Here is a 576,716-nt window from a genome sequence, read left to right as displayed (position 1 = left end):
AGTGTAAATATTTTGTGTGGCCACCATTTTTTTCCAGCACTGCCCTAACCTTCTTGGGCATTGAATTCACCAGAGCTTCACATGTTGCCACTGAAGTCGTCTACCACTCCTCCATGACAACATCACGGAGCTGGTGGATGTTAGAGACCTTGCACTCCTTCACCTTCTGTTTGAGGATGCCCCACAGATGCTCAATAGGGTTTAGGTCTGGAGACATGCTTGGCCAGTCCATCACCTTTACCCTCAGCTTCTTTAGCAAGGCAGTGGTCCTCTTGGAGGTGTGATTGGGGTCTTTATCATGTTAGAATACTGCCCTGCGGCCCAGTCTCTGAAGGGAGGGGGATCATGCTCTGCTTCAGTATGTCACAGTGCAGGTTGGCATTCATGGTTCCCTCAATGAATTGTAGCTCCCCGGTGCCGGCAGAACTCATGCAGCCCCAGCCCATGACACTCCCACCACCATGCTTGACTGTAGGCAGGACACACTTGTCTTTGTACTCCTCACCTGGATGCCACCACACACTCTTGACACCATCTGAACCAAATAAGTAATCTTGGTCTCATTAGACCACAGGACATGGTTCCAGTAATCCATGTCTTTAGTTTGCATGTCTTCAGAAAACTGTTTGCGGGCTTTCTTGTCTATCATCTTTAGAAGAGGCTTCCTTCTGGGACAACAGCCATGCAGACCAATTTGATGTAGTGTGCGGTGTATAGTCTGAGCACTGACAGGCTGACCCCCCACCCCATCAACCTCTGCAGCAATGCTGGCAGCACTCATATGTCTATTTCCCAAAGACAACCTCTGGCTATGACACTGAGCATGTGCACTCAACTTATTTGGTCGACCATGGTGAGGCCTGTTCTGAGGGGAACCTGTCCTGTTAAACCACTGTATGGTCTTGGCCACTCTGCTGCAGCTCAGTTTCAGGGTCTTGGCAATCTTCTTAAAGCCTAGGCCATCTTTTTGTAGAGCAACAGTTATCTTCAGAGAGTTCTTTGCCATGAGGTGATATATTGAACTTCCAGTGACCAGTATGAGAGAGTGAGAGGGATAACATCAAATTTAACACACCTGCTCCCCATTCACACCCAAGACCTTGTAACACTAATGAGTCACATGACACCGGGGAGGAAAAATGGCTAATTGGGCCCAATTTGGACATTTTCACTTAGGGTTGTACTCACTTTTGTTGCCAGCTGTTTAAACATTAATGGCTGTGTGTTGAGTTATTTTGAGGGGACACCAAATTTACACTGTTATACAAGCTGTACACTCATTACTTTACATTGTAGCAAAGTGTAATTTCTTCAGTGCTGTCACATGAAAAGATATAATAAAATATTTACAAAAATGTGAGGAGTGTACTCACTTTTGTGAGATACTGTATATAAACAGATCTGACTAGAGAGCTATCCCAAGCTACATAACTAGACATACGGTGACTACATACTTGCCAAATGTCCCAAATTTGCTGGGACAGTCTTGCTTTATAGTAAGCTGCCTTGCCATGGTCATGTCCCAGGCTGCGTCTCGGAAATCAGAGCAGCAGGGACAGCTTGTTATCATTTCTGTCATTGCTGCCAAATATATCATACACAATTATCAGGACTCAAATTACTCCCCAACCTCCCCTTGCATTTTCCAGCGATCTCATGCAGGAATGAAGGACAACTCTGAGGCAGAGCATTCTCTCTACTGGCTACTGCTGTGCGGATGGGATGAGGATACACCCGGCCTCAGAGATTCTGCCCTCCAGAAAGTGCCTGGTGTGAACTGAGTTGCTCAAAGGAGCCAGTGTGGACAAAATCTCAGCTAGCTGAATGGTTTCATTTGCTTGTACCTCTGTTCTAAGATGTGAACTGTACTGGGTTTGAAGGGCTGACTGTACTAACATCCCCAGGCCCATTACTGGAGCCTGTGTACAGTGCTTGGTGGTTGTCATCACTATTTTGTTGATGTGTACTGTGAGGCAGGAACCTATGTGCATGCAGTTCAGACTGCCAAGAGTCAAGAGAGAGCACTGGGGTCTCCAATGCTGCCTGGAGAAACTGGGCTGTCACTGCTGCAAGTAGATATTGTGCCCAGAGATACTGTCTGCTGTTTCTGAGAGCCCAGGTGGGAGCTGCTGCTCAGAAACCACATGGCTGCTGCTACTGGTATTGCTGATGCTCAGAAACCACATGACTGCTGTCATTGGCATGTCATATTATTTAGAATTAATTGACAGCTTAAAGTAAACCTAAAATGTGGCTAGTAAGCTAAGACTGCAGTTAGTTACTAGGCACTATAAAGGTGTCACAGTATATATGTATAGAAAAACCCAGACTTCTACATATTGGGAAAATGAGCACACCCCATCATACAATCAGGACTCGGGGCCTAAGTAACCTATAACCAGATTTTATGTGTGGGGTTTGATACACACTGTTTCTGCTCAACATAGCTTAAGGTGTTTTATATATTAGTTTCCCAACCAGAGATTAATTTCCCTTAATTTTCTATCTGGGCATCAGACTCCTCTGGGACATGAAGTGCAAATGGGAGCACAGACGGCAATACAAACCTGACAAGGGTTCTAAATCGCCCCCCACTCTATCCAAAACTTAAAAAAAATAATAAACTGCCTGAAGGTAGGCATTAATTATTTTCTGATCAAATGGTTTATGGTGCATCATGTATCCTCATTCTTTGATTTCACAAACCTGTATAAAGGCCATCCATGTGTATAAAGAAAAGGCAGGGTTTGCCACATTGTATAATCACTAGATAGCACTTTAAGCAGATAGTTTATGGTTTGATTACATTGATTGCGGTCCAGATAGATAACTATCATGTCTCATTTGGTAAAATAATGACAGAAAACTATTGCTTTTGGCTTTGGTCTCTGTGCTATTCTATTAAATCCAGTAAACAAATCATCTGTTTGCATTGCTTTCTTTGGTTTAATACAATTATCATTTCCTTCTTTGCCATCTGGCAGACAACTATAGAATATTTGTGTATGTCTAGTCTTTAGTGGGGATACAAAATGGATCATGCTTTATGTTTATTTTTGAACACTTTTCATTAATACTGAAGAGATAATTTGACAGTTTTTTGGAACATTTCTGAAAAACAGTATTTATGCTGCTTTTTATAGAAAATAATAGATTTTCTGATCTCTGCTATGTAACTATACTCATATTCAGTGGCGGCTGTGGTGTTCCATTTTTTTTTGGGGGGGTGCTGCAAACAAACCACCTGTCACAGCCCCCCCGTCGCTTGCTCGTCAGCCCAGCAGCCCCGCACTTACCCCATCTAGGGTGCGGGCAGCTGCAAATCCTTCCTGCGTCTCCTCCCCCTCGATGGCTTCTATTGCATCTCCTCGGCGGCTTCCTTCCCGTCGGCCAATACGGTCACTTCTCTTCTCGAATCAGGAAGACAATAGCGAATATTAATTCGCTACTGTTACACAACTGGGTGGGCTCAGGGCGCAGTGCTTTGTGCCCTGAGCCCACCCTTTTTTTAAGCCAATCAGAGCCTCAGGCTCTAATCATGTGCTTCAAAAAAAAAACCCATTGAAATCCATGCGTCCAGCGCCCTGCATGTAGATTAGGGGTCGGGCGCATGGATTAGGGGGGCGGTGCCCCTGCACCCCTTATGGACAGGCCGCCACTGCTCATATTATTCCCGATTACAAGTAGATCACTAGAATCATTTATCAAATACATGTTCAATCTGTTCTTTGTGTTGGTTTCCATTGTTTTAAGTTTAGCTGCACTACAAGCAAGCATTGGGCTGTCATGGCCACCTTACTGTGTGGTCTGCTTAAAGTGATTGAGGTGGGGAAAAAGACTGCGCTAAATTAGAACACGAGCTGCTAACACTCAAACATACAAAGTTCAAAGTGAATAATATAATAATAGTGTAGCGCTACTAAAAAGTGAAAATAAATCACAAAAAATGGAAAATAAATAACACATCTAAAAAGAAACCAAAAAACAATATAAATTGGCTATGCTGAATATAACCCAGTGAGGGTGTGAGAAAGAATGTCCACAGAAAATCTTAAATGGTATATTCCTCTGGTGAGAGTTATCCCAATCGTGAGATAATCAGTGTAAGGCTTGTCTGTAGTCAACTCAAGATATAAATGGGTACTCTTACCAGCTGTGATGGACCCCAAATGCCATACGACAGAGGGACCAGACAGGCTTGGGATCTTATATTATGTATATCAGATGTTGTTGTATTCATCAGATGTCACTCAGATACTGGACACAGATGGAAGAACCCGTTCAGGGTGGTATCCTCAGCTCCTGGACTGTGAAGGCTCCAAGTACTCCCCTGTTAAATAGCCGTCTTCAACGATGTTCCGTGAGGGCTCCAGGGAATGATCATGTAAAGCAGAAGGAAGGAGAAGTTCTCCAATGGTGCCAGTCAAAACCAATGAGGTTTATTAAGAAGCCCGGGGCTAGTATTTCTTGTATCCCACATTGCTTTTATTTAATTTTTACCTGTTCCTGTGATCACTTTTATTGATTGGTGTTTACCATCTGAACTTTTATTCTTAATAAACCTCATTGGTTTTTGACCTGCAGCATTGGAGTCCTTCTCCTTCCTTCTGCTTTACATGATCATTTTTAATTTTTTTTTTATTTAACTTTCCAATCACGGACATGGAATTTCACAGAGTGACCGCGAACCTCCTCTTCTCGGGTCCCACACCAGCGCTCCTGGTCCCTCCTCTCTGTCTAGTGTCCCTATAGGAAGCTGTTTCCCAGCTTGTGTGCTCGCTCCCAAACCCCACTGCGGGCTCCCTCATCACTGGCTTTAATTGACAGCAGTGGGAGCCAATGGCTCCCGGTGCCCCAGCAAACCCAGCGAGACCTGGAAGTGAGGGGAGAGAAGAGCTGAAGACATGCACGGCGCTGGATCGAATCAGGGCTCTGGTAAGTAAAATAGGGGCTGAGGGGCCAAAATAGGTGCCTAAACATTTTTTATCTTAATGCAAGGAATGCACAAAGATAAAAATTGTTTAGGCTTTAGAACCACTTTAACAATGTGACACATACCATCTTCTCAAAAATGTTACAGTCAGATGCAGCTGCTCCCATGCATTCAAGCCACAATCTCTATTCAGTCCTACTTAGTCAGTATGCCACCTGTCCCACCATATTGAATGATTGAAATCCCCCTACATCAGGACCATGGGACAGGAAGGGAACAGTATGGAATCATGGAATGGGTTTGTTGAGTTGTTTACACTATAAGCAGGTTAAGGTATATATATTATTAATTCTTAAATACTGTGCTCTCTCACATTCCTTTCTTTGGAATAACTTATAATGTCAATATAGCTTGTGAAAGTGACTCTTTATAGACTTTATCTCTGTCCTATTAATTAAAAGAATTTCATAGAATAAGGTTGCACAATTCCTAATACTTTACCTATTTTTTCCTGATTTGTTATTATGTGTATATTTGATACTGTGATTAGATATTCTTTACACTTTTTTGCTTTGGCAAATCCATATCCATAATGTAATTTCTGTAAGTAAATTATACTTTAAGATAATAAAATACAATTTTCAAAGGGGAATATATTGCATATTTTTTCACATGTAAACTAGAAAGTGTTTCCTTATAATGTGTGAAGTTACTCTTTCTTCACAGGCTCATACAAATGGGCTTTCTAATTTATAATACATCAAGAAAGTATGGTATTTGTTTTCTCAGGAAAAGAGAAATTTCTAGGTGAAAGAATATACTAGAAAACACAGATAAAACAAAGATAGATAACATTTTCAGAACATAAGGGCACCATCCTCTGTGTAAACAAAACTGCAAAGCATTCTAAACCTGTGAAATAGTAATCTAATACATTCAAAAATGCCTGAAACATTCAGATAAATAACCCAGGAATATTTTAGATTATACATAGGCCATAGATGGGAAAAATATTGTTTGTATAAAAGAGGGAATAACATTATAAGGCTTAGAAATTCCACTTGTATGCAATTGTTTTTTTAAGAACTACAGTGGGCCTGAATAAAGTTGAAATTGCCCAAATATAGTCAATTGGACCTGAGACTCTATCAATAAAAAACAAACAAAAAAGTGAGTGCCTGAACATACTGTATCTTTATCAGTCCCTAAAACACAAATGTAATTGATGAATATAATATAGCATAAAAAGCTCACACACTTTGGGGTATTGCTAAACCCCACATCCTACACATCTTTATTGGCTTATTGATATGATGGTCTGTCTTACTGGATGGTAGGCCTGTGCAGAAGGCAAGGAGGAGGGCAAGCTTTCCCACTATATAACAAGATACCAAGAGGTTTTTCGAGGCTACTGCAGGTATACACGGGTTTCCCTCTGTACCCATACCTTACACCTGCAGCATTTTGTTTTAGTCTTTCGCAAAATAGTCTTTTTGATCTATCTTCTTTCAAATAGGAGAGGAACTAAATGTATTTTTGCACCTGACACGGTTTAATTTTTTGGGCTGTATTTATCAACCTGTTCTTGCTAAGAAATGGAGTTACCGTACTTCTCAGCCACCAATCAGCATAGGAACTTCCCTTATTTTTTTTCTCCTGAAATTTTAAATCTATTTTGTAGATGTAGGTTAATTACTGTGTCTTTATCCACATCCTTCAATACACCATTAAGAATGGAGCATCATTTTACATAAAAAAGTAAAACTCATATTATAATTTTATTATATGAATTTAGCTTTTTTCCTTGGTTCAAACTTGCACAGTTGTGACATGCTGAGGATGGGTGTCCACACACAGAGGCTAAATAAATCAGTAAATGTACTGCAATTATATGAAATAAAATTGTGTTGTGTTCAAGTTATGTTTCTTATTGAATAGTTAAGCTACAGTAGATGCTGGTGTCCAGACAGACTAGGTATATGGAGGTATGTCAATACAAAAAGTGGTATTTTAAACAGAACACTAAGAAATGTTACTTTTAGGTGCATTCGACTTCGATTTGAGTTTAGTTTGAGTTCAGTTTGAGATGCTTCTGACATTATTTACATTTCATTTATGGGTGCATTTGATCCCCTTTATAACTGCAGCCGATCTCCATTTAATACAAATTAACCAGTTTCAAGCTACTTTTGCCTTTTTATTGAGTTGGGGAAATAAGCAGTTCTAACCTGAACAAAAGCCTGTGTTGACATTAAGGTTGACTTGAACAAAAAAATTGAAGTTTGCTATGTGTAGTGCCTGAGTAGGCTATTAGTGTTAAGTAAATTTCGTTTTTGGCCTCCTTTTAACCAAGGAGAGCACTTATTTAGTAATTTCTGCACTAGGTTCTGCTGGTGCAGGCTCAGCTACTTTCCCCTGCATCCCAATGAGCCCTGGGATATAGTGGGCAGAAGAGCTTAAAAGCCTGCATTTTTCATGCCTCTTCAGTCAATCCCTTGTCAGGAGAGTAAGTGTCCAGCAGGGGGCTGAGAGGGGTATAAATAGGCTGGGGGCTAGAACAGCTTGCTCTTGTTCCTTGGGGAGTAAGACCCAACCTGAGGATTGAGGCATCCCTGTGATATATCACCTGCAGCATGCAAGAATCCTTTTTGGGGTTCCAGCTCCTGCTTGGGCTCAGGGACCTCTGGCCTAGCCTTCTAAACACATGCAGAAAGTTCATCTGAGGATCCAGGACACAGGCAGTTAAGTACAGAAGCTGACTGATACTGCAGGGGGCAACACAGTATTCAGGGCACAGTGAGTACCAGCTTTTTGGACTTTCCTCTCCTTCACTTGGGAGAGCTTTTCACAGTTCAAAGAGGACTTTACTGCTGCTGAGGAGTCCCTGTTTGGAATCGGTTTATCCTTTACCTTAGAGAGGGTGCTCTCACTCTGAAGGAGCAGATCAGCTGTTGTGTCCTTAACGATAGAAGTTTTCTTGGAGTATCCTGGGACCAAACAGCCCGACCAGTTCCGGGTTTGTGCTACATAAGTTATGGGAAGCATATCAAATAATTAATTGGTTTTGGATTCCTCTTAAAAATAGAAGTGCACTTTCTGTGCCTAGGCTTCTGGTTTTGTAGCCTCATTGCAGTACTGTGTATCTGAAGTCAGATAATCTAAGGCAATGCTGAATCTGACTGCTAGTGATATGAGATTTTGCGTGGAATTTGGAAATGTTACTACTTTACTGCTGACTGCTGCTGAAGAGGAAGCTGTACCCGATGACCTGCAGTGCAAGGATTTCTCTGCTCCTGCTTGATTTATTCTGTGGATCTGCACATTCTTCAACTCTCCTACAGCTTCAAATTGACACAATTAGATCACCAGTAACAAGAGGGGCACATATTAGAAAAAACCTGTTCCTCTAATGGGGAAATAGTCTGCTGCAGATAGCATACAGATAATACTGGTGACTAGTTCTATGCCCTGTACTTGACTTTTTTTTTTTGGGGGGGGGGGGGGTCCGGTTCCAGAGTTCCACTTTCAGCTCCTTAAATCTGTTTTTGGTCAGACTGGGAAAAATTCCTTGTCTTCGGATGAAACAGATGTCCACAACTGATTTCTTTTATAGATTCCATTAATCAGATAGGTTAAATAACTTGTTTTGATAGTTGTTGTTAAGATAAGCAGCATCACCAGTGTCTCTCTCTTCCTTACTCCCTTTCCTCTACACTAATCCTCCACCCCCCCAAATTCAAATACCTCTTGTTTTTTTGTGCTGAGAGCTCTTGGGAAGAATTTAAAATGATGCATTTGAGGTCTTCAATATTGTAATTACCTTTGCTTAAGGCTGTCTATATGTTATAACCTCTAATTTTATAATTTTGTAAAACATTAATAAAAAAAACTTTTGAACATAAAATTATGCATTTAAGATACATACTGTACAGACAGTACTTACTAGCTGTGCAGCTATAATTAAATTCTTCTTGAAACATATATAAGTTTACTAACTGATGTTTTTACAGTATACTTTAATTGATTAATACATATACGGTAAAGTCACAGCATTTAGCAGATCATGCTGAGCTATGCTCAGTTGTAACCAATACAGACAAGATCGTTTTTAAGACAGGGCAAAAGGGGCAGCTTCCCTGGGTCACATCATTGTTGTGGGGCCCAAAGCAGCTGCCTCATACTTTGCCAACTATACCAGTTTAAATTCCCTTGAAGTTTTAGTCCTGTGCTGTGTCCCAATATCTCAGTGTGAAGTTCTGTTACTAATGCTGCTCAACTCTGCTGACTCACCTGCAGATCCTGTGTTTACATGTAAATAACTTGCATTGATGTGTAAATAGAGGCGGCATTCATATGTATATCATGCCCCCCTGAGGTCATATTAACCATCACTTCTGCTGAATGCTGCCCACTGGGGATATAAAGGGGCATGCTGGAAAGTCTTGCCTACAACTGTGGTCATTAAGCCTAACATCATCCTGCTCTGCAAAGGTAAGCAAATTGGAGGTGGAACCCTTTTTCAAAATAACATGGTGCCACAGCACCCTGAATTTTGGTGCATGTGAATATGCACATCTCAGCAGATGTGTGAGGGTATCATTAACAATTAATGGCACTGCTGTGTATCTGCTAAAGGGCAGCACGTTTCTGTGGTGTCAGGAAAGCGATTTTGCATGAGTTCCAGACACACACAAATGTGAACGCAGGCTAAATGTCTCAGTTACATTGGTGGTCAGTGTAAATCTTCTCATTACATTGAGGCTTGGTGTACAATCCTTTCATTCACACTAATGACCAGTGTAAAGGTCCGCCTTACTTTGGTGGTCAGTGTAAATCCCTTCTTACATTGGTGGTTACTTATTAATGCTCATATTAGTACAAATCCCCATTACATTGGTGGCCAGTGTAGAAACTCCTCTTTATATTGGTAATCAGTAAAAAAAATCCAAACTTGCATTTGTGGTCAGTTTTGAATCCTCCCTTACATCAGTGGTCCGTGTAGAACCCCCTTTAAATTGGTGCTGAGTGTAAATCCCCCCTTTCATTGGTAGCCAGTGTAGAAATCCCCCTTTATTGGGTTTTGATGTAAAATCCTCCATTACATTGGTTGCAAGTGTTAATTCTTCATTACATTGGTGATCAGTGTACATTTCCCTTTACATTGGTGATGAGTGCAGAATTTTCCTTACACTGGTGGTCAGTGAGAATCCCCCTTTATATTGGTGGTCAGTGTAAATCCCTCCTAACATTGGTGGTCATTGGAGGTGGTGTGCAGGCAGTGAGGAGATGATGTGCTATAACCTTTAGCAACCAATCAGTGAGAAGTAAGGATGTACACTAACCTCTTCCAACCAATCATTGAGTGGTAAGGATATGCAGTAACCTCTAGCAACCAATCAGTTTGCAGCAATAATGTACCTCTAGCTACCAATTAGTGAGTGGTATTGATGTACAGTAACCTCTAGCAAACCAATCAACAAGCGGAAGTCATGTGCTGTAACCTCTAGAAAATAATCAGTGAGCCATAATGTGTGCTGTGACCTCTAGCAGCCAGTCAGTGAGCAGTAATGATACACTGTAACCTTTGGCAACCATTCACAATCGTTGCCTGATCTGTTTCAGTAAACTGACTTTAAGTCTAGCTGCTATTTATTGTATGTCTCAGAGCAGGTATACAGCGAAATTGCATGGGGAGGGGGCAAGAAAATGTTTGCCCAGGGTCCAATCAATATTAAAGATGGCCCTAAATACGGGTCTTTATCTGCTAGGAGAGAGGGAAGCGTGACCCATGTTTGACGCACTGAATCATGTGTGTGATTTTATCTCCTGCTATCCAGGTCTGTTTACATATATTAAATGCTTTTAAAAGCACAGCAGTAGGGCAGCTCAGTGAGGGGTGCAACACCTGCTGGTTCTAACTAGTAGATAAGAAATATTTTTATACAATATTTTATATTTAACCAAGAGGTAAATATTATAGAGGCAATTTTGTTTTTACTTTATCAATAATATAATATATATGAAGAATAATATATAAGATACAAAGAAAATATATATATATATAAGAACACAATACTATCTCTGTAACTGCATAGGGAGGAATATATTATTTACAGGAATTTAAAGTATCAAAAAATGTGCTCATAAGGACAGCAAAATACCATTTTAAATGACCAATAAAGAATCAAACTTATGTGATACAGATAGAGCCCATTTTTATAATGCTACTTCTGCCAAGGTGCTTAGTTTAACAGGCCACCTTACTAGGTACATTTTACAATTTACAGAATTTAAAGAAAAACATTAAAATAACCAGCAGAGAATATGAATTCTGAAAGCATAATATATTGCAGACTTCTGCTGCTATTATTCTGCGCCATTGTCCTCCTCTGATAAAGGAACAAAAAGAGTAGCTGATTTCCATGGCCTTTTCACACCTCTTTTGCTCATCATATAATAACCTTCAGTATTGGATAGCATTAGCTTCCCGGCATTGCAAGTGATATAGTGTCAGATATGCTAAGATTGATTTGTAATTCCAGCTTTAACAGAGATAAAGCAAGGACATTAATCTTTTTGGATGTTAGTTCTCTAACAGAAAAAGGAGAAATAGCAAAAATTACCTGAAAACAGTGACAGTGAATTAAAATAATGGTAAATTATGCAAATGATTTTCCATATTGTTGGAGAGATTGTGGGATGCATTAGGTATCCCTGACTTACAAAGCTCTATAAGCCACTCACATTTTTATACAATAGCCAATTTATAAGCTCAAAAAAAGGCACATTCAACAGCTTTACTTAAAGTAGTATTAACCCCTCTTGTTTTCCAATAATTTATGCAGATCCACCAAGAAAACATTTCTCAATATATTATATCATCCAAATTTCATCTAAGAATGTACCCAAGCATTTATGTCTTTTAGTTCTAAAAAGTCTGTCTCTCTGGATCACTCAGAGACTGTCCTTGTCTGGATTATTCTTAGCCCCCATCTACAGCAATATATATAAATATATGTATATATATATGTGTGTATATATATATATATATATATATATATATATATATATATATATATATATTTTTTTTTTTTTTTAAATAGGATAAATGTATGTTAAAGGAGGGGAGGGGCAGTGAGGTCATGTGTTTTGTTTTTTATACATCTAAGGAAGGGGAGCTCAATTCAAATCGCATCAAAGGCTATGCAGAAAATTAAGGGATATACATGGTAAAGGTAGTCAGAATAAATGTGTGACTTTAATGCTGTATTAGTGTCAACATCTGATAATTACCTAATAGGATTTATATGTTGCATGTACACATTGCTATACTGCATAATGTCATAAAATGGCACAATGCTCAGTTAAAACTATTCTGTGATCAGAGAGCGATCACATGCAGCAGCATTGCCCACATGTCAAAATTACTGTGTGTATATATTAGCAACATTAAAAATACCATCCAAACTGTAGCCACATGCTGTTATGGTGTTTTACTCTGCCCACTCATTGTGACGGTCCATTTGCCATACACAGAGATGGGCATCGTGGTCCACATGGCGTAAACAGACTTATTACAGTTACTGCTAAAGATCTAGTATTACCAATTGTATCTGCCTCATTGTCACCTTTGTTATCATTCTGCCATGCCCATCCCATACTCGGCAATGTAATTTTAAGCTAAGAATAGTTCTTGCACCTATTTATAGTTTGTGTCCACTGACTCATTGTTGCTATAAAAAATACATGGTAACTTTAAAAAGGAACTGTCCTTTAAAAATGCTTCCAATTGTCAACAATGCATAGTGGCAACCCAATGACAGCCACCTGAGCCACCTCACCAACAGACATAGTTTCTTGGTGTGCCAGGTCTCTCCCCATGTCACTATCATTTTTTCAGTGTCCCAGAAGCTGCCTCAATGCTATGTCTCTTGGAGCAGCCAGCTCCTGTTTGTGTAAAGCATGATCATCTGAGCTGCTAGAATCACTCAAACTGCAACTGGCATCTGCAGAATGGTGCATGGCTAGGACAGGATATGAGTTTTTGTCTGGTTGTGCACCAATTGCCAATCAAGGCACTTCCGGAGACCCTTCAGGGGCCAACATGTTTGCCAATCAGCTGTATGTTGTGAATGTCTGGTCTTGCAGCCCCATCTCACACCAGTCATCTGAAGAAAAAAAAAAAGATAGGAGGACAAAATATGGCACCACAGAGATGTGTTTTTCAACCAAAACATGTATTCTCTGTTGTTAAAAAAAATTAAAGTCATAAAAAGGGATGGACCGTCTCACAGCAACTAGGCCCGAACTGTGACAAAAAAAAAAAATAGATCCAGGCATGTTAGACTGAGTAGCCATACCAGGGGCAGACTGACAACTCATAAAGCCCCTAGGCAGTAGGAGATCATGGGGCCCACTGTGTCCCCACCCACACTCAAGGCACACCCACACAAAGCCCCACCTACATTTTGCAGCTAAGCTGCATAGAAGGGGCATTTAAATATCAACTGCAAGTGGAAGTTCCCGCCTTATTTCTGTAGAAACTGCTGGGCACTTCCAGATGTAGAGATGGCTGCTGCTGTTCATGTTGCAACCAGGGAAGCTTTATGAAAGCAGTGGGCCTGTGTGCAAGATCATAAGTTGGACTTGAAATCTAGAGAAAGAAGTGCAGTGAACAGCAAATGTTGGGTGTGGTTTTTAAGGGCTGTGGGTAGAGCCTGCTGGTTAGTACAGTAAAGATGCCTGATAATTGAGGAGTTGCCTTGTGTGGCCGTTCAGCTCCAACTAAGCTTCTTCCTGACAGGGTTGCCAACCCCCCACAACTTTTTTTTTTACATTGAGAAAACATGGAAAATCTACATTTTCAGACAGAATACATTTTTTACTGAGAACCTGAGATATGCCAGAAACTAAGAGAGGAAGAGGGGATGGAGGGATAGAGGCAGAGGGGGTGGAGGAGAGATAGGAATAGGTTGGCATAAGAGATGGGAAGATGGAGATGGGAAGTAGGAGGGAGATGGAGGAAGGGGAGGGAAGGAGGGGGGAAAAAGGAGGGGTGTGAGAGAGAGAGAGAGACACAGAGAGGGGCAGAGAGGAAGGTGAGAGAAGGGAGTAAGAGAGAGGGAGATGAGAGAGAGGGGGTGAGAGAGAGGGGTGAAAAAGAGAGGTGAGGAAGAGGGGGGTGCGAGAGAGAGAGGGGGGTGAGAGAAAGAGGAGGAGAAGAGAGAGAGGGGGTGAGCGGGAGAGAGAGGAAGAGGGGGTGAGAGAGAGAGGGGTGAGAGGAAGAGGGGGTGAGAGGGAGAGAGAAAGGGAGTGAGAGAGAGAAAGGGAGTGATAGAGAGAGAAATGGAGTGAGAGAGAGAGGGGGGATGAGAGCAAGAGGGTGAGGGCGATCAGTCTGTCTGCTATTCACAATTATGGCCCATCCCACTATTATATGAAGCACAGTGCATCTCCCTCACACACACACAGGTGTCCCCCCCCATTATAATGAGCACACACCCCTCCTCAGGGCTAAAGGAGGGTCCCCTTTTATGGTACATGCCCCCCCCCCGCAGAACATCCACAGGGCCTCGTCCCCCTACTACATAAAGGAAATACAGAGACACCCCACACACACACACACACAGGTCTCCTCTCAGTGTGGTCTCTCCCTGGTCTGGGTAGAAAGCAGGCTCTCACAATCTGCTCTCTGATCCCTCTCCCTTCCACTGTTACAGCCAGAGTTCTCTTACCAGTCCCGGAAGTGTCCTCCTCTTCTTCCCTTGGCTCTCTCAGTCCCAGTCTCTCCTCTTAGGACCGGACCCAGAGCATGCTTACTCCATCCATCCCACTAAATCCATCCAGCCTGGTCCTCCTAGGAGTCTCTCACGGGTACTCCTACTTGTCCCGACCCTTGGACAGCCAGAGGGCTCAAGTCCGCCCCTGGGGGTGGGCCTTGCAGCTGTCACCAATTAACCGCAGATGGTGCTGATAGGGGCTCACTCAGCAGGGCCACCCCCCACTCCCTTGGAGTTGAAAGACAATGGGGGAAGAATGAAGCTGGCCAACAGCAGATCAGATTTTGATAGGACATGCAGCCCGACGGACCCAGCCCATCAGGCAAAAGCCTAATATGTCCTATGGCCAGTCTGGGCCTGACAGCAACAATATCATTTTTTAACCACTTCAGCCCTGGAAGGATTTACCCCCTTTCCTGACCGGGCACTTTTTTGTTATATGGCACTGCGATGCTTTAACTGACAATTGCGCAGGCGTGCGACATTATACCCAAATAAAATTGACGTACTTTTTTTTTACCACAAAAAGACCGACAATTAAAAAAAAAAAAAACAATATTTTTTACTTTTTGCTATAATAAATATATAAAAAAAAATGTTTTAAAAACAAATTTCTTCATCAGTTTAGACCGATATGTATTCTTCTACATATTTTTGGTTTTAAAAAAATCACAATAAGCGCATATTGGTTTGCGCAAATGTTATAGCGCCTACAAAATAGGGAATAGATTTATGGTATTTTTATTTTTTTTTATTTTCTTTACTAGTAATGGCAGCGATCAGCGATTTTTATCAGGACTGCGACATTGCGTCCGACAGATTGGACACTTTTGCTGCTTTTTTGGGACCATTGACATTTATACAGCAATCAGAGCTATAAAATGCACTGATTACTGTGTAAATGTCACTGGCAGGGAAGGGGTTAACACTAGGGGGTGATCAAAGGGTTAACTGTGTTCCCTAGGTGTGTTTCTAACTGTGAGTGAATAGGAATGACTAGAGGAGGAGCCAGATCATTGTTCCTACTTAGTAGGAACAGACAATCTGTCTCTCCTCCCCTGACCTGAACTGACTGGCGCTTGTGACGAGCAACCTCCTATATTTAATTCAATAAACAGTAGGGCAGTCACTAATCAAGGGACCCAAAAGCTGGTGGAGATCACTGTAGTAGTGGTTATTAATACAGTAATTTCTGGCTTTCACTGGAGTTGGCGAGGTATGGAACATACTTATATGGTTAGGCAACATGGGAAAAGCAGCGCCAATCCAAACACTCAATTCCCCTTGACCTTCACAGCAGCAATGGGTGATGAAGTGAAACCCTGTCCGCCATAATGTCGCAGTCACAATAAAAATCGCTGATTGCTGCCATTACTAGTAAGAAAAAAAAATAATAATAAAAATGCCATAAAACTATCCCCTATTTTGTAGACGCTATAACTTTTGCGCAAACCAATCAATAAACGCTAATTGCTATTTTTTTTACCAAAAATATATAGAAGAATACGTATCAGCCTAAACTGAGGAAAAAAATGTTTTTTTATATATTTTTGGGGGATATTTACTATAGCAAAAAGTAAAAAATAATGCGTTTTTTTTTTCAAAATTGTCGCTATTTTTTTGTTTATAGCGCAAAAAATAAAAACCACAGAGGTAATCAAATACCACCAAAAGAAAGCTCTATTTGTGGGAAAAAAAGGACGTCAATTTTGTTTGGGAGCCACGTCGCAGGACTGCGCAATTGTCAGTTAAAGCGATGCAGTGCCGAATCGCAAAAAGTGCTCTGGTCTTTGGCCAGCAAAATGGTCCGGGGCTTAAGTGGTTAAGAAATTAGATTTTTTAAAAAAATTATTGGATATGTTTTACAGCAGAAAGTAAAAAATATTGTTTTTTTTTTTCAAAATTTTCCATCTTTTTTCGTTTACATCGCAAAAAAATAATGATCAAATACCATAAAAAAAAAGCTCTATTTGTGTGAGAATAAATGATATAAGTTTTATTTGGGTACAGTGTTGCATGACCATGCAATTGCCAGTTAAATTTGCACAGTGCCCAATAGCAAAAACTACCCTGATCATGAAAGGAGTGAAATCTTTCGGAGGTCAAGTGATTATATCGGATGGTCAAATGTAACTATTATTTGTGTTATCACAATGTTAATGTTATAAAAAGAAACTGTATCCTTTGACCATAGAACTCATTTAAAGCTACCCTCTCACTTCTGCCTGTCAAACTGTGAATACTTACCTGTCCAGCTACCCATCCCGTCAGTCTCACTTTCTACTGCTGACAAAGACTCCTATGCATTGGTCATGCTTGCAGACATTTTGGACATGGTGCCCCATTGCGTTCTGTGCTTCTTCTAGTTGCCCCCCTACATTATTATTGTGTCCTGTAATGGTCCCAAGAACCACAGAGCACAGAGAGGGAGCAGACATCTGACACAGCCAGAACTGTCATATGAGGGGATTCTGCAGACTGCACCAGCTCTGTAACAGCAAAGATCCGGGGCATGGGTAGCAGGACAGGTAAGTAGTCGCTCTTATCTTCTACAGGCTCCCTTGAAAGTTTAACTCCAGCCTCACCATCAGCCTTGCACAGTTGTACAGAGGGGTTATACCAGGGGGGGGGGGGGGTTCTGTACTGATTGGGGGGACAAGGAGGGGAGCTCTATAGTGGGAGGGGAGGATACAGTTGGGCTGGGGGGTCTATACTGAAGAGGGGCTCTATATTAGTGGAGATTGGGGGGTTTCTGTACTGGGGGAATTGAGGGCTCTGTACTGGGAGGGGAGGAGAGGTTTAGGCTAGAGGTCTGTAATTCAGGAGATTTGGGGGACAGGGAGGGGAGCTCTATAGTGGGAGGGGAGCATAGAGTTGGGCTGGGGGGGTCTATACTGAAGAGGGGCTCTGTATTATTGGAGATTGGGGAGTTCTGTACTGGGGGAATTGGGGACTCTCTGTACAGGGAGGGGAGGCGAGGTTTAGGCTAGAGGTCTGTATTGTGGGAGATTTTGGGGACAGGGAGGGGAGCTCTGTAGTGGGAGGGGAGGATAGAGTTGGGCTGGGGGGTCTATACTGAAGAGGGGCTCTGTATCAGTGGAGATTGGGGGTGTTCGGTACTGGGGGAATTGGGGGCTCTCGGTACTGGGAGGGGAGGAGAAGTTTAGGCTAGAGGTCTGTATTGTGGGAGATTTGGGGGACAAGGAGGGGAGCTCTATAGTGGGAGGGGAGGATAGAGTTAGGCTGGGGGGTCTATACTGAGAAGTGCCTCTGTATTAGTGGGATGGGGGCTATACTGAGGAGAATTTGGGGGAAAGAGAGGAGAGCTCTGTACTGGGGGGGGGGGAGAGGTTTAGGCTGGCGGTTTGCTTAGAGGGAGATTGGGGGATGGGGAGAATTGACGGGGTCACTTTGAAGGTGAATTAAACCCCGCTATATTTTTTTTATGGGCCAGCAGGAGTCTTAATGTACTAGTATGCATAGCATACAGCATTTGCACATAATGGCATACTTACCTGTCAACTGACCCCATCCAGCTGTCAGCGCTTCCACTGGTCACGGGTGCATACATCTTCCCCACAGTGGCGCCACTAGGGGGGTGCAGACCGCACCCAGGTGACACCCACCAGAGGGGCGACACCAGGGGCAGACTGCCCGGCTGCTCTGATGCCCCTTGAAAGGCTGAACTGCTTCTGCCGTAGATATGCAGGGCTGGTGGAAGCGGTGGAGAAGTGATCAGTCTGTGACACACTGCATCCAATCACAGCCTGAATGGGGAGGAGAGCTGGCCAGAGCAGACAGAGAGGGGATCTATCACCTCTTATGCCACGTACACACGGTCGGAAAATGTTCGATGGGAGCTTTTTTCGGGAATTCCGACCGTGTGTAGACTCCATCGGACATTTTCCATCGGAATTTCCGTCACACAAAATTTGAGATCTGGAGTTCAAATTTTCCAACAACAAAATCCGTTGTCGTAAATTTTGATTGTGTGTACACAATTTCGACGCACAAAGTTCCACGCATGCTCGGAATCAAGCAGAAGAGCCGCACTGGCTCTTGAACTTCATTTTTCTCGGCTCGTCATACGTGTTGTACCTCACCGTGTTCTTGACGTTCGGAATTTCCGACAAGATTTGTATGACAGTGTGTATGCAAGATAAGTTTGAGCCAATATCCGGTCGGAAAAAATCCATGGATTTTGTTGTCGGAATGTGCGATCGTGTGTACGGGGCATTAGTGTTGAGACGCTGGCCGCTGTCAAAGTCCCACCTCCTGGATTGGCTCCTATGATAGACACCACACTGGTCCAATGCTGGGAAACTGGACCAGTGTGACGTCTATTATAGGATCCGATCAAGGAGGCGGGACTTTGACAGTGGGCGGCGTCTCATCTCCAAGTGGTGATAGATCCCCTCTCTGTCTGTTATGGCTGGCTCTCCTCCCTGTTCAGGCTGTGATTGGATGCAGTGTGTCATCTTCCCCACAGTTCTGTGTAATGAATGATCGCTTCTCCTTTTGTGAGTGGCTTGTATTTTTTCTTTTTAATATAAATGCTTTGTTTTAGGTTCATTTTGAACTTGGTTCATTATTCATTTTTCACAGCTTGAGGGCCTATTCACACTATGAATCGCACAGAAATGCATTTGGGGTGTCCTGAACTTTACATTGACACCTGCTACAGATCACAAGGGCAGTGTGTTTCGAATACAGTGTGGGAAACAAGCAGGTAATGTGGGTTTCCCAGACCACGTACCAATGTGAACAGGCCCTGAGAGCAGCAGGTATATTGCCCCCCCCCCCCCCCCCAAAAAAAAAATATACCACCAGCCGCCACTGCCTGAGAGAGTTCCCCTGCTCCACTATCCCAGGCTGCATAGGACTGCTTCATGGTTCTAGGGTCTTTCACAATAGAATGTGGTAAGGAAAGCCACGTACCTGTGCAGCTTCCCACATTGCATTCCCGTGTTACTGCCCTTGTGATCTGCTGCGGATGTCAATGCAATATTAATGACACCCCAAACGCAGGTTGCAAAAATTATTGGGTAACACCATGTTTTACCGCACCAGGTGACACCAACCCTAGTAACGCCAGGGGTGGATCCGGGGGGGGGGGAGCAATGGGGCAAAATAGAAATAAGCGAGCAGGCTGGCGGGTGAGCAGAGCGGGCCAATGGGTGAGTGGGAAGGCAGGACAGTGAGCAGGTGGGCAGAGAGATGACATAATCTCTCACCGTCCGCCCTGCATCACCGCAGTTCTGCCCTCACTATGTAGCCGCGAGCAGCAGAAAGATTACATCATCTCTCTGCTGCCTGCCTTCACTCTGGGACACAGCAAGTGACAATCCACACCTTGTGGCAGGCAAACAATCCGCACCTTGTGGCAGGCAAGTGCCAATCTGCATCTTGTGGCAGGCTAGTGATGAGGCAAGTGACAATCCGCATCTTGTGGCAGGCAAGTAACGTAGCAAGTGACAATCTGCACCTTGTGGCAGGCAAGTGACAATCAGCACCTTGTGGCAGGCAAGTGACAATCCGCACCTTGTGACAGGCAAGTGACAATCTGCACCTTGTGGCAGGCAAACGACATGGCAAGTGACAATCCACATCTTGTGGCAGGCAAACGACATGGCGAGTGACAATCCGCATCTTGTGGCAGGCAAGTGATGTGGCAAGTGACAATCCGCATCTTGTAGCAGGCAAGTGACGTGGAAAGTGACAATCTGCACCTTGTGGCAGGCAAGTGATGTGGCAGGTAACAATCTGCATCTTGTAGCAGGCAAGTGATGTAGCAAGTGAGAATCCACATCTTATGGCAGGCAAGTGACGTGGCAAGTGACAATCCACATCTTGTGGCAGGCAAGTGATGTGGCAAGTGACAATCTGCACCTTGTGGCAGGCAAGTGACAATCTGCACCTTATGGCAGGCAAGTGACACTCCGCACCTTGTGGCGGACAAACGACATGGCAAGTGACAATCCACATCTTGTGGCAGGCAAGTGATGTGGCAAGGAACAATTCGCATCTGGTGACAGGCGACGTGGCAAGTGACAATCCACATCTGGTGGCAGGTGACGTGACAAGTGACAATCCACATCTTGTGGCAGGCAAGTGATGTGGCAAGGAACAATTCGCATCTGGTGACAGGCGACATGGCAAGTGACAATCCACATCTGGTGGCAGGTGATGTGACAAGTGACAATCCGTATCTGGTGACAGGCGACGTGGCAAGTGACAATCCACATCTGGTGGCAGGTGATGTGACAAGTGACAATCCGCATCTGGTAGCAGGTGACGTGACAAGTGACAATCCGCATCTGGTGGCAGGTGATGTGACAAGTGACAATCCGTATCTGGTGGTAGGTGATGTGACAAGTGACAATCCGCATCTGGTGGCAGGTGATGTGACAAGTGACAATCCGTATCTGGTGGCAGGTGACGTGACAAGTGACAATCCGCATCTGGTGGCAGGTGACGTGGCAAGTGGCAAGCTGCATCTGAAGGCAGGTGACGTGACAAGTGACAATCCGCATCTGATGGCAAGTAACATGGCAAATGACACGCTGTATCTGGTGGCAGGCGATGTGACAAGTGACACACTCAGGGCTCCCACTGATTCTGCATTATGGTGAGTTGAACTATTTTACTTTATATTACAATGTAATAATAGAAATAATGCGCTTCAATCATCCCGACACCATAAAAACCATGGTGCCGGGATGATTAAAGCGCCAATACCAGCCATTTCCTCGATAAATTGCCCGCAAAAAAAGTATTTTCTGGCAGTGCCCCTCCCCAGATTAGTCTCTGGATCCGCCCCTGAGTGACCCCACTGCTCCCCCCCCCCCAGTCTTCCTTTTGGGTTCAGTCTGTTTGGTTGCTTGAATGGCCGGACAATGATGACATCACTCCAGCGCAAAGTGGCACTGTAAATTGACGCAAAGCTGTACATGTGTGGCTCAGTGTACATCACCACTAACAGGCAGGGAGAAGCAGTTATAATAGGAGAAGCCAATAGAATCTCTTCTGTCATCCAAACACAACCTGTCAGCGATTTTTTTGAATTTTAGGTTCAATTCCGCTTTAAGAGAACTGGTCATAGCGGATGGAAAGCAACTCACACAGGAGACATGAATGAAGAGTGAGAAGAGGATGAAAGGTCCGGGGTCATCCGTGTGTATGAGGAGCTGTCCCTGTCCTCCAAGTGACAGGACACCCTCCATGTAGTCGGAGGAGCTCAGACACTGGCTGGCTGTGGGGTGGGCGGTGTTTCCTCCTGTCCTGCTCTCACCCCATTCTCATCACAAAGGGCTGCGGCCGGGAGGGAGGAAGCCATGCTCCGGGACTCCGGCTACAATGGAGATCAATGATTCCACCAGTGTGGTCCTTACAGGGTACCATTCATACACCCCACCCCGGACCATGGCGGAGGAGAACCTACTCACCTCCATCAGGTAAGTCCTGAGCACCGCTCACTATGGGATCCCTCCGGAGATCTGCGATGTATCCATCCTGGACACATAGATTGTCAGCTCCTGTGCTCTCTTCAGGATTAAATGGTCAGTTGTCTGGGGCCCCAGAGTCCGGGGGGGGTCCTTGGGGATGTTTAAAGTTCTGCAGTTCAGCGATCTTCATACAAAGTAGACTTTTCTAAAGTTTAGACTTCTCTCTGGCAGCCTTTGAAGTGCTCCAATACAGCTACATTCACACTCGTCTGCATGGTGAAATGCAGCGTTTTACTGGGTGCTCAGCGTTTTACCGCATACTCAGCGTTTTACTGGGTGCTCAGAGTTTTACTGGGTGCTCAGAGTTTTACTGGGTGCTCAGCGTTTTACCGCATACTCAGCGTTTTACTGGGTGCTCAGCGTTTTACTGGGTGCTCAGCGTTTTACTGGGTGCTCAGAGTTTTACTGGGTGCTCAGCGTTTTACTGGGTGCTCAGCATTTTACTGAGCACTCAGCGTTTTACTGGGTGCTCAGAGTTTTACTGGGTGCTCAGAGTTTTACTGGGTGCTCAGCGTTTTACTGGGTGCTCAGAGTTTTACTGGGTGCTCAGAGTTTTACTGGGTGCTCAGAGTTTTACTGGGTGCTCAGAGTTTTACTGGGTACTCAGCGTTTTACTGGGTACTCAGGGTTTTACTGGGTGCTCAGCGTTTTACCGCATACTCAGCGTTTTACTGGGTACTCAGCGTTTTACTGGGTGCTCAGAGTTTTACTGGGTGCTCAGAGGTTTACCGCATACTCAGCGTTTTACTGGGTGCTCAGCGTTTTACTGGGTGCTCAGAGTTTTACTGGGTGCTCAGCGTTTTACTGGGTGCTCAGAGTTTTACCGCATACTCAGCGTTTTACTGGGTGCTCAGAGTTTTACTGGGTGCTCAGAGTTTTACTGGGTGCTCAGAGTTTTACCGCATACTCAGCGTTTTACTGGGTGCTCAGAGTTTTACTGGGTGCTCAGAGTTTTACTGGGTGCTCAGCGTTTTACTGGGTGCTCAGAGTTTTACTGGGTGCTCAGAGTTTTACCGCATACTCAGCGTTTTACTGGGTGCTCAGCGTTTTACTGGGTGCTCAGAGTTTTACTGGGTGCTCAGAGTTTTACCACATACTCAGCGTTTTACTGGGTACTCAGTGTTTTACTGGGTACTCAGCGTTTTACTGCATATGCAGCATTTTACAGCATACTCAGCATTTTACTGTGCGCTCAGCGTTTTACTGTGCATGCAGCATTTTACCGCATACTCAGCGTTCTACTGCACATGCAGCATTTTACCACATACTCAGCGTTCTACTGAGCATTCAGCGGTTTACTGTGCGTTTAGCGTTTTACTGTGCATGCAGCATTTTACTGGGTACTCAGTGTTTTACTGCACACTCTTTGTTTTACTGCGTACTCATCATTTTACTGGGTACTCAGCGTTTTATTGCGTACTCAGCGTTTTACTGTGCATGCAGCATTTTACCGCGTGCTCAGCGTTTTACTGTGCATGCAGCATTTTACTGCGTACTCAACATTTTACTGTGCATGCAGCATTTTAGCGCATACTCAGCGTTTTACTGTGCATGCAGCATCTTACCGCGTACTCAGCGTTTTACCGTGTACTCAGCGTTTTAATGCATACTCAGCGTTTTACTGCATACTCATCGTTTTAATGCGTACTCGGCACTTTACTGTGTACTCATCGTTTTACCTTGTGAGATAGCGCAGTGCCTGTTTCAGCGCATCGTGCTGCTTTTTTTTTTTTTTCCTTTTTTGCGGTGACATGCAATGCCATCCAGTGCGATACAGAAAAATGTACACATGCTTCATTTTCCACACTGCACCACACATCACACCAGCATTGTGGTGTGAACAGGACATATAGAAGACAATTATTTTCTGGGTGCCCCAATGGTGACCTGCGTTTATCTGGCGCAGAAAGGTCACCGCACAAAGTGAGAATGAGCCCTTAGGCTAGGTTCACACTTGAGCTTCTTGAAGCATTTTTTATGTGTACTCACATTTTTGGGCTTGAGCGTTTTGTTTTAGCCAGTGGAAAGCTAGTTGCTAGCAGAGCGAGAGGCAAGAAATTGTGTGAAAAAAAACACACATTACTCGAGTATTTCAGGTATTTTTCCGGCACCCCATTGAAGCCTAATGGCCCGTACACACGATCAGAAAAACCACTTTCGAATCGATCGTACGATAATCTGATCCTTAGTACAGAGCTTTTGAGAGTCGATCACGACAAATTATCCAATGGGACAAAAAATGTACAAAAACTTCCTGCAGAAACGTTATACAAACTCAAGTCAGAAAGAAAATATTTGTGTGTGCTGACCTTGTATAGATAACAAACAAGTGCTGATGATTGTTTGAATGGTTCAGCAGTCTTAAGGTTACCTTCACATCACAAGTCATCGGTTAACGCACGCACGTTAGATTGCTTTTATTCGAATGTGTTGTAATGCGCAGGCGTTTTTTTGACTTGTCTTATTTGCCTAGCAGTACGTTGCGTTTATGTGCGTTTTTGAGTGTTTGTGTGCATTTGAACATGTTGCGTTGTGGTATGAACAGGACACCATAGGTGTGAGCAGCCTATTGCATTGGGGTGTGCACCCCAGAGGTCAAACACATGAGCAGTAGAGCAGTGGATGGTGTCAGTAGGGAGAGATTGAGATTGAGATGAGATTGGTTTCAGCAGTTTTTTTGTTTTTATTATTTTATTATTATTTATTAAACAAAATATTTTTATTTTTTTATAACATTATTTTTTTGTTGTTGTTAGGAGCCCTATTGAGGAGCTTTGGGGAAATAGCAGAGAAAGGGAATGAGGACAGAGATTACCCAGTCCCTTTCTCTGTAGCATCAGGGGAATCTGCGTCGCACAGTGTGATTAGGATGTGCCCAGGCACATCCAGCACACCCTGTGCACACACACATAGAAGACATTTGTTTTTTAAGTGCCCCGATGATGACCCGCATGTTTCCCATACAGAAAGGGCATTGCACAAAGTGAGCCCTTCACCTAGGTTCACACTTTAGCTGCCGTCAAAAGAAAGGAAAAAAAAAATCGGGCAAGAATCACAACATTCTTTAGCAGTGGATCTTAAGTATAAACATTGCTGTAACGATTTGTCCTTTAGATCAAAGGAATACACTTTGATGTGTAAATGAGGGAACCACTTAAACACTAAACTCTTTTCTGATATTTGTTGGTTTAAGTTAAAATAATTTTTTTTTGCTAGAAAATTACTTAGAACACCCAAGCATTATATATATATATATATATATATATATATATATATATATATACATATACAGAGGATTTCCCTTGAGGGGGAGATGTTCTAGTCCTATGTAATGTGCATAATTGTTTGTAGTGGTAGGGATTTGTAGTTAGGAATGCAATGTATAAGCTGTAGATACTGAACAAAATAATCTTCTCTATTTTTGATACATATTTGTTTTCTTTTTTTTTAGAAGGGACCCTAGAGAATAAAATGGTGGCTGTTGCAATATTTTATGTCACACTGTATTTGCGCAGCAGTCGTTCAAATGAAATTTTTTGGGAAAAAAATATACTTTAATTAATTTAATATTAAAAAAAACTAACCATTAAAGTTAGCCCAATCTTTTTTGTATAATGTGAAAGATTTTATGCTGCGAGAATCGTGAGAGAATCGTTATATTTTTATTCTAAGCAAAAATATCGTGATTCTCATTTTGTCCAGAATCGTGCAGCTCTAGTTCACGCCAATGCGGCTTTGAAGTCCTGCTACTCCAAAGTCGACTATTCAGTGCGATTTCATTGTGGCTTGCTGACATTCTGTGCCTCTTCATTTAACAGATGTCAATGCAAGTCACAAAGAAGTTGCACAGAAGTGCAGAAACCTTTTGAAAGTCGCTGCGCCCTTGAGTAGCACCGATTTAAATGGTTCCATTGCTGCAAATTAGGTGTGACTTGTCATGCGACTTTGAACTGTCAAGTCGCACTTGTGTGAACCAGTAATTGAAATCAAACCAGAATTCTGGAAAATATCTATCTGTAGCTGTCTGATTTCTTGTACAACCCAAAACTCTGGTCAGTTAGGGAGGAAATGGTGCTGCTATTGACTTTAAAGTATTAATAAATATACATTGGAAGTTGCCTTATTGCCATCACATTTTAGAATAGTCTTGGATAAATAAAGCAGTGTGCAGACTGTTGTGGCTATAGAAATCCTGTATAATGATGACAGTAAGCATGGTGAGGTTCTAGGAGCGCTCAGAACTGAACATTTAAAATAACGGTGGTATGGCATGGAGTCATATTTTCCAGGACCGTGCTGACTGCACCACTAATCCCATAGAGGAAAGCTGCCAAGTCTTAATTTTTAGCTTCATTTAGTCTCTAGAAGCTGTAATTTAGAACAATATGCTGCACTGCAATATCACACAAATCTCAGATATCCCAAATGGGAAATCTGTCAATGGGGCACTGGTTCTGGTGTCCCTGGTGACAACCAGGGACTTCCTCTCACTTCCTGTTTTGGCTATGGGACAGGAAGTGAAGGGAAATCTCCCCAATGGTGAAAATAAATAACTGACGGGGGTTATAATCCTCCCCTACTCTTTCAAAATATAAAGAATGTGACTTTAGTCTGGTTTATTTTAGTTTTGTTTTATTTCTACTTTAAGTTTTGCCCTGCTAACTAATGCACGTTGCACTCAAGGACCCAATCATGTTAAAGCTGGCAATACACTAAACAATCTGATTGTACACTCTCTCTGTAATTTGCTTTAGGCTCACCACGCATGTTACAATCTGATTGTGCAATCTCCTTTAGATCTACCAACAACTACGTATGTATGTAATTGTGGCCATACATGCGTAGATAAATGATTGATTTATTTTCCAATTGATCTCTCTCAATAGGAATAACCAATTTATAGTCGACATCCCCCATTCTATCGATATGCCACAGATAGGGAAATGGATTTGAATTGACAGTTAGGCCCTCGTTCCTGCTATGCGTTTTAGACAGAATGACTTTCACATGATTCTACTTGTCATATAAGACAGTTCATTTACTTGAATGTGCTGTCTTATGCACGTTTGTCGCCCAAAAATAATCTCCTGCTCATTTTCAGGCGACAAGCTTCACGCGATTTTTAAAGATGCGGTTTGCTGCGATTGCTGTGCGATCCTGACGCTCTACAGAATGGCATCATGTTTAGGATGCCATTGAAGGATAATGGTGCCCAAACGCATACCACGCATTGTGCTGCGATCAGCATGCGATTTGGAATCACGGGCAGAATTGTGCCGATTCTATCCACGATTCCAAATTGCAAAGTGCCAATGGAGCCTTGAGATACAATGGTAACTTACAATCCTAAATTATCAATCACATCTCTGTTTCTACCGTGTAATCTCATGATCTGATCAATCCAATCGCTGATTGGATATCGATTGACTGCTGGTTTTCCAGCAAGCTTGTTTGACAGAAGCCATCTGTGACATCAGCTTCTGTCAAATAAGGACCTGTACACATGGGCCAAATATCAGCTGGAATCTACTGTATCGGTTGATTTTGGACAATATTTTCCCCGTGTGTATGGGGCCTAACTCGATTGGAAAGAAAGTTGGCTGTTCAAAGTATGCAGATTCAATTGTTTTGATTGAATAATGTATCAATTGGATTTAAAAAATTCAAAGCATGTATGGCCACCATATGCCTGATTGGATACAAATTGGATGGTTTATGTAGGTCCTCGTTATGCACAGTTTTGATAAATCTAAAGTTGACTCTCCAAAGATTGTATGGTTAGCTGTAATGTGTATGGCGATCCTTATGCCACGTACACACGATCGGACATTCCGCCAACAAAACCGTGGATTTTCCGACAACAAATGTCCGATGGAGCCTACACACCGTCGGAATTTCCATCAACAAGCTCACATTGAACATTTGTTGTCGGAAATTCCGACCGTGTGTACGCGGTATTTAGAGTTACCAATCCTGTTTAACCACTTCAACTCCGGAAGATTTACCCCCTTCCCCGACCAGCCCATTTTTTTGCGATACGGTACTGCGTTACTGACAACTGCGCGGTCATGCATCGCTTTACCCAAATAAAATTGATGTCCTTTTTTTCCCACAAATAGAGCTTTCTTTTGACGGTAATTGATCACCCCTGCGTTTTTTATTTTTTGCGCTATAAACTAAAAATGACCGACAATTAAAAAAAACAAAAAACAATATTTTTTACTTTCTGCTATGAAACATATCCAATAAAAAAATGTAAAAAAATCCAATTTCTTCATGAATTTAGGCCAAAAAGTGTATACTGATTCGTTTGCGCAACAGTTACAGTGTCTACAAACTATGGGATATATTTATGGAATTTTTAATGAATTTATTTATTTTTACTAGTAATGGCGGCGATCAGTGACTTATAACAGGACTGCGATATTGCGGCGGATAAATCGGACACCTAACTGACACTTCTGACACTTTTTTGGGGACCGGTGACACTAATACAGTGATCAGTGCTAAAAAATATGCACTGTCACTGTACTAATGGCACTGGCTGGGAAGGGGTTAACCTTGGGGGTGATGAAAGGGTTAACCATGTGCCTAGCTGGTGTTTTACTGAGGTGCCTTTACAAGGGGAAGGCATGGATGGATGTTCCTGCTTTACAGGAATAGAGGATCCATGCCTTCCTTACTGACAGAATGGCAATCTGCCTGTGTACCGACCGATCATGGGTGCTGGTGGACATTAAGTCCACGGAACCCGCTGATCGGTTTCCGCTGTGTAGAATCACAGTGGGAGCGAGCTGCCGGCGGCATGCGCTCACGCCCGCTACCCAAAGGTGCAGAGTCACCTATACATACGTGATCCTGCACAGCGCGGCCGCCCTGTAGCTGTAAAACCATAGCTCCCAACTGTCCCTGATTTCGAGGGACTGTCTCTGATTTCGAGCAATGTCCCTCTGTCCCTTATTCCTCCTCATTTGTCCCTCATTTTGGTCTGATTTATATAGAGGTATATAAAATGCACTTTTTATCTGTGCTAAATCTTTCAGCTGATTTCTAAATTGCTGCATATGTAAATTCCAATAGCCAATATAAAGTAATAGTAGTGGTAAAAAAGCACTTGTGGGTTTAACCAACCTTGTTTTTTTTGTGCAATTCTCCTTTAAGGGGAGTGTGGCAGGGGGTGTGTCCTTTGCATGCATACTTTTGCTGATAGGTGTCCCTCATTCCCATCTCAAAAAGTTGGGAGGTATGGTAAAACTGCTATAGGGCAGTCGGCAACTGGTTAATAGAAGGATAAATCTAAACAACTCATTTCATTTCTATCCAATCAGGCATGGAGGCCATTGCGCTACATAGTTGATGGTAGCTCTACGGGAGATTGTATAGTGCAGGGATGCAATTAGCGGACCTCCAGCTGTTGCAAAACTACAAGTCCCATCATGCCTCTGCCTCTGAGTGTCATGCTTGTGGCTGTCAGAGTCTTACTATGCCTCATGGGACTTGTAGTTCTGCAACAGCTGGAGGTCCACTAATTGCATATCCCATAGTGCATGGTCACCTTTTAGATCTACCAAAACGATGTAATAAAAGAACATACCTATCTAATCCATTTAATTATTATCAAATGAGAAAGGCTCTTAGCAGGTCTAAAGAAGATTGTACAATCACATACCTCCCAACATTTTGAGATGGGAATGAGGGACACCTACTAGAAAATGAATGTTGTCATAGGACACGCCCCCTTAAAGGAGAATTAACCAAGAAAAAAGGTTGAATTAAATCCACAAGAGTTTTTTTTTAAGCACTACTATTCCTTTATATTGGCTTTTAAAATTTACAAATGCAGCAATTTAGAAATTGGAATGAAAATTTTAGCTCTGACAAACGCTTTTTGAAAGCTAAAAAGTGCATTTTATATACAACTATATAGATCAGACCAAAATGAGGGTCAAATGAGGAGGAAAGAGTTATAGAGGGACATTGCTCCAAATCAGGGACAGTCCCTCGAAATCAGAGACAGTTGGGAGCTATGCAATCAGATTGTATAGTTTATGGTCAGCTTTAGGGGTGTATGTTGCCCCTCCCCCTGTACTTGGTAGAAATCATTGCCCAGACCTGTGTAATGGGCATAGTGTTAAAGGTCTGCAGAGCACTAGACGGATCTTTCCTGGACTAAACCAGAGCTTGTTCCAGACCGGAGTTAACAGGAAATGTAGCAGTGATTAGCAGAGACACACAATGCCCTCCACTTCTGCTTTGTGTCTGCAGGATGGGAGTCATTACTTTGTTGTTGTCTGACCAAGTCTCTGTTTATGTTTTGCCTGTTTGTGCTTATCCAGCTCAGATGGTGTTTGGCCTGGAAATAGTTGTGATTCACAAATACTGAATGTTAGCACTCGTATGAATAATATATTTTGGGAGCCTTTGGAATGAGGCAAAAAATCAAGCCATTGAACAGTGACCACAGGACTGTCTCCAATTTCTAATGTTAACACATAGCAGCTGTCCCGAAGTAATGGCTGGAACTCGCCATATGTGCCGCTAGCAGTCAGCGTCCATGCTCCACGGAGAGTTTATTAGCTCAGCATGTGGCCTTCTGGAATGTGAAACATACGTAAGGGAATTACACGATATTTCATCAAACGCTTTGGAAATAGACTAAGCCACGTCTCTCGGTTTTCTTCCCTCACCCCCTAGGCTCAGTGGCGGAGGGATTCTTTATTTATATTGGAAGATGAAGTCAATTATGAGTGGAGTAAATAGGATCAGGGGAGCGAGATGGGGGGGACGGCAAGGAAGCTATGAGTTTAGGATTGACATCAGCGTATCGTTTTATGCTGTCTAGTAAAAAAATGCAAGGCGTTATTGGTCTAGAAATCAGTGCAATAACAATGGTAATTTATTGTCCAATGAGCAGACAGGTGACACCGGAATCTATAAAGCGGAGCTAGGGAATCCTGGTGTCACATGCTTGGCCTCGAAGTGCAGCAATCATGTGTGAATTCCAAGACTTGTGGAACAGAAATTCAAAACCCATATATTTATTTTATTCATTTATTACAGGTACTTGTATATCGCCATCAGTTTACGAAGCGCTTTACATATATATATATATTGTACATTCACATCAGTCCCTACCCTCAAGGAGCTTACAATCTAAGGTCCCTAACTCACATTCATACATACACATATCAGGGCCAATTTAGCCAGGAACCAATTAACCTACCATATATGTATTCAAATTATTAAAGAGGAGCCCCCCCATCTCATTATTCTTTTTAAACTTAATTGTACACAGGCAAGTTCAGCCATTCTCAATCAGGGTTCCGTGAAACCCTGGGGTTCCTCCAGAGGTTTCTAGGAGTTCCTTGAGCTGTGGCTAATGAACCACCTTTTTGATGGTGCCTACAAAGTTCAAGGTTCAACATCACTTAGCAAAGCTAGCAGCATGACAGAAAAAATATATTTTAGCTGTCTTTAAGGGTGGCATTCTGAGCACCACTTTAAGGGGAACATTCTTCCTATTGACCACCAATATAAGGAGCATTGTTCCTATTGACCCATGATGAATTGGTTTTAGTAAGGATTCATCGAGATCTGAAAATTATTTCTGGGGTCCCTCTAGGTTTAAAAGGTTGAGAAAGCCTGATATTCCTAGAATACTACAAAACCCTGGTAATAGACTACCTGGGAAACCACCGGGATTACTTAAGTGACAACAGAGTCATAATAGGGTTAAATAGCCCCACTGTGCGAAAGTGACCCCTATTGGCTTATTAAAAAAACTTGTCTTAGCCTCTGGTTAATTCTTTGGATTGTACTGTATGATGGGTCGTCAACTGCAATAGACCCTATTATAGGTAAACACCCCCCTGGGCAATCATCCACTCTGTTATAGTGAATAATGTTCCGTAAGATACCTTATACAGTAGGGAGTCACATCTGAGCTCAAGTCCCCAAGGGCTTTACACACCTTGGTTGTCCCTTTATATCCTAGTGGTCATGTACTATGTTTGTAAATTTAAAGCAATATTTATCGCGGGGCAACCTAGTGTGTATTGACATTTGGCATCCGGACGATTAGTAGAATATGTGTTCTGTTGCTACTTTGTTTCATCTGAGTGACTCTATAATGCTGGGAGGCAGTAGATTTCAGCACTGAAATAATTTTTGATACCAAGCTATTAATAAAGTTTATAATTTTTGTTATGTAATGCATTTATGACTCTATTGTCACTTAAGTAACCCCGCTGGTTCCCCAGGTAGTCTATTATCAGGGTTTTGTAGTATACAGTGGAACCTTGGATTACGAACATAATCTGTTACAGGAGAATGCTTGTAATCCAAAGCACTTGCATATCAAAGCGAGTTTCCCCATAGAAGTCAATGGAAACGAAGATAATTTGTTCCGCATTGACTTCTTTTACATGCAATACCGCATGTGGCCAGAGGTGGGGAGCGCCGGAGAGCCTCGGAAATACTCAGGGACAGCTCGGCTGAACTCGGAAAGCCTCGCAAAGGCTCAGTAACACTCGGGAATGGAGTATTTCGGAGTGATTCCGAGTATTTCTGAATCATCCAATACTCGTAAACCAAGGTTCCACTGTATTATTTGTCTGGTTATGATGACAACACCCTAAAGGGTTAGTGGTCTATGGGAGTTCACTAATTCTAAAAGTATGCAAGGGTCTGGTTTATTATTTTTAGATATTCATAGACCCTGGGTTATAGGCTGCTACCTTCAGGTGATTGGACATTGTAAAACTTTTGAACACACCCCCTCCCCCCCTTCAACATACCTACCCCATTCTGTGAGTCCTCAGTTTTTTCACCAGTGTCCTGTAGGTGACGGACGTCTTTTCCCTTATAGATGTTTCTTTGCTTAAAATCGTGTCCACAAGTTTCCCAAGGTCATTTATAGCCTCTCTGACATGAAGCGGAATCTTAGGCATCAGTAGATATGGAGGCCTACCTCCATATTCCCATTTACTCGCCCCTTTAATTTCTGAACTTTGCAGTAGGAGACAGACATTTCCAGTTTGCCTCACTGCTGTCTGGCCTATCTCTGCACCCATAGTTTTCACAAAGGTGTTTGCTCCCCCTATTCACAATCTTAAGAATTTAGGGCAGTAAGGTTACCAGGTACCTAAACAACCTTCTTCTGGAGGATTCATCAACCTCACAACTGTCTGCAAATGTCGAAAGGACTATCCAGATTCTTCAGGCTTTTGGTTGGGTAATCAACATTCCAAAACTCTTCTCTCCAGCTTTCTCTTCATTTGGAATATCTTAACCTCATCCTAGAGATGGCCCAGGCAAAGGATTGCCTTCCAGCAAACAAACTTCTCTCTCTAAGGTCTCATGCTTGGACCTTAAAAGGTAATTAAACCCACATCATAAAAAACTATCAATAAATGCTGGTATTACATGCTATTCATTGCTCACTCAGTCACTATGAGATTCCTTTCTGTATTCTGAAAAAAACCTGGTTGATCCTGCTGTTCTCTATCTCCCCCTCCTGTCCATGTCCTCCCTATCACACCTGATTAGCCCTTGTGACTATAGAGTCACACATGTGGGCATATACACAGTGGTAAATTACAGCTCCCTCCCTCCCTCCCTCCCTCCTCCTCCATACCCACTAACCAGCTAAACACAACGGGGGCATGTAATCTACCAATACATGTAGATTGATGGGAACTTCACCACCCTCTTATTCCAAGACACAGGCTGTGACAGCCTGTGACTGGCAGAAATCCGCCCATGCCATGTTATTGCCAAAAATAATAAAGATTTCATTTCAAATATATATATTTGTATGACAGTTTATTGATATTAATTATTTATTTTTTCTCCGTATCCCAAAGACGTTTTTGTTTTTGAACATGTGACCAACAGCAGAGGACTAGAAGCTCCTGCTGGCACTAGACAGGCGGAGAAAGAGCTGGGTCATGTGACAGCTGTATATCAATTAGGAAAAAGTTATTTTAATGTTTTTTTTGTTTTTTGTTTTTTCCTAATTGTAGTGCCATATATACAAAAAGAGAAGGGACGATGTAAATTAAACAGTGTGTGTTTAGAATCAGTTTAAAGAGGAACTGCAGTCTGCTCACATAATTTGCAATAAAAAACATGTTTGCCATTCTGAAGCTTCCCTTCAACCACTTTGCATTATATTTTATATATACTGTGATTCTGTACTTGCCAAATATGCTTCAGAAATCTCCCTCCACTGAGTCTGGCTGCAACCATTTTAACTGGGGGCAGCTGAAGAAGCTTTAATAGATGGAAGGATGAAAAAATTACTGAAGTTCCACTTTAAGATCCAAAGGACATCCCTCAGTGCTATTCTCTATGAGTGTCCTGGACATATGGTTGCCTCATTCAAGTCTATTCCTTTTGCTCAGTTTCACACAAGGCTCCTCGAACAATATTCTGTTGGCCTGGTATAATCTTCACCTCTTGACCTCCTTATGCTTTTCCAGCCAAGCAAGGAATTTTCTAGCTCTGGAAATGGGAAAGTCCTTTGTCCCACCTATGTGGAAGGTGATAACAGATCCCAGCCAGTGTGAGAGGAAGAAGCAGTAAAAGAATTCAGATGGTTAATGTGCTGACAAGCACAAGCATGCCGATAGGAGGAGAGAGCAAAGGTATAGAGAGATGAGCTTGTCACTGTACTGCTTCTCTGTTCACTGTCCAGTTACATCACTGGAATCATCATTGTACTGCTTCTCTGTTCACTGTCCAGCACATAACTGGACTCATCACTGTACTGCTTCTCTGTTCACTGTCCAGTCACATCACTGGACTCATCACTTTACTGCTTCCCTGTTCACTATCCAGCACATAACTGGACTCATCACTGTCCTGCTTAATCATTTAATTGACTTCTGACGAAGGGACATATTGGAAAATTTTATCGATCAGCAGTTATCAGCTTTGAGTCCCGCTGTCAGAATACACCACTCCCATACACTCTGATGTATTTCATGCCTATTACACTGAACCTAGCAGCCCTGTACACGCACACAGGGATGACATGTCAGACCTATCATCTCTGTATATCCCCACAGCTGTGACATGTGTCCGATTCCTCCATCCCCACCTCGTTTATATGAATGGAGGAATCTGTTAGTTTTTTTTTTTTTTCGTTCAGTCCACCAGCTGAAAAAAAAAAAAAAAAACTAGCAGTGTATGGATGTTGAAAGTCTATCAGAGAGTAATGGAAGATAAATGTTTTCTCTCCAAGCAGCACTGACCTCTGTCAAAACAGCAATTCATCTGTTCCCAGTTAAGGGTATTTTCTATCATTTCTTTGTCGGATGTGTGCAAGGAATGAATCATTAATCTTTTAAAGCCCTTGTAAATGTAAAATACACAGTGAATTCAGCATATGAAAGTAAAACAAAACCCTTTTTTTTTTTTTAAGTCTTTTGTAATTATTTAAAAAAATGATGTACATCATAGTATGGGGCTTTTTGTTTCCTTTTGTCTTATGTCACCATAATATAACTCATACATATATTATTCATTACTTGGGGTGGAAAAAAATCACAAATCTGACTGTACAGAATTCTTTGGCAAGTAAGACACTTCATATACATTTTATTCATTTCAAGGTTTTATTTAGTTGCTTATTTGGAGCTTAAAGTGGAAATTTACTCTCTCGATCAGCATTGAGTATTTTTCATCTTTATGGTGCTAGCATTAGTAAATAGATAGGAAAGTATATCATTTTACATTTCTTCAGTCACTTTCTGGTTTCCGGGCCTAGGCAAATGATGTCATACATCCCAGTAGTCTTTAGCAGGGGAGGAGGGGTTTTCTTAGCTAAGTACACTCTCCTTTCCACCTGCTTGAGCTAAGGGCAGATAGATTCCAGGTAGGATTGCCACCTTTTCTTCAAGTCAAACCCAAACACTTTAGCGGCGCACAGAATTTTTTTTTTTTAATAGTAAAAATGATACATACAGTATATGTATTTTGCAATTCAATAACATTTCTAGTCATATTAAGTTAATCACAAGAGTCCCCCTTTACATCTGAATCCACAGAGTTCCCTCTGGGGGACTCTGCAGACTCTGTTGTAAAGGAGAACTGTTGGGACTCTAACATGAGGGATGCTCTGGAAACCCTGATTTAGGGGGAACACTGATAACTCTGATGTAAAGGGGAACTCTGATGTAAGAGAAGCCTGATTTACCTTAGTGTACTCACTCAGAGGCAGGAGAGAGAAGGGACTTCAGTCACAGACAGTCATGGATGGTGAGCTCACTCACCTTGGCAGTGAGCACCTCTCATCCAGATGTATCTGAGGCTGCTGGATTTCACATTTCCAGCCCCCACTTTCCTTTTCTGAGGCACAGCACCGGGGATTGGAGTGTGGGCAGACACAGAGGGGTAGAGGCGGGAGGAAGAGGAGTAGATCGAGCCCTCTCTGCTCTCCCGTCTGTGTGTGGGGGGGGACTGTTAGTGCTGGCTTTGGGCAGTGTGAAAGAGAGTGTAACAGACAGACTCTCAGCTTACACAACTGCAGCCAGCAACCCTGCTGGGAAGCCGTACTTCTGTCTGAATAATGTGTCCGAGTTTCAGGCGGTCTGAAACCCGAACGCATGATTCCAAACCAGAACTGTCCGGGTGAATCCCAGACAGGTGGCAATCCTAATTCCAGGTAGCACATGCTCAGTGTTGCCAACCGCCCGTTAATTTACGGGCAGCCCGTAAAAATCACCCCATTTTCGGGGCGTCCGTGAATGCCCGTTACGGGCAGCCGGTGCCCGTAAAAAAGATGGCTGCGGGCCGGCCATGCAACTGCGCATGCGCCGTTCTGAAGCCTGCAGGACTCGGGAAAGATCGTACAAGCTCGGCAGGCCGGCGCATGCGCAGTAATGTAATGACGCCGCCTGGCGCCATTTTTGAACAGAAGCCGCCGGCCGCCGCTCGATCTTCAGTTCTCGGCGGTTCAGCGGGGGGAGCAGGAGGAGCCATGTTACCAGGCCCGGCCACGGCAGGACAGGTAACAGTCACTCTCTCCTCCCCTCTCCCTGGATGCTCTCCCCTCCTTCTTCCCCCCTGCCCGGAGCTCTTCTTCTGCTGGTTCCAACTTCCATATACACCCGATCACCCGGATTCCACTCTCCGTCTCCGGTGAGTACATCCCAGCCTGCCAGCTTTGTCTCCGGCGCTCTCTCTCTCACTCTCTGCGGGGTTACCCACTATCAGGTGGGCACCTGGCACTGCCCATGTCTGCTGCTGCCTTTTGTTCTGCCAGCCATGCCTGCAGTCCGAACCAGTGCGGCGTTCCCCACTGGGTGGCCGGGGCTGGGGTGACCGATGTGTGCCGGGGATGACCGGGGCTGTGCGGTGTTCATGTCTGCAGAGCACACTGTGCATTGTGATGAAGTTACTCTGATAACGGGATCCGTTGTGTGTGTGCTCATGGCTGTCACTGTGCATGGAGATGTGTGTGTGTGTGTGTATATAATGTGTCTGTGTGTATATCACAGTGAGTGACAGCCTCTGACCATCTCCTGTGCCCGCAGCCTCTGACCATCTCCTGTGCCCGCAGCCTCTGACCATCTCCTGTGCCCTCAGCCTCTGACCATCTCCTGTGCCCGCAGCCTCTGACCATCTTGTGTGCCCGCAGCCTCTGACCATCTTGTGTGCCCGCAGCCTCTGACCATCTCATGTGCCCGCAGCCTCTGACCATCTCGTGTGCCCGCAGCCTCTGACCATCTCGTGTGCCCACAGCCTCTGACCATCTCCTGCCCAGTGCCCGCAGCCTCTGACCATCTCCTGTCTGCAGCCTCTGACCATCTCCTGCCCAGTGCCCACAGCCTCTGACCATCTCATGTGCCCACAGCCTCTGACCATCTCGTGTGCCCACAGCCTCTGACCATCTCGTGTGCCCGCAGCCTCTGACCATCTCGTGTGCCCACAGCCTCTGACCATCTCCTGCCCAGTGCCCGCAGCCTCTGACCATCTCCTGTCTGCAGCCTCTGACCATCTCCTGCCCAGTGCCCACAGACTCTGACCATCTCGTGTGCCCACAGCCTCTGACCATCTCATGTGCCCACAGCCTCTGACCATCTCGTGTGCCCACAGCCTCTGACCATCTCGTGTGCCCACAGCCTCTGACCATCTCATGTGCCCACAGCCTCTGACCATCTCGTGTGCCCACAGCCTCTGACCATCTCGTGTGCCCACAGCCTCTGACCATCTCCTGCCCAGTGCCCGCAGCCTCTGACCATCTCCTGTCCGCAGCCTCTGACCATCTCCTGCCCAGTGCCCACAGCCTCTGACCATCTCCTGTCCGCAGCCTCTGACCATCTCCTGCCCAGTGCCCGCAGCCTCTGACCATCTCCTGCCCGCAGCCTCTGACCTATTCCTACCTCATGTCTGCAGTCTCTGAGGGGGAGTCGGGAAAGGAGTCAAGAGTGGGAGCGCCGCCGGGATCATGGGGTCACGGGAGAAGTCAGACGTGTGTGGACTGTGGAGAGGAGACCATAGGAAAACCAGAACCACCAAGCTGGAGCCATCTGACTGAGCCCTGCACGATGCACCTGAGAGGAGGTCAGTGACAGCACTGACAAGTCAGTCTAGGGGGGTTGCTGATGTAAGGGGGAGTGAATACAATAATGTAAGGGGCACTGATATAAAGGTTTCCCCCTAAATTAGTAACTCCCCTTACCTTAGTGTATTCACTCTGCGGAAGGTGGTCTCTGGTCACCAGAGTGCCCACCACATCAGAGTTCCTGGCATTCCCCTTTACATCAAAGTCTGCAGGATTGCCCCTTACAGTGCAAAGGGGAACTCAATCTGCGGACCCTGATGTAATTGGGAACTCTGATGTAAAGGGAACACAGTGGACTCTGATATAAGGTGGTCTCTGGTCACCAGAGCCCCCCTCTACATCAGAGTTCCCCCATAGATCATGATCTGCAGCGTTCCTCTTTACATAAGAGTTCCCTTTCACTGTAAGGGGGATCCCTACAGACTCTGATGTTAGGAGGGAACCTAGTGCTAGCTGGGTTATAGTAACCTGACCTTCATGTCAATGGAGAAATATGTTTTTTGACTTTTGTTTAGCTTAAACACATTGCTAACAGCACTAGCTATATGTTTATAGTTCAAATATGTATCCTTGCACTGTTTAGCACTGAAAATAGTAATTTTAGGTACTTTTTTGCAGTGCCAGTAAAAAATGCAGATCTGCCAGTAATTTTCATGATTTTTGCCAGTAAAAAAGTGGTGCCGTTTGTAAATTTTGTCATCCTGCCAGTAAATTTCACTTCAGGGGGTTGGCAACACTGCACATGCTACATGAATCGCCTGGCCATTCTCATGATGGCCATCGCCAAAAATGCTAGGAAGTGTTTTTCAAAATCAATTCTCAACAAAAAAAAGTATGAGGACATGGATGGGTGAGTTACGGTATTGGTTTGTGGTCCTCAGTTGCAGTGTAGTTCCACTTTAAACAAGTTATGAGAAGTATAAAGAAAAAGCTTAATGCGATATTAGACCCCAAAACAAAAATGTAATATATTGCAGCTTACCAATTTTTAGATGTGATGGCTGCATTCGTTTTCTGTTTTAAGCTTTTTTTCCTTATTTTCATCTGGTGATCCAGCCAGTAAACCAGTACATTTTTCAAACTACTTTAAAAGACTAAACTCTCAAGCAAAAGTGTCAGTTAGAGGATTGAGACAAAAACTGCCAGGGATAGTTACAATGGGGAAAAAATGTCTGTTCTAACTGCCCTAAAAATCTAAATCTAGTCGTTTAACACCATCCTTTCCCCTAACTGACAATGTTGCTGCCCAGTGGTGTCCCCGTTGCTCCTCCATCCAGATTGGAGACACACTAAGACAGGAAGTGTGTTATTTGACAGATCACCAGGTGAAAATAAAGAAAAAATGCTTATAAAAAAAGAGAAAAAAAAACAAAAAAAGCCTAAAACAAGAAAACAAATAAATGTAAAGTGTTACTAAACCCAGGAGCCTGCATTCACTATATCTGGACTCCCACAGTACACAGGACATGGAAATGCAATTATTTTAGTAAATATAAACTGCTAAATACCTTTTCTCATAAGCAGTATATAGCAGTCTTGTGACATCTATCAGTGTCTGGTTAAAGCTTGTAGAAGGAGTTTCATTTAATTCATCTACGCCGACTGTCCTATGAGGCTGCAGGACCCCTGACTCTTTGTCTGGACAGTGCTGATTGGCCCTGTGCTGAGCACTTGTACCTTCCCAAGAAAAAAATAAAAAACTCTCTAGCAATACACACCAAACTGAGCATGTGCAGAGTTCCCCCCAAGACTTTGTACTATCAGCAGATAGATCGGGGACAGTGGAAGAAGGGGAGGATCAGTGAAGACCGGATCAAACAGCCATTTTACACAATGTGTAGGATTAACCCCTTAGGTTCCACAGTGAATATAACAAGCATGCTTTACTGCATATACAGATTTTAGTGTTGTGGGTTTAGTAACACTTTAAGGCTTGGTAAACTGCAATATATTCAATGGTGCTATAGCATCTTACTGATCAGTCAGTAAGGATGTGTGACTGTGTGAATACCATGCATTTTAAGATCTTCTTTTGAGATTCTATGAGCATAAGCAATCCCTTAAGTAGTGAACATTCATCTGTCATTTCCGGTGATAGCTGATTCATGATGGAGGCACTCGGTGAATGCATATAATGCAGCTGCACATTTATTGACCACTTGAGGCTAAAGGTCATTAGCAGCTGTAACTTAATGTAAATGATACATTGTTTGTGACAAGTGTCATACGCTATGACATTGGTGCAGACGGAGCCAGGAAGTTGCGTGAATAACTTGTTTGTAGTTATCATTTACAAATGTATCTTTATACTGAAGCATTTGTCTGCAAACCTATTATTCAGAATTTTCTAAAACGTTGACCAAAAATAGTACAAGTTGACCTTTCGACTTAGAGGAATATCAATGGATACATTTAGTTTTTACTGAGCAGCATTTGTCTCCAAAGTCTGGAGTTCTATTGGTTATATTGGGCAACTGCTACCAATATGTTCTGAAGGATATAAGTGTCGAAGTACGTGTGCTTTCTATTATTGAACATGCTTGGATTAGAAGCAGTTTGTGTGACAGACGCACTTCAATTCCCTGTGAAATCTCGAATTCTCATCTGAAAACACTTTTGGTCCGTAATGTATTTTATGACAGATATGTCTGAGACAAGTTTAAATTTAGACATACACCCACCGGCCACTTTATTAGGTACACCTTTCTAGTACCGTTGGGTAGGCTTGGACCCCCTTTTGCCTTCAAAACTGCTTAATGCTTCATGGCATATATTCAACAAGGTTTTGGAAACATTCCTGCGTCGCTTTAACTGACAATTGCGCGGTCGTGCGACGTGGCTTCCAAACAAAATTGACGTCCTTTTTTTCCCACAAATAGAGCTTTCTTTTGGTGGTATTTGATCACCTCTGCGATTTTTATTTTTTGCACTATAAACAAAATAAGAGCGACAATTTTGAAAAAAACACATTATTTTTTACATTTTGTTATAATAAATATCCCCCAAAAATATATAAAAAAACATGTTTTTTCCTCAGTTTAGGCCGATCGTATTCTTCTACATATTTGTGGTAAAAAAAAATCGCAATAAGCGTTTATTGATTGGTTTGCACAAAAGTTATAGCATTTACTAAATAGGGGATAGTTTTATGGCATTTTTATTAATAATTTTTTTTTTTAACTAGTAATGGCGGCGATCAGCGATTTTTATTGTGACTGCGACGTTATGGCGGACATGTCGGACATTTTTTACACATTTTTGGGACCATTAAAAATGCACTGATTACTGTGTAAATGACACCGGCAGTGAAGGGGTTAACCACTAGGGGACGGGGAGGGGTTAAGTGTGTCCTAGGGGAGTGATTACTAACTGTAGGGGGATGGGCTAGCAGTGTCATTACTCTGATCACAGCTCCCGATGACAAGGAGCTGTGGTCAGTGACACTTGTCACTAGGCAGAACGGGAAGATGCTGTTTACATCAGCATCTCCCCGTTCGTCTCTCCATGAGGCGATCGCGGGTATCCCCGCGGCGATCGAGTCCGCGGGACCCGCGACCCGACTCACCCAATGGCACGGCGGGGAATTCAAATGGATGTACAGGTACACCCATTTGCCCAGCCGTGCCATTCTGCCGACGTACATCGGCGTGCACCGGTCGGGAACCGGTTACATACCCTTTCTTCCCCATTTTGATGCTCGGTTTGAACTTCAGCAAGTCATCTTCACCATGTCTAGATGTCTAAATGCATTGAGTTGCTGCCATGTGATTGGCTGATTAGCAATTTGTGTTACCAAGCAATTGAACAGGTGTACCTAATAAAGTGGCAGTGAGGGTATATATGTATGACCAGATCTGGAAATTGGTAATAGAGATATATTGCAGTGTCCATGAATCCTTCAATTTTAAAAGAGAAGTATGTTTTTGTTTTTTTTATTCATACTTACCTCGGTGGATGGAGCATCAGACCGATGCTGCAGCTGTCCCCCGCCATCTCTGCACTGAGAACCGAGCCACCGGACATCGCCAATGGCTCGGTTCTCACAGATCTCCGAAAGGAAAGCTGATGATTGTCAGTCAGCGTCTCTCCTCTCTGCTTCTCCACGTTCATTGGAGCGCTGAGCTGTGGAGGGGCTGAGACTGCCATTAATCAAGGGCACCTGGCGGATCCAGATTTGGGAAGTCGGGATGACGTGGTGCCTGGACTGAACTTGGTGACGTCAGTGGAGAGTGGACTTCAGACCACTCTCTGCTGAAAACGGGTCACAGGAGTGCAAAACAAATTGCACTCCTGTGACCCATAGGACAAGCTCAGCCTAAAAAGCTCAGGCTGGACTTCTCCTTTTAAAGAAAATGTATTTCACATTGTAGCAGACAGTATACATGAAAACAACCACATTGTTGTTCTCATAAGGGATGTGTGCTACAAGAAATGTATGTATTAAAGCAGTTGTTGAGAAGAGGCCTTGATGAATCACAAAGCTGATGACAGAAAATAATCAGCATTTACTAGAGAAGCTTTTACTTCCCAAAGATCAATACACATCTTCACACAAGTCACTGGGTTTGAAGAGTACACTTTTATGTCTTGGTTTGATTTGCTTTGCAATAATTATTATGATACACTTCAAGTGTCAAAAAAAATCATTGATCTAAATTAGTCCATGATCTTATAGCTTTTCTCACTGTATACTTACATTGTTAAGGTAACATATACTGTAATATATCAAATTGGTAGTGCGAGTGGTTTGTATGTTTATGGCATATAAGACATATTGGCTTAACAAGTTGACCCTTGCAAGGGAATTGGGAATATTATGTAGCAGCTGAGTGCCCAGTCTACAGAAAGCCTCTATATTCATAGTCATTGATAGATGTATCTTTAGGGCCCTTTCACACTGGGGCGGCGTCGGCGGTAAAGCGCCACTATTGTAAGCGGCGCTTTACCGTCAGTATGCGGCCGCTAGCGGGGGCAGTTTTACCCCCCTCTAGCGGCCGAGAAATGGTTAAAAACCACCGCAAAGCGCCTCTGCAGAGGCGCTTTGCCGGCGGTATAGCCGCGCTGTCCCATTAATTTCAATGGGCAGGAGCGGTCAGGGTGCTTCTACTAAATACTGAGCAAAGGGTCTGAATACTTAGGACCATATGATATTTTTCAGTTTATCTTTTATAATAAATCTGCAAAAATGTCAACAATTCTGTGTTTTTCTGTCACTATGGGGTGCTGTGTGTACATTAATGAGGAAAAAAATGAACTTAAATAATTTTAACAAATGGCTGCAATATAACAAAGAGTGAAAAATGTATGGGGGTCTGAATACTTTCCGTCACCACTGTACAAGCCTACTTCCAGAAACGTTTGCCTTCTTTTCTTCTGTGCATCACTGATGATAATATATTAAGCTGCTTTAATTATATTTTGACTCTAGTGCTGTTAAGTGCAGTAGGCATCCAATATTTCGTGATTTTGGGTGTTAATTCAGCAACCCGTTGTAGTTTTAATTTGTGCTGTAGTGCATCTTGAAGCAAAATGTCTTTATTAATATACGTTTGTAGAGTCAACAAGAAACCTAATTTGAAGAAGCAGGGATGACAGGAAGAGTGTCTGCCTGTAGAGGTCACAGCAGGGTAGTTGCAACTTTCCTGTTGCTCTGTACTGGAAAATTCTGCTGAAAACCATTGATGATGTAGGTTAGGCTCCCAGCCACACAGTGGTTCGGTCATATTTCTGTTTTAGTAATTATCAAGTAATGGGTACAGACATAGACACATTTGTTGGTGCACTTAAAGCTCATTGAACCGTAATGAAAAGTAACAAAATTAAAATCAATTGTCCCATGTATACCTGCATGCCTCTGGTATGTCATAGAGTAAAGCAAATAAAGTCTGAAAAGAGATAAATGATTGATTATTCTACAAAGATATTCTAAAATGGCTTGGACAGATTTGTTGGTACCCCAAGAAACGATTATAAAGAACTGAATCTGTAATTAGTACAAAGATGTCACTGCTGTTTGGCATCATCATATGTAACACCCTGAGCATGGACTAGAAAAAGATCAAAAATAAAATTAGAGACCAGCATGTCAAAGGTAAAAGCTATAAGATCTCAAAGGAGCTTGATGCTCATGTAACTACAGATGCAAAGATTATTAAGAAGCTTAAGGTCTGTGGGAGTGTAGCCATTCTCCCTGGATGTGGACACAAGTGGAAAATCCAGCCCTGGTTGAACAGAAGAATAGTGCAAATGGTAGACAATGAGCCATGGAGAAATTCCAAAGAGATATAAGCTGAACTCCAAGATCAAGGTACATCAGTGTTTGATCACACCATCCATCATTCAAAGTGGGCTCAAGGGAAGAAAGTCACATCAGATCTTAGTTCATAGATGAAAAAAATAAGCTTTCAAAAAGCACAACAGAATACTGTACCTACAATGAAACATGGAGGAGGCCAGGTCTTGTCTTGGGGCTGCTTCGATGTGTCTGGTTGGGGTGCCTTGAATCTTTTCAGGGCATAATGAAATCTCAAAACTGTCATAGAATTCTGGAGCAAAATATACTGCCCAGCGTCTAAAAACCCTGTTGCAGACCATGGATCCTCCAACAGGTTAATGACCCAAAACACATATCTAAAAGCACTTGAGAATGTCTAAAACCAAAACATTTGATTATTCTGAGGTGGCTTATAGGTGATTATCTGAGGTGGTTTATAAGCCCTGATCTGAATTTTTGTAAAAAACCTATGGAAAGAGCTGAAACAGTCTGGAGAATGCACCCTTCAAACTAGAGACGTAACTAGAACCTTCAGTGCAAGAAACCAGGGAGGATCCCCCCCTGACTCCTGGCTGGGGCCCTTCCCACAGGGTCCAAGGCCATTTCCACTGGTCCTGAGGCCCTTTATTCCCGCTGCATGACTGTTTAATACTGATATTATTAAAGACTCCTAACCAGTGGGTTTTTTTGGTGTCCCAAATCCTATCATATAATTTAGTTTCTATGTTGAGGGGCCCTCAAACTTGTAGTGCCCCATGACCCCCAAGGTCTAAATCTGGCACTGCTCTTAGCACAGGCTATGTACAGCACAGTGATGATGTCACTGCTACATTTACAAGGTTATATCTGGGGTTACAAAGGCATTTGGTGCACACAAGGTTGATTTATATATTTTATGACTACTGAGGAATATTTTTAAATTAAAGTTTTTATGAGTTTAACTTTAAAATGTACTCTGTTATATAAGTTGTCTTTAAAAACTATGCCAAGAATACAATTTTCTCAAGAGGAAATGTCTATTTTAGAAGGTTTACAGAAGATCCAAAGCAATGTTTGCAACAAAACTGTATACTGGACATTTATGTTTAGAAGCACAAGGGCACAGTCTCTGTGTCACACTTGATAATTCTAGGTTCAGTTTCCTGTTATTAAGTCAGGAATTGAACTCGCCAATTACAAGCTGTTCATTTTGACCTTTAAGAAAACAGTCCTTTGAGCTTAATAAATAGCTTGAGGACTTGGTGTCCTTGTGTTTTAAGTATGTTGCAACGGCAAATATTTATTTATTTCTATCATTATGTAGAAATCACGTTTATCAGTTTGGTTTCTTACCTTTGAGATGTAAAGTTCAAATAGTCACCTTAAAGAACAGTTTGACTAGACTTGTATCTAAACTGCCCCCTAAACTGTATATTATTATGATAATGATTGCTGACATTGTAATTAGTAAACATATTAAAGTGGTTGTAAACCTAGTTGCTACTTTTTACCTACAGGTAAGCCTATAATAAGGATTACCTGTAGATACTGGAAATATCTCCTAAACCTGCACGGTTTAAGAGATATTTACCATATACGCTTGCGCCGACATTATCGGCGCATGAGCACTAAAGAAAGGGCATGTTTCTAAGGGGCCTGTGCCGCGACCGGCGGCTCCCGCGCGCATGCGCAGTAGTGACGTCACGTGACTCCGGCCAGTCACAGCCAGAGTCCACGGCCCAGAAGGAAGAGAGGTGAAGATGAATGCGACCAACATCGGGGACATTGAGGGCATCGTTTGCAGGTAAGTGCAACATAATGGGCTAGTATGCGATGTATACTAGCCTATTATGCTTTTACTTTGCAGGGGAAAAAAGAGGAAGTAAAACCCATCAGGGTTTACTTCCTCTTTAAGCCTCATTCACATGGGTGCTGAGACACGTACAGTGTGAATGAGGTGTTTGTTTATGCACCGCCTGGAGCTGCATGCAAGCAGCGTATGTAAGTGAATGCAGATGCAGTGGCAGTACAGACACAGCTGCACATCCTAATTTAACAGGCATACACGGACAGGCGCATGGCTCTGACAATGTGCATCCAGAGCTGCACACCTATGCCTGCATGGCTGCGAAATTAGAATGCACAGTTATGTCCTTACTGCTACTGCACCTACGTTCACTTACATAGGCTGCTTGCATGCAGCTCCAGGAGGCTTTAGACGCATAAACAAACACCTATTCACGCTGTACAAGTCTCAGCGCCCATGTGAATAAGGCCTTATCAATATTATTATTGTTTTCATCATTAAAAATAAACAGTGGGGAAAATAATTATTTGATCCCCTGCAGATTTTGTACGTTTGTCCACTTTTGTCCAGAAATTTAACTTTGATACAATTTTTATCATAGGGGTATTTTAAATGATAGAGCTAGAATATCAACCAAAAATCCAGAAAAAAACACATAAACAAATGCTATACATTGAGTTGAGTTAAGTTCAGTGAGTAAAATAAGTATTTAATCCCCTACCAACCAACAATAATTCTGGCTCCCACAGACTGGCTACAGTATATGCTCATGTGGTACACAGGTTAGTCCTGTTAATTTAAGAAGGTGCTCCTAATGACAACTCGTTATGTGTATAAAAGACACCTGTCCACAGAATCTCTTTCTTCCATTCAAACCCACCATCATGGACAAGACCAAAGACCTGTCAAAGGATGTCAGGGATAAGATTGTAGATCTGCACAAGGCTGGACTGGGCTACAAGACCATCAGCAAGAAGCTTGGTGAGAAGGAGACAACTGTTGGAGCGATTATTCACAAATGTAAGAAATATAAAAAAAAAACATCTAAAGCTCCGTGCAAGATTTCACCTCATGGGGTAAGGATGATCATGAGAAAAGTGGGGGATCCGCTCAGAACTACATGGGAGGAGCTTGTAAATGATCTCAATGAATTTGGGACCACAGTCACCAAACAAACCATTGGTAACACAATACGCCGCCATGGATTGAAATCCTGCAGCGCCTGCAATGTCCCCCTCCTCAAGAAGGCACATGTACGCCGTGTTTGGAGGAAGAAAAATGCTGACTTTGTCCCTAAGAACACCATCCCTATAGTCAAGCACAGAGGTGGAAACATGCTTTGGGGTTGTTTCTCTGCTAAAGGTACAGGCCGATTGTGCCGCACTCAGCGGCCAATGGACGGGGCCATTTATTGTAAAATCTTGGATGAGCACCTTCTTCTCTCAGTCAGAACACTGTAGATGGGTCGTGGATGGGTCTTCCAGCATGGCAATGATCAAAAACATACCGCCAAGGCAACAAAGGAGTGGCTCCAAAAGAAGCAAATTAAAGGAGAAGTCCAGCCTGGGCTCATTTTGCTGGGCTTCTCCTAAGGGTCACAGGAGCGCAATTCGTTTTGCACTCCTGTGACCTGTTTTCAGCAGAGAGTGGTCTGAAGTCCGCTCTCTGCTGATATCACCAAGTTCAGTCCAGGCACCGCGTCATCCGACTTTGAAAGTCTGGATCCGCCAGGTGCCTGGACTGATGGCAGTCTCAGCTTCTCAGCTCCCCGCCCCTCCACAGCACAGTGCTCCAGTGAGCCTGGAGGAGCTAGGGCAGGAGAGCTGCTGATCGACAGTCAGCAGCTCTCCTCCTGGGGAGCCGAGAGAACTGAGCCATCAGCGGTGTTCGTGGCTCGGTTCTCAGTGCAGAGACGCCGGAGGACAGATGCAGCATCGGACCAATGCTGCAGCAACCTAGGTAAGTATGATTAGGGAAAAAAAGGCAAACCCATACTTATTCCTTTAAGGCCATGGAGTGGCCTAGCCAGTCTCCAGACCTTTATCCTATAGAAAGTGTATGGAGGAAGCTGAAACTTCGAAGTTGTCAAGAGACAGCCAAGAAACCTTAAGGATTTAGAGAAGATCTGTAAAGAAGAGTGAACCAAAATCCCTCCTGATATGTGCGCAAGCCTGGTAACTACAAGAAACGTCTTACCTCTGTGCTTGCCAACAAGGGTTTCTCCACCAAGAACTAAGTCATGTTTTGCTTGGGGATCAAATACTTATTTTACTCACTAAACTGCAACTCAATTTATACTATTTGTATTGTGTGTTTTTTTCTGGATTTTTGGTTGATATTCTGTCTCTCTCATTTCAAATACACTTATGATAAAAAAAATTAGACCCTTCATTTCTTTGTAAGTGGGCAAACTTACAAAATCTGCAGGGGATCAAATACTGTACTTATTTTCCCCACTGTAGGCACCTATTTAGCACACTTATTTAGTAATGCAAGTGAACATTACCTCTGCAGGGTTCATTTACATTAACAAAATAAACATTTGCCATTAAGCTATTTGTTAAAAACCTTACCCCAGCACTTTCATTTTACGACATTTAAATGCCCCCTGCTCTCTAAGTTCCCTGAACTTCCAGTTTTCACAGGAAAGCGATAACAGTGGACAGTGCATACTCCAGTCAGTCTGTTAGTTTGGAGAAAGGAGGAGGAGGAGGAGGGAGTAGCAGGGGAGTACCTTGCCATTCTGGGCTGCAGGGCTGTGTGTTTCCAATGATGCAGACAGTGTAGTGAGACACAACTCTAGTCCTTGCATGCAAGGGTGGCCCCTTAGGATGCTGCAAGAGAAAAGTAGCCGTCCTGAAATGGGAAAACTGGAGCAGGGATCATGGCACCAGCTTAAACTGGAACATAGGCAACGATTAAAAGATAAAGAGGCTGCATACTCAGTAGACAATTACATCACCTGCTGAAAGTGTTTAAAAAAACCAAGGGTTTAATATCACTTTAAAGGAGGAGTACAGCCAAAGCCCGCTGTCGGCTGGTGTCACAGAGTCGGTCAAGGCTCAGGCAAGATTGCGACAATGAAGTCTGGATCTGCCCACATGCATGGACTGGCACCTGGCTCAGCCTCTCCAGTGAGCAAGGAGGGGGCAGAGTAGAGAGCTGCTGACTGACAGTCAGCAGCTCTCTGCTCAGGGAGCCCTGAGAACAGAGCGATCAATGGTGTTTGATTGTTCGGTTCTCAGTGTTAGAGGCGGCGGGGGACAGATGCAGCATCAGACCGAAGCTGCATCCACCTAGGTAAGTATGATTCAGAAACCCCCCCATACTTCTCTTTTTTTATGTTTTTATTGAAGATATAACAGAGGAAAGTACAAACGCGGGCGCAGCCGCCGAGATACGCAAAAACATAAACCTCATACTTCTCTTTTAATGATGTATTCATGATTACAGTGCTACAGTAAATTTTTGCTTTTATATTACTCTGGAGTGTAGCTTTTAGCCCTGGTTCACACCAGTGTGGCTTTGAAATCTCACTACTTCAGTGCTATTTTAAAGACACAGATCAGTGCGATTTGCTCCTCCGATTCATTTAACAGAAGTCTATGCGAGTCACAATGAAATAAAAAAAATAACTAGTGCAGGAACCTTTGTCAAATTCGATGCGATATGACTTGTGGCAATTTGAACGGTTTCATTACTGGCAGTGGGGTGCGACTTGTCATGCAATATGGAACTGTCAAATCGCATGACAAATCGCACTCCTGTGAACCAGGGCTAATACAAGGTTAAACATGTTTCTGGTTCACTGCACAAGTTATTTGATCTGAAATGAATGTTGATATATTTGAATGACATGTACTGTACATACTGCTTTGGAAGTATGAAAAAACAAATTTATCTTTAAAAAAATAAGCAAATTTGATAACTGAGATTAAAGCTATACTGTACATAGATAAGTGCTTTCAAGGTTGATAGAAGGAATGTGATCTGAGGAATGTCCCACTGACCTGTTGTACTTCATTGTAAAGGAGAAATTGTCCTTTTCTCCGTGGCTTCTGCAAAATAGCTACTTAGAAATGTAAAAAAGGAAGAAAAAAAAAAAAACGAAATACAAGATACATATATTATTTCTATTTATCCACTTCAATGTGAGTCTGCAAAATCCCTTCATTACCAGGCCATTTTTCAGTTTTCAGTGCTGTGACTGGCAAATTGTTCCGTCATGCAACACTGTACCCAGATGAATTTTATGTTTATTTTTTGAGGCATACGGAGCTTTTTTGTTTGTTTTTACTGTAGAAAGGAAAAAAGATGCTTTCTCTTACTTTGTGTTATAAAACATAGTAAATAAAAACGCCAAGACAGTATACACACCCCTTTTTGGAAAATAGACAATCTAACGTAATTCTCACCTAATTTTTTACCACAATTTTTTGCAAATTCGTGCACTAAAAATATACAGGTCATACGCAGAGGAAAGAGTAGAAGAAGGGGTTAATCTACGGGTCACATCTAGTGGGAGGATGGAAATATAGAGATTAAAGAAGAAGAAAAGCCCAACTATAAGGCTGCATGCACACATGATCGCGGGAGGAATCACAGAAATTCCGCCCTGCGTTTTCAAATGGCTGCAAAATGCGGAATGCATTTGCGATGCCATTACTTCTAATGGCACCCCAATTGTGCCATAATTTTGCTGCAATTGTAGCTCGCTAAATTGTACTGCAATCGCAATGCGCGTCGCTTGTTGCTCAAAAAGGAATATGAGAGCCTTTTGGGCGACATCGGCGCATGCTGCGATTTTCCACGATTGCAGCGCGATTTACTGCTCGACAATCACAGCAAAATCGCAGCGCGATTGGAGTGCCATTAGAAGTAATGGCATCGCAAACGCGCCCTGCGTTTTGCAGCCGTTTAAAAGTGCAGGGCGGAATAGCGGTGATTCCGTTTGCAATCATGTGTGAATGCAGCCTTACTGTTCTCAAAAGTGTTTTATCCACCCTCCTCCTACTTATCCTGCTTAACCTGTTTAAAAAAGATGTGTGTACTTACCTATTAATAATCCTCCCTAGTCTGCTCATGTGATCCCTTAGCTCCGGCTCCCCTGTGTCAGTGAGCAGCTGCTGCAGGGGAGGGGAGGTAGTGCAGACAAGGCTGGGCAATGGGAGCCTATGGGTGATGTCCATGAATTCAGAGACCTTGTCCAGCGCTCCCTTACACAGAGCTGCTGGATAGCGTGACCAGACTGGAGTGCATTCAAAATAGGTACGTATACAGTTTTTTTTTCAATATGCAGGTTAGTTAGGCAGCATAAGATGGAGGAGGGAACAATTTTAAGAATAGATATAGTTAGGGTTTTTTTTCCACTTAACAAGTTTGGCTCTAGAGCAGTGGTCTCCAAACTAGGGCCCGGGGACCAGATGCGACCCTTTGCTTGCCTTTATCTGGCTCTTGGGGCATTATTCCTCCTGCTGACACCAATGATGGGGCAGTATTCCTCTCACTGACACCAATGATGGGGCAGTATTCCTCTCACTGACACCAATGATGGGGCACTATTCCTCCCACTGACACCAATGATGGGGCACTATTCCTCCTGCTGACACCAATGATGGGGCAGTATTCCTCCCACTGACACGAATGGTAGGGGCAATATTCCTCCTGCTGATACCAATTCTGGGGCAGTATTCCTCCCGCTGACACCAATGATGGGCAATATTCCTCCTGCTGACACCAATAATGGGCACTATTCCTCCTGCTGACACCAATGCTGGGGCAGTATTCCTCCCACTGACACCAATGATGGGGCACTATTCCTTCCACTGACACCAATGATGGGCAATATTCCTCCTGCTGACACCAATGATGGGGCACTATTCCTCCTGCTGACACCAATGCTGGGGCACTATTCCTTGCACTGACACCAATCATGGGGCACTATTCCTTGTACTGACACCAATCATGGGGCACTATTCCTTGTACTGACAACATCAATGGGGCAGTATTTCTTCCCCTGTTACCAACAATGGAGCACTATTTCTCCCACTAATGCCAATGATGAGGCATTTTTACTCCCATTAACACCAGAACATATTCTACTCACACTGGTCACAGTCTGGCCTCCCACAAAGACCGAAGGACAGTAAACTGGCCCTTTGTTTAGAAAGTTTGGAGACCCCTGCTCTAGAGCCATTTTTTTTCTTTGCATACATGTAAAAAAATCTTTACTTTTGGTAATAAAATTACTTAATTCCCCAGAACATTATATATTTTCTGAAAGCAGAGGCCCTGTAGAATATTAAGATAATAGTTGCAATTTTTTTTGTCACATGATATTTGCACAACTGTTTATTAAATGCAAATTTTCAGGTAAAAATATAATAAAATACATTTTAGTGCAAACACACACAATATAATAACCATTTTTTTGTAAGATATAAATGATGAGGTTGCATCAAGTGAATAGATACCAAACATGCCAAGTCTTAAAATTGCATGTTCCTGTGATATTATGAAAAAAAAAAAAACGACGGTACCCAAAAATCTCCATAGGTGACGCTTTTAAAGCCTTTACAGCTCACCAGTTTAGAGTTAACCAAGAGCTCTTGTTCTAGAATTATTGCTCTCACTCTGACATTCGCAGCAATATGTCACATGTGTGGTGCGACCAGGGTTTACATACCCTGAGCTTGCATTTGCCCATGTGTGGGGAAACTGGGGGTGACAACATTTTTTTATTTTACTATTAATTATAATTTTCATTTTTTAAACTTCTTTTATTTCCTTATTTATTTTTACTTGTTACTATAACAAGAGGTTATTAAACCCCAATGCAATAGCATCGGGCAGGTGACAGTTACTCTTTTTGGAGACATTAGGGGTCTAATAGCTTGTGAATAACGGTTTTCTTTTTGGACGTACGTAGTATGCCCAAAGCGTTGACCTAGTTAAACTGTAAGTACCTCGTAATATTATTTTATTTTTATTATGTTGTGATGCATTGAAGTGCTTGGTTGAAGCAGCCTGCCATGAGGTTTTTTGATCATTGCATGTGTTGACTATTTGGCCAGCTGCTTTGTCTATTTAAACTGAGTCAGCTTCCACTGATTGCACAGAGGTTGGAGTTACCCACAAAAATGCACACGTCCTAAAAAAGAAATCTCTGCCCCTGTTGAAGGAATCCCAGTCATTTAAAAGATAAATTAAAATCTGCTGGCTGCAGTAGGACATGATAAAGCACACAGTTTTACTACCTATACAGCGTCGTAAATATGAAACAATCAGATTCCAGCCATTTTCATGTCAGAAATGAAACATGTTCTTTAAAGTGGTTTTCCGCTTTTAGTAGAGGTTTCCTGCGGCTGGTGTTGATCCAAGGCCAGATTTCAATTTGGCACTTTATTTCATTGCGTCACTTCTTATAACTACAGGTCTTTCTGGCCAGACAGTTTGCCTAATATATTAAAAACCCATTATATGTAATCACAAAATTTATTTTTTTTCTTCTTTGTCTCAGAAATTGGTGTCTGTTTATACATGAAGGGGACTGGGATCTACAGCCTTAAGCCGGCCATAGACGGTTCAAATCTCGGCTGGTTCAGGGATTCGAACCATGTATGGGCAAGCTGAATGTACCCAAGTTGATCGATCGATCTATTAATTTGGGTACAGCCAGCCTGTTGTGTTTTACATTACAATTATTGCTAGCGGCTGTTATACAGTAGCCGCAGGCTATTATCACCGTCTTCTCCCGGCCAGGGCAGCTTCCCCTGCCCCACCAGGAGAACACAATGGCTCAGTGGGAGGGATTCCCTCATCCGTCTTTCTCAACTAGGCGGGTATGATGTTGCACTACCCGGGCACTGATGCGTCAGCCGATCCCACACGGGCACCAATGTGTTGCAGGGCTTTGCGAACCACCAGAGACCTACAGTATATCTCTGCACATGTGCAGGGCTTTTCCCACGCACATGTGATGATAACAAAGATATGAGGAACAGAATCTCAGGGGTGCCTGCCCACGTGCGGAAAGCTACCCTGTGCATGCTCACAGGAGAAGGGCGGGGCCAAATAATCATGGGGGACTAAAGCTCCTCCTTAATGAGCACTGATAATTTGGCCGCTGTGAGACCATCTTTTTATAGAAAGGGGGATGGTCTATCTATTTCTTCAAATTATTGGCTCTTATGACTGGGCTGATCAAAGGATGTGCACCGCAATAAAGTGGTTGTAAACCCTTACATATACCCAGTTAAGTGACTGGCCTCAGGTGATACACAGAGATTAAACAAATCCTCCTACATAGGTTGTACCTTTCTATCTGCAGCCCTCTCTTGTCTACATCTGAATTTTAAAGCTTTTTTTAGAGTTCAGAAAAAAGGGGACAGAGAGCTGAAGATACACTCTGTAGAGCTCAGTGAGGAGAGCTCTCACAACCGATTGCAGGAAACGCACACACCCCCTTCACATGGCACATAGGAACAGAGCTGAGGCTGTCAATCAGCTGGAGGTCCCTCCCCTGTCACCATTTTTCCCTTGGTGTCAGGAAGACTTATCAGAAGTGATTCATGCTGATAGCAGAGGAATGAAGCAGCAGACAAAAGGGAATGCTCTTAAAGTGGAGTTCCACCCAAAAGTGGAAGCTCCGCTGATCTACTTCCTCCCCTCCTCTGGTGCCACATTTGGCACCTTTCAGGCCAGGTTCACAAAGGAACTGGCTGCGGAACACACATGAGTGCTGTGTGTCCCTGTTCCCCGTTTCAGGGATGAATCAGGGCCGAATCTATGCCTGAATTTGGCCCCGAAACGTAGCCAAGAACGCACAGTGCAGTGCGCTCCGCAGCCGCAACGGAGATATGTGAACTGGCTCCATAGGGAGCCAGTCACATTCTCCTGCTATGCGAATTGGATGCCCGGGAAACCCGCATCCTATTCACATAGGTGTGAACCTGGCCTCAGGGGGGAGGGGGAACGGGTACCTGTTTTTGACAGGTACCCATCCCCACTTCCAGGAGACTGTGACCCAAAAACGAAAGCAAAATAAAGCGAGAAAAGTAGAAGAGGCAGGAGAATAGAGCTGAAGGAAACAGGGAAAAACAAGAAGAAAAAGTCTGTACAGAAAGGAAGAAGTAGAAAAAGAGAGAGTTGGGGAGTAGGAAAGAGGTGGAATGGGAGGGGAAGGGAAAGTAAAGGGTCCTCGAGGGCTGCTAAAATAGTTGTGATAGGTAAAAGCTTGGTCTAGAAATTAAAGTGACTACAAAAATGAACTTTATACACGTATACAAGTTGGTTTGTTTTAACCAAGTTCACGGTGCTGTAAAGTCCATTGCTGTAAAGTCCATTTTTGCAGTCACTTTGATTTCTAGGTATTATTAGAACGTGGCACATTTTGTACTTTACCAACTTTTTGAGATAGGAATAAGGGACACCTATTAGCAAAAGTATGTAGGCATAAGACACACCCCTGCCATGCCCCCTTAAAGGAGAATTAACCAAAAAGTAAGATTAATTAAACCCACAAGGGCTTATTTTTACCACTACTATTCCTTTATATTGGCTTTTGAAATTTACAAATGCAGCAATTTAGAATTTGAATGAAAGGTTTAGCACTGGGAAACACTTTTTTGAAAGATAAATAGTGCATTTTATTAACAACTATATAGATTAGACCAAAATAAGGGACAAATGAGGAGGAAAGAGGGACAGGGGGACATTGCTCCAAATCAGGGACAGTCCCTTGAAATCAGGTACAGTTGGGAGCTATGCTTTAGTAGCGTCCACTGTGGCCACCCGGTGATGATGCACCCATTCTGTAGTTCATAAGCTTGGTCTAGGTGTTAAGCTTCCCTTTAAATTTTTCTGTTTGAGGGTCACATTGTATTTTTTACAAATATATATAAAAATCAGTTTTATAAATCAATGAATAAAATTTAAATGAATGATATGATTTGGAACAGAAAAGAAGCTTCAGTAAAACAAAGCAAAGGAATTTCAGATAAATTTAAGCCCATCGGAGTCCCCTCTGACATCAGAGTTCCCTTCAAGCTCCCTTACTCCAGAGCCCCCATTAAAGTCTTCATCAGAGCGCCCTTACATCAGAGTCTCTATGAAAACCCCTTTACATGAGAGTCTTCATCAGAGTCCATATTACATCAGAGGGCCGAATAAAATCTCTAATGTTTGGGGACCCCTACTCTAAATCATTTGGTTTGATTCCATACCTTCTAAGAGCATGGGCCATTACAGCTGTGGATATTCTGAACTAACTCGTTTTTTTTTTTTTTTGGTCTATCTTAGTTCACTTGGGAAAGTAGTGTGAAAGGAGGAGATAAATATCCTGTAACTGATACATGAAATATATACATTCCACACATGACCAGTCTGATCATACCTTAGACATTTTTCATGCCTATATTAGGTTTTTGAGAAGATGTATGTCACTTCTGAATATTAACCTTTCTCATGAAGATAAGACTTTAAATGCCAGTACGGTGACACAGTGACACATTCATCAGTATTAGGCTAAAGAATGTGTGAGTCATTATAAGGCAGTATGTACAGATGTACAGTATGTAACCTGTGTCACTATCAGATGTCTTCCTCTCTTGTGTATAGAAGGCTTTTCTTTGCTGATAATAGCACAACTGTAATAAAAGCAGGAGCGCTGACAGGTTTAACAGTGACAACATAACTGGCTATCTTCCAGTTTCATGTTCCTTATCTGTTACAGATGACAGCGACAAGGGGAGAAGCTCTAGCTCCATGTTTTCAGCATGCATCACATTAATGCCTTGTGTTGCCAGCAGGGAAGGATTATTACAAGGCAAACAATCTGATCACACATCTGCTTTGTGTGATATCATTTTATCTTAACATTTTTTCATTTAATTAGAAGATTCAGAGAAGTGCAGCCATCGGAAAAAAAAAATATTTAGGCCATATGGTATATGCATAAATGCATTTTGCTGTTTGCATTCCATTACAGAGATATACTGTAAATGCATTAAATTGTAGTTTATGCCACCCGTTCTTGATGAGCTTTTTGCATTACATTAACATTGCAGTATTACATTACAAGCTGGGAAAAGTAAAAGTCCCCACTAGCAATGGGGCTGTGCCCACACTAGGGTGGTTAAAAGGGCATTAACCCCAAAAACAAAAATGGAAAATACTGCATCTTACCAATCATTAGATGTAGTGGCTGAATTTGTTTTTCTTTTTTAGGCTTTTTTTTTTTTCATTTATACTAGCCTGGTGAATACACTTCCTGTCTTAGGGTGCCTCCACTCTGGTTGGAGGAGCAATGGAGACACCCTTGGACAGCAGCATTGGCAACCTGGGGAGAGGATAGTGTAATGCGCTGTACACACGACCGGTTTAGCCACCATAATAAAATCCGACGGAATTCCATTCAAGCGGTCTTGCCTACACACGGTCAACTCAAAGTCCGACCGTGCAGAACGCGGTGACGTACAACACTTACGACGGGACTAGAAAAAGGAAGTTCAATAGCCAGTAGCCAATAGCTTCCATCTCATACTTGCTTCAGAGCATGCTTCATTTTTGGTCCGTCGGACCAGCATACAGACGATCGGTTTTCCCGATAGGAACTGGGTCCATTGGAAAGATTTAGAACATGTTCTATTTCTAGGTCCGTCAGATTTTTCAAAAAAAAAAAAAGGAAGATGATGCATACACACGATCGGAATATATGATGAAAAGCTTCTGTCTGACTTTTTCTGTCGGACAGTCCGCTCGTGTGTACGCGGCATTAGATGCGCTAGCAGATTTACATGGACTTGACTAGCAAATTAAAGCCAAAATCCAGCTAACACGGTTTAAAGCAGGGGTCTCAAACTGGCGGCCCTCCAGCTGTTGCAAAACTACAAGTCCCATGAGGCATTACAAGGCTGACAGTTACAAGCATGACTCCCTCAGGCAGAGGCATGATGGGACTTGTAGTTTTGCAACAGCTGGAGGGCCACAACTTTGAGACCCCTGGTTTAAAGTGTTACTAAACCCACAACAGTAAAATCGGTCTGTATATGCAGTAAAGCATGCTTGTTATACTCAATGCGGAACCTAGGGGGTTAATCCTTCGCAATGTGTAAAAAGGCTGTTTGCGCCTGTCTTCTCTGATCCTCCTCTTCAATCAATCTCCTGATAAGACAGAGCCTTTGGAGTCACTCTGCACATGCTCAGTGTGGTGTGTATTGCTAGAGGTTATTTTTTTTTCTTGGGAGGGTACATGTGATCAGTACAGGGCCAATCAGCGCTGTCCAGACAGAAAGTCAGGGGTCCTGCAGCCTCATAGGACAGTCAGAGTAGCAGTAGAATGAAAACTCCTCCTACAAACTTTAACCAGACACTGATAAAAGTCATAAGACTGCTATATACTGCTGATGAGAAAAGGTATTTATCAGTTTATATTTACTAAAATAATTGCATTTCCATGTTCTGTGGGAGACCACATATAGTGAATGCAGGGTCCTGGGTTTAGTAACAAAAGCTGAACTCAGGGAAAAGTAAAAGTCCTCACTTGCAATGGGGCTGTGCCTGCACTATGGGGGTTAAAGCGGTATTGAAACCCAAAAACAAAAATGTAATATACTGCAGCTTACCAATCATTAGATGAAATAGCTGCATCAGTTTTCTTTTTTAGCCTTTTTGTTCTCTATTTATTCTCGCCTGGTGAACACACTTATGCCCCGTACACACGATCAGACTTTCTGACAACAAAACCGTGGAATTTTGTTCTAAGGTTGTTGGCTCCAACTTGTCTTGCATACACACGGTCACACAAATGTTGGCCAACAATTACGAACGTAGTGACGTAAAAGACGTACAGCGAGCCGAGATAAAGGAAGTTCAATAGTCATGTGATATGTCTATTACGATGGCTGAGAACTCTGATGTACGGAGAGGACTCTGATGTAAGATGAAACACTGTGGCCTCTGGTGTAAACTCTCATATAAGGGGTGCTCTGAGGACCCTGATTTACCTTATGGCTCATACTTGATTTCAAGCATGCGTGAACTTTTGTGCGACGGACTTTTGTAAACACGATTGGAAAGTCCAACAACAAAATTTTGTTGGCGGAAAATTTGAGATCCTGCTAGCCAACATTTGTTGGCGGAAAGTCCGACAACAAGTGTTCGATGGAGCATACACACGGTCGGACTTTCAGCTAACAAGCTCACATCCAACACTTCCCTTCGGAAAGTCTGTTCGTGTGTATGGGGCATACGGGTGTCTCCTCTCTGGTTGGAGGAGCAATGAAGATACCCTTGGACAGCAGCATTATCCATTTCGGGAGAGGATAGTGTTAGATGCGCTAGCAAATTAAGATGGACTTGACTAACAAATTAAAGACAAACTCCAGTTAACACGGTTTAAGCAGTTAAAAGTGAACACTTTTTGTTCCTTTTGGAGTAAGGGTTTTACATAAATATATAAAAAATTACCCCCTGTCAGTGGTAAATAGTTTGTCTCAACCCCCTAATTGGTATTTTAGCTGGACAGTTTGGTCAGTTAGGACCAAGGAAGTTGAAAAGAAACAAACCAGGTAAAAAAAGGCTAAAAAAAGAAAACTAATGCAGCCGCCACTGTATAAAAATTACTGCACTGTATAAAAAAATACACAGGAAAAGGAGATATACTGTATATGCAGTGTACAGCAACTGAAAATGAAACCAAAAATTGTGGGTAACAAGTGTGATACCAATATTACAATGTATCATAAATAATGTCCAAAACAATCTGTGATAAAATCCACACAAAAGAGCTGAATAGCCTGTGATTAACAAGTGCAATCATAACTATGTAGACATATACCATTGATGATGTCAGTGATAAAGTCCAAATAAAATAAATAAAAATAGTGTGTCTCTGATAAAGTCCACAAAATTTGCTGAAAATATGCTGTATTAATAGTGAAAAATTCAGCTTAGGTGACACCTCCACAAGCAATTGGCCCAGGGTGTGCTCTCACCTTATGGTTTGACCTCCATTTTGAAAAATCAATACAAGCATGAACAGAGATATCTAGGCAAACTCCTTTTTCTCTCAAAGATAATGAAGACTCTCTCCCATCATTTCCAGATAACACGGCACCGCATGGGTGTCAGAAACCATGAAATCAGGCCGAGACAGAAGTACAGTTAAATTACACTTGTTTAATAATAAAAGTAAAAAGAACAAACGTAGTGAAAACATAGCCAAAGTTCAGTAACCGGAACAGAAAGTCAGCCAAGCCAGAAGTCAGGGATCAATGTAGTGGAACAGCAAGCAGGATCTGGAGCCAGAGGGGATGTCAGCAAAGCAAGTCTTGAACAGGATCGCAAGAGATAATTTCTGTGATGTTGACCAATGCGAAGGCAGAGATCCACTCGGCTGAACGGCTTAAGTAGGCAGGACTGACGAGCAGGATATCATCAACAGTTGAGTAACTGTGGAGAGATAGGAGCTGGCAATTAGCCGACAGCTAAGCGGCCAGCTCTGAGATGGAAGGGCTGAGCCCAGCCCTGACAATGGGTTAATCAACCACTGAAAATAAACTTCTAATCTCTGCTGCAATCTGTGTAAGAGAGGCTCAAAGAAAATAATTGTTCATAGTGCTTACTTGTTGAAATGCAGAGAAAATATGCATTTACATTAAATAGGTAGATGAAAGCATGAATTAACATTGTGTACAAATATACTGCTGCAAGCCCAGGATGGCTTTCCCACAAGAAAAATGCTCAGGGATGGATCAGATACAGGCAGCCCTCACAGTTGGTCAGTCTCATACTTTCCTGTATCACTGCAGCTCCACCCAACATGGTTCATTAGTATGACATCATACTGACGAAACATGTTATGCAGAGCTAATAGAAAAAGTCCTACTGACGAAATGTGTTGGGCACAAATGGACAAAGTCTATTTGTGTCCATATGCTAGGAAGGAATGCTGGTATGAAAATACTTACCTCTCCATATCTTCCTAGGTGGATGGGGGGAAGAAGTTTCACCCAGAGTTTGTAGGGTGATCAAAAGTGCCTGTCCAGTTTCGCTGGTAGAACACCAGTTGCATCATAATCAGAAAGGGAAGAGGGAAAGGAAAAACCCAATGTGAGTTGCAAGTTGCTGGAGTTGTATATTGTAAAAGTTACCAAGCCGAGTCCTAATGGCAGGGGTTGTGGCTTACAATGGGCTATGGACTCGCCAACTCACGGTACTGATTTTCACAGAATTGTCATATGGGGGGAGTCTCTTTTGTTTAAACTTGATGGACTTGTATCTTCTTTCAGCCTATATACTGTAACTGTAAATCAAATGCGTCTCCATACCCAGAAGTATCTGGTATTTTCTTTGGCTCCAAGTGCCGAATGGAGCACTTTCTCTACGTCATTCAGTCCCCCATACACTTTCTAGATTAGTTATTACTTATTACATCACTGGCATTTCCTATGTATTCATTGTAGTGTTACTGCTCTGTAGAAGGATTGGAAGCTCCACAGCAGAAGAACTCATCTACATAACCACCGGTCATATTCAAGATTTCAGTGAAGGTCTGATTATTATTATTATTATTATTATTATACAGGATTTATATAGCGCCAACAGTTTACACAGCGCTTTACAACATTAGGGAGGACAGTACAAGTACAATACAATTCAATACAGGAGGAATCAGAGGGCCCTGCTCGTTAGAGCTTACAATCTAAGAGGGAGGGTCAAGATATACAAAAGGGTAATAGCTGTGGGGGATGAGCTAATGGAGAAAATAGTGCAGTTGTTAGATGGAGGCAGGATAGGCTTCTCTGAAGAGGAAAGTTTTCAGGGATTGCCAAAATGTGGATACATTTGGAGACAGTCTGACAGATTGGGGTAGGGAATTCCAGAGGATGGGCAAGGCTCGGGAGAAGTCCTGGAGGCGGATATGGGAGGAGGTGATGAGGGAGCTAGAGAGCAGGAGATCTTGGGAGGAACGGAGATGGCAATTAGGTTGGTATTTTGAGACTAGGCTAGTGATGTAGCTGGGGGCAGAGTTGTGGATGGCTTTGTAACTTATTGTTAGTATTTTGAATTTAATTCGTTGGGCGAATGGCAGCCAATGGAGGGATTGGCAGAGAGGAGTAGCAGACACTGAGTGGTTTGTGTCTGAATAGAAGTACTCATTTCAAAATTGACTGGACATATCACTAGAAGGTCACCATCAGTTACATTGGAAAGCAGTATGCATTGTGTGAGGAATGGTGCCAATGCACTAAAAAGTGCATTGATCTGTAACCTTTTTTTTTTTCCGTGTCTTTATTGAATTGTCACAAAGTGAAATTTCACTTATTTTTGTTCACCACAGTGATGCTGTGATGTAGCGTACTGTGTTCATTGCCACTGAAAAAAAAAAAAAATAGTACATTCTGTACTTTTTTGTAGCACAATGGTGTGAACTTGCCTTATTGTAAACAATTCATGTTATTGGCTATGCCTTGGGACTGCGTTAGAAAAGACCGCCCAAGGCAGCTCAACGCACCTGGTGTGAACAGGCCCTTAAAGTGACACTAAACTCTGGTTAAAAAGAAGTTCCATTCAAGTATGTATTCTTAAAGTGGTTGTAAAACCTCACACATGAAATATGAACAAAGCACATCCTTCTATACTTTGTACTTGTCTCTCTCCAAAGTTCTGAGTGTGATTTTTTTCTTTGCTTCCTGGTTCCTCTGTTATCAACATCAGTCACTTCTGTCAGGTTTATCTGATTCCAGGAGATAAAGGTGAGAGGGAAGGAAGCTCCAGCACACAGCCTGTGACTGGTATCCACTAGGGATGAGCCCGATGTTCGAGACGAACGTAAGAACGAGACGTTCGACTCGAACATCGGGTGTTCGCCGAATAGCGAACAATTTAGGGTGTTCGTGGCAAATTCGAAAGCCACGGAACACCCTTTAAAAGTCTATGGGAGAAATCGAAAGTGCTCATTTCAAGGGCTTATATGCAAGTTATTGTCATAAAAAGTGTTTGGGGACCCGGGTCCTGCCCCAAGGGACATGCATCAATGCAAAAAAAAGTTTCAAAAATGGGCATTTTTTCGGGAGCAGTGATTTTAACCACTTCAATACAGGGCACTTATACACCATCCTGCCCAGACCAATTTTCAGCTTTCAGAGCTGTCGCAATTTGAATGACAATTCAGCGGTCATACAACACTGTACCCACACTAAATTTTTATCATTTTGTTCCCACAAATAGAGCTTTCTTTTGGTGGTATTTGATCACCTCTGCGGTTTTTATTTTTTGCTAAACAAATAAAAAAAGACCGAGAATTTCGAAAAAAATAAAAGTTTTGCTTTTGTTTCTGTTAAAAAAATTTGTAAATAAGTAAGTTTTCTCTTTCACTGATGAGCACTGATAAGGCGGCACTGACAGGCACTGATACAGCGGCACCGATGAGGTGGCACCAATGAGCGGGCACTGACAATGGGCACTGATATGCGGCACTGATGAGCACTGGTAGGCTGCACTGATGGGTGGCACTGATATGCAGCACTGATGGGCATTGATGGGCAGCACTGATGGGCACTCATGGGTGGCACTGGTTGGCACTGATGGGCACTGATAGGCGACACTGGGCACTGAAAGCCAGCACTGCTGGGCACTGATAGGGTGGCACTGATAGGCGGCACTGATAGGCGCCATTGCTGGGCACTGATAGGCGGCACTGCTGGGCACTGATACGTGGCACTGATGGGCACTGATACGTGGCACTGATGGGCACTGATACGCAGCACTGATATGCGGCACTGATAGGCATCCCTGGTGGCACTGGTAGGCATTGGAGTGGGCACTGATTGGCAGCTGCCTGGGCACAGATTGGCAGCTGCCTGGGCACAGATTGGTGTTTCCCTGGTGGTCTAAGGGGCATACCTGGTGGTCTATGTGGTGGCCATCCTAGTGGTCCTGGGCGGCTTCCCTGGTGGTCCTGGGTAGGATCCGAGGTCGGGCTGTGCTGATAAAGGATCAGCACAGACCCCCCCTGTCAGGAGAAAAGCCGATCGGCTCTCCTCTACTCGCGTCAGATGCAAGTGAGGAAAAGCCGATCACCGGCTCTTCCTATTTACATCGTGATCAGCCGTAATTGGACATGGCTGATCACGTGGTAAAGAGTCTCCGTCAGAGACTTTTTCCCCAGATCTGTGTTGCGGGGTATCAGACTGACACCCCGCAACAACGATCGCCGCGTTGCGCGCCTCCGGGGGCGCGCAGCGGCTCGATATCCTGATCACGTCATATGACGTCCGGTCAGGAATATCAAACCACTTTGCCGCCGTCATTTTGTAATAGGGCGGACGGCAAGTGGTTAATAAGGCTTAAAGTGAAACAATAAAAGTGAAATATTCCTTTAAATTTCATACCTGGGGGTGTCTATAGTATGCCTGTAAAGTGGCACATTTTTCCGTGTTTAGAAAAGTCCCTGCACAAAATGACATTTCTAAAGGAAAAAAGTCATTTGAAAGTACTCGTGGCTATAATGAATTGTCGGTTCCGACAATACAGATAAAAGAAGTCATTGAAAAAAAACGGCATGGGATCTCCCCAGTCCATTACCAGGCCCTTTGTTTCTGGTATGCATATTAAGGGAAACCTGAACCAAAATTTAAAAAAAAAATTGCGTGGGGGTCCCCCCAAATTCCATACCAGGCCCTTCAGGTCTGGTATGGATATTAAGGGGAACCTCGCGCCAATTTTTTTTTAAAAATGGCATGGCGGCCCCCCTCAAGTCTGGTATATATTTTAAGGGGAACCCCGCACCAAAATTAAAAAAAAAATGGCATGGGGGTCTCCCCAAAAATCCATACCAGACCCTTATCCAAGCACGCAACCTGGCAGGCCGCAGGAAAAGAGGGGGAACGAGAGAGCGCCGCCCCTCCTGAACCTTACCAGGCCACAGCCCCCCAAAGCACCTTGTCCCCATGTTGATGGGGACAAGGGCCTCATCCCCATAACCCTTGCCCGGTGGTTGTGGGGGTCTGCGGGCGAGGAGCTTATCGGAATCTGGATCCCCTTTAACAAGGGGACCCCCAGATCCTCCCCCCCGTGTGAAATGGTAACGAGGTACAAATGTACCCCTAACATTTCACAAAAAAAGTGTCAAAATGGTACAAATGACAAGACACGGCTTGGGACAAGTCCTTTATTAAAAAAATAAAAATGTCCATTCATCTTCCTCTCTCGCTCCGCCGACGGACCGAAAAAGAAAAAAAAATGGGAGGCACCCGCCGTATGACGCGTCCTCACAGGTGACAGTTCTGTTATAACTAAGGGCGGAGCCACACAGTGACGTCCCGGGTGACCCCGCCCCCTCTGACGCATTGGGACTTCCCAATGGCTTTCCTGTGGCATCAGGGGGGGGCGGATTACCACCCAATGGGAGAGCCGTCTGAAGGCTGGTGATAGATGAAGGAATAGGCTCAGTCAAACCGGGATGCAAATAAAATTAGGGCGGCACAGTGGTGAATCCCAACCACGACACTACCTGCCTGGAGTTTGCATGTTCTCCCTGTGCCTGCGTGGGTTGTCTCCGGGTACTCCGGTTTCCTCTCACACTCCAAAGACATGCTGGTAGGTTAATTGGCTTCTGTCTAAATTGGCCCTAGTATATGAATGTGAGTTAGGGACCTTAGATTGTAAGCTCCTTGAGGGTAGGGACCGATGTGAATGTAAAATGTATATGTAAAGCACTGCGTAATATTGACGGCACTATATAAGTACCTTAAATAATAATAAAAATAAGTAAGACAAAATGGAGAGGCTCCATATGGTGCAGGTCCAAAACGTGGATTTATTCTTAAAACGTACAAAACATCAATGATAGATGAGTACAAAAATTTTTTTGTGATCACAAGTAAAAAATATATTAAAGAGGGGTAGAGAAGGAAGCGCCACCTGAGTGTAGTATTAATAAATGATGTTTAATGACACCAGGTAAAAACACACTTACAGGATAAAAACATATAAAAGGCTCATCTGTATGGGTATGTGGTCCTCGGTGTTCCCTCTGATCCTGTGGTGGTGGCGCTGCAGGGATGCTGGGCTGCAGAAGGTGGATTACCAGCCGGGAGCTCCTTCTGTGGCCATCAGGAAGAGACTAGGGGCCGGCGTGGAGTGCACGTGAAGCGTGCATGACGTCACAGGTCGTCCGTCTGCTTCCGGGTTCGGTATCCAGGGGAGGGATCGTCCAGGGAGGAGGGCTAGCAGAGAGGTTGAGAGAAGGCTACGCGCTCGGAGCCACTGCTCCTTCAATAGGCCTAATAGGGAGGTGTCTGCAATGTGCTTTTATATGGCAGTGCTGTGGGATAACAGGTCCCAGCGTCTATCACAAGAAAGCACAGTGCCACCTGTGGGCGGGAGGGGAACTACAAGGTAACAATATACACAGAGAAAAAAAAAAAAAACAGGAGGTTATATAATAGTCAGTGTCATGGAAACATATATATGAAGAAGTGCATGGTAGTAAACATGGAGACAATAATATTAACAATAGTAAAAATGGGAGTAACAATGGGGGCAAAAGATGGAGGTAAGTATAAGCCCTGTTTCACACATGTGCGGTGTGAATTGAGCTCAAAAATATATTAAAAGCAATGTAGGAAGCAAGTAAAGCAAGACCGACGCATTTCATCCCAACGGACTTCAACTGGGGCATAACATTGCTCCCCCACATTGCACAAGTGGGGGGGAGTGGTGGTTACCTGGTTTTGACAGGCACCTACATGCTTCCACTTCTGCTTGGACCTGAGCTAAAGTTCTCCTTCCCCACAGTCACCTGGGACACAAAAATGACTGGAGCTCGTCTTTAATGATTGCAGGAAATATTTTAATGCAAGCCTCTTCTTCCACTTTAAGTTAGATATATCCCAGAATTTTTCTTTAACCTCTTCCTGCTCGCACTATAACGACGGCTACACCGTGAGCTCACATTGCTGGGAGGGCATCTATGGACATCCTCCCGTGATCACGCTGCCCACGCGCCCCCTGCGGCATGATTTGCAGGAATCTGTGATTGCTGTGTCCTTAGGACAAGCTGACCCCAGATCGGGGTAACGAGCCAATTACGGGGGCTCTTTACCATGTTACAGCTGTCTCAAATCACAGCTGATCACAGTGTAAACAGGATTTGCTGGTTATTGGCAATCCTCTCCTCACGCTGACAGCGCGTGAGGACTGAGACAGGAAAGCCGATAGCCGGCAAATCCACACTGATTATCAGCGAAGCCTCAACAATACCCACAAGTGCTGCCAATCTGTATCTATCAGTGCTGTCAATGAGTGCCCATCAGTGATGCCTATCAGTGCTCATTAATGCTCCCTGTCAGCGCCCATCATTGATGCCTGTCAGTACCCACCAGTGCCGCCTATCAGCGCCACCCAGGGCCGACCCTGGCCGGGGTGCACAGGGTGCAGTTCACCCGGGCGCCACAGAGGTGGGGGCGCTGAAGCGCCAGAGTGCTCCCCTCCCTCCTCTCCTCCTCCCCCTCCTCCTCTCCTTGTCCGTAGGCGGCTCTCTCCGCCAGCACCGCTGCCACTGTGCCCATCCCCCTCCCTCCTCCTGTCAGAGGAGGAGAGCGAAACAGCCGGAGACTGGAGCGGCTGTCTCTGAGCAGAGAGAGACCAGCCGTGGCCGCACAATGACGTCACTGGGGGGGGCGGTCTGAGCCCGACCCCGACGTGTTCCACTTCTCCTCCTGTGTGTAACTCCTGCCTGCTGCCCAAGCCTGACATGCTCTGTTCTCCACCCGGGTGGCGCGGCTGCACACCGTCCTCTCCTCTTCAGCTGCTGCCCGGGTGTTTTTAATTAGCCTAATGGGGGGAGGGTCTGTACTAATGTGGGGGGGTGGTTTGTCCTGGGGGGTCTAAACTAATGTAGGGGGGGTGATTTGTCCTGGGGGATCTGTACTAATGTGGGGGGTGGTTTGTCCTGGGGGTCTGTACTAATGTAGGGGGGGTGGTTTGTCCTGGGGGGATCTATACTAATGTAGGGGGGGTGATTTGTCCTAGGGGGTCTGTACTAATGTAGGGGGGTGGTTTGTCCTGGGGGGGTCTAAACTAATGTAGGGGGTGATTTGTCCTGGGGGTCTGTACTAATGTAGAGGGGGTGGTTTGTCCTGGGGGGGTCTATACTAATGTAGGGGGGGTGATTTGTCCTGGGGGTCTGTACTAATGTAGGGGGGTGGTTTGTCCTGGGGGGGTTTAAACTAATGTAGGGGGTGATTTGTCTTGAGGGTCTGTACTAATGTAGAGGAGGTGGTTTGTCCTGGGGGGTCTAAACTAATGTAGGGGGGTGATTTTTCCTTGGGGGTCTGTGCTAATGTAGGGGGGTGGTTTGTCCTGGGGGGTCTAAACTAATGTAGGGTTGGGTGGTTTGTGCTGGGGGGTCTATACTAATGTGGGGGGGTGATTTGTCCTGTGGGGTCTAAACTAATGTAGGGGGAGGTGATTTGTCCTGGGGGTCTGTACTAATGTAGGGGGGGTGGTTTGTCCTGGGGGAGTCTATACTAATGTAGGGGGGTGATTTGTCCTGGGGGTCTAAACTAATGTAGGGGGGTGATTTGTCCTGGGGGGTCTGTACTAATGTAGGGGGTGGTTTGTCCTGGGGGGAAGCTATACTAATGTAGGGGGGGTGATTTGTCCTGGGGGTCTGTACTAATGTAGGGGGGTGATTTGTCCTTGGGGGGCCTGTACTAATGTAGGGGGGTGGTTTGTCCTGGGGGGTCTATACTAATGTGGGGGGGGGTGATTTGTCCTGGGGGTCTAAACTACTGTAGGGGGGGTGATTTGTCCTGGGGGTCTGTACTAATGTGGGGGGTGGTTTGTCCTGGGAGTCTATACTAATGTAGGGGGGTGATTTGTCCTGGGGGTCTGTACTAATGTAGGGGGGTGGTTTGTCCTGGGGGGTCTATACTAATGTAGGGGGGTGATTTGTCCTGGGGGGTTTGTACTAATGGAGGGGGGGTGGTTTGTTCTTGGGGTCTGTACTAATAGAGGGGGGTGGTTTGTCCTAAGGGGGGTCTATTCTGATAAAGGGGGTGTTTTGTCCTGGGGGGGTCTATACTGAGGGAGGGGTTTATACTTAGTGGGCGGTCTGCACTGACGGAGGGGGGTCTATACTTAGTGGAGGGGGGTCTGTACTGAGGGGCGACTATAGTTGGTGGAGGGGGTGATACCATGTTTTACCGCACTGGGTGACACCAACCCTAGTGACGACACTGCAGCCGCGGGCTCTTGTTGTTTCCCCTCTCCCTCTCCTCCTCGTGCGCGCTGCTGTACTAGTGAGCAGCGCACTATGTTTCTTCCCCCGCCTTCATATCGGCCAGGGAAGAAAAATAAAAGGCACTAAGAAGAGGATTGTGGGACATGTAGTCCCAAGGACTGGCAGCCCCACTGTAACACAGAAACTGCAGCCCACACAGCATGCTCAGCTGAATGGGAGAGAGAGAGCCAGGAGCCCAGGAAAGCTTTCAGGGAAGTGCACCCAGGACTCCAGAGGGAGAGGACAGTGCTGAGGGAACACCATCAAAGAGAGAGAACCCCGCTGATGTGCGCCACACGAGGGAAAGCCACATAGCCTGGTGCCATCCCTGGTGGAGAAAGGAATGGAGTCATCGCCAGAATACAGATCTGGGCTCTACCCAGCGTAGTCGCCATGGGCAATTCAGAGTGAGCTGACTCCTGATCAGAGGAACAGTTGTTGCTGTATCGCTGGGTCAGGTGAGAGGGCCGATCGGCCATTATTTACTAATGTCCATAGGAACTGCAGTCTCTGACCATCTCTTGTAACATATCTGCAGTCTCTGACCATCTCTTGTACCATGTCTGCAGTCTCTGACCATCTCTTGTACTATGTCTGCAGTCTCTGACCATCTCTTGTATCATGTCTGCAGTCTCTGACCATCTCTTGTTTCATATCTGCAGTCTCTGACTATCTCCTGTAGTATGTCTGCAGTCTCTGACCATCTTCTGTACTATGTCTGCAGTCTCTGACCGTCTCCTGTACTATGTCTGCAGTCTCTGACCGTCTCCTGTAGTATGTCTGCAGTCTCTGACCGTCTCCTGTAGTATGTCTGCAGTCTCTGACCGTCTCCTGTAGTATGTCTGCAGTCTCTGACCATCTCCTGTATTATATCTCCAGTCTCTGACCATCTCATGTAATATGTCCGCATTCTCTGACCATCTCCTGTAATATGTCCGCATTCTCTGACCATCTCTTGTAACATGTCTGCAGTCTCTGACCATCTCTTGTAACATGTCTGCAGTCTCTGACCGTCTCTTGTAACATGTCTGCAGTCTCTGACCATCTCCTGTAGTATGTCTGCAGTCTCTGACTATCTCCTGTACTATGTCTGCAGTCTCCGACCATCTCCTGTATTATATCTCCAGTCTCTGACCATCTCCTGTACTATGTCTGCAGTCTCTGACCATCTCCTGTATTATATCTCCAGTCTTTGACTGTCTCCTGTAGTATATCTGCAGTCTCTGATCATCTCTTGTATCATGTCTGCAGTCTCTGACCGTCTCCTGTAGTATGTCCGCAGTCTCTGACCGTCTCCTGTAGTATGTCTGCAGTCTCTGACCGTCTCCTATATTATATCTCCAGTCTCTGACCATGTCCTGTACTATGTCTGCAGTCTCTGACCGTCTCCTGTATTATATCTCCAGTCTCTGACCATCTCCTGTAATATGTCCGCATTCTCTGACCATCTCCTGTAATATGTCCGCATTCTCTGACCATCTCTTGTAACATGTCTGCAGTCTCTGACCATCTCTTGTAACATGTCTGCAGTCTCTGACCATCTCTTGTAACATGTCTGCAGTCTCTGACCATCTCCTGTAGTATGTCTGCAGTCTCTGACTTTCTCCTGTACTATGTCTGCAGTCTCCGACCATCTCCTGTATTATATCTCCAGTCTCTGACCATCTCCTGTACTATGTCTGCAGTCTCTGACCATCTCCTGTATTATATCTCCAGTCTCTGACTGTCTCCTGTAGTATGTCTGCAGTCTCTGATCATCTCTTGTATCATGTTTGCAGTCTCTGACCATCTCTTTATTATGTCTGCAGTCTCTGACATCTCTTTATTATGTCTGCAGTCTCTGACCATCTCTTTATTATGTCTGCAGTCTCTGACCATCTCTTTATTATGTCTGCAGTCTCTGACCATCCCTTGTAACATGTCTGCAGTCTCTGACCATCTTCTGTATTATGTCTGCAGTCTGACCATCTCCTGTACTATGATTGCAGTCTCTGACCATCTCCTGTACTATGTCTGGGGGCTCTTTCTAACAGATTCTCTAACAGAAGCCCTCTCTGTGTGCATCACAGATACTCCCCTCCAGGTCTCAGTGTACGCACTTCCTGTATTTTCTTTATTGTTAAAAGATCATGGGAGGATCCTAGGGTAACGAAGAGTTCTTAGGGGAACATCTCTGTGTTTGAGTCATTGCCATAGAAACATTTGTAAAGGGGAGAAGTTGGTAGGATGACCACGCCCACATATTTCTGCACCCAGGCATCTGTGACCCTAGGATCGGCACTGGCGCCACCTATCAGTGCTCATCAGTGTCGCCTCAGTGCCCATCAGTTTAGCCTATCAGTGCCCCTCAGTGCAGTCTATCAGTGCAACCTCATCAGTGCACATCCATGAAGGAGAAACATTATTTATAAAATGTTATAACAGAAACTAAGAAAACTTTTTTTTTTCATCATTTTCAGTCTTTTTTCCTTTGTTTAGCAAAAAATAAAAATCCCAGTGGTGATTAAATACCACCAAAAGAAATGTCTATCTGTCTCAAAAAAAATTATAAAAATTTTGTTTGGGTACAGTGTTGCATGACCGGGCAATTGTCATTCAAAGTGCGACAGCGCTGAAAGCTGAAAATTGGCCTGGGCAGGAAGGTGTTGAAAGTGCCTAGTAGGGAAGTGGTTAAGTAAGGATAGTTTTTACAGAATAAGGATATTGTTTAGTGTCACTCTAATGTAAAAAATGTTTTAGCATTTATGTTATGCAGAATTTCTGCTGCAGTACCCAGTCCTGTTTATTTTCCCTTTAAATACAATGGGAGCTCCCACTAAAACACATACAGGATTATTTTTCAGATTTGTCTTAAACATAGTATCCAAACTCTTGGGTTGTTTTATTTGCTCAGTATGTGTTGTACTCTTAATAATGATATTTGACTGCAGGCTATTTGCTCATTTGGGATGGGTTCACTTGATCCTGGCAAAACAAATACTTTCTATCCTAGCCATATGACTATGTTCCACATATTGCCAGAACATAGGTCTTTATGGACATGGTTGGTCAAGTGAGCTCTACAGTACACCTGCTCAAAGCTATGACATCAAATGCTATGCTTGTGCTTTAGACTTTTTTTTCTGGCTGTTTGTGCTGCATGTTGCTTGAGGAGATATTTTAATGAACCTGAAGTGCTTATATGAGCTGAGCGCAATAGTGAACATTATATGCCCTTTGTAACCTGTTAGGTTGTCCTTCAGTCAAGAGCAACCATTACGAAGGGAATATTTAAAAGACCGGCGGTTTTGTTTCTGTGAGAGTCCTACAAGCATTTTTCTTGCACTTAAAATCATCACAAATAGAATGTTAATTGCAAATAAAGTCAAATACGTATAACAGGGGTCGAATGGGATAATGTATATTCTGAAACAGAATTTCATACACAAGTTTAAAGTGGATGTAAAGCCGGAACCTGTTTTTCTAAAGTGGAGTAACCCTGGAACCTGTTTTTCGTTTTGGAGATAGTAGGGTACTATTACTATATGTGTCCCATTGGGGAGATTTCCCTTCACTTTCTGTCCCAGAGATGCAGATCTCTCCAGTGACGTGGTATCCTTTCTTGGACAGCTGTTGCCAGAATAGGTTCCACATTAGACAATTTCCCTTCTGTCCCCATGACAACTCAAAAATGATGGATTGCCCATTGCTTTTTGTACCAGAGGCTATAGTCACCATGACACATAGGGAAGGTGAAGCTCTCCAATGAAGAAATATTACACATTCTAATCAACAAAAATATTGGCTTTACATACAATGTAACTATGAATAACAGATATACAAAGTGCAATAGAGGTCCATCAAATTTACAACCTTCGTTATATGGGTAAAATCCAAACCCATCTGAAACTTTTTCTTCCTTTTGGTTTTGGTAGAGTTGGGAATGGTTAGAACCTTTGGCTGGATTTGAGCTTTAAAGTGGTTGTAAACCCATACATATACCGAATGAACAGAGCTGAATCTGTCAGCTGGAGCTCCCTCCCCTGTCAACTTTTTTCTTGATGTTAGGAAAACTTGTCAGAAGTGATTCATGCTGATAGCAGAAGAACAGTGCAGCAGACAGAAGAAACACTTAGTGCTCTGGATTGAGACACGTATACATCATAGAGGGATATGCTTTGTTCATATTACATATCTGAGATTGATAACCACTTTAATCCTCCAGGTGAGACTTGTGCCATTCTAACGTGTAATAACACTGCAGATACGAATTGCTTTTCATAAGAGCATTAGGGTTCCTAAGCTGATGGACCCCATAGTAGTCTCATTTTCTTGGGGTTATAGTAGAGAAAGATTTTCAACTGTTTTAAATCTCATAGATAATTACTTTTGCATTTTTATTGCTGTATGTGTCTCCTTGAAGACATTTTTCGCATTTTCTGTACTTGTAACCACACAAGAATTTAGGAAAATCTCCTCTATGGTAGCACAGACAGCAGTTACATTTGAAAAAGTTTATGGCTTCCCTACTATACTAAAAATGCTTTAATGTCGGTCTGTTTCCACCTTGGAGAGATTTTCCCTCATTGATTGATTGTCCTCAGCTATTACACAGGAAGTGAGGGAATATTTCTCTTACAGTGAGACAGACAGCCATAAAAACCTAAGATAGTTTGTTATCCTAAGTTATTCAAAGACTGCTTGAGTGTACATGACACTCATAAACAGTTACTTTGGCCCAGAACTTTATTATCAAAATTACAAATACCCCTGTGCCCAATTTTGTGATTTAAAAAATCTTATGCTAAAGTCTACACTTACACCTGTTTTCTTGCATTACCAGTCTGCTTCATACTCCAAGGATTAGCTTGCCCTAAGGAATGGACTTATGGGACTGTTTTGCATCCTAAATTGGACTTTATAGAACTGTTTCCCATTGTTCTATGTGTCCAATCATTACAGTTGTTTTTATGGTATAGGTGCGCTAGTCCATTTGCGCCTATCTAATTGTGATGATTACTAAAATGTACTCACTTTAAGACCCCTTTCACACCAAGGCGCTTCCAAAATGCCCTAAAACGCCTTAGCGTAATTACCGCGTTTTTACAGCATTTTAGGGGCGTTAGCGGTAAAATTAACGCAACGCTGCAGGCGTTTTAACAGCGTTTTTCAAGTGTTATTGAAGCATGTGTTATTGATGCTATCTTTCTGCTTGCATGTTTATCCTTTGTGATATCATGTAAAACAAGAAGTGTCTTGTAAAGTAACAAGCAGTGTCTTGTTTTACTTCAAATCTTCATTTTTCTGGGATTTTTCTTTTTTTGGGACTTTAATTTTGTTTTTTTGGCACTTTGATGGTCTGTTTAATCATTCTGACCTTCCCACAAATTCAGTCCTGTTGTTGTAGATGCTCTCTTTTCTGCTTGCATGTTTACCTTTTTGTGAGATCATGTGAATTTTCTACAGCTCAGGGCGGATTATAGGCGCTATTCAGGCGTTTTTACAGCATTTTCAATTCATTTCAATGTAGAGGGGTGTTTTTGAAGCACTTTTTTCAACGCCCAAAAGCTGCTCCAAAGATACTGCTTGCAGGACTTTTCCCAACGCCCCGCCAGCGCAACGCCTCAGTGTGAAAGGGTCCATTGAGATGCATGGGGAGCGTTTTATGAGCGTTTTAATAGCGTTATTTTTAGTGCTAAAACGCTGCAAAAACGCCTTGGTGTAAAAGGGGTCTTACTTTTAATTACTTGTGTCATTTTTAAAGTGAAAAACATGGGTAAATGTGTATGAATTGAATATGTAATTATTTTTTTTTTCTTGCCCTAACATACATTTTAAGGCCTCATTTCAACACCCAGACAGTGGATTCCTGTGGCAAGAATCAGATGATTCTTGCAGTTGTTATAAGGGGGGACAGCTGCAACCGGGAGGCCTGTATGAAGCAATAACAGACTGACAGGTGCTGCAGCTGTTTGCTGCTATTCACCTGTATCCACACATTCAGTGGTTACCTCCTGCATCTAGGTACAGATGACCATATGACAGTATGCGTCCAGATTCTGTCCAGGGCTGGCCATCTGTCCCTAACTGCAGGTAATGGCTGGATGTGCGGATACATGTGAACAGTCACAGACAGCTGCGGATCCTGTCAGTTAGCTCTCCAGCCACAACTATCCACAACCACCTATGATTTTAGCTACAAAAGATAGCTGTCAGGACCTATTAGGACATAGAATGAGGACCAAATATACGGTTAAATTAGCGTTTTCTGTTTTATTTGAAAAGGATTTCTATTCTGCTCAGTACGCTTTAACCATGGACCATGTGATATTTTGGATATTAGGCTTTGGAAAGTCAGGTACTTTAAACTTGCTGTTGCGGTAAATACACAAGCTTGTTTCCAGCACAAGAGTTTAATTCTATGGCTGGAGAAAAACAAGGAAGCATTTGATAAGGAAGCATCTGCATACTGCTTTACAAATAACCTAAGGAGGAGTTCTGGGCGCTGCTTTCCTCGTTCTTCTTCCTGTTGCAATGTAGCAATACAGTACAGTTTATTATACAAAATACTAAATTATTTACATCCAATTAGACAATATTGATTGAGGAAGCATTTATTATCCCCAGGGTAATGTGTGCTTTATACTTTTGTTCTCTCACCATAAACTAAATGTTACAATGCTGATTACTGCTCCATAGAGGCATATACTTAACAGCATTAATGGGATTGTCTATATGTTGTGGCCCTGAAGGACAATCCAATATCCTGCATGACCTGAGCCTTCAGCAAGCAAGGAATGGACAACAGAATTGTGTAAAAACAATGTAATGACAAGGGAATGATTCATTCAAGTAAAACAATAGAAATATATGTCAGATAAAAACATACAAACCTGAATAGGAAGTTTTAGGTTTGCAAGGATTAAAAAATTTCTTTGCAAGCAATCGAAGTGTCAGCTAATGTGGCAAGTATCAGAATGCAAATGTACCTTCCTATACCCGTGCTGCTAATGTTTCAGGACCCTACCTTGAACCGAGATAAGGGCACTAATAAGTAATAGCCATCCTAACATTCCTGCACATAACATTATTTCCAGCCTACTTTCTGTGTAGGAAGAGATGGAACTATAAATTCAGTAGAAACAAAGTCAATATATTAGTGTAACAATGTATTTGCCTTTCTGCAGTTGAAGGTCTAGACCCAAGAACAAAATTTTAAAATGTTGAATCTTACCAGTTCTTAGATGTAGTGTCTGCATTCATTTTCTTTTTTCAGGTTATGAATATTTCACAAATTACAGAAAATACCTGTTACACAAGGCTTATGCCGTGTACACACGGGCGGACTTTTCGACCGGACTGGTCCGACCGGACTGGTCCGACAGGACGAATCCGTCGGACAATCCGACCGTGTGTGGGCTTCATCGGACCTGCAGCGGACTTTTCGGTCAAAAATCAGACGGACTTTAGATTTGGAACATGTTTCAAATCTTTCCGACGGACTCGAGTCCGGTCGATAAATCCGCTCGTCTGTATGCTAGTCCGATGGAGGAAAACCCACGCTAGGGCAGCTATTGGCTACTGGCTATCAACTTCCTTATTTTAGTCCGGTCGTACATCATCACATATGAATCCGTCGGACTTTGGTGTGATCGTGTGTAGGCATGTCCGTTCGTTCGGAAGTCCGTCAAAAGTCCGTCGAAAGTCCATTGGAAACACCATCCGACCTTTGATGTCGAAAAGTCCGCCTGTGTGTACACGGCATTACTTTTCTTACTTTTGCAAGCTGAACAGAGCAACAGGGCTGTGAAATAAAGGTGCATATGTGCACTGGTGCTGCCTCCTGCAAAGGAGTGAACCGTAGCAACTTAGCAACAACTCTAGGGCAAGTGAACCTACTTAAACAATAGATTCAATTTTTATCCAGCCAAACAGACTATTATCATAGTTAGTTACATGTAAATCTAGAGCAGATTGTAACATTTGATTTGAATATATTATTATTGATTGTAGCATTTTGGTTTTCTATCTCCTTTAATTTAACATGTAGTGATTCATATACAGCAGCAATTCTCAAAATTTTTACCCCAGAGGAGCCCTTGAAATAATAGGGGAACCTCTGCTAAAAACAGTTTATTGTGAGTAAGAATGCAACACACATTGTTTGTCAATAGGAAGTATGCCCCCTCTTACATTAGTGGTCAGTAGGAAGAATGCCCCCCCCTTGCATTGGTGGTCAATAGGAAGAATCCCCCACTTACATTAGTGGTCAGTAGGAAGAATGCCTCCCCTTACGTTGGTGGGCAGTAGGAAGAATGCTCTCCTTACATTGGAGGTCAGTAGGAAAAATGCCTCAATTACATTGGTAGTCAGTAGGAAGAGTGCCCCCCTTACAGTGGTGATCAGAATGCTGACTAAAATATCATTGGTGTCATGCTGCTGGCTCTTTCGAACAAACAACAACCCCCATATGACTTATATTGTAAAAAAAATGTTTGCACAAACTTTATTTATAGCATTCATAAAATTGTACTAAAAACACGCTTGTGGCCTAAACTGTATTAAAGTAAATGAACCCAGTGCTGCATATCCTGATTATACATTTATAAAGGTTTTCCACATCCTCCTTTCACGTGCATATGACCTCTTAGGGGCCTAGTGAGTAGAAAATCCCTTTGTATCCTGCTTACGTTAGCTTTTACAGATTTCAAGTACCAGGATGTGTTTGGTTTGCTGTCTTTGCTGATTTAGTTTATAATGACTTTGGGTTACTGCAGTGCAAGTTATTAAAGGTTCCTTCAAGTATACGTGTTTTGGAAAATAATTTGGACTGTCTTTGCTGGCCTCCTAAGGTTGCTAGTTGTTTGCATTTGACTTGCACATACTGGTAACATGCATACAGCAAAGAGAGAAGTCTGAATTCTTAACAGTTCCAGGTCAGTGAAATTGTTTTAAAGCGGTAGTAAACCACTTTTTTTTTCTAACCCTGTACAGGGGATCCCCTACTTACAAACATCCGACTTACAAACGACTCCTACTTACAAACGGAGGGAGACAACAGGAAGTGAGAGGAAATCTACCCCTAGGAAGGGAAATTCCCTCCTGTAAGAGTTAATATGGGTAAAAGGTGTCTCCACTGATGCTTTATCACCTATCCTTATTTCCCTATTAACCCCAAATTTTCAAAATCCAATTGTCATTGGGACAGAAAGTGAGGTGAAATCTTCTGAACAGGGGCACAGACAGCAAAACAAATGTTACAGGGGTGATAACCCTTCCCTATGCTATCTAAAAAACTTAAAAATAGATTTTTTGGCTGGAGCTACACTTTAAAAATTTACCTGTTCCGACTTACAAACAGATTCAACTTAAGAACAAACCTACAGTCCCTATCTTGTTTGTAACCCGGGGACCCCCTGTAATGCCATGTACACACGAGCGGAATGTCCGACAGAAAAAGTCAGACGGAAGCTTTTCATTGTATATTCCGATCGCGTGTATTCTCATCAGACTTTTTTTTTTTTAGAATATTCTGAAATAGAACATGTTCTAAATATTTCCGACGGAACAAATTCCTATTGGGAAAACCGCTCGTCTGTATGCTGTTCCGACGTACCAAAAACGACGCATGCTCTGAAGCAAGTACAAGACGGAAGCTATTGGCTACTGGCTATTGAACTTCCTTTTTCTAGTCCCGTCATATGTGTTGTACGTCACCACGTTCTTGACGGTCGGCCTTTGGTTTGACCACGTGTAGGCAAGACCGCTTGAATGGAATTCCATCGGAGTTCCGTCGGAGAAACCTTCCGACGTCAAATCCGGTCGTGTGTACAGGGCATAAGACAATGGCATAATGTGCTAGTATGCATCGCATACTAGCACATTATGAAATAATTACCTTAGAATGAAGCCCTCCAGCGGCGCGCAGTCACCGCTGAAGGTGCTTCCATCCTTTACCCGGTCATCCTTATGGGTTCACGTCCTCTGGCTGTCTACTTGGCTGTGCCGCAGTGACATTGACGCAGCGCGGAGGTCTGAAGGAGCAGCACGGGTAAGCCATCTCTTCAGAGCGCATGCACCAGTGATGTCACTGCATGCAGTGTGAATATCTCCTAAACCGTGCAGATTTAGGAGATATTCACTGTACCTACAGGTAACAGGTAAGCCTTATTATAGGCGTATCTGTAGGTACAAGATCCAAAAAGGGTTTACTTCCACTTTAGCCAAAGAATCAACAAGTCTACCTGGCAATTGGCATTTTTTAGAAGAAAGTTAGCAAAGGCAGCATACACTTGTAATTAAATATTCTCTTGTAATTTAAAAAAGAACTGCAGTCCTGTTTTCTCAGTCATCTCTCCTCCCCCACCATGTGCTTTGACAATGAAGAAAAAGAAGTTTAATGTCATCCCTGTGCTCTGCCCTCTTGTAATCATGTTCAGTGTTATGTTGACCAGAACTGTGCAAAGCAAAAGGTCTCTGATTGTCTCGTATTGGTTCCTCACCCCCTTTTCAGTGCTGCAACAGGGCCCATTCACACCATCACATACCTCTCAACTTTTTGAGATGGGAACGAGGGACATCAATCACCGAAAGCATGTAGTCATAGGACACATACCCCCTTAAATAAAAACAATATTTTTTACTTTCAGCTATAAAACATATCCAAGAACCTATTTTTAAAAAAATCTAATTTCTTCTTCAATTTAGGCCAATATGTATTCTCCTGAAAACTTTTGGTAAACAAATCCCAATAAGTGTATATTGATTATTTTTTTTTTTTTACTAGTAATGGCGGCGATCAGCAACTTATAGCAGGACTGCGACATTGCGGCGGACAAATCGGACACTGCTTGTACTGTAAGAAAACAGAGATCCGTGTTCCTGCTTAGCAAAAACACAAGATCTCTGTCTTCTGTCACAGAACGGTGATCTGCCTTTTTTACAATGGCAGACTGCCGTTCTGTCTGCCTCGGGGACGATCGGTGGGTCCTGGTGGACATCGCTGGACCCGCTGATTGGCTCCCGCTGTGTCCAATGATAGCAGCGCATGTGCGCGCACCAGACCAGGAAGAGGAAAATCACGTACAGGTACGTTATTTCACGCAGAGAGGCCGCCCTGCTGCAGTAAATGAACGTGGGGCAGTCCTGAAATGCTCAAAGTCATTCTTAAATGTGTGTGATTTTCCTCGTTAAGTTGGTAGTTCCACATTTGTATTGCAACCACTGTGGAAATACAGGTGCATCTCATAAAATTAGAATATCATCAAAAAGTTAATTTTATTTCAGTAATTCAATTCAAAAAGTGAAACTCATATATTTTATATAGATGTGTTACATACGGAGAAATATATTTCAAGCATTTCTTTCCTTTAATTTTTTTTTTTTTTTATTGAAATTTTTTTTTTCCATAATATTTTATTGAGGATGCTTAAAGTGTATGTAAACCCAATGTCATCCTTTCTAAACTACTGCCATAGGGGTTATCTATAAGGATATACATGCCTCCTGCATGTATCTTTACCTGTCAAATGTCTCCCCTCTGTCTGTTATGAGAGATGAAAAACTGCAGATTCTGTGGTTGGGTCTGTTGTCTGGAGCTCGGTGGGTGGAGTTGTGATGTCAGTAGACTCCCCGCCCACTTCTACACTCCCCTTGTCAATATGCATTTTCTCCTGTGTATTTCTAACTAAACTTCTGCTATGATCTCTAACATCCAGTGAAAAGACAGGAAAGTAACCACATGACTTCAGCATGCCAAATCATGGGGAGGTGTGGAACAGCCAATCCTTGCAGAGCTGCTGAAGAAAGGAGTGGGGGAGGGAATTAAAAAATACTGCATGTCTCTTAGGCTGTCACTCACAGCAAGGGGGAGTATTTGACAAAGTTTTTGTCAGTTTGTCAAGATTTCTCTCACTGAACAATAAGGCCCCTTTCACACTGGGGCTGTGGGGGCGTCGGCGGTACAACAGCGCTATTTTTAGCGCTGCTGTACCGTCGTTCTTGCAGCGGTATTCGGCCGCTAGCGGTTCGGTTTTAACCCCTGCTGGCGGACGAAAAAGGGTTAAATCCGCTCGTACAGCGAGGCTATAGCCACGGTATTACCGCGGTATAGCCGCGCTGTCCCATTGATTTCAATGGGCAGGTGTGGTTTAGGAGCGGTGAATACACCGCTCCTTCCCCGCTCCAAAGAAGCGGCTTGCAGGACTTTTTTTACCGTCCTGCAAGCGCACCGCTTCAGTGTGAAAGCCCTCGGGCTTTCACACTGAACAAACAACGGAGGCTGTTTAGGGGAGGTTTTCAGGCGGTATTTTTAGCGGAATACCGCCTGAAAACCGCTCCAGTGTGAAAGGGGCCTAAAAGAGGATTGCTCAGAGATGGATTAACTCTGTGTGGCAAGACTGGGCTCAAATGATAGGAAATCTTATACTCTACAGTAGTATATCAAATATATATATATATATATATATATATATATATATATATATATATATATATATATATAGTATACATACAGATGTATGTACAAAACAGATTTTACATGGGCCCATTCGCCTGGGGAAGTACAGGTAAACCAAAACATTGTGTTAACATTCAATCTCGCTATAACGACAAGAGGTTAAGTAGAAGATTTATGGTGTATTAGTAGTCATTTAGTGTGGTTTTCATGGTTGACAGGCCAGCTGACAACCAGATTTAGGTGTATTAGCTATATGTGTGTGGGGATGGAGCGTGGTAAGGGGGGTGGTGGGACTGTTGGGGAAGAAGGGAGGGTTGGATAGGTGGAGAGAGGTGGGTGGGAGGGGTGAGAAGAAAGATGTGTGTGAGGGTGTCGAAGGATATTGACGGGATAGACCGGCGCAGGGGGGCCTAGGCCTCCTGTCTAGCCCTGGTTTGCCGTCTACCCTGCCTTAATTTTCCCGGAGGCTGAGGGAAAAGTGCTCCAGGAGGTTTCCCTCTGCATTAACGTTTGGAGTTCATGGTTTGGATATATTCAGGAGTAGTTCTGAACTGTGACCAGCAAGACCAGATGGTGGTGTGTTTGGAGATGTTGTCATGAGAGATGGCTATAAGTTCTTCCATTTTGGCAATTGTATCAATTTTCCGAAACCAATCTTTGATCGATGGGGCATAGGTTTTCCCCCATAAGATTGGAACACATTGCTTAGCAGCGTTCAGCATGTGCATAGCGAGAGATTTGAAGTAAGAGCGTCTGGGTATAGAGGTATGGTGCAATAGAAATTGTGAAGGTGAGAATTCTAATGTGAAAGTAGATATCCTGGAAATTAAGTTGTGGACTTTGCGCCCAAATTTTTGTATGATGGGGCAAGACCACCAAATGTGGAGGCGAGATCCTGGTTCAGAATTGCATCTCCAGCATTTGTTGGAAATGGATGGAGTGAACTTGTGGATAATGGTCGGCACTCTGTACCACTTTGTGAGTACTTTATAGCCATTTTCCTGTGTTGATACATTTATTGAACCCTTGAGTATGTTTTCGAATATTTGTTCCCACTGTGTGTCTGTGAGGTTTAGGGATAATTCTTTCTCCCGGGATTTACATGTTTTGTTTTTCGTGGGATATTTGGCGAAAAGTAATGAATAGATGGTTACGACCACATGTCTCTGTGGTGTGTTTTCTGAGCATAGGGATTCTAGGGGGGTAAGTTGTCCAGTGCGGTTTGTGGTTCGGGTCTAGGAGAAAATGTTGTATTTGAAGGTATGTCCATAGTGGGAGCTTGAGGTCTTTCATTTGGGAGGCTAGATCTTCGTGTCTTAGCAGTGTGGCCTTAATTGTTTGGCCAAAATGTGTTTATGTGGCCATAAAGTTTATAGGAATTGTTTAGACATTCCGGGGGGAACTCGGGATTAAGAAAGGGAGTGTTTGGTCTTAGTTTCATGAAAGCAGCGTAGTGTAGGACCTATGAGTAAGTGATTGGATGTAGTGGGTGGAATATGTCTAGACAGAAGCCATGGCGTGGTGGCTAGGGGTTGCGAGGATATGGATTCTTCTAGCGTAACCCATTGCTTTGTGGATGCATGAATATTCCAGTCCACTGAGGATGAGGAGGCATGCATTATGGTAGTTTCGGATCCTTTGGATCTGGGGAGCACAAGGTATTTGTATTTAATGCGTGGACGTTTATTGCGCCATAGAAATTTAGTACAGATGGATTTGTATTTATTGAAAGTTTTAAGAGACAGACAAAGAAAAGTTAACAAAAGAGTGACACTGACACACTGCCAGCTCACTCCATGACCAACCTGGTCAATTCAAACTCCACAGACCAGTCTACCTAACAAATTCAACTGACTATGTGTATAACCCATCCCCTAGCCCCCCACCCCCTCCCCCCAACAACTCAGTTCACCCCCATCCTCGGACAGGAAATTTACCTTAAACCTCATTTTGATGATTATGGCTTACAGCTAGTGAAAACCCAAAATTCAATATCTCAGAAAATTTTAATACATAAGACCAGTGAAAAGAAAGATTTTTAATACAGAAATGATGGCTTACTGAAAAGTATGTCCATGTAAAGTATAGTATGCACTCAATACTTGGTCAGGGATCCTTTTGCATGAATTACTGCATCAATGCGGAGTGGCATGGAGGCGAACAGCCTGTGGCACTGCTGAGGTGTTATGGAAGCCCAGGTTGCTTTGATAGCGGCCTTCAGCTCATCTGCATTGCTAGGTTCTGGTGTCTCTCATCTTCCACTTGACAATACTCCACAAATTCTCTATGGGGTTTAGGTCAGGTGAGTTTGCTGACCAATCAAGCACAGTGATACTATGATCATTAAACCAGGTATTGGTACTTTTAGCAGTGTGGGCAGATGCCAGGTCCTGCTGGAAAATGAAATCAGCATCTCCATAAAGCTGGTCAGCAGAGGGAAGCATGAAGTGCTATAGAATTTTCTGGTAGAGGGCTGTGCTGACTTTGGACTTGATAAAACACAGTGGACCAACACCAGCAACTGACATGGCTCCCCAAATCATCACAGACTGTGGAAAATTTTGCATTTCATTTGGAAATCAAGGTCCCAGAGTCTAGAGGAAGAGTGGAGAGGCCCAGAATCCAAGTTGCATGAGGTCCAGTGTGAATTTTCCACAGTCAGTGATGATTTGGGGAGCCATGTCATCTGCTGGTGTTGGTCCAGCAGATTTCAATTTCCAGCAGGACTTGGCACCTGCAGACACTGCCAAAAGTACCAATACCTAGTTTAATGATCATGGTATCACTGTGTTTGATTGGCCAACAATCTTGCCTGACCCAAATCCCATAGAGAATCTTCCATAACACCTCAGCAGTGCCACAGGCTGATTGCCTCCATGCCACACCGTATTGATGCAGTCATTCATGCAAAAGGACCAAGTATTCAGTGCATCATATACTGTGCATGGACATACTTTTCAGTAAGCCAACATTATTGTATTAAAAATCTTTTTTTTTTATTGGTCTTATGTAATATTCTAATGTTCTGAGTTACTGAATTTTGGGTTTTCATAGCTGTAAGCATCATCATCAAAATTAAAAGAAAGAAATGCTTGAATTATATCACTCTGTGTGTAATGAATCTATATAATATATGAGTTTTACTTTTTGAATTGAATTACTGAAATAAATAAACTTTTTGATGATATTCTAATTTTATGAGATGCAGCTGTATAAGCACGAGCAAGCAAAATGCTTTCAAAGGCAATGGCTGGAAAGGAATACATTTTATGTCTGATATTTAATATTGGCTTCTGCATTTACCCTACACATATGATTCTGTATGTTTGGTGTTAATCTGTTTTAATCATTCATTTTTGTGATCATGAGATCAATTTGAAAAAAGGAAGGAATGATACAGAAAGTGCTTACAACATGTTTTCAGCAAATAAAAAACAAGACCATCTATTAGTAATAGAACTTTTAGCTTGCTTTGCTGCAGTATCTTCTGCAACGCTATACAAATTGGGGGCATACCTTGTTCAATGTCAGGCGAAACATTGAAACCCCATGCAATGCCAAGCTGCTGCAAGCAAAACAAACAGAATATTGGCATGCATTAAAAAGGGGACTAACTCCAGAGATAAAACGATAATTCTCCCACTCTACAAGACTCTGGTCCAGCCGCACCTGGTGTATGCCGTCCAGTTCTGGGCACCAGTTCTCGGGAAGGATGTGCCGGAACTGTAGAGAGTCCAGAGAAGGGCAACAAAGATAATAAAGGGACTGGAGGACCTTAGTTATGAGGAAAGGTTAAAAGCACTGAACTTGTTCTCTCTGGAGAAGAGACACTTGAGAGGGGATATGATTTCAATGTACAAATAGCGTACTGGTGACCCCACAATAGGGTTAAAACTTTTCCACGAAAGGGAATTTAAAAAGACACACGGCCATTCACTAAAATTAAAAGAGAAGCAGTTTAACCTTAAACTGCGTAGAGGGTTCTTTACTGTAAGAGCGGTAAGGATGTGGAATTCTCTTCCACAGGCAGTGATTTTATCAGGGAGCATTGATAATTTCAAAAAAACTATTAGATAAACACCTGAACGACCACAACATACAGGGATATACAATGTAATACTGGTATAAAAGCACACAAACAGGTTGGACTTGATGGATTTGTGTCTTTTTTCAACCTCACCTACTATGTAGCTATTTAACTATGTTAAAAGGATCCCTCCAGTACTATGTTGACCCCACCACCGCTGGTCGTGGTTCCTTCAATCCCCACTCCAGTTTTCCTTTAGCGTTCCCTCTCTTCAGCCACTTGAAGGGCTGGGCTGCAATGATGTCACTTCCGCGCATGCACAGGGGAGTCACGTCGTCTCGACACATAGTGAGTGGCATAAATGCTGTAAAGAGTGGGTGTCGTAAAGAGACAACTAGGGTCTCTACTCTTATAAAAACCCTGCATGTCAGCAGTTTATTCAAGATTTAAGTGTAATACCAATTTCATTGGATTATAAATACCATACGGCTCCTTTGGGGCTGTGTCTAGTGCAGAGTGAGCAGCACCAATTAACAGTATTTTTCATCTTGCTTTTTACTTATTTTACTCTTTCGTCTGACAATCTCTTGAAATTTTATGGTAAACACAGGGGGAAAGCCTAAAAAAACTAGTACAGCCACTACATCTAATGGTTGATAAGCTGCTATATATTATATTTTTGTTTTTTGTTTAATACCGATTTTAGTTCAACTCACACAAATGGGGAGATTTACTAAAACTGGTGCGCACAGAATCTGATGCAGCTGTGCATAGTAGCCAATCAGTTTCTAACTTGTTCAGTTAAGCTTTGACAATAAAACCCGGAAGCCGATTGGTTACTATGCACAACTGCACCAGATTCTGTGTGCACCAGTTTTAGTAAATCTCCCCCAAAGTGGTAAGGACACTAGATTTCTGGCAGAATCAACGGGTACTTTCTGTGCTTGTTCTTAGCCTGAAAAAAAGAAAACTAATGCAGCCACCACATCTAAGGAGTAGTAATACTGTATATACAAAGTCTTATGTATCCTTTAATTGGTGGAGAGCACAAAGCTTTATAATTCTGCATATTAAAGCCTAACTCCAGGTTTTAGTGAAGTTTAAATAGTCAATTTAACTAGTCCAAACTAACTATTTACTTCTCTAACAGATGCAGCAGCTGTGTGCAATGTATAATCGTTTGCAGCCTCAGCTTCATATAGTATACAGCACTGTGTTCCAGCAGTGGGATGGAGACTTTCCACCCCCCTCCCGGAACAAAGTCAAGTCAGGCTGAGCATTGCTCAGCCATTAACAGGGAACTTTGTATTCTATGAATGAGGCTGAGAGGTGGGCAGATGATGTCACAGTGAGCTGCTGCATCTGTTAGTGAAATAAATAGTTTCTTTGGACTAGCTTGGCCAACAAACCATTTAAACTTCACTAAAACATGGAGTTAGGCTTTAACCTCTTGGCGCCGACAGCATACAACTATGCAGCCTCTCTGCGAATTGGCCTTGGCACCGAGCGGCCGTATATTTGCATGCGATATTGCAGAAACAGCTGTGTTGAGAGCATTTGCCCTGCACGCTCCTGAAACAGTTACCAGCAGCTAATGGAAAGCTCCCAATCGCTGATTGCGATTAGGAGCTTTCCAATCGTGTGACCGCTGTGACATCACATGATCATAAACCCCACCCCGCCTCTCACCCCCTGAAACCCCTTAAAAGGCCGGGAGGTGGCGGCCCCAAGGGGTTAAAGGGGTAGTAAAGGCACTATGTTTATTTTTACCTATAGGTAAGCCTATAATAAGGCTTACCTATAGGTACATTAACTCGGCAATTATGAGATATATTTACTTTAGCAGCAGCCGATGATGTCACCGGCTCATGCGCTCCGAAGGAACGGCATACCCGTGCTATTCCTTCAGAGCCCTGTGCCGCAGCTGTGACTCCCACGTGCATGCTTGTGAGTGACGTCATCGTGGTTCGGTCATTCATAGGGCCGAAGCCCACAAGCCTGGAAGTAAGACCGGGTGAAGATAGAAGCGCCGTGACAGTGTGCAAATGGAGGGTAAGTTTGTCATAATGTGCTAGTGTGCCATGACCAAAACCAACTAGGGGCCCTTTTTTTTTTGCTTTTTTTGTTTTCTACCGCTCTAAAGCCGCATGCACACGAGCAGAATGTCAGAAAAAGTCAGACGGAAGCTTTTCATTGTATATTCCGATCGTGTGTAGGCCTCATTGGACTTTTTTTTTTGGGAAATTCTGACAGACCTAGAAATAGAACATGTTTTAAATATTTCCGACTGAACCAATTCCTATCGGGAAAACCGCTCATCTGTATGCTGTTTCAACGGACCAATAACAACCCATGCTCTGAAGCAAGTACAAGACAGGAGTTATTGGCCACTGGTTATTGAACTTCCTTTTTCTAGTCCCGTCGTACATGCTGTATTGGCCACTGGCTATTGAACTTCCTTTTTCTAGTCCCGTCGTACGTGCTGTACATCACCGCGTTCTGCACGGTCTGACTTTGGTTTGACCGTATGTATGCAAGACAGCTTGAATGGAATTCCGTCGGAGTTCCGTCAGGGAAACCTTTGGAGTTTATTCCGATGGCAAAACCGGTCGTGTGTACGCGGCATAAGGCTACTTTCACACTGGGGCCGCCCTAGCGTTAACACAAAAGCATCGCTCATTTTAGCGACGCTTTAGCGGTGTTTAAGCTGCACTTTTTGGGCGCTAACGGGGAGCTTTTAACCCCCCGCTAGCGACCGAAGAAGGGGTTAAAAGCACCCGTGTTGCTGCTTTTCAGGAGCATTGGAAGCGCTGCCCATTCATTCCTTTCAACCGCCCCAAAGATACTTCTTGCAGAACTTTTTCTAACGTCCCGCAAGCGCTCTGCCCCATGTGAAAGCACTCGGGCTTTCACATTCAGGCAGCATGGGAGGTAGTTTACAGGCGCTATTTCTAGCGCTAAAACGCCTGAAAACTGCCTCAGTGTGAAAGTGGTCTAAGCAGAGATCAGCCTGTAGAACATTCTGCTTTTTCCATTTGCAATAAAATTTATGGATGGTGACTAAGGATACTAGGATGTCATCATTTAAATGTGCTCAGGGTGGCATGATTTTTAATTCAGCCCTGCCCTAATCAACCTAATTATTGCTTGTAATTATCAGTTTCATCACATTTCTAATGAGTATCAGGTGGTGAATGCACCTCCTAAGGGCTTCAGTTTTAATCCCTCTCTAAATTACTCCATGGTGAAGTTTACATTAACAAAATAAATATGGAATGTGAAGTAATACTTCAATGTTTGCTGTGCTGGACATTGATTCCCCTTGGCTTTCTCATGTTACACTGCAGTGCTGAATTGTTGGACTTCGTTTCCAGTACCTATTTTCCTGCTTTCTAGGATGGTGTTTTATTTGGCTGAAAGCCATTGTTGTGAGTCCCTCTAACTCATTCATAGTCTTAGACACTTAAAGCTATAGTTGACCCTTTAATATGCTATTATAGTCTTGGATAAAATGCATTCTGCCTTTAAAACAACTATGTACTAACGTAGCACAAACATTGTAGACATCAAACTTTGATCATGCTCCCCTGCCAGATCTTTCTACCACCAGATCCCCATCTAGTCCAGTACATCTAGGCATGGGGCACAGGAGTATAATCCACCCTGCTTCCCACAAAGCATTGTTCGGTGCCCAAGCAACCAGTTTCTAGGCACAAGTGCTGTTAATGTCAATTTTGATGTTAAGAAAGACAGTATTTGGGTTCCATTGGCAGATCAGGGAGGCAGATAATGCTGAATAGTAGGAGAAGGTTCTTTGTGTCTTTGTCCATGTGTGTTTTTTATTGATATTTTGTTCAGCAAAGAGTATAAGATAGCTATACATACTAGGGTAGGAGTCAGTTGCTGCTGCTTCCTCCTTTACTGCCCTGCAAAATCGTGCCTTGTTCCTGTACAGCAGTAGACTTCAAATTACAGCCCATATAACTGGGCCTTGGGGCACCATTCCTCCCACTTGACACCAACAATGAGGCAGAATTTCACTAACTGGCACTAACAATGGGGTACTATTCCTCCCTTTTGACACCATGATGGAGCATTAATTCCGCCCACTGACACCAATGAGGGGGCACCATTTGTCCCATTGACACCAATGAGGGGGCACTATTCCTCTTACTGATACCAATGATCAGGCAAAATTCCTCCCACTAACATTAATGAGGAGGCACTATTCCTCTCACTGACCAATAATAGGGCATTGTTCTTTCCACTGACACCAAGTATAGAGTGCTGTTCTTGCCACTGATCACAGGTGCTAGATCCTTTTTTTAATCCCATTGGCCACCAACCTGGGGCATTTTTTACCTCCCACTTTCCACAAACCTTGGAGCATGTTTTATTCCTGCAATCTGAGTGGAACTTCAGCCTCCCCTCCTTCCCTTGCAGCCTTTTGGGACACACCACAGGTTCCAGGAGACTGCGGGTCCAATCACAATGCGCAGCTCAGCTTGCGCATGCACAATTGGAAGCCGGCTGCGAAGCCCCAAGGCTTCACTGCTGGTTTCCCTTAGTCAAGATGCCTTAGTCAAGAATTGGCTCGTGTGAGGACATCGCTGGATCCAGAGCAGGTAAGTGTCCTTATAGTAAAAGTCAGCAACTACAGTATTTGGAGATGCCGACCTTTAATTTTTTGGGTGGAGACAGAAAGCTCCTCTTTAAGACTGGCATTCTGCATGTATTTTGTATCGGCATTTGCTCAGTTGTTTTTTTCTAGTTGCTGACTTACTGTCATTTCCAGTTTTAGAGTATGTCTATGTTTGCATACACAGGGTTATACTTCAGGGGATTTTAAACATTGTACAAGTTTTAAATGTCACTTACAGATTTATTTCCCAGACACTGTGAAGTCATCACCAATAGATTGTGGAGCCAGACTGTAATTCTAGATGAGTGTAGGATGTTAAATGTAAGCTGTTCAAATAGTATCCACTAAATCACATTCATTAACTGGATTGTAAGTGATTTTACTGTAAATTTCTGTATGAAAAAAAAAATTGCTCGGTTATCTTTTCGGATTAGGCCATATAGAATCAGTACATTCTAAGTAAATGTCAAGCCTTTATATATTAATCTAGCCATTCCCCGCCAGGTTTTGCTCCAGAGTTTGCTAGGGGTTCCTGACTAACCTCCCATCTGATGATGTAGTTCTGGCCCAACACCACTTGACAGAGCCAGTTGCGTGACACCAATGATCTTTTTAGCTGTCTGTAGGGGCAGTATTCTGACCACCACTGCCATAAATTTTAGGGTATTTCTTCACTCTGACACCAAATGAACTGGCTTTAGCAGTAGTTCTCCAAGACCTGAAAAGGTTGATAAATCACATCTATAATTGTAGGACAGTGAAACTAAAGTATCATTCACCGCCAATTTTATAAAAATATAACTCCCCCTAATATACAGGCTGTGCTTTCTGGGTAACTCCCAGGACAGGTAAGGGAGGATTTTTTTTTACCCTAAAGTAGTAGGACTATGAGCAATTTTTTTCACCATCCATGTCCCATTGGGGAGATTTGATTTCCCTTCACTTCCTGTTCCACTCACTTATTCAGGGAAGCCTATCCCACACCCACCTAACTGTCCCCGAGCCACCCCCATCAAATCATTCCCCGCATCCATTACCTTTTGTACCACCACCCCCTCCCTTTAGAATGTAAGCTCTATGAGCAGGTCCCTCCTGTCCCTTCTGTATTGAACTGTACTGTAATTGTGCTGTCCCCCCTCTACATTGTAAAGCGTTGCGTAAACTGTTGGCGCTATATAAATCGTATATAATAATATAATGATAGCCAAACAGGGAGTAAATCCCTGCAAATTATGGGAATTCCTTGGGGACCCCCAGGTCACCAGAACTAATGTTCCCATTGGAAGATTTCTCCTCCATTACGTTTTTGGGGATAACCCAAAATGTGGGATTTTTTACTTTCACTTTCAATGATAATGGTAAACAGGACAAATAGAGAGGGTAAATCTCCTTAAGGGGGGCATTCTAATCCCTCTGCACTCTATCCAAAAAAAGTTCTTAGATGTGATGTCTGCATTCATTTTCTTTTGCTTAGGCTCTTTTACACGGGCGGATCCGTTTTCAGACATCCGCTTGCTCAGCAGGGATCGCTCAGTTAATCCCCGCTGAGCCGGCGGATGACAAGTCCGTCTGTGCACACTGTGCAGAAACAGGCCTGTCAGATCTCCGCTCTCCTCTATGGCTGGATCGGATGAAAACGAACCGTCTGTCCATTTTCATCCCATCCAATCCACCAGACGGATGGACATGTCACAGCTGACCTCCGTCGCTCCATAGACCTGCATGTAGTGTCCGTTCAGGTCCGCCTGAAAAAACTGACAGGTGGATCTGAACGGTCCGCCCGTGTGAAAGGGACCTTGGGCTTTATTAATACTATTTTCATCTGGTGATCCAACCAGTGAGTCTGTTGTTTTTCAAAAGAATAAGCTATCTTTCAGATGTATAAGTTTACAGGGATGAGACAAACACTGTGCTTACAATGATCAATTTTTATTTATGTATGTAAAAGGAAAAGGAAGAAAAAAGGAAAATATTGTTGCTGTAACTGTTTATAAAGTATTACCTGGAATTTGACTTCAATTTGTTAGTATATCTATATCTACTAGTCCATCTAACACTCTCCAACCCCACCTAGACTTACAATGCTGCTGTCTAAAGCTGCCCCTGTGCCCCTTCATCCAGAGTGGCTGCACTCTAATACAGGAGGTGTGTTACTGGCCAGATCACCAGGTGAAAACAAAGGAAAAAAGTCTAAGGCCCCTTTTACACTGGGGCGGTTTGCAGGCGCTATTGCGCTAATAATAGCGCCTGCATACCGAACCGAAACAGCCTCTGCTGTCTCTCCAGTGTGAAAGCCCGATGCGCTAGCAGGACAGGAAAAAGTCCTGCTAGCAGCCGCTCCTTCACCGCTCCTGCCCATTGAAATCAATGGGACAGCGCGGCTATACCGCCGGCAAAACGCCTCTGCAGGGGCACTTTGCGGTGTTTTACCCCCGCTAGTGGCCGAATACCGATGGTAAAGCACCGCTAACAATTGCGGCGCTTTACTGCTGACGCCGCCCCTGCCCCAGTGTGAAAGGGGCCTTAAGAAAGAAAATAAATGCAGCTGCTACATCTAATGATCAGTAAGCTGCAATATATTCCATTTTTGGTTTTGGGTTTAATACAGCTTTAAAGATAGTTGGATAAGTTGGCAAATGGAAGTACAGTTGTGCTCATAAGTTTACATACCCTGGCAGAATTTATGATTTCTTGGCCATTTTTCAGAGAATATGAATGATAAACACAAAAACATTTATTTCACTCATGGTTATTGTTTGGCTGAAGCCATTTATTATCAAACAACCGTGTTTACTCATTTAAATCATAATAGCAACAGAAACTACCCAAATGACCCTGATCAAAAGTTTACATACCCCAGTTCTTAATACAGTGTATTGCCCCCTTTAACGTCAATGACAGCTTGAAGTCTTTTGTGGTATTTGTGGATGAGGCTCTTTATCTTCTCAGATGGTAAAGCTACCCATTCCTCTTGGCAAAAAGCCTCCAGTTCCTGTAAATTTCCAAATTGTTAGTGTTTGTAAAGCCAAACACTAACCATGAGTGAAAGAAAAGTTTTTGCGTTATCATTAATATTCTCTGAACCATGGCCAAGAAATCACAAATTCTGCCAGGGTATGTAAACTTATGAGCACAACTGTATATTGATGCTGTTTAGTGACACAGCTACAGGGGTTGGACAAAAATATGGAAATACTACATGATTTGCAGGTATGAAAGTGAGGACATGTTTCACATTGAAAGCGGAAGTGATGTAACACGGGACTTTAAAACTGTATACAAAATCAGTGGACACGCTTCAAATATTTCTCTGGCAACTGGCAAAGACCCCCCTCAGCCCCTGCTCTGCACATTTCTAGAATGTTCTGGGGGAGTCAGGTGACCTAAATGACCTATCCTAGAGGACCCCCCAGAACATTCAACTGACCTTTCAGCTGACCTTTTTTGACTAATCACAAAACCCCCCATCGAAATCAATCAATGGGGGGCTTGAAACTCCTACTGCCACCATCCAAGGAGGGAAAAGGGGGCCTTAAAACAGGTTATTCCCCCCCTTATCCTCACATTATTTTGCTTCCTCTGTGTGATGAGACACCTAGCTAACAGGTGAGAAGCCTCACTTTTGTCATTTACTGCTAGTAATGCGGAGTCATGTCAGAGTTTACTAAGCTTCAAAGAGGGTAAATTGCTGGTGCCTGTTTAGCTGGTGCCTCTGTGACTGAAGTTGCAAAATTATTTGTGGTGTTGTGAGGTACAGTACCAAATGTTATGACGATGAGTTTCTGGAAAAACATCATCTGATAAGCATAAGCAATGTCAACATGGTGAACTGACCAAAAGAGACAAAAGGACATTGCGCAGGATTGTGACCCAGAATAACATTTGTCAATTCCTAAGAGAATTCAGTCCATCTTGGATGCCAAAGGTGGTCCAAGACCATATTGGTAACGATTTAGTTCTTTTACTTGGCGTTTCCATATTTTTGTCCAACCCCTGTATAAAAAGTGTTATTGCTGCCATGACAAAGAACCACATCAAAAACAAAGCTTCCTTAAAAAGAGGGGGAGGGGGGGACCCCAGCACCAAGATCCAGAAACAATAAAGGGGAGGGAGGGTAAGAAGTTTTCCCCAACGCAGCTTCCCTCTGACTGAAGACCTCCTGGGACCCCTAGGTTGACCACAGCTCTACCCATTCCTGGCCTGGACACCAATCAAGTAAGACCCTACAACGTATATTTCCTATTATACTAGGCTGAAACTCCTCATAGACCCAAACTTCTTTAGCCCCTGTCATGCCAGCCCTCCGTCCATGTTTTTCTCTCCTTTACTCTGAGCCTCGCTTTCCTTTTTGAGCAATTCTTTTCATTTACATAAAAATTATGTCAGTTGGGTGTCTCCAGAATAGACTAACATCTCTTGTTAAAGAAGATGAAATGTAGAACAGTGTATCAAGTTGTGTTCTAAAAATACCAGCTGTAAGTTCATATGATATCCTGCTACTGAAGAATGTAAAGTGTCTTATAGCATGTAATGTGGCTTCTTTACAATTATAAATACGGGCTGGTGTGTTTTCTGAATAGAAACCTCTCCAGTAATTGATCCCTATTTCAGTGTACTTGTCCTTGTAAGGGTCACGGGTTTGCTAGGCTGAGCAGGCCAGCCCTGACTTCTCTCTGCCCTCGTACTGACTGTGGCTTTTCCTGGATGAGTACTGTACACTCCCAGAACAACTGGAAATTCCTATCCCTCCAGCATATTCTGGATGTGCCCTAGGGGACTTATTTCACTTACATTCACCTTGGAAAAAAAAAATTCTTATGTCACGATGCATTTTTCATGTGATATGTATCTGAAGTCTTTTACAGGAGACAACATAACCTGTTCCATACAGACTTGGTGCTAATACTGCAGCATTTCCTAAGACGCACAGCTGCAAAAAAACACAGTGTTTTTATCAGTACGGCGTTTTGTGCTTTTACAGATCTGAGTAATGTTTTCTATGGACCTATGCGCACAGATCTATAAAGATCAGTAAAAAAGGCATTCAGATCAATAAAATCTGTGACCCTATGTATTGATGGTATTTTATGCTGTATGCATATAAAATTTTGTGCTAACGTTTACATGTGTACATAGCAAATGTGCTCTATTGGCCTGCATTCACCTAGAGGTAGCCCTGCTGTTCTGATCAGGCAGGCAGACCAATCTCCTACTTTTAAGCTCCATTTACACTCGTGTGACTTGTCATGCAACTTTGAACATCAAAGTCGTATGACAAGTCATTCCCCATGTTTTCCAATGATAACCATTCATATATGTGCGACCTAAAGTTGCAGTGACTTCAAAGTAGTTCATGCACTACTTTGGTCTTACTTTCATGCAACTTGAGGGCCATAGACTTCAATGTTAACCCTCAAAAGTTGCATGAAAGTCATACCTGAATGTTATACAACAGTTGTGCAACAGTTGTTCATTATCACTGGTCAAATCCAAAGTCGTATCCAAGTTACACCTATGCAAAGTTGCACTCCAAAGTCGGCACAACTTTGGAGTAGTACAATACAAGTCTTGCGATTTTGCTGCTATTTATTTGCCTCGACTTTGCCAAGATTTTTGCCAAGATTTGAAGCAATGCCTGTGTATCCTTGGTCTATGGACCTCAAGTAGCATCAGTCGCTGCGACTTGAAGTTGCACAGACAAGAACAGTGATCATTGGTAATCATGGGGTACGACTTGTCATGCGACTTTGCAGTCCCAAATCACAGGACAAGTTGCAGAAGTGGAAACGGAGCCTTAAGCCTCGTATACACGGTATGATTGTTGGCAGGGGATCGTCTGTTGACAGACTGTTGTCCTAAAATCTTATCATTAGTACGCTCCTTTTGACAATTGTTGTCCAATTTTTGGCCAACAAATGTTGGATGACAGGCTAGTAAATTTTTGGCGGACAAGGGTTTGACATCAGATTTTTGTATGGTCAGTAGACAAATCCGTCACACAAAAGTCAAAAGTACAAGCACGCATGCTCGGAATCAGTGCTCACCAAACACAAAATTAGCAGAAGGGGCCCAAAGAGTGGCGCTCAAGAGCTGAAATTCCTCGTAGTACGTCACTACATTCATGTTTGTGGCACGACCGTTAGTATGCAAGACAAGATCCTGGCACACGGCCTTTTGACAAAAATCAGACTCTCGGTTGGCCAACAATCGTACCGTATGTAAAAGGCCTTAGTCAGAGTTTGCTGCGTATCTGTAAAAGCTTCCATTGTTTAAGGATTAATCATGTGCATTGTGTAAAAAGGCTGTTTGATCCTGTCTTCTTTGATCCTCCCCTTCCACAGTCACCAATCCATCTCATGATAGAACAGAGCCTTGGGGGCACTCTGCACATGCTCAGTTTGATGTATATTGCTAGAGAGTTTTTCTTTTCTTGGGAGGGTGCATGTGATCAGCACAGGGCCAATCAGCATCCTCCAGACAGAGAGTCAGGAGTCATGCAGCCTCATAGGACAGTCAGAGGAGAATGAAAACTCTTCCTACAAGCTTCAACCAGTGCTCGGCCAGACACTGATAGAAGTCACAAGACTGCTATATACTGCTGATGAAAAAAGGGATTTAGCAGTTTATATTTACTAAAACAATTGCATTTCCATGTTCTGTGGGAGACCAGATATAGTGAATGCAGGGTCCTGGGTTTAGTAACACTTTAAGGGTTCATGCACACTAGGCAGCAGAAAAATGCCATCCAATATGGCTACAGTCAGCTCAAGCACTCAACTGCTAGCAGATTTTTTAAATCTGTACACTGACTGCAGCACATACTGTATACAGTACATTGTACAATCCTGGCATCATACAGATGCCAGGAATGGAGCCAGGTGTCAAGATAATGCAAGTCCAGCACACATACACAAGGGTTACATCATCAGTGCCAGCCAATGTATGCAACAAGAAGCTGGCAAACCCCGAAGAAGAGGAAAATAACAGGTCACTGGTGGGGATGAAGTGAATGCAGAAAGCTCTGACGTTGAATAAGAGCATACTCAGAGTGGAGCTGCACGATTCTGGCTAAAATGAGAATCACATTTTTTTTGCTTAGAATAAAGTTTACGATTCTCGTGGCGTATCATCATCTTTCACATTATACAAAAAAATTGGGCTAACTTTACTGTTTAGTTTTTTAAACTTCGTTAAAGTGTATTTTTTCCCCAGAAATTGCGTTTGAAAACCACTGTGCAAATACAGTGTGACATAAAATATTGCAACGTTTTATTCTCTAGGGTCTGTGCTAAAAAAAATATTTATAATGTTTGAGGGTTCTAAGTAATTTTCTAGCAAAAAATACTGATTTTAACTTGTAAGCAACAAGTGTCAGAAAACGGTTTAGTCTTTAAGTGCTTAAACTGACCTTATTTACAGACTGAAGTTCATTCCTTTGATCTAAGAACGAAATGTTACTTTGTTTATTGTTATCTCTGATGTTGAGATAAACTTGGCAGGCTGCCTGGATTTTTTTTTTGTCGGCTGTCAGAAGTGAGCAGAGAACTCTGCACTTGTTACATAGAATCGGGCAATCGCTATTTTAAGATCGGGAGGGGGGTAGAATCGCGATTTCGATTCTTTATCGATTCTACCCCCCTCCCGATCTTTAAACAGTGATTCCCCGATTTATTTTGCAGCTCTAACGCAAAGGTAAGTGTGTCATAATGTGCTATTATGCAGTGTATACTAATAATACATAATAACTAATACATAATATATATATATTATGTCAAAAACCTGGCTGATGTCACCACACTTTATTTCCTCTTTAAAAGTCAATATATTGTTAGCTTTCCAAACAGCACTGAGAGAATCAAAGTAGCACATCTACCTTTATGTGTTCACAAATAAACCCCTCATATAATTTTAATATGATAGAGGAACTATTTCTTTTTTTAATTATACTACATATCAAAAAAATTTGCATGTAAATAATGTTGCCTGTTGCCGATTTGTGTTCAAGTTTTAGAAACTTTGTTCCAACATTTAGTTTGCAGTTAAAGTTTGGATTTTATTGCCTAGTTACATGGATTCAGCTTGGACCATGTAAGTATGCATATGCCATACTTGTGGGACCTCTGTGAAAGCATAGAATCACTCTGTAGTAGTGGTCTTCTGGGTCCCATGCTGAGCGGCTGCCCTACTGCATAGTAGCAATGGAAGATCGCTTACCCAATATTTGCGCCATTCACAGAATGCTTTTCATTCCTCTCAATTAGTGCAAAGCGTTCTCTGATTGGACAAGATGGACATCATGAGGTTACCCCAAAAGACGTGACAACAGAAAATTTTATACTCAGAGCTGCCCCTCTAAATCATTATCGTTATCGTCACAATGGTTCACATAATGTAATATACAAAGATCTGCTTTTTATGTTTTTTTATGTAATACCGAATTACTAACACTAGATGGCCTCAGATCACTCCCTGGTAATTCAGGAAGTAGGAAGTTGGTGTTCACCTTTTGTCAACAAAGATTACATCACTTCCTGTGCTGCTGATCACTTCTGGTATCGGCGGAAGCAGGAAGTGAGGCCAATTTCATACTGTGCCATCAATGAGAGTAGTGGGAGTCATTGGGTGTAGTAGGCGGTACTTAAAGTATATAAGACAGCCAATCACAGACTCCATAAGCTTCTGATGACGCCCAGTGGGAGGGGCGAAACATGTCAAGCTAAGGATAATCTGTGAAGGCTGTTTGGATGCCAAGGCGGCAATTTTTGCACATTTTAAAGATTCTGATGTAAGTGTAATGATTTTAAACCTTTTAATAAACCTTGCAGTATTACATTATATGCCCTCTTTTCTTCACTTGTCCAAACTTTCCTACCTCAATCGTCTTTGACCAAGTAAAGTATGTAGGATCTACATCAAGTGGTGGAGGAGATTCCATTCCATTCTCTGAGGCACAACCAAACCACATATCTGCTGGACAGGAGACACCATCTTGATATACACGGGCGTATTTATCATCTTCATCTGGTGAGTGGGGACCCAGGAGGGGAGCACAGGAAGTCACCAAGATTACATCAACGTGTCACCAGCCCTATACCTCACACTTGATGAACTTTATTGATTGCACCTTATTTTGCACCTTTTTTGAACTTTATTGAATGCATTTTTTTGCACTTGATTGGGACTTTGCTTTACATGTTGTCACATGACACATATTTGATGCGAGTATATGTATATTCATGATTTAGAGGGCCAGCGCTGAGTATAAATTTTTCTGTTGTCACGTCTTTTGGGGTACTCGCCTTGCACTACAGTGGCAGCCCTACTATATATGTACATGGGTGTGTGTGTGTAAACGCACACATATATGTACATTTTGTGTTTATTCAATATTCATTTACAATTTTATTTATTTTTTTCTCCACTGCGCTGGTTCTATCTTTATTAGTTTTATCATGAGGTTACCACCTTGTCTCTCCAACCAAATAACAGCTTGCATTTATTGAGGAAAATGCAAGGTGCTCTATGAATGGTGCCCGTGCCAAGCAAACGACCTCCTATATTCACTATATTGCAAAACAGCCTGCTCGACACAGGACCTGGAAGAGAGCAGTGCTCACTACAGCCAGTAGTGTATTTAGGTTTTGTGCTGCCCTAGGCCTGACTAAACTCGTGTACCCCTTCCTGTCAGGGCCACACCCCTTGCTGTTTAAGACCTGCCCTGAAATTTTCGAGTGGGGACACTAGTTCTGAGGACCTGGGGTGGGGGCAATGGATTCCCTTAATTTGCAGGATTTCCTCTCACTTCCTGTATGGGGCAGGAAGTGAAGGGAAATCTCTGCAATGGGACAGGGATGGTAAGAAATAAACTGACGGGCTATAGCCCTCCCTTACTCTATCCAAAATGAAAAAAAAAAAGCGTTGCCTATAGTTCTACTTTAAGCACAAATTTTTAATAATTTTATGGAGAGGACTAAGAAGATATAACCATGCTAATGGTGCAGCAGAAAACATAGCACAGTGAGGAAGGTTTGTGGTCCAGGATGATAGGACAGTCAAAATTAGAAGAGGCGCCCCCCCACAGTTGCGTAATGCCGGCCGCCTGCATACCGGAAGCAATGCGGCCGCTTTATGGAGGCGCTAGACTAATTTGCCTCTCAGCCCATTATGCCCCATAAGACTGGCGCTACACTAACAGTGTAGTGCAAGCCGGTGGGGACTCTTTCCGTGCTGCCCCCCTGCAAAGTGCTGCCCTAGGCTTGGGCCTTGTCGGCTTAGGCCAGGATACAGCGTTGACTACAGCAGTGCTGATTACTAAAATGACTCCCTGCTTCCATAGCGCTCCCATGGGTAGGGCATATACAGTATGTACTTACATTGGTCCAAGCTGCACCCATGTAACTACGCAATAAAATCCATACCTGGATTTCAGTCTTAAATATGTATATGTACTGTATTTGCAGGCAGAGCAAGAAAATGTTACCAGCACACCATGGATCTCCAGAGTATGTCCAAAGCTTTATTTAGTGATCACATTGTTACAGCAAATAGCAACGCTTCAGAGCTGCACAAGACCATGCCTGATGAAGGGATCCTGCAAAGCACGGAAATGTTGCTATTTGCTGTAACAATGTGATCGATTAATAAAGCTTTGGACCCACTCTGGAGATCCATGGTACGCTGGTGACATTTTCTTGCTCTGACTATTTATGGCTCCAGCTGGTGGTCACTGCAGCACCCACTTATATACACAGCAATTTCTACAGGAACGTGTGCGGTGAGAATAGTGTGTTGGGGTATTTGCAGGCAGATTTTCTCATTCTAGATTCTGCCTCCGCTACCGATATTTACACAGGAAGAGCTGTGCACAAAACATTTTCTGTCCATACACATTGAGATTGAGGGCAGGCTACATGTATGTAAGCACCTTGTCTACCAAACAGTCAGCTTGCTTTATTTTACCAGATTGCTAATCTGTCTCAGTGAACTTCAGATTGGATGACCTAAAAATCTTTGATTATAAAATAATTTTTAGGGCTGGCTACAACAGCTAAGCAATCAAATTCTTATTTCATAACAAACTGATGCTTAAACTGTTAGGGTTATATTTACTAAAAATATAGTTAACAGGACCGTCATTGTTTAGTGTCATTTCTCTAAGCTTTTTGATCTTTTTTTAATGAAAACCATGTAGCAGTGTATACTGTAATCACATGTCTTCATAAATATCCAAAATAAGTAAGTGTAACCTTAATAGAACAATATAGCCAGTGTGGTCCTTTTATTATGGTGTAAATAAAAAATTAAAATCCGTACTATATTTAGGAGAAGTGTGAGTGCAGTTCGTTCTGCGCTCCTTTGTCCCTGTTTCCAGTCGACAGCAGGCTAAAGCCCACTGTTGGCTGGCATCACTCAGCTGGTCCTGGCTCAGGAAAGATCCCAACTTTATAGTTGGGAATCACACAGATGCTTGGACCGGCAGCTGGCTCATCCTTTCAGCAATATGCTGAGAGCCTCAGTCAGCCACTCCCACCCCCTCCACAGCCCAGCGCTCCAGTGAGTGCTGGAGGGGCAGTACAGAGGGCCAGTGACTGACAGTTACCGATCTCTGCTTGGAGCAGAGGGGGGGAACTGAGCGATCAGCGGTATTTCATCGCTAACTTCTCGAGATTGAGACAGCAGGGAACAGATGCAGCTGGGATTGGTGATGCAACTATCTAGGTGATTTATATCTTGTTATTTTTCATATTCTGACATTTTTCTTTTAAAGAGACTCATAAAAACAAAGAAAACCCCTGCAGCAGCCTGCCAAACCCTGCTGTCATGACACAATTCTGGGCCCTTCTGACAGGCAGTTTCCTATTGACCTGGGAGTAAGCCCATCATAGTGATGGGCCATTAGGAGTCTGTGGGGTAGGGTTTAGCAGCAAGCTCCAATGCTACCTGGATATGTTGGGGCTTTCCTTGTCACAGCAGCCAGGACTCAGTCTTGACAGGATGGTTTTGGAAGTTGCTGAATGGCTGTACAGGGAACTTTTCACTGGTATTAAAGCCTTACTTTTTATCAATGTCACTGCTAAGGTGAAGACTTATACTACAAGCTGCTCCTTGATCAATAAAAGTTATTTTTACTCCTGCTTCAGCTGGTTCCATCAGTGCCAGTACTGTTTTTTCAATTTCAAGGTGGCTATTTTGCCATGCAGGGTTCTACGGAGCCACCCTTGCATGCATGCTCTCAGCCCAGACTAGAACCAAATGTGCTACGCTGTGTGCATCAACATAAACACACAGCCTCGGACAGGAAGCCACTCAAATGCGCCCGCCTCCTCTTTCCTCAAAACAAATTGACAGACAGCTGAGGCTAATAATTATCCTTCACAAATAATAAAGTATTCTGAATCTGAGTAGCCTGTGTTGTCCCTTGTTAACTGGGTGCACACCCTGACCAGAAATTCGGGGAAGCAGTGCTGAGAGGGCTACAGAGATCTAGAGCCAGAGATTTTGCAAATTAAAATGACACTAAACTCTGGTTTTGAAAAATACTATTTAAGTATGTATTCTGAAGTGTTAGTTAATTAATCTTTTCAGAAAAAATGAAGAGGTAAACTAACACAAAATCTCTAGCACCCCCCCCAATTCAACGCTGCACTTACCTCTGGGGATTCTGGACTGTCAGTGCCCACACAGCCAGTCCAGCTGCCCATTTGAAATCCCCACTCTTCTCTCACTTCTCTGTGCAGCGTCTCTGGGACTGACCAGGGCAATTGTGATTGGCCAGCAGCGACACAGCTGCATGTGAGTCACAGCTGGCTTAGACACTCTCAATTTACTTCCGCTGAATGAATGTGGGAATATTACAGTAATCATAAACATACTTGCCTTCGACTGCAAAAAACATGCAACAGAAAAATACTGCATATTTCTGCATATTGTTGGACACCTGTATCACATTGGGTACAGGGCTGATTGCCCATTACAGGTGCCTGTAGGTACCATAGCTGTTCATGACAAGTAAAGGGCCGCATACACGGGGAGAATATCAAGCAGCATAGGCCGATTCAATAGAAAACAGCCAACATTCGGCCCATGTGTACAGCAGCTGGTCCAACAGAAATCAGCCAAACATCCGGCTTCTGTCAAAGGGGCATGATTGAAAAAGGTCTGCCGATTGGCATCCAATCAGCGCTCTCAGCCAATGAGCCCCTGCCCCCCAACGTCTTCCCCGTCCCCCTGTCGAAACACAGTAGCTCAGTGGGGGTGGTCACTGTACATTGTTAGTACAGGGGCTCCTCCTTCAAACCTGCTGTGTTGAACAAAAAAAAAGAAAAACAATCTTAAACTTAACAACCTTTTACTAGGATTACTTTTTTCACAAAACATTCCTTTTTTTAATAACTGCACTTTACCTAGCTTACAATATTGTGACATTGAGCAAACTAACTTATATAATGTTGCTTTAATTCTAGTGGTGATAGAAGAAAAAAAAATGGTATAATCCATAACTTTCTAGGGAAGAGCCACCTCTTTGGTTCCTAATGGTAAATCCAGCTTATTGACATTCAGCTGGTCACTACTGGTCAATATATTACAATACTGCTAAAACAGGGTTTCTTAATCGGAATTCCATGGAACCCTAGAGCTTAGCATGAGGTGCCCCAAGGGTTCCACTGTATGCCACCATTCCAGCAAATTTATATCCACCTAAAGCAGGGCCACTGATAGATTTAGGCAGTATTTTGCGGCTTCCATATTAGATACTGTCAGTTGCCTTGTGTGAAAAACTAGACAAATGTATAATGGCGAATGTTAGCTTAGGGTGGGATACCAATGCTGTCTGGTGATGTTGTCGAATGCTGGAAGGGGAGTTTGTGGAGCAGAGATCGGCTGATGACTGAGAAGAAGGCAGCAGTGCTGAAAGCCCTGGGCTGCTTTTGGCTTTGGAGCCTTAGTAGAGGTTAGCATCGGGAGCAGCGCTGTATTATGGCCTAGGCCAACAAGGCCCAGGCCTAGGGCGGCACTTTGCGGGGGGTGGAGAAAAAAGCACCCCCTCACACTGTTCTGCAGATCAATGCAGCGCAACCTTCATCAGGGCAGGCAGAAGGAGCAGCTCCGCCAGTGGGCCGGGTCCTGCACCAATCCAGAGGCGGCATAATGTCACTAGCAGCTGCGGAGGAGGGGCCTGTATGAGCTGGAAGTCCCGGCAGACGAGGATGCTGGAGGCGCTGTACAAGTTGGTGGGAGGCGGAGTTTCTGGCTGCCTGTGCGGAGGTCGGGAGGAGATCTACTGGAGGAGATGAAGATGCTGAATGGAGTGGTCACGAAGAAAACTGTTAGCACCAACATAGATGGCACCAGATGAGGCTCACAAGCACAGCACAGAGGTGACAGGCTAGGACAGCTTGCTCTGTACCCTATGTGACAAAAACTTCTATAAAAAGTGTAAGTGCAGTGCTAAAAAATATGCATCAATACATACAAGTAAATAATGTGCACACTGAGGTGTTATCACATTGGATTGGCCAGGCACCAGCTATTTATTCACTATTTTTTATGGTGAAGGAATCCACCACCCATCCATCAACTGTTGATTGATTTATGGACTCAATTTGTTTTTTTGATTGCAATTTGGTTTATCCGCTCAGTCACTCTGAGTGCTATATGGGACATCTGATTTTTTTGCACTTTATTTAATCTATACTTTGTATTCCATTAATTTTTACTTGCTGTGTTTGCACATGATTATTATGTTTGTCACTATTATACGCTGACCCACCTTCAGTTTTAGACTGTTTGCACATATCAAGCTCACTGCAAGAATACCTTTACATTTATATTTACTTGTAGGTATTGATGCATATTTTTTAGCACTGCACTTGCACTTTTTATAGACGTTTTTGTCACATACTATACACTGGGCGATATTCAACAGCGCAGCGTCCCTTGTTCCATGCCCGCAGTCTCTGACCGTCCCTTGTGCCATGACCACAGTATCTGACCGTCCCTTGTCCCATGCCCGCAGTCTCTGACTGTCCCTTTGTGCCGTGCCCGCAGACTCTGCCCGTCCCTTGTGCCATGCCCACAGTCTGACCATCCCTTGTGCCATGCCTGCAGTCTCTGTGGGCTGTGATGTAAGGGGGAGCTCTGTGGACCCTTGTGTAAAGGAAGGGCTGTGGTTACCAGACACCCCCTTACATCAGAATTTCCCTTTACACCAGAGTCTGCAGCAGTCCCTTTTACTTTAGAATTGTCAGAGTTCTGCTTTACATCGGGGTAGACAGAGTTCCCTCTTACACTGTAAAGAAGAACCCTGTGCTGGGTTTTATTAACCTGACCTTCATGTAAATGGAGAAATATGTTTTTTGCTAGCACATTATGAGAAACTTACCCTAGACTGAAGCCCTACAGTACTGTGATGTCACCGCTGAAATGATTGACATCTTTTCCTGGTCTTCATTCCAGGTTCGCAGCCTCCGGCTACATGAGTGGCCAGGGGTGCGATGACGTCACTTCCGCTCATGCGCGCGGGAGCCGCCATTTCTGGTACAGGCTCTGAAGGTCCAGCACTGTAAGCCAGACCTGCAGAGCGCATGCGCCGATGGTGTCATCAGCTGCATGCACTCTGACTATCTCCTAAACGGTGCAAGTTTAGGAGATATTCACAGTACCTACAGGTAAGCCTTACTATAGGCTTACCTGTAGGTAAAAGTGGTAGTACAGGGTTTACTACCACTTTAAGAGGAAGGGGTGTGGTTTACAGATGACAGGTATTTAAATTAGGGGGTGCGCGATTTTAGTCAGGCCTAGGGCAGCACAAAACCTAAATGCACCACTGATCGGGAGGGACAGGCCTGTGTTTCCTGTCCTGGCATGGAAGGACCCTCTGCTTTCTCAGCTTAGGGGCCCCCCTCCTCTTCTCTTCCAAATAGGAATAGTAGTATGAGACTCTGTGAAGAGTCCTTGGATGGGGCACATAAATCTTTATCGATAAGAGGAAATTAGTCCAAGTGTATGACTCACAGTCTATGGGATATGGTCTGGGAAGCAACATGTTACACTGATGTATAGAATACAGATATGGGATTTTTTCCCAATCTTTCTACTAAAATTGTAAATATAAAATTAATGTTTGTCATTGAGAACCAAGATAAAATGTGTGTTTTCACTATGCACAAAAGCATATTAAATATTGTCCTTGTGTACCAAAATTAATGTAGCATTGTCAGTGAGTGCTAAAACAAATTTAGTGTTGTCACTGAGCACCAAAGAAAATTCAGTGTTGTCACTGGGCAACAAAACAAATTTAGTGTTGTCACTGGGCAACAAAACAAATTTAGTGTTGTCACTGGGCAACAAAACTAATTTAGTGTTGTCACTGGGCAACAAAACAAATTTAGTGTTGTCACTGGGCAACAAAACTAATTTAGTGTTGTCACTGGGCAACAAAAGACATTTAGTGTTGTCACTGAGCACCAGAGCAAATTTAATATTGTCACTAGGCACCACTGCAGATTTGGTGTTGTTTCTGGGCATCACTGCAAATTTTGGGTTGTCATTGGGTACTACTGAAAATTTAGTGTTCTTTCTGGGCAACCCTGCAAAAATGTGAGTTGTCACTGGGCACTGCCACAAATTTAATGTTGTTTATGGGCAATACTGCACATTTTGGCTTGTCACTGGGCACCACTGCAAAGATAGTGCTGTTTCTGAGCATCACTGCAAATTTAGTGTTGTCACTGGGCACCATTGCAAATTTAGTGTTGTCACTGGGCACCACTGCAAATTTAGTGTTGTCACTGGGCACCACTGCAAATTTAGTGTTGTCACTTGGTACCACAAGGAAATTTAGTGTTGTCACTGGGCACCACTGCAAATTTAGTGTTGTCACTGGGTACCACAAGCAAATTTAGTGTTGTCACCGGGCACCACTGCAAATTTAGTGCTGTCAATGGGCACCACTGCAAAGTTAGTGTTGATTCTGGGCACCGATGCAAATTTAGTGTTGTCACTTGGTACCACAAGCAAATTTAGTATTGTCACTTGGTACCACAAGCAAATTTAGTGTTGTCACTGGGCACTGAAGTAAATTTATTGTTGTCCCTGAGCACCAAAGCAAATTTGGTTTTGTTGCTGAGTCTTGAAGCAATTCCAGGTTTTACATTAAAGAAGTATGTTTTATAGTTTATTGCTTCATTTGTATTCAATTTACAACTCTCTGATTACATTATACTAATATACCATGAGCTGTATATCAGAAAATGATTTAAGGGATTCTCTGAGACCTGAATTCCTTTCTCAAATGTTCCTGCAAGGTAAAAAAGTTTGAGAAAAATTCTTCTAGATATGACTACTAAGGACACATTGCTTATTGTTGTGAACTTTTACTACAGGTAGCCTATAACTAGACACCACTTGTGCTGTTATTTTAATATGTGTTACGTAACATTTTAATCGATGAGTTTTAGCTGTCATAAATGCCATGCTATCTTTAATCCAATGTATTATTTCTGAGCATTGTAATTATATCGCTAGAACACACAATCATGTGATCATGATGCATTTCAGGTTCAGCCCACATGGCATTTGGATTGGTGGAGATTTAGAACATTAAATAGGTTAGTTTGCTTTGGAGTGAAGTAATTTTGTAAATGACTTTCGTGCCATGTAAACTCCCCTGAAGCTAAAAAAAAAAAAAAAGAAAAAAAAGAACCTGCTATAGCGAGTTCATTCTTTCCCTGTGTGCTGTCAGTACAGCATTGCTGATTGTTTTCTCCAAAACTCAACTCAGCAAGTGCAAGCTAGGATACAGCTTACTTTGTTTAGAATCCCTTTGTTCCACTTTCTGGGACCGAAGCTACATGGATGTCTCTTTCTGATTCAGAAAAAATGGGCTCTTAATTAGGCTTTAATCCGGCTTCTTACTAAACAGATGAAAGGCTTAGCTCTGCTACAAACAGGAAAACACTACAAACATTTGTTCTGCGCCTGGAACTCCATAAATAGTAACAGAGCACGTTGTGTATTGTTCTACGTAGTGTGTAGTTCAGCTTCTCATTGTTTTGGTGTGCTGGGAGTCCCCCATCTGTGGACCTTCCACTCCCTCTATCAGTTCCTCTGGATTTCTCCGCTGATAATTCTATCTTGACTATTTTATCATCAGGAAGGCAAAAGGACACCATTAAAAGGACTTATTTATAGAAACTTCAAGCTCCCCTTTTCCCATTACTGAGTTGAATGTTTTGGTAACAGTTGAACATGTGAAGGTACGTACTTCAGAAAATCATTTTCCATTTGTTATACTCTGTTCACATTGTCCTTTGCTGCCTTTACATTATCACTCAAGGACTACTGTACTGTAATTACTAGCCTCAAAAAAGCAACGAAAACCGCAAACAGGTTAGGGATCAAATAATATGTGTTTTGTTAAATTATTATAAAATTAAAAATAAATAATTTGAAAGTTTTTAGAACAGTCTTTATTATGTACATTATTATTATTATTATTATTACTATTATTATTATGTTACCTTATGTAACATCACTTGCATATTTCTTCTTTATGTTTTTCATTAGGTAAATGAGATTTCTGTTTACATTACAATCAAAGGATAGCTACGCTTTAAAAAGTTGTCCTTTAAGGATAAGGCAAGTTTCCGCCAAGGTTTCCTTATTCTTTTGCCCCTCTCTATGTACAGTAGGTTCAGCCCACCCTCTCTCCACCAAATCAGTATAATTACCTAGATCTTGTTCCAAAGGCCCACAACATTTTTTACATCACTCCATCAGCTTCTTGTTCTGACAGTGCAGTTTGACCCTTTTAGATTTCTATAGGGCTGGTAGGTAGGCACTAGTAGGCAAATCAACTCCTGTCTGTCTACTAGCCAAATAAAAGCCTATGGGACTGAAATGCACAGGCACAGAAGTTAGTTAAAAAAAAGGCAAGGGAGGGATGTAAACAGTGTTGTGGGCATTGGAGTGAGATCTAGGTAAGAATAGTGGTTTGGGGGAGAGGTTGGCCTAAACCTATTTAGGGGTATGCAAAAGTATCAGAAAATATAGAGGGAAAGTTTTCATAGTCTTAAAGTAGAAGTCCAGCCTGAGCTCATTCGGCTGGGCTTCTCCTATGGGTCACAGGAGTGCAATTTGTTTTGCACTTCTGTGACCCGTTTTCAGTAGAGAGCGGTCTGAAGTCCCTTGCCTGCTGACATCACCAAGTTCAGTCCAGGCACCGCGTCATCCCGGCTTCAGAAGTCTGGACCCGCCAAGTGCCTGGACTGATGGCCATCTCAGCCTCTCAGCATGCTGCTGAGACAGCCGATCCCCACCCCTCCACAGCTCAGCGCTCTAATGAGCGTGGAATAGCAGAGCAGGAGAGCTACTAATTGACAGAAAGCAGCTCTCCACTCAGGGAGCCAAGAGAACCGAGCCATCGGCAGAGTTCGATGGCTCGCTTCTCAGTGAAGAGGCGCAGGGAGACAGATGCAGCATCTGACCAATGCCACATCCTCCTAGGTAAGTATGATTATGGGATTAAAAAAAAATCCCATACTTCTCTTTTAACTCCCCAGCTTCCTCTGGGTGTGGGGTCTTTGGCTGCCCTGATTGGCTGCTGCGGGGTGATGTAACTCCTGTACATGCGCATTGCGGTTCCTTCATTTCACAAGTTATGCACAGGTCAGTGTTACATTCTAAAGAAGTTTGCAAACAAGCAGGTATATTTGTTTTATTGCAGAAGAGACACACCATATATCTTCTACAATAAAGTGCTTGCCAGCTCACAATTTTTTACTTTTTACTTTAGTTCAAATAGTCTTTAAATAGTCATACATTTTGATTTACAGTCATTTGATCATATTTTTTCATGGATCAGTCATTTAGATTTCTTTGCCCCATACAGTACTAATTTGATGCAGTATTTCATGTAATCTTCAAACATATTGTGAGCTTAATATGTACTATGTTGTAAAGAGAGTTTTTATTCAGCTTGTTTAACCACTTGTCTACTGGGCACTTTTAACCCCTTCCTGACCAGACCAATTTTAAGCTTTCAGCGCTGTCGCATTTTGAATGACAATTGCGCGGTCATGAAACACTGTACCCAAGCAAAATTGTTATAATTTTTTTTTACACAAATAGAGTTTTCTTTTGGTAGTACTTAATCACCTCAGGGTTTTTTATTTTCTGCTAAATCACCAAAAAAAAAAAAAAAAAAAACGATAATTAAAAAAAAAACAAAAAACATTTTTATAGTTGGTTATAAAATTTTGCAAACTGGTAATTTTTCTCCTTCACTGATTTGCGCTGAGGAGGCTGCACTGATGGGCACTGACACTGGTGCACACTGATGAGGAGGCACTGGTGGGCACTGATGAGGCTGCACTGATAGGTGGCACTGATGGGCACTGATAGGTGGCACTGATGGGCACTGGTAGGCGGCACTGATAGGTGACACTGATGAGGAGGCACTGATCGGCACTTATTGGCAGCCCTGGTGGGCACTTATTGGCAGTACTGATGGGCACTTATTGGCAGCACTAGTGGGCACATATTGGCAGCACTGGTGGGCACTGATTGGCAGCACTGGTGGGCACACATTGGCAGCACTGGTGGGCACTGATTGGCAGCACTGGTGGGCACATATTGGCAGCACTGGTGGGCACTGATTGGCAGCACTGGTGGGCCCACATTGGCAGCACTGGTGGGCACACATTGGCAGCACTGGTGGGCACACATTGACAGCACTGGTGGGCACTGTTGGGACTGCATTTATAATCAGGACACTGATAATCAGTACATGTCCCTTTTAGAGAAGCCGGTTATCGGCTCTCTTCTCCTCTCATGCTGTCAGCATGAGGAAAAGAGTGCCCATTACTGGCTTCTATTTACATCCATGATTGAACACAGCTGATCACATGGTAAAGAGACACTCTTTACCTCAATCTGTGATCAGCAGTATCCTCCAGACACTGTGATCACAGAGCGCACCGCCTGCGCCCCGCAGCATTCGCGATCACGGGAGGCGGTCATACAACGACCTCCCAGAACTAGCCGACCACGCTGTAGCCGTCATTCGGCTATAGCATTGTCAGCAAGTGGTTAAACCACCAATGAGAAATTGGATTTTAATGTAGAACTATAGGCAAAACTTTGCTTTTTTTTTTTTTTTTATTTTGGATAGAGCAAAGGAGGTGTATAACCCCTGTCAGATTTTTTTTCGCCATCTGTGTCCCATTACAAAGATTTCCCTTCACTTCCTGTCCCATAACTAAACAGAAAGTGAGAGAAATCCCCGAAAATTAAGGGAATTCCTCAAAGAGCCCCAGGTCACCAGAACTAGTGTGCCCATTGGAAGATTTCCCCTCGATTTCTTTTCTGGGGACAACCCAAAATCTGGGATTTTCTTTTACTTTCAATGATAATGGTAAACAGGACAAATAGAGAGAGCGACTCTCCTTAACGGGAGCACAGACAGTAATAAAAACTGACAAGCGATCTAATCCATGTCCAGTCTATCCAAAACTAAAAAAATACGTTTTGCCTTTAGTTATACTTTAACCACTTCAATACAGGGCACTTTCTCCCCTTCCTGCCCAAGCAAATTTTCAGCTTTCAATGCTGTCACTGTTTAAAAGACAATTACGCAGTCATGCTACGATGTACCCAAACAACATTTTTATCATTTTCTTCCCACAAATAGAGCTTTCTTTTGGTGATATTTGATCACCTCTGCGGTTTTTATTTTTTGCTAAACAAATAAAAAAAGACAGAAAATTAAAAAAAAAAAAAGTTTTTCTTCGTTTTTGTTATAAAATGTTGTAAATAAGTACGTTTTCTCCTTCACTGATGGGCACTGATGAGGCTGCACTGCCGGGCACTAATAAGGTGGCACTGATGAGCACGGATGAGGTGGCACTGATGGGCACTGATGATGGGCACTGATATGTGACACTGATGGGCATTGATAGGTGGCACTGACATGCAGCAATGATGGGCACTCATAGGCGGCACAAATGGGCACTCATAGGCGGCACAAATGGGCACTCATAGGTGGCACAGATGGGCACTCATAAGCGGCACAGATGGGCACTAAAAGATGGCACTGATGGGTACCTATGGGTGGCACTGATGGGCATTGATAGGCAGCACTGATGGGCACTGATAGGTGGGCACTGATGGGCATGGATGGGCACTGATAGGTGGCACTAAGTGAATAATGGCCAGGCTACTTACATTTTCAAAAGAAGAGATCAGAATCTCATTGTATCGGTTTTCTTAAACCACTTGCCTACTGGGCACTTTTACCCCCTTCCTGCCCAGGCCAAATTTCACCTTTTAGCGCTGTCACACTTTGAATGACAATTGCGTGGCCATGCTACACTGTACCCAAATTAATTTTTTTATCATTTCTTTTCACACAAATATAGCTTTCGTTTGGTGCTATTTAATCACCACTGGGTGTTTTTACTTTTTACTAGATAAACAAAAAAACTAAAAATTTTGAAAAAAAAAAAGTTTTTCATAGTTTGTTATACAGGTAATTTTTCTCCTTCACTGATGTGCACTGTTGAGGCTGCACTAATGGGCTCTGATAGGCTGCACTGATGGGCACTGATGAGGAGGCACTGATAGGTGGCACTGATGGGCGGTGCTGAAGAGCACTGATAGGCGGTACTGATAGGCACTGATAGATGGCACTGATGGGCACTGGTAGGCAGCACTGATGGGCACGGATAGGCAGCACTAATGAGGAGGCACTGCTGGGCACCGATTGGCAGCACTGGTGGGCACTGATTGGCAGCACTGGTGAGAACTGTTGGGACTGCACTGATAATCATATGTTTTGGTAAACAGGTAAATTGATAGGTTTAGTCCTACTTTAATACTCCTGTATGTCTCCTGACTGGTGAACAGCTGCATGCTGTCATTGTTTTTTGGGGAGAATTTTAATTAAAAGTTGTTTTATAATTAGCTATGGAAAATTCCTTCCTTTTATAAAGAAAATGTTATGTTTAATAGTTTGCATTTCCTTAATTTTGAAGTATGCTACCTAACCTCTCTTCCTCTTTCACTGGGTATCTATGATTTCAGTGGAATCTTTGGTGGATTTTCTGTTTTATTTTTTTAGTGAGATGAAAACAGCAGTAGTAACGGGACTAGGAAACTGTTCATAACAATAGAACTCTTATATCAGTTTTTATATTTGATTACTTAAAGAGACCCTGCCACCAAACCATGCGTTTTAACAAATATCTTACAATAATATATGTACCTTTTATGTATTAAGGATGTGTTTTTTGTAATTTAATAAATTATTATTATTATAATACAGGATTTATGTAGCACCAACAGTTAGCACAACTGTTTACAAAATAAAGGGAGAAAGAACACTTACAACACAATACCATACAAGAGGGTTAGGAGGGTCAAGGGAGGTGTGACCCCATGTGGGAAAACATGGCCTTCTCTGTTTGAACTAGGCCATAAGGAGATGTACGAATAAAAGTGATGGTACAGAGACAATAAATAAAAGAAAAAAAGAGAAGCTACCTTGCATTGCCTAAAAGTAAACATCCTTGTATAAATATTATATCTTTAGCCTGAAAGTAATGGCCGGCCGAGTTTTTCAAACCATATAGGGTTATCCCTCCGTGAGTGGGGGTGTGGGAAGCTGTCCCCACTGGAAGAACACAGTGATTACTGCTAGCGGCTATAAAAGCAATAATCACATGTACAATCAGACAGGCTGGTTTTACCCAAGTTGATTGATCAACTTGGGTGCATTCAGCCTGCCCATACATGGGTCGAATCTTGGCTGGTTCCTGCTGAACCGGCCGAGATTCGAACCATCTATGGCCAGCTTAACTTACACTGAACTAGTGTGGTCAGGTAAATGTCCGGTGTTTATGTTTATCAAACAGAGGATGGTTACCGTTTCTAGTTGATATCTAGACAAATTACACCTTCATTAGATCAATTGGTACTGATAAAAAATATCAAAATACATAAATATAAATATGTATCATAACGGATGAAATAAAAAATACTGTTTTGTTTTTTGTTTTTCTTTGTAGTTTTTTGAAAAAGTGATTTTTCTCCACGTTCACTAAGCTAAGAAAATCAACCCCCAAAGCCTTATTAGACCCTGCATGAGATCTCCTGAATAAATCATGCAAAAAAAAAAAAAAAAGCTAACACCCATCTAAGCCCTCGTTCACACCATATATGCATAAAAACAAATTGAAAAAACTTGCAAATTTGACTTGCATAAAATATTTTGGGCTTGTTTGCACTACGTGTGTAGATGTGTGTTTTTCTAACATCGGTCTCGGCAAGGTCACAAAAAAAACAAAACAGTTTTCTATGTGCCCTGTTCACACCATAATGCTGGTGTCATATGAGTTTTTGTTTTTTGTTTTTGCCAGGAATATGCATTATAAAGGTTCTGCAAGGGCACAAAGATATGTATTGTTTATTATGTGCACTGTTTACACCACAATGTTGATGTTGTGAGTTTGTTTTTTCTTTGCAGGAAACTGTATACATGTTGAGTATTTCTATGCAGAAAAATATGCACATGATACCAGAGTTGTGGTGTGAACAGGGCACATAGAGAACAATTGCTTTCTTTATGCCCTTCCAGAGACAGGTGCAGAAAGCTATGGGGGAGATTTACTAAAACTGGTGCAGCTGTGCATGGTAGCCAATCAGCTTCTAGCTTAAACCTGTTCAATTAAGCTTTGGCAATAAAACCTGAAAGCTGATTGGTTTCTATGCAGAGCTGCACCGGATTTTGCACTCTGCCGTTTTAGTAAATACCCCCCTATGCCTCTGCACATGGTGTGAAAGAGGCCTACACTTACATATGTTGAGGTTTGCACTGTCCTGTCAAATAAAACAGCATTTCCCTAACTTGGTTACAACAATGTAAACAACTTTTTGAGATGAGAACAAGGGACACCTATTAGCAAAAATATGGGGTCTGTCAATCTATCTTTAGAAAACAATGTGACATGACATGCATAAACTACATTATGTGTGTATTTGTTTAGATAACTAAAACAACAGTGAAAAAAAATTAATTTATTGCGCCGTGTGCAGCGCTCCCATGGCTGGAACTTCTCAATGCATACTTTGTTGCGTGATAAAGGACTCTTTTGTTTTCATTGTTAGCAATATATATGTATTCATAAGCAGCTTGTTGTCTGACAAGTCTATTCTTAGCACATGACCCAAGTGTCACTTGTGTGTTTATACCGTTCTTCCTGATTGTTGGCATTTTTACCATTCATTCATCAATACCTGTCAGGTTTGAAAACTTCTCATTTATAAAACTTGCATTTCATAGATTCTTCTTTGTCTATATAGAGTGTGCATTTTATGTATATCTTAATCTGGTGTTGTACAGTGTTTGTTTAGGTTGTTAGCTTTATAAAAGGCATATACTGTAAATACAGCCAAATCCGATGAGCTCTGTTGCAATCAAAATCTAAAACAGGGCTTCAAGAAAAACTTCACCATTTTTTAGATTCTTTTCAGGGCCTTTCCAATGGAAAGTATAACTTGACCTTTCTCTCACTATTCTCCTGAGCAGGAGTCTCCAAACTTCCTGAACAAAGGGCCAGTTTACTTACATTGAGGTTCTAGAGTGGCTAGTGGGATTAGAAAACACCCTGGTGTCAGTGAAAGTAAACAGTGCCCCATCATTGGTTTAAGTAGAAGGAATAGTGCCCTATTGTTGGTATCAGTGGGAGGAATGGTGCCCCATTGTTGGTATTCAAGGTAAGAATGGTGCCCCATCGTAGGTATCTATGGGAAGAACGGTGCCCCATCATTAGTGTCGGTCTGTGGGAGGAATGGTGCCCCATCATTAGGGTCAGTGGATGGCATAATGCCCCAAGGGCCAGTTAAATGCAAGCAAAGGGCCACATCCAGCACATGGACCACAGTTTGGAGACCCCTGCTCTAGAGCAGGGTTCCTCTACCAGGGTTCCTCCGGAGGTTGCTAGGGGTTCCTTGAGCAATGAGCAAGTTCTGACTCTCAGATAAGTTTCTATTGACACCATTGATCTTTTTATCTGTCCATAAGGGGGTAATTCTTCCCATTGACCACAAGTGCAAGGAACATTCTTCCTACTGACTCTCACACTAATGCATCATGAGTTCCCTGAGACCAAAAAGCTATTTCAAGTGTTTCTCTGTGTTGAAAAGGTTGAGAAAGGCTACTCCAGAGCCTCTCTGTTGGTCTTTTGATGAGATGGGCAGTCTCTTGACCAGAAGAGAAGCTCAGGGGTGGGAAGGAACCTTTAAAGGAAAAACTGAGACTTTCTTTTAAACTTAGCTGCCTATATCGCTCGATTATTTAAATTTTCAGTTTTCACTTTAGGGCTCAATCACATTAATCTGCACAAAAAAACTATCTGTTATCCCTTGTGGGCTGGTACCTGTTTGGTTTGGGCAGTGGGGGCAGTGCTTTGCATTCTTACAATGCATGTTCACCTTTTTTTTTAAACTTTATTGAAATGTCAAGTGACTTTTCATTCATCTCTGTACATCACAACACAAACAGATGGAGACTTCAGGAGAGCTGCAGTGCAGAAATAGGCAGACATGTTGAATTTTTTTTTGCTCTTTGCCACTCCGTTGTGGACAGGGCACAGAGGAAACTGTGTGCCTTTACAAAGACCTGCAGAAAAATGCAGACCACCACTTATAATATGCATGAGCCCTTAACCCTTTGGCGCTGACACCTTCCTTTTAAAGGGGTTTTAGATGCTGGGAAGCGGGGTTTATGATCATGTGACCACCATGTTGGCATTTTTACCATTCATTCATCAATACCTGTCAGGTTTGAAAACTTCTCATTTATAAAACTTGCATTTCATAGATTCTTCTTTGTCTATATAGAATGTGCATTTTATGTATATCTTAATCTGGTGTTGTACAGTGTTTGTTTAGGTTGTTAGCTTTATAAAAGGCATATACTGTAAATACAGCCAAATCCGATGAGCTCTGTTGCAATCAAAATCTAAAACAACAGGGCTTCAAGAAAAACTTCACCATTTTTTAGATTCTTTTCAGGGCCTTTCCAGTGGAAAGTATAACTTGACCTTTCTCTCACTATTCTGTAGAGCAGGAGTCTCCAAACTTCCTGAACAAAGAGCCAGTTTACATACATTGAAGTTCTACCATCATGATTGGCTGTCACGGTGATCACATGATCAGAAAGCTCCTGATCACATGCAGCGATTGGGAGCTTCCTGTTAGCCGCTGGTAACTTTGCTGGGAGCGTGCAGGGTGCGCGCTCTCGGCACAGTTGTTTTTGCAATATTGCACGCAAATATGCGGCGGCTCGGCGACAAGGCCCACCCACCGAGGGGCCGCATATTTGCGTGCTATCGGCACCAAGATAAGTTCTTCATTTTGTCAGCAGAAGATAAATTTCCTAGATCCGTGACAGGTGACAACTGCTTGAATGCGTTGTTTCCAAGGATACTTCAGTATAGACAACACAAATAAAAATATGCATCAACAAACATTCACATATGTTTTTCATGCTTTGGAATGCTTACATATTTGAGACTACAGTCAAACTGAAGCTTTGCATAGTTTGATTATTTTTTTTTTTAAACCCATACAGTGCTTATCATTTTGGCATATAGATTTGAGCAAATCAGTAGTCAATGAGAAATATTTTACTGTCGTTTCTATGCATTCCTGAAAGTACAGTACTAACAATACAATATTTATTTATTACAGGTACTTATATAGCGCTGTCAATTTATACAGCGCTTTACAGATATATTGTACATTCACATTAGTCCCTGCCCTCAAGGAGCTTATAATCTAAGGCCCCTAACATACACATACTAGTGTCAATTTAGACAGGAGCTCATTAGCCTACGAGCATGTCTTTGGAGTGTGGGAGGAAATCGGAGTCCCCGGAGGAAACCCACACAGGCACAGGGAGGAAATGCAAACACCAGGCAGGTATTGCCATATACAATATCTGTTAACAAGCCTACGCTTCTTGTTGACATGAGGTGGTTATTGCATGATCCCACTGATTTTCAGCCGTATCAGGCAATAATTGCTGTTGTCAAACTAATGTGTGAAGTTTGCTAGTATCAGAAGCCTAATACTTTTTCTATATTTAAAATAATGTTATAATTTGGACAGTGTCTTAGGGTACAACATAAATGCAAGTTAAATGTATGTTTTATTTTTAAAAAGTAACAATTTATTTTGTTCTGTGATGGAGATACCATATCTGCTATAATACATATTTTTGTGAGTAATGCAATCCATATCAAATCCTTATCACTACAATAAATCAGAACAGGATGTATAGAAGGTATCAAATCCCAAATTCCTGACTTATTTCCTGGATTAACATCCAGCTCTTCAGAGGAACATTAGGAAATTATACCAATCTCAGTCCAAGTCACAGATGTCCTCTTTCATATTGATGTAACTAGTCTACTTCAGCGTTTCTCAACCCTTTTTTTCAGACGTGTGCCCTTTAAAAGTATGCAAAATCTCAAGGCACTTCATCATAAAAATTAAATACTACTAATGGGAAAGCTAAGCCTGGAATGATGCACACAACTGCCTTGATTAAATTAAAGCAGTGTTCCAGCCTGGGGAAAAAAAATTACAATTCAGCAGCTACAAATACTGTAGCTGCTGACTTTTAATATTAGGACATTTACCTGTCCAGGGATTCCATGATGTCGGCACCCCAAGTCAATCGGTTCATTGGCTTCAGGTGCAGGCACTGGCATTGCAAGTAAGGAAAACCGTCAGTGAAGCCTTCAGTCTTCACTGCTGGTTCTCTACTGTGCATGCGTGAGTCGCTCTGCGCTTCTGGGGCCAGATGGCAATGGGGGAAAGAGGAGGGCCGCGTAAGTGACTTACCTCGCTGCTGCGACATGGGACGGAAGTCCCGAAGACAACATGCAAAAAGGTACCAAAAAGAAAAAAATATATCCAAAAACGAGGGGGGGGAGGCGTTCAATTGCTTGAGACTGAGTTCTCATTTGCCTGGAACTCCGCTTTAACTTTACATCAGAAGCCCCCCATTACATCAAAGGACCTCCATCAGATCAGAGGCCCACTACCATTTTAGAGGTCTCCTCTTTACATCAGAGTCCCCCCACCAGAAGACCCTCATCAACCACTTCAACCCCTTACGTCCTCGGGTTAGAGTAGTTATACCAGGCTGATGCCTGCACCTGTAGACCTCATCCTGGCATCAACATTTTTAGCTGGCGATGGGCTTTCATGTAGAAGTGATCTGAAATAAAGATAAAGAGGACCTGTCATGGCCCAGATACATTTGGAATTTTACATGATATCTATTATGCTTGTACTCACTCCATATATCTAGCCTGTAGCCTTTGGAGGTCGTATAACTGCACCAGTAATTTCAATGCTTTCACTGTTCTCCCGTGAATGCTTTAAATTATTATATGTGTAACTGGCGAGACTGGAGGGTTACAAAACCTTTTGATACATAATTGAATACTGTAATTAGAATTATGGTGGTGTCTGTGTTAAATCCACATTCACGGAAGATGAGAGGTGTGGTTGTGTTTGCAATAAACAAACCTTGATGGTTAGTATTCATATTACTTTGAAGACAAAGAAAAAGAGCAGTAGATCTGGTTAGTCAATGTACCTTTCCACTTCAAGGTCAGTCTATTATATACAGATCACTTTTCACTCTTAAAGTAAACCTATCATAATATTATATCACACAAAATAACACTGATACTTATATAGCAGTTACCCTTGGGTGTTTGCTTCTACCTCCTGCTAAACTGGTTACCTGGTTTATAGTTTATTTTTTTTAGTAGGTAATACCTTTTGGGTATATTTGTATAGTTAGTGATTTTTTTATTTTTTTATTTCTGATAAAGCAAAATGCATTTATAACTATAAAAGTTTTACTGAGTTAACTTATAAAAAGAAAATATTTTACATTTAACTGTTCTCTTTCCCCTTTATGTGACCTTTCTTTTTTTCAGCCCACAAGAAAAACAAACAGAACAAACAGCAAGTAGGATTCCACTGCCATTTTTATTTCCTCTGGTTTTTTTCTCACTTGACTCTAGTTTACAGTGCATATGCATATTTCATTTTCTTGTTTCCCAAACACAGCCTAGAGGTATGGGTGAGTGAGGAGATGTAAAAAAATAAATATAAAAAATAGTAATGGGGTCCTACTGGTTTGTAAGCAGGTGCAGTTAGTCTGCTGCTAGGTGGCTCTGTCCTGGAATAGTGTGTGATGACAGAGAATAGTGTAATCAGGTGCTAGGTTCCTTATCTTTAGAGCCCCCCTGTACTCCCTTTTATTTCACAGTTGCTTATTGTCTATATTGTAATATTTTTTTTCTGTAAATATTTTCTTGCGCTGTTTTTTCTTTCCTTTTCATTAAAACAGATTTAAAAACCATTATGCTGAATCTCTGAATGCTTTAAAAAGAACTTTGCCTCTGTGGGAACCACTGTAGTATAAACTCTGTTACAGTCCTGTCTGTACATGGCAGCAAAAGATACAGAGATTTTCTTTATAGGTCAGAATTGTAACAACAGATCCTGTGAATGGTGTGTATTAACCTTAAAACACGTGGTGGTGGGCACTGTGCATGTGTATTTGTATACAGGGTTAATTAAGTAGTTAAAAGGGTTGTAAACCCTCGTGTTCATGCTATGCATTAAGGTGAAAAAACTTCTGACACTGACCAGCCCCCCAGCCCCCCCATTTTACTCACCTGAGCCCGTTCGTTCCCACGCCGGACACGCGTACCCTCTCTGGCCGGGGTCTCGGCTCTTGATTGGATAGATCGATAGCAGCGAACGCTTCTCCTAGGTCAGTGATGATGAACCTATGGCACACATGCCACAGCTGGTGCGCAGAGCCCTCTTTGTGGGCACGCCAGCTATTCTGGGAAGCCGCCGCCGCCACCACTGTCTGCACTTTCTAATTCTCCCTTCCCCCCCGCATGGCGAAGCTGCGGGAATGAGAAGTGCAGGGGCGATGTGACAAGGGGAGAAGCGAGCGTGGGCTGTGAGTGTATTTACCACGCTCGCTTCTCCCCTTGTCACAGCGCCCCTGCACTTCTCACTCCCGCAGCTTCGCCGTGCGGGGGGAAGAGAGGATCAGAGTTCGCCGCCTGCTCTGATTCCTCCTGCCTCCCCATTGGCTGCAGCCAGGGACCAACGAGGAGCCAGGAGAAGTGCACCATGGGACATATGTAGTCCCGGAGGACTATGGGTCCATTTAAATGTCCAGCCCAGCATCGCCACCCAGAGAGAGAGAGGAGTCGTTGCTGCAAGGGAGAGAGACTGGAGCAGCACGCTGTGAGCCAGGGGACAGAGCGGTTGTGAGGATACCTCCCCACGCAGTGTCAGTTTCGGGTGTCACCACAGGCAACTAAGTGAGAGGACATCTGTTCGGAGGAAGCGTTGTTGCTATGTTGCTTTGGTGAGATGCCCTTACAGGCATTATCTGTGGCTGTTACTAATTGCAGTGTTGGCATTTTGAAAAAAATAAGTTGGTTTTGTGTCGCAGTTCGGACACTCAGGCCTAAAAAGGTTCGCCATCACTGTCCTAGGGGGTTTTTCAATGCGGGGGACCATTGGGGGACCCCAGAAGTCGAGGATCGGGGCCACTCTGTGCAAAACGAACTGCACGGTGGAAGTAAGTATGATATGTTTGTTACAGGGGGTCCCCGGGTTACAAACAAGATAGGGACTTTAGGTTTGTTCTTAAGTTGAATCTGTTTGTAAGTCGGAACAGGTACATTTTTTAAGTGTAGCTCCAGCCAAAAAATATATTTTTAAGTTTTGTAGATAGCATAGGGAAGGGTTATCACCCCTGTAACATTTGTTTTTCTGTCTGTGCCCCTGTTCAGAAGATTTCACCTCACTTTCTGTCCCAATGACAATTGGATTTTGAAAATTTGGGGTTATTAGGGAAATAAGGATAGGTGATAAAGCATCAGTGGAGACACCTTTTTCCCATATTAACTCTTACAGGAGTGAATTTCCCTTCCTAGGCGTAGATTTCCTCTCACTTCCTGTTGTCTCCTGCCGTTTGTAAGTAGGAGTCGTTTGTAAGTCGGATGTTTGTAAGTAGGGGACCCCCTGTATTTTTAAAAAAAAGGGTTTACAACCCCTTTAACCTTCTTCAGGTGCTGACAGGGTGTCTGTGAATATTTTAGCCCTGCAATATTTTAGCCCTACACTGAATTGTTATTTAAAGTGGTTGTTAAGCCACTATAGTATATGCATGCCATCCCCTCTGTTAAATAACATTATGTGTCCCTGTGCCTGTGCTGTATAAAAAAAATGCAGGTTATACCTTATATCAGAGCATCTCCAGGTGCTCAAGTGGCTCCTCGGCTCTCTCCTCTCTGACAGCTATAGCGGGAGCGGCCGAGATTTCCTTGCTGATGTCAACCAGGGAGGAGGGGAGGAGAGAGAAGAGAGAGCCGAGGAGTCACGTGAGTGCTGGGAGGTGCGCTGATATACTGTAGGTAGAAATCAACATCTTTTTTTATACAGCACAGACACAGGGACACATCATGTTATTTAACAGAGGGGGTGGCATGCTTAAACTACAGATATAGCAGTAGGAGGGGAGGATCGTGGAGTGAACGGTGCTAACAGACAGGGATGGGAGGGGGGAGAGGACACAGGAGAGCAGAGATGAGAGCTGCGGATGAGGAAGGCACGTAAACTGACCACGGTCGCAGGGCTCAGCAGCCATGATAAACCGTTGTCAGTTTACAGAGGGGAGAGTATAGCCAGGCAGGATCAGCCAGGTATTTCAGGTGATGGGATGGGGGGCAAATTACACAGCTCAAGCACTGTGCTGTTATTCATGCTTTAAGGGAACAGGATCCTTTTTTTTTTGTAACAAACACTTTAAGCATATAGTGAGTTACAGGCTGCTCAGGATGGGAAGGGGTTAACTGTGTCTAGACAAATTTCCCGGGTTTTCTGAGTCCCCTACTGCAAGCCACATAATTACCAGGGGAGGGCTCAGAGCTCTCTCTCTTCCACATGGGATTTACAGAGGAAGAACTGCTACACCATGTAAGCCTGCTGGAGCACGTACCCCTCCTAACCCCCTTCTGGGTCACCCTGCTGGGATTCTCCTTGGACCTAGGAACCTACTGGATCTCTGGACTTTGCTTCCCTGGAAGCCTGCATTAGTTAGTTAGGGCTGGACTCTGTTTCATGTGTGCTGTTGAGCTGTGTTGCTCTATCTTCAGTAAAGCTGTTAACTGCCTGGTCTGGAGTTATTCAAGAGGTGCATGGCGGTACATGGTGTTTCAGGGAAACAGGTCCTGTAAAACACGCATGGAGTATGAAGCAAGGCCACTACGAAAGGTTAACTGGGCAGAAGAGGCAGAGTTGGAGAGCAGTTGATAGGGGTAATCATGAACTGGTGGGAAGTTTATAGAAGCCGGTCATTAGCATGGGGGTCGGTGATCTGGCTCCCTCCCTTGTGTTCAGTACCCCAAAAAGAAACCGAGACCGAACCCGCTGTACAGAGACCCCATATACCTGGCCGCACGCTACGGGAGAGTAAAGGAGTTTATGGAGAGCACGCATGAGGTCTGTGCTAGGTGCTCAGCAGGACCCCATTCTGTCACTAGGACTGAGGTGGCAGAGGTACGCTAGACTGGTGGAGTAGGCTCAGTGGTGTTCCTCCTAAATGCAACATACACGAGGTAGGTGTGTAGTAACTCGGGACAGCATGTTTACCAAAGGAACTTTGTACATTTAACTACTGCATACAATGTACAGCTCATCTCCAAGTAGGGGAACTGCCATAATATTTGACTTTCACATGAACCCAGGCATTAATGAATGCTTAGGTGCTTCTGGTGCTTAGATTTTTTTGTCTCAGAGCATAAAAATAGCTGCACTGGGTGGGATCTGACAGCGTAACTGTCAGAGTATGTACTTTATTGTATTTAGCCTTTAATTTAACTATTTTTGTCCCACAAAGTCCTCTAAATGTATACTAATTCTTCAAATATCATGTGTGTCTGTAAGCCTCTTTATCTGTGTTTTCTTGTGTAACAAGTTTTGGACCTTTGTTACGTGCACTAGACAAAGGGAAGAGAGCAGACAGGAGGAGAGGAGTTTTTCAGGCAAAACAATGCATAGAAAAATGCATGTTGCACATTACAAATGCACCAGCCGAAGTCTGTGGGGTCAAAAACACCTGATTGTACTAAAAAAAATAGACAGCATAGAACAAGCGTAAAATGTAAAAACGAAAAAGGTCCCATTCACACCAGATCAAGGTGCAGGAAACCTGTGTTCCATGTGCGTTTTCCAGATGTGTGTTTTCCGCATCACGTTCAAAACGCACTACAGTTGTGACCTGCAGTGGGTGTCAATGTTACGTTAACAACACCACAAATGCAGGTCACAAATGCAGTGTGTTTGCCTGTGCCAGATCGCATGGTACAGAAGCAATATGCAATGCGGTTGCAGTGAGTTCACAAAAGTAGTGCATGCTACTTTTGGTTCGGTGAAGTGTGATTTGAGGCCATGCAAAATGAATGGGCTCAGAATTAAAACCATACTGAACCGCATGTAAATTGCACAGGAACGCGCAGCACATTACTGTACGATTCCTGGTGTGAATCGGCCCTAAGTGAAATTTGAACAGGCACATTTACAACAATGGGATCCTGCATGTTGCATGTAATCAGGCATATGTAAGAAAATACAAAATTCTCAGGTGTGAATGGGGGCTTAAAGTAAGTTTATGATCTGTAGAGGTGTACATATGCATATCTGAAAGCTGAAATATGCACAGAGCTGTGCATGCTCCTCTTGCCCCCTATGTAAAAGGTCTGCTGATTAGCTACGCAATTTCTTCTAGCCAGCTGTCACCTTTTTCCCACTTTGCTTCACAATTTTCAAAGCTTTAACACTGGATGTAGAATTCTCAGTCCTAAATGTAACCAAAGAGAACCCGTCTTATCCGTTTCTGCTTTAAAAACTATTTTTTTTTCCACTTATTGTAACATTTGCGATTTTTTGTAGCAGTATAACTTAATTATGGAATATCTAGTAACTAAATTAGATAGAAGGGAATTTGACTACAACATTTATAAGTTCAGTCTGATAATATTAATGTAGGGTAAGTTGTGTATGCCTTTGTTCTAATGACTGTGACTTGATTTGGGTATATGATTATCAGTATGATTTTACCTGTTTAATGCAGAAATGTTTTTTCCCACAGTGGACTATTAAAGTGACACTAAACCATATCCTTATTCTATAAAAAAAATTTCCATACACATCCACTACCTTCCCACTCCCTGCCCGACCACTGCACTTATATGGCCAGGCGGGACAAGTTTTGTTCTGGGAGACGTACGTCCTCCCAGCTCGTGCTTGCTCCTAGGGGCTCACAGTGGCACGATCTGTGGGTGGACACCTCGGATCACCGATTGTGGTACTGGGCCGCTGTGATCTGCCCTGGTACCATGTGATCACTGTGACTAATCACAGCGACCACATGCCCAGTATTAAACAATGCCTGTCATTCTTGATGCCATTGCTTACTATTGTGATCTCTGTGATTGGCCACAGTGATCACATGGTTCAGGACCAAACACAGCGGCCCTGTACCATGTGATAGCTGCGGCCAATCACAGCTATCACAATAGTGGGATGTAATTCTAAGTATGCCTATGATATGTGTTGGATATGTCCCTAATAATTGAGAACTTTGCGTAAAAAAATACATTTTCATTTTATTTCTTTGCATTTTCCAAAAACTTCTCAGAAAATACCTTGAAAAGTTTGCTTTCCAAAATGTGGGAGTTTCCACTGTTCTGGTGCTCCTGGGCTTCCAAAAATGTGATAGGTAGTCTGGAAATTAGATGCGTAATTTATGGTCCTTGAAAGCCCAAAGGTGCTCCTTGGATTTTGGGCCCCCTATGCATCTAGGCTGTAAAAAAGTCTCACACATGTGGCATCCCCATAATCAAGAGGAGAAAAAGAATGTGTTTTGGAGTGTAATTATAAGTATGCCTGTCAACTTGTGAAAAAAAACAAACACATTTTATTTAATTACTTTATTTTCCAAAAAAATTGTGACAAAACATTACAACTTCAAAAAACTCACCATGCCTCTTATTAAATACCTTGGACTGCCTACTTTCCAAAGAGGGGTCACTTTTGGAAAAGGGGGTATTTGTACTGTCTTGCCATTTACGTAATAAGAAGGGAAGTTTGGGACTTTATATGAAGCAATTGAGTAGTGGAGGTAGATTACAATATAAACATATTTATTTAGTAGCATGAATTTACATACAAAAAAATAAAAGAATATTTCATATCATATATACACGAGAGACGTGCACAAAGGCTGAGTATGTAAAATGGAAAAATACATGCATAACATCATATGATCGAAACAATGAATACATATATGCATAAGAATAACATGTACATGCCAATAGCAGCAGGCCTACCACCGGCACATGCACCCACGTGGTACATCTGTATCCACCAGATGGTATAAAAAACATCATGTATTAAAAATAGATAAATCTCAATCCGTATGGGGTATGTGGCTGCAGCATCATATAAAGCTCTACGTGTTTCGTGGGTATTCCCACTCGTCAGGAGCGGATGCGTCAGACATATTCTATGGAATAAAAAGATTTGATTTAAGGAACCGTACTTCTCAAAAAAGTTCAAAAAATGTTGGTATGGGTGGTTAACCACTGACACTCACTAACCCAGGCATAGACCGCAAAGTGGAGTGATCGGAGCAGGGCTGGCCGAGAACATGGCCTCAACGCGGGAGCTGAGGCGGCATAATACAGGATTGCAGCATCGGATAGGGCAAGAGCTTAAAGTATGGATGAGAGCTCCATGTAGCCAAGAAAGTAGTGTGTATTCAATGGGGCAAGGATATCTGGGAACAAGATTAGATATATGTGTAATTATAATATATTCGTCATAGTGATAGTATATAGTAGGAGATGGTGATACAAATAAATGAACCCAGTATAGCTCCATATAAGAGGTGTATAAATAATATGAAAAAGGTAAGGAAGATACACATAGTTCCCAAGGATGTGAAAGTATCTGTGTGTAGAAGTGATGAACATGAACATACAACAGATTGTGGTAGGAGTACTGATGGGAATACCACGTGGAATCAAGGGCAAATAGAGTGAACAGAAAGCAAATCCACCAAGAGAGAGAAAAGAAAAGAAGGTAAAGATTAAGAAAGCAAAGGAGAATGCCTACCCTAATGCTGCAACGAAACAACCTCCAGCAGATCGTGTAGCTGGTGTGTGGAGACCCCAAAGGGGAACTGATGAATGGAGCAGTTCACCTAAATGGGGGATGTAATTATGCCGCCGACGTCACGCTAATGAGCCAATGGAGGCGAGGGAACCGCACCTGAAGTGAGTGACACTCAACAACCGACGCGGAGACCTCCCCATACCGGGACACAAGATGTTATGGCTAGACGCCGGAGCCATGACCTCATTTCTGACGTCGCACGCACGGAGTGAAGCCGCCACACAGAACAGCGTGACAAGCGTGGCGCCGATGCGCAAAGCGGCAGACGCCCCGTTCTCCCAAACACTAGGTGCAGGGGGAGGAGGGGGAGAGTCCAGTGAGCGCATCGCAGCTCCCGCGATAGAGGTGGAGCCCAGCCATGTCTTGCCATTTAGGCCTTCAAGAAATGAGTTAGGCAGTCATTAAATCAGGACTAAGAAATTTTCAAATATATATATATACCATTGTTTGTGGACTCTATAACTTTCATACAGACTAAACAATATACACTGATTTGGATTATTTTTTACCAAAGAAATGTAGCATAATACATTTTGACCTAAATTTATGAAGAAAGATTATTTGTAAAATGTTATAACTGGAACTAAGAAAAATGTGTTTATTTTCAAAATGTTGGCTATTTTTTTCACTTATATAGCAAAAAATAAGAAACCCGGTTGTGAATAAGTACCACAAAAAGAAAGCTCTATTAGTCTCAAAAAAAAAAAAAAAGTATTGCTTAAAGTGATTGTAAAGTCTCCTTTAAAAAAAAAAAGAAAAAAATAACAAACATGTTATACGTACCTGTTCTGTGCAGTGGGTTTGCACAGAGCAGCCTTGATCCTCCTCTTCTCAGGTGCCTCTTCACTGCTCCTGGCCCCTCCCCCTGTCAAGTGCCCCCATAGGAAGGAGCTTGCTATGGGGGCACCCGTGTCGAGGCACAACTTCGTATGTCCATTCAGACACAGAGCCCTGACCCTGCCCCGCCCCCTCTTTTCCCTGATTGGCTAACTGACTTTAATTGACAGCCGCGGGAGCCAATGGCACTGCTGCTGTGTCTCAGCCAATCAGGAGGAGAGTCCCGGATAGCTAAGACACTCGTGGACATCGCTGGGGAGAGATGGGGCTCAGGTAAGTAATTAGGGGGTGCTGGGGAGGCTGCTACACACAGAAGGTTTTTTTTTTATCTTAATGCATAGAATGCATTAGGATAAAAAACTTTCTGCCTTTACAAACTCCTTTAACTGAGTCATTGTCATTCAAAGTGAGACAGCACTGAAAACTAAAAAATGGACTTGGCAGGAGGGGGATGAATATGTCAGGTCTTGAGGTGGTTAATATCCCTGTAATCTATTTTTCTTGAAATCGTTTTTAATGTGTCTTTCTGCCCCCTTTTAACATCCTCCATGAGCTCCCAAACCTCTCCTTTCCCCACTTACCTCAGTGAGCACACTACAAATCCCATAGTCCATAGACCATCTCGGGACCAAGCAAGAGAGGGTGATATACAGTGAGACCATAGAGAACAAACGCAGCCACCCTCTAACAGAAAGTCAGCTCATAGCTGCAAAAGAAGGAATTTAGAAGAGGCTAATGCCGCGTACACACGGTCGGACTTTTCGTCTACAAAAGTCCGACAGCCTGTCCGACAGACTTCCGACGTACCTTCGGCGGACTTGCGGCAGACTTTCTTACGAACGGACTTGCCTACACACGACCACACAAAAGTCCGACGGATTCGTACGTGATGACGTACACCGGACTAAAATAAGGAAGTTCATAGCCAGTAGCCAATAGCTGCCCTAGCATGGGTTTTTGTCCGTCGGACTAGCACACAGACGAGCGGATTTCGGGGTCCGTCGTACTTACGACGTAAAGATTTGAAGCATGTTTCAAATCTAAAGTCCGTCGGATTTGAGGCTAAAAAAGTCCGTTGAAAGTCCGGAGAAGCCCACACACGATCGGATTACCAGCCAGCTTTAGTCCGTCAGCGTCCGTTGGACTTTTGTAGACGAAAAGTCCGACCGTGTGTACGCGGCATAAGAACAATAGAAGGTACATTTTTGCATTAGGAATATATATTTATTCGAGTTTAGTGTCAGTTTAATGCAGGAGAAAAGATGTGTCAACTAATCAAAATCTAAATCTAAATGCTTATTGTGTTAGTCACACTTTTCCAGTTTGCTTGCTGCCGCGTTTGCGTTGGCACAGCAGCTTTCATTCAAATGGGCTGCTGTACCTGCGGTGAATACAGGAAAAGTATTTTTCTAAAATTGCAGCAACAGGAAAACTGCATAGTACTATGCATTTTCTAGCATGGAAAAATGTGCTCTGGTTTCCAGTGCATGTCACCTTTGCGTGTTTACTTAGTTACATATAGTTACATAGTACTGACACAAGTCCATCAAGTCCAACCTATGTGTGTGATTAAATATCAGTATTACATTGTATATCCCTGTAGGTTGTGGTCGTTTAGGTGCTTATCTATTAGTTTTTTGAAACTATCAATGCCCCCCGCTGAGACCACCGCCTGTGGAAGGGAATTCCACATCCTTGCCGCTCTTACAGTAGAAAAATCCTCTACGTAGTTTAAAGGGGTTGTAAAGGTATTTTTTTTTTTTTTTTTAAATAACAAACATGTTATACTTACCTTCACTGTGCAGCTCGTTCTGCACAGAGTGGCCCCGAACCTGGTCTTCTGGGGTCCCTCAGCGGCTGTTTCAGCTCCTCCCCGCAAGCATTTACCACCTTAATGCGAGCTCCCTCACATGGTGGTGAGTGCTTGCGGGCGCGCTCCCGTGATACAGCCGGCGGCTATAGCCGCTCGCTGTATCACTCGGCCCCGCCCCCCGGCGCGCCGCGTCATCGGATGTGATTGACAGCAGCGCGAGCCAATGGCTGCGCTGCTTTCAATCCATCCACTGCAGCCAATCAGCGACCAGGCTGAGCTGCAATGAAGATGACGAGGACGAGCAGCGAAGATTCGTGGCGTCAGGTAAGTAAAACGGGGGGGCTGGGGGCGGCGGTACTGTCAAAAGTTTTTTCACCTTAATGCATAGAATGCATTAAGGTGAAAAATTTTTTACCTTTACAACCCCTTTAAGGTTAAACCTCTTTTCTTCTAATTTTAATGAGTAGCCGCGTGTCTTGTTAAACTCTCTTCTGCGAAAAAGTTTCATCCCTATTGTAGGGTCACAAGTACGGTATTTGTGTATTGAAATGTCCCCTCTCAAGCGTCTCTTCTCCAGAGAGAATAAGTTCAGTGCGGGCAACCTTTCCTCATAAGTAACACCCTCTAGACCCTTTATTAGCTTTGTTGCCCTTCTTTGTACTCGCTCCAATTCCAGTACATCCTTCCTGAGGACTGGTGCCCAGAACTGGACACCATACTCCAGGTGCGGCCAGACCAGAGTCTTGATCTCCGGAAGATTTTCCCCCTTCCTGACCAGGCCACTTTTTGCAAAACGGCATTGTGTTACTTTAACTGAAAATTGCACGGTCATACAATGCTGTACCCAAATAAAATTGTCCTTTTTTTCCCCCACAAATAGAGCTTTCTTTGATCACCTCTGTGGTTTTTATTTTTTGCACTATAAACAAAAAAGACCAACAATTTTGAAAAAAAACAATAATTTTTACATTTTGCTATAAAATATATCCAATAAAATTTAGTCCAGTATGTATTCTGCTACATATTTTTGGTAAAAAAAAATCCCCATAAGTATATTTATTGGTTTGTGCAAAAGTTATAGCGTCTACAAACTATGGGATATTTTTATTTATTTTTATTTATTTATTTTCCATATTTATCGGTGTATAACACGCGCCGGCGTATAGCACGCACCCTAAGTTTAAGAGGGAAGTTTCAGGAAAATAACATATTTTTAAATTAAACAACTTTGAAGCAATTTAAGGATCAGTGCCCATCAGTGTCCATCTGCAGCCTGATTAATGTCCATCTGCAGACTAAACAAAGTCCTCAATGCAGCCTAAACAAATCAATACAGCCTGATTATTGTCCTCAATGAAGCAGAAAAAAAGTCCTCAATGCAGCATGATAAATGCCTTTATTTAAACTGCCTTAATTTATAATGCCTTTAATATTAAAATGCCTTCCTTTAAAATGCCTTCAATATTAAAATGCATTCTTTTGCAGCCTCACCATCTCCCTCTCCAGCATCCTGAAATCAGGAAATAGCTGAGCCGTCATGTCCTCTCCACTCGGCTCCTCGGCTTTCACTCGGCTCTCACGTTACACACACACAGTCCCGCCTCCGCCATCGGCTCCTGTGATAGGCAGAACACTGGTCCAATGCCGGTGGCGGAGGTGGGACTGTGTGTGTGTGTGACGAAGAGAGCCGCAGGAAAGCCGAGGAGCCGAGTGGAGAGGACATGGCGGCTCGGTGAGGTACGCTATCGGCGTATAACAAGCACCCCTGATTTGCCCCCGATTTTCAGGGGAAAAAAGTGTGTGTTATACGCCGATAAATACGGTATTTTTTTTACTAGTAATAGTGGCAATCAGACTTATAGTGGGACTGCGATGTTGCGGTGGACAGTCAGACACTAACTGACACTTTTTGGGGACCAGTGACACTAATACAGTGATCAGTGCTAAAAATATACACTGGGGGTTATTTATGAAAGACAAAATCACTTTGCACTACAAGTGCAAACTACAAGTGCAAATTGCACTGAAAGTGCACTTGGAAGTGCAGTCGCTGTAAATCTGAGGGGTAGATCTGAAATGAGGGGAAGCTCTGCTGATTTTATTATACAATCATGTGCAAGCTAAAATTCAGTTTTTTATTACTCTTGCACGTCCCCCTCGGATCTGCAGGGACTGCACTTCCAAGTGCACTTTGCACTTGTAGTTTGCACTTGTAGTGCAAAGTGGATTTGCCTTTCGTAAATAACTCCCACAGTCACTAATGACCCTGGCTGGGAAGGGGTTAAACATCAGGGCGATCAAAGGGTTTACTGTGTGCCTATCCAGTTATGTAACTTATATGGACGGCAAGTGGTTAACGGTGTTGTGTTTTTGCTGTGGGTACAGGATAGTGCACAATTTAGACGCAATCCCACACCCGCATAGATGAGAACCTATCCTTAAAGACTTTCACAAGTTTGCAGTGTGGGAATGCTAGGTATAAATATGCCATTCCAGCAATATACTTGCTTATATTAAATACCTGTGTCCAATAACATGATACTTTTAGGCCTCATGCACACTGGACGTTTTTGGATGTTTTTACAGCAGCTGTTTTTTGCTTCAGACTTTTTTTCTACAGTCAATAAACTCTCCAGCATGTTATCCTATGTGTTCATGCACATATAGACTGTTATCAACTGTTTTAGGCTGGGGAGTTTTTTGACTGTAAAAAAAACCCCAAAACGAGTGGGTTCTGAGAGGAGTTTTTCAGCTGTAAAAACGCTCTAACGTCAAAAAACGCCTAAAAACACAGATAAACACTAAAAAACATGGCTCACCAGCGTTTTTTAACGTTTTTGATCCCATTGAAAAAAAAACACTAAGACTAAAAAACCCTGAAAAACGATAAAAAAACGCTAAAAAAAATGGTATTGCAAAAACGCTGAAAAACATTGAAAAACTCACTGCGAAGCTACTGGCGTCTTTATAATGTTATTATAATGTCCAGTGTGCATGAGGCCTTATGTTGTACAGTTAGTAATCTTGATAATCTTGAAAAAATAATTAACATTCCTTAAATGTTTACAAGTTTTCTGTAAATTGCTCTTAATTACTCTAAGTAAACAAACATGTATATCACGTTTGAACAAGAATTGCTGTCTGATACTGAATGATTCTCAAGCTGAATAGCTTTGTCTTCATTTTGAGCCCACACTTGTAATGAAGCCGGTTTCAGGCCTCGGTTTTAGGTGTCAATCATCAGTGGATTGCTAAAGCTATCTCGGAAATGTCCAGGTGTCCAAACATCCAATAAGCTGACTTTCGGGCTGTGCTGTAAAACTTTTCACTAGACTAGACTGAGTTGGATGGATCATGACTGTAGAGGCATCTCTTTCTTTTTTCCCTTTTTTTTTTCTTTAAAAAAAAAATTAAAAAAGAGGGGGGGGGGTGTAGGGGGGACGAGCATAGGGAGAGAGGACACAGTCAGGCAAGGCTCGGCCCATCGAATCTTCATCTTCCCCATACCATATTTATGAAGTTTCTGCTGTTTCATCCACCCCCACCTCCTGGAGAGCGTTCATTTTACCCATACAACTTATATAAACTGAGGATTGTTTGAATTCAAGTCAACTTCTCCATATTTTGTGAAATGTTGGCCATGAGTCATTTTGCAGATGTATTAATTCTTCCATTAGTCTAGGATTATCCACTTCCCTAAACCACTCTTTCATTGTCTGTGTTTTTTTTGTTTTTTTTTCAGTATTTCTGGAATAGTATTTTTGCTGTATTCAACAGGTATGGAATAATATATATATATCTAAATATATGTGTACCAAGAGACACACATACACACACAGTGCAGCGCTACTACAGTGATAATTCAGTGCTATACTTAGTGCTATGTATACATGCAATAAAATTAAAATTGATAAAAAAATTCATAATAAATGTCCCATAAATCAATATCAATCTTGACAGTAGTGCTCTGGTGTTATTATCATATCACCATGCTTCTCAATAATTCTTATTGCTTGTGCAAACCACCACCAGCTATTTAATCTGCTCACCTCAAGGTTGAGTTAGGAAGAATCAAATGAACTCTTTATTTTCACTCCCCAAACGTTTTTTCTTTCTCTCAGGACTCAGCTGTTCAATTTCTCCCTTTCACGATCTCCACGCCACCAAATGTATCCCTCACAGATAGGGGGTTGATCTCCGAGATTATTCAGCTGTTCCTCCACTTCAAGGGACTCATGTATCATGTAATCAAAAACACAGCCCACATAGTGCTCTCTGCTATAAAACTTTTATTTAAAACCCCGCTAAAAGAGGACACTTACTAGATATAAACACAAAATTCGCTTGTTACATGTATTGAGAGTGTCCGTTCGCTCACCAACGTGGCTGTGCGACATCAGAGGCTCGGATCCTGTCCTCTGCACATGTATCGACCTCTGAATGGTCTTCCTTAGCAGAACAATAGATGGAATAATAGATGCTCTATATTTTTTCCTTGGTTCACCTATGGCATGGAAAAAAACATTGCCAGGGGTCTTGCCTCACTTCAAAATGACTAATCTTCTTAATTAAGTTCAATACTTTTTTTCCAGTATGACTGAATCGAAGGGCATGCCACACTATATGTGCATGTGTTCCTTCACCCCCCTACTCCAACACAAGGGTGATACCTCTGAGTTGATCTTATATAATTTTGATGGAACCTAATACCATTTGGTTAACAATTTGTAATTAATTTCTTTTATCCTCAAATCCATTGAGGTGGAGTTCACATCAATCTCAATCTCAATCAAACACAGTCGCGTGTTCTAAATTGGCAGGCGTGTGGGTACACGTGTATGGCCCCCGAACACAGACAGTGTGCATTCAGGACAACTCACCCACACCTGTGAAATTAGGACCTGTGGCTGTGTTTGTGTGGCCGCTGGGCTCTAATAGAGTAACAGGCGGCTCCAGTTGGGCTGTGTTTTTTTAAGTGATCATTTACAACTTTTTTCAGCATTTCTTACTTTTTTTTTGACAACGCGGTTGAGGAGCTATGGTGAAATATATGGAGAAAACCCTGCCCCCCCCGAAGCACAGATCGACCTCCCTGTCCACGATCTGTTTTCCCCCTTCTTGTCAGCTGCCCAGGCCCCCCTACTTAACTATTGGGGCCTTATCCGTGGCCCTGGTAGTTGGACTCAGGAAGCAGTTAGGAATGTGACTGAGGTGTCGTTGGAAAGCTCTGGTGCAGCGAAAGTGACATCATCAAGCCCAATGGTGGAATCAGGTGGAACACACATTCAGCCTGCAATTATCTTAGGAAAGAATATATTGCCCACATTTCAAAACACAACTTAGATGGTGTTTCTAGAAAACAAGGTTATTATTTGTTGGTGGCACAGTGGCTTGGTACAGTACAATAATTCAGCAATGAAAAATGACATTAAGGCAGTGTTGCCTGGCTTCTTATTGTACATGTAAAAATATGCTTACTGTATATTTTGCAGGCAATAAGATTTTAGCCTTCTGTAGACAGATTGTGTAATTGCAGATACTAATACTATATTGCGGGGTGCTGGACGCATTGATTTCAATGAGGTTTTTTTTTTTTTTTTTTTTTTTTAGAAGTACATGATTAGAGCTTGAGACTCTAATTGGCTTCAAAAAGGTTGTGCTGGGCTAGCGGCTGGCGGGCAGGCGCGGGGGGGTTTTTTTGCCGCCCCCCCCCCTTCAAAAAATGGCGCACTAGCCGCCACTGGTTATGAGATTCTGCACTTGACATGTTACTCTTTTTCTTGTTAAAGGGGAGGTGAATTGCTTTCATATCTATGGTATTATATCAAGACTTAAACAATACAATTTTTAAAAAGATTTTTATTTTCAGTAAGGTAAATGGGATGTATAGTCTAAAATGTACATATGTGATATCTTCCATTTCCAATTGATCATGTGTCCACGTCCTTCTCTTTTTCTCCAGCAGTGAGCAGTCCTGAGTGCAGTTCTCTGCAGCATTCTCCTGTGAGTCTAGGGTGTCATGATGGCATGCCCCCAGGGGATGTCCCTGATACCCTAAACTCATAGGAAGTTGGTTAAAAGATGTTGGGCATCATTCAGCCCTGGAAGAGGAACATTGTTGAATTTGCGTTAGATTGTTGAGTCTGCCAGTACATTGGTGGTGCTGGGGGGAGGGGTGGGCGGGGTAGGACTGTGGTTATTACACTAAAAGCGTACTTATTATGTTTTACTAACTGCTAGGCAATTGTTTCTTTTTTTTAATCTTACACCGTAGTTGAGCTTTAAATACTTGTCCATGGATTCCTAGAGAACTATGGTTTTCCTAATGAGACAGCACAACAGATGTGCTTACTTTGGGGCACAATTTGTCTGACTAATGTTTCAAATTATTTAATTCCAAATTTGACAGGTCTCACATGATGAGTCATTGAGCTTTGTAAACAACGGGCTCCTTTCATGAAGTGCTGAACATAATTGATAAAGACTTGAAAATAAGTACCTGTTCCAGGATGGACAAGACAGCAGCATTATATGGGAGCTGAAGAATGAGGGACAGCAATGTGGGGTGAGGGGTGAGTTTGAGATGGTGGGGTGCTGTAGAAGGGAGGCCCTGTTACCAGGGGGGTGTGGTACAATGCCCTGGGGATGTTAAGTGGAAGGCAGGGAGACAGAGAGGTAGGTGCTGTGTCTGAGAAGGCAGGGGTGATAGATTACAGAAAGCTGTTGTGAGCTGGGGAGTGTGAAGTGACTTGGGGAAGGGAGATGGGTGTCAGAGAGGTACTGCGACCAGCATGAAGGGGAGATGGGGGTGGCATGAACTGGGGTGTGTAGTGGGCGCCGGGGAGTGATAGAAACAGCAGGAGGGGGTTCTGAAGGAGGTGTTGTGGCCAGGGCAGGGGGGGTGAGCCAGTATGAGGGGAAGTTTGAGGGGGGACAGCAGCATTGGAAGTGGGGTTTGGGGTGGGAGCCAGCAGCATGGGATGAAAGGTGAGGAACAGGGGACCACACCATCAGGTAGGGGGCTTGTGAAACAGGGGCTGTTTTGGAGGATGTGCAGTGGGGGACTGCAGCTTGGCCTGGGGGTGAGTGGTAGAGGACCGCAGAGTTGGATGTAGGGTTAAAGAGTGATGGGGTTGCAGCACTGGATATCAAAGAGGATTGACGAGTAGAAGACAGCTATATCAAATTAGGGGTGTGTGGAGGGAGGTGCTGCAGTGTTCGATGGAGGGATGAAAAGCAGGGGTCAGCTGTGTTGGGTGGAGATTCAAAAAGCGCAGGACCACAATGTGGGATTACAAGATAAAAGTGGGGGGCTGTAGCATGGGATAGGGGTGAAAATTGAGAAAGAGCAACAAGGGTTGGTGGTTGAGGAGTAGGGACTGCAGCATTATATGGAAGAGAGAAGAGTAGAGGACTGCAGTGTTGAACGGAGGTGTGAGAAGTGGGGGACCACAGTGTTATATGGAGGGGTGAGAAGGGGAGAGCCACAGCATCACAGCATGGGGTGGAGGTGTTAGGAATGGAAGAGCGGGGGACTGCAGCATTAGATGAAAGGGTGGGGAGTGGGGAAACAGTGTTGGGTGGAGGGGTGAGAAGTGGGGGGATTGCATTATAGAATGGAGGGTGAGAAGCAAGGGTTGGGACTGCAACATGGGATAGAATATCATGAGCAGGTGACTGCAGGGTGAGACAGGGGATGAGAAGCAGGAAACAGCAACGTTGGATGAGAGGATGGGAAGTGGGAAACCACGGCATTGGATAAAGGGTTGAGGAGTAGGGGACTGTAGCATTGGATAAAGAGGTGAGTAGTGGGGGACAGTAGTGTCATATAAGGGGGTTGGGGAGCATGGGACATTAGCTTTGGGGAGTGAGGGACCACACCTAGCAGTGTCTGATGGGTAATGAGACACAACCAGTTTGTGTCCAGGAAAAGCTGCAAGTCAGGGCTTGTAGATTTTGAAAATGGTAACTTAGAAGAACGTTGACAGCTGCACAATGTTGTCACTGGTCAGTCAATGGTTGTTCTATGAGAATATATGGAGAATGTACACCAGAGAGAGAGAAACCAGTAAGAACAATTTACAGCAAGACCCTGATTGTCTCAGAAAAGGAAGAGGGGTCATGGGTAGCAGCAGGGACACAAAGTAGATCAAACCTTGTTTCCCTCCACCTAAAAATAAAGAAAAATGTGGATGGAATTCACCTTGAAGTCATGTACACAAGTATTTTCAAAGCTGTTGATTACAGCAGCTAAATAGTACAGCATCCAATATATTTCTTTCAAATTTGGTGATCCTGAGTTGGTCAGACAAAATACGTTTAGAATTTCTAATTTTTAGAATTAGTTTCTGCTTTCTAAGCGTTCTGTGGATTTGAAGGATCTGAGAATTCTCTGTCAGTCTTTTTCAATTTTTCCATAAGGGGGATATTGAATAATGAAAGACACATTGCAGAGAACAACGGTTTCTGTATGTTCTTTATTTGTCTTGAGCGCCGGCTAGGGAAATAGAATGCATTAAAGAGGTCCCGGTGTCATGAATGAAATCACAATCTACAGACACTTTGAGCCCAAGACCACCCACTGTTGTCCCTCTTGGGGATGACACATTATAGTCAGACAGCTTAGAATAAGAACTGTGACTCCTCCCGCACAGTAATCTTGCTAATTCAGCAAGACCTTGTAAATGACAGTGATTTGAAAAATGGAATGACACGCAGCAACTAAGCAGTTTGAATTTACTCTCTAGAGATCACAGAAAGATGATTTCTGACAGTTTTTGGATTCTGTACTTTGTACTTCATCATGGCATTTTGCATTTAACTATTAAATTAGCCTTATTGTACAAAAATAACTGGATCCATAAGAGGGGTGGATCTATAAAAAAAGGAATTTTAAGCATATATCCATTATACAGTTGATATTGCATTATTGGGCTATGATAATGTATAATTAAAAATTGTACATGGCTTTCATTATCTCTTTAGTTCTATTTGAGTAAAATTAAAGTTTTAAATATATGTATATACTGTGGGCAAGAAAAATTATGGGAACCCCCTTGGAAGTACCTGGCTTTCTGCAGTAATTTGCCATAAAATGTTATCTGATCCTTATCTAAGTCACATCCATGGACAAACACAATGTGCTTAAGCTGATAACACACAAACAATTCAATTTTTTCATGTCTTTATTAAACACACCCATTAAAGTGATATTAAAGTCAAACTATAAAAAAAAAAAAAAATAACAAACATGTCATACGTGCCTGCTCTGTGCATAGGCTTTGCACAGTGCAGGACCGACCCTCCTCTTCTCAGGCCCCCCAGCTGGCACTCCTGGCCTCTCCCTCCTGCCGAGTGCCCCCAGATCAAGCAGCTTGCATTGGGGGTACCCAAACAGGCTTGCCCCCACCCCCTCTATCTACTCATTGGATCACTGGCTGTGATTGACAGCAGCAGGAGGTAATGTCTCCTGCTGCTGTCTTAGCCAATGAGGAGGGAGAGTCCCCGGAGAGCTGTCATGCACATTGCTGGAGGACGATCGGGCTCAGGTAAGTATTAGGGGGGCTGCTACGCAGAGACTTTTTTTACCTTCATGCATCGAATGCATGAAGGTAAAAAACCTTCAGCCTCTACAAACACTTTAAACATTCACAGTAATGGAGGAAAAAGTAAGTGAACCTATAGATTAATTACTTGGAGTCAGTAGTTTGCACACTTGGAGTCCAATTATTGAAATTAGTTTGGAGGTGTAGTTTAAAGCTACTTTGATTGAGAAAAGACACTCAAATATTTTAAGGTAGCTGCTCATAAGAAGCATCAGCTGATGCAAATCATGTCTCGCAAACAGGAGTTCTCTGAAGACATGTGATCAAGAGTAATTGATTTTCATACGGCTGGAAAGAGATACAAAGCAATCTCAAAGTGTTTAGGAAACCATCAGTTAACAGACAAATTGTCTATAAATGGAGACAGTTTAGTACTGTGGTGGCTACTCTTCCTTAAAGTGGGCTTCTAGCTAAGGTGACTCACAAGGCAGAAAACAGAATCTGTCATGTACCAGATAAGACCAGAACTGTGTGGACTGCAACAGAGGAAACCCAGACGTGTATAAGTGAAAATATAAATTATTTATTAAAGATAAATGAATAAATGTAACACAGCCACCTCCAATATCACTCAGTGCACCACAACCAATACAAAACAGAACCCCACAAATAATAATAACAGAACAAATATATACAAATAAGGGAAATACCGAGATCTTAAACAGAGCCAGGCCAGGGTCGTCAACGGGAGATCAGCAGCTGGGGAAGGGAAACAAACAGGACAAGAGAGGATGGATGGCTCACAGGAGGGACGGGTTAGATACAAGGCTCAGGGTCCAGAGCAAGGAAACAGACAGGGAACAGGAACAACAGGTTCTAGGAATAAGGTCTCAGGTACAGGAATAAGGTTTCAGGAATCAGGTAAACAGGATGCAGGCTGCAGGTCAGGGCTCAAGGAAAATACCAGGGCAAGATGAGTGTGCACTTGCTGGGTATTTATACTGCAGCTGCTAATTAAGGTCAGGTGACACCTGTCTGCAGAGGGGAATACCTGCTCCATACTGCCAGGATTACTCCACTGGTGGATGCCAGTACTGCGGCCCAAAGGTGACAGAATACCAGCAGGAAAAAGCTCTTCTGACAGCTCCAAACTGCCAGGAGACACCTGCTGGTGGACCTCAGTACTGCACACCAAATGATCAATATTACCAGCAGACAGGAATACATCAGGCTGAGCAGTGGACAGGAACACACCAAGCTGGGCAGCGGACGGGAACACACCAGACTGGGTAGCGGACAGGAACACACCAGGCTGGGCAGCGGACAGGAACACACCAAGCTGGGCAGCGAACAGGAACACATCAGGCTGGGCAGCAGGCACGGGCACTTCAAGCTGGGCAGCAGGCATGGGCACTTCAAGCTGGGCAGCAGGCACGGGCACTTCAAGCTGGGCAGCAGGCATGGGCACTTCAAGCTGAGAGTATGGGTTGGACAAAGGACGGATCACATGCTGCCTGTCTAACAAGGGTCTGCATTGAGTGAATACACTCCAAAAGCTTCTGCTGAGAACAGATGGAATAGTGCTCAAAAAAGCATGCGGAATCATCCTCTAACAGCAACACCAGAGACTCCACCTGATCAGCACTGAAAGGTCTTGGGAACACAGGACAGGGCTAGCTCAGCAAAGATTTGGATCAAAGGCTGCACATCCCCAAACAACATACAGCCCTGGTCAACCAGGGAGTGAGCCAAATGGATGAGCTCAAGTAGCTGGTCATTGGTCCACTCTTTTAGTGACTGGCGGAGATACTCGCCACTTTCTGATGCCAACAGAGCATAATAGGGGATCACATTGGGATTTATTCCAGCGAAGCCAGCAGAATCAAGATGGTTCCTCTGTGCAGCCACTTCTGGTCAGGGATGGCCCTGGTATTCTGTCATGTACCAGATAAGACCAGAACTGTGTGGACTGCAACAGAGGAAACCCAGACATGTATAAGTGAAAATATAAATGATTTATTAAAGATAAATGAATAAATGTAACACAACCACCTCCAATATCACTCAGTGCACCACAACCAATACAAAACAGAACCCCACAAATAATAATAATAACAGAACAAATATATACAAATAAGGGAAATACCAAGATCATAAACAGAGCCAGACTGTCAGGAAGGGCATGCCAGCACCCAAGATGGCTGCCGAAGAAGACAACCTGTTACCTCTGCCTGTCAGGAAGGGCATGCCAGCACCCAAGATGGCTGCCGAAGAAGATGACCTGTTACCTCTGCCCCTGTCAGAATGCCATTGGTGCACACACACCCTGTGACAGCTTTTGACACCCAAACAGGCTACTTAAACTCAGTCAGTTTCCAGACTCAGTGCTGTCTGCTCTACAGCGTTCACTGTGTATCCTGCAATTACCTACCTGACTTCTGTTCCTGTTGTGACCCGGCTTGCTTCCTGACGTTCCTTTTTCCTGCCTGCATCCGACCCCGGCTTGTCCTCTACTCTGCATCTGCCTGCTCCTTCTGCCACTTTGCTGCCAGTCTGCTGACGACCCGGCCTGTAATCTGATTCCGCTTCCGCTTCAGCCTCTGTTCCTGACGTGCCTGTTTGTGTATGATCCAGCCTGCCTGTACCTGCCTTCTCTTCAGCCTCGAGGGTGCCACCATCCCTTCTGCTGCACCTGCACTTCTGCCTGTGGGGACCGGTTGTCTACTCACTCCAGCTACCTGTCTACCACAGCTCTGGGATTCCTACAGACACCTCTACAGCCCTGCCGAGTGCTCCGATCCAGCTCCAGGTTCAGCGATCTCGCCAGGCACTCGTGCGACTCTGCATCTCGGTGCTTCCTGTCATCTCTATCAGGGGCTCCAAGTCAGAGTTGTAAGAGAGGCCATCCTCTGCATATCAGGCTCCATCACCAGGTACGCGACACAGTCCACAGTCGTCAACCGGCAGCTGGGGAAGGGAAACAAACAGGACAAGAGAGGATGGATGGCTCACAGGAGGGACGGGTCAGATACAAGGCTCAGGGTCCAGAGCAAGGAAACAGACAGGGAACAGGAACAACAGGCTCCAGGAATGAGGTCTCAGGTACAGGAATCAGGTTTCAGGAATCAGAAATCAGGTAAACATGATGCAGGCTGCAGGTCAGGGCTCAAGGAAAATACCAGGGCAAGATGTGTGTGCACTTGCCGGGTATTTATACTGCAGCTGCTAATTAAGGTCAGGTGACACCTGTCTGCAGAGGGGAATACCTGCTTCATACTGCCAGGATTCCTCTGCTGGTGGACGCCAGTACTGCGGCCCAAAGGTGACAGAATACCAGCAGGAAAAAGCTCTTCTGACAGCTCCAAACTGCCAGGAGACACCTGCTGGTGGACCTCAGTACTGCATGCCAAATGATCGATATTACCAACGGAGGAGACCTTTCCTGACAGAATCCTTAATGAGGTAAAGAAGAACCCATGAGTAACAGCTAAAGGCTTGAAGAAATCACATTGTGTTTGTCTATTGCTGTGATTTACATGAGGATCAGATCACATTTTATAGAAAATTACTGCCAAAAATCAATTCATTCCAAGGGAGATTACAGCAGTAAATGTTTCCTGTTACCCTTTCTTTGCTAAAAAAACTCCAATGCCTCGTACACACGATCGGACATTCCGACAACAAAATCCATGTTTTTTTTCCGACGGATGTTGTCTCAAATTTGTCTTGCATACATTGCAGTTTGTGCTTGTGGGTTCGTATTTCTATTACTTATCTGATTTTCAGTGCATTCTTGTCCGCTCGTATCTGATTTTCAGCTCCATCCTTTGTTTTTCAGTGCTTTCTGTTAGTTTGTTCTGACCAGCTGACCGTTTTGAAGCCATGAGGACCCTCATCCCGAACCAGAGGGTTTATAGCTACCGTCTGGCCAGAGCCAGAAGAGTGGTGGAGAACGCTTTTGGGATAAAGGCCAGCCGGTTCCGCCTATTCCTTACGCTAATCAGCATGGCGGAATATAAACCTAACCAGATAATCCTTGCATGCTGCATTCTACACAACTATTTAAGGAGAAATTCAATGAACTATGTGGCCTCAGTTGGGCCTGACGCCGGACTTCAACAAGAAACCCTGACGGCGCTGGAAACTGGCCGTCCTGGCTTGCCCCCCAAATGCGCCCGTGAAGTAAGACAGAAGTATGTCAAGTACTTTGCGGGTGGGGGGCCATTGATATGCCAGAAACTGTTTAAGAAACATTTTATCCTAAATTTTTTAACTCAAACTGAAAGAAAATTTCCTTTGAATCTCGGCCTGGGTTTCTTTTAGCTGTCTCCTAGGTTCTCCAATGGGCTTTTCTTTTTGGACATTTTCTTCAATAGTGCAAATGTAATTTATTTGATACATAAGGTGACAATCTGTTCTTCAGCGAACTATCATTATATTGTGGGTCTCCTACACACACCTTGTATTTGTTGTTAATGTATGCATTACTGACAAAAATATTCATCATTTTCAGCACCATGAATGAATTTTGTGGAGTCATGAAAATGGTGTGATTGTGGCAAATTTGAAAGCACTGTGGGAGTTATTTACTAAAGGAAAATCCACTTTGCACTTCAAGTGCACTTAAACGTGCACATGAAACTGCACTTGTTGTGCAAAGTGGATTTGCCTTTAGTAACTAACCCCCATTGTCACTGTAAACAGCAACTTACTACAAAAATTGTTATTGAGCATTGAAAGAAGAAGCCACACATTGTTGAGTAGAAAACATTTTACTCAAAGCACATTCACATGTGTATTAGAAAAGGGTTTTTGAATAAACCAGCATCTTTGGTGTATATTTTTTTTCACATTGTAAATACCCTTTTTTTGGTTAAACAGGCATGTTTCAAAGCATAACATACACAACTCAGGAACTTACAAAGTTCAACTTTGACAAAGTGAAGGCAATATCAGACATGAGTATGTCCAAACTGTGTTGATATTGCCTTCATCAGATAGGGTGATGTCACCCCTGTAAAAGCCAAATTTTGAAGATGCACACAAATTGGGATTCAAACTGGGGATGATCCCATGCCTAATGTCAACATGTGCTAGCTTCCATCATGGGGGATCAATGGGCGTGTTTTGGGGGTGCAACCCTTCCTCTAACCTAATTGAGTTGGGAAGAAGGGGTTGCACCCACAAAACGCGTACATTGATATCCCGTGATGGCAGATAGCACATGTTGACACACTGTGTGCATCTTCAAAATTTGGCTTTTAAAATACTTTAAAAGTTTTTTTAAAATTCAAAAATACACGAGAAAATGGTCCAATTTTTGTGTGTTTTATATTCTGCCTAAAACATTAATGATGTTCTTCATTTTTTTTGAACATCGTTGATGTTTTCCTTTATATTTTCTAAATCACAATTGCACCCCATTCTCTTCCCGATATGGGCATTTTCACTGGTGAAATGAGATACTTCTTCCACAACATCCACATCATCTAAAATAAAAAAAAACACACCATGTATTATAAATATGCAGGAATAGATCTCTTACCTAAAGCTGTGATCTCAGACACTCACCTGTTGTGATGACAATTTTGCCCACTTCATAAACTTCTCTCTCCTCATCCTCTGCTTGTGGTGTGGGGATTTCCCCTTCTTTAGGAGGTGGGGGGTCCCTGGTGTCCTCTGATGTCCCAAGTCTTTTCTCCCCTATGTGAATAAAAAATAGGTATACTTAGCACACAGATATTGGAGGGCAGAAATAGGAATATGAAACATTGCTTGGAAGTGTCGTACAATTGTCTGTGTAGTTAACCTGTATCTGCTAAAAACATCTTATAAGTGGGCGAACGAACAATGTTTCCTACGACCGATTACTGTGCCCATGAACATGAAAGTTGCCATTTTAAAATGTACAACAGTAAAGAAAAGCACATGGAGCAACACGAACGTTAAGAAGAAGAATAGGAACACACGACAAAATAAAAATACTTACTTTTTTGCAGCACTCTCTTGATTCTTCTGTATCGATCGTGCTCCCTTAATTTGAGGTCTGACCATCGTTTCCTCAATTGATCCTTGGATCATCGTACCCCAAAATTCCTGTGCAGACTGTTCACAACTTTAGGCATGATCTTGGCCTTTCTCACATTTGGGTTTAGGTATGATCCATACTTCCCTTCATAGTCGGCCCTCTTTAAGATGTCCACCATCTCCACCATCTCTATAAAGGCCATAATTGAGGCCTTCAATCTCCTCCGGGATCGGGAGGTTCGGGGCTCTGGCCTTTTGTCTTTGCTGCTCTCCTCTTCATGCACCTGTTGTCTCTCCGCCATGTGCTCTCCCACTGCGACGAAAAACAAGGGGCGGGGAATAGACTAGAAAGAACGTCAGGGTCGGTGGAGTTTCACGCATGCACAGTGTATATAAAGGGGAACACACGTGCATCATACGTACGCACTCTGTGAGTGGAGGACAGAGTAATGGAAGCGACGATCGTTATAACGAAGGTACAATTTTAAGTTGGTGCATCAGTGGCCTATACTGTTTGTAGATTGAGGCCTATATTGGGTCAAGATTAGGAGAGTTTCGCCTGACATTAGGGTTTGTCTTGTGTTGTGTCTTGCAGAGAAAATGGATCTATTCAATGATGAGGACTTTATCCCCATATTCATTGATATGTACAGGTAGCTGCCCTGTCTGTGGCAGATAAACCACCCCTTTTATAACAATAAACCAAAGAGGAAGGCAGCGCTGGATCAATTACTGGAATTTTTGAATCTGGTGATCCCCAGGGCAGACATCCCCTATTTGAAGGCCCTAATTGGTGGCATGAGGAGCACTTATAATAGGGAGCGCAAGAAGGTCCAGGATTCCCAGAGATCAGGAGCTGCAGCAGATGACATTTATGTACCCAGGCTGTGGTACTATGACAGACTGCATTTTCTGCCAGGTCAGGCTGAACCCAGGCCAGCACTCTCCAGTCTTCCTTCAAGGCTTCCTTCCCACCAAGCTGAGGCTTTTGACGACCGACCTGAGCCTTCCAGGCAGAAACATGTGGTGTAGCCCAGCTTGAGTCAGGTATAGCATTCTTCAAAATATTTCTGGTTGTCAAATTAATGATGTTAAATATATGTTAGTTTTGATAACTAATTTCTGATTTCACAAAGTGTTTTACATATCAATAGACAGTACTGGCCACAAATGATTGGGACAAGAATGAAAAATGCTGAGGTCAGAATGATAGTATTTTCTATTTATTAACATTCAATTTTCAACAGTCATGAGCTGAAAATTGTTTGTGATTGATGAACCAAAAACTAAAACTATGTCCCTTTTTCAGACACAGGAAAGCCTCAGTCAGGCTGTGGAAAGTGGCAGCCAGCAGGTGGCCGGGCCCAGTAGCCTGCCCGAATCCCAGGTCGGCCTTCCACAAAAAAGTACCAGGAAGAGGAGTAACCCGAAGGAGGTAGCAATTGGCCTATTTCTGAAGGCTGCTGTGGCCCTTAGAACCCCCCCCCCCCCCAGTCTTCAAGAGGACTATGCCTACATGACAGCCTGCAAAATGCTGGAAATGGAGGAGGGTCATCACCTCTTATGGAAGTTATGTTACAAGCTCTAAAAAAGGGGTTGAGGGGTGACCTTTCAAGCCAAAGCCACATTTGTTAGTTTGATACATGGTCCTCCTCCTCCTCTAGGTCCTCCTCCTCCACCTCCTGCCACAACTCCAACCCCAAAGCCACAGCCTGGAAGGAAGTGTCTAAGGAAGACAAGAGAGTGATGGCCTGGGTTCAGTCTGGTCTGGCAAAAGATGAAGGCTGTTGTATGACCATAGCCTGGGGACAGATATGTCATCTGCTGCTGTTCCTGATCTCTTGTAGTCCTGGACCGGATTGTGCTCACTATTATAAGGACTCCTCAGGCCACAAATTTTGACTGTAAAATAATTGATGTGTGCCCTGGGGTACACAGGCTTCGCAAATTTCACCAGTTTCTCCAGCATTGCCTTCCTCTTTATTTTTTTATGACCCAGAATAAATGGCTTTCACAAATACTTGGCTATGTGTTTTAGTTCAAAAATAACAATTTGTGAGTAGGCAGGTACATTTCAAAAATACAAGGTCAAATTAACAAAGGGACGCCAACCAACCTCCTTGAGGTTTAAAAATACAAGATAATAATGGTGTTGTGGTAACACACAAAACGAGAAATAATATTATGGAGAACACTAGAAAAAAAATGCAGATCTTGATAAAAAAAACAAAAAAAGGAGATCTGACGAAAAATAAAATTAATATTATTCATGAGATTAGGAGAAAATAATAAAGAAATCAGTTTGTGAGAACTCTGTGTAAATATGAGCAGCAAAACTTCATTCTTCTAGCATTCTAAAGAAGAAGAGAATGCGCTGCATTAAACTATTTAAAAAATTGCAGCGTGATGAATGTGCTATCTCCATTACGAATGGTAATTTTACCAGACCGAGCGCTTCTGTCTCGTAATTTATTCTGAGCATGCATGGCACTTTGTGTGTCGGAATTGTGTACACACGATCGGAATTTACGCAAACAGATTTTGTTGTCAGAAAATTTGGGAACCAGATCTCAAATTCTGTGCGACGGAAATTCCAATGGAAACTGTCTGATGGAGCCTACACACGCTTGGAATTTCCGACAAAAGGCTCCCATCGAACATTTTCCATCGGAAAATTTGACCATGTGTATGAGGCATAAGGCCACGTTCACACGGCGGGTTACATGCAGCCACCAGATTCCAGTCGCTGGAATGACCAGGGCATAAGAATAGCTCAGCTTATTTGGCAGTCTGATAACAGCCGCCGCTGTTTGCATGTAGCCAAGCAGTTAGCTGCGGTTATGAATGGATATCCGAGCCTGGGCGTAGCCGGCTGCATGTAACCTGCCATGTGAAAGAGGCCTAACAGTTATCGTACAAGAGATCAATCATTCCTGTGACTTGTTCACTTATCCGACTACATCTCAGCTTGAGGTAGTGGATTCCATAAGAAAAAAACAACATGAGAAATTGAACCCAGAGCTCCACCAGCTGGCTGGACAGAGGTCTACAGCATATTCATATGCAATATTTCCCATTTACCTGGCTAAAAAATATATAGATGTTTTAAAGTGTTTATTTTCTTTGACCATAGCAATTAAAGAAAGAAAATCCCATGTGATAATATAGTGATACTCTAGTATTCATAAGATTGTGGCGCTGGCCTGAAACAGAATATCAAATTTGCTTAAAAGGTATAACATTTTGGAATTATGCTTTAAGGCTGCCTTCTCACTGGGGCGGGCGTTGACGGTAAAACGCTGCTAGTTTGTTTTAGCGGCGATATTCGGCCGCTAGCAGGACGCCTTTAACCCCCGCTAGCGGCCGACAAAAGGGTAAAAATGCGCCTGTGTAGCGCCATTGCTGAAGCACTTTGCAGGCGCTTCGGCAGCAGCGCCCATTCATTTCATTCATTGGGCAGGAGCGGAGAAGGAGCGGTGTACACCGCTCCTTCACCGACAGAAAGATGCTGCTTGCAGGACTTTTTGTAATGTTCTTACAGCGCAGCTTTTCAGTGTGAAAGGCTTTAACACTGGGACTGCAGGGGGGAGGGGCGTTTTTCAGGCGCTTTACAGGTGCTATTTTTAGCCCTGAAAAACGCACCTGTGTGAAAGGGGGTCTTAAGGGATGTTAAAGTTTGGAAGAAGATTTTATAAAGGAGCATTTCTTAACCTCTCTACATATTTGTGTTAAATAATGAGTAACTGAGATATATGCCATTTATGTATCATGACTGCTTAGTACATTTCTCTGCAGATGTTTCCATTCTTGGCAAAAGCTTGAAAAGGGATTATGGTCATAAAGTTAACAGCCCATTGTTTATAGTTTTTGGACAATTAGTCAGCCCTGTGTTTGAAGATACAGTGGCTTGCGAAAGTATTCGGCCCCCTTGAACTTTTTAACCTTTTGCCACATTTCAGGCTTCAAACATAAAGATATAAAATTTTAATATTTTGTGAAGAATCACCAACAAGTGGGACACAATTGTGAAGTGGAACGAAATCTATTGGATATTTTAAACTTTTTTAGCAATTAAAAAACTGAAAAGTGCTGCGTGCAAAATTATTCGGCCCCTTTACTTTCAGTGCAGCAAACTCACTCCAGAAGTTCAGCGAGGATCTCTGAATGATCCAATGTTGTCCTAAATGACTGATGGTGATAAATAGAATCCACCTGTGTGTAATCAAGTCTCTGTATAAATGCACCTGCTCTGTGATAGTCTCAGGGTTCTGTTGAAAGCACAGAGAGCATCATGAAGACCAAGGAACACACCAGGCAGGTCTGTAATACTGTTGTGGAGAAGTTTAAAGCCGGATTTGGATACAAAAAGATTTCCCAAGCTTTAAACATCCCAAGGAGCGCTGTGCAAGTGATCATTTTGAAATGGAAGGAGTATCAGACCACTGCAAATCTACCAAGACCTGGCTGTCCCTCTAAACTTTCAGCTCAGACAAGGAGAAGACTGATCAGAGATGCAGCCAAGAGGCCCATGATCACTCTGGATGAACTGCAGAGAACTACAGCTGAGGTGGGAGAGTCTGTCCATAGGACAACAATCAGTAGTACACTGCACAAATCTGGCCTTTATGGAAGAGTGGCAAGAAGAAAGCCATTTCTCAAAGATATCCATAAAAAGTCTCGTCTAAAGTTTGCCACAAGCCACCTGGGAGACACACCAAACATGTGGAAGAAGGTGCTCTGGTCCGATGAAACCAAAATTGAACTTTTTGGCCACAATGCAAAACGATATGTTTGGCGTAAAAGCAACACAGCTCATCACACTCAACACACCATCCCCACCGTGAAACATGGTGGTGGCAGCATCATGGTTTGGGCCTGCTTTTCTTCAGCAGGGACAGGGAAGATGGTTAAAATTGAGGGGAAGATGGATGCAGCCAAATACAGGACCATTCTGGATGAAAACCTGTTGGAGTCTGCAAAAGACCTGAAACTGGGACGGAGATTTATCTTCCAACAAGACAATGATCCCAAACATACAGCAAAATCTACAAAGGAATGGTTCACAAATAAACGTATCCAGGTGTTAGAATGGCCAAGTCAAAGTCCAGACCTGAATCCAATTGAGAATCTGTGGAAAGAGCTGAAAACTGCTGTTCACAAAGGCTCTCCATCCAACCTCACTGAGCTCGAGCTGTTTTGCAAGGAAGAATGGGCAAGAATTTCAGTCTCTCGATGTGCAAAACTGATAGAGACATACCCCAAGCGACTTGCAGCTGTAATCGCAGCAAAAGGTGTCTCTACAAAGTATTAACGCAAGGGGGCCGAATAATTTTGCACGCCCCACTTTTCATTTTTTTATTAGCTAAAAAAGTTTCAAAAATCCAAAAGATTTCGTTCCACTTCACAATTGTGTCCCACTTGTTGGTGATTCTTCACAAAAAATAAAAATTTTATATCTTTATGTTTGAAGCCTGAAATGTGGCAAAAGGTTGAAAAGTTCAAGGGGGCCGAATACTTTCGCAAGCCACTGTATCTCTCCTCGTTATATTTCATTCAATTGAAATTGCCTTCTTTTCTGTTAATTCTCTGAAACTTTTCCATGTAGTGTTATCCATTAATATTGCAAAAAGCGCTTTTCATAAACCAGATTGTAATTTATTGTTTGTGACCTTCATTTTAGACCTTGATAATGCAAACAGCTTGGTAAATAATTTTTTATTCCAGCTTAGAAATTATCTAAACCATTTACATTAGAAAGTATTATAAACTTTTAAGGAGCCGAGTAAGCTTTTAAAATGTTCTGTATAATAAACAGAGCTGATGGCACATTAAATAAAATGGCAAGCATCAGCACATCAGGTTTCAGTTTAGGCAGCAAGAGACTGCTTTGTGTCTTTATATTTCTTTATTAAATTATCACGTGAAAGGAATCCCAAAAGTGGACACCTATATTGCTTCATCCATCGCTGAAATGTCCCTGTGCCTGCATAGATTTTTTCAAAACAGCAACGTTTTCACATTTTTGTGCGTTCCACCAGCACTCTGCACTATGCTGACACAAGTCTAATGGGAAGCAGATGTTTTAAACATCTCTACCTAGTATTGAAAAGCTCTGGAGGTTGCATTCCTGCTTGATTATGCAAGGAAATAAGTAAGTGGATAAGGAAATGAGAGGCAGAGCTTGTTTCTCAATGCAGATTTCATTATCTAGGCATGGGTTATGCCTGATACAATGGCCTAGAGCATTTTAAAGTTAACGCAGTAATGTTCTTGTTTTATAATTACTTGTGTGGCTTACAAAATAAATCACGTTACAAATATGTCATCTGTATTTGCTCTATAAATTAATTGCTGTGATTTGTTTTAAGAAAAACTTTCATCAAAATCTTTGTGTTGATAGAGGAAGATGGGGATATGGTATATTTAAAGGAAATCTGTCATGACAAATACAGGTCTTCATGCTGACCAATTGGCCTAAATTTTTTTACAGTATACATAGAATACATGTTAAAGGTCAGTGACCCAATGCATCAAAGCAACAGGGTCAACATGACAGCCAGACAAACAACTAGCATTTTCAGAAAAGGTCAACAATGGTGGTCGTCATGTTTTTTCATTACTGTTTTTATTTAACAGTCAGAGTGGAGAGGGATTAGATTACCTTTCAGGTTTTTAACGCCGTCTCTCTTAGGGAGATTCATGGTCTGTATTTGTCCTGGTGATCGTTACCAGAACAGGAACAGAGGAGAAATGTTCCGATAGGGACACTAGTTCACTAGTTATGGGGTCCATGGTGACTACCAGGGTTTTGCCTCACTTTGGAGAGATTTCCTTGTCTTGTCCATGTCCTGTTGTGGGTATTGGGCAGGAAGTGAAGGGAAAACTCCCCTGACATAGGTTATAATAACCCTCCCTTACTCTATTAAAAATTAAAAAAAAAAAACTTTTTGCCTTCAATTCTTTCCCAACACTCTAAATAGGAAAAATGTTAGACCTCAGACCAGACAGGTGTGGGTTGCAGCTTCTAGCAGCTCAATATCAGCTCTCACTAAGCCGGCTGAGGACAACACCACACCTCATGGCTCGTAAACTTTTATGGTCTGTCCATACATTGGCTTGGTAGGTGAGTATAGGTAGCCTCAGCACATCATTATATTTCCTGGAAGAGTAGCACAGTGCCTTAGTGGTTGGCAATCCTTCATTGCAGTGATAGAGTTCTTGGTTCAAATCCCAACTAGCTCATTATCTGCTTGGAGTTTACATGCTCTCCCTGTGTTTGTGTGGTTTTCCCTCTCAATCCAAAGACTTGTTTGTAGGTTAATTTGTTTGTGTCTAATTTGGCCCTATTGTGTGAATGTATGTGTGAGAGACCTTAGATTGTAAGCTCCTTGAGGGCAGGGACTGATGTGAATGTTGTTGGTACTCTGCCCTTGTTCATCTCAGACCACATTTTAAAGCAGAGAAGATTAGCAGAAACCTATCAATGCACTGTAATGACATTTATTATTATTTATTTATTTATTTCAGGTACTTATATAGCACCATCAATTTACACAGGACTTTACATATACATTGTGCATTCACATCAGTCCCTACCCTTACAATCTAAGGTCCCTAACTCACATTCATACATACTAGAGACAATTTAGACAGGATCCAATTAACCTACCAGCATGTCTTTGGAGTGTGGGAGGAAACCCATGCAGGCAAAGGGAGAACATGCAAACTCCAGGCAGAAAGTGTCATGGCTGGGATTTGAACCAGCGACCCTTCTTACTACTAGGCAAAAGTGCTATCCACTACACAACTGTGCCGCCCAGTAGACTTACATATCTTCACAGTTCTAGCTGATATTGCTGTTTTTTTAAACTATAGACCCATCTCTCTGTCTGCTGAGGACTCTATATTAAATTCAAGATACTGGCGGATATTTACTAAAACTGGTGCACACAGAACCTGATGCAGCTGTGCATAGCAACCAATCAGCTTCTTAAATTAAGCTTTGGCAATAAGGCTCGGTTGACATTGGTGAGCTGTCCGACATCGCATGTGATTCGCACCACACTGCTGTGCAAATCACCTGCGATGTCTGTGCGATGCAAATTCAGCCATACAGATTGTATGGCTGAATTTGCATTGCATTCGGACCAAAGTCATACAGGACCCTTTTTTAGGTCCACGCCAGATCCCATTCCTGTCCGAATTGACAGTTTGTGCTGCGATATGCGAACTGATCTGGGGGTGTCATTAACATTGGATTGACACTCCCAGCGGTTCGCACAAGGCAGTGTGAACTGCCTGCGAGTCAGGTGTGATGTGGGAACCCACAGTGGATTTGCAGGGTTTGCCACATCGCACCAATGTGAACCGAGCCTAAAACCTTGAAGCTGATTGCTTACTATGCACAGCTGCACCAGATTCTGTGTGCTCCAGTCTTAGTAAATCTCCCCCCATTGTGGTATACTTTATACATTAATTATTCTGAACATGTTCTAACGTGCCATCATTTATGTGTGATTGAAATGACTCTGAAGTTTATTTTGCAAATCATTTTTAGTTTACACAAACCCCCAAAGGAAATGTAATGTTATTATAAGATTTTTAGAGAATACATGTGAATGTGAACAGCATAATGTAAATAAATCTATCAATGTGTGCTAATGTATCAAAATGGTAGACTCTGACTATAATATTTAAAGCGTTTGTTATCCTAAAAAAACAAAAAATGGATCCTGTCCACAGTGCTTGTGCTGTGTAATTTGGCCCTTTCTATCACCTGAAATACCTGGCTGATCCTGCCTGGCTATGCCCCCCCCCCCTGTAAACTGACCACTGTATATCATGGCTGCCGAGCCCTGACACTGTGGTCAGTTTACACACCTCCGTCATCTGCAGCCCTGCTCTCTGCTCTCTTGTCCTCCTCTGTTCTCCTCCCCCTCCCCTCCCTGACTGTCAGCTAGTGATAGTGTCTGCCCCCTCCCCTCCTGCTGCTGGAATAAAATCTACATCTTTATACTATCCACTCTGTCTCTTAATCCTGTGTCCCCCTGTGTGTGTGACTTTTTTTTAAATTGCAGTATATACCTCATTTCACTTGACTGGCCGGCTCTCTCCTCCTCTCCTCCCGACTGACAGGGGTTATCTCCGCCCTGCCCGCTGCAGCTGTTAGACATGGAGAGGAGAGAGCTAGCCGGGCACGTGATCACCAAACGGCGTTCTGAAATGAGGTATGTACTGCATTTTTTTTAGAATTCACATACACAGGGGGACACAGGATTAGGAGACAGCATGGATAGTATAAAGATGTTAGAGTGTTAACCACTTTAATTAATAATGTGCATGGGGCAGCCATGTTTGCTCATTACATGTGAACATTCTGCTTCCTGCTTTGCAGTGCTACACACTGAGTGGTCATTCTTTATAGCTTCTTCTGAAAATGCAGATCTGTAGGTTTGCTGACCACCTGAAGGCCATGTACGCGCTATGCAGCTGATACTCTATCTCATCAGTAATTAAGCAGGAAGGTCTCTTTTACATGGGTGATCTACCCGATGGACTCTGATTTGCTCAGTGGGGTATCGATCTTCTGATCTCCAATGAGCAGGCAGATGACAGGTCCGTCTCCGCTCACTGTGCAGAGATGGACCTATCAGAGCCCCGCTCTCCTCTATGGGGAGATCAGATGAAAGTGGACCGCCTGTCCGTTTTTATCCGATCCCATCCGATCCGCCAGACAAATGGAAAATAGGGTCTCCATCTGTCCGGATTTCACGGACAGGATCAGATCAGATAGCAACAGGTGTCAGCGGACATGTCAGCGCTGACATCCGCCGCTCCATAGAAGTGAATGGAGCATCCCAAAAAACTGACCTGATCGGAAAACTTGTGTGAAAGGGCCCGAAGGCTGAGTGGTTGCAGGGAAATACTGAGCTCATGTATTTCCCATATAAAATAAAAAAAATAAGAGCCTGCATATAAAATTTCAAAGTCACATAAAAATACAGCAATAATGATTTAACCCCTTCCCGCCGAGCGTACGCAAATGTGTATGAGTACGCTGCAGGCATCATCCCGGTACCGTTGTTTAGAGCCGGCGATCGGCTATCCTAGTATAACAACTGATGTGGCTAAAAGCCGCTTGGCTGTTATACCGGAGGAGCGGGAGGGGACATCCCCCCCTCCTGCCGCTCTTACCGGGCCTCCTATTCGATCAGGAGGCCCGGTGACCAATCGGCTGCCTCCAGCAGCTGGGGGCGGGCTGGAATGAAGCTGTGGGCGGCTTCGTTCCAGCCTTCTAATTGTAAACGCGGAAGCGACATCATGACGTCACTTCCCGTTTACTCGGCTGCCAATGGCGCAGATTAAAAAAAAATACACAGTATTCAGAATCGCCGTTTTCGGTGATCTTAATACATTGAAGTGCAAAGGAGGGATGGGGGTCTTTTAGACCCCCGATCCCTCCATAAAGAGTACCTGTCACCACCTATTACTGTCACAAGGGATGTTTACATTCCTTGTGACAGCAATAAAAGTCATCAAATTTTTTTTTTTTTTTTTAAACACAATTTATAAATATATAATTAAATAAAATAAATAAGAAAAAAAAAAGTTTCTTAAAGCGCCCCCGTCCGCGCGAGCTCGCACAGCAAAGAAAACGCATACAGAAGGCCCCCCCTGCATATGTAAACGGTCTTCAAATCACACATGTGAGGTATTGCCGCGATCGTCAGAGCGAGAGCAATAATTCTAGCACTAGACCTCCTCTGTAACTCTAACCTGGTAACCATAAAAAAAAAGCGTCGCCTATGGAAATTCTTAGGTACCGTAGTTTGTCGCTATTCCACAAGTGCATGTAATTATAAAGCTTAACATGTTTGGTATCTATTTACTCGGCGTAACATCATCTTTCACATTATACAAAAAAATTGGGGTAACTTTACTGTTTGGATTTTTTAAAATTCATGAAAGTGTCCCTTTTCCCAAAGATTTGCGTTTAAAACACCGCTGCACAAATACCATGTGATATAAAATATTGCAACAATCTCCATTTTATTCTCTAGATTCTCTGCTAAATATATATATATATATATATATATATATATATATATATATATATATATATATATATATATATTATATATATATAATGTTTGGGGGCTCTAAGTAATTTTCTAGCAAAAAATACAGATTTTAACTTGTAAGCACCAAATTTCAAAAATAGGCTTAGTCATGAAAGGGTTAAAATATATGTTCAGTGAAAATACACACATAATTTGCCTCTCATTTATTGTAAAGCAAAAGTTACCTTCGTCCTCTACTTTCTGTGCATATTATATTTTAGAAATAATAGACGCTTTGTCTTGTGTTTTTCATTCTGCATCCTCTGCATTTTAGAAACACATAAAACAAAGAACAGCTAAAGTGATAAATAATATTAATAGATGTGGCTTTAACATCCCATTGCTGTGTGCAGAAAAATAAAAAACAGGGCAATGCATCATCCTATTATAAGTGTTCCAATTTAATTGCATTGCACTAAAGGCATTCACTGGGGATTTGTATATACGAAATGATAAACAGTTTTATTATAACTGATGTATTGTTTCTTACTTGGTCTGCAGTCTAAACTAAAAGGTAAATATTTAACAATATTAACAAAAGTAAACCGGGATTATTTTGTACTAATGAGATAATCTTCTAAAGGTTTTACAGACCAGCTAATCATTATTATCTGCGGCAGCCAGTTAGTTTTAAAATTCATTAGGGATGGGAATAAAGGACAGCTGGAGGTGTATGTATATAAGTAATAATTATCATTATTATATATTTAGGTCATCCCTCTGCTCATTCTGCTCTATCCTCCTATTAACATATTTCTTATCAACATATTTACACTAGTTGCTTTTAAAAATGTGAATTGAATTATGTTGTCATGTCATGACCAGTTAAAGCGGGAGTCCGGTGACCAATCTTTTTTTTTTTTTTTTTAGGTCATTGAGACACTTTCCTAATCCCAAAATAATACTCACAGTTTGGGTGTAATATTTCCGCCTCTGTCTGTTTTCGTACTGAAGAATAACTTAAAAAATGTGATGCTGGCTGTTTCCATCTTGCTTGTGGGCATGTGAAGCCCACAAGCATTGATTTCCTGGATGCGGTGAATGCTGTTCATTCACAGCTTGTTCACACACATGATCATTGTTTCCGCACTGAATCTTGGGAAGCCTGACACTAAGCTCCCAGGAGACAGGCAATAAACACGCCTACTCCCATGGGAGGAGAGACAGGAAGTGCCACAATAAAGTACAATATAAAGGTAATTACAGCGATAAAAAAAAATTTCATGCGGCATTTGAACATCTATGCAATTAACAGAAGGGGTTAAGATTAAGTTAAAAATTTGAGTGGAACCCCGCTTTAACCAATAGCATCACTTCACTCTACACTTCCAAGATTTAATCTGAGTAAAGTTTCTATAAACTTTTGTATCTGTTTTATGAATTGTTTCTTGGCCTGGAAAACTATACATTGTTTTTTTGGGGGTTTTTTTTTGCCATCAGTAATAAATGTATAACAATTCTGGCTTTGTTTTGCCTATGTTTGGGTTGGGGAAGGATTTTGTTACAAAACCTTATATTGTACAGTTTTGTGATTTTCTATTTTTTTTTTTTTATTCAGTCAATCAATACAAATGACAATGTTTTCATGTTCTTTTATCTTTTAGAAAAAGTAATTCTAAGAGAATCAACAGGATGCTTTCGAATGAATCTTTGCATAGTCCAGTGTTCAACCGTTCCATCTCTGAGACGTCCATGGATAACTCATCAATGGAAGATTTCTGGTGTGAACTTAAAAATATCAAGGAGAACAGTGAAGATGTGCTTGATGACAGCCTGGTAATGGATGTGAAGCCTGTGGATGGTAAGTGACTAGTAGATTGGCATTTGGCCCTTAGAATACTACTCTCTCTTTGCGTACACAGCTATAACAATTATGTGGTTGTGTTCACATGAATATTGAGTAAACTGAAGATTTGTAGCTATCTTTTTTTTTTAAATATTACAGTAGTTATAGTGTCCCAGACACAAACCATTTCTGTACATACTTTCCAGTAAATCATAATATAATGGTGTTTTGCAGAAGGAGAGCTAGAAGCAGAATGGTTACAAGAAGCGGGCCTTTCTACTCTTATCTCTGGCACTCAGGAACATGATGGCCAGGCTTTGTTGTCCACGCTGACCCGGACTCAAGCAGCTGCTGTACGAAAAAGATACAACACTTACACACAGACTATGAGAATAAAGAACAAGCATTCAGTGAGGGATGTGCGGGACATCTTTGGAATTAATGAATCAACAGTGAGTATAAATAATGGTTCAGTAAAAAGTAAATGTATGTTTTATGTTAACTTTACGTTATTAAAAGGGCAGATAAGTTAGGGTTGGCTTTCTCATAATTCTCAACATTCTCTTTCAGTTAGATATAATAGTGTGGCTGCCTGTACTGATGTTTTATTGAAGTATGGCAGCTTTCAAATCCTCTAGTATTATAAGTTAGCTTCTGCAGTTCTTGCAGAGAATAACATTGGCAATTGCTGTCTTTTTATAATGCATTTTATAAAAAGGTCAGCTTATCCAATTTATATGTCAGTTTTTGATAGATGCTGAAGACTTAAAGCACCTAACAGTTTCTTATTTTGCTTTGGAACTGTATTGGTGATTTATGTGCCCTTGATTCCGCCAATCTGCACCCCTGCTGTGGCAGTCTAGGGGGTTCCCACTCTCAATATTGTATTTTTATATAATTTATATTATGGAGCATACCAATGGAAGAGCCAAAAAAAAATGGAAGCAGGACAAGGACGGATGTGAATTTATCACAGGGAAATTTCATTGTTGGTGTATCCGAACCCACCAGATTATACCTACAGTGGGTACAGAAAATAATCAGCCCTTTTAAAATAATCATATTCTGTTGCTTTGCAGCCTGAAATTAAGGCAGACACAGATTTTGTTTTATCCAGCAGTATTTATTTATAACATATAAATGAAAGAGATAACACCAACATGTCAGAAAAAAATAAAACAAATTCAAAAACAGAATCACTGAGTTGGAAAAAGGATCACCCCCTTCCTAAAAACGACTTATAAACTCAATCATGTGTAGCTAACCACATTCTCAATGGCACACAAAGCCATTTGACTTTCAACTGTGATTAGCTCAGCATGAAAATAGCTTTCCTGGAGCATTTCAGTCCCTGGTAGTACAACTGAAGCAAACAATTAACTATGGGTGGCAAGGCACTGTCAAAAGATCAAGTTGTGGACAGGCACAAGTCAGGGGTTGGATACAAAAAAATTTTTAAAGGTTCAACATTACATACCTGGGAGCATACATTCTCCTTCTTGACTAGATCAGCACTTTGGCAAGCTGCATCCTCTACTACCCTGAAATATTCACGCTGCATCTCTCACTGGGGATCCTCCCAGAAACTCCTACACAATTGGTGCATTACTCCCTTCAAACTGGCAAGGATCTATCCAAACCACTCACCCCTATGTTGGAGACAAGATGGTGAGTTAGGTACCATGCCTCACATTTGGTGGCACTATCCCACCTTTCAGAACTTCTGGTCAAAGATATTCTCATATTCTCACTACTTACCAACATCAGAGGACTTCATCTACCACCTGACTCAAAATCTGCCCTATTGGGCTTAGACACGAACTCCTGGCATTCTGAATTGCACCTGATAATCATCCACATTTTCATTGCAGCCCGCTTAACCATTGCCCGTATATGGAAGCTTTCGACACCCCCCAATTATGCCACATTCATACAAATTCTTAATGAGCATGCTTCTTATGAATACGCTTTTCCTACCTCTTTTCAGGCTCTTTTGGGCTTCTATCCCTTTCACAGTCTCTCAACGCTTCTACCAAATGTTGATATGTGATACAGAATTGTCATTATTTGTTATATACTTAACACTGTTCTGCATTTCACTTTCATTAAAGAAATATTTAAAAAAAATAAAAAAGATTAAAAGGCTTTATCAATGCCTAGAAGCACGGTAAAGTCTATTATTAAGAAGTGGAAGGTATTTGATAAAACACAGACTCTCCCTGGATCAGGACATTGCTCCAAACTGGACGAAAGAGCGCGGAGGAAACTGGTCAGAGAGGCTACCAAGGGACCTACAGTAGCTCTGAAGCAGTTGTAGGAATTTTCAACATTGCCATTGTGTATGCGTGACAACAATATAACAAATTCTCCACAATTGTATGTGAAGGTTGCAAGAAAAAAAGCCACTGCTCAAGAAAGGCCATCTGCAGTCACCAGACTGAGCTTTGCCAAAACGCACCTTGAAGATTCTGAAGCCACATGGAAACAGTTGAATCATTTGGCCTCAACACCAAACTATATGTCTAGTGGAAATCCAATACAGCTCACCATTCAAATAACACCATTCCTGCAGTAAAGCATGGAGATGGTAATATCCTGTTATGGGGTGTTTCTCTGCAGCAGGGACTGAAGCACTTGTCAGTAGGGATGAGCCGAACACCCCCCTGTTCGGTTCGCACCAGAACATGCGAACAGGAAAAAAGTTCGTTCGAACATGCGAACACCGTTAAAGTCTATGGGACACGAACATGAATAATCAAAAGTGCTAATTTTAAAGGCTTATATGCAAGTTATTGTCATAAAAAGTGTTTGGGGACCTGGGTCCTGCCCCAGGGGACATGGATCAATGCAAAAAAAGTTTTAAAAACGGCCGTTTTTTCAGGAGCAGTGATTTTAATAATGCTTAAAGTCAAACAATAAAAGTGTAATATCCCTTTAAATTTCGTACCTGGGGGGTGTCTATAGTATGCCTGTAAAGGGGCGCATGTTTCCTGTGTTTAAAACAGTCTGACAGCAAAATGACATTTTGAAGGAAAAAACTCATTTAAAACTACCCGCGGCTATTGCATTGCCGACAATACACATAGAAGTTCATTGATAAAAACGGCATGGGAATTCCCCAAAGGGGAACCCCGAACCAAAATTAAAAAAAAAATATGACGTGGGAGTCCTCCTAAATTCCATACCAGGCCCTTCAGGTCTGGTATGGATATTAAGGGGAACCCCGGCCAAAATTTAAAAAAAAAATGACGTGGGGTTCCCCCTAAATTCCATACCAGACCCTTCAGGTCTGGTATGGATTTTAAGGGGAACCCCGCGCCAAAAAAAAAAAAAAAAACGGCGTGGGGTCCCCCCAAAAATCCATACCAGACCCTTATCCGAGCACGCAACCTGGCAGGCCGCAGGAAAAGAGGGGGGGACGAGAGTGCGGCCCCCCTCCCTCCTGAACCGTACCAGGCCACATGCCCTCAACATTGGGAGGGTGCTTTGGGGTAGCCCCCCAAAACACCTTGTCCCCATGTTGATGAGGACAAGGGCCTCATCCCCACAACCCTGGCCGGTGGTTGTGGGGGTCTGCGGGCGGGGGGCTTATCGGAATCTGGAAGCCCCCTTTAACAAGGTGACCCCCAGATCCCGGCCCCCCCCTGTGTGAAATGGTAAGGGGGTACATAAGTACCCCTACCATTTCACGAAAAAAGTGTCAAAAATGTTAAAAATGACAAGAGACAGTTTTTGACAATTCCTTTATTTAAATGCTTCTTCTTTCTTCTATCTTCCTTCATCTTCTGGTTCTTCTGGTTCTTCTGGCTCTTCTGGTTCTTCCTCCGGCGTTCTCGTCCAGCATCTCCTCCGCGGCGTCTTCTATCTTCTTCTCCTCGGGCCGCTCCGCACCCATGGCATAGGGGGGAGGCTCCCGCTCTTCTCTTCTTCTTTTCTTCTCTTCTGTTCTTCTTCATTTTCTTCTCCGGGCCGCTCCGCAATCCATGCTGGCATGGAGGGAGGCTCCCGCTGTGTGACGGCGCTCCTCGTCTGACAGTTCTTAAATAACCGGGTGGGCGGGGCCACCCGGTGAACCCCGCCCCCCTCTGACGCACGGTGACTTGACGGGACTTCCCTGTGACGTCACGGGGAATGCCACAGGGAAGTCCCGTCAAGTCACCGTGCGTCAGAGGGGGGCGGGGTCACCGGGTGGCCCCGCCCCCCATTATTTAAGAACTGTCAGACGAGGAGCTCCGTCACACAGCGGGAGCCTCCCTCCATGCCAGCATGGATTGCGGAGCGGAGAAGAAAATGAAGAAGAACAGAAGAGAAGAAAAGAAGAAGAGAAGAGCGGGAGCCTCCCCCCTATGCCATGGGTGCGGAGCGGCCCGAGGAGAAGAAGATAGAAGACGCCGCGGAGGAGATGCTGGACGAGAACGCCGGAGGAAGAACCAGAAGAGCCAGAAGAACCAGAAGAACCAGAAGATGAAGGAAGATAGAAGAAAGAAGAAGCATTTAAATAAAGGAATTGTCAAAAACTGTCTCTTGTCATTTTTAACATTTTTGACACTTTTTTCGTGAAATGGTAGGGGTACTTATGTACCCCCTTACCATTTCACACAGGGGGGGGGCCGGGATCTGGGGGTCACCTTGTTAAAGGGGGCTTCCAGATTCCGATAAGCCCCCTGCCCGCAGACCCCCACAACCACCGGCCAGGGTTGTGGGGATGAGGCCCTTGTCCTCATCAACATGGGGACAAGGTGTTTTGGGGGGCTACCCCAAAGCACCCTCCCAATGTTGAGGGCATGTGGCCTGGTACGGTTCAGGAGGGAGGGGGGGCCGCACTCTCGTCCCCCCCTCTTTTCCTGCGGCCTGCCAGGTTGCGTGCTCGGATAAGGGTCTGGTATGGATTTTTGGGGGGACCCCACGCCGTTTTTTTTTTTTTTTTTTGGCGCGGGGTTCCCCTTAAAATCCATACCAGACCTGAAGGGTCTGGTATGGAATTTAGGGGGAACCCCACGTCATTTTTTTTTTAAATTTTGGCCGGGGTTCCCCTTAATATCCATACCAGACCTGAAGGGCCTGGTATGGAATTTAGGGGGACTCCCACGTCATTTTTTTTTTTAAATTTTGGTTCGGGGTTCCCCTTTGGGGAATTCCCATGCCGTTTTTATCAATGAACTTCTATGTGTATTGTCGGCAATGCAATAGCCGCGGGTAGTTTTAAATGAGTTTTTTCCTTCAAAATGTAATTTTGCTGTCAGACTGTTCTAAACACAGGAAACATGCGCCCCTTTACAGACACACTATAGACACCCCCCAGGTACGAAATTTAAAGGGATATTACACTTTTATTGATTGACTTTAAGCATTATTAAAATCACTGCTCCTGAAAAAACGGCCGTTTTTAAAACTTTTTTTTGCATTGATCCATGTCCCCTGGGGCAGGACCCAGGTCCCCAAACACTTTTTATGACAATAACTTGCATATTAGCCTTTAAAATTAACACTTTTGATTTCTCCCATAGACTTTTAAAGGGTGTTCCGCGGCATTCGAATTTGCCGCGAACACCCCAAATTGTTCGCTGTTCGGTGAACTTGCGAACAGCCAATGTTCGAGTCGAACATGAGTTCGACTCGAACTCGAAGCACATCCCTACTTGTCAGAATAAAAGGAAAAATGGTTGGGGCAAAATACTGTCAAATTCTTGCGGAAAACCTGCTGCCCTCTGCCAGAAAGTTGGCAATGGGAAGTAGGGGTGCGCATCTTCAATGGCCTCACGATTCGATTCAATTACGATTATCCTATCCACGATTCGATTCGATTCTGTGATGCATCACGATGCATTACGATTACTGCGCACGGTTTTCATCCACAAAATTCAAGCAGTCAGAAGAACTAAATTTTTAAAATTTTATCTATTCTTAAAAAAAAGACAACACTCCCTGCATGTAGAAAAGTGTAGACACAGCAGACAACTTAAAGAGGAGCTCCAGACTGCCTCCAAATGACTACAGGAGATGGTCAGAGACTGCAGACCTACTACAGGAGATGGTCAGAGACTGCAGACATGTCACAGGAGATGGTCAGAGACTGCAGACATACTACAGGAGATAGTCAGAGACTGCAGACATACTACAGGAGATGGTCAGAGACTGCAGACATGTTACAGGAGATGGTCAGAGACTGCAGACATGTCACAGGAGATGGTCAGAGACTGCAGACATACTACAAGAGATGGTCAGAGACTGCAGACATGTTACAAGAGAGGGTCAGAGATTGCGCACATGATACAAGAGAGGGTCAGAGATTGCGGACATGATACAAGAGAGGGTCAGAGATTGTGGACATGATACAAGAGAGGGTCAGAGACTGCGGACAATGTCCCCATAATGTCCCCCAAATGACAATGTATGCCATTTAATGAATTATGGTTTATGCATGTCTTATTGTGTTAGTGATTGATTCACATCACAACTTCACTGATACTTTTTTTGTATAATTTATGGTTTTCTTCATCACTGCCCCACACATGCAATGCATGACTGCATGTGTGGGGTCAATTATCAGCAAAACCATAAATCATACAAAAAAAAGGTATCAATGAAATTGTGATGTGAATCAATCACTAACACAATAAGACATGCATAAACCATAATTCATGAAAAATTTGTACATAATGGTGCATCAGATATGTGTCTGCCTTAAGTACCTGATGATGATGATGACAGTGTGCACTGGTTTCTCCGTGCAGCCTGTGAGGAGGACAAGCGCGGCCATCCAGTATTCTTCTGGCTCGCTCGGGTCTCCCACTGCCCGCAGCAGCCTGTTATGAGGGGGACAAGTGTGGGCCGCTGGCTTAGGTGACCCGCAGCAGCCTATGTGACAGTTGAGGGGGACTATCTGGAGACCGGGAGTCGGGGACACTAGCTCCAGTCCTCCACATGTCTCTCCTGTAGTAGCCAGCTACACAGCGACGCGGCTGGGGATGACGTCAGCGGGAGGCAGGAAATGAGGGCGCGGCTACGTCCTCGGCTCAGTTCGGCTCAGTGTGGAGAGGCGGGGCACAGCACCTTTCGGCTGCTTTCAGCTCCGTTCGGAGAGGCAGGGCACAGCGCGGCATGCAGGTGACGTCACCCCGAAATCGATTATGTCGGTCGATTATGCGATTAAATTCAACACCCCTAATGGAAGAAGGTTTACCTTCCAACATGACAATGACCCAAAGCACACAGCAAAAATGACCACACAGTGGTTGAAGGAGAAAAAGGTCAATGTGCGTGCATGGCCTAGTCAGAGCCCAGACTTAAACCCCATTGAAAAGCTGTGGAAAGACTGCAGTCCACAAACTGTCACCATCACATTTAACTGAACCTGAGCAGTTCTCCAAAGAAGAGAGGGCAAATATTGCAAAGTCTAGATGTGCAATGTTTTTTAGGGACATATCTCAACAGATTAAAGGCTGTAATTAAAGCAAAAGGTGGTTCAACAAAATACTGACACAAGGGGGTGATTCTATTTCCAGCTCAGTGATTCTGTTTTTGAATTTGTTTCTATTTTTTCTGACCTGTTGGTGTTATATCATTAGAACTTGAATGTTCTAAGTTGCACAGCTGGATAAAATAAAAACAGTGTCTTCATTTCAGTCTGCAAAGCAACAAAATATGATTATTTTAAAGGGGGGGGGTTCTTTTTTATATCCACTGTATAATTAATATCACCTCCCAGGAAACTGACCCTTTTAACACTGACCATAACATAGTAATGTGGTCTCTGCATTTAAAAGGCATGTAGAAAATCTCACACACCCTGTCACAATTTTACTGCTGTCACTAGAGAGTTTCACTGTCCTGGTGAGCAATTTCACTGTAAATGAAAGCAGGGGAAAATCCAAAATATATGACCTTTTGTATTTTGGGGTATACTTATTTATTTTAACAAAATGGAAAAGAGGCATCAAACACTTATCAACATACTGGTCTATTACATTGCTACAGTTGACTGTCATGTTTCCTGCAGCTTAAACACTTTGTCCCAGATATTTTATACTTTTTGTTTAAACAGCATATTCTTTCTATGGTACAATTTTATTTATATTATACCAGGCTAGTGAGTGATGATAATCAAACAGCTACAGTTAGGGCCACAGATATTTGAACATAGGCACGTATTTGTTTTTTTCAGGTATTTACCAAAACATAATCAAGCTATAGTTATATAATGGCTATGGGCTGAAAGTGCATACTTTCAGGTTTAATTTGAGGGTATGTACATCCAAATCGGAGGAAGGGTTTAGGAATTACAGCTCTATAAATAGTTATCCCCCTTTCTCAAGGGGTAAAACGTAATTGGACAATTGAATCAAAAGCTGTTTCATGGCCAGCTGTGGGCTACTCCTTCATTATTTCTTCATCAGTTAAGCAGGTAAAAGGTCTGGAGTTGATTCTAAGTGTGGTATTTGCATTTGGAATCTATTGCTGTGAACCTACTACATCATGTACTCAAAGAAGCTGTCCATGCAAGTGAAACAGGCCATTGTAAGGTTTAAAAAACAAAATAAATCCATCAGATAGCAGCAACATTAGGAGTGGCCAGATCAACAGTTTGGTACATTCTGAGGAAAGAAGAAAAACGCACTGGTGAGCTCAGCAACATAAAAAGGCCTAGATGTCCACGGAAAACAACAGTGGTGGATGATCGCAGGATCCTTGCTATGGTAAAGAAAAACCCATTCACAACATCCAGACAAGTGGGGGACACTCTCCAGGAGATGGGTGTATCATTATCAAAGTCTACAATCAAGAAAATACTTCACGAGAGCAAATACAGAGGTTTCACCACAAGGTGCAAACTATTCATAAGCCTGAAGAATAGAAAAGCCAGATTAGACTTTTCCAAAAAAAATCTAAAAAAGCCAGATCAGTTCTGGAAAGCATTCTTTGGACGGATGAAACTAATATTAATCTGTACCGGAATGACGGGAAGAAAAAAGCGTGGAGAAGGCTTGGAACAGCTCATGATCCAAAGCACACAACGTCATCTGTAAAACATGGTGGAGCTTGCAGTGTGATGGCATGGGCATGCATGGCTTCCAGTGGCACAGGGTCATTGGTGTTTATTGATGATTTGACAAAAGACAGAAGCAGCCGGATGAATTCTGCAGTGTTTAGAGATATACTGTCAGCCCAGATTCAGCAAAATGCAGCAAAGTTGATTGGACGGCTCTTCACAGTACAGATGGAAAATAATCCAAAACATACTGCAAAAGCAGCCTAGGAGCTTTTGAAGGAAAAGAAGTGGAATATTCTGCAATGGCCAAGTCAATCACCTGATCTCAACCCAATTGAGCATGCATTTCACTTGCTGAAGGCAAAACTAAAAGCAGAAAGACCCACAAACAAAGAAAAACCGAAGACAGCTGCAGTTAGAGCCTGGGAAAGCATCAGAAAGGAGGAAACCCAGTCTTTGGTAATGTCCATGGGTTCCAGACTTCAGGCAGTCATTGCCAGTAAAGGACGCTCAATAAAATATTAAAAATGAACATTTTATTTATGATTATATTCATTTGTCCAATTACATTTGAGCCCCTGAAAATGAGGGGACTGTGTGTAAAAATGGTTGCAGTTCCCAAAATTTGTACTTGATATTTCTGTTCAACCCCTTGAATTAAAGCTGAAAGTCTGCACTTCAAATACATTTGGGTTGTTCCATTTTAATTTCATTCTGGTGGCATACAGAGCCAAAAGTATGAAAATTGTGCCTGTGTCCAAATATATATGGACATAACTTTATTTGTCTGAATGAGGGCATAAAAACTAATTTGACAAAATAATTCTTCCAGCTTTAAGGAAAAGAAACTGTTTTCTCCCTCTTCAGCTTCATCCCACCCTATGGGGTTGATTTACTAAAGGCAAATCCACTCTGCACTACAAGTGCACTGAAAGCGCACTTGGAAGTGCAGTCACTGTAGATTACTGTAGATCTGAGGGGAAGCTCTGCTGATTTTATCATCCAATCATGTGCAGGCAAAAATGCTGTTTTTTATTTTCCTTGCATGCCCCCCCCCTCAGATCTACAGTGACTTCCCTTTCAAGTGCACTTGCAGTGCACTTGTAGTGCAAAGTGGATTTGCCTTTAGTAAATAACCCCCATTGTGTCAAATAACAGTTGATTCCAGAATGCAAGTTATGGCTGGAATCTCCTGTGGATGTTTTCTAAAATCCCAAATTTTATTCTCATATCAGAAGCAAGGCAACACATTAAAAAAATGCTTTTATAACAGGAAACAGTATGGAAATTTTAAGGGTAATTATTGAAGCTTCCTCCTATTAAAACATACTGTAATATATACATCTAGAATATGGAAACACCACAGGCAGGAAAAGTCTCCTTTATGCCAATTGTATGGAGTGATAGTTTGTAGGAAAGGGCACTCAGCCACATTAGCAAAGGTCAGGAATTCGATAAGAAAAAATATTTGTGAATGTAACAGGAAACCTTGATAAAGCAGAGGAAGTTCAGTGAATGAGGCACAAGCGTAAAATGTTTCTTCCTCTAGCAGTGTGCTTGAAAGAAAAGCAAGCTTTTCTGAAATGTGAGGAGGGCCAATATTTGAATTTTATTTTCACAGCTGAAAGAAGGTCAATAACATCCTACAAATGCAAATCATAATACAGCTTAGCATTTCCTGATAACATTTGTGGAGCATTTTGGGACATTTTACTGGATTAAAGAAGGGGTGATTGAAACACCTACTTTTTACCATCCAAGTCCCACTGGACAGAATTCATTTATTTTTGGTTTTTGGATTTTTCCTTCCTTTATGTCCCAATGGTAATAGTCACCAGGACAAAAGTGAATCGCTCCAGTGGGGACAGTAATAAAAATCTGACATGGGTCTTAACCCTTCCCTACTCTATCCAAAGCAAAAAAAAGTTTTCACTACACATACACTTTAATATAATTGAACAGTACAGACCTAAATGGTGATTTAAAATTTTGAATGACTACAATTCATGTACACCAACCCAAAACAGCTGTACCCTTCTGGTATCCCATGTCCTGTAAGTTTACTTTTAGAGAAGAAAATCTACACATTGTATCCTGCATTAGCAGCCCTGAATTTTTTGAGCATCATAATGCTCACAGTGGCACGTGGTCATTGGTCAACATGGTCACATGACCAGTGAGATTTTCTTATGAGCCTGCTTTTTCCGGAATGTCAGGAGAAAGAAGAGATTTTTATTGGTCAGCGTGGGCACGCTAACCAATGACCTTTCACTATTGCAAACATAAAACTGTAAACTCACCCTTTAGGTTTATTATACATGAATGTAACACATTTTAAACAGCACAGGTACTAACGTCATGTAGTTTGAGAAACTTTGCTTGGTCTTTACCACTATTTCACCCTTTGCAATATCCACGTTAACACTTGTCCTGTTAAAAGTTATATGTCCACAATCCTGCAGTGCTCAAGAATAACCTTAGATGTACCTTTTGCTGCTACTCACTAAACCATCTTGTGCAGGAATTCTTTCAAAAACTCACACTCCTTTTCCCCAGAGATTACTGTTTTGAGTTAACTACATTTATATCTTAAGCTGGTCTATGTGCCAGTATTCAAGATAGATCAACATACTGTCAGAATTTTGACTTCTGCTCAAAGGCTACTTTAGCCCATAGAAACACTTGGCTGTTAAGGACTGGTTGGCATTTTAAAATTGACCTGCAGTTAGTTTTCCATTTAATGTTTGATGTAGGAAAGGCCACACTCAAGATGCCTTTGGTTAGAGCTAATTGACGTTGCACCAACATTGCATCAGAAGATCTTATCTTCTTAGCTAAGCACTGAGGTGTGTCTTACCCTAATAACACCAAAATGTGTTTACCTGTGCTTTAAGATGATACGAAAGCATTACAGTGTATACTGAGAGAGCCTGTCATGATTGGGCTTATAAAGGAATCAAAACATTTTTAAGTATTAAATATTTTAATTACTCCCTATTTAGCAGTATGCTTTTTCATGACTCGTGAAGTTCGGAGTCAGTGGTGAAAAGAGAGGGCCTTTAGTTCCTTAGTAACTATACCAGCCTTAGACACAGAGCCCTCCTAATTACAGGGCTCGGTTACGTGATACTGTTATGCAAACTGAGGACAACATGAGGTCAGGCAGTTGACAGAGCAACAAATGTCTGACCTCAGGTGATCTCCGACCTCTAACTTTCAGTGCCTAGGGTCACTCAATGGAGTTAAAATAATTTTATAACCAAAACCGTTTTCTTCTTCTTTTGGATAGAGCGGGGAAGGGCTAGAAACTGTCAGTTTCTTTTGCTGTCTTTGTCCCCCATTGGGTATTGTCCCCAGGGTATTTTCCCTGGTGACCATTTTCACCAAAATAGAAAGTAACAGAAAATTATACATTTTACAGATGAGGCCAAAAATATCTGGATGAGGACCTCTGTTCTTGTGAAAACTGTCTAAAAGGGGAATTTGTCTTACTTTGGAGAGATTCCCTTTCTTTTCCTGTTGGGTCTCCACGAGAGGAAGTGCAGGGAAATCTCAATAGGACACAGATAGCAAAAAATAAACTGATAGGGTTTTTATTTATTACCTAAAAGATTTTAGCAACTCATACACTTTAATATTGATAAAAAGACAGATATTAATCTTTTATAGCAAGGTGACACATTCTAGGAAATTTACAATTGACAATGTTTAATATTCTTGCATAAACTTTACACATAAATCCTAAGCTTAACAAGGTTTTGCATGATTTGTTTTGTTTTAAAAAAAATTTTTACAGGCACATGTATGCAAAAACGAGTAACCTTTATGCAAAAATATTTCATTGTAAGCAAATTGTGTCTTCATGTTAGTAATAAGAGATAACTGTAGCACTGTCCATAGTGCTGATCTAATATTTTTACAGAAACAGAGTAGGGAGGGTCCATGTTAACATTTATTATTAATCCATCATTTAAAAATTTTAGTAGTGCACTGGTTGCTTTTCCTATGTCAAGAGGGCAGTGAGTACTAGATTCTTTGCCATGCTGATGGCAGTTCAAACATAATTAATCAGTGAGGGAGCACCTTCATAGGGTTCACTGCCTGGTAAACTGTTCAAGAGATCCAAAGGACCTTTCACCACGTAAGCTATAGTGAACATGCACATTAGGCAGCCTTTTTTAACAGTCTATTTGTCTACATTTAACTAGCTGGAACTGGCTCACCTCCTTCTTTGATATCACTGCACCATGTGGCTTCACCTCACACACACATAAAGGAATGGACAGGGTCTCTAGGCACTTTCTGTAGATACAGGAATTTCTATAATGTATGAGAGTCACCCCTTTTTTATGGGCAGTTCCTTTTTTTTTTTTGAGGAAAAACAAAAGGCTGGGTGCCAGCGTTAGCAGCGCTCAGCAGCATTTAGGATCGATCAGCATTTTTTTCTGTTGGAAATCGCTTTAAAAAACGCAAACCAGAAGGGTTTTTTTCTGCTCCTAAATACTGAGCGTTCTGAAACCAAAGTCTTGTTTTTTTAGGTAAAAATAACAAACATATTATACCTAAATGCTCTGTGCAATGGTTTTGCACAGAGCAGCCCAGATCCTCCTCTTCTTAGGTCCCTCTTCAGTGTTCCTGGCCCCTCCCTCCTGTTGAGTGTCCCCACATCAAGCAGCTTCCTATGGGGGCACCCAAGCCGAGTCACAGCTCCCTGTATCAATTCAGACATGGAGCCGCAACCTGGCCCGCCCCCTTTCTCTCCTCATTGGCTGACTGACTTTAAATGACAGCAGCTGAAGCCAATGGTGTTGCGCTGCTGTCTCAGCCAATGTGAAGGGGAGTCCTGGCCAGCTGAGTGTCTTGTGCAATATCGCTGGATCTAAAGGGGGCTCAGGTAAGTATTAGGCTTCATGCACACTGGACATTAAAATAACGTTATAAAAATGGCAGTAGCTTTTGCAGTGAGTTTTTCAATGTTTTTTAATGTTTTTACAATAGCGTTTTCAGCGTTTATTAGTGTTTTTCCGCGTTAGCGTTTTTCTAGCATTTTTTTTTCAATGGATCAAAAACGTTAAAAAAATGCTGGTGAGCCACATTTTTAGAGCGTTTATCGACGTCCATCAGTGGTTTTTTTACATTAAAGCGTTTTACAGCTGAAAACAGCTAAAAACTCCTCTCAGAACCCACTAGTTTTGTTTGTTTTTTAAAGCCAAAGAACGCCCCAGCCAAAAACTGCTGATAACAGCCTATATGTGCACATAGGATAACATGATGGGGAGTTTAGTGACTGTAGAAAAAAACATCTGAAGCCAAAAAAAGCTGCTGTAAAAACGTCCAAAAATGTCCAATGTGCATGAGGCCTTAGGGGCCTGCTGCACACAGAAGGCTTTTTATCTTACTGTATAGAATGCATTAGGATAAAAAAAAAACTTCTGACTTTACAATCACTTTAAGCGAGAGTTCAAGGAGCCTGAAGCCTTTGCATGAACATATGCACTCCTGACCTAGCCACAACTATACCCACACAGCTGCAAGCAATGATATGCCCAATTATATGCCCATACACATATTTTTGAGCAAGCTGGCTAACAAGAATTCCCTGATACACTGCGTCAAAATCTAACTATGTGTTCCCAACCAGAGAAAAGACCATTCAGTTTAATACATTTTGAATGCAGCTCTTAGGCTGACAATAGATGAGCAGTTTTCTCACCAGGTTGAGCAGACCTTTGCCTGCCATTTGACATGTTGCCAGCACACAGAGATTCACCATATTCACTTGAGAGGTTTTACAATTGGGTGCATTTTATAGTGGTTGGATATAATTGCCTTGGTACAAATTAGTGTGTAATGTTATTGTTGGTTTACACATTACATTGGCATATTATTTATTTATTCATTTATTCCTTAGCTGGTGTCTTCAAATCAACTATATTTTATTTTCTCAAACAGTATTTCTCCTTTTTCTTTCTTTCAGCCAACATTTGAACCTTTACCAGTATCTCCTCTTTCATCAAATGGGGTCCAAATACCTGTAAAGAAACCTATTTGGAAACCAGTTACATGTAAGTCAGATTTAAACTCCTAGTACACTTTTTCTAATGGATAGTAAAATGCAAAGTTACCTTACAAAGAAGTTCCTTTAAGTTGGATCAAGACGAAAGCAAATGCAGGAACATCTGTTAGAAAGTTTATTATGTACATATTATCAAATTATAGTACTCTTTACTACTCAGATAATTATATTATTAAATATTATGATCAAGATCCAGATTTTACCTTTTGAAAGGGTGATGTTCCATTTACAAGGGTTTCTGCAGTGCTCAGTCTATTAATACTAATACTGATAGTCTTGACATTTGTCTGCATATTAAAGAGTTGTAAGGCAGCAGTCACAATAAATCAATACACAAAACAGTTCTTGTTCTGTAAGTTCTTCCTGAAGGACACTAATCAAAAATGAGTAATGGATTACTAGAGATTGATGGCAAGCCTGCTTTAAATGTTGTATTTAATATCAGCTCACACGAATATACTTAAATTATGGATTTTATTTAATTACACTATTATTTGCAAACTATGACCTTTATTTAATGAAACAAAATGCAATGCAAGTGGGCAGTGAGATGTGACAGCCAGTCACGGTTATAGACTCACTACACTGAGCAGAACAAAGTCATTATTTGACCAGTTCCTATAGATTAATGTGCATCATTATTTATTGCACTTTGTTAGTGAAGAAAAGCTTATGGGATGATTTACTGAAGGAGAAATCTTAGCCTTGTTGGCAGTGTCCAATTTAAATACTCAGTAACAGGGTCCTGTTATTAAATGGGCAAAAAAGTTAACAAAGCAATGGCCAAAACAAACTTGCAAATATACTTGTTAGCTTGTAAAGTTGTAAAAGAGATATTTCAGTCTACTGATGGCCTAGGATGCCAAACAGGGGAATATTGACGTTATGTTTGTATGATCAATACCTTCACAGTGCTTAATCAAATATTTAAAAAACATATACTGTGTAATGTAGAAAAAAATTATGCGCTAAACAAATATCTCATATTGGGTTATTAAATCCAACTGTAGAAAACACAAATCCGTGATAAGTAGTTGAATCCAAAAAAACCTCCACCATGCATGCACCGTCACGAAAGGCAATATAGACACTTACCAGAGAGCCTGGACCATTTCTTATGAAGGGTCAAACAGGCTTAATGTAACAATCTTTGCATGGGTCATCAGCTGGAGATGTGTCCTCAGATCAAACAAGGCATAAGCAGGATATTCAAACCAAGCTCCATCCACCCCACGATCAGATTGATCATGAAATGAAAGGGACCCAGATAGTGTAAAATCCCAAAAGGTTTGTTTAATATAAAGTATTGCACTTACATTAGTACAGGTAAAACCAGCGTTGTGTACAATATAGGCGGCCGCCTTAAGATATCCAGGCACTGTGCAAACAAACGCTATAGCAGGAAACAGCTCCTAACCCAACCAGTTTCATCACAAAAAGACTTCTTCAATTTACACTGTAATGGTGGTGATTGCCATTATTTATTTTTATATCAGCAAAAAATACTAACTTTGATTGTTTGTTAAAAATTTTATAATTACAATTTTTATAAGATAAGTCTAGCATTACTGACTCCTATCTACAGAGGCACTCAGTCAGGAAGTGATATGCATGATGTCAAAACTTCTATATTTCTGTAGCCTTGTTGTTTTTATTTTTTTATATTTTGTTAGTAATTCCTTTTTTGTTCAATTATATATCCTTTTTTTTGTTCTCTTTGATGCTACACGGAGAGATGCACTCTTGATTGTATCTATCCTGCCTCATGGATGTATGGATGGATGTATTTGCAGATGTCTTTAGTACACCAGCCTAAATATATTCCTCCAGTGTGATTGCGGTTTCTGAATAGATGAAACTGAATGCTGTACACTATGAACTTAACAACATATATAGGCAACCTACTGTGTTTGCCCTGGAGAACCATAAGCTTCAGAGGGAGGGCTGGGCTTGGGGGGGGGGGGGGGGTATTTGCCCCCTGATCCAGTACTCTTATTATATGTTGGGGTGATCTTCCTGAATGGAGGTATTTCACTATTCAGACATCAGAGTGGGGAGTACAGTCAGTGACACATGGTGGACAGTGTATAGCTACCTGCACCTCCTCAGACCTGTGATCGCTATGTCCAGCAGAGGTAAGTCTTTCAGAGCCAACTTTCCAATTATGAAATGCCTTTAGACTGAAAGCAGAGAGCTACAAAGGAAACTGATGCTGGGAGATGTGAAAAGGTGTGTCACAAAAAACCTTGTCCTTTAGAAGCACCTCCCACACATTGCATGGTACACCTTCTATGTCCCACAGAAAACTCTCTCCATTACCCAGCAGGCCAAAGGTCCCCAGTCCTTCCTTGGTTGGCTGTCTTAGGGTCTGTATTGTTGGCATCAGTTTAACATCAGTTTGTGATGCTTCACTGACTGGTGCATTTGACCAGCAGTTGACATCATTCTGGTCTGCAATACACTTGCTTGAAGCAGGTTTTGCACCTAGACCATTGACATGTATGGAAATGCAAAATCTGTTTGATACAAACAAAAAACCATCAACACGGGCCCTTAGACACGTTGAGGTATCATATTAAAGTGTTTTTAAATACAAAAAAAAAATGTTTGTAGGCCTTCTTTCTGATTTTATCTTTTTTTTTCTTGCTTTGGAATTGCTTTTTTTGATAATCACCACTAGCATAACTTTATGTTTCACAAATAATTGAGATGGACTTTTGTTCTTATATGAAAACAAGCAGTGTACTTTGTCTTGTTTCAGCTAACAACTGTGCTAGTCCATCGGTAGCAGAAGAGCTGTCATTTGAAGTATCCTTTTCTGAGACCATTGTTATTGATGATAAAGAAAAGGAGAAGCAGAAGAAACAAAGAATAAAAAAAGATGATTGTATTTTACCTGTAAGTTCTTTTACTGGACTGACTAAATAGTGTGTGATTTCCAGATAGTGTACTGGTTAAAGGGATCCAGTCATCACAATACCCTCCTGACTGAAAAGCCTCTGATGGAAGAGGCCCCTGTTCCCAGCCACATATTGGTGTAATTTACTAAAACTAGAGAGTGCAAAATCTCATACAGCTCTGCATGGTAGCTAATCAGCTTCTAACTTCAGCTTGTTCAATTAAATGTTGACAAATAAACTGGAATCTGATTGGTTTCTATGTAGAGCTGCACCAGATTTTGCACTCTTCAGTTTAGTAAATCAGCCCCAGTGTTTCTACAAATATAATCTTCTTATTCAGCGTCACTGTGACAGACATGACTGCACAGATCCAGTAATTCGTATGATGTCAGAGAATCTACTGCAGTTAGCCGTTTCCCAGTTTTGTGAGTATTGTGATAATTGGATTGGTCTTAAGTGTTTGCTACAAGTGATTCGAATTTTTAAAGTATATCTACAGCTAAAACCTTTTTTTTTACATTTTGAATAGCGTAGGGGAGAGTTAAAACCACACTTTTAACCATCTATGTTCCATTAGAGAGATTTCCCTTTAGTTCCTGTGCCATATTCAAAATAGGAAGTGAGAGTAAATCCCTCCAAAGTGAGGGAATCGCTCGTTGTCACCAGGGTTACCAGAACTAGGGTCCTAATTGGAAAATGCACCCTCTATTCTTGGTCTGGTTGACGACCCAAAAGTTGGGATTTTCTGTTATTTTTCACCCTTGGTGATAACAGTAAATAGAACAATTTGAGAGGGTAAATCTCCCTAATGGGGGCACAGACAGCTACAAAAACCCAACAAGTGTTCTAATCCCTCTCTGCTCTATATAAAACCAAAATTTAAAAAAAGTCTTTAAGTATACATTCAATTCTGACCCTGTAGTCTCAACAGGAAGTGAGAGGATACCTTTCCAAATTGAGTGATATCTCCTCTTAAACAGTTGTTAAGGGAACAAGTGTCTCCATTGAAAGAGTACCTGTTCCCCATGCCCCGGATTTTTTTCCCAATGACATTGGTGACCAAGACAGGGCAAATCCCTCTAACAGAGAAAGTCACATAAAAAACCTGACAGGGAATCTATCTCACCATCACTCTATCCAAATCTAAAAAAAAAAAAAAGGTTTGGCTTTAGTTATACTTTAACTGTAATGTGTGACTGATGTTAGGGATGTAATATAAGGAAGCACTGATAAAACACTGCACAAAAATGCCTTTTTATTTATTTATTACACCTTTTGTCTATATGGACAGTATTGTACTCCAATAGAATTCTTTAATAAGAAAAAAAGAGATCAGGCAAATAATTAGAGAGATAACTAACATAGATGTCCCAGACGACTGTGGGGGTGTTTATTCCACGGGATTAGAATGTCAACTAAGCAATACAAGAGAACGTTGCTCCCATAGCTCTTAAACGCCGCTAAAAGCCTAATACCTAGACATTGGCAGGAACCAGAAAGGCCTACTGGGAAGAATTGGTGTAATAAAATAAATGTAATTCAAAATCTAGAGTACCTAAGGTTTAGTGATGGGGAGGGAATGGAGGAGTTCGAAGAGAAATGGAAGGAATGGGCTGACTATAAGCTAACAATAAGATTCGCTGAAGTGATGGGAGCATAACATAAAAACTTAGTAGAGGAACTAATAAGCCAGATATATAGAGGCAGAAGAAGAAGAGGTGAAAAGTTGAGGATAGATCTGGTGCCAGAAAGGAAAATGGGGAGGTTATAGGAAATGTGTGGGAGGGGAAGGGCTGGGTGAGGGGGGAGGGGTCTGGGGTGGGGTTTTTTGTTAGGAATGTATTAACAACCTGTGTATACTGTTGTTACTGCGAGGTTGTACCTCGCCAATTGTGATGTGTTTTGATACAGATAAAACTAATAAAGAAATTGAAAGAAAAAAAGAAAAAAAAAAAAAAAGAAGAAAAAAAGGTCAATTCAGCTAAATGTTTTATTTACCATAATAATCACTATTTTCAGCCATGTGACTGCTATATTCATCTCTTATAGGTGCTCAATGTAAAAAAAAAAAAAAAAGGTTGTTATAGCAAAAAATGATAGTTAAAGCTTAGTGAATTGAGCTGGTTGCCATTAATACTTTGTGTATTTTTGCTTTGTTTCTTGCTGGAACTAGACTGCCCTCAAGAGACCTTGCTAAGTAAACATAAGGAGTATCTTTTGCCAAAAAGTGCATTGTGTGTGTTTTTAAGCAATAGCTAAGAATAGTTTTATTAAAATTAAGTTATCATAACATTTAGCTGTATGTGGTGAATAGCTTGACGTCAATAGCAAAGTAATAAAATTGAATGTGAAAAGTAATCAGCATTGTTTGTATATCTAGTCTTCTAGCACAGCTGTATCAGTCATATGGGCTACAGTTGGTGAAACTTGTATATTCAAGGACAACTAAATATAAAGCTGGCCAAAGATATGTAGAAGATGTCTTACTGAAATCTGCAATGAAACATCTGCCCATCATTTAACACATTTCTGTGCTGCCAGGACTGGCTATGAAATTCTTTCTGACATGGTTGAATACAGCACACACATTATAAAAATATCCATCCGCTCTCCTCCATAGAACAAGAACAATGATCACTTGCCAACACAGAGAATTTCACACAAGCTGGAAAAACTCTATGTATATGAATGCCTACCTGAATTAAGGAATCTCCCATTATCTTCTGCTTGGGAAGTTAAATGACCAAATCACTCTCTACTCATCACAAGCAATGTTCAAATTAGAATCATCACTTGCAAAGACAGGGCTGACAGACCCTTTAAGCCGATTATTTTTGTTCAGCCAGAGGGCTGTATACAATGTGCTCAGTGCCCACAGAGGCAGGACAACTGACTGCCTGACCATAGAGCATACAGTAGACTTCCCAAGTGCATAGCTGTCAATTCACCAAGGAAACTCAAGAGGGACCTGGTTTTAAGAGTCCTCTACCAGATCCCTTGGTGGTTAAAGCAAATATATTAAGTCTCTAGAGATGATCTGTATCTACTGGCTTCACTGTGGAAGGGGCAGTGTCATCTGATGGTGGAGGAAATGGGTGGAGCCAAACACCTAGTGGGCAGAGATCCCAGATCCCCCAGACCTAGCATCTAAGGTGACAAATGGGAACCAGGGGCATCGGTGGAGTATGCAGTGGTACAGTTGCTGGGTGGTAAAGTCAGGGGATCAGTGGTAGGAGTGCTGAGTGGCAAAGAGATGCAATAGGGCACAAAGTGAAAGGAGCACTGGGTTTTTCATAGGCCCAAATGCAAAAAGCTGTTTACCTGTACGTTTGCAGGAAGACTTTTCTGACTGAGCGCTACCTGATATGATGTAGGATTCTCGACTGTATCGGCTGGCTTGATTTAAGATACAAGTTTAAGTGGGTTTAGTTGGTATGGAGAAGGGGAATCATTAGAAGTTATTTGAAAGTATAGGCTGTACTCCCCTTTCAGACCTATGTGCTGTGGTAATGTGTGTTTTAGTCTACATTACCTCAATGTGTGGTAACACATGCACAAGTACAGTATGTGCCAATGGACAGAGGGACCTGGTTCAGTGACAGTGCCGCTGATCCTCCAATGGCTTTCAGTAGATCATATGACATGTATAAGCCTCAAATAAGTTATTTGTGACTGGAGACTTCCCGTGCTGGTAAATGATAGCCAGTGTCTGTAGAGACCTCTGCAGATTACAGGGAATCAGTGGCATGGTTACTAAATACCTGGTCCGCTTTAGGGGTAGCGTAGGTTTTTAACATTATGTTGCTCCTACGCAAGCATCAGGATCACCATAATTTTTGCTTATCTCAAAGACACTACCACATGTGTGGTAGCATCAACATTTTAATTTAGACCAGCATCATTCACAAGAGCCATACTCAGCAGGAAGCACATCCTGAGCAGTCCCTGCAGCAGAAGACTTTGTGTTACATTCTCAGCCCAAGAGCAAACTCTATCCCCCTACCCCCCCCCCCCCCTCAGTTTCTGCTGCAGCTCAGGCACTGTAATCTAAAGTCTGGCAGCTCATACCACCAACCCCGCTTCTCACCTTCCTTCGCCTTCACAACAACACCCCCCCTGCTCTCCTCACCACTGCAGCTGACCCCCCCCCCCCCCATCACACCTTCACACTAACTCTTGTATGTCCCCATTTTACTTGCCACTGCACAAATACCCTTCTCTGCAATCCTTGCCACTGCACCACCACCACTGCAATGATAAGTCCTGTTGTATTCAGCCTATTTAGCCAGCAAGCACACTTTTGCTAGTAAGCTTTAAATCAATGCCTCTGGTTGTTGTTCCTGCCATATGTTATGATTTTGGCCTACTAGATTGACACTGTATCTGTCATTATTTGATGAGTATACACCATATCTCTATGTTTCTGGCTTTGATGTCATCTACAAACTCAAAATAAAGATATTTAAAAACAAAAAAAGCTTCACTGTTTTCTGTAGCTGTGGGCACCATGGAGTAATTGATCCTTAAAGTTTATACTATTTTCAGTTTCATTTCAGCAGCTCAGTTCATTTTGAGCTCTCCACTGAGCAGTAAAAAGATGGGAGAGAGCATAGTGCTAAGACCCTACTGCTACCTCACTAATTTTATTGTGAATTTTGAGGAACATTTATTACAAAGTTCCTGCAGCTACAGTTGTTGCCTCTGCTGTGAGCACAGATTGCAATCAAAAGCAGACTTTGGTTCTAGCCTTCCCCCACTCTAACTAGAAACAGTGGGGTTGATTTATTAAAATAGGAGACTGCACAATCTGGTGCAGCTTTGCATACAAATCAATCAGCTTCCATGTCTTTTAATTGAACAAGCTGAAGTTAGAAGCTGATTGGCTACCATGTACAGCTGCACCAGATTTTGCACTCTCCAATCTCAGTAAATCAGCCCCTGTGTTTTTTAGTATTGTGTCCATTACAAAGCTACTATCTGGAGACATCTCACACAATTACAATATATTGCTGAAATAATTGAATCTCTGCACATAAGTATGTAATATAGATTTGTATATTAGGACATAGCAGTAGACAAAATACATCTGTTTCTGTGCATATGTGTGTGTAAATCACTTTTCAGTTATAATAATTACTTTTTTATTGTGCTTCAGAAATTCATTGTTTGGAAAAGCAGGTTTGGGCTAACTGAAATAGAAGATTTGTCTCTTGAAGACATGAAGAAAATTCGGTATCTCTCACTTATTGAATTAACAGCTTTTTTTGATGCTTTGGGGATTGAATTAAAAAGAAATCGAGTTATGAGAGTCAAAGGAAGAGGTATGATATTTACTTTAGATGAGATGTTTGTTGTGCTAAGGTAGAGGTTGCATTTTAATGATTGAGCTCTGCTTGTTCCCATAGAAAATGGTCTTTTTGGGGTTCATTTGACTACTTTATTGGAAAACGATCAAAAGAAAATACCTGGTACTAAAGTTCCCCTGATTGTTCAAAAAGTAAGTATACAAACAGAAAATACCTAATTTTAGTATTGTCGGAGCCAATTCCAAAAAAAAATGTTACAGTATTTTGCAGGTATGTTGTAATTCAAAAACCCAAGTTTAATACTTAAAAGATATAAAAATCATACAGCATGCTTTCATATTTTTAACTAAGCTATAGTGGAAAATCAGCTTTTTACCACAATTGATTGCTTTCATACTCCAAGCTTGGGTAATGTATTGAGCCAAATAAAGTGACACTAAACAATATCCTATTCTCCAGAAATACACATCCACAATTTAATGAACCTGTAATCTATTTCTTGTTAAATAATTTCTTACTGTGTTATTCTGCCTCCCAAACCTCTTCTTTCCTTCTCACTGCCCTTTGTTTGGAACAAGTTGTGCACGTTAGTTGCAGTAATGTGCACTGCTCTATGCACACTACACATCCCATAGACCATAGTATAGTGCCTAGGTCATCTCGGGAACAAGCAAGAGAAGGTAGCTACGTTCCTACCTACAGTGGGACTATGTACAATGAATGTAGCCACCCTCTAACAGGAAGTCTTACCATATTCATGGTTAACTCTAAACTAATAACCTTCAAAGACTTTTAAAACATTGCCTAATGAGAATTTTGGGTACAATCATTTTTCATGATATCATAAGCGCATGCAATTTTAAGGCTTAACATGTTTGGGATCTACTTAATGCAGCCCCATCTTTTATATTTTACCAGTTGTGTTTGTTTGCACTAAAATACATTCAATTAATTTTTTTCTGATAATATGTGTTTTATAAACAATTGCTCAAATAACATGCAACATAAAAAATTTGCAACTGTAACCATTTTATTCTACAGGGCGTCTACTTTCTGAAAATATATAATTGTTTAGGAGTTTAAGGTTATTTCTAGCAAAAAAAATGCAGATTTTAACGTGTGCGGCATTCCTAAAGTTTTGTAATAAAGTTATCTTTCCGGTTGTGTCACTGTATATATTTATATACACATTTGTTTTCGGTAGTTATTGCAGAGACTGGAGGAAACTGGATTAGAAACAGAAGGAATATTGCGTGTGCCAGGTTCAGCTTCTCGAGTTAAGGTAGTTCTTCTCTTAAAAATATGCAAATAAAAGAACAAAAGGGAATGTTTAATGGTTTGGGTTACATTTTTTACTTCTTTTTTTTTTTTTTTTACATTTACATGTTTTTAAAATGATGTTTTATTACCTTGTATATAAAATCTTCATTTTACAAGTAAAAATGTAATACACGGTATGCTACATTTAATACACTCATACCAGTTTGGATTACAAATTGTACTGGGCTAGGCTTGGTCATAATACTTCAGTGTAATATATATATATATATATATATATACATACATACAGTATCTAACAAACGTAAGTACACCCCTCACATTTTTGTAAATATTTTATTATATCTTTTCATGTGACAACACTGAAGAAATGACACTTTGCTACAATGTAAAGTAGTGAGTGTACAGCTTGTATAACAGTGTAAATTTCCTGTCCCCTCAAAATAACTCAACACACAGCCATTAATGTCTAAGCCGCTGGTAACAAAAGTGAGTACACCCCTAATTGAAAATGTCCAAATTGGGCACAAAGTGTCAATATTTTGTGTGGCCACCATTATTTTCCAGCACTGCCTTAACCCTCTTGGGCATGGAGTTCACCAGAGCTTCACAGGTTGCCACTGGAGTTCTCTTCCATTCCTCCATGACGACATCACGGAGCTGGTGGATGTTAGAGACCTTGCGCTCCTCCACCTTCTGTTTAAGGATGCCCCTCAGATGCTCAATAGAGTTTAGGTCTGGAGACACGCTTGGCCAGTCGATCACCTTTACCCACAGCTTCTTTAGCAAGGCAGTGGTCGTCTTGGAGGTGTGCTTGGGGTCATTATCATGTTGGAATACTGCCCTGCGGCCCAGTCTCCAAAGGGAGGGGATCATGCTCTGTTTCAGTATGTCACAGTACATGTTGGCATTCATGGTTCCCTCAATGAACTATAGCTCCCAGTGCCAGCAGCAGTCATGCAGCCCCACACCATGACACACTCACCACCATGCTTGACTGTAGGCAAGACATACTTGTCTTTGTACTCCTCACCTGGTTGCTGCCACACACTCATCAGACCACAGGACACGGTTCCAGTAATCCATGTCCTTAGTCTGCTTGTTTTCAGCAAACTGTTTGCAGGCTTTCTTGTGCATCATCTTTAGAAGAGGCTTTCTTCTGGGATGATAGCCATGCAGACCAATTTGATGCAGTGTGCGGTGTATGGTCGGAGCACTGACAGGCTGAACCCCACCCCTTCAACCTCTACAGCAATGCTGGCAGCACTCATACGTCTATTTCCCAGACAACCTCTGGATAGGACCTTGAGCATGTGCACTCAACTTCTTTGGTCTACCATGGCAAGGCTTGTTCTGAATAGAACCTGTCATGTTAAACCGCTGTATGGTCTTGGCCAATGTGCTGCAGCTCAGTTTCAGGATCTTGGCAATCTTCTTATAGCCTAGGCCATCTTTATGTAGAGCAACAATTCTTTTTTTCAGATCCTCAGAAAGTTCTTTGCCATGAGTGTGCCATGTTGAACTTCCAGTGACCAGTATGAAAGAGTGACAGCGATAACACCAAATTTAACACGCCTGCTCCCCATTAACCCCTGAGACCTTGTAACACTAACGAGTCACATGACACCAGGGAGGCAAAATGGCTAATTCGACCCAATTTGGACATTTTCACTTAGGGGTGTACTCACTTTTCTTGCCAGCGGTGTAGACATTAATGGCTGTTGAGTTATTTTGAGGGGACAGCAAAATTACACTGTTATACAAGCTGTACACTCACTGCTTTACATTGTAGCAAAGTGAGATACTGTGTGACTGTGTGTATGTATATATATATATGTGTATGTATATATATATATATATATATATATATATATATATATATATATATATATATATATAAAATCATATTTGTTCAGTGGTACTGAACATAAGCCACTTCCTACTAATTAAAGCATTTGTGTGTGTCTATGGGAGGATAATACCAGTAATCGGGATGGTGGTTTGTAGGGTGTGATCATCATCATAAAGTCTTCATATTCTTGAACAGTATCTGTTCTGGTTTAGCCCCAGCATCTCTCAGTGTAGTACTTATCAAAACAGTTAAGTAGATAAATGAAAAACTATTTTGGTATTTTTGGGCAAAAAAAATCACAGGTAAAATGGATGCAGGCTGCAAGGGCAGTGGCCAGGGTACTTGGCCTAGCAACACCATTGCTGATTATCATTAAGTGGCAGGAATAACAGAGGCAGGGGCGTATCATGAAATGAGTGGGCCCGTGTGCAAGATCAAAAAAGGGCCCTAGGCATGAACAAAAAAAATCTGGCGCTTAGCGTGGGCGTGGTTTATATTGTGCTGAATATTGGGCATGGCTTCACAGGGGTGTGGTCAGAGATGACTTACATAGTGCAGAATGTGGTAATGTTAAATTGTAAATGTACAGTGCGGAGTTGCCAGTGGTGGGTAGTGTGTGCCAGAGTGTACAGCGGTGGATAGTATGTGCTTTAGAGGAGTGCAAAGTTTATGGGGCAGTGGGTAGTATGTGCAGGTGAGGTTTGCGGAGTGTACAGCAGTGGGTAGTATGTGCAGGATCGTGTTAGTAGTAGGGCAGTGAACAGTGTCCGCAGTTCTTTTTTTGTTACTTAAATTTTTTGTTTCAAATTAATTTTTTATGAATTTCTTCATTTTTTCAAAATTATTTTTGGGGGCCAGTGGCTCGTGTCAGTAGGGCAGTGAACAATGTCAGTAGAGCAATGAACAGTGCCAGAATTGTTTTATTTTTTATTTTTTCTATTATTTTTTACAATTCCATCTTTTTACAATTTAAAAAAAAAAAAGTGTATTTATTTATTTTTTCACAATGCTATGGGGGGGGGGGGGGGGGGATGAACAGTTGGACAGTGGATGTCCAACTGTTTTTTGCTTTTTGTTTTTATTATTTTATTTTCTATTATTTTTTAAAATTGTATTTTTATTTTTTTTTTTATGTATTTTTTAAATCGTTTTTTTTTTCACATTGCTTTGGAGGGAGGAGGGGGTTGGGGCAGTGGATGGTGTCGGTAGGGCAGTGGATGGTTTCAGTTGTTTTTTTCCCTATTTGTTTTTATTATTATTTATTGCAATTTTTTTTCTTTTTTTTATCAGCCTTGTTAGCTTCTGTTCATTCATAAACTGAAGCATCGTAAACACAGTTCCCAATGCTTCAGTTAAAATGGCTCCTGTTCATTTGGAAAAGAAAGAGGCCGGTAAATGATGTGTTTACTGGCCCCTTCCTCTGCTTTCCATTCTGACAGTTTGCTGAGGTGGGAAGAGGGGGGGGGCCGGAGAAGTACACACGGAGTCTGAATTATCGTTCCGGGCAGTTACAGGTACGATCTCCCTGTATACCTTTTAACCACTTGCTTACTGGGCACTTAAACCCCCCTCCTGCCCAGACCAATTTTCAGCTTTCAACACTTACGCACTTTGAATAAAATTTTTCCCCACAAACAGAGCTTTCTTTTGGTGGTATTTAATCACAGCTGGGATTTTTATTTTTTGCTAAACAAACAAAAAAAGATGGAAAATTTTGAAAAAAAAAATCATGTTTCATAGTTTGTTATAAAATTTTGCAAACAGGTAATTTTTCTCCTTCATTGATGTGCGCTGATAAGGCGGCACTGGTGGGCACTGATAGGCTGCACTGGTGGGCACTGATAGGCACAGTTAAGGCGGCACTGATAGGCACAGATAAGGTGGCACTGATGGAGACAGATAAGAAGGTATTGATGGGCACAGATAAGGCAGCACTGATGGCCACTGATAAGATGGCACTGATGGGCCCTGATGGGTGGCACTGATGGGTGGCACTGATGGATGGCATTGATGGCCACTAATAGGTACCACTGATAGATGGCACTGATGGGCATTGATAGGTGGCACTGATGAGTGGCACTGGTAGGTGGCACTGATGTGCAGCACTGTTGTTGAGGCACTGATTGTGGGCACTGATAGGTGGCACTGTGGGCACTGATAGGTGGCACTGTGGGCACTGATGGGTGGCACTGTGGGCACTAATGGGTGGCGCTGGTGGGCACTGGTAGGCGGCACTGTTGCCTACTGCTAGGTGGCACTATCAGGGGGCACAGGTGGGTACTGAGGAGCTGGCGTCAGCTCGCTGTGAGCGGGACTGATGTCCCTCTCACAGCTGCCGGTGATCGGCTTTTTTTTTTTTTCTCCTCGCGCTGTCAGCACGAGGAGAAAAAATAGCCGATTACCAGCTCTGTTTGCATCACATGATCAGCTGTCATTGGCTGACAGCTGATCACGTGGTAAGGGGTCGGGATCGACCCCGTACTCTGATCTGTGATCCAGCAAGTCTCATAGACTCGCTGATCACAGAGTGCGCTGTGCGTGCCCTGCAGGGGGCGCCCAGGCTGCTTGGGCATGGGAGGACGTCAATAGACGTACTCCCGGCAAAGCAGGGACGCTCTGTAGCCATCATTCGGCTATAGCGTAGATCTGAAGAAGTTAATTAAGCAGCTGACGAAATGAGAGGATGAGAAGTGGAGATACCGCGGCTGTTAGCTGCGGTATACAGGGAGATCGGTGCCTGTAGCTGTCCACACCGATTATCCCGACTGTCAGCCAGGGACAGCTCATCCATAGGTGCAGGGTGGGTCAGAGCACAGTGGACCCCCCACCCCCCTCAGTCCCATGTGCAGTCAACATACTGCATCCATGGATGATTCGCCACTGAACAGAGGGATCGATGTACTAAAATGGGAGAGTGCAAAATCTGGTGCAACTCTGCATAGAAACCAATCAGTTTCCATTTTTTTGCGTCAAAACTTAATTCAACAAGCTGAAGTTAGAAGCTGATTAGCTACAATGCACAACTGCACCAGATTTTGCACTCTTCAGTTTTAGGAAATCAACCCCTAAGATTTACAGGAGTGGGGATAATCTTTCTATTTCTCTCATAATGTGTATGAAAACTGGAGCAAAAGTGGACCAACCAGACATGCTTAATTCTTAAAGTTTAACACGGAATGTGGATGTTTTTAGTAACCACAGCTCTGCTTTTGTGCCAGTTTTATAAATCAGCTCAGATGTGTACATAACTTTAATGTCTACATAACTTTGTTAAAGGAGAAGTCCAGCCAAAGCTTGTTTGGCTGGACTTCTCCTGTGGATCACTGGAGTGCAATTCGTTTTGAAGTCCGCTCTCTGCTGACGTCACCAATGTCAGTCCAGGCACTGCGTCTAGGCATTGGATCTGGGTGCCTGGACTGACACCCTGCTCAGCCTCTCAGCAAGCCGCTGAGAGCTTGAGACCGTTACGCCGCCCCTCCACAGCTCAGCGATCCAATGAGCGAGGAGGGAGAAGAGCAGATAGTTGTGACTGATAGTCTGCAGCTCTCTGCTCGGGGAGCTCTGAAAACCGAGTGATAGGCGATGTTCGATCGCTCGGTTCTCAGTGAAGAGGTGGCAGGGGACAGATGCAGCATCGGACCGATGCTGCATCCACCTAGGTAAGTAAAAGTTAGAAAAAAAAAATCTGTTACTTCTCTTTTAACTTGAATGTACAGAAACATTGACTTTCTTTTCATAATATTATTTGTGCAGCTTATTTGCTAAGGATTATAATTTAACAGTTTGGCTGTGTATAGAGGTTAGAAGTCAATTATATTTTTGTTGTCACACTTTTACTTTTTATAACCTAATTTACAATTTTATCTTCAGAAGGCAAAAGTCTCTTTCACGTTCATGGTTCTTTCATTCGCAGTTGTGGCTTAATACATATGATATGACTATTTTTTCTGAAACATTCAGATGTGGGAATGATGTGCTGCACGTGTGGGATTGTTTAAAATCTTTCTGGCTTGCATTCACATTGTGACATTCATGAATGATGTTGAAATCTGTCACAAGGATAAATTAGACTGAAACTGCATACATTTTAAACACATCCAGATTTAAAAGAAAAATATGTTTGGCTCAGCTGGAAGTAACAACGATTCCAAAAACTGTTGGCTCTTTGAAACATATGGTTACAATTAAAGAGGCCCTGTTCTGAGTATGTAATATAAGCTCTTCATATAAGACATAAACCACAGTGCTGTCCTCCATAACTGCAAGCAAACTACATTTTGGGGAGAATTTACTAAACCTGGAGAGTGCTAAATCTGGTGGCATAAAAACTGCATAAAAACCAAACAGCTTCCAGGTTTTATTGTCAAAGCTTAACTGAACAAGAAGCCCATTGGTTACCATGCACAGCTGCACCAGATTGTGTTTGCGCCAGTTTTAGTTCCATTGTTCCTAATTTTTACTGACAGTCTACTGACTGGAATGGTACCAGCTGATTGGAGAAAAGCCAATGTAGCACCAATATTTAAAAAGGGCCCAAAATACATCCCTGGGAATTACAGACCAGTTAGCCTAACATCAATAGTATGCAAGCTCTTGGAGGGGATGATAAGGGACTATATACAAGATTTTAGTAATGAGAACGGTATCATTAGCAGTAATCAGCATGGATTCATGAAGAATCATTCTTGCCAAACCAATCTATGAACCTTCTATGAGGAGGTGAGTTGCCATCTAGATAAAGGAAGGCCCGTAGACGTGGTGTATCTGGATTTTGCAAAAGCATTTGACACAGTTCCCCATAAACGTTTACTGTACAAAATAAGGTCCGTTGGCATGGACCATAGGGTGAGTACATGGATTGAAAACTGGCTACAAGGGCGAGTTCAGAGGGTGGTGATCAATGGAGAGTACTCTGAATGGTCGGGGTGGGTAGGGTCCCAGGGTTCTGTGCTGGGACCAATCCTATTTATTTTGTTCATAAACGACCTGGAGGATGGGGTAAACAGTTCATATTCTGTACTTGTGGACGATACTAAGTTAAGCAGGGCAATAACTTCTCCGCAGGATGTGGAAACCTTACAACAATATCTGAACAAATTAATGGGGTGGGCAACTACATGGCAAATGAGGTTCAATGTAAAAAAATAGAAAATAATGCATTTGGGTGGCAAAAATATGAATGCAATCTATACACTGCTGGGAGAACCTCTGTGGGAATCTAGAATGGAAAAGGACCTGGGGGTCCTAGTAGATGATAGGCTCAGCAATGGCATGTGATGCCAAGCTGCTGCTAACAAAGCAAACAGAATATTGGCATGTATTAAAAAAGGGATTAACTCAAGGGATAAAGCGATAATTCTCCCACTCTACAAGACTCTGGTCCGGCTGCACCTGGAGTATGCTGTCCAGTTCTGGGCACCAGTCCTCAGGAAGGATGTACTGGAAATGGAGCGAGTACAAAGAAGGACAACAAAGCTAATAAAGGGTCTGGAGGATATAATTTATGATGATGAAAGGTTGCGAGCACTGAACGTATTCTCTCTGGAGAAGAGACGCTTGAGAGGGGATATGATTTCAATTGTTGAATACCGTACTGGTGACCCCACAATAGGGATAAAACTTTTTCGCAGAAGGGAGTTTAACAAGACAAGTGGCCACTCATTAAAATTAGAAGAAAAGAAGTTTAACCTTAAACTACGTAGAGGGTTCTTTACTGTAAGAGCGACAAGGATGTGGAATTCCCTTCCACAGACGGTGGTCTCAGCGGGCAGCATCGATAGTTTCAAAAAACTATTAGATAAGCACCTAAACGACCGCAACACAAAGGGATATACAATGTAATACTGACATATAATCACACACATAGGTTGGACTTGTGTCTTTTTTTTAACCTCACCTACTATGTAACTATGTAGTAAATCTCCCCCTTTTATCTTCTGTAATATTTTCACTTATTATAAGTCACATATTTGTTTTATTAGGTATACCAAATCATGTCCAAAGATGTATTTGTTAAAGCAGAACCCCATGCAAACAGCTGCATACACCTTTTAAATACATTTTTAGCTTCCATACCTAATGACACTCACTCCAAGTTCTTGAGAGCCTGGGACCCATGGTTAGCTTACAATGTGAACCTGAATTTAGACAGAACACTACTCTATTTTTAATGGGACTCTCGATGTTGCTACTCTTTTGCCTTGACTTGGACCCTGCTGAACTCTCTTTTCATTCCCTTTCCCCTCACATTTCTCTGTTCTTTCCCTTCTTCCTTTTCTTATGATTTTTTTCTCTACTCTTTACTCCGCCTGTGTCATACATGGACCATCAAGCCCTCCGCTCACATGTCATACAGACTTTGGGAGATGGGGAGCAGGCACCTTCCAGCTCAGGTCCTATCCCTGTCCATTCACAATGAGTGTAGTTACTGCTTATTGTCCTACCCGCTACTCACTGATCTATGATCTACTACTTTTATGCATTGTTGCCTGCTGCTTTCGATGATTACAGTATGTTATTTCCTGTTTCAGTTAAATTTTCTTGTATTATTGCACTATGCTTTGTATTGACATCTCTGAAAAAGCCTTAAAGTGGATGTAAACCCACCACTCACCCAGTATAAACTAATTGCACAGTATTAATGTATATACACGCAAGACTCCTGCATGTATCCCTACCTTGCAAATGTCACCCCCTTCAGCAATAGGAGCCCCACAAAACTCTGGAATTAGTGGTGGGTTTTTTTGCCGGAGCTCGGTGGGCGGAGTTGTGATATTACAAGACTCCCCGTCCACCTATACATTCTCCTACTCTTCAGTCACACTGATCATGCCCCATGATGAGTAACATCCAGTCAAAACTCAAACTTCAGCATGCCCAATCATGCTGAGATGTGGAACAGCCAATCCTGGGAGAGCTGGAGAAAAAAGAAGGGGGGATGTGAAGCTGGAATCATAACACACACTCTGCTGTCTGCTCTCTGCTCCTTCATGAGATAAAGAAATAAGATGTCGATCACAGCAGTGGGGGATGTGGCAATGCAAACTTATCTGTGTGTTGTTTTTTATCTTACTAAAAAAAAGACAAGAGGATTGCTCAGAGCTGCATTAACTCTTCCTGGCAAGACTGGGCACAGATGACTTGACATCCTCTACTGTATCAGGTAGAAGTCTTCATTAAAATAAAAATTTCAGGTTTAAATCCACTTTAACAAATTCGTTATAAAAGAAATACATTTTCAGGAAGAATGATCACTTCGATAATTCGTGGTATGGCATTACTGCTTCCTGATTGGCTTCTTGCTTACTGGACAGAGAGCTTCATTTATTTGTTCTATTCATTTTAATCTTTTTTTTTTTTTTTTGGAGGAAGATCCTGTTAAACAGTTTATTTATTAACTATAATATCTATCTATCTATCTATCTATAGATATATAATGGGGTTGATTTACTAAAACTGGAGAGTCCAAAATCTGGTGCAGGTGTGCATGGTAGCCAACCTGCTTCTAACTTCAGCTTGTTCAATTAAACTTTGACAATAAAACCTGGAAGCTGATTGCTTTCTATGCAGAGCTGCACCAGATTTAGCACTCTATAGTTTTAGTAAATTCCCCCAAAGTGAATGTAGCTATTTAGCTATTTGCCTCAAGCTCAGTTTTAGGCTCCATGCACACTGGGCTTAAAAAAACGTCTGTTCTCTTGGGAGTAAAAAAGCTCATATAGAGCATTTTTTGTACATAGTCTACACGATTTTAGAAGAGTTTTACATTTTTTTCTGCCAGTGAACTCCAATCAGAAACGTGAACCAGAAGGGTTTTTTTTTCCTGCCTCTAAACATTGAACTCAAAATATGCCTGTAAACATCCTAATGTGCACATAGGATAACATTGAGTTGCTTCTACAGGCAGAACACAAAACTCCTGTAGAAGCAACGTTTTTTAAGCCAGTGTGCATGGAGCCTTAAGTGGCAACCTGAAATGAGTGGGTAGAGGGTTGGGGAAATCCTTTAAAAAATATATATATATTTAACATTTATTCATTTACATTTTGACTTTGAATCATAAATTGTGTTCTTTTCTGTGCAGAGCCTGCGTCAAGAGCTTGAGACAAAGTTTTATGATAACAATTTTGACTGGAAAAAGGTTCGAAGCAATGATGCAGCTGGTCTGCTTAAGATGTTTATAAGAGATTTGCCGACTCCTTTGTTTACAATGGAATATATCCCTGCTTTCATTTCCTTAGTAGAAAGTAAGTGCATGTTTGAGGTTGAAGCAATGTATTAGGGGTACAAAATAATAACACGCAAAAGAAAAACACATTTCGAACACATCTTTTTTAGTATAGTCTGAGTAAATCTCCTGCTAGAGTTAAACAAAAGACTTGCAATTTGTCAGCTATTGTGACCTTTGTAAATTCATTACAGGCAGTAATGCGCTGTGTTTTCCTGACAGTATGGAGTCTAGAATAAATACCATTCTTTGCAGAACACTGCCAGGGGGCTACAAGAAAGCATCAAAATATGTTTTACAAAATATGTAGGTTACATATACAATGTTTTGATCAACTGCATTTGATAAAAGACTTTTAGCTCAAAGCACATTATTTCCTTTTTAAAATAAACAGCCCCAACTCAAATTAATGAATGTAATTAAACAAAAAGATTGAGCGAAGCATAGTGTATATCTACAATCTACAATGTGTTAACAATCTGTGTAGTTATATTATCATCAACAGCTTTTCAGTCATGCAGCACGTTATAGTAAACCATAAACAGATAGTGATATGCAGTCAACTCAACATCAGTGCAAATTGGATTCTTGTGTTTGTAAAATAAATGGTAATTAAAATTAAAAGATAGTTTTTTTTTTTTCTGTAAATTTGGGAAAACAACTTAGTTGTTTTAGCTTTACCTTACCCTAAAGTAGATCCAAACCCTGCCTATAACAAATAATTTCCTTTTTTTTTTTTTTCCTCCATAAAATGCAGTTTCCACTTTTTTAAAATCTTTTTTTGCATGTCAGTAATGCTGATCCCTTCCAGCCACTTTCTGTCTACGTGTTCCAGCATCAGCAGCTTTCTGATTGTAAGCCCTGGTTCACATTGGTATGATCTGATATGCGATTTGACATGTCAAATTGGTGGCAATTGCCAGCAATGGCACCGTCTTAATCGGTGCAACGCTGCATTTGCGATGCTGCACTGATTTCAAAAAGTAGTTTCTGTACTTCTTTTTGCGATTTCAGGCTGCGATTTACATTGACATCTGTGCAGAAACCTGCATAGATGTCTCTGAAATTGTGGCCGAAATCAGGACTGACATGCAGGAGTGAAATTGTGCAAGTTCAGTTGAACTTGCAGGGGTTCATTCCCACAGCTCAGTGTGAACCTGCGCTAAGAGGTTGATTTTCTAAAACCGGAGACTGCAAAATCTGGTGCAGCTCTGCATAGAAACCAATCAGCTTCTGTTTTTTTTTTTAATCAAAACTTAATCAAAACAATCTGAAGTTAGAAGCTGATTGGCTACCATGCACAGCTGTACCATATTTTGCACTCTCCAGTTTTAGTAAATCAACCCCCCTCAGTGTCCTTCAGGGACACATGTGACAGGGCAGAAAAGCAGGAGCAAAAATTGGGAGACAGTTGTCACCCCATAAGAGAAAGTGCCTGAACAAGGACCGTTATGGTAGGATCACCAGGTGTGGTTTTATTGAAAGCTGCAGATTTAAAAAGATTGAAAATATACGTTTGGAATTATGTTAATATGTGAAAGCTTATAGGCAATTTTATTGAACTTAGATATACTTTAACATGGGCACTTATTTATAAGCAAGTGCCCCTTTATTGAGGAGATTCATAAAATGCTTTTTTATACTCTAAACTTGTCATGTGTCATAACTAAAATGTAAATTTTAAAAATCAGCAGTCCTTAGATGCTCAACTGATTGCAGTGAAGTGAAGTTTGCCGCAATCATTTGATCCTAGGCAGGAGAAGTTGCTATTGTTTAATTCCACTGCACATGATTGGATGGACTTCACAAATTGTTTACAGTGGCTTAATTTATCTAACAGACACTTCTGGAAAAAAATGTATGTTTTTACTTTTATTTAGCATAGGGGTTGATTTACTAAAACTGGAGAGTGCAAAATCTGCTGTAGCTGGGCATGGTAGTCAATCAGCTTTTAACTTCAGCTTTGACAAAAAAAAAAAAAAAAAAAACAGAAGCTGATTGGTTTCTATGCAAAGCTGCACCAAATTTTGCACACTCCAGTTTTAGTAAATCAACCCATTGTGTTATAGTTGGTCAAGTCTGAACAGGGACATGCAATCTCTTTTCCCATGATGCATTAGGATCATTTTAAAATGTGTGCTGTCAATCAGCCTGTGGTGTAGGCAGAAGTCACAGAAAAGTTTTTCATGGTGGAGGGTTTTGGCCTATTTATAACCTTATCTCACATGGCAGGATAAGATGGTGCTGGTGTTTATTCAATGTATATAGTCATTACAAGCTTTAGAGAGCTTCTGTTTCTGAGAAAAACAGCTATACTTATCACTGCCTTGGTCCAAAATATACATTTTTTAGAAAGAAGAAGTTAAGTTTTAACCACTTCAGCCCCGGAAGATTTTCCCGCTTAATGACCAGGCCATTTTTTGCAATACGGCATTGTGTCACTTTAACTGACAATTATGCGGTCGTGCGACGCTGTACCCAAACAAAATCGACATCCTTTTTTTTCCCACAAATAGAGCTTTTTTTTTGGTGGTATTTGATCACCTCTGCGGTTTTTATTTTTTGCGCTATAAACAAAAAAAGAGGGGCAATTTTGAAAAAAAACAATATTTTTTACTTTTTGCTATAAAAAATATCCCCAAAAATGTTTTTTTTTTTTAAATTCTTCATCAGTTTAGGCCAATATGTATTCTTCTACATATTCCTGGTAAAAAAAATTGCAATAAGCGTATATTGATTGTTTTGCGCACAAGTTATAGCGTCTAGTAATGGCTGTGATCTGTGATTTTTAGTGGTACTGCGACATTGCAGCAGACAGATCAAACACTTTTGACATCTTTTTTGGACCATTGACTTTTATACAGCATACAGTGCTATAAAAATGCACTGATTACTGTATAACTGTCACTGGCAAGGAAGGGGTCAACTCTAAGGGGCAAACAAGGGATTAAATATGTTCCCCCGTGAGTGTTTCCTACTGTGGGGGTATAGAACTGAATGTGGGGGGAGGAGACATATCGCTGTTTGTAATTACTACAAACAGCAGATCTGTCTCTTCTCTCCTGTCAGAACGAGGATTTGTGTGTTTACACACACAAATCCCCGTTCTGTCTCTCGTGCCCGTGATCGCGGGTGGTCAGCGATTGCCAAAGTGGCACATTCCTGCGATTTGTCATATGGGTACGTCAGCTCCTTTAAGAGCCATAGCAGGCACGTGCGCCCGCTGTACAGCTGGAGACCCGATGCATGTAGCTGGCGGACGCACCTGCTATGGCTCTTAAAGGAGCTAACGTACCCATACGAAGAATCGCAGGAACGTACCACTTTGCCAACGTATATTGGCGTGAGACGGCAAGTGGTTAATGTGTAACCTAGATCAGATGTTATTAAATCTATAGTCAGGTCCCACCAACACTGCTTGCATCGTGAATCTCCTCACAAGAACTCATAGAAAGCTTCTACCTAAGGCAAAGGTCTCTCTAAAAGGTCACCTACAAAACATGCCACGTTGTTGAGATCCAAAGATATGTTTAAGAGCTTATGAACCAGTATTTACAAGAACACCATATATGCATTATTTAGACACCAAATTCCTTTTGGGTTCCTAGAGATGTAGCAAACAGAACCACTTCTTAGGTTGACTTAAACATCAGGACAGCTGCATTTTGCAAAAATTGTTTTGATGTTTTCTATGTCACTGTGATCTCGGATACTGTTACACCAGAGAATACAGTAAAAACCTTTATAGATCGATGAAATAATAATTTTGTGTATCCTGCCTATACCTTTTTAGGGATAATGGGTAATTTATAATATTGAGTGATGCCCAAGACAGAGTTACGGCTGGGTAATCTTTCAACTGGCAATATTTTATAAAAACAAATTCTCATGAGAACAAAGCAAGCCTTCTCTCGGCAACTAATCATATTGCCAACTTTCATATAAGAATTCTTATTTGAGTTATTTTCATTTCTTTAGAAATCTCCAAGATCAAATTGCAGCTACAAGCTCTTCATCTATTAATCATGCTCCTGCCAGATGCCAACAGAGATACTGCCAAGGTAAATGAAATTAGAGACAGAATCACTAGATATTTGGATGCATTTTCTTTCAAGAGTAAAATGTGACTTCCCTTGCAATCATTTGACAAGCTCATTTTAAATATATGTATTGTTTTACCCACATAAAGAAAAAAACAGCATTTTTACTTGGCAGCCTTCAAACAAAATCAGGGAAGTTCTGCAAACAGAGCAAGAACTGCATACAGATGCCTTTTAGCCTAATAAAGACTTTCATATGAAATAATATTCCCTTTCCTAGTTATTGGCTTAATTAGGGTGATGATGGTAATTTGATGAATATTATGTACAGAAGAGAAAGTAGTTCCCATTATTTCTTCAGGGTATGTTTGTTGCCATTTTCAGAAGTTCTTGAATGTAGGAGTGTGTAATTGATCCTAACCTATTACTCATTGTATTTTATGCCTTCCTTGTTGCTGATGGCAGTTAGTTTGGAAAACTTGTTTTAATACCTAAGTGTGTGTGTTATATCTCACAAACCTATTGCTGTTTGTCTTTACAACTGGAGATACTGGCAAGGTAACATTGACTCTTCTTTATCTTTTACACCACCACTCACTTGATGTGTATGCAGTGAGTACTGGCAGGCTTGCATTGTACAAAGCACTAGTATATATCCAGCAAATAATATTGGCATAGAAAATTGTGTTTGTTACCCAGTATTTCATATTCTTGATATGTGCCTGTTGTACCATGTTCTTGTATGAAAAAGTATCCTGTTTCCTTTTTATTTCTTATTTTGTGTGCAATCCCTAATATTCCTGCCAGTCCCTCTGCTTTCCTATTTAAAACCGACCACACTAGGCAGGAGAACACACAATGTGGTCAGATCTCTAGCTATGCTGGGAACTCAGCCGGTTCTCCTCCAATGATCAAACTTATCCTGACATCCCTGCACCCCCCCCCCCGTAATGCACGGCCTTTCACTGCGAAGCTCAGCATGCTGTTTCTCCTCCCCTAGCTCTTATGCAGCTGAGAATAGGCGGATCACTTATAAAAAAGGGGAAAAGGGTATTTATAATGTTTTTTTATATCTGTACACAAATGTTTTGCCTTTCATTTCTAGGGGAAAAGGGCATGTATAATGTTTTTTATATCTGTACACAAATATTTTGCCTTTCATTTCTATTTTAAAAACCAAATAGTTTGTTTTACAAGGTGAGGGTTTACAATCACTTTAAATAGCATTGGTTGTTATCTGAGATATTACCAAAACCAGGATCATCATGCATCTAGACTGACTTTATCACTCCCCAGTGCGTGCTTCTGAAATTTTGTGAAGGAACTTGCAGCAGGCACTTTTCCTGTCTGTGTGATGCACAGCCTGTCACAAGACCATAATAGTTTCTGTATTCTCTGTGGTGCACACAATTTCCATAGAGCCAGTTTCATCTGTATGACAAATTTAGGTAAATTATAAAATATTATTATTAGTAGTAGTATTATTGTTATTATAAATAATACTTCTGGTACATCACTTCCGCTGTCTGGAACGCACGCCGGCTCCCATTTGCTTTAGAGCGGTGGCGTTAAACTGTGAGCACATTGGCAGATCGTCTGAGTGCACTAACCCTGTGAGTGATATTTACACGTTTACATTTTTGACAATTTGAATAAATGGTCTTACACTATGGGAGTTGTTCTGTGGTTTTCTCCCTTCTACACTGATTCCTAGAGTGGAGCGCATATAGTCCAGTGGATCTGTGACACAAGTGATTTTTGACCTTCCTCTGTGTACACCCAGGGGGTCAACTACTATTGGTGAGTTTGGTCCCAAGGGGACACGGGTGAAGACACTGTTGGATCTGTTTTGGAGGATGCACGTTAATGCACAAGTCACTTTATTTGATAAGAAGTTTCAGAACTTTTTGGATTGCACAGACTGCACTTTGTACTTTAATATTGAACTGCACTTTGTACTTTTATATTGAACTGCACTTTATGGACACAGGTACCTTATTATTGTTTGTTCATGATATGATCTTCATGTGATGGATTTATTTGTTTTTTTTTTTTTTAAGGAGAGTGTATATATTTTTTGGGGGTCAAGCTCACACATATATATATGTTTTATACAAACCTTAGATAAATATTAAAATTAGGGCAAAAACCTACACTGCAGATAGGAAGAAGTATAAATTATAGACTGCTAAATTTTCGTACATGATTAAAGTGATCATAAAGGCAGAAGGGTTTTTATCTTAAAGTGGATGTAAACCTGAATAATGAAATTTGAGCTGGGCACATATATCTGCAGTGTTTTCTTATCTCTCTCCAAAGCACTGTGTCCAGTAGCTATCTCTTGCTCCATAGCTCTGTTATCAGCCTGATAACTTCTCACACGTTCTCCGAGATGGGAGATAGAAGTGTGTGTCGGAGGAAGTTGCTATAAATAAATCAGCAGTCAGCTTGCCTTCTAAGAACAGAGCTGTGCACATTCCTTTCTTCCTTTGCCTATAAGGAGAGGGGGTGTGTGCCTTTCCTCCAATCAGCTGTCTTGGCTGTATGCCAATAATCCAGTCCCAGTGCTAACCAGGAAGAGAAAAACTTTAACTAGAAGAGCACTTTCTAAAGGATATGTACAGATCTTGAGACAGCAGATATACATGTAAAACTTTATGTAAGAAGATTTGGTTCATCCTGGTGTATCATCTGAGGCTGTTCACTTCACTGGGTATATGTGAGGGTTTACATCCACTTTAATGCATTCTATGCATTAAGATAAAAAGCCTTCAGTGTGTAGCAGCCCATCTAAGCCTCCTAATCCTTACCTGAGGTCCATCTAGATGCAGAGATGTTGCAGGAGTTTCTCAGCTGCCCTTCTCATTGCCTGAGACAGCAGCACTGCGCCATTAGCTCCCGCTGCTGTCAATCAAAGTCAGTCAGCCAATGAGGAGAGAGGGTGCAGGGCCTGGCGGCGGCTTCATGTCTGAATGAATACACGGAGCTGGGACTCAGCTCAGGTGCCCCCATAGCTAGCTGTTTGCTGGGGGGGCACTCAACAGGAGGGAGGGACTAGGAGCACAGAAGAGGGACCCGAGAAGAGGAGGATCTGGGCTGCTCTGTGCAAATCCACAGGACAGAACAGGTAAGGTTTTTTATTTATTAAAAAAAAAAAATGAGGCTTTACAATCACTTTAATTTTTTTTTAGCTCAAATGTAAGGAGCATTAATCCCTTTTATCGTAAGCTGGACATACACTAGTAGATTTTCAAACTAGCGTTCATACAAACATTTTTAAGAAAATACAAAGTGCATTCATTGACTTGATGAATGCCGTTCAAAAGTACTTCAAAATCTCTTTTAATTTTAACATTCAATTTTGAAACAGTTGGACTTTCCTGAATGGAAACTACATTCACATTTAGTAATGTGTGCATTCGAGAAAAATTGTCCATCTTGTTACTTCGATTTTTTTTTGTTACTGTTGTAGATTTGACTTCATTAATGTTTAGAACATCAAATAAACGTTCTGAAAATTCTGAACGAAAATTGTACCACTCTACGGCCAGCTTTCCTTTAAACACACTGTCAGCGACAGCTTCTGGAGCATAGTGGCATAGTGGCATAGTGGCAGAATGTTTTGCCTTATTCACAATCTTAATGGTTTCTTATTTGCAACATGGAAACTGACTGGTACAGGTGCACTGTGCACTGTACATACTGTAGTAGGAAGAGAAAAACATACCTTCTCCCTTTTTGGCAAGACCCCAATTTATTTAAATGTTTTTTTTTTCATTTCATAAATATGGCTGAGCTATATTATAATATATGAGTAATGAGCCCTGGGTGTTTTTGATCTGTTTTATTTAGTATGTACATTGTGTTAATTTAATTCACTGCCATTTGTGCATCAATATATGTATGTTTGGTAAACATCAACCTATTTACAACACTAATAATATTATATATATATATAAATACCAAGGTATTAGTATTTATTACAGCACGGTGAAGAGTATCCAAACTATGACCCTGACAGCACCTCAGTTACCATCACTGAAATACCGTCTTGCATATTTTTAGTGCATTTTGTCTTTGTTTTGGTAGGCTCTGCTGCATTTCTTGAAGAAGGTTGTATCAAATGAAGAAAAGAATAAAATGAGCCTATGGAATGTATCTATGATTCTTGCTCCAAACCTATTTGTTTACAAAGGGAAAGGCGCCAACAAGGAAGAAATGAAGTCAGCTGCCTCTACTGCACACATTGTTCGTCTTTTAATTAGGTATCAGGACATTTTATGGACGGTGAGAAAACATTTTTACTTTTTTTTTTTTGTCAGCTGAAAGAAATATGAAGTGACAAGACGTAGCATTGGTGTTGTGATATTGGCATGTTGTGTTGTGATATTTTGGGCCTAAAGCAACAAATAATATTATCCCCATCTATAGTGGCAACTAGTATTTTCTGTGTAAACCAATAAAATTTGATCCAGTAATCCCTGTAAAAATACCTACGTTCAATGTATCTTATCTCAGAAGAAACAGCTATGATATGTGGAATAAATGTAGTACAATGTCATCAGTTATTTTTACAGTTACCATCCATTTTTCTTTATTAAACCCTAAGTTTAGCTTAAAAAAAAACCAAAAAAACAAAATGAGCACAAGGTACATCACTAAGGGCCGGTTACCACTGCTGTGATGTCATACATCGCATGTGATTCGCATTGCACTGCCGTGCAAATCACATGCGATGTCTGTGCGGTGCAAATTTAGCCATACAGATTATATGGCTGAATTTGCATCGCATTTAGCCAAACTCGTGCAGGACCCTTTTTTTTTTTTGGTCAGCACCAGAATCGGATCGCCTGGGTATTCATGGGGGTGTTATTAACTTTGTAATGGCACTCCCAGTAGTTCGCATAGGGCAGTGTGAACTGCCAGCAGGAGACATGCGATGCGGGAACCCATACTGGATTTGCAGGGTTCACGCATCGCTGCAGTGTGAACCGAGCCTTATACAAATACAAAGTTAATGACACCCCCAGATCAGTTTGCATATCGCAGTGCAAACTATTAATGGACAGGAATTGGATTGCATGGGTGTGAACACCCATGCGATCCGATTTTGGTGTGGACCAAAAAAAAGGGTCCTGCACGAGTTTGGTCCGAATGCGATGCAAATTCAGCCATATAATCTGTATGGCCGAATTCGCATTGCACATACATCGCATGTGATTTGCACAGCAATGCGGTGTGAATCACATGCAATGTCTGACATTGCAGCAGTGTGAACCGGTCCTTACCATCACTGTGGTGTGTCCCTTGTGCTTTTCTCCTCTGGTTCAGTAGTAATCTTCACCCCTTCCATTGCAGCCGATGTTAAAAGAACTAAGGTGCTGTCAAGGGCATCAAGAGTACCTGACTATGCCTGCCTTTCTACCCAGCTCCTCTATTCATAGCTGTACTAGAGCTTCTATGAATGTAACATGATCACACAGTCCATGAATACAGGACAGGCAGATGATTGAACAGTCCACCCCCTCTATTCATAGATCCTGTTTAATTCATAGAAGTTATTGCACAGCTTCTATGAATGGAGGAGTGGGGTGGAAAGGACAAGCATAGTCCGCAGGCATGTACTGGCCATCGGGACTACCGGGAGTTTACCGGTGGGCCGATGGCTCAATGGGCCATTTTTTATTCAGAGTTCGGCGGCAGCAGGAGCATGGCAGCAAACAGCGGCGGGGATTCTGGGAAGGTGGCCAGCGAGGAGGCCAGTTAGATGTGAGAGCCCAAGAGGGAGAAGAGCTCCACCCCCTCCCTGACCACCGAAGAGGCGAACAGGAGCGGGCGCAGCCACCCCGGCTCTCCCAGAACCTTGATTTCTCCACCTCCTCTCTGCTCCATGAACCGTGCGGCCTGGGCCGGAGGACAGGCTGTCTGGGGGCCCGGAGGAAGAGAACATGCGGGAGGCGGAGGCTGCCAAGGAGCTGCTGGAAGGAGCAGAGCAGCGAGAGCACCCCCGGATCAAGATGGAGACTCGGCGCTGCCGCTGTTGGCCATCAGGTACCCGTCATCCTGCACATACATGCCCGCACACTGAGACGGTGGGGGGGAGCAGAGGGTGAGCAGAGGAGGGACTGCAGATAGAGACAGTGCTATGTCTCAGCCCTCCCCTCTTTCTCTCAGCCCCCCTCTGTCTCCCAGCCCCCTCCTTTTAGCCCACCTGTCTCTCAGTTCCCCCTCTGTCTCTCAGCCCCTCTGTCTCACAGTCCCCCCCCCTCTGTCTCCCAGTCCCCCTCTTTCAGCCCCCCCTCTGTCTCTCAGTCACCTCCTCTGTCTCTCAGCCTCCTCTGTCTCTCAGACCCCTCTGTCTCTAGGATCCCCATCTGTCTCTCAGCCCCCCTCTGTCTCTCAGCCCCCCTCATCTCTCCATCCCCCCTCTGTCTCCCAGCCCCCTCTCTTTCAGCCCCCCCTCTGTCTCTCAGCCCCCTGTCTCTCAGTCCCCTCCTCTGTCTCTCAGCCCCCTCATCTCTCAGTCCCCCCTCTGTCTCCCAGCTCCCCCCTCTTTTAGCCCCCCTCAATCTCTCAGCCCCCCTGTCTCTCAGTCCCCTCCTCTGTCTCTCAGACCCCCATTCTGTCTCTCAATCCCCTATTCTGTCTCTCAGCCCCCCTCTGTCTCTCAGCCCCTCTCTGTCTCTCAGCTGCCCCCTCTGTCTCCCAGCCCCCCTTCTTTCAGCCCCGTCTCTCAGCCCCCACCCTGTCTCTCAGACCCCTCTGTCTCTCAGCCCCCCCTCTATCTCTCAGACCCCCCTCTTTCAGCCCCCTCTGTCTCTCAGACCCCCCTCTGTCTCTCAGACCCCTCTGTCTCTCAGCCCCCCCTCTGTCTCTCAGACCCCCCTCTGTCTCTCAGGCCCCCCTCTGTCTCTCAGCCCCCCACTGTCTCTCAGCTCCCCTGTCTCTCACCCCCCTCATCTCTCAGTTGCCCCTCTGTCTCCCAGCCCTCCCTCTTTCAGCCCCCCTGTCTCTCAGCCCCCCTGTTTCTCAGTCCCCTCCTCTGTCTCCCAGCCCCCCTCTGTCTCTCAGACCCCCCCTCTGTCTCTCAGATCCCCCATCTCTCAGACCCCCCTCTGTCTCTCAGCCCCCCTCTGTCTCTCAGCCACCCCCTCTCTGTCTCTCAGGCTCCCTCTGTGTCTCTCATCCCCCTCTATTTCTCAGACCCCCTGTCTCTCAGACCCCCCTCTGTCTCTCAGCTCCCCCCTGTCTCTCCACCCCCTCTGTCTCTCCACCCCCCATCTCTCCACCCCCCTCTGTCTCCCCGCCCCCCCTGTCTTTCATCCCCCCTCTGTCTCTCAGCCCCCCTCTCTGTCTCTCTGCCCCCTCCTCTCTCTCACCCCCCTCTCTCTCATTCACTCCCTGACCCTTAGGCTGCTTTCACACTGGGGTGGGCGGGCATTGACAGTAAAACGCCACTAGTTTTAGCGGCACTTTACCTTCATTTTTGCGGCTCTATTCGGCCGCTAGCGGGGCACTTTTGACCCCCACTAGCGGACGAATAAAGGGCTAAATATAACCATGTAGCATTGCTGCCGAGTCGCTTTGCAGGTGCATCAAAGATGCTGCTTGCAAGACTTTTTTTAACCTCCTGCCAGCGCAGCACCCCAGTGTAAAAGCACTCGGGCTTTCACACTGGGACTGCAGGGGAGGCCTTTTTCAGGCACTTTACATGTGCTATTTTTGGCCCAAAAAGGCCAGAAAAACACCTCAGTGTGAAAGGGGTCTTACACTCACCCCTTCTTCCTTACACTCACCCCCTCTCTCTCTCTCACCCACTCATGATATACAATAATGGATGTAGGGGCCTTTTGGTGGGCGTGATTTTTTCTTTTTAAAGAGGGGTGGGAGGGGCAGCATTTTATTGAATTAAAGCGGGCCGGTCTGGATGAAGTCCAGGGCCAAATTGTTGTCCCAGTCCAGCCCTGATAGTTGGGCACTCTTGATAAGAGACTCTGACAACTATTAACCCCCCACTAAAGTGGAAGATTACAGCGGCAGGTGTGGGGGTGCCACTGGAGGAGAAAGATTACTACTGAACTGAAAGACAGGACCATAAGGAACACATTACAGTGATGGTAAGTAATGCCCCTTGTGCTTATGTAGCTTACATTAGATTTGCTCCAACATTATGTTTTGTAATATGTGAAGGAAAAATGCATAATAATAACATACTTAAGAATTTACTAATATTAGTTTTCCTATATGGCCAGTGTTTTCTAATGCAAACCACTTGCCGACCGGCACGTAGTAAAAATGCATATTTTGTTTGACATTACATACCGGGGTTATGGCAGCAGCTAGCTGCCCTAACTCTAGTAATTTTTCTTTTTACTATGGCCGATTCTCTTTCAGATAAAGGTGGTCCCATGGACGGATTTGCCACAAGATCAATTTTATAAGCCACGGGAGGGGGCACCTGGACGTTCCCGGGTTTATCTGACCCATCGGTGAAGCCCGTGAATGATCCGGTGTTGGCAGTAGCTGGGCATGGAGAAGACTGAGGCCAAGATTGGCGCCACGTCTGACATCACTTCCGGTTCCCAGGCCATAGTAAATATTTTTTTCTTTAAAAGCAAAAGTTCAAAAACCTTTTTTTTATCTTTTGCTTTAAAGGTACATGAGAAATGTGAGGTCTTTTTGACCTCAGATTTCCCAATAAAGAGGACATGTCACCCTTATTTCTATTACAAGGGATTCTTACATTCCTTGTAATAGGAATAAAAGTGATCAAAAAATAAATAAATAAATAAAGGGACAGTGTAGAAATAAAAAATAAAAAGTAAAATAAATAAGAAAAAAAAATGTAAAGCACCCCATCCCTCGATGCTCGTGCGCAGAAGTGAGCGCATAAGTAAATCGTGCAAGCATATGTAAACGGTGTTCAAACCACACACGTGAGGTATTGCCACAAATGTTAGTCACCTGTGAAGATTTTTAAGTACCGTACCGTTTGTCGCCATTCCATGAGCGTGCGCAATATTAAAGCATGACATGTTAGGTATCTATTTACTCAAGATAACATCATCTTTCACATTATATAAAAAGATTGGGATAAATATTGTGTTTTGTTGTTTTTTAATTATTTAAAGTGGATTTTTTCCCCAAAAATTGTGTTTGAATGACTGCTGTGCAAATATTGTGTGACAAATATTGCAATGATTGCCATTTTATTCTCTAGGATCTCTGCTAAAAAAGAAAATGATCTAATGTTTGGGGGCATTAAGTAATTTTCTGGCAAAAATACTGATTTAAACTTTTAAACAAAAAGTTCCAGAAAAGGCCTGGTCAGCAAATGGTTATTACCTCTATTAAAAAATATCTATAAAACATAGTAGCTAGCAATCTTGAAGCTATGGTTTTCTCTCATGTTCTAAAATGTATGGTTTATGTCCTCTATATCAGTAAGGTGTCTATCATTGAATATACAGTTTCAGTCAGTACAAAAAGACCCTTATCAAAAAATGTATAGACTTCAATAATAGTAGTTAAGATTCATCACACATCTTTGAGCCTTCTGGCAACAATTAAACACAAAGAGCAGAACAAAGCCTGCTGGAACTTGGGCTCATGAAGTTCAAAACATTTGTAATGCAAAACAGGTTTAGCTTTGCAATCACGTTATAAAAGTGAGGTTCCACTAGTGGTCATAAGCCAAGACTGTCAACTAGCATTTTCAGATGAAACAAGGCTGAAAGCAATATTGTAAAATTCAAAAATCTCTAGAATAATGTTGGAAAATACCTCTATAACAGAATAAGCTGTTTCAATGCAGGTACCATCCTTTCTGATTTCACAAGTTCGGAAAATGAATGAAGCAGCTCTGAACAATAACAAAAAGCAGCTTATTTTCGATAAAAGTGTAAGGAAGCTTCTAAGGAGGAAGACCATGGAGCGTGAAAGACCTGAAAGGAAAGAGGTATATTTCATGATCCTTCTTGACTATGCTATTTGACAGTTAAGGAGCTCCTGTCCCTGAAATATGTGCATATCCAAGCCCATCAAGAAGTTCTGAGACCGGTAAAAAAACATGGTCATAGGTGGGCTGATAGATATACGTTATATTATATGATTTATGCTGCAACATTATATTTTGGTACAATATGTGTTTATGTATTTGCAATGAATCCATTTAAAGTGGTAATCCAGCCAAATATTTTCTATAGTTTTGGATAGAATGGAGAAGGATTAAATCATTTTAATGCTGTCTATGTCCCTCTTGAGGAATTCACCTTTACCTGGGGACAACTATTCTCATCTGTGGGATATCCCCTGTCTTTAAGGAGTTTTTCATTCATTTCTTATGCTGTCTCTTTGACAGTGTGGGGAAACTTACACAGATAGTACAGTAATAAAATTCTGATAAAGGAGCTAAAATTTTCCCACCACAAAAAAAAACAAAAAATGTCTCTATCAATTTCTCTATCATCCATTGAGGGATACAGCTTGAAGATAATTAAGCAGCATAGGGCTGTACTGCTGCCTATAGGAGAAATGGACACTAGGCCATAGAAACTGAAGGCCAGCCCTCTAGAAGCTATAACCACCTCCCACCCACCCAGTTACACTTAGTACCCTCAGGGGAATGGATGTCTTCTTCCTCTCTGCTGGATTTTTCACTTGAATTAGACAATTTTCAACATGTATCGTTAGATTCATGCCAGATATGGAAAATACTGGAAATCTCTCCAGGTAGCCAATAAGTGCATGTTTTCCTTTTTATTATTATTAATAATAATAATAATTTTTCTATGGCCCTTTTCTCTCTAGGGACTAAAAGTGCATATGAAATTGGTGCCAGGGTGTTTGCTGAGAAGGATTTTTTATGTGCTGCTGTAAGCCTGAGTGAATATATGTGTCTTGAGTCTGTTTATAAGTACATCCAGAGGAAGCTTTTCCAGACAATGGATGGCAGTGAGTTCCATACTGTGTATGCTGCATGAGGGAAAGCACGAGATTCACGGCTTTGGGTCCATGAGTATTTCTAGGGAGTTGGGTAGCCCCTTCTCAAAAGGAGCTTAATTACCCCTTTAGCATCTAAGTAACATGTCTGTCTCCAAACAGAAGGGCAATCTCCAAACAGAAGGGCAATCTCCCTGCAACAACAAATGACTCCTCTGCTTCTGACATTTTTGCAAAGTGTGTAAGGAAAAAATTGGAACAGGAAAAGGTTGTGTATTTTATACTTATTCCTTGAGCACTCATCCCTCTCCTTCTTACGAAGGATGGTTTTCTTCTGTTATGCAAGTCTTAGGATACCATGTGCTGGTATCCTGTAGAGCAAGTGTGACCAGATACGTAGAGCTACAAAGAGGAGAACAGACTCAAAAAGGTAAAAAACAATAAAATGTATTGAGCACACAAGACAAAAAGAGGATGGGAGGAAATTAAAGAGGAGTTCCACCCAGGGGGCCGTCAAAAAAAAAAAAAAAATTAAAAGTCAGCAGCTACAAATACTGCAGCTGCTGACTTTTAATTGGACACTCACCTGTCCCTGGGTCCAGCGATGCGGGGGATCGAGGCCCTGCTCGTCCCCCCCTCCGCTCGCTGGCGCCGGCATTTCAACTGTGGGCGCCGGGCTGTGGCTTCACAGCCTGGCACCCACTGCGCATGCGCGAGCGGCGCCGCGCGCCGTGATTGGCCGCTCAATCACCTGGGACCTGTAATGGGTCCCAGATGATTGACAGGAGGGAGGGAGCAGAGCGGAGCCCTTCCTGTGCCGGGGGGAAGTGATGTCACCAGCCCAGGCAAAGGAACAGGCAGACTACGAGGGACCACCTAGCAACAGGCATTTAGAGGTAAGTGAAAAAAAAAAAATATCCAAATGTTTTTTTGGGTTTTTTTTTAGATTTTTTCCAGGTATTTTTGTTTTTTGGGTGGAACCCCACTTTAAGTAAATGAGGGCCAGGGGGTACAAGGAGCAGTAGGTAAAACAGGTTAGAAACATGGCCAGAAAGAAGGTTAAAGTGGTTCTAATAGTAGAAGATTTTTTTATCTTAATGCATTCTATGTATTAAGATGAAAAACCTTCTGTGTGCAACTGTCCCCACTCATAGCCCCCCAATACTTACCTGAGCCCTATCTAAATCCATCAAAATTGCACGAGAGCCTCGGCTGTCCGGGACTCTCCCTCTTGATTGGCTGAGACACAGCAGAGGGAGCCTTTGGCCTCCACTGCTGTCAATGAAAGTCAGTGAGCCAATGAGAAGAGAGAAGGGATGGGGCCAAGATGCAGCTCCGTGTCTGAATGGACACACAGAGCTGCAGCTTGGCTCGGGTGCCCCCATAGGAAACTGCTTGCTGTATTAGCACTCAGCAAAGAGGAGGGGCCAGGAGAGCAGACGAGGGGCCCAAGAAGAAGAGGATCTGGGCTGCTCTGTGCAAAACCACTGCACCAAGCAGATAAGTATAACATGTTTGTTATTTTTAAACAAAAAAAAAAAAAAAACAAGGCAGGTAAAGGTGGCACGAACAGGAGGTTCACAGCGAGCAGGTACAAGTGGAAGGATCAGTGTCAGGAGTCTGCTCTGTTTTTTTTTTTTTCTGTACTTTCTCAACAGCCTTTTGCTAATGCCCTAATTTGCACTTTAAGGGTTTGCACCTATTGCTCCGCCTTTTTAGCAGCCACTCCAAGTGTGGGATCTAAAGCTAGTATTATCATTTAGGGGGTTGGCCTTCAGTTTCTATATGTCTATTGTCCTTTTCTCCTGTAGCTGTTAGTATAAGCGTATAATTCTTAATTATAATCAAGCTGTGTGCCTCAATGGACTCTAAGAACATGATTTTAAAGCACAAAAGTCCTATTTTTGGCTGGTGTTCATTTTTAATACATGGAATAGTATTAATGGTGCCCATGTTAATAGTGCCCATACTGTGCATCTGAAGAGCAGATTGTGCATTGTTATTCCACACCCTGGCATGCTTTTTACGTCCTGTTCATAAAATGAAGGCTGTAGTGTGGAGCCTGCAGTGTCTCACAGAGTTCTCTTTGCTTCACACTACAGAGATGACTCCATGATTGGGGGAGAGGCTAGTCACATGACATGTTAAGTAACTAGGTTTTTTACCTTCCAACACAATGCACATTTGTAAAGTAGACACAGCTTTATTTATAAATGTGCTGTTTACCACGGTCTATTCCCCGCCATGGTTAAAGGAACAGTAGTTTCAAATGTAGGATCCTTGTAGCCAAAACTAAATATACATCAACACTTGGGAGATGTTGTGAATCCTGGTGTACTTTTAGGTGAAGGTGACTATTTTTAGGCTTTTAGAAAGCTCTTTGAGGTCAGTTTGTGTTTTGTCTATCATCATTGATAAGCCCATGAAAACAAAGGCTGTCTGTGTCATGGTTATTATAGCTCTATTTTGCTTTTATATTTCAGCACTGTGATGTACCTGAAGGAGTGATAAGAGTTTACGCTCCACTGCACTCAAAGGTTTCCATGGCAATTCAGCTGAACAGTCGGACAAAAGCCAAAGACATCCTGGCACGCTTTCAGTGTGAAAACAGGTGTAAAGAGATGATCATTTCTTGTTTTCCATTCCATTTATTGAAGAACTATTTGAAATGTAGTAGTTTTGTTGAAGCAATTTTATATAGTACGTGGTTTATACAATGTCTTAGTTTTTATATCTATGCTATCACTTACAAGTGACACAATACCAAGCGCTAGTTTTACAGTTTTGCTTTCAAATTGTAAGCCTATCCAACAATTCTAGATCAGTAAAAAGTAGACATTGGCAAGCTATGCAAGCTCCAACTTCTTATACTGTATATCGTTGGGCAGCCTGCTGAAGTTATAGAGTTACATAGTTCCATTGTTATTCAGGTTGAAAAAATACACAAGTCCATCAAGTTCTACCCATAAAAAAACCCAAAATGAATGAATTCATGAATAAATAATTAAATACAAATCTGCATATGAAGACGCTAAACCTGCAGCTGATCAAGAGGAAGGCAAAAAAAAAACTTTTAAAGCATGGTCCAATTTGTTCCAACAGGGAAAAAAATCTTCCTGATTCCCTAAGGCAGGGTTAGTCTATTACATATTTTCACAGCTACACCAATGAAGAAGCCTTAGAATATGCAGAGGTTAAACCCCTTTATCTTCAGGCGCAAAGAGTGCCCGCTCCTTTGAAATTTCCTTAAATTGAACTACATATAGGCTATTTATGTATTTAAACATGGTGATCATATCAACCTTTGAATGAGAATAAACTAATTTCAACTAATCTTTCTTCATAGCTGAGGTCCTCCATGCCTTATATCAGTTTAGTTGTTCTTCTGTGCTCTCTCTCCAGTTCCCTAACATTCTTTATTTGAACTGGTACCCAAAACTGACCTGCATATGAGGTTTTAATGATGCATGAATATTTTATCCCCCAAAGGCATACCTTTTCATTTATCAGCACTTACTATAATTTGCCACATAGTTGCCCAGTCAAACTGTGCATTCAGGTCTGCTTGTTAAAGACATCTTGTTGGGACTTTATTCCACTACATAGCTTGGTGTCATCTGTAAACACAAAAATGCTACTTTTTATTCTAAACTCTATATAATTTATAAATAGGTTAAAATGTGAGGTTCTGAACTCTGAACATTAGGGTACACCACTAATAAACCCTACACCTGGCATGTCCAAAGTCCTTTTCGGTTTCAAATGGCCCAACTGGTAATTTGGCTATATATATATTTTGTGTCCCCCAACGAATCCCTGAGCACCGCAGGGGGGGTCACAAAAAATATATATACCAGTACTTATTGGCGTATAACACTCACTTTTTCTCCCTTAAAATCAGAGGGAAATTGTGTGTGCGTGTTATACGCCGATTTCTGCTGTCTCCGAGTGGAAGGAGGGGGCGGGCGCCACTGGATTACACAGAGCGGGCGATCGCCTGTGTACCCGGCGATCAGTCACACACAGTCCCGCCTCCTGGCCCAGGATTGGACCACTATTCTTTCTATCACAGACGGGACTGTGCGTGACTGATTGCCGGGTACACGGGAGATCGTGGCTGTGTAATCCGGCACTGATGAGGCTGCAGATGAGCAAGAATGTGCAGTCTGCATTCATTTACAATCGTGAGGCTGCATTAATGGGTGATGGAGAGGCTGCTGATGGGCACTGTGCTGGCTGCATTCATTGGCAATGGTGAGGCTGCATTAATGAGCAATGGAAAGGCTGCTGACGGGCACTGTGCAGGCTGCATTCATTTGCAATGGTGAGGCTGCTGATGGGCAATGTGCAGGCTGCATTAATGGGCAATGGAGAGGCTGCTGATGGGCAATATGCAGACTGCATTAATTAGCAATGAAGAGGCTGCTGATGGGCACTGGTGAGGTTGCATTGATGGGCACTGATGAGGCTGCTGATGGGCACTGATCAGGCTGCATTGATGGACTGTGACCCTTATTTTCCTTCAAAGTTTATTTAAAATGTAAGTTTTTTTCCCTGAAACTTCCTTAAAATGAAGGTGCATATTATACGCCTGTGTGTGTTATCTGCCAATAAATACAGTATATCCAAATAACACGCCCAAGCTCATCCTTAGTCCTGAGCGGCGCTCAGGGATTCATTGGGGGGGCCACAAAAGATTTATTTATATCCAAATAACACGCCCGAGCTCATCTCTTCACCGTACACAACTACAAAGAGAATTCATGTTGAGCAGTGTATTAGTTCTCGAATGAACACACTTATGCCCCGTACACACAGTCAGATTTTCCGACGGAAAATGTGCGATCGGAGCGTGTTGTCGGAAATACTGACCGTGTGTGGGCTCCATCGTACTTTTTCCATCGGATTTTCCGACACACAAAGTTTGAGAGCAGGCTATAAAATTTTCCGACAACAAAATCTGATCGCGTCAATTCCGACCGTGTGTGGACAATTCCGACGCACAAAGCATGCTCAGAAGAAATTCTGAGACGGAACAGCTTGGTCTGGTAAAATTAGCGTTCGGAATGGATAGAGCACTTTCGTCATGCTGCAGTGTTTAAAATTGTTTAATACAGCGCACTCTCTTCTTCTTTATAATGTGAGAAGAATGAAGTAGTTTTACTGCTCATATTCACACAGACTTCTCACAAACTTCTTTCTTTATTATTTATAGTGATTTATCGTGATTCCCTCAATATATTTTGATTTGTCACATCTGACCCAATTTGTTTTTTATTGTTTTATTTTTGTTTTGTGTTTTTTTTTCAAGGCTGTTTTTTTTTTTTTGGGGGGGGGGGTTGTATTTGTTTCAAGGCTGATGTTTTTTTTTTATTTTTTATTGGTTTGACTCCATAATATTTTTGTGTGTGTTTTGTGTGTCAAGTTACCACAACACCATTGGTATCTTGTATAATTTAATCTCAAGGAGATTGTTTGGTGCTGGTGTCCCTTGTTCATTTCACATTGTATTTTTGAAATGTACCTGTCTCCTCACAAACAAACTGTCCTTTTTGAAGGAAAACACACATAGGCGAGTATAATTGTAACAAAAATTCCTTTATTAAGGGCTCAGAACCAAACAAAGAGAGAGGCAACGCTGGAGAAACATCATAAATTGGCGAAGCCTTTGACCCCCAGGGCAGACATCAATTATTTTACAGCAAAATTGGTGGCCTGAGGAGTCCATATGTAAGGGAGTGCAGTCTGGTCCAGAAGTCCCAGAGATCCGGAAAGCAGCAGATGACATGTATGTTCCCAGGCTGTGGTACTACAAGAGCCTGCATCTTTGGTCAGACCAGACTGAACCCAGGGTCATCACTCTCTGGTCTTCCTTCCACGCTTCCTTCCCGGCTGTGGCTCTGGTGTTGGAGATGTGGCAGGATGAGGAGTAGGACCTGGAGGAGGAGGAGGAGTAGGACCTGGAGGAGGAGGAGGACTACGTGTGAGGTCAAAAATGTGGGTAGCAGATGTTATTTGGACCCTCAACCCCTTATTGAGAGCTTCCAAAATTAAGAACTCACACAGGAGTTGTTGGCCCTCCTCCATCTGCATCATTTTGCATGCAGTTATGCCAGCAAAGTCCTCCTCCACACTGTGAGGTGTTCTAAGGGCCTCTGTAGTCTTCCAAAATAGGCCTATGGCAGCCTCCTCCAGGTTACTCCTCTTCCTGCCACTTTTTCTTTGAAGGTGGAGGGGAGGGACCTGGGTATCAGGCAGCCTGCTTGGCCCGGCCACCTCCTGGCTGAGACTTCCCTGTGTATGAAAAAGGGACATGGTTTTAGTTTTTGCTTCATCAATCACAATCATAAATTAGCAATCCAAACTAACATCTATTTAACATCATTGACTGGACAACCAGAAATATTTAGAAGAATGCTATACCTGGCTCAAGCTGGGCTCCTCCACATGTTGCTGCCTAGAAGGCCCAGGTTGGGCGTCAGAAGCCTCAGCTGGGCGGGAAGGAAGCATGGAAGGAAGACTGGAGAGTGCTGGCCTGGGTTCAGTCTGGCCTGCCAGAAAATGCAGCCTAACATAGTACCACAGCCTGGGGACATAAATGTCATCTGCTGCTCCTGATCTCTGGGAATCCTGGACCTTCTTGTGCTCCCTTAGATAAGTACTCCTCAGGCCACCAATTAGGATCTTCAAATAGGTGATGTCTGCCGTGGGGATCACCGTCTTCACAAATTCCCACAAATTATCCAGCGCTTGCTTCCTCTTTGTTTGGTTCTTATATTCAGGGTGGTTTATCTGCCACAGACAGGGCAGCTCCCTGAACATATCTATGAAGATTGGCATAAAGTCCTTATCTTTCAAGATATCCATTTTCACTGCAAGACACAACACAAGACAAACCCTAATGTCAGCCTAAAGTCTTCTAAACTTGTGCAAATACAGGCCTCAATCTAGAAGCAGTATAGGCCCAATGTTAAATCTTACCTTCGCAATCATGATCGGCGCCTCCGTTACTCCTTCCTCCGCTTACAGATCGTATGTACTCGTGTTACGCTTTATAGACACTGCGCATGCGTGAAACTCCGCCCGCCCCTGACGTTCTTTCTATTCTATTCCCCACCCCTTCTCATTCGGCGCAGTGGGGGAAGAGCACATGTCGGAGACACAGCAGGTGCGTGCTAATTACAGCAACGAGGAGGAGGAGGAGGAAAGCCCGGAGCCAGAAACGTCACGATCCAGAAGGAGACGATTTAAGGCATGAAATATGTCCTTTGTGGAGATGTTGGAGATGGTCGACATCCTGAAGAAGGCCGACTATGACGGAAGTATGGACCTTACCCCAACCCCAACGTCAGAAAGGCCAAGATAATGGCGAAAGTGGTCAAGAGTCTGCACCGGAATTTCGGGATACGACGATCGAAAGATCAGCTCAGGAAGCGGTGGTCGGACCTCAAATTAAGAGAGCATGAGCAGTACAGAAGGATTCGGAGAGTGCTGAAAAAGTAAGTAGTTGTCCTGTGTTCCTATTCTTTATGTTTATTACGTCCGTGCTGCTCCATGTGCTTTTCTTAACTGTTATCCAGTTTAAAATGGCAACCTTCATGTTCATGGGCACATTATTCGTTCGTAGAAAACATTGTTCATTCGGCCTAGAAAACACCATCGTTTTGGCCATATGCATTTGCCCACATTTTTTAGGGCCTACTTGTCTGAAATTAATTTGGTTGTGTAGATGGGTTTGTAACTAGAATGAAATGCTAACTAGATTCTGTGTAAGGAGAGGACACTCAGCAGTTTTCACATCTGGACTCTGGAGCACTAGTGTGGGACACAAGAACACCCTTTTTATTAGGGGGTCCCACACAGGTGCTCCAGTGTATACTATAGAGGTGTCTCCATCTGTGAAGCTTGTACAAAACAGGTAAAGTATTGAAGCTTGACAAAGGACAATAAAAATTCTACATCTTGGAACTCTGCCAAAATAGACAATTGTACCCCACTTCCAAGCAATGTTTCATATTTATAGTTCTGCCATCAAATATCTGTGTGCTAAGTATACCTATTTTTTTTTTACATAGGGGAGAAAAGACTTGGAGGACACCGCTCATCAGAGGAGACCACAGACCCCCCACCTCTGGAAGAAGGTGAAATCCACTCAAGCCAAGCAGAGCAGGAGGAGGAAGACGTGGTGTAAATTGTCACAACAGGTGAGTGTCTGTGACCACAGGCTCAGGTAAGAGATGGATGCCAGCATATTTATAATACATGGTGTGTTTTTGTTTCTATCTTTTTAGGTGATCGTGATGTTGTGGATCCAGGCCATTTCACCTCGGAAAGTGCATAGATCCTGATCGGGGAGATCATGGGGTGTAATAGGGACTTGGAAAACATCCTTAAAAACATCAATGATGTTCAACAAAAAATGAAGAACATCATTGATGTTTTAGGGAGAGTTTAAAACCCTTCCAAATCCCTTGGGTTTTTTGTGTGCTAAAAATTTTTACCATTTTTTGACATATTTGCGAAAAGCCAAATTTTGAAGATGCACACAGTGTGTCAACATGTGCTATCTGCCATCACGAGAGATCAATGGACGCGTTTTGGGGGTGCAAACCCTTCATCAATAATAAAGTAGCTGTGAGGAAGGGGTTGCACCCCAAAAACATGTCCCTTGATCCCCCCATGATGGCAGCTAGCACATGTTGACATTCAGCAATTTGTATGCATCTTCAAAATTTGGCTTTTCCTGGGGTGACTTCACCCCATTGGAACGCAATATCAAACACAGTTTGTAAATACTCATGTCTGATATTGTCTTCATGTTCTACCAAGTGTGAACTTTGTAAGCTCAAGATTTGTGTCTTTCTTGTTGGTTTTAAACATGCCTGTTTTATCTTAAATGGACATTTCTACTTTTTCTAATGTGACCCCAAAAATTGTTATACAACAAACATGTTGGTTTGTTTTAAAAACCTTTTCTAAATGCACACGTGATTGTGCTGGTATTAAAAAGCTTGTTAATCAAGAATGTGTGGATTATTGTCTCAACGCTCCAACACTTTTGTGGTGCTCAAATTGGTGTTTTCTGTGACAATGGGTGTTATTTCCTAAGGGCAAATCCACTTTGCACTACAAGTGCAGTTTCTACTGCACTTGTAGTGCAAAGTGTCTTTGCCTTTAGTAAATAACACCCACCAGTGCTTTGTAAGGTTACACAATCACGCCATTTTCAGGACTCACCACATTTCTGTCAGGGTCAGCTAAAAGAAACACAAGCAGTAAATGTCACCAAAGATTTGAGTAGTTATTTTTTTTATTTAAAAAAGGTTTCAGACATTGTCTGGCATATTGATAGCCCCCTTACCCGCAAAGTATTCAAGGTATCTTAGCCGGACATCACGGGCACTCAGGAGGGGCAAGCCAGGACGGCCACTTTCAAGCTCCGTCAGGGTTGTTTCATTTAGAATTCTGGCCTCAGGCCCAACTGAGCCAGCATAGTTGGCAGAATGTTGCCGTAAAAAGTTGTGTAGAACACAGCACGCCAGGATAATATGATTCAGTTTATACTCCGCCATGTGTATGGGTGTAAGAAATGGGCAGAACCGGCAATTAAAAACCCTCTGGTCCGGGGTGAGGGTCCCCATTGGGAATGGCCGCATAAGATGGTCCCCCAGCGCAAATGCTTCTTCCAAAACGAAGACAAATGTGAGTCCTTCCACACTGTCTTCTGGAGGTGGCAAGTCCAAGCTGCCATTCTGGAGACGCCTGTAGAACTCCGTTTGGGCGATGACTCCACCATCGGACATCCGGCCATTCTTCCCCACTTCCACATACAGGAACTCGTAAGTAGCCAACACCACCGCCAACATCACAATACTATTGAACCCCTTATAATTATAATAGTATGACCCCGAGTTGGGTGGTGGGACGATGTGGACGTGTTTCCCATCAATTGCCCCTCCGCAGTTAGGAAAGTCCCACCGCTGGGCAAAGTGGGAGGCCACAGTCTGCCATTCCTGTGGCGTGGAAGGAAACTGTGGAGTCAAACAACAACAAAAAATTAGTCATTTTGCACATAAACAGGGAAAGCAGATTAGACACAAACATTCTTGGCCAACATCAAGATAACATTTATTTGAGGGAGTTTTTAAAGACCAAAGTCTAAGGTACACCTATCAGATTCCCCCTCCCACCCCCACCCCCCCTCTCATGGGCCATTCTTAACATTTGGAGGGGGGCTCTTGGACAGGTAACCCTCTCCACTTCATTGAGAGATGAATGCCTAAATAATGGGTATTACTTTGGCCAGACCCTCCTTAGTTACACTATTGGCAGCCCACTGGACAGGTAAGAAGTGTCATAATACAAAGATATAAATACACATTGTACACATTAGAGCACATTTGGAAATTCTACTATTACCTATCAAGATAAAAACTTTAAACATTACCATTTGAAAGTATACAGGCAGGCCCTTGCACTACATGCTTTGGGGAATTCATCCATAAATCTGACCACATACTGTGTATGGGTTTGGCAAAGTCAGAAGATAGATTGAGGATAGATAGATAATTGGTATCAGCTGACTTAGCAGTTGGGGGAGGGAGGGTTCCAAATGATCTGGGGACCCCCCAAAAAAAGCCTCTGGCACTCTGCCTGAATTTAAAGCACAAATCACATTTTAAAACATTTTAGGGTAAAGCACTACTATGGAGCTGATAAAATACATTGTTAAGTGACTACATGAGGTGAATATAGGGCCAGGAGACCATGCTGGGGAGGTAAGTGAAGGCAAATATGTATGAAGGAGAAAAAAAATAATTACATAAAAATCCAGCATGCATGAGGACAAAGGGGACATTCACAGCATATTACAATCATGGTAATTTGGGAATGAGGAAAGAAATACAATATATTATCAAACATTAAATACAATAAAATGTGATGTTAAAGGATAAATCTTACCTTAATATACTCCTTCTGCAGGACCTGGATGATGGCAGAACAGGTCTCTGGGATATTGATACCCAGAGCCTGGGGGGAGATGCCTGTTGAGAACTTCAAGTCCTGCAGGCTTCTCCCAGTCGCCAAGTACCACAGGGTGACGACGAGCCTCTGCTCCGGAGTGATGGCTTGCCTCATGCAGGTATCCTGCCTGCTGATATAGGGGGTCAGCAAAGCCAACAAACGGTGAAATATGGGGTCCATCATCCGGAGAAAGTTCCTGAAATCATCAGGATTATTCTCACGGATCTCACGGAGAAAAGGCATATGACAGAACTGGTCACGCTGAAGCAACCAATTCTTGGTCCATGAACTCCTCCCCACCCTGTTCATGGACTGGACTTGTGTCAAGGTCAGGACTCCAACACCAAGCCCCCGCACAGCATGAACTCTACGAGGAGTACGTATACGCAACATGGCTAGAAAGCGATCGGCTGCTCAGAACGAAGTAACAGAACGCACTGAAGAACAGCAAGGCCTGTGAAGAGCGACCTGAAAAACAGTAACGAACGAACAAGAACACAATGACAAGAGTCACACATAACTCGCTGCACGCACTGAAAGGCAGATACAAACCCACAAGCACAAACTGAACAGCAGGAAACGATCTGAAAGCCACGAGTCTGAAAAAGCGCGATTCGTCTCTCACTAAACTTTTACTAACACGAGATTAGCAAAAGGAGCCCAAAGGGTGCCGCGCTTGGTTTGGACCTGCCCTTTTCTAGTCTCGTCGTACGTGGTGTACGTCACCGCGTTCTTGGCGATTGGAAATTCCAACAACTTTGTGCGACCCTGTGTTTCGCAAAACAAGTTTGAGCCAACATCCGTCTGAAAAAATCCATGGATTTTGTTGTCGGAATGTCCAATATCCAATCGTGTGTACGGGGCATTAGACCGAATTTTAGTGGTTCAAAGAATGTCAGGCAAAATGGTCGGCCCTCACGCATGTTCACTTCATCAAATCTGGCCCTCTTTGAAAAAAGTTTTGACACCCCTGCCCTACACCATTCAGGGTATGAAAATGTATTACTAATGTCTGAATACAGTCTTTACATCAATTTTCTATCAATTCACAGACTGAATTTTCTAAGCCTGTAGACCGTATTAATAACCTTCACATTAGCTGTATGTGGGGAACTATGTCAGATGCTTCAGTAAAGTCCAAGTACACTAGATCCACAGATATACCTTTGTCTAAGTTTTTCCTTACAGCCCCATAAAAAAATCAGATTTGTTTGACAACTTCGGCTTTTATGAATCCATGCTGACTATCATTTATTTATTATTGTTTTCTAGAAAAAAAATCCTTCTATGTGGTCTTTTATCAAATTATCAAACTTGGCAAGTATAGACGGTAAAGTAGAACTACAGGCAAAGCTTGTTTTTTCATTTTAGATAAAGCAAAGAAGGGTTATAACCTCTGTTATTTTTTTCTTTTGCCATCTGTGTTCCACTGGGGATATTTCCCTTCACTTCCTGTCCCACAGACATAACAGGAAATGAGAGAAAATCCCTCCAAAGTGAGGGGGTCCCTGATTGTCACCAGGGTCACCAGAACTAGTGACCCCACTGGACTGTTTCCTCTCTATTGCTGTTCTGGGATTTTATTTTACTTTTGTAGCAATAACTCTCGATGGAGCTGCTGGTTTAAGCGGGCCTATCCTCTATGCTCTTCACCCTTCTTAAATTGTTCAATCCCCTTGACACAAATGTAGTGCAGTGTTGTAATAATATGAGTATCAACTTTAACCCACAATATACACTTATAGTTATAGTTACCTCTACCTGGGTGCTGGTAGCTCCACCTGCAGGAGAAATGACAACACAGCACACAAACTTTAGTAATAACCAGAAATAACTCCTTTCTTTGAGTGAATAATATATTTATATAAAGAATTATTACAATGACTATACTATCACACCAACGTAGTGTAACAGTATAAGAAATGGTTATGACAATCAGTAACAAACACAAATATATCTAACTATATATAAATATACCTGGGAGCTCCCCCTGCTCTAGACCTTAAAGTCACTATCCTTTGTAGCTAAATGTAGGGCCCTGCAATGATATAGTCCGGACTTCTTCAGTCTTCTCTAGCTTTTATAGTTGTAATCCACAAGGGGTTCCTCCTGGGTGTTGGGCAGCGTAACGTATCACACTAAAACAATTGTGATCCAACAGATTGACTAAGTGTTCTTATATGAAGAAACAAGCATCTAGCATCTTGAATACTGAAGTCTATTCAAGTGTAAAGTTCTCCAACTTCACTTGTTCCGTAGGACTATCAGTCCCAGCAACTCTCTGTAACAGTTCTAACTGTGTATGTAATAGTTAAACAAACTTCTGGGCATTAACCCTCTCACCACATGAGATCCGGGCAAATGGATGACTCAGTTTCAGCAGTTCTCAGTCCGTATCTAGACACCACCACGCTGTCACACTGTTCCGTTCCCAAACGACCAGGAGTCCTTGGTTATCTCCCCATGGGTCTCCGGAACGATCACTTCGGCTGCTCCAGCATTCTGTGATGTGATGGCAGGATCCTTGCAGTTGCTCCGCTCCTTCGCAAAGTAGGCCGCAACCCTGTAGGACACACACACCCACAGGGTTCTGCTGACAGGCCACGCGTCCCAGGAACAAGAGACCTAAAATGGCCGCTCCTTACCCTTTTATATCCTCCCACAATGCAGTTCAGTTCAAACCTTGTCCAGGAGCATTTTGGGTGGGTCAGTGTTAAAGTTCCGAAGTAAACAATAAATCACTTCCATTTTATTACACTTGATCATGAAACGTAAATGTATTGTACTTTCTCAATTGTCCACAAGATGGTACTAACACAACCTATGTACTATATAATACACATAGAGCTAGAAACAAAGGTTGTCAGTGCTACATACTCCCCCTGCTTTAAATCTTTGGTCCCCAAAAATATGTAAAACCTTGTTCCTGCTACACATCTTAGCCTCCAACCGAGTGCACAGGACCGACAGAGGAGCCTCCCACCAATTCTCAGGTGTTGGAAAGCTACTCTGTGTACCCACAACTGTCACCTTAGTATCAGATACAGATGTGTCAGGGGGTGAAACAGGGCTCTCATTATCCATGTTGACTGAGGAGGAACTAGGCTCATCAGCATTTCTTTTGCTGGTAACATTTGTTGTTTCAGAACACTCACCCAATGTATCGTATGTTAGTCTCTTGGGTGGGCGAATGTTCCTCTTTCCCCTCTGCTCTTTTGGTGTGTCCTCTATTTCTGGATGGACACTATTTTCTTCTACTTCAGTGGAAGATAAACACTTCTCAGCTTTTTCAGACAGTGGCACAAACTCAGGAGCTTCTGGCCTGAGAGCCTCCCTACTCTCTTCGGCTGTTGGTGATGAAACACTCGCTTCAGTTTTGGGTATGTTAGATGACCACAACCAGCTAATGTCCATCTCTCCCTCCTCATTGTCTTCAGTTATCAAAGCCCCAGACTGGGACCTAGTTACAGGTCGTTGTACATCCTCTGATGTAGATGATAACTCCTCCTCGGGGATTATCCTGACTGCATCAGTGAGAGGCAAAAGGTGATTCAGATGCCAAGTCTTAGTTGGTCCAGCACTTCCTTCTGGCCTGATTTCAAATACTGGGAGTCCTGGGAGCTGTTTACATACAACGTATGGCTGTGATCTCCAGAGGTTCGCCAACTTGTGTTTGCCAGGAATACCCAAATTCCTTAATAGGACTTGATCACCGGGTTGAAGATCTTGGATCCTTACTTTGAGGTCAGGTTTCTTTTATTTCTACTCCCTCTGCTGTCTGACATAGTCCGGGCCTTCTCATAGGCAACCTTCAGACTCTTTCTCAGCCTATTTGCATATCCTCGATGAGAAGCCTAAAAGGTGTGATCCAGAGAAGTTCCAAAAGCTAGATCCACTGGTAACCTAGCCTCACGCCCAAACATCAGCCGATAAGGTGAATATCCGGTGACGTCACTCTTGGTGCTGTTATATGCATGCACTAAAGCGGCAATATGCTTACTCCAGTTGGGCTTTTGTTCAGAGGTTAGTGTCCCTAATATATTAAGAAGAGTTCTATTAAACCTCTCCTGCTGAGGGTCTCCTTGCGGATGATAGGGTGTAGTTCTGGACTTTTGAATTCCTAATAGATCCAGCAACCTCCTGATGAGTGTACTCTCAAAGTCTCTTCCTTGATCTGAGTGGATCCTCTGTGGTAAGCCGTAATGGACGAAGAACTTCTCCACTAATGTCTTTGCCACTGTGACTGCCTTCTGATCTTTCGTGGAGAAAGCTTGAGCATATCTGGTAAAATGGTCTGTGACTACCAGAATATTTCCTTGCCCACTCAAGTCGGACTCTAGACACAGGAAGTCTATGCAAACTAGATCCATGGGGCCTTGGCTTGATAAATGTCCCATTGAGGCTGCCCGTTGTGGCAGCGTCTTTCTCTGGATACACCTATGGCAGGAGTGACAGTAACTCTCCACTTCTTTCCTCATGTAAGGCCAGTAGAATCTATCTCTTATCAACTGAAGAGTTCTTTCTGACCCCAGATGCCCATGAAAATCACGCAGAGCGATTAACACCGTCTCTCTGTGCTTCTCGGGCAGCAACAGTTGCCATTTCTCCTCTGGATTTTCAGAGGGGCCCCTTCGGTAGACCACCCCTTGCAACAACTGCAACCGATCCCACTCTTTGTGTAACAACAGAGCTTCTTTTCGGGCACTTCTCAAAAGTAAATCAGGGTGTTTTCCCTCCAGAGCTTCCAATACCAAACTGCAGAGTGGATCTTCTTGTTAATCTCTCCTAAGATCTTTCCTTGATAACTTAGGTAAACTCTCTGCAGCAATCTTGGAGACATTACAGTAATACCTGGGTACTCCTGCGGTAGTCACTCCAATCTCTTCAGCTCTGGCTCCACCTTCTCCTGCTTTTCTGCTCCTTCACGAAGGGCTCTTACCCCATCGGGGGCAAGTTGAGTCCAATCCTCTTGTGAGCTCAGGGGGCTGTGGGGTCTTCTTGACAGCGCATCTGCATCTCTGTTGCCCACTCCCGGTCTGTATTTCAGGCTGAAGGAGAATATTGAGAGAGCAGCGAACCACCTATGGCCTGTAGCGTCCAATTTTGCGGTGGTGAATAAGTATGTGAGGGGGTTGTTATCTGTTTTAACTACAAATTCGGCACCATACAGATAATCTCTCAGCTTGTTCACCACAACCCACTTCAAGGCCAAAAACTCAAGCTTATGATTTGGGTAGTTCTTCTCAGCAGGAGACAAGCTTCGGCTCACATAAGCAACAGGCCTTAATTGTCCATTGTGATTCTGATAGAGCACTCCGCCCAGCCCATCTCGGCTGGCATCCACATGCAGTTCATAGGGCTTGGTAGGGTCCGCATAAGCTAACACTGGAGCAGTTGTAAGACTCTTCTTCAATAGACTGAATGTCTCTTCACATTCCTGGGTTCACTGATCCATGATAGATTCCTTTTTCTTCCGGGGCCCTTCTTTTTGTCTCCCAGGTTTCTCCGAATCGGCCTCTTCCTGATTCTTCAGTAGTTCTGTAAGTGGGTGAGCTATCTTTGCGAACCCCTCCACAAACCTCCGGTAGTAGGAGCAGAATCCTAGGAATGACCTGAGCTCAGTCACATTCGTGGGCCTTGGCCAAGAGGTAACAGCTTCCAATTTCTCAGGGTCAGTTGCTATCCCTTCTTCAGACACAATGTGCCCCAGATAGTTCACTGAAGATTGGTAGAATTGACACTTCTCCATTGAAAGTTTCAAATCCTCATCATGTAACCTCTTTAGAACTTTTTCCAGTCGCTCTTCATGCTCTTCAATAGTTCGGCCAAACACAATGATATCGTCTAAGTATACTAAGACCTCAAGCAAATTCATGTCGCCTACCGTCTTCTCCATGAGCCACTGGAAAGTTGCTGGGGCCCCAGACAGACCTTGTGGCATCCGGTTGAATTCATAAAACCCCACAGAGGTGATGAAAGCAGTCTTCTCCTTATCCTCAGGACTCATGGGGATCTGATAATAGCCACTCTTCAGATCTAATACACTGAACCACTTCGGCACTGTAGGGCATCTTCTATACGGGGGGTAGTGTATTGATCAGGAATGGTCCGTCGGTTCAGAGTCCTGTAGTCGATACACAGCCGGAGTGACCCATTTTTCTTCCTCACCACCACTATCGGAGAGGCGTATGGAGTCCTGGACTCTTTGATAATCCCAGTCCTCTGCAGCTCAGCCAGCTGTTCTCGGAGTTCTTCAAGATCTCCCAGCGGGATCCTCCTGACCCTTTCCCGAAAAGGTTTGTCTTCCTCCAACCGGATCTTGTGCTCTGAACTCTTGGCATACCCCACATCTTCTTCCCTAGTGTCCGTCTCCAAGACAATGAAAGGACCAGGTTGTCTCCAACTCAACTTGACAGAGGCTCTCATGCATACCACTTCACCCGGTTGTAGCAGTTCTTCATTTCGGTCCAAACACCAAACTTTTCCCACTCCTTCTGGTGGGGCCTATTGGGAGAAAAAAGGGGAATGTGGGACTTTAAATGAGGCACAAATAAGTGCCTCCATCCCTATATTTGGGTGCATAACAAGGAAGGTGGGACTTTGAATTGAAACGGTTGAAATGCGGAAGTGGTGGTATATATGTAAAACATTTTTTATTTGTTTGTATAGAATTATTTAATTACATTGTTACATGTATACACAAAATGTGAACACGGTAATACAAAGGTATGAAGCATATAACTGAATAGAACAAATTCATGACAATCAGGTAGATAGAATACAACAGCAAAACGGTCTCAACAAGCCAAATGAAGCATGCCCGGCACCTGTGTAAATGATCACATGGTAGATATCTAAAATAGCTAAAATAGCTAAGTTCGCAAAGGTAACATCATGGGCCATAGTGAATGTGTCTGTAGCATCATATAGCTCTACGCGTTTCGTGGATTCGTTTCCACTCGTCAGGAGCGGATGCGACAGATCCCTGTAAATATAGTAATAGGGTAAACCACACTTAATTTGAAGATGAAAACTATTGATTGAATTTGAAAGATTTAACCCAGTACACTCACCAACCCCGGTAGTAAGTGCAGCATGGGGCGAGCGAGACATGGCAAATCGAGGACTTTTTCCAGTCGCTCTTCATGCTCTTCAATAGTTCGGCCAAACACAATGATATCGTCTAAGTATACTAAGACCTCAAGCAAATTCATGTCGCCTACCGTCTTCTCCATGAGCCACTGGAAAGTTGCTGGGGCCCCAGACAGACCTTGTGGCATCCGGTTGAATTCATAAAACCCCACAGAGGTGATGAAAGCAGTCTTCTCCTTATCCTCAGGACTCATGGGGATCTGATAATAGCCACTCTTCAGATCTAATACACTGAACCACTTCGCCCCTGACAGGCACTGTAGGGCATCTTCTATACGGGGGGTAGTGTATTGATCAGGAATGGTCCGTCGGTTCAGAGTCCTGTAGTCGATACACAGCCGGAGTGACCCATTTTTCTTCCTCACCACCACTATCGGAGAGGCGTATGGAGTCCTGGACTCTTTGATAATCCCAGTCCTCTTCAGCTCAGCCAGCTGTTCTCGGAGGTCTTCAAGATCTCCCAGCGGGATCCTCCTGACCCTTTCCCGAAAAGGTTTGTCTTCCTCCAACCGGATCTTGTGCTCTGAACTCTTGGCATACCCCACATCTTCTTCCCTAGTGTCCGTCTCCAAGACAATGAAAGGACCAGGTTGTCTCCAACTCAACTTGACAGAGGCTCTCATGCATACCACTTCACCCGGTTGTAGCAGTTCTTCATTTCGGTCCAAACGCCAAACTTTTCCCACTCCTTCTGGTGGGGCCTATTGTTTGTGTACTATGTTCCTGTACACTTGGGTTAGCATGGGATGCATCTTCATGGCTGAAGCACGTTCCTTCTGTACAAGCGGTTTTAGGAGTCTTCTGACCAGATCAGTATTCGTTCCGATGATAAGGGAACTTTTATGAGCCCCAGGGGTCGGGGACACACAACCGCCAGGGTGTCGAAAGTCTCCGCCTTCCCAGCCACACTTGGGTCAAAGGTGAGTTTGATAGGGATATATCCCTCATAAGGAAAGTTCTGGGTACCTTGACCCCATATCTCCAATTCTTCCTACTTTTGCAGGGGCAGATGCTGGAGATGCTTCATGTAGAAATCTTTGTATAATAAAGTCACTTGTGCTCCGGTATCCGATAGTGCCTTAGCGTAGATTCCTTCTACCTGGATTGGGATAATTGGAGAGGGTCCCACTAAGTTGCGGGGAAATTCACCCGGAGTATTCGGCTTCTTCTGCCCGCTAGAACGCATCTTGACTCCTCGCTTCCATGGACGTTCACTCAACTTCATTCCTCCCTTTACTCTCAGGACTTTGGGAACTTGGGTTTCGTTGGAGTTGACGACAGTTACAGGGCGCCCAGCTGACTCCTTCGCTGGGGCCCTTTGAAGTTTTCCACCGGCTTTTGGCGTTGTACTGCTGCCCTTGGACTCGGGCACATGTTTCCGAAGTGCCCAACTCCTCCACAGTTGAAACAAAGTCCAGATCTGCTTCTGAAGGTGGAATTTGATACTCTCTTCAATTTTTCTGTTCCTTCATTGGGCGGATTTGGGGGTCTCATGGTCAGCAAAGCCATCATTTCCATCAACTGAGCCACCTGAGTCTTAAGAAGCTCAATCTGGGAATCATCCTCCATCACATTAACTGTTCGAACTCCAACAGTGTGCTTTGGTTCTTGAAGGTTCTCCTTCTATCTTTCCAGAATAGCTTCTTCCTCCCATACAATCCGAATTAGATCTGGGTACTTTAATATACCTGCATCTTGGCGAGTCCTTAACTGGAGGGTTATGGGGTCCAAAGGCTGGGCACCCCTTAAGACCTGTTTGGCTCGAATTTCATCCACCTTACAAGGATCTAGTCCCTTCTTCAGTAATATCTGATGAATGACCTTGTCCAGCCGTCTCATATAGTCCGACAACTTCTCTCCAGCTTCCTGATAGGTGCGTTCTAGTTGGTAAATTAGGTCGGAAACCTTTTCAGTACGTCCAAACACATCTTGCAGGATATCTAAGTAATCTTGGGCTACACAGTCCTGTTTGCTGAGCTTTAGATTTTGAATGGCCTCGGAAGCAGGCCCTTTGAGACTCTCAGTAATCCGCTGTTTCTTCTGAGTTTCAGGGACGTCCCAGTCATCCAATACCTGTGTGGTCTGTTCCAACCATTCTTCAAAGGTATCCTCTCCTTTGGGTACAGGTCGTTGGCCCGAGAAAATGCCCAGTTTTCGGTACCCAATCCCTGAATAGGTTGGGTTCCCTTTTTGACATTGGGACACCAAATTTCCCAGGGCTGTGATGAGTTCTGGCTCACGCGTCCCAGGAACAAGAGACCTAAAATGGCCGCTATGTCCAGGAGCATAGTGGGTGGGTCAGAGTTAAAGTTCCGAAGTAAACAATAAATCACTTGCATGTCATTCCACTTGATCATGAAACGTAAATGTATTGCACTTTCTCAATTGTCCACAAGATGGCACTAACACAACCTATGCACTGTATAATACACATAGAGCTAGAAACAAAGGTTTTCAGCGCTACACTTTCTTTTTTGATGATATCAGGAAACATGAGAATTAGAGAGAGTGAATGTCTTTACCAGGGACAAAGACAGCGATAAAAACCTGGCTTGGTTATAATCCCTCTTCACTCCATAATTTTTATCATAGGTGTATTTTAAATGATAGAGTCAGAATATCAACCAAAAATCCAGAAAAAACACATGATACAAATTATATAAATTGAGTTGCAGTTCAGTGAGTAAAATAAGTATTTGATCCCCAAGCAAAACATGACCTAGTACTTGGTGGAAAAACCCTTGTTGGCAAAAACAGAGGTAAGACGTTTTTTGTACTAGGTTACCAGGCTTGCACACATCTCAAGAGGGATTCTAGTCCACCCTTCTTTACAGATTTTCTCTAAATCCTTAAGGTTTCTTGGCTAATGCTTGGCAACTCAAAGCTTCAGCACCAACTATAAATGTTCTATATATTTAAGGTGTGGAGACTGGCTAGGCCACTCAATGACCTTAAGGTGCTTCTTCTGGAGCCACTCCTTTGTTACCTTGGCAGTATGTTTTGGGCCATTGTCATGCTGGAAGACCAATCCATGCACCATCTTCAGTGTTCTGGCTGAGGGAAGAATGTTCTCATCCAAGATTTTACAATACATAGCCAATGAGCCCTGGTTCACATTGTTGCGATTTGATATGTCAAATCACATGCTAAAGCGGTGGCAATTGTCGGTAATGGCAGTGTCCGAAACGGTGCGATGCTGCATTTGCCAATTCTCAAAAGTGGTTTCTGTACCACTTTTGGTGATTTTGAGGTGCGATTTCCATTGACATCTGTGCAGAAACCCACACATGTGTCTCTGAAATCACCCCCGAAGTCGGGACTGACATGCGGGAAGGAAATCTTGCAAGTTCAGCTGAACTTGCACGATTTCCTTCCCGCAGTCAGTGTGAACCAGGGATCAATGTGGCAAAATCGGCCTGTACCTTTAGTAGAGAAACAGTCCCAAAGCATAATGTTTACCTCCATGCTTGACTGTAGGGACGGTGTTCTTTGGGTCATAGTCAGCATTTTTCTTCCACTAAACACAGCGAGTCGAGTTTTGATGCCAAGAAGCTAAATTTTGGTTTCATCTGACCACAGCACTTTCTCCCAAGCCTTATGTGAATTATTTAGAAGTTCACTGGCAAACTTCAGACGGGCCTATACATGTTCCATTTTGAGGAGGGGGACCTTGTGATCGCTGCAGGATTTCAATCCATGGTAGCATATTGTGTTACCAATGGTTTTGTCAATAGGAGCACCTTTATAAATTGACAGGACGAACCTGTGTACCACATGAGCACATACTGTAGCCAGTCTGTGCAAGCCAGAATTATTGTTGGTTGGTAGGGGATCAAATACTTATTTTACTCACTGAACTGCAACTCAACTTATAACATTTGTATCATGTGTTTTTTCAGGATTTTTGGTTGATATGCTGTCTCTATCATTTAAAATTCACCTATGATAACAATTATAGACCCTTTATTTCTTTGTAAGTAGGCAACCTTACACAATATGCAGGGGGTCAAATAATTATTTTTGCCACTGTAGTTATACTTTAAAACTACATGACTGTAGTTACTTGGTAAAGACTTTGATAATTTTTTAAGTTGCTTAACCTCCCTGGCGGTATGATTATTTCAGATTTTTGATGCTGAAAGTGCTACCATTATTTTGCACAGAAATTTGGTGTTTTATATTATAGGCCTGTAATTCTTTGGAATAATTCACTTAAATCTGTCCAAACAAGAGTCTAGTAGACATCCCAGGTATGATAAAGTTTGAAAAACGAAATAAAAAATTATAATATAATAAATAACTATAAATAATTATTACAAATAATAATATAATAATAAAAATTATTCAATAATGTAATCAAATCAAAAACACTGAAATTTGCTCAGTTGCAGAATTGTCGCTTTCGTTACTTTCAGTGTTTTGATGACGGATTTCCCCACAAATCACTATCACTCAATTCTGCGAGTGATTCTAATTTATTATCGCTGTTTTCTAGCTGGTCTGAAACCACTTTTGATGTAAAGGGACAGTTTTGGTTACTATGGACAATCTCCAGTTTCCAGGCAAAAAGAACAGCTTTTATAATATAAAACTGCATGCAGGACACTGGGCAGACCACTAGAAACAAAGGGGATGTGAAATTATTTGATACAGTACTGTAATCTGTAAGTTTACAGTATACTGTATCTGTACTGTGTGTTTCACTTTCTGAATTTGGCACCGAACTCCGTCCCCGTGCGTCGTAACGCTCGCAGGGAACGGAGCTCGGCACTGTGAATCAAGCGAGACACGGCGGCTCGCAGATCACAGCGGGGAGGCATCGCAGGATCCAGGGGACAAGGTAAGTAACCTCTACAAGGATCCTGCGATGCGATCCTGAGTCTGGCTCAGGGATACCGCTTTTGGTATTGAAAATCCACCCCGAGCCAGACTCGGGAATACCGCCAGGGGGGTTAATATACCTCACTCCCTTAAAACGGTAGTAAACCTCCGAAAAAAAACAAAAACCCTGCAAGACAATAGCATAATGTGCTAGTATGCACCGCATACTAGCACGTTATGCAATACTTGCCTTAGAACGAAGCTCCTGCAGCTCGCCCAGAGCCTGCCGAGGGGGCTTATATGTTCCCTTGGCGTTTCTTCCGAGTTTGCGGGCTCTGGCGCTGTGAGTGGCCGGAGCCGCGGCGACCTCTGCAGCTGCATGAAGGGTGAATATCTCCTAAACCATGTAGGTTTAGGAGATACTCATTTTACCTGCAGGTAAGCCTTATTATAGATTTACCTGTAGGTAAAAATTACCAAGTGGGCAATACAACCGCTTTAAGGAGTCTCAGTTTTCCTGATCCAGATTTCAGAAGAGAAAGTGAGTTTTTTCTTCCGTAATGACCATTTCAGATGTCAAAATAGGATCTCAGGTAAAAAGATCTTCCTATTAAAGTGTTTAGAATATACAAGAAGTGGGTGGATAAAACAATCTTATGTATTCTTCCTTAAACTGGAATATCACTTGTGGATTGAATTTTTCTCTGAATCAGGTAAAAGATGGAACTCTTTACTTGCTGATTTGAATCCTGATGGGAACGGCAAAGATTCATGATGATTGTATAGTGCACCTTGCCTTAGAAACCACTCAGATGTCACCTCGCATTGGTTTAGAGCAGCCATGTTAATAAGGAATAGCTGGTATGGGTTACTGTACTTTTTTTTTTATTGCTCATCATGCCACATGCCAGTCTGCAACAAAAGCTAGATCTGTTGTCAACATCTTTAATTTTTAATGTTATATCCAAATTCATTTAAATAATATGAATGTATTGTAATTGCTCTATTCAAACTGTGTAGTGCACAGGAATAATAGTATTTCATTGTACCTAAACGAAAATGTTGACAGAAGCTAGATGAGTATCATTTCTTACTGAATGATATTCTGCCTTTCTGCTGTGCTGCTGTATCAAAGGTCAAACCTCTTCTCTGGCTGACTGTATAAAAGCCTATCAATCACACAACATGCTTCTGTGATCTGAATCACATGAAAATATAGCTGGGGCTGCCACATTGAAGTACCTTTCCTCTAGAGACCCTTTTCGCTTATTTGCCTGCATTTCCTGCCACAATATTGTCATTAACATCTGCATTTCCCATTTTGTTCATTTACGAAGGCTCTTTGTTGAAGGGCAAATTCTTGATAGTAATAAGAAGTAACCAAACAATTTTGCAGCAGAACATGTGGTTAGAACGCTGGAACTAATTAATAGTGCCCACTGGAGAATACAGCTTAAAGAAGATAGCAGCAGCTGGGTACAAGACATTTTAGACAATAAGCTGCTTTACTTATTTAGTGTGCAAGAAAGCAACAAAGTCTTCTCTCCATCAGAGTGATACATTTATTTATGTATTTTTTTTCTCTTGCATTTCCAGTCATGGAACACCCGAAAAATCGCAAATCCAAAGTCTATATGAAATAGGGGGAAACATAGGTAAGCTCCCAAGCTTTTCTGAAATTGTAAGATTAAATATATGATAATATTTTTTTATCAGCGATAAGTACAAACCTCGCTTAAAAGAACAATGGAGTATCTGTAAGTCCAATATTCCCTTTTAACAGTACTGCAGCAAAGGTATTTGTGTTGTTGAATATCTTGTGTCCTTGTACCATTCAGACTGATTAATAAGTCATTGTTAGTTTGAAATAAGAGCCCTTTCACACTGGGGCGGGCGTCGGCGGTAAAGCGCCGCTATTGTAAACGGCGCTTTACCGTCGGTATGCGGCCGCTAGCGGGGTGGCTTTACCCCCCGCTAGCGGCCGAGAAATGGTTAAAAACCACCACAAAGCGCCTCTAGTGAGGCGCTTTGCCGGCGGTATAGCCGCGCCGTCCCATTGATTTCAATGGGCAGGAGCGGTGATGGAGCGGTATACACTCTGCTCCTTCACCACTCCAAAGATGCTGCTAGCAGGACTTTTTTTACCATCCTGACAGCGCATTGCTCCAGTGTGAAAGCCCTCGGGGCTTTCACACTGGAATGAAAGCAGCGGCACTTTCGGGTCAGTTTGCAGGCGCTATTATTAGCGCAACAGCGCCTGCAAACTGCCCCAGTGTGAAAGGACCCTAAGGGTCTCTCTGTAAAAAGTATTTATATTTATATCTATGTGCCTGGTTAAAATGCTATGCTGAGGTGTCCATATCTGTTAAAAATAAAGTACTGCCACTTATGCAGGGACTGGTGAAGACCAGAAGCTAAGGATGCATCAGGTAAGGAATGCCACTCAAATTTAGCACTGCACTGAGAATGACTCCCTTCCCACCTAGCAATACCTAGGTCCTAACTTCTCCAGTAGAGGAACCATAGTAAGTGTACATTTACCACATCAACAATGCTTTTTTATGAAGTCCATTCCAAACATCAACAACCCTTTTGGTAAAACAATACTTTTTTAATTTTGAACTTTCCTTCTGCTAGTTTGAGGCCGTGTATCTGTGTTCTTCTTGATATTAGCTCCGTATTGAAAATACTGCCCTCCTAAACCTTATTCACACTAGGGCAAGATTTTCAATATGAAGCTAAGATTGAGTGATAATTTTAACCCATTAAATAATATTTCATATTTAGAAATGGATATTTGCAATATATATTTGCCCAGCTAATATAAATGAAATACCACCTAACAAATATGAAACCAGTGCAAGTGTTTTTGATTGGCTGAACTATTTCTGAATTAGATGACCAGAACGAACACCTACCTATAGAGGTGGAGTCTGTAACTTTCTGATATTTGAGGCAGTCTAATGCCCTGTACACACGATAGGATTTTCCGACAACAAAATCCATGGATTTTTTCCGACGGATGTTGGCTCAAACTTGTCTTGCATACACACACTAACACAAATCTTGTCGGAAATTCCGAACGTCAAGAAAGCGGTGACGTACAACACATACGACGAGCCGAGAGTTCAATAGCCAGTGCGGCTCTTCTGCTTGATTCCGAGCATGCGTGGAACATTGTGCGTCGGAATTGTGTACACACAATGGGAATTTACGACAACGGATTTTGTTGTCAGAAAATTTGAGATCCAGATCTCAAATTTTGTGTGACGGAAATTCCGATGGAAAATGTTTGATGGAGCCTACACACGGTCGGAATTTCCGACAATCAGCTCCCATCAAACATTTTCCGTAGGAAAATCCGACCGTGTGTGGGGCATAAGACTCTAAGCCAGGCTTATAGGTGATATTTAATAAGGAAATATGATTTTATTTGTGTATTTTCCAGCAATGGATTTTATTTTAAAAATTTTACACATAAAAAAGAAACATGCAGTTTTATAGTAGAACTATAGGCAAAACTTTTTTTTTCATTTTGGATAGAGTAAGAGAAGGTTATAACCCCTGTCAGTATTTTTTTTTTCTTTTCTTCTTTTTGCCATCTGTGTCCCATTGGGGAAGTTTATCTTCGCTTCCTGTCTCACAGGATAAACAGAAAGTGAGAGAAAATCCCTGCAAATTAGGGGAATTCCTTGGGGACCCCCAGGACACCAGAACTAGTGTCCCGAAAATGTCCCCTCTATTACTTTTCTGGGGACAACCCAAAATTTGGATTTTTTTTTTACTTTCACTTTCAATGATAACAGTAAACAGGACAAATAGGCACACACAGGAATAAAAATCTTATAAATACCTAACTAAAAATAAAATTTTACCCTAAGTTGTACTTTAATTGTTTAACACTGTAAATAGTATATACCAATCAACACCAAGTGTCCTCATGTCCCATTCTTTTGAAATATTTTTCCTACCAATGCCCCTTTTCTGTTTCTGTTTAATAATAGCAGTGTCCAGAATTTTGGACCTTTTTCAAGCAAAGCAAAGTGAGCTGCTATTTTCCAGGAGCCAGCACATCTGCAGCACTGAGATGATGAATTATTGACTAGTTGTTATTACAGCTTATGTCTATGTGTTCTACAGTTTTTGTACCTCCTGTGCCTGCAAGGAGAAAAACACAAAGGCTACCACTGCTAATCACCTGAAAACACTGCTTGCATGGCTCATTCTGGCCTCCATACTTTATGTAACAAACCGAAAAAAAGCATATATCAAGTGATAAAGAAGAGAGAGAGCGCACCAGCCTTGTGCATTACCCAAATGGTATCTTTAATAGTAGATAAAAGGAAGTATACTCACAAAAAATAAGTGATAAAAGCATATCAGAGTCCATAGTAGACACAAAGCAACCAGGTCACCAAGACTGTTTTTAGCAAACCGGAGGACCCACTATATCACGTGATGTCAGAATGCATCACCTGCATAGTTCAAGTCAGCAGCTCAGGAAGTATAAAAGATTATGCGTCCATAAAAAAACATGAAACTAGTATTTTGGTAGGACATCAGAATTAGTAACCCTTATTGTTCCCTCACTTTATTAAATACTACAGGCAGTAAACATAATTAGGCAAGTTGCTAATGTTGTCCAGACACATTGCCACCCAACTAACTTTAATTGGAAATGAAAGGAAATATTCCACTGACCCCCCTGTAGGCCCTCACTTGGCCTCTGGATGGCACTGTATAATTTTACCTCTTATTCCTCAAATACATATTTATTCTGCATAGAATATTTCTATATATAAAAAAAAGACACTTTGATAGATGGCATTAGGAATTCCTGGGCTTCAGACACAAGGTTGGCATTAGGTGTTGGCAGAACTCTCCCTGAGAATATTACACAGTGAAGTGACTTGGATTACTGAAGCAATGCCAGAATAAAACACAAATACCCGAGGCAGTGCAGTTGTGTCTCTAAGCTGCTGCATGTTATTTTTATCCTAAATGTTCAAGTTTGTCAGAAAAGTACCCATAAGTATTCTTATAGCTGATTTTTCCTGGGACATGTCATAGATTTTATTTGTGTCCAGGCACAGATGATCTGCATACCAATTTTTCTATTTATTAGTTGTTGTCAAATAGCTGTCTTATTTAGGTATATTTGTGGCTTAAAGTTAATTTGACTTACAGAACAGTGATGTTTTGTATTATATACAGACCTCATCTCTTAACATTACAGTTAATTAGCGAGAACAAACGCAGCATTAGATTTCCTGCCATTAGGGCTCCTTAATAGTGTCCACATGGGGATCTGTGTATGTCATTCCACCACAATTAAAAAAAAAATTAAACCTGCATAGGAAAATGTTAGTTGAACCCTGAAAGATGAATGATTGGTTGTTGTGGTGCAACACAAATAGTTATTATTTAGAACAGACTGATAATGCGTCATATGTTGCATACTTGTTGTTAGAATGGAAAATGTTGTACTATATAATGTTAATACACTTTGAAGATTTGATGTCAACAAGTACCTGTACATATATTGCCAACATGTACTGTTCCACCATTAGACAAACACTGAAGTCAATGAGGTAAGGATTTCCCATCACTTTTTCTTGGTTCTGCCATTAGTGCTTCTATTTGCTCTATAACTATAAAAAAAAAAAAAAAATTGACATAACTATAATAACAATTAGCATCTCAAGGACTGAACTCAGTTATCACATTTTTGACCGAGAGTGCTCTAGTTTAAGCTGTGAGCTAGGACCTTGTGGCATCTATTGGAGAGATTTACCCTAATTTCCTGTCCTGGTAACTCTAAGGGCATTGCTACAAGCTGAGGTTCCTCTTTCCACACTCTAAAGTGCATTCATCCTATATTCCTTTAAAGTTTTAAACAATCAACTAGGTGTTGGTGACAGTAATAATTACTCTTCAGTGGATTTCCTTCAGTAGTTTTACACAGAGCAGCCCAGAACCTCCTCTACTCTTGGCCCCTCCTCTTTTTTGTCTGCCCCCATAGCAAATCACTTGCTATGGGGCAGACATTCAGACTCAATCCTCAGCCGGGCTGGGTGCTTCTATTGGCACACACATTGCTGCTCAGCCCTGCCCCCTGTTCTCTGCTCACAGGACTTGATTGACAGCAGCAGGAGCCAATGGCTACTACCTCTATGAGCAGAGAGAGAGGAGAGAGCCTCTGGAGATGGGCACAGTGCTAGTTCGAGACAGGACTCAGGTAAGTGTAAAAGGGGGTGAGAAGGCCATACCAACACTGATACATTTTTTAACATAATGCAGTGAATGCATTACAATAAAAAATGTTCAGGCTTTAGAACCACTTTAATGATTACAGAGCTATATTTATTTATGTCTTTTAAGTATGCCTTGAGTTCATCTATAACATCTGACTATCTAACCAATTTCTGTTCTATCCAAATTTCATATTAAGATTTGTTTATATTTATTAGACTTTAGAATTATGCATCAAGATTGTTATAAAAAATATTAGGTAAATATGATTTTGTCTTTTGCTGATTATATCACTCGTTATTTGTCACTGCAGGAGAACATTGCTTGGACCCAGATACCTATATGCTGGATGTATATCATGTAAACCCTCATGCGGAATGGATTTTAAGGCCCAAAGCAAGCTGAAATCAGTGTACATTTACAACCATCACTTTCACCAAACAACTGCACTTATGGAACGTATTGGAATGAATGCAGTCTAGATGCTGCTCAGACCAGCTATCCTCTGACTGTTGGAATATACTGACATCTGGGTACTATGAAGTGTGAACACTAGCTTTGTGGAGAAAGCCTGTGGATTTTGAATGATTGCGTTTTTAGTGAAATATAATTTATGAAAACTTTGTATTCTTTTTTGTATGGGAAGTACAAACACTACCAAGAAGCTGCCAAGCTATGGGATTCCTAGTCCTTGCCACGTTATCCTTCTACAAGTATTATTACGGACACAGATGTGGTGTTGACATCTGGATACCTTCTTTCTGCTGGACAGACTTGAAACACAGAGCCCTCTAATAAAGGGAAACATTGTTTCTTTTAGGTGCGTTTTTAATAAGGAATGTGTATGGTGACATGAATGCTTTTACTCAGCATCAGAACTTAATTGTGTAACCATTTGTATATGAACCACTATGTTTGTACAGTTACTTTTTTTTATATCTATTTGTAGATATATGGCACTGCTTTTGTATTTGAAATATTTCTTGTTTGAAGTATATGTAAACCATCTGTCATTATCTCAGTATTCACTTTTAATAATTTTGTTTTGACTCTTATAATGGTAGGTGCCTGTTACATCTGTATTATTTTGTACGTGAGCGTTTGTGCTAGTGGAAACCATGTGAATGAAAAAAAAAAAATCATGACATTTTGTGAGCTGATCAGTCTGTTTTAGGTTATTGAATTCTGCAGAATTCATGGTTGTGACAAGAATGGACAATCAGTGTAAGGTTCTTCATTGTGGTAAAAACAGGATTTCTGTTAGCAAAACAATTCTGTTACCCTTACTTGTTAAAGTATATCTAAACCTGAAACCAAGAAATGGAATATATTACAGCTTACTAGTCCTTGGTGTGGTGGCTGCATTAGTTTTTCTTCTTTTTCCGTTTTTTTTTTTTTTTCACTTTATCTTGATCTGGTAATCCTGCAAATTACACACTTCCTGTCCCCGGGTGGCTACATCACTCCGTGGTTGTCATCCTAGGCTGCTGTTTTTGATATGAGCTGCAAATTTGTCTATCTCTTTATCTCTATTACATGGGGGAGGCTAGGGCTATTGGTAGTTTACAATAGATAGCTAGGAAGGAAGATATTATCCAGGAAGTGACAAGGGTACTGCATTTCTGCCAAGATCAACAGGTATTTTTTGTATTTGCTGAAAAGGTTAATAGCTTGGAAGCTAATGCTGCTGCCTTATATAAAAGTTGTAAGCTGCAATATATTGTCATTTTTGTTCATGAAGTTAGTTATGCTTTAAGACACAGTGTGGAGCACAAAGTACAGTAACATCTACCAATCAGAATCATTCTGAAAGATCGGTTACTATTGCTCCTTGCACTACCAAATGAAAGTGGACCTTAAAAACTCTGAATTCATAAATTCTTGACACATCACAATTTACAGCAACCCTATAATTTTTCAGGAAACTCTACCTTTTATCATTTAGGTGTTACTACACTGCATCTGAGCACCACAAAACCAAACACGCTCTTCAATTCATTTTTAATAATCAAAGCAAACTCATCCATCTGGCCTTGTCTCCATGCTTTATTTTATTTTTATTATTTATTTGCTGAGAAAGCACATTGAGAATGCACTTCCTAGCATTTCTAGCTGTGGCCATCTTGGGTACGGACAGATGATTCATGTAGGATTTACTTCATAGAATCCATTTGCCCTTAGCGCAAGCACACAGACAGGAGGGTGGGTGTGCTTTACAAGAAGATGGCAACCACCCAATTTATAAGTAGTGTTTGGAGGAAGGTGCACATGTAGGGCAATGCTCATCACAAACAAACAAAAAATTTCTTAGCACACTTACCAGCTAGCCTGCAAAAAACAAAAAAATTGACCCTGTCTAACAATTCACATTAAAAACAGAGGTTTTGGATGCACACATTTGCACATATGTGCCTACTTCAAGGATATTCTGTATACTGCAGTCCTGACTATATATTGGAGAGTCTCCAAGTTGGAGCACATATAGCACTGCATAAATTATAAGATAAGTATGCTTTCTTGGCCATACCTCTCCTGTGGGTCACAGGAGTGCAGTTAGTTCTGCACTCTTGTGACCATTTTCTGCTGACAGGGCACTAAAGTCCACTGTTGGCTGACGTCATAGAGCCGGTCCATATGCTGGTCAAGATCCACCCAGAAGCCTGGATTGATAGCTGGCTCAGCCTCTTAGCTAGCTGCTGAGAGCCTGAGCCAGACACTCCCCCTCCACGGTCCGGTGCACTAGTGAGCACTGGAGGGCAGAGCAGAGAGCAATGACTGGCAGGCGGGGACAGCTGCAGCTGGGATATGTTTTGCAGCCATCTAGGGTGAGTATGATTTTTTTTTTTTTTTTTTTTTTTTGCGATTCCTGATCTTCTCTTTAAGAGCAGGTTTGCCTGGAGGGAGCTCACTCCTCCTTAAAGGTACAGGGACACACTGGACATCCAGCAAGAGCACAATGGCAGCTGAAGGCATTTAAATGTGTTCACATGCCAAATCCAGTGAACAAGCTATACAAGAATATGACAACCATCCCAGTTTATAATTATTATTACAGTAAGGCCAATGTACAACACAAACATACATTTTCCAGCACACTTACCAGCTAGCCTGCAAAAATAAAAAAAAATTGACCCTGTCTATCAATTCACATTAAAAACAGAAGATTTAGTTGCACAAATGTGTATATACCGTATTTATCAGCGTATAACACGCACTTTTTTCCCCTTAAAATCAGGGGAAAATCATGGGTGCTTGATATACGCAGATCCCCCGCCGATTGTGAGCCTTTTGGCGGCTTTCAGTCGCTCTCGGCGGCTTTCGCCCATTCTCGGCCGCTCTCGGTGGCTTTCGGCCATTCCCGGCGGCTCTCGTAGTCCCCCTAAAGATGGACACTGACAAGGCTGCAGATGGACACTGACAAGGCTACAGATGGACACTGACAAGGCTGCAGATGAACACTGATGAGGCTGCATTGATGGGCGTTTAAATGTAAGTTTTTTTCCTTAAACTTCCCTCCTAAAAGTTTTTCTCCTTAAAATTCCCTCCTAAACTTGGGGTGCATGTTATACGCCAGTGCATGTTATACACCGATAAATACAGTATATATATATATATATATATATATATATATATATATATATATTAGTGTATATTAGTCTATATATTAGTCTACTACAGTAAACAATATCTTAATACAAATTTTAAAAACACTTATTATCTTCTCATTGTATCCCCACATTATCCAGCTGCTTGTGAGCTACTTTCCCAAACTTCCTGTTGGGGAGCATGCACACCATGAACAATGTCAGGGATATAGCACACCAATCACCAACACTACTGTTTGGTCTTTTCCCAAAACATACTTGGGAGATACATACAGAATGAAACTTTTAAGGTGGGTGATCTCTCAAAAAAATAAAATGACAAACAAGTGAATTAAATATAATCCTTTATTATTGACCAGCCCTGGACTGAACCATGACCTTTAAAAACAAGGCTATAATAGCCAGCACATGATTAAAAACAAGGCAGAATCTAACAGAGTACAAAGACAGGTACAAATTACATGGATGTTAGAACACAACCCCACTAAGTTACAACACTGCTGTATACGTTGTTACATACTAAATCAAAATTATCTATAAGGGAATATTAATTACATTATATATAAGGCTTTTCCAGGGGAGAGGTAATTGACACACTATCTCGATGTCATGTCCTAATGATTCCAGAGCAGGTCAGGTAGAAGACCACCTGCCATGGAGACAAAAAAAAAATGGATACATTTCTGCGGAATATTAAGCTAAACTATACCCTTGATTTAAAACACCTATGTTACACTACTGATAGGTGATCCAAACTTGCATCCTGGAGTTCAGCTTTAAGTTTTTTTTATAAACTTCTTTAAACATTTACTTCAGTTATCTCTAAGATTTGCAGTTGGCTGCTGGGGGACACTAGGAATAAGTTAAAGTATAACTGAATTACATTCGTTGGATCTGGAAAGTCAATTTAATTACAAAACAAAAGCCTGAATCCCTGGTTTACACAATTTCTTCTAGGTAAATGACCACTCTTCCTTCATTCTCTCCAATACCCTGTTAGAGGTACGACGTATCACCACAAAGCAAACCAGGCATCATTTCCTGTTTGCTGTTGGATCCCTTATATTTGCTTATATCTGCTTATACTAATAGTGCTGTGATGCATTTTTAAATTGTATTGCCCCTTTTACACGGGACAGATTAGATGTGAATTCCATTTCAGTCAGCAGGGGATTTGCTCACAGATCCCCTGCTGATCTGAGCAGAGCAGATAGATGACACATCCATGTATGCTCAGTTTCTGCAGAGCAGACATGGACAGAGCCCGCTCTGCTCTATGGGTGGCCAGAAGTAAACAGACTGCGCTGTCCAGTAACACCAAACTACCCTCCAATCTACCTAAACAGAAGAGGATGGATCCCCCTCCATTTTTTCCAACTGCATCAAACCCGAAGTTAGGCAGGTGTAAATGTACACAAATCATAGGGATGCATAGACTTTCTGATTAGGTCCACCTAAAAAACTGACAGGTGGACCTGATCGGAGGGCTCATGTGAAAGGGGCATAAGTGTGTTTGTATTTATTTGCCATATATGACCATGGCCATTAGCCATATAAAAGCAATATTACATTATTAAGTAGTGGCGGCCGATGCTTAATATATTGGGGGGGCGGCAAACTAACACCAAACCCCCCTCTCCCCCACGGGATCGCACCCCCACCCCCCCAATGACAGAACGTGAATGTTGCGACTGTAACCCCCCACCACCTGTGGGAGACAGAGGGGAATGTGGCGATCGACCAACCCCCCCGCACGCACGCGGGAAACGGACGGCGGCGATCAGGGCATTACCTTCGGAGTCAGGGGGAATGAAGAGCTGGCCGTTGATTTTCCTCCCAATCGAACAGGAAGTGTGTCCTGAGACAGAATTGGCCAGGGAGTCCTAAGACTCCCTGGCCAATCGGGTCACAGGAACTGCTTCCTGATTGGCTGGGAGGAGAATCAGAAAGACAATATCGAATATTAATTCGCTATTGTCACACAAGTGGGTGGGCTTACTGTGCCCTGAGCCCACACTTTTTTGAAGCCAATTAGAGCCTCATAAATCCATGTATCTGGCGTGCGTATGTAGATTAGGGGGCTAGATGTATGCGCCCTGCACTGTAATTTAGTAGCCTTTCTTACAGGTGCTTCTGATTCAAACTGGGGTCATTCTGGATGCCTATGGAACTGTAAAGGAGAGATGGCCACTACAGAGAATTTGCATTGCTTGATTAAAGATTACGTGGGACCTTCTGTGACAAATGGTTATAAGCAGGGCTTGACAAATTTGCTTTGAATTTAGGAGCCTGGTAAAAAAGAGCCCATTTGTGCGCTTGTGTGGCGATATGTAACAATATGTAAAAGACTATGCATGTCTCCCCTGTGCTCCATTGAATACAATGCAGTGCTGATCACACTACATGACATTCTTTCCTGGACACGTTGGCTGGGGAAACTGTCAACAGGGCCCCAGAAGTGACGTCATACACATCGCTTATGGTTTAGGAACAAGATTTACCTGCGTGTGTGGAAGCAATTGGGCAGCAGTGGAGCCGCCCGAATCCTTCCACCTGACAAGTTATCCCTGCTGCTTGCTGGCAGTAGGGCAAAATGTAGAAAAGAACTACCTGCCTGGTGCCCAGAACTACATGTCCCAGGTGTCGTGCAATACAAATTGTGCATCCCTGCAAGAGTGAATGGGGCTGACAAAAGCCCAGGTGCCAGGATGCAATTCGCCATGATAACCTGGTGCCTGGGATTTGTCAAACCCTGGTTATACTGTAAGTATCTGGTGAGTTTTTGTTGTTGTCTTTTTGTTTCAGAGTGTGAATCACACTGGGAGGAAGAGTTTTGGGAAATCCACCTTATTTGGATATTAACTGTTATGCATATGAGACTGTATCCTTTTGGGTCTCACAACTGTTTATATATTGACACACATGTATTTTGACTTTTTGGTGAAAAATTTTATTTGTCATTTCACAAATAACTATGTACTATAATTTCATCATTTTTTATCATCTAAAAGTGCACTATTCACTTAAAATAGTAGCTTTTCACAAATAACATAGGTTTAATTATGGCTACTAAATCGAAAACATCGCCCTATCAACTAGAAAATTGGGGCAGAAGTTTTGAGGCAACTATGGACTCTTGTGGTACGGCAAAGACTCACATAAACATTGGTTACAAAAGTATAAATTTATTAAGACAACAATAACATAGGTTTATTAATTTGGGTTTGATACAGTTGGTTTTTACACTTTTCTTTCTTTACCATAAATATAATATGCGGTATGAATGGGATGAAAATGCACTGGATTACACCAGAAGTAGTGCATGCACTACTTTTAAAAACACACTGCAACCAGATTGCATGGTACTTCAGTATTATGTAATCTGGTGCAGGCAAACACACTGAGTTTGGGGTGTCGTTAGAAATCTATTGACATCCACAGAAGAAATTACACCATGTGTAATTTTCACTGTTGATAAAGTGAACCAACATTTGCATCAAACAATATTTTGCAGGATAACCTCCTGTTTTTTTTTGTTTTTTATCCCCCTGCAAGTGAATTGGCCATTTGAAGTTAATAAAAATGAAAATGCCCTCTTGAGTAGATCCTCTTCTTAGTTTTCAACTAAGTAACACCGACAGTTGATATTCTCTATAAATTTGTTGCTCACAACTGTCTTTATCAAGCCTTTATTTCAAAACAGTTTATCAGCTAAAAAATATTGGTAGAAATAATTTATTAAACGGTAACAATTCCTGAGAACTTCACTAACAGTTTTATATTTAGATGAATGACAGTAATTCTATATAATTTTCCCTTTACTAATTAGATGGAAAATAACACATAGTCATTCTTAGTGTTATTCTTTCAAAATAAATAGCAAATAGGTGTTATTTTCTAGCTTTTACTGGAATAGAAGTAAAGGGTGTGAGGTTGATTAACTAAAGGAGTTGAAAATGTACACTCAAAGAACAGTTTTGCATCCTTAGGTGCATAAGATACTGGTAATTCTTGCCATTGGGGACACAGGCAACAATAAAAACCAGACAGACATTCTGACCCTTCCAGCTACACTTCAATACCACCACACAATGCCACACCACAATACCACCACACAATGAGTTAAGTATTCAAATATTGTATTTCTCTAGAAGCTTTGGAGAACACTTTTACCAGGGAATTGTATTATTCATATAGTGATGAGTGGCGTACCAACCGTTAATCAGCTGGTTGCAATATACCTGAACTGATATATTTATGTTTTAAATTGACTATATTTGCCTTTTGAAAGAGAGGGGTTTGTGTGACTTTATATGAAGCACATAACTAAATTAAACGAACCAATAATTGTAAAATAATAGATGTTTATTATTACATTGGGCATACATAACATGAAACAGTAAAAAATATATATAGTAGGTCACAATAGATATAATTTAAACATTTCATAAATATATATACAATTAGTCCAACGTGATACACATTGAAATGGACCTTAGGTATGTAGACCCAAGGGTGAAACTTGGTAACATATAAACATGATAAAAAATGATGGAAATGGTTTGTTATAATAAAGTATATAATAGAATTAAGATGTTGCACATGGTTACTGTGAGCATCATAGGAAAGCACTATGCGTTTTGTGGTCATAGTGCCACTCAGCAGGAGCAGATGTGGATTGGAAGTATCTATAATAAAGTAAAAATGCCAAGATAGCAAGATGGTAAATATAAAGGGGAAGTAGAAAAACAAGAAGAAAGAGGGGGAACAACAACAGATCCCAAACACTCTTACCTAACTGTAGTATATGGATAAGATATATTTGCCTTTTGTTTTATTATCAAATAATTAGTCCACCTATTTCAGTTTTCGATGGTCACAAGCATGCTGACTTTACCACTTGACTCTTGGGTTTCTCAAGGCCTCCATTAGTAAGTTCTACTTGCTGTAGTTCTGTGTTCTGCTGGATAAGTAAGAAGATAACTAAATGAGTCTTAGTTTGGATTCTATACAAGGTAGCAAACATGTTATGTTGGTGGCGCTAGGAACTCAAGTGCAGAAATTCCACCTACCGTTCCATTTGTCCGGGGATGAAAAGTGACATACCCAATATATTTGGGTATGGGGGAGCATGTGATACATTCCTATAACTCCCATGTGACAACACTGATGCTTAGCATTCGGTTGCTCAGGCACCCAGCCCTGCCAGGTTGACGATTATCGGCATTGCGGAAACTCTGACAAGAATGCCTTCTCCTTGTTCATGTGTGTGAATGGAGTGGTGAAGGAGTGAAGAGAAGGTGAGTATAAACAGATACAATGACTCACATTTAATGAACCTGTTTTATCTTACTTAAAACAAACTGACACTGATACTAATTAAAAAAATAATAATTATGCCCCCCCCAAAAAAAAATACTGACCCTGACCTTGACCCAAACACTAACCCTGGTACTGACCTAGATCAAACTTTGATCTAGGTTTTTTTTTTTATTTTATGTTTTTATTATTATTTTTATTACTTAATTAATTTCTTTTTTTACACACACTTTTTTTTTTTACTCTGCACGGACAGAGAGAGATACAATGTATCTCTCTCCTCCATTCACAGAAAAAGAAAACACGGAATGCGCTTCACAGTGACTGATCACTGTGATAGCTAATCAGAGGCTATCACAGCGATCAGATGACCTGGAATCGGGAGTTCCGTGTCCCGATCCTTAGTACGGGGTCAGGGGCACATGGGGAGACCCTGGTCACTGTGCTGGGAGCGTGCCGTGTGGCTCCCTCCCAGCACAAAGGTAGATACGCAAATATGTGGCCCCACGGCAAAAAGCCCAGTACAGTGGGGCTGCATATTTGTGTGACGTTGGCGTGAAGGGTTTAAGAACCAATGTTGCTATTTTGCAACTTATATAATTTAATGATGGTATAAGGCCTCTTGCACACTGGACGTTTTGCTAACACCCCTAGACTCCTTTCCTTCTGGCAGCAACGTTTTGGCAGAAAAACTGCTTGACACTTCAAAACCTGTGTACCGTATTCAGACGTGTCAGGAGCTTAAGTGTTAATTCATTAATTAATTTCCCTGACCAGAATAATAATTTCTTCTGATCATTGAAATTAACTGATCTTCAAGCGTTAAATGTGCCTAGCGTTAACGCACGTTTAGACGCGTCAAGCATTTTTCTGCCAAAATGCCGCTGCTCCTGGATGCACTGCTTGTGGGTTTATTTTCTGCCTCTGACCACCTCTGCCTCTAAACTCCTCTAAATTCCTATGTGTGTATGGACACATAGGCTGTCATGCAGTGGCATTTAGAGACTGAAAAAAAAACAAAAAAAAAAAAAACAACCATGGGGGCAGCAGAAAAAATGTCCAGTGTGCATGAGACCTCAATGTTAAGGGCATAAGACTTGTACAATGTTCCCAATACCAGGATAAAACCTACCTCTTTCACTGTAAATGACATGTTATGGTCAATATTCTGAGCGTTGTATTTCCCTAAGTCCATGTTATCTCTGTCTGCAGTTATCACAATGCATTCTTTGATGTCCCAGTTTTAATGAACTTCCCGTTTAGCTTTCAAATTCTAGAGCTTATCGGATTGAAGCTAAAAGGCAGAATGTAGAGCTCATGAAATTGGTTTGCTTTCAAAAGATAGGGAAGCCATACTGACTATATCATAATCACCTCCGTGAAGCCGTGGAAAATCACTGTATTTTGATTTCACATTGTGCCCACTCGATAAGAAACTATTTTGGTGTTCCATTGTTTTGCTGTTGGATTGTTTGCTAATTTGCGTTTTTGTTTTATATTGTTTCTACTTTCTCTTGACTCAACTGTTCTGTAAATAGCAATATTTAGTGTACCATTTAATTAGTTTTTTCAAAAACAATAAGCAATTAATATTTGATGTGTGATTCTCCTAGAACATATCAGCAATGTGTGGGCCGTCGGAACTGCACTATTCTTTGTTTATTTACAGGCATCCAGGCAGGGCTGGCTCTAGCCTGTCTGATTTAGGGCTGCAGTAAAAAATGTCTGAGGGGCAGAGGATGAGAGGTCAGCAGGGCAGAGAATACGGTCAGCAGTTTGTAGGGCAGTGTACAATAGACATTAGCTTGCAGTGTACAGGGGTCCGCAGGGTGCAGGACAGGGGTCAGCAAACCTGAGGGCAGGGGTCAGCACAGCTGTGGATAGGGGGCAGTAGAGCTGGGGACTGGGGTCAGTAGGGTGGAGGACAGGGGTCACTTCCAGCAGGGCAGAGGACAGGGGTCACTGCTGACAGGGCAGTGGGCAGGGTTCACTGCTGGCAGGGCAGAAGATAGGAGTCACTGCTGGCAAGGCAAAAGATAGGAGTCACTTCTGGCAGGGCACTCAGCAGAGTTCCTTCCCCCATCCCTACACATAGCTGAGATCAGATTCCTTTACACACAACTACAATCTGCACAGTGCATAAATGGTTACTGTAGCCTCGCTGGCATTCCGACCAGAGGATGTCACAGGTCAGAGCTGCAAAATAGAAGCTACACATTGTGTAGCTTGTGTGTAAGGGAATCCAATCTCAGATATGTGTTGTGTGGGGAGGATGAGCTCTGCTCTCAAAGCCCAAGCTGTGTGCAGAGCAGGGATGGGAGAGATGCCCAATTCCTGGCAAAGAATGACTAATTTCTACAAAGATCTTCTAATAGGGGGATGAGATGGTAGCACCCTTTCATCGCTCCCCACAAGTGCTGATGAACAGACTAGACAGGATAGCATACAGATAATATTAAACTTGGATATTTCAAAAGGTAACACTGATTTGCAAATATGCATACATGCACATTTTTTGACTTGTGTGTATGCATTCTTTATGATCCCTGATAGTTTTTTTATCATGTCTTAGATATTTAGACAGTTGTCACCGAAACAGATATTCCCGTTGTAGAATATGTAGATATCCCTTTACCTCTTTCTTTCAGTGACAACTGTAACATTTATGATTTCACATCGCTTTCTGTACAAGAGGGGACAAAGACAGCAATACAAACCTGAGTTTCTAACCTTTTCCTACTTCATCTAAAAAAAAAGATTAATTAACATACATTTTAACAATATGGTGGGTCATTCCTGCTTCTCCATGGGTTGACATTATGGCATAATTTCCACTGGTATTGATACATTAATCGTAACACAATCACAAAGAGAGAAAGAGAGGGTGCAGTAACAATTGCAGCCTATGCAGAGCATTTGCAGACAGAGCCAAAGAGAGTTTATTCAACGTTAATCTTTCTTTTTCAGCACACTTTAGCAAAGGCTGTATATGTTAACACCAAGACTCCTGACACTTATGACACTCTAGTATTAGCATGCGGAGACTGCTAGATCCTGCAACCTGAAGTTGAAACTGCCAATTCTTCAGGTTGGCAGGAGCCCATTGAGGACTAATTGTACCCTGTTATGGGCTCCAGGCAGCCATCTTGGGGAAGACGGCATATCCTATAAAACACCAAAATCCCATGGGATTTGGGCAGCCATCTTGACACAGAATTAAATAAAAAAGAGATTATGGGGTTGATTTACAGCAACTAGACTGTGCACTCTGCAAGTGCAGTTGCTCCAAAGCTTAGCAAATGAGGTAAATGTTCACTTTGCAAAGAATACCCAATTACATGCAAGGAAAATAAAAACAACAGCATTTTTGCTTGCACATGATTGGATGATGGAAGGCAGCTGAGCTTTTGCTCATTTACTAAACTCTGGAGCCCCTGTACTTTGCGAACTGCACAGCCTATTTGCCATTAGTAAATCAACCGCTATGCATCATTCCATGTGTCCATAGTGTGTGAGTAAGATAGGGACAGACTCTGATGCTTAGGGAGAGAATAAGAACAGTGTTAGGGAGATGCACTTTATGAGGAGGGAAAGAGTATGCTTCTCCTCTATTAGCTTCCTGGGACAGTCTCCCACTGGCAGCCAGATATCTTCAAGGACGTTTGGGGATTGCAGTTTGAACAAGCTATATCATAGCCCCTCCTAGGAGGGCGCTCTACTTGCATTCTGTGGTATGTTACTGTCTGTAATCCTACTATTGGCACCACACATGTTGCAGGTCATACACTTCTTCAGGCAGAAGAGGGCACTATTTTTCCACAAAGCCATATGCCTTGTGGATAAATAGTGCCCTCTTCTGCCTGAAGAAGTGTATGACCTGCAACATGTGTGGTGCCATTGCTGTAATTGTCTTTTATCTGTGAACAGTCGATTTCTACAATGTAAACAAAGTTTCTGCATGTGTTTACGAAATTCTAGTTACACTGGTTAGGCCCCACCTACATATGTCAACAAAAATGTAGAGAATAAACACAGTTTACACTAAGGCCAAGGATTTGCAGTGCAAAGCATAAGAAAACTAATAGGTCTGAAACCAAGGGGTTTATTTAACAATGTTTTAACCCAAGTCGCACAACTTTCACACAGGATTTGTATATTTTTCACCTAAACTTCAATTAGAAGATGTATGAATCTTGAGTAAAAATAGTGTAATTCTTGAGTGAACACATTGATAAATAGACCCCAAGGGGACTTGGAATTATGACCTTCAATGGTAAGAATGAGCACAGTAATGTAACTCATCTTATACTTTAACATACTTCCAGTGGCGGCTGGTGCTCAATATTTGGGGGGGGGGGGAGGTGGTGAACAAACGCCACCCCCCTGCGGGAGATGGGTGGGAATGCGGCGATCCCCCCCCCGGGGAGACCGACAGGAATGCGGCGGTAATCAGAGGCCTCCTTACCTTAGGAAGATGGCAGATAAGGCAGACATGGATCCGGGCTGCAGCTCCTCTCTATGGGGCCATTGCTTCTCTTCCAAGCCGAACAGGAAGTGGGCCCTGACTGAGACCCGATTGGCCGGGAGTCCTAAGACTCCCTGGCCAATCGGGTCTCAGGAACTGCTTCCTGACTGGCCAGGAGGAGGATCAGGAAGACAATAGCGAAAATTAATTCTCTATTGTCACACAAGTGGGTGCCCTTTTTTGAAGCCAATTAGAGCCTCAGGCTCTAATCAAGTGCTAAAAAAAAAAAAAACATTAAAAACCTTAGGTCCGGCACCCGCATGTAGATTAGGGGTCCGGACGCATGGACGGGGGGGGCGGTGCCCGTGCACCCCTATGGATGGGCCACCACTGCATACTTCCCAACTTTTTGAGATGTGACTGAGGGACTATGAGCAAAAGTATGTAGACATAGGGCACACCCCTGTGACGCCCTCTCAAAGGAGAATTGTAAAAAAATTATTAGGTAAACACACAGGTGCTTTTTTTACCACTACTATTTCTTTATTTTGGCTTTTGAAATATATAAATGTAGCGATTTAGAAATTGACTGAAAGGTTTAGCACTGGAAAACACTTCTTGAAAGATAAATAGTGCATTTTATATACAACTATATAGATCAGACCAAAATGAGGAACAAATGAGTAGAAAAGAGGGATAGAGGGACTTTGTTCCAAATCAGGGACAGTCCCTCGAAATCAGGGACAGTTGGGAACTATGTTCTCTCGAATACTAGATACAGAATTTACCCATCCCTTGTGTTGTTTCAACCAGCGTTTGGCAGAATCTTTGCTGGAGATGGGGTGCGATTGGCAGACACAGAGGCCTCCTTGTGACTTTTATGTTGATCCTTTATTTTTATGGTCTACTTCAATTTAGCCTCCTACTATGATAAACAGCCAAACATGGAACTCTATTTCTGTGTGTTTTTTGAGAACTAAGCTTTTGGAACAGCTACTCTCAACCATTTTTTACCCCGAAGAACCTCTGAAATAATTTTCAGGTCTCAGGGCACCCCTGCTAAAACCAATTCATTGGGGGTCAGTGGAAAAAATGCTCCTTACATTGCTGGCTAGTGAGAAGAATGCCCCCTTTACATACAGCTAAAAAGATCTCTGATGTCATGCTCTACTAAAGCCGCGTACACACGAGCGGAATGTCCGACAGAAAAAGTCAGACGGAAGATTTTCATCGTCTATTCCGATCGTGTGTATGCCTCATCGGACTTTTTTTTTCAAAAATTATGACGGACCTAGAAATGGAATATGTTCTAAATATTTCCGACGGAACCAATTCCTATCGGGAAAACCACTCATCTGTATGCTGTTCCGAAGGACCAAAAATGACGCATGCTCTGAAGCAAGTACGAGACGGAAGCTATTGGCTACTGGCTATTGAACTTCCTTTTTCTAGTCCCGTCGTACGTGCTGTATGTCACCTCGTTCTGGACGGTTGGACTTTGGTTTGACCGTGTGTAGGCAAGACCGCTTGAATGGAACTGGCTGCCTGAGCAGCTAAATGTAAATTAATTGATCAGGGTGTGTAAACCATCTTTTCTCTGTACAGTACTTTTCATTTGTACTTTTACATGGTATAGATCCAGTTTGTTCAATACATATACACTATATTACCAAAAGTATTGGGACGGCTGCCTTTACACGCACATGAACTTTAATGGAATCCCAGTCTTAATCCTTATGGGGCGTACACACGGTCGGACTTTTCAGCTACAAAAGTCCGACAGCCTGTCCGACAGACTTTCGACGGACTTGCGGCGGACTTTCTAACGAACAGACTTGCCTACACACGATCACACAAAAGTCCGTCGAATTCTTACGTGATGACGTACACCGGACTAAAATAAGGAAGTTGATAGCCAGTAGCCAATAGCTGCCCTAGCGTGGGTTTTTGTCCGTCAGACTAGCATACAGACGAGCGGATTTTTCGACCGGACTCGAGTCCGTCGGAAAGATTTGAAGCATGTTTCAAATCTAAAGTCCGTCGGATTTGAGGCTGAAAAAGTCCGTTGAAAGTCCGGAGAAGCCCACACACGATCGGATTACCAGCCAGCTTTAGTCCGTCAGCGTCCGTTGGACTTTTGTAGACGAAAAGTCCGACCGTGTGTACGCGGCATTAGGGTTCAATATTGAGTTGTCCCATCCTTTGCAGCTATAACAGCTTCAACTCTTCTGGGAAGGCTGTCCACAAGGTTAAGGAGTGTGTCTGTGGGAATGTTTGACCATTCCTCCAGAAGTGCATTTGTGAGGTTAGGCACTTATGTGGATGAGAAGGTCTGGCTCACAGTCTCCATTCTAATTCATCCCAAAGGTGTTCTATCGACCCTGCTTTTTGCACTGGTGTGCAGTCATGTTGGAACAGGAAGAGGCCATCCCCAAACTGCTCAAAGTTGGGAGCATGAAATTAGCCAAAATGTCTTGGTATGCTGATACCTTAGGGGTTCCCTTCAATGGAACCAAGTGGCCAAGCCCAACCCCTGCAAAACAACCCTACACCATAATTCTCCTCCACCAAATGATTTGGACCAGTGCACAAAGCAAGGTCCATAAAGACATGGATGAGCAAGTTTGGGGTGGAGGAACTTGACTGGCCTGAACAGAGTCCAGACTTCAACCTGATAGAACACCTTTGGGATGAATTAGAGTGGTGACTGTGAGTCAGGCCTTCTCGTACACATGAGTGCCTGACCTCACAAATGAGCTTCTGGAAGAATGGTCAAACATTCCCATAAAAACACTCCTAAACCTTGTAGGCAGCCTTCCCAGAAGAGTTGAAGCTGTTATAGCTGCAAAGGGTGGGCCAACTTGATATTGAACCCTACAAACTAAGACTGGGATGCCAGTAAAGTTCATGTGTGTATAAAGGCAGGTGTCCCAATACTTTTGGTAATATAGTATATATATATATCCTAGTAGTTATGTCTTGCTGATGTTCTGCGTGTAGGCCCACTAGACAGTATTCACCCTTCAGTTTCTAATGATGTGAAATATTCACAATGCTAGTTAAACGGGAACATCATTATCAACGTTCTTTTATTTGGAGAGGGAAGGGGTACTCATAACAATATAATGATATACTGACATGTGCCCTGCTGTTAAGGCTGGATTTTATTGATTTTAATGATTGCCTAAAAGACATCATAGGAGGTTCACCCAGTGTGAACTTCACGCTTTCATTGCAGGCTGACAATACACTGATTCACTGAAATAGTGGACTGCAGAGCTTATGAGGAAACAGAAGAGGTGCAAAACACTTCATGATGTTTATGTGATGCTGGATGTAAACTGTGCTTTTTGATTGAATACAACACCCACTGATACGGCAAACACCTATGAGAACTCGAGTTCATGCAATCAATTCTAGCTGGTCTCTGTATTTTAACCCTTTGTTTCATAACCTTTTTTGTTAAAAAAAATGACACAACACAACTACGTAAAAAACAAAGTATAAACGAGTATATTTAATTGAATTAAAAAACAGATTTTAGAGGTTGTAAAATGATTAACGCTGAAGAAATCAAAATACTGTCAAGTATTCAGCACCATCCAGCAGTAGACACAGCAATCAATATGTATTAATTCTATTATTAGACTACCAGAGGTATTTGTGGTGTATATGTATTTTTAGGAATACAATAAATGGAAAATGTTCTATACGATTGTTCCTGAGCTGGAAATATGTCACGATGTAGACATTCCTGGAATGTCATCATAACATACATTTAAAGTTAAACTCCAGACAATCTGAATACACAGAGGAAATACATATATGGCAGTTTTACTTGCCAAAGGATTTCTACAGGGGTGTCATCCCCCCAACCCCACACTGATACCTGTAGAGCAGGGATCTCCAAACTATGTTTCTATGGGCCAAATCTGGCCTGCTTCAGGATTGCATCTGGCCTACAGTTAGGGTCAAATCCCCCTACTGCTACACTAAGTACAGCCATGCTGTAAAGGTGGACCTCTGATAGGGAATCTGCTGTGAGGGAGGCAGTGCTAATGTAAGGAAGAGCTCTGACTGGGACCCCTGATTTAAGCGCGGCTCTGTTGAGGATGCTGATGTAAGGCAGGACTGTGATGTAAAAGGGGCTCTGATGGCAATTCTGGGGGTTTCCTAATGCAGACTCTAAAGTAAGGGGGTTCTGAAAGGGATGTAAAATATGACTGATAAAATGGGGAGCTCTTAAAGTTGGGTCTGACATAAAGGGATCTGTGATCAGGGCCAAAATGTTAAGGGGGCTCTGATGGGGACCATGATGTAAAGACAGACTGTGATGGAGACTCTGATGTAAGGGGGATTTTGCTTTGTTTTACTGAAATTCTTTCTCTTATGTTCTGAAACATATTATGTGAATTCCAGAAAAGATTCCAGTAAAACATACTCATTCGTTTCTAATGAATTTATTTATAATGTTGACTTTTTTTTGAACATTTGTAAAATATACAATGTGGCCCTTGTACTGGAAAGTTTGAAGACCCCACTATACAGCAAAAGATCAGCAAAAGACTAATGAGGTCACCCTTTGCTCACTACAAGCATATTCCTTGTTGCCACATTTGCAAAGAACACATCTGATTGGCTTGCACTCCTACCCATCCTTCCCTCAGTCTGAATGCTAATGTATAGGTGATTGCAGGAGGCTGATATCAATTCAGATTCAATTACTTACACTAGCTGCGTTAAAAAAATACATTTATTGATTGATAAATGAATATAAAGCTGCATTTGTTTCTTTTAGTTCTGTCTGGAGTTCAGCTTTAAGGGATAAAAGTTATCAAACCTCATGAGATGATATTGCTTAATGCTTTGCTATGTCACAGGGTTATATCACCACATCTGAAAGCCTGACACAGCATGCATTTCAATTATCTCATGTGCTAAAAGATAACTTGTGGTTAATATACTCTTTGTGTTCAGGAATAGGGTGAGAAGCTGACAATATGCCTTTTGTCTATAGTTCGGTTCCTGGACAAGAATGGGGGAAGACTCCACGTAATTCAAATGCTTTGCTAAAGTCGTTGGCCTCAGTCTGGGTTCCCTTCATCAGTTTCAGGTTCCTTATGCAACCACGGAATGAGGTCTGGCTGGTCAGACAGTTTTGCTTCACACCAGCTACAGGAAACAAAAGAAAAACAGATCGATCATGTTGTAAATATTTGACTTTGAGTCCTTTGTGTACAGTTGTTACAGCTAGAATACTATTATCTATCACAGGTACTGCTTGCAAAGTGAATTTTCACCCTATTCACCAAGCTAAAGGAAAATTCATTTTTAATGTGCAAATTCCCAAGTGAGCAACCTACTTACCTTTAGCAAACTGTATTACTCAAAAACAGAAGTGTCCTATATCTCACAATGCAGATATACAGCTGAGGCTGCTAGGCACACTCACACATAAGGAAGTACACTACTATTTTTCAAAAGGAATTTTATAAAAAGTGTACATGTTTCAAAGTATTGTCTAGACACAATAAATATTTAAAAAATTACCCTATAGCATATTAAATCTTCACTTTTTTAGTTCAGCCCCCTTTACAAATAACAGTACTGTCTGGTGAATCCTGTCTTTGCTATTTTGCAGAGCTAAACCCTACAATGTAATCTTGTTGAATGCTTGGGTTTCTCCACTCTCTATATAGCATTCATATGTTACTGTACTTGGTTTTAACAGGTACTCGCCCCCACTTCTGTTTGGATTGCCGTAGCAATCCACTGGAAGTTCAACAGCCCCCCCCCCCCCCAATTTCTGGGGCACATCATAGGTTCCCGAAGTCTGCGGGACCATTCACAAAGCACAGTGGGAAGCCAGCTGTGAAGGAAAGAATCCCATCCAACTGCCCTCAGTAAACATGTGTCAGGGACCCGAAGACCAGCGAAGAAGCGGTTCAGGTGAGCACAACGCTGGATCCTATATAGTTACATAGTAGGTGAGGTTAAAAAAAGACACAAGTCCATCATGTCCAACCTATGTGTGTGATTATATGTCAGTATTACATTGTATATCCCTGTATGTTGCGGTCGTTCAGGTGCTTATCTAATAGTTTCTTGAAACTATCGATGCTCCCCGCTGAGACCACCGCCTGTGGAAGGGAATTCCACATCCTTGCCGCTCTTACAGTAAAGAACCCTCTACATAGTTTAAGGTTAAACCTCTTTTCTTCTAATTTTAATGAGTGGCCACATGTCTTGTTAAACTCACTTCTGCGAAAAAGTTTTATCCCTATTGTGGGGTCACCAGTGCGGTATTTGTATATTGAAATATTGATCCTGGGACATTTGAGTGTCCTTTTATTAAAAGTCTAATACAAGTAAAAAGGCGCAAAGCACAGTTACCTTGAAAGTAAAACCGATTAGTCCAGAAACTGAAAACTGTAAAAATGCATGTGTAAGTTCATGCATATATACTGGGAGTATATACAAGAGGTCAGTCAGGGCGGCCACCAAAGGAACCAAAAGCAGGGTCCAGCAAGCTAAAACAACAACAAGGAGAGGGGCGCCTCTGAGTATAAATCATAAATACATTTTATTAAAACAACAATATCCACTCACATGGAAGTTGGAGAAGTTGCATTAGGGTCGGTTGGCTGGGCTGGAGAGATGCGGTGGAACTACAGGTCACAGCGGTTCCTGCAGGGCTTGCCAGGTCCAAAGAGGATTAGTTCTTGCAGCCAGGTTCAGTCTCTTGCAGCGAACAGTCCAACACAAATCCTGCTGGGTTGGGAGCCAGGTTATGTCCCAGATGCACAGATAGGGGTTCCAGGGAAGGAAGGGAGAGATGTGTAGGATGCCAGAGCATCCGTTCAGCCGTGCTGCTGCTCACTGATAGAATGGTGTGAAGCCTCTAGGAAGGGAAAAAGGCCGGCCGAGCCGAAGATCTCAAACGAGGCTTGGAGACCAAGTACAGCGTGGCGCCCGGTGATGACGTCACACGCATGCGACGCGTTTCAGAATAGGCTTGCCATTGGTGGACGAATGGCCGCATTCCTTTGTCAAGCATCTGATGCATCTGATGCTTGACAAAGGAATGCGACCATTCGTCCACCAATGGCAAGCCTATTCTGAAATGCGTCGCATGCGTGTGACGTCATCACCGGGCGCCACGCTGTACTTGCTCTCCAAGCCTCGTTTGAGATCTTCGGCTCGGCCGGCCTTTTTCCCTTCCTAGAGGCTTCACACCATTCTATCAGTGAGCAGCAGCACGGCTGAACGGATGCTCTGGCGTCCTACACATCTCTCCCTTCCTTCCCTGGAACCCCTATCTGTGCATCTGGGACATAACCTGGCTCCCAACCCAGCAGGATTTGTGTTGGACTGTTCGCTGCAAGAGACTGAACCTGGCTGCAAGAACTAATCCTCTTTGGACCTGGCAAGCCCTGCAGGAACCGCTGTGACCTGTAGTTCCACCGCATCTCTCCAGCCCAGCCAACCGACCCTAATGCAACTTCTCCAACTTCCATGTGAGTGGATATTGTTGTTTTAATAAAATGTATTTATGATTTATACTCAGAGGCGCCCCTCTCCTTGTTGTTCTTTTATTAAAAGTCAGCCCTTACAGTATTTGTAGCTGCTGACTTTTAAATTTTTATCCAAAAGGCTGACTAAGCAAAATGGTAAACTTTCACTGAAATCTCCCAATTTTCATTAACTCTCAATTTTGCCCATTCAACAAAATGAAGGTGAAATCTCCACAAAGGAGTCCCATATGGAAAAACCTGACAGAAATGTCTACATTTCCCCACCCCATCTAAAACAAAAATATAATTGGGCTATTGTAGGAGACAATGCAAATGCAACAAATATATTTATCTTTAAGGCTCGGTTCACACTAGCCCAACTCCAAAGTTGTGCGACTTTGATGTGACCTTTTTACACTCTGTGGCATTGAAGTCATATCAAAGTTGGACCAAAGTAGTGCAGGAACCTTTTGTAAAGTCGGACAGACTTGTGTAGTATCAGTTAAGATGGCTCCCAAACATTGAATTACACATGTCCTCCAACTTGGGGTCTCACAAGTCGGATCCTTTGTCGCATCAGTGTGAACTGAGCCTTATATTATCAAATGTAGCCGTAAGAGGAAAGAGTTACAAGTCACAAAGCTGACACTGCTCTGCAGATATTTGGTTACTCAGCAAAGGGTGAGGTCTGGCTCCAATCACTGCCATTAGTGAATCATCCTTCCTTCCATGTGGCTGCAGCAAATCTCATCCACACACAGCTGGGCGCAGGCTATTTTATTAGAGTGAGGTCATGTGTCTAAAGAAGGCATCTAATAAGGACTGGGATATGTGATAACCCTAAAGCCCAACCCATATATTACAATCTGATAGTACAATCTCCTTTAGAGCTACCAACAACTATGTAGTGCAAGGACCTGCCTGACTTAATAGAGATTTATTGGACAGTTGGGTAGGTCCTGATATTACATAGTTTTGGTAAACCTAAATTTGAGTGAACAAAGAAGGAATGGTCAGATAGTAGCATGTACAGTGACCCCTAGGGCTCATTTACACTAGCGGCAAGGACCGCCGCTCCTCTGAACAGTGATTCACACTCAAATGCTTTTTCAGATGAGTTTTACAGGCAGAGGGGAGAAGATATGGAACGCTACCGTGCTGCAACTGTGTGCATTTCGCGCAGTTGCAGTAAACCTCTATTCAGTTGAATGGCTATGACTTTGAAGTGACTTTGATAAGACTTTATACTCCCTGACATTGAAGCCGTATCAAAATCGGATCAAAGTAGTGCAGGAACCTTTTCTGAAGTCGCTGCAACTTCAGTAGGGTCAATTGGAATGGCTCTCATATAGATACATGCATTTCCAATTTATAACAACTTCTATAATACTAGAGAAAGAAACTGCTAAATTTGTGACTTCAAGCAGCAAAACATTTTCAAATCCCTGTAAAATGCAACATTTTTATGTTATTTACATGTTTAGATGAAGTAAATGCTGTAGATGTAGACACTCACCTGGATAGCCACCAACATAAACTGGATTATTTGTATCTGCAGAGGTAGATTGGACGTGAGGACTGTCAGTCGGAATTGTGTTTCCATCTACTATGAGAACGATTTTGTGCTTTATCTTATTGGCATGAATTTGGTGCCACTTGCCATCACACAGCGAGTTGGTGTCTTCTGGCTTATAAATTGCTGTTATTCTACCAGCACCATTGTTTACATGAAACAGAACCTGTAAAATATAATTCATATAAAACTCTGACATCCACGGATAAATCATTTCTCATAAAAAGTGAGACATTTCTAGCTAGACCAGCTCTAAAACAGTAAAGATCCCCACAATTCAGATATACAATCTACACATGGCTGTAAGGAAAAATTCAAGCCAGTGTTTGGTACCGGGCTAATAATATTACAACAGGGAAATAGATGCACTAGTTCCCTTGTGTGGCTCCTTTTATATTACCATTTTTATTGTTTATTACATCCTTTATATAGATTTTACCACTTTTACCTGTCCATATTGGCTGCAGGTAGCAAATGTTACATTTCTACTTGCAAATAAACTTACCCTGCCATTCACAATTTCCAGGCCAATGGCATCCACTTTAGCGCTACTAATTCCCAGGAGAACACCATTCCTGGCAGTAGTGCGGAATTCTAGAGATATGTTCAAATCAGATCGGACTTTGTAACCTTCTTTTACTAAACAAAGCAAAAGTCAAAATTTATAAATCAATATACAACCCACAACATAATCACATCAAATATTTTGTTTATTATCTTATTGTATTTCCCTAATTTTTTTCACAGTTGTTGCGTTGCAAGCAATTTGTCCTCAAATAATATAAAACCACAACCACCTTTTAACTGATAATTTTCATCATATTCTTGTGTCCTGTTCAACAATACCTCATTAATTTACCTTTATTAAATAAACAGATACACGCTGTTCTACCTGATTAGATAAAAGCTACTTTTAGCTAAGTAAATTATACAGTTTTTATGTGGCTGGTAATTTCCTATTTTGCTAGAAGGCAAAATAGAAACTAGAAGGCAAATTGGCTTGAAGTATACTCAAGCCTGAGTTTACACTCCCAGGTCCCAGCATCTATTTTGAACTGTTGGCTTGGCATTTTAGTAGGCCTAAATCTAAAGCAGTCAGTGTTTGGCTCATATAAGGATGGGTAAGCTGCAATATATTACATTTTTGGTTTTAGATATGCTTTTCACTTTGTACTACTTTCTTAAACAAACCTAGCAAAGTCACTTCTACAAAAGCAATGACAAAATACTATTTAAAAAGTAGCATTTACCTAAAGCGGCAAATCCCGTCCCATCAAAGTAAGTTCCTTGTTGCGCTGATATGTAACATTTATTCACACCATGAATAGAAAGCGCTCCTTCTCTGTTTAACTGCTTGCTATTAACAGAAACACTGCTGATGCATGCTGGGATACTATGGGTTACCTGAACATCAAAAACAGTTAAATCAAAACATGTTCTGATATTTCCAAACACTAACATGGAGCAATCGTGGTCCTGCTAGACAAGTCTCACTTACATTTCCAACATTTTTAGCCATATAGCTTGGTGGCAGTCCTCCTAGATACAGCTTGCCCTCAACATCTAGACTGTTGCTCTCCCCAGGAGTACTGGTTGAAGTAGATTCTTGACCGTCCACAGTAACGGTACTTTTTCTTTTAATGTATTCAGTGGAAATCTATTTAGAAAAATGAACATGACTGTGACTTATAGAATATTACAAATGTCATACCATGTACAAATTTAAATAGATATTAGTTTATCACAAGAACAAACAGAGTATTGTATTTATCATCAAGAGGTCCTGCAACTCAACAGATATCCTTAGTCCATACTGCCCTCAGGAACCAGACAGATTTTCTCCCATAAGTCTTCATCTTATGTAATATTGAAAACGAAGAGGACTTGTTGATGTTGGCAACCAAAAAATTTCCTGTTTCAGACAATGTGAGGACGATTTACTAAAACTGGAGAGTGCAAAATCTGGTGCAGCTCTGCATAGAAACCAATCAGCTTCCAGACTTTGTTGAAGCTTAACCACCTCCCGCTCACTATATGAACAAATGACGCCAGATCAGGGCAGCTCTTGTTTTGGGACGACGTCATATGACGGCGCCCAGTTTAGCCACAATCGCAAGAACGTGAGGGCGCCCAGGGACACAGCACGACCCCGATCTCGGCAAGTTGAAGTTAAAAGCTGATTGGCTACCATGCACAGCTGCACCAGGCTCCAGTTTTAGTGAATCTCCCCCTGTGACAGACAAGCTTCTATGATCTGTGCTGCTATACAACCTTAATATCAAATATGCAGGCTTGTTTTAAGTAAAAGTAAATGATACTTTCAGTGAAAGCCAAGCTATAAACCCACAGGAAAACACAGTATTTCAGTCTTCCCTTCGGCTATGTACTGTTCTTCCTTTAGAGCAATTTATAATCGTATTTTTGATGATTTGCGTTTCCTTTTTCTTTTCCTTTAAGCATATCAGTTACATTTACAAGAGTGGTAGTAGCTGATGTAAGAACACAGAGCTACACAGAAATAATGAGATGAACTGGATAAGAGAGTCAGCACTTAATGTAATATAAATTACTCATTAGGTCTAATAGCTGGCGTTTAACAAAAATCCCAATAGTATACTGGAGTAATATTGAGCTAAACTCTGTTTATAAGAATGATTGAGCCAGTCCAGTCCATTTACATCCTGCAGTGCAGATCCTAAAGAGCCACTAAACATAAATTATACACTGGCTTTTATGAAAGGGGGTTTAATAATGTGTACAGAGAAATATATAATCTTAAAAGGGAACCCGTCCTCTTAAAATTATGGAATGTGCTACTTCTTCTACTCATACCTGTATATTGAATTATTACAGAATTTTGTTTTCCTATAGCTATTTCAAACTGAATAATCAGAGTGGAAATAAGCAGCATTTGTATAGGGCACTGGTGCTCCACCATTAGGCTGTGGCCATCCTCCTCCTGGGCTACAGAAAAAGTTGCATTGTTCTCTCCTCGATGTCAGGACCGCAAAGTGGCAGCAGGCACTGTGTTGGAATGCTGAACATTGTAGCACTGGGCACTGTTTAATTGGGCATCATAAGGAGGCACTGAAGATCAGTGCCTCCCTTAATGGAGAGCAGCAGAAGACCTGCCATGAGTATAAGCCCCGACCAAGGAGTGAAGTCCCATACTTCCTCCCTGCAGTCATGTGACCAAATGGGTGCCCATATTATTAGCAAATCTAAACTAAACTAATGGAAGTGTGACTGAAAAATATGCTGCATTCTGCTCAAGCTGCGCTGCCCCCCCCTCCCTAGCCCCTAAAGGTTCCATCCAGCTGCAGATCTTCTAACCTACCACAGTGCCCCCCCCCCCCCACACACACACACAGTGACCCTCAACCACCCACAGAGCCCCCAGCCCTCGTAGAACCTAAGTCTCCCAAACTCCAAAAATTATCTTTGATTGTGAAGGTTGGGCGGCACTCTAGGGGATGGGTGCCCTCTGAGAGCACTAATCCCTTACAATGATTCCCAACCTCCCACAGTGAACCTCAGTGCCTTGCAGCACCTCCTGACCTCCCAGAGTGCCCCCTAACTTGCTGAAAAGCCTCCACCCCTGCAAAGTGCCCTTTTTATACTGTTTGGGCAGCATGGAAGGTTTTTTTAAAACATTTACCTGGCCCTGGTCTCAGTAAGAGAGAACCAGTGGGGTTCACTGCAAAGGAAGTAAGCTGTGTGTAGGAAAGCCACATAAAGTAGACTTGTCCTAATGGAAATACCCAACTGCAACTACTAGTTCTTAGTGTGTAGTCTCGGGTTGCTGTAGTTCTATTTCCCTGATTGCAATGCTCATGCTACAGCTTCACTGCTTAGTGAGATTCTGAGAACAAGCATTCTTGTAAGGACATCTGCCATCTCTGGATCTACTATATGAGATACTGAAAAATCACATAAAGTATACCTGTTATAAAATTTATTAGAGTGGTTGTTGCTGTTTTTTTTTTGGTTTGGCTGCCATGTTCAATGCTTAGTTAGTCACTAGTTGTGAGTCAGAGACTCACTAAGTATTTCAGCTATGGCATCAACACAACAATCAAGGATTCATCATGGCTGGTCCTACATTTCTATCTTGACAGGTCTACTTTATATGGCAAAACAGCATTAGTCACACAGTACTTGAGAGAGTGATGGTATTGTGTCATTGCAAAAATATGACAGCTGCCACAGTTATTTTTAAGGAGTTAATAATACCTTAGGTTCAAGGCTCACCCCATGGTTTCACTACATACTGAGTCAATAAATATGAGATAGTTTGCAGCCAATTAGGTTTTAAGTCCTAAGGCACAAGCCTTAAAGGCTAAGCTAACCTTAAAAAAAATAATAATAACAACAATAATAATAATACAAAATAATAAATGCACATATTTTTGAAGGTAAACATGTGCATTTATTAGAAAAAATTTTAGGGAGCCTGCAGAGTGTTGCAACCATGATCAGCATATCATGGGTGCAATGGCACGCTCCTGCACAGTCTTTCTCTAACTTTGTGTCTGTATCCCTGTACAGGCTTTTAGTTACAAAGGTAAAGGAAACAAAACGAACTACAAGTGTGCTGAGCAGCGTACTCATAGCCCATTTAAACTACAAGTAGGTTTCCTGGAGTGGTTTTTTGTTTTTCTGTGGTGGTTTTAGAGTTTTCTAAAAGTAAGGGAGAGGGTCCCTCACCCCCTGTCACAGAGAGGGGAGCGCTGGCTGCAGGAGGTGGGTGCATAGGAGCATGTTACATGTTATTACCTAAATATGGGTGTAACGCAACATGCTCCTAAAGGTGAACTTATTCTTTAACACAAACTTGACAGCCAGTGAACTAGCAACTATCAGTTCCCATGACAAAACTATCGTTTAGAATGACAGATCTAATCTGCACTGAAGATACTTGATACAGTGGTGGTACTGGGAAGTCAGATATTTTGCCTACTTTTACTCGAGTTCCTGTCAGTGATCCCAAACAAGACTACTTATTACCACTACTAAGCCTGTCTTAGATGTAGAACAGTCTACATAGGAAAATGTACTATAGAAATGTTTTCATTTTATATACAGCTATTGCTTTTTACATCATATAATAACTCATAGGCTTGCTGGTCCTGCAACAATAGAACATGCTACATACCGTGTGCCATTTGCCATCATTGATCTGAACCGGGTGGATGGTCTCAGTCCTTCCTTTTCCCATATCAAATAAAAAGTGAAGTTTTCCATCATAGAGCTGTAGTGCAGCATAGTCCACTTGATTTTGGTGAGCCATATAATAGATGAGGCCGCTTGTGGCATATGTCCTTAGGGTGAGCTGGACAGAGAGTCTAGAAGGAAAATGGCATATTTTTAAATTACTAATGCAAATTTGCACATCAAAGCTAGGGAGCAAAGAACTAGCTCATGCTGGATATCCTCCAGCAAGGAAATAGGGCTAGCTCTATCTGGCTTGCTGCAGCTTCTAATGCACACTGTGATATGCTCACAATATTCATGTAAAATTACAGTAAACAATTTCAGCAGAGACAAGGAGCTTGCTCAGCTGTACAAGACTAAAGATAGGGCTGGAGTTCTGCTTCAACAAGTCAGCAGATGATCAGACTGGGGTCTACCTAAACCCAACTGCTCAGTGTTGGGTAGACTTAACTCAATAAACCAATTTTCTTGAAGCATCTGTCAGAAAATAAACATTGCATATGAAAGACTTATGTATAATGGCAAACCTTTATGTATACAATTTGCAGCACAGTTACAGTTTGTCATAGTGTAGAAAAATAATAATACTGAAAGCAATAACCCACTTCAATAGGTCTATGATCTGTTGAACTTACTTTCTTCTGACCGCCGACTGGTCGAAAGGCAAGATCATATGGCTTCCTGTAGTGAGACCAAACTGGTGAGCGTCAGGTACATGACCAGGCAGCACCTCCTGTGCACACTCAAATGCCTGTAAGACACCATAGCATAACAGCATTATTGTAATCAATGCATAGCCCTGCCAACAGTTCATTGTTTAAGGATTTACACAGAGTGTTCAAACTCATACTGCTGTGTCACCAGTTCCAGGAGTTTTGACACTAACGGTGGATTAGAGATCTTTAATTTAAAGAGTAACCCCACTTTTGTTGAGGAGAAAAAAATCCCCTCTGGGTGATCAATGTACATTGCAGGGATTTTAACAAACTTTGTAGCAGATTCCTACCTTGTGTTGCTGTGAAGAAATTGTTGTTTGTTTCACTAGAATGATTCCATACTCATTCCGAATGGGAGTGACTGGTTCATTAAAATCAGCTGGTGCACTTTCTGTGTACTGATGAGGAAAGCTGCAGTGTCTGTATCCCTTTAGAAGTGATAAAACCTTGGGGAGTATCTCACCAAAGTGTATATTTCAATTGCAGGGGGTGCTTATAATATGACTTTTATCTCTGCCATGTGAACAGATCCCTGGCCATTTTTGTCTGTCTTTCCTCCAAGGGTGTGTAGCGTTTTTCTTCCCTTGTTGGTTCCAACATCAGTCGCCAGAGCTCTTGTTTGTGAGCACATCACTTTTTTGTCATTTCCCCGCCCCTTCACAGCTCTCGGGGGAAGAATAGTGGACCTCTTGGCAGGCTCTATTGATTTTTCTTTTTCCCTTTTGGGGTACCAAATACATGGCTATATATGATTTTTTAAATTTACTTTGCAGCCTGACCATCATGCTCCCCTGTGCCCCTCCTGAAGAAGTGAGAGTTGTCTTGCGAAATGCGTTGAGGTTAGTTGCACAGTTGCTCCAGATTGATGGTGGTATCTTTATGGCATTTGTAGGTCCTATCAAAGTTTTTTTCATGTGACACGCTATTCATGCATTGATGTTCATTAACAAGTTGTTATATTGTATGTGGTTTTTGAATGTATGTGAATACATTTTTCATATTTTTTTATATATTTTGTTTGAGGTGTGACTCTTCAAAAGTCCCGTGGGCTAAATATTTTTTGTTGTGTGCATACTACTTTGGGACTGAGACACTACCTCTACCCATTTCATATCAGCTCTTTTTGTATGTCTATGTTACAATTCGCACAAGCTCAACAAAATTGTACAATAGAAGATTGGAAAAACATTGCCTCGTCGGATGAGTCACAATTTCAGCTATGAAATGCAGATGGTAGGGAAAGAATTTGGCGAAAACAACATGAAAGCATGGATCCATCCTGCCTTGTATCAACGGTTCAGGCTGGTGGTGTAATGGTGTGGGGGTTATTTTATTGGCACATTTTGGGCCCCCTACTACCAATTGAGCATCATTTAAACGCCACGGCCTACCTGAGTATTGTTGCTGACCATGTCCATCCCTTTATGACTACAGTGTCCCCATCTTCTGATGGCTACTTCCAGCAGGATAATGCACCATGTCACAAAGCTCAAATCATCTCAAACTGGTTTCTTGAACATGACAATGAGTTCACTGTACTCCAATGGCCTCCACAGTATCCAGATCTCAATCCAATAGAACACCTTTGGGATGTGGTGGAACGGGAGATTCGCATCATGGATGTGCAGCCGACAAATCAGCAGCAACTGTGTGATGCTATCATGTCAATATGGACCAAACTCTCTGAGGAATGTTGTTTTTTAATCTAGGCCACGAAGAATTAAGACAGTTCTGAAATCAAAAGGGGATCCAACCCAGTACTAGCGGTGAGTGTATATGCTATATTATTTTTTTATTTGCTATATTTTTTTTCCATGAAGGTGGAGCTGCCCTTTAAATCTATAGGTTTTAATCAAGACCCAGTAGCACAGATCACATGGAAACACAGCATAACAGAATTTAATGTCATCTGCTCAATAATACCATGCACATGGATCTTTTCTTGATCACATGATTGGCACAAAACAGTTCTAACCTAAAACTGATGGGAATAATTCTATTTTCACTAATTTGCCTCCAGTCCACCATGTAATGGAAGCAGCAATGGGACTGGTGTTCTACTATCCTTTACCCAGGAGATACGTCTCACATCAATAAAAATGTTCTATGTAAATAAGTAAACCTTGCATAAAATAGGGATTGCAAACCATACTGTCTGCTCAGTAACAAATCTTGCTGCTTGCAGTAAAGGGCCTTGTCCACGTAAACATCCTTTGCTTACCTTAGTGACATAGGATTTCTGTATGGCTGTGGTCAGAGATAATTTCCTTTCCGTGACGGGCGGTATTACTGTCGGTTGTGCGTCTGGTTCCTCATTGTTGACCGCAGGCTTCTCCGTTAGCATACAGCTATCCATTTGTACTTTTTCATACTTAATAACCATAGTGAAATCCAATTGCCTAATAAATGTGATAATTGAAATAACGATTAATATTTAGATTACTACAAGAGCAACTATGACTGAAGCGACACGGCATATTACTGAAGACGTTGTACAGTTACTGTTTGTTACAGCAATAGAATTCCTCCTGCATCCACCTTAACAAGCTTGCTGGGTTCACAGCGTGAAGATATATACAATATACATTTTCCTGAACGTTTGCAGCAGTGTGAATAGACAATCTGGTGACTAAAAGTATTCTCGCTGTGTCTAAGAGTCATAATAGGGTATGGAAAATTTCTCAGCATGTACCACAGTCCTTTGACTGGAATATAACTTGGTCAAAGACACTTCAAGGTCATTGGTTAATGTAGCCCAGTGTCATAGCTCCTTCCATTGGCAGTTCACAAAGGAGAAACAATTACAGGAATCTACAGCTGACTTTTCCCTTAAAACCATAGTAAACTTTCACCAATTAAAAACTTCCTGCATAATAATATAATAATGTGCTAGTATGCATTGCATACTAGCACACTACAAAAAACGTACCAGAAAACAGAGCCCTTCAGCGCTGCTGCTGACAGGGCTTCAATTTTCACCCGGTCTTTCTTCCAGGTTCGCAAGCTCTGGCAGTTTGAATGGCTAACCCGAGATGACTTAATACCCGTGCGTGCTTGGGAGTCAGGGCTGTGGCATAGAGCTCTGAAGGGGTGGCATGAGTATGCCATCCCTTCAAAATTCATGCGCCAGAGACATCACCAGCTGAAGAAACAGAGAATAGCTCCTAAACTGTACACATTTAGGAGATATTCCTTGTACCTACAAGTAAGCTTTATTACAAGTGCTTCAGATGGGTTTTCTACTGCTTTAAAGGATATAAAACCCAAAAACAAAAATGTAATTGTAATTGAGATGAACATAGGGGGACATGTTTGAAGTCCAGCCTGGGTGGTAAATATGGCTCCCTCCATAGATACAGTGGAGAAGTCAATGTAGCCACCCAGGGACAGAAAATGTGTTACTGCGAGGTAGAGATGGGCCAAACACCTCCCTTTGGGGTGCTAATTTGGGTGTTATCCTAACGGTAGCTGTGTGCTGGATCAAGTATATATACGCGATCCCACACTTCTGGGCAGGGTGTGCGAATTACACACAGTGGAAGCTGATAGGCGAGTACCGGGTATTCAATGTCTGCCATCACCCGCCGATCTTCAGGCAGAGACACAGAACTGTGATCTGCCTAAGTAAAAAATTCAGATTGGTGCTCTGACAGGGAGGAAGGGATGGAGTTTGTGTCCCTGAAAAGCAGGGAATACATTTCATTTCTTCCCCTAGTAAAAGCACCGCCCACAGTTCACATAAACAATGATTAAGCACACAGTTAACCCTTTGATCGCCCCTGATGTTAACCCCTTCCCAGCCAGTGTCATTAGTACAGTGCATATTTTTAGCCCTGATCATTGTACTAGTGTCATTGGTTCCCAAAAAGTGTCAAAAGTGTCAGTTAGTATCAGAGTGTGTACCACAATATCGCATGGGATAATAAAAATACCCCATAGTTTGTAGACACTATAACTTTTGCGCAAACCAATCATTATACGCTTATTGGGATTTTTTTTTTACCAAAAATATGTAGCAGGATACCTATTGGCCTAAAATGATGAAGAAATTTGATATTTTTTTTATTGGATATGTTTTATAGCAGAAAGTAAAAAATATAGTTTTGATTCTTGTTTCAAAATTTCCTGGTCTAAACAGTGCGATCTATTTTTAGATCTTCGATCTATTTTTAGATCCTGTCCTAAACGGTTCAATCTATTTTTAGATCCTGGACTAAACAGTTCAGTCTATTTTTAGATCCTGTCCTAAATAGTTCAATCTATTTTTAGATCCTCAATCTATTTTTAGATACTGGTCTAAACAATTCGATCTATTTGTAGATCCTCAATCTATTTTTAAATCCTGGTCTAAACAGTTCAACCTATTTTTAGATCCTCAATCTATTTTTAGATCTTGGTCTAAACAGTTCAACCTATTTTTAGATTCTCAATCTATTTTTAGATCCTCAATCTGTTTTTAGATTCTGGTCTAAACAGTTCAATCTATTTTTAGATCATTGTTTTTTTTTTAGATCCTGGTCTAAACAGTTCGATCTATTTTTAGATCCTGGTCTAAATAGTTCAATCTATTTTTAGATCATTGATTTATTTTTAGATCCTGGTCTAAACAGTTTGATCTATTTTTAGATCCTGGTCTAAACAGTTTAATCTATTTGTAGATCCTGGTCTAAACAGTTTAACCTATTTTCTGTATAGCAAAAAATGGCCTGGTCATGAAAGGGGGTAAATATTCCAGGGAGATCAAGTGGTTAAAGGGTATTTGTAACATTTACTAAAAGGTGCATATTTTTTTACCCAAAATAGCCAGGAAACAGTGTTATATCTAATCTGTCACCCTAACCCACTCACGCTGCATTTTAAGAGAAACAATCAACCAAAAATTAAAAAAAAACTAACTTTTTTGGGTTCACATAACATGAAAATACAAACATTCAGCTAGATGAAACATATGGCAGAAATAATAATCCTCAGCACCTACAGACATAAGACGTTTCCTTATGATGTTGGAAATTTGCATATTTCCCTTCCTTCTTCACCCCTGAGAGAAGCCATGGGGTCGATTTACTAAAAGCAAATAGGCTGTTCATTTTACAAGGGAATTTTCTCCAGAGTTGAATGTGGTGAAAATACAATCAAGTACAAGGAAAAAAACAAAACAAAAAAACATAATTTTTGCATGCACATGATTGGATGATGGAAGTCAGTCAAGCTTTACCTCATTCACTAAGCTCTGGGAAAATTTGCCTTGTAAAATAAACAGTCTATTTGCCTTTAGTAAATCAACTACCGTGACTAAAAAAGTTCCCAAATCATAATTATGGGTGTCTGGGTTTCTAGTGACGCTGATTTGCAAATTAAGGACTTGGCAGATCACAGTAGGTACAAACATTCAGCCAATAATAACTGACCATGCATGCCAATGCTGCAAATATGTTCAAATGTGCATATGTACATATGGTATATGCACATATGGTCATACATTATTGACTGAATCTAGAATTCATCTTTTAAGCTTTGCATGATAGGTCCACTTTAAACACATTTCTGCATCAGATATCTAATTGCAATAAGGAAACCCTTACAGAATGCAGTATCAAACTTACTCCATATTTAAAATCAAATTCTGAATGCATCCGTAGAAAGATTGACTTGTCCTGAGCATAGTGGCACCCATTTTGCCAGGCACTCCACCAATGAAAAAGCTAGAAGCATTTATGGCAGCCGTATCCACAGAAGGACCATTGAGTTTCACTTCTGCTGGTTTCCCTTCATCAACCTGCACACTCACCAGTCTAGAAAATAAATATGGTATGTTAGTTGTACTGTAAATAATCAGATGTCAGTAATGGTCAGTACAGGGTGGCACAGCTTTAAAGCCAAACTGGCCTTCGCAGCAAGGAAGACTTCTTTTAGCACAGTGGTCTCCAAACGTACTAAGCAAAGGGACAGTTTACAGTCCTTCAGGCTTTAGGGGGGCTGGACTGTGGTCAGTAGGAATTGAAAATGCCCCGGTGTCAGTGGTAGGAATAGTGTCCCATCATTGGTTTTATTGGGAGGAATAGAGAAATGGTGTCCCATTGTTGGTATCAACTGGAAGAATAGTGCCCAATTGATGGTGTCAGCAGGGGTAATGGTGCCCAACCATTGGAGTCAGTTGGTGGAATAATGCCCCAAAGGCCATGTAAAGGCAAGCAAAGGGCTACATCTGTCCCCCCCCCCGGGTCACAGTTTGGAAACCACTGCTTTAGCACATCAAGTTAATGCATAATACAACATTATAGCAACATATCCCTTATGTAAGTTTACAGCTGAACAAAACCTACACAAAATTTTCACATACATTTTGGCTGGTACTGAGTATAATGATCCTAAATCAAAAATGTATTGTTTTGTAAGTTATAAAACAACCTATGTATATACATACCCAGATAGGATTTTGTCTTAATTAAACAATCTCATTGCAATTGCTTTAAAAGCAAAATCAGATACCTTTTGTTACGAAGAAGAATAATGGAATGTTCTTGGCCATCACTATAGGTCCCAGTAGGTGATCTGATGACTGTTTTTCTTGTGCTTGCTCCATCCACAGGATTAATGTGTAATTCAACATGGCCGTTTACCAGCATTAAAGCAAAAAATGGCTAGGTGGCATAAAAAAAGAAAAAAAAAAAGAAAAAAATATATTTCAATGTGAAAAGGTTCATACAATAAATTGACTTTGTGCTTTGACTATGCAGGGCAAAGCAATAGGTTCTCTTTATTGCTGGCCTTTACAGAGTGCAAAAAAAGCCAAAGATCAAGCTTAAATAGGGCTTAAACCCAGGACCCAGCATTCACTAAATCTCTAATAATGTAGAGCCAGCACAGGGCAGCTGCAGCTCGGATCGATGCTACAAGCCCATAAACCTTCTAAACTAATTCTAAAATCCTAACAAGTGCCAATAATACAAAAGTGAAAGTGTGGCATAAAAGCTCTAGAAAATTCAATACAAAGGATATTTACCACTTCAGTTATTAAGATAATGGATATTTCTAATAATTCTAATTGTTGGAAGTATATAAGGCGAGGATAATAGTAATACTTTTATTCCCTCCCCCTTGAATTGGATATTTGACATATAAAGCAGGAGGACTTCAAAGAGCAGCAATTCATGTGATGAAATAGAAATATACAATATGCATGTGAAAATGACCGTGGCAGGAATTGAACAGTCTGCGGCAGCACAATATACAGGGCCATAGATACACAGAATAAAGAATAAGCCTGTGGCTCTGTGACCTTGTTATACGGAGTGATTAGGCTTCAGGCTCTGCCTCAGGTTATTGAAGTCTGAAATCTAATTTCACAAAATGCCTGAGGCTTTGTCAAACAGCAATAATTCTCTTAGAAAATGCCTTCAATGTGAAATAACACACACATACTGAGCTAATGCATTCTATGCAAAACAGCTACTAAGGTTTTCAGCTTCTAAAACTCTATTCCTTTAGAGATGGATCCACCAGGGCAAGTATGACCTCTTTACCACAAGCTATGAGCACATTTACAGGTTTATAGTGTCAGAAACCATGAATCAGACTGAGACAGAAGTACAGTTAAATCACACTTGTTTAATAATAATAAAAAAAGGTAAACAGAGTAAACGTAGTCAAAACATAGCCAGAGTTCAGGAACCAGGACGGCCTGCAACACAGGTTGTACCAAAGCAGCCACAGTGGGAGATTCCAGCTGAGCCGTGCGACTCAGTAGCATTTGTAACACCATGGCAAACTGATCCATGCGTTGATCCTGCTCATCCAATCTGAAAAAAAATATTACCAACAAGTGGATTGACTGTATCTTCTGAATTCATTGCCTTCGCCTACTGTCAGAAACCATGAATCAGACTGAGACAGAAGTACAGTTAAATCACACTTGTTTAATAATAATAAAAAAAAGCTAAACGTAGTCAAAACATAGCCAGAGTTCAGGAACCAGAATGGATAGTCAGACAAGCCAAAATGTCAGGGAGCCAGAGATGATCGTAGTAGAACAGCAAGCAGGATCTGGAGCCAGAAGGAATGTCAGCCAAGCTAGTCTTTAACAGGAACACAGGAGAGCGTCTCTAGAGATGTGACCAAGGCGAAGGCAGAGATCATCTGGACTGGACGGCTTAAGTAGGCAGGACTGACGAGCAGGATATCATCAACAGGTGAGTCACTGTGGAGAGATAGGAGCTGGCAATTATCCGACAGCTGAGCAGCCAGCTTTGAGAAGGAATGGCTGAGCCCAGCCCTGACAGTACCCCCTCCTCAATGACAAATCCCCCTTGGAGGACCCCCAGGCTTGAGGGGAAAATGTCTATGGAAATCACAGAGGAGGACTGGGGAATGTACGTCCGAGGATGAGACCTAAGAACATTCCTCCGGACCGTACCCTTTCCAATGCACCAGGTACTGCATGAGCCCGTGGAACCTACAGGATTCAACAATGGACTGCACTTCATACTCCTCATGGTTCCCAACCTGTACAGGGTGAGGACGAGGCACTGAGGTGGTAAAGCAGTTGCAGACCAAAGGTTTTAATAAGGAGACATGAAATACAATTGAAATACGCATATTAGGAGGAAGATCTAATGTGAAAGCCACTGGGTTAATCAAGCGAAGAATACGGAAAGGCCCAATACACCAAGGTGCAAACTTCAGAGAGGGAACACAAAGTCGGAGGTTGCGAGATGACAGCCAGACCCTGTACCCAACCTGGTAGGAAGGCGCAGGCAGGCGTCTGCAGTCAGCATGGAGTCTGTACCTCTCATTAGCATGTCGCAAAGCCTCCTGGACTTGTGCCCAAGTGGAACGAAGACCACGGAGATGCTCCTCTAATGCAGGAATACTCTGCGGAACAAATGAGTCAGGCAACATGGAAGGTTGGAAACCATAGTTCGCCATAAATGGGAAGCAGAATTCAAGGCACTATTGTGATCAAACTCCGCCCATGGTAAAAGGTTTGACCAGTTGTTATGGTGGTCAGAAATATAGCAACGTAGGAATTGCTCCAAGGATTGATTGGCTCGTTCTGTGGGCAATGGGGCCCATTAGACAGCGGGTGATACGCGGAGGAGAAAGCAAGCTGAATTCCCAACTGTGCACAAATGGCTCGCCAGAACCGGGACACAAACTGACTACCCCCTGTCTGAGACAATCACCTTTAGTAGCCCATGTTAGTGAAAGATCTCCCGAGCAAAGATGGAAGCCAGTTCCTTAGAAGGAATACAATGGGATATTTTCGAGAACAGGTCAACCACCATAAGGATAACTGTGTTGCCCTGGGAGTTGGGTAACTCCACAATGAAATCCATAGACAGGTGGGTTCAGGGCCTCTCTCCATTGGGTATGGGTTGTAGGAGGCCCACTGGAAGGTGTTGTGGAGTGTTACTCCGAGCACACACTGAACAGGCAGCTATGAAGGCGGTTACCTCAGCATATAGACTAGGCCACCAGAATTGTTGGGAAATGGCCCAAAAGAGTTGATTCTTCCCAGGGTGGCCAGCAGCCTTGGGAGAATGGTAAGTCTGGAGCACGGCAGTACGGATACTCTCTGGGACAAAGCAGCAGTCACAAGGTTTCTCAGGAGAAGCATGGACCTGAGCAGCAAGAATTTTGTCACCCAAAGGAGAAGTGAGACTGGTGCGAACTGTATCCAGAATACGATCAGGAGGAATCACAGGAACCAGAACCGACTCCATCTTCGAAGTGGAGGAAAATTGTCGTGACAAAGTGTCAGCCCTTATATTCTTAGTACCGAGTAAGAATGAGACAATGTATTTGAGACTAGACAAGAAAAGAGCCCATCGCGCCCTTCTGGGAGAGAGGCGTTTAGCCTCAGACAAGAATGTGATATTTTTATGGTCAGTAAGAATGAGAACCGGCACAGTGGTACTTTCGAGGAGATGTCTCCATTCTTTCAGGGCTAAAATGATCGCTAACAGCTCTCTGTCACCAATCTCGTAATTGCACTCTGCAGGTGACAATTTGTTGGAAAAGTAGCCACAAGGATGCATAGCGCTCTCAGAGGTAGGACGTTGAGACAGAAGGGCCCAACTCTAGTCTCAGAAGCATCAACCTCAAGGATAAAAGGTAAGGTAGGATCAGAATGTGCCAACACAGGAGCAGAAACAAAGGCAGCCTTGAGACTCTCAAAGGCCTTAAAGGACTTCGGAGACCAACTCTGTGGGTTACCGTCCTTTCTGGTCATATCAGTCAGGGGCTTTACCAGAGACGAGATGTTAGGAATAAACTTCCGATAACAGTTGTCAAAACCAAGAAAACTCTGCAGAGGACGTAAACTCACAGGTCGGGGCCACTGTAGGACTGGTGAAAGTTTCTCTGGGTCCATCGAAAAACCAGCAGTGGAAACCTAACCTGTTCATGATGGAATTCGTACTTCTCCAATTTACAATAGAGATTGTTCTCTCTTAGTTTCTGAAGCACACGAGAGACATCTGTATGGTGGCTCTCCAGGGACTTGGAAAATATGAGGAAATCCTCAAGATAAACCACCACAAATAACTGCAACAAATGAAGTTAAAAAAGAAAAAGAGTACATTGTTAATAAATTCCTGGAAAACTGCCAGGGCATTACAAAGGCCAAAAGGCATTACGAGGTACTCATAATGGCCTGTTCTGGTATTAAATACAGTTTTCCACTCGTCTCCCTCCTTAATCCTCATGAGATTGTATGCCCCTCTCAAATCAAGCTTCGTAAAAACCGTTGCTCCCTTGAGGCGGTCAAATAACTCCGTAATCAACGGAATCGGATAGGCATTCTTGATCGTGAAACGATTGAGATCCCTGTAATCAATACAAGGTCTCAGTTCACCACTCTTCTTCTTCACAAAGAAGAAACCAGCACCAGCAGGAGACGAGGATTTGTGGATGAAACCTCGAGAAAGTGCGTCTGCAACATACTCCTCCATGGCCTTATCCTCCAAGACTGACAAAGGGTAAAGGGGGGTATGGCACCAGGTTGAATGTCTATTGCGCAATCATACGACCGATGTGGAGTCAATTAGAGCCTGTATCTCGACGGACGACTCAGCCCAAGAAAGGGTAATCAAAACCAGGGGCTTATCCTTCTGGATAACTGGGGACGAAACAACGCCACCTAAGGTCTGTCGGTGACAGGATCTCAAGGTTCGGGTGTTCCCTGGACGGGTAGGACAAGACTTCAAAAAGTGATCTGCCTGGCCACAATAAAGGCACAATTTCTCCCTCCTCCTAAGGGCTCTCTCATCCTGTTATTTATTTATTTTTTGTACTCCAGGAGTATATAATGAGTTTGGAAATTGTTTAAATAATGCATTACAATTTAACGAAACCCATTCGATTTTAGTCGACTAAAATCATTTTAGTCAACTAAAATGTACTGAAGATTTTAGTTGACTAAAATACGACTAAAACAAACAATTCAGATGACTAAAATATGACTAAAACTAAAATGGCATTTTTAGTCAAAAGACTATGAATAAAACTAAATCGAAATGTGATGCCAAAATTAACACTGATGAGTTGTAAAGCACTGATTTACATGGCTTTGCCCACTTTCCTAAAATGAGGACTAACCCATGATTGCCATATGTGATGGAATGAACAGATTTACTGATTTGATTGCAAAGCTTTTGAATTACTTGAGTCCATTCTCACACCATACCCTGTATATTTATACTGTCTTGTTATGCATATCATACATAAGCATTCATTTAAAACTTCTAAATGACTGGTCTGGTATCTTCCCCAGAGGAGTGGTCTGACAGGATCACTAATATGCATAAATGCACAAACTCTGTGGCGGTAAAGGAGACAGTGGTGAAATTACATACGAGATGGTACTATACACCTTCTAAGCTACATAAAATTTTCCCCACTGTTTCCGAAAACTGCTTCAGAGGTTGCACCGAAAAGGGGACTCACCTACATATTTTTTGGAGTTGTGAAGCACTGAGAGACATATGACAAAAAGTAGCCTCCAAAGTGGCAGAGATCACAGGTGTACTGACAACTCTGACACATCAGATGTGCTTATTCTTCGCAGAAATTCCTGTATCCTCCCCCCCCTGAACAAAAACTAGCCCATTCACTCTTTAGTGCGGTCCACTGGGCGATCGCTTTGTTTTGGCGAACCCCAGGGGTCCCATGGGATCAGGTTTTTCAACGTCTGGCGGCCATACAGCTCATTGAGAAAATTTTCCACACTATCATGGACACCATGCCTGTATATGAGTGGAGGTCTTGGTCCCCCTGATCTCACATAGGGAGCCCTTGCAAGGCCGGGGCAGAATCCCCAAAATATACTGCATTAAAGATAACTGTTACCAGATTGGATTCCCGTAACCTCCATTTCTACTTTGTTTATTGGTTGATATGTTTTATATATGTTTTATTTTTATTTCACCTGATATTCTCACAATAGAAGTGTCACGGTAACAAGGAGACGCCCACTAGACACCTAGTAGGCTTCATGGCTCTTCTCATTGGGCCGTCTCCCCCTGTAGACCAATGCATGTGACAATTCAGCTGAAAGTGAATCATAATGGCCCTCTCACCAGATAAACCTGCTATAAGCTATTCAATATTTCTCTATATATACCCTGTTACATATGTTAATTATCATTCTCTGTAACTGACGCTTGTTGTTACTAAAAATAATAAATACAATTGAAGAAAAACTATTTGCATCTGTTTAAGTTACTATAATGTTTTCCATGATGCCGTCTCCTTTTGATCATTGAACCCATTAGGAAAGGAGACAGGGCACACAGGAAAAACACTGGAAAACACGCCCTGATGATGCATTGCTCTACAGATTGGAATAAAATAAGCAAACATTTTCCCATTTGTGATTCAGACGGTCCTATTTCTTATTTGTAATACAAACTAAACATAACTGAAGTCTCTGCCGGCAATAACCCAATTACCATATGTTTAGTATGAAATTAACGATACCCTCCCCCACAAAGGGAAGAGAGGAAGGGGAAGAGATACTTTCAAGGCTGTAGGATCAGCTAATCTGACTGAAAAGCAACAAGTAATATTACTGACATGTTTACAACATTTAAAACCTTGAAACATCTCTACAATCTAACGGTTCTACATTTTTGAGCACAGATTGTAATACAGTTATACTATTTCTGATATGTAAAATAGCCCAGAGCTTGCAACAGTCCGGAATACCAGTAGATAAGAAAAGACAGATACATGTGTACTCTGTGGCTGTATTGATAAAACATTGGTTTCAGTATCTCTACTCTTTATTTTTTATATTTACTTATCTTAAATTAAATGGAGAACAGATTAATATGGAAGGCAAATTTTACTAAAAAAATGATTTTATAATTTCATCGATGTTCTTCTCCATAAAGGTGTTGGATTTAGAGATTTGATCCTAGCTATATCTCCTTCTTTGCTCTAGAGGTCATATCTGACTCTGAGAGGGGAGGAGATGTAGACAAACGGATACTCCAGAGGGAGGCGAGATGGATTTTTGGCCAGCAGGCCACTCATCCACCAGGCCTCAATACAGCACTCTCTTATAAATCATTTCTGTAATAATAAGCTGCTAGCCTCAGTTGGGACTCCTTTCTCCTTTTTCTCTCTTTTTTTTTTTTGTTTGTTTTCTACTTTTCCACTTTGTCAATTAAATGGCTGCCATAATTTCACTCATGTATACCTGTTTGGTCTTGAGGGGAAGGATCCCTGCATGAGTTATCATGTTTAAATACCAAGTATAAATGGCTGCCAGATTTTTACTCATGCATACCTGTTTGGTCTTGAGGGGAAAGATCCCTGCATGGGTTATTATTATGCTTAATATATTAAGATACCCAATGCTCTATACCCTCAGTACTTTTCAAAATAGAAATGCATATAGTAATTTGCGGGACTATACAATAACTAAGCACCCTACATACTGGACGAGTCCGGTGCCGTACTGTTGCTATTGCCTTAGATAGGGGGACTCGGACGTCCCCGCGCAATGGGGCGGAGCTTTCTATGTCCGCTCCATATGCCCTCACTGCGTCACTCTTGTGTGGGCAGTGCGCGCGCATCCGCCAATGGTGGTGACGCTTGGCGTAGTGCGCGCGCGTCATGTGCGGGGACGTCCGGACCGGAAGTGATGCCGGAGGTCATCACTGACCTTTTCACTTCCGGTGGGACCATATAAAAGATGGAGGCGCCGCTGTGTTTACAGACGCAGCCGGCCCTGACCCGTCTATGCTGACAGGACGATTCCTTGTGATTGAGGAGCCCCTATTTCTGAGCCTTACAGGTAAATTTCCACACCTAATCTTCACTATCACTAAGTAGGTACCTCTCTGACTATATCTGGGTGTCTTTATGTGTTATCTCCTTCATTTACCTTTGGGGGATGGAGAATATGTATTCGTTTATAAGCAGAATCATGGGCGGGTTGCTTGTTAATCTTCTGATATGATCAATCACGCCATGTCATAGGGCCTCTGGCTCTGTATTAGTGCATATTAAATTAGACCCCCACCTCTAAGCTTGCTAGTGTAATACAGTTTGTAATCAATACTAACCTTACCTGTGGCTAAGTGAGGTGGACTATATGATATACTGACTACCTTATTGAATAGATTAAATACATATATGATCCTTTTGGACTGGGTAGCTTAGTGGCTTATCTATCTCCCCGTCTTGCTTCTTACATACTAGATTCCTGTTCGGCTAGTGTGCGGTCCAGTTCCTCTATTGGCATTATCCGGTTGGGATGTGGCACCCTTGGATTTTTTGCAGCAGTCGGTACATCGGACGATATCTGGCAATGGTAGCATGTGCTATTTGGTTTTAGACTTGTACCAGTAGGTGAGACTGTTAGATTAAATATTTTGACCAAATGTCATATGTTCTTTGCTGTACCTGAATGTGTATGACCGTCACGTAACTGCGTACTTATCTGTTGTTTATATAGTTTAAAAGAATCAATGATGCCGATCTATGCCCTGATGAAGCAATTGAACGTTTGCGAAACATGTTGGCTGACAGGCATGAATGGAATTTGAACATAATACCGGATGGTCATACTGGTCTTTTACATATATTTTGATATCTGTTTTGTATACCTCTTTCTTTTTTACTGCAATCTAATAAAAATAATATTTTAACTATTTCTCTTGTTGATACCTACTGGAAATAGACGTATTATCTCCCCCAAAAATCCCAAGTCTCTTGAAAGAATCTTTACTTTCGCTGCATTTTGGATATATTTAGGGATTGGGAGAATCGTCTCAGTGCCTGTGTATGTCCACAACTGCTCACCACTTCCTTTATTTGTAATACAGTTATACTATTTCTGATATGTAAAATAGCCCAGAGCTTGCAACAGTCCGGAATACCAGTAGATAAGAAAAGACAGATACATGTGTACTCTGTGGCTGTATTGATAAAACATTGGTTTCAGTATCTATACTCTTTATTTTTTATATTTACTTATCTTAAATTAAATGGAGAACAGATTAATATGGAAGGCAAATTTTACTAAAAAAATTATTTTGTAATTCCATCGATGTTCTTCTCCATAAAGGTGTTGGATTTAGACCTATCTATGTATATTTAACTAATGTTCAGGTTTTGTTTGAAATCACTGGGTTCAATTATCACTTGACTATTCATATCTCTTAGAATGGATCATTAGTTTTCAGTGAAAGGGATTAGGTTAGAAATTAGATTGTATTAGCGTTAGGGAAAATGGTCAGAAGGAAAAGTGTCGAGACTATGGTTAATGTTCTAGGGGTTAAGTGACAAAATAAGTGTCAAGGGTTAGGAGTGGTTAACGTTTTAGGGGTTAAGTGACACAATTAGTGTCAATGGTTAATGTGTGAAGGATGCGTTGAGGTTTAAAGCAGCTTGTTCAATAAATGAAAAAAAAAGTGTGAATGGTATAAAGTGCAATGTAATACTCCCCATGCACACGTTCCTAACAGTGGCTGTAGTAATGCTAGGCGCTATAATGACCACCCGCTAGAAACTGTAGATAATCAAAGTAAAGAAATGTCATCAGCACACCAAGGATTCCTCAAAAGGGTCCAAAGCTATATATACGTTTCGGAGCCACGCAGGACCCGTTTGCTAGGTCACTGACGAAGGGGCCCTGCGTGGCTCTGAAACTTTGCCGTATGTGTACTGTGTGACCAATGTGAATATAGCTTTGGACCCTTCTGAGGAATCCTTGGTGTGCTGATGACATTCCTTCACTTGGTATAAAGTGCAGGCACCTAGAGCTGTCATTCCTCTGCTACAGCTGAATGCCAGGCTAATCAGAACTGGCAAAGCTCCAGCACATCCTTGTAGTGACAGAGCTTCCCTATCACACATTCATATTGACCAACAAGGCAGCCTATATAAGGGGCAAGGATGGGGGGCAAGTTCTGACATTACCAGGAAGTGCTTGATATTCAGTGCATGATATTCAGCTGTAGCAGAGGGGAATGAGTGCTAAATGTTAAATATACAGACACTTCTGGGTGCCTATGCTTTTTACCAAATAGCTGCTTTCTTCATAAACATGACAGTCTCCTTAAGTGTTAGACAGGGGCGGACTGACAACTCATGGGGCCCCCAGGCAATAGATTATGGGGCCACACAGTAGACACACACACAGTATCCACACAAAGACACACAATATACACACACAGAATACGCATACACACACTGAAAAGGTACTGGAGAGGCGGGGCAGCTATAAAAAACACACATTTTTACATACTGTCCCTGGTTTTATTGAGGCTGGCAACCCTGATGGGGCCCCTTAGTGGCATGGGGCCCTCGGGCAGTGCCCGAGTGCCTGAATGGTCAGTCCGCCCCTGGTGTTAGATGTATAGAAAAGTGGATAAGAGGCATTGAAATCCTGAAGATCATTTGAATGAATGCTCTGTATTATTGCTATCACCAATGTGATAAAAGTGTCAATGTAGAGAATCTGATCTTGGGCTAGCAGCTTCTACACACCATTGGGCTTCCACAAACCCTTTAGGTTGTTCTAGTGATGAGTATTTTGTAATTAAAACACCACACCATAATATTCAAGTCCAAATGCAATGTTATTCCAATGATAACATATTTGCATATTCAATGCATTTTAGGAACTTCCACTTCCACTTCCTTAGTTAGGACTGGGGAAAAAAACGGTCTTCTCTCTCTCCCCTTCTCGCTTTGTTGCGCTTTCCTTTTCTGCCTCTTCTGCCCTTCCTTATCCTCTCCTCTCTCTTATTTTCTTTCCTCAATCTCCACCCCCTTTCCCAAGACCAATGTAGCCACATATGCTGAAGTTTTCCCCTGTAGGTGATGTTGCATATTGGTCCTGAGCACCAGACTGTTGTTTTCTATCGTTAGTGCCATTGTTCCTGTATGCTTTGTGGTATGCATTACATTTTTGCTGCTGCATAGACAACACAGCTGTCCAAGGGCGTACATACAAGGGTTAGAATTGCGACCTGGCCTCATGCTCCAGGCCATCTGGATAGGAGGGGCAGCATATAGAGGAACAGGTCCCCTCCATTTTCCTCCTGCAGCCTTTCAGGAAAACAGAGGGGATCAGTTTCTCTACATGCCGTCAGGCTCGCTGCCGGGTTCCCCCCTCCCCTCTCCCACCAGTTGCTGTGGGGGATGCTTTCAGGATGGAGAGTGGGGAAGGGACCGGTAAATGTGTCATTAACCAGCTCCTTCCTTGTCTTACTGAATAGAGTCTGCGATCTGTACTGATCACTGACTCTGACTCTATTCCTGTGCAGCTAAGGCTAAGGCCTTTCTCTTTCTTAAAGATGAAACATTAGAGGTCTGTTTAGACCCCTGATATTTCCCCAAAACCCCCCAGCGGGGCTCCTAAAAAATTGTAAAAAATAAAAAATTAAATTGCAAAAAATATATAAATAAAATAATATGGTAAAAAATAGTAAATAAATAAAATAACAATATCAAAACACTATTGACACCAGTGGTGGAACCACCAGGGTCGCAAAGGTCACACTGAGCCCTGGCGTTCCACCACCGTGGGGGTGTCAGCAGGGCCCTTTATGGTTTCTTTCACCGGGGGCCCTGAAGATTGTAGTCAAGCCTCTGCAGCTGTCATACCTTTCAGAATTTATAAAAAATATTGAAACCAAAAAAATTAAACAATGTATGCGGGCTCAAAAATCAATCTATAGGTGGACATTTTTTATATGAGTGTGCACAGCAATATATCAGCTGCTGTTTCAAGCACTCCTGTTTTAACCAGCTGCAAAAAGTATTGAACTCTAGATTGATTTTTGAGTTCACATACACTATATAATCTTTTTTCATTCCCTAATGAAGGTGAAGTTAGAACAACTGAAATGCATTGCCTTTACAAAAATGTTATCATTGGAATAAACTTGTGTTTGTGCTTAAATATTACAGAATGGCACTTTGATTCCTATTTACTCATCCTTAAATGTTAAGGCCCAGTTACACTATTCCGTTGCATTAAAACACATGTTGCTGCAATGTGTAGCAATGCACGTTGCCTGCGTTTCTGTGTTCCCAGTCATTCTGAACCTTGCAGAGGCACATGCGCTGCAGCACAGTGCTGTCTGCTGCCAGAAATACTATATACACCTTTTTTAAAGTGTTCTGAAGTATTAGGTAGCCCATTGAAATGAATGGGCTGCCTTACCACAAGTTAACACACAGCATAAAGACTGTCAAGGTGCATGTGCTAATGTGCCGCAATAGTGTAAATGGGCCTTTAGGGACGGGTTATATGTTATCATATTGGTTAGTTTAATTGTAAAGATTCAGGTGGGGGTGGTGTTAGAATTTGCTTAGCAGGTAAACGTAGACCAGAGATACAATGCCTTGAAAAAGTATTCATACCCCTTCAAATTTTCCACATTTTGTCATGTTACAACCAAAAACGTAAATGTATTTTATTGGGATTTTATGTGATAGACCAACACAAAGTGGTACATAATTGTGAAGTGAAAGGAAAATGATAAATGGTTTTCAATTTTTTTTACCAATAAATATGTGAAAAGTGTGGTGTGCATTTGCATTCAGCCCCCCTGAGTCAATACTTTGTAGAACCACCTTTCACTGCAATTATAGCTGCAAGTCTTTTTAGGGATGTCTCTGCCAGCTTTTTTGCCCATTGTTCTTTGCAAAATAGCTAAAGCTGTCAGATTGGATGGAGAGCGTCTGTGAACAGCAATTTTCAAGTCTTGCCACAAATTCTAAAACATGAATAGGCTTTGATCTAAACCATTCAACTGTAGATCTGGTTTTATGTTTAGGGTCATTGTCCTGCTGGAAGGTGAACCACTGCCCCTTTCTCAAGTCTTTTGCAGACTCTAATGCCGCGTACACACGAGCAGACTTTTCGGAGTTCCGACGGAGTTCCATCGAAACGGACATGCCTACACACGATCACACCAAAGTCTGACTGATTCGAACGTGATGACTAGGGATGAGCTTTGAGTTCGAGTCGAACTCATGTTCGACTCGAACATCGGCTGTTCGCAAGTTCGCCGAACAGTGAACAATTCGGGGTGTTCGCGGCAAATTCGAAAGCCACGGAACACCCTTTAAAAGTCTACGGGAGAAATCAAAAGTGCTTTTTTCAAAGGCTTAATATGCATGGTATTGTCATAAAAAGTGTTTGGGGACCTGGGTCCTGCCCCAGGGGACATGGATCAATGCAAAAAAAAGTTTTAAAAACGTCCGTTTTTTCAAGAGCAGTGATTTTAATAATGCTTAAAGTGAAACAATAAAAGTGTAATATTCCTTTAAATTTTGTACCTGGGGGGTGTCTATAGTATGCCTGTAAAGGGGCACATGTTTCCCGTGTTTAGAACAGTCTGACAGCAAAATTACATTTCAAAGGAAAAAAAGTAATTTAAAACTACTTGCGGCTATTGATGAATTGCCGGTCCGACAATACACATAAAAGTTAATTGATAAAAACAGCATGGGAATTCCCCACAGGGGAACCCCGAATCAAAATTTAAAAAAAAATGACATGGGGGGGTCCCCCTAAATTCCATACCAGGCCCTTCAGGTCTGGTATGGATATTAAGGGGAACCCCGGCAAAATTAGAAAAAAAAATGGCATGGGGTCCACCTCAAAATCTATACCAGACTCTTCAGGTCTGGTATGGATTTTAAGGGGAACCCCGCACCAAAATTAAAAAAAATATGGCGTGGGGTCCCCCCAAAAATCCTTACCAGACCCTTATCCGAGCACGCAACCTGGCAGGCCGCAGGAAAAGAGTGGGGGATGAGAGAGAACCCCCCCTCCTGAACCGTACCAGACCACATGCCCTCAACATTGGGAGGGTGCTTTGGGGTAGCCCCCCAAAGCACCTTGTCCCCATGTTGATGGGGACAAGGGCCTCATCCCCACAACCCTTGCCCGGTGATTGTGGGGGTCTGCGGGCAGGGGGCTTATCAGAATCTGGAAGCCCCCTTTAACAAGGGGACCCCCAGATCCCGGCCCTCCCCCCTGTGTGAAATGGTAAGGGGGTACTTGTACCCCTACCATTTCACAAAAAAAGTGTCAAAAATGTTAAAAATGACAAGAGACAGTTTTTGACAATTCCTTTATTTAAATGCTTCTTCTTTCTTCTATCTTCAATCCTCTTTCTTCTATCTTCTATCTTCCTTCTGTTTCTTCCTCCATCTTCTTCTTCTTCTGGTTCTTCCTCCGGTGTTCTCGTCCGGCATCTTCCTCCGCGGCGGCTTCTTCCCTTCTTCTTCTCGGGCCGCTCCACATCCACCATGATGGGACGCTTCTCGTCTTCTGACGGTTCTTAAATAACAGAGGGGGGCCACCCGGTGACCCCGCCCCCCTCTGACGAACGGGGACTTGACAGGGACTTCCCTGTGGCATTGCCCGTGATGTCAGAGGGGGCGGGGTCACCTATTTGACCCCGCCCCCTCTGACATCATGGGGAATGCCACAAGGAAGTCCCCGTCAAGCCCCCGTGCATCAGAGGGGGCAGGGTCACCGGGTGGCCCCCCCTCCGTTATTTAAGAACCGTCAGAAGACGAGAAGCGTCACACAGCGGGAGCCTCCCATCATGGTGGATGCGGAGCAGCCCGAGAAGAAGAAGGGAAGAAGACGCCGCAGAGGAAGATGCCAGATGAGAACACCGGAGGAAGAACCAGAAGAACCAGAAGAAGAAGAAGATGGAGGAAGAAGGAAGATAGAAGAAAGAAGATGCTTTTAAATAAAGGAATTGTCAAAAACTGTCTCTTGTCATTTTTAACATTTTTGACACTTTTTTTGTGAAATGGTAGAGGTACTTTTGTACGCCCTTACCTTTTCACACTGGGGGAGGGCCGGGATCTGGGGGTCCCCTTGTTAAAGGGGGCTTCCAGATTCCGATAAGCCCCCCGCCCGCAGACCCCCACAACCACCGCGCAAGGGTTGTGGGGATGAGGCCCTTGTCCCCATCAACATGGGGACAAGGTGCTTTGGGGGGCTACCCCAAAGCACCCTCCCAATGTTGAGGGGATGTGGCCTGGTATGGTTCAGGAGGGGGGGAGCTCTCTCATCCCCCCTCTTTTCCTGAGGCCTGCCAGGTTGCGTGCTCAGATAAGGGTCTGGTATGGATTTTTGGGGGGACCCCACGCCATTATTTTGGCGTGGGGTTCCCCTTAAAATCCATACCAGACCTAAAGGGTCTGGTATAGATTTTGAGGGTGACCCCACGCCATTTTAAAAAAAAATTTTGGCCGGGGTTCCCCTTAATATCCATATCAGACCTGAAGGGCCTGGTATGGAATTTAGGGGGACCCAACACGGCATTTTTTTTTTTTAATTTTGGTTCGGGGTTCCCCTGTGGGGAATTCCCATGCCGTTTTTATCAATGAACTTTTATGTGTATTGTCGGACCGGCAATTCATTAATAGCCGTGAGTAGTTTTAAATGGCTTTTTTTCCTTTGAAATGTCATTTTGCTGTCAGACTGTTCTAAACACGGGAAACATGCACCCCTTTACAGGCATACTCTAGACAACCCCCAGGTACAAAATTTAAAGGAATATTACACTTTTATTGTTTCACTTTAGGCATTATTAAAATCACTGCTCCCGAAAAAACGTCAGTTTTTAAAACTTTTCTTTGCATTGATCCATGTCCCTTGGGACAGAACCCAGGTCCCCAAACACTTTTTATGACAATAACTTGCATATAAGCCTTTAAAACTAGCACTTTTGATTATTCATGTTCGTGTCCCATAGACTTTAACGGTGTTCGTGTGTTCGAATACATTTTTTGCCTGTTCGCAAGTTCTGGTGCGAATCGAACAGGGGGGTGTTCAGCTCATCCCTAGTGATGACGTACGACCGGACTAGAATAAGGAAGTTCATAGCCAGTAGCCAATAGCTGCCCTTGTGTCGTTTTTGGTCCGTCGGACTAGCATACAGACGAACAGATTTTTCTATAGGACTCCAGTCCGTCGGAAAGATTTGAAACATGTTCTATTTCTAAAGTCAATCAGATTTTTCAACAGAAAATGTCCAATGAAGCCCAAACCCGATCGAATTGTCCGACGGATTCTTTCCGTCGGACCTTTGCTGCCGAAAAGTCCGGTCGTGTGTACACGGCATAACAGGTTTTCTTCTAAGATTGCCCTGTATTTGGCTCCTTCCATCTTCCCATCAACTCTGACCAGCTTTCCTGTACTTGCTGAAGAAAAGCATCCCCACAACATGATGTTGCCACCACCATGTTTCACAGTGGGGATGGTGTGTTCAGGGTGATTTGCAGTGTTAGTTTTCTGCCACACATAGCGTTTTGCTTTTAGGCCAAAAAGTTCAATTTTGGTCACATCTGATCAGAGCACCTTCTTCCACATGTTTGCTGTGTCCCCCACATGGCTTCTCGCAAACTGCAAATGGGACTTCTTATGGCTTTCTTTCAACAATGGCTTTTTTCTTGCCACTCTTCCATAAAGGCCAGATTTGTGGAGTGCACGACTAATAGTTGTCTTGTGGACAGATTCTCGCACCTGAGCTGTGGATCTCTGCAGCTCCTCCAGAGTTACCATGGGCCTCTTGGCTGCTTCTCTAATCAATGCTCTCCTTGCCTGTCAGTTTAGGTGGACGGCCATGTCTTGGTAGGTTTGGAGTTGTGCCATACTCTTTCCGTTTACGGATGATGGATTGAATGGTGCTCCGTGAGAAGTTGAAAGCTTGGGATATTTTTTTATAACCTAACCCTGCTTTAAACTTCTCCACAACGTTATCCCTGACCTGTCTGATGTGTCCCTTGGCCTTCATGATGCTGTTTGTTCACTAAGATTCTCTAACAAACCTTCGAGGGCTTCACAGAACAGCTGTATTTATATGCTGTATTTATATTGAGATTGAATTACACACAGGTGGACTCTATTAACTAATTAGGTGACTTCTGAAGTCAGTCGGTTCCACTAGATTTTAGTTAGGGGTATCAGAGTAAAGGGCGATGAATACAAATGCACGCCACAATTTTCAGATATTTATTTGTAAATAAAATGTTGAAAACCATTTATCATTTTCCTTCCACCTTACAATTAGCTGCCACTCTGTGTTGGTCTCATAAACTCCCAATAAAATACATTTATGTTTCTTGTTGTAACATGCCAAAATGTGGAAAATTTCAAGGTGTATGAATCCTTTTTCAAGGCACTGTAGACACTGAAAGCTAAAGTGCTGTTCTAAGAGATGCAAGCAGGTGTATATCCTCGTTATTAGAAGCTGTCACATTCTCACGGGTTTGCTATTGCAATACTGTATATAGTAAGTTTCTGGTAAGGAAAAGGAAGAACTGATTTAAAATATATTGACAAATTAAAACATTTGAATTATTTTAATTCACAGGGAGTGTTGTACTGTTGAATAATAGAAAGTAAAAAATGAAAATTCACTTACAGGTTAACACTGACATTTAATAATGCATTGAATCACATCCAGGCACAAAGTAAATGCCCATCTTATACTAGATGACTGCATAATTTAAACACCATTTAAATTACTCTACATAACAAAGTCATTACTCACCAGCTGGGCCTGCCTGCGACTACGTTTCTCCGTTGCCTTGCCAAACCCAGCCAGGATTATCCCAGTGTCGTTGAGAGTGGAAAACGACACCATAAGCTCAGACTCCGGTAGTAAGGACACAGGCTGCATTTCTACATAGCCATCATTAAGAACAGTTATACTGCGTGTAGGCTAGACGAAGGGAGACAAAAAACGTATATAGTGTAATTAAATATATAGTGTAATATACCATGTCATTTATACATTCCAATCCTAAAATATGATTAAGAAAGTGGATATATAGGCAATACTATTTTGTTGACCAACGCAGTATTTCTCATGCCACGTACACACGAGCGGAATGTCTAACAGAAAAAATCAGACGGAAGCTTTTCATCGTATATTCCGATCATGTGTATGCCTCATCTGACTTTTTTTTTTAAACTCTGATGGACCTAGAAATAGAACATGTTCTAAATATTTCCGACGGAACCAATTCCTATCGGGAAAACCGATCATCTATATGCTGTTCCGACGGACCAAAAACGATGTATGCTCTGAAGCAAGTAAGAGACAGAATCTATTGGCTACTGGCTATTGAACTTCCTTTTTCTAGTCCCGTCGTACATGTTGTACGTCACCACGTTATTGACGGTCGGACATTGGTGTGTTCGTGTGTACGCAAGTTTCAGCAAAATTCTGATGGAACTCTGTTGGGAAACCCTTCAGAGTTTATTCCGACGGAAAAAATGGTCGTGTGTACACGGCATCAGTTTCTTTACTATACAGTACTATCGTTTACTATACTTTCAAGAATACTTTGTTTCTTTGCCAGGTATGGTATAAGAATTCTTGGTACTGTAATATGCAATTACATTTATGGGGGGGGGGGTGTTAATCAAAGCTGGAGCAGACACAATCCAAAGCAGATGAACATGGCAACCAATCAGCTTCTATCTTCAGCTTGTCCAGTTAAGCTTTGAAAATGAAAGATAGAAGCTGATTGGTTGTCGTGAACAACTGCTCCAGATTCTGACTGCTCCTGTTTTGATAATCTTCCATCATTGTATTAGAGAGCAAATAGGTATTCCCTGTATTTTTACTTTCCTACTGTTATCTATTGGCAACACTTGACAACAATTTACTGCAAATCAGCGATAAATAAAGACTATAGATTGGCATACGAACGGTTATTTTTGTACACAATAATTATTTGATGGCTTAGTAGTTATAACTATAGAACACAAAATGCACACTTGAGTATGAACATAGTATAGTCAGACGGGAACACCAGTGGTCCCTAACTCCAGGCAGAACATCAATGTATGCAGTTATTTTTTATTTTTTTATTTTTAGAAAAATAATCAAATATTTTTAGTGTACTGTATATAAAATACATATTTGAACGTGTTTTGATTTCAGCCTGTTGTAGTGCTATGCATAGTGGAATCAAACTGGGAGAAGAAAGAGCAATCACCTGCTACTCGCATAAGGGCTGAAAAAAAACTGTTAATAGGAAGAAGGGATAATCTCAACCGGCTGTTCCTTCCTATACCAATCACAAGCTGCAGCAGAGAAAAGCCAGGTCACAAGGCTGGCTATGCTGTCTAACCAGATGTGTAAATTTTGGGACTGGATGGACTGAAAAGCAAATATTCTGGCAGGTAAAACAGCTCCACTATATGCATTGTAACTGTGTATTTAATGGTTGGCTGGAGTTCAGATTTTAGCAATTTATCTTCCTGGTTTAGCCTCCAATGTCACCCCTCCACTTCCAGCCTCCACATTGGGTGTAGAATCATCATTCCCTCGGTCCAGTGAATGGAGCTGACCTGTAAATTTGTACCAAGAAGCAGACTAGAAGAGGTTTGTGTAGCACAAGAATTCTCTTTTTTTTAAAAATGCAGGCACTGACAAAAATACATTTCCTTTTACCTTCATGCCCCATTCATTTTAAAAATAGGGGGAAATTAGCAATTGCTCTGAATCTACCAAGGGAGTAAGATCTTTAATAGGTTTGTAAATGAAAGAAACTGAATCAGTAAGGTCACAAAGAATTTCATATCTCAGCTGCCAAAGCAATATAACTTTTCTCTGCATCAATATTACTTTTGGGCTCCATTAGGCAAAACAACTAAAAAGTAGATGATTTAATCTAAAGACAGACTGTTCTGATGATTAATTAACCTAGAGCAGAATTTCTGAAAATTGATAAAACACAGCTTCATATCAGTCCCTAGCATTTTTTAATCGAGATTCCCTTCCACTGTCATAAAGGCACACACAAAGATAAATATGGGGTAGAAGCCATCTGGATGTTTCTATTTAATGGGACAAAACTGGGAGTAAACTATACAGATACAGGGAAAACATACAGACATGTAGAAAGTGTCTAAGCTGGAAAATAAAGCCAAAATACAGTTTCTAAGAAATCTTTTTAAGCACTTTTTAAATAACTGTGTGATGGCTTTCTGTAAAAATATCAGGGGGCCCACCACTGCATTAAGAGACCTTAAAATATAACCAAAGGCAAAACCTTATTTTTAGGTTTGGACAGAGTGGTCAGGGATTAGAACACCTGTTAGGTCTTTATTTCTGTCTCTACCCCCCATTAAGGAGATTCACCCTCTCTATTTGTCTTGTTTACCATTATCATTGAGAGTGAAAGTAAAAGAAAATCCCAAATTTTGGGTTGTCCCCAGAAAAGTAATAGAAAGAAAATCTTCCAATGGGGACACTAGATCTAGTGACCTTGGGGTCCCCAAGAAATTCCCTTATTTTGCAGAGATTTCCTCTCATTTCCTGTTTGGCTATGGGACAGGAAGTGAAGGGAAATCTCTGCAATGGGACACACTTGTCGAAAAAAAAAATCTGACAGGGGTTATAACCATCCCTTACTCTATCCAAAATTAAAAAAAAAAAAGTTTTGCTCATGGTTCTACTTTAACCCTATGAAACAATGGTAACCCAGGTGATCATAATCAACTAAACAGATGATGGTGATTGTTAGGGATCCACGTCTCTGTTCACATATTTGGGATTAGTTGAGTTCATGATTGAGAGTCTAGCACCAAATGACCAGTGCTGCAGCCTCCTTTTTAAGGATGCTTGGAGCTTACACAAACTATTATCTGGTCTTAAAGGAGAAGTATGGTCCGATGCTGCATCTGTCCCCTGCCGTCTCTGCACTGAGAGCCGAGCCATCGAACACCGCCGATGGCTCAGTTCCCTCGGCTCCCCGAGAAGAAAGCTGCTGACTGTCAATCAGCAGCTCCCCTGCTCCTCCACGCTCACTGGAGCGCTGAGCTGTGGAAGGGCGGGGAGCGGCCGTCTCAGCGGCTCACTGAGAGGCTGAGACAGCCATCAGTGTAGGCACCTGGCGGATACAGACTTCCAGAGTCGGGATGACTCGGTGCCTGGACTGATCTGTGTGATGTCAGCAGAGAGTGGACTTCAGACCACTATCTGCTGAAAACGGGTCACAGGAGTGCAAAACGAATTGCAGTCCTGTGACCCTTAGGAGAAGCCCAGCCAAACAAGCTCAGGCTGGACTTCTCCTTTAACAAGGAGCTTACCTTCCAGTAGGTATGAGCTAGGGAACATGGAGTAGTCATAGAAGCTGAGGTCATATCAGCAGGGCAGAGATGCACTAAAGGCAGGGATGGTAACGTAGTCAAGGAGACTTGCCTAAGATCTTTGCCAAACATTAACATCATTTTGACAGGGTTTAGGCACACTTAGAGCAGACAAAAACTAGTAATTAGACAAGTTAGGAAATATAGCCAGGAATTTAGGGAGGAGGAAGCAGGAAATAACAGGGTTGAAAAGGACTTACAGGACAGGACCAGCAACCAGAAACAAGTACAGGATTACACAAAAACTCTACTTAGTTGCAGAAATGTCAGTGCTACAATGAGCAACCAGTATATGGTCCCTGGAGACCTAGGACTGTGGATCACTCAATACAAGTTCCCCAATCAACAAAACTCCCCTTGTTGAGCATGTGTTGTCATGCCAGTGCACAGAAAGGGAGTTTGTAATGCAGCAAAAGCAATAGAGGGTTGTAGGAGGGAAAAAGCAATAGGCCGACAGAACAGAAGGAACATAACCAAGTGCATGAGACAAACCGCAGAACACAAGAAATTCAGACGGGCTCTGCAAAGAGAGACATCCAAAAAAAACCCTGACTGTGCCCTACAGATGCAAAAGATAACTGAATCCTCGGCCACATGAACACATCACAGGTAGGTTGCTGACAATGAGGTTCAGTTGCAAATGTAGGTAATAGTCAAAATAGTCAAAAAAGTCAAATCTGTGCAACAAACTACTGAATTTGTTTGAATTAATTAAGGTGTTCCATTTATGACAAAAAAAAATACATAGCAGTATTTTCAATTAATAATTCAACCATATTTGTTTTCCAAAAGAGGTATATTAAACATTTAAATGCTATACTTATTTATCCATTATTCATATTGTTATTAATAATAAATATTGTATTCTGCTCACCTCTAATTTACAGCCTTTTCTCACACCATAAGCATTTCTTAGCAAGTCAAAGTTTGATCGTGAAATTTCCAGATTTCTTATACAGCCAACATAGGTTCTGCTGACTAGTTGTCTCCTAGATGAAGTATGAAAAACTGTGGTTGTTACTGTTGACAATTTGACATACAAAAAATACGATAATAAAGAATGAGGAGCCAAATTTTACATTTATATTTGTTGGTATTTTCATAACTAAAATTACCATTCACGCATTACTCTTTGGAACAAAAAATAGCCAATAGAGACATTTATTTTACAAAATGCAATACTGCAGGACTAGGCTGCAAAAATAAATAAAGAGATAAAATAGATGAATAAATAAATAAGTAGCCAATATGGAGGGAGAGGGTGGCAGGGCCGAGCCACGCTCTGTGTTTGTCTTATGGACACACAGAGGCAGCTTGGGAGCGAGCATGCAGGAGTTCCCTTATAGCAAGCAGCTTACTATGGTAGGCACTTGGCAGGGGGAAGGGGCCAGGAACGCCTGCAGGGGTCCCTAGAAGAGCAGGATCAGGGCTGCTCTGTGCAAAACTATTGCACAGAGCAGGTAAGCATAATATGTTTGTTATTTAAAAAACATAGAAACAACTTTTAGAATCACTTCAAAGGCCATGATCCATTTTACTGTTGAGAAAGGCATTGCTGTTCACTGACAGCTCTCAGAGCATGGTAAACCCTTCCAGCACTACAAATAATGGTTTCTGCCCTCTGCCAATTTCAGTGTTAAAATTTAAAAACAAAAGTAAACATTTAAATAGACTTCTCTAACACTTCACCAACTCACCCTGATCCCCCACACTTTTTGTTTGCAGGTGAGGGGAAATTAAGTGTGGCCTCCCTCCCCTCTGCCTAAACTTCACATATGACATAAAAAAACATCTGTGGTGGAAGAAAATTAAATTCTCCCTCCCCCAGCTTCTGTAGTAGAGGGAGTGACACCATCATTTTGCAAAATAGATCCAGGGGAATGTACTACAAATTTTGTGAGAACAGAACAGTGCAAGATAGTCTTTAAAGTGAGATTTGGGCTAGTCCCTCTGATCTCACTGGAATTTTTATTATTTTATTATTTTTATACAGGATTTATACAGTGACAACAGTTTGCGCAGCGCTTTACAACATGAGGGTAGACAGTACAACTACAATACAATTTGATACAATAGGAATCAGAGGGCCCTGCTTGTTAGAGCTTACAATCTAGGAATGAGAATAGGAACACCTTTGCGTAGGTGCTGCTGGAGGAAGCCAGGGGGAAAGGGTAAGTATTTTATCTAACTTTTTTCTTTACAAGGTTTTTTATTTTATTTTATATGGTATTTCAGCAAAGGGGTAGAAATGCCACAATAAAATATAGATATTGATGTTTAAATTCTAGATCTGCTTTAACTAAGATGTTGGGGGTGCTACAACATCGACAAGGGCTGTTCATTTCTACCTGATCCAAGTCAAATTCCAAACCCAACATGTTGGTTCCCTAAGATTTTAATATTTGTTGAAAGATATTACAGGAAGTCAGTGTAACCTACCTTACCACTCTGGACCTGGGAAGACCACCAATGTATATGGGATCTTTGTCTGACCTATTCAAGTCTGATGCTGTACCAGGTGCCTCACCCTGTTTGGTCTCTCGTTGACTGGAGTTGAAGGAGTCCATAACAGCTAGAATACCTTTGCAACAAATATAATATTATTAAATGTTATATTTTAGGTATATATTACAATAGATGTAATTAAGATATAGGTTTCATAAATGACACTCCACAAATGCTGTCCAATTTAAAGCAGTTGTAAGGTTAAACATTTTTTTACTAAAATAAAAAGATGTTATACACCTGGAGGCAGTTTGGGGCCACTTTGTGCAATGCCATTGCACAGAGCAGCCCCAAACCTCCTCACCTGGGGTCCCCTCCAGCACTCATGGCTCCTCATTTTCTCCATATGCCACCATAGAAAGCCACTCCTTATGGTGGCACATGTGAGAGCCTGCAGCCAATCCGGGCTGTGTGCATCCACTGACACACACAGAGTGGCTCAGCCCAGCCCCCGCCCCCCTGCTCTGCTTACTGGATTTGACTGACAACAGCAGGAGCCAAAAGCAGGATCCAGTGGGTCCTGCTGCTTCCAGCCAAGCCTGTGTGAGAGAGGGAGAGACGAGCAAAATACTGGATCGATACAGGACTCATGTAAGTATTTCGGTTTTGGGGGTGGGGGGAAGCTACTGAAAGGTTTTCTACTTTACAGCAGGGGTCTCCAAACTTTCTAAACAAAGAGCCAGTTTACTGTCCTTCAGACTGTAGGGGGGTCAGACCAAGGTTGCCAACTGCCAGTAAATTCAGTTTGTAAACGCCATGATTTTTACATCTGTCTGTGAATGTCCATTACAGACATGCAGTCTGCATTTTCATAATGGAAATTCACAGACAGATGTAAAAATCAGGAAGTTCACAAACTGTCATTGAATTTACTGACAGTTGGCAACCCTGAGTTGTAGTGTAGCCACTGGGAGTAGAAAATGTCCTGGTGGAAGTGGAAATAAGTGGGTGAAATAGTGCTCTATCATTGGTGTCATGGGGAGGATTAGTTCCCCATAGCTGGTGTCAGTGGAAGGAATAGTGTCCCATCGTTGGTGTCAGTGGAAGGAATAATACCCCATCATTGGTGTTAGTGGGAGGAATAGTGCCCCATTGTTGGCGTTAGTGGGAAGAATTGTGCCCCATCGTTGATGTCAGTGGGAGGAATTGTGCTCCATTGTTGGCGTCAGTGGATGGAATAGAGCCCCAAGGGCCAGATAAAGGGAAGAAAAGGGCTGAATATGGCCCCCTGGGCCATAGTGTGGAGACATCTGCCTTAATGCATGGAATGTATTATAACAAAATATATTCTTATGTCAGTATGCATTTGTATCTAATTTGCATATTGCCTAATTTGTAGAGTATTACATGATCACAGCATTGCATGCTATACTGAATAATGAAGTTCACAATATATCAAAAATATTACCTTGCTTTTTGTTCCGTTGGAAAACAACTTTATACCAGTTACCATCATTATAACGTCCATCAGTTGTTAATATCAAAGGTCCTGAACCAAGTTCCACTGACAGACTCAACTTTCCATCCACTATTTCCAGAGACAAGAAATCTCTCTAATAAAGGGAATATGAATGACACTTTATACAAAAACTAAGACTGAATGTAAAGTGTAAAACTTTTCTGATTCAACCAAAGCATTAAAAATATTTCATGTTGAGCACATCTACAACTGTAGTAAATGGCACCAGTGCCTACAGCAGTTGCCAACTTTTTATTGTTCTTATACCCACTTAATAATGAACACTAGGGGGGTCTATTTATAAAGCTGGCTATAGATGACCGAATCTCAGCCGGTTCAGCAGGGACCGGCTGAGATTCGATCCATCTATGTGTATAGCCTGATTGTACCAAAGCCGATATATCGATCGACTTAGGTACAATCAGCTATAACCACTGGCAGTAATCATTGTGTTCGGCTGGCAGAACACAACTTTTTTGCAAGAGGGATTCCCCCATCAACACTGACTGTGCTGATGGGGAAATAAAGCAATTTTCTTTCTGCCCACCCATGGTGGAAGGATAGAAAATCGAATCATCTATGGCTTGCCTAAAACAATCCTCGGACAAATGTCAACCACATTCATGCAGTGTGCAGAAAAATGTGATCATATTTTCTGTAATAGATTCATTCCTATATGCCAGTATATTTTCTCACTGAGATAATTTAGAAAACTATACTGCATTGTGGCCACAGGATGGAGCTGACGATCATAGGAATTAATCTATTACAGAAATTGCTACCAAAATATATGCAACCTGCATGAATATGAGTGACATTTGTCCTACAAATGTTTTTTAAATAGATCCCTGTGTGTTTAGGGTATGGTGGTGTGCTATAAAACATGTTGGCTGTGGCTGCTTACATATAACCAGGATTCCAGGCAGAAAGTCATCAGTGGGATTCTGTCTGCGGTATGGTATTACTGTAATGTCTGATTTTAGACCACCCTAATAATGCAAGTGAATATTCTCTTAAATGGATCCTTAGAGGTAAGTGAGCTACTGGAAGCTTTTTCATGTCTTACCATCACCTGTATAGAAAGGTTGAATTGCTTTATCTCTAGAGAATGTTATATATGTTGGAAGTATATTAGTGTGATAGTATACTCCCAACAAAGCTCCAAAGATAAAGTTATTCAATCTTTTAGGTGGGTGACAGTAAGATATGAAAATGCCTAATTATTAGTAATAACTAATATATCAAAGGAAATCTGTATTAAAAAACAAGTGCTGACCACCTTCTGAAAATGCTAGTTCCATAAGGCTCTGAGGAAGTGGAAAAATCCTCGAAATGTGTCAGTCAAATATACTACCTGATAACACAATGGGATATGGGTAGTGGTATATGGACTTTTAAAGAGGAATGACACGATGTGATTTTATTCCAGTTACTAAATGTGAGTACAATACTTACTTCTGTTGTTCAATAAAACTTTTTACCAAGGATAATGCGGTAGGCCACGCACCTTCTATCTTTTCTATCTTTGTTCTAGTACTTTGGACTCCCCCAAGTTGGCAAAGGCAGCGGGGCTTGCATTATCCACCCAGTAGCATCCCAACAGAAGCAAAATTTCTACTTAGGCCCACCACACAGCGCAGGAGATTTTTCTGTTGGTGGTGAAAATGCTAGTTGCCTTGCTGTCTCGGGCTTCCATTCCATCTTACTCTCTGACTTGGAACAGGCATGTAGTAAGTGGAGCCAGGACTACTAATCTACACACTTGTGTTAGATTGGAGAAAATATTGAGGGTCCATTCACACTGCAAGTGTTGGCACAATGCATATTAACACACACTTCATATGTCATGTTGTGATTCGTTGTTGGTGAAAACCCAGCACATTAACCCAACGCACCTCTGATGCATATGTATTGCAGGGCACCCTTGTGTGTGTTAATGTATTACCAAGTGTTTTAGTGCACTGCATAAAATGGTGCATGTCTGATTCTTATGTCCAGTATGATGCCTTGGCAGTCTATTCACTTTATTAGGCTGCCTTAATGCAACACATGTTAACATGAGACATAATGTGCATTATTGCAATGCACCAGAAAGGGCAGGTGTGAATTCAACATGAAGCCTTGAGACTGATATTACAGCCAGGATTCCAGCAATTTCAGAAGGGAGGATAGCAATGGCAAACTTCATGTTCTCTCATAGATTTCACATTAGCATTGGTGTAAACCTTACTAAAAAAACAAAAAAAACCCCAAACAGGCTCATCAAAGCATTGCATTACCGTTCCATTAGAAGCAAGATAAAGCAGGAGACCATTTGGTGAGAATGTCCGAAAATGTATGACTATCTGTGTTGTTGTGGATCGCATAGTCTTCTCCACTATAGAATAACCACTGCCATCAAAGTAAAAAGATGTGTCTTCATCCTGGGGGCTGCAAAAATGAATGCAATAAGAATAGGACATTAGGGACAAATACCATGGCTGAGCCAGTGCTGGGCAAATCCCACTTCTGATTTAGAGGTATAAAAATGCTTACGTATATAATTGACCTAAAAGACTACTTTGTTCAATTATTTTTACATAAATAAAACAATATACCCAACATGGAGCTTTGTACTTTGTGTCTTCATTTATCAGTAAATAACCAAGAAATTATATTGTGTGTAGTAATTTACTGCCATCTGCTGGTTCAAACTGACAGTACATGTTTCATTCACCAATATTAGATATGTGTTAGCCGTATTATTGGCCTCTTCACTCTTTCCTGAAGATGGAATTGTTAAGACACATCTTTCAAGAATAAGTATTATATATTTCAAAATCTACTGTTAAGAGGGGGACATCCTCTTTTATATCCATTATATTAGGCATTTTCCTCTGCATACTCCACTACATTATACCAGTGATACACCTGTCCAGGAATTCAGAATAATCTCAGAAATGCCTCAAACTGATGTTATTGTCACAAGTCTAAGGCCTGTGGACACTCTAAATTGCCTTGGTTCTGGTAAATAAGCCAAAAAAGAATTGCATGATAAAAGGGCTGAGGTACAGATGTAGGAATGTCCTTCCAAACATAGATGATGGGTGTTAGTGGCACACGTGGAGAGCGTATTCTTTCCTTATGCTGTCACTTAGAAAGAGTATTTGCAACAAGTGTAAAAATAAAAAATTCCAGGTATCAGAAGAAATATTTACTGCGCCTCTATATGGCCCTGGTGTCACAAGAAATGCTCAAACCAGCCTTGTTTTCTGCTTTTGCTGGGCCTTGTATAGCTATATAAAGTATTCCGGTTCAATCATTCATGGTCTGACAGTCCCGTGAGCACCAACAATCATACAATTCGCGATTTAGTATAAGAATATAAGGGTCCTTTGTCACTGAGTTTTGCAAACTCTTTTGCATTTAAAAAAAAGTGCCTGAAAAGCTTAAGAAAAATACTTCCCTTTAAAATCAATGAATGTGTTCACCCTTGGGCGGTGCGCTTCCCTTGCAGTGAAACAAATCCTGCTTGCAGCATCTTTGGAGCATGTTTGGGGAGCTAAAAAACAAAATGCGCCAAATACGCACCCTTCCATTGCGATGCTTCTGGTGCGTTTTCTGAGTCACTTGTCCTTAATCACGCTACAAACGTGGTAAAATCGCGGCAAAAAATGCATTTTTGCAGCGGATCAGTGTGAAAGTGCCCTTACCAAGAGCGTGTAAAATTTTAGCTGATTTTCATTATTCTCTCTTTACAAAGTACATACATACTTGAAATGAAACATTTTGGGAGGGATTTACTAAAACTGGTGCAGCTGTGCAATCAGCTTCCAGGTTTTATTGTCAAAGCTTAATTGAACAAGCTGAAGTTAGAAGCTGATTGGTTACTATGCACATCTGCACCAGATTCTGGGAACTCCAGTTTTAGTAAATCCCCCCCAAAATGTTTCATTTCAAGTATTGAACTGCAGTGCCAGTTTATCTGTACTTTGTAAAGAGAGAATAATGAATATCAGCCAAAATTTTACACGCTCTTGCTTAAGGGCACTTTCACACTGATCCGTGGCAAAGATTTTGCAGCGATTTTATCACGTTTGTGGTGAAGTTAAAGTGGATGTAAACCCTCACATATACCCAGTGAAGTGAACAGCTTCAGATTATACACAGGGATGAAACAAATCTCTTTACATAAGTTTTACATGTATATCTGCTGTCTTCATCTGTATATATGCTTTAGAAAGTGTATGTCGTGTTAAAGTTTTTCTCTTCCTGGTTAGCACTGGCAGTGGATTATTGGCATACAACCAAGACAGCTGATTGGAGGAAAGGCACACACCCCCTCTCCTTATAGGCAAAGGAAGAAAGAAATATGCACAGCTCTGTTCTTAGACAGCAAGCTGACTGCTAATCTATTTATAGCAACCTCCCCCAACACACACATCTATCTCCCATCTCGGAGAACGTGTGAGAAGTTATCAGGCTGAAAACAGAGCTACGGAGCAAGAGACAGCTACGGGACACAGTGCTTTGGAAAGAGATAAGAAAACACTGCGGATATATGTGCCCAGCTCAAATTTCACAAATTGGGTTTACATCCACTTTAAGGAAATACGACTAAAAAAAAAAAAAACGCACCAAAAACGCACCACAAACTGATTTCACAACAAAATGAATATTCATTCTTGGTGGACAGTTGCAATATGAATCTCTTTAAAATCTGGGACATCACTAGCACATGCAAGAATGACAAACTCTGGAGAAGAGTGGGGCTATAAAATGGTAAAGTTTCTGTCCTAGACCCCCAAAACACAGAGGAATATACAGGGCGCTGAATTCAGATTTTCTAAGAGTCACTGATATTGTCACTGGACACACTAGCTCCCATTCATTAGCACTCCACAAGGAGTCCAAAGCAATTTTATGATAAAATTGATTTATAGCAGAATAGAGCCAACTCGTTTTGGGGACCAAACACATTCCCCCTTCATCAGAGTTTAAGAATTCCGACTGTGCTTAAATGGACTCAGGTGAGCAGATACCAAATAATAATGTTGCTTTTTTAAAAGAAATAGCTCCCTTCCAGATGTATCAGTTTACAGGGATGGGACTAACCATTAATACAGATTGGCGCTTGCAGTGATCAGTTTTTATTAATACATGTAAACCTTTATCCCCAACAGGAAAAAAATCAAACTGTTTGAGTAACTGATTATAAAGCGTTGGCTGTAATTTGACTTTAATGTGTTGGTGTATTTAAATATGCTAATACATTTAACACTCCCCTCTCACCAGACTGAAAATGCTGCTGTCTGCTGTGACCCCTGTGTTCCTTCATCCAGAGTAAAGCCACTCTAATACAGGAAGTGTGTTACTGGCCATATCACCAAGTGAAAACATAGGGGGGGGGGAAGCCTATAAAAAGAAATCTAATGCAGCCACCACATCTAAGGGTTGGTAATATATTACATTTTTGATTTTGGCTTTAATACTGCTTTCGATTATCTTAGACTCTTGGACATTTGTTTGGCGCTCTCATTGGATTGTGTGTGGGAACACAGGACACTCTTTAATGCAATTACTAGGTTTGTTATCTGCTCCTACTCTTGTTTCCTGTGCTTCACTATTGACTTTCTTGTGCACATTTTGGCCCTACAAATTAACACTAAGGCATGTAGAGAAGCTGGGACCAGTACCAGGAAGCTTGGTTGACAGTTGCAGTAAAGAGCCCACCAAGTTTAGGGGAACCTAGGACAGTCGGATTCATTCTACATAGAAGCCCTTGTATATTGTCACTTCTAATGTATAAGCTTGGTTTCAAATGCTGCAAAATATATCATAAATGTGGTTGTCTGTAGAGGGCATTATGCCCAATAATAATCTTTCAGTATACAAGAGCATTTAGAATGAGTTCTTACATTTATGGCAGGACATTACCTTGTGTTAAGCATTTTGACTTTGAATTCTGCAGGATATTGAAAGCTACACTACGTAGGCTCCAATGAACACTACCAACAGTCCATCTGATTATAACTTACCCTGACATGCAATAAAGCGCAAACATACCCTTTTGATTCCCTTATAGTTAATGCAGTAGAACAAGACTAGTTGGTTGACATGACTACAAACGTACCTTCCATAGCATCCAGCACATCTGCCCTGTCTTTCACTATAGTTCCATAAACCAACAGATCTGCCATTCAAGAATGCTTCTCCCATACATCCCTTAAAATCTGTTGTTTGCAGTGTCGGTGACTTCTAGAACCAAATAATAAATTCACGATTATTAGAGATCATCATTGATATATTTATGTCTCTCTATTATTCCTTTTATAAGTCATCCAAAGAAAAAAAATGTTGGAGTTACTAGAAATATGTAAAATTTGGTTTGTCATTGTTCTACACTTTGATAAAGTCCAGAGTGAATCTGAATATATCAATAATATATCAATAATATTTTAGAAACACAAATTAGATCTTTGGCTATATCTTTTTATAATCTATTTTTTTATCATCTATTTTGGCTCACTACATCGTTAATAGCTAAGCTGTTTGCTACAGAATATTTTTTTCTTCCAGGCAATCAAACATACAATACCTGTAAGCCACTACCAATGCCTCCAATAAACATTAATGTGGAATTGTCTATATGAAGAATGGGAGAGATCCCTGGAGATGATGACGATTTGGTTGATGTCTTCTGAGAATTGTTGACTTCTTCTACGGTCAGTGTTCCTGATCTAGCAAACCTATTGTAAGACATATATGATTATAAATCATCTTTTTTTGTGGTAACTTATTCATAAACTATACAAACTCAAGTCTTTAATCAAATGAGAAAAATCTAACAGCAGCTAATCTGAAGGTCAACAGGTTTAACTATAGACTCGGGTGGTCTTTTTCTGATAATTTATTGGTTACAAAAAGATTTGAATCTTTATAACAAAACAGCAAGGTCTTTCTTTGCTGGGGAAAAAATGTGTCTGTGCAATAATAACATTTGGACATGTGACTACCCAATATTATAGTGTTTGACTGGCTATATATATATATATATATATATATATATATATATATATATATATATATATATATACGCACACACACACACAGTGCCTTGAAAAAGTATTCATACCCCTTGTTTCCAACTTTATTCCTGACCTGTCTGGTGTGTTCCTTGGCCTTCGTGATGCTGTTTGGTCATTAAGGTTCTCTAATATGCCTCTGAGGGCTTCACAGAACAGCTGTATTTATACTTAGATTAAATTACACACAGGTGGACTCTATTTACTAATTAGGTGACTTCTGAAGGCAATTGGTCAACTAGATTTTAGTTAGGGGTATTAGAGTAAAGGGGGCTGAATACAAATGCACGTCACACTTTTAAGATATTTATTTGTAAAAAATGTGAAAAACCATTTATCATTTTCCTTCTACTCCTTCCACTTCACAATCATGTGCCACTTTGTGTTGGTCTATCACATAAAATCCCAATAAAATACAAGGGTGTGAATAGTTTTTCAAGGTACTGTATATATATATATATGTGTGTGTGTGTGTGTGTGTGTGTGCATATATATATATATATATATATATATATATATATATATATATATATATATATATATATATACACCCTAAGCTAGAAAAATGCAAGGAATTTGACATTTGCAATGTGATAGGATAAATAAGAATTTTACCTTGTTGCATGTATTTTATGCCATTTGTTGTTGTTTATTTGTATATCCGGATCTTCAAGTCTTGTTGGTCCACTGCCTAAGTCCCATAGTAATGAAACTTTACCCTGCCTCATCTCCACTGCCATAAAGTCAGCCTGCCACATAGCAAAAAACAACAGTGTTAATGGTAACATAATGGCTTCTGATATTTAAAAGAGAAGCCTGAAGTAATATAATAAATCCCCCAAATCAACCAAGAACTCTTATTTAAAAATATCTTGCAAGGCAAGAAATTGTGCATATTTGTTTGCGTGTGCATATTACAAGTGAATAATGGCTGAGGTTGGCTATTTAATAAATATTAGTTTAACCCTGCACCAGTGTTGCATTTATATTACAAATCAAATAATTTACAAGCTGAGTGAAACTTGGTGCCTTGAAGCCAAATTAGCCTACTTTTAGACCTAATTTCCGATGCAACAGATGGATGTGTCCCACAGACTTTCTGGAAGTCAACTTGAGCACTATAGTTCTTTTTGAATGCAGATGTCTGATAATTGCTAAAAATGTATTTGCCCAGTATTTATTGGAGTGATGCATACAAAACATTCCTAGCACGTGTAACTCACCTTATTATTACTACCCATATAAAACAGAAGGTTGTCAGGCTCACTAGTCTTGACATTTAATGTCAGAGTGTTGAAGTTTGTTGAACGAATTTCTGGATGGTAAGAGCGCACACAATCTCTGTCTGCTGAAACAGCAACTTTAATCTAAAAAAAAAAAGCAAAACAAATAAAAGACTTAAGAACCACTCACTAAAATGTACACTTCCACAGACACCTAAAAAAAGATAACAATTGTTAATTTGTAGCTCTATAAAATGCGTTGCTTCTTTAGTTTTAGGTAGAACAGGAAAGAGTTATATGTTCAATCTTCTTGACATGGTGATAATATTGACTCCAGGACAGGATGGAGTGGAAACAACTCTAACAAGGACACAAAGGCAATAAAAACAGGTGAAGACAAGAATCTCCATGTTAACATTTTTTTACTGTTCTCTGAGTCCTCACTGGAGTTTTTCCCTCGCTTTCTACCACATTAACAATATTCTCACCAGAAGAGGAAGTAAAAGGGAAATATCCCTTTACACAGATGGGAAAATAAAATTTGACACCGGTTATGTCTCACACGGTATCCAAAATGTAAGAATACAAAATAAAATGGTTAGAGACACACTACTTGCTTTTAAGAAAACCAGGCTTCTAACTAAGAACAAAAGGCAGTGAGATATGTGTCTGTGCTTGAATGCGTGGCGGTCTATGGGCTCCCAGTGGGTTTAAAAGAGAACAATCAATACCAGCCACGCAGAGATAATCCAACAATTTAAGAAATACTTGTTGACTTGATTTAAACGCTTTAGATAATCCATAGCTAGTTATTTTTCCTTTAGGCAAGCCTAGAAGTTTTAATGCAATAGAGCTATGGACAAAGATATACCGTATATGATATAGTTTGTCACTGACATTAAAGGGGTTGTAAAGGTTCATTTTTTATTTTTAAAAAATAACAAATATGTCATACTTACCTCCACTGTGCAGCTCGTTTTGCACAGAGTGGCCCCGATCCTCCTGTTCTGGGGTCCCACGGCGGCTCTCTCGGCTCCTCCCCGCAATAGATAACCCCCTCGGGAAGCTCTCTCCCGAGGGGGTAACCTTGTGGGGCCGAGAAGAGCCGAGAAGCCAGCGCGTTCTCGACATGGGACTTTCGAGGGCTCAGGTAAGTAAACCGGGGGGCTGGGGCAGTGGTGTATTTAGGTTTTGTGCTGCCCTAGGCCTGACTAAACTCATGCACCCCCCTAATTTAAATATGACCCACCCCTTGCTGCCGAGGCCACACCCCTTCCTGTTTAAGACCCACCCTATCATCTGTAAACCACACCCCTTCCTCTTTTTAGGCTCATTTGGCACCTTTCAGGGGGGAGGGGGGAACAGGTACCTGTTTTTGACAGGTACCCTTCCCCACTCCCTGGAGACTGCAACTAAATGTGGACTGTTTAAAGGGTTTTCATTGATTTTAGCATGCATGGAGCACTTTGCACATGCCAGTGGCGGCTGGTGCTCAAAATTTTTGGGGGGGTGCAAACAAACTAAGAAATTAAAAAAAAAGACATCAATTGCAGCCTCACTGTGCCCCATCAAATGCAGCCACTGTTCCATCAAACGCAGCCACTATTCCCACCAAACGCAACCACTGTGCCCACCAAACACAGCCACTGTGCCCACCAAACGCAGACACTGTGCCCACCAAACGCAGACACTGTGCCCACCAAACGCAGACACTGTGCCCACCAAACGCAGACACTGTGCCCACCAAACGCAGACACTGTGCCCACCAAACGCAGACACTGTGCCCATCAATTGCAGCCACTGTACCCATCAATTGCAGCCACTGTGCCCCCCAAACGCAGCCACTGTGCCCACCAAATGCAGCCACTGTGCCCACCAAATGCAGCCACTGTGCCCACCAAACGCAGCCACTGTGCCCATCAATTGCAGCCACTGTGCCATCAAACGCAGCTACTGTGCCCACCAAACGCAGCCACTGTGCCCCATTAAATGCAGCCACTGTGCCCACCAAACGCAGCCACTGTGCCCATCAATTGCAGCCACTGTGCCCATCAAATGCAGCTACTGTGCCCACCAAACGCAGCCACTGTGCCCCATCAAATGCAGCCACTGTGCCCACTAAACGCAGCCACTGTGCCCACCAAATGCAGCCACTGTGCCCATCATTTGCAGCCACTGTGCCATCAAACGCAGCCACTGTGCCCACCAAACGCAGCCACTGTGCCCACCAAACACAGCCACTGTGCCCACCAAATGCAGCCACTGTGCCCACCAAATGCAACCACTGTGCCCATCATTTGCAGCCACTGTGCCATCAAATGCAGCCATTGTGCCCCACCAAACGCTGTCACTGTGCCCATCAATTGCAGTCACTGTGCCCATCAATTGCAGCCACTGTGCCTTTAAAACGCAGCCATTGTGCCCCATCAAACGCTGTCACTGTGCCCATCAATTGATTTATTCAATAACTTTACCTGCTGTTCTTTGGGGTTCCCTTGTGCCTCTCTCTCTTCCTGACGTCACTGCCAGACCCTGCCCCAGTGCCGAGGAGAAGGGTCAAGCAGTGTGGAGGAGGGTAGGCGGAGCATAAGGCTCCACCTCCGCCAGTCATCGGCCGCTTATGGGGGCGTGAGTCACATGCCGCCCCCCCGCATGAGAGGAAGTCCCCCCACCCGTCTTTCTGATTCCCGGCTCCCGCGGCCGCCCCCCGCACACATGCAGCCCACGGCGGCCGCCTTGCTGTAGCGAGCGGCGCTGCTGTGTATGGGCGTGCTTGTCAGAGGGTGGAGGGGCGTGAGCTCTGCTAAGCACGCCCATACACACGCCCCTCCACCCTCTGCCAAGCACGCCCATACACAGCAGCGCCGCTCGCTACAGCAAGGCAGCCGCCGTGGGCTGCATGTGTGCGGGGGGAGGCCGCGGGAGCTGGGAATCGGGTGAGGGGACTTTCTCTCATACGGGGGGCGGCTTTTTTTGCTGCCCCCCGCAAAGTGCCGCCCTAGGCCTAGGCCTTGTCGGCCTAGGCCAAAACACAGCCCTGGGCTGGGGGGCCTGAAACCATCAGATGTTTTTTCACCTTAATGCATAGGATGTCCACTCAGAAGTAATGTTTTAGTCATAAATGAAGTCAGAGAGGTAGAGTCAGTCCTTAGCTTAAAACATGTCTAAGATACTCCAACTGTAGGATCTCCTGCCACCTGGTAGTTTTGAGTGTTCCTGCTCACCTTTGTTTTTGCAGCAATTCCTTTTCCATTCTTTATAATATAACATATGGAAAAAAGCCACATAGAGAGTAGACCACTTCACAAAGGCAACAGCAGGTGTGCAGATTTAAGAACCCCAAGCACAGAGACTAATAGAGTCCTCGAGAGATTTAAGAGAGTGACAGGCAGTTTAACTTTCCAGCTTCTACCAAAAAATTAAATATCAGTTTAGGGTGCATTGACTTTAAAGTATAAAATATACAGGATGCATTGGTGTAACTTTTGCACTTACTGATGCCGCTTGCTTCCGTGCTTGATTAATCAGCTCCTTTATTTCAGATAGATTTCTGCTTAGATTCTCCTCTAGCAACTTCATTGGTTTCAGTCTATCCAATAGAATATTAGCTTGTGTCTCCACCTCTTTAATTCTGCTCTCTGCTGATACAGCTAAAATGACAGGATATGATATTAGGCTTTGAAAAGCTGTGCATGTTCTGATAGCAACAGTGATGGAAAGGATTTGAGTTTGTGGGAATAAGACAAAGGACAGATACAAACTTTTGTGCGATTAGTTTCATGGGATGTCTGCATGTCCGACTGCTCTCTAATGGCTACGGTCATATGACAGTAGGCAGTGGTTGAATGTGATCATATCAACTTTAAACATCAAATCTCTAAACACAAGGAATCGTACTGGACGACTATTCATTTTTGGATCTGTAGAGCAGGGCGCTAAAGGTGTGCTATAAATATTCCCAGTGTCGGAGTACCAGGGAAAAACACAACAGCAATCAGGCAAAAGTTTTAGAACTTCTAAACCCCACTCTCCTCATCTGGCTGCATAAAACTTTGTCCTACAGACATTCGAAAATAGCCAGTTCAAGAGACTGTCATCTTTAGAATCTCAGTACTCTTCAGTCCTGATAAGATCATACATTAAATAATTATCTGTAAATTATGTTTGTTGCTCATTAATCTAAACCAGAGAAAGATTAAGGAAGAACAGTGTGCTAGGTAAACTAGCAGCTTTGGGCATCCTCCTATCCTCAAGATTTAAAAAAAGGATTATAAAAGACACAGAGAAGTCACTCAATTTCAGTTGTCTGTATAGCCATGGCTCGCTCCATCAGACATCAACTACCTACAAGTGAATCCTTTGACCAATTGTGTTATCCCATGGTTTACTGCAGGAGTATGAGGGTGGAGTTGGGCCCTATGACATCCACCCGTTCCTGCCTAGGCTGCCTCATGGATGATCCAGTTCTGATATAAACCATATGATACTTCAGGTTTACTTCCCTTTTAGGAAAATGGACCAAGCCTAATATTCAAAATGATACTAGGCAGGAAGTTTAGCTAATATTTATGATTATGATTTTAATGTAAAGTCATAAAATCTCCATACCAGCCTTTGAGGAGTCAACCAGAAGTGCATTAGTTCTCTGCAATGTGTCATTCACCCTGGACAATGTAGAAGTGGCAGTTGTCAGCTTCTGACCGAAATTCACAATATGGCCCAGGGTTCCAGCTGCAGTGGCGTTTGCAGACAAAGCTAGATCTTTAGCCTCTTGAAGTTTAGAACTTGTGTCTGAAAAATAAACCAAACCATTGCTTATATGGCATTTTGTGCTTTCAATTTCATAGAACAAGTACCCTGAGAAGCACCATTTTACCAAGTTAACATTAATGACTAGTACATCAATAGGGATATTCATACATAAGCTGATTTTTTTGATGAAGATTGTGAATTGATGAAGATTACAAATCCCAGATGAGTTTTTTTTAAACTGTTTATGCTGCTCATATAATTGCTTGCGCTTTGAACAACAGCAGATATATTGGGTTTTAATCAGCAAACAAAGTTCATGTTGGGTTCAGAGAGTGTGGTACCACATCCCTAATATTGTAACACAAAAAACATCAGGTAGATTTTAAAGGTACCAATCTTGGACATAATATGAGAAAAACCTTTAACATTTAAACAAAACCATTGCTTTTTGCGCTGTCAATTTCATAGAAAAAGTACCCAGAGAAGCACCATTTTACTTAGTTAACATTAATGACTAGTACATTGGTACGGATAGTCATACATTAGCTGATTTGTTTGATGAAGATTGAGAATTGATGAAGATTACAAATCCTAGATGAGTTTTGTAAAACTGTCTATGCCACTTATATAACTGCTTGTTCTTTGAACAGTAGATACATTCGGTTTTAAACATATTTAATGGTATTTGTATGGCAGCGACCATTTATGCAGCACTTTACATACTATACATTCACATTACTCCCTTCCTTCAAAGACCTTACAGTCTAAGGTTACCTTCTTACATGCTAGAACCAATTTGGAAAGGAGACAAATTAACCTACAAGCATAACTTTGGAGTATGGGAGAAAACTCACACAAGCACAGGGAGAGCATACAAACTCCATGCAGAGAGTGTCCTGGGCGGGATTCAAACTGAGGACCACAAGGCAGCAATCCACTAATCCATGATGCTTCTAAAAGCAAAAAGTTTTTTTTGCATAGAATGCATTAAGGTAAAAAACATTCTGCATGTAGGACACACAGAGAGGGGCTCGGGAGTGAGCATGCACAAGTGCTTCAATAGCAAACGGTTTGCTATGGAGGTACTCAACATTGTGGAGGAGCCAGGTGTGCTGGCGGGGGACCCGAGAAGAGGAGGATTGCGCAGAACGGTTAAGTGTAACATGTTTGTTATTTTTAAAAAATAAAACTTTGTTTGAAGTGATTTCTTGAAAATTACCATCTGCAGAGATTGATATTTTCAACAAGTTGTAAAATCATTTTGATAAACATCATTTATATTTATTAGTTGTTAGAAAATGATGTGATTGTCATTTGTGTGTGTTTCTCAGCATATGCCTACCCTAATATTCTCTTTAAAACATTTTTAAAGATTCACTAGTGTTGAAGTTAAAAACTCCAGCATTCTACAAAGCTGAATTCTGATTGGTCAAAAGAGTTACAGCACAAGAGCGAACTAACCCCACATACTATCGGCCATCATAATACAAAACTCTATTTCACCATTGTGGCTGTGGCTATCATTTTGCATGTAGTTGTAAAGCATATATCAAAGGTGTCAGAATAGAGACAGACGGAAATTATTTCGATTTTTTAAGTCGTTGACCGTGGGATGGCAACACATTAAGTATTATTTGTGATGTGTCTGAGCACAAAACATGGGGTTGGGAACCAAGTGCGACTATGCTGTTGAGTCCTCTGTCATGTTTTCTTACTTTTACTAAGCAAGAGATAAAGTTGCTACTGGATCCAAAGTGATTTGTAAACTACTAAACTTTACTAAATATGCTATCAAAATATGAGATTTATCTAAAGTATCAAAAGAAGTTGCTCACGAACACATAAAAAGTTCTAGGCAACATTAGCCCAGATAACCACCCACACAGAGGATTACACATTTACACAAAGATGGTACTAAGGTCCAAAATTAGTCACAAGTAGCTATATGCTTCACTGTGGCTCAATACATTAATCTTATTGCATATTTATTGCCGAGTGATAACACTCACTATCTATTGGCAATGGGGTAACATTCACATGAAACTTGGGTTAACTGTAAAGTGGTTATTATGTTAAATACTCGATATTGTTGTTAGCAGAATAATGGGGGGGTGTGGATATTCATATTTCACCCCAATGAGGAATAATGCACTTAGCTGTTAATTCCACTTTATGAATGTCTTTGTCCGGAATCTCTGTTTGGAGTTAATTACATACCTGCTGCATCTGCTACAAGTTTACAGGCTGTGTTTTATTCAGTCCACCTCTGTCATAATGCTTGCGGATATTCTAATGGCAATCAGTTTGTACAGTGCCTTGAAAAAGTATTCATACCCATTGACATTTTCCACATTTTTTCATGTTACAACCAAAAATGTAAATGTATTTTACTGGGATTCTATGTGATAGACCAACACAAAGTGGCACATAATTTTTGCAAATAAATATGTGAAAAGTGTGGCGTGCATTTGTATTCAGCCCCCCTGAGTCAATACTTTGTAGAACCACCTTTCTCTGCAATTACAGCTGCAAGTCTTTTTGGGTATGTCTCTACCAGCTTTGCACATCTAGAGAGTGAAATTTTTACCCATTCTGTCAGATTGGATGGAGTGCATCTGTGAACAGCAATTTTCAAGTTTTCTCAATTGGATTTAGGTCTGGACTTTCACTGGCCATTCTAACACATGAATATGCTTTGATTAAATCCATTCTATTGTAGATCTCGCTGTATGTTTAGGATCGTTGTCCTGCTGGAAGGTGAAACTCCGACCCTAGTCTCAAGTCTTTTGCAGACTCTGCCCAGTAATTAGCTCCATCCATCTTCCCATCTACTCTGACCAGCTTCCCTGTCCCTGCTGAAGAAAAGCATCCCCACAACATGATTCTGCCACCACCATGTTTCGTGGTGGGGGAGGTGTGTTCAGGGTGATGTGCAGTATTATTTTTCCGCCACACATAGTGTTTTGCCTTTAGGCCAAAAAGATCAATCTGACCAGAACACCTTTTTTCCACGGTTGCTGTGTCCCCGACATGGCTTTTCACAAACTGCAAACGGGACTTCTTATGGCTTTCTTTCAACAATGGCTTTCTTCTTGCCACTCTGCCATAAAGGGCAAATTTGAGGAGTGCAAGACTAATGCCACGTACACACGCTCGGACATTCCGACAACAAAATCTTGTTTCTTTTTTTGACGGATGTTGGCTCAAACTTGTTTTGCATACACACGATCAGACAAATGTTGTCGGAAATTCCGAACGTCAAGAATGCGGTGACGTACAAGACGTTCTACGAGCCGAGAAAAATGAAGTTCAATAGCCAGTGCAGCTCTTCTGCCGCATTCCGAGCATGTGTGGAATTTTGTGCGTCGGAATTGTGTACACACGATCGGAATTTCCGACAACAAGTTTTGTTGTCGGAAAATTTGAGAACCAGTTCTCAAATTTTTCTTGTCGGAAATTCTGACAGCAAATCTTCGATGGAGCCTACACACGGTCGGAATTTCCAACAACAAGCTCCCATTGAACATTTGTTGTCGGAAATTCCGAGCATGTGTACGCGGCATAATAGTGGTCCTGTGGACAGATTCTTCCACCTGAGCTGTGGATCTCTGCAGCTCCTCCAGAATTCCCATGGGCCTCTTGGCTGCTTTTTTGATTAATGCTCCCCTTGCCCGGCCTGTCAGTTTAGGTGGATGATCTTGTCTTGGTAGGTTTGCAGTTGTGCCATACATTTTTGGATGATGGATTGAACAGTGCCCCGTGAGAAGTTCAAAGCTTGGGATATTTTTTTTATGACCTAACCCTGCTTTAAACTTCCCCACAACTTTATCCCTTACCTGTCTGGTGTGTTCCTTGGCCTTCATGATGCTGTTTGTTCACTAAGGTTCTCTAACAAACCACTGAGGGCTTCACAGAACAGCTGTATTTATAGATTAAATTACACACAGGTGGACTCTATTTACTAATTAGGTGACTTCTGAAGGCAATTGGTTCCACTAGATTTTAGCTAGGGGTGTCAGAGTAAAGGGGGCCGAATACAAACGCACGCCATACTTTTCAGATATTTATTTGTAAAATATTTTGAAAACCATTTATCATTTTCCTTCCGCTTCACAATTATGTGTCACATATTCTCAAATTTCCTGTCTATGAGACAACAATGTCAGTGGTACAGGAAGTAGGAGAAATCTCCCCAGTAGGAACAGAACAGAGACAACACTAAAAATGACAGAGATTTTAGCCCTACCTGAAAAACTACATAGATATGACAAACTGGCTGGAGTTCCACTTTAAGAGCTGCCATCAAATGGGAAAACAGTGCTTGCTGATTGCTCCAAACAGTCAGTCTTCCAGGGTGTCTGATTATGTACATACGGTATGTATACTTTTATACTGCCCAATAAGGACAGGGCATTGTTTCAATCTAATCTTTGGGTTTTTCAATATATTTACATTATCGTGTTCATTGTTCCTTTAAAAAAAAGGCTACAGAGCCCAAATAAACTTGGTCAGCAATAAGTCAGCAATAAAACCCTATGTAACTTCAAAGCCCTAATAGGCTGACATATTGAGGACTGCCTTTATCAATGTTTTCTTCAGTTGGGAAACATATACAAGCCATTATTGCCTCAAAATAAAATGTCACTGTGGTATATCCACACAGATCTTCAGGATAAAAGCCAATTGAATGTATCACAGCTATAAACAGAGAGATGTTTTCTTCTCCCAATCCGCTTTCCACAGAGACTGAAAAGCTGGGAGGAAGAGGACAAGTGATATTTCACTTACCATTCGGCAGGGTTCTCAGAGAACGCAGCTGCTCATTTATCTGGCCAGTAAACACATGGGTACGTTTTTGTATCTCATTCACTTTTCTCTTCAGTCCATTCAAATGAGAAACGAGACCTATGGGAGAAAACAATGGGTTCTGAAACTGGATATTACCTGCTACAGGAAAGAGCTAAGAAAAGAAATGCAATGCTCTTTTCATAAAACTGACCTTGTGTTGTACTGAAAATTAAATTATATGAGGATTAGTAGGCATACACAGTAAAACTTGTTTATGCACAGCCAAGTTTTAGAAACACTACCCATAAGAACATTGCTAGCAATGGTGGGGCCATGTAGGAAAGCAAAACCAATGATCACGGTGAGGAATAGGGAGCCAGCAATGGATTGCATATATATTCAGAGCTAGAAGGGGAAATTGCAGTGGTACCCAGCCATCGTAAATTGTTTAAAGGACTAATAAATCTCATCGAAAATTACAAAATCTGCCCTCCTTTGTCTGGTAACAGAAAGCCATAAACAGCTAAATCTCTTTTCAGCTGCTGCAAACAATTCAAGCAGCTCTAATTATTATAAATCTTCCTTCCGAAATCTATTTCCATGAATAGATCTTACCAAAAAAATTCTGATGCTGTTCTCATTGCTATAATTTTTCAATGCTAAGAGATATTAATTACTTTTAACATACAAACCCGTGGCAATGGTTCTGAAAGTTGCATAGCGCAGATAGTACTCTGATAGTATTCTGTCAATCTTACAATAGTCTAAACAAATTGTGTTCAGCGTAACAAGCCACTATATGTCCTACAGAAGCATGCATTGGAATATATATACGCTATGCCTCCCATAGACTAATTGAAATTGGTAGGTTGCTGCTGAATAGGCTGAATTTCGACCCATCCATCTATGGGCAGGCTCGTTGTACTGAAGTCCATCTAACACAATAGTGCTGTAGGAGGGATTTCCCCATCAACATTGAAAGTGTTGATGGGACAGTTGAGAATTTTTCTTTCCTTCAACCTGCAGTATAATACAAAGAGTGCCCATTGTTTGTGAATCTCTGTAAATAGAACTGTTAAAGAAAATACCTTCTGTGTTGCGACTTAAGTTTTTAGATTCATTTAGCAGTTGTGAGCTGAACATCTTGGAATTCTTTGATGTAATATCTAAAGATCCATTTGGTCCAGATACCTATGGACAAAGAACACAGTAAACCATGAAGCACAAAAATCAAAGTAATTAAATTCAGTGAAAATCAATAATCACTCACATTTTGGAATGTCAGAACCTCATTCACATGACACTGATTGATGGAATAAGCTCAAACTACTGACAATCAGCTATACATGGTTTCTTTAGTGTATAATTGAACTTGAAAAACATTTTATATACCATATAGAATTGCTACTTGAACTATTTTGTAATGAAACATAACTAAAACTATTCTGTGTGTTCCAAAAGATTTTCTACAATTGACAAAAATGTGGTTTCCTTGCAACCATTGCATCTGGGGTATTCTGTACAAAGTAGGTATAGATAAATTCTATCTGATGCATATATATATAGACTGATCCTTGAAATGCAATTTTCTGCTCATTTGAGTGGCTCATTCTTTTTCCCATCATTTTTTTTTTTTTTTTGCAGCAATTGGACAGATCATGTGATTTAAGTAGGTATATATACATTCTATCTGATGTATATATATAGACTGATCCTTGAAATGCAGTGTTCTGCTCATTTGAGTGGCTCATTGTTTTTCCCATCATTTTTTTTTTTTTTTTTGCAACACGTGGACAGATTATGTGATTACAGCAGGTAGACTCTCCCTATTAGCACACAGGAACGAGAAAGTGATTGGAATGTGCCAGTTTCTATTTAAAAGCAGTGGGTAAGGGTCTGCCATGACACTTGCTATAATCCTAGCAATCTAAATAACCAATAAGTACAGTTTCACCTAAAGGCCAAGTATAACGGACTTCAGAATGAAAATATATTTCTAACGCTGCCTAAGCACTGCACTGGTGCCTGATTTGTACAGAAGAGCTGCCAAGCAAATAAAAAAAAAAAAAAAAGCAGCTAACTTCAACCTACGAAAACAAACACAGGCCAGGAGTAGACAAGGAATTCTGTCTTTCTTAATTTTTTTCCTGGTCTACATATTTCTTCCAGGTCTGTGAAACAAACTGTTATACCTAAAGTGTCAGCATAACAGCCAGGCAACTAGCATTTTCATAAAAAAGGTCACCAATGGCAGTTGTTGTATGTATTTCAAGACAGGTATTTTTCCGGAGTTAATTCTCAGCTACTCATCGAAAAGTCTTGAAAGGCATGCTTTCTCTGAATGTAGAAGAAGTGCCTTGATTTAATTTACAAAGGAAATTAGGAACAGAGGAAATGGATGGATCATGTTGTTTGTTTTGCTTTGCAGGAAATGCGATAATTATCCCATGGCAATTTCTAAATACAAAAGAATGGTTTCATAGATTTCTCAGCAGCTGTAATTGTGTCTAAACATATTCATATACAGCTACACATTTCATCAAAGAAGAAGAGAATATACACAATCGCTGTGGAAATACATAGTTAGTTAGTCAGGTTGAAAAAAGACACTACTGCATCTAGTTCAACCAATTAAAAAAAAAAAAAAAAACACACACACAAATAGAAAACCATCATATACACAATCCTATACCCACAGTTGATCCAGAGGAAGGCAAAAAAAAACAGTAAAGCATAATCCAATTCGCTCCAATGGGGGGAAAATTCCTCCCCGATTCCCCCCCATGAGACAATTGGATATTTCATGGATCAACTACCCCTGGCGTTATTACCTCTAAATTTAGTATCCTGTTATATTTTGTGCATTTAGAAATTCATTAAGCTCTTTTTTAAAACCATCTACTGAGATGGCCAAAACCAGTTCTTTGGGGAGACTATTCCACATGTTCTTACTGTTCAGAAGCCCTTACATATGTGAAGTTTAAGTAATAATAATTCATTTAATAATTAATAATTACTTGCCCTGTTGTGTTTACTGCTGCTACTATGATTAGTGGTAAACACTAATCTTTACTTGGCACTGCATGTCCTCCACACCTGTAGATCCACAGGCTGCCTAGGGTGTGTGAATTGTCATTTATCCTATTATGCATACTGTACATGTATACACTGCAGTCAGATTTAAAAGGTCACCCACCTAAACATTTATACTTACCATATTATAGTTAGTCTTAAAGTTTTAGGTAGATGCTGGAGAGTCAAACCAGCTAATGGTTGCTATGCTTAAACTTCTAGCCATGTGCTTTTTACCATTAAGACCCCTTTCACACTGGGGCGGTGCAGGCGTTGGCGGTAAAGCGATGCAAGTTTTAGCGGCCCTTTACCGCTGTTCTAGCGGCGCTATTAACCCTTTCTTCGGACGCTAGCGAGGATTAAAAGTGCACCGCTAGTGTTGTCGCGCTGCCTATTCATTTCAATGGGCAGGGGCAGTGGAGGAGTGGTGTATACACCGCTTCCCCACCGCTCCAAAGATGCTGCTTACAGGACTTTCTTTCTTTTCTTGTGCTGCAAGCGCACCGCCCCAGTGTGAAAGCATTAAGGCTTTCACATTGGGGTGGCTTAAGAGGCGCTTTTCAGGTGTTTTACAGTCGCTATTTTTAGCACTAAAACGCCTGAAAAGCGCCCCACTGTGAAAGGGGTCTAAGTAAAATTATTTTAACTAAAAGAAAATATAGAAGGAGGAGCAGAACTGGTTGAATCTGGGTGAAAGCCAAAGGAACTTCAGAGCAATGCCAAAAACTCTGGCAGGGAGCTCCTAGCACTGCAATCCTCCGATAGTAAGCCAGAGGGTTTTACACAACGTTGCTGATATTTGGAATATCTTATTGGAAACTATGACTAAGCACTAAGGGAGCGTTATACACGTTGGCTGGTGATGCTGTTCTCCTCCATTTGTGTTTTTTGGATATGTTTTTATGGACTTACTGAAATAAAGGAGATTTTACTGGATGTGCAGCCAACCAGATTTCTTTTTGCTCATGGAATCCGTGATGGACGGGGCCAGCACCTGGTCTGTGTGTTAGTGGAGGTGGAGATGGGAGACTGACTTAGAGCAGTGTTCACATACATCTTTTTGGGAGTGTTCTGTATTAGGCCTTAGAAAAAATATCTGTACACATTACAAGCCAAGCCAACAAACATTCCAATTTGAAAATACTGTTCGAAGAATCATCTTTTGTGTCTATTAATGTATAATTTTGGTCAAAGTGTATTTTTCAAATAGGTTGGATGTGTTTGAAGGAATGCACAGAACTTGAATTTTCAGTATCTGCATTGTGGTGCATTTATAGCCCATTCAAAAAGAATGGGTGGCCCTAACAGAACACAAACAACACAATGCACGTGTGTTATTGCACCACAGCACTAAGGTGTAAAATGGGGACATGATGTTAAAGGTCTAAACAAATGAAAAAACACACACTACTTACCAATCTTAGAGTCTCTGAGACAGTATGGTTTGACTGCTCAGCCAGGACTTCAGCTTGCTCAATCATCTTTTTTATGCTAGAGTGAGCTTGTATGGCATTTGTGGCATTTAATGAAGTATTATGTACCTCTGAAAGAGAACTGAAGCATTTTTTCATGAATACATGAAATATGATACATAGAAGAAGGTGAATAAAGCACTGCACATACAGGGAAAGGTCTATAACAAACAGTAAGGCTCTGTTCACATATATGCAAATTGAATGCGTTTTGAACCGGATTTGATTTGCATGACATATGAACCAAACCAGCTTCCTATGCAACTGGTTCACATATATGCGGTGCAGCAGAAGTGCGAATTTACTGTGCATTTAAAAATAGTCCTGTGCCTTTTCTGAGCACTGCGGTGCAATTCAGATGTAAATTCGGGGCTCATTGCCTTCTATGGGAACGCATCTGAATCGCACATCTCATCAGTTTTGAACACAAATTCAATTAAAAAAAAAAACAGCATTGCCCCCCCCAATTCATACCAGGCTCTTTGGGTCTGGTATGGGTTTTAAGGGGAACCCCACGACAACATTAATTTAAAAAGCCATGCCCCCCCCCCAAATCTATTCCAGACCCATAGGTCTGGTATGGATTTTGAGGGGAACCCCCAAGCCAAAATTTAGAGAAAAAAAATGGCGTGGCGTTCCCCACAAAATCTATACCAGACCCTTATCCGAGCATGCAGCCTGGCAGACCAGGAAAGGGGAGGACGAATGAGCGCCCCCCTCCTGAACCATACCAGGCTGCATGCCCTCAACATGGAAGGGGTGCTTGGGGCAGCATGTTGATGGGGACAAGGGCCTTTTACCCACAAACCTTTATGGAAAAAAACAAAAACACTGTCCCCCCTGTGTAGATCCAGCGTCAATCATGATAAACCAACCTGGGAAAAAAAAATAGCTCCATACCAGTCGCTGGCTCCCACCATCTGCCCGCTCCACCATCTGACAGTTCTAAAATAGCTAAGGGGTGGGGCCACATGGTGAGGTTACTGCCCCCTTGGGAAGTCATCGTCCGGTGGATGAAGGGTCAGTGATGTTGCCAGGTGACCCTACCCCTTAGCTATTTAAGAAATGTCAGACAGCAGTGAGGGCAGATGGCGGTAGCCAGCGAGAGGCGCAGAACTTTTTTTTTTTTTTTTTCAGGTCGGCGGTGGCATTCATTGTGATTAATCTACGGGGGACATTGTTTTTTTTTTTTAAATAAAGGAATTTTCAAAAACTGTCTCTGTGCTTTTCTTTTGACACTTTTTTGGTGAATGAATAGGGGTACAATGTACCCTATACTCATTCACATACGGGCGAGGGACGAGATCTGGGGGCCCCCTTGTTAAAGAGGACTTCCAGATTCCGATAACCCCCTGCCTGCAGACCTCCACAACCACTGGCCAGGGTTGTGGGAAAGAGGCCCTTGTCCCCATCAACATGGGGACAAGGTGTTTTGGGGGGCAGAGCCCCCTCCGCCCCAAAGCACACCCCCATGTTGAGGGCATGTGGCCTGGTATGGTTCAGGAGGAGGGGGTGTTTGCTCATCCCCCCCTTTCCTGGCCTGCCAGGCTGCATGCTTGGATAAGGGTCTGGTATGGATTTTAGTGGACCTCACGCCATATTTTTTTCAAATTTTGGTGTGGGGGTCTCCCTTAAGATCTGTACCAGACCTAAAAGGGACCCCCACGCAATTTTACACAATTTATTTTTGTCTGCAATGTTTTTTTTTACATTCAGCTGTCAGAGGGGAACACCACTGACAGCTAATGAGTCATCCATTGTTAAGGACACGTCGGTCGGCTTCACGGCCCGCTCCTTAACAACCAGCTATTGTTAAAGACGCTAGTGGCTGCTGGCTCCAAAAATTTGCATCTGAACTGCATCTAAATTGCAGCTGAACCGCTGAACAGCTGCTTTGGAAATTTTCTGCGGAAACTAAAGTGAGATTCGCACTGGATATGTGTGAACCTACCTACCATACTCTAGGTGTATTCACACCTATAGTATATTGTGAAAGGCATTGCATAATAATCCCTACTGCTGTATCACTGGCTTCCAGCAAAATACACCTTCCTTGTGTTAATGGATGGAAAAGGTACCACGCCTAAAATATCACATCCCTGATTTAGAAATGTGGACATGTCACGGTCCCTACCGTGCCATGGAGACGGCCAGGCGTGGTCACACCCCAAGTGTCTCAAAGAGGTATTGAGCCTATGACTGTCTGTTTTTATAGCTCCTGTTACTTTGCCTCTGAGCCACACCTCAGTTCCTTTCAGCCTGCTTTTCAGCTTTGCTAGTTCTGCATGAAATACTAGGGCCATACTCTGGATCTTGTTGCAATTAGTACCTGTCACTCCTGGTTCAGCTGAGGCAGTTTATTCAATCAGCTGGGTATAAAACACTGCCTCACTCTGAGGGCTTGGTCAGTTCATTGTTTCCTGTTTTGCCAAAGGTTCCGGTAGTCCTGTGTTCCAGTAGTCCAGTGGTCCAGTGTTCCAGTAGTCCAGTGGTCCAGTGTTCCAGTAGTCCAGTGGTCCAGTGTTCCAGTAGTCCAGTGGTCCAGTGTTCCAGTAGTCCAGTAGTCCAGTAGTCCTGTGTTCCTGTGTTATAGTTACAGCGTTCCAAGACTGACTCCAGCTTCCGACCCTGGCTCTGCTTATCCTTTATTCTGACTTCTGGAATCCCTGACTACGACTTTACCTCGACTATCCTTTGGCTAATTCCTGTCAAGCCCCTGCGCACAGATTCACAGCCCAGGTAGCTTATCTCTTTGTTACTGTGGGCTGTGTGTATTTGCAAGGGTGAGCGTACATCTCTGCGCCATGAACTCCAACCTAGGTAAGCCCTTACAGGACATAAGCTAACAATTCATTATAGAGGAGTAGATGGGTGCAGCATGACACCCCCAGTGCACAGTAATAAAAAAACATGTAATGATATTTTGGCATTGATTCACTAAAGGCAAATAGGCTGTTCACTTAGCAAGGTAATTTTTTGAAGCTCTGTTGACTTTCATATTCCAATCATGTGCAAACAAATATGCTGTTTTCAATTCCCTTCCACGCGATTGGGAATTCTTTGCAAAGTGAAACTTCACCACATTCACCAAGCTCTGGTGAAAATTCCATTGCAAAGTGAAATTCATACTTGCCTATAGTAAACCCCCCCCAGTGTGTACACTATAGTTCCAGCCTTTAGCCAGTACATGCAGTAACACTGCCAACCTTAAAGATGTTATGTATTTTTTTTTTACTCTATAACTCTATACAGTAACTATAACCAAAATACAGCTCTTGTCCATATTAGAATATAACACATTGGATACAACTACTATTAGTTATTGTATTAAGACAGTCATTTTTTATAATTAGTAGTTTAGGTGTCATTACCTGTTGAGAGAACCTGAAAGCCTCAGAAGATCAGCAGCATGAGCTTCAGATTTGTACACTAAGTCTAAAGCATCTCGTTTAGACATCTGCATAACCAGCTCATCTACATGATGTCTCAGCTTTGTATTCCACATGATGAGCTCTTCTTGGTGCATCTCCAACACCTACACACAAAATACACAACACAGTTTAGAGCAACGCTTCACTATGTTACTTTGCTCGAACCTTATTTATTCATAATTTGGCACTTACCAATGTGGCATTAATAGTGTCTTCTGCAAGTAACACTGCCTCATCAACCAGTCCAAGCCCCTCCTCTATCAGCATCACAGAACGGTTCTTGTTTTCCTGGAGATTAAGCTTTTTTACCTACAAAATTATTTCCACAGTGAGTTTTTGTTTTAATGTTTTTATTAATATTTTCAAATTCACAAGAAAAAACAGAGAAGCAGTTACAAGTCATGAAAATGACAAGATGTAAATAAACACAAGACATAGATTTCGTAAGCAATATGTAACTGAACAGAACAGTGTATATATTTGCAGAACCTTAAGGGTCAAACCCGGAGAGGTCTGGGGTGTTACAAATGAGGGACTCTGTGATGTAATTACAGATAAACGCCATGGCACCCAAACACCCCTGTTGGGAGCAAACTGTGAGTGGGTGGGGGCTCTTAGAGCTGGTACTTATCTGTCCATCATACCGGTTCTCCGAGAAGTTTAGGTGAGTCATTCTACTCTACTGGTAACTTACATGTATTGGAATTCCTCATCAGGGACGATCTTCCAGGGATAATTCCCAAACACCATATGGAACTACAGTAGTGTGTTTTTTGTTTGGTTTGGCTCTAGGTCCTACTGGGAAGCTGTAGTCTCTGTTCAGTGGAAGGGAGGGTAAGGGGTGGGGGAGGTGGGGAGGGGTGACGTGTTAGCGCGCACCTATATGTCAGGTGAAGTCACCTGACGTCTTGTGGGCGTCCCCAGGTCCAGCTATTGTGGTACGTTTAGGAGGTTGCGGAATTCTACAGATTCTGTAAAGTGCAGCCAGCAGGCCCAGGTTTTTTGGAATTTTGTTGGGGTCTCTCTAGCTTGGTGGACTAGGTCTGCGATTTTCTGCGTTGAAGCCACCCTTTTACCTTTATAGTCACCTTTACTATCTGTGCAGGTCTGGATTACCATAAACACCATAAACATAAAGGTTTGTGCCTAAAGGTGGTGTTTTCCCCTAAAAAATAACTTCATGCACTCATAGTAAGGACTAATAAATTATAAAATGAAGCAAAAGAGGTTGTAGCAAGGGATTTGCTTTGGCAACCAAAGGCTTTGTGCCTACAGACTTCACTGATGGGAATCCAGCTTTGATTCTTTAATGTCTTTTGGTATGTGTACAAATGTATGACAGATATCACGCACATGGATATACACATTTTTTTCTTTATAAACACAGTGTAAAAAGGACTGAGCCAGTGACTCTGATATAAGTTATACAGTCCTGTGCACAAAGTGGCTGGGATCAATGGGTGTGCTTGCAGATTTAGTTCCCTTGTGCTGTCACTGAGTACACACATTCACATTTTGGAATTCATCAAGTGAAGCATAATATGCCAGCCTAGAAACCAATAGGTCCTCCATAAATCTGTCTTTCCTGTGTGTATATATATATATATATATATATAGTTTTACATAAGAGATAAAACTTACACTGAAGTCTTCTATATTATTTTGGATGATAACAAGTAGGTTGTTGGTATTATTGGTGTTTGAAGCAGATTCATATATGAAGTCTTTGGCTGCAAGCAATTTGCTGGTGTGCTGAGCTAGTGAATTCTCAAGGCTTTTCTTCAACTTTGCCAAGTCCTCATGTGGCTTCCCAAATTCCTTCTGAACTTTGGACAGTAGGAGCTCTGAAGTCCTGTTACAGGAAGAGACATTATATTCCATGATAATGTGATTTGGACATTGTATATGCTGCAGTATCAAATAAGTATTGCACAAAGACTGTTACCCCATATGAACAAGCATACAAGAACTACATGTAAAATGTTTGGTCTGTTAAATGCATTGAAAGCATTTTGATTTATCTGTTAGAGAAGTGCAAAAATGCCTCTTATTCTTGTCAGACATTCAACTCTGTCTTTAGCCACCCTCTGCACAATTCCTGTGCCACCTTAAGAAGACTTATCAGCCCTCCCAGGTCTTATCTTGGTCTACAAAACAGCTACACCAAATGCTGTGAATATGAGGAGAGGGAATCTGTAGTTTATTTACATATTACATTTATTTAACGTATATAGTGCATTTTTTGCAGATCAGCAGATATTTTTTTGTACTTGCTCGCTCTTTAACCACTTTTCTACTGGGATAATTTTTTATTTTTTACACACATTACAATTGGATTTTTCCACAAAAAATAACTTCAAGCCCCAAAACCATTATATATTTTCTGAAAGCAGAGGCTCCAACACGATACCCAATTTTTTTGGAAAAAAAAATTGGGTATCAAGGAAATATATACCAATATATATCCTTGACAAGGATGTCAAGGAAATATATACCAAATAATGTCAACCCTTAAAATTTCCACAGAATTGTGAGTATGGTGCTTAAAACTCTCCTTGAACAACATTTCAAAAACAATTACAGGTCACTAGTTTAGAGTTAACCATGAATTATGGCCTTAGAATCTTTGCTCTCACTCCAGCATTCACGGGGATGCCTAACATGTGTGACTCAATTGCTGTTTACATGCACAAGCACATTTGCTTTTAGTATATGTGTGGGATGAGGGGGTTGTTTTAAAATAGTTCTCAATATTTTTATTTATTTTATTATAATTTACATTTTTAAGCTTTTTTTATTTAACTTTATTGCCATCACAAGGGCACTAAAAAGCCTCCTATATGATAGTATTGACAGGTGACAGTTTCTTTTTATAGAGACATCAGGGTTCTATTGGACCCCTAATGTCTCCCCTGTCCCTCACCTCCAGCCGACCAAGCACAGGACTGTGCTTGATCAGCTGTTTACATTGCTTTTAAGCTGGGAGCTTTACAGCTCTACACCCAGAAATGCTCAGAGCTGAGCCCTTCCAGGTTCATGAATTGCAGAGATGATGAGGGAATGGGTCTTCTTCAAGCTCTTCCTGCTTGGCATCCTGAGATTAGGTGGACTGTGCACCCAGGCTTTAGACAGGAATGGGACAGACCAGAAACCATGATGGGTGGTACTGGTGGCGGGGGGACTCGGTCAGGGGGTTCACCTTCTCATTTTTACATGAATTCTGGTCTCTGGCTGAAAAAAACAATACCAAGCTAATTTACCATATGCTTCTTTTAACTCCTTTTAATACCAGGACGTTTATAAACATACCTTGGAAGACAAGGGGTTAAAGGGTAAAAAACATAGGAAAACATACTTGTAGCAGAGAGATGTACTTTCTTTTTTGATTTTGCCTTGACATACATTTTATCAACAGGTTCTATCCCTTCTTTTTTTGAGCTTTTCTACTAGTCTTATTGTGTGTAGACTTGTTTATGTAAATTTTATTATTCTTTGGATTTTATATGATTTCTGACCTATTGTTTGTTTTGTTCATTTTCCTGGACATGCCCATGTTTGCAGTAAATAAGCTATGTTGCATGTGCTCATACAATAATGATGATTAGTGCAGTATTGCACGCAGTATCATGTGCTACAATATACAATAACAAAACCAGTATAAAAATCCTTACTTAGCATTTTCTACAGCATTCTGGTCGTGATCACTAAAGTTTCTAGAGCTTATATGTTCCAGCTTGGATGAAACATCTTCCTGGTAATTCAGTGGCAGCTGGGCATCACTGCCCAGTGTCTCATTCAGACTTTCTGCCACTTCTATAAGTACTGAAAAAAGACAAATCAATCATCATTAATCCTGTACATCCAGTAATATGTCATATAATATTATATACAATAGATTTTTACTGCTTAAAGTGATACTAAAGCTTAGTTTTTTTTTTCTTTTTTTAAAATAACAAACATGTTATACCTACCTGCTCTGTGCAATGGTTTTGCACAGCGCAGCCTGATCCTCTTCTTCTGAGGTCACTCCTGGCCCCTCCTCTTCTGCAAGTGCCCCCATAAAAAGACTTTATATGGGGTACTCGTGCGGGCTCACTCCTGAGCCGTCCTGTCCAAATCTATTAACACTGACGGGGTGGCTTGGCCTTGCCCCCCTGCCCCCTCGTCACAAGATTTGATTGACAGCAGCAGTAGCCATTGGCTCCCGCTGCTATCAATCTTCCCAATGAGAAGGGAGAGAGCCATGAGAGCTGCTGCTCTCATGCACAGCGCTGGATCAAGAATGGGCTCAGGAAAGTATAAGGTGGGGGGAGGGGGGGATTTTTTTTAACCTTAATGCATAGAATGCATTAAGGTTATAACATTTAGGCTTTAGAACCACTTTAAAGTAAATGTAAAGACTGAATTATTTTTTTAATTCAAATAACAAACATGTTATACTTACCTGCTCTGTGGAATGGTTTTGCAGAGTGGCCTCGGCCGCCACCGACGATCCAGGTCCCTCCTCCTTTCTGTGTGCCCCCATAGCAAGCCAATTGCTATGGAGGCACAACTGTGGGCTTGCTCCTGAGCTTGGCCATGTGTCCATTGACACACACACACAGCTCGGCATGACCCTGCCCCCCCTCCTCACATCATTTGTTCGACAGCTGCAAGAACCAATAGCTCCCGCTGCTGCCCAAGTCCCTGTGAGAGGAGAAAGAGGGGGGAGAGAAGACCTGAAGCTGGTACAACGCTGGTACGCTGACAGGCTCAATTAAATGTTTGGGGGGATAGTTAGTGAGGTGAGAATACTCAGGCTTTAGAAAAACCACTTTAACAAAAATCAGTTATAGGACAAACATGCCGCTGTGGAAAATGCTAACCATGTTTAGTTGCTGACTCATAGTCATCAATGGTGAGAAAATATAACAAATGCCACTAACAACAACAGGATTTTTGCGCAATCACTAGAATGAACTTTACCTTTAATTGTAGTTTGCATTTTCTCAATAAATCCCATTAGTTCCTGGCTTTTGTTCAGGGTGTTGATGGTGGAATTATGCACAATGAACCCATGCTTCTTTACCTGTGACAACTTCCAAACAAAAATGTAGAGTTTAGGTTTAGAATAGCTTAGTAAAGTGTGCATTTGCACTACCATTGATTATTCAAGTCATCTGTGAAAATGAGAAAATGAAGTTCAGGATCTATGTCAGTGTTGAAGGCTAATACAAAATAACAGCCTCCATAATAAAAGTGAACACCACCCCACCCCCTTAACATTCACAAATAATATTGCAATTACTTTAAACAGGCATAAATGATGGTGATTGAATTCAAAACAGTTTATCCCTTAGTCTTTTAATCTACACAAATAGATGCAGGACAACAAACTACAATTCCGATGCGTTCTGAAAATCGTTGCTCTTCTTTATGCTAGGATGGACTCAGTTTGACTCATCCAAGTTCCTTGATCTGCTATAAAGAAAGGCCGTATACTGTTACTTACTCTGTTATGTAGCAGGACTGTGTCTGCAGATACTGCATTCAGGTGCATCACTGTTTGGTCCAGGTCCTGAGTCTTGTTAGACATTGAAAACACAGATTCCTATGACACAGATCATAGAACACATATTAGAATTAATTTGACAGATGTTTATTTTGTATTGTTGCCATCTCTCAGCTTTGTCAAATGTGTGCAGTGCACATGGATGGGCCCCAAGGTGGAGGGAGACCACTGTGCACATTGGGGATTTCATTCCAAAAGCAATCTTTACTGTAACACCATCCACCAAGCTGCAGTCATGCCTGTTACTTGCAGCTGCAGCTTAAAGTAGATTTTGTAGAAAATCCCCCAGCCTCCCCTCCATAGCCCTAAACTAATCTAACCTAGATCTCCCAACCCCACCCAGTGTATACTCACCTCTTGCACAGTAAAGCTGGCCATACACTAGTAGATTTTCAAACATTCATTTAAACAAACATTCATATAAAAATTCTCCATACATTCAATCACCTGATGAATGTCGTTCAAAAGCACTTCAAAATTTCATTTGCTTTTAACATTTGATTTTGGAGTGAATGTAATTTCCCAAAATAAAACCATATTCATTGTCAATAATTTGTTCACTCAAGAAAAATATTCCATCCTTTTTAATTTTCTCATCGCTATGGTCAAAAATGAATGCTGATTCGACTCCACTAACGATCAAAAAAATTAAACATACATTCTTAAATCTAAAAATTTTGAACAAAATTATACTGATGCATGGCCAGCTTAACTCCCCGGAGAACTGAATAGAGATGTAGTCATAGTGCTTCCACTTTAGGAGAGTGGCCCTATTCAGGTCCCTGGGGAGTAACTGTTTAGGTGGGGCCAATACTGTAAGCCAATACTGGAGGCAATACTTTTACACATACACATTCTGAAATAAGACTTTTTTTATTTATTCAGGGTTTATATAATGCCCACAGTTTGCGCAGTGCTCTAACAATATAAAAGGAGACAGTACAGTTAAAATACTATGAAGTACAAGAGGTAAGAGGGCCCTGTTCATAAGAGCTTTCAATCTAATAGGGTGGGGCAAGTGGTGCAAAAGGTAATACCTGTGAGGGATGAGCTGATGAAATACATAAAAGTTCAGTTGTTAGTTGGAAGTAGGATAGGCTTCCCTAAAGAGATTAGTTTTCAGGGATTGCCTAAAGTGGCCAGAGAAGGATATAGCTAGACAGATTGAGGTAGAGAGTACCACAGGATGGGAAAGGTCATGAGAGTCCTGAGGACAAGCATGGAAGAAGCAGACAAGATAGCTAGAGCGTGGGAGGTCTTCGGGGGAGCGAAGAGGGCGCATAGCTTGTTAACACCATGGGATGCCACTGCCATCACAGAGTATGCCCCAGGGTGGGGGATACTCGGTTAGATCACAGCAGTGGCGGTGCGTCCATAAGGGCACACGGGCACCGCCCCCTCTCTCCTGCCACCCCCTCTATCACCAATAGATAGATTCATGCATAGCATGAATCTATCTATGGCTGCTGCTGCCACCCCCTATTCAGGCGCCTGGCCCCTTTTCAGGTGCAGGGCACCTGAATTACAGCGGCTGGGGGTTGTTTTTGAAGCACCTGATTAGAGCCATAGGCTCTAATAGGCGTCAAAAAAGGTGACCCGAGGGCGCCATGCTGGCTGAAAGGACAAACGCTGTGATTGGACACCAGGCATCCAATCATAGCAAAGGACAGGAGAAGACATCGAGGAGCTGTCCCACCGAGACAGGTAAGTGCAGACGGTGGACCAGCGGGGGGCACACTGGCAGCGTTTTGGTGGGGCACAGTGGCGGCAATTGATGGGCACAGTGGCGGCAATTGATGGGCACAGTGGTGGCAATTGATGGGCACAGTGGCTGCATTTAATGGGGCACAGTGGCTGCATTTTATGAGGCACAGTGGCTGCGTTTGATGGGCACAGTGGCTGCGTTTGATGGCACAGTGGCGGCAATAGATGGGCAAAGTGGCTGCGATTGATGGTATAGTGAGCCTGCAATTGATGGGGTTTTTTTCAGAATTTTTCAGTGTGTTTAAACCCCCCAAAAATTTTGAGCACCAGCAACCAATAGATCACAGCTGGAGGGAATTCCAAAATAGCGTAATTGTCTTTAGGGGACAAATAGTTCTTAGACATTTGTCATCTGACCAAAACCTGATAAATGCATTAGGATAAATCCAGCTACTGAATAAAATATTTTTCTAATACCTGGCCTTCATCATAGCTATGAATGTAATCGAATTTTCAACATATTACCGTACAGCTTTTTTGGAATGGTATAATTATTTTACTATATAAAATACTTATAAACTACCATCAACCAATGCCTCTAGTAATTCTGTTTTACACCAGAAAATAATGTCTAAGCTCTGCAAAGCAACAGTATTATTAAATGCCATAGACTCTATGAAGCTGTTGCTGAACCCTGGTGTGATCCAATGTTCTGCTGTAACCACTTATGTAGCTTATGTGTCTGTGCCCTAAAGGAGTAAGCATTGTTAGAACAGACAAAATGAAATTCTCTCATAACTGCTTCTTACAATCTCTTAAACCTATCTTATGTTCATTATAATGTTAACAACAATTCATATTCAAAACAATTCTCATGTTGATCCTTTAAATGGCGTTTTATCCTAAAACAAATCAGAGCGCATATTAAAATGATATTTCCTTGCACCCTCAGGTCGGTCTCACACATAGACACTCTGAAATAAGACTTGATTAAAATGTAGCATATTGAGCTCTTAACTGCTTCCTCTTTGCAAATCCAATTTAAGCAGTGCCTGTGCCATCATAAATATTACAAATTAAATTTCCTCTACTTTTCTCCGTCTGGACATTATCATCTGCAGCTCTTCTATGAGCCTTAATTACATTTCTCACAAAGGTGATTGAGGGGGATATCAATATTTTTGTGATACAGGGAAAACAAAGACTAAGCAGAAAAGAAAATAATTAACTTTTATTTATTTATTTTTTGTATGTTGGGGATCAGTGAGCTGGCGGGTGCAGTAATTCACAGCAGCCAATCACTGATAAGCTTTTCGTAGTTTGGTGCAGCCGGGGTAATGGAATGATTACTGTCGCAGTATTATAGAGCAGGCAGAAACAATGTAGGAAACATTTGTAAACTTGTGCTGCTACTGCAGTGAAAATCACTGGTTTTAGTACTTGTTATTTCAATCTCGGAATTTTTTTTTAGGAACAAGGGCTCTGTACACTTTGTTCTGCCGCTCAAAACAGTCATCATCACATTGCATTTAGCAGTAGATTAAGACTTTAACCCAAACACTGACAAGCTGGGAAGAATTGTGTTACTTATTCTAAAAGCTGCCAAAAAGCTGTTGGTTTCATCAGTTTTTGTACACTGTGGGGTGTATTTATAAAATATTTGCATGGCAAGTCACCCGGGGAAAGTGCATGTACATTATTTCTGTGCAAATTGTCAAAATAAAAAAAAATAAAAAAATGTTATTGGGCTATTTTAGAACGGAAAATACCTCATATGGCCACCAGAAGGTTTTACATATCATAGGAAATTTCTATGATACTTAGCACCATCTAGTGTCTAAAAGTGATATTTCCTTTTTAAATGATAAAAAAAAACTTTTTTTTCTCAATTTGCACAGAATGAATGTACATGCATATTTTTTTTTTTTTTTTTAGATACATCGCTGTATGTGAGGCTGAAGACCTCTAGCTATGAAAATATAATAGAGAGGAACTACAGTCTGTTTACATAAATTGTAATAAAAACATCTTTGCCATTCTGAAGCTTCCCTCCAACTACTTTGCATATTATTTTATATATACTGTGATTCTGTATTTGCCAAATATGCTGCAGAAATCTTCCTCCACTGAGTCTGCCTGCAACCATTTCAACTGTGGGCAGCTGAAGCTGCTGCCTGTTCAGATCCTGGATTTACACAGACACACAGAGGCACACCTCCAGCTCTGCAGCTCTCATTGGCCCTCTTATACTTATCCTCCCTCCCTTCCTGGAAAACTCTTACAAGAGTGAGAGAGTGAGCTGTGCATGATGTCATAAGCCTAGGCTAACGACCAGACAAGAATCAGGACGTGGTCTGTATAAGGTATTTATTTACTATCCAAAGTTAAAACAACAAGGGAACAAGATTTAATAGATGGAAAGATGAAAAAATGACTGAATTTCCACTTTAAGTTCCTGCAGCCATTTCTTTTCACATGCTAAATATAATGCAACTAGAATTCTTTCTACAAAGTATCAAGCCAACATTTAACTTCAGTAAAAAAAAAGGCAAATGATTAGATGTTTATTGCCCTACTAGGGCTAAACACACTGAAAGTCTAGCCCTGGTTCACACGGATGTGATTTTCATATGTCTTCCAGAATGCATTGAATCGCATGACAAGTGAAATAACATGACTTTATATGGTGGCCGTTCACATATATGCAGTCTGAATGCAATGCGTTTTTAAAAAGGTTCCTGTGCGTGTTTGGTGTGGTGCGATGTGATTTTTATCTCTATAGAGTCTAATGTAAACTGCATAGAAAATGCATCGGCATTCAAAGACTAAGTGATTCCAGGGAGATTTTTTTTAGCAGGCTATAGTGCCTTTCTGAGCTGATTTACAGAGAGAAAGATAGGGAAGCTAACACATTCAAACTTTATAGAGCTCGAGTCGAGTGTATTGCCTCACATGCATCACATTTAAAATATTAGTGAATGCCGTCATGATATAACATTGTAATACTCTCCTCTGTGGTCTAACAATGAACAGACTGCCGACACAATAGTTCATCTCTTCTTCCTCTTCAAGTGCTGCTTCTCCATGTCAGCTCCTCACGGCCACCCACCAAGGTTACTTTAAGTCAAAGAGCTCATTCAGATGGGTGATCAGACCCTAACTATCGATTTGAGCCTTTGTCTGCTGTGTGTGAATCCACCTAGGAGCTGCCTGCAGACAGCCCACAGAAATGGATGCAGACACAGCAGCTCCACAGTCCTATGTCAAAATTTAACAGCGAGTAAGGGAGGGTGCACAGATCCGAACACACAGTGCCTGGATTCACATGCAGCAGACAATGACTCAGATCAGAGAATGAGCCCTAAACCCATGTTTCTTTCTAATTTCCAAACACCATCTAAAGTGTAAGCACAATCTGAATCTATTCTTCTGATCTTCTTTATTGTACTCACTTTCAGAGCTTCTCACAGGCTTTTTTATATTTTCTTCTTTTAGCAAAGTTCACTTTTCCACTATCGCTTCCTCCACCATTATCTTACAAGGCATACATTGTCATCGAGCATGATGGGCTGCGTCAGCTCCTGGCCTTTTCAAATATTTTTCAAATATTACCTAGTTTGAGTGTATTTCAAACTTTGTTTGATCATTTTTTTAAAGTGGAATTAAACCCATCAATTTAAGTTTCAGAAAAACAGTTACATTCCTGGCACAGGCTGGAAATTTAACTGTCACTGTTTTGCTCTCAACTAATCAAATCTTGGTCATAACTGATCACATGTGCAGCACCCTGGCAGCGGAAGATGATACAGAAGTCAAGATGGCAGCTTCCTTGGCTGAAAACGATAGAGTTTAATTCCACTTCAATATGTGTCGGATACCCCAAGAGGGAGATTTCCCTTCCAAAATTGCTGGTTCTATTCCTGTCCACCTGTGTGTTTCAGCTGTTCTTCCCCACCTTAGTGTGTCCCTGTTCTTTCTTCTGCATTCTCCATAAGACTTAACCACTTGCCGCCCGCCATATAGCAGAATGACGGCGGCAAAGTGGTTTCAATATCCTGTCTGGGCGTCATATGACGTCCTCAGGATATTAAACCGCTGTGCGCCCCCCGGGGCACGCATCGCGGAGATCATTGTTGCGGTGTGTCAGTCTGACACACCGCAACTCTGATCTAGGTAAAGAGTCTCTGACGGAGACTCCAATCACGGCTGACCACGATGTAAATAGGAAGAGCCGGTGATCGCCTTTTCCTTACACGCGTCGACAGAGAGCCGATCGGCTGCTCTCCTGACGGGGGGGGGGTCTGTGCTGATTGTTTATCATCGCAGCCCCCCCTCGGATCCCGCCCAGGGCCACCATCATGCTGCCCAGGACCACCAGGATGGCCATCCACACTGGACCACCAGGTATGCCCCCCCACTAGACCTCCAGGAACATACTAATCTGTGCCCAGGCACCTGCCAATCAATGCCCAGGCAGCTGCCAATCAGTGCCCACTCCCAATGCCTACCACTGCCAGTGCCACCAGGGATGCCTATCAGTGCCTCATATCAGTGCCGCGTATCAGTGCCCATCAGTGCCACATATCAATGCCCATCAGTGCCAAGTATCAATGCCCATCAGTGCCACCCATAAAAACCCATCTTTGCAGCCTATCAGTGCCCACCAGTGCCCACCAGTGCCACCCATGAGTGCCCATCAGTGCCGACCTATCAATGCCCATCAGTGCTGCATATCAGTGCCACCCATCAGTGCCGCATATCAGTGCCCATCGTCAGTGCCCATCAGTGCCCGCTCATTGGTGCCACCTCGTCGGTGCCGCCTTATCAGTGAAAGAGAAAACTTATTTATTTACAAAATTTTATAACAGAAACAAAAGCAAAACTTATATTTTTTTCAAAATATTCGGTCTTTTTTTGTTTTGTTTAGCAAAAAATAAAAACCGCAGAGGTGATCAAATACCACCAAAAGAAAGCTCTATTTGTGGGAACAAAATGATAAAAATTTAGTTTGGGTACAGTGATGGATGACCCCGCAATTGTCATTCAACCTGCGACAGTGCTGAAAGCTGAAAATTGGTCTGGGCAGGAAGGTGTATAAGTGCCTGGTATTGAAGTGGTTAATATAGGCACAACAGATGTGCAAACCCAGGAACTCCAGTACAGATATCTCGCAAATAGAGTCCACCAAGAGACAAGGAAATGTTAACTGGTTTATCTCTCGTGTCTACCAAAATACTGAAATATAATTTTTTTTGTGGACTGGTCCTTTAACTATATTATTTTTAATGTTATCTCTTAACCACTTCCCCCCCAACCTATAGCAGAATGACGGTGGGCGATGGTTCTCTTTTCCTGACTGGACATCATATGACGTCTTTCAGGATAACCGTGGGGGCGTGCAGCACAGCGATCGGTGGTGGGGCATGTCAGTCTGTAACAACCGCAGCACCGATCTCGGTAAAGAGTCTCTGAGGGAGGCTCTTTACCACCTGATCAGCCGTGTTAAATCACGGCTGATCACAGTGTAAACAGGAAAAGCCGTGTATCGGCTTTTCCTCATTCGCGTCTGACAGACGCGAGCAGAGGAGAGCCGATCGGCTGCTCTCCTGTCAGGGGGGTCTGCGCTGATAATTATCATTATAAATGATTATCAGCGCAGGCCCGCCGAGGATGCCCACTTCAGACCACCAGGGATGCCACCAGGACCACCAGGGATTGCCACCACTGATGACCACCAGGTATGCCATCCATGGTCACCAGGGATGCCAATCTGTGCCCAAAATCAATGCCAATCAGTGCCCACAAATGGTGCCAGTCAGTGCCCATCACTAATGCCTGCCAGTGCCACCTTAACAGTGATGCCCATCAGTGCCACCTATCAGTGCCCATCAGTGCCACCTATCAGTGCCCATCAGTGCCACCTATCAGTGTCACCCATAAGTATCCATCAGTGCAGCCTTTCAGTGCCCACCAGTGCCACCTATCAGTGTCCATCAGTGCTGCATAGTAGTGCTCATCAGTGCCCATCAGTGCCACCTAATTGGTCCCACCTCATCAGTGCCACCTTATCAGTGCCCGTCAGTGCAGCCTCAACAGTACCCATCACTGAAGAAGAAAACTTATTTATTTACAAAATTTTATAACAGAAACAAAGAAAAACTTGAAGTGGTTAAATGTATGTGAGAAAGCACCTCTGCTGCTGTAGCTGTTTCAAGATGTTTTCTAACACTAAATGCTAATTTGCAATACCGAAATGTCTATATGATCGATATGTGTCTATAAAAAATTCTAAGGATGAAATCTGCTTCATAACTATGACTTTGTTGTACTTTGTTGTATGACTTGTGCATCTTTGCAGTCATTACGATGTAATGTAATCTCCTTGAACATCAAAGTTAGATATGCATTACTACTTTAGTAGTTATCCTTTACAATGTATGTGTAGCCAAAACTTTCTTTTCTGCTTTGGATTGAGTAGGGAAGGGTTAACAGCCCGATTGGGTTATTTTGCTGTATCTGTCCTGCTGGGTAAATTTTCCCTGACTCTTCTGTCCTGGAGGAAGCAGGAAGAAATTATGAAATTTTGCCATCTTAAACAGGTGTCCTTATTTGAAGATGTCACATCATATTCTGTCATGGTGACAATGGGGGTTGAATCTGTCCAAATGGGGTGCTTCATGTCTCCAGCTGGGACACACAATAGACACCCGATGGTTCTAATTGCTCACTATATCCAAAACTAGAAAAAAAAAAATAGCGCCCTGCTGAAAGTTGCATATTCTGCAATACTCATTCTTGCCAAACCCCCACTGTGTCACCTGTCTAATGGTGTCGCACATCTGTCACCACATTGTCTTCAGGCCAGGCATTACTAATAAAACTACTATTCTATCCTAGGGAGTTGCCACACTCTGCTGGAATGCCTAGGATGAACACTCTATAGGAATGACTTGAGATTTCACACTCATATGTACAAGAAGGAGCTACGTGGTTGGGAAACTTTGCAGCAGTGGGGCCCAATGGTCCTCACAGCATGGATCTGGCAGATACGAGTCCAGGTGAGGCCTTAAGAATTGGCATCAAAATTCATTCAATTTCAATAGATTTTTTTTTCTCACCTTTACATGCATTGTCATATTTTCCAGATGTGACATGAATCCATGGGGAACTGTGACAACTCCAGTGAAGTTTATAGAAAATATGGTTCTATGAAGATCATCCAGGTCATCTAGTAATGGTCCTGTGCAGTCGTCATCACATGCTAAGAATTAAGAAATAGAGTAATTATGATATATTAGTAACCTCAGACTCCATGTATTTCTTGCACTTGTTAAAAGTCACTTTGTCTGGAGCATTGCAGCATTTACTGAATTTCACAGGTTATCGGAGATCATTCATTTCTATGGAGGACGCAGGTGTTCTTAAATATTATAAGTTGGATCTGAGGTCTGCCCACTGTTCGTTCGGAAAATGTCAGTTTTTGTTGGTGAGTGCGGATTCTTGCATTCAGCACAAAGATGAATGATCTCTATGGAGACATCTGCAATATGCACTTGGCACAGAGATAAATGATCTCTATGGAGACGTCATCACAGAGATGCAATATGCAGTCCATATTCAGCCAGCATTGGCAGACTATGGAAAAAGAGACCACTTGAACTACAAGTAGCATGGAGGACACCTTAAAGTTATGTACTGTTCTGCTGAAAGTTAATTTGTGGCTAATCTTTATTATTAAAGGCAAACTACCATGTTGTGCACATCATTTTTAGAAACCTGCCGCTGACTAAGACAACAATAAATAGGACCTAAAGTGGTTGTACACCCTTACATATACCCAGTGAAGTGACTTCCCTCAGGTGATGCACAGAGATTAAACAAATTCTCCTCCATAAGTTGTACCTGCTTATCTGCAGTCTCCTCTTCTCTATATTCGTTTAAAGTCGAGTTTTTTAAAACTTGTATGGGACTTTAGAAAAAAAGGGGGCGGAGAGCTGAAGTTACACTTTGCATAGCTCAGTGAGAAGAGCTCTGAGAGCTGATTGAAGGGTTAGAGACCCCCCCCCCCCCTCCACACATTTCACAGGAACAGAACTGAGGCTGTCAATCTGCTGGAGCTCTGTCCCATGTTACATTTTTTCTGTTGGTGTCAGGAAAGCTTGTCAGAATATATTTATACTCATAGCAGAGGAACAAAGCAGCAGACAAAAATTACACTTAATGCTTTTTATTGAGACAAGTACACACTATAGAGGGATATATTTTGTTCATATTTTTATTTCTGAGGTTTACAACCACTTTAAGTTGGATCAGCTTTTATCAGAAAGAATGACATTAGGGAGGCAGGCTAGGGGAGTGTCACCTGTAAATGGCAGGTTCTGCAGTTTTTCATTTTTGGGTTTTGTGGTATGAAGTTGCAGTGGCAGCGAACTGGGGTGCTGACAGCTGTATTTTTTTCAGTAAAAACAAAAGAAGAATTTGCTGACATCACTTCCTACAATACAGAGCTGCTTTGGGTCATATGGCCAAAGATAACTAGCTTCAAGTCTCGTGACCTGGATCAGAGCTTTGTAGGAACTGGATTTTATAGATGGCAAGTAGGTTTTGGCACAGTTTCACATCACAGTCTCCCTAATACCAACCTGTGCAATGAAGTAAATGAATTAATGAATTAAAATCTGAAGGAAGCTACTATTATCTGACTCCAAGGGTGAGATTTATTAAGACTGGTGTGCACTGAATCTGGTGCAGCTGTGCTTAGTAACCAATCAGATTCTAACTTCAGTTTGTTCAATTAAAGTGATTGTAAAGGTCTATTTTTTAAAAATAAGAATCTATACTTACCTGTCCTGTGCAATGGAATTGCACAGAGTGGCCGCAAACCTCCTCTTTTCAGGTCCCCCGCTGGCACTCCTAGCCCCTCCCCTCTGCCCAGTGCCCCCACGGGAAGCCGCTCCCCATGGGGGCACTCATGCATGCTCGCATCCGAGCCCCGCTGCTGTGTCCATTCACACAGACAGCGAGACTTGGCCCCGCTCCTGCTCCCTCATCACTGTCTTTGATTGACAGCACTGAGGGCCAATGGCTCCCGGTGCCCCAGCAAAGCCAGCGAGATCCCAAAGGGAGGGGAGAGAAGAGCTAAAGACATGCACGGCGCTGGATCGAATGAGGGCTCAGGTAAGTAAAAGGAGGGGGGATGCTGACACCTAAACATGTTTTTACCTTAATGCAAGGAATGCATTAAGGTAAACAATGTTTAGGCTTTACAACCACTTTAAGTTTTGCCAATAAAACCATGAAGCTGATTTGTTCTCATGCATAGCTGCATGAGATTCTGAGTGCACCAGCTTGGTAAATCCCCCCGACTCCATACCTGTTCCTGAGCAGGGAATCTGAACTTAATAAGTGATGTCCCTGCCTCTGGAAAGTGTTCCAAGAATCAAATACAGAATGCTATAAGGGGAGATATTAAAATTAAATATTAAAATATTGAATTCCAACAGATGCTTCATTGGTGTTTTGGTCCATGACACATTCCCTTTGATGTTGCACATGCCTTTATTAAATGTGGAGCTTAGGTAAGCGTATTAATGCATTAATGACTTTATTAATTGCAGAGCTTAGGTAAGTTTATTAATGCATAATATTCTGCATGCAATTGTCTTTGGCCAAATGTATAAAATATCAAATCTGACTGGCTGCTACTGGTCACGGAACTGTGACATCCACCAATGCCCTTAATGCTTAAAGCTTAAGTCCAGCCAAAATGATTGTGTTTTAAATAAAATATTATTTTGGCTCTCTGTCTCCGTATTGGGAAGACATAAAAGAGAAATGGGGAAAAAGAAAACACACATTTTAGTAGAGCGTGGAAGAGTTAGAAGGTTTGATGAGTTTTATTCCAGTGACAAATTCCTGGGAAAGTGAGGGATAATACCCACCAAAAACGAAAACCTGATGCAAATCTTAACTTTTTAACACTTTATACAAGACTAAAAGTATATCTGGAATTAGGCTTTAAGCAAGTCTGCTGATTTTTATGAACGGAGTATGCTAATCCTGACCAATGGTCTTGAAGGAAAAAAAAAAATCCATTTTTTTTTATTACTCTATTTATGGCTGAAAATCAAGTTTCCCGTCAGCTACAGAACTGCATTCTTTTATTCCAATGGAGACTTTACTCAAGGGAAGGTAATGCTATAAGCCACCTACAGGATTCTTCATATGTGATCTAAGACAAAATGACACATTGTATAAATGAAGGAAACTCACATATGCATTGCTGTTCCAGGAGGATATGCCTGACTTCACATGTATCACAAAGACGTCCAGTCACTCCAGGCTTACAAGCACATTGGCCAGTTAACCTGTCACAGTGATTATGCAAAGAACCACTTGGATTGCAGTCACATAACTGGCAGCTGCCATCTGACTCACTTGGATTGCCGAAATAACCGAGCGAACACCTAAAAATGTGAAAACAGAAAGGCATTTTAGTATGCTTGTGTTTTCATTAAACTGCATGGCTATTAGACCCACTGATGCTAAAAGTGACAGGAATGAATAAAGAATATATCTGTGGGAATCTTTGATTATAGGAAAGCTGCGCTAAATGTAACATGGGGGGGTGCCATTGCTGACCTTGTCTAAAAATGCTAGGTTCCTGGCTGCCTCTTACCTTTCAAATTTTTGTCTCCAAACAAAACTGCAGAATAGAAAAACTCCTGATCTGCATACGTGTTCTAGGTCAGTGGCTCAGAGCATGCTGAAGCAATCTGATCAACATAACAGCCAGATAACTAGCAATTTTAGAAGGGGTCGGTAATGGCAATCTCCATATTCTTTGAGTATAAAATCTGGTTTGTCATACAAGCTTCTTCACATCATAAGACTGAACAGATCACGTCAAAGAAGATAAACTGACAAGCAGTGATGTTTATATCATGAAGCACTATACAATTCCTGGCTTAGTAGGCACAGTTTTTCTCTCAACATGTTCCTGAATATTATATGACCTTACAGGAGTGTAAGTAATTTTCCTACATCACTTTCTGTATAATGTGTAAGAAACGCACATTTCCAAGGAAGTCACTCTAGTGTGTGCATGCTATATATGGAGGAATTGTGAGGACACAGTGGGGAAGTGACAGCAATAACGGGATCGAAGGTGAGGCCATGGTATCACAAAAGAGGGCAGCACGAAAGCAATTTATTGCTAGACTATGAGAATGGGTATGAAAATATGTACAATATGTGTATATACTGTCCTTTTCCCTCTTTAAAGGATATGTTCAACTTTTTAACATGTTCCATGCCACACCGATATTTAGGGTGTAACATGCAACATGGTCAGCAGCCTCCTATTCCCTGTGACACTGGGTGGTGGTTCTTCTCCCCTGCAGCCGCTGTCACATTTATAATTGGTAAGGCTGTGTGGGCAGAGCAATCTGTGAATGTTCCTTCTGCCACTGCAGCACATGGCTTGTAGTTCTCAATGGACTTCAAATGCGCTGAGCAGTGCACCCGTAGTCCATTCCAACTTTGAAACTGACAATCTGTACAGAAGTATGGGCAGAACGCTGGAGGGAGAATGTGCAGGACATTGCAATACCTTACAGGATCCTGTGTAAAAAATAATAAATGCAAATTTTTTTACCTGCAAAAATATGTGCATTCATTATTTTTGAGTTAAACGTAAATCTAGCCTTTAAAAAATATCTGATTTTAGTAGATGTAAAACGTACCTGTAAAGAAAACAGTTAGATTTATACTTACCTTACCTCTGTCTTCCTTGTTGCTGGGCATGACATTACTATCCTTCTACTATCCTTCTGGGCAGATTCACGGGAAAAGCAGAACAGGCAAAATCTCAAGAGAAGACAATCCAGTCAATTGTAAGAATTTCAGTTTGCAAGATTTTGTCTACTCTGTAATCTCTAGGATCGTGCCTGTAGAAATGTGACATTACAAATGGTGTAAACTATGTGTGTATTTATGAATGTGACATGCTTTCTGCTTCTTATTGCCATGGACGCATATGTGCACCATATAGGTGGTAAAGCCCAGGATGTGGTCAGCAACAGGTTAATGAACCTTAACCTACCTTTCACAGTACTTGCCCTCATATCCAGAAAGACAGGCATCACAGCGGAAATCATCAATACCTTCTAGCACACAGGTTGGGCTAAAACTGAAAAAGAATAAATCAATAGTTAATAAAAATATAACAAGTCATAAAAAAGAGAGTACAAATGAAAGAGAGAGAATGAGGGGGGGGGAGAGAGAGAGAGAGAGAGAGAGAGAGAGAGAGAGAGAGAGAGGGGGGGGAGGGGGGAGGGAGAGAGAGAGGGGGGAGGGAAAGAGAGAGAGAGAGAGAGAGGGGGGGGGAGAGAGAGGGGGGAGGGAGAGAGAGAGAGGGGGGGGGAGAGAGAGGGGGGGAGGGAGAGAGAGAGAGAGAGAGAGAGAGAGAGAGAGGGGGAGGGAGAGAGAGAGGGGGAGAGAGAGACAGGGAAGGGGGAGGGCGAGAGAGAGAGGGGGAGAGAGGGGAGGGGGAGGGAGAGAGAGAGAGAGGGGAGAGAGGGGAGAGAGAGAGAGAGACAGAGATAGGGGAAAGAGAGGAGGGAGAAGAGAAAGAGAAGAGAGAGGGGGGATGAGGAGAGGGGGGGAGAAAGAGAAGAAAGAGAGAGAAAGAAGAGAGGGGTGGGGGGAGGGGGGAGAGAGATTAAGAGGGGAGAGAGGGGTGGGAGACAGGGGGGAGAAGAGAAGAGAGACAGAAAGAAGAGAGGGGCGAGAGAGGTGGGGGGAGGGAGAGAGATTGAGAGGGGAGAGAGGGGTGGGGGAGGAGGGGGGAGAAAGAGAGACAGAAAGAAGAGAGGGGTGAGAAAGGTGGGGAGAGGAGGCGGGAGGGAGAGAGAGAGGAGAGAGAAAGAAGAGAGAGACAGAGAGAGATCGGAGAGAGGGGAGGGAGAGAGAGGGGGAAGAGAAGAGAGAGAGAGAGAAAGCAGAGAGGGGGAGAGGGGGAGGCGCGAGGAAGAGAGGGGAAGAAAAGAGAAATAGAAGGGAGAGAGAAGAGAAGAGAGAGGGGGAGGGGGGAGAGAGAGAGAGAAATGAAGCATATATGGGATGTTATAAGGGGAGATAGAGAAATGGCTATTATCAGCCTGTAAGTGCAGACATAATCTTGCAGGACTACAATCTGTCCAATGTTGCCCATATAATGGCCAAAGATAGTCACATTAATATGCAAATAATCTGTAAATCCAAATGTACTGTTTATTAAATATTATTTGCGTGGGCAATAATAAAAACAAAGAAACAAATGTAAAAAATTTAACTTAAGTTTATATTTAGTCACCATGCTAATGCATCAAAACATCTATTTTAAAAATATGTCATAAAAAATGTAAATACGTGGCATTAATGCATGATATCATCACAGAAAGCAGACAGAGACATATGGAAAAGCTCCTACCTGTTAGAGTTTCCTTTGGGGCAGGCACACAGTGAGCAATCAGAGATTGATCCCGTCACCTTGCCATAGTAACCTGATGCACAGACATGACAGTGGTGTCCTGCAGTATTATCTCTGCATCCCTGTTATGTGTAAAAATAGATATATAAAACTGACATATAGATGGATAAAACTGACATATTCTACATGTTCCCTTCAGATGCATACTGTATACAATTGTTTACACATTTTAGGTATTTGCAGGGCCATATTTGACACAATGGCACCTTTGGGCCCATGCCATGGTGGCACATCAAGTTTTTTTCACTATATTTGTTTCCCTCATACTCCCTTTGTTGCTGCCAAATGTATATGTGGAAATCCAGTGGTAAAATAGATAGGTGTGAACACATGCAAGTCTATTTTATGTGTCATTGAGCTTATATCAGGCCCATTTCTGTCCCCTCTGGCTGTGAGCTGCATGTACACTCTGTGATCAGCTCTTTCTCTTAGTAACAGGAGATGACATAGGGTAGATGACCTGACAGGTGCTCTGGGAGAAGTACACACGGGGTGAATTCACTTACTAAGTGTGGGCTGAAAGGTAGCAAAAAAAAAAAAAAAACTAACTCTGACCACATGAACTAAGAAGAGGACAGTCAAGGAGCTGTGTGGAGATCTGTACCGCTGTAGAGTACATAACGCAGACCACATTTCCGCGGGTACCCGATTTTGATAGGGACTTGCGCACACTTCTGCTCCGATAGCCTAGGCGTTCCCTTCTCCCTCCTGAAGACTTCTGGGACATGTCACAGGTCCCAGAAGACTTTGGGGCCAGTCACAGCCTGCAGCACAGCTTGTGCATGTGCAGTGGGCACCCAGCTGTGAAGCCTCAAGCTATCACAGCCAGGTGCCCATAGTAAAGATGCTGGCGCCAGAGAGAGGACATAGCGCTGGATCGTGGGACAGGTGAGTGGCTGTTTATTAAAAGTCATCAGCTAATGCTTTTGTAGCTGCTGACTTTTAATTTTTACATGGGAGACTGGATCTCCTCTTTAACTACTGTACTAACCATACCCTTTTAGGTTTGCTGAGTGTTCTGCATAAGACCTGCTCTTTTTCAAGGTCATGATCAATCATAATATATTTCAAGCATTACTTCATCGGATATAAGCCCACACATGAACCAATTGTTGCTTGCAGTTGCATCCTTAGCATAAATCAAATGGTAAATATGCAGATCAGCACACATTTCTCTATTATTCAATTGTATGGCAATTACTATTTCAAATTAGTCAAATGCCCAATGTCATTTATTAATATTATACAGGATTACATGGCACCATCATTTTGTTCAATAAATAAAGGAAGACAGTATATTTACAATTCAATTCAAAACATGAAGGTAAAGAGGACCCTGCTCCTGAAATCTTAGGCGCCTTTCACACTATTCTGCCGCAGTTAAAAGCATGTTTTTTTCCTGTGAAGACTCCAGGCACTGCAATCAGTTGCATTTGCACAGTGCGATTAGCTCCGGTTGCGTTTAGCTGCGGTTTGCCATTTCCATGGCAACCCGACAGGGTACCGACTCGCACTGTTTGGTATGAATCTTGAGGGGGAACTTCACGCCAAATTTTAAATGCAAAACTGGCATGGGTTCCCCCTTCAAGAGCATACCAGGCCCTTCGGTCTGGTATGGATGTTAAGGGAAACCCCCTACACCGGAAAAACGGCATGGGGTCCCCCCCAAAATCCATACCAGACCCTTATCCGAGCACACAGCCCGGTCGTTAAGGAAGGGGGGTGGGGATGGGCGAGCCCCCCCCCCGAGCCGTACCAGGCCGCATGCCCTCAACATGGGGGGGTGGGTGCTTGTTGATGTTGATGAGGACAAGGGCCTCTTCCCGACAACCCTGGCCGTTGGTTGTCGGGGTCTGCAGGCGGAGGGCTTATCGGAATCCGGGAGCCCCCTTTAATAAGGGGGCCTCCAGATCCCGGCCCCCCACCCTATGTGAATGAGTATGGGGTACATGGTACCCCTACCCATTCACCTAGTGAAAAGGTTTCAATAAAAAACACACTACACAGGTTTTTAAAGTAATTTATTAGACAGCTCCAGGGGTCTTCTTCCGGCTTCGGGGGTCCTCTTCTGACTTTGGGGGTCTTCTTCTGGCTTCGGGGGTCTTCTTCCAACTTCGGGGGTCTCTCCGGTTCTTCTCCGCACTCTCCGGGTCTTCTGCCAGGCTCTATCTAATTCGCAGCTAAACGCAGTGTGTGAATGGGGCCATAGGAAAGCATTGTGTGCTTTTAGCTGCGGTAGAAAATTAGAAAATCCGCAGCTAAAAGCACCATTCCATCCATCCGTGTGAAAGGGGTCTAACAATCTAAAAGAGGGCAATTTATCCAAAAGAGACTGAGATTCCAAACAATGAGACTGAGATTCCAATGAGCAGAAATGGCACCGCCGTACTTTCACACTACAGGGTTATTTCATATATTGTTTCTCTACAGTGCAATGATTTAAAAGATTGTTTAGGTTTACCCTTATATTGCATATTCATTTTTATAAATTAAAGAAGATTGTACAGAGATTGTACATTTGTATTGTATTATGTATAGCCAGCTTTAAATGATAATTATCTTACTAGAGTTACAGTATGTACACGCACTATAAAGCATTTTTATTGTCCTACATACTCAACTAATTTTCCCTATGTTAGGGCAGTGTTTCTCAACTCCAGTCCTCAAGGCACCCCAACAGGTCACGTTTTCAGGATTTCCCTCGGATGAAACGGCTGTGGTAATTACCAAGGCAGTGAAACTGATAAAATCACCTGTGCAAAATAATGGGGAGCCTGAAAACATGACCTGTTGGGGCGCCTTAAGGACTGGAGCTGAGAAACACTGTGTTAGGGTACAATGAATGAAAGATAACACAACTATTCATGTTTGCATCTAACAAACATTATGTTCTATAATACCAGATATATGTGAAAATATTTCAACAGATGTATTTGTAATATATTACAGGCTGAACCCAGATGCCATGAAATAAGAAGGTGGGTATATCAGTATACTTCATGAGGTTGTACTGTATATTCCCTGCTTCCAATTACTGGGAAAGTAGGTAAAGCTGATAATGAAATATATCAATTGCAACAGTTCACCATTTAAATGATTATCCTGCCTTTTACTTAAAATACAGTGCTTTAAAAGCACACGCTAACAATATTTCTACTGTGAATGTAAAATACTGTACATAAAGGAAACCTACCAGACATTCTCCAGTATCTGCATCACAGATTTCACTGTGGTTACTGCACTGACAAGGTACACATGGAGCAATGAAAGACTGTGGTCCTCGTACATTTAATTCTGTCACTTTCTCTCTGTAGTAGCCAGGTGCGCACTCCTGATATAGTGAACAGGATAAACAATGCTAAATAAGACAGATCTATTATCTCCTGACCAAAAGCAAATGAATAAGGAATGGAGATCACCTGGCATGAAAGGCCTGCATAGCCAGGCGGACATTCACAGATCTCTATTAGATGAGACTTTTCCCGTCCAGAATGCATTTCTGCTGCCTCCACTGCAATGTCCATCGAAATATTCGCTATCCTAAAAGTTGTAAGAGACAATACTTTGTAGAGAGTTTTTTTTTTTTTTTTTTTTACTTACAGTATAAAGGTAGCATCAACTAAAAATGAATTAGTGTACACACTAGTTGATATACACATACACTGTATAGTACATACAAACACAAACATATATACCACATTGCAATAAAAACTGACTTAAGGTTTAAGAAAATCAGAAGAAAATTAAACATTTGCCCGAAATAACTAATTTCCATGTTTAATTTTCCCAGAGCATGTCAGGGATAATATTACAAGGATCTGGATGATTTGATTTTAGGTCTTGTGTCTTTCTCCTAACAGTGCAGTCAACTAAGTCAGTCTTTTTGACCTTTTTCTGCCAACAGTTTTCCAATGTCTGCCTTTTAGTCTCTGCCCCTGTTCTTTCCTCACCTGTATCTGGTTTTATAACTCCCTGGGGATTTATAATGATTACTCAAGGATTTCTGAGAACATACACATGGAATTTCCTGCAGCCAAGCCCACTTTTTTACAGTAAATCCAGGGATGCTTTAGGCTTTGGGTCTTGGCCTGGTTTCTGCGTACAATGTACAAAGCAGAATTCATGTCTTGTACATTGTACTTACCGTCTGACCTTGGCTATAACCAGGGAATACCATCCAGAGGAACCCATTTATCTATCGGGATATCCCTAGTAAATACCTGGCTCTTCAACATCCAGACAGATCTCACTTCTAATGGATCCACACTACTCTGTGACAAAGAATTTCTACATTCCCAGCCTTTGACTAGTGGCCCCCTGCTGACCATTTCAGGTAAACCCTTACTGGTTGTTTCAGACAAAGTCAAAAAATAGTTTACAGCTTGCTAGGAGTATCCCTCATTGAACCTTATGCCCTGTACACACGATAGGATTTTCTGACAACAAAATCCATGTTTTTTTTCCGACGGATGTTGGCTCAAACTTGTCTTGCATACACACGGTGACATAAATCTTGTCGGAAATTCCGAACGTCAAGAACGCGGTGACGTACAACACGTACGACAAGCCGAGAAAAATGAAGTTCAATAGCCAGGGCGGCTCTTCTGCTTGATTCCGAGCATGCGTGGAACTTTGTGTGCCGGAATTGTGTACATATGATCGGAATTTAGGACAACGGATTTTATTGTCGGAAAATTTGAGATCCAGATCTCAAATTTTGTGTGACGGAAATTCCGATGGAAAATGTCCGATGGAGCCTACACACGGTTGGAATTTCCAACAACAAGCTCCCATAGAACATTTTCCATCGGAAAATCCTATCGTGTGTACAGGGCATTAGTGTTCACCTGCTCATCCCCCAATTAATTGATGCTAATAGGACAAAGCCAAAAGGAAGTTACTTAAGAGGCCAAATGCAGTTTAAAAAATAACTACTTTAGTAGAAAAACTATCAACAATGAAAAAGAAGAAATTCATCCACATTCCCCAACCATATTAACAATAAAAACACCTTACCCCATGGTCTGGACCTTACTCATAAAACCTAACAAGCTGATAACCTGCTCAACAAATATTGTCAACAGGTTTCAAATTGTAGGCTTCCAAAAGCCACAATGTAATATGATAAAGGTATAATAGACAAAGAAAAGTGAATCTTGCTTCTAATTTAATAAATCAACCTAGAAGTGCATGTCATATTGTATACACTCTATACAGTCCACAGATTACTGCTGAAGACTGTCTCTTATTTCTGTTTATGTCAGTGAAGGAGAACTGTAACTGCATTTGGTCTTAAAAGATTCTGCTGACTCTAAGGTTCCTGTGTTAGCTAACAAAATTATACATTATTGTTTTCTCTACTGATATGGATAAACTGCAAGCAGCATGTGAAAAACGCAATCACTTCTCTGATTGTAAGTTAGAGCATGCATCTAAGTATAGACATACCTGCTCTGTTGTAATCCATAGCCATATGATGCTTTTATAAGTATGTAATCAAGTTTGCTTAGAACTGACATGAACTCCATCCTTGTAACTGACTCATCAGATACAGAATTGTGATATTTCCAGTCTTCCTACAGAAGAAAGCAGAAAAAAAGCACACCAGATGAAAATATTTGTCATCAATGATTGGTTATTGTAAGTTAGGGTACCATTTTAAAAATTGACTTGGCATTATGTGGTTTGCTTGGTAAATTACTTCTTAACAATATGCTAATTTTTTCCAAACAAAACAATTTAATTAGTATAGGACTTAAAAACCACCATCTATATTTGTGTATGGCATCTTCACATAACGTCTCCATTTTTTCCCACTTGTTTGGTACGAGCACATCGTGGTGGAAGCTGACGAGGCTATATCAGGATATGGGTAAACTGCCTTTTGTACCTGATCCCATGGTATCTGTGGGGGCTGTGGTAAGACTGATTCTTTATCCTCCATAAAGGTCCATAAAGACATGGATGAGCGAGTTTGAGGTGAAAGAACTTGACTGGCCTGCACAGAGTCCTGACTTCAACCTGATAGAACACCTTTGGGATGAATTAGAGCTGAGACTGCAAGCCAGGCCTTCTCGTCCACATCAGTGCCTGACCTCACAAATGTGCTTCTGGAGGAATGGTCAAACATTCCCATAGACACACTCCTAAACCTTGTGGACAGCCTTCCCAGAAGAGTTGAAGCTGTTTAGCTATAAGTGGTGGCCCAACTTAATATTTAACCCTATAGACAAAGACTGGGATGCCATTAAAGTTCAAGGGCATGTAAAGGCTGGCATCCCATTACTTTTGACAATATAGTGTATGTTATTTTTTTGTGCTCCCTTCTCCCCTCCTTTTTTTTCCTCCTGGGTGACCCCATGATTTTTATTTAATTGTACTATTTTCACTTTTGTATGAAATTAAAATATATGTAATATATCTGTTATAATATTGGCTTTTATTGGTACAATAATGTATTGTCTGTATGATTCATGAGTCAGAGATCTCAAGTCTCCCGCGACTCGCGGGAGTCTCCCACATTTGACGGACACCCGCGAGTGCGGCACAATCTCCCAGCTGAGCCTGCCTGCGCTGTCACCCACTGCCTGAGTGGCCACAGCGGCTGTACCATTCACAGGCGGCGGATGATCGGATCTCTTTCATACGAGGATTGTGGTGGGGTGTGCAGCCAGGTGCGACAGAGAGAGTCAGCTGTGTGTAAACTGGCAGTGCGAACCTGCCCAACGGCTGATGAGTCATCCATGATGAGAACAGATGTCCTCCCCTTGCCAGGGAGAACTGTGTGAGGAGGGAGGAGTCACACTGACACAGGCTGGTCCTCTGGAAGTGCGCACATGTGTAAGCGGCTGGGTTGCTCAGTGAGTTGGCAGCTGAAGGAAGGCGAACGGGAGGTTGAGGGAGCATTGGAGGCGTCATGGAGCCGTAAGTGTGTGTGGGAGGGGCTGGGAGCTTCTGGAAGCGACACCGGTGTGTTGTACACTAATAGGAAGCTGCATTAGTGTGTTGTGGAGATAGTTCAGAGCCTGTTGTATAGTGACCGGAGGGTGTGTGAAACCTTATGTGCTGCAGGGCATGTGGAAATACACTTCTGACCATTAGACTTCCGGAGACTTCTATTGTAGCATTGTTGGCTCCCATATTATCAGACTTTGTACATGTTTGGGGAGCCATTCTTCTTCTCTGGTCTCCCATTGTCAATGGAGGATGATATCAAACATATATGTCTGTAGGAGTCTCATTTTTTCATTTTTTTTTCTGTGTGCTAATAAAAGATTTCATTATGTGTGGTGTCACTAAGAACACTCTGGTCCCATTCACACCATGTATTTGCAGTAACGTATGTTAGATGTGCTGGTTTGGTGCACTTCTTCATTCATTCTGCATGGCACCCCAATGCACTTTCTGACAGATGTGTTGTAAAGCACTGCGCAAACTATTGGCTGCCATTCATTCTTAATGGCACCCCCACACATCTAAAAAAGAAGCACATTTGCAGAGTCAGTGTGGGTCACTCTGACTCTGGTACGCACAGGCTGGTCCTCCAGAGTGTGTGAGTTCTGCAGAGTTTGGATAGAGTGACACAGTGACGCTGAGCATCAATATTTGTCACTCTCTCACCACATCTCTCAGCTCACTCATCACTGACTTATGTGTCACTCAGGATGATCCGATGATTCCATAGGCACTGGTAAGGCTGTATTTAATTGGCACTGGTATAGATGCATTTAATTGGCACTGATCAGGCTGTATTTAATTGGGGTGGGGGGGTCGGCGTCAGCGCGAAGCGTCACCTCCCTTAAATGAGCTTTTGCAAGTTGGGATGTCTGATGAGTTATAACATCACAAAACCTAAAAAAATATGTGGATCTGAGGAAGCCTGTACTGGGCAAAACTATGCTTCGTTGTTGTTTGACGTATTGATGTTTCTATTATGTGCTTAGAGCGCTGACAATGTGTTTAGATTTAAACATTTATATTGTGTAAAAAAAAAAAAAATACATTACTCTTTTATCAACACAATTTATGTTGTTTAGGCTGTATTGTTAGGCAATTAAAATCCCCCTTTCTCCTAATCACTCTGATGCAGACACATTGGGACATTCTTTCCCTATATTTCTGTGTGGACTTCTCTTTGTATAAGCTTTGTGCACAATGGCAGTGGCGTGTGTTTGGGTGACAGGGACAAATTATGTAAATATTTCACAAATAATTGTCCTAAAATATAATGCAATTTAAAGTGTAAAAGTCATTTAAAAAACAGTTACTATGAGTAAGCTACAAAGATAGAAATTAAGAACACATTATAAACTGTGATTATATATAGTATACACCATCAGGTCATTTGCAATATAAAACTAAAGCAAAATCCATATTTACCTCTTTGAAGCTGACTTGTATCTCAGTTCTCACTCCATTTGCTGGGTTTGGTTTGGTCATGTAAAGAACTTGTTTCCTGAGATGTCCACCTTTCATTATAATGTGAGGCTCAAAATCTGAAGGACCAGACTCCCCCAGTGCATAATATGTAACAACATACTTCAGAAGGCCACCATATGCCAACGTCTGTAAATAAATAACACACAAATATTATATAAATATATATATACATACGAACATATATAAATATATATATACATACAGTGTGAGAGTTATGAAATAAACATAATTATGATGTGATTCTGACACTGGCACACTGGCAGTAATAACATGCTATAGATTAATCATGTTTTGCATTTGTTGACTCCAGAATACTGTCCCAGAACAGGAGCAAATATGAATGGTGTACATTTCGAAATGTATCCAGTAATAAAGTGAATGGTTTTATTCCAGTTCCCAAATAAATATTACTTAAAGTGGAACTTAAAGTGATAGTTAAAAATAGTAAAAATAACAAACATGTTATACTTACCTGCCCTGTGTAGTAGTTTTGCACAGAGCAGCCCAGATCCTCCCTTTTTTTTGGGTCTCTCTTCAGTGCTCCTGGCCCCTCTCTCCTGTTGAGTGCCCCCACAGCAAGCAGCTTGCTATGGGGGGCACCTGAGCCGAGCCACAGCTCTCTGTGTCCATTAAGACATGGAGCTGTGGCCTGGCCCCACCCCATTTCTCTCCTCATTGGCTGACTGGCTTTGAATGACAACATCAGGAGCCATTGGCGCCATGCTGCTGTCTTAGCCAATGAGGAGGGGAGTCCTGGGCAGCTGAGACACTCCTGCAACAACGCTGGATCTAGAGAGACCTCAGGTAAGTATTAGAGGGGCTGAGGGGGGCTGCTGCACACAGAAGGCTTTTTATTTTAATGCATAGACTGCATTAAGATAAAAAAAGTTCAGTCAATTTAAGGCAGTGGCGGCTGATCCATTAGGGGCGAAAGGGTGCCGCCCCCCTAATCCATGCGCTCGACCCCCAATCTACATGCAGGGTGCCGATCGTATGTATTTCAATGTTTTTTTTGTTTTTTTTAAGCACATGATTAGAGCCCGAGGCTCTAATTGGCTTCAAAAAAGGGTGGGCTCGGGGCAGAGAGCACTGCGCCCTGAGCCCACCCAGTTGTGCGACACTAGCGAATTAATATTCTCTATTGTTTTCCTGCTTCGTCTCCCGGCCAATCGAGAAGCGGGTCTTAAGACGTGATTGTCCCAGAGGAGAAGTGACTATATTGGCCGCTGAGGAGGAGATGCAGGGGGAAGCCACCAAGGAGAAGACGGGGGGAAGCCGTCGAAGGTGGGGGGGATTTTGATTGACGGACTGACCGACCTAACGGGGGGTGAGGAGGGGTTTGACTGATGGACTGACCAAACGGGGGGGGCTCCCAAAAAATGGAGAACCAGTCGCCACTGCTTTAAGGTGTTTTTTTGCAATGCTCATCCTTCAACTAGAAATTTACTTTTTTAAAGGAAATCGTTCATGATAAATATATGGTTGTTATTTCTGACCTGTTCTGAAAATGCTACTTCCCAGGCCCTCATATTGACTGATTTCAATACTTTTTCAGACTTTGAAAGTTTAAATGTAGTCAAAAGTATAATGGCAACTGCCAAAAGATGCAGCATAGCATCGGCAAAGAGACAGGCGAGGATGAAGCACAGCTAAACATATATTTTATTTCTCTGTCAGACTGGACCTTGTATACTGAAAGCCTAGGTCTTTATTCCTGCTACCTTCACACATGAGAAACGTTTATGACTGCAATACACTACACAAAATATGTGTTCACCTTACCTTTTCACCCAGGAACTGTGCAGGTAATTGCCAATAAAATATGTCTGATAAAAAGTGTTGCCGTATCACTGATCCATCTAGTAACATGTCAACAGCCTCAGAAAACACACCATTTATAGTTCCATTCATATCATTCAGAGAAACTACATGGAGCAAAGACTGATCTGGAACCAAGGTGATCTAAAATATAAGACATTTAAAATGTAACAAGTTCCCATTTATCAGATAAGAAATACACTAATTATATAGAAAAAATAATTAAAATCCAAAGCATTGTAAGCAAACTCTTTTATGTTAGCGAAATGTGCAATGACTTTGTGAAATGCAAAAGTTTTACAGTTTCATGTGACCTGTATGATAAATCTGAGGTTTTCACTGTTCAAAAGAACTAAGAGCTACTTAAATGGCCATAATCTGGTCTACATATAATTTATCAGATAATCTAGCCATTTCTAAAAGGTGGTCACATTTATAACAGGTGCTTATGAATTAAAACGTATGAAGTTACTAGTTCTAATAAATAAAGGGCAAAAGAAATATGAAAATCGCTTATGAATTCAGCACTTTGAACGGATGAAGAAAAGAGAAGACTGCAGATAAACAGGAAAAAAAAATATAGAATGTTTTGTTTCATCTCCTGAGGATAGGCCCTTTACGGGGCATATGTAAAGGTTTACAACCACTTTAAATATTAGCCAAAGCCAGTAAAATAATATATCCATTACCATAATGTACACTGGGTAGTGACATTAAACAGGAAATGGACTCAATTCACTAAGATTTAAAATAAGGATAAAGATCTTTATTTTAGCCATGTGAAAATGTAATTTTCAAATCTCATTAGACTTAGCGGCAAATAACTGTCAGGTTTTTTTTTTTTCATATGCCCACTTTTCCTTGTAAGCTTTGTGAACTGAGCTTATTTCATTTTAATATTCATTTTAATTTTAGGTGTAACAATTTAATGACATTTTAGATTGGTAAGGCTTTGATTCATTCTAGCCATTTATGCCAGATGAGAATAGGAGGTAAAATTTCCTTCCAAATATTGTTTTGCTAAAGCAAAAATAGAACTAATATTCTTTTATACAGAAATTAGTGTAGCGCTGAATAATGAAACCAAACAAATGGAAACATCTGTGCATGAGACTAAAAAGAACAAACACACAGTGAAAGGACTAGTGACAGTGAATCACTAGCTCTCAGTGATGGTGAAGGCTGTCCCTGTTGAAGACCCATAGAGGCGAAACACGTCGGACCAGCATCTTTTTGCTTCCCACATTGCTTTTTATCCATATTCTACATTTTATGATCACTTTTATTTTATATATCATACATTCCGCTGTATAATATTTTTATCTACATTAAACTGTATTTAGTTGACCTGCACCATATGGAGCCTGTTTTTCTATTCCATTTCACGTTTGGGCCCTGGTGACCTCTCTTTTCCTTACTACCATCCCTTGGATCAGCTTGGCTGTTGGTTTCCATTGCTGTCCTGTCCTAAGGTTTGGAGTCGCAAGATCCGTCACTACATCCAGCGTGGCATCCTTACAGCGTTGAAGTACCAGGAACCAAGGTGTTGAGAGCTTGTTTGACCCACTGCCATATGACATGTGTGTCCACCGTATTCAATAAGAGTACCCAACTTTCCATCTGAGTATTCCTTGAAGTGTGCATAGGTATCTGATCGGTTCACTCGGATTACATGTCAACATTCCATCTGGAAGTTGATTTTCCCACACTGACTTGTTTAGACATTAATTGTTCATTGCTTGTGACATTGGCGTTTGGACATTAGCGTTTTTTGCTTGTGTATTCACACTTGTGTTTCATTTTTTGCATTTCACATTCCAATATTTGAATATATTCTTTTATGTATATAAAAAAAGGAAAAAGTTTTGGGACTTTAAATGAGGCTAGCACCAAAGGGATGCTCGCCTCCATCCCGGTCATTGGTTAAAAAAAAGGAGGAGGAGAAGTGGGACTTTAAATGAAGCACACAGCAGCACAACGCAGGTCAAGTGACCAAAATTCATTTATTTGGTATAATCCATGGCGTGTAAAAAACATTTCGGGCATCCAACCTCTAAAATGCTGTGGGCATCAAGCCTCTATATAATAAACCATGGATTGATTATACATAAGTTGCACAATAAGTCATGATCCATTGTCACACAAAGAGCAAAGATAACAATCAACATACATGTGTACAATAGTTACAGTGATTAGACCCAAAGAGAGCCATGAAAATTAGGACAAATAATTCAAATAATAAAAAGGATTAAATGCCATGACAGAAACTTATGGAGGTAAATGGAATCATTGAAATCAGTGCAGTTTACTTCCTGTTCAGCATCACACTCACACGCATGGAGTTGTCCACTCTGTGCACACCAGATTTCCCACACGGAGGTCCGCATCCCACACTCAGTGCACCTACCAGCAATGGTTATGCCTATGGCTGTTGTTCTCATTCCGGCAGACCGCCCTGGCGTCGGGCGGCTTTGCATTGCAGCTCTCTGCGATTCTGGATACTGTTTCACTGGATCGCTGATGCAGACAATCATTCCATGACGTATGTTCCTGATGAGCGGTTGCTATACCGCGAAACGCGTAGAGATTTGATTATTACCAACCTTCACATATCATGGAACACCAAGATTTCAATGATTCCATTTACCTCCATAAGTAGCTGTCATGGCATTTAATCCTTTTTATTATTTGAATTATTTGTCCTAATTTTCATGGCTCTCTTTGGGTTTAATCACAGTAACAATTGTACACATGTATGTTGATTGTTACCTTTGCTCTCTGTGTGACAATGGATCATGACTTATTGTGCAACTTATGTGTATTTTATGTAGAATCAATCCATGGTTTATTATATAGAGGTTTGATGCCCACAGCATTTTAGAGGTTGGATGCCTGAAATGTTTTTTACACACCATGGATTATACCAAATAAATTAATTTTGGTCACTTGACCTGCGTTGTGCTGCTGTGTGCTTCATTTAAAGTCCCACTTCTCCTCCTCCTTTTTTTATAACCATATTTTTTATGTATTATAGTGGGTTCACACTTACTATACTTTCACCATCACTGAGAGCTAGTGATTCACTGTCACTAGTCTTTTCACTGTGTGTTTGTTCTTTTTAGTTTCGTGCACAGATGTTTCCTTTGTTTGGTTTCATTATTCAGTGCTACACTAATTTCTGTACATTGTTTTAGACTTTGAGTGTTAGCAGCTATTGTTTTTCTTCTTTGGGTTTAGCGCAGTATTTTCCCCCTTTTTCTTCTAATATTCTTTTAGTCCAGAGATCTGATCTGACTTTTAACAGAATGGAATCAAAATTATTTAGAAAATTTAATAGTTTAATATGCAGTTTACAAGATGGATGATGTAGGCTCAACAAAATCAATTCTTAATTTACAGGTATGACTAGATTTGTGATTTTGCTGATGTTACTCCAGTAACTTGTGACAATAAAACCAGATATGTACTCACATACCCATATCTACTTTGCATTTCCAAGAGATGGTGTACATACGGTATATAGTCATTATAAATTCAACACTATCTAAATACATTTATATAAAAGCTCTTGGTATTTGAAATCTATTTGAGCAGGTGAGAAAAAGCCTTAGTTTGTTTATGAACTTGAAAATTAACAATTTAGAATCGTTGATAATACACTAGCAGAAGTATAGTGATTTACAGCTGAGTTCATTTAGAAAAATAAAATGGATTTCACAGCCTGTAGTTCTAGATGGAATTCTCAATATCTCTCTGCTTGGATTTCAATTATATATATATATATATATATATATATATATATATATATATATATATATATATATTTAGAAAACTCCTTGAAAGAAAACACAGCCCATATTACTTTTAGAAACGCACCAGTACTAGAAAGACCTTTGTGGTCTAGCGGCTCCCAATTACATGAAAAACAGCATATAAAGTCCTCTTTTTTGGAAATGTGTCTGTGCCCTCTCCACTTTGAAATCTGGGAATTTTTTAAAACCAATATCCACTTTTGCAATTTTAGAATGCATACTGAATATCTAAAAAGGCGGCTGTAATGTATTGTCGGGTCCCGCAAATATAGATAAAAATCATTGAAAGAAAACTTCATGGTCCCCCCCCCCAGTCCGTTACCAGGCCCTCTGGGTCTGGTATGGATATTAAGGGGAACCCCGCACCCAAATTTTAAAAAAAATTGTGTGGGGGTCCCCCTAAAAGCCATACCAGGCCCTTCAGGTCTGGGATGGATATTAAGGGGAACCCTGTGCCAAAATTTAAATACAATGGCTTAGGGGTGCCCCCCAAAATCCATACCAGACCCTTATCTGAGCATGCAACCTGGCAGGCCGCAGGAAAAGGGGGGGATGAGAGAGTGCCCCCCTTCTGAACCGTACCAGTGCACATGCCCTCAACATGGGGAGGATGCTTTGGGGTCCCCCCAAAACACTTTGCCCCCATGTTGATGGGGACAAGGGCCTCATCCCCACAACCCTTGCTCGGTGGTTATGAGGGTCTGTGGGCGGGGGGCTTATCAGACTCTAGAAGGCTCCTTTAACAAGGGGACCTCCAGATCCTGGCTTCCTCCTATGTGAATGGTTATTGGGTACATTGTGCCCCTACACATTCAGCAAAAAAAGTGTCAAAATGTTAAAAATGACAGTAGACAATTTGGGACAAGTCCTTTATTAAATAATAAAAACTGTCCCGCAATGTCCATTCAACACAGCGTCCGACGACCCGATAAAAATAAAGAAAACGGAAAAAACTCTGCCTCCGTGGGAGGCTCCCACTGACTGAAGCCTCTTTGTGATGACAGCTGTTATATAGCTGAGAGCAGGGCCACCCGGTGATGTAAACGGGTGACCCTGCCCCATTCTGACATTATGTGACATCACGTAACGTCAGGGGGGGCAGGGTCACCTTTTTTTGATATGTATACCTTGCCGCTTATATTTGACCGGATGGATAAAACATACTGTATAGAACGTTACTTACAGGAATGCGTACAAAGTCCTCAACTTCTGCACATAGCTGGGACACTCCAGAACAGAAACATGGAGAACAACCAAGAGGGTTTTCAGCATGCAGGGCGAAGGTTCCACCTTTACATTCATTGCAATAACTACCGATCACATTGGCCTGAAAAACAAAACACATTAAAAGAACAATATTTCAGTTATAATATTAATAACAAATGTTGCTACTTAACTGCTACAGATTAGGAAGGATTTCAGGAGACCTCATGTCCAAACAGGCATGGGATGAAAATGCTAAAAGCTTACATTCAAACTCTATGCAGCCTAACACAGATATACTGCTATGCGGGATGATAAGGCAAAACATAACAAAGGGAAACAGGTTCAATGAATCAAAAAATTCTTTAAAAATGATTATAATGAGTGAAAATAAGACTATTAAAAATAGGATTTTTTATTACAGCTTACCTGTAAAATCCTTTTCTTTCGACGGACATCACGGGACACAGAGCCACAGTAATTACTGATGGGTTATAGGGTATCACTAGGTATTGGACACTGGTCACACCCTAATCAGGAAGTTCAACCCCCTATATAACCCCTCCCCTTCCAGGGATACCTCAGTTTTGTAGCAAAGCAATATAGGTGTATTAGAAGAGGGGCGGGACCTCTGTGTCCCGTGATGTCCGTCGAAAGAAAAGGATTTTACAGGTAAGCTGTAATAAAAAATCCTATTTTCTTTTCTCGGACATCACGGGACACAGAGCCACAGTAATTACTGATGGGATGTCCCAAAGCAATGCCAACTGAGGAGGGGGGAATCACAACCCGGTAGGGTGCTATCAGACCTGAGGACCTTGTACCGCTGTCTGCAGCACACTACGCCCAAAGGCGATATCCTCATGCCTTCTCACATCCACCTGATAGAATCTGGTGAATGTATGAACCGAAGACCAGGTTGCGGCCTTGCAGATCTTAGCCATAGGGGCCCGGTGATGCACTGCCCAAGAAGCACCAATAGCCCTTGTGTAATGTGCCTTGATCTGAAACGGGGGAACCTTCCGATTCAAACCGTAAGCTTGAATAATCAACTGTCGAATCCATTTAGAAATGGTCGCTTTTGACGCTGCCTGTCCTCTATTGGGACCCTCTGGCAGCACGAACAAGACATCCGTCTTGCGAATCTGAGCGGTTGCCTCCAGATAGGTCTTGACTGCTCTTACTACATCCAAAGAATGTAGTGACCTTTCTTCCGAAGAACAGGGATCTGGAAAAAAGGAAGGCAGAACAATGTCTTGGTTTAGATGAAACCACCTTCGGTAGAAAACTAGGATGAGGGCGCAGTACCACTCTATCCTTGTGTATAATCAAGTAAGGCTCTTTACAGGAAAGAGCTGCTATTTCTGACACTCTTCTAGCAGAAGAGATGGCTACCAGAAATATTAGTTTCCTCGTCAGCAAGACTAAAGGAATCTGACGTATTGGTTCAAAAGGTTGTTTCTGTAACACCGATAGAACCAAGTTCAAGTCCCAGGGGTTTAGGGGCGCCTTAACCGGAGGATTAAGACGCATCACCCCCTGCATAAAGTTTCAGACCAGAGAATGCGAAGCAAACGGCCGTTGAAACAACACTGATAAGGCCGAGACCTGGCCCTTGATGGTACTCAAGGCCAGCTTCATCTCTAATCCTAATTGTAGAAAATCAAGAATTCTACCTATGACATATTTCCTGGGATGCCAACCTCTGGATTCACACCAGGATACATAAGCTTTCCAGACTCTATGATAAATCATTCTGGAAGCTGGCTTCCTTGCATTGATCAAGGTAGATATGACAGGACCTGAAAGCCCACGATTTTTCAGAACGTGGGTCTCAATAGCCCACCCGTCAAATCTAGCGTTTGTAAGGCAGGCTGGAACACTGGACCTTGAGCTAACAGGTCTGGGCGTACCGGTAGGGTCCACCGGGAACCCACCGTCATCCCTGCTATTTCTGCCTATCAGGTTCTTCTGGGACAAACGGGGGCCACCAGAAGTGCCGATTTCCCTTCTTGCCTGAGTCTGCGAAGGAGCCATGGCAGTAGCAGAATAGGAGGGAATGCATAAATCGGTGAGAACCGATGTCACGGAATCACCAACGCATCCGTCCTGCCTGCAAGAGGATCCCAGGCAACCGGTAGGAAGGATTTCCCCTTCTGCAGGTTTTCGGGTATGAGCCACCAACTGAGGCTCTGACGCACCGCCTGCGACAGGTGCATTGGACAGTCTAATGCCTGAACCTTCTTGTTCCAGGCCGACAGAATACTGTGTTGCAGCAGTTCTTACTGGAACTGAGCGTAGGGAACTGCTTCGAATGAAGCCACCATCTTCCCCAGCAGCCTCATACAAAGGCGGACAGAAGGACCCTTCTTGGCCCTGACTGTCAGAATCAGCTCCCTTAGAGCAGTGATCTTTGCCTGCAGACACTTCAGTTGAGCAGGAAGAATGGGCACAGGTAGGCCTGCATCTCTGATGCCTATTGATGTCAGAAATTCTCCTCCCTGCAGGATGGAGACTACTGTCCGAATTGATTCCAAACGGAAGGACTGCATTCTCGGGAATCAATTCAGATCTCTTAAATCCAAAATGGGTCTGACGTCCCCATTTGGTTTTTGGACCATAAAAAGATTGGAATAGAGTCTCAATCCTTGATCCTTTGTGGGAACCCCCACAATGACCTCTTGCGACAAAAGTCGCTCTATCGCTAGAAGGAGCGACTGCTTCTCTTCTGGTTCTCTGGGAACACCGGATCTGAGGACACGAGGACAGGGAAATTCTTGGAACTCCAGACTGTACCCTAAGGTTACCGTGGAGATTACCCATCTGTCCTGGAAGTCCTTCTGCCAGGGCCCTGAGAGCTGCAGCAGTCTTTCCCCCCACTCTAGCGAGCGGGGCGCCCCTTCATGAAGAGGCCTTAGTGTCTTGTCTAGAAGACTTCTTCCCCCAGGATTTCTTGTGTCCCTGGGGTTGACTCTTGTTTCTTGCCCCAGACGGAGGAGACCGTCGTGGCTGCCTGGAGGCTGATGCCCCTGGCGCTGGGGAAAGAGTCCGTTTAAAAGAGGGACGCTTACTCTTCTTCTTATCAGGTAAGAGAGTGCTTTTCCCACAGGAGATCCTCTTGATATAATTATCCAAGTCCTCTCCAAACAACCTTTCACCACGAAAAGGAAACCCAGCCAGGAGCTTCTTACATGGTGCTTCGGCTGACCAGTTCTTTAACCATAAGATTCTACGTATATGCACGAACCCAAGCGAGAGGTGAGAGGTCTGCACGATAGAATCTCTGATGGCGTCAACAACATAGCATAAAGCCGCAGGAAGGTTAGCAAACCCCTGGGCCTGCTGTTCAGGTAATACTTTGATGACCTGCTTAACATGGTCTCTTAAGTATTTACAGACTCCAATCGCTGCTACTGCAGGTTGGGCCACTGATCCTGCTAAGGAAAAAACATCTTTCAATAAGAAGTCCATCTTTTTATCCACAGGATCTTTGAGCATCTGAGCGTTGTCTACAGGACAAGTCAGACTACTATTTACAGAGGAAATGGCCGCATCAATGGCTGGTATTCCCCACCTCTTAACAAATTTTTCTTCCATAGGATAAAGTGTAGAAAACTTTTTTGGCGGAAGAAATTGCTTATCTGGGTGATCCCACTCAGAATAAAGCAGCTTTTCAAGTAAATTATGAACAGGAAAAGCATGTGCTGCTTGGAAAGGTTTCAGTGACCCCAAAGCAGAAGAGGTTTCTGTAGTAGTTTCAGGTGGGGGCAACTTAAATGTGGAGCTGACCAAACCAGTGAGGATCTGCACTAAGACTTTCTCCTCTTGGGAAGTCGCAGAGGGTCCCTCTCCACCTGAATCCTCCGAAGAGGAATCATCCGTCCCATCCCGATCCTCTGAATGGGATTCATCTCCTTTATCCCAGAGCTCCTCTGTCTGAGGGTCTTGGGGAGCAGAGGAAGGCCTTGTGCGTTTTCTTCCACTAAGTGAAGATGTAATCACGGCCATTAGTCTTTTCTCTAATCCAGTAATGGTTGAGGAAAAAACTTCTTGTGTAATGTACACAGGGGCTGAAGTGCCGGCAGCAGGTGTAGCCCCTAACCCCAATGGCTCTCCCTGTCCAGCTGCCCCTGGTCCCTCAGGAGGGGATGGTGTAGCAGACAGGGGGTCCTCAGAACCTGAATGAGACCCCCTAGTGCCTCTGGTTCTTGGGGTGCTTGAACCTCTTCTACCCATAGTGCAAAGCAACAAGGTGTGAGGTATCAATAAACGAACACTGACTGCTGAGCGATGTGGTCTGGCTAAAAAGCCTTGCTACCAAATGCCCAATCCGGTGTTCTTTAGTAAATGCAGCCCAGGGGAATGCCTGTGTCCCACCTTACATGCGACTGTCAGCTTTGTGTCCCTCTAAGGCTCAGAGCACCTGTACAGTGTGCTTTAAATAGCCATGCTTTGTGGCACTGTGGGCGTCTGAGCAAGCTGACGCTGTGCTGACGCCCCCCCTCCCCCCCCCCCTCGTTTTTGAAAAACGAGCGCTTCCCGCGCGAGCCGACCCTTCCTGACAAGCCTGAAGGAAGGCTGGGGGTGAGGGAATCAGGAGGAGGCCGGCAGTGATGGGCTCTGCATTGCAATGCGGCTGCGGCGGCGGCGGCAGCGGCTGTGACAGAGTGGTCTCACCCGCCTTACAGCATACCTGAGCCTCTCCCTAGCCTGGGGGGAACATCCCAGCCGAGAAAACCCCCCACCAGCTTACCTTAGAGCCAGTGGGAGAGCCTGTGCAGCGAACGCTGAGACAGAATCAAGCATGTGCAGGTTTGTGCTCTTGGCAGCCCCCGGTGGTCACAATAGGCATAGCATGCATTTACCTTAAAGGAGAAAAGCCACTAGAATTGAAATTCTGTGGAATCTCCTCTTACCTTATCCAGCCGCAGGGTTCAGTTTACACAGACCCAATCTTCGCCTCTCACGGTGGGCTCCGTTTGTGAAAAACCGTCAGAGACTGGGGCCCCCTACGAGTAGGGGGATCCTTCAGTTCTGGCCCTGTAAAGCACCTCGCCAGAAATTAGGAAGTTTAAAGCCATTTTCTGATCCGCGGGTCCAGCTCTCTAAAAAGAGAAGCGTTACAGGTAAAACCTCGTTTCTTCGGACACAAGGCCCGGGTACCATCCAATTCGGCCATGAAAGACACTTTGAATGGATCCGGTTCGCCTGGCTTGCCCCAGTATAGGATCTTAGGATATTCCATTTGGAGCTTCAGCACAGGACATCTTTGCACGTCCAACACCTAAGACACTGGCGTAAAAACTGAGGTATCCCTGGAAGGGGAGGGGTTATATAGGGGGTTGAACTTCCTGATTAGGGTGTGACCAGTGTCCAATACCTAGTGATACCCTATAACCCATCAGTAATTACTGTGGCTCTGTGTCCTGTGATGTCCGAGAAAAGAAAACTATATATTATTATGGGTAAAAATCTGTCAAGATCTGCAAAAATAATCATCAGATTATTATCATATATGCAGCAGAGTAAGAGCTGAAGCTCCCAAATCAGCACGGAGCATAAGCTACTAAACAAAACACACTGTAATACTTTGCACACCATTTGTTTTGATGATTCTAAAATGTTAAATTGGCATTTAGTTGAAAGGTCAATTGGGCTTTCCTCTGCAAAAATATATATTTTTAAAGGTTGTTCCTAGAAATGCAGAGTTCAGAAATGTGCCATCATTTGTGGCTGTACCTCTTACATATCTATACTTTATCTGAGATTAATGTGGTCAGTGCAGACATTGCATTTCTCAGAACAGTTTATTTGTTTTCTTTTAATATTTAAGTGTGGCTCCATAGTGGCAGAAAAAGTTACTTTTTTTTTTTTTTTTTACGTTTTCATCGGACACAAGGTTTCTTTTCAATTTTATATTCAGTACATGACCACAGACTATATACTTAAAGTATCTTCAACATTTTTTTGTTTTGAAGTGTGTAGAGGAAGTTTGATTTTTTTACAGTCTGTGGCGCAGTTGAGAAGATTTTTGCTCACATCCCATCACTGCGACAACAGAAAATTTGGCAACCAGATGTCCCCTTACTTCATTTAAGTACACCTGTCTTTAAAGCAGATATTGCAGTAAAATGCATAGATATTAGACCGCTAATTGGATCAGGGCACCCTCTCCATGTAAAAATCATGTTATTTTTTTAAGGGCAAAACTGTAAGGAAAAAATAAGATTATATACTCACCTTATCCTCATCTAATAAGCAAAACGTGCAATTTCCTTCAAGGTCGACTTAGACCCCATACACACTATACAACTTTTGTTGTCTGATTTCCTTTAGATTTACCAAAACAATGTAGTGCAAGGGCTTGCCTAATTGCATAAAAATTTAAACTCTTATGTGGCGTACACACAATCGCACTTTCCAACAACAAAATCCATGTTTTTTTTTCCAATGGATGTTGGCTCAAACTTGTCTTGCATACACACGGTCACACAAATCTTGTCGGAAATTCTGATCGCCAAGAATGCGGTGATGTACAACACGTACGACGAGCCGAGAAAAATTAAGTTCAATAGCCAGTGCAGCTCTTCTGTTTGATTCCGAGCATGCGTGGAACTTTGTGCGTCGGAATTGTGTACACACGATCGGAATTTACGACAACGGATTTTGTTATTGGAAAATTTGAGATCCAGCTCACATCGAACATTTCCTGTCAGAAAATCTGACCGTGTGTACGCGGCATTAGGGTTGACCTCATATTATATGGTTTTGGTAAATCCGAGGGAAAAAAAATCTACAGAAAATGGTATAGTGCAGGGGCAGGCAACCTTTTGAGCACAGTGTGCCGAAATTTTTTTTCAGAGAAACTGAGAGTGCCAATTTTATAACAAAAAAATGTCAACTTCACACTCTCAATCACAAAAAGGTTTTTTTTATAAAGTAAATACTGTAAACTACTTTAGTAGTGAGAAAATAACATCCTGCACTCTCACACCTCAGATCAGCCCCAATTTCTACAACTCCACACCTCAGAGCACTATCCCCCCTGTAAAGTTGTTTCACCACTGTACCTCCTGCACATCTGCCCCACCACTGTAACTTCCTGCACATCTGCCCCACCACTGTAACCCCCTGCACATCTGCCCCACCACTGTAACCTCCTGCACATCTGCCCCACCACTGTAAACCTCTGTACATCTGCCCCACCACTGTAACCCCCTGCACATCTTCCCCACCACTGTACTACCTTGCACATCTGCCGCACCTCTGTACCCCCCTGCTCTTCTATCCCACCACTGTACCTCCCTGCACATGTGCTCCACCACCATACCCCCCTGCTCATCTATCCCACCAATGTACCTCCTTTCTCCTCTGCCCCAACACTGAACCCCCCTACTCATCTTTCCCACCACTGTAACCCCCTGCTCATCTGCCCCTTCACTGTACCTCCCTGCTTTTCTGTCCCACCGCTGAACCCCCTTCTCATCTTTCCCACCACTGTACCTCCTGCACATCTGCCCCACCACTGTACCCCTTTGCTCTTCTGTCCCACCACTGTAACCCCCCTGCTCATCTGCCCCATCAATGTACCCCCTTTTCTCATCTGCCCCACCACAGTACCTCCCTGCACATCTGCTCCACCGCCGTATCCCCATGTTCTTCTCAATACTGAATCACCTTCTCATCTGTCTTAACACAGAACCCATCTGCTCATCTGCCCCACATCTGCTCCGCCGCTGTACCCTCTTCTCATCTATGATATGCGTGATATGCAGAGTGATGAAAGGAAGCAGAGATGAGACACATCTACCTGTCCTGGCACACTCATCCTGCTGATCCACCTCTTGCATCCAGCCCACGTGCTTGTATATGATGTATGTGATGCCACATACAAGCATCTGGAATGGATGTGCAATGATGAGATCAGGTTAGGGGCATTTTCTGAAAGCACTGGGACTGTGTGCAGGATCATAAGTTTGGCTCCCGCAGCTGAGAAAAAGTGCGCCGCAGCAAAAGTTGGGTGTGATTTTCATTGCACTGAATACTGGCTGTGGCTTAAAGGGACACAGAGTGCAGAGGGGTTCAGTAGTAAGTGACACAAAGGTTCAGGAATAATTTCAACAAAGTTCCCAGAAGCTCAACAGTAATTCCACAGACTGTCACCTGATTGTGGTTCTCTCAATCACAGTGAAATCCCTTCTTTCCCAGATTGGTAGTAACCAAGGGAGTCATCTTCCTCTAGATGGTTGGGGGGGGGGCTAGCAGGATTGTGAATGGCTTTAGTAGTGGCCAAGACAGTCCTCCTCCTCCTGGAAACAGGGACCGCCCCCCCAGCAGAACTGCACCCAATCTCTTCCCCATCACAAAATCTGACAATCGCAGATATAGCAAAGTTAGAGAACCAAGCAATGTTTCCTATCTTTTACAATGTGTGGGGGCACAGTGCCTCCCTCTCAGTACAGGTGCGGTGTGGGAAACTCTGAAACTGGAATGCATTAGTGTCTCACTGACACTTCCCTGCACTGCTCTGCTGATGGGGAGGGAGTCGAGTGCCAGCAAAAGAGGATTCAAGTGCCGCTGGCGGCACGGGTTCCGGGGGTTGCCTACCCCTGGTATAGTGTGTATCCAGCTTTAAAACAAACTAAAAAACCTACTGAAAAAGCCACAGGTATAAAATACAGTCATCTTTAAACCACGTCCCAGCTTTGACACTTGCAGGCCACCTTCCCACTGGCCAATTACTATAATATGGGTTCATTACTAACCAATAAGAAGAAGCAGGAGAAGGGCGATAGGGCTGACCACATTTTGCTCAGCATGCTCCATAGTTAGGGATGTCCCAGGACATATAGGGGTTGAGTTACTAAAAGCAAATAGACTGTGCACTTTGCAAAGTGCAAATGCACTATGCAAGTGCAGTTGCCCCAGAGCTTAGTAAATGAGGTAAAGATTCCCTTTGCAAAGAATATCCAATCACGTGCAAGGAAAATAAAGAAAACAGAATTTTTGCTTGCACATGATTGGATGATGGAAGTCAGCAGGGCTTCTGCCCGTTTACTAAGCTCTGGAGCAACTGCTCTTGTAGAGTGCAACTGCACTTTGCAAAGTGCACAGTCTATTTGCCTTTAGTAAATCAACCCCTGTGTGTTTTTATGTCTGGTGTGCTATTAACAGTAAAGCCTGGCCATTGACTAACCCCCCAGACTGACTGGACAAAGGAAAAAAAACACTAATAAGGTCATCTCTCTATCCAATGCCTAGCAAACTACGAACCTGTGTGGTATTACAGTGCTATGTTAGATTGAGATAGCAGAGAGGGTGCTGATCTAAACTCATGATCATTAAAAAAAAAAATACCAGCAGAGAGGACAAACAACATTTATTGTTATAGTTACATAAAGTGTTAATCAGAAACAGCTGGCCCTAATTTTATCAATAAATAAACAATAGAAGCAAAACATTAACTAAGCAAAATATCTTCTATTGTAGCCAAACTATAAATAAATAGTGTATCTAGGTTTTCATACATGCACAAGTGTATGTTGTGAATACACCACTAGATGGCAGTATCTGAGCAACCTAAAATAATGCAATACTGCGTTTAAACTTATTCACCTGAAATACAGATCTTTTATATTCAATCTGAAGAATTTGTAGTGTACATTTACCTTACAAGCACAGTTACCAGTTGCTTCTTCACAGCTACACATCTTCTGTTTATCATCGCACCAAGCCGACTGGGTTCCTTTTACATCACAGTCACAGGAGATGCAGCTGGGGTAATTTCTGTATCCAAATAAACAAGTATTGCAAGTCTGTCCAGCAAACTCCTTCCTGCACACACACTGGCCAGTAGTGAGGTCACACTGGAGACTGGAAGACCCATCTGTACTGCAGTTGCATTCCTAAAACGAATCAAATCAATGTGCTACACTCAAGAGAGTTTGTATAATAAATTATCTATATATATATATATATATATATATATATATATATATATATATATATATATATATATATATATATATATATATATATATATTTTTTGCATTTATAAATTCATTTATAACACATTTATAGAAGGAACAAGAGAATATGTATAAAGTAGGGAATGTGAATTTCACCAGACATTCACTGTGAATCATTTACTATTATTTTTTACTAGCCTTTCTCACATAGTTATAATGCATTTTACATACACTGTGGGATAAAACATGTATATACTGCATGTACTGTATATCTAATCTTAGAGCAAGATTTTGCAGCAGCTCACTTCAACTAAACACTATTTGCTTGTGCAATCTCAACACTAGATTTGAAGATGACAAGTGTTAAAAAATAACAAATTAAAAAAATGTGAATCCTAGTGCAGGCCCTGCCATTTCCAATCTCAGCGGTGAAGGGAATTCAGGACATCAAGACAGTTTTAGGTACTTACTACTTACATTAGCTGCATTCATATTTTTTTTTTTTTGCAGTTAACAGTAAAGGTGGCCGCGACATTTGGCTAATAGGATGGTAAAAAGTAGTAGTCACTTTGATAGTATAGTTTACACTACGGTACGCTAAACTTTCTAAACAGAGGGCCAGTTTACTGTCCTTGAGAATTTATGGGGGGGCCAGACTGTGGCCAGTGGTGGTAGAACATGTCCCATTATTGGTTTTAATGGGAGGAATAGTGCCCAATAATTGGTGTCAGTTGGTGCCCCAAGGGCCGGATGAAGGTAAGAAAAGGACCGCACTTGGCCCCAGGGCCACAGTTTGGGACTACTGGTTTAGAGCCAAACTGGTGATACTGAGGCTAGTATACATCAAAAAGTATACATTCGATGGGTGGCAATCGATCTTATCAAACAGTAACTGGAAGAAAGGGTAAAACCTCGGCTAGTTAGTTGAAGGATATGGTTTAGATAGGAAGTAGGGTTTTAATTGGAGGGCCATTAATTAGGTAGTCTGGTCTGATACTATTGTGTGTATCAAAAACATTGAATGAATATACAACTCTCGTAACAGCTGCTTTACGCCTCCCTGCATTCCAACTGTATTTTGCATTTTGTAATTCCATTTCATACCAGACATCCAAGCTCAGGATCATGGCCCCAGTAGTTGGCATTGCAGAATTCGCACTTTGGTCCGTGTGTGTGAGGGGGACAGATACACTCTCCGGTCTGCGAGTTGCAGTTATTCTGTGTATGCTCACAGTCACAAGCTGAGGACAAACATCATACATATCATACAGATCTGATCATCAAGAAAGACAGTTACAAAGAATAAATAGATACTAGTCACCCTGTATATAAATTACAGCATCTATTTAAGGGACTGAAGCAATATTTCTTGAAATACAGCTTATCAATTTACTGAAAAGCAGTGAAATCACTGAATGCTTATTGATCTTTCTTTTACACTTAAGCTGTTTTTGTTATACAAACTTAATATCATTATATAAAACTTATAAAGCATCACCGTGAGATTCATTTGAGATGGGGCAGAGGTAAAATACAAATAGGACACATAAGAAAAATAGAACAGGAGTATGTATGAGAAAATAGATATATTTAATGTTGCAAGCTGACATTTTCCTTAGTCACTTGACTTACAGTTAGCAGCCAGGACAATGACACATAAAATATTACCTTAGGGTTCATTCACACTAGATGTAGTGGGACTGTGTTGGGCGGCTATTCCAAGGCAGTCCTTCTACAAGACAAGGCAAAATGCCTTGTCTCTAGTTTGGCTAGTACACACCACTGTGTTGTGGTGGTGTGCGGGCATTGTGCGCTGTAAAAAAATACTGCATGCAGTACTTTTTTCCAACATAGAGCGGTTCACTGCATGCTGGGCCATGGAACCCTATGAAATGTTAATAGAATGGCTGATGTGAATGAGCCCTTAGCTCAGAGTTTCTTTACTGCTACAGTAATAATGTTTTTTATTAGTTCTAAAATATAAATTGATATCATTTACTGAAAGAGTAATTTTATATAAAACATATCTTGCTGAATATGGCTTAAAGCTGATCTCCAGGAATTACTTGTATTGCATAGTTACATTGGTCCAGTTGATGGGCCCTACTACAGTGATAGCTGCAATCTTCTGGTTCCTGTTGAGGTTCTCTGTGAGTGGATTCTCCTCTGCACACAGAACTTTTTAAAATCGAAATTAGTCAGTTTAAAAACCTATGTGTACAGCCGCCATCCTGATATCCATAAAATCCACAGGCACAGATGTCACATTTAAAGTGGTTGTTAAGCCACTATATGCAATTTATACCATTCTCTCTGTTTAATAATCCTGTGTGCCCCTGTGTCTGTGTTTTACAAAAGAAAGCCATTCTTTACCTGTTTTCAGAGCGCCGCTCACGTGACCCGCCGCCTCTCTCCTCTCCCTTTCCCGGTTTGACAGCTGCAGTGGGCGTGGCCGAGACTCCCCGTCAGCCGGGAGGAGGGGAGGAGAGGAGGAGAGAGACGGCAGGTCACGTGAGTGCCAAGCAGCGCTCCAAAAACAGGTAAAGGGCGGCTTATTTTTATAAAATACAGACACAGGGGCACACAGAATTATTAAACAGAGAGAATGGTATAAAACCTTTAATGTAACTTCAGCAGCAGGAGGGGAGGGGGCGGGCACTAGGGCACTGACACAGGATCTGACAGGCGGGGGGGTGAGGGGACAGAGGAGAGACAGCAGAGCTGCGAATGACAGAAGCACATAAACTGACCACGGTGTCAGGGCTCAGCAGCCAAGATAAACTGTGGTCAGTTTGCAGGGGAGAGGGCAGAACTAGGCAGGATCCACCAGGTTTTTTAGGTGATAGAAGGGGCCAAATTACACAGAACAAGCACTATGATGTATAACATGCTTTAAAGGAACAGGATCAATATTTTTTTTTTAGGGTAACAAACGCTTTAAGTCCTGCCACTCCATTAACACATAGGTACTGACCGGCTTTCTATTTTTATCAGTGAATACAAGGTGCTCTCTGATTGGACAAGATGAAGAGGGTGGGATGAGGCATCATGAACTCCACCTCATCCAATCAAAGAACATCTTGTAATTATTGAAACAAAAATACTAAGCTCTATAAATGGTGACAGTGCCATGGGAGCACCCCCCTGTGGTAAATGTGCAGAAAGGAAGCCGCTCGCACAGGACCCAGAAGTTTGCAGCTTTGACTATAGTAGCACCAACTACTACAGTGATTGTCAGCTTCCCCAGTGGCCCTTCAGGTATGAGACACGCATATTTACATTGTGCCAAGATGGACCAATGTACATATGCAATACAGATCATTCCCAAGTTCAGTTTTAAATATATTTTGCTTAAAATTGTTTCAGGGATCTATTTTTATCTAACTTTAGCTGCAAAAAGTAAAAAAAAACTGTGCTTGCTGGTAGGTGAATTAAGATCAAACCATAGATGAAGATATTAACACATGAAAGACAAAAAAAGATTCTAGTTTCTAAAAGGTTTGAAAAAGAGAAATGATGCTGCAGAGAAACACCAGAGGGCAATGCAGGACCGCTCCAAATAACTTCCAGGGTAGCTTAGTTTTTGTAAAGTATACTTGCATGTTGCAATACATTTCTATAACAAAAGATGAGAAGTTAAAGAAAAATATCTATCTATCTATCTATCTATCTATCTATCTATCTATCTATCTATCTATCTATCTATCTATCTATAATCTGGTGTTCTGTAATAATGAATTATTCCCTAAGACAGATAAAGATGAGTAAAAAGCGGTAACAGATATCAACCAATAAGCAATTCTTTATATTTTCCTAACTGCAGTAAACTACTGTACACTACATATTATCAAGGCTCTGAAGACTTCACTTTAGAAGTCTAACAATATATTGTCTATTTGAAAGCCCCCCCTACTACCCTTCAGAAACATAGTCTGTATAATACATCCGTAAAACTATACAGAGTTTTACGGATATAAGAAAGCACTTTATTAGATAAAGACTCTATTGAAACAAGAAATGTAATTCTGTTGCAAAGAGCAAATCACTTTCTGAATAATAAGTTTCAATAACGAAATTTAAAGAAAAGCTCCATGAAGATTTGATCTTTGGATTGGGGAGAAAAACATAAAACGTGAACTACACTTACTGCTGAGGCTTTGATCCAGTTGCTGTACAGTTGGGCTCCCAGCATTTGCTCCTAGCTCCGGCACACTTCCAGCCCCTGACTGTCACTTTGCTGTGTCCTGTGTGTCAGGAATTCCCAAGAGATCTCTGTAAAGCCAACTAATCCAGAATGCAGGCTGCAGAGCGGTGTTCAGGAATAGGAAATGTGCTGAGACCCACGAGCAGAAATGTACAATCTCTGGATCAAAGCCACCCAGGTTAAAAAAAAAGCTTAACACTTACCTGCTCGATTCCAATCAGATCATTATGGGGTTAGTCTTTAAAATCGAAATGAGTCAGTTTAAAAACTTACGTGTACAGCCGCCATCCTGATATCCGTAAAATCCATGGGCACAGATGTCACATTTAAGTCCTGCCACTCCATTAACACATGGGCACTGACCGGCATCATTACACACTCCGGAAACTGACCCTGATAAGCTACAGTTACAAGGCAAACAGCCAAAGCCAGATGTCAAGCCATAGAACCCAGGCTGTGAATAAAAAAGATTGAATTAACTTTTATAGAGATGAAAGAAAGGAAATCAGTTATCAACTGATTAATATTAAAATATATTCACAGTTTTTTCCACCTAGAACAGATGAATAATTATAAGTCAAAAACAGAGTATAAATGCATCAGATATAAAACTTACAAACTATGCTGTATAAATGAGTATTTTGAACGCCATGATACAAATATTAAAATGTAATTGCTGTTATTAGCATTTTTGCACTTAGTGGGGAAGCAATAGAAGCTCTGTTAGTCTGCTATTGCTGTGTCCTTATTGGGAAGATTCACCCTTACTTCCTGTCCTGGGACCATCATCACCGGGGCAAAAGTGAAGATAAATCTCTAGACTTTAATAGTTGTCAGCAAAACAGGACTGATCAGGAAATCTCCCAGTGGGGATATATGTGCATTTGCACCTGCCTCTTGCTTGTTATCGTGTCTCCTGGACCTAATGCAAGGGGAACATGTTGTGGAAATTTTATATTAACGTGTTGTCATAAGTCTCCCAGTGTGTCTGATCAACCACAGCCCGTTCTAAAGAACTGACTGGGGCAGATCGATGCTGGCTGAGACCTGTTAGGTAGTGGAAAACTTCCTGGTGTTTGGAGAGAGGTGTTTGCGGAGAGAGGACATGTCCGCCAGCAAAAGGGCCCCTGTGCAATGCACAGAACGATCGTCTGGTGGGGATGCGTTCACTCTGCAAAGACATTATCGGTTTAGAGGTGTTTTGCTCTTGTCGCCCCTGGTATGCCTGATCAACATGTTTGGGGTGCCATGACCTACACCTGCAGATAATCTCTCATCCATGCACGAGGAACTTTAGTCATCGTCATTTAGTATATTGTATCATGTCCTGTAGTAATTGGTTGTTTTGTGTTCTGCTGTTAAATCCTTATATGGTCATTGATATCCTGTGAGGTCACAAGCTTTGTAAGAGGTGTTTGGCTGTTGGAGGCGGAACCCTCAAGCTTTTGAGACCTCCTATTGATATGCTAATAAAGTGGCTCACGCAGACAGCTAAGGGAGGCTGGCTAGCAGTGTGTTTTTGGAACTTGAACGAGGAGGATGTGATTATTTGTCTAGTTGGTTGGATGGGGCACACACCAGAGGATGGATACGATCAAAAGGTGAGATGGTATTATATCATTTAGACGAAATTGTTATTATGATTAGAAACAGGAGATTTGGCTGTGTGCTTTGTGTACAACCAAATTTCGCTGACAAACATGAGGGCACAAACAGCAATAAAATATAATATAATATAATATGGCCTCATTCACACAGGCGCACTGCGGGTATGCAGCCCCAAACACAGACAGTATGCATTCAAGGGTCTGCACCCACACGTGCTGTATCCGTGCAGCCATTGCATCCCAATTGACATGAATGGGACTGCCTGCAAGAGGATGCACAGAACACCTGTGCAAAACCATGCGGGTAAATGCGGCCCTCGCACAAGAGTACACTTAGGTACCCCTGGATGAACAAAGCCTATATATAACATTCAAATTCAATATTAAATACCTGTCTAAAATAAAAATATTTATTTAGGGTCAAACATATTATTAAAAAAAATATAAAAAGAATCAAAATAGGTTTATGTTAAACAAAGTATGATTTAAAATGGTTTTATCGTTTTTTTTTATAAATTACATTTAATAAAAAAACAAGTTTCACAAACTAAACTTTGCTGTACTTCCTCTCCAGCGATGTGAGTTCCCTCACCAATGCTTTCATTTGCACAGTCTTCTTCAGGGTTCCAGCATATTGATTGGTTGGACTGGAATGCCATAACTCCACTACATGCTTAAAGGGGTTGTAAACCCTTGAGGTTTTTCACTTTAATGCATTCTATGCATTAAGGTGAAAAACTTCCTTTAGTGTAGCAGCCCTCCAGTGCCCCCGTTTTACTTACTGAACAATGTCTTTCCCACGTCGGGAACGAGCACACCAGCTCCAACCGGTGTCTTGTGTCCTGATTGGAGATTGTAAGCTCTAACGAGCAGGGCCCTCTGATTCCTCTTGTACCAAATTGTAATGTAACTGTAATGTCTGCCCTCATGTTGTAAAGTGCTGCGCAAACTGTTGGCGCTATATAAAACCTGTATAATAATAATAATAATAATAATAGTAATAATAATAGCAGTGCAGCCGTTGGCTCCCCTGCTGTCAATCAAATCCAATGACACGGGAGCCAGGGGCAGGACCGAGTCCTGCTGTCTGTGTCAATAGCAGCAGCAGGACACGGGAGCGTGCCCACTTGGGTGCCCCAAGGGAGAGAGCTTCTCCGACGGGGCACTCGAGAAGAGGAGGAGCCAGAAGCGCCGCTGAGGGACCCCAGAAGAGGAGGATCGTGGCCACTCTGTGCAAAACGTACTGCACATAGGAGGTAAGTATGACATGTTTTTTTTTTTTTTTAAATAAATTAATTTACCTTTAGATATCCTTTAAGGGAGTTAATTCATCCTGGTACCAAGGCATGCATTCAGAAGAAACATTGCTTTCAGACAGGTAAGATTTTTATTGCAGTGGAGACATACAGGGGTTGATTTACCAAAACTGGAGAGTTCAAGATCTGGTGCAGCTGTGCATGGTAGCCAATCAGCTTCTAACTTCAGCTTGTTCAATTAAGCTTTGACAAAAAGAAACCTAGAAGCTGATTGGTATCTGTGTAGAACTGCACCAGTTTTTGCACTCTCCAGCTTCAGTAAATCAACCGTACAGAGTCTCTTTTGCATTAAAAGTTTTCTTACCACCTACAAATTCAGTGTGTAAAGTATATATACACATACTCATATACAGGTCTACCTAAGTCCAAAAAAAGGAAAACATGTTTAATTTCACTTTTGTATAATCCTGAACAGAACCAAAACAGTAAGAAAACCTATAAAACAGTAGACATTGCCTTTAAATCTCCATAATATGCTTCATCTCTCACCTCACACTGATCACATTTTTCTCCAGAGACATGCGGTTTACAGTCACACAATCCAGTGTTGTGGTGGCAAATTGAGGAGATAGAGCTATTTGGGTGACATTGACATGCTTAAAAAAGATAAAAAAAATTTCCAGTGTTAAAGAATATGTTACCCCAACATTTCATATTCCTGATGTGTGTATGCTGTACCAGGTACTTGTGTTAAAAAGTTTCCTGTTCTCTTTGTATTTCTTCCTTTGTGTGAAATACCTGGTGATCCTGCCAGTCCCTCTGCTTTCCTATTTCAATCTGACCACGCTAGGCATGAGAGCACATCCAAACTCATTGTGGTTAGTTTTCTGGTTGTGCTGGGAGAACAGCCTGCCTGTCCTACAAAGATCAGACTTGTACTGACATGCACCCTACACACCTCTTTATTGGGAAGATCAGTGTATTGCTCCTTCTCTGTCTCCTGCTGACATGCCCCCTACAGTCTCCACCCCCAGCTCTTGCAGCTGAGAACAGAGGTCATATGATCACTTATAGAAAAAGATAGAAAAATGTCATACAGTATCTCAGAAAAGTGAGTACACCCCTTACATTTTTGTAAATATTTTATTATATCTTTTCATGTGACGACACTGAAGAAATGACACTTTGCTACAATGTAAAGTAGTGAGTGTACAGCTTGTATAACAGTGTACATTTTTTGCCCCCTCAAAGTAACTCAACACACATCCATTATTGTCTAAACCGTTGGCAACAAAAGTGAGTACACCCCTAAGTGAAAATGTCCAAATTGGGCCCAAAGTGTCAATATTTTGTGTGGCCACCATTATTTTCCAGCACTACCTTAACCCTCTTGGGCATGGAGTTCACCAGAGCTTCACAGGTTGCCACTGGAGTCCTCTTCCACTCCTTCATGATGACATCACGGAGCTGGTGGATGTTAGAGACCTTGCGCTCCTCCACCTTCCATTTGAGGATGCCCCACAGATGCTCAATAGGGTTTAGGTCTGCTAAACACATCCTTGGCCAGTCTATCACCTTTACCCTCAGCTTCTTTAGCAAGATAGTGGTCATCTTGGAGGTGTGTTTGGGGGTCGTTATCATGTTGGAACATTGGCCTGTGGCCCAGTCTCTGAAGAGAGGGTAATCATGCTCTGCTTCAGTAAGTCACAGTACATGTTGACATTCATGGTTCACTCAATGAACAGTAGCTCCACAGTGCCGGCAGCACTCATGCAGCCCCAGACCATGACACTCCCACCATACACCAAACACCAAATTTAACATACCTGCTCCCCATTCACACCTGAGACCTTGTAACACTAATGAGTCACATGACACCGGGGAGGGGAAATGGCTAATTGGGCCCAATTTGGACATTTTCACTTAGGGGTGTACTCACTTTTGTTGTCAGCGGTTTCGACATTAATGGCTGTGTGTTGAGTTATTTTGAGGGAACAGGAAATTTACACTGTTATACAAGCTCTACACTCACTACTTTACATTGTAGCAAAGTGTCATTTCTTTGGTGTTGTCACATGAAAAGATAAAATAAAATATTTACAAAAATGTGAGAGGTGTACTCACTTTTGTGAGATACTGTATATATATATATATATATATATATATATATATATATATATATATATATATACACACACAAATGTTTTGTTGTGCATTTCTATTTTAAACTGAAAGGGTAAAGATTCGCATATACTTTAAAAACGCCATTAAATAAATACTACCATTCTTCCCCTACAACTGGACATTATTACTGGTCATGCTGGAGATACTCATTGCCTCATAAAACAAATATAAAGATAAGTTATGGCAGTCATAAACCAGTAGTAAAATTGGCAGTGATTTGATAAAGCTTTGCAGCAGTAATGAAGTGACTGGTCAGTTTTATTGTTGTTACTGTATATCCTGCTTTATATCTTTTAATCGTAGCCCCGATTATTGTTGTTTTTATCTCTTATAATGGGCTGATCTATTATTAGGCAAATACGTTTTTCTTTTGCCTATAACTGGCAGAGGCAGAGAGGCAACCTTTACTTGTTTGGTCATTTGCCACACATTTTTGCCATCATTAGAAATACAGTCACCTTATATACACTTTATTACACAAAATCACATTGCTCTAAGCCTGGGAATCGCTATGAACAACTACAGGCTGTGTGCTTACAGGCTGCAGCAAAGGTAATTTAAGCCTCTGTAACCCTCTCTGTCTCTAATGTACATTATACAATCTGAGCTACACTATATTGTTAAAAGTATTGGGACGCTTGCTTTTACACGCACATGAACTTTAATGGCATCTCATTCTTAGTCCGTAGGGTTCAATATTGAGTTGGCCTACCCTTTGCAGCTATACCAGCTTCAACTCTTCTGGGAAGGCTGTCCTCCATGTTAAGCAATGTGTCTATAGGAATGTTTGACCATTCTTCCAGAAGCGCATTTCTGAGGTCAGGCACTGATGTTGGACAAGAAGGCCTGGCTTGCAGTCTCCACTCTAATTCATCCCAGTGGTGTTCTATCAGGTTGAGGTGCAGGCCAGTCAAGTTCCTCCACCCCAAACTCACTCATCCATGTCTTTATGGACCTTGCTTTGTGCACTGGTGCGCAGAACCACCCCCAAACTGTTCCCACAAAGATGGGAGCTTGATTTGTCTAAAATGCCTTGGTATGCTGACACCCTAAGCCTGGGTTCACACTATAGCCAATTGGATGCAGCTTCCCTGCATCCAATTCGCAATAGCAGGAGATTTTGACTGACTCTCTATAGAACTGGTTCACATATCTCAGCTGCGGATCTGGTGCAAATTTGCACAGGAGCCCAGTGCGTCTTTTAGTCCATTTCAGGTTCGAATTTAGCCAAAAATTTGGGCTGAAATCGGACCTGAAATGGTGAACCAGGACGCACCGGACCCCTGCTGGGAGCCGCATGCGGCTATGATATGAACCCAGCCTGAGAGTTCCCTTCACTGGAACTAAGGAGCCAATCCCAACCCCTGAAAAACCACCGCACACCATAATCCTCTCTCCGCCAAATGATTTGGAGGGGTGGTCCAATACTTTTGGCAATTTGGTGTGGGTGAGCGAGTTTGGGGTGGAGGAACCTGACTGGCCTGCACAGAGTCCTGACCTCCACCCGATAGAACACCTTTGGGATGAATTAGTGCAGGGACTGCGAGCCAGGTCTTCTCATTCAAAATCAGTGCCTGACCTCACAAATGTGCTTCTGGACGAATGGTCAAACATTCCCATTGACACACTAAACCTTGTGGACAGCCTTCCGTAAAGAGTTAAAGCTGTTATAGCTGCAAACGGTGGGCCAACTCAATATCGAGCTCTACGAAATAAGACTGGGATACCATTAAAGTATAAAATAAATGTGCGTGTAAAGAGAGAGAGAGAGAGAGAGAGAGAGAGAGAGAGAGAGAATAACATTTCTCAGGGCACAGTATGGTGTCATTTGTCATGGATGCTTTTTTAGCTCAGTTTAATTACAGTACATTCACTAATATGCAACTATCGTGTGTGATTAAAGAAATAATGTGGCAGCTTGGCATCCCACTGTATAGTGCTGTGAGACATGCAAAGAACATTCCACTGTTTTTGAAACAACATCACTAACCTGGTATTGGCCAAGCTTCAAAAATCAGATATAAGCAATACAAAACTTTATAAAATAAACTTTATTACAACACCTCTGCATTCCTTTAATAAGCAATGCAGAAATTATAAACCACATCACATCTTACCGGTACAGTTCTTCACAAAAATGGCATCTCCATGGAAGCCATCAGCGCATCTTTCACAGTAGGGCCCAGATGTGTTTCCAATACATTTCAAACACTCTCCTGTCACTGAATCACAATGGCCATCTTCAAAAGGGTCTATATTGCCATTACAATCACAAGGGACACAGGATCCTCCCAGCACTGATGGATTTCCATAGTATCCATTGGCACATCTGGAACAAAGGAGGGATTCTTTAAGGACACTAACATCCGACTCTCCAACAAATGTCACCAAAACATGGAGGCAGTTGTTAGGTAATTTTGTAAACCATAATAATAACAAGCTGCACTAAACGTACATATACATTATTAAATCATGTGAAAATTAGTAATCAACAAAATCCTGTGAATACATAGTACAGTGATGAATCAGTGCAACTGTATAAAACCTATCAACAGTGGTCATAAAGTCTGTGGAAAACTAATTAAAATGATGAAAGTGCAACTATATTACATAGTTACATAGTAGGTGAGGTTGAAAAAAGTCAATCAAGTTCAACCTATGTGTGTGATTATACTGTATGTCAGTATTCCATTGTATATCCCTGTATGTTGTGGTCATTCAGGTGCTTATATAATAGTTTTTTGAAACTATTGATGCTCCCCGCTGAAACCATCACCTGTGGAAGGGAATTCCACATCCTTGCCGCTCTTACAGTAAAGAACCCTCTACATAGTTTAAGGTTAAACCCAGTGGCGGCTGGTGCTCAAAATTTTTGGGGGGGCGCAAACAAACTGAAAAAAAAAAACATCAATTGCAGCCACTGTGCCCATGAAACGCAGCTACTGTGCCCATCAAACGCAGCCACTGTGCCCATCAAGCACAGCCACTGTATCAAACGCAGCCAATGTGCCCATCAAGCGCAGCCACTGTGCCCATCAAACGCAGCCACTGTGCCATCAAACGCAGCCACTGTGCCCATCAATCGCAGTCACTGTGCCCATCAATCGCAGCCACTGTGCCCATCAAGCGCACCCACTGTGCCCATCAAGCGCACCCACTGTGCCCATCAAGCACAGCCACTGTGCCCATCAAACACAGCCACTCTGCCATCAAACGCAGCCACTGTACCCGTAAATTGCCGCCACCGTGCCATCAAACGCAGCTACTGTACTCATCAATTGCTGCCAGTGTGCCCATCAATTGCTGCTACTGTGCCCCATCAATTGCTGCCAGTGTGCCCATCAATTGCTGCCAGTGTGCCCCATCAATTGCTGCCAGTGTGCCCATCAATTGCCGCTACTGTGCCCCATCAAATGCTGCCAGTGTGCACTGCCCGGGAGTCGGGACCTACCTGTCTCGCAGCGGGTCACGGTGGCATCCTCCACGTCCACGCTCCTCAATGTCTCCGGTCCTCTCTATCAGGTGTCCAATCACAGCGCCTGTTGTTTCATCCAATCAGATGACAGGTAACCAGACCCGAGCACCTGATTGGCCGAGAGGCGGGTCAGTGTTAGGAAAGTGATTTATTCGCTTTCCTAACACAACACTGAGTAAACAGCAAACGCATAGCATTGCCTATCCCTAAGACCCCTTCCAAGGTGTTTTTCAGGTGCTTTTGGGGCTAAAAATAACGCCTGTAAATTGACTGAAAAACGGCTCCTCTGCAGTCTCAGTGTGAAAGCCCGAGTGCTTTCCCACTAAGGCGATGAGCTGGCAGGACATTAAAAAAACTCCTGCAAGCAACATCATTGGAGTGGTGAAGGAGTGGTGTACACCGCTCCTAAACCGCCCCTGCTCATTGAAATGAATGGGCAGCTCCACAGAACCGCCGGAAAAGCACCGCTGCAGCGACGCTTTGCGGGTTGTTTTAACCCTTTTTCGGCCGCTAGCGGGGGCTAAAAGCACTCCCGCTAGTGGCCAAAAACCTCTGCAAAAACTACGCTAAAGCTAAACTACACTTTACCGCCGACGCCTCGGTGTGAAAGCAGGCTTAATGTCTGTCTGTTTCCTGTCACCAGGGGTATGTGGGAGAAATTCCCCCAGTGAGGACACAGAAAGCTGTAAAAACCTGAGAGGTTATAACCTTTCCGCATACTATCCAAAGCTTGAGTTGGGCTGTAGGCTACCGAGGTCAGAAAAAGTCTACACACCCCTATGAAAATGACAGGTTTTTGAGATGTAAAAAAAATCAGACCAAGATAAATCACTTCTGAGTTTTTTTCCACCTTTAATGTGACCTATACAATGTGCAATTAATTTAAAACAAACTAAGGAGAAAAGTAAAAATAAACTTAAAATAATGTGGTTGCACAAATATGCACACCCTTAAATGAATACTTTGTCAAAGCACCTATCGATTGTATGGCAGCATACAGTCTATCAACATAGCACATCTTGCCTTGTTGGGAATCTTTACCCACTCTTCCTTGCAAAAGTGCTCCATATCTGTCAGATTGTGACAGCATCTCCTGTGCACAGCCCTCTTCAGTTCAAACCACAGATTGTCAATTGGGTCTGGGCTCGGGCTAGGCCATTCCAAAACTTTGATTTTCCTCTGGTGAAGCCATTCTTTTTTGATTTGTAGGTATGCTTTGTTGTCGTTGTCAAGCTGAAGGGCGAATATCCTCTTTATCTTCAGCTTTTTAGCAGCCTTTAGGACTGAAGGTTTTGTACCAAAATTGACTGATATTTGGAACTGTTCATAAGTCCCTTCACCTTGACTAAAGCCCCAGATCCAGTGAAGAAAAACAGCCCCAAAGCATAATGCTGCCATCACCATGCTTCACTGTGGGTATGGTGCTTTTTTGGTGATGCGCAGTGCTGGCTTTGTGCCAAACATACTTTTTGGAATTATTGCCAAAAAGTTAAATCTTGGTCTTGTCAGCCCATAACACATTTTCCCACATGCTTTTAGCAGATTTGATGTAGGTTTTTGCAATTGCAAGATGTACCGGGCTTGGATGTTTTTCTTTGTAAGAAAAGGCTTCCATCCCTTCACCCTACCCCACAGCCCAGGCATATGAAGAATATGGGAGATTGTTGTCACATATAGTACACAACCAGCTCCTTTAATGTTGCTGTAGGCTCCTTGCCAGCTTCCAAGACTAGTTTTCTATTTGTTTTTTTTAATAATTTTTGAAGGGACGTCCAGTTCTTGGTAAAGTCACTGTTTTGCCATATTTTTGTCCACTTGTTGATGACTATCTTCACTGTGTTCCATGGTATATCTAGTGCCTTGGAAATTTTTTTGCACCTTCTGACAGATGCCTTCCAACAATGAGATCCCTTTGATGCTTTGTAAGCGGATTGTGGCTTTTGTTGTAAGAGGCAACGGAGTAAAGGCCTGTACACACGACAAGAAGATCGGAAGAAAAATTTCGTATGACGAGCGATCAGGCCAATTATCTGATGGTTAGTATAGTGCTTTCAACAGCCGATTCCAACTTTTTGGACAAAACCTGAAGGTGGAGGCTAGAAAATTTTTATCATAAGTGAACACAACATCCGATTTTCGTTTAATTAGTACAATTTTCGTCCAGAAAAAAATAATAAGAGTAAGACCACGCATGCTTGGAAATGAAAGAATATTTTACAAACCAATTCAACAAATTACATCACTTCCGAAGTTGTAATCTGTTGTATGAGAATTTTCGTAAGTGAAGTAACATATTAATTTTCGATTTGAGACTAGGATGCGATTATTTGCCTGGTGATCTCATCATGTGTACCAGGCTTAAATGTTAGAAAAAATCCTACTAGAACAGCTGAACTTTATACAAGCTTAATCAGAGCCACTTTTACTGATAACAGTGACTGTGTACTGACTACTACTTAACATCAGTTTGAATGTGATTGGTTAATTCTGAACATAGCAATGTTCAAGTGTAAACTGCTGTATAAATCTCATAACACATTTCCACACCATTTTTTCACAGAGCAATAAACATCAGTGAACCTTTTACAATTAAATATTGTCAGTACTGACCTTCTGTGAATACCCCTAATGTGTTAAATAATGGATCAATAACACAACAATAGATATTATTCTCTTCAGTACAGTTCAGTGTTAATATAACAAACAGGGTGTCCAATGCATCTCTTTAATTACCAGCCCCTTGGATACACTCTCCTTCATTGCCTGGTTTAAATTAGTCATCAAACCTGCATAATTCGAATGTGTCAGCAATTAAGTGACTAAGCTGGCGACATCAGTACTAATAGGTTATTTGTGTCCCCAATAAAGAAAACTGCCAAAGGACATTACTGTGCTAACTATACGGCCCAAATCTGTAACAAATTACAAGGGCTTTTCAGGACAAATGAAAAGTGGTAAGTTGAATGAGACTTGTACAATTCCTCCCGATTCACACCAACAGGGAACTGTAATATCAGAGTTCACCTCTACCTTCACCTGAAAATGAAACCTGGAATGTTGACCACTCTCAGCCTTCAGCCACATTGGTTCTCTCTATATTTCATTCCATTTCTGCTTAACACGCCTAAACAGTAGCGGAATGTAGTGTTTTCATATAACAATCTCTCTATGTGAAGACACTCAGAAGAGAGGAGAGAATGCTCATAAATCACACTAATTTGCCTTCATAAAAGCGTTAGTTTAGCCAAGGGCAACCTCTTATTTATATGCAATCATTAAAATATGCATTCTCATTATTTCTGTAGTCAAGCATGTCTAATTTTAGGATAATACACTACCATTTTTTTAAAATAAATGAGACAATGTAATTCTATATTTTTTGAACCTGAAGACGCAATCATGGGTATATACATACCTTTCACAACGTGGTCCAGTATAACCGGGCGCACACTGGTCACATATCACATCCTCTTCTCCAGACAAATAACAAGTTGGACTAAAACTGAAAAGGAAAAATATGGGGTTTTTTTACTAATAAAGTATAGATACCGGGTTATTCTATTTTTAAGTAGTTCTAAGGACAAAATTATATCCATAATTATTAGCAATTTATGACATGCTCATTATGACAAGAAGAAAAGACTCTCACTTGTTGGAAGGTGAAGTTAAAGGGCAAGCACAGAGCTGACAGTCCTGAGGTGTTCCTGCAGTTGGGTCTCCATAGAATCCTGGAAGGCACTGGTCACAGTGGGGACCTGTAGTATTGTGCTGACAGCCCTACACAACATGAACCCACATTACAATTAGGTACAAGTTTTGTTACATTGGCTAAAATAAGTTTTTTCAAACTTGCTGTTTCTCAAGCAGTTTTGTGATGTACACTGTAAAAATTGTGAGAAATATAGGACATATTTTTTTACTATTCTTAAAGTGTTTGGGCAAAATTGTAAAAAAAAAACTGATTCAGAACATTTCTGCAATACATATTCATTTCCCTATGTGTAACCCTTTTAATACCCCCCATCAAATCATTCCCTGCATCTATTACCTTTTGTACCACCACCCCCTCCCTTTAGAATGTAAGCTCTATGAGCAGGGCCCTCCTGTCCCTTCTGTATTGAACTGTACTCTAATTGTGCTGTCCCCCCTCTACATTGTAAAGTGCTGCGTAAACTGTTGGCGTTAAATAATTCATGTATAATAATAATACTGTGCAAGTACAGAAAAACACCTACTGATTTACCGCAAATCAGATGAACTCCTAACTTGCTGTTGTAGCTGACAACATGCTGTCTCTGCTGAACTGGAATCCTGAGCTGTGTTGGTGTCAGCCCTGCACAGTTGTTTTATGTCAGAATACAGAATACCTCCTTCTCTCTTCCTCTCAATAACATAATGGGAGATGTTCTGTAGTCCAGGAGAGGCAGAACTGATAATGCTGCTTGGGATTTCAGTGCAGAAGAGGAATTGTTGACTCAAAAAAGAAAGTTAGGAGTCCACAAGCTTTCTGTCAGGATCAACAGGCATTTTTTTCTGTACTTGCAGCGTATTAAAGAAGTTACAACATTAGGAAAGTACTCCACAGATGTACTGCTATTAGGCCACTTTCACACTGAGGCGCTGGCCGCGTTGACGGTAACGCGCCGCTAGTTTTAGAGGCGCTTTACCGTCATTTTAGCTGCGCTTTTTGGCTTTTAACGCTTTTAACCCCCGCTAGTGGCCAAAAAAGGGTTGAAAGCACCCGCAAAGCGCCACTGCCAAATCGCATTTGCAGGCACTTCGGCAGGGCTGGCCATTGATTTCAATGGCAGGGGCAGTTTAGGAGCGGCGTGTACATCGCTCCCGCACCACCCCAAAGATGCTGCTTGCAGGACTTTTTTTTCTGTCCTCCAAGTGCACCGCCCCAGTGTGAAAGCACTCGGGCTTTCACACTGGGGCTGCAGAAGAGGCAGTTTACAGGCGCTTTTCAGGCGCTATTTTTAGAGCAAAAACGCCTGTAAAACTTCTCAGTGTGAAAGTGGCCTTATAGTTAAGAGACACTCTCTAGAGCTAAATGGTGATAGTGTATTCTTGCTCCAAAAAAGCATATGGTAAATCCAGTGTGACATTTCAAGATTATCAGGGGATGATATGAGGTTTTGCTGACCATCTCCCCTGGCTGATATAAACGTTCACAAGCAGCAACTGGTTATTGCTTATCTAGATGAACCCTGGAATTTAAGGCTTTAGTCCTGTGCAAGTACTCTCTTGATGGCTAACGCTGCTAATGGCTGGTGATCAGATTTTTGATATTGTGTTATTCACAATTTCTGTTATTATCTCAAATATTTGTCTTTATTAAACACAAGGTAATCTAAATGTTGTTTATTATATATATCAGTTCTGGCTGAGGGGCCTTTTCCAAATGCATTGGTAACTATGTGAGCTGTCTACACTGGACATATAATTTTGTATATTCTATATATATTATATTTTTTAAATTTCATATGCTAAATATAATCTCTTTTCAGCAAACCTATCCTCTGAAGAAGACCCCAAATGTATGGGTCGAAACGCGTCAGTCATTGTTATACATCAGACATTATGTAATGTTGTGTATAATTTCTATGTTTGCAAATTCTTTGTATTTGGTATGGCTATGCCCCCATCAGAGCTCATATTTTAACTATCATTAATATTATACCTTATTTTCTAAATAAAGAATCTATTTTTCTAAACATATGTATACTTATTCAACTACTGTACATTGCTGCTAAAAAAAACCCTGGGGGACTTTTCCCATTTTGTTCATTTGGGGTGTGCAGCTCCAGTACCTCTCCCTATATGTGTCTTCCCCATGCTATGTTTTTTTTTTTTTTTTTTTTATGGATAACAATGGCACAGGGAAAAAACATTGAATTAGGAGTTTTGTAAACTCTCAGGAACTCTTAAGCATCCTAATTATACTTCCTTTGTGTATGTATAAAAATGTATAACCATTTACTGCTACTTATTAATAATAAATACATTATGATATATTTTGTTTTTTATTTTTACTAAAAATTACATTTCTAAAAGGGTTAAAAAAAGAAACTGAAAATTCATGGACATGATCAAGACAATTTGTTTCTATGTATAGCTCATTACAAAATGTAGGTGTACTTTATAAGAATGGATTAATATGTAGGGGGCGCTAGTGGTTATAAAAGGAAAAAATGTGAAACAGAAAAGTTTCAGTGAGAAAAACTTTTCATAGGCGTAGAAAATAAAAAGTGGAAAATGAAAACTTATATCACACAATAATAAAAAAGTGGTAATGATTAAAGTCCTTTATAAGAACACAGAACCATTAAGACAAACTTACATAACAAGCACCATGGATGTCACAGTCTGTTGCATGGCCATTACATTCACAAGGTTGACAAATTCCACCAAAGAGAGTTCCACCAACTCTATAGTAACCAGGAATGCAAGACTGGAAAAAGAAAATTTGTAGCCTGAGATTAACATTCTAACATCTACAATATTCAAGTAAACATTCCTAGAAGCAGATTTCCCTGGGGTCTGTGGGGGAAAACTATTCTGACTGGCTGATTGGCTTGTCTTCCTTTTGGCTTAAATGTTTGACAAAAGTTTAAGCCAATTAACACTCTACACTTTATATATGTTCTCCAGGCACTAGGTAGGGATATAAGTAGTATGAAACCTTCTTACAACACTAACAACTTCTCAAAAATTTTTTTCCTGCTCTATTGCTTGCAAATAAGGAGGCAATTTTAAACGAACTGCATAGTGCTAGAAGAGAGATAAGCTTCCTTAAAAAATAAGATATGGCTTCAGGTGCAAAACAGGGGCAAAGGTACAACTACCCCAGCTGCCAGCAAGGATAGATAATAAACTGTGGTGGGGTGGGTGGTGTGCAGCGTGGTGCGGCAACAAGAATTCACACAATCAGGTATAATGGAAAATTTGTATTGAAATAACACAGCAACAGTTCACATCAAACCCAGTGGCAAGGCTGTCTAACCAGGTACACTCTCGGTCTCCAATAATGAGAAGAGAGCAGGTATTAGCTGGACTGACAGTGTCTGCTAGTAGTGCAGAATGCAGTCTGGCCATCTTCTGCCCAAATGGGATAATGTCTAAAGAAGTTGCGACCCTAGGCTTTCCCTTCTTGTCAGGAACCTCTCCCTACCACTAGTGCTGCCCCTAACAGGCAGGGTATCTGTCCCTGCTATACTAACTCACAAAAAGTGAGCCAAACCTGGGAGCCAGGGCCTTAAGCCTAGTAGACAGGGGCTGAATGTCGGACGGCAACCATCAGTCGACCGGCTGCTGATCAGCACTCCAGCCAATGTCCCCCTGTCAGAACACAATAGCTTAGCGGGGGAGATAGCTCCAACATCGGATTGTTAGCATCTCCGACCAGAGACCCTCTGGGTTGAATGAAAAAAAAAACGAATGGTGTGTACTAGGCTTTAAATAGGCTCTGTATGACCCATAACAGCTGCCAGAGTCACATAGGACAGCAGGATCCAGCAAATTGCTTCCCAGTGACCCAGGAAACCATAGAGGAACTGTGTTCCCTTTGACTTCCTCTCTAGCCCCAAAGTTGCCTACAAACACAGCGAAACTTATTCAACCAATGTGTGCATATGGAATGGAGGGGTTTAAGGGCATAGTTAACCTCCTCCTTTTTGGTTGGGAGGGACATTAAGGGGACGAATCCCTATGATGGGACCCATTAAGCTTTACCCAGCTAGTGGAGAATGAATCAGGTAAAATTAACAACCTATCTATGTATGTAGATGGAGACACCATGACTCCTAGGTCCCTAAACATGGATATATATATATATATATATATATATATATATATATATATATATATATATTTTTTTTTTTAACATGAAACACCACACACAAGTCCAAACAGCCGCTCTAAGCATCACCTTTCTCACTCCAAACACTACACTGTCAGTATTTAGTGAAAATGAAAATTTTAGCTTTGAATAGATCAAGTCATTAAGATATGTCAATAGTTCCAATGTTTCCCCATTATTAGTAACATCAACTACAAGCATCTGCCAAGGTTAATTTTTACACACGTGACAAAGAGATCCATAGAAGCTGTCATTCTTATGACGCGTACACACATTCGGACATTCCGACAACAAAACCGTGGATTTGTTCCGACGGATGTTGGCTCAAACTTGTCTTGCATACACACGGTCACACAAATGTTGTCGGAAATTCCAAACGTCAAGAACGCGGTGACGTACAAGATGTACGACGAGCCAAGAAAAATTAAGTTCAATAGCCAGTGCAGCTCTTCTGCTTGATTCCGAGCATGCGTGGAATTTTGTGCGTCGGAATTGGGTATACACACTCGGAATTTCCGACAACAAATTTTGTTGTCGGAAAATTTGAGAACCAGCTCCCAAACATTTGTTGTCGGAAATTCCGACAGCAAATGTCCGATGGAGCCTACACCTGGTCGGAATTTCCGACAACAAGCTCACATCGAACATTTGTTGTCGGAAATTCTGACCATGTGTGCGCGGCATAACAGCAAAGTCTTAATAATGAAAGCTAGTAACTGATTATACTAATTTAGTATATCTTTAGCTGCTCCAATTTTTAAAAATCAGGCCAACTCTTTTTTTTTTTGTTTTAAGCAATATTTTTTTTACTTATCAAAAATAAATGTAAAGCCTACTGCAAAATTAATTGAACAGTCTAAGTTAGCTCTTTACCTCACAAGATGTGCCAGCATATCCAGGGGGACATTCACAGTTTTCCACTTGTACAGCTGGCAGGAGGTCAATCACATTAGGTGTAGCTGTATCAAGTGTTACTGAGCTTAACCTAAGAAACAGAAAAAATAATTCAAAACACAGATTTTTTTCCCCTATAATTGAATAGAACTTGAATTTATGCAAACAGAACACTTAAGTACACAGTCTGTTCATGTATCTACACCTAAATGAAAAAATATTTGTTTACTTGGTTATTCTAGAAAATAGTATACTGAATACTGTGCATGCACTGTGTTCTGAAGCTTGTTTTAGCTCTCCAGCTACACAATACACAAAGCTGCACACATGTGCCATAAATACTATTGAATAGCAACAACTTTTATAGTAAAAGCATATCCAGAATCCTTAATTGGAAAGTCTGCAAGAATATATTCCTTAGGACTGGAGACCGCTCTGGACATACTCGATCAGTCACCGGTCATCAGTGGGTGATAGCGTGGGCGAGCAGGAAAAAGTCTCTTTCAGTGGTTTGTGCCCAGTTTATAGATGTTGGCAGTGTGCCCTCTTGGGGCTTAGGCTGCTACCTTTTAGTATGGCCTTAAGGTTGTTTCCACATGTAGACTTGGAAAGGTAGGTAGGGAAAAGAGTGTCCAAAAATAAAAATGAAAGGTGAGTTAGGCGTTTACAAGGACTCCCCCTTCTTCAGGACTGTTGCTGAATGCTTAAAGATGGAGAAGGTTCCCAATCAGCTGTGCTAAAAGCAAAGAATCTGAATGTCAGAGTGGCTTTGGTTGCAGAGGCATACCCTGCATGCAACAACAGCCCTAAAGAAGGGGGAGTCCTTGTTCCCCCAAACACGTTGGCTCGATGTACTTGTATCTATTTTCATTAAACACCTTCTAACTCACCTTTCAACTTGCATATTTTTGGACACCGGGTGCTCCTTTCTCCACCCACCTTTCCAAGAATATATTCCTAGCATTTTATAGTAAACAACAACAGTACAATTAGAAAAAAAATACTTTTTATAACTAAAAAATCCAACCTAGTGACTATTTCTAGGCTGAGATGATGCCATCAGTCTGTTGCAGTCATAAGGAAACATTTCCTCAGTCTCCCCCACCAGTGATGAAACTGCAACATTGTATATTTGTAGCAATCACAAGGTGAGAGGCTGCATCATGGGGCTTGTTTGAGTGACTACAACCAGCAAGTGGGGGGCTAGGTATCTTACCCCATGGTTACCTCTTATAAGCTTCACCGTTAAAAAAATACAGTTTTTGCTGACAGAGCTCAATAGCCCCAGATGACCTGTACACACATAACTAAATGAATTAGACTCTTCTCCCCTCCCAGTTTCTATATAAAACATCAAATATGTATGAAAAGTAAAAATAAATATAAAAAAATCATGAAAGTTGTAATTTAATACATACTTCCTAATAGCCATTCTTACTACTTGAAAGTTTTTATTACTACCTGGTGACTGCACTTTTGGCATTGTTGTAGGTAGCTCGTATCAACAGACGATTAATATTAGCTAGAACAGTCATTAGCCTGTCTCGATCCACGGGTCTCTTTGTATAGAAGTCCAGAAAGTTTTCAGGAAGAAGTTTTATTTCAGCTGTGTATTCTTCATATGGCTGTAGAAGTAAACCTTCAGTCTTTGTGCCTATGGTGATACCGCTTCCCTGAAAGAGATGTAGACTGTCATATTTACATGCTGTGATTACCGTATTTACTGGCGTATAACACGCACTTTTTCCCCCTTAAAATCAGGTAAAAATCGTGGGTGCATGTTATATGCCGATCCCCACTGTCTGTGTGAAAAAAAAAAAAAAGAGCGAGCGCTGCCGAAAAAGACCGAGCCGAGTGCTCGGCTCCGTGCGCAGTCACGCCACCCCGCCTCCCTGCTGTTTCAGAGAGGATGAGAGGAGTGAGTGCTGCTGAAAAAGACAGAGCCGAGTGTACTGTGTACTCGGCTCGCAGTCCCGCCCAGCTCCTATGATGGACATAACACAGGTCCAATGGCGGGACTGCGAGCGAAGCTGAGCCGATTACACAGTACACTCGGCTCAGTCTTTTTTTCGGCAGCGCTCGCTCCTCTCATCCTCTCTGAAACAGCAGGGAGGCGGGGCGGTGTGACAACGAGTACACAGGCTATCTCGGCGGCAAATTTAAACATTAAATATTGCAAACAGCACACAACACTGGGCAAGGCTGCACTGGGCAAGGCTGCCCTGAGCAAGGCTGCACTGGACAAGGCTGCACTGAGCAAGGCTGCACTGGGCAAGGCTGCACCGGGCAAGGCTGCACCGGGCAAGGCTGCACTGAGCAAGGCTGCTCTGGGCAAGGCTGCATATGACAATGGGCAAGTCTGCAAATGGTCATGGTTCATTCTGCAATGATGGATAAGGCTGCAGATGAACACTGATGAGGCTGCATTGATGGGCATTTAAATGTAAGTTTTTTCCTTAAACCTCCCTCCTAAAAGTTTTTTTCCTTAAAATGCCCTCCTAAACTTGGGGTGCGTGCTATACTCCGGCGCGTGTTATACGCCAATAAATACGGGTATATATACAGGACTTTTTTTTAAGCCGGAACGGCGTTCCGCCACCTATGGCAGCCCTCTTCTTTCCAGGCTGTCACTCAACACTGAAGCCGGTAGAGGAAGTTTTCTATATTACTTCCTCCACCAGCTGTGTGCTTACGCCGGTGCCCAGGGCACTTTCCTCACATCTGTTAATAGGTGCCCCGGGTCCACACGCCGCAAGTTTTTTCTTCTGGGGCTTCCAGAGGTATCTTCTGTCCCCGCCTGCTGCCTGTCAGATTTGTGTTGTACGGAGCTGAATGAAGCGCTGTGAAAGTCCTCCTCGGCTCTGTATACACTGATGATATGACAGGTGACCCTGCAAAGAGGAGACTGCACAGTAGAATGTTCTACTTAACAGAACGGAGCCGGCTGCAATGTTCTATTGCTGTGAAGATAACCTGTGTGCTATAAACTACGAAGAGGTGAGAGAGCTGCGAAGGGAAAGGGGGGAGGAAGGGGGGAGGGGTGGCTGTGCAGAGAGACAGCTGTGGAGACGCTGAGGTTGTTCTGCAGTTGTCAGAGCTGGGGATGAAGATGGGGGGGATTTAGATTGGGCACAGTGAGAGCTGTGGGGGGAGCTATGGATTAAGGGGAGCTGTAGATAGGGGTGCAGACAGAGGTGACATGTGGAGGGGCAGAGAGATAGTCTTTGGATGGGTTGTGCAGAGGTGAGATAGTCTGTGGATGGGTTGTGCAGAGGTGAGATGTACTCCTGTGTGTTATGCACTCCTGAGTCCAGTACTCTGTGTGTGAGGGCCGGTTCACACTGCTGCGATGCGGGAACCCTGCAAATCCACTGCGGGTTTCTGCATCGCAGGTTTCCCGGCGGTAGTTTACACTGCCCTATGCGAACTGCTGGGAGTTAAAAGTTAATGACACCCCCAAATCAGTTTGCATATCGCAGTGCGATCTGCAAACTCGGACAGGAATCGTATCACATGGGTGTGAACACCCATGCGATCTGATTCTGCTGTGGAAAAAAAAATGGTCCTGTGCGAGTTTGATGCAAAATCAGCCATACGATTTGTATGACTGAAATCGCATCGCACAGAGATCGCATGTAATTTGCACTGCAGTGCGGTGTGAATCACATCCGAACTCTGACATCGCAGCAGTGTGAACCGGTCCTTACACGTTCCTGAACCTTGAATTGTGTGCAAAACTCAGTTCTGAGCCTTAACCACACCCTTTATTTGGCATGACTTTAGACCCCTTTCACACTGGGGCGCTTTGCAGGCGCTACAGCACTAAAAATAGCGCATGCAAAGCGCCCTGAAAGAGCCGCTCCTGTCTCTTCAGTGTGAAAGCCCGAGGGCTTTCACACTGGAGCGTGCGCTTGGCAGGACAGTAAAAAAAGTCCTGCTAGCAGCATCTTTGGAGCGGTGAAGGAGCGGTGTGTATGCTGCTCCTCCACCGCTCCTACCCATTGAAATGAACGGGCAGCACGGCTATACCGCCCAGCAAAGCGCTGCTGCAGCAGCGCTTTGCGGGTGGTTTTAACCCTTTTTTGGCCGCTAGCGGGGGTTAAAAGCTCCCTGCTGGTGGCGAAATACCTCTGCAAATCTGACGGTAAAGCGCCGCTAAAAATAGCGGCGCTTTACTGACGACACCGCCCCAGCCCCAGTGTGAAAGGGGCCTTACTTCTCTTCCTCAAGGAATGGCGAGATTGGGGGCGGGAGGGGGTGTGGTTTGTGGGCAAGGTTGGGGTTGGAAAGGGAGTGGGGGCGGGGAGTTGACTGGGGAGGGTGGGTTCCTGCACCTATTCTTTGAGAAAAAAGCCCTGTGTATATATGTATATATATATATATATATATATATATATATATATATATACACACACACAGTATATATTCTGTACACTGTATATAAATATATAAATTTGATTTGTTACTTATGGGAAGTCAATTAATCCATGACACAGAAGGGAAAAAAATCAAAATGTGTGTTGTATCTCATTTTCTGTCCTTCATTTTATAATCTGTCCAAATACCATGTAATGAGAACCCTGTTGCACTAATTTGGCCAACTGTTGAAAAACCCCTAAAGCAATGAATTCCACATGAAACTGTATGACCCAATATCAAAATGCCATGCAGAACTTGCATGTACAAAACAGTCCTCTGTATATATGGTTGAATTGTTTGAGGTTCTATAGCTGTTGGGTGAAATCAATGGTAGATCAGATGGATGGTTTGATCATCATTATGGGTTTAATTATATGGTCAGAAAGTGACCACTGTCTGACATCAATCTTTTAAGGTGTGTCAGCTCTAAAGGATATTTAAAAGAAAAATGGAAGGTAATATCTGACTGAGGATGTTAGGTCAGGGAAAACAGAGGAAGAAAAGACCAATACATGGGATTATCAGAGAAAGCAAAAATAAACAATTGGGAAAGGCAGAAAAGATAACAATAACGGATGGAAAAGACAAAGAACAGAGAAACTAAAGCTAGCCAAACATGCATCTATATTTTTGTTCTGCCTGAACAAAAGAAATCTAGTGTGAATGGACGAATTTGCCCTGCTGGCTATTGTATTTTGACAGCCAGAGCCCTCGACTGTCAGATTACCCAAACAGTGCCTGAATCTCATTGGATTTAGCCAACAATTTTCCACCCATCTCTTTGTAGCAAAAGTTGTCTGAACAATTGTCTTTTGTCGAGCTGGGTAGTGCCACAGGGGCACCCACAGCTTGAATTTCAATCAATTCACCATAAATGGTCAAAATTGGAGCCATAGGCAGCAGCTGCCTTTACATAATAGTCTGGGATTAAAATGAGCCAAGTAAAAAAGAAAGAAGCAACAAGAGAGTTACATGCAGGATAAAAGAAAGAAACATTGCATTTGTAGCTGGCAAATTGACTGAATTAGGCATGTGCAATTCGTTTAGTTCCGAATTCTTTTTTTTAACGAATTTTAACAAATTCGTTAATTCAGAAATATCCGAATTAATGAAAACCTGTTTAACGAATATTTCCGAATATTCGTAAATTCGAAAAATTTGTAAATTCCTAAATTCATACATTCATTCATTCGTACATTCGTACATTAGTAAATTAGTGAATTTGTAAATTTGTAAATTTGTAAATTCGGAAATCTGAAATAATAATTAACTAATAATAACTTAACTACTATTACTAGTAACTATTAAATTATAGGTATTGTAATTTCCTTTCAAATTTGTCTGTTAGTGAACGTAACACATACAAATTTATCCAAAGGTTACGAATGATCCGAAATAATGAATGCCGTATCCAAGCGAATGGAACGTAATGAATTAATAATAATAAATAACAATAATAATAATAAAAACTTTTTATTATTATTATTTATTATTATTTTTTTCCGTTCCATTTGTTTAGATGCAGCATTCGTTATTTCGGATAATTCGTAACTTCAGATAAATTTGTATTTGTTACGTTCACTAACAGCCAAATTTGAAAGGAAATTACAATACCTATAATTTAATAGTTAGTTACTATTTCAGATTTTCAAATTTTCGGGTTTTTGGATTTTCAAATTTCGAATGTACGAATGTACAAATTCACGAATGTACGAATGTACAAATTCACGAATGTACGAATGAGCGAATGTGCGAATGAACGAATTTACGAATGTACGAATTTACGAATATACGAATTTACGAATTGCGATCATAACGAATGACCTGAAAAACAAAAAAAAAAATAAACTAATGAAACGAAAACGAAAATGAACAAATTTTTTGGCTGTGCACATGTCTAGACCAAATCTCTGGAAAAACAAAACTAAAGATACAAAACACTGAACTATTGATGATGAGAAACTGTGTATAAAGAAATGGAAAAACAATATTTAAAAACGTTTAGTGGAAAAAATAGACAATACTAGTGACTGAACATGCTGAGAGTTAAAAACTATATTTCCATTACCATCCAGAAAAACTGTTTATAAATTAAAATAAAAAGGCTATTAGAAAGGAGTAAATGATTTTTATTATGATTGCTTCAGGGACCAATCAAGAGGCCCAATCCTCATAAAATGAAATACAGAGAGGGGCATTCCTATGTTCTTACTGTAAGAATTTACTGTACAATTTTCTCGGAGCCCTAGAGGCACATGGAAGTGCTGGAGTGTAACTGTACACATATGTAACACATACCACATTGTATAATGCCTGCTCATGTAGAAAAGCCTTAGTTTATGCTATTTTATGTCACCAATGGGTTATTTTAGGGATGTAACTACACTTACCCTTTTAAAACCATATGATCCCTGAAATCTCCCACAAGTATCTCTATTTTACTTCTAGAAACATTGGCATGTAACCTTGACCATCTACAATTATATTAGACCCACTGACTGCAAAGATTCCATGACTGAGCATCTCAGGTTCGAGCAGGCATGTCAACCTCAGGTTTTATGAATCGCATGAGGTCATGAGGTTGTCTTGCTCCTTCTCTATGGCCCTCAGTAGTTTAAGGATGAAAAAAACAAATGAGCTCCCAGCTGTTCTCCAGTTGATAAGTTATACTTTCTTTCATAAGTGTGCAGCTAAATACTTCAAGAGATGTGTTATGGCACCTTTTTATGGAATTACATATAGAAAAATGGCAATTTTGACCATCATGTTAAATTCCAAAGTGCCATAATATGTTTCTTAAGTGGACCGCCCACAAATACTACTTCAAATAGTAAGCTTTTTATTTCTAAAATATTACAGTGTATTGCATATTATATTTTTTAAACTTGCAAATATTGCAAAAGTATGTACGTATATGTAATCTTAAGGTAGAAGTATGGGCAAAACTTTTTTTTTTCATTTTGGATAGAGCAAGGGAGAGTTATAACCCATATCAGATTTTTTTCCGCCATTTCTGTCCCATTGTGGACATTTCCCTTTACTTTCTGTCCCATAGCCAAACAGGAACAGGTAACCAGAACTAGTGTCCCCACTGGATGATTTCCCCTCTATTACTTTTCTGGGGACAACCCAAAATTGGGATTTTCTTTTACTTTCACTTGATGATAATGGTAAACAGGACAAATAGAGAGAGTGAATCTCCCTGACGGGGCACAGACAGCAATAAAAACTGATAAGCTTTCTTATCCCTCTGCATTCTATCCAAAACTTTAAAAAAAAAGTTATACTTTAGTACCATTTAGCTTAACTTTTTGTACTGGTCAAAACCATCTTGACATTGTTTTGTAGAAGCTGCAAAGTTTTTAGTCAAATGATTTGCCGTGAACCTGAACCTCATCCCCAATCAGCATCACTAGGATTATTGCATGGTGTCGGATATGATAAATTATAAAAGTACATCCCAGATACAACAATTACCTGCATAACAAGGTCCACATTGTAAACTAGTTCCCCATCTAAACTCTCCACAGGGATATCATAGGACACTGTATACCGTAAAAATCCACCATAAGACGTTAGCTGTAAAACAAAAATAAATAGGTATTAATAAACATTAGAAAACATTATATGTATGACAAATCTACTCAAAATATATTACTTCTATAGTAAAAATATTAATGTAGCAAAACCATTAAGCGATACCTTTGCTTCCCCACTCCATCTCCAATCCATCTAAAGAATCCTATCTGTTTTCAGACCAACTTTATAGAGATTCCCCAATGACATATGCTTTTAAATTATCTAAATGTATTTGGCACAATGCTACTGGTACCTGTGGAAATTATTTTTGTAACCTAACAATGCTCAGCCCCTCAGAGGTCTCTAGGTTACCTATGGTTATAAGCTGTGGATTAAGAAATCTGCTGTATTGAAAAAAATAAATAAAGTTGGGTACAAACTGATTTTTTTTCATTCAACCAGCAGGATGGACACAAGTGATGTGGATGAAGGAATCCTCCCTGCTGTGCTATTGTATTCTGACAATGGTGACCACCCCCGTTAGACTACACTGATCAGCACTGTATCCACTGGCTGCAGCAGCTGATCAAATTCAGGTTTTCCTAATGATTGGCTTCTGTTGAACAAAGAGTGCTACACACGGATAGAAATTCAGTTGGTTCCTGTTGAACTGGCCGAATTTGATGTGTGTACCCAGCTTTACACCCTTGTCCTTATGTATTAAAGTGCTGGGTCACTTTATCTAAGTTTTCAGTACAAAGGGCTGCTCCATCCATGGTCACACAAATAAGCCACTAAAGCCAAGAAAGCTTAGACCACATAGTTATCCTATCAGGAATATTATAGATATTGCAGATTACTAGAGACTATAGAGTTTTTCCTATTGTCAGCCTTGATTGAAGTAGACCTGTCTGGTAGACTTGAAGTGAGATAATGGGATAAAAAAGATCTGAAACTGTTAGGCCTCATGCATACTGGACGTTAAAAAACATCAATAGCGTTGACTATAAAAAGTTGTACCTGTATAATGAGTTTTGCAGCATTTTTGCTGTAGCATTTTTAACATTTTTTAGTTTTTTTAAGCAAAACTATACTCCCACAAAAGCTAATGGCTCACAACTGCTGATAAACGCAGAATAGCCGCGTTTTTAAGCATTTTTTAGCTTTTATCAGAGTTAGAGCATTTTTACAGCTGAAAAACTCCTCTTAAAACCCACTGGTTTTGGGTTTTTTCCAGCCAGAATAATCCCCTGCCAAAAAACGCTGATAACAGCGTGTGTGCATGGACACATAGGATAACATGCTGGAGAGTTTCCTGGCTGTAGAAAAAAATGCCTGAAGCCAAAAACAGCAGCTTTAAAAATGTCCAGTGAGCATGAGGCCTTAAGCATTTCTAAGCATACACTACACAACTTTACAAGGCTCTATGTACAATACAATAGAAGTCATACTTTATTTCCAAGGTATGAAGATGGTGCCTCCCAGTAATAGACAGAGTGCAAGGTCTTCCTGGCCTCAGAGTTGTTGATGCTTATTTGATGAGGACCATCGAACAGGTCTTGTTGTGGGTACATTCTCTCAGATCCATGCAAGTCACTGACATGCCAGCCATGGATATCAGACATCTGCACCAAAAGAAAATTGATAAATATTATTAGTAACTTTTATTAACTGTTTATTAACTTTTTTTTTTTTTATTGCTGTCTTCCCATTATGAAGATTTCCCTTAATTTCCTGTTTATATGATTTGCGTGAGACAAAACAGGTAAGTAAAGAGAAAGCAGTATTTCTACAACGTAATAGAGTAAGAAATGTTTGGAACCTGTATCCAGTTTTTATCTCTGTTTGTGTCCCCACTGGGACTATTCTACTCACTTCCTGTCCAGACATTAGATAGAACTGGAAGTGAGTGCAATGGGGACACATATAGTATTAAAACATGATAGATCTTTGAACCCTTCCAAAACTACCCAAACTAGAAAAGAAAACTCTGGTTGGACTTGTATTTTAAAGTACGTTTCACCACAGTGAATGTGTTTCTGAAGTCCCTCCCAACTTTAGAATGGGTTTCAAAATGGATGGCCACTGAACAGGTTTTCCAATGCATAGCTGAAATTGGAGTCCAGTTAACAGTATTAAATTCTTGTGATATTTATCAGCATTTCTAAAATAAAATATTTAAAACAAAAAAGTGTCTTTATAAGTCAATTTATCAAAATAAATGATAACCATATTAAAATACCTGAGTGGTATGCCAAAAGAGTTCATCACAGTCACCAGAAACACCAAAGCAGAAACATTCAGTGCAACCCTCTGGATTCCGCTCTTGCAGGTTGTAGAATCCAGACTTACATCTGTCACAGTTCTCCCCTTCTACATGTTCCTGATTAAAGGAAAAGACATATAGGACACATTTTATAAACCAATGCTACCCATATATGTGATAATTTCCCCAGCTAATTACATCCTAATTGCCAAAAGAGACATCCAGCCATAATGAATTGACAAAATAATCTTACATGCTGCATTGTCTGCGCGTGGTTTGTGCATACATACTGTATGTAGATTGTAGAGTTTTAACCTCTGAGCTACTTCATGTTTCTGCATTTGTAAAGCCTTTTCCATTTTGACCTCTAGCTTGTCCTGTGTTGGCCTTTGATATCTAATCTTTTTTTTTTCTACATTTACTTTCTGTATCTTGCTACCCCTGGTTGGTTGACCATGATGCTGCTCTAAGATTGGTACTCTACCCGTCTGTACTGTCAGTAGGACACTCCCATGGACCACATCCTTAAAGCAGTTCTGTACCCCACCTATCCTCACTATCAGGAGAAATCATGAAAATCAGTCATTTGCAGAACCTGAACCTCAGTGAAAGCCTTCTGCCACTTGCTATCAAACAAATGTATCTCCCACTTGTCTGCTTAGATCCTAAAACCGTAATCCAGTCTTTGCTTGTCTGCACAGATCCCGAACCTGTTCTTAAGTGCCATCTCTCTGGATTCGTGTTTTCAATGACCAGTTTCTACTCTCATCTGCATTTCCACCATACTCCAATCACCAAGTCTTCACACAGGAAATTCAGCACCCTCACATGCAGTTGGCAGGGCCTGCTGTCTATCAGAAGGGGCTTGTGTATAAGACCACTGACAGCATCACAAAAGGATACCAGACAATTATATTGCTCAGTGTCTGACAATCATTATTTTACCCATAAACATTGTTCCATATTTTAAATGGTTCCCTAATCTGTCCCTGTTTAGATGTGTTACTGAGGATAATTATTCCAGCAAATTCAAACCTCCGAAACTCCTGGCAGCATATCATGATTTAGCACAAACATTTTTTGTAGAGTAAATTGCATTGTTTACACTCACCTTACATATACATTGATCCGTACAAGGGTCATCATTCACACTTCCTATAAGGCTGCAGTTACAACGTACACAGTGTGGGTATGCTTTGTATCCAAAAGCACACTGGTCACATTTTGTTCCGGTATAACCTTCCTTACAATGGCACTTACCAGGTAGAGAACCTTTAAACATGATATTGACAATATTAAAATCTCCAATGTAACCATGCTTGTGTAAAGTAAAGTAGACATGAAAAAAAAGCTGTGAGCACGCTATGTGATATTAAACATAGCAATCACTTTAAATACATTGCATGTGCCATACTACATGATTATACATTACAAATGTAAATGAAAAATTTTTTTTACTGTATATTAAATCAAATAAAGTCCACAAATAATGAAATAAATGCTCAATAAAGACGCATTAAATAAGGCAAATTAAGTTTCACATAAATATGCATGCAAATATCCAATATCCAGACTGTGTGAGTCCCACAAACAGATCTCCACCACCTTAACAGTACAACAAAATAGATAGGGGTCCATTTTAGTATGGGACCCCACCATATACTTTATAGCTTAATATAACTTTATTTCTTCACCACCTAAAAACCATATAATATAACACAATTAATTTCTACATTGGATATGCCATGACGTCTTGCATCTTTATCGATATTATGTTGTATTATGTATATATTATATATCATTTATTCATGTATTTTGATATGTATGATTATGCCCTTACAGCGTGATTTTCTGTTGTTGATGATATTAACTAATATATAGTGTATATTTTATAGTATATTTTATAGTACTGTTCACATAAGTACTTTTTAAATAAGTTTTAATTACATATGACAAGAATTCTTTTTATTTAGATTTACATTAAAGATAGTGCTAATTCTCTATGTTTATTTGTACTAAACACCATTTTAGGATGCTGTTGCTATATAACCCCCTCCGTCTTGTAGATACCTCTTGCTGTGTACTCCGTGCTTCTGGTCTGTTATTTCCATGTCAGTGCTTTGGGCAGTGTGTGTTACAAGGAAGCAGGCGGTCTGTGCTTACTGAAATACTTTACCATGCTGCTAGTTGCTGTGAGCTAACTGATCCCTACAAACCAGGAGAGGAGGCTATAATGGAGCTGTTTATGCCATTTAACGCTGGATGTTTGTGAGTGCAACCCTCGTTTTTTATACACTTATCTTCATCTATTAAACGATATCTCACTAATGCTGGTGTGCGCTCGCTCTTGTCTTTATATATTACCCAATATATATGACTCTCAAATTATAGAGATTGTGTTCATAGATTCTCTATAATTTGAGAGTCATATACTAGTATATTAGATTGTAAGCTCTTCTGAGCAGGGCCCTCTTACCCTTCTTTTATTTTATTTTATTGTATTGTAACTGTACTGTCTGCCTTTTATATTGTAAAGTGCTGTGTAAACTGCTGGCCCCATATAAATCCTGTATAATAATAGTTATATCCAGTAAGCCTTTTGGCTTTAGACCATCTTAACAGTCAGGGGTGGACTGACAACTCATGGGGCCCCCGGGCAATAGGAGATTATAGGGCCCCCGGGCAATAGGAGAAGATTATGGGGCCCCCGGGCAGTAGGAGATTATGGGGCCCCCAGGCAATAGATTATGGGGCCACACAGTATACACACATACAGTATACACAGACACAATATACACACACACAGTATACACACAGAGAATACACATATACACACACTGAAAAGGTACTGGAGAGGCGGGGCAGCTATAATCTTGGGATTTTTAAGAAAACACAGATTTTTACATACTGTCCCTGGTTTTATTGAGGCTGGCAAACCTGATGGGGCCCCTTAGTGGCATGGGGCCCTTGGTCAGTGCCCGAGAGCCCGAATGGTCAGTCCGCCCCTGTTAACAGTACAGCTTTTGGTAAGCCTGCAGATCTATCAGAGTTGGACTCACACAGTCTGGATCTTGGATATTTGCATGCATATTTGTTGCACAACGTGGGAATTCATTTCACTTATTTAATGCAGTCTTCATTGTCCCTTTATTTCATTATTTGCGGGCTTTATTAAATTAAATTGAAACATTTTTTCATAATATTGACAATGCTACACAAAGCACTCTTGACAAGTAAAAAAAGTCTAAAAATAAAGATTGAAACATTTGAAATGGTCTTGGAAAACACAAGCTTCTTCAATAATGGGAGCCCATAGCAACTAATCAGATTTATATTTACTCGAGTCAGATCTGTTAAGGAACGATTTATGGTACTTTGCTGTATTATAAATCATTGCCTATTGGGCTTCCTTACTGAATAAGCCTGTTAGTGCTGATAATTGTATTTAGTCATATATTAGCACACATTCTGTTATACAGATATCAAAAAGACAAAAGACAAAGGAAAAACTGCATAACTTCATCAGTTTTAATGGGAATCAATAGGGACATAGACAGCAAGAAAAAAAAATATGACCTCTGTCAGGATTTTATAGCTCTATATCCCTATGAGGGAAATGTTTCCTTACTTCCTATCCTGGTGACCTGTATTCTGTGTAACAGAACTGAATGTAAGAATAAATCTTCCATTAGGGGACACAGACAACAATCAAGTCTTATTGAAAAGTTCAATGAGGGCACAAACACAAAGTCTGACCAAAGTTCTAACCCTTCCAGATTCCATCCAAACTAAAAACATTGCAGTGATTTAAGCCTTCAAACGATGGCAAATAACCTGACTAGCTAATTCTATACTTGTGATTGTAAGAACATAATAATCATTCATATACGATACCTTGCATAGCATGCTTGTCATCAACAACACAAACAGGACTAACAGAACCAAATGGATCACATTCACATGGATAGCATGGCGCTTCCTCATAGGGGGAGACCTGAACAGGAAGAAAAAAATGAGGTACCATTCATTGCCTAACCAGCACTGATCTTCATTGGCTGGGTTTTTTGTACATACCTTGTGAGGCCTGTAATAACCTTCTATACATGATTCACAGTTAATTCCAGCTGTAAATTGAGTGCAGTTCATGCAAACTCCCCCTCCAATATACTGTTCATTAATATTCAAGCTCATGTTCCGATCCGCCACAGTTTGGTCATAATAACAATCTTCTGCTTTATTATGGCAATTACATTCTGAAAGAAAAATAATAAACAGTAAATCAATAGCAACATGAAAATGTCCTAAAATAAACTGAGGTCTCAATGAATCCCCAGAGCTGTTTAATAGAAAACTATAATGATTTTTTAATATATTATAAATAAAGAGGTTTTACATTAAACGTTATTCTTATCAAATGACTGGATACAAATATGGAATACCACCAAAACATGCTCCCAAAATGTCTTTGATTCAGGAAAAAACGACAAAGTGCTATTCAGATAATATATGGTGCCAAGTCCCATAGCTCACATTGTCTCCAGTTGTTTTCCCTACTTTTGCTCATATTTGGTGGGCCTGCTCCTGCCTCTGGATAACAATATACCAAACTTTATATACTGTATACTGTTGGGCCTTTATATATACTGTTAGGCCATCCAATACAGAAAAAATCCCTATAAAATACTATTAAAAAGGGTCCACAGGGATGTTTAAACCCCAATTCCAATTAATGACACAGGCATGAAACAGATCACTGCAAAATCCTGGAAATCTAGAAGTTTATATTTGGCAGAGGTCAAAACCCAGACCACCTATATCACAACAAAAGAGAAGATAACAATTAAACTTATGAACTCTGTGTCCACTTACAAGAAGTCCTAAGTAACACACTTTCTACTGACAAAATGTTTTCAGCTGCCTTTTGATACACAACTAATTAAACCAATGAGGCCAATATTTAAGGCACTACTTAACAGCCCCCCACCCCCATGTTTTTTTTGTGATGCGCTGCTCAGGTGGCCCTGGTTCTACAGCCTCTTGGGAGATGTGACAAGAGTATCCAAGAGGGCTGCAGGACCAGGGACACACCATTCTGATTTCCTTGATGTCACACTGACAGGCATGGAGAGCAGAATCATAACTAGTTTATATAGAAAACCATCTGCAGGCAATTCTTTGTTAAGAGCTGACACTAGTCACCCTAAACACACTTTGAGAGGCATACCAGACGGTCAGTTTTTGAGACTGAAACGTATCTGTAGCAAGGAGACTAGGTTTAAAATGGAGGTGGGAGACACGACCCAGCGCTTTGAGGACAGGGGCTACTCAATAGAGCAATTAACATTGCTGAGAGCACTTCACGTGAAGTTTTGTTGAAGGATAAGAACAAAAATAAGGATAGAAATACAACTACAATAAGAACCAGGACTAGAAATAAATGTAGGTATGATTTCACTTCACAGATTGAGGCTCCTGTTTTTTCAACTCCTTTTAGTTCTGAGTTTGATAAAATCAAGAATGTGGTTCTCAAGTATCTACCTGTGTTATTTAATGATGCTATATATGCTCAGATATTGTCCAGGGGGATTAAAGTCATTTTTCGTAGAGCATTCACTTTGGGTAGATCACTGTTTATATTCAGCAAAAAATGTCAACCGCATTGGCTACAGTTAGAAGGTACTTTTAAATGTGGCACTAATGGGTGCTTATGTTGTGCTCATGTTAAAAGGGGTGACACTATTTGTTCAACTACAGTATATAGACAATCCAAGATCTTATACTTTATTCATTGCTATACAAGGTATTTGGTTTACATCATCACTTGCGAATTATGCAAAATACAGTACATGCGTCGCACTACACGTAGATTGAGGGGCCACCTCCATGGCCATCTATATGATATAGAAAAGAATCACGGTACTAACGTTGCTAGACACTGGAATGACAATCACAAAAAAAGATGTCTCCAGCCTTGTTATTCAAGGGGTAGAGAAGGTAATGTCACCAGTAATAGGTGGGGACAAATTCAGAATTTATTCAGAGTAGCTTCACTACATGCTTCATTGCAGTTTTTATTGCACGTTTACAATCATGTATTTATACATATGTTTATATGCATATGTACAATATTGGAGAAGCTAGCTACCTTCTATCTACTGGCCATATATCTCTCTATATGATCATTGCTCCTGTGTGACTTTATCTTGTGAAATTATCCTAATTTCTTTGAGTCATCTAAATTTCTTCTTCTTTTTATTTATTCACTTTGTGGGTGATTTGTTGGTCTCCTTTTGTTTTGTTTTGCTTTAAAGCCCATTCACACTGGAGCTGTTTTTCAGGCACTTTAGAGCTAAAAATAACGCCTGAAAAATTACTCATCTGCAGTCCCAGTGTGAAAACCCGAGTGCTTTCACACTGCTCCTAAAGCACCCCTTCCCATTGAAATCAATAGGCAGTGCCGTCGAAGCGACTGCAAAGCACCTCAGCAGCGGTGTTTTGCGAGTGCTTTTAACCCTTTATTCAGCCGCTAAGGGGGGTTAAAAGCACCCCACTAGCGGACGAAAAGTGCCTCTAAAATGATGGTAAAGTGCCGTTAAAACTAGCAGCACCTTACCGCTAACGCAGCCACGCTGTCATTGTGAAAGGGCTCTTATACATCTTTGATGTGTTCTTGGTTTGCTGGGAGATACATTTGATTATTTATAATTGATATATTTTAGGATTGTTACAATTCGGACGACCCACAACACACAGCTATTGATGTGGGTTTTGGTTTGCCAGCATTGTCATCAGTCCTTTCCTATCACTCCTTGAACACATCATATTTTGTATATCTTGAATATATATATATATATATATATATATATATATATATATATATACAGGGCTTTTTTTTCTCAAACAATAGGTGCTGGAACTCAACCACGACCCCCCAAAACCCCTCCCCACACACACCCTCCAAATTACATCAAATAGTGGGTGTGGTCATATTTCACAAACAGGAGAAAGGGTCTTAAAAGGGCATTAAATATCAGGATTGCATTTCATACAGAGTGCAGAGTTCATGGGGGTTACACACAGAGTGCAGAGCTGTCACTTGTCACTTGTATATATATATATATATATATATTTATCTTTAGACATGTATGTGTTTATTAATATGAAATATAATTAATTTTACCAGCTCTGTCATGTCATTCATTTGTTTATTTATTATTTTGTTTTTGGATTTTCTGTTTTATTTGTTATTCATATTTTGCGCTTTTCTTCATATTTACATTATTTGTATGCACATGTGTATTACTTTATGTACATGTGTATATATATGTTTTCTCTTATATATACATTTTTTATGTCATATATTTTGGTTTTGCTTTTTCATGCTCCTCTATACTTTATTTGTATATTTTCTATATAATCTCCAAAGTTTTCTTGGCAAGAGTGAGCATCTTTTGGAGTCCAAATGGTTACATGGCGTTGTTTCTGCACCTTCTTGTTGGTGCATTTGCTTCAGCTGCCCTGATTGCCTTTGTGAATTTTTCATTGGTTACTTTTGTAGGTTTAATGAAGATAGGTTCAATCTCCTAACATTATTTGTATACAGTATCTCACAAAAGTGAGTACACTCCTCACATTTTTGTAAATATTTTATTATATGTTTTCATGTGACAACACTGAAGAAATGACACTTTGCTACAATGTAAAGTAGTGAGTGTACAGCTTGTATAACAGCGTTAATTTGTTGTCCCCTAAAAATAACTCAACACACAGCCATTAATGTCTAAACCACTAGCAACAAATGTGAGTACACCCCTTAGTGAAAATGTCCGAATTGGGCCCAATTAGCCATTTTCCCTCCCCGATGTCATGTCACTCCTTAGTGTTACAAGGTCTCAGGAGTGAATGGGGAGCAGGTGTGTTGAATTTGGTTTTATCACTCTCACTCTCTCATACTGGTCACTGGAAGTTCAACATGGCACCTCATGGCAAAGAACTCTCTGAGGATCTGAAAAAAAGAATTGTTGCTCTACATAAAGATGGCCTAGGCCATAAGTAGATTGCCAAGACCCCGAAACTGAGGTGCAGAACCTCACCTGAGGTGCAGCCACCGGGCCAAGACCATACAGGGGTTTAACAGGACAGGTTTCACTCAGAACAGGCCTCTCAATGGTCGACCAAAGAAGTTGAGTGCACATGCTCAGCGTCATATCCTGAGGTTGTCTTTGGGAAATAGACGTATGAGTGCTACCAGCATTGCTGCAGAGGTTAAAGGGGTGGGGGGTCAGCCTGTCAGTGCGCAGACCATACGCCGCACACTGCACCAAATTTTCTGCATGGCTATCATCCCAGAAGGAAGCCTCTTCTAAAGATGATGCACAAGAAAGCCCGCAAACAGTTTGCTGAAGACAAGCAGACTAAGGACATGGATTACTGGAACCATGTCCGGTGGTCTGATGAGACCAAGATAAACATAATTGGTTCAGATGGTGTCAAGCGTGTGTGGTGGCAACCAGGAGTACAAAGACAAATTTGTCTTGCCTACAGTCAAGCATGGTGGTGGGAGTGTCATGGTCTGGGGCTGCATGAGTGCTGCTGGCACTGGGGAGCTACAGTTCATTGAGGGAGCCATGAATGTCAACATGTGACATACTGGCTAATTGGTACCAATTTGGACATTTTCACTTAGGGAGGTACTCACTTTTGTTGCCAGCAGTTTAGACATTAATGGCTGTGTGTTGAGTTATTTTGAGGGGACAACAAATTTACACTGTTATGCCCTGTACGCACGACCGATTTTGCAGTCGAAATAAACTCTGAAGGTTTTTCTGACAGAGTTCCAATGGAATTCCGCTCAAGCTGTCTTGCATACACACGGTCACACCAAAGTCCGACCGTCAAGAACGCGGTGACGTACAACACGTACGACGGGACTAGAAAATGGAAGTTCAATAGCCAGTAGCCAATAGCTTCCTTCTCGTATTTTCTTCAGAGCATGCCTCGTTTTTGGTGCGTCGGAAAAGCATACAGACGAGTGGGTTTCCCAATAGTAATTAGTTCAGTCGGAAAAATTTAGAACATGTTCTCTGTCTAAGTCCGTCTGAATTTTTGATGGAAAAAGTCTGATGGGGCATTTACATGGTCGGAATATATGATGAAAAGCTCCCGTCTGACTTTTTCTGACGGACATTCCACTCGTGTGTACGCGGCATAATACAAGCTGTACACTCACTACTTTACATTGTAGCAAAGTGTCATTTCTTCAGTGTTGTCACATGAAAAGATATAATAAAATATTTACAAAAATGTGAGGGGTGTACTCTCTTTTGGTAAATACTGTATATATAAACACAAGAAGAAAAAAATTGACCTTTCCGATTGGGGGAGAGGTTTGAAGGAGCATACTGTGTTCCCCATTTGCTTCAAAAATGGCCCTGGCCCATCAAAGCATGGACTTCAATAGGCCTCTGAAGGTATGTTGTGGTATCTGCTACAAATCCTTCAGGCCTTCACTGGCTTGCCTTCTTACCATAGTGCATCCTGGTGCCATCTTTTTCTCAGATAATCGATGTATGATATTCACATGCCCATTGTAGGCACTTTTGGCTGTGGATACAGGTCAGCATGGGCACCCTGACTGGTCTGCAGCTATGCAGCCTCATATGCAGCGGTGCACTATGTGTTCTGACACCTTTCTGTTGGAACCAGCCTTAACTTTTTCAGCAGTTTGAGCTACAGACTACACAGGGCAGCCTTCATTACCAATGTACATTGATGAGCCTTAGCAGCCCGTGACTCTCTCTAGTATTTCGTTGTTTGCTTTCAACACATCAATTTCAGGGACAACATTGTCTATTATTAAGAAGTCACACTTCCAGCTCAACCGAAGTGTGGATGTGGATATGAAATAGCCTCAGACAGCTCTCCTTTGCAGGACATCCCCCCTGATGTGTTTCACTACACCCACTGTTTCATATTCAAATCCTCCCAACGGTCGGCTGGGAGTGCGGCTTCTTAATAAATAATGCATTCATCACTGGAGAATAAGTGAGTACACATACCAGCACCCCTATCTCTGAGGACTAGAAGGAACTGGCTCATCTCTTAGCTTTGAGCGGCACTCTAAGCTCCATGTCAAGGACAACATGTTAACCTGCTGCCTAAGGCTACATTTGCATTGGCAATTCGGCCTGGTGCGTAAGACAGCGGCAGGAATCTGCCACCTGTGGGTAGCTTGCTGCAGCAGCTGCAACTACCTGTGGCTGTTCACAAAGCCAGAGATTACATATGTTGGTTGCTGCAGGATGCACACAAAATGTGTTAATGTAGTCTAATATATCCCACCCACCTTCAGGTGCCATTGTAACTAGATAACTGATTGTATTCACTTGTGACAGCTGTCAGTGGTCATGGTGTATATACGATAACATATGCAAACTATACATTTTTTTTTTTTTAGCTACTTTGTACAAACCTTCATTCTCCAAAGTTCAAATACAAATATTGAACATAAAATCAATTGGGCTATATTCCATATTTGCTGTATAAATCCAGTACTTGGTAAATAAGTACATAGAGGGTACCCTGTGCTACTGTTCCCGCTAAACTTGATAGGTGTTCAGAGTAGAATGCTTAGTACAGCAACATTGTTATGAGGCATCCTAATCAGAAAAAAAGGAGATACATACCGCTCTGTCCTAGATAGCTGGATACGCATAACTTGCCCCTCCTGGTTAGATGCTATATTATGATATATGACATAGTAAAAATAGCTGAGTGGAGCATGTTGTTCTTGTATAACATACATTGCCACCGAGCAGTAGAGTGTAATGCCCCATGAGTGATACTAACTAGTACACCACTCATGCTATGGCAGAACTGCCTTACTGTATACAGTGTAGCATAATTAAGGGAGATTAAAATCATAATCGTGTGGCCAACATCCTAACAAATTTCTTAGACCTGTCCTCACTGAAGATGGCCATTGAGGCATGATATACAGCTGGTGGATGAGTGGAGGTATCAGCGTCTTAACAAATTCTCACAATTCTATGAAATGTGGGCATTATGGGTAGATTTCACTACCTCTGATATGTACAAACAATTGTTATCGTGAATATCTTGTGTATTGCTACATAGCTATCTTTTTTACAGCTTACTTATGATGCTCCTGGCCTAGGGATACCTGTTTTCTTTTTCTTTGGTTCTGTTACCCCTTCCTTTTTCCCCGAGGGTAGAAGAGATGGGGCATAAGTGATTTTTGATCTTCCCCGGCCCTCTCTCTCTAATCCCCTCTTTCTCCTCTGTGAGGGTTTCCTTTTGTATTCATCACTTCTTGGTCACTGATATCCAATGTGCTATATTTGCAATCGGAAGTTGTTCTCCCAGGATATCTTGGGGGACATGCTACTGCTGAGGGTATTGGTGGGTTAACACCTATGATATCATGTACTGGCTGGCCATGTTAACATCATGCCTCCGTTGTCCTGCTTTGTTATATTTTAAATGTATAAATAAAGATTACAAAAAAAGATGGCTATTGAGATGAAAAAATAAGGGAACAAGGCTGTCACGGAATATGAACCAACAACAGCAGGTATTATTTCAGACAGTCTTCCCTTGAGCATGCCACTAAGTGGTCAAAAATGTATTATCTCACATCTACCTGCTTCCAAAGACAATATGAAGATACAGATTTCCTATAACTACATTTTACTGCTCTGCAATTTTTTGAGCCCTTTGTACTGCTATCAGTGGAAGACCATTCTCATCCATTGTGATAATACAATATCATTCTAATATAATTTTTAGTCACAAAGTTTGCCAAACAACATACAGTGGTAAATGAAACCGTGCGTCATTGAATATTCACCACTGTCACACAAAAAATAAGTAATCTCTGTAGAGACCCAAAGAAGTTTATCCTTCAATTTACAATAAAGTAAGAATATTAGTCAAAGCCTGTAGTGATATTTTAGGACCTAGATTATTACCTACCGGAAAGAAAAAGTAACTGAACAAAGTAAAAAATGCCCTGAAAGAAGTTCACACATCCTCACATCATACAGGAGAACTGAGATCCAACTTACTCTCACATTTATTGCCAACCGAAATGGTGCCAGGTCGCCATGGATTCTGATGGTAACCAGGGCAACACTCATTACAGCTCTCGCCGCAAGTGTTTCGTTCACACTGACATTGGAGTTTCTGGAGAAAGAGATAATGTGAAAAAGCTTTTAAATATTAACCTAGAATGACAAGTAATGTTATTTTAATGACAAAAATGGAATTATATGACCGAATTCAGCTCACCCAACTGAAACTGCAATAGTTTCCCTTTGTCCTAGGAATAGAGTGTTCTCAGTTATAACTTACCTGGGCCACTTCATCCCAGGGACAGCTGCGAGCGTGCCCATAGCAAATGCACATTCCTCCAACCGATATGTCCTTGAGAGAATAGTAATACTGAAAAGAGATAACAATTGGGGTAAATACTTCATGACTTATAGAAACATTAAAAACAATCAGGTGTTGACCAATTTTATATTTGCATTCATGAATCCACAAAATGAATCAAAACCTGAAATACAGACTGAAATTAAAATCTGAAAAATTACCCAACAAAGAAACGTCTTGCTGTGCATGTATACTGATTTAGCCATGCGCATGTATCACAAAATATGACAAAATATCATTATATAGAAGATTTTACATACAGAGTAGTGGATGAAATGGTGGCCAAAGCCAAACGAAGTTAGGTATTATGCCATTCCTATCCAGGGGCGGATCCAGAGTCTAGTCTTGATAGGGGCAGTGCCAGAAAATACGTTTTTCTACGGGCAATTTATCGGGGCAAAGGCTGGTGTTGGCGCTTTCATCATCACTGCACCATGGTTGTTATGGTGTCAGGATGATTGAAGCCCATTATTTCTATTATTACATTGTAATATAACATGAAATGGTTCAACTCACCATAATGCAGAATCAGTGGGAGCCCCGAGTGTGTCACTTTCCACATCGACCTGCCTTCAGATGCAGCTTGTCACTTGCCACATCCCTGCCACAAGCTGCGGATTGTCACTTGCCTGCCACCAGATACTGATTGTCACTTGCCACGTCACCTGCCTCATGTTGCTGATTGTCACTTGCCACGTCACCTGCCACACATTGGGGACTACACTTGCCACGTCACCTACCACATGTTGCTGATTGTCACTTGCCACGTCACCTGCCACACATTGGGGATTACACTTGCCACATCACCTGCCACATGTTGCTGATTGTCACTTGCCACATCACCTGCCACACATTGGGGATTACACTTGCCACGTCATCTGCCACATGTTGCTGATTGTTACTTGCCACGTCACTTGCCACGTCACCTGCCACACATTACGGATTACACTTGCCACGTCACCTGCCACATGTTTCTAACTATCACATCACCTGCCACACGTTGCTTATTGTCGTTGACCTGCTAAGGTGCAGATTGTCAGAGTGAAGGCAGGCAGCAGAGATATGATGTAATCTCTCTCCTGCCCATGGCTGTACAGTGAGGGCGGAACTGCAGTGATGCAGGGTGGGCAGTGAGATGATGTCATCTCTCTGCTCCCCGTCCGCCGGCTCACTGACTGGCCAGTCTCTCCGTTCACCTGCGGACCGGCCCGACCCCTCACTCATTTGCCCTGCATGCACACACTCACATGGCAACCCCCCTCACTCATCCGCCGACCTGCCCGCTCAGGCTCTCTCTCACCTGCTGACCCCCGCTGACTGGCAATTGCCCCATTGCCCCCCCTGGATCCGCCCCCATTCCTATCTTGACAAAGGGTTGTAATCTAATCTCAGGAAAATGAAATGATGGGGTTAAAACTGGGTGAAACTTTGGTTTGGGAGTCATTGGGGCAATACAAATGGGTACTGCAAAATGTTAGCTTCCAATTACTTACACTAAGCTGCTAAGCTACGTTATGTCTGCCCCAAGGTAACTTTCAATTAAATGTATAATATGTATATATATATATATATATATATATATATATATATATATATATATATATATATATATATATATATATATATATAGATATATATAGATATATATCTATATAGATATAGATATATATCTATATAGATCTATATCTATATAGATATATATATATATATTCCAAAAAAAGGTGGCACTTATGGGTCTCAAAAGGTGAAGGTTTTATTTTGACGCTATAAATGAAGCACAAGATCATCCTCAAAAAGACAAACTTGTACCTCTTTCCCCTTTCAGTCCTATATCTTTCTATGTCTTTTCTTTTGGAATATGTATATATATATATATATATATATATATATATATATATATATATATATATATATATATATATACACACACATACAGTATCTCACTCACAAAAGTGAGTACACCCCTCACATTTTTGTAAATATTTTATTATATCTTTTCATGTGACAACGCTGAAGAAATGACACTTTGCTACAATGTAAAGTAGTGAGTGTACAGCTTGTACAACAAATTTGCAAATTTTGTGTAAATTTGCTGTCCCCTCAAAATAACTCAACACACAGCTATTAATGTCTAAACCACTGGCAACAAAAGTGAGTCCACCCCTAAGTCAAAATGTCCAAATTGGGCCCAATTAGCCACTTTCCCTCCCTGCTGTCATGTGACTCGTTAGTGTCACAAGGTCTCAGGTATGGGAGCAGGTGTGTTAAATTTGGTGTTATCGCTCTCACTCTCTCATACTGGTCACTTGAGGTTCAACATGGCACCCCATGGCAAAGAACTCTCTGAGGATATGAAAAAAAGAATTTGCGTTGCTTTACATAAAGATGGCCTAGGCCAGTGATGGTGAACCTTGGCACCCCAGATGTTTTGGAACTACATTTCCCATGATGCTCACCTACAGTGCAGAGTGCATAAGCACCATGGGAAATGTAGTTCCAAAACATCTGGGGTGCCAAGGTTCGCCATCACTGGCCTAGGCTATAAGAAGATTTCCAAGATCTTGAAACTGAGCTGCAGCACGGTGGCCAAAACTATACAGCAGTTTCACAGGACAGGTTCCACTCAGAACAAGGGAAATAAACATATGAGTGCTGCCAGCATTACTGCAGAGATTGAAGGGGTGATTGGTCAGCCTGTCAGTGCTCAGACCATACGCTGCACACTTCATCAAATTGGTCAGCATGGCTGTCATCCCAGAAGGAAGCCTCTTCTAAAGATGATGAACAAGAAAGCTCGCAAACAGTTTGCTGAAGGACAAGCAGACTAAGGACATGGATTAATGATGAGACCAAGATAAACTTATTTGGTTCGGATGGTGTCAAGCGCGTGGAGCGGCAACCAGGTGAGGAGTACAAAGACAAGTGTGTGATGGGAGTGTCATGGTCTGGGGCTGCTTGAGTGCTGCCGGCACTGGGGAGCTACTGTTCATTGAGGGAACCATGAATGTCAACATGTACTGTGACATACTGAAGCAGAGCGTGATCCCCTCCCTTCAGAGACTGGGTCGCTGGGCAGTATTCCAACATGATAATGACCCCAAACACACCTCCAAGACGACCACTACCTTGCTAAGGAAGATGGGGGTAAAGGTGATGGACTGGCCAAGCATGTCTCCAGACCTAAACCCTATTGAGCATATGTGGGGCATCCTCAAACGGAAGGTGGAGAAGCGCAAGGTCTCTAACATCCACCAGCTCCGTGATGTCATCATGGAGGAGTGGAAGAGGACTCCAGTGGCAACCTGTGAAGCTCTGGTGAACTCCATGCCCAAGTGGGTTAAGGCAGTGCTGGAAAATAATGGTGGCCACACAAAATATTGACACTTTGTGCTCAATTTGGAAATTTTCACTTAGGGGTGTACTCACTTTTCTTGCCAGCTGTTTAGACATAAATGGCTGTGTGTTAAGTTATTTTGAGGGGACAGCAAATTTACACTGTTATACAAGCTGTACGCTCACTACTTTACATTGTAGCAAAGTATAATTTCCTCAGTGTGGTCACATGAAAAGGTATAATAAAATATTTACAAAAATATAAGGGGTGTACTCATTTTTGTGATATATATTGTGACGGTATGCAAGGTGAGTAACATGATAATAGGTACATTTCCCCTCGCATTTGTTCCATTGTAAGGGACTGAACCGGAATCCGGCCCGGGTTTTCCAGCCTTTGTGGCAGGCTGGGTTCCGGTCCGGATGTTCAGGTCCACTGGAGTCCAGACTCAGCTGGGCTTTAAATATCCAGGAAGAGAGCACAGCAGGGCTCTGGTTTTGAGACTCAGGAACGAACCTGAGTGAGAGGAGCTCTGGTTGTTGGACTGTAAGGTTTGCTTTACCGCATGTTTTGTGGGTGACGGGGACCAGCCCCGCACTGTCTAGAGAGGAGACTGTTTGTTTAGTTAGCGCCAGACGGCAAGGATTTACTTTACTGTTTTGTTTTTATTTTGCAAACCTCCTTGTAAATAAACCTGGCATTCGCCAGACTTTTAAGAAAGTGCCGTTTTCAGACTGTCCTTCAGAAAAGGTGATCCCCACAAGCTAATCTTCCCACACGTGGTGGATTCAGTGGGCACTTTTCTGAAGATGGAGGAAATGTTAAAAGCCCTGCTACAGGCCAATGCAGCTCAGCGGGAAACCAACCACCAAGTCGCAGAGGCTGCTGCAGCACAACGAGTGGCCCAGCAGGAGATGCACCACCAAGTCGCAGAGGCCACTGCAGCACAACAGGCGGTCGGTGCAGCACAAAAGGCGGCCCAGCAGGAGATGAACCGCCAAGTCGCAGAGGCCACTGCTGCACAACAAGTGGCCCAGCAGGAAATTAATCGGCAGTTCGCAGAGGCTCTGGTGGAACTGAAAAAGGGGTCCACACCTCCTGTGTCAGCGGAACCAAAGATGGTACGTGCCTCCTACCACCTGCAAAAGATGACACCTGCGGATGATGTTGAGGCATACATTGCGACTTTCGAGAGAGAGTCACTGTCCACGAGGGATGGCCAAAAGAGCAGTGGGCGGGTCTGTTGGTCCCATTTCTAACAGGATAACCCCAAAAGGCCTATTTTGAGATAGAACCAGATAAGGCCCAGGACTATGAGACTCTAAAGACAGAGATACTCGCACGCTTGGGTCTCACCATGGCAGTCTGGGCCCAGCGCGTGCATCAGTGGTCCTACTCCAGCAACAAGCCACCCCGTTCACAAATGTTTGACCTGGTCCATCTCACCAGGAAGTGGTTGCAACCAGAGACCTTGACAAGCCCTCAGATCGTGGAGCGTGTGGTAATGGACCGGTAACTGCGTGCGCTCCCTACTGCCCTGAGGGAGTGGGTCGGACAGGGGGCCCCCAAAATTGCAACCCAGTTGGTGGACCTAGTGGAGAGGTACACTGCCACTGAGGACTTGGTGAACCCATCTACGCCCCACTTCGGTGTCTCTAGGGGTGCAAGATTGCCCAGCGATTCTGGTAAGACTGTTCCGGGTTCAAGAGCATGGGGAAGGTGGATAAGACTGTTGTTACAGTTGATGAGACTGTGGGTCCTAGACCTGGAGACTGGCCAAAGAAGCCAGGAAGGTCTTTGGGGCCGTTAAGAGGACTAGGGGTAGGCCACATACGGTGTTTTCGTTGCCATGCATTAGGGCATATTCCTGCAAACTGTCCTATAGATGATGAACCTATGCAATGTGATTATGCTTTTATGAAAAGACGCATTTCTCTGTTTGCACAGGTCGCATGTACTGCATCGTGTCAGAGTCGCATGGAAAAACAGATGTGTGTTATTTCAATGGATGGAAAGCCACTCACAGCCTTGCTAGACTCTGGTAGTGTGGTGACCCTAGTCAGGAATGATTGTGTGAACCCCACAAAACTACACCCCAGTATTATTGGGGTAATTTGCATCCATGGGGACACTCGGGACTACCAGAGAGCGGTGGTTGAGATTGATACCCCCTGGGGCAATGTAACACATTCAGTGGGGGTGGTACCTTCACTGCTTCATGAAGCTTTAGTGGGGAGAGATTTTCCACATTTTTGGAAATTGTGGGAGAGCAAAGGGAGCCTGGTAGATAGAGCTCCCCCTGCTGGGGAAGCATGGGAACTCTCACCAGACCTTTTTTGCCAAAGGGAAGGAGATGCTGTTGGTGGGATCGAGGAAGCCGGAGATCCTCTTCCTTTCCCTGTCATGGCTGGGGAGCCGGAGAACCTAGAAGTCAGCTCTCAGCCTGAGAGTAACGAACGAGAGACCTCCTCTGACCTTGACAATGAGAGTAGCCAAAATGTCGTACCCGACTTTGAGGTCAGGAGAGAGGATTTCTGTACCGAGCAACCGCGAGAGACCACCCTCATGAGAGCCAGGGAAAACGTTAAGATGTTGGACGGGGAACCGGTGGATCCTGATTGGGTGGTGTCTTTCCCCTACATAGCTGTTAAAAACAATTTTATTGTATCGAGTGATAAAACATGGAGAGGACGAGGTAGAACAGCTACTGGTTCCCAAACTCTTCCGCAGGGTGGTCCTAGACTTGGCCCATGGTCATGTAATGGGGGGGCATCTCGGTATCGAAAAAACCAGGGAGAGAATTGCCCAGAGGTTTTTCTGGCCCGGGTTGCATGTAGATGTCAAGGAGTACTGCAAATCGTGCCACATTTCGGCACCGTCGCCCCATTTTCGCAGCCCTCTTGTCCCTCTACCAATAATCGAGGTCCCTTTTGAGAGGATTGGCATGGACCTGGTTGGGCCGGTTGTGAAATCTGCCTGGGGTCATCAGCATATTCTGGTGATCCTCGACTATGCAACGCGCTATCCTTGCGCAACATCTCCCATCTCCGTACCTCTGTCTACCACCCCCAAATGGATGGTCTGCTTGAAAGATTTAATAAAACTTTGAAAAGTATGCTGAAAAAGGTGGTCGACAAAAATGGGAGAAACTGGAATTTTTTGCTACCATATCTCATGTTTGCCATACGTTAGGTTCCGCAGGCATCCACAGGCTATTCCCCCTTTGAGCTTTTGTATGGTAGACATCCCAGGGGGCTGCTAGATGTCGCCAAAGAAACGTGGGAAGGAGAGGCCACCCCATATAAAAACATCATAGAGCATGTCTCCTTAATGCAGGATCGAATCGCAGCTGTCCTACCCCTGGTGCGAGAACATATGGAGCGAGCTCAAGAGGCCCAGAGGAGGGTCTATGACTGGGGTGCCAAGGTCTGTACTTTCAGCCCCGGGGACAGAGTGTTAATACTGGTTCCCACGGTGGAAAGTAAGTTCCTAGCCAAATGGCAGGGCCCCTTTGAGGTTGTCGAAAGGGTGGGGGAGGTAAACTACACAGTCTACCAGCCAGGAAAAGGAAACCACACCAAATTTACCATGCGAATCTCTTAAAGCCCTGGAAGGACAGAGAGACTTTACTGGCCATGTCCACGCCTCTAACAGACCGGGTACCGGTGACTCCTGACGTCCCCATAACAGATACCCTGTCCGTGGCACAACAAAGTGACGTTAGGGCGTTTGTGAAAAAAAAATAGAGACTTTTTCTCACCCTACCCGTGTAATGGATGTGACTATGAGTGTTATGGTGAAATGCCTATTTCCAATATAACCATATAGATATAAGTGCTTACTTCAGCCTCTGCTAACAGCCTTAACCATATTCAATTAGATGTCTGCCAGCTTACCTATCCCTTCACGTGGAACAGAACTGTAAGAATTAAGAACAAGTTAAAGAAGATTGCGCCTCCGAAGAGACTGGAGACAAGACACCCTATTTAGCTATGATAGTTCGCTATTCCCTTATATAGATATAACCCAGCTAAAAGCTTAAACTTTGTCACAATAATGAATATGTATATCTTGTAGTCCGCATACGCTTGTCTTATTTGACTTGATAACAAAATATCCGGCTCACGGTATATTAACCAGAGTCCAGGAAGTAATAAAGGGGAAGTATCAATCTACTGCACTCGTGTATGTCTCAGTAATTTACTTTAAGTGTGCACGCTTTTACATTAAAGGTTAATTTGGCCAGGGGGACAAAAACAAAAGTACCGAACGGTTATGGTTCGGTCCAAAACACCCTGACTGACCAACATGATCCAACATGACATAGTGACAGTACCAGGGGTTCGCGTAAATGTAAAAGCGTATAGAATCCCAGAGGCCAGACGAGAGACGAGAGGCAGTCGGGAAGTAAATAAGAAGTATGTTAGAGTTGGACGTGATAGAAGAGTCCCACAGTGAGTGGTCGAGCCCCATAGTGCTGGTCCCAAAACCTGATGGTACTATCAGGTTTTGTAACGACTTCAGGAAACTCAACAGTGTGTCCAAGTTCGATGCGTACCCGATGCCCCGGGTTGACGAACTCGTGGAAGGTTAGGACAGGCTCCCTACATAATGACCCAAGATCTAACGAAAGGTTATTGGCAAATACCGCTAAGTGATTCGGCCAAGGAGAAGACTGCCTTTTCCACTCCTGAGGGCTCGTTTCAATATAAGCGGATGCCGTTTGGTCTGCAAGGAGCCCTTGCTTCATTCCAGCAAATGGTGGACAAAGCCTTAAGACCACATCGCCCATATGCAGCTGCATATCTGGACGATGTGGTCATCCACAGCCCAGATTGAGAATCGCACCTGCTCTGTGTACAAGCAGTGATAAATTCCCTTAGGGTAGCAGGTCTTACGGCTAACCCAAAAAAATGTGCCATAGGTCTGGAGGAGGCCATATACCTTGGGTACATTATTGGCTCGGGACTGGTCAAGCCACAGACCAATAAGGTTAATGCAATTCAAAAATGGCCCCAACCGATCAATAACAAACAAGTAAGGGCTTCCTGGGCATTATGGGGTATTACAGACAGTTCATACCCAACTTTGCCACCATGGCCACCCCTCTGACCGACCTGACGAAGGGTAGAGGGTCGGTCATGGTCAAGTGGAATCCCGAAGCCGAGGAGGCCTTTCAGAATTTAAAGCAGACCCCTTTGTGGGTTACCAGTACTAGTGGCCCCGGACTTCAGCAAGGAGTTTGTCGTACAGACGGACGCTTCTGAGGTGGGTCTAGGGGCTGTACTGTCACAGAACAAGAATGGTGAGGAGCACCCAGTTGTATACCTGAGCCGGAAGTTGAATAAGCACGAAAAGAACTATGCCATTGTAGAAAAGGAGTGTCTCGCCATTAAATGGGCCTTGGGCCTTAGACTCCCTAAGGTATTACCTACTGAGGAGGTCGTTTAAACTAGTCACTGACCATGCTCCCCTAAAGTGGATGTGTGACAACAGGAAGAAAAATACTAGTGTGACAAGGTGGTTCCTAGCTTTACAGCCCTTTCGGTTTATGGTGGAGCACAGGCCGGGAAAATTCCAAAATAACGCAGATCCCCTCTCTCGCGTGCACTGTATGCTTGGGTCAAGTGCTCAGCCACAGGGGCTTGAGCAGAGGGGGAGGATATGTGACGATATGCGAGGTGAGATACGCAATAATAGATACATTTCACCTCGCATTTGTTCCATTGTAAGGGACTGAACCGGAATCTGGCCCAGTTTTTCCAGCTTCTGTGGCAGGCTGGGTTGCGGTTCAGGTCCACTGGAGTCCAGACTCAGCTGGACTTTAAATATCCAGGAAGAGAGCACAGCAGGGCTCTGGTTTTGAGACTCAGGAATGAACCTGAGTGAGAGGAGCTCTGGTTGTTGGACTGTAAGGTTTGCTTTACCGCATGTTTTGTGGGTGACGGGGACCAGCCCCTCACTGTCTAGAGAGGAGACTGTTTGTTTAGTTAGCGCCAGACGGCAAGGATTTACTTTACTGTTTTGTTTTTATTTTGCAAACCTCCTTGTAAATAAACCTGGCATCCGCCAGACTTTTAAGAAAGTGCCCATTTGCTGACTGTCCTTCAGAAAAGGTGATCCCCACGAGCTAATCTTCCCACAAAATATATATCTATATCTATAGATAGATAGATATCTCTATCTCTCTGTTTTTATGTACATGGTGTAAGTTTTCGTAATCACAAGCTCAAAGAAAATCGGGCAAACCATGTTCTTTTCCAAGCACCAGAACATATTTCTGTCCACATAATTGGTGATAAAAAAAATATTGAACCCTAAACAGAACCAGTTATTTTTTCTGCTCCTAGAAGCTAAATAGTGTGATTCTATGTGTCCAGGAGCAGAAAAAAAAATGTTGTATAATTTTTTGGAGTGTTTTTTAGCAGGAAAAAAAAAGCTGAACGCTCCTAAATGCTATTAAACTCTACTAAAACATTCCTAACAGGCTTTTTTGGAGCTTTTTTTTTTCCCCTTCATGTACTGTAAAAAAAACACGAATAAAATGCTAATGCTTCTAAAAGCTACTAAAACGCTACTACAAGCTGGCACAAAAATGCTTACCAGCATTTTCCATCCAGCGTTTTTGTCGCTTATAAAAAATGCTAGTGTGCATGGAGCCTGATAGATATTTTGCAATAACCATCTTCTACCGCTGCATCAAACAGAAAAACCAGACACTATCACATGCCTGCGTCAGATATTGTAAATACACTGTAAATATATTTCAGTCCAACAAAGAACATATATTGTTTCTTTTGCAGCAATGTTAAACTTAGCTGACAAGTCTACAATGTAACAACTGCATTAGATGTAACACATTTTTTCACAGCCTACTGAGGTAGCTGGATACCAGACCTGGTCTAGGAGATGGTTTAATGATGAGTAGACATGTTCAGGTACAGTGTAAATGCTTGGCAAATGTTAATCATGATATCCCGAAGCTCTCAGACTAGTTACATCTCATGATTATCTGACTTTGCATGTTATTCATATGAGTCAGTAATACGGTTAATAAAGGCCCTTAGTTTAGGCAGAAGGTACTAAACATTTGAACTCCAGTTTATTACTTCAGATATTCTATCAAATGCATCATGCTTCTAATTTTAACCAATATTTCTTGGTAGAAGTACCATTATGAACACTTACTCTTCGTGTTACAATGGGATCCACATCCCTTAAATCCTTGTGGCTTAGAATCATGAGATCAGCATTAAGAGTTCTAATACGCTGCAAGCGAAGACGGATGTATCGTGCAGATGTAAAATCCAACAATGTTGGGGAGGGATCATCAGCACTTGGTCTTCCATTAATCAGTGAGGTGTGAATCTGTTTAATAAAAGACAAGAATAGTGTAAAATTGTTTGCAACATTTGAATTTTCAAATTTCTTGTGTTGATTTTGCGTGTATTTGCGAGTATTTGTGTGTGCATGACTAAACTAAATTCAAGCTCTTCTAATGGAAGTTGAACCTCTCCAAAGTAACATTTTATGCACATACGCATGTAAAATACTGCCCCCTTGTATTAACTGCCTGCATCAAAGTACCTCCTTAAATCAACTGTCCACATTAGCATGCCCCCCTACATCAAGTTTCCCCATCAGAGCCCCCTATACCTCAATTGTTCCCATCAGAGTCCCACTTACATTAATTGTTCCCATCAGAGTGCACCCTTACATCAACTGTCCCACAGTTAGAGTGCCACATGGATCAATGGATATACTCTTAGAGACCGGGGGCAGAAAAAATTAGCAATACATGAAAATGCTCCACCTCTCATGGATGATGATGTCGCAGAGGCGGAGCATTTTCATGCAGTGCTAATTTGGACACCTTGCCGTGCACTAAAGTTTTGTGAAGACAGTATGAATCCTTTTTTTTTTTTTTCAACCTATATACTGCACTGTGTTTTTCCTGCAACATGGCTGAAGTGCAGAGCTGCTGTTTGTGATGAGTGTTTCCCTTGACCTGTGTGTTCCATTTGTTTTAGTAAGCAGTTTGATGTGCCCATGGAGGATCCTCTGGATGATTATTATCTTAAAACAAGTTTTGAAGCACGGTGTGTTGACACTTATGGACTTTATGGCACAGATTTAAAGTACTTTATATGTTTGTGTGTTTTTTTTGTGACACTGTATGTGATTTCTACATTTAATTTTGGATTGTTATCCACACATGATTTTTAATAATTAAGCATTTAAAGAGATAGAACAACACATTTATTTGATTCATATGTTTTGCATTGTTGGTGTTCAAACAATAGTGAGTGCTTCTGTTTTACATTTATATTTGTACTAAGCACTTCCTCCTCTTCAGCGAGTGGCCCCGTTGCCTTCTGGGACATGTGTGTGTCCCAGAAAACAACGGGGCCATTCACAAAGTGCTGCGCGACTCGCGCATGCGCAGTAGGAAACGGGCAGTGAAGCCACAAGGCTCCACTGCCTGTTTCCCTTCGTTAAGATGGAGGCGCCGGCAGCCGATGGATGGATCGGCCTCGGGGGGCCGACATCATGGGCTTGGTGGACAGGAATTGTCCTTATTAAAAGTCAGCAGCTACAGTGTTCGTAGCTGCTGACTTGTAAAAAAAAATAAAAATCACGGCCGGAACATCCCTTTAACTGTCCCTGTCCCCGCGTGCTCACTCACAGAAGCGAACGCATACATAAGTCGCGCCCACATATGTAAACAGCATTCAAACCACACATGTGAGGTATTGCCGTGAACATTAGAGTGAGAGCAATAATTCTAGCCCAAGACCTCCTCTGTAACTCAAAACATGTAATCTGTAAAAAAAATTAAATCGTCGCCTATGGGGATTTTTAAGTACCGAAGTTTGGGCCATTCTACGAGCGTATGCAATTTTGAAGTGTGACATGTTAGGTATCTATTTACTCGGTGTAATATCATCTTTCACATTATGCAAAAAAATTGGGCTAACTTTACAGTTTTGCCTTTTTTTAATGCATGGAATAAAAAACAAAAAATGTGTTTGAAAAATTGCTGCGCAAATACCGTGTGAGATAAAAAGTTGCAACAACCACCATTTTATTCTCAAGGGTCTCTGCTAAAAAAAAAAAAAAACATAAAAAATGTTTGGGGGTTCTGTGTAATTTTCTAGCAAAAAAAATATGATTTTTACATGTAGGAGAGAAATGTCAGAATTGGCCTGGTAGGCAAGAGGTTAATGGCATCCCAGTCTTAGTCCGTAGGGTTCAATATTGAGTTGCCCACCTCCCCTTACAGCTATAACAGCTTCAACTCTTCTGGGAAGGCTGTCCACAAGGTTTAGGAGTGTGTCTATGGGAATGTTTGACCATTCTTTCAGAAGCGCATTTGTGAGGTCAAGCACTGATGTGGACGTGAAGGCCTGGCTCGCAGTCTCCACTCTAATTCATCCCAAAGGTGATCTGTCGGGTTGAGGTCAGAATTCTGTGCAGGCCAGTCAAGTTCCTCCACCCCAAACTCACTCATCCTTGTCTTTATGGACCTTGCTTTGTGCACTGGTGCGCAGTCATGTTGGAACAGGAAGGGGATGTTCTAAACTGTTTCCACAAAGTTGGGAGCATGAAATTGTCCAAAATGTCTTGGTATGATGACGCCTTAAGAGTTCCCTTCACTGGAACTAAGGGGCCAAGCCCGACCCATGAAAAACAACCCCGCACCATAGTCCTCCCTCTACAAAATGATTTGGACCAGTGCACAAAACAAGGTCTGTAAAGACATGGCTGTTGTTTGGGGTGGAGGAACTTGACTGTCCTGACCTCAACCCGATAGAACACCTTTGCGATGATTTAGAGTGGAGACTGCAAGCCAGGCTTTCCCATCCAACATCAGTGACTGACCTCAAAAATGCGCTTCTGGAAGAATGGTCAAACATTCCCATAGACACACTCCTAAACCTTGTGAACAGCCTTTCCAGAACAGTTGAAGCTGAAGAATAGCTGCAAAGCTTTGATCAATCCTGATGTACTTATGGAATATCTCTGTTCTAGAGGCCCTAAAATGTCAGGACAGTAAAAATACCACCCAAATGACCCCTTTATGGAAATTAGACAGTCCAAGGTATTTAGTAAGGGGCATGGCGTGTTTTTTGAAGTTGTAATTGTTTGTCATAATTTTTTGGAAAATGAAGAAGAAAAAAAAACGTATTACATTTTTTTTAAACACACTGTGTTCGGAGCAATATAATGTTACTGTAGTAACATTGTACTGCTCTGGGGAAGTGATCACGATTTTTTTTTTACACATTGTGTTTGCTTATAGCAGTGAATTACATTGCTATAAGCAAGCATTTGAAACGTAATCTTTTAGTCTGTTTTTGTTGTGATTAGATGTGATTGGTCCAAGCTAATTACATAGTACAGATGGGCTGTAATGTCTGTACCATGTGATCAAATTGACCAATCACAGCTAGAAACACAATTGTACACATTGGGTGGCATGAAAGGAAGCCACCCATTGTATACAAGTGATATGTGACCTGCTGTGATTTGTCACGGTGGTCACATGGTACTGGCAGCGAGCCGGTACTCTGCTCAGTCACCAGCTGTTCCGTGGACACAGCCAGTGACAGATCGTGCCACTGCATGGCCACGCGATAGGCGCTTCCTGACAGGACATCATATGATGTCCAGTCAGAATGGGAAAGCCACCACCCGGCTATCATTTGTCTATAAGCTGGGCGTGAAGTGGTTAAACTAAAGGATTATTTGTGTGTCACAGTGATGTCTAACATAAAACAGCCCATGGAGAGGAAATATAATAATGATATTTATAAATTACCTCTCCATGCTCCAGAGGCACAAGCCTTGAATAGTACGATGTACAGATGACCTCATCATCTCTCTTGTATGTTGGTGGCCCCAGTCTTGGTGTGATGTTGTAACGAGTCAGGCAGTCTGTGTCACTAACTGCATAATACTGCCATGGCATGAACTCAACTCCATCAAGAGAACGCTCTAAAATCCAATTTCCAGGTCGTGGGGAATTTGCTGCTTTAATGATCACATAGGCAACTTGAAAGACCTAAAGAAGGGATATAGTCATTATGTTACACATTTCATACATACATTTTAAAACTGATTAATATAAATATTTGGTGCCTATAACGCAACTATATGGTACAGATGGTGAACTTTGTAAACATCTCCAAGCCTATGTTGCATTATGATGTTTATAGCCGAAGGTCCAGCATATATAAAGATAATGCAGATGGGGAAGTGGAAACAACAATCTAACTAGGTTTGTTCTTGATAAATCTTTATGAATTTTAGATTCACATCAAGCTGTTAAAGATTTAGCTTCAGTCAACAAAAGAGAGCATAGTCTTGGGTATAGTCATGGTTTCCTGCATTTGAAATGTGTTAGAAAGGAACGTCAAATGCAGGGAAGTGGAATGTAGCAATGTGTGTTCTGAAGCTGTGATTGACGTGCTTTATGTTGCGTTTCTCTAGATCAGCCATTCTCTACCAGGGTTCAGTGGAACCCTGGGGTTCCTCCAGAGGTTGGCTAGGGGTTCCATGAGCTGTGGCTAATAAACCACCTTTTTTATAGGGGGCCTACAGAGTTCAAAGTTCAGCATCACTTAGCAAAGCCAGCAGCATGACACAAAATATATTTTTAGCTGTCTTAAAGGGTGGCATTTTGAGCACCATTTTAAGGGGAACATTCTTCCTATTGACCACCAGTATAAGGGGCATTGTTCTATTGACCCCTGATGAATTGGTTTTAGTAAGGGTTCCTCGAGACCTGAAAATTATTATTGGGGTTCCTCTAGGGTTAAAAAGTTGCGAAAGCCTGCTCTAGATGTATATTACCATGTGTTTGCATTGCAGGCCATGTGCACAAACCCTATATCAGTAGTATATGTCAGCTGTCCAATTAGTGCGAGCAGATGAGTGAAGAGTAATATATAGATCATATGTCAGATGTGTAACTGGGTATGATAAGTGATCAGATTATATTAGGTACATATATTAGGTGGGGAATTCTTAAAAACATAAAAAGTTTAGGAATTGGAAAACAAAAAACACTCCCTGTACTACTGTACTAGCTTTTCCTCTTCAGTGTTTAAGTCTGCAATTCAATAATGTGCCTTCTGGAGGCAGTATAGCATGCTACAAACTGCTGGACTACATTTTTAACTCCATCACCAAGTTTGTTTTATTAGACTACAGTGGAGACTTCAGGAGGATAGAGTGCTGTTTTTAATCACTACTACAAAAGTAGTAGTCATTTGAAAAAACATGCTGCAGTACTTAAAGCTCAAATTCAGAAAAAGTAAAAATCTTGCCTTGCCGTAATGCTGTACTTGCACTGCAAGAGTTAACTTCTTGTTTATGTCTAGGGAATGGTAAAAGCATTTTTACTTTACCTAATCCTCTATTCCCCGACAAACGGCACTTCCCTTTGCTCTGGAAGTGGATTGTCCTTCAACATCTCCATGTCCAATGAAGGACTATGGTCCCTGCATCTGTCTTGATGATTTCAGAGGGCATCTGTCTACCAGAGTGCAAGGGAAAAGAGGCAGCAAGGACCATTGCAGCCTGGAGGAGTTGACAGGAGTGGATGATAAGGTAAGTAAAATTTCTTTACCCCATACCCTAGACATAAAAGATCATAAGGGACAGTAATGCAGAGTTTAGCTCAGTCAGGGAAGGTGAAGGATTTTTTTAAAATTTTACTTTATAAAGCTTGTGCATCACACAGTAACTGGATTTTGGTACTTGTTTAGACTCTTATATAGGACCCTTTAGTTGTACAGTAAGACCAACACCAAACACGCCTGGCTCAGTGCCAAATTTTGGTACATGAGCTTCTTTGGAGAATTTTTGGAGTGGAGGGAGGCCCATTCAAATTGAATGATGCTGCTCAAAAAACACACCAAAAAAAGTGACGTTACAGCGTCGTTCTGTGTCACTCAGGTGTGAATAGGGCCTTAAGCTCCTCCCAAAAGGGGAATCTCTGCTTGTCTGCCTTCTCCCCCCTCAGCTGCCACATTTGGCACTTTTTTGGGGGGGGAGCGGGTACCTAGGTTTGAAACTCCCACTTTTGGCTTAGTTCACCGCAAAGAACCGAGCCATAGGTTCAGCCCCCCGCAGCCGGCCCATTCACAAATCACAGTTCGCAGCAGGCATGCGCAGTAGTAAATTTCAGAAATTGTAAATTTCGGAAATTCAAAAATTCTAAATTTCGGGAATTCGAAAATTCTACATTTCGGGAATACAAAAATTCAAATTCGGAAATTCGAAATTTCGGAAATTCGAAAACCCAAAAAGGACTTTTGTGTGATGGACTTGTGTACACAGGATATGAAAATCTGACAACAGACCACTGTCCGCCGAAAATTTACTAGCCTGCCATCCAACATTTGTTGGTGGAAAATTGGCCAACAATTGTCTGGAGCGTACTAACGGTTGGATTTTAGGCAAACAGTCTGTCATCACAAAATTCCCTGCCGAAAATCCAATTGTGTGTAGGAGGCTTAAGGCACATGTGTCAAACAGAAGGCCTGCGGGCCGAATCTGGGCCACTCACCCATTTCCTGTGGCCCTACACTCTCCACTATCACTTATAAACACAGCAGAAGCCTTTTGTGTATACAAGGACAGCTTTCCTGTGGGCAGCTCTCATAGATCCCTGTCTGCCCTGCACTCACAGCTAGGACAGTGGAGACGTAGGTGCAGTGTGGGAAGGGGTATCGCGTAGTAAGCTGCACTGTGATCCCCATCTGTGCCTAGGTGCACAGGTTCTGACCAATCATCTCTCTTCAAGTGAAAGAGAGAGGCAGAGCTGCCTACACTGCCAGGAGGTAGCAGAGTTGGGCCAGGTAGTGGAGGGAGATTTGTTCAGAGGAGGCAGATAAGAGAGTGGTGTAGAGGTCAGGGTCGAGGAGAGGTGGAAGTGATATGTGGACAGCCTGTGAAAGAGAGCTGAACCCTACACACTGTGCATAGCACACCCTTAAAGAGGTTGTAAACCGAAAAAACAAAAAGAAAAAAAAGAAAAACCCTGTAAGACAGAGGCATAATGAGCTAGTATCATTATGAAATACTTACCTTAGATCGAAGCTGTTGCAGGCGGTCACCGTACACCGCTGTGACCGGCAAAATGTCTCCCAGAGTTATTTCTGGGTTTGCGGGCTCCGACACTGTGATTGGCCAGAGCCGCGAAGGCGTCACTCCTGCGCGTGCTCACGGGAGCCGTTTGGTCACGGCACAGCTACTGAAGAAACGGCACGAGCAGGCCTTCTCTTCAGTGTGCATGCGCTGATGACATCGGCGCAAGCGTATATGGTAAATATCTCCTAAACCATGCAAGTTTAGGAAATATTTACAGTACCTACAGGTAAGCCTTATTATAGGCATACCTGTAAGTAAAAGTGGTGTAACTAGGTTTACAACCACTTTAAACTCTGCACTCGTATGTAGCGCACTCCTCAACCCTGTACTAGCTTGGCAGAGGACAAGCTTATCCACCTAAGCTGCTTTCTAAAGGAAGCAAACTGTTACACTGGTAAACTTTGCACACCTTTGCTTATATCGCGTACACACGAGTGGACTTTCCAGTCCGTCAAAGTCCGCCGGGCAAAGTATGCCGTAAAGTCCGGTCGTGTGTACGCGGCATAAGTGTTACCTGAAATGTATTAAGCAGATTTAAACTAAAAGTTGTGTTGGACTTTAGGACATGATTAGGTGATGTCCCAGTCAATATTATCAATATGACATGATAATATACCTTAGGAGCTATTTAGCATACTTTATTAGTAAGTACCATAGCAATTTGAAGGATCTGGACCTTTATATTCGAATGCATTCCTAGTCCTAGGTAAGCACATCTCAACTACACTATGCAGCAATTTTTCAAAATGCACCAATATACATTGAAATAAAGTACCAATTTTGACATGAGGGTAGCACATCTAAACACATTTGTTTAATTGAGATATTGGAGGAGGACATTTTCAGTGATGTGTTTAAAGGACTTTCTACAGTGCTAGATCACAAATGGTCCATACTGAAATCATATATTCCTTTTCTTTTAAATAACAAACAGGACATAGAAACCCTTTTCTCTATATTCATATACTAGAATGTGTATTTGCTAGTGAAACAGATGACTGATCAGTTTTTATCCTGCTGTTTTTTTCAATGGCTCCAGAGTTAAGAGGAATGACAAAGCTTCAGCTGAAGCAGCTAATTGTAAATCCTCGTTTACTGTACTCATTCAGTGGAAGCAATGAGCCCAGGAACAACCTGTATGTGGTATTCGTTTAAAGAGTAAAAGTCATAGACAACATAAGAGCATTGTGGCTATACACTGGGTACTTGTGTAAGCAACTTTCACTTTGGGTCAAACTACATTTATAAAAATGAAAACCATGTTTTAAATAACAGGTTACCCCAACGTTTTCCTGATATGTGCTTGTTGTACCATGTACTTATTTTGAAAAGTGTCCTGTTCTCTTTGTATTGCTTCCTTTGTGTGAAATACCCAGTGTTCCAGCCAATCCCCCTGCTTTCCTATTTTAAACTGACCACACTAAGCATGGACGCAAATCCATCACAGTGTTGTCAGTTTTTAGGCTGTGCTGGGAGCGCAGCCTGTTAGTACTCCAATGATCAGACTACTACTGTCACGCCCCCCTGCACAGCCATTCACTAGGCAGCTTTTCACAGTGTACTCCTATTTCTCCACCCCCACCTCTCTAAGCTCTTTATGCAGCTGAGAACAGAGATTGTGTGATCACTTAAAAACAAAAAAATTATATACACACACACACACACACACACACACACACACGTTTTGCCTTTCGTTTCTATTTTAAACTGAATTGGTTGTTTTACAAGGTGAGGGTTCACATGTATTTTAAACAATGGCTGAACTAACTGCACATATGTATTTTCCCTGCCTAACTGCGTAGCTATCTACAAAATATTAATTGTAATACTAGCATAAGCTGCAAAATCAGCAGCATCTATCTTTGATTTTTTTTTAATGACAGATATATTTGTCTTTAGGTATCTTAACTGTACCCATCTATACCTAAAAATAACTGTTGCCCCAAAAAGCAGTGACATAGCCATTGACACCCAAACTACAGTGCAAACCACTGGGCCCAGGTTCACTCCCTTTGCTGCCACCCTCTGTAACACAACACAGAGCCTAGGAGTGATGTTCTCCGTTATATGGCACTTGGTCATATGAAGTGGGATTCAGGGGCTTGCTCTATGTTAAAAGCAAGTGCAGCACTAAGGTAGGACCCAATCATCTTTATGGCAGCTGTGTCCTTTGTTTCTAAGCCACTACCAGAAACAGTTGCTCAGTGGTGACGCTCCTTGTATGTTTGATAGATAAAAAAATCAGTGCTATCCAAGATGTAAATTTGGATATTTATATTTAACATAATTCAGCAGTCCTGTTCATGTCTTATGCTGGCCATCATTAGACTTGTAAGCATGATCAAAGCATCTCATAATGGTTGGATCTCAGTTGTAGCTCTAAACAGAAATACTGGGGGCAGCATTCATATTCCTGTTTAGAAGATGAAATGGGAAAAAGGGTTGCGTGTGCAGGCAGCACAGACGCCAACTTATTCTAGGGAAAAATCAGTAACTAGACTCTCAGAGCATGCCCATATGACATTTGTAGTCCCATCTAATGTCCAAAGGCTAGCCATACATGTTAAGACAGCATAGATAGAGGAATCTCCCCTACCGGCTATTGTATTCTGAAAGCCACTTCTCCCAAGGCTTTCAGAATACCTAAACAGTGACTGCTGTTGAATGGCTTCAGCCGCTGTCCACTCAGCTCCTTTAAATTTGTGAAGCTGGGGCAGTTGCAGCACTGCCCTATTTACTTGGATTGGTAGGCTGAATGTGATTGGGGGAGGTAATTTTTCTCCATGCTGTGATGTGTATACCTTTGTGCTTGGGCTAGGGGTTTTTACTCCCCCCCCCCCCCCCCAACCAACCATAAGTGTAAGAGCCATTCAGCTCTGCCACATGCATATGTTATGGGAATTAACATACTGACCGGGAGAGAGCAGAGTGATTACTTATTATTATTCTGCTGCTCCTTCATGTTCCAGTCACAGGCTGGGGGCAGGAAGGCGACTAGGCTGTATTGCTTATAACTACAGAAGACAAAAGTCAGGTCTCCAGCTAAGTCTGGGCTGTGTTAACCTTGGCTTGAAAGAAAAATGACAGCTCTTTTGGCAGATAAAGCAAATCCCATATACTCAGATAGCAAGGATAACTTGCTACAAATTTGTGGCAGTGTTGAATTGTAAGTCTTGTTAACTTGCTTCACATTTTCACTGGCAAGTTGAACAATTGCAGAACACTTGAAGCACAAGTTCTATTTGACACTTTTCCAATTTGTAGCAAATTTGCATGGCAAGTCTTTAGCAAGAGCAAAGTTGCGGTGATGAGTCTACAGCTAGAGCTCTGCAAGTCACAGTGACCCCTGTGGTGGGATGACTATTGCACAACATAACTCAACCAGAACTTGATGCATGTTTGCAAAGAAAGTTGATCTGGAGTCATGAAATGCGGACTTGCAATTACAAATGCAATTGTGCAACAAACTTGTGAAGCCTGGCAAGTCTAGTAATAGCTTAGCAAGTCATTTTCAGAACTTGCAGCTTAATTGCTTGCTATCTGGGTGTGTATATTCAACTGCGTATTTGTTTATTTTGTGGAATTCATCTTTAAGAGTAATGTAATTGACTCCACCAACAGCTACCCCCTTGTTTTTTCACATTATCAGGTTTTTGTTTGTTTCAGACATATACAATAGCTAGGCTAATGTGTTCCTCCTCACTAATGCAGTGTGTTCTGCCACACAGTAATAATGTGCATTCTTTCCCAGTGTCCTGCACTAGCACATCTCAATTGACAAAACAGACTGAAGGATAAAAGATGCAGAAAGTAACCGTGGACACCACACAGTCATGTGACCTGGGAGAAGCTGGTCGGAAGGAATGCCTGTGAAAGGCCCATAACACATAATGGGAGTCTGGTCTACCGGCAGTAAAAATGCCTGCATTCTGTATAATGGATGAGCCATGTGGCTGCTAATTTTCACAGAACAATGCTGGTAAATCCTTCAACTGTCCCCTCTTACTGTCTGTATTATAAGCAGTTTAAAAATAAAAGTCATGCTTGAGCAGGAAAGCATAAGCATTCTTTCTTCTGAAAACATAAAACACTTTAACATTGCTTACATTCACAGTGTTCTAAATTCTGTGAAATGTGTTTAAACAAGCAAATGCTAACTTGTACAGCCGCCCAGAATGAAAGTGTAAGGAGTTGCTAATTGTATGACAGCTATGCTTTACTGCTTCCCATTTGTAGCATAAAATATACTGTATCATCTAGCTGCAGATTTTATCGCTGTCTAACCAAGTTATTGCCACACAAGGTTTCAGTATAGTAGTCCTAAAGTGCCCATAGTTGATGAGAATACACTACTAAGAAATATGTTTTTTATTTTTTAGAATCAAAGTTACCTAGGTGGATCGTTCCAATGCTGCATCGGTCCCGCCTCTAACACTGAGAACCGAGCGATTGAACACCGCCGATCGCTCGGTTCTCATAGCTTCCCGAGCAGAGAGCTGTGGACTATAAGCCTGGACCGGCTCTGTGGCGTCAACCAACAGTGGGCATCAGCCCGCTGTCTGCTGAAAACGTTTCAGAGATCCACATAAGAAATACAGCCAAACAAGCTTTGGCTGTACTTCTTTAAAAGAAAAGCATGAAAAAAAAAACAAAAAAACATACAAACTTACCTAGATGGCTTCAGATTTGTTCCAACGATGCAGACGTCCCAACCGGCTTCACACTGAGAACTGAGGGTTCAAAAACTGCTGATCACTCAGTTCTTGGGGCCGCTCTGAGCACAGAGCAGCGACTGTTAGTCACCGATCTCTGCTCTGCATCTCCAACACTTACTGGAGTGCTGGGCTGGGGAAGGGGTAGGGGCAGCTGGCTCAGCCTCTCAGCGATGCGCTGAGAGGCTGAGCCAGCTGTCAGTCAGGCATCTGAGCAGATCCCGACATTATTGTTGGGATCCCTGCAGAGCTGGACCGGCTCTGTGCTGTCAGCCAACAGCAAATTTTAGCCCACTGTTGGCTGAATTTGGTTATACTTCTCCAGTGGGTCATAGGAGTGCACTTTGTTCTGCACTCCTGTGATCCACAGAAGGATAGCCAAAATAGCTTTGACCATACTTCTCCTTTTTAAAGTTTTTTTTTTTTTTTTTTTTTCCAGTTTTGGATAGAGGGGTATTATTTCTGGTGGGTTTTTACTGCTATTCAGAGCTCAATTATATTGCATACTGTCACAGTGACAACAGACTAATCAGACAGGGAATGAGGAATGATAAAAAATGTGCAACAAGGCCACTGGTAGCCAAAATGCGGGAATTTTAGCTTAAAGTAAAAGTCAGTCAAGTTTAGAAGCCTGGGTCAGCCCAGGCACAGCAATTCTGTGGTGTTTGAAGAGGCTATATATATATATGTGAGAGTGATTGTTTATGTATGTGAGTGATTGTGTGCGTGTGTTATTGAAATGTCTCACAGGGGGTACTGCTGTGCCATGAATAAAGAGGCTGGAATGAATCATATCAGGTGCTGTGCACTAGGGTGTACATACTCCTGACCCTGCACTATGTACAGTCATTTTATTTAGGACCTCTGCATTCTGTAAGTTACACACTCTGGACCCCTGCACTCTGTATGTTAAATGCTCCTGACCCCTGCACTCTGTATGTTCTACATTCCTGACCGCTGTACTCTGTACACTACACACTCCTGATAATAATTTAACCACTTGCCGACCGGCTAACGCCTATATACGTGAACACAATGGCACGGGCAGGCAAAATCACATACCTGGTACGTGATTGCCTTCCCGCGGGCGGGGGGTCCGATCGGACCCCCCCCGGTGCCAGCGGCGGTCAGCTTTTGTCTGGGAGCCTTTAGAGATGAGGGGGAGGCCATCCGATTGTGGCCCCCCCCTCGCGATCACTCCCAGCTAATGACAATCATCCCCTGCCTCTGTGTAGTACACAGAGGCAGAGGATGTGATGTCATCTCTCCTCGGCTCGGCAGTTTCCGTTCTGGCGCCGAGGAGAGAAGACATGTGAGTGCACCAACACACACACACAGTAGAACATGCCAGGCACACTTTACACCCCCGATCCCCCCCAACCACCCCCCAATCACCCCTCCCCCCCCCCCCTGTCACACTGACACCAAGCAGTGTTTTTTTTTTTTTTCTGATTACTGCATGGTGTCAGTTTGTGACAGTTAGAAGTGATAGGGCAGTTAGTGTTAGCCCCCTGTAGGTCTAGGATACCCCCCTAACCCCCCCTAATAAAGTTTTAACCCCTTGATCACCCCCTGTCGCCAGTGTCACTAAGCGATCATTTTTCTGATCGCTGTATTAGTGTCACTGGTGACAGGGACCCCCATATACTATCTAATAAATGTTTTAACCCCTTGATTGCCCCCTAGTTAACCCTTTCACCACTGATCACCGTATAACCGTTACGGGTGACGCTGGTTAGTTCGTTTATTTTTTATAGTGTCAGGGCACCCGCCGTTTATTACCGAATAAAGGTTTAGCCCCCTGATCGCCCGGCGGTGATATGCGTCGCCCCAGGCAGCGTCAGATTAGCGCCAGTACCGCTAACACCCACGCACACAGCATACGCCCCTTAGTGGAATAGTATCTGAACGGATCAATATCTGATCCGATCAGATCTATACTAGCGTCCCCAGCAGTTTAGGGTTCCCAAAAACGCAGTGTTAGCGGGATCAGCCCAGATACCTGCTAGCACCTGCGTTTTGCCCCTCCGCCCGGCCCAGCCCAGCCCACCCAAGTGCAGTATCGATCGATCACTGTCACTTACAAAACACTAAACGCATAACTGCAGCGTTCGCAGAGTCAGGCCTGATCCCTGCGATCGCTAACAGTTTTTTTGGTAGCGTTTTGGTGAACTGGCAAGCACCAGCGCCCTAGTACACCCCGGTCGTAGTCAAACCAGCACTGCAGTAACACTTGGTGACGTGGCAAGTCCCATAAGTGCAGTTCAAGCTGGTGAGGTGGCAAGCACAAGTAGTGTCCCGCTGCCACCAAGAAGAAGACAAACACATGCCCGTCGTGCCCATAGTGCCCTTCCTGCTGCATTCGCCAATCCTAATTGGGAACCCACCGCTTCTGCAGCGCCCGTAATTCCCCCATTCACATCCCCAACCAAATGCAGTCGGCTGCATGAGAGGCATTTTCTTTATGTCCTCCTGAGTACCCCTACCCAACAAACCCCCCCAAAAAAGATGTTGTGTCTGCAGCAAGCACGGATATAGGCGTGACACCCGCTATTATTGTCCCTCCTGTCCTGACAATCCTGGTCTTTGCATTGGTGAATGTTTTGAACGCTACCATTCACTAGTTGAGTATTAGCGTAGGGTACAGCATTGCACAGACTAGGACACACTTTCACAGGGTCTCCGAAGATGCCATCGCATTTTGAGAGACCCGAACCTGGAACCGGTTACAGTTATAAAAGTTACAGTTACAAAAAAAAGTGTAAAAAACAAAAAAAAACAAAAACAAAAATATAAAATAAAAAAAAATTGTTGTCGTTTTATTGTTCTCTCTCTCTCTCTCTCTATTCTCTCTATTGTTCTGCTCTTTTTTTACTGTATTCTATTCTGCAATGTTTTATTGTTATTATGTTTTATCATGTTTGCTTTCAGGTATGCAATTTTTTATACTTTACCGTTTACTGTGCTTTATTGTTAACCATTTTTTTGTCTTCAGGTACGCCATTCACGACTTTGAATGGTTATACCAGAATGATGCCTGCAGGTTTAGGTATCATCTTGGTATCATTCTTTTCAGCCAGCGGTCGGCTTTCATGTAAAAGCAATCCTAGCGGCTAATTAGCCTCTAGACTGCTTTTACAAGCAGTGGGAGGGAATGCCCCCCCACCGTCTTCCGTGTTTTTCTCTGGCTCTCCTGTCTCAACAGGGAACCTGAGAATGCAGCCGGTGATTCAGCCAGCTGACCATAGAGCTGATCAGAGACCAAAGTGGCTCCAAAAATCTCTATGGCCTAAGAAACCGTAAGCTACGAGCATTTTATGACTTAGATTTCGCCGGATGTAAACAGCGCCATTGGGAAACTGGGAAAGCATTTTATCACACCGATCTTGGTGTGGTCAGATGCTTTGAGGGCAGAGGAGAAATCTAGGGTCTAATAGACCCCAATTTTTTCAAAAAAGAGTACCTGTCACTACCTATTGCTATCATAGGGGATATTTACATTCCCTGAGATAACAATAAAAATGATTTAAAAAAAAAATGAAAGGAACAGTTTAAAAATAAGATAAAAAAGCTAAAAAATAATAAAAAAAAAAAAAAAAAAAAAAAAAAAAAAAAAAGCACCCCTGTCCCTCCTGCTCTCGCGTTAAGGCGAACGCAAGCGTCGGTCTGGCGTCAAATGTAAACAGCAATTGCACCATGCATGCGAGGTATCACCGCGAAGGTCAGATCGAGGGCAGTAATTTTAGAGTAGACCTCCTCTGTAAATCTAAAGTGGTAACCTGTAAAGGCTTTTAAAGGCTTTTAAAAATGTATTTAGTTTGTCGCCACTGCACGTTTGTGCGCAATTTTAAAGCATGTCATGTTTGATATCCATGTACTCGGCCTAAGATCATCTTTTTTATTTCATCAAACATTTGGGCATTATAGTGTGTTTTAGTGCATTAAAATTTTAAAAAGTGTGTTTTTTCCCCAAAAAATGCGTTTGAAAAATCGCTGCGCAAATACTGTGTGAAAAAAAAAAAATGAAACACCCACCATTTTAATCTGTAGGGCATTTGCCTTAAAAAAATATATAATGTTTGGGGGTTCAAAGTAATTTTCTTGCAAAAAAAAAATAATTTTTTCATGTAATCAAAAAGTGTCAGAAAGGGCTTTGTCTTCAAGTGGTTAGAAGAGTGGGTGATGTGTGACATAAGCTTCTAAATGTTGTGCATAAAATGCCAGGACAGTTCAAAACCCCCCCAAATGACCCCATTTTGGAAAGTAGACACCCCAAGCTATTTGCTGAGAGGCATGTCGAGTCCATGGAATATTTTATATTGTGACACAAGTTGCGGGAAAGAGACAAATGTTTTTGTTTTTTTTTGCACAAAGTTGTCACTAAATGATATATTGCTCAAACATGCCATGGGAATATGTGAAATTACACCCCAAAATACATTCTGTTGCTTCTCCTGAGTATGGGGATACCACATGTGTGGGACTTTTTGGGAGCCTAGCCGCACACGGGACCCGAAAACCAAGCACCGCCTTCAGGCTTTCTAAGGGCGTAAATTTTTGATTTCACTCTTCACTGCCTATCTCAGTTTCGGAGGCCATGGAATGCCCAGGTGGCAAAAAAAGCCCCAAATGACCCCATTTTGGAAAGTAGACACCCCAAGCTATTTGCTGAGAGGTATAGTGAGTATTTTGCAGACCTCACTTTTTGTCACAAAGTTTTGAAAATTGAAAAAAGAAAAAAAAAATTTTTCTTGTCTTTCTTCATTTTCAAAAACAAATGAGAGCTGCAAAATACTCACTATGCCTCTCAGCAAATAGCTTGGGGTGTCTACTTTCCAAAATGGGGTCATTTGGGGGGGGGTTGTGCCACCTGGGAATTCCATGGCCTCCAAAACTGTGATAGGCAGTGAAGAGTGAAATCAAAAATTTACACCCTTAGAAATCCTGAAGGCGGTGATTGGTTTTCGGGGCCCCGTACGCGGCTAGGCTCCTAAAAAGTCCCACACATGTGGTATCCCCATACTCAGGAGAAGCAGCTAAATGTATTTTGGGGTGCAATTCCACATATGCCCATGGCCTGTGTGAGCAATATATCATTTAGTGACAACTTTGTGCAAAAAAAAAAAAAAAATTGTCACTTTCCCGCAACTTGTGTCAAAATATAAAATATTCCATGGACTCAACATGCCTCAAAGCAAATAGCTTGGGGTGTCTGCTTTCCAAAATGGGGTCATTTGGGGGGGTTTATGCCATCTGGGCATTTTATGGCCTTCAAAACTGTGATAGGTAGTGAGGAGTAAAATCAAAAATTTACGCCCTTAGAAATCCTGAAGGCATTGATTGGTTTTCGGGGCCCCGTACGCGGCTAGGCTCCCAAAAAGTCCCACACATGTGGTATTCCCATACTCAGTAGAAGCAGCTAAATGTATTTTGGGGTGCACTTCCACATATGCCCATGGCCTGTGTGAGCAATATATCATTTAGTGACAACTTTTTGTAATTTTTTTTTTTTTTTTGTCATTATTCAATCACTTGGGACAAAAAAAATGAATATTCAATGGGCTCAACATGCCTCTCAGCAATTTCCTTGGGGTGTCTACTTTCCAAAATGGGGTCATTTGTGGGGGTTTTGTACTGCCCTGCCATTTTAGCACCTCAAGAAACGACATAGGCAGTCATAAATTAAAGGCTGTGTAAATTCCAGAAAATGTACCCTAGTTTGAAGGCGCTATAACTTTTGCGCAAACCAATAAATTTACACTTATTGACATTTTTTTTACCAAAGACATGTGGCCGAATACATTTTGGCCTAAATGTATGACTAAAATTGAGTTTATTGGATTTTTTTTTAGAACAAAAAGTAGAAAATATCATTTTTTTAAAAAATTTTCGTTATTTTTCCATGTATAGCGCAAAAAATAAAAACGGCAGAGGTGATCAAATACCATCAAAATAAAGCTCTATTTGTGGGAAGAAAAGGACGCAAATTTCGTTTGGGTACAGCATTGCATGACCGCGCAATTAGCAGTTAAAGCAACGCAGTGCCAAATTGTAAAAAGTGCTCTGGTCAGGAAGGGGGTAAATCCTTCCGGGGCTGAAGTGGTTAACAGAAGCCTTAGGGATAGTGTACATGGGCTTTTAAGACAGGTTAAAGTGTATTAAACAAAACAAAACAAAAATATAATTAGCGGACCCTTTTGGTCTGTTGTATATACCTTTGAAAGCATTTTGTTATATCTGTTTAATTAAAAAAAAAAAAAAATTATGATTTTTGTCCTACCTGTAAATCCTTTCCTTGGAATACATTGCAGGACACTGGATAATATTCTGAAACACTGGGTTATACTGCAAAATCGGAATACTATCCAGTATCCCATAATGTATGACCAATAAAGTAGGATTTCTGTCTTACATAAAGTCCTTTTCTTAGAGCACCTTACAAGACACTTTGCTTGGTACTAACCTAAGGCATGTTGGTGGCAGGACATGTTATCCTGGGTTGTCTTTACAGCTATGTTTGTCAGTGTACAATTTTCTAGAAGGTGACAGTTTAACCCCAGTGTTTAAGAATACTATTCTGTGCCCCGTAATGAATGACTAAAGTTGACCACACACTTGCAGAATTTTGTTAGAACATTTTTGTTTAAAGAAATCCTGTTCGATTTTTAAATCATCAGTGGAGTCAAATCGGTTTTTGACCATGGTGATGAAAAAATTTGAAGGAGTGCGATGAAAAATATTTCTTGAACAAATACATTTCTAACAGTGAATGTGGTTTTCATTTGGTCTCTAGTATGTGGCGCATATCAGCACATTACGCCATTAACTTGCAGGGGGAAAGACTCTACTACTACTTTAAGAAACATCAGTTGATTTGTCCAGAAATCTTGTGAGCTGATACCTTCCTGTGCTCTCCGCACATTCAATGTCTCTTCTGCAATAAAGTACATTTACCTGTCTATTCATAATCCTTCATGTACACCAGCAGGTGTAAACAGACTTAGTCCGATCAGGCTCGTTAAAAAAAAAAAGGAGGAGAACTGCATTTGGGTGGACCAGATCAGAGGTAGTCGGGTGTAAACGGACAGTAGAGTCTGTTCCCAGTCACCCATAGAGCAGAGTGGGATCTGTCCATTCCCGCTCTGCGTAAACTGAATGGACACAGACTTGTCACCCCCCCGCTCTACTCACAGAAAGCGCCTTGAAATGCTGAAATTTGCCCCTTGGTATTTGCTGCACGTACTGTATGGGTAATTCAAAACAAAAACAAAATGCACAATGTGTTCACTATGTTATGATTCAAAAGGTACATCAGATTAACAAAATATACTATACTATAAAATGCTATCCTTAAATAACCAAGATATTAGTTATTAAAAAAAAGGAAGCAACAAAATACAAAGAAATCAGTATTAGAAATCTCCACTAGTTTCCCATAGGAGTCAATTTTTCCAGGTCGCTTCACTTTATTGCAGGTCAGTGCCAATATTTGTGTAAGATAAATTGGTCCTAAGGGACTGAAATGTAACTCTGTATAGGTCCTTCAAATATTAACTAACCTTCAAATTAGCGGCCATAACTGATGTTGCAGTGTAATCTGCTGGTGGCTAAATGATTCACTACACAACTTGTTCATAATTAATTGACAATTATCATGTGACCTGCAATTGCAAATTTGCATTGTTATACAGCAAAAATACTCTGAATGAAACAAGATATTCTTGCAAATAATGGCAATGATAATACTATCATAATCACATTCTATGGCTGATTAAGTTCAGATAATGCAGAAAATTAATTAGTCACATAACCTGCAGGATTTAAATCAGTCTGAAAGTAAAAGGAAGGGCTGGAAACATGATACAGACTGGCCTTGGTAACAAAGATTTACAGGCCCATAAAGACAATATGCTGTCAGGTGTTGGTACCATGCGGTAACATGCAATCCAGTGCAGCCAAACGCACTGTGCTTGCAATCTGCATTTGGGGTGTCATTAGAAATAAATTGACACCTGCATCAGATCTCAAAGAGTGTGTTCTGAATGTGGTGCGAGAAACGTGTACGGAGCGCAGTTTTCATGCACCACATTTTGCTGTGAACCGGCCCTAATTCTAAATAAAGCCAGGTTATCCATTTGTAAATTAACTTTACAAATATACATATAACTATTAGGCCACTTTCACACTGAGAGGCTTTACAGGCGTTTTAGCGCTAAGAATAGCGCCTGCAAAGTGCTTGTAAAGCGCCTCTCCTGTCACTCCAGTGTGAAAGCCCGAGTGCTTTACTGGAGCGGTGCACTTGCAGGATGCTAGAAAAAGTCCTGCAAGCAACATCTTTGGGGCGGTGGAGGAGCGGTGTATAGAACGCTCCTAAACCGCCCTGCCCATTGAAATGAATGGGCAGCGTTGCCGAAGTGCCTACAAAGCTCTTCGGCAGCGGCGCTACACGGGCGGTATTAACCCCTTCTCTGGCTGCTAGAGGGGGTTAAAAGTGCCCCACTAGCGGCCAAAAAGCGCCGCTAAAACGATGGTAAAGCGAAGCTAGAACTAGCGGCGCTGTACCACTGACGCTCTCCATACCCCAGTGTGAAAGTAGCTTTATAGATGCTGGTTTTATATCATGGATTGATATATAATATAATCATTAAATATGCAGCACTTAACTAAAAGCCCCTGTGTTCACAAATTGCTACTATGTACAATACAGAAAGAAATACCTTACAAAGGATGAAACAGGAAACAGGAAAAAATACAAGCAGAAAAAACACAAACAGAAAAAAAAGCTAATCAAACTCCAGAAATGTCCCAAAAAAACCTCAATATCAACTTGTTTTTTCATTATCAAAAATATTGTGGCAAAAATTAGAACACCTTGGGGTGTCTACTTTCCAAGAAGGGGCCATTTTGGGGGTGTGCTTTCCTGGTATTTTTATTCTAACATCAAGTAAGGAAGCTTTTTTAATAAATAGTGGTTATTAAACAGTAATTATTAAATACCACTAAAAAAAGCTCTACCTGTCTCAAACAGGGATATAAAATTCATTTGGGCACAGCGTTATATGATGAAGTATTTGTTAAACTATCCATCCACTGAAAACTAAAAACAGGCCTGGACAGGTAGGGGGTATAACATGTCAGCCCTGAAGTGGTTAATGCACTGATGCATATTAGTTGTTCTGCTGTTTTTAAGAAATGTGTTTTAAGAATTTTATCCTATGTGGTATTTTCCCTTATTAATTCATGTACTACTGATTTGTTGGAGGAGTATTTGGCGCTGCAAGTTTTATTTGTAATTCGTATTGTATTTGTAAGTAATTTGTGAATCCATATGGAGCTTACTTATAGGGGAAACATCCTGCAAAGCCAATGTTGACCTTTCTTAGAAATAAGGGGTCACTATAAACTGGCGAGTAAGGCTAAAAGAGGGATAGCAGTAAGGTAGAGCACAGAGTATGCTTTTTTGGACATTGCTAGCATTCAAATAACTTTTGTTTTGTATGTTTTGTCCAGCCTTTGTATTTTTATTGATAGGTAGATAGTTTTTAGATTGTACATGGTAGCAATTGGTGGACACCTGAATAATTAAAGTGTTTGCAACCCTAAACAAAAAAAAAAAAAAGAGCCTGTTCACTTAAAGTATGCATAACAGCACTGTGCTTGTGCTGTGTAATTTGGCCCTTTGTAGCATATAAAATACATGGCTGATCCTGCCTGGTTCTGCCCTCCCCCCTGTAAACTGACCACGGTTTACCATGGCTGCTGAGCCCTCACACTGTGGTCAGTTTACGTGCCTCCATCATCCGCAGCTCTCCTCTGTCCTCCTCTCCCCCGTCCCTCCCTGCCTGTCAGCTAGTGATAGTGCCACTCTGCTCTCCGCCCCTTCCCTTCCTGCTGCTGTTATAACTGGATCACAATCATACCATCCCCTCTGTTAGATAACATTATGTGTCTCAGTGTCACGTGACTGTTCGCCACTCTTCTCCTCTCTTCTCCTATTCCCAAGTGACATCAGCAGGAGTTCTCGGCTCCTCCCTCCGTAGTTATCAGCCCAGAAGAGGAGAGTAGCGAGCAGTCACATGACCGCAGAGAGGCGCTTTAAAATAAGGTAGAAATCGGCATATTTTTTATAAAGCACAGACACTGAGACACATAAGGTTATCTAACAGGGTGTGACGGGAGGGCCCGTGGAACCAAGAAAGGTTTGCTATGTTTATATTTATTATAATGTTGATTGTGTCTTCTGAGCTAACAGACGTCTGTCCTGAAAGGTCATGCCTCACCTAGGCTTTCTAAACGATTAGTTAATTAGCTCATGTTAATTAGGTTTCTGGTTACAGTTTGTATTGTCATTCTGGTGTATATATTTGTGTGAGATCTCAAAATAAACAGTCCATGTTCAAGCTGTGTAACTGAGCTAGTCTCCTAGATCTTGGTTACAATATTCGGCTGAAAAATCTGGTATCTGAAGGTCCATTACTTTTATAGTCACCATTTTGAGCGCTACACTAATTTGTTTACATGTTTCTTCGCACTATATTTTCTAGTGGAGTGTTGGCAGCTCATCGATCTCTATGTGCAGTTTTCCCTTTTTTTTCTAGCTCTTTCCCAGCCTGTCTGTAGGGAAACAGTGGCAGAAAGAGCTCCTAGTTCTCTGATGCTGGTCACATAGGTAAAAAAAAAAAAAAAATCGCCATTGGGATGCAGAGTAAAAATAAATAATTAATATCAATGAACTACTTTAAATTGGCATACAAATATACGTTTTGAATTGAATTTTTATTTATTTTGGTGTGGTGTGGGCAGACTTCTGTCAATCACAGGCTGTGTCACGCCCTTCCAGCCTGTGTCTTAGAATAACAGGGAGGTGAAGACTGAATCATTTAAGATTTAATAACCTGCCCCCACTGTGTTTAGCTGGTTAACGGCATTGTGGAGGAAGGGAGTGAGCCAGTGGCGGCCCATGCATTGTGGGCGCACGGGCGCCGCCCCGTGTCCCTGCCGCTGCCTTCCTATCCATGTGCCCGGACCCTTTCAGGATGCCGGACGCATGGATTCCTATGGCGGGGGTGGGAGGGGGTGTTTTTTTTAATCACCTGATTAGAGCCAGAGGCTCTAATAGGCTTCAAAAAATAGTGCACCCTGATCCCACCCAATTGTGTGACCATAGCGAATGAATTTTCACTATTATCGCACCACAGTGCCTCCCCGCAAATCAGGAGGCAGGACAGTGAGACCTGCTTCCCGATCTGCCAAAGCACCAGGCTATCCTACTGGATGCCTTGGCGGAAGAGGAGACACAGAGCGGAGGAAGCACGAGGAGCGGACTCCTCCACTGCCGTCTGCTGCCCACTGAAGGAAACACAGCAGGAGGAGAGGACACCACAGCCCGGTAAGTGCCGGACCTCCCGTGGAGAATGGAGGGGTGGTGTTGTCAGTGTGTCCTGCGAGCCCTAAGCAGGGGGGTGCTATCAGCGTGTCCCGGAAGCCAGGGGGGTTGGTTGGTGGTGCTGTCAGCGTGTCCTGTGAGCCCCGAGGTGGGGGTTGTTATCAGTGTGCCTTGATCCCCGCTGGGGGGAGGAATTGCTGTCAGTGTGTCCTGCGAGCCCCGAGTGGGGGGGGGGTGCTGACAGTGTGCTGCAAAATCAGTATATGTGTGATGCTGCTGATTTATAAACCATATATGTGATGCTGCTGATCTATATACCCTATATGTGATGCTGCTGATCTATATACCCTATATGTGATGCTGCTGATCTATAAATCCTATCTGTGATGCTGATCTATATACTGTATCTGTAATGCTGACCTATATACCCTGATCTGTGAGGCTGAGCAGTATACTCTGTCCTGTGATGCTGGGGCTATGTGCTCTGTCCTGTGATGCTGAGCTGTATGCTCTGTCCTGTGATGCTGAGCTGTATACTCTGTCCTGTGACGCTGGGGCTGTATACTCTGTCCTGTGACGCTGGGGCTGTATACTCTGTCCTGTGACGCTGGGGCTGTATACTCTGTCCTGTGACGCTGGGGCTGTATACTCTGTCCTGTGACGCTGGGGCTGTATACTCTGTCCTGTGATGCTGGGGCTGTATACTCTGTCCTGTGATGCTGAGCTGTGTACTCCTGACACTACATGGGTGTAAGCAAGTGGAATACAGGGGACAGAGTGGGTGGATCCTATAAGGGGTGGGGCTTATGAGAAGTGTGAGGGGTCAAAAAGGAAGGGTGGGATCAGGTGCCCCCCCATCCTGAAACTTCACCAGCCGCCACTGGAGTGGGCTGTCATTTACTGTTGTGTATACACCTACATGTGTGACTCTATAGTCACATGGGTTGCTTAGATGTGATAGGGAGGAAATGCTCAGGGTATAAATACACTTGAAAACTGAGCATGCGCACTAGCTGCCAACACTGCTCTGCAAAATGCCCAACTGCAGTGGGGACATGGACATGAGGGGAAGACAGAGAACAGCAGGATCAACTAGGTGTTTTGCAAAATACAGAAAACGGATCCCATCGTGACTGAGTGAGTACAAACAGCATGTAATACAGCATTAATTGACAGTTTTTAATTATGTGGGTTTAATGACACTTTAAATACAAGGTGTCTGTACATACGTTTGGTTTTGCATTTTACCCAAATGAAGTAGCACACACCCTAGGAATCTCGACAATATAATGCACCCATTAACACAGCCAAACAATGGGCTCCTTTACGCTAAAAAAACTTATAATGCTTTCAAAAAGAGGTGGATACCTTAAAATGAATACACTTTTTAAGGCATCCGCACTGCACTGCACTGCAGTCGGTGAAGGAAATACTAAAAACGTTAACGCAGGAAAGAGTCATCATTTACTGTATATACAATATAAAACTCATGATGAGAGGCTTCTGGGATGCATTAGGCACAGCATTTCGCAAAACCAAAGGCATTTAAAACCCCAATTACAATAGTATGCATTTAGTATAAAAAGTGTCTGAGAATGCCCAAAACTCAATGGCGGATTGAAACAAAGCCATCAATTGTTGCAAAAGTTCTTGCTGCTGCAGCTAGGAAAACACCAGGTGACTTTTTCTACTATGTTCTATAGATAAGATAGATAGATAGATAGATAGATAGATAGATAGATAGATAGATAGATAGATAGATAGATAGATAGATAGATAGATAGATAGATAGATAGATAGATATTTTTTTTCTTATGTTTTTTGCTGTCTTTTTTATATATTTTGAAATAAAGATAATTTTTTATAAATTCTATGTGGCTGTTCCTCGCTGGTACCGGTAAAGTCAAAATTCTTTAAGGTTCTTTATAGTATATTGTCTTAATGGATGTGGTACCACCACAAACAGCCATATAATCTTTGTCTGGTTGTTACTAAATAGATAGATAGAGAATTTCTCAGAGCTCTTTAATGTGGGTAAAGTATCCCAGATCCCACAGGATCCTGTCCTTCATGATTCAAGACACTCTACAGAGTGGCAGTAGATGCCCTGAGCTGCAATGCTCTGCACCTTAGGCCACTGCAGTAGAATGAGCATCCCAGCCCCCTGTAGCACCATATTCCTCCAGAATCTCCAGTCCCATGCAGATCCTCCCGACCATCTGCAGTTTCTCCTAGTCCACCAGTGACTATTCCCATCCACAATTCCCAGTCTCATGAATGTGTGTGTTTGGTGGGGTGGGGTTTGGCACAGGGTAGCTAGCCTAGGGAAGAAAGAGGCATAAATCTGGGCCGTGTTACAATTCAGAAACTCAACTGGAAGACTTCTGCTTGCAGAAACTTCCTGTGTCGTTATGTGTCTCCCCTAGGCCAGTTCACTGTACCTATTCCCATGAGAGTATGCATGTGTTTGGTGGGGTTGGGGCTGGCACAAAATAGATGGCCTAGGGAAGAAAGAAGTAAAGTCTGGCCCTTGTTACAATTCAGAAACACAACTGGGAGTTTCTGGTTTAAGAAACCTCCTGTTTCTTCAAACTTATTTCTCCCCTAGACCAGCTACCTCATGCTCATGGTTGTCACCCAACAGCAGGAAGTGCTTGAAGAAGGGCCTTCATGGCAGGATCACCTAGTATTATATTAACAAATGCTGTAGATTTAAAAATATTAAAACGTTTTTGAAAAGTAGGTGACTGGGTTTACATTTACTGTTTACCTGACTGATTTCAGCTTTTTTGTCATTTTACATGCTTCTGATAGTGTGCTACCAGCTGGAACCTGCCATTTACATATGAGAGATGGCTCCAGAAGGTGCTTAGCTCCTCTGTAATTAGAGCAGATCAAAGCATTAAAGCTACCTGATAGTGAATAGCCAGACTCGCTTTCTCTGGCTGGAAGGTATTCCGTTTTGTCAGGGTCTAGTAATTTCACATCACTCCAAAGATCCATTCAAAGTTGACATATTTGTCCTGATACAAACTGTTGATACTAAAGAGTAAAAGACTAGTTTTGTTTTGTGTGTAAAGTTAGTTTAAAAAATTTTACTTAAAAAGTTTGTTTAGATGGAAACACATGGACACAGAAATCATTTTGGTCTATATTTTTGTTGGATAAACAAAATGTGAACTTGAATTCATGTTAACTTTTTTCATGTGCATAAAAAGTAATTGCCCTGCGTTTAGCTTTTGTAATACTTCAAAGTAGACCTATGGCTTACCTGTTTCTAGGATTTTAATAAAAACCAAGTGCTGCATGTGTTTTACATATGTGTGCAAAGGCACATATCACTAAAAGGTGCCTTTGCAAGAGGGATCCTACACTGATCTCTGACAGACCTTAAAATGTGTTGGCAATGGTTTATAATTTGCAGCTAAAATTTCAATATGTCATATTATGATTCTCTTTCAAGTCATGCAGATAAAATGTATATGCCATAAACATACAATATTTGCACACACCTAACTGCCACCAGATCCTGTGTGACTGTCCCTGGATTTCAACAAAATCTCAGGGTCCTGCAGGCACATGCCATGTTCAGGTTTGCGTGCTAGAGCAATCGTTACCGTACAAAGCTTTGAATATATACCAGTGTTGTTGGGCAAAGTGATCTAATGCACAAGAGTGTTTTATAGTGTATAGTTCCAGCGAAGAGAACAAGCAGAGTGAGAGAGCAGGGTGGATCAGTGGACCAGGTAAGTGTCTACTGACATTCATATTTTATTTTTTCCTATGCCACTCTGCACCAAAGTTTTCTTTTTTTATCCCACTGAGTACCAATATTTAATTTTTTCCCTTGCAATCAATTTTTTTTCACCCATTGGCACCAACACTAGAACATTCTTATGCCTACTGACCACCAACACTGGGCATTTTTTCCTCCCGCTGACAACTGACACCTGACACTAAGGATTTTTTACTCCTACTGACAGCCGACATCAGACATTTTTTCCATTTTTGATGCAGGGACATTTCTTCCTCACACTGATTAATTATAATTGGTTGCTGCATGTCACTGGAGACTCCTCATTGATGCATGCCCAATTTAATAAGCCTGAGAGTATGCAAGTATATTAAAATTAAGGAGAAAGATAGATATTATAGCCATTATGCCACCCAAAAAGTCTATGTTGCCCTATAACCAAAATAAAGATCACATTTAATTATGGAAAAAGTCACCATTAAAAATATGAATCTGCCTGGTCCTCGCACTATTGAAAAGGTCTACATACTTCATAATGCAGACAGTGTGACCTCCATAACAGGTAAGGAAAAGTCATAAGTATTCGTCTTTGAAAAAAAAAAAAACATATTCAGTATATCTCTGCAATATATGTTCTTTTCCCTATGTTTTGTCTCTTTAAAAAAAATATCATTGGATCCTGCAAGAAATTGGAGATGCTTCTAACTTCTTCTGCTGCACCAAAATTCCAAGCAATGAGCTCTTACACAGGGGCTTAATATATGGCAATGGATGTGGTGTGTCAGAGACACAACTGTAGTATACTTGGTCATTACAGAAATGCACACGCACCCATATGCGCATAACTACCCACACTGTCATAGGTGCATATTTTTCAAATGTTAACTTTACATGAGCACTGCATTTTCTGTAATGCATTCCTATGGTAAATAATATGCTGCAGCTGTTGCTGCCTTGCACAACAACTACAGCAGTATTTTACCCTGTATGCAGATACACTGTAAATTACAGCCATGTGCAAAAGGCCTGAAAGCTTTCCTATATAGAAGTTTTACCCTTCTCTAACAACAGATAAGTAATGTTTGTTTTCGCTGCTAAACTGAGGAAGGAAACCAAAGAGCCTCAGTGGAACAAGAGATGAGACAGCCTCTGTGGATGTTTTATACCTTGACACCTAAGTGACAGTCCTGTGCTGCACTGCAGAGATTATAGGTAAATAACATGACCCATGGCTATTTCTAAGAAATAAAACTATACTATTAAAACACATAAAGAGTGGACATTCGGATTCTCACAAATACCCATTCTTGAGAATGTTTCTATTATGCTCCTTAAAGAAGTATGTATAAACCACTCCCTTTTGAGGGAGTAAACCTTTAGCTCAACAGGTAAATACACAGTAGTAATACATATATGAGAATTGGAACACTAACAAAAATAACTGTAATTTTGTTAAGCCACCCTTGTGATTTACACAACACTGTTATACACAGCTTACTCATTGGACTATGCATGAGGATTACTGCACTTGACATGTCTTTATCATGTTTTACCCCTTCTGTACCATAGCACCTTCTACGTTGTACTATAGCCCAGGGGTCACCAACCCCCGGGCCATGGACCGGTGCCAGTCTGTATCCTGTTGATGATGACCGGGCCGCACAGCAGGAGATGAGTGGCGATCGCAGTCCGCACAGGGCTATCACAGACTGGGGTTGCCGCTCCCCATGCCTGTTTGTCCTACCCCGGCATCTCCGCTCCAAAGGGCCAACGATGTCATCCAATCAGCAGGGGGTGGTAGGAGCTGCGTATCATAATGGAGAGCCCTGAACTAAGGACATTGATATAAAGGGGGGACTGTGCTGTAAAGGACAGACTCCGTGAAAAGTAAAGCCTGTTGATCGAGTGATAAAAAATGAAATAGACCTGTTAAAAAAGCAACAACCATAATATTATAATTACTTGTTTTAAATCCAGAGTGATGGTGACCCAGTGATACAGCCTGCCATTCTGTATGCTGGGACTCTGCCACCAGTCATTTGTTCCATCAATAGCATTGGTGATTGGATGACGTTCTGAAAAGAAGAACAGACACACCATATTAAAAACATAAAACTCAACTGGTTAAAACCAAACAAATAAAGAAATATTAGTGAGAAATAACAAAATACAAGCTATTCCCCACTATGATTAATTGAAAATATAGGAGTGTGTGTGAAATTGTGCACAGTGGTAGAAACAAGTAAACTGAATATCAATTGAAAAAGGAGTTACCCTTTGAATTAACACTGTTCTGGTCACAGATTCGACATTGTGGGTTTCGGACTATTCTCCCAGGCACATGTTCCACAAGTTTACAGAACATTTCTGGTCCCATTTCACCACAGGTGGCATTGGTGGAAATGTCTGCTTTGCTGGCTAAATTTAAGATTGCAGGGAACAAACCTAAAGAAAAGGAAAGTAAAGATGATAAAATTTCACAAAACTATAAAATTATTTATAAACTTTTTAACTTTTTTTTTTTCATTTGTGAAAGTATTTAAACAATGTTAAACTAAAGGTACTCAGGGGCATTAAAGGAAACAGATAGTGTATTTTAATTGAGTATAATTTATGTGACTTTTGCATTTTGATGGCCTCATGAAATGTCAACTGTTAGTACATCCTTTTTTGTGAACTGGCTGGCAGCTATGCCAATTCTCTATATTTGGAATTCTTGCAGAAGCATGCAGGCTGTAGAAGGATCTCCTGGACATCCACCAGGCCCTAAGCTCCAGTCTAAGTAGCCTTGAGGATGATCCAACTCTGATTATCACCAGCTGCGCTCAAATTGGTTTCATCAATAGTAAAAACCTTATAGTCTCTGCTCTTAAACCTGGTACACATGGGTAGTTTATTTTGTAATGAAAAAAAACTGAGGTGGTTGCGAGGAGCTCACTGTACTAACTATTTTGCCCCCCACCAGAACACATCATTGGCTGCGAGCACTGATCGGATGTCGGCCAGCTGCTGGTTTTTCAGCATGCCCATTTGACAGAAGCTGGGCGCCAGGCCAACATCTGTTGGACAGGCTGCTGTACACACTGGCCGAAAATCAACCGGTTTCTTTTGATCTGGTCGATACTGGCCCATGTGTACCAGCCATTAGTAAGAGGATAATCTAATAAAGATGTGTGTTCTGACTGCCACATGCTGCTGTACAGACATGCACCTTCTTGTCACATGCATGTCTTTATATTAAACCTAATCATGGAGGAAGAGTGGTAATGACTACACACCCTTTGTTTCAGATGAGTGAGCTAGAATAAAGTGCATTGGGGTAAACGGTCAATTAATCCTGAAGAACATTGTGCTGGGCAAGTTGGAGCGCAGTTACAAAATATGGGGATGTAGCCCAATGCAGATCAAAATTAAAAATGATAATGCCCTAGGCACAATTGAATGATGATGCCATTTTGGAAAAAGATGGTTTTGTGTTTCCTGAATTATATCAAGCCTTCTGACACCTCTCAGTATCCCCTGCATCTTAGTCACCTGCAATATGGCATACCGTCATTCAGTAGATGAAGGTGGTCATGTTTCATAGATAAAATACATTTGTCAAGCCCTGATCTATGGATACAATTGTTTTTTTCAGCTGAGGGTTATACTGATTTTGATGACAAGAGTTGTCAACAGAAAACAAAAATCAATGAATAGTCCTGAAAAAAAATCTCTTAACACACAACAGTTAAAAATATTCATGTTTGCTATGACAATAAGCAGTAGAGATAAGTTATCAGAACATAGCAGGAGACACAGACATAACAAGCAGACATAGCTGTTGAGAATAACAAGAGGAATTTGCAAGACAGGCAATTTCAGAGCTTTCAAAACATGAATACAGATAACAGAATCCCAAAGCTTTTTTGGCAATTGAAGTGTATGATTGCTTCCGTAACTAGAGCACAAACCAGACAGACAGACGGGCCAAGCAGGGCAAACCAAAAGAAACAATTGAGAAGTCCAGCATCAAGCATGTTAGCCTGGACACTGAACTCTATTCAAATAAAAGAATCATATCGGGTTAGCCCAGAAAAACTAACATTCACTGTAAAGTAACCATATAGGTAAAGGCAAAAATTGGGTGTTCCTTGGAAACGCATGATAATACCACCTTAGAAATAGTCAGTTTTTGCATGAATCTATAAGCAAGTAACTAAATACATTAAAAGGAAACAATTTTCTATTACATTTCTCATAATGCCTATAATTTTATGTTATCAGCCATTCTGAATGGTATGCAATCTGATAAGAAAACAAGCTTTAGTATAAAGCTGGACATACACGGCTCAAATTTCAGCCGATTCCTGCTGAATCAGTCAAAATTCATTCTGTGGGTGGCCCTGTCAGCACTACCCATCTTGACAAAAGTCGATTTTTCAATTACTTTTGTCTAAGGAGCCAGCCAGGAAAATTATTTTCTGAACCACGCCTGCATCCAATCAGATCCAATAAAAAAAGGTTGAAAAAACTGTTGAGTTGCTGTATTCAGAAGCTGGGTCTATGGGTTCACTTCATATGCCCAAGGTTGAGAGCCACCTCAGGCACCCAAATCCATATTTACAGCAGATCTAGCCTTTCATAGAGAATATGAGCATTCATCGAAACAAAATAATTTGCACAAAACCACATACACAGGCAGCCCAGATACCAGTTGATTATCTGAAGAGAGAGTCTAAAATATTTTTTTTTCTGCTGGTAAATAAATTATGCTATACTGTTACTGTATATCAGTGGTGTTTACCTAAATGTACATATTTTCTAAAAAATAAGTAAAGGTTTGTTTATTTTTTTCAAGTATTTAACTTTCTGCACATCATCTGATGCCAGCATCTGGCTCACTGTCTTTTTTTCTTTTAAGCCAAAGTTTGTCAAGAAAAGAAAGAAGAGTAAAAAAAAAAAAATCAGCAGAAGAGACGTTACTTACATTTAATGTGAAGTGTCCCTGTGCTGGTGCTTACATTTAATGTGAAGTGTCCCTGTACTGGTGCCAGTGCTGGACCTGTGACATGCACTTATCAAGACTGCTAACTATGCCGTCTAAAAGCTGTACTATAGTTTCCATTAATGAAAAGTGCTCTATGAATAGAGGAGGTGGACCTTTCATTCACCCCCTGTCCTCCATTTATAGTGTTTTCCATTTAAGAAGGCTATAGCACAGCATCTTTGAATGTTGCAAGGAGGGGGGGTTGCAGAAAGGGCGACATAGATAGCACTCATAGGCGTGCGCACAGGGTGTGCCGGGTGTGCCCAGGCACACCCTAATCACCCCATGCGCATTAGTATTATCACTCTGTGTATTAGCAGGAACATGTGAAAGATCTACCTCTTACTGGCTCTGCCATAAGAGAAGTGTCTATGCTCTTCTCTTTCACTGTACCGGCAGAGAGCTCAATTTGCCAGGGTCATATATATGTAGATACAGACACATGCATGTGTGTTTGAGCTATAGGGTGCACACCCTAATGCAATAGGCTGCGCACACCTATGATAGCACTTGATGAGTGCCTGTCACAAGTTCAGCCATGATATTAATTCCCAAACCATCGGTAGATTACAGATGCAGGGTATGGGAGGGTGGCAGGGGACTGAAGATTTCCACTAGGACAGCCACACCAGCACAAGGTATTATGTCCCTTGTGCTGATTTTAATGTTTTTACTAAACTTATGCCCTGTACACATGATAGGATTTTCCGATGATAGGACCTTGTTGTCGGAAATTCCAACCGTGTGTAGGCTCCGTCACACATTTTCCATAAGAATTTCTGACACACAAACTTTGAGAGCTTGCTATAAAATTTTCCGACAACAAAATCCGTTGTCGGAAATTCCGATCGTGTGTACATAAATCCGACGCACAAAGTGCCACGCATGTTCAGAATAAATTAAGAGACGAAAGCTATTGGCCCCGTTTATAGCCCCAACGTACGTGTTTTATGTCACCGCGTTCAGAACTATCGCATTTTCCGACAACTTTGTGCGACCGTGTGTATGTAAGACAAGTTTGAGCCAACATCCGTCGAAATTCCGATCAATGTCCGACCGTGTGTACAGGGCATTAGGCTTTTAGTTTGGACAGAAACTTCAGTTATACTAAATTTACATTTAGGTATACTATACTATTATGGTACACATTTCCTTTTTCTGTTGGTTTAGATGATGTTTTTCTATCCTGTAGGACACAGGAAATTCTAGGTCATTGCTTTTAAGCACCAATAAATTAAACTGACACTAAACTAAATATTTTAGTTTTTTTAAATCCTTTGTGAAAACAAATGACTTTCCTTTAAGCCAACCAATTTATCTCTTCATAATATCACAGTTGCTTAACAGTTAGAAGGAGGTTAATAGCTGAACAAATGTCCATCTTTCAGCATACCAGTGCAGTCGTTGGGTAACTATAGCACATTCATGATTACAGGTGATCAGGTTATTACAGCAAATTAAATGATTACAGATGATCAGGTAATCACAGCACATTTGGATATACTGTATGTATCTTCCTACGTATGCCTTGTCAACAATATGAGCACATAAGGGTAGAAAGATGTACATGCTCAGTGTAAAATACTGCAAAATTAGATCATGTATTAGCACATGCCAGAAGAGCCCATGTACATTAGAGAATGTAAATTACAACTATTCTTCCCAAGAATCATATCTCTTATTGCTTATGTGCAAACCACTATATAAACAAATATTATCAATTTTTCATCACCCATACCATTACCAGTAATGCATACACTACTCAAACATTTGTGTCCCTGGATCAAACTTATGTCTACGTATAGCAAGAGCGGACAACTGTAGAATTCCACAACCAGCTGGTCCAAGTCAGCAGACCATAGACACTGCTAGTTCAAATTTTGAGGGCATATGGTATACTGTACTTTCACAGACAACAGAGTAAACAATGGTAGGCTGGCCTGACATGAGGACTCCAGGAATGGCAAGTGTTGCCTACTAGATATCCCTGATATAACTGACTTTTTCATGTGACACAAGCATGGTAGAATGATCGTTCCCTTTTCAATATAGAAAAGGTAATGATCACCGATCAGCAGTTGGGAGATACCTTCTGAAACCATGTTATGTATAGAGAGACATAGTAAAGAGAGGGAAAGAGCTAATTTGTTGAAATCTAGCTCTTTATGCGTGTGGCTGTTGTACAGCTGGCAACTTTGATTATATGGTTTTATCAACCAAATAAAACCCTAATGCTTACGGTGGCCATACTTTACCTACTCTTTGCAAATATGGATGAAGACCCACAGAACATGTTAATGAGCAATCCTTGACCCTTTGGTAAAAAGCCACACTATAACACCTCTTGCCCAAGTCTGGGAAACGATCAGAGCAGGTCCCAGAGACCTGTATATGTTTGAGGTCTCGCAGCCCCTCATCTCAGTGAGACATCTGCAGGTCTATGGCCTTCCTATGGATACCTTTACATCCAGCTTCATTGTTTGCTCTCCTGTGTAAATAGCTTCACATCTGTTTGCGCTCTTTAGATCTCTATTATTTGGATCCTCCTTCCTCATTTTCTACATTGTGGGACACTACTAACAAAATAAACAGTCATTATCACTCTTCTATGCCTGCTAAGAACTCAAGGGGAACTCATTGCATCAACAAGCAAAAAAGGTGCTGCTGTTTTTTGTTTAAAGACCTGTTTGAAAACAGTTGTAGCCTGTGAACACCTGGCCAAGAACAAGTCTCCATCCAACGAACAGGAAATGAGTGGGATTCAGAAACACTATCGCTGGGCAGCTGGGAGCATCTCCTCCAGGCATCCATGGCTGACTTACCAAGAAAAATGGCAAAGGATGTTTACTTTTCGACTCCTCATATTTATGTCTTTCTGCAAGCTGTTTTAGTTAGCTTAGAAAGTTATGTCAAGTAAGCCAACTTGTTTTACACTGTTTGTATTCTACATAATGCATGCAATCAAAATGCATTTTTATGGACAGAATCCAGATAGACCTGAATAAGTATTACATGTAATATGATCTTGCACATTTATTTCCAAAGCAAAGCTTTTATACAAACTGAATTATGGAAATAGGATTTAATTTGATTAAAGCTCTTCCTGAATCAACACAAATGTAACTACATGTAAATGAACGTAGGGACATAAACTTAGGGCCAAAAAATTAAGTTAGCCCGCTTGGCAGTGAATCATGTGGCTAAAGCTTATACAAAAAGCATAATGACATGGTCAGAGTTTTAACAGCTTACAAGCATCAGAATGGGAATGATTCAATCTGACTTTGACCTTGAAAAGATCGTTGGCGTCAGATGTAGTGGCTGCTAAATCTTAGATCCCTGGGTGACAACTAATGATTTTTATGTACTGCAATATCTAGAATTTTTATAGAAAATGTAGTTTAAAAAGCAAATAGTCAGAAAATGTTGCTGGCAAAAATACAATACCCACAACTGTTCAGATAACCACTCTTGGAACAAGTGGTGGGAAAATGGGCATCTCTGTATGGACAACATAGCAAACCTTGCATAAGACAGACTAGAGCAGCAGAAGACCATGGCAGGTTATGTTATGGCTTCTGTCAGTTAAGGACATGCAAATGAGGCTACAGTGGCCATGGGATCACCCTAGTTGACTGAAAATTAGAAGAACATTGTCTTGTTTGATAAATCTAGATCTCTGCTGGAAAATGGAGATGGTAGTGTGATGCTTGTGTGCCAGAATGGAAGAATATTTAAAGCACCTTGCTGAATTTATGCTGAAAAACTTCAGGCTGCAAAAAGATAAAAATCCTAAACAGTAATAGATACCGTAGGTATATCTAATCTGGCAAATTTAGATCAGTAAGGTTTGTTCATGTCTTTTTTTTTGTCAACAGATCTGTTAAAAGTCCAGGTCATATGTTTTCACATAAGATGCCCATTTGTACATGTGTGGACACAAATTCCTGACACATTTCTAAAATCAAAGATGCAAAAAAAAAAAAAAAAAAAAAGGGAGTAAAAGAAAAATTAACAAAGATTGAATCACAGAAGCTTCTACTGGTAGAAAATAGCCTATTGTATTTATACTATCATACACTATAAGGTCTCATGCACACAGGATGTTTAAAAAACGCCAGTACTGCTGCCAGGAAAAAGCAGCGTTAAAAAACACGCTGTTAGCCACGTTTTTAAATAGCGTTTATGGGTGTTTTTCGCGTTTTTTGGTGTTAACGTTTTTTCGCTTTTTGATACTTGCATACTGTGTAAGATTACAAGCCTGGGTGCACATGGAGGGAATTCAAAGTATTCAGCAAAGAGGCAATGGGCATTTACAGGACTTTAACCACGAGTAATATTTTACACGGTTATCTGAAGTTTGAGTGGGACATGGTCCACCTTTTCTCAAGACAAGGTTGCCACTGAAACTTCAGCTTACCACTACAATGTAATATATTCTCACTATTCTTGCTTCAAAACCTGGGAGTGCCCATTGACCTGCTGATGAATAATTTGAATTCTCACCATGTGTACCTGGCTTAAAATCATACCCAATAATATATTTTGAGGGTGATTGATTAAAAAATAAATAAACAAATATATATATATATATATATATATATATATATATATATATATATATATATATACACACACAGTGGGGATGGAACGTATTCAGACCCCCCTAAATGTTCCACTCTTTGTTATATTGCAGCCATTTGCTTAAATCATTCATTATTTTAGCTGTGTGCTTAGGGTCATTGTCTTGTTGGAAGGTAAATCTTTGGCCCAGTCTGAGGTCCTGAGCACTCTGGAGAAGGTTTTTGTCCAGGATATCCCTGTACTTGGCCGCATTCATCTTTCCCTCGATTGCAACCAGTCGTCCTGTCCCTGCAGCTGAAAAACACCCCCACAGCATGATGCTGCCACCAACATGCTTCACTGTCGGGACTGTATTGGACAGGCGATGAGCAGTGCCTGGTTTTCTCCACACATACTGCTTAGAATTAAGGCCAAAAAGGTCTATCTTGGTCTCATCAGACCAGAGAATCTTATTTCTCACCATCTTGGAGTCCTTCAGGTGTTTTGTAGCAAACTTCATGCGTGCTTTCATGTGTCTTGTACTGAGGAATGCGGCCAAGTACAGGGATATCCTGGACGAAAACCTTCTCCAGAATGCTCAGGACCTCAGACTGGGCCGAAGGTTTACCTTCCAACAAGACAATGACCCTAAGCACACAGCTAAAATAATGAAGGAGTGGCTTCACAACAACTCCGTGACTGTTCTTGAATGGCCTAGCCAGAGCCCTGACTTAAACCCAATTTAGCATCTCTGGAGAGACCTAAAAATGGCTGTCCACCAATGTTTACCATCCAACATGACAGAACTGGAGAGGATCTGCAAGGAGGAATGGCAGAGGATCCCCAAATCCAGGTGTGAAAAACTTGTTGCATCTTTCCCAAAAAGACTCATGGCTGTATTAGATCAAAAGGGTGCTTCTACTAAATACTGAGCAAAGGGTCTGAATACTTAGGACTATGTGACATTTCAGTTTTTCTTTTTTAAAAAATCTGCAAAAATATCAACAATTCTGTGTTTTTCTGTCAATATGGGGTGCTGTGTGTACATTAATGAGGAAAAAAATGAACTTAAATGATTTAAGCAAATGGCTGCAATATAACAAAGAGTGAAAAATTTAAGGGGGTCTGAATACTTTCCATCCCCACTGTATATATATATTTATACACAATATGTTTTAATTGGTATTTTACCAAACAAAAAAGAAGCAAGTAACAGAAGTTCATTAGTTCATTGTTTGGGTTTGCATATACTTTCATTTTACAATTTCAAAGCATGTTCTTGCTCAAAATACACTATTATTTCCTTTAAAACCTTTACATTTGAGAGTCTACACTATCATGAGGAGATTGAAGTGGTTTAAAATTGAATGCATAGACGTAAACAGACCATATGTAGGATGCCCAAGACAGGCCGAGGAACTAAATACTTCCTACTTTATAATTCCTTGTTCATAGTCTTCTTTCCGCACATCTGTATGAAGACTCCAGTTCAAAGCTTCCCAAGGCATTTGAGAAAAGGGCAAACAGTAGATATGTTCAAAGCTGACTAAGGACCATTATTATCCTATGGTTCAAAGTGTTGAGACCTTCAGCATAATCTAAAAGGTCATCTAATGAGGTAATCATCAACCATTATAGTATAAACTATAAACAATCTTTAGAAAATGAGATAACGACAGAAAAAAGGCCACAGTAATGAACATTAACATTCCTGATTAATTTGGTTGGCAAAGCTAAAGTAAAGTAAAATAACCCCTTCCAGGACTGGTAGTCAGTGGTGGGCTGCAAAAATACCTCTCCCAGCATTGGTGCTCAGCGGTGGTTGTACAATAATCCCCCCTACTCTCAGTGTTGGTGGTCAGTAGCTGATTGGAACAATAAAGCCACATTCCCCAGCATTTGTGGACAGTGGTTGGCTGTAAAAATAACCCGACCAACCTTTCCCCAGCTTTGGTGGTCAGTAGCCAGCTGGAACAGTAACTCCTTCTCTGGCACTTGTGGTCAGTGGCTGGCTAAAGCAATAAACACCCACCAAGCATTGAGAGTCAGTGGTTGGCTGTAAAAATGACCCCCACCCCCCCAATCTGTGGCTGGCTGGAAGGTGTACATTTTATTCTCTAGTGACATAGGGAGGGCACTCTGTAAAGAAAAAAAAAAAGACCATTTACCTGTCCTGCAGTCCAACCACACAAATTTCTCTTCATATGGATCTAGTCCGCCATCACTAAGGCAACAATGGCTCAAAACACTGTGTCAAGCAGGTACTCCCCACTGTCAGAATACAATGAGCCGTGCTGTCAGCTATAGCCAGCGGCCGTAATCATATGAAAAAGCCCAACAGGCCGGTTGTACTGAAGTAGATTGACAGATTCGCTTTAGTACAACCAGTCTGCCTATAGATGAATTTAAAGTTGTCCAGTTCCTGCTGAATTGACCAATTTGTGATCCATCTATAGATGGCCTTATACATCTAGGTCACATCTCTGCCCCACCTTGTGCATTGACAGTCATGGAGCAGCAATTGGGTGATTTCTTCATCCCTCTGCTCAGTGTACCCTTTCCTTTACTCAGCATGTCCCCTTTAAGTACATGTGTTCTGCATCCCACATGATTGGCTGCTAGTGCTGCCTCTCTAAGTCTAAGGTCTGGTTCACACCTATGCAGGTTGTGGTTAGTGTGTTTTCACGATGCACTTTGCGTTTTTATCACACGTGTTTTTGACACATTTTTAATGCATTTTGCATTTTTGGGAGAACTCTGTTGTCATGCGGGAGAAACCAGCAGAGACGTAGCAGAAATGTATCAAAGACGCAAGCACTGCATTTTCAATGCTTTCCATTGAAATCTATGAAACTAAAAAGGCAACCTGCTGCCGGAAAATAAAGTCCCTAACCTTTTCCCCAAAAAAACGCACTGGTCGAAAATGCAGAGATGTGAATGTGACCCAAATGAACTGCAGTGCTTTCTGCAAAACTGAAAACACACTAAAAAGGCATAGCTGTTAACCAGGCCTCTGGCCTGGTTCACACTTATGAAGTTTGCATTTGATCCATTTCTGAAGTGCTTTTTGCAGTGTGTTTTGCAGATTTGCACATGCCTTTGTGACACGTTTTTTCATGCGTTTTTAGTTTGTTATGCTTTTTTTTTTTTTTTTTTACGGGGAGATGTTTTTGTTGTTAGGGAGATTAACAACTGCAAAATGCATCAAAAACGCACTACGTGCATTTCCGCAGCGTGTCCATTAAAGTCAATTAACCTCCCTGGCGGTAATCCCAAGTGTGGCTCGGGGTAAATTTTCATTACCAAAAGCGGTAAACCCGAGCCACACTCGGGATTGCATCGCACCTTGTCCCCAGGATCCTGCGATGGACTCCCACTGTGTGTGCGAGCTGTGTACGCTGCTCGATTCATCACTGTGCCGAGCTCCGTTCCCTGCGAGCGTCGCGATGCACGGGAGCGGAGCCCAGCGGCAAATTCAAAATAGTAAAAAATACAGAATACATACAGTACATTGTAATCTGTACGATTACATTACTGTATGAAATCATTTCACCTCCCTTTGGTCCCTAATGCTTTGTCCAGTGCCCTGCATGCACTTTTATATTATATATACTGTTCTTTCTGCCCGGAAACTTGAAATTGTCCATGGCAACTTAAAAGTGTCCCTTTACGTCAAAAGCAGTTTTAGACCAGCTAGAAAACAGTGATAATAAATTAGAACACTTGCAGAATTGAGCGATAGTGATTTCTGGGGAAATTCGTCATCAAACACTGAAAATGACGACAGCGACAATTCTGCAACTGAGCAGATTTCAGTGTTTTTGATTTGATTACATTATTGAATAAATTGTATTATTATTATTTTTGATAATTATTTATAGTTTTTATTATATTATATTATAATTTATGATTTCGTGTTTCAAACTTTATTTTACCCGGGATGTCTACTAGATTCTTGTTTGGACAGATTTAAGTGTGTTATTCCTAAGAATTACAGGCCTACAATATAAAATGCCAAATTTCTATGCAAAACAATGTACCGCTTTGAGACGCAAAAATCTGACATAATCATACCACCAGGGTGGTTAAACCAAAACACAACGTATTGCCTTTAAAAAAGTCCCTGACCCCTTCCAAAAATGCAGCGGCTGAAAAACGTACAGATGTAAATGTGTCACACAGGAAACAATGTTAAAAGGACTGTAGTTTGGGTGTCCTGAAACCCGGACACATTATTCAGACAGGAATGTGGCTCAGAACAGGACCTGATAGGAGGGTGAGGCGGCACTATGTGCGCCACATTACTATTCTCTTTGGGATGCCCAAAGGTGTCCCAGGTCTGTTACAATCCTATAGCGCAGTGGCAGCCCGTCCATAGGGGGCGCACGGGCGCCGTTCCCCCACCCAGCAGTCACCAAAAAAAAATAATTTTTTTAAAAGACCTATTTAAAAAAAAAAATAGAAAAAAAAGTTCTTTAAAGCGGAGGTCTGCTGAAAAAAAATATTAAAAGCCAGCAGCTACAAATACTGCAGCTGCTGACTTTTAATATATGGACACTTACCTGTCCAGGGAGCCCACAATGTCGGCAGCCGAAGCCGATCCGTCCGTCGGCTCTCGGCTGCTGCCGCCTCGATCCTCGGTAAAGGAATAAGGAAGTGAAGCCGTGCGGCTTCACTTCCTGGTTCCCTACTGCCCATCCTCTCTGGTCCCTGCTGTGTTCTGTGTCTCCCAGTGTAGGACAGTGTAGGCGCCAGAAGTGGCGTAGGTCACCGCAAGCGCCGCCATGATCTATGCCAGGAAGTGGGAGCAAATAACTGTATTAGACAGATATCTGCTCCCTCCTCCCCCCTGAAAGGTGCCAAATGTGACACCGGAGGGGGGGGGGGAATACAAAAAGTGGAAGTTCCATTTTTGGGTGGAACTCCACTTTAAGTGCACTGTGTTTGGGCGCCAGACACAGTGCACTATGGGAAGCGCCACATCAATGCAATCACGAGATTGCAGACGAGGCGCTTCATTTGCAGGCTTTTGACCTGCTTTGCGGCAGATTCCAAAGCGCCGAACAGCTTCCGCGGGCAGGAGCTTTGTTGTTCAAGTTAAGAGGTTACTTTCGGTTTCCCGGGAAACCGGAAGTGACGTCGGCAGCTCCATGGAATGCACAGCCCAAGCGGAGCTGCCTGTAAGGTAAGTAAGTGAGGCTACATTTGATGGGGCACAGTGAGGCTGCATATGATGGGGCACAGTGAGGCTGCATATTATGGGGCACAGTGAGGCTGCAAATTATGGGGCACAGTGAGGCTGCATATTATGGGGCACAGTGAGGCTGCATATGATGGGGCACAGTGAGGCTGCATTTGATGGGGCACAGTGAGGCTGCATATGATGGGCACAGTGGCTGTATTCGATGCTGCACAGTGGCGCATAAAATGGGCACAGTGGCTGCATAAGATGGGCACAGTAGCTGTATTTGATGGGGCACAGTGGCAGCATTTGATGGCACAGTGGCAGTGTTTGATGGCACAGTGGTAGCGTTTGATGGCACAGTGGCAGCGTTTGATATGGCACAGTGGCAGCATTTGATATGACACAGTGGCTGCGTTTGATGGGCACAGTGGCTGCGTTTGATGGGCACAGTGGCTGCGTTTGATGGCACAGTGGCGGAAATTGATGGGCACAGTGGCTGCGTTTGATGGCACATGGCTATGTTTGATGGTACAGTGGCGGCAATTGATGGGCACAGTGGCTGCGTTTGATGGCACAGTGGCGGCAATTGATGGGCACAGTGGCTACGTTTGATAGCACAGTGGCTGTGTTTGGTACAGTGGCGGCAATTGATGGGCACATTGGCTGCATTTGATGGCACAGTGGCTGCGTTTGATGGCACAGTGGTGGCAATTGATGGGCACAGTGGCTGCGTTTGATGGGCATAGTGGCTGCATTTGATGGCACAGTGGCAGCAATTGATGGGCAAAGTGGCTGCATTTGATGGCACAGTGTCTGTGTTTGACGGTACAGTGGCGGCAATTGATGGGCACAGTGGCTGCGTTCGATGGCACAGTAGCTGCGTTTGATGGCACAGTGGCTACGTTTGATGGTACAGTGGCGGCAATTGATGGGCACAGTGGATGCGTTTAATGGCACAGTGACGGCAATTAATGGGCACAGTGGCTGTGTTTGATGGCACAGTGGTTGCGATTGATGGGGTTTTTTTCCGAATTTTTCAGTTTACGGTCCCCCCAAAAAATTTTGAGCACCAGCCGCCACTGCTATAATGCATGCTGATAAAATAAATTAAAAACTCTGTGCGCTACTAAAGTGTTCAGGTATGGCTTTGAGACAAATTGGCAACCCTAGCTACATGGGATTACAAGATGCTGAATCGAAATCAAATTTAGGTACTTCCTCTAATTACATTTACAAAATACACAGAATGATGTTTCCATGAGTATAAGACAGCATTAACTTCCATGTTTTATATCTTTGTGGAGTTCAGCATTACCAAAGCATTGCACCAAAACACCTTCACCCCGTCCTGCTTTTTGAATCTGAACACATTTAAAACACACCTAATATGTAATGTTACATGAGCCCAGGGGTATCTGCAAGGACACGGTGCGCATACAGTATCTATATAAATGAAAAGCAGTATATAAGCAAATCTTGCAGAATATTTTACTTGTATAAAGCTATTATCACATGGCCATGTGTACCATATCCGCATTTCCGCAATGTTCAATAATATGTCTGTTAATTTTTCCAGTGCAGTGCATACATTCTGCTTACAGGGATAAAAAAAAGAAATGGGTAAACATCATAAGTAAGAAACAAAGTACATTTGAAAGACAAAGGAGAAACTGCAAAAGATGTTGATGCCATCCACAGAAAGTTAATGAACAATCAACAATAAAACTTTGTTCCTGGCTAGAATGTACAGAATGCCCGAGGGGTTAACCGGTTATGTCTCAGAGCTGCTTGCTGCGCTGCAGTATCCAAAATGCGGTCGGCTTATTCAGGACTCCAGGGGTCAATCATTAGTATGCTGCAGACGAGAGTGGAACGGGATTGTGGGATCCTGAGCTATCATGCTTGTAGTACAATGAGCTATACAGAAAGAATTATGGAACTAAGTTCTGAAGTTATGCGAAAGAAAGCAAATCAGAAACAAAACATGTATTATGTCTTGGGTAAGCAGCCAAGATTTCACTACAGATGCATGAGCATAAGCTATTATGTACATTAATGGAGATTATTGGAATAATGGCTACAGCAAAGTGGCCCTGATAATTATATTCCCAATGCAACTTAACTTGTAAGTTATATTGAATAAGAATACAGCAATGACTACTCAAATTTGTTTTATCTACACATACAGTTATTTCTGAATTTCTGAAGTTTTTTTACTAGAGTAATAAATAGGTGTATACTTACCTGCTCTGTGCAGTTGTATTGCACAGAGCTAGCCCGGTCTTCCTCTTCTGGGGTCCCCTGCTGGTGCTCTTGGCTCCTCCTCTATGTGTGACATCATAGGAAGCCACTTCCTATTGGAGCACATGTGCAGGCTTCATCTCGAGCTTTGCTGTGTGCATCCATAAACACACACAGCATGGCTCGGCTCCACCGCCAATGGCTCCCACTGCTGCCTCTCTGTCCTGTGAGACAGGGGAGAGAAGAGAAGGCTGCTGCAGCATAGCACAGTGCTGGATCAAGTGAGGACTCAGGTATGTACGTATTAAGGGGGTGAAAGGGCAATACAAATACTGGAACATTTTTACCTTAATGCAGGGAATGCTTTAAAGTGGATCTTCACCCTCGCCCCCCATTTTTTTTAAACCTCTGCTTACCTGGTTGTGGGTCCTGTACAGTTAAGATACTCCTGCATTTTATTATGTATGTACACAGTTCATACATTGCGCTGTTATTCCGGACGATTCCTTAACAGGTTTTACTGCCAACTACAGTAATGTAGCCACTGGCCATACCACAACAGGTAAAGCTAGCTCTAAATTGCGATTTGCAGCATATTTATTTTAAATATGTACCGAATGAGATATATAAATCCATGAGGATCCAACACCTACCACAGGGCTACTAATTATCCTATCCTCATTGCATGCAGCCACAAATGCAGCTGCTGAATGCTGACCTAAATATATACATGTAAGCTCCAGGAAGTCAATCCTGACATTTTTGTCTACTAACTGCATTGCCTCACAGCTGGGTTTTCTGACACAAATATATGCTGGTTCAGTGACTCAATAATAGGAATTATCTCATCAAAATATTTTCTGGAAGACTAAACAGTCTAAGTGCACCTGAAATTGTTGACCACAAGTATTCGTTTCACATTCTCAGGTGGCCAAGTTATAGGTACAAACTTGAGCACATTACATAGGATGCATTGCTATAGAGCAAGCACTCTATAAAGTAAAGCAATTTGGACTATAATTATATTCAAAATATATTTGATTTAAAAAGTCTTAAAGCCGAACTTTGATTTAAAAAGTCTTAAAGTCTTAATGCCTCCATTGCTAAAGGCTGGCCATACAGTGCAGAACCACAGGCTCTACATTGTTCATGTGGACAACCACCAACACCTTAGAGAAGATACACTATATTGCCAAAAGTATTGGGATGTCTGCCTTTACACGCATATGAACTTTAATGGCATCCCAATCTTAGTCCGTAGGATTCAATATTGAGTTGGTCCACCCTTTGCAGTTATAACAGCTTCAACTCTTCTGGGAAGGCTGTCCACAAGGTTTAGGAGTGTGTCTATGGGAATGTTTGACCATTCTTCCAGAAGGGCATTTGTGAGGTCAGGCACTGATGGTGACAAGAAGGCCTGGCTCACAGTCTCCACTCTAATTCATCCCAAAGGTGTTCTATTGGGTTGAGGTCAGGACTCCAAACAGGCCAGTCAAGTTCCTTCACCCCAAACTCACTTATCCATGTCTTTATGGACCTAGCTTTGTGCACTTGTGCGCATTCATATTGGAACAGAAACGGGCCATCCTCAAACTGTTCCCACAAAGTTGGGAGTATGAAATCGTCCAAAATGTCTTGGTATGCTGACGCCTTAAGATTTCCCTTCACTGGAACTAAAGGGCCAAGCCCAACCCCTGAAAAATAACCCTACACCATAATCCTCCCTCCACCAAATGATTTGGACCAGTGCACAAAGCAAGGTCCATAAAGACATGAATGAGTGAGTTTGGGGTGGAGGAACTTGACTGGCCTGCACAGAGTCTTGACCTTAACCCTGAACACCTTTGGGATGAATTAGAGCTAAAACTGTGAGCCATCCTTCTTGTCCACATCAGTGCCTGACCTCACAAATGTGCTTCTGGAAGCATGGTCAAACATTCCCATAGACACACTCCTAAACCTCTACCCCTAGACTTAATGCATAATTTTTTTACTAGAATTCCAAGGTTCAGCTTTAAAAGCTGAGAAGCACATGCAGGGGTTCTCACAATGGCCATACAGCAAATGTATGTGTTGGAAGACATTATTTTATAATCTGCTCCAAGCCTGGGTTAGTGTTACTTTGCAAATTGCTGTGTTATTTCTGTGCTCTATGTAATGCAAGAAAATATAAAAAATGTAAATACATTGGAGCACTTAATGGCAATTCATGCACAGCTGCAGATATTTAAGGAGCCAGGTAGCCATTGGGGTTTAATAAAGGCAAATAGGCTGATCACTTAGCATAGGCCGGCCATACACGGTTCAAATCTCGGCTGGTTCAGCAGGAACCGGGCGAGATTCATATCGTAGATGGGCAGGCTGAATGTATCAAGTCGGTCAATCGATCAACTTGAGTACCACCAGCCGACTGGATTCTCTTGCGATTATCGCTAGCGGCTGCTATAGCCGCTAGCAATAATCACTGTCTTCTCCCAGTGGGAACCTCCTCCAGGAAAGAAGTTAGCCCGCCTACCTAAAGCCTCATACGCACTACAAAAAAAACCTGACAGGTCAGGACTGCTGTACTAACAACTCAATGTTAGTACAGCGATCTCCCCTGCTGTGCAATTGTGTTCTGAAAGGGGGATCCCCCCCACCAGAACACTCTGGTCAGTGCTCTCAGCCATTGACTGAGAGCGCTGATCAGGAGATGTTTGGCAGACCTTTTTGGCAGAATGTGGATGAACGACCGGCTGCCATACACCCGGGCCGAATGTAGGCCGGTTTCTATTGAACTGGCTGATGCCCGACATTCGGCCCCTGTGTACTAGGCTTTAGTTTAGTGAATGAGGAGAAGTTCCGCTGGCATCCATCATTCAATCATGTGCAATAAAAATACTGGGGTTGATTTACTAAAGGGAAGTAGACCATGCACTTTGCAAGTGCAGTTATACACTGCAAGGGAATTAGCTTCAGAGCTTAGTAAAGGAGGTGAAGCTTCACTTTACAATGTCTTTTAAAGTATGTATGGATGGTAATTGTTAAACAAATTTACAGTACATTTTTATGCTTTAACTAACTGGCAAAATGGGTTAACAGTTTTCGTTTTGCAAACCATATTGTGCAGGCTTTGAGGGTAGAGTGAGCACATCATTTGATGTTTCAGATAACAGTAAGCTTATTCATGAATTGTCTAGACAGCTTCAAACAAAGACGAACTACTGGCAAACAGCTGCAAATCCCTAACAATTCTTTGTATTCCTGGCTGCTCCCTTGTATTCCGCTAACCTCCGCTATCTGTGTGAACATCTGAAGTCACTAAACTCTGACAAGCTTCACTTGGAATTTGGAGAATCCTTCCTGTGGCTTTACAGGTGACAGCACAAATGCTTGGTGATTATCTGTCCCATATTTTTTAAATGAAAGTTAAAAAGGCCAACGTTTATGTGCATCTTTCACCAAACTCTATGTGGAATTATTGACTTTAAGGGTAATTTAATAGAAGTACATTGATTTTTTGCAAAGTGCTTTTTTCTTTGTGTGTATGATTTTTTTTTCTCCTCTGTGATTGTTTTAGCTAAAATTTTGCTAAAACCTTGTGTATTAGTACTACTTGGACCAGTGTTAAAGTGGTTCTAAAGGCTCATAAAAAAAATTAAATAAAATAACAAACAAATGTCATACTTACCTGCTCCGTGCAGTCCCGATCCTCCTCTTTTTGGGTCCCCCGCTGGTGCTCCTGGCTTCTCTTCTTCAGCCAGTGCCCCCAATAGCAAGCCACTTCCTCTGGGGGCACCGGTGCATGCTCACTCCTGAGCACCACTCTATGCATCCAAAAGATACAATAAGCCAATTCGACCCCGCCCCCCTGCTCGCTCCTCAGCTCACTGGCTGTGATTGACGATAGCAGGAAGCTCGGCTCTTGTGCACGTCGCTGGATCGAGAGGACCCGGACAGTCCAAGTTTTGAATCATGTGTCCGGGTTTTGAGCGGACTGATACCCGGACACATTATTTAGACTGGGCTGTGGCTCCCCAAGAAACCAAAATAGTCACACACAAATATGTTACCATCCGGGAGCTGTGGGCGGCTGTCTGGGGGCAGGTTTGGCATCACTCGGGGGAAGGCCAATGATGTCAGCGAGAACTATTTGGCAACACCCACTGTTCGCTGCGGGACACTATGTGCACTCCATTATTACTCTCCTTGGGTTGTCCCAGATCATTAAAGTGTTCGGATCTGGCTTGAGGAAAAGGTGGCAACCCTACGATCTAGTGATGTTACACGAGAGTCTCGGCTGCCCAAGCCTCTCTCCTCATCGGGTAAGACAGCAGCAGGGCGCCGCTGACTCCCGCTGCTGTCAATCAAAGTCAGTGAGCCAATGAGGAGAGGGGGCAGGGCCTAGTCATGGCTTCATGTCCGAATGGACACACAGAGCAGTGGCTTGGCTTGCAAGATGGTTGCTGTGGGGGCACTCGGCAGGAGGGTGCGTCCAGGAGCTCTGGCGAGGGACTGCAGAAGAGGAGGATTGGGGCTGCTCTGTGCAAAACCACTGCACAGAGAAGGTAACTATGACGTGTTTTTTTTTTTTTTTTAATGAACAAAAAACTAGACTTTAGTACCACTTTAATATAAAAAACCTTTGAGGCTAGACATGTCATAATCAAGTGATACAAAGAGTCGACTTGAGTAGGATAAATCTGCAAGGGGCCAGACTAGTGGCCTTATTTGATAAAGAGTGTCATAGTAATCATAACTGCAACATATAATATTTATCCCTGAAAGATGACCCAAAAAGTTCTAAACTTTAAAATTATGTAAAGTAGAGTAGCCTTTATGAGGTATAGAGTAGCTTGGGGCCTAGTTTAATTTTGAAACTGGCCAAAGGTTCTTATGATGGAATGAGAGGTCTACATGAAGCCCAGAAAATATGTCTGATTTGCCTAATTTAAACTTTGAGATTATTTCTCACTGTTCATCAATTTTCAAGATTAAGAAAAATTGTGCAATATGCCTTGCTATGAAGCGTGTCCTACTTGATGACTAGTATCAATGTTAATAGATCAGTGAAAAGGACATCTGTGCTTCCACTGAAGCATGCATCCTACTATCTCAGCATAGACATATGCAAAAGGCACTGTTCTAAAGACAGCTACAGTTTACAGAGCTGTCCCTTCTCATTAAAAGTACAGTGGATTGTTCTGTTGCTGATGGTGTCACAGCATGGCTGCTGGAATGCATAAAGGAGAGCAGCTGTTTAGTTATGGTAAACAATAAGGACAGACAGGAACAAAGATGCTTCTCAAGTGTGAAAGCAAACAGCAACATGCAGTCAACAAATTCATAGATTATCTCATTCCACTTTCACTGGCTATCCAGCCATTCACATGGAAGAGAATGGAGCAGCCATGACAGTGATTTGTAATGCTGTTCTCACAATCACACTCTGAGGTTTTCACTCACAAATAAATGTAGTGCTTCACAATGGTTTAGTGGAGGGAATTTCAGTTATAGTCCACTAAGCACATAACTGTCTAGTTAGACTTTCTTGAAGCACAATAGTAGATAAATAAGACTAGTTTATACCAACTCCAATGGGTGGTGTTTGCAGATGGATCAGTACATAGCTAAACATGTTTGACGTAACCATTAAACAGGCAGACCCTATTAGCATACTTGCAGATGATGATGTGCACTGGAGAATCAACCTAACAGATGATAAGCCCCCTATGTCATGATAACAATCTCCAGACAGTATATATGATCTCTGGCTTTCAAACTTCCCCCAGTCATAGGTGGAATTCACAGACAAAGACCAGTTAAAACTGAATATCCTTGGCTGACTCTCTGGTTTCGAAGCTGCCCTTCCCCCTGCATGAAAAAGTGTAGGCATACTTGACCTAATGTCTGGTAAAGGTGCGACTAATATGAGCCTCACTAACTATACTAACTGACAACAAAGAATGTTCAGAAATGAGGAAATTTGTCTCCCAAATAATGGGTTGAGTGCATTGTGGTTGTGAAAGGGTTGCATAGATCTCCTATACCAACTAAAAAATCCACCCAACTATGACCAACCTATAAGTAGACTTCACAATTATCATAAAACCACTGCCAGTTTGAGAGTCATAAACTGTCTATATTCTAAAGAAAGCTAGTTGCACTAAAAGACCCATAGAATTGGGCTTATGATCTCCAGTCCTAGATGGTTTTGGCTGGATAAGGTGACTCATGGGCATTCTGTAGATCTGTGGCACAAACATTTCAGGTCAGTATACATGTTTATGGGTTATCTTTAAAAAAACAATAACTATTATCCAGAATAAAATTACTTTTCAGATGATCAAGTTATACATATGATATTTTTCCCAATCTGTTTTCAAAATACATACAAAATTGAAAGCCTAAACCTGGGCATACAAGGGTCAGTTTTTTGTTCAATCAGCCAATGGGCTAAAGGAAAAAACTGAACAGATTCCCCCATCCACACAAGCAGAGTGGATAGAGGTGCCCTCCCCACTGTGTTATTGTATTCTGATAGGAGGAACTTCTCTGCTGTCAGAATACACTGATCAGCACTGCATCTAATTAGCTGCAGCACTAATTGAACAAAATCTTTCCAACAAGTTTTTTTGTGTGAAGTTGATCATTAGATCGACTTCTCACAAACAGAACCAGCCATAGATGGATTCAAATTTTGCCTGGTCCCTGCTGAACTGGCTGAATTTCGATCTATCTATGGCCAGTGATTGTAAGGGTTCTTTTTTAAAAAAAATAACAAACATGTCATACTTACCTCCACTGTGCAGCTCATTTTGCACAGAGTGGCCCCAAACATCCTCTTCTGGGGTCCCCTGGCGGCTCTCGCGGCTCCTTCCCCCATCAGATAACACCCTAGAAGAAGTGCTCTCCCTAGGGGTTACCTTGCGGGTGCGCTCCCGAGTCCAGCGTCCATAGAAACGAATGTCGGACTCTGCCCCGCCCCCCCCGGTGCTTGGGTCATCGGATTTGATTGACAGCAGCAGGAGCTATATTAGCAAGTTTTTTATGTAATGGGGAAGATTTACAACTTTTGCCAGATTTTAGTCTCACCTCAGAAATTTGATATCATTTCTTTATTATTTTTTGGACCTAAACGCAATGGTCCTGAGGTAACCTAGTATAAATGGACATTGGAGTCTGTTTACAACCAGCCACCCACAGAGTCATCATCGATCTGTGTGTATCCACCAATTGCAAACTGAACGGGCATGGATGTAAAAAATTTTACATCCATCCCGTTCAGCTCTGGTTTAGAAGAGGATCTGCTCACAGATCCAGTGCTGATTGGAGCAAACCCTGATCTGTGTAAAAGAGCCCTTGAGGTGAATGGTGTTATAAAGAATAGGAATTAAAGTACAAGGTTAGCGTTGGACTGGGTCAGATGGGCTTCAAAAAAGGTATGTACACTGATTTGTTCTTTACAGGGCTAGATAGGTTAATGTTAGATCATGTATGTCTGTAGATGCAGGGATTTTAGTGTTAGGTTGGACTTACACTTTAAGGGGAAATTTCTGAGATGAACAGCAATACAAATGTGACTGGTGTTTTAACTCGTATAGACAATACACAAAACTAAAAAAGAAAAAAAAAATTTGACCAGAGTTGAACTTTGAAGATGACCAATATGCAAGGATGTAGGTACCCTTCAAGAAAGTGAAAAAAAAGGTCAAACAAAGAACTGTGAAAAGAATTGTCAGTCATAAGAAGGACAAGAGAAGTAAACTCAGCACTCAATATGACCCCTGTTCCTTGGAAAGAAGTGCCTTTCCATCTGGAGTTCATTTTAACTAACTTCTGCTGAAAGGGGAAATGATATAGTCCTGTAAAAACTTCACACAAGTTACCACAAGGTGTTGAATGCTTGAGTGCTTTTTACTTGAAGGACAATCTAATAAACTTTGTAAAGTGCTACTGGACCATTAACGTACGGGATCTAAAGGAGAGGATCTAAAGGAGAGGAGGATGAGCATCGGCCAACAGATTTACAGAGACATTCAAGAAATGTACACACCTCCCCCAAACATTAAATAAAGCCCGAGGGCATACTTTTAAGCATCAGCTCCCATTGAGAACAAAGAAAAGCTAATCCACAGCTGGATTTCATTAGTAATAAGAGAAAACAGAGTTTTCTTTTTTATACCATGCCGATGTATATAAAATAAATACTTGATGAGTTATAAATGTCTATATTTCAAAGGCATCTACCGCAATTCATTTTAAATAAGTGTGATATGGATTGTCTGATCATCTGCACAGGATTATGGTTTAAACCATATGGACATATTACAGATCAAAAGCTCAAAAGGTGTATAAAATGACTTTCAAACTATAAATTTAAAGTTGCCTATCTGGGAAAGGGTTTAGATTGGCTAAAGTTGGTTGTCAGGTAATCACAATGTAAAACTGAATAGTACAATGAGAACATCTGCTATTCAGTAAATGTTAGACTGTTTCAATTGTCTTTAAGTAATCCATACTTTTGACCTACGGGTTAAACTATTAGATTGTTTTACATTATAATACCTAGGTTGGATAGAGCTTAAAATATATGTAAAGAACAAATGAGTAGCAAGGGTTAGATCATCGGTCATGTTTTTAGGCTGGGTTCACACTGGTCCGACAAACGCTCCGATATTGGGAGCTAATGTCATATGACATGTGAAATTCAATGTTTCCCTATGGGAGCCGTCCTAACTGGTCCCACAAAAGTTGTTCCGACTTTAGAAATGCTCCCTGTACTACTTTGGTCCAACTTTGAGCCTACATCAGCCCATTGACTATCATTGAAGTAGGATCAAAGTCGGATCCTTGTCCTAACCATCCGACTTTGGCATCCGACATTGTGTTATTTCCTGCCCCTCCCATTGTGTGTTAGTTTTGATTGGTCAAAGGACAAGTGTACTATCGGAAAAGTCAGATCAAAGTAGTATCCTGTTCATGAAAGTCGGATGGATGTAGGACCAATGTAGGATCAATGTAGGACCAATGTAGGACTGATGTCACAGAGCAAAGTAGGATGAAAGTCGTACTACTGTCGTGTAGTATAGTGTGAACCCAGCCTTGAATATTCCTTGTAATGGAATATTATTATAAATTTCATTTTCTTTTCAATCTGCAACACTGTGGGTTTTATTTACTAAATGCAAATCCTGTCTAGCATCACACATTCAGTGTTAAAACACCTGTGATTCCTCCTCTGCAAATATTTTGAATTTCCACTGTGTAAGGTCTCATTTACACGGGGGGGGGGGGGTCATAAAACCCCTCAAATGCTTCCCCTTTAGCTGGAAAGTCAGCAGCCTGGAGTGTACACATTTTATGGCCAGGAGGCTTTGCTTCATAGCAGGAATTATACTCCCTGTCATGGTTGCCAAACGCAACTCATTTAAGTGGCGCAGTAATGCAGAATTTAGAAATGGGTGGAGAGGTGGTTATACAATGCACTGCCTGTCAAATGCTCTCTGAAGAGCGATCTGTGGCATCGGCCATTGCTTTCTTCAGAGTAAAATCTGACAGACGCTGCTGTTGACACACACTGGGGGATTTACTAAAGCTGGTGCACACAGAATCTGGGCAGCTGTGCATACTAACTTCTAGTTTCTATTGTCAAAGCTTAATTAAACAAGCTGAAGTTAGAAGCTGATTGATTACTATGCACAGTTGCAGCAAATTCTGTGTGCACCGTTTTAGTAAATCTCCCCAGTGTGTGCATACAGCCTGTAAATCTGTCAACAAGAATCCACTGGTCTTAAAGTGTTTGTTACCCTAAAAAAAAATTATTGATTCTGTTCCCTTAACCTCCCTGGAGGTATGATTATTTCAGATTTTTACGCTTCAAAGCGGTACAATTATTTTGCATAGAAATTTGGCGTTTTATATTGTAGGCCTGTAATTCTTAGCAATAACACACTTAGATCTGTCTACCAAGAGTCTAGTAGATATCCCGGGTATGATGAAGTTTGAAACACAAAATTATAAATTATAATATAATAAATAAATATAAATAATTAAAAAAAAAAATATAATAATAATAAAATAAATTTCCCCACGATTCACTATCGCTCAATTCTGCAAGTGTTCTAATTTACTATCGCTGTTTTCTAGCTGGTCTAAAGCCACTTTTGACATAAAGGGACACTTTTTGGTTGCTATGGACAATCTCAAGTTTCCAGGCAGAAAGAACAGTACATATAATATAAACCTGCATGCAGGGCATCGGCCAAAGCACTGGGGACAAAAGGGAAGTGAAATGATTTCATACAGTACTGTAATCTGTAAGATTACAGTGCTGTATGTGTTATGATTTTTACATTTTTTGAATTTTCCGCCAGGCTCCACCCCGTGCGTCGCGACGCTCGCAGGGAACGGAGCCTGGCATAGAGAGGCTTCAGGCAGAGGACGGAGCCCGCAGACAGCGCGGGGGGACATCGCAGGATCCTCGGGACAAAGTAAGTAACCTGCACCAGGATCCTGAGATGTAATCCCGAGTGTGGCTCGGGGTTACTGCAAATGGTGCTAAAATTTAACCCCAAGCCACACTTGGGAATACCGTCAGGGAGGTTAAAGCATGTTATACAGCACAGTACTTGTGCTGTGTAATTTGGCCCCCCTTTAACACCTGAAATACCTGGCTGATCCTGCCTGGCTATACCCTCTCCTCTGTAAATTGACCACGATATATCATTGCTGCTGAGCCTTGACACTGTGGTCAGTTTACGTACTCCTGTCATCCAAAGCCCTACTCTCCTGAGTCTGTGTCCTCCTCCCCCCTCCCCTCTCTGCCTGTCAGCTCTGTCCACTCCACAATCCTCCCCTCCTGGTGCAATCATATCTATACTACAATCATGCCATCCCATCTGTTATATAATGCTCTGTGTCCCTGTGCCTGTGTTATATAAAAAAAATGCTGATTATACAGTATATCAGAGCAGCTCACGGCGCTCATGTGACTCCTCGGATCTCTCTCCTCTCCTGCCCCCCTTCCCTGATGTCAGTGGCAGTGCTTGGCCCCACCCACTATAGCTGTCAGCTGGGCAGAGGAGAGAGCCAAGGAGTCATGTGAGCCGCTCTGATATACTGTATAATCGGCATTTTTTTTTTATATGACACAGGCACAGGGACACATAGAATTATATAACAGAGGGGATGGCTTGATCATAGTATAGTGGGTTAACAACCACTTTAATAATCCTTTATTGGACTAGTCTATAAAATATAATGTAGGAGAAAAAATAAAATGAGAAAACTGCATTCACCTATGTTACAATCCAGGGCAGCTATTACTTTTTGCTCTTTCATCAGTTTGAAACTGTAAAAGGAGTCTAGTAAATCCAACTAGAAACAAGCATACAGCAGGCACATAACAATATTGCTAATCTACTACAATACTAGTATACATTGTTGCACATCTGTCAAAGTAACATACTTGGCTGCTTTTTTGTCCAGAATACATCATTCTCCATTTTTAAGCCCTGATAATGGGTTTTAAGGTTGTATTTTTTATACCCCTGAAATGTGTAGGCTCCATCCTTTATCCCAATTCATATTGGAGTAAATATATACCTGGGCAATTCATTTACGGTGTGGTGCTTTAATCTCAGATCTATTTCGGCACAAGCCAAGGAAACTGTTGAAATCCTTTGGCGTGGAAAAGCTACCAGGTGTGAATCCAAACACATCTTGCTATACCAGTATGATAACCATAGGGTTCCAGTGACAATCTTCCTGCCTTCCCAAGAATAACATACATAACATTGACTGTAAGTAAACTGTAGAAGGCAGGCAAGACAAGTACGTAGAGACACATACAAATCTATTTAGATGATACACAATTTAGAGGCAATTTGAATAAATAGTTGATCTGACCATTAGATCAACTTCTGTCTAGGGACATGTTGAAAATTTCTTGATCAGTGGCTTCAGCTGTCAGATTACAATGTCCTGGAGGGAAGATTCTTCCATCCACCTCATTTGCATGGATGGGGGTATCTGCTAGATTTTTTTAGTTCAGTTTGCTGGCTGCAGCGCTGATCGAACTGAAATTTTCCAGAAGTCTCATTTGTGAGAAGTTGAATGATAGATGATCATACATGGATCGAAATTCAGGCAGTTCCTGCTGAACCAACTGAATTTCGATCCATGCATGGCCAACTTTAGTGGGTAGCACAAGGGTCATTGGTATGAATCCCAACCCAGACACTACCTGCATGGAGTTTGCATGTGCTTGTGTGGGTTTTGTCCCACACTCCAAAAACATGTTGGTAGTTAGATGACTCTAGTATCTGAATGTGAGTGAAATAGGGACCTAGATTTACTTGTTGCGTCGTGTTAAATGTTCAAATATATAATGTAAGGCAGTTACTTGTTGCATCATGTTAAATGTTTGAATATAAAATGTAAGGCAGTGGCATTCAAAGAATGGCCTTCAGACCACAGGTATTCCTAAAGCATGCACCGGTTGGTAACAAAACAAAATGTGACGGAGTGATGGAGTCTGATTGGTTGCCTTTGGTTACTGCAAACAAAGTAGATGAAAAAGCAACATACTGTATAACCAACAGTCCAAATTGTACCTTCAACAGTGTTTTTAACTATCTGGTATTTAATTAATAAAAATCGCCATTAAAGGGACTTTTTTAAGTGTTATCTGTAAGTGACCACTAACCCTCAGTGCTGGTGCTTTCCTTGGTGAGCACAGATTTTCCCGAGGGCTGATGTCAAGACAGGAAGTGACATTGTCATCTCATGCTCCATGTCTCCTTGATTCTAACAGCTGCTGGTAGATCTAGACACCAATTCCAATAAATGAACAGCTATAATGCCAAACTGTAAGAATTATAACTTGAAAATATGAACTCTTTTTTTTTTTAAGTTGAACATACACTAGTTGATTTTCGAATGAACGAAAATTTTGAACGAACATTCAATGACTTGGCAAGAGTCACTGAAAGTTTACAATAAAAGAGAAATATGGCCAAAGCTTTTTTGGCCATACTTCTCGTGGGAGGTCACAGGAATGCATTAACGTTTGCTCTCCTTTGACCCCGAATCAGCTGACGTGGTGGAGACATACTGTCGGGATCCACCTAGCTGCCTGATTGACAGCTAGCTCTAGCTCTGAGAGCTGAAGCCAGCTGCGCCCAACCCTTCTCTAGCCTGGCGCTCCATTGAGCACTGTAGGGGCAATGCATTTATTTATATTTATTTTGGAAACCCCAAACTTCTCCTTTAACATCTAATTTTGAAGTGAATGGACTTCCCTGAATATACAACATATTTACTGTCAGAAATTCATTCATTCAAGAAACATTTTTCTTCCTGCTCCTTCAAATTTTCTCATCACTGTTCAAAATCAATGTCGAGTTGACCCTACCGATTCGAAAAATGAACAAACATTCTTAAAACAAAAATTTTTACCCTGAATTCTACTAGTGTATGGCCAACTTAAGGCTGCAAAGGTCCACAGCAATGGGTTCCAGGTGTCATCTTCCCAGTACTTTGTCTGAATTAGACAAAGGAATAAAAGGAATAGGGGAGGTAGAGCCATTGCCACTGGGAAGCAGCTAGAGTAGAGAAAGTGAGGCAAACAGAAAAAGCTGTTTGGAACCCAAAAATAATAATAAATACATATGCAAAAAGCAACCGGAATAAAAGAAAGCAGAGCAAATGAAAAATTGAAAACAAAAGTCAGCTTAATGTGGTTACAACATGAGTACATTTGTCCTGCTTGGATCCACACTTGACTTCCATGACTGCTCAACAAAGGTTATTATTCACATTAATCACATTAGCAAATATGAAAATAAATAAGTTGGCAAAATATTTTTTCAACTTAGATTATTTTAGTAGTACAATAACAGGTATACATTTTTAAAGACTAAAAAGTAGGCTTTGATGTCCACCACATCTGAGATGATCATTGGCCCATCCAGGAGATAACAATCAGATCCAGAAATGATGAGACAACCCCTAGATGACCAAGAAAAATACAGTTTTGAAAAAGAATGGGGTTTAATTACTAAAGGCAAATCCACTATGCACTACAACTTATAAGTGCAGTCACTATAGATCTGAGGGGGGCATGCAAGAAAAATTAAAAAACAGCATTTTTGCTTGCACATGAATGGATGATAGAAACCAGCAGAGCTTCCCCTCATTTCAGCTCTTCCCCTCAGATCTACAGTGACTGCACTTCCAAGTGCACAATGGATTTGCCTTTAGTAAATCAACCCCACTGTTCCTAAATGGTTGTTTTTGGTTTCCAGAGGTGTCCACTGCATAAACATGCATGTTTGGTCAAAATGATTGTGCATGTTTATGGAGATATAATTTGTAAGAAAAAACCTTCAGCAGCTGGATCTTTCAGGACTCATGCTCACTAGGCATCAAAAATGCCACTTTTACAGGTGTTTGAATTTATTTTTGACCTCTAAATACTCCTCCATGTTAGCCCATGGTCTTGATTTACTAAAGGCAAATAAACTGTGCAATTTGCAAAGTGTCAGTTGCAATCTGCAAGAGCGGTTGCTCCAGAGCTTAATAAATGAGGTAAAGATTAATTTTGTAAAGACAACCCAATCATGTGCAATGAAAATAAAAAAAAACTGCATTTTTGCTTCCACATGATTGGATGTTGGAAGTTAGCAGAGCTTCTACTCATTTACTAAGCTCTGGAGCAACTGCTCTTGCAGATTGCAACTGACACTTTGCAAAGTGCATAGTTTATTTGCCTTTAGTAAATCAACCCATATGTGTCCTTGTACACATAAGCATTTACAGGCATTTACATGCAGCAGTGTTTACAGGCAGAAAAAAAAACAGTGCCAGGGTGTTCAAGAGCAGCAACATTTTGTTGCAAAAAACACCCAACACGCTTAAACGTGTGGAAACACGCTTATGCGCTAGGCTCATTTAGCACTTGAGTGTTAACCTCCCTGGCGGTATTCCCAAGTGTGGCTCAGGGTGAATTTTCAGTACCAAAAGCGGTAATACCAAGCCACATTTGGGATCACATCGCAGGATCCAGGTACAGTTACCGTATTTATCGGCGTATAACACGCACTTTTTTCCCCTTAAAACCAGGGGAAAATCGCAGGTGCGTGTTATACGCCGATCCCCTGCGATCCCGACCTGTCACATTTTCAAAATCGCCGACCGCGATTTGAAAATGGCGCCGCCGGCGCCGAAATACACAGAGCCCGTCCTCGGCTCTTTCCGGCGGCTCTCATTCACTTTCGGCTCCACTCGTAGTCCCGAGCGGAGCTATCCGAACCTACTCGGCTAGGTTCGGATAGCTCCGCTCGGGACTACGAGTGGAGCCGAAAGTGAACGAGAGCCGCCGGAAAGAGCCGAGGACCGGCTCTGTGTATTTCGGCGCCGGCGGCGCCATTTTCAAATCGCGATCGGCGATTTTGAAGCCCAGAATGGCTGGGATCACTGGGGCAAGGCTGCACTGGGGAAGGCTGCACTGGGGAAGGCTGCACTGGGGAAGTCTGCACTGACAAGGCTGCACTGGGGAAGTCTGCACTGACATGGCTGCACTGACATGGCTGCACTGACAAGGCTGCACTGGGGAAGTCTGCACTGACAGGGCTGCACTGACAAGGCTGCACTGGGGAAGGCTGCACTGACATGGCTGCACTGACATGGCTGCACTGACAAGGCTGCACTGACAAGGCTGCAATGATGGGCATTTAAATGTAAGTTTTTTTTCCCTTCAACTTCCCTCCTAAAAGTTTTTTTTCCTTAAAATTCCCTCCTAAATTGGGGTGCGTGTTATACGCCGGTGCGTGTTATATGCCGATAAATACGGTACTTACCTTGTTCCCAGGATCCTGCGATGTCTCCCCGCTGTGTGTGTGAGCTGTGTCCTCCACTGGATTCATCACAGAGCCGGGCTCCATTCCCTTGTTGTGATGGACGGGGACGGAGCACGGCGCCAAATTCAAAAAGTGAAACGCACACAATACATACAGTACACTGTAATCTTACAGATTACATTACTGTATCAAATAATTTTACATCCCTTTTTGTCCCTGGTGGATTTGTCCAGTGCCCTGCATGCAGTTTTATATTAAAAATACTGTTCTTTCTGCCTGGAAACTGAAGATTGTCCATAGCAACCAAAACCATCCCTTTACATCAAAAGCGATAATAAATTAGAATCACTTGCAGAATTGAGCGATAGTAATTCTTGGGGAAATTCTTCATCAAACACTGAAAGTAATGACAGCGACAATTCTGCAACTGAGCAAATTCCAGTGTTTTTGATTTGATTACATTATTGAATAATTTTTATTATTATATCATTATTTGTTATTCATTATATTATAATTTATGATTTCATGTTTCAAACTTTATCATACCCGGGATGTCTACTAGACTCGTTTGGACAGATTTAAGTGTGTTATTACTAAGAATTACAGGCCTACAATATAAAACGCCAAATTTCCATGCAAAACATTGTACCGCTTTGAGCATCAAAAATCTGAAATAAATCATACCGCCAGGGAGGTTAATGGCCAGAATAAATTAATATTCTGGTCAATGAAATGAATAAATGCCCAAACAACTGACAAGCCTGCACACGTTTACAAAGCATGGCTTTAGGCACATTTTTAAACGCTGCTTTTCTCCTACCAGGAGAAAATGCATTCCAAAGTGCTGGGTAAACATTCAGTATGCATGAGACCTCATTCACCATCCCATGCCTACGTTGCCCACAGACTTCAGAATGGCCAAATTTAGGTGCTCAAAGACTTCAGAACTTGGTAAACTACTGGTTTACGGCAAAAACATACAGGTCATTTATTGGCCAATAGATCGTTTAACAGTTGTTCACCATCCCATGCCTAAAGCTTGCCATACACGAGTAGAAGTTTCTTTGAAAAGGATACTTTTCAGAATGTTTGCTCGATTTTACAATGCTTAGGCAGCCCAACCATTAGTAAATTTTTTTCGTTCAACCAGTGGGTTGAATGAAAAAAACTGACTCGATTCCCCCCATCCAACTACCCACTGAACTATTGTATTCTGACATCAGGGAGACTTCCCCGCCATCAGAATACACTGATCAGCGCTGCAGTCTATAACCCGCGGCATTGGTTGAGCAGGGAAAATCTGACAGGGTGGTTGTACAGAAGTCGATCAGTAGATCTGTACAACCACAGTGCCCATGCCTGAATGACCAGCTTTAGTAGGATCAAACTGACATTGTTTTTTTTACTATAGGGACAAGAAAATTTGAAGCAGCAGGATAGAAAATGTTTCTTGAACTGATGAACTACTGTGAATGTGGTTTTCAATGGGGAAAAATCATACTTATTGTAATGAAACCTGTTTAATGTGTCTGGTATTCAATTCAAATAGCAGGTCTGTTTGAAAATTTAAGAGCTTTTGAACAAAATTAGTTGACTCAATGATGGCAAGAAAGAATGCTTTGATGAATGAACGTTATGCGTGAAAATCAAACTGTGTATGACCAGCTTTAGTTGTTTACAGACTTCAGTACTTTGTAAACTGCTGGTTTAAGGCAAAACACACAGGTCACTTAAGCCTAGTACACATGGGCCGAAAGTTGGACGACATCGGCTGGTTCAATAAAAACCGGCAGGCATTCGGCCCGTGTGTATGGCAGCTGATCTGACAGAGGCTGGTTGTTTGGCCAGCTTCTGTCGGACAAGCATGCTGGAAAACCAGCGGCCGACCAGCTCCCGATGAGCGCTCTTAGCCAATGGCTGAGAATACTGACTGGAGTGTTCTGGCGGGGGGGCAACCCCCTATCAGAACACAATAGCTCAGCGGGGGAGATCGCTGTACGAACATTGTATAGTTAGAACAGCAGCTCCGAATAGAGCTGTAGTAATGGTGTGTACTAGGCTTTATTGTCCAACAGATGATTTATTAGCCGGATTTTTTGTTCACCATCCCACTCCTATGTAGGGCCAGCCATACGTAGAGCAAATTTCTTTCCTGCAAAATTTGCTTTATTGCCCTATCAATATAGTGTTGATGTGGGAATCCCTCCTGCCAGGCCATTGTCTTCTGGGGTAAGGAGGGGGAGGATGGGGTAAGCTGCCTCTGCCGTGAGAAGACAGTGAATATTGCTAGCAGCCGCTAGCGATAATCGAAAGTAAAACCTGGCAAGCTGGTTGTACCCAAGTTGATTGATCAATCAACTTGGTACATTCAGCCTATCCATACACGGTTCGAATCCCTGGCTGGTTACTGCTGAACCAGATGAGATTCGAAGCGTGTATGGCCTGGCTTGCTTGCAGACTGCAGACTTGCCTACCCATCCATACTCATCCATCCATCCATGTTCACCAACCATGCTCAGCATACCCATCCATGCTCACCCATCCATGCTCAGCATACCCATCCATACTCAGCATACTCATTCATCCATACCCAGCATACTCATCCATCCATACCGAGCATACTCATCCATCCATCCATGCTCAGCCATCCATACTCAGCCGTCCATGCTCAGCATACCCATCCATACTCAGCATACTCATCCATCCATATCCGTACTCAGCATACTCATCCATCCATGCATGCTCACCCATCCATACTCATCCATCCATGCTCACCCATCCATACTCATCCATCCATCCATGCTCACCCATCCATACTCATCCATACTGAGCATACTCATCCATCCATCCATGCTCAGCCATCCATACTCAGCATACTCATCCATCCATATCCATACTCAGCATACTCATCCATCCAACCATGCTCACCCATCCATACTCATCCATCCATACATGCTCACCCATCCATACTCATCCATCCATCCATGCTCACCCATCCATACTCATCCATACTGAGCATACTCATCCATCCATCCATGCTCAGCCATCCATACTCAGCATACTCATCCATCCATCCATGCTCAGCCATCCATCCATCCTCAGCAATACTCATCCATCCATCCTCAGCCATCCCATCTACCCCCATCCATAATTAGCCATACCCTTCCATACTCAGCCGTACCCAGCAATACCCAGCAATACTCAGCCGTACCCAGCCATACTCAGCCATACTCAGCCGTACTCAGTCGTACCCGGCCGTACCCAGCCATTCCAGCCATACTCAGCCGTACTCAGCCGTACCCAGCCGTACTCAGCCATACCCAGCCTTACTCAGTCGTACCCAGCCATTCCCAGCCATCCCAGCCATACTCAGCCGTACTCAGTCGTACCCAGCCGTACTCAGCCATCCCATCTATACCCATCCATACTCAGCCATACCCAGCAATACTCAGCCATACCTAGCCATAGTCAGCCGTACCCAGCCATACTCAGCCATACCCAGCCATACTCAGCCGTACCCAGCCGTAGCCAGCTGTACTCAGCTGTACCCAGCCATCCCATTTATATCCAGCCATGCTCAGCCGTACCCATCCGTACTCAGCTGTACCCGGCCATACTCAGCCATACTCATTCAAGCTCAGCCATCCCCATCCTCGGCTCATCCATCTCCATTCATGCCACATCAGTTCTCACCCATGCCACATCCATGCCACTACAGTGCCTCACAAAAGTGTAATAAGTAGTCAAATTAGATTTGAAACTTATGTCCCTAGAACACCTGATGGTGCTCCCTGCATGTTGGACCTCTCTATGTGGACATGCTGTAGAAAAGTCTCCCACATGTGGTATCGCTGTACTCAGGAGGAGTAGGAAAATCTATTTTGGGGTGTAATTTTTGGTATGTACATGCTATGTGTTAAAAACATTGTGTAAATGAACAACGTTGTGTAAAAAAAAAGCGTTTTCATTTTCTTTACACATTTTCCAAAAACTTGTAGAAAAAAATGACATGTTCAAAAAGACTCGATATGCCTCATAGATTATACATTGGGTTGTTTTCTTTCCAAAATTGGGTCATTTTGGGAGAATTTCCATTTTCCTGGTTCTCCAGGGTCTTCAAAAGTGTAAGAGGTAGTCAAGAAATTATATGTGTAATTTATGCTCTAAGAACGCCTGATGGTGCTCTCTGCATGTTGGGCCTCTGTATGTGGCCACACTGTGTAAAAGTCTCACACATGTGGTATCGCCATACTCAGGAGGAATAGTAGAATGTGTTTTGGGGTATAATTTATGCTATGCATATGCTGTGTGTGAGAAATAACCTGCTAATATAACAATTTTGTGAAAAAAAAAAAGAAAAAAAAATCTTGATTTTGCAAAGAATTGTGGCAAAAAAATGACAGCTTCAAAAAACTCACCATGCCTCTTACTAAATACCTTGGAATGTCTACTTTCCAAAAAGGGGTCATTTGGGGGGTATTTGTACTTTCCTGGCTTGTTAGGGTCTCAAGAAATGAGATGAGGCCGTCAGTACTTCAGGTGTGATCAATTTTCAGAGATTGGCACCATAGCTTGTGGACTCTTTAACTTTCACAAAGACCAAATAATATACCAAAGATATGTAGCGGTATAAATTGTGGCCAAAATATATGAAGAAAAATTACTAATTTGCAAAATTTTATAACAGAAACAAAGAAAATGCATTTTTTTTACAGAATTTTTGGTCTTTTTTCTTTTATAGCGCAAAAAATAAAAAACCCAGCAGTGATTAAATACCACCAAAAGAAAGCTCTATTTGTGTGAAAACAATGACAAAAATTTCATAAAGGTACAGTGGTGCATGACTGAGTAATTGTCATTCAAAATGTGAGAGCACCGAAAGCTGAAAATTAGTCTGGTTAGGAAGGGGGTTTAAGTGTCCAGTGGGTAATTGGTTAACTGAGGTATAACTTGATTTCTTGTATTTTTTACTTGCCTCGTATTTGATACTGCTTCAGATATTGTGAATGCTAACCTTTGTCTTTCGTTAAATAAAGAATAAAAAAAAAAAAAAAAAAGAAAATTTTGTTTCAAGAACATTTGTTTGATTTTCTAATGGTTAGTGGAAAATTTGAAGGAGCAGGATGAACAATTTTTCTCAAGCAAATAAAAACTGTAACAGCGAATGTGGTTTTTGTTGGGGGGAAATGTACACATTGTAATGAAATCTGTTATGTCAGGAATTCCATTCAGAATTTTGTAAGATACTGGTTTAAGGCAAAACACTTAGGTCAGTTCTAACCAAAGGGATCTTCCAGCAGCTGGATCTTTTGTTCATCCTCTCATGCCTACACTTATCCACAGACTTCAGAACTTTGTAAAGTTATGGTTTAAGGCAAAAACGCCTAGGTCAGTTACTGGTCAGATTAAATGTAAAGTTATATCAAATATTGAAGACAGGAACAAGTATTTTATGGCTTTCTCTGAATCTGTTGCTGAAAAGGATGGGATGGCTATACTGCCCAAGTCTTAGCACATTGTATAGGAACTGGGATCATGTCCAGCACAATCACATCTATACGATCATTGAATGAGTGGACAATGCTTTATGTGCTCCAAGCCTGCACTAGTTCACTGGACAAAGACATATTTTGACTTTTGAGCAAATCTGGTCTTGACCACATACTTTACCACATTTTGGACAAAGACATTGTTTCCTTTTATCCTAAAGTATTTAAATACATTTTGTCAACATATGCTCACAATTTGCATTGTTTAGAAACATTATACTATTGTACAAACATCACAGTCTTTCTATCCCAGACAGTTAACCATTTGGCAGCAGCGATATGCTTTCAAGTTCCAAGACACAAGCCCACACAGTAATATTAGAAGTCACATCTGGACAAAGCCCCTCTCCCCCACTAACAAAATGCAACAGGATGTGAATTGTGAAGATAGGATCGCTGTGCTATGGCAGTGTAGCTGGAATACAAATGAGCAGTAAAGTGCCCCATGCAGTGCTGAGGAATTCAGCTGATGCTGGAGGACTACTTGACATGAACCTCTCTCATTCAAAGCTCAGCTTTTGGTTATGTCAATATTCCTGAATTCAAACTCATCCCCCCAACAAATCCATACCATGCAGTGTTATCATTTACTAAAACTGGAGCAGTTGTGCATGTCAGCCAATCAGCTTCTAGCTTCAGCTTGTTCAGTTATGTATTGCAAATAAAAGCTAGAAACGAATTGGTTGTCATGTACAGCTGCCCTAGTTTTAAAAGTCCCCTCGATGTGCGCACAAAGTTTAATAGGTAGAGTGGGGAAAGGAAAGGGTTAAAGTGGCTGTCAATCAGCTTTGTGATCACTGGTCCCCCCCCCCAGCATCCCTCCATAGAAGATCTCACCTCTGAGCTGGCACTGCACTCCAGCACACAGCAGCAAAACCAACAGCACCCGGCATGGCATTTCTAACTCTGCTTAAGACTCCAAATCTGATGTGGCAGCTTGTTGGATGGAGGACAGGGAAGGGTGCCCGACTACTGATCCCAATTATTTATTTGTCATCCGTCATAGGATCTCCGTGATTCTCCTGCCAGCAGCTGCTTCTAGCTTTGTCACCCAGCAAGATCTCCACTACTTCTCATTCAGGATCTTCACCCATCCAAAGTCCTCCAGCTGAATTACTCAGGGAGGGGGAATGGGATGAACCATTCACTTGTACAGGGGGGCGTTTCTAACAGGCATATGACTATAGCATGCAGTCCTACCTATGCTTTTCATCGTGTGAGCTGCAGGCGCTAATAAAAAAAGGATTTGTACAGTCTGTCAGCTCTAGTCTACAGAGATCTGCTCAGCATGCAGGATTCCACAGTATACAGGGGAGAGAAGGACCCCTCGGGGAAGATGGTGTGGTCCATTAGTGTCTGCTATCTAAAGAAGCAAAAAGTTTTATTTCAGGAATGTCTGCCCTGTAGGCTGGGTATCACACCATAAAATTGTTTACATACATGATATATATATATATATATATATATATATATATATATATATATATATATATATATATATATATATATATATATATATATATATATATATATATATATATATATATATATATATACACATATATATATATATATATATATATATATATATATATATATATATATATATATATATATATATATAAATATTCCAGGTACTTATATAGCGCTGTCAATTTATGCAGTGCTTTACATATATATATTGTACATTCACACCAGTCCCTACTCTAAAGTAGCTTACAATCTAAGGTCCTTTAAATTGGAGTTCCACCCAAAAGTGGAACCTCCACTTATCTGCTTTCTCCCCCTCCCCCTCCGGTGCCACCTTTCAGGGGGGAGAGAGTACCTGTTTTTGACAGGTACCCTTCCCCACTTACTTTCGGTAGACTGCGCAGCGGCGCTCTCCCTTGGAAGTGCAGCCCTCCCTCCTCCTCTCTCCGCCACTGGGCACAGCACAGTAGGGAACCATCTGTGAAGCCGAAAGGCTTCACTGCCAGTTTCCCTCACCATGAATGGCGGCGGCAGCACCCGAGAGCCGATCCGAAAATTGGCTGGGGTGCCGACATTGCAGGAACCCTGGACAGGTAAGTGTCCTAATATTAACAGTCAGCAGCTACAGTATTTGTAGTTGCTGACTTAATTTTTTGTGGGGGGGCAGAACTCCTCTTTAAGCCTCATACACACATGCGCGTGCGTGTGTATAAATATATACAGTATCTCACAAAAGTGAGTACACCCCTCACATTTTTGTAAATATTTAATTTTTTATTTTATCTTTTTCATGTGACTGAAGAAATGACACTTTGCTACAATGTAAAGTAGTGAGTGTACAGCTTGTATAACAGTTTGAATTAGCTGTCCCCTCAAAATAACTCAACACACAGCCATTAATGTCCAAACTGCTGGCAACAAAAGTGAGTACACCCCTAAGTGAAAATGTCCAAATTGGGACCAAAGTGACAATATTTTGTGTGACCACCATTATTTTCCAGCACTGCCTTAAGCCTCTTGGGCATGGAGTTCACCAGAGCTTCACAGGTTGCCACTGGAGTCCTCTTACACTCCTCCATGACGACATCACGGAGCTGGTGGATGTTAGAGACCTTGCACTCCTCCACCTTCCGTTTGAGGATGCCCCACAGATGCTCAATAGGGTTTAGGTCTGGAGACATGCTTGGCCAGTCCATCACCTTTACCCTCTGCTTCTTTAGCAAGGCAGTGTTTGTCTTGGATTGTGTTTGGGCCCGGGTCGTTATCATGTTGGAATACTGCCCTCCGGCCCAGTCTGCTCTGCTTCAGTATGTCACAGTACATGTTGACATTAATGGTTCCCTCAATGAACTGTAGCTCCCTAGTGCCAGCAGCACTCATGCAGCCCCAGACCATGACACTCCCACCACCATGCTTGACTGTAGGCAAGACACACTTGTCTTTGTACTCGTCAAATGGTTGCCACCACACACGCTTGACACCATCTGAACCAAATAAGTTAATGTTGGTCTCATCAGACCACAGGACATGGTTCCAGTAATCCATGTCCTTAGTCTGCTTGTCTTCAGCAAACTGTTTGCAGGCTTTCTTGTTCATCATCTTTAGAATCTTCTGGGATGACAGCCATGCAGACCAATTTGATGCAGTGTGCAGCGTATGGTCTGAGCATTGACAGGCTGACCCCCCACCCCTTCAACCTCTGCAGCAATGCTGGCAGCACTCATACGTCTATTTCCCAAAGACAACCTCTGGATATGATGCTGAGCACATGCACTCAACTTCTTTGATCAACCATGGCGAGGCCTGTTCTGAGTGGAACCTGTCCTGTAAACCACTGTATGGTCTTGGTCACTGTGCTGCAGCTCAGTTTCAGGGTCTTGGCAATCTTGTTATAGCCTAGGCCATCTTTATCTAGAGCAACAATTCTTTTTTTCAGATCCTCAGAGAGTTCTCTGCCATGAGGTGCCATGTTGAACTTCCATTGACCAGTATGAGAGAGTGAGAGAGATAACACCAAATTTAACACACCTGCTCCCCATTCACATCTGAGACCTTGTAACACTAACGAGTCACATGGCACCAGGAGGAGAAAATGGCTAATTGGGCCCAATTTGGACATTTTTACTTAGAGGTGTACTCACTTTTGTTGCCAGCGCTTTAGACATTAATGGCTGTGTGCTCAGTTATTTTGAGGGGACAGCAAATTTACACTGTTATACAAGCTGTACACTCACTACTGTATTTCACCTGAAGTTATTTGTGGATTATTCTTTGCATCCCAAACAATTTTCCTGGCAGTTTTGGCTGAAATTTTTGTTGGTCTACCTGACCGTGGTTTGGTTTCAACAGAACCCCTCATTTTCCACTTCTTGATTAGAGTTTGAACACTGCTGATTGGGACTCTCAATTCCTTGGATATCTGTTTATATCCCTTTCCTGTTTTATACAGTTGAACTACCTTTTCCCGCAGATCCTCTGACAATTATTTTGCTTTCCCCATGACTCAGAATCCAGAAACGTCAGTGCAGCACTGGATGAAAGATGCAAGGGTCTGTCAGAAGTCCAGAAACTCATTGACCTTTTATACACACACACTATTTACCAGCAACCAGATCACAGATGAGGATGGTTACCTTTAATAGCCACTCAAATCCCTTTTCAGTCAACTTGTGTGCATGTTATCAGGCCAAAATCACCACGGCATGTAAACTTCTGATCAGGGTCATTTGGGTAGTTTCTGTTGCCATTATGATTTAGCCCTGGTTCACATTGGTATGATTTGTCATGCTATTTGATATGTAAAATCACATGTTAAATCGGCGGCAATAAAAAAAAAAATTAAAAAAAATAAAGTAGTTTCTGTACTACTTTTTGCGATTTTGGGCTGTGATTTACATTGACATCTGTGCAGAAACCTGCACAGATGTCTCTGAAATTGCAGCCGAAATCAGGACTGACATGCAGGAGTGAAATCATGCAAGTTCAGCCGAACTCGCGTGGCTTCATTCCTGCAGCTCAGTGTGAACCTGGGCTATAAAAAGAGTAATGAGTGAAAGAAAAGTTTTTGTGTTATCATTGATATTCTGTGAAAAATGGCCAAGAAATCATAAATTCTGCCAGGGTATGTAAACTTATGAGCACAACTGTGTATGTATATATATATATATATATATATATATATATATATATATATATATATATTTATGGTCTTCAAAAAGTTTCCACACTTTTTTATATTTAATAGAGTTATAAAAATTGCGGAAAACTTTTCGAAGAACCCATTAAGGTTCTGTTCATACGAGCCACAATAATCGCACAGCTGCTGATGTGCACTGGGAGACATCAGGTCAATGGGCTGATCCTGACACTTCACTTTCTCACAGAACATTTAATGGTAATGTCAAACGTAACATTTCAATATGGTTCTATTCACTGCAGCAGCATTGCAAGCTTGTTCGCATCACTGTGCTTAAAAAATAGTACTACATGCAGTACTTTCAGCGGGCCCACAGCAATGCTGCGATGTTAATTTATTTTTTTTTAAATTTGTGATGTGTACTGAAACGCCAGGAAACAAGGAGCAGAGTGGCTGGCCGACCAGGGGGAGGGTGGTTGTTTGCCCCCCCCCAAAAAAAACAAAAAAACAGCCGCCACTGACATCTAGCCTTCATTTTAAAAGCATTAAGTAGAACTAAACCCATCAATCCCAACAGAGTCACCATGCACATTACAATCTGAGTGTACAGTCTCTGTACAATCAACTTTAGAATTAACAAAATTATGTAATTAAGTGAGGACACACCTATACCAACTGATACATTTGTATGCAATCAGACAGGCCCTGGACCTACATAGTTAGTAGATCTGAAGAAGATTGTACAATCAGATAGTAATGTGAAGTGAGCTGTCATGCCATGAATGATAACTGTCATAGTTGCTTGTGCTCTAAACAAAACTGCCAAGCCATCAAATAGCTGGTGTCATAACTGATCACATGTGTAGCACCATGTCAACTACAGATCAAAGACAGACTAAGATGGCAGCTTCTTTGGCTGTAAAGGATAGAAAGGGGGGTTTAGTTCTGCTTTAAGTAGGCTTTATAGCAGGGGGGTGGAGGTGATTTCCTGATCCTGTTGGCTCCTAATCACAAACCATGACCAAGAGACTGCAGTGGGCATATATTTGTGGTGGCTAGGCATTAAAGCGGTTGTATACTCAAATTTCAAACTTTCAATCCAATCATGGCTCCTAACATCCCCAAGCTATTGCTATTATCAATTTTTTTGCCTACCTGCTTCCTTCCTGTATTATTGCAATATTTCCGTCTAATGACATCACAAGCGCATGCGCCGTAACATCACTAAAATCCGGCAACTCGAGACCCTGCCGGACAGATGCCTGTTTATGTCGGGGCTGCATCATTTCCTGTTGTAGACGTCAGCCCCGACCTCCCGGGATGGTTCCTGATCTTTTTCGTCCCCAAGAGGATCATGGTTACCTTGACTATTTCGTTACTGCGCATGCGCGGGATTAACAGGACGATTAGGTACTGTGGGCGGAAGCTTTTATCACAGCAGACATGGAAGACCCAGAGTACAGATGGCGCCGGCGAAGACAGAAAATAAACGGAGAAAGAAGAACATTTTTATACAGTAAGAGAAACGTTTTCTAACCCCACAGAGTGATCAATCGTTTATCATTTATGATGTCTTTTAGAATATTGGTAAATTTTAAGTATTTTTTGAGGGTTTACTACCGCTTTAAGATCCTTTTTTCCTGTCATGGCATATTTGCACACATTTGCAAATATATGTGAAAGCCACCTTGCCATATCAAGGCACCACTAATAAATGTGGTCCCTAATTTTAAACTCCAAGTCTGTTCATGCATTGCTATATATGTTTCCAAATATTGAAAACTCAAATAGCTTAAAGTTAGCAACCACAGTTATTAGAGATGCCTTGATGTGGCAAGGTGGTTTCCAGGTATATTTGCTAATGTAATTAACCAAAAGCTGCATTTTTAACTAGAGTAGTTGAACAGATTAGTTAGATTTTTGTCTGACTTGCTTGAAAGTGTGTTGTTTGGTGTGATTCTGTGCCCCTTTCCATGTTTGCTAGTTACAAGCAGATCAGAGCGGCTGCTATCTTTGCATAATATATACATATATATATATATATAGATATCTATATATATATATCTATATATATATATATATATCTATATCTATATATATATAGATATATCTATATCTATATCTATATATATATAGATATAGATATATATATATATCTATATCTATATATATATATATATATCTATATCTATATCTATATATATATAGATATAGATATATATATAGATATAGATATATATATATAGATATATACAGGGGGTCCCCGGGTTACAAACAAGTTAGGGACTGTAGGTTTGTTCTTAAGTCGAATCTGTTTGTAAGTCGGAACAGGTACATTTTTTAAGTGTAGCTCCAGCCAAAAAAACTATTTTTAAGCTTTTTGGATAGCATAGGGAAGGGTCAACACCGCTGTAAGGTTTGTTTTGCTGTCTGTGCCTCTGTTCAGAAAATTTCACCTCACTTTCTGTCCCAATGACAATTGGATTTTGATAGCTGACAACCAGTTGGTTGTGAATAGGGTGACCACATTTCCAAACTGCCATTCAGAGATCCTCCCCCACACCCGCGCCTGCCCAAAGAAAAGATGGTTTTTGATACTTTTTTTTGCCAATTTTTGTAAAAACAAAAGCAAACAGTGGTAACCAGTTTAGACAGGTGGTATACAATTAACCGCTTGCCAACCAGCCACCGTCATTATACTGCGGCAGGTCGTCACGATCCCGTGAACCGTCGTAGCTATACATCAGCTCACAGGATCGGGATAGCAGGCTGCACTGTGGGGGTGCCGATGCTCATGCCCAACGGTCGTGATGACCGCCGGCCATGAGCGATTGCGGGCACGATAGGCAGAACAGGGATGTGTGTGTAAACACACACACACCCCGGTTCTGTGAGGAGTAACAGTGTGTGTTCCTAGCTATTAGGAACACACGATCTGTCACTTCCTCTAGGTCAGTCCCCTCCCCCTACAGTTAGAAACACACTGAGGGAACAGCAAGGTCGCTCCTGTGTCCTATGATAACTGAGTAAACTGTGTGTTATGCCCCGTACACACGATCGGAAATTCTGCCAGCAAAAGTCCGATGTGAGCTTTAGGTCAGAAATTCCGACCGTGTGTATGCGCCATCTGACTTTTTCTGTCGGAATTTCCGCCAGCAAAAGATTGAGAGCAGGTTCTCTATTTTTCCGACGGAAAAAGTTCCTATCGGAAATTCCGATCGTCTGTAGCAATTCCGAAGTGCAAAATTCCTGCGCATGCTCGGATCAATTCGACGCATGCTGGGAAGCATTGAACTTCATTTTCTTGGCTCGTTGTAGTGTTGTACGTCACTGCGTTCTTGACGGTCGAAAGTTCAGAGAACTTTTGTGTGACTGTGTGTATGCAAGGCAAGCTTGAGCGGAATTCCGTCCGAAAAACCATCCAAGGTTTTTCTGACGGAAATTCCGATCATGTGTAGGAGGCATTACTCTGCTCAGTTTATGAATGAACAGGAGCTGCTGTCTCCTGTTCATTCATCTTTAGTGCTGAGAAAGGGACTGGGGAATCTGTGTCCTCAGTTCCTTTGTCTGTCTGAAAGGAGAGATGTCAGGGGTCTGCTTAGACCCCTGACATCTCACCAAAACCCCCCAAAAAATATAAAAAAAATATAAAAAATGAAAAAGTGTAAAAAAATAAAATAAAAAAACTGACACCACTCTCCCCTGCCCTACCAACACTGTCCCAACCCCCCTCCCCCAAAAAAAGTATTGTGAAAAAAAAATTAAAAACAGATTAAATTGTAAAAAAATAAATCATTAAAAATAAAAAACTACTGACACTGTCCACTGCCACATACAACTGAGGATTTAAAAATATTTCAGTCGACTTTACATATGGTATTATCATATTAACTGTTATACAGTGTTACATGTAACATACACCTAGTGGAATAATTGTAATTGTAGTGCACGAATAGGCCAGCAGCAGGGACTCCACTAAGCTCAGTATGCATGTTCTTCTCATAGAATAATGAGCACACACACACTACAATACATTACAAACCTGGAAGTTGGCTGAGGGGCCCCCCCTCGGGTCGTGGCCCTCGCGGGAGAGAGGAGAAGAGAAGTCTGGCTGCGGGCAATGCACTGCAGGCAGCGGGAGTCGGCCCCAGGACTGGCTGGCACTGGGCACAGGCTGCCGTGGATCTAAGCCAGCCAGCAGTGCCACTGCCAGCACTACAGAATGCCCCTGGGGGAGGAGATACAGACGCTCTCTGGGCTCTGGCTGCTGCTTTCTCTCAGCTGCTGCTGCGGCTGGAGGCAGTGAAGGAGAGGAGGTGGGTGGACTCGGATCGCTGCGCAGGGCAGCTCTGGGTAAGGTGGCCCTTGCTCAGCCTCTGACTGACTCTGCCAATGATGTCACTGGTTGCTAGACATGAGGCGGGGCGGCCCTAGCAACCAGTTTGGCAATGTTTATCAGGGTGGCTATGTATCCTTATTTCAGTCCTAGACACTGTATTGTCCCGGAATGAAGGTGCCCGGGACACAGGACACAAATATGAATTGAGGGACAATCCTGGGCAATCCAGGACATGTGGGCAGAGTAGTGAAAGTTATTGGGCGCCAGACACTTCTTGGATGCAAAAGAGGGTTAGGGCCAGGACACCCTTAGGTAGTCGCAAGATTAATTGGCAGACTCCAAGACTTCAATAGGAGGACAGCCATGCAGGGAAAGGCACCCAGCAAGACACCACATCTGCATGTGCAGAAATGCTGTCTCCTATGGCGACAGTCTTTAGCAGTTCCAAACACAAGGCTTAACAGTTCCTTCATTTTCACTACAATCACTCCTTGTAGTTCTTCAGTACACTGAGCTCCCGGTCTCTCACTAGACCCACTGATTCACTGCCACTGAATCTCTTCAGCTCCTCAAATCTTCACGGTGGTATCTTCATCAAGCGTCACCCCCGCTTCTCTGCTGGGTCCCTAGATTGGTACTCTAGACACCTCTCAAGCTTTACCCCCGCTGGCCTGCTCGGTCCCTGGCTTGACCTACAAGGCTGCTCTGCAAGCATCACCTCCGCTGGCTGGGTCCCTGGCTTGATTCCCACTGAAGTTTCCGGATTCTTCACAGTCCCCGGTTGGTGAGAATACTGCTCCGGTACTTGCTTCAGTTAATCACTGTGGTCCCTGGCAATAAGGCGGATAGTCCCTTACTGGCGACAGCTTCCCCTCTACCTCTGACCACGACAGGTTCTCCAGCCGACAGAACTTTTGGTTGGACTGCAAGCCACGCTGCTCTCTTGCTTCTGGATAGGCCCTCAGACAGCCTATCAGCCAGATGAGCCCTGGATAGGCCCAATCTCCATCCTAGCAGCCCGAGCAATACAACACACGTCCACCCAGAAAGCCGTCCAGGTGGCACAGAACCTAGATCACCTGACTCCACCTGAATATATAGGCTCTCCCAGCAGGCCAAGGGATTCAAGAAAACCCCTGCCCATTGGCTGAGACACCCCATATACCCATAACCTGACCTTGCGTTGCCCTTCTCGTATCTAGTAGCACGAAGTACCTGGCCACCTATTGGTAGAAGAGAAAAGTGCAACAAGGCCAAACTTAGGGAGAAATCAATAGATCTCTAGCAATCAACCAGGATAACTACTCCTGGCAAGTCAATTTGTGAGGAACAACCCTGCCTAAACTCCAGGGTGCTACATACAGTATCTCACTAAAGTAAGTACACCCCTCACATTTTTGTAAATATTTTATTCTATCTTTTCATGTGATAACACTGAAGAAGTTACACTTTGCTACAATGTAAAGTAGTGAGTGTACAGCTTGTATAATAGTGTAAATTTATTGTCCCCTCGAAATAACTCAACACACAGCCATTAATGTCTAAACCGCTGGCAACAAAAGTCAGTACACCCCTAAGTGAAAATGTGCAAATTGGGCCCAATTAGCCGTTTTCCCTCCCCGGTGTCATGTGACTTGTTAGTGTTACAAGGTCTCAGGTGTGAATGGAGAGCAGGTGTGTTAAATTTGGTGTTATCGCTCTCACTCTCTCATATTGGTCACTGGAAGTTCAACATGGCACCTCATGGTAAAGAACTCTCTGAGGATCTGAAAAAAATAATTGCTGCTCTACATAAAGATGGCCTAGGCTATAAGAAGGTTCCCAAGACCCTGAAACTGAGCTGCAGCATGGTGGCCAAGATCATACAGCGGTTTAACAGGACAGGTTCCACTCAGAACAGGCCCTGCCATGGTCAATCAAAGAAGTTGGGTGCTTGTGCTTAGCGTCATATCCAGAGGTTGTCTTTGGGAAATAGACATATGAGTACTGCCAGCATTGCTGCAGAGGTTGAAGGGGTGGGGGTCAGCCTGTCAGTGCTAAGACCAAATCCCGCACACTGCATCAAATTGGTTTGCATAGCTGTCGTTCCAGAAGGAAGCGTCTTCCAAAGATGATGCACAAGAAAGCCCGCAAACAGTTTGCTGAAGACAAGCAGACTAAGGACATGGATTACTGGAACCATGTCCTGTGGTCTGATGAGACCAACATAAACTTATTTAGTTCAGATAATTGTCAAGCATGTATGGCGGGAACCAGGTGAGGAGTACAAAGACAAGTGTGTCTTGTACTACAGTTAATTGAGGGAACCATGAATGAAAACATGTACTATGACATACTGAAGCAGAGCATGATCCCCTTTCTTTGGAGACTGGGCCGCAGAGCAGTATTCCAACATGATAACGACCCCAAACACACCTCCAAGACGACCACTGCCTTGCTAAAGAAGCTGAAGGTAAAGGTGATGGACTGACCAAGCATGTCTCCAGACCTAAACCCTATTGAGCATCTGTGGGGCATCCTCAAATGGAAGGTGGAGGAGCGCAAGGTCTCTCTCTAACATTCCACAGCTCCATGATGTCGGCATGGAGGAGAAGTGGAAGAGGACTCCAGTGGCAATCTGTGAAGCTCTGGTGAACTCCATGCGCAAGAGGGTTAAGGCAGTGCTGGAAAATAATGGTGGCCACACAAAATATTGACACTTTGCACCCAATTTGGACATTTTCACTTAGGGGGTGTACTCACTTTTGTTGCCAGCAGTTTAGACATTGATTGCTGTGTGTTAAGTTATTTTGAGGGAACAGCAAATTTACACTGTTATACAAGCTGTACACTCACTACTTTAGATTTTAGCAAAGTGTCATTTCTTCAGTGCTGTCACATGAAAAGATAGAATAAAATATTTACAAAAATGTAAGGGGTGTACTCACTTTGGTCAGATACTGTATATATACAGTATATACACACAGTATATATATTTAGAGTATATATATGCAGGGCTTTTTTACTCTGAGAATAGGTGCAAAAACTCCCTCCTTCTGGATCACCACGTCTCTGCCCCTTTCCCACCTCTGAGTACCGATCCTTGGTTCCCCACCCACCTCAAGTAAGTCATTTATATGAATTCTGTTAATAACAAGAAAAGCAGCAAAATAGATTGCCCCATCCACCTAGCAACAATAGATCCCACCCCACCAACCCAGCAACAATAGATCCCCACCAACAAAAGACCCCTCGGAACAAGATACCACCCTGCAACAATAGATCCCCCCACCAACAATAGCCCCCTCGAAAAAACAACGCAGCAACAATAGATACACCACATCAAACATACAACCTGAGAGGATTTGTCCATCCAATACATCAGATCTCCCAGGAGCCAGCAACAGTATATCCCTCCCAGCAAACATTGAACCCCAGCAACAATAGATCCCCCACCAACAACAAAAGACTCCCCTAGCAAAAATAGACTCCCCAGCAGCCAGCACCAATAAACCATCTAGCACACTTCACCACCTCTTGCCACTACATACATCCAGTGCTGGAGGTGCCGGAACTGTGTTGCCCTGCATTCTCGCTGAAAAATACTCCTTTTATATAGGAATTTGTATAGCAAGTGACATTTTTTCATTGATCTCCCTGTTAACAATGCCAAGGATTGTTTTCCTTTAGGCTCCTTTAAATTTTCCTCATCAGCAACCTGATAATTATGTCAACAGTTAACACAGCAGGGCTATAATTTTAAGGTCAGCGTCCTCTCTTACTGGAGCCTCCTAGCAGATATTACACATTCTTCATAGTAATCTTGTCCTAGGATCATCATAAAGGTTTCCATTGTACAGCTCTCTTTCTGAAAATGCTAGGTACCTGGCATATACTGATCTTTAGTTTGAGTATTTTAGTCATTGACCTGGAACAAGTAGGCAGAGAAGGATTTTTGACTTTTCTTCAAAATACACAGCACAACAGCATTTTTATAAGGGTCAGTGATGCCAGCTTCTATATTCCTAACATCAAGTTTATTTACAGCATTTATACTAACTGCAATCAACTTCGATTTCCTGCTTGGGTGACATACACCAGGTTCTGTGATGCCATCTTGGTCTTCTTCAACTGGCTGCCTTTTCCAGGTGCAGGCATCCAGCTACTGATGACACACAAGGCCTGCTCCCTGGCTCGCCCCTTGGCAGCTCTGTGTGCACGATTCTGCAGCCTCCTGGGAGATCAGATGTAAATACCCCAGGAGGCTGAAGGACTGGGGACCCATCATTCAGACTAGGGATGAGCCGAACACCCCCCTGTTCGGTTCGCACCAGAACATGCGAACAGGCAAAAAATTTGTTCAAACATGCGAACACCATTAAAGTCTATGGGACTCGAACATGAATAATCAAAAGTGCTAATTTTAAAGGATTATATGTAAGGTATTGTCATAAAAAGTGTTTGGGGACCTGGGTCCTGCCCCAGGGGACATGGATCAATGCAAAAAAAAGTTTTAAAAACGTCAATTTTTTCGGGAGCAGTGATTTTAATAATGTTTAAAGTGAAACAATAAAAGTGTAATATTCCTTTAAATTTCGTACCTGGGGGGGTGTCTATAGTATGCCTGTAAAGGGGCGCATGTTTCCCGTGTTTAGAACAGTCTGACAGCAAAATGACATATCAAAGAAAAAAAAGTCATTTAAAAGTACTTGCGGCTATATGAATTGTTGGTCCGACAATACACATATAAGTTCATTGACAAAAAAGGCATGGGATTTCCCCACAGGGGAACCCCGAACCAAAATTTTTAAAAAAAATGACGTGGAGTCCCCGTAATTTCCATACCAGGCCCTACAGGTCTGGTATGGATATTAAGGGGAACCCCGCACCAAAATTTTTTTTAAAAATGGCGTGGGGTCCCCCCAAAAACCCATACCAGACCCTTATCCGAGCATGCAACCTGACAGGCCGCAGGAAAAGAGGGGGGATGAGAGAGCGCCCCCCCCTTCTGAACCGTACCAGGCCACATGTACTCAACATTAGGAGGGTGCTTTGGGGTCCCCCCGAAACACCTTGTCCCTATGTTGATGAGGACAAGGGCCTCATCCCCACAACCCTTGCCCGGTGGTTGTGGGCGTCTGCGGGCGGGGGGCTTATCGGAATCTGGAAGCCCCCTTTAACAAGGGGACCCCCAGATCCCGCCCCCCCCGTGTGAAATGGTAAGGGGGTACAAAAGTACCCCTACCATTTCACAAAAAAAGTGTCACAAATGTTAAAAATGACAATAGACAGTTTTTGACAATTCCTTTATTTAAATGCTTCTTCTTTCCATCTTCTTTCTTCTATCTTCTTTCTTCTATCTTCCTTCGGTTTCTTCCTCCATCTTCTATTGCTTCTGGTTCTTCCTCCAATCCTCACCCGGTGACCCCGCCTTCCTCTGACAGGGACTTCCCTGAGGCTTTCCCCGTGATGTCAGAGGGGGCGGGGTTACCCTCTGACGTCACATGGAAAGCCTCAGGGAAGTCCCCGTCAAGTCTCTGTGCGTCAGAGGGGGACGGGGTCACCGGGTGGCCCCACCCTCCGTTATTTAAGAACCATCAGAAGACGAGAAGCGTCACACAGTGGAAGCCTCCCATCATGGATGTGGATCGGCCCGAGAACGAAGAAGGGAAGAAGACGCCGCGGAGGAAGATGCTGGACAAGAACGCCGGAGCAAGAAGCAGAGGATCGGAGGAAGAAGAAGATGGAGGAAGAAACCGAAGGAAGATAGAAGAAAGAAGATGGAAAGAAGAAGCATTTAAATACAGGAATTGTCAAAAACTGTCTCTTGTCATTTTTAACATTTTTGACACTTTAAAAAAAAAAAAATTGTACTTTTGTACCCCCTTACCATTTCACACGGGGGGGCTAGGATCTGGGGGTCCCCTTGTTAAAGGGGGCTTCCAGATTCCGATAAGCCCCCTGCCCGCAGACCCCCACAACCACCGGGCAAGGGTTGTGGGGATGAGGCCCTTGTCCTCATCAACATGGGGACAAGGTGCTTTAGGGGGGACCCCAAAACACCCTCCCAATCTCTAGGGCATGTGACCTGGTACGGTTCAGGAGGGGGGGCACTCTCTCGTCCCTCCCTCTTTTCCTGCGGCCTGCCAGGTTGCGTGCTCGGATAAGGGTCTGGTATGGATTTTTGGGGGGATCCCACGCCATTTTTTTAACATTTTGGCGCGGGGTTCCCCTTAAAATCCATTTTCAGGTCTGGTATGGATTTTGAGGGGGACCCCCACGCCTTTAAAAAAAAAAAAATTTGGCGCGGGGTTCCCCTTAATATCCATACCAGACCTGAATTTTGGTTCGGGGTTCCCCTGTGGGGAAATCCCATGCTGTTTTTATCAATGAACTTATATGTGTGCTGTCGGACCGACAATTAATATAGCCGTGAGTACTTTTAAATGACTTTTTTTCCTTTGAAATGTCATTTTGCTGTCAGAATGTCCTAAACACGGGAAACATGCGCCCCTTTACAGGCATACTATAGACACCCCCAGGTACGAAACTTAAAGGAATATTACACTTTTATTGTTTCACTTTAAACATTATTAAAATCATTGCTCCCGAAAAAAACGGCCATTTTTAAAACTTTTTTTTGCATTGATCTATGTCCCCTGGGGCAGGACCCAGGTCCCCAAACACTTTTTATGACAATAACTTGCATATAAGCCTTTAAAATTAGCATTTTTGATTTCTCCCATAGACTTTTAAAGGGTGTTCCGCGGCTTTCGAATTTGCAGCGAACACCCCAAATTGTTCGCTGTTCGGCGAACTTGCGAACAGCCGATGTTCGAGTCGAACATGAATTCGACTCGAACTCGAAGCTCATCCCTAATTCTGACCTAGGACAGGGTCAAAAAAATGTAATGAACTCCCTTAAGTGGAGTTAAGCTCCACTTTAAAGTACATTAAATTATGTTTTTATCCAACAAATAACTACATACGTTAGTTTTTTTTTTTTGTTTTTTTTTAAAGTTGCTTGGTGTTTAGCTCCACTTAAGACCCATACACACAATGATAATATCAAATGAGAAAAAACACATTCAGGTTGATCGTCTGATAAAATATTCCTTAATACACAGCTTTCAAGGGCCAACTATGACAGTTCATGCAAAATTATCCGAAAGGACAAACATGAACATTTTTCTCATAAGATAACAGAACAAATTATTTCCATGTAATTAGTATAGTATTTGTATGAAAAAAATTGTGTGACCAAGAACGCGCATGCTCAGAAACGAAAGAATACAATACAGTACATTATATTACACCATTTCCGAAGTTGTATTCTGTCTTATGAGAATTTTTGGTAACTTTAGTAACTTATTGGTTTTAGATAGCATACATATTCTCATTGCATATACTAGGCTTTAGGTTGTCTCATTAATCTTTTAACCACTTGCCGACCAGCGGCAGTACATATCTTAACAATATACTGCGGCAGGGCAGCTCGTGCAGGCACTAACTCCCCTTCAGTCCACCTGCCCTCATTTATCCATCAGAATGCATGTGCCTCCACTGTGGGGACACTCATATTTTAGTGTTAGGACCACAGATACCAGGGTGCCGTGACGAGGCTCTGTGGCTTACGCATGCATTTGCAAATGCGTGCGGTCTAAACCCCTGTTTTTAATGCATACTGTTAGACAGGTTAATTTGGTTGTCTGCGAGCTGGTTGGTAAGTAGGTTTGGTTTTTTTTCCTGGGCATTCCCCAGGCTTTGTTGTTACCTGTTTTAGCCTTCCAATGCCGCTTACTGTGATAGCCAGCTATAGATGAGGGTGGTGGCAAGTTTTTTGTTATCATGTTGGTGTTTGTATTGATCCAGCAAGGCACCAAAACCTTTGCAGCCATTGTGCTACTTTCTGGGTGTTTGGTGTGCTCCTGTACCTTTAAGAAGTGGTGGGCTCTCCTTCAGTCCACCTGCCCTCATTTATCCATCAGAATGCATGTGCCTCCACTGTGGAGACACTCATATTTTAGTGTTAGGACCATAGATACCAGAATGCCATGATGAGGCTCTGTGGCTTACGCATGCATTTGCAAATGCGTGCAGACTAAACCCCTGTTTTTAACGCATACCGTTAGACAGGTTATTTTGGTTATCTGCGAGCTGGTTGGTAAGTAGGCTTGGGTTTTTTTTCCTGGGCATTCCTCAGGCTTTGTTGTTAACAGTAACATACCTGTATGTCGTGGCTTTCTTCCGGGTTCAGGGTGCACCCCGCCCGCCGGATCTGCTGTGATTGAACACAGTGAGACTTAGTCAGCACGTCCCAAGCAATTATTTATGGCCAGGACCTGCTGAACGGCTGTGTCCAATCACAGCCCAGAGGCCTGTGTTGAAATAAACACAAGACTCTCCCATCTCCCGACTGCATCTCTGGAGCTTAGCCACAGTGATCTTTGGGTTCTTCTTTACCTCTCTCACCAAGGCTTTTCTCCCCCGATAGCTCAGTTTGGCTGGATGGCCAGCTCTAGGAAGGGTTCTGGTTGTCCCAAACATCTTCCATTTAAGGATTATGGAGGCCACTGTGCTCTTAGGAACCTTAAGTGCAGCAGAAATGTTTTTGTAACCTTGGCCAGATCTGTGCCTTGCCACAATTCTGTCTCTGAGCTCTTCAGGCAGTTCCTTTGACCTCATGATTCTCATTTGCTCTGACATGTACTGTGAGCTGTAAGGTCTTATATAGACAGGTGTGTGGCTTTTCTAATCAAGTCCAATCAGTATAATCAAACACAGCTGGACTCAAATGAAGGTGTAGAACCATCTCAATGATGATCAGAAGAAATGGACAGCACCTGAGTTAAATATATGAGTGTCACAGCAAAGGGTCTGAATACTTAGGACCATGTGATATTTCAGTTTTTCTTTTTTAATAAATCTGCAAAATGTCAACAATTCTGTGTTTTTCTGTCAATATGGGGTGCTGTGTGTACATTAATGAGGAAAAAATGAACTTAAATGATTTTAGCAAATAGCTGCAATATAACAAATTGTGAAAAATTTAAGGGGGTCTGAATACTTTCCGTCCCCACTGTATATATATATATATATATATATATATATATATATATATATATATATATATATATATATATACACCATCATTTTTAGATGCTATAACTTTTGCACAAACACATTAAACACATTAATATACACTTTTGCACATTAAACACATTAATATGCACTTATTGTGTTTTTTATTATGTTTCATAACAGAAAATAGAAAATATTGTGTTTTCAAATACCACCAAAAGAAAGCTCTGTTCATGTGAAAAAATGATATAAATTTCATGCTGTTACAGTATTGCCAGTTAAAGTCATGCAGTGCCGAAGAGTTAAATATGCTCTGGTCATGAAGGGGGTAAAATCTTCCGGAGCTCAAGTGGTTAAATACATTTTCAAAGATTAGCATTCCAAAAGCTGTATTTATTTTGTGTATTTGAAAACTGAATACATACTCTGAGAAAGAGACAAGAGGCTATGTATATACTGTGAGCAGATATGAAGGTCTGAGGTGGTGGCTGTTTGCCTAATGTTTTAATTTGGGACTTTGGCCATTGTATTATTCTTTCTATAGACTTAAGCCCCGTACACACGGGCAGAATGTCGGGAGGCATTTGCCAGTATAAAAAATACCAGCCGACATTCTGTCTGGATAACCACCAGCTGTCCGACTCCCGATCGGTGCTCTCAGCCAATGTCAGAGAGAGCTGATCGGAGTGTTCGGGGGGCGGGGGGCCTCCCCCTGTCAAAACACAACAGGTCAGCAGGGGAGATCGCTGGACTAACCTCCAAAGGTTAGTACAGCACAGTGGCTTCGACTGGAGCTGCCGCTTTTTTTCTGTGCAGCCCGCGCCGTTGCACAAAAAACAACCGTAGTGTGTACCCGGCTCAAACTTGTATAAGCTGATTTTGTTACCCGGTTTAAAGTCCCAGGGACTTGGGCAATGCACATCACTGGCCACCTAGGCAAGTCAGTTTTCACTCAGATAATGTCTCTGCTGGCTGGTATACCTAAAAGCCAAGGGCAGTGATGCAAATTTGTAAAAGACGGACCCCTAACATATGTAGTACAACAATTTTCATAGTACTTTTTTGGTATCAAATTCTGAGTTTATAAAACTTGCTTAATTAAGCATACTAGAGGTTTGAAAATGAAATAACAAAACAGAAAAAGAAAATGGGGAAAAAAGTAAAACAAACAATATTGCATATTTATTTTTTACTTAATCCCATTTTAGGAGATTCATCTTCAAACTTAACCACTTCAGCCCCGGAAGAATTGGCCCCTTAATGACCAGAGCTATTTTACAATTTGGCACTGCGCTGTTTTAACTGGTAATTGCGCGGTCATGCAATGCTGCACCCAAACAACATTTCTGCCCTTTTTTCCCCCGAAATAGAGCTTTCTTATGATGGTATTTGATTGCCTCTGCGATTTTTATTTTTGCCGATATAAACGGAAAAAGACTCAAATTTTTGAAAAAAAATTATATTTTCTATTTTTTGTTATAAAAAAAATCCAATAAACTCAATTTTAGCCATACATTTAGTCCAAAATTTATTCAGCCACATGTCTTTGGTAAAATAAATGTCAATAAGTGTATATTTATTGGTTTGCGCAAAAGTAATAGCGTCTACAAACTAGGGTACATTTTCTGGGATTTTCCGCAGCTTTTCGTTTATGACTGCATATCTCATTTCTTGAGGTTCCAAAATGACAGGGCAGTACAACCCCCCCCCCCCCCAAATGACCCCATTTTGGAAAGTAGACACCCCAAGGAAATTGCTAAGAGGCATGTTGAGCCCATTGAATATTTTATTTTATGAGTGATTATAAGTGGTTGAAAAATGACAAATAGAAATTAACACAAAGTTGTCACTAAATGAAATATTGCTCGCACATGCCATGGTTATATGTGGAATTACACCCCAAAATACATTCTGCTGTTTCTCCTGAGTAAGGGGATACCAGATGTGTGAGACTTTTTGGGAGCCTAGCTATGTACAGGACCCCGAAAACCAAGCACCGCCTTAAGGATTGCTAAAGGTGTAAAATTTTGATTTCACTCCTCACTACCTATCACAGTTTCGAAGGCCATGAAATGTCAAGGCAACAGAACCCCCCCCCCAAATTACCCTATTTTGGAAAGTAGACACCCCAAGCTATTTGCTGAGAGGAATGTTGAGTCCATGGAATATTATAGATTTTGCCACAAGTTTCGGGAATATGACAAACTTTTTTTTTTTTTGCACAAAGTTGTCACTAAATTATATATTGCTCAAACATGGCATGGTTATATGTGGAATTACACCCCAAAATACATTCTGCTGCTTCTCCTGAGTATGGGGATACCACATGTGTGGGAAGTTTTGGCAGTCTAACTGCGTACAGGACCCCGAAAACCAAGCACCGCCTTCAGGCTTTCTAAGGGCGTACATTTTTGATTTCACTCCTCACTACCTATCACAGTTTCAGAGGCCATGAAATGCCAAGATAGCACAAACCCCCCAAATGTTTTTGGAAAGTAGACACCCCAAGCTATTTGCTGAAAGGCATGTTGAGTATTAGGGATGGGCTGTCTGTTAGAGTCGAACATGAGTTCGACTCGAACATTGGCTGTTCGCCCGTTCGCTGAATAGCAAATAATTTGGGGTGTTCTCTGCAAATTCGAAAGCCACGGAACACCCTTTAAAAGTCTATGGGAGAAATCAAAAGTGCTAATTTTAAAGGTTAATATGCAAGTTATTGTCATAAAAAGTGTTTGGGGACCCGGGTCCTGCCCCAGGGGACATGCATCAATGCAAAAAAAGTTTTAAAAACGGACGTTTTTTCGGGAGCAGTGACTTTAATAATGCTTAAAGTGAAACAATAAAAGTGAAACATTCCTTTAAATTTCGTACCTGGGGGGTGTCTATAGTATACCTGTAAAGTAGTGCATGTTTCCAGTGTTTAGAACAGTCCGAGAGCAAAATTACATTTCTAAAGGAAAAAAAGTCATTTAAAAGTACTCACGGCTAAATGAATTGTCGGTCCCGGCAATACACATAAAAGTCATTGAAAAAAACGGCATGGGATTCCCCCACAGTCCATTACCAGGCACTTTGGGTTTGGTATGAATATTAAGGGGAACCCCGAACCAAAATTAAAAAAAAAAATTGCGTGGGGGTCCCCCCAAATTCCATACCAGGCCCTTCAGGTCTGGTATGGATATTAAGGGGAACCCTGCTCCAAAATTTAAAAAAACTAAATGGCGTGGGGGTCCCCCTCAAAATCCATATCAGACCCTTCAGGTCTGGTATGGATTTTAAGGGGAACCCCACGCCAAAATTAAAAAAAAAATGGCGTGGGGTTCCCCCCAAAAATCCGTACCAGACCCTTATCCGAGCACGTAACCTGGCAGGCCGCAGAAAAAGAGGGGGAGACGAGAGAGCGTCCCCCCTCCTGAACCGTACCAGGTCACATGCCCTCAACATGGGGAGGGTGCTTTGGGGTAGCCCCCCAAAGCACCTTGTCCTCATGTTGATGGGGACAACGGCCTCATCCCCACAACCCTTGTCCGGTGGTTGTGGGGGTCTGCGGGCGGGGGGGGCTTATCTGAATCTGGAAGCCCCCTTTAACAAGGGGAACCCCAGACCCCCCCCGTGTGAATTGGTAATGTGGTACAAATGTACCCCTACCATTTCACAAGAAAAGTGTCAAAAATGTGAAAAAAGACAATAGCCGGTTTTTCACAATTTCTTTATTAATGTCTTCTTCTTTCCCCGCTTCTTCTTCCATCTTCTTCTGGTCTTCCTTCGGTTTTCTTCTTCCTCCATCTTGTTCTTCCCCTACTTCTTCCTCTATCTTCTTCTGCTTCATCCTCCGGTCTTCTCTTCTGGCATCTTCCTCCGGTCTTCTCATCCGGCATCTTCCTCTGACTTCTTCTTCCCGCTTCATCCTCCGGACGATCCGCCTCAATGGGAGTCTCCCACTGTGTGACGCTTCTGTTCTTATGACAGTTCTTTTATAACTGAGAGCAGGGCCACACTGTGACATTCCCGGGTGACCCCGCCCCCCTCTGACACACGGGGACATCCCTATGGCATCAGAGGGGGCAGGGTCACCCGTTTACAAGTGACTATGTTTCCCCCTTACATTTTTGTAATCCTGGCTTTTCAAACTAACAAATGCAATCATTTAGTTGGGTGTACAGGTTACTGCAGTACAACATTTCTGGCAGCTAGATAGTCCTCTATACATAAGACCAAAGAGAGTTACAAATGAAGAGGCGGGGGGGACAGATGGGTTTGACTCCAAAAGTGAGTCATTTTCTCTAAATCAGGGACAGTTGGGAGCTATTCAACAGGCAGGTCAAATGTGTAGACATTACAATGGGTATCTGGTTGCCCATAGGCTCCTTTAGGTCAGTGGTCTCCAAATCATGGCCCATGGGCCAGATGCAGCTCTTTGCCTGCCTGTATCTGGCCTTGGGGCACTATTCCTTAAAACTGTTATGAGAATCCTGCTATTGACACCAACAATGGAGCATTACTCTTCCCATTGATACCAATGATGGGGCATTATTCCTTCAACTAATACCAATGATGAGGCACTATTCTGTCTCCTATTGACAACAGGTACCATGTAGTTGTTTTGCTCCCTCTGACCACCAAGCTTGAGGCATTGTTTATTTCCATTTTTGCCAGGACATTTTCTACTCCCCCTGACCATGATCTGCCCCAGTCAGTTTGGAAATCCCTACATTAGATCTTTGCCTGTGTGGCCCAACCATAAATCTAGCCGTGCTTACAAGTGATTTTAAAAGAAAAGCTCCTGACTTTCTTACTTTTTTTAAACCTTCTTTTTATTTAGCAAATGTCCTTGTAAATCTGTTTAAGGTATTGTAAGACAAAATACACAATAGTACACCCTTTTAGTGTCTGCAGTAGTCTGCATTCTTTGTTTATCTACAAGGACAATGTTGTGACTAGCAGGCCAGAAAACATCCTGTTGCAAACCTCTATCATTCCATTTCGTGTCCATCTGATTATGGTTTAGTGTCATAACTAACAAAGAGCAAAACTGCTGGAAACCAGATGTTTAAGTGTACTTGATTACTACAAAGTACACTATTTCCTTTCTTGATTTTTCATCAAAGATAAAGCATACACTCAGTCTTCTTATATTAGGGTAGCTTATTCTTAATAATGTCAGAGTCAAACAATGGTTCCACAAGACATTTACAGAGACCACTACTGCCTAAAAATGCACATTTCATCTTATTTTACTGTATCATAACCGGGTACAACTAAAAGTGTTGTTCAAGAAGATTGCTACTTTTGTTTTCTGTCTGAATAGTTTCATCTGAAATGTCAGGGATCGCATCCCACATGTAGTCACACAAAGCTGTTTAATAAACTTCCTACCAGCATAAATAATACTTCCTTTTTATTAGATGAGCTGAAATAATCTGAATTCAAGCTATTTTGCTACTGTTTCTACAAAAATAACAATGCGTGTTAGACAAGACCCATTGTCTACACATGGCAGAGGCTATAGAAGCATTATTGTACCTTTCAGTGAGTTGCTATGCTCCATTAGGCCCCCACCAGCCCAATAATCGCAATTATGTCATCTCTGAAAGCACGAACATGCCTATTATTGGTTCATCACTCTGATGGGTTGCCATGTTGTCTAATAGAGATGTGTGTAAAGCATTAGGGGGTAGGCAAGCTCCTTCTTTCTATTCAGAATGACCAGCATTCAGCCATATCAGAGGGGACACTTTGCACCTTGTAGCAAATTTACTTTAAGGTGGCTGTCTGGGCACAATAGGAAAAAATCCATAGTTCCCCCTACTGGACTACAGAATGCTTCCCCCTCTTCTCATCTCTATAGCATATGAAGAGGTGTTCTGTAATTCTGAAAGGGAGAACTTAGGAAGGTCTGATAGCATTTCAGGCAGCAATGGCATGGTTCTCAGCTCACTTAGCTTAGTGGATTTCAGGCTGATCAGCTATAGCATAGTATTGTACAGTGTTAGCTATTGATTAAAACATCGGCAGATCAATTGGTAATTTTGGATAGAGTGGAAAACGATTAAAATCACTCTCAGGTATTTTTTTTTTTTGCTATCTGTGTACTATTGGAGAAATTTCCCTTGACATCCTGTGTCAAAGACAGAACAAGAGGTTCCCAAAGTGAGGGGAATTCACCTTTTAGACAGCTGTCCCTGAAACAGGTGTGCCCATTGGAAGATTCCCAGTAACCTCTTGTCCTGGGAACAACTCTATAATTTTGGATTTTCCCTTACTTTCTTTCTTTGTAAAAACGGGCACAAGTATGTAGGGGTTAATCGCACCAAGGGGGATACAGACTGCAATAAAAACTTGGCAGAGGATCCAACACTTGCACACTCTATCCAAAGCCAAACAAAAGGTTTTGACCAGAGCAGGGATGTCCAAACTTTAGACTGTCCTGGGCCACATTGGAAGAAGAGAATTTATCGTGGAGTGCACATAAAATACACAAACAATAAGGATAGCCCATGAGCAGTTCCTCCTGTGGCTCTCAGCAGGTAGGTGCAGCCGCCGGGCCTGTTCACTATAATGACAGGTCGCCAGTGGATGAACCTATTTGGGACTCTCTACACAGCTAACGATTACCTGTGGATGCAGACAAAGTGCGCCCAGCAGTAATCACCACACCTCCAATTGGTGCGGCTGCCAGCAAACTGTCATTATGGTGAACAGGGCTGGCAGCCACACCTACCCACTGAAAGCTGCAGGAGGAATTGCCGCTACAATTTGCACCAGCCCTAATCCCTGGTCTGAATGTAGCCTATGTATGTGCTGTGTGAGAAGGGGGGGTGCAATTAAAATCTGGGGGGTGCATCCCACCCCAGCACCCCCTAGATCCGACCATGTAGCATTTACTTACCTGGTGCCCCTGCATTCCATGGTGCCGATGCAATGGAAGACAGGGCAGCCCCGGAATCTCTTCAGGCATGCATTTGCCTGGCTTGTCAATGTAGGCTGCCATGACTGCTGTGTTTACACAGCATCCCCGGCGTCCCTACAGATGTGCATGGGCCAGGCTTGTATGTGTCATTAACCGTGATTGCTGTGCTTGCATGGCATTCCTGGCGCACCTCCAGATGGGTCCGGGCTGCATACTAAACCCTCTGGGGCTGCATGCGGCCCGCTGGACAACCCTGGCCTAGAGATACACCTCAATGAAACAAAACACGGGAAACCATGCAGGTATCGCAAAGATGTACTGAACATTTTATTTTATTTTTTCCTCAGACATACGTTTAAAAGGCAGAATTCAAGGTCTTCTCAGGTTTACACTTTTCAAAGACCCTACAATAAAAATTCCAGTTAACAAATGTAATGGTGACTTGTACAAATCTCTAGAGCTTAGTCTGACTGTGGTTGTGATCTGATCCATAACCCTTTATGGAAAAGGCTTTAGTTGGAATGCCTTTTTTATGTAGGTCACATCGACCGGACCCAAGGAACTTGTTGTCCTTGGAGTGTTGGTCCTTGTGGGATAGTTATAGCTCTGGAAAAAGGAAACAAGCCCAAAAGCAAATTTGTGTAATGGTGCAGGCAGAAAAGGGCTTTGAAAAAGATTGAATATGTTGCCTCCTAGTGAAGTATTTGGTGCAGGTGGACCTTAAAATGCGAACTTTCAGCATATCAGGGCAAAAAACGGAGAAGTTCCACAAGGTAAAAACTAAAAGGGTTAATTTAGGGTAAGGGAGTAGGATAGGGGATACAGTAGGTGAAAATTACAGTTCCAGGACAAGGCTTAAAGAGGTTGCAAACCTCCGAAAAACATTTCCAAAAAAACCCCCCAAACTTGCAAGACAAAGGCATAATGAGCTAGCATGTGCTGTGATTGGCTGGAGCCACGATGATGACGTTATTCCCGCGCATGTGCGCAGGTGCTGCCGGTCAAGGCACGAGTCCTGAAGAAATGACAGGAGCGGGCCGTTCCTTCAGTGTGCATGGGCCGGTGATGTCGGCAGCAGCATATAAAGTAAATATCTCCTCAACGGTGCAAGTTTAGGAAATATTTAGAGTACCTACAGGTAAGGCTTACTATAGGCTTACCTGTAGGTACAATTAAAGAGGAAGACTTTACTTCCTCTTTAACTCCCTCGTTGTTTGAGAAGGAAGACAAGAGAAGTGCACTTCCTGAAGTCACTGTGCTCTAACATCCTCCCTATGCTTTCTGCATCAGTAATCACATTCACATCCTCAAGACATGCTTGAATGTGTTTGCAGGCTGCGTGAAACATCTTAAAACTGACTTTTTGTCTTATCTTAGCTTTTTTTTGTATTTGAGAAAAAGCAAGGCGGGTGTTCCAGCATTACAAGCAGGCAAGTTCCAAAATATCCCAGTTACCAATAGAAAGGAGTAAAGCGGACTATTGAATTACAGCAATATCTAAATGTAGCTTTACCCAAAGAAGAGCCACTGAATTGTTTTGTGATTTCTCTGAACACCTGAAGATGACACACCTTGTTCACCCAGCACTTACCAACATACCTTATTGAGGTATTTCAAAGAATGTATTAGGCCAAGCAAAGCCTAAAAGAAGAGAGCTTTAGCAAGTGTACTTGTACAAGCAATCAATAAGACAATAACATTACTATGAGAGATATGGCTAAATATCTGCAATATTCTGACTAATAGTAATTAACAGAACTGAACTGCATTTACCTTAAAACTGTATATAAAAATAGTCCTAACCAGTGGTGTAGCTAGACTCAGTTCGGCGCCCTCGACTTGAGAGAAAAGTTCTTCATCCACGCACACATAGCTCCCTGCCCAGAGAGAGAAGTTCAAGTGTAATAAATAAATAAGCCATAGGATGGTAATAATAATAATATATATATTAGTAATTTAAAAGTTTTGGTAATAGTGACTTGCTGCACATGTAGTGTGAAGGCCTACAAAAGCCTGGCTTATTAAGGGCCTGCTAGGCTGTGTTTTTGTTATTGCGACGGTGCTCCTTTTAATCTGTAACGGAAGTGTGGATTGAATGAAGCAATTTCAAGCCTCATCTCCGTTGTGGATTAGGAGGGGCACCACTGGGAAAAAAAAAATCTAAAAGATTATAAAAAATCTGGGGCTTTGTTTTTTTGTAAAAGCAGTACCCCCCTTATTCACTGCAGAGGTGAGGCTTGAAATCTCTTCATAAAGCACTGCTACTTTCTTCTGGTGCAGCAGCTAGGGTTGCCACCTTTTCTTCAAGCCAAACCAGAAAACTTTAGTGGTGCACAGCAGTTTTTTTTCTAGTATACACTATAGGCTTTTAAAAGACCTGGGACACCTTTGGGTGCCCCAAGGTGAGTGGTAATGCTGGCTGCAGCAGCACATGGTCTCCACAACGGCTTAATTCTGCATTCTGCAGGCTGGTGGCACAGCAGAGCTCCCCTACTCCAACAGCCCAGTTCACTTCCCCCTTGCTCTGTTGCATCAGCCAATCACTGTCCTCCAGACTCAGTCAAGATCGCTGTCTCCTGCACTGGGGACACTCCATGGATAAGCATTCCAAAGTGCTATCCTGGAAGATGGCTGCTGCACTTCTGCATTAATGAATATTCAGTTTAACCCTATCTACACTGCAGAAGGATAATGTAGCAGCAACAAAGGAAAATGTTCCACAGGGACTACTTGTAAAGTTGAAGCTGTAGTAGGAAGCAAGAGCTCTATAAGCCGATGCCTCCTCTGTAGTGCTGGCGCCTGTTTCATGCGGACTGATACCAACTAGACATGTGCAATCGTTTTCGTCTGAATACATTTTCGTCCGAATTTCAGGTATTTTCGTTATTGTTTTAACAAACGATAACGAAAGCGCAGAATACGAAAACGAAAGATCCGACATAAACAAATGCTTTATTTTAGTTTTCGTTGCGACAACAGTTCGATATAAATAGGAGATTCGACATGACACTGACAATAACAATCTGTGTCTGTGGTCGAATGTGCCTAACCTTAACTCTATTAGTCCAAGATTATTCTACATAGAGAGAAAAGATTCGACACTGAGAGAAAAGATTTGACATAGAGAGAAAAGATTTGACATAAAGAGAAAAGATCGCTGCTGGAATTGGGTGGGGGAAGTAAAATAAAGATAATGATGATGATGAATGTTATTGGCCGATTGTAACCAAAGAGGAGGGGCAGTAAAATAGCTAGAACTACACAAGTACAGCCAACTTACTTTCACTTACAATTTGCTGGCAGAGAGAGACACACACACTGAATCATTTCAGAAGACAGTCAATCTTAGCTGGTCCGTTTGTCAGAGAACCTGAATTATTTAGCAATTAAGCATAAGCACAGCAGCAGAACAATAGTGAAGCAAGTTACAGTTCAACTTAACTTTTTCATAATAATCTGCTGCTATTGTGTTAGTGTTGTGAACTTGATAGTGATACTAGTGTTGCTAGTATTGTGATAGCCTCAGAGGCTGCCTGTGTTGTGGGGGGGGATTTATTATTATAGATTCTATATTATAATGCCATATCAATATCTGAGACAACGTCGGATGCCGCGCCCGCCATTGCACTTGGAGATTGAGAAACGAATGTGAAAGTTGGCTGACTGTTGGGGTAGAGTAGACCATTCAACATGAATGACGAAGATTTGACAAAGCAACGAAAAACATACAAACGTCGAATCTTTGGCTTATGGTGTCTGTCGAAAGTTCTAAGAAGATTCGATGGAGCAGCTAAACTGTACGACACTGCAATCGTACATTTCCGGTCAAATGCATCCGCCCATAGGCTATAGAAAAATTCTAATGTTGGTTGACTAGTAAAATAAATAATAAATATAATTATTACTAGTCATACAAAATTAGAATTCTACTACAGCTAGCTTGTAGGCGGAAAATTCGACCGGAAATGTACACGTACAGTTTAGCTGCTCCATCAAATCTTCTTTGAACATTCGACAGACACCATAAGCCTTCAATGACAGATTCGACCTTAATTAATTTGGATTTTCGGACGAATGCAATTTTTAACGAAAAACTAAATAAATAAAAAAAAATTTCGGGAGTAACTAAATAAATTTATTTTTCAGACGAAAACTAAATTCCGAAACGAAATAAATTTCAATGTGCACATGTCTAATACCAACTGCACTCCATTTCTTATCCCGGCTAAAGGTCTCCAGAGTGGTGCCAGCAGCTGGAAAGAAGAGATCTTCAGGTCAGTGTGAAGAAATACACTGGGCATAATAATATAGGGCTGTTTTCACACTGATACACTGTGGTTTACCCACACCGTGGGTGCAGTGCAGTGTACCTGCAGTGTACCTGCAGCTTTGCTGCACGTTTGCTGTGCATAGCCATAGACTTCTACTATATCCTGCACAATTGCGACACGGTAGTACAGCAATTTGAGTTTTAAATCAAGTGTGAGGAGGCGACACTGTGCTCGGTGATCTTTGACTTTTCCCACGTTGTTCAGGTAGTTCTCAACCTCTTTAAGGTTGCCTACCCATGCATCAGAGAAATTAACATGACTTGTTCAACTTTAGTTCTTCTGCTGTGAACTTTGATGAATTTCTCCACTGTGAATACTGATATAGAGGTTAGTAAGGGCTTGTTTGTAAAGTTATTATTTTGCTAATAATAATGTGCAAATGTTTTAATGTCCACAACTTGGCTACAAGTTCACTTTATAGTTGTTTAGTTTAGCTAAAAAAAGTTTTTTCTCTACAGATTTAGTTACACATCTTGTGACACAATTTGTTAATCTGGGGGACAGTCTGATCAGTCCCGGGATTCACTTCCCCATTCACAGATTGTGTTACAGGTAGTGAAAGAACATTACTCAATGGAGGAGAGGGCCTAGGGTTGTGTTCCCATATGATCATCTTTTGTGCAGCTAAGTCCAGAGACCCCAAGTCGTTAACTCCCATAGGCCAGGGCAGCCCTACAGTGAAGATTTCTACAGAATCAAGCAGCCTGCATATCACAGGACATAATTCATTACAGCTAGGTAATGTAACTAAAGCTGTAGAGAACAAAAAATGTTAAGCTAAACTTCAGCTTTAAGCCTCGGTAAAGTTTCAGGTAACAACAAACTCAACAATACAACTAGAAGGAAAATAAGGCAATAGGGAAGTAAAGCTGTGTTCTCTGTGTGTAGTTCAAGTTATTTTTTTGTTTTGAGTGGATTATACATTTCATTTCAAGTCTACTGTTGTTGTTAGTATTATTATACAGGATTTATATAGTGCCGACAGTGCTTTACAAAATAAAGAGAGACAGTACCTTTACAATACAATTCAATAAAAGAGGGTTTAGAGTGAACTGGTCCTGAGAGCTTACAGTCTAAACAAAAAAAAGTAGACAGTGCCTTTACAACACAATTCAATACAAGAGGGTTTAGAGGGCATTGGTCCCGAGAGCTTACAATCTAAACAGTAAAAGTGATACACTAAAGTAATAACTGTGAGGCATGAGTAAAAGTACAGTTATTAAACAGAGATAGGATAGGCTATCCTGAAAAGAGATTAGTTTTATGGGATTGCCAAGATCATCAGAGAATTCGGTATATCTTAGATAACATTTTGATAGAGTGAGTTCTCTGAAATTAGTTTCTTACTGGTAAGATTCCAGAGAGAATACTTACAGTGCATTTTTAAAACTGTGGGGGACTAATGAACCCCAATAAAGCAGGGTTGTATATCGTTGAAGAATTTACTCCCTCCATTACTTAAGCAGTTTACTAAAGTCAGTCACATTCAATATTGGCCAGAGACCATAGCTGCCCATATGTTGGGCAGTTCTGAACTGATCAGATCAAAAATGGTACAATCTTGCATCTATGAGTTGCATAGAATAAGAAAATCCAGCAGTATAAGATTCTATAAAACAAGGGAAGGTATACTGAACACCACATTAACCACTTCAGCCCCGGAAGGATTTATCCCCTTCCTGACCAGAGCACTTTTTACAATTTGGCACTGTGCCGCTTTAACTGCTAATTGTGCGGTCATGCAATTCTGTACCCAAACAAAATTTGTGTCCTTTTCTTCCCACAAATAGAGCTTTCTTTTGATGGTATTTGATCACCTCTGCGGTTTTTATTTTTTGCGCTATAAATGTAAAAAGACCGAAAATTTAAAAAAAAAATGATATTTTCTACTTTTTGTTATAAAAAAAATCCAATAAACTCAATTTTAGTCATACATTTAGGCCAAAATGTATTCGGCCACATGTCTTTGGTAAAATAAATGTCAATAAGCGTATATTTATTGGTTTGCGCAAAAGTTATAGCATCTACAAACTAGGGTACATTTTCTGGAATTTACACAGCTTTTAGTTTATGACTTTGACTTTATGAATGTCATTTCTTGAGGTGCTAAAATGGCAGGGCAGTACAAACTCCCCCCCAAATGACCCAATTTTGGAAAGTAGACACCCCAAGGAAATTGCTGAGAGGCATGTTGAGCCCATTGAATATTAATTTTTTTGTCCCAAGTGATTAAATAATGACAAAAAAAAAAAAATTACAAAAAGTTGTCAGTAAATGATATATTGCTCACACAGGGCATGGACATATGTGGAATTGCACCCCAAAATACATTTAGCTGCTTCTCCTGAATATGGGGATACCACATGTGTGGGACTTTTTGGGAGCCGTGTACGGGGCCCCGAAAACCAATCACCACCTTCAGGATTTCTAAGGGCGTAAATTTTTTATTTCACTCCTCACTACCTATCACAGTTTTGAAGGCCATAAAATGCCCAGATGGCACAACCCCCCCAAATGACCCCATTTTGGAAAGTAGACACCCCAAGCTATTTGCTGAGAGGCATGTTGAGTCCATGGAATATTTTATATTTTGTCACAAGTTGCGGGAAAGTAACAATTTTTTTTTTTTGCACAAAGTTGTCACTAAATGATATATTGCTCACACAGGCCATGGGCATATGTGGAATTGCACCCCAAAATACATTTAGCTGCTTCTCCTGAGTATGGGGATACCACATGTGTTGGCCTTTTGGGAGCCTAGCTGCATACGGGGCCCCGAAAACCAATCACCGCCTTCAGGATTTCTAAGGGCGTAAATTTTTGAATTACTCCTCACTACCTATCACAGTTTCGAAGGCCATAAAATGCCAAGATGGCACAAACCCCCCCCCAAATGACCCCATTTTGGAAAGTAGACACCCCAAGCGATTTGCTGAGAGGCATGGTGAGTATTTTGCCGCTCTCATTTGTTTTTGAAAATAAAGAAAGACAAGAAAAAAATTTTTTTTTCTTTTTTTCAATTTTCAAAACTTTGTGACAAAAAGTGAGGCCTGCAAAATACTCACTATACCTCTCAGCAAATAGCTTGGGGTGTCTACTTTCCAAAATAGGGTCATGGGGAGGGGGGGGGGGGGTTGTGCCACCTGGGCATTCCATTGCCTCCGAAACTGTGATAGGCAGTGAAGAGTGAAATCAAAAATTTACGCCCTTAGAAAGCTTGAAGGCGGTGCTTGGTTTTCGGGGTCCCGTACGCGGCTAGGCTCCCAAAAAGTCTCACACATGTGGTATCCCCGTACTCAGGAGAAGCAACAGAATGTATTTTGGGTGTAATTTGACATATTCCCATGGCATATTTGAGCAATATATCATTTAGTGACAACTTAGTGCAAAAAAAAAAAAAAAAATTTGTCTTTTTCCCACAACTTGTGTCACAATAAAATATTAAACACAAAATCACAATAAAATATTCCATGGACTCAACATGCCTCTCAGCAAATAGCTTGGGGTGTCTACTTTCCAAAATGGGGTCATGGGGGGGGGGGGTTGAACTGTCCTGGTATTTTATGCACAACATTTAGAAGCTTATGTCACACATCACCCACTCTTCTAACCACTTGAAGACAAAGCCCTTTCTGACACTTTTTGTTTACATGAAAAAAATATTTTTTTTGCAAGAAAATTACTTTGAACCCCCAAACATTATATATTTTTTTAAAGCAAATGCCCTACAGATTAAAATGGTGGGTGTTTCATTTTTTTTTCACACAGTATTTGCGCCGAGTACATGGATACCAAACATGACATGCTTTAAAATTGCGCACAAACGTGCAGTGGCGACAAACTAAATACATTTTTAAAAGCCTTTAAAAGCCTTTACAGGTTACCACTTTAGATTTACAGAGGAGGTCTACTGCTAAAATTACTGCCCTCAATCTGACCTTCACGGTGATACCTCACATACATGGTGCAATTGCTGTTTACATTTGGCGCCAGACCGACACTTGCGTTCGCCTTTGCACGAGAGCAGGGGGGGACAGGGGTGCTTTTTTTTTCTTTATTTTTTTTGCTTTTTTATCTCATTTTTAAACTATTCCTTTCATTTTTTTTGTTTTTTAATCATTTATTATTATCTCAGGGAATGTAAATATCCCCTATGATAGCAATAGGTAGTGACAGGTACTCTTTTTTGAAAAAATTGGGGTCTATTAGACCCTAGATCTCTCCTCTGCCCTCAAAGCATCTGACCACACCAAGATCGGTGTGATAAAATGCTTTCCCAATTTCCCAATGGCGCTGTTTACATCCGGCAAAATCTAAGTCATGAAATGCTTGTAGCTTCCGGTTTCTTGGGCCATAGAGATGTTTGGAGCCACTCTGGTCTCTGATCAACTCTATGGTCAGCCGATTGAATCTTCGGCTGCATTCTCAGGTTCCCTGTTGGGACAGGAGAGCCAGAGAAAAACATGGAAGACGGTGGGGGGGGGGTGGCATTCCATCCCACTGCTTGTAAAAGCAGTCTAGAGGCTAATTAGCCACTAGGATTGCTTTTACATGAAAGCCGACCGCTGGCTGAAGAGAATGGTACCAAGATGATACCTAAACCTGCAGGCATCATTCTGGTATAACCACTCAAAGTCCAGCAACATACCAGTACGTTGCTGGTCCTTGTTGGGCATATATTGTAATCTTTTTTTTTCATGCAGCCTGTGGGCTGAACGAAAAAAAGAGATTGATCAGTGGGGATGCCCACCATTAGAATACCTCCCTTTATCCACCCACTTCTAATGATGCACCATTTATATATGCCGAAGCATGTGGGCATCTGCCCCAAAAGTTAGGAGTAAATCGCTCCTCCGCCCCTGCTGCCCCCATGCTTCGGCATATATCACCTCCGCTGGAGTCATGGCTTTATATATCGTGGGAGCAAACGCTGTTGCTGTCAAGATAAATAAATCCGCGCTGCAGCTGAATGCTACCTGAAGACAAAAAAATGGTTAACAATAAAACACAGTAAACAGTAAAGTATAAAAAATTGCATACCTGAAATGCAAACATGATAAAACATAATAACAATAAAACATTGCAGAATAGAATACAGTAAAACAAAGAGCAGAACAATAGAGGGAGAATAGAGAGAGAGAGAGAGAGAGAGAGAGAGAGCAATAAAACGACAACAATTTTTAAAAAATTTTATATATCTTTTTGTGTTTTTTTTTACACTTTTTTTTGTAACTGTAACTTTTATAACTGTAACCGGTTCCAGGTTCGGGTCTCTCAAAATGCGATGGCATCTTGGAAGACCCTGTGAAAGTGTGCCTAGTCTGTGCAATGCTGTACGCTAATACTCAACTAGTGTATGGTAGCGTTCAAAACATTCACCAATGCAAAGACCAGGATTGTCAGGACAGGAGGGACAATAATAGCGGGTGTCACGCCTATATCCGCGATTGCTGCAGACACGACATCTTTTTTGGGGGGGTTCGCTGGGTAGGGGTACTCGGGAGGACATAAAGAAAATGCCTCTCATGCAGCCGACTGCATTTGGTTGGGGATGTGAATGGGGGAAGTACGGGTGCTGCAGAAGTGGTGGGTTCCCAATTAGGATTGGCGAATGCAGTAGGAAGGGCATTATGGGCACGACGGGCCTGTGTTTGTCTTCTTCTTGGTGGCAGCGGGACACTACTTGTGCTTGCCACCTCACCAGCTTGAACTGCACTTATGGGACTCGCCATGTTACCAAGTGTTACTGTGGTGCTGGTTTGACAAAGACCGGGGTGTACTATGCCGCTGGTGCTTGCCAGTTCACCAAAACGCTACCAAAAAAACTGTTAGCGATCGCAGGGATCAGGCCTGACTCTGCGAACGCTGCAGCTATGTGTTTAGTATTTTGTAAGTGACAGTGATCGATCGATACTGCACTTGGGTGGGCTGGGCTGGGCGGAGGGGCAAAACGCAGGTGCTAGCAGGTATCTGGGCTGATCCCGCTAACACTGCGTTTTTGGGAACCCTAAACTGCTAGGGACGCTAGTATAGATCTGATTGGATCAGCTATTGATCCGTTCAGATACTATACCACTAAGGGAGGTGTACGGTACATGCGTGGGTGTTAGCGCTACTGGTACTAACCTGACGCTGCCTGGGGCTGGTGCTTGCCAGTTCACCAAAACGCTACCAAAAAAACTGCAGTTATGCGTTTAGTGTTTTGTAAGTGAGAGTGATGGAGCGATACTGCACTTGGGTGGGCTGGACTGGGCCAGGCGGAGGGGCAAAACGCAGGTGCTAGCAGGTATCTGGGCTGATCCCGCTAACACTGCATTTTTGGGAACCCTAAACTGCTGGGGACGCTAGTATAGATCTGATCGGTTCAGATATTGATCCATCCAGATACTATACCACTAAGGGCGGTGTACGGAGCATGCGTGGGTGTTAGCGCTACTGGCACTAACCTGACGCTGCCTGGGGCTGGTGCTTGCCAGTTCACCAAAACGCTACCAAAAAAACTGTTAGCGATCGCAGGTATCAGGCCTGACTCTGCGAACACTGCAGTTATGCGTTTAGTGTTTTGTAAGTGATAGTGATCGAGCGATACTGCACTTGGGTGGGCTGGGCCGGGCGGAGGGGCAAAATGCAGGTGCTAGCAGGTATCTGGGCTGGTCCCGCTAATGCTGCATTTTTGGGAACCCTAAACTGCTGGGGACGCTAGTATAGATCTGATCGGTTCAGATATTGATCCGTTCAGATACTATACCCCTAAGGGAGGTGTACGGTGCGTGCGTGGGTGTTAGCGCTACTGGCACTAACCTGACGCTGCCTGGGGCTGGTGCTTGCCAGTTCACCAAAACGCTACCAAAAAAACTGTTAGCGATCGCAGGTATCATGCCTGACTCTGCGAACGCTGCAGTTATGCGTTTAGTGTTTTGTAAGTGACAGTGATCGATCGATACTGCACTTGGGTGGGCTGGGCCGGGCAGAGGGGCAAAACGCAGGTGCTAGCAGGTATCTGGGCTGATCCCGCTAACACTGCGTTTTTGGGAACCCTAAACTGCTGGGGACGCTAGTATAGATCTGATCGGATCAGATATCGATCCGTTCAGATACTATACCACTAAGGGAGGTGTATGCTGCGTGCGTGGGTGTTAGCGGTACTGGCGCTAACCTGACGCTGCCTGGGGCGACGCAGACCCTAAAACCTAACTTATGTCACCACCCAGCGATCAGGGGGCTAAACCTTTATTAGGTAATAAACGGCGGGTGCCCTGACACTATAAAAAATAAACTAACTAACCAGCGTCACCCGTAACAGTTATACGGTGATCACTGGTGAAAGGGTTACCTAGGGGGCAATCAAGGGGTTAAAACCTTTATTAGGTAGTATATGGGGGTCCCTGACGCTATAAAACGCTGACGGCGAACCTATATATTTACCTCCCTAACTAGCGTCACCTGTGACACTAATACAGCGATCAGAAAAAGGATCGCTTAGTGACACTGGCAACGGGAGGTGATCAAGGGGTTAAAACTTTATTAGGGGGGTTAGGGGAGTATCCTAGACCTAAAGGGGGCTACCACTAATGGCCCTACCACACTAATGCCCCGTACACACAGTCGGATTTTCCGACGGAAAATGTGCGATCGGAGTGTGTTGTCGGAAATTCCGACCGTGTGTGGGCTCCATCGGACATTTTCCATCAGATTTTCTGACACACAAAGTTTGAGAGCAGGCTATAAAATTTTCCGACAACAAAATCCGATCGCGTCAATTCCGACCGTGTGTGGACTATTCCGACGCACAAAGTGCCACGCATGCTCAGAAGAAATTCTGAGACGGAACAGCTCGGTCTGGTAAAATTAGCGTTCAGAATGGATACAGCACTTTCGTCACGCTGCAGTGTTTTAAATTGTTTAATACAGCGCACTCTCTTCTTCTTTATAATGTGAGAAGAATGAAGTAGTTTTGCTGCTCATATTCGCACAGACGTCTCACAAACTACTTTCTTTATTATTTATCGTGATTCCCTCAATATATTTTGATTTGTCACATCTGACCAAATTTCTTTTTTGTTGTTTTATTTTTGTTTTGTATTTTTTTCAAGGCTGTTTTTTTTTTTGTGTTTGTATTTTTTTCCAGGCTGATGTTAAGAGGGAGGCAACACTGGAGAAACAGCAGAAATTGGCGAAGCCTTTGGCCCCCAGGGCACACATCAATTTTTTTCCAGAAGAGTCCATATATATGAAAGTGGAAACTCCTGCGCTGTCGGGGGGTGCTACGCTAAAAGGACACTGCTGCAACACCTAAGTACTGATCCAAGGCAGGACAAATAAGACAAAAGTGGGGGAAGATGGTAGTTGCGCTGTGATGAGGGGGGGGGGAGCTACAAAGATGACTACAGTGGCAAAGTGAACTAAAAAAGCAGAAACGGGCCAATGCATGAATGGATCCTACATGCTAAAAGAACATGGTGGGGATGCAGTGCAGTGCAACGTAGCTGATCAACATGACTATAATGTTGCGGGCAGACAAAGCCTAATATATAAAGGTAAATGTGAAACAGTGACTGCTTGAATATAGCAAAGCAAAAATGCATATACTAACACAAATAGGATAAATAACGACACAATGCAAAAAAAAAATATATATATATATGTGGGCTAGTGCCCCATTAGCAAAAACGTGCCAAATCCTGGTGAACTACAAGTGACAAATCCCTAGGGCAAACATGAATATTAGTTCTATCATCCAGTCCAAAAAACAAAAACTTGTGATGAGAGACACAAAACAATTCCAATCGTGAAGGGAAGGGGGATCTTCAGTGAGGACACCTCCGTGTTTGCAAGCCGCTTACCTTACAGCTGTAAGGTGTACAGCCTGTGTTGCAAATGACCCGCAGGTGTAGACGTTCCGTGTATAAGGTAGTGACAATGATGAACATGCCAAGCGAAATATAAAAAATAAAAAGTATACAGCATGTAAAATAACTCTGCAACGACCACAGTGGAGGAGGGGCAAGACACACACGGGGGAGGTTGCACTCACTTTCATGAAATGAGTGTGGGCATCATTCCACGAGCGCTGAGCTCGTATGCCTCCAGGAGTATCACCAATCTGGAATCTGTCCCCGTGCCTGGAAACTGGAATATGTCCCTGTGTCTCTCTCCTCAGTGTTCGTCAGGTGGAGTAGTGATGTACAGTGTTAGGAGGAAAGAGACGCACATAGCGTGATCCCATATAAAAGGTATATTTATTTAATAAAACAAGTCCAATCAACTTACATTTAAAACAATGCTGCAGTGTGTAGTAACTACGAGCACCGAGCTCATCTCCTGTTGTTTGTTTGTGGCAGCGTCCCGTGCTCCAATCCTTAATATATATAAGTGAGTGCAGTCTGGTCCAGAAGTCCCAGAGATCCTGAAAGCAGCAGATGACATCTGTGTCCCCAGGCTGTGGTCATACAAGAGCCTGCATCTTTTGTCACACCAGACTGAACCCAGGTCATCACTCTCTGGTCTTCCTTCCACACTTCCTTCCACGCTGTGGCTGTGGTGGTGTAGTTGTGGCAGGAGGAGGAGGAGGATGGTCCAACTCAATCACGTCGGTATTGGGTGTGATTTCGCCACTCACCCCCTTAGTTAGGACTTTATAAAGAAGTTTCTCACAGATGAGGCGTTGACCCTCCTGCATGCCCTTCAGTTTGGTGGCAGCCATGCAGGCAAAGGCCTCTTCAGGAGTGGGTAAGGCTCTGAGGGACGCAGAAGCCTCCTGAATCAGCCTGAGTGCTGAATCCTGCACGTGACTCCCCTTCCTGGGTCTTTTGTTTGGAAGGCGGAGGGGAGGAACCTGCCTCCTCCTGGCTGCCACATTCCACAGCCTCCTCCTGTGTGCCACATTCCAGAGCCTCGTCCTGGCTGAGGTCTTCCTGTGTATGAAAAAGGGACATAGTTTTAGTTTTTTCTTCATCAATCACACACAATTTTCATCTCATGACGGTTGCAAATTGAATGTTAACAAATATAACAGACTATCCTTCTGAGCCTAGCATTTTTCATTCTTATCCCAATTATTTTTGCCCACTACTCTCTATTGATATGTAAAAAACTGTATAAAATCAGCAATTAGTGATCAATAATAACATCTAGTAAAGATCATTTATTTATTGACCAGAAATCTGTAGAACAATGCTATACCTGGCTCAAGCTGGGCTCCTGCACTTCTTCCTGGCTGGAAGTCCCAGGTTGGACATTGGAAGCCTCAGCTGGGGTGGAAGATAGGGTGGAAGGAAGAGTGGAAGGAAGGGTTGAGAGGGATTCCCTGACTCCAGTCTGGTCTGACAGAAATCGCAGTCTCTCATAGTACCACAGCCTGGGGACATAAACGTCATATGCTGCAGCTCCTGATCTCTGGGAATCCGTGACTTTCTTGCGCTCCCTAAGATAAGTGCTCCTCAGGCCACCAATTTTGGCTTTTAAATAGGGGATGGTTGCTGTGGGGACAACCGGCTTCACCAACTCCAGCAGTTTCTCCAGCGCTGTCTGCCTCTTTTGTTTATGATTATAATGTGGATGTTTCACCTGCCACAGACAGGGCAGCTCCCTGTACTTGTCTATGAACAGGGGGGGAGGAAGTTGTGGTCATTGAAGCCATCCATTTTATCTGCAATACACAACACAAGACAAACCCTAATGTCAGGCAAAACTCTAATAATCTTATTACAATATAGGCCTCAATCTAGAAGCAGTATAGGCCCAAGTTTAGATCTTACCTTCGTTATCAAGATCGGCGCCTCCGATACTCCTTCCTCCGCTCACAAATCATACGTACTACGCACGCGTGTTACGCTTTATACACACTGCGAATGCGTGTAACTCCGCCCGCCCCTGACATTCTTTCTAGTCTATTCCCCGCCCCTTTTCATTCTGCGCAGTGGGGGAAAAGCACATGGCGGAGACACAGCAGGTGCGTGCTAATTACAGCAACGAGGAGGAGGAGGAAAGCCAGGAGCCTGAAACATCTGGATCCAGAAGGAGAAGATTTAAGGCATCGAATATGTCCTTTGGGGAGATGTTGGAGATGGTCGACATCCTGAAGAAGGCCGACTATGACGGGAAGTATGGACCTTACCCCAACCCCAATGTCAGAAAGGCCAAGATCATGGCGAAAGTGGTCAAGAGTCTGCACCGGAATTTCGGGGTACAACGATCGAAAGATCAGCTCAGGAAGCGGTGGTCAGACCTGAAATTAAGAGAGCATGAGCAGTACCGAAAGATCCGGAGAGTGCTGCAAAAAAGTAAGTAGTTGTCCTGTGTTCCTATTCTTTATGTTTATTACGTTCGTGCTGCTCCATGTGCTTTTCTTAACTGTTATCCAGTTTCAAAAGGCAACTTTCATGTTCATGGGCACATTATTCGTTCGTATAAAACATTGTTCGTTCGGCCTAGAAAACACCATTGTTTTGGCCATATGCATTTGCCCACATTTTTTAGGGCCTACTTGTCTGAAACTAATTTGGTTGTGTAGATGTGTTTGTTACTAGAATGAAATGCAAACTAGATTCTGTGTAAGGAGAGGACACTGAGCAGCTGGTTACACATCTGGACGCTGGAGCACTAGTGTGGGACACAAGAACACCCTTTTTATTAGGGGGCCCACACAGGTGCTCCAGTGTATACTATAGGGGTGTCTCCATCTGTGAAGCTTGTACAAAACAGGTAAAGTATTGAAGCTTGACAAAGGACACTAAAAATTCTACATCTTGGAACTCTGCCAAAATAGACAATTGTACCCCACTTCCAAGCAATGTTTCATATTTATAGTTCTGCCATCAAATATCTGTGTGCTAAGTATACCATTTTTTTTACATAGGGGAGAAAAGACTCGGAGGACACCCCTCATCCGAGGAGACCACAGACCCCCCACCTCTGGAAGAAGGGGAAATCTACCCAAGACAAGCAGAGTAGGAGGAGGAAGATGTGGTGGAAATTGGCACCACAACAGGTTAGTGTCTGCGACCACAGGCTCAGGTAAGAGATGGATGCCGGCATATTTATAATACATGGTGTGTTTTTGTTTCTATCTTTTTAGGTGATCATGATGTTCTGGATCCAGATCCTTCGCCTCGGAAAGTGCACAGATCCTGATCGGGGAGATCATGGGGTGTAATAGGGACTTGGAAAACATCAAGAAAAACATCAATGATGTTCTTCAAAAAATGAAGAACATCATTGATGTTTTAGGGAGAGTTTAAAACCCCTCCAAATCCCTTTGTTTTTTTGTGTGCTACAAATTTTTGACATTTTTTGACAAATTTGAGAAAAGCCAAATTTTGAAGAGGCACACAGTGTGTCAACATGTGCTATCTGCCATCACGGGAGATCAATGGACGCGTTTTGGGGGTGCAACCCCTTCCTCAATAATAAAGTAGCTGTGAGGAAGGGGTTGCACCCCCCAAACACGTCCCTTGATCCCCCGTGATGGCAGGTAGCACATGTTGACATTCGTAAATTTGTCTTCAAAATTTGTCTTTTCCTGGGGTGACTTCACCCCATCTGAATGCAATATCAAACACAGTTTGTAAATACTCATGTCTGATATTGCCTTCAAGTTCTACCAAATGTTATCTTTGTAAGTTCAAGATTTGTGTCTTTCTTGTTGGCTTTAAACATGCCTGTTTTATCTTAAATGGACATTTCTACTTTTTCTAATGTGACCCCAAAAATTGTTATACAACAAACATGTTGGTTTGTTTTGAAAACCTTTTCTAAATGCACATGTGAGTGTGCTGGTATTAAAAAGATTGTTAATCAAAAATGTGTGGATTATTGTCTCAACGCCACAACACTTTTGTGGTGCTCTAATTGGTGTTTTCTGTGACAATGGGTGTTATTTTCTAAGGGCAAATCCACTTTGCACTACAAGTGCAGTTTCAGTGCAGTTTCAAGTGCACTTGTAGTGCAAAGTGTCTTTGCCTTTAGTAAATAACATCCAACAGTGCTTTGTAAGGTTACACAATCATGCCATTTTCAGGACTCACCACATTTCTGTCAGGGTCAGCTAAAGCAAACACAAGCAGTAAATGTCACCAAAGATTTGAGTAGTTTGTTTTTTTTGAAAAAGGTTTTAGACATTGCCATGTGTATGGGTGTAAGAAATAGGCGGAACCGGCTGGCCATGATTCCAAACATGTTCTCCACCACTCTTCTGCCCCTGGCCAGCTGGTAATTAAAAACCCTCTGGTCCGGGGTGAGGGTCCTCATCGGGAATTGCTGCATAAGATGGTCCCCCCAGTGCAAATGCTTCATCCGCAACGAAGACAAATGGGAGTTCTTCCACATTGTCTTCTGGAGGTGGCAAGTCCAAGCTGCCATTCTGGAGACGCCTTAGAACTCCATCTGGGCGATGACTCCACTATCGGACATCCGACCATTCTTCCCCACGTCCACATACAGGAACTCATAAGTAGCCGACACCACCGCCAACATCACAATACTATTGAACCCCTTATAATTATAATAGTACGACCCCGAGTTGGGTGGTGGGACGATGTGGACATGTTTCCCATCAATTGCCCCTCCGCAGTTAGGAAAGTCCCACCGCTGGGCAAAGTGGGAGGCCACAGTCTGCCATTCCTGTGGCGTGGAAGGAAACTGTGGAGGCAAACCAAAAAAAAAAACAATTATTCATTTTGCACATAAACAGGGAAAGCAGATTAGACACAAACATTCTTGGCCAACATCAAGATAACATTTATTTGAGGGAGTTTTTAAAGACCAAAGTATAAGGTACACCTATCAGATCCCCCCTCTCATGGGCCATTTCTAACATTATGGGGGTGGGGAGCTCTTGGACAGGTAACCCTCTCCACTTAATTGAGAGATGAATGCCTAAATAATGGGTATTGCTTTGAACAGTCCCTCCTTAGTTACACTATTGGCAGCCCACTGGACAGGTAAGAAGTGTCATAATACAAAGATATAAATACACATTGTACACATTTGAGCACATTTGGACATTCTGCTATTACCTATCAAGATAATAATAGGATAAAAAAACTTTAAACAGTACCATTTGAAAGTATACAGGCAGGCCCTTGCACTACATGCTTTGGGGAATTCATCCATAAATCTGACCACAAAAGAGATGGGTATAGTGTGTATGGGTTTGGCAAAGTCAGCAGATAGATGATTGAGGATAGATAGAGAATTGGTATCACCTGACTTAGCAGTTGGGGGAGGGAGGGTTAAAAATGATTTGGGGACACCCAAAAAAAGCCTCTGGCACTCTGCCTGAATTTAAAGCACAAATCACATTTAAAAACATTTTAGGGGGTATTTAGGGTAAAGCACTACTATGGAGCTGATAAAATACATTGTTAAGTGAATACATGAGGTGAATATAGGGCCAGGAGACCATGCTGGGGAGGTAAGTGAAGGCAAATATGTATGAAGGACAAAAAAAATAATTACCTAAAAATCCAGCATGCATGAGGACAAAGGGGACATTCACAGCATATTCCAATCATGGTAATTAGGGAATGTGGAAAGAAATACAATATATTATCAAATATTATATACAATAAAATGTGATGTTAAAGGATAAAAATGCCTGTTGAGTTCAAGTCCTGCAGGCTTCTCCCTGTCGCCAAGTACCGCAGGGTGGCGACGAGCCTCTGCTCCGGAGTGATGGCTTGCCTCATGCAGGTATCCTGCCTGCTGATATAGGGGGTCAGCAAAGCCAAGAAACGGTGAAATACGGGGTCCGTCATCCGGAGAAAGTTCCTGAAATCATCAGGATTATTCTCACGGATCTCACGGAGCAAAGGCATATGACAGAACTGGTCACCCTGGAGCAACCAATTATTGGTCCATGAACTCCTCCCCACCCTGTTCATGGACTGGACTTGTGTCAAGGTCAGGACCCCAACACCAAGCCCCCGCACAGCATGAACTCTACGAGGAGTACGTATACACAACATGGCTAGAAAACGGTCGGCTGCTCAGAACGAAGTAACAGAACGCACTGAAGAACAGCAAGGCCTGTGAAGAGCGACCTGAAAAACAGTAACGAACGAACAAGAACACAATGACAGAGTCACGCGTAGCTTGCTGCACACACTGAAGAGCAGATACAAGCACAAACTGAACAGCAGAAAACCATCTGAAAACCACGAGTCTGAAAAAGAGCGAATCGTCTCTCACCAAACTTTTACTAACACGAGATTAGCAAAAGGAGCCCAAAGGGTGCCGCGCTTGGTTCTGAACTGGCCTTTTCTAGTCTCGTCGTACGTCGTGTACGTCACCGCGTTCTTGGCGATTGAAAATTCCGACGACTTTGTGCGACCGTGTGTACGCAAAACAAGTTTGAGCCAACATCCATCGGAAAAAAATCCATGGATTTTGTTGTCGGAATGTCCGATCAATGTCCGATCGTGTGTGCGGGGAATAACTGTCACAAACTGACACCAATGTAGTAATCAGAAAAAAACCCAAAAAACTGCTTGGTGTTACTGTGATGGGGGGGGGGTGATCAGGGGGTGATCGGGGGATGATGGGGGGTGTAAAGTGTACCTGGTGTGTTTTACTGTGTGTGTAGTGTTTGTGCACTCACATCGATGTCTTCTCTCCTCGGCGCCGGAACGGAAAATACCGAGCCGAGGAGCGATGACGTCACTTCCTCTGCCGCTGTTTACTATACAGCAGCAGAGGAAGAATATCATTGGCTGGGAGCGATTGCGAGGGGGTGGCCACAAATGGATGGCCTCCCCCTCACCTCTGATCGCTCCGGGACAGAAGCTGACCGCCTCGGGCACCGGGGGGGTCCAATCGGCCCCCTGCCCGCGGGAAGCAAGTAACGTACCCATATGTTACTTTGCCTGCCCGTGCCATTCTGCCACAGTATATCTGTATGAGGCGGACGGCAAGTGGTTAAAAGTTTAAAAAACAGGATAGACATTCCTATGGATTAAACATTTGCTTCAGGGCAGATTTTGTACAATGACTGCCCATTCATGCAGTCACATTACAATTATTCTGAATGTTTGCTTTGTAAATCTATGGTCAGCATTAAATCTTATTCAGTAAAGCATAGGCATCCACCATTTAACATAAAAAAATATTAATGCATCTGACAGTTTTATTATTAAAATTAAGGTACTGTAAGGGTGCAAATAGAGGGGCATATATCTCCTTCAGAAAGATAAGAAGAGACATATCGCCTGTCAACAAATGTATTGCTGGATGATGATACTTGGGTAACAGTAGCATTAATGCAGGCAATACTTTGATCCTCCCTTTCCTCCAAAGAACAGGTTTCACTCCAATGAAATCCCTCCAGCAAGTTAGAAAACCTTCCTGAGCAAAATACATGAACCTCTGACCAAAGGAGCCTTTATCACCCCCTAATAGGTAATCACAAGGTAAAGGACATTTACTTGGATTGTATTAGTGTCAAACACTAAACAAAGAGATAGTTTAAGATATAAAAACTTTTTAAAATTTTATTAATGCATCAGTAAAATCCACTTGTTAAAATATAACAACTGTAATTTCCATTGTCACACGGAGTGGTCTATTCACATAGAAAATTGTAGCTTATTGTACATGTGGATTTGAATGATGCATTAATAAAATGTTAAAAAGTTTTATATCTTAAAGTATCTCTTTGTTTATTGTTTGGTACCGATAAAATTCCATCAAATGTCATTTACCTTGTGAATACTATTCCAGGGATGTGGTGCATGTTAACCATGTCACTTAGCCACACCAATACAAGAATTGACCTTGAAGATGTTGGCAAAATATGCTCAAAATGAGAAACAACATGCCATCTAAAGACTCCCTTAAAGTGTATCTAAAGCCAAAACTCATTTTTTAGGTGGATTGGAGTAAGGAATTGGGAAAACCCCATGTCAGTTTTTTGTTATCTACATCTATTGGGGCTATTTCCCTTTACTTTCTGTCTTGTAGACCCAAGAGGAAGTGAGGTGAATTTTCTCCAAAGTGATGGAAATCCTCTGCCAGACAATTGTCACTCAGAAAAGTGAAGTTTTCCCTTCAATTCCTACTTCGGTGACACCTCAAAATTGGTGATGTTCCTCCTCCAGTCTCCTTATGGAATACACATGCAAGCCTAAAAATGTACACTTCTTCCATGTCCTCTAATTTCCTTGACATTTGTATCATTAATATGAAATAATGGTGTGACACAGATTACACATTATTTTTCTAGTTTTAGAATGGTTTTCACTTTGTACAGATTAGCCTTCAATTCCCAAAGACACAGCGGTTAGCCATAGTGATTGTTTGGAATAGTTGTCACTCTTGGAAGAGTTCACCTCACTTTCTTTAAGACCCCTTTTACACTGAGGTACTTTTTAGCTTGTAAAGCGCTTAAAATGCGCCTCTCATGCCTGCCCAGTGTGAAAGCCCGAGTGCTGAAAGTAGCCTAACTGTGACAACTGTAAAATTTGGAATTCCCCATTGCTTTTTGCCCTGGTAAATAGTGATGAGATAAACATACCTAAGTTTGATTCAATCAGGGTTCGGTAAAACTGACTAAAGTTCAAATGGTAAATCAATGCAAGTCAATGGGAGCAGAATGTTAAAAAACTAAATAAATAAATAAACAAAAAAAAACAGTTCTAGCCATTTTATAGGCTAATAGGCAAAGGATCATGAAGTAAACGGCATGGGAGAGGGGGCTTGTCACTGCCATGGGGAACATATACCAAAGCAAAAAAAATGTTAAAACTGTTGTTTGTTCGGGAGCAGTGATTTTAGTAATGTGTGACGTAAAACATTCAAAATGCAAAACTTTATTAAATAACATGCCTGACTTGCCTCGACCCACTCAGTTGGGACTGACTCCTTGAGTTTCAATGCCATCCACATTTCACCGCCCTTCAGGGAAAATTTTCTTGAATCTCTGCTAAATTTAGCTGTTAAAATGTATCTCTTGTTGAATTTGTACATGTGCATGTTTTCTCTTTGACGATCCAAACTGTACCATATTTACAATAAAAAAAAAAATTCAATAAATACTTATTAAAAAAAATAACATGCCTGGGGATACCCTGACCCTGCCTGTATACTGGAGCATTTGTGCAATGTGACCAACCTACTACAGCAACTACTACAGCAACAACAACCTACTACAGCAACACTGACATGTACAATGAAAAAAGTGTGTTTAAATTGCCTGAAAAATGACAGCCCCATACGCTTTGTTTTGTTTGTAAACAAAGCAGCAGGGGATTCACTTCATCTTTACCAGATCCTTATCCTAGGTGAAGGTCTGGTAAAGATGATATTGGGGACCCCCACACCAAGAAAATTGGCCTTCAGGTCTGGTATGAATTTTAAGAGAACCCCCACATACCAGCCCTGCCTCTCCCCTCTCCCTGTGGGAGAACTACCAAATATCCCACCCAAGGACACACCCAGATACCCCCTCATACTCATTAGCAAAAAAACACAATAAAAATGTATATATAAACTTGCGCTATGGTAGAAAAATATATATGTGAAATGATTGAAGCTGCTATACACAAGGTGCTAGTCACTTGTAAACATGTAATGTGAATAAATACAGCACTTACAACTGTGCAAAAAATGCAATTAGTGCAAATAACAAAATAATAATCAAATAATCAAATAACAGCAAATGTCCATTTATTAAAGTGCACTTGTGCTCCAAATAAACTCATTCCATGCTGTGACACACACCCCTCATGTATCCCTACCCACCAAAAATAATGGACCCCCAGCTTTTCAGTCTGGAGGTCAGATCAGCTTAATAGGGAATGATGGGTTGCAAGTGTCCAATAAGTAAAACTCCCCAATATGGTACTCAGATAAAATCCGGGATGCTCATCAAACTCAGAACAAAAGGAATAGTGAAGCAATAGTGAAGTACTGTATGACCAGTATTTATTGCGCCATAAAAAATTGTACTTACAGGCAGGGGCGCACCTAGAGCATTTGGCACCTGGGGCGGATCCTTAATCTCTTTGCCACTACTGTGTACCCCCTCTCCACAACTGCACCTCTGGACCCCTTTACATTACACAGCACCCTGAATTTCTGGACCCCTTTCCATTACACAGTGTCAGGGCTGGGCTCAGCCCTTTCTTCTTAAAGCTGGCCACTCAGCTGTCTGCTAATTTCCAGCTCCTATCTCTCCACAGTGACTCACCTGTTGATGATATCCTGCTTGTCAGTCCTGCCTACTTAAGCCATCCAGTCCAGATGATCTCTGTCTTTGCCTTGGTCACATCTCTCTAGAGATGCTATCCTGTGTTCCTGTTAAAAGACTTGCTTGGCTGAGATTCCTTCTGGCTCCAGATCCTGCTTGCTGTTCTACTACGCTCATCTCTGGCTCCCTGACATTTTGGCTTGTCTGACCATCTGTTCCGGTTCCTGAACTATGGCTATAGTTCGACTACGTTTACTCTGTTTACCTTTTTTATTATAATTAAACAAGTGTGATTTAACTGTACTTCTGTCTCAGTCTGATTCATGGTTTCTGACAGTAGGCGAAGGCCATGAATTCAGAAGATGCAGTCAATCCACTTGTTGGTAATATTTTTTCCAGATTGGATGAGCAGGATCACCTTGTGGATCAGTTTGCCATGGTGTTACAAACGCTCCTGAGTTGCACAGCTCAGCTGGAATATCCCACTTGGCTGCTCTGGTACAACCTGTGTAGCAGGCCATCCTTGCTGCTGCTCCAGTCTCTGTGCAGGCACCCGCCTCCAGTATTACCTCTATAAGCGGTATTTCTGACTCCGCTCCGCTTCCCCAGTGATTTGGGGGTGATTCAGTCCAATGCAGAGGGTTTCTCAACCAGGTTGAGATATACTTTGAGATGCTGTCCCAGGCGTTTCCAACAGACAGACGCAAAGTAGGTTTCATGATATCTTTGCTTTCTGAGAGAGCCTTGGCCTGGACAAACCCTCTATGGGAGACACAAAAACCTGTTGTCTTGAGTTACCCCTGAGTTTGTGACTTCTTTTAAAAGGGTATTTGATGTTCCTGCACGCTCCGCTTCTGCTGCCAAGTGCCTCGGTCTGTGAAGATGAACCCATGCACTTGGGCTTTAGGTGTCTCTCTGCGGATGAGAGAACCCTTAGGAGGAGGGAGAGATTGTGACTTTATTGTGGCCAGGCATATCACTTTTTTTTTCTTGTCCTACCCATCCAGGGAATGCCTGAACCTTGAGATCCTGTCACGGACGGACCTTAGGTGCTGTTGCTTCGTCCCCAGTTATCCAGAAGGATAACCCCCGGTTTTGGTTACCCTTTCTTGGGTTAAGTCATCTGTCGAGATACTAATCGACTCTTGGGCTGCAGGCCTGTTCATTGATGCTGCCTTTGTATCAAAGCACTCAATTCCGCTGCAGCTGCGTGACACTCCACTTGCCATTGAGGCTCTTGACAGAAAACCTCTACAGCCTGCCCATGTGACTCATGAGACTGTTCCATTGTCCATGGCCGTAGGGGCTCTTCACCATGAAATAATCCAATTCCAAGTTATTTCCTCACCTGAGTTTTCGCTGGTTATTGGTTATCCTTGGTTACAAAGGCACAACCCCTCTTTTGATTGGCTTCGTGAGGTTCTCTCCTGGTCGTCACAATGCAGTAAGTCATACTTCCAGAAGGTAGCCAAACTCCTGTGCACCTTTTCATTCTCACTGGAGAAGTACCACGATTTTAGCAATGTCCTTGACAAAGGTCAAGCCGGTAGTTTGCCTCCATACTGGTCGTATAATTGCGCAATTGACCTTCAACCTGGCGCCATACCACCTCATCGCTGGGTTTACCTTTGTCAGTCTTGGAGAATAAGGCCATAGAGGAGTATGCTGCAGACGCACTCTCGAGGTTTCATCCGTAAATCCTCGTCTCCTGCTGATGCTGGTTTCTTCTTTGTGAAGAAGAGAAGTTGTGAACTGAGACCTTGTATTGATTATAGGGGTCTCAATCGTTTTACGATTAAGAATGCCTATCATATTCTGTTGATTATGGAGTTTTTTGACCGCCTCAAGGGAGCAACGGTTTTTAGGAAGCTGTATTTGAGAGGGGCATACAATCTCGTGAGGATTAAGAAGGGCGACGAGTGGAAAAATGTGTTTAATACCAGAACAAGCCATTATCAGTACCTCGTAATGTCTTTTGGCCTTTGTAACGCCCCGGCAGTTTTCCAGGAATTTATTGACAATGTCCGAGATTTGTTGTAGTTATGTGTGGTGGTTTATATCGACGTTATCCTCATATTTTCCAAGTCCCTGGAGAGCCACCTGTCGTGTGCTTCAGAAACTAAGAGAGAACAATCTCTATTGTAAATTAGAGAAGTGTGAATTCCATCGTGAACAGGTTAAATTCCTGGGTTATGTAATTTCCACTGCTGGTTTTTCGATGGACCCAGAGAATCTTTCAGCAATCCTACAGTGGCCCTGATCTGTGGATTTACGTCCTCTGCAGCGTTTTCTTGGCTTTGCCAACTATTATCAGAAGTTTATTTGTAACTTCTCATCTCTGGTCAAGCACCTGACTGATTTGACCAGAAAGCACGGTAACCCACAGAGTTGGTCTCCGGAGTCCATTAAGGCCTTTGAGAGTCTCAAGGCTGCCTTTGTTTCTGCTCCTGTGTTGGCACATCCTGATCCTATGTTACCTTTTATCCTTGAGGTTGATGCTTCTGAGACTGTAGTTGGCACCCTTCTGTCTCAACTTCCTACCTCTGAGAGCGCTATGCATCCTGGTGGCTACTTTTTCAAGAAATTGTCACCTGCCGAGTGCAATTACGAGATTGGTGACAGAGAGCTGTTAGTGATCATTTTAGCCCTGAAAGAATGGAGACATCTCCACGAAGGTACCACTGTGCCGGTTCTCATTCTTACTGACCATAAGAATCTCTCCCAGAAGGGCGCGATGGGCTCTTTTCTTGTCTAGTTTCAATTACATTGTCTCATTCTTACCCGGTACTAAGAATATAAGGGCTTACGCTTGTCACGACAATTTCTTCCACTTCCAAGATGGAGTCAGTTCCGGTTCCTGTGATTCCTCCTGATCGTATTCTGGCTACAGTTCGCACCAGTTTCACTTCTCCTTTGGGTGACAAAATTCTTGCTGCCCAGGTCCATGGAAAAGGAGGGAGTAGAGGAGGAGGGAGTGGAGGACTGGGCGCGCCAGAAAGACACTCCAGCCATGGGCAGCACCCGGAGCGGACCACGCCCCCTTTCGGTATCAGCTGTTTTTTTCATTTGGCTGAATTACTGGACACTCAGTGTGCCCCCTCAGGCGCACCCAATATGCTTACAATACATTGGCTAGCATCTTCATTCTGCTGTAATGATAACCCCTACCATCTGTAGCATCACATGTACGTTTTTTGTTAAATCCAATGGAGGTAGCCTATGGCTGCCCTAAATGCATTCCAACCACCCACAGCCTTCTAGATCCTTGTACACTAGAATGCAATTTATAGGTTTCTATTATTCTGCTACATATTGTCTGCATTGTGTTGTTCCCCTGCTTCTCTCCCTTCCGGAGCCCGATGTGGGTCCCATGGGCCGTGGACCCGTCCTGGGGATGGGGGCTTCGTCGTTGCGTCTCTTCCTGGCAGGAAAAGAGGGGGGGCACAATTAAAGGGTCCGTGCCTCCTTTCTGCACCCTCGGGTGTATTACTTCCTGCCAGCGGCATTCCGGATCACATCCGGATGCCGTGGCGTTGTGGGCACGCGATGCTGCGTGCGTGCGACGTCGCGACATCGCGCTATTACGGCGGATGTGACGGCTGGGCCGGGATATTCATCTTCCTGAACGCCGGGGGAGCCACATGTGGAGGGTTAATCCCTGCTGGAGGAGGAGGGGTGGGGGCGGCCTGCGTGCACCTGCAGCCTAATTAGGCATCCAATCAGCGGCCAGCACTTTATTTATAATGACCAGGCAGATTGGGGGATCTGCCTTTAGTTCCTATTGTTTCATCAGACTGATCAACTGACTTATACTCTGGAGACAGGTAATCATCAGTATCTGAACATATTGATGAGTTGGACCTGACATACCCTGTATTGTGGGTCTCTGTCACGTCATTTCTTCCCACTGTGATTAGTTATACTATCTTGTACAATTCACATCCGATTTTACCCACCCTAAATATATGTTCACCTTTATGGCACCTCACCTTGTGTGATTCTCTGTCTCACCTCTGTCCCATTTTCTTCCCATCTTGACACCTCATGACTCTTTTCCTAGCACCCAGGCACTCTTCAGCACACTATCACACACACCCATCTCTCACACATACACGGTTGTATTATGTTTTTTGCCTATGTTTTTGCTTTCACTGCTTTTTGATTGTTTCATTTGGCCCCTTCACTGCACCTTCCCACCCCCCCACCCCCATGTTCTCCCTTCCACACACCCTACCTACGCCTCCTTTTCCTCCCCCCCTCCTTCCCGTCCTTCTTTCCCATCCCCTACCTTTCCCTTGGTTTTTTTTTTTTTTTTTTTTTTTTTCTTCCCCTACCCTTCTGCCCGTCCCCTTTTTTCCTCCCATGTTCTCCTCAGTCGCTTTTCTCTTTACATTCCCATATTCTTACCCCACTTCGTCACTTGTTTCACGGCCAACACATAGATACCACCATCTACCTATTACATTACATATTCTGACATACTGATATCTATATGCAGTCCTACTTACCCTTGGTAACCCCTTCCCCTTCCCCCCTTTTGTTACCATCATCACCATGGGAATATTCATACATTGCTGACCCCAATAAGCACAGACAACATCCAACAAATATTTAATTAAATAAATTACAGAGTTATCTCCCTTTTTTTTTTTTTCCAAAAATGACACTTGATACATATATCTCTATCCGTGCTAAACCGAACGCACTGATGGTACAGTTGTCTGTCGTTTGATGCTTTGGCTGCAGGTCTCGCTCGCATGCCCCCGCGCTCCTCCCCAGTTTTGGGAGGTATCCGCTTCGTGTGACTCCTTGCAAGACACGCATGGACGATTAACCCCCCTTTTCCCCTGTTGACGTGGTGGACGGCCGGGGACTCTTGTCGGGACCCGGTGGGGGAGACGTCGGTGAACTACAAGCTCAGGAGAAACTGCTCAAACAAAATGTGATTGGTAATTATACTGTCAAACATATATATATTATATTATATTTTTATGGTCACACCCATGAATTCTAATACGCATATTTTGTCATAGCGCCTTAATCCTCTGAAGATGACCCAACGGGGTCGAAACGCGTCAGGATTATCACCCTACTTTAGCGCTTGACCATTGTATAATACTTGTGCCAGCCTCAATTGTGTTATCTCCTGTAGCACAGCTCCTATTTTAACCATTATGGTTAAGTTCCATTAATAAAAACTTTTTCAAGTAACAACCTACTATTTCATAATTTTTTGCTGCTTTAAAACCCCACGGGGGATATTTTCTTTTTTTTTTTTTGACATTAATCGGGGTGTGCAGCACTTTATATCTTCTCAGTATGTGTCTTTCTTCTTTTCTTGAATATTGGGTGGTTAAACACCCCCCTCCCCCCACTTTTTGACACTCGAGTTAAGATATGAGCTGTGGGATGATTCTGGTTGAATTGTGCATTCTTGTAATACTTTTATTGTGACTGTTTCTACTGAACAAGTATTGTGTTACATTGTTTACAGGATGAGCCAATGTATATGTATAGGTGATGATTGGACTACCCCTATGTAATTTACACGTTAATTTCATAACAGGCGAGATCGGATAAAATTATCTGTTACTCTCCCCTGTTTTTACTAATCTATCCTAATACTGGACACTCAGTGTGCCCCCTCAGGCGCACCCAATATGCTTACAATACATTGGCTAGCATCTTCATTCTGCTGTAATGATAACCCCTACCATCTGTAGCATCACATGTACGTTTTTTGTTAAATCCAATGGAGGTAGCCTATGGCTGCCCTAAATGCATTCCAACCACCCACAGCCTTCTAGATCCTTGTACACTAGAATGCAATTTATAGGTTTCTATTATTCTGCTACATATTGTCTGCATTGTGTTGTTCCCCTGCTTCTCTCCCTTCCGGAGCCCGATGTGGGTCCCATGGGCCGTGGACCCGTCCTGGGGATGGGGGCTTCGTCGTTGCGTCTCTTCCTGGCAGGAAAAGAGGGGGGGCACAATTAAAGGGTCCGTGCCTCCTTTCTGCACCCTCGGGTGTATTACTTCCTGCCAGCGGCATTCCGGATCACATCCGGATGCCGTGGCGTTGTGGGCACGCGATGCTGCATGCGTGCGACGTCGCGACATCGCGCTATTACGGCGGATGTGACGGCTGGGCCGGGATATTCATCTTCCTGAACGCCGGGGGAGCCACATGTGGAGGGTTAATCCCTGCTGGAGGAGGAGGGGTGGGGGCGGCCTGCGTGCACCTGCAGCCTAATTAGGCATCCAATCAGCGGCCAGCACTTTATTTATAATGACCAGGCAGATTGGGGGATCTACCTTTAGTTCCTATTGTTTCATCAGACTGATCAACTGACTTATACTCTGGAGACAGGTAATCATCAGTATCTGAACATATTGACGAGTTGGACCTGACATACCCTGTATTGTGGGTCTCTGTCACGTCATTTCTTCCCACTGTGATTAGTTATACTATCTTGTACAATTCACATCCGATTTTACCCACCCTAAATATATGTTCACCTTTATGGCACCTCACCTTGTGTGATTCTCTGTCTCACCTCTGTCCCATTTTCTTCCCATCTTGACACCTCATGACTCTTTTCCTAGCACCCAGGCACTCTTCAGCACACTATCACACACACCCATCTCTCACACATACACGGTTGTATTATGTTTTTTGCCTATGTTTTTGCTTTCACTGCTTTTTGATTGTTTCATTTGGCCCCTTCACTGCACCTTCCCACCCCCCCACCCCCATGTTCTCCCTTCCACACACCCTACCTACGCCTCCTTTTCCTCCCCCCCTCCTTCCCGTCCTTCTTTCCCATCCCCTACCTTTCCCTTGGTTTTTTTTTTTTTTTTTTTTTTTTTCTTCCCCTACCCTTCTGCCCGTCCCCTTTTTTCCTCCCATGTTCTCCTCAGTCGCTTTTCTCTTTACATTCCCATATTCTTACCCCACTTCGTCACTTGTTTCACGGCCAACACATAGATACCACCATTTACCTATTACATTACATATTCTGACATACTGATATCTATATGCAGTCCTACTTACCCTTGGTAACCCCTTCCCCTTCCCCCCTTTTGTTACCATCATCACCATGGGAATATTCATACATTGCTGACCCCAATAAGCACAGACAACATCCAACAAATATTTAATTAAATAAATTACAGAGTTATCTCCCTTTTTTTTTTTTTTCCAAAAATGACACTTGATACATATATCTCTATCCGTGCTAAACCGAACGCACTGATGGTACAGTTGTCTGTCGTTTGATGCTTTGGCTGCAGGTCTCGCTCGCATGCCCCCGCGCTCCTCCCCAGTTTTGGGAGGTATCCGCTTCGTGTGACTCCTTGCAAGACACGCATGGACGATTAACCCCCCTTTTCCCCTGTTGACGTGGTGGACGGCCGGGGACTCTTGTCGGGACCCGGTGGGGGAGACGTCGGTGAACTACAAGCTCAGGAGAAACTGCTCAAACAAAATGTGATTGGTAATTATACTGTCAAACATATATATATTATATTATATTTTTATGGTCACACCCATGAATTCTAATACGCATATTTTGTCATAGCGCCTTAATCCTCTGAAGATGACCCAACGGGGTCGAAACGCGTCAGGATTATCACCCTACTTTAGCGCTTGACCATTGTATAATACTTGTGCCAGCCTCAATTGTGTTATCTCCTGTAGCACAGCTCCTATTTTAACCATTATGGTTAAGTTCCATTAATAAAAACTTTTTCAAGTAACAACCTACTATTTCATAATTTTTTGCTGCTTTAAAACCCCACGGGGGATATTTTCTTTTTTTTTTTTGACATTAATCGGGGTGTGCAGCACTTTATATCTTCTCAGTATGTGTCTTTCTTCTTTTCTTGAATATTGGGTGGTTAAACACCCCCCTCCCCCCACTTTTTGACACTCGAGTTAAGATATGAGCTGTGGGATGATTCTGGTTGAATTGTGCATTCTTGTAATACTTTTATTGTGACTGTTTCTACTGAACAAGTATTGTGTTACATTGTTTACAGGATGAGCCAATGTATATGTATAGGTGATGATTGGACTACCCCTATGTAATTTACACGTTAATTTCATAACAGGCGAGATCGGATAAAATTATCTGTTACTCTCCCCTGTTTTTACTAATCTATCCTAATACTGGACACTCAGTGTGCCCCCTCAGGCGCACCCAATATGCTTACAATACATTGGCTAGCATCTTCATTCTGCTGTAATGATAACCCCTACCATCTGTAGCATCACATGTACGTTTTTTGTTAAATCCAATGGAGGTAGCCTATGGCTGCCCTAAATGCATTCCAACCACCCACAGCCTTCTAGATCCTTGTACACTAGAATGCAATTTATAGGTTTCTATTATTCTGCTACATATTGTCTGCATTGTGTTGTTCCCCTGCTTCTCTCCCTTCCGGAGCCCGATGTGGGTCCCATGGGCCGTGGACCCGTCCTGGGGATGGGGGCTTCGTCGTTGCGTCTCTTCCTGGCAGGAAAAGAGGGGGGGCACAATTAAAGGGTCCGTGCCTCCTTTCTGCACCCTCGGGTGTATTACTTCCTGCCAGCGGCATTCCGGATCACATCCGGATGCCGTGGCGTTGTGGGCACGCGATGCTGCGTGCGTGCGACGTCGCGACATCGCGCTATTACGGCGGATGTGACGGCTGGGCCGGGATATTCATCTTCCTGAACGCCGGGGGAGCCACATGTGGAGGGTTAATCCCTGCTGGAGGAGGAGGGGTGGGGGCGGCCTGCGTGCACCTGCAGCCTAATTAGGCATCCAATCAGCGGCCAGCACTTTATTTATAATGACCAGGCAGATTGGGGGATCTGCCTTTAGTTCCTATTGTTTCATCAGACTGATCAACTGACTTATACTCTGGAGACAGGTAATCATCAGTATCTGAACATATTGATGAGTTGGACCTGACATACCCTGTATTGTGGGTCTCTGTCACGTCATTTCTTCCCACTGTGATTAGTTATACTATCTTGTACAATTCACATCCGATTTTACCCACCCTAAATATATGTTCACCTTTATGGCACCTCACCTTGTGTGATTCTCTGTCTCACCTCTGTCCCATTTTCTTCCCATCTTGACACCTCATGACTCTTTTCCTAGCACCCAGGCACTCTTCAGCACACTATCACACACACCCATCTCTCACACATACACGGTTGTATTATGTTTTTTGCCTATGTTTTTGCTTTCACTGCTTTTTGATTGTTTCATTTGGCCCCTTCACTGCACCTTCCCACCCCCCCACCCCCATGTTCTCCCTTCCACACACCCTACCTACGCCTCCTTTTCCTCCCCCCCTCCTTCCCGTCCTTCTTTCCCATCCCCTACCTTTCCCTTGGTTTTTTTTTTTTTTTTTTCTTCCCCTACCCTTCTGCCCGTCCCCTTTTTTCCTCCCATGTTCTCCTCAGTCGCTTTTCTCTTTACATTCCCATATTCTTACCCCACTTCGTCACTTGTTTCACGGCCAACACATAGATACCACCATTTACCTATTACATTACATATTCTGACATACTGATATCTATATGCAGTCCTACTTACCCTTGGTAACCCCTTCCCCTTCCCCCCTTTTGTTACCATCATCACCATGGGAATATTCATACATTGCTGACCCCAATAAGCACAGACAACATCCAACAAATATTTAATTAAATAAATTACAGAGTTATCTCCCTTTTTTTTTTTTTCCAAAAATGACACTTGATACATATATCTCTATCCGTGCTAAACCGAACGCACTGATGGTACAGTTGTCTGTCGTTTGATGCTTTGGCTGCAGGTCTCGCTCGCATGCCCCCGCGCTCCTCCCCAGTTTTGGGAGGTATCCGCTTCGTGTGACTCCTTGCAAGACACGCATGGACGATTAACCCCCCTTTTCCCCTGTTGACGTGGTGGACGGCCGGGGACTCTTGTCGGGACCCGGTGGGGGAGACGTCGGTGAACTACAAGCTCAGGAGAAACTGCTCAAACAAAATGTGATTGGTAATTATACTGTCAAACATATATATATTATATTATATTTTTATGGTCACACCCATGAATTCTAATACGCATATTTTGTCATAGCGCCTTAATCCTCTGAAGATGACCCAACGGGGTCGAAACGCGTCAGGATTATCACCCTACTTTAGCGCTTGACCATTGTATAATACTTGTGCCAGCCTCAATTGTGTTATCTCCTGTAGCACAGCTCCTATTTTAACCATTATGGTTAAGTTCCATTAATAAAAACTTTTTCAAGTAACAACCTACTATTTCATAATTTTTTGCTGCTTTAAAACCCCACGGGGGATATTTTCTTTTTTTTTTTTTTTTGACATTAATCGGGGTGTGCAGCACTTTATATCTTCTCAGTATGTGTCTTTCTTCTTTTCTTGAATATTGGGTGGTTAAACACCCCCCTCCCCCCACTTTTTGACACTCGAGTTAAGATATGAGCTGTGGGATGATTCTGGTTGAATTGTGCATTCTTGTAATACTTTTATTGTGACTGTTTCTACTGAACAAGTATTGTGTTACATTGTTTACAGGATGAGCCAATGTATATGTATAGGTGATGATTGGACTACCCCTATGTAATTTACACGTTAATTTCATAACAGGCGAGATCGGATAAAATTATCTGTTACTCTCCCCTGTTTTTACTAATCTATCCTAATACTGGACACTCAGTGTGCCCCCTCAGGCGCACCCAATATGCTTACAATACATTGGCTAGCATCTTCATTCTGCTGTAATGATAACCCCTACCATCTGTAGCATCACATGTACGTTTTTTGTTAAATCCAATGGAGGTAGCCTATGGCTGCCCTAAATGCATTCCAACCACCCACAGCCTTCTAGATCCTTGTACACTAGAATGCAATTTATAGGTTTCTATTATTCTGCTACATATTGTCTGCATTGTGTTGTTCCCCTGCTTCTCTCCCTTCCGGAGCCCGATGTGGGTCCCATGGGCCGTGGACCCGTCCTGGGGATGGGGGCTTCGTCGTTGCGTCTCTTCCTGGCAGGAAAAGAGGGGGGGCACAATTAAAGGGTCCGTGCCTCCTTTCTGCACCCTCGGGTGTATTACTTCCTGCCAGCGGCATTCCGGATCACATCCGGATGCCGTGGCGTTGTGGGCACGCGATGCTGCGTGCGTGCGACGTCGCGACATCGCGCTATTACGGCGGATGTGACGGCTGGGCCGGGATATTCATCTTCCTGAACGCCGGGGGAGCCACATGTGGAGGGTTAATCCCTGCTGGAGGAGGAGGGGTGGGGGCGGCCTGCGTGCACCTGCAGCCTAATTAGGCATCCAATCAGCGGCCAGCACTTTATTTATAATGACCAGGCAGATTGGGGGATCTGCCTTTAGTTCCTATTGTTTCATCAGACTGATCAACTGACTTATACTCTGGAGACAGGTAATCATCAGTATCTGAACATATTGATGAGTTGGACCTGACATACCCTGTATTGTGGGTCTCTGTCACGTCATTTCTTCCCACTGTGATTAGTTATACTATCTTGTACAATTCACATCCGATTTTACCCACCCTAAATATATGTTCACCTTTATGGCACCTCACCTTGTGTGATTCTCTGTCTCACCTCTGTCCCATTTTCTTCCCATCTTGACACCTCATGACTCTTTTCCTAGCACCCAGGCACTCTTCAGCACACTATCACACACACCCATCTCTCACACATACACGGTTGTATTATGTTTTTTGCCTATGTTTTTGCTTTCACTGCTTTTTGATTGTTTCATTTGGCCCCTTCACTGCACCTTCCCACCCCCCCACCCCCATGTTCTCCCTTCCACACACCCTACCTACGCCTCCTTTTCCTCCCCCCCTCCTTCCCGTCCTTCTTTCCCATCCCCTACCTTTCCCTTGGTTTTTTTTTTTTTTTTTTTTTTTTTCTTCCCCTACCCTTCTGCCCGTCCCCTTTTTTCCTCCCATGTTCTCCTCAGTCGCTTTTCTCTTTACATTCCCATATTCTTACCCCACTTCGTCACTTGTTTCACGGCCAACACATAGATACCACCATCTACCTATTACATTACATATTCTGACATACTGATATCTATATGCAGTCCTACTTACCCTTGGTAACCCCTTCCCCTTCCCCCCTTTTGTTACCATCATCACCATGGGAATATTCATACATTGCTGACCCCAATAAGCACAGACAACATCCAACAAATATTTAATTAAATAAATTACAGAGTTATCTCCCTTTTTTTTTTTTTCCAAAAATGACACTTGATACATATATCTCTATCCGTGCTAAATCGAACGCACTGATGGTACAGTTGTCTGTCGTTTGATGCTTTGGCTGCAGGTCTCGCTCGCATGCCCCCGCGCTCCTCCCCAGTTTTGGGAGGTATCCGCTTCGTGTGACTCCTTGCAAGACACGCATGGACGATTAACCCCCCTTTTCCCCTGTTGACGTGGTGGACGGCCGGGGACTCTTGTCGGGACCCGGTGGGGGAGACGTCGGTGAACTACAAGCTCAGGAGAAACTGCTCAAACAAAATGTGATTGGTAATTATACTGTCAAACATATATATATTATATTATATTTTTATGGTCACACCCATGAATTCTAATACGCATATTTTGTCATAGCGCCTTAATCCTCTGAAGATGACCCAACGGGGTCGAAACGCGTCAGGATTATCACCCTACTTTAGCGCTTGACCATTGTATAATACTTGTGCCAGCCTCAATTGTGTTATCTCCTGTAGCACAGCTCCTATTTTAACCATTATGGTTAAGTTCCATTAATAAAAACTTTTTCAAGTAACAACCTACTATTTCATAATTTTTTGCTGCTTTAAAACCCCACGGGGGATATTTTCTTTTTTTTTTTTTTGAAAAAACACAGTTTTCGACCGATAATTTTCAGCAGCCGAAATTTCGGTGCACCTCTAGTTCAAGTTTTAGCTCATCTTTTTGTATTATAGAAATTATATCAGCAACTGCTTTCCAATATCTCTGAATAAGTGGACAAGTCCACCAAATATGACCATGCGTCCCGATACCTCCGTATTCCTTCCAACACAAAGGTGATGTCGAGGAGGACATTGCGTGCAGTTTGTTTGGAGTATAATACCAACAAATTAAAAGTTTATAATTTACTTCTTCCATTTTAGATGAAATAGATGACACAAGGGCTAACTGCATGATCTTATCTTTTTGTCCATCAGAGATATTGGATTGTAATATTTTTCCTCCAACTATCTATATAACCAGGATAAGGAGGACCAATGAAATATTATGTAGCACTGGTAGATTTCTAATCTACCGCTTATATTTAAATTTAGTGGGTCATCTGTTCTGTACATAGTTCAAATTTAATCTATGGCTAATTTAGCCTCTTACTAAGCGTCTGATCACGCGCCTTCCATCCACTTCCTACTAAACAGTCCTTTGCAGACCACCCCTGGTCAGCTAAGGCAACGGGACACGCTCCATCATCTCCCCCAGTCCTATCTCTGACTACAATACTACCTTTGTTTTACAGCAAACGATCTCACAAGCACAGGAGTATTTTTCACCATATCTTGTTCACACTTTTGCATTAGCCTCCAGGGGTCTCCCGCAGCTCGAGTGAGACGTGCCTTTTGTCCAAGTTCATTCTCTGAACACTACCAAGGTCAGCAGACCCCACAACAGGTCACAAAATATTCTACTACTAGACCAGCATGGTCTTATCTATTGAACAAAGAGAACTGAGACGGACCTCTCTGGCAAGAGGTTTCTCCAATAGCATTGAAGCACATGAAACATGCCACAAACCAACAGAAATTTCCACTACACCAGAAATCACTCCCACAAGGGAGGAACTCATGATAGCACTTTTTTCCAAATTGAGAAACATTCTGCAGAAAGAGATGACACAATGGTGGGACATTCTACTATTAGAAAATTATATCAAAACAAACCGTGTGCCAAGAGGCCTAAGACTAACTAAGACTTGCATATGGCTAGACGATGATCTTAAGGATGCATGGGCAATCCAAATGAGAGAACTAAATAAAAAATTACTCTCATCAATCATCACTCAAAGGGAGAGAAACCTACTTAAAATCCGCAATGACTTGAAAAATGTCCAGGATGATTTGGCCCCCTTCACTGATCTCACGTCTTTCAACGATTGGGATAAGAAGATAAATGACCACATGGTCACTTTTGAAACCAATCTCATCAGTAAGAAGTCAGGCAAATTTGAGAGGGACAGATTAGACTATCTGTATGGGCGCGAATTTGAATGGAAAAGACCAACCGATGGTGCTGGCCCTCTCACAAACAAGTCAAAATCACTCCCTCGTAATGACATATGCCCTATGGGCCCTCCACGCCACAAAAAAACAAATAAGGGCAACACCACAAGACAGAGATCGCACAGAAACTCCCAACCACAGAAACATCCCACCAATAATATTCAAGGGAAAAGGAAAGAGGGGCAACTCCCGACCCAGAGATACCACCAGGCGACAGCAGCCTACTATCCTTCATCCCACAACAATAAAAACAAATGGGCCAATAAACTGGAAAATGGCCGAACTCCACCATCAGGAGCCAAAGCCCAGCAAACACAAGGTCATACTTATGACTCTGTCACTACCTCAACAAAAAGCATGAACCACACTCTACTGCCAGATACCACCACAACCAACCACCACACCAGCTACCAGATGAACAATACACCCATTCAGCAAATACCGATGGAAAACACACAACCATGTATTTTTTTAGAAGAGGGAGCTGTGGGAAACTGGAACCCCACGGCACAACAACAACAAAAAACCCCTCTGGAATTCCAACAGAGGTCGGTAAGAAAAAGAGAAGATGGAGAAGAAGAGGTAGACGAGGAGGAAAGAGCACCAAAAAAAGGGAAAAGATAATTCCAACACATACTACAATTAAGATCTTCAATCTATCTAGTTCAGTCTTCGATGACACAGAACTCAACATCCTTCGCAAAGGTCTCAACTTTGCCCCAAAAAACCCTCCAATCCTTTTTGAGATCTTTTTAGACCTAAATAGGTATATAAGAAATCTCACCCTGAAAAGGTATTTTGCCCTTCGCGAATCACCCTCTGAAGCACCATCCTTATCCACAAGCCCCCCATCTGACAATATTGCACTAAATACGGACAACGCACTCGAAAACTTGGAGAGTCTTTTTCAGGAGGGAGCCTGCGAGGACTATGAAACTGAACCAGAACTCTTAGCCCTCATGGAAAAACAGATCACACACACCGACTTCAAACCCAAGTCTTCCTTCCATCCCCACTGGGCAAAAGGAAAATTCATTCCAATATTCTATGAGATAGTGCTGGACGAAATTAAAAGGATCTGTCAAAAAAATTGTCTCAGTGACAAATCAATAAACATTAAGAACAAAGACCACGAAGTCCCCAAAGAGATCCTTAAGAAATTCCAGAATAGAGAAGACATCATTATTAGGCAAGCTGATAAAGGTGGTGGTCTAGTAATTCAAAATCAAGCTGACTATCTGGCAGAGGCCCTGAGACTCCTTGGAAATACCGACACATATGAGAAACTCCCTGCTGACCCACTACCATCTTTCACAACCTCCCTCGAAGTCCTATTAAATCAAGCTAAGGATAATGGAGTCATCACGAAAAGCGAACTCCTTTTCCTTAACAAACTGCATCCACTGACTCCCCATTTCTACCATATCCCCAAAATTCACAAGAATCAGACAAATCCACCGGGCAGACCTATTATTGCTGGGATCGACAGCTTAACCAGCAATCTAGGTTGTTATATCGACCACTTCCTACAAGACTTAGTAATACAACTACCATCATATGTAAAAGATTACGGACACATGCTCGACATCCTTTCATCATTTTCTTGGCAACCACATTTCAAATGGCTCTCATTGGATGTCTCTTCTCTCTATACCTCCATCGAACACAAATATGGCATAGAAGCAGCCAAACACTTTCTCTCCAAGAGTAACATACACCCTCTACAGACCAAATTCCTCCTCGACTCCATCGAATTCTGCCTCACTCACAACTACTTCTCCTTCGTGGGCGAGTATTTTCGCCAAACCAAGGGAACTGCCATGGGAGCAAAATTTGCACCTAGCTACGCAAACCTCTTCATGGGCATGTGGGAAGATCTGTTCATCTGGGCCAACAATCCTTTTAAAGATCAGCTCGCCCTCTACACCCGATACATTGATGACATCCTGATCATTTGGAACGGATCACATATGGATCTAAACAAATTTCTGGAATACTGCAACTCCAATCCTTATGGTATCTCTTTTACCCATGTGGTCGACAACACATCACTCTTCTTTCTGGATTTAGACCTGCAAATCGAGGAAGGCAGCATTATATCCAATACCCATTTCAAACCTAGTGCTGGAAATTCCTACCTCCACGCCAAAAGTCACCACCATCCCAAATGGATCCGTAACATACCCCACGGGCAATTCTGCAGGCTGAAGAAAACCTGCACTAAGAAAAGTGACTATGAAAAACAGGGATCCATCTTAAAAAAGAAATTTCTTGAGAAGGGTTATGAAGAATCACTCATCAAACAGGCCTTTTACAAATATTGGACCCAGTATGACGAACATCCCTCTGTCACTATGGCAATGGAGGCTAACAAAACAAGCGGCAATAAAGGGACCACCGACAGCAATATCTCCAACCCCATCAGATTCAGTACACAATATAACACCAAAGCATTCGGCATACAGAGAGCCATCGAGAAAAATTGGAACATTCTCAAGCAGGATCCCATCCTCAATCCAGTTCTACCACCCAAACCAGTAGTTGTGTTTCGAAAATCCAAAGATCTTAGAAGCCTAATAGCTCCGAGTAGAGTACGAAAACCTCAGAACCAAACCAAGACCCCCACTGGCAATTGGGCATCCATCTTCGACCAGAAAGGCAACTACAAGTTTGGAACCAAAAACTGTGGAGCCTGTGCCTTCATGGCACACCGCAAAAAAGAAATCATGGGGTCCGACGGCCAGTACCACAAAATCAAACAGTTCATCAATTGCGGTACCTCCTATGTAGTCTATGGTCTTATCTGTCCATGCGGTCTTCTGTATGTTGGGCACACAATACGTCCACTCAGGACAAGATTTAGCGAACACAAATGCAGCATAATCAATAGTAACACGTACCATCAGAGTAAAAATAAAAAATGCCACAGCTATTCAGTACCTAGGCATTTCAGAGAATGTCATAACAGCAATCCAACAGGCATCAAAGTGTTTGGCATTGAAGCTATCAAAAAAGACGCTGACAATGGGAGGAGATTCAGAAGACTCTGTAAACAAGAATCATTCTGGATTTTCACTCTTGTGTCATTGGTTCCCGATGGAATGAATGAAGATCTAGATATCCACGGTGCCATCTAGATACAGAATATCACCATCATGCTTTGCCCCCCCCTCTATCCTAGCCATCCCCAGCCCCCCCCCCCCTTATTACCTGTGATCCCCTTCATATCATCACCATCATTCCACCATACGGTAAACCCTGTATACTCTCTCCTGTCCCTGCAGTTTCATGTACACCATTTCTCCTCATATTATCCACCTCTGCTGTTATACAACCCATATAAACCTGTGTGTGTATGTGTATGTGTGTATGTGTGTATATATATATATATATATATATATATATGTACATGTTCTGCACGAAATACCTCCGGTTCACTATTCAAATCATAGTCACACTTTTCATATCACATTACTTTATATGGCTTAATTGGATTCAATAATAGCCTTTTCATTCATGCCCTCGGACCCGCCCCCCAGAGTCTTTTAAACCCCCAGCACAACCTCATCACAAAACCTTTCCTATCCCTAGGCAGCAAGACGCTTTCTATCCAGCCATCAGCTGCCTCAAGGACACCTCATCCCTCCCCCCCCCCCCCTTCTGCTGCCAGGATCACACGGCTCTCCACTCCAAAGGATCTCTACAGTTTACAGCTGTGTCTACACACTTCTCCTGAGACAGGTTAGCCACAATGGTCTTTGTAACTTCCTTATCCTGTTAAACCCAGCAGTGTCCATAAGAGCTTGCTTACTTTCCCTGCTCAACTTATGTTTCACTACAGGCACACCTGACAGCCTAACAGGACCGCAAAAAGAAAATACAATCTATTTACATTCTAATTTCATCCACAGGTAGGTGCGTTCTGTCATCAGCCCACCTGTCTGCCACCTCCAATATTTGGTCACCAACACCAGATTATCCCCCTAACGTATCCACTCCCGCCACTCTCCGCTATTGCGTTGCACAAACTACACATTCCCACCCTACCGCCATGACACTGGTTCTACATAGGCACAATACATGCTGTGTAGGGGTGGTCTCCACATGTGTGTGTATGCATGTGGACATGTATATGTGTGCATGTATATATATATGTGTGCATATGTGTATATATATATATATATATATATATATATATATGTGTGTACAGATTTATGTGGATATATACATATATTTATTTTGTGCATATTGTTTCTTTATCTATATATATATATATATATGCATATGAGTTTTAGATTTTTATGTACATTTGATATATGCATATTTGTATATATTTTTGTGGATTTCCATTTGAATGAACACATTTCTGTTTTTGCACAAACCACATGGCCATCTTTGTGCCCCCATTTGTGCTTTCCGTGAACAGGGGCATACCTCCACATATCTGTTCCAGCGTTTTACGTGCTGGCAGAGTTTTTACACGCATGCGCATGTCCTTTGGACAAAAGCACAACCGGTTTTACCATGCGGAGAGACAATATCTCTCAATGTGTCTCAGTGCACTTTTTACTTAATTTACCATCGACCCCCCCCCCCCCTCATATGCATATATGTTTTTTTTTTTTTTAATGCATTTACATGCGTTTGTATTATGCACGTGTATGTATATGCATGTATGTGTACATGGGTATGTGTGTGTACACTTATGTATGCGTAGATTTTTTCATTTGTATGTATTTAGACTACAATCTCATGTTCTGTGCTTCAAAATCCCACTACCTATCATTAATTCTTTGTACTGATATGGTAATTTTTATTTCTAATATATTTATATTATATACTTTTTATCATTTTATGAATGCATTTTTCAATGTAAACTTATCTTACGTCTCCAGTCTGTAGTGTACGGTATATATTGTTCTTATTTATACCCCATCTAGAACACCTGGGAATGGAACTTGGAATAATCAATTGTCCATCACAGGACACATCCTCCTACTAGCCACACCACCTCTCCCCATGTACACATGTCGGCCTACCGGCCCATACAGACTGTGCTCCAGTTCTCCTGGCTCTGATGAAGAGGTTTTCCTCGAAACGCGTCAGCATTTCTTAGATACCTGCCTCAATATGGGCACACCCCAATTTTAACTTCCTAGTACTTATTTTGTTACCTGTTTTTCCTTTTTTTTATAATATTATGTAGTATTTGTATGATTTTATATCTATATGACTATATGTCTGTATTCTTTTACATAAATAAACCATACATTTCTTGATGTAAGCGTCTGATCACGCGCCTTCCACTTCCTACTAAGCAGACAAATTGGGCCTTGGGTGGTTGCCACAACACTGTAAGGCCTCACAGTTACTGTTGTTGGGAGCAGGAACAGGCCCTGCGTTGAAATATTGTATCAAAAATTGTAATTACATGCCCCGTTAAACAGGGGCAGAAAAATTGGGCCTTAGGTAGTGTTTAGTGGTTGGTCTGTGAGCGGTTCGAAGCGTGCAAAACTTCGCCAACTCCGCACAGCGGTGAGAGCGGGAGACCGGAGAGTACTAGAGAGGTTGCTTTTTATTGTCATTCACCAGCCTTCCTCGTTTGGTCCCGCGGTCCATATGGAGCAATTTGGATGCTCATTGGTGGACCGCGGCTCAGAGGGAGGCTTGGCTTGGTGTGCCGTATTTAGGGAGGTGACACAGCGCGCCGCCCGTGCCCCTGGATGAAGTGACCTATCACGAAACACATAGGGGGGGGCAGGATGACGCGCTGACGTCACCTCCAGTCTGTGAGCTTTCTTCCAGCAGGACGGGTTTGTCCGTGTGTGATCGGCCGACACCACGGACTTTAGGCTTTATCACTGACGATTTAAGTGTGTTTTTGACCTTTTATGAGAATAAAGTTTGAAGGTTTTACACGATCGGAGCTTTCCATTTTTTGTTACATGCCATGTTTACATCTGAACCGATCTGGCTTGTGTGACGTTCTGAGGTACAGCCGCAGGAGTACAGCAAGGGAGATACACTTACCACTACAGCTGACATGCCTTCTATGATCCTCTGTAATGGGGGATCGTCTATGTCTGGTAAGAAGTAACCCCTTCTTTACTGGTGGTGGACCATTATCTTTCCTCAAATAACAGCTGAAGATTCTCCTATGTGTGGACTTTTATATATTTTTGTTTTTGCACGGGTGGACTATTTACAATCTATTGAGAGACTTTTTTATTATTTGTTCTTTAACCGCTTCAGATCCGGGCCATTGCCAAATGACGGCAACAGCGTGGATCTAAATTGCCGGGACGACGTCTATTGACGTCGTCCCGTGCATGAGCGGCCTGCGCGCCCCCTGCAGGGCGCGCGCGGCGCGCTCGGTGATCAGAGAGTCTATGAGACTCGCCTGATCACAGATCAGAGTAAGGGGTCGGTCCCGACCCTTACCACATGATCAGCTGTCAGCCAATGACAGCTGATCATGTGATGTAAACAGAGCCGGTAATCGGCTATTTTTCCTCCTCGCGCTGACAGCGTGAGGAGGAAAAAAAAACCCGATCACCGGCGGCCGCGATCGGGACATCAGTCCCGATCACGGCGATCTTCTAACACACAGCAATTGGCAGCAGTGCCGCCTACCAGTGCCCACCAGCATCACCCATCAGTGCCCACAGTGCCACCCATCAGTGCCCACAGTGCCACCCATCAGTGCCATCAGTGCCCACAGTGCCACCCATCAGTGCCCACAGTGCCAACCATCAGTGCCACCCATCAGCACCCACATCAGTGCAACAACAGTGCTGCACATCAGTGCCACCTATCAGTGCCCATCAGTGTCATCTACCAGTGCCCATCAGTGCCCCCCATCAGTGCCCCCCATCCGTGCCCCCCATCAGTGCCCCCCATCCGTGCCACCCATCCGTGCCACCCATCAGCGCTCATCAGTGGCCATCAGTGCCGCCTTATCTGTGCCCATCAGCACCGCCTTATCTGTCCCCATCAGTGCTGCCTTATCTGTCCCCATCAGTGCCGCCTTAACTGTGCCTATCAGTGCCGCCTTAACTGTGCCTATCAGTGCCGCCTTAACTGTGCCTATCCGTGTCCACCAGTGCCGCCTCATCAGCGCATATCAATGAAGGAGAAAAATTGCCTGTTTGCAAAATTTTATAATAAACTATTGAACATGATTTTTTTTTTTTCAAAAATTTCCATCTTTTTTTGTTTGTTTAGCAAAAAATAAAAACCCCAGCTGTGATTAAATACCACCAAAAGAAAGCTCTATTTGTGGGAAAAAAAATGATAAAAATTTCATTTGGGTACAGTGTTGTATGACCGCGCAATTGTCATTCAAAGTGCGTCAGCGCTGAAAGCTGAAAATTGGTCAGGGCAGGAGGGAGGTTTAAGTGCCCAGTAAGCAAGTGGTTAAATGTGATACAATTTGGTTTTAGGTACCATTATTAGTGATCACAGAGATATATACTGTTATTTTTTAATGTATTCATCTCACCAAATCAGTTCGGGATGCATCATATTCACAATTGATTATATAATAATCTTTATGGCTATTTATTAGCGCGATTCAGGTGTTTTCTATTTGATTTGTTATATGTGTGTCATATATATTTTTGAATTGCTGCTTTTATGAGTATTTGCTCACGTCTATTATTTTTATTTTTATTTTATCACTTATTTCTTAGCACAGTTTTTTTCTCTTTTTTTCTTGGGTTGTGATGGCTGTAACCCCTCACAGATACTTTTGTTGGGTGCAGGAACGGGCCCTGCTGTGAAATATTATATTAAAAATTGTAATTACATGCCCCTGTTAAACAAGGGCAGAAAAATTGGGCCTTGGGTGGTGGTGGCACAACACTGAAACCCCTCACAGATATTCTTGTTTGGCGCAGGAACGGGCCCTGCTGTGAAATATTATATCAAAAATTGTAACTACATGCCCCTGTTAAACAGGGGCAGAAAAATTGGGCCATGGGCGGCGGTGGTGGTGCCACAACACTATAATCCCTCACAGTTACCCTTGTTGGGCTCAGGAATGGGCCCTGCATTGAAATATTATATCAACAAATTGTGATTACATGCCTCTGTTAAACAGGGGCAGAAAAATTGGGCCTTTGGTGGTGGTGGTGGTGCCACAACACTCTAACCCCTCACAGATACTCTTGTTGGGCGCAGGAACAGGCCCTGCTGTGAAATATTAGATTAAAAATTGTAATTACATGCCCCTGTTAAACAGGGGCAGAAAAATTGGGCCTTGGGTGGTGGTGCCACAACACTGTAAGCACTCAGTTACTCTTGTGCACAGGAACAGGCCCTGCGTTGAAATATTATATCAAAAATTGTAACTACATGCCCCTGTTAAACAGGGGCAGAAAATTGGGCCTTGGGTGGTGGTGGTGGTGCCCAAAACTAAAAATATTGTTGGAAGCTAGCAACATCAAGATTGAGGAGGAATAGGATAGTCTGCATAGGCAGTCTTCAAGGGATACCACATCCATGGCAAATTCAATCCGTTACATCAGCATCAGGTGCTTGATAGCTGCTGATCCAAGACTGATTCATTTTTATGAATGTGAGCCTATCAACGCAGTCTGTGGACAGGCGCACTCTTTGATCCATTACAAACCCTCAAGCAGCACTGAATGTGCATTCAGAAAGCACATAGGATGCAGGACAAGCCAGTAGCTCAATTGTATATTGTGCAAGTTCTGGCTAATAGTCCATCCTCAAGACCCAGTAACCCAGTAGATGCTCTGTTGGAAAGTTCTCCAAGTCTGCTCTTGCCCCTAGATATTCTTGCACCATGTAATACAGATACTGGCGATGGTTGCTTGAACCGATCAGACCTTGGCGCTGAGGACTGAAAAATTGTTTAAAGGCATCGGTCAGCCGGCCACCTTCTCCATCGCTCTTCCTCTGACTGAACAAAGCCCCAGCAACACGTTGTTCAGTGTCAGGAAATTGTAACCTCCCAGGGTCGGCAAATGCGTTGAACAAACCTTTCTTCAAGGCCTCTTGAAGATGTTTCATCCTCTGCTTCCTCTGCGAAGGCAGGGTGAGTTTTGCAACCTTACCCTTGTAACATGGATTAAGAAGGGTTGCCAGCCAGTAATGATCCCTCTCCTTGATACCACAAATCCTAGGGTTAGGCTTTTCAGAATCAGGGAGGCCATGCAGCATAAGTTTGCAGAGGCATTCGACTCTGAGTCCTCGGGGTCACTAAAGAGCACATGATCCATAACTACCTCCTCCCAGCCACGTACAACTCCTTGGGTTTCTGGGGACTGAAAACCATCCCTTTAAGACTGCTGCTGAGTGTTATCCTCTACATCCATGCTCACACAATCCTCCTCCTCCTCTTCTTCCTGTGTGTTTGACGGGCCCGCAGGAATGCTATCTGGATAAAGGGGGCCTTGAGAGGTAAGGAAGTCCTCCTCTTCCTCCCGCTGTTCTACCTCAAGTGCGCTGTCCATGATTCCACAAAGCATGTGCTCCAACAGGAAGACTAGAGGGACAGTGTCACTGATGCATGCTTTGTTGCTGCTCCCCATCATTGTGGCCTCCTTATCCTCCTTGTCCTGGTGCCATACTCGCACAGGTACTCATTGATGGCCCTCTGCTGTGTGTGCAGCCACTGCAGCATTGCCAATATTGAGTTCCACCTGGTGGGCATGTCGCAAATGAGGCGGGTGGTGGGCAGGTTGCATTCCCTTTGAATGTCAGCCAGCCGAGCACTAGCATTGTATGACCGACAGAAATGACCACATGACCACATGACCATTTTCTGGCCTGCCTCAGAAGATCCTGTAAGCCTGGGTACCTGCTCAAGAACCGCTGCACCACCAAATTTAGGACGTGTGCCAAACATGGAACATGGGTCAAGTGTTCTTGTTGGAGGGCGCAGAGAAGGTTGGTGCCATTGTTGCATACAACCATTCCTGGCTGAAGCTGGCATGGCGTCAACTACCTCTGAGCCTGCCCCTGCAGAGTTGATAGAATCTCTGCCCCAGTGTGGCTCCTGTCCCCTAGGCAGACCAACTAAAGCACCGTATGGCATCTTTTAGCCTGAATGCTTGTGTAGCCCTTTGAATGCTTACAGAGCACTGCTGGTTCAGAGGACACATCTGCAGAAGAGGCCATAGAGGAAGAAGAAGAGGAGGGGGTGGAGTAGAGGGCTGTGGCAGAATCACCACTAGCATTTTGGAGGTGTGGTGGCGGAACAAGCTCCAACAACACTGAACCCTGTCCTGCATCATTCCCAGCTGCCAGCAGAGATACCCAGTGCGCCGTGAAGGAAAGGTAATGTCCCCGCCCATGCCTGCTGGACCATGAGTCAGCAGTAATATGAACCTTACTGCTGACCGCCCTGTCCAACAAGGCCAAAACATTGCCTTCCACATGCCGGTAGAGAGCCAGAATGGCCTTCTGTGAAGAGAAATGGCGTTTTGGAACCTGCCACTGAGGTGCAGCACATTCCACAAATTCATGAAAGGGGGCAGAGTCTACCAGCTAAAAAGGGAGCAGTTGCAGTGCTAGCAATTTGGCCAAGCTAGCATTTAGACGCTGAGCATGTGGATGGCTGGGACCGAATTTCTTTTTACGGTTCAGCAACTTGGGTAGGGAAATTTCCCTGCTAAAATCAGATGGTGGTGTACTGCTAGCAGATTGGCTGCCAGTACTTGGGACACCTATTGCTATACCTTCATTCCTCCAAGTGTAGGTTTTTGAGAGTATAGTAAGGTTGGAGAGCCCAGATGAGGAGCAAGGAAAAGTCTGCCTTTTTCTTTGATGTGGGTCTTTCAAGTGCTGTTGCAAATGGACTGCATGGCAGGTCATCATATGTCTGGTCAAGCATGTGGTGCCCAAGCGGCTGCTGTTCTGGCCATGCTTGATCCGCTTCAGACATAGGTTGCAAACAGCAATGGTGCAATTTGCTGCACACGTGTCGAAAAAGGCCCACACCAAGGAACTTTTAAAAGTCAGCGGGGAGTCAGCAGCGGCCTGCACCTGTGGAGCTCTGCGCTGTGATGCAATAGGGTGGCTGCCCTTAAGCTGCCCCCTAGAGGACATCCTGCCTTGTTGGAGTTTTGTCTCCTCCTCTCTTCTCTCAGGCACCTAAGTACAGTCAGAGACCTCATCATCCCCTCCCTCCTCGTCACTGGAGCAAATTTGGCAGTACACTGCAGCTGGGGGAACATGACTGCCAGTTTTCTTTCTTGGGTACCCCCTCTCTCTAGGCTCACGTTACTCCCTTCCTCAACCTGGGAACCAACATTGGAGCCTTCAAATCGCTGTGCATCCTGCAGCAGCATGTACCCAACACTGTGGTCGAATGATTCTGGGGACTCCTCCATGCATTATGGTGGGCTACAGAAGCAGTGACTGAGGACAAGGAGCCGGTGGAATAGGCTGCTTTGGTAGCTGCGTTGGAAGGCAAACTATTCTGAGCCTGGGTGACAGAGGATGAGGAGGATGAGGATGGCTTTGTTATCCACTCCACCAACTCTTCTGCATGTTCTGGCTCAATAACACAGCCAGCAGCAGAAAAAAGGGACAAGCGTGCCCGACGGCCACCTGCAGAGAATGCACCATGTCTACGACCACACAACACTGTATTTTATACTGTGTATACTGCCTGAAGTGTATTAGAAACTGTACACACTGTATTAGATACTGTGTACACCGGCTGCACTGTATTAGAAACTGTACTACAGCTGCACTGTATTGTGTACTGTGTACACCACCAGAAGTGTAGTAGAAACTGTACACACTGTATTGGACACTGTGTACACCGCCTGCACTGTATTAGAAACTGTACTATGGCTTCACTGTATTATGTACTGTGTACACCACCAGAAGTGTAGTAGAAACTGTACATACTGTATTAGACACTGTGTACACCGCCTGCACTGTATTAGAAACTGTACTACAGCTGCACTGTATTGTGTACTGTGTACACCACCAGAAGTGTAGTAGAAACTGTACACACTGTATTAGATACTCTGTACACCACCTGCACTGTATTAGAAACTGTACAACGGCTGCACTGTATTTAATACTGTGTACATCACCAGAAGTGTAGTAGAAACTGTACACACTGTATTAGATACTGTGCACACGTCTGCACTGTATTAGAAACTGTACTACGGCTGCACTGTAGATATAGGCTACACTGGATGCAGAGTATATATATATATATATATATATAGTCAGGTCCATAAATATTGGGACATCGACACAATTCTAATCTTTTTGGCTCTATACACCACCATGGTCCAATATATATATATATATATATATAGTATATATACAAGACTGTATATTTATATTAATGCACCACCTGAAGTATATTAGAAACAGTACACCACAGAATGCACTGTAGATATGGGCTACACTGGATGCAGAGTATATATATATATATATATATATATATATATATATATATATATATATATATATACAGTCAGGTCCATAAATATTGGGACATCGACACAATTCTACAGACTTTCAGCTTTAATTTGGGGGGATTTACATCCAAATCAGGTGAACGGTGTAGGAATTACAACAGTTTGTATACGTGCCTCCCACTTTTTAAGGGACAAAAAGTAATGGGACAGATTAACAATCATCCATCAAACTTTCACTTTTTAATACTTGGTTGCTAATCCTTTGCAGTCAATTACAGCCTGAAGTCTGGAACGCATAGACATCACCAGATGCTGGGTTTCATCCCTGGTGATGCTCTGCCAAGCCTCTACTGCAACTGTCTTCAGTTCCTGCTTGTTCTTGGGGCATTTTCCGTTCAGTTTTGTACTCAGCAAGTGAAATGCATGCTCAATCGGATTCAGGTCAGGTGATTGACTTGGCCATTGCATAACATTTCACTTCTTTCCCTTAAAAAACTCTTTGGTTGCTTTCGCAGTATGCTTTGGGTCATTGGCCATCTGCACTGTGAAGCGCCGTCCAATGAGTTCTGAAGCATTTTGCTGAATATGAGCAGATAATATTGCCCAAAACACTTCAGAATTCATCCTGCTGCTTTTGTCAGCAGTCACATAATCAATAAATACAAGAGAACCAGTTCCATTGGCAGCCATACATCCCCACGCCATGACAATACCATCACCATTCTTCACTGATGAGGTGGTATGCTTTGGATCATGAGCAGTTCCTTTCCTTCTCCATACTCTTCTCTTCTCATCACTCTGGTACAAGTTGATCTTGGTCTCATCTGTCCATAGGATGTTGTTCCAGAACTGTGAAGGCTTTTTTAGATGTTGTTTGGCAAACTCTAACTGTTTTTGAGGCTCACCAATGGTTTAGATCTTGTGGTGAACCCTCTGTATTCACTCTGGTGAAGTCTTCTCTTGATTGTTGACTTTGACACACATACACCTACCTCCTGGAGAGTGTTCTTGATCTGGCCAACTGTTGTGAAGGGTGTTTTCTTCACCAGGGAAAGAATTCTACGATCATCCACCACAGTTGTTTTCCGTGGTCTTCCGGGTCTTTTGGTGTTGCTGAGCTCACCGGTGCATTCTTTCTTTTTAAGGATGTTCCAAACAGGTGATTTGGCCACACATAATGTTTTTGCTGTCTCTCTGATGGGTTTGTTTTGTTTTTTCAGCCTAATGATGGCTTGCTTCACTGATAGTGACAGCTCTTTGGATCTCATATTGAGAGTTGACAGCAACAGATTCCAAATGCAAATAGCACACTTGAAATGAACTCTGGACCTTTTATCTGCTCCTTGTAAATGGGATAATGAAGGAATAAGACACACCTGGCCATGGAACAGCTGAGCAGCCAATTGTCCCATTACTTTTGGTCCCTTAAAAAGTGGGAGACACATATACAAACTGTTGTAATTCCTACACCATTCACCTGATTTGGATGTAAATACCCTCAAATTAAAGCTGGAAGTCTGCAGTTAAAGCACATCTTGTTTGTTTCATTTCAAATCCATTGTGGTGGTGTATAGAGCCAAAAAGATTAGAATTGTGGACCTAACTGTGTATATATATATATATATATATATATATATATATATATATATATATATATACAGTATCTCACAAAAGTGAGTACACCTCTGACATTTTTGTAAATATTTTATTATATCTTTTTATGTGACAACACTGAAGAAATGACACTTTGCTACAGTGTAAAGTAGTGCGTGTACAGCTTGTATAACGGTGTAAATTTGCTGTCCCCTCAAAATAACTCAACACACAGCCATTAATGGCTAAACCACTGGCAACAAAAGTGAGTACACCCCTAAGTAGAAATGTCCAAATTGGGCCCAATTAGCCATTAGCCATTTTCCCTCCTCAGTGTCATGTGACTCATTAGTGTTACAAGGTCTCAGGTGTGAATGGGGAGCAGGTGTGTTAAATTTGATCACTGGAAGTTCAACATGGCACCTTATGGCAAAGAACTCTCTGAGGACTAAGGACTGCGATCTCGCAGTGCATTATGGGTCATTCCGCGGAGCTCGAATTTTCCTCGAACGCCCCATAATGTTCGCTGTTTGGCGAATGGGCGAGCACCCGATGTTCGAGTCGAACTTATGTTCGACCCAAATATCAAGCTCATCCCTAGCTTCAACATGGTTCAGTTCAGACAATGATCGCAGCGGATGTGGTAATTTATGCACAAAACTGGATAGTTGTGTATATCGCCATATATCCATGAAATTAAGCTCCCTGTTTCCACAAGTAGACTGTAACGATTTTAACTTATTATTCTCAAGAATTTGATGTAGCTGAGGCTGGTAATCTCTGAACCAACGTCTAACCCCTCTATGCATCAAACCTGGCAAAAAATAAGTATGTCCAAAAAGAGGCATTTATGGGGAATTTTACTTCCAAGAATAACGAGAATGTAATAGGTCCCATATGAATAAAGTGGATATGGTCAAAGGGGATGTTGAAGATGCGAGACCTCTAACTGAGTGTGGGAGCCACATTACCAGGGACAAATCTTTATCTGCCAAGGCGGTTTCCACTTGCACCCAATGTTTAGCATCACTAGATAGTTTTCGTTCAGCAATACGCTTTAAGACTACCACATACTATTATAATTTAAGGTTTGAAAGTGCCAACCCTCCCATTTGTTTAGTTCTATATAGGACATCTCGAGAGATTCTTGCATGTCTTCCCTTCGATACATAGTGTGAAATAAGGGCCTGTAGGTTAGAGAAAAAACCTATAGGAACACCCATGGCAATCATTTGAAAGAGAAACAAGATGCGAGGTAGTATGTTCATCTTTATTACATTTCTTTTGCACAGCCATGAATGGCAGATTGAAGATCACCTCCTTAAATCTTTTTTAATTCCATTTAACAGAGAAAAGTAGTTAATCTGTCTAAAAAAATCTGATAAATGGGCAGTGAAGTTAATTCTTAAGTATTTTAGGTTAATTGGTTGCCAATGGAACGCGAATAAGGAATTATGCTTCAGTGCCTCAGTTGGTGGGATAGTAATATTTAAAATTTGGGATTTAGACATATTCATTTTATAGTTGGATATAGCTTGAAAAGTATGTAGGGAAGTCATAAGATTTGGTAAAAGAAATTCTAGGTTGCTGAACATAAAATAATACATCATCAGCATAAGCAGCTAGTTTATGTTCCTTCTCTCGCACCTTTACTCCATGTACATCAAGATTAAGCCTGACCATTTGGAGAAAGGGCTCCAGGGACAAAACAAATAATAATGGAGACAAGGGGCATCCCTGATGGGTTCCATTGTATAATGTGAATGAATCACTTAGGACTCCATTAATCCTTATTATCGCAGTGGGCAAAACATATAAAGATGTTATCTGGCTTATCATTTTGGGGCCAATTCCTATAAATTTCAAGGTCATCATTAAATACTCCCAGTCCACCCTGTCAAACACTTTTTCAGCATCTAAAGATAATAACAGGGTGGGCTGGGCGTAGTGTCTAACATATGAAATAAGTGACAGGGTTCAGAGCAAATTATCTCTGGCCTCATGACCTGAAACAAACCCCGTTTGGTCTGTGTTTATCGATCTCGGAAGCAATGGGTGAAGTCTTGCAGCTAATACTTTTGCATAAAATTTTATATCTAAGTTTAATAATAAAATAGGGCAGTAATTGATGCATTAAGGCGGGTCCTTTCCTGGTTTTGGTAGAACAGTTATATGGGCATTTAAAGACACAGGGCGAAAACCCTCCACACCCGATATTGAATTAGCAAAAGAAGTTAAATATGGAATTAGAATATCTTTACATTTTTTTATAGTATAAAATAGAATACCCATCGGGTCTGGGTGCCTTCCCTGGTAACATTGAAGATAATGCTTTATAAAATTCTCCCTCTGTAAACTCCATCTCTAAAACAGACAAAGCTTCCTCACGCAATCCTGGTAAAGTAGATTGCCCTAAGTATTGCATTATTTTGTTCTGTTTTTCCTCTGATGATAAATCAGCAAGTTCCCCCCTCACACTGTATAGATTTGCATACAAATTGCGAAAAACTCATGCAACGTGAGGGGAGGTATGTTCTACTCCCCCGGATGGTATTTTAATATTAGCAATATAAGTAGCTTACTTTTTCCCCTTAAGAGAGCGAGCCAACAACTTTCCAGGCTTATCACCCCACTCATAGATTTTTTCTGAAGAAAATTGTAAATTAATTTTATATTCTAAATTAACAGCTGATTTAAGTTCTTCTCTTCTTTGCATAAGTTATATGCTAACAGTCTTACAGCTAGATAATTTATGAGCTCTCTCAAGATCAGTCACCAGTCAACCTCAGCCGCTGTATTTTCTTTTTTCTGGCTCCTAGCTCAATCAATCTCCCCTGCATAAAAGCCTTATGAGCCTTCCATAGAACTGCCTCTGAAATCTTGGGTGAATCATTGTATCAAAAATATTGGGTCAAGGAGGCAGAAAGATAGACCAGGTCTTCTGATTCAGAAAGCAATGTTTCATTAAGTTTCCAGTTATATTGTCGCAGTGAAACGGCAGATATAGCCAGACGTGCTGAGACTGGGGCATGATCAGAAAGAGACATTGTCCCCAATGAAGCATAAAGTAATAGGGGTAAATGATAGGGATCAATGAATATAGTATCTATCCTTGTATAGGAGTCGTTAATGTTAGAATAGTATGAAACATCACGCTTCTTATAGGGCGTACACACGGTCGGACTTTGTTCGGACATTCCGACAACAAAATCCTGGGATTTTTTCCGATGGATGTTGGCTCAAACTTATTTTGTCTACACACGGTCGCACAAAGTTGTCGGAATTTCCGATCGCCAACCACGCAGTCACGTACACCACGTACGACGAGACTAGAAAAGGCCGGTTCAGAACCAAGCGCGGCACCCTTTGGGCTCCTTTTGCTAATCTCGTGTTAGTAAAAGTTTGGTGAGAGACGATTCGCGCTTTTTCAGACTCGTGGCTTTCAGATCGTTTTCTGCCGTTCAGTTTGTGCTTGTGGGTTTGTATCTGCTCTTCAGTGCGTGCAAGCAAGTTCCGCGTGACTTAGTCATTGTATTCTTGTTCGTTCGTTACTGTTTTTCAGGTCGCTCTTCACAGGCCTTGCTGTTCTTCAGTGCGTTCTGTTACTTCGTTCTGAGCAGCCGACTGTTTTCTAGCCATGTTTCGTATGCGTACTCCTCGTAGAGTTCGTGCTGTGTGGGGGCTTGGTGTTGGGGTCCTGACCTTGACACAAGTCCAGTCCATGAACAGGGTGGGGAGGAGTTCATGGACCAAGAATTGGTTGCTTCAGCGTGACCAGTTCTCTCATATGCCTTTGCTCCGTGAGATCCGTGAGAATAATCCTGATGATTTCAGGAACTTTCTCCGGATGATGGACCCCGTGTTTCACCGTTTGTTGGCTTCGCTGACCCCCTATATCAGCAGGCAGGATACCTGCATGAGGCAAGCCATCACTCCGGAGCAGAGGTTGGTCGCTACCCTGCGGTATTTGGCCACAGGGAGAAGCCTGCAGGACTTGAAGTTCTCAACAGGCATCTCCCCCCAGGCTCTGGGGATCATTATCCCAGAGACCTGTTCTGCCATCATCCAGGTCCTGCAGAAGGAGTACATGAAGGTAAGATTTTTATCCTTTTATATCACATTTTATTGTATTGAATGTTTGCTAATATCTTGTATTTCTTTCCTCATTCCCTAATTACCATGATTGTAATATGCTGTGAATGTCCCCTTTGTTCTCATGCATGCTGGATTTTTATGTAATTATTATTTTATGTCCTTCATACATATTTGCCCTTCACTAACCTCCCCAGCATGGTGTCTCTGCCCTATATTCACCTCATGTAGTCACTTAACAATGTATTTTATCAGCTCCATAGTAGTGCTTTACCCCAAACACCCCCTAAAATGTTTTGAAATGTTATTTTTGATTTAAATTCAGGCAGAGTGCCAGAGGCTTTTTTTTTGTGGTGTCCCCAAATAATTTTTTGTAACCCTCCCTCCCCCAACTGCTAAGTCAGCTGATACCAATTCTCTATCCTCAATCATCTATCTGCTGACTTTGCCAAACCCATACACACTATACCCATCTCTTTAGTGGTCGGATGTATGGATGAATTCCCCAAAGCATGTAGTGCAAGGGCCTGCCTGTATACTTTCCAATGGTACTGTTTAAAGTTTTTGTATCCTATTATTATCTTGATAGGTAATAGCAGAATGTCCAAATGTCCTGAAATGTGTACAATGTGTATTTATATCTTTGTATTATGACACTTCTTACCTGTCCAGTGGTCTGCCAATAGTGTAACTAAGGAGGGTCTGTTCAAAGTAATACCCATTATTTAGGCATTCATCTCTCAATGAAGTGAAGAGGGTTACCTGTCCAAGATTTCCACACACCCCCTATAATGTTAGAAATGGCCCATGAGAGGGGGGGGAGGGGAATATGATAGGTGTACCTTATACTTTGGCCTTGTTAAATTCCCCTTAGTAAATGCTATCTGGAGGTTGCCCCATAATGTTTGTGTGTAATCTGCTTGCCATGTTTCAGAGTAAAAATAGTAATGTTTATTGTTTTTTCCTTAACAGTTTCCTTCCACGCCACAGGAATGGCAGACTGTGGCCTCCCACTTTGCCGAGCGGTGGGACTTTCCTAACTGCGGAGGGGCAATTGATGGGAAGCACATCCACATCGTCCCACCACCCAACTCGGGGTTGTACTATTATAATTACAAGGGGTTTTATAGTATAGTGATGTTGGCGGTGATGTCGGCTAATTACGACTTCTTGTATGTGGACGTGGGGAAGAATGGCCGGATGTCTGATGGTAGAGTCATCCCAGACGGAGTTCTACAGGCGTCTCCAGAATGGCAGCTTGGACTTGCCAGCTCCAGAGGACAATGTGGAAGGACTCCCATTTGTGTTCGTTGCTGATGAAGCGTTTGCGCTGGGGGACCACCTGATGCGGCCATTCCCAATGAGGACCCTCACCCCGGAACAGAGGGTTTTTAATTACCGGCTGGCCAGAGCCCGAAGAGTGGTGGAGAACACATTTGGAATCCTGGCCGGTTCCGACTATTTCTGACACCCATCCATATGGCGGAGTATAAACTGAACCATATTATACTGGCGTGCTGTGTTCTCCATAACTTTTTAAGGAAACATTCGGCCAACTATGCTGGCTCAGTTGGGCCTGAGGCCGGAATCTTACATCAAACCACACTGACGGCGCTTGAAAGTGGCCGTCCTGGCTTGCCCTCCCTGAGTGCCCGTGATGTCCGGTTACGCTACCTGGAGTTCTTTGCGGGTAGGGGGGCTATCAATATGCCAGACAATCTGTGAAGCCTTTTTATAATAAAAAAAAAAAAGAAATTCTTGGTGGACATTTACTGCTTGTGTTTGTTTTAGCTGACCCTGACAGAAATGTGTTGAGTCCAGAAAATGTAGTGATTGTGTAACCTTATACAAAGCACTGTTGGCTGGTATTTCCTAAATGCAAAAACACATTTCACTACAAGTGCACTTGCAACTGCACTGAAACTGCACTTGTAGTGCAAAGAGGATTTGCCCTTAGGAAATAACCCCCATTTTTGCTGAAAACAGCAATTATATCACCCCAAAAGTGTTGTATTGTAGTGTTGAGACAATAATCCACACATTCTTGAGTAAGCAACTTTTTTATACCTGCACAATCACATGTGCATTTACCAAAGGTTTTTGAAACAAACCAACATGTTTGTTGTATAACAATTTTTGCAGTAGCATTACCAAAAATCGAAATGTCCATTTCAGATAAAACAGGCCTGTGTAAAACCAACAAGAAAGCCCAAAAACTTGAACTTACAAAGTTCACATTAGGTAAAACCTGAAGGCTATATCAGACATCAGTATTTAGGAACTGGGTTTGATATAGCGTTCAGATGGGGGGAAATCACCCCTGGAAAAGCCAAATTTGGAAGATGCACACCAATTTACGAATGTCAACATGTGCTATCTGCCATCAGGGGGGATCAAGGGACGTGTTTTGGGGGAGCAAGCCCTTCCTCAACGCTACTTTATAATTGAGGAAGGGGTTGCACCCCCAAAATGCGTCCATTGATCTCCCGTGATGGCAGATAGCACATGTTGACACACTGTGTGCATCCTCCAAATTTGGCTTTTCAAAACATTGCAAAAAGTTTTAAAAGATTGGACCACAATCCAAAAAGTGATTTTGTGGGGTTTTAAATTCGCCCCAAAACATCAATGATGTTATTATTTTTTTTAATCACATCATTGATTTTTTGCTGTATGTTTTGCAGTTCTACATTACACCCCATGATCTCCCCGATCAGGATCTGGGCACTTTCTGATGTGAAACGTTCTGGATCCTTCACATCACGATCACCTAAAAAGAGAGAAACAAAACAAAAACAGGTATCAAAAATCTGCCACCATCCATCTCTTTTACCTGAGCCTGTGGTCGCAGACACTCACCTGTTGTGGTGCCAATCTCCACCACATCTTCTTCTTCCTCCTGCTCTTCTTGGGTTGGTGTTAGTTCCCCTTCTTCCAGAGGTGGGGGGTCTGTGGTCTCCTCGGATGAGGGGTGTCCTCCGAGTCTTTTCTTCCCTATGTAAAACAAAAATGGTATAATTAGCACACAGATATTTGATGGCAGAACTAGAAATAGGAAACATTGCTTGGAAGTGGGGTACAATTGTCTATTTTAGCCGAGTTCCAAGATGTCTTTTTTTTAATGCCCTTTGTCACGCTGCAATACTTTACCTGTTTGGTACAAGCTTCACAGATGTAGCCCCCCCTATAGTATACACTGGAGCACCTGTATGCCCCCCCTAATAAAAATGGTGTTCTGGGGTCCCACACTAGTGCTCCAGTGTCCAGATGTGAAAACAGCTGCTCAGTGTCCTCTCCTTACACAGAATCTAGTTTGCATTTCATTCTAGTAACAAACCCATCTACACAAACAAATATTTGGCATCCAAGTAGGCCCAAAAAAAATGTGGGAAAATGCATATGGCCTAAACAATGGTGTTTTAGAGGCCAAAAGAAAAATGTTTGATACGAACGAATAATGGACCCATGAACATTAAAGCTGCCCTTTTAAACGTTACAATTAATAAAAGCATATGGAGCAGCACGAACGGAATAAAGACAGAAAGAATAGGAACACAGCACAACTACTTACTTTTTTGCAGCACTCTCCGGATCTTTCGGTACTGCTCTGGCTCTCTCAATTTCAGGTCCGACCACCGCTTCCTGAGCTGATCTTTCAATTGTCGTACCCCGAAATTCTTCTGCAGACTTTTGATCACTTTCGCCATGATCTTGGCCTTTCGGATATTGGGGTTGGGGTAAGGCCCATACTTTCCGTCATAGTCAGACTTCTTCATGATGTCGACCATCTCCAACATCTCCCAAAAGGACATATTTGTGGCCTTAAAACGTCTCCTTCTGGATCGGGACGTGTCCGGATCCGGGCTTTCCTACTCCTCCTCCTCGTTCCTGCAATTAGCACACACCTGCTGTGACTCCGCCATGTGCTCTTCCCCCACTGCGCCGAACGAAAAGGGGCGGGGAATAGACTAGAAAGAACGTCAGGGGCGGGCGGAGTTACACGCATGCGCAGTGTGTATAAAGCGTAACACGCATGCGTATTACGTACGATCTGTGAGCGGAGGAAGGAGCATTGGATGCGCCGATCGTAAGAACGAAGGTAAGAGACAAACTTGTGCCTATACTGCTTCTACATTGAGGCCTATATTGTAACAAGATTTGGAGAGTTTTGTCTGACATTAGGCTTTGTCTTGTGTTGTGTCTTGCAGTGAACATGGATATGCTAATGAAAGATAATGACTTCATGTCAGTATTCCTAGATATGTTAAGGGAGCTGCCCTGTCTGTGGGAGATTAAACACCCCCATTTCAAGAACCAAGCAAAGAGGAAGGCAGCACTGGTGCAATTGTGTGAAATTGTGAAACAGGTGATCCCCACGGCAGACATCACCTATTTAAAGATATTAATTGGTGGCCTGAGGAGTACATATCTAAGGGAGCGCAAGAAAGTCCTGGATTCACAGAGATCCGGAGCAGCAGATGACATCTATGTCCCCAGGATGTTGTACTATGACAGGCTGCATTTTCTGGCAGGCCAGACTGAACCCAGGCCATCCCTCTCCAGTCTTCCTTCCACGCTTCCTTCCCCCCCGGCTGAGGCTTCTGACGCCCAACCTGGGCCTTCCAGGCCACATGTGGAGGAGCCCAGATTGAGCCAGGTATAGCATTCCTCTAAATATTTCTGCTTGTCCAATCAATGATGTTAACTAGATGTTAGTTGGGTGTACTAATTTAGGATTGTGATTTATGAAGCAAAAACTAAAACCATGTCCCTTTTTCATACACAGGGAAGTCTCAGCCAGGAGGTGGCCGGGCCGAGCCAGCTGGCTGATCTGCAGGTCCCTCCACTCCCCCTGAAAAGAGAAAGTGGCAGTAGGAGGAGTGCCCTAGAGGAGGCTACCAGAGGACTCTTTTGGAGGGCTACAGAGGTCCTGGGAGCACGAAAGACCGTGGAGGAGGACATTGCTGCCGTCATTGCATATAAAAGGCAGAGGATGGAGGAGGGCCAACAAGCCATGTGTGAGGCGCTCATATTGGAGGCTCTTAAAGGTATGAGGGGCCAAATGACAGCTCAGACACACCCTTGCGATGGTCCTCCTCCTCCTCCTGCAGGTCCTTCTCCTCGTCCTCCCTCTTCTCCAGGTCCTCCCAGTCCTCCTCCAGGTCCTACTCCTCCTCCTGCCACATCTCCAACAGCACAGCCACAGCCGGGAAGGAAGCGTGAAAGGAAAACCAGAAAGTGAGGACCCTGGATCCAGTCTGGTCAGCCAAAAAATGCAGCCTCTTGTGGTACCACAGCCTGGGGACACAGATGTCATCTGCTGCTAGGTATAGCATTCCTCTAAATATTTCTGCTTGTCCAATCAATGATGTTAACTAGATGTTAGTTGGGTGTACTAATTTAGGATTGTGATTTATGAAGCAAAAACTAAAACCATGTCCCTTTTTCATACACAGGGAAGTCTCAGCCAGGAGGTGGCCGGGCCGAGCCAGCTGGCTGATCTGCAGGTCCCTCCACTCCCCCT

General features: G+C 42.2%; 2 protein-coding genes and 1 long non-coding RNA gene across 4 annotated transcripts; 2 read left to right on the top strand and 1 right to left on the bottom strand.

The window, feature by feature from the left end:
- The first annotated feature begins 21,816 nt into the window (after positions 1–21,816).
- Positions 21,817–239,745, top strand: ARHGAP28 (Rho GTPase activating protein 28). 2 transcript variants are annotated; one of them, XM_073631379.1, is made up of 15 exons: positions 21,817–22,166; positions 159,545–159,741; positions 159,961–160,178; positions 174,693–174,780; positions 177,553–177,689; positions 182,847–183,012; positions 183,097–183,188; positions 184,202–184,279; positions 194,211–194,373; positions 198,333–198,415; positions 202,484–202,681; positions 208,209–208,352; positions 211,819–211,946; positions 233,930–233,988; positions 238,899–239,745. In XM_073631379.1, the coding sequence occupies exons 1-15, from the start codon at positions 22,069–22,071 to the stop codon at positions 238,988–238,990; spliced, it is 1,941 nt and encodes a 646-aa protein (XP_073487480.1). In that variant the 5' UTR covers positions 21,817–22,068; the 3' UTR covers positions 238,991–239,745. The 2 variants fall into 2 exon arrangements, with proteins under 2 accessions (XP_073487480.1, XP_073487481.1); XM_073631380.1 differs by lacking the exon at positions 21,817–22,166 and adding an exon at positions 108,681–109,499.
- On the top strand, positions 216,000–217,918 carry LOC141145074 (uncharacterized). The gene is made up of 3 exons (XR_012244506.1): positions 216,000–216,834; positions 217,411–217,539; positions 217,627–217,918. It is a non-coding gene; the product is annotated as an uncharacterized lncRNA (long non-coding RNA).
- Positions 239,746–255,464: 15,719 nt separating the features above from the next.
- Positions 255,465–491,444, bottom strand: LAMA1 (laminin subunit alpha 1). The gene is made up of 63 exons (XM_073631377.1): positions 491,178–491,444; positions 454,206–454,376; positions 453,894–454,006; positions 428,742–428,984; positions 425,108–425,287; positions 414,505–414,594; positions 414,219–414,336; positions 406,207–406,385; positions 406,027–406,126; positions 403,244–403,404; positions 402,109–402,249; positions 401,318–401,491; positions 399,825–399,926; positions 393,390–393,601; positions 391,908–392,019; positions 389,517–389,627; positions 386,823–386,950; positions 386,589–386,675; positions 381,816–382,027; positions 378,064–378,170; positions 374,925–375,105; positions 371,552–371,688; positions 370,148–370,384; positions 360,460–360,603; positions 355,429–355,608; positions 353,587–353,772; positions 350,656–350,783; positions 348,627–348,747; positions 348,401–348,538; positions 345,148–345,269; positions 343,780–343,866; positions 341,949–342,142; positions 338,795–338,937; positions 329,913–330,011; positions 329,387–329,498; positions 328,093–328,243; positions 326,063–326,273; positions 324,614–324,730; positions 324,362–324,525; positions 320,934–321,072; positions 317,535–317,637; positions 316,447–316,563; positions 311,515–311,697; positions 310,402–310,556; positions 306,907–307,050; positions 306,299–306,432; positions 305,197–305,347; positions 304,732–304,856; positions 300,899–301,049; positions 298,569–298,713; positions 297,095–297,236; positions 295,530–295,644; positions 291,042–291,212; positions 273,481–273,632; positions 272,595–272,783; positions 269,213–269,390; positions 266,911–267,026; positions 266,217–266,406; positions 262,560–262,718; positions 262,312–262,465; positions 261,567–261,700; positions 261,005–261,227; positions 255,465–257,146 (listed from the first exon to the last, which is right to left on the bottom strand). Exons 1-63 carry the CDS (start codon positions 491,236–491,238, stop codon positions 256,986–256,988), a joined length of 9,285 nt encoding a protein of 3,094 aa, XP_073487478.1. The 5' UTR covers positions 491,239–491,444; the 3' UTR covers positions 255,465–256,985.
- Between the last annotated feature and the right edge of the window lie 85,272 nt (positions 491,445–576,716).

Source organism: Aquarana catesbeiana, linkage group LG05, assembly GCF_042186555.1.
Source record: "Aquarana catesbeiana isolate 2022-GZ linkage group LG05, ASM4218655v1, whole genome shotgun sequence".
Lineage (NCBI taxonomy): Eukaryota > Metazoa > Chordata > Amphibia > Anura > Ranidae > Aquarana > Aquarana catesbeiana.
This window is presented reverse-complemented; position numbering and strand designations above follow the sequence as displayed.

Excerpts from the sequence above, each read along its gene's own strand:
- LAMA1 (XM_073631377.1), bottom strand. The coding sequence starts at position 491,238 with ATGCCATGCCGGGTGCTGTTGGTTTTGCTGCTGTGTGCTGGAGTGCAG. Across the intron at positions 328,244-329,386 it reads AATGCAAACTACAATTAAAG|TACTTATAGAAGTGGCAGAA; the intron begins GTAAAGTTCATT and ends GTCTTTTTTCAG. Across the intron at positions 261,701-262,311 it reads GACGGGATTTGCCGCTTTAG|TAAAAGAAGGTTACAAAGTC; the intron begins GTAAATGCTACT and ends TGCTTTGTTTAG.
- ARHGAP28 (XM_073631379.1), top strand. The coding sequence starts at position 22,069 with ATGGAGATCAATGATTCCACCAGTGTGGTCCTTACAGGGTACCATTCA. Across the intron at positions 22,167-159,544 it reads AACCTACTCACCTCCATCAG|AAAAAGTAATTCTAAGAGAA; the intron begins GTAAGTCCTGAG and ends TTTATCTTTTAG. Across the intron at positions 184,280-194,210 it reads GTTCAGCTTCTCGAGTTAAG|AGCCTGCGTCAAGAGCTTGA; the intron begins GTAGTTCTTCTC and ends TTTTCTGTGCAG.